We start from the raw sequence: 492,212 nt of genomic DNA on the forward strand, positions 1-492,212 counted from the left end.
TCAGATAAAGTAAAAACTAGAAGGCGTAAGGCAATTAACCCAGCATCAAAGCTGAAGGTCAGGCTAGGGTGTGTGACCCAACTAAGAGTTCTATATACAAATGCACGGAGTATAAGGAATAAATTAAATGAACTACAGGTTCAAATTCAAATTGGAGGGTATGACATGATAGCTATTACTGAGACGTGGCTGCAGGATGGTCAGGATTGGGAACTAAATATACCGGGTTTATAAGGTCCACAGGAGAGATAGGGAAAATGGAAGAGGGGGAGGAGTAGCCTTAATGATTAAAGATGAAATCACTTCAATGATAAAGGGGGATATAACGAGAGGTAAGCAGCCAGAGACCTTATGGGTTGAATTGAGAAATAGGAAAGGATCTAAGACTATAGTGGGAGTTGTGTATAGGACCCCTGGCAGCAGCTCTGAAGTGCTAGATTGTATAAATGCAGAGATTAGACAAGCGTGTAACAAAGGCATAGTGGTCTTAATGGGGGACTTTAACCTTCACATAGATTGGGAAAAGCAGACTAGCAACTGTCAGAAAGGTAGTGAATTTCTTGAGTGTGTCCGGGATAGTTTTCTACAGCAGTATGTCCTTGAGGCAACATGGGGGCAAGCCATACTAGATTTAGTAATGAGTAATGAACCAGATTTAGTTAACAGCTTAACTGTGCGTGAACATCTATCCAATAGCGATCATAACATGATCGAGTTCAACGTAGTGTTTGAAAGGGAAAAAAGTGAATCAGTTGCTAAGATTCTAGACTTGGGTAAGGCCGACTTCAATGGGATGAGACAGAGACTGTCCCCAGTAAACTGGGCAAATCTGTTAATGGGTAAAACGACTGATGATCAGTGGGAAATGTTTAAAGAAACATTTAACGTGATATAGAATCGGTTTATACCCCTGAGGGGCAAGAACTCTACTTGCCAAAAAAAACAGCCATGGACAACTAAAGAGGTAAGGGACAGTATAAGACATAAGGAAAGGGCATACAAAAAGGCAAAAAATGGCACAGATCCTGGCGAATGGGAAAGATACAAAGATCAACAAAGGGTCACAAAACAAATAGTAAGAGCTACAAAAAGAGTGTATGAAAAGAAACTTGCAAGGGATATCAAAACCAATACAAAGAACTTTTATAGTTATATTAGGAAAAAGAGGGTGGTCAGGAGCAGTGTTGGCCCCTTAAAAACTGAAAGTGGGGATATTGTTATTGACAATGGGGAAACGGCGGACATGTTGAACAATTACTTTGCATCAGTATTTACAGTAGAAAAAGAGGATAGCATAGCCGGAAATCCCAAGAAAACTAATATTGAATCGGGGACAGGGACTCGATAAAATTAACATAAGTAAAGCAACAGTAATGAAGAAAATAATAGCACTAAAGAGTGACAAATCCCCAGGACCAGATGGTTTCCATCCCAGGGTTCTGAAGGAAGTAGGTGAGCACATTGCAGATGCCCTAACTATAATCTTTCAAAGTTCTCTAGATTCAGGAACTGTCCCTCTAGATTGGAAAATTGCACATGTCACTCCGCTTTTTAAGAAAGGAGAGAGAGGGAAACCGGGGAATTATAGACCAGTTAGCCTAACATCTGTTGTGGGGAAAATGCTGGAGTCTATAATTAAGGATAGGGTGACTGAACACCTCGAGAATTTTCAGTTAATCAGAGAGAGCCAGCATGGATTTGTGAAAGGTAGGTCGTGCCTGACAAACCTGATTGAATTTTTTGAAGACGTGACTAAAGTAGTGGACAGGAGAATGTCAATGGATGTTATTTATATGGACTTCCAGAAGGCCCCACATAAGAGACTGTTAGCTAAGATAGAAGCCCATGGAATCGAGGGAAAAGTATGGACTTGGTTAGGAAGTTGGCTGAGCGAAAGGCGACAGAGAGTAGGGATAATGGGTAGGTACTCACATTGGCAGGATGTGACTCGTGGAGTCCCGCAGGGATCTGTCTTGGGGCCTCAATTATTCACAATATTTATTAATGACTTAGATGAAGGCATAGAAAGTCTCATATCTAAGTTTGCCGATGACACAAAGATTGGTGGCATTGTAAGCAGTGTAGATGAAAACATAAAATTACAAAGGGATATTGATAGATTAGGTGAATGGGCAAAACTGTGGCAAATGGAATTCAATGTAGACAAATGTGAGGTCATCCACTTTGGATCAAAAAAGGATAGAACAGGGTACTTTCTAAATGGTAAAAAGTTAAAAACAGTGGATGTCCAAAGGGTCTTAAGGGTTCAGGTACATAGATCATTGAAGTGTCATGAACAGGTGCAGAAAATAATCAAGACGACTAATGGAATGCTGGCCTTTATATCAAGAGGACTGGAGTACAAGGGGGCAGAAGTTATGCTGCAGCTATACAAAACCCAGGTTAGACCGCACCTGGAGTACTGTGAGCAGTTCTGGGCACCGCACCTTCGGAAGGACATATTGGCCTTGGAGGGAGTGCAGCATAGGTTTGCTAGAATGATACCCGGACTTCAAGGGTTAAGTTACGAGGATAGATTACACAAATTGGGGTTGTATTCTCTGGAGTTTCGAAGGTTAAGGGGTGATCTGATCGAAGTTTATAAGATATTAAGGGGAACAGATAGGGTGGATAGAGAGAAACTATTTCCGCTGGTTGGGGATTTTAGGAGCAGGGGGCACATTCTAAAAATTAGAGCCAGACCTTTCAGGAGCGAGATTAGAAAACATTTCTACACACAAAGGGTGGTAGAAGTTTGGAACTCTCTTCCGCAAACGGCAATTGATACTAGCTCAATATCTCAGATTTAAATCTGAGATAGATAGCTTTTTGGCAATCAAAGGTATTAAGGGATATGGGCCAAAGGCAGGTATATGGAGTTAGATCACAGATCAGCCATGATCTTATCAAATGGCGGAGCATGCACAAGGGGCTGAATGGCCTACTCCTGTTTCTATGTTCCTATAACAACCTTTTATGTGGCACCTTATCGAATGCCTTTTGAAAATCCAAATCTACTACATCCACTAGTTCCCCTTTATCTACCCTGCTAGTTAGAGCCTCAAAAAACTCTAATAGATTTGTCAAACACGATTTCCCTTTCATAAAACCATGTTGACTCTGCTTAACCAGATTATGATTTTCTAAGTGCCCTGTTACCACTTCCTTAATAATGGAACCCCGATGACTGATGTCAGGCTAACTGGCCTGTAGTTCCCTGTTTTCTTTCTCTCTCCTTTCTTGAATAGCGGGGTTACATGAAAGATTCGGTTAATCCCGGGGATGAGGGGGTGGACATATGAGGAGAGGTTGAGTAGATTGGGACTCTACTCATTGGAGTTCAGAAGAATGAGAGGTGATCTTATTGAAACATATAAGATTGTGAAGGGGCTTGATCGGGTGGATGCGGTAAGGATGTTCCCAAGGATGGGTGAAACTAGAACTAGGGGGCATAATCTTAGAATAAGGGGCTGCTCTTTCAAAACTGAGATGAGGAGAAACTTCTTCACTCAGAGGGTAGTAGGTCTGTGGAATTTGCTGGCCCAGAAAGCTGTGGAAGCTACATCATTAAATAAATTTAAAACAGAAATAGACAGTTTCCTAGAAGTAAAGGGAATTAGGGGTTACGGGGAGCGGGCAGGAAATTTTTCATGAATTTAGATTTGAGGTTAGGATCAGATCAGCCATGATCTTATTGAATGGCGGAGCAGGCTCAAGGGGCCGATTGGCCTACTCCTGCTCCTATTTCTTATGTTCTCATGTTCTTATTCTCGGGATGAGGGACTTTAGTTATGTGGATAGACTGGAGAAACTGGGGTTGTTCTCCTTGGAAGAGAGACGGTTGTGAGGAGATTTGATAGAGGTATTCAAAATCATGAAGGGTCTAGACAGAGTAGATAGAGAGAAACTGTTCCCATTGGCAGAAGGGACAAGGACCAGAGGACATAGATTTAAGATGATTGGCAAAAGAACTAAAGGTGACATGAGGAAAAACTTTTTTACTCAGCGAGTGGTTAGGATCTGTAATGCACTGCCCAAGGGGGTGATGAGGCAGATTCAATCATGGCCTTCAAAAGGGAACTGGATAAGTACTTGAAAGGAAAAGATTTGCAGGGCTACGGGGACAGGGTAGGGAGTGGGACTAGCTGGATTGCTCTTGCATAGAGCCGGTGCAGACTCGATGGGCCAAATGGCCTCCTTCCGTGCTGTAACCTTTCTATGATTCTACATTTGCAACCTTCCAATCCACGGGAACCGTTCTGGAAACTAGGGAATTTTGGAAGATCATAACCAATGCATCCACTATCTCTGCAGCCAACTCTTTTACAGCCGTAGGATCTTGTGCTGAGGGTTTAGTTCCATAGACTTTGTAGCTCCCTGTGGTGCATCACCTGTGGTTTTTCCTCTCCCCAGCCCAGGGGCACCGAGGCCAATTGTACTGTGCCTATCTCCACCTCCGTTTGACATCAGCTAACTCAGCACAAATCGGAGATTGAAGCCTGGGGCCTCCTTGATCTGTAACACATTGAGCAGCTCCCTTACACAACTGAGCCTTCAGGTCTTTCTAAATGGCATTAATTGACACAACGACTAAAAGCTGGGAGTCCTTCCCACACATGGACCACAGCAACAGGCATTTCCTAAACTGAAGGCAGACAGGCCCCTTCCCAAAACCAAACTAACAGCAGGCCGCAGTTAAAGGGGAAGCCATGGGATCCATTCCCTTTAAACAGGGAGAGTTGCAGATTTTTACGGACACGTCGACTCTCACGGATCTGATGGCCATCTCGTGGTCTTGCTTAAATGTGCCCTAAACTCACAGAAATCTTGACATGAATTGAATGTTTACCCTTTATACTTATCTCAAGGGGAAAAAAAGTTGAAGCATTCAGGGAAAAGCTTGTTTTATTTCTTGCTGATTTTCTACTTGTATCTCACAGCCCAAGTTACCTCAGGAGATACAACCATGGAAGGTTACGGCACAGAAGAAGGCCATTCGGCCCATCATGTCTGTCCTAGCTCTTTGTGCTAGAACAATCCAAGCTACTCCCGCTGCTCTTCTCCCTTCCCAGACCCTTGTTTCTGACAGAATCATAGAAGGGCCCACTGCCAAAACCCAACTGCTGGTTCAAACCCAGGTAGACGGTCTCAGGTGCCCCTTAATGTCCCTCACCTTGGCTGTGCCCAATGTTGGCAGCACTGCTCAAATCAGGGAGGGAAAGGACAGGAGATTAAAACATCCATTTTATAAATTTAGTCTTAAAAAACACAATAAAAGGGAAAGAGAAACTCAACCCCTCAGTATTTCTAAAACGAGTTTAGTTCCACAAAGCATCATCTGTAATGGTGACTGGCCCTGGACACCTCTGGACCCCCGGGCAGGCCCCCAATCCCGGCAACTTTTGGAGAGGCTACCTTACTGATTTCAATACTTGAATGAAGCTGGACTTCAAATCAGTAGCAACCTGAAAGGAAGCATCCCTTTAATGGACACAAATATCAAAGGGTACGGGGAAAGGGCGGGAAAGTGGAGTTGAGGTAAAAATCAGATCAGCCATGATCTCATTAAATGGTGGAGCAGGCTCGAGGGGCCGAATGGCCTACTCCTGCTCCTATCTCTTATGGTCTTATGGACACGGGCCTTTCATCTCCACGGTGGTTGGCTAAAGGGAGTGTAGGGTCGCCAACTCTGGTTGGACATATTCCTGGCCCAAGCGTCTCCCTCACTCCCTCGGGCCTGTGGTCCGAGCGTCCCCTCACTCCCTCGGGCCTGTGGTCCGAGCGTCCCCCTCACTCCCTCGGGCCTATGGTTTGTGTCCCCCTCACTCCCTCGGGCCTATGGTCCGAGCGTCCCCCTCACTCCCTCGGGCCTATGGTCCGAGCGTCCCCCTCACTCCCTCGGGCCTATGGTTTGCGTCCCCCTCACTCCCTCGGGCCTATGGTCCGAGCGTCCCCTTCACTCCCTCGGGCCTGTTGTCCAAGTGCCCCCTCACTCCATCGGGCCCACATGCTGTGCTTCCTGATTTTACTCGCTAAACGGTTTATTTTCCCATCAACCAGCATTTCGGGGCCTTCATCCTGGATCATAAACCGTCCACATCGTCCCAAAGCTGCAAATGCAGTTTAGCAGTGAAGGGGTGACTGAGACGTGTTTTACAAGACAGCTGGTCACACCCAGTCTCAAAGTCCTGTGGCCTAAAGCAAAACAAACAGGCCCGGCCTCTGACAGCACATCAGCCACCACCCCTCACAACAACTGTAGATATTAAGAGACAGAGCAGTCCCTGCATTATGAAGCAGAAATAAATCCTCAAATTAACTCAACAGATAAACAGAATTAATAAACTTTAAAAAAAAATTATTAAAGGGGCAGTGTCTCCTAGAAAAATATCAGCTTTTTTTTGCTTGAAAACACATGGCGTTATAAGAAAGAAAATAAAGAACTTGCATTTAGGACATCCCAAAGCGCTTTACAGTCAAGTAAGTACTTTTGAAGTGTACTTTTACATCCACCTGAGAAGGGAGACGGGGGCCTTGGTTTAAGGTCTCATCTGAAAGACGGCACTTCTGACAGTGCAGCACTCCCTCAGTACTGCACTGGAGTATAAATGGTGTCACACTTTATCATCACATCGTTTGCGTGTCACATCATTGTAATGAAAATGATGCACAGCTCTCTTTGCTTCCCTCGCAACAAAAAAAGGTTTACCGAGCCACACACGCAATGCCCCTTTAAAACCTCGACCTGCCATCTCCTCGTGATGAATATCATTGATGTGAAAAGCCATTGATTTTTCTGGGTGACACTTGCAGTGTTGCCGATCCCCGAATATCCAGGCTGATGGTCACTTTCCAGAAACCTTATGGTACGCTGGGAAAAAAAACAGATTCCGATGTTCCCCCGGGATCAGCGAGCAGCTTCCGGTGACTGCCATCTCGGTCAGAGGGGGAACAGGAGCACGGCCCAACAACAACTTGCATTTATATAGTGCCTTTAACGTAGTAAAACATCCCAAGGGGCTTCACAGGAGCGATTATCAAACAAAATTTGACACCGAGCCATATAAGGAGATATTAGGACAGGCGACCAAAAGTTTGGTCAAAGAAGTAAGTTTTAAGCAGTGTCTTAAAGGAGAGCGTGGTAGAGAGGCGGGGAGGTTCATGGAGGGAATTCCAGAGCTTAGGGCCTAGACGGCTGAAGGCACGGTGGAGCGATTAAAATTGGGGATGTGCAAGAGGCCAGAATTGGAGGAGCGCAGAGATCTCGGAGGGTTGTAGGAGGTTACAGAGATCGGGAGGGGCGAGGCCATAGAAGGATTTGAAAACAAGGCCAGACCAAGAGCCAATGTAGGTCAGCGTGCATTGGGATGAAACAGTAAGCAATGTTACTGCCTCATTTCATGCAATCTCGGTCACATTTAAGGTACTTAGAAATCGAGAGTGCTGTGCAGCGGTTATGTTACTGGACTAGTAATCAGGAGGCCTGGACTAGTAATCCGGAGGCCTGGACTAGTAATCCGGAGAACATCCCACCATGGTAGTTTAAGATTCTGAATTCAGTTAAAAATAAATCTGGAAATAAAAAGCTGGTATCAGTAAAAGTGACCATAAAGCTGTTGGACTGTCGTAAAAACCCAACTGGTTCACTCATGTCCTTTAGGGGAGGAAATCTGCCGTCCCCCTACCCGGTCTGGACTATATATGTGACTCCAGTCCCACACCAACGTAGTTGACTCTTAACTGCCCTCTGAAATGGCCTAGCGAGCCCCTCAGTCAGGGTGACCACGAATGGGCAATAAATGCCATCGTTGCCAGCAACGCCCACATGCCGAGATTTTTCTTTTAAAAGCCAATGTGGTACTTACCGAAGGGATAGGATTGTGGGCTGCAGTCCTGAGTGAGGTCTGCAGGCTGGGAAAGAAAACTCCTCGGGAGTTGCTACACAGGCTGAACAAGTCTGAGCAAGCAGGATCAGCTGCTCGGGAAGTGGCCTCTCCCACACCAAACACTGATCCAATGAGAAATAGAGACAGCTTCCTCCTTCAGGTCTGTGTTAACCCTCCACAGGGCTTGTCAGCTCTGCCATTCCCAGCATTCGCATCCCTCCCCGTGATCCACAGAGTGAATACGATCATTGAGATTGAGGAGCAGGGGGCATGGAGTCAAATTAAACAGTAAGGCTTTATGTGTGGAATGGGCCCACCTTCAGGTGCTGAAGCTCAAAGCTGATTTGTCCGTTAAGGTTGCCAACTCTGATTGGATGATTCTCCACTGTCAGTCAAACAGTCTTTTTCCAATCTCCAATATTTTTATAATAAAGGAAAATTTTCAAAGAAAATGAAAAAAATAAACACATACTCCTTTTGTCGTCCCTATGGTTTTTCTCCCCGGCTGATTGCAGCAGTGTCCGCGAGGTTCATCGTGAGTTGCTGGGACAATCCTGGAGGATTGGCGAGCCCACTGCCTGCACATGCTGAAGTGATTAAAAACTGGACTTTTCTGTCAATTATCAAAATTACTGCCCACTGCGCCGAAACCCAGGCTGGCAGTCACCCTAATGCCAATTCTGTTTCTCTTCAAGTCTCTTTCCTGTCCCCACTACCTGAGAGCACCCAGCAGTTCTCTGAAACTGTTTGTATCTTACTTGGTTATAAGAGCAACCAGAACACTACTGTTTAAGTTTTGTATTGAAAAAACTTCCACAAGTGTTAAAAGGTGGGAGTGAACCGTGAGCTGGCAATGCCTCCTTCTCTCCTGGAGGACTACCTTCAGGCCTTGTCTCAAGAGAAACATAAGAGGAAAGGCAGGGGCGATAAGTCCATCAATGCCGGATTGATACTGCATGTAGGGTGGGCTCTGTTTGTACAGTGATGTAAGCAGGAGTCACCTATTCATTGAGTCCAGAGGAAGGATTTTACACCCAAAACATCCCCTGACTCCATTCTGTTTCTCCACAGGTGCTGCCTGACCTGCTGAGTATTTCCAGCCTTTATTTTCCTGCTTTTCTTTACTGCCCACTGGCTCCCTGCTGCTGGCCCTCTCTGCCCTCTTGTTACTAGGGGAGGTTACTTGGTGACTCATAACGACAGCAAAGGAAAGTGAGCGACTCGTAGTGCAGCAATGGGTCAGCAACCTCGGGCCCATGTGGTCGACACCGTTAAACGAAGGAAAGAACTTACATCCAGCTTCTTTCATGACCTCAGGATGTTCACAGCCAATGAGGTCCTTTTGAAGTGTAGTTACTGTTATACTGTAGGAAAGGCAGCAGCCAATTTGTGCAGAGCAAGATCCCACAAACAGCAATAAATAAATCACCAGGTAATTTGCTTTGTTGTTTTTATGAGGGATAAATGTTAGCCAGGACACTGGGGAGAACTCCCCAGCTCTTCTTCGAAATAGTGTCATGGGATCTTTTCCATCCACCTGAGAGGGCAGACGGAGCTTCAGTTTTTTTTTTATTCGTTCATGGGATGTGGGCGTCGCTGGCAAGGCCAGCATTTATTGCCCATCCCTAATTGCCCTTGAGAATGTGGTGGTGAGCCACCTTCTTGAACCGCTGCAGTCCGTGTGGTGAAGGTTCTCCCACAGTGCTGTTAGGAAGGGAGTTCCAGGATTTTGACCCAGCGACGATGAAGGAACGGCAATATATTTCCAAGTCGGGATGGTGTGTGACTTGGAGGGGAACATGCAGGTGGTGTTGTTCCCATGTGCCTGGTGCTCTTGTCCTTCTAGGTGGTAGAGGTCGAGGGTTTGGGAGGTGCTGTCGAAGAAGCCTTGGTGAGTTGCTGCAGTGCACCCTGTGGATGGTACACACTGCAGCCACTGTGCGCCGGTGGTGAAGGGTGTGAATGTTTAGGGTGGTGGATGGGGTGCCAATCAAGCGGGCTACTTTGTCCTGGTTTAATGTCTCCTCTGAAAGATGTCACCTCCAACAGTGCAGCACTCCCTCAGTACTGCATTGATGTGTCAATCTCGATTTTGTGTTCAAGTCTCTGGAGCGGGACTGAACTCATAGCCGTCTGACTCAGAGGTAAGAGTGCTACTGAGCCAAGGCTGAACCTTAATAATGACAACTCGCTGCTTTTACCCATGTTTACAATTTGGTGCAACAGTTTACGTTTTCCTAACGTTACTACATGTTACCCTGTCCCAAACGGCACAGGGTTAGGGCATTTTTTAAAAGGCTTCCTTCATGTGTGAATGTGAAATGGCGCCACTTATACAGCAGCCTGTTTTTGTCTAAACACGGCAGTTGAAAATAGACATCCATTATCCTGCTTTCCTTCTTCATAATCACCTTATACAACAATAGAGGTTTATGGCACAGAACAAGGCCATTCGGCCCATCATGTCTGTCTTGGCTCTTTGTGCTAGAACAATCCAAGCTACTCCTGCTGCTCCGCTCCCTCTCCAGAGCCTTGTTTTTTACAGAATGGTAGAAGGGACTGCTGCCAAAACCTGACTCCTGGTTCAAACCTGGGCACAAGGCCTCAGGTGCCCCTTGGAGTCTCACTCCTTGACTTTGCCCAATGTTGGCACTGCTGTTCAAATCAGGCAGCGAAAGGATAGGTTGAAACATCCGCTTCATAAATTTGGTCTTAAAAAACTCAAGACAAACTGATAAACTTAAAAAAAACACAATAAAAGGAAAAGAGAATCTCAAACCCCTCAGCATTTTTGAAACAGTTTGGTTCTAGAAGAAGGAATCATTGTGACGGCCCTTACTCTCCAGAGGGTCCCACATCTGGGAGCACCAACTTCCGCCACAGACAAGCTTGTGGTCCTTTTGCGATTGACAAGCGGCTGGACCAATCGGATAGCGGCAGCGTGGGGCTGAGAGCAGTGATTGGCGGTAACTGGGCGAGCGGGGCGGGCACACGGCGTCAGGTTAGGTTGTCGCGCGCGGTACCAGTTGCCATGCGGATGAATGAGAGCAAGATGGCGGCGGTCGCGGCGAGTGGTTCGTTCTTCATCCGAAAAAAGAAGCCGAGTGAGGGGAGAGGGAAGAAAAGGAAGGTAAAAAGCCCCGGGATCGGGGGGTGAGGGAGACGCTGTCTGTCTGGGGAATGGGGGGGGGGAGACGCTGGCTGTCTGGGGAATGGGGGGGGGAAGACGCTGGATGTCTGGGGAATGGGGGGGGGAGACGCTGGATGTCTGGGGAATGGGGGGGGGAAGACGCTGGATGTCTGGGGAATGGGGGGGGGAAGACGCTGGATGTCTGGGGAATGGGGGGGGGGAGACGCTGGATGTCTGGGGAATGGGGGGGGGGAAGACGCTGGATGTCTGGGGAATGGGGGGGGGAAGACGCTGGATGTCTGGGGAATGGGGGGGGGAGACGCTGGATGTCTGGGGAATGGGGGGGGGAAGACGCTGGATGTCTGGGGAATGGGGGGGGGGGAGACGCTGGCTGTCTGTCTGGGGAATGGGGGGGGGGAAGACGCTGGATGTCTGGGGAATGGGGGGGGGGAAGACGCTGGATGTCTGGGGAATATTGGGGGGGAGACGCTGGATGTCTGGGGAATGGGGGGGGGGGGAAAGACGCTGGCTGTCTGGGGAATATTGGGGGGGGAGACGCTGGATGTCTGGGGAATGGGGGGGGGGGGGAAAGACGCTGGCTGTCTGGGGAATGGGGGGGGGGAAGATCTTCTCCCCTCCCCCCTTCCCCAGACAGCAGCGTCCTCCCCCCCCCGAACTCAGCCGGGTGTTAAGGCAGCTTGTGGTGGATGGAGTAAGCCCTTCGCATGATATAGAATATGCTTTGACGGCAGTGCTGGATGGTAGGTATGGCGGTGCAGCTGCTGCCAGAGGAGGGACAGACTTTCTCCAGGGGTGATGCAGGTGCTCACAGCAGGATGTAGCTTTCCAGTTGTTGACCAGCAAGTCAGGACGTTCTAGCGCCACAAAGCAGGTGTCAGCTGTGGCTCAGTGGTAGCACACTCGCCTCTGAGTCAGAAAGTCCTGGGTTCAAGCTTCGCTGTAGAGATTTGAGCACAGAATCCAGGCTGACACTTCGTTGGAGTGCTGCACTGTTGGAGGTGCCGTCGTTCGGATGAGACGTTGAACAGAGGCCCCATCTGCCCTCTCAGGTGGACGTATGAGAATCCCCGGTACTATTCGAAGAAGAGCAAGGGAGTTCTCCTTGTTTTCCTGGCCAGTATTTATCCTTCAACCAACATCATTTTAAAAAAAATAGATTATCTTGTCATTATCTCATTGCTGTTTGTGGGACCTTGCAATGTAGGAAATGCAACAGCCAATTTGCACACAGCAACAGTGACCACAGTTCAAAAGTACATAATTGACTGTGAAGCACTTTGGGACGTCCTGAGGTTGTGAAAGGCGCTATATAAATGCAAGTTCTTTAAAGCTTTCTCTGTCACTGCTGGTGCTGTGGAATGTGCTCTTCAGTGTAGATGGATCAACTCCCCAGTGATCTGGGCATTCTTGGTCTTTGACACAACTGAACTGTGTCACTAGGATTTCAGTAATGTGTGTGAAATTTTGGTACTGTGTGTCCACTCAAACTATGAAAAGCACCCAGTGTTTTAATTCCAGAATTTGACCTTCCAGACATGGGTAGTATTTGTAGAAAGCATTTTCAGCTGTATGACGTACTGGTCCTTATAGATATCACCGGCGGGAGCAATTTGAGGCGATGAGTTCAAAAAAGACTTGCATTTATACAGCGCCTTTCACAACCTCAGGAAGTTCCAAAGTGCTTTACATTGAAGTATTTTTGAAGTGCAGTCACTGTTGTAATGTAGGAAACGCGGCAGCCAATTTGCGCTCAGCAAGCAACAATGTGATTGACCAGATAATCTGTTTTAGTGATGTTGGTTGAGGGATAAATATTGGTCAGGACACCAGGGAGAACTCCCCTACTCGTCTTTGAGATAGTGCTGTGGGATAAAGTCTCAAGTCATGAAAGGTTAGTTAAGAGATGTTAATGAGTACAGTTTAATAAAAAAAAACAGTCTCAGCAATCCAACCAGCAGACTCAGTTTTTCAGCTGACCTGCCCTCTCCCACCCTGCTTAACACTGCTTTTCAATGCGAGTCTGCCTAAGTCAGTTGGCAGCCCTGCATGCACCTAAGTGAGTAAAATGAGAGCTAATAATGAAAAGCAATCACCTCTGGAAGAATCTACCAGCATAACCTGCTGGTGGGGAATACAATAACCAAACAGGGAAACCTCTCTCTCAGCAGTGAAATCCAGCACCACTGCTTTTCCCAATCCAATTGGGATCTGCCTGAAGAAACTTGCATTTATAGAGGCGTAGAATATAAAAGTCGAGATGTAATGGTGAATCTTTATTAACCTCAGTAAGACCAGTTTGATTACTGTGTGCAGTCCTGGACTCCACACTATAGGAAGGATGTTGAAGCAATAGAGAGGGCACAGCACAGATTCACAAATACAAAGAAAGACTTGAACAACGGGGACATTTTTCCTTGGAACAGAAGAGATTGAGGGGAGATTTGATAGAGGTGTTTAAAATTACGCAGGGATGATTCGGATTTTCCAATGATTGAGATTCTAGAACAAAGGGAAATCGATATAGGAGAAATTTAGGACAGAGAGCAGAAGAAACACTTGCACAGAGGGTTGTGGGGCTGTGATATTCACTACCAGAGTTACCAAGAGAGACCATGTCAATATTTAAGAATAGGTTAGATAGATGGTTGAAGGAAAGGGGGAGTAAAGGATATGGGAACGGAACGGGCACATGGGATTAGGATTACTGCTCGTGTGGAGGATAAACACCAACAGGGACTGGTTGGGCCGAACGGTCTGTTGTCTGTGTTGTGATTTCTATGTAACTTTGAAATCCCTGTGCTCAGGGTGGGGGAGCCAGTGAAGGTCTGTGGCTGGGACCTAGATTGCAGAGTTCTGGATGAAGTGGCGTTTGCATACTGTGGAGTGTACAAACACCACTTCATCTAGAACTCTGCAATCTGGATGAAGTGGTGTTTGTATACTGTGGAGTGTACAAACACCACTTCATCTAGAACTCTGCAATCTGGATGAAGTGGTGTTTGCACACTCCGTCCAAACGGATGTGCAGAGTGCTTATGGAAAGGATGGGATATCGGTGTCATGGTGGGCTCACTGCTGCTTGCTCGCTGCCTGATACATCGGCCTGGGCCTAATGGGCTGGCTTTGATTGTGAGGGAATGCTCGATGTGAGTGAGGTACTGAGCCTCATAAAGTGAAAGCTTTGTTTCCCTTTAAGGTTCATTCCCATCTCTGCCCAACGTAGAACACTAATTTTATACTTTCTTCCCAGGCTGAAGATGGCGAAGATAAGGTTCGCAAGAAATTCACTCCAAAGCTGAATGAAGAGATTTCCAGTGACTCCGAGACAGAAAGGTAACCGAATGTTCACAGCATGATTCTACCTCTCTCGATACTGGAGAATGGTCATGTTTTACAGTAGTGAGCTTGAATCCGGTACCTGTTGAGAGAGTACTGTGGAACTGGTAGACCCAAGTCACACTCACCCATCTTCACGAAATACCCAGATATATATACTCAAATGCTGTATAATATTCCCAGTGTTACTGAGTTCCTGCATCAGTAGGTGGGTTGCACTTGCCTCTCTGTCTAGCCACTGCCTGCCTCCATCCCCAGGCAGTGTGTGGCGCTGTGGGCAGCACCAGTCACTTTAGCTGACATGCAGACTGGGTAGAGGACTGGCTATGTTCCAGTTTAAAGAAGTAGCCTCTTTATTGTGGCTGTGGAAGGTTCTGACAGTCTGCTGCCTCCACACCCCCCCACCCCCCGGTGTTTGGTACGCTGTGCTTTGTCAGGGGGAATGGAAATCCCAGTCTGAATCCCGTGAGTGAGGAGGAAGGGGCTGCTTCCACCCTGAGCTGGGAGGCACCATTCAGTCATTCGTACACTGACCTGCTCAGTGGTATTGGAGCTTCAAGCAGGAAGTCTTCTGCTCATTGGGCCAGTATTTAATTTTACTTCACTATTGGCTTTCATGTTGGAACAGATTACAAAAATGCCCATGTACATTAGATCTGAAGCCTTTTCCTTTCCCCAGTTCTCTGCAAAAGACGCTGACTTATGCAGGGCTATGCTTGGCAGGCGTGGGGCAATGGTTGGCGGGGCCTGGGTTGCGGTCCGTGGGGCCTGGGTCCTCGGGTGCCTTCCAGTACCTCATTCAAGTTCCCAATGGTAATGGGTGAGCCTTGAAGAGGAGCCCTGTCAGGCTCTTTGACTATTGAGGACAGCCAAGCTTAACCCTATCCACATCTGCCCCTTTCCAGCAAGAGGTCACTAGATTGGATCAAGAGCAGGAACTCTGACTGAATTTTCCTCCCCTCCACCCTACCCCCAGCTCTAAGGTGCTGAGCCCAAGTGCAGCCCCACGCCCCCTCCTCTAGCCCTGCCCCTAGTTAAGACCGGCTAACTCGGCACAGACCAGGCTGGACCCTTACACTACACACTGAGCCTGCAGTGGTGGGGAGTAGGTTAGAAGCTTTTTGCACAGTTGCATGCCTCTTAAAGTTAAAGACTATCTAAATTCTTCTCCGGCAGCATTGGGCCCAAAAAGAAAGTTGCCGAGGAGTTGGAGATTGAGGAGACGGCACAAGAGAAGAAGCTGCGACTGGCCAAACTCTACCTGGAGCAACTCCGGCGGGAAGGTACAGCTCACATTAATTAATTAAAATCTGGAATTAAAATACTAGTATCAGTAATGGTGGCCCTGAAACTACCGGATTGTCGTAAAAACCCATCTGGTTCACTAATGTCCTTTAGGGAAGGAAACCTGCCGTCCTTACCCGGCGTGGCCTATATGTGACTCCAGACCCACAGCAATGTGGTTGGTTCTTAATTACCCTCTGAAATGGCTGAGCAAGCCACTCAGTTGTAAAATCGCGCTTAAAAAAAAAAGTCATAAGAAGAATAAAACCTGAAGGACCACCTGGCATCGGACCACTAGGCACCGGACACGACAAAGGCAAACCAAGCCCAGTCGACCCTGCAAAGTTCTCCTCACTAACTTCTGGGGACTTGTGCCAAAATTGGGAGAGCTGTCCCACAGACCAGTCAAGCAACAGCCTGACATAGCCATACTCACAGAATCATACCTTTCAGCCAATGTCCCAGACTCTTCTATCACCATCCCTGGGTATGTCTTGTCCCACCGGCAGGACAGGCTGAACAGAGGTGGCGGTACAGTGATATACAGTCAGGAGGGAGTGGCCCTGGGAGTCCTCAACATTGACTCTGGACCCCATGAAATTTCATGGTATCAGGTCAAACATGGGCAAGGAAACCTCCTGCTGATTACCACCTACCGCCCTCCCTCAGCTGATGAATCGGTCCTCCTCCATGTTGAACACCACTTGGAGGAAGCACTGAGGGTAGCAAGGGCACAGAATGTACTCTGGGTGGGGGAACTTCAATGTCCATTACCAAGAGTGGCTCGGTAGCACCACTACTGACCGAGCTGGCCGAGTCCCAAAGGACAGAGCTGCCAGACTGGGCCTGCGGCAGGTGGTGAGCGAACCAACACGAGGGGAAAAACTTACTTGACCTCTTCCTCACCAATCTACCTGTCGCAAATGCATCTGTCCATGGTGGGAGTGACCACCGCACAGTCCTCGTGGAGACGAAGTCCCGTCTTCGCACTGAGGACACCATCCAACGTGTTGTGTGGCACTACCACCGTGCTAAACGGGATAGATTCAGAACCGATCTAGCAGCACAAAACTGGGCATCCATGAGGCGCTGTGGGCCATCAGCAGCAGCAGAATTGTATTCCACCACAATCTGTAACCTCATGGCCCGGCATATTCCTCACTCTACCATTACCAACAAGCCAGGGGATCAACCCTGGTTCAATGAGGAGTGTAGAAGAGCATGCCAGGAGCAGCACCAGGCGTACCTAAAAATGAGGTGCCAACCTGGTGAAGCTACAACTCACGACTACATGCATGCTAAACAGCGGAAGCAACATGCTATAGTCAGAGCTAAGCGATTCCACAACCAACAGATCAGATCAAAGCTCTGCAGTCCTGCCACATCCAGTCGTGAATGGTGGTGGACAATTTAACAACTAACGGGAGGAGGAGGCTCTGCAAACATCCCCATCCTCAATGATGGCGGAGTCCAGCACGTGAGTGCAAAAGACAAGGCTGAAATGTTTACACCCATCTTCAGCCAGAAGTGCCGAGTGGATGATCCATCTCGGCCTCCTCCCGATATCCCCACCATCACAGAAGCCAGTCTTCAGCCAATTCGATTCACTCCACGTGATATCAAGAAACGGCTGAGTGCACTGGATACAGCAAAGGCTATGGGCCCCGACAACATCCCGGCTGTAGTACTGAAGACTTGTGCTTCAGAACTAGCTGCGCCTCTAGCCAAACTGTTCCAGTACAGCTACAACACTGGCATCTACCCGACAATGTGGAAAATTGCCCAGGTATGTCCTGTCCACAAAAAGCAGGACAAATCCAATCCGGCCAATTACCGACCCATCAGTTTACTCTCAATCATCAGCAAAGTGATGGAAGGTGTCGTCGACAGTGCTATCAAGTGGCACTTACTCACCAATAACCTGCTCACCGATGCTCAATTTGGGTTCCGTCAGGACCACTCGGCTCCAGACCTCGTTACAGCCTTGGTCCAAACATGGACAAAAGAGCTGAATTCCAGAGGTGAGGTGAGAGTGACTGCCCTTGACATCAAGGCAGCATTTGACCGAGTGTGGCACCAAGGAGCCCTAGTAAAATTGAAGTCAATGGGAATCAGGGGGAAAACTCTCCAGTGGTTGGAGTCATACCGAGCACAAAGGAAGATGGTAGTGGTTGTTGGAGGCCAATCATCTCAGCCCCAGGGCATTGCTGCAGGAGTTCCTCAGGGCAGTGTCCTAGGCCCAACCATTTTCAGCTGCTTCATCAATGACCTTCCCTCCATCATAAGGTCAGAAATGGGGATGTTCGCTGATGATTGCACAGTGTTCAATTCCATTCTCAACCCCTCAAATAATGAAGCAGTGCGTGCCCACATGCAGCAAGACCTGGACAACATCCAGGCTTGGGCTGATAAGTGGCAAGTAACATTCGCACCAGACATGTGCCAGGCAATGACCATCTCCAAGAAGAGAGAGTCTAACTACCTCCCCTTGACATTCACTGGCATTACCATCGCCGAATCCCCCACCATCAACATCCTGGGGGTCACCTTTGACCAGAAGCTTAACTGGACCAGCCATATAAATACTGTGGCTACAAGAGCAGGTCAGAGGCTGGGTATTCTGCGGCGAGTGACTCACCTCCTGACTCCCCAAAGCCTTTCCACCATCTACAAGGCACAAGTCAGGAGTGTGATGGAATATTCTCCACTTGCCTGGATGAGTGCAGCTCCAACAACACTCAAGAAGCTCGACACCATCCAGGACAAAGCAGCCCACTTGATTGGCACCCCATCCACCATCCTAAATATTCACTCCCTTCACCACCGGCGCACAGTGGCTGCGGTGTGTACCATCCACAGGATGCACTGCAGCAACTCGCCAAGGCTTCTTCGACAGCACCTCCCAAACCCATGACCTCTACCTCCTGGAAGGACAAGAGCAGCAGGTACATGGGAACAACACCACCTGCACGTTCCTCCAAGTCACACACCCGACTTGGAAATATATCGCCGTTCCTTCATCGTCGCTGGGTCAAAATCCTGGAACTCCCTTCCTAACAGCACTGTGGGAGAACCGTCACCACACGGTTTAAGAAGGCAGCTCACTACCACCTTCTCAAGGGCAATTAGGGATGGGCAATAAATGCCGGCCTCGCCAGCGACACCCACATCCCATGAACGAATAAAAAAAAACATGGGCTGCAGAAAGGTGGCAGGTGATAACTGCGCTGTTCAGCAATCAAATCTCCAGCCCACCTAGTGGGGGGCAGCCAGTGACAGCCAGTTCTGGGGGACAGATTTCCAAAGAATCTTTCTCCCATTCTTTATCATTGTGTAGAACTTCCAGCACTTCAAACCATTGCTTTACTGGGCGCTATAACAACAGGATGCAGTACCCTGACGGGTAAACGCAAGGTTGGACATTGTACTGAGTCATATGCACCGGGGTCCAATCCTTGATCTGAGTTGACTTGGCCGGTCACAGCTGGACGGCACTGGGAGAGCAACAATTGTCCTCATGCTGAGGAGTAAAGGAAAAATTAGCCCCAGTTCTTGATCCGAGCAGGCACAAGTGCTACAGAGTGCGTCTGTGTGGATATCAGGTATAGAATCTGGCTCTGTTGCAACGCCTCCCCCTCCCTGCCCCCAAAAGATCAAATAGGCTGCTGATGTTCACCACGCTCACATGTAAAGAATAAACACTGTGGCTATGTTACAGAGGGCAACCTGTGACCATTCAACCACATCTCAGCATACAGTAGTGCTTTCAGGAGAGAAGGGGAGAGATCTTTACAGGTAGGGGAAAGTGGAGTGACTGGTGGTTACTGAGGGAAGGGAATGGCCTGCGGAGCGGTGCTGTTACCTCGGACGTTCTCACTTATTTCCATTGTTTGCTCAACATATTTCCTTCCCGTTCACTCATCGCACAGCCATGGGTCTGCAGTGCTAGATTTTATTGCGTTTATGGGGTGGAAGTCTGCCACACAGCAACTGTGCCACTGGATTCTGTTGTAAGGGCACACTCTGCCATGCAGTGATAGGTCTCTGTAAAGCGTGGTGCTGCAACCCTCTCGACGCCTCATTACAGAGCAGTTCTGCTGTATTTTTGAATAGAGTCTAGGCAGAGGGTGGGACACTGGTGATGGTGGTGGGGGGCTGGAGATTGTCTGCTTGCCTTTGAGCAGCCCTGGGATCTGCTGCCATATTTTTAATCACTTCTTGTTTGCAGAAGAAGAGAAGGCAGAAGAGGAGCAGTTTGAGAATGACCTGATCGGAGGCAGGCTGGAGGAGGAAGTGGTAAGAAATGCTGTGCCTTTGAAGGAATTGCATCAGGAAGGAAGACCATCGCAGCTTCCATAGAGCAAGTGGAAAGGCTCAGTTAAAACCATCAGTCTTACTGTGTTTTTATTTTTTGTATACTTTTTTGTTCCTTTCCCTTTAGGAAAGTACCCAGCTCCTACTTTGAAATCAGGAGCTCAATGTGCAAGGAATCACAAGCAGGAACCAGTGTCCCATCATGCAGTGTTGCTTAGGCTGGCCCTCGAGCATTGGTTGAGATTGTGGGCCTTGATTTAAACCAGTAATATGTTTACCTTTTATAAAGAAGAATTGATCTGCACAGTGTGACTGCTGAAAGTCACAAAAAGAAATGGCCTCCGAGAAGCCAGTCATTTTCACCAATGTCAATTTTTCCACAATCCCGGTGGCACTTCTTGATGAGATGGCCAGTTTTGTGTCAGTTTGTGCTGATTTGTGGGCAATTTTGTGCTGCCCCTCACAAGTTACTGATAGAGACTTCCCGATTTGTTTTGTATAGGACTCTTACTGTTAGAAAGCAGACTTTAATCCATTCTGAGTTGGCCAGGTCCCCGAGGTGAGAGTATGCAGCTCATGGGCCTCTTAAAGTTTATCCGCTAATTGTTAACTTTAGATTTTCTATGTGTTGAATTGTTTTTACTTTATAATGTAAAAACGTATCCTCAGTTTTGGAATGACTTTCCAATCATGTCCTGCTTATTTTTGATTTTTGTTGTAACTCTTGTGTCTTTTTGCAGCTGGAACAGAAGGGAAAACTTAAACGACTTCTTGCCAAAGATGTAAGTAAAGGCTTGAAGACCTACGGGTAGATTTTCCTTCCAGCACTAACGTGAGCAAAAAGCCATGTGTGAGTGTAAAATGGGGAAACCTGTTCTATACTCACTGTTACTGTTCAGGCTTTTTCCAACAGAAGCAGAAATCTAGACAAAATGCTTTACAGCGCAATTGTGCAATTCCTACAACTGGGATGACTTGAGTTTGTTGTTTACCCAGTTGCTTCTGGCAATTCCTCAAGAAACTAGCCGAACACAATGTTAATTTTCATAATGGAATAATGCCTATTAACTGTAATATTTTAGTTTGACTTTACACATCTCGACTAGGCTATCTTACCACATGATGACAATTGGTGATTGAACAGCAGTCTCCTGAATGCTGCGTGTATTAATATTTCAATCATGCTGCTCTCCTTCAAAGTAAATTTTTATTTGTTAACTTGTGAACAGCCCTACCTGTTCCTTGCAGACAGAGCATCTTGCATTTAGCAAAGGTACAGCCTCTGTTTTCAAGTCTAGCTGTTTAAAATACAGATCAAGGTCTCTGGCTTTTCAATCACATTAGTGATTGGAGGAAACATCCAGCTGCCGTATCTCTTCGGTGTTTCATTTTGTTGGTATAAATGCTGACCCACTGGGCTTCAGTTCTGTTCGTCTCTTTCGGTCTTGTACACTGGGGCAGCCCTTGATGCTGTATGGTGAACTGCTTCCCCTGCCCCCCACCAGTGCCCATTGTTGCTGTATAGGGAACATTTCCCCCTTCTCCCCCCCCCCCCCCCCCCCCCCCCACCCTCCACCAGCCCTGTTCTTTCCCCCCCCCACCCCACCAGCCCTGTTCTTCCCCCCCCCCCCCCCCCCCCCCCCACCAGCCCTGTTCTCCCCCCACTGGTGCCTGTTGTTGCTGTATCGGGAGCATTTCCCCCTTCCCCACCCCCCCACCAGCCCTAGGAGTACTTTGTTGCTGCGTGGGGTTAAGACATTGATTGGCGTATTTGCCAAACCTTGTGTGATAGTGGATCAGACTGTTAATCCCACATGTTCAGAACAGATGGGTTCTTCAGAGAGTGACAGTAACATTTTTTTTATACTCGTTCATGGCATGTGGGTGTCGCTGGCGAGGCCGTCATTTATTGCCCTTGAGAAGGTGGTGGTGAGCCGCCGCCTTGAACCACTGCAGTCCGTGTGGTGAAGGTTCTCCCACAGTGCTGTTAGTGAGTTCCAGGATTTTGACCCAGCGACGATGAAGGAACGGCGATATATTTCCAAGTCGGGATTGTGTGTGACTTGGAGGGGAACGTGCAGGTGGTGTTCCCATGTACCTGCTGCTCTTGTCCTTCTAGGCTAATGATGCAAAATTCAGCAGAGCTCAAATGTCGAGATGCAAAGGTGTATTCAGCACTGCTTGGATGTCACTGCTGTGCCCTATAGCTTGTGTGTGTGCACGCTTGTGTGTTCGTGAGTGGCTCACCTGATCCCTTAAAACTGCTCCACCATCTATAGGGCTTAAGTCAGGAGTGTGATGGAATACTCGCCACTCTCTGGGTGCAGCCGCAAGAGGCTCGACTCCATCCAAGACAGAGCAGTCCGCTTGATCGGTTCCCCTATCACTGGATTCACTCCCCACCCACTTCACTGCCAGTGCACTATGGCTGCAGTGTGTACATCTATAGGATGAACTGCAGTAACTCCCAGCCTTGCCATCTCTACCATAAAGGAAAAGAGCAGCAATGTCATGGGAGCACCATCGCCTACAAGTTCCCCTCCAACTTGCACAACATTCTTGGACATATATCATCGTCACTTGGTCAATATCCTGGGACTCCCTACCTAACACCATCACTATATAAGGACTAGAGTGGTTCAAGGAGAAGGCCCACCTCCTGTACTTTCTCAGGGTGACTAAGGATGGGCAATAAATATGGCCTTGTCAACATCACCCACATCCCAAGAATAAATTAAAAATCCTTCCCCACCCCCCCACCCCTCCAAGATCTCAAACAGTGTCACAGATATCTAGGTTGCCATCCCTCCTCATTAACAGGATGTCTGTGTGCCTCTCTTTACACCTGCAGTTGTACCTTGAAAGCGACAATAACCCTGTTTTTACCCTATTTCAGTATCTCCCGCCTGATTTATCCGAGATTCGCCTGTTACGAGGTCACCAGCTTCCAGTCACGTGTCTGGTTCTGTCCCCCGATGATAAATACATATTCTCAGCATCCAAAGATTGTTCCATCATTAAGTGTAAGTTTATAGAGCTTGAGTATTGGTTTGTGTCAGCAGCTGACTGTGGTTTGATCGGCCCTTTGTGCTCAGTGTCTCTTTGTCATTGTCGCTACTTATATTCAGAATCACCGTGTTTAAAGGCCAGTGCTTGATACCGTGTCTCACTCGTGTTTCTAGGGGACGTTACCAGTGGGAAGAAAGTTCACACGATTCATGGAGGGCGCAAGGGAACAGAAGATCGACATGTGGGGCACACAATGCACATCCTCTCCATGGCAATCTCATCAGATGGCAAGTACCTGGTGAGTGGCTTCACCTTCTGCACCATCCCAGTTAGGATATTGTTAAACTCTTCCTCTTTCTGGGGTTTTGCGCTCGAGGTGAATGCACTTCCCATTTCAGGCAGCGTCAAGAAAGGAAAGAAAGAAAGGACTTGAATTTATATAGTGCCTGTCATGATCTCATGACGTCCCAAAGTGCTTTACAGCCAGTGAAGTACTTGTTGACGTGTAGTCACTGTTGTAATGTAGGAAACGTGGCAGCCAATTTGTGCACAGCAAGGTCCCACAAACAGCAAATTGCAAGCTAATCTGTTTTAATCTGTGATGTTGGTTGAGGGATAAATATTGGCCAGGGCACCGCTCTTCTTCGGAATAGTGCCAAGGGATCTTTGTCCTCCTGAGAGGGCAGACGGGACCTCGGTTTAATGTATTATCCGAAAGCTGGCACCTCCAACAGTGCAGCACTCCCTCAGTACTGCCTTGAAGTGTCGGCCTAGATTATGTACACAAGTCTCTGGAGTGTGGCTTGATCCCACAACTTTCTGACTCAAAGGCGAGAGTGCTACCACTGAGCCTAGGCTGATATCAGGTGCTTCCCGGTCAGGTATAACACAGGTTAGACACAGCATGGGTAGCTTCTGCTTTGTCCCAACAATGTCCTTAAGCCCCTAATCCATAAATGTGGCCCTACTACACCAGTGTGATATTTGCCATTTGCCACACAGTTATCCTGTGGTCATTCCAAGTAGCCAATTCAGTGCCAAGTTGGGGGCAGTTCTTACCCACTAGAATTGGATTGAGACTCTCATTTCATGTAGGGCTCCTTTTTAATGGATCTAAAATGTCAGTTCCTGGACACTCCCATACAGTCTCGCTATCTGCCTGTGAGGTGACCACCATTGCATTGAGTTATACAGCCACATAGTGGACATGATTCATCTCATTCACGCTGCAGCCCACAGGGTATGTATGGGCACATCTCACCAGTTCTGTGAAGTGTCAGAGTTTAAAGCATATGATAGTGTATGTGACAGGTATATGTGACAGTGCACTGTGTAGCATCGCAACTAACTGCCTTTCCCTGCAGGCTACAGGAGACAGAAACAAACTGATCATGATTTGGGATCCTGCCACCTGCCGACATCTTTACACCTTCAAAGGACACAAAGACGCAGTGTCGGTGAGCCAACATTGGGGTGGGTCTTGGGAGATGATTGTTTTATGTGGAAGAGACTTTACCTTTTGAAGAGTTAAATACAAGGAGGGAAATGTTAAAGGAGCACGCCAGGATAAGGCCTTGGGCACTTGGGGGGAAATAGCCCCTTGTATCCAGTTTTATAACCGATTATTCCCAGCAACTAGCCCTGCTGCTTCCATTTGAGCAGCAGGAGGGGTGTTCAGTGCCGAGGCTGCATGAGGAAGTATCAGGCTTTCATGACTCATTTTTGAAATAGTGAAACTGGCAGCTCTGATCAGGAGACCAGCTTCAGCGAGCGTCTTTAAAAATGAAAGGTGACCATAAGAGATAGGAGCAGGAGGGAGTAGGCCATTCGGCCCCTCGAGCCTGCTCCGCCATTTAATGAGATCATGGCTGATCTGATTTTTACCTCAACTCCACTTTCCCGCCCTTTCCCCATATCCTTTGACTCCCTTGCTGATCAAAAATTTGTCTAACTCAGCCTTGAATGTATTCAATGACTCAACCTCCACAGCTTTTTGGGGTAAAGATTTCCAAAGATTCATGACCCTCTGGGAGAAGAAATTCCTCCTCATTTCCATCTTAAACAGCCGACCCCTTATTCTGAGACTATGCCCCCTAGTTTTAGATTCCCCCATGAGGGATAACATCCTCTCAGCATCTACCCTATCGAGTCCCCTCAGGATCTTGTATGTTTCAATAAGATCTCCTCTCATTCTTCTAAACTCCAATGAGTATAGACCCAACCTGTTCAATCTTTCCTCATAAGACAACCCTTCCATACCCGGAATCAACCGAGTGAACCTTCTCTGAACTGCCTCCAATGCAAGTATGTCCTTCCTTAAATAAGGGTACTAGAACTGTATGCAGTACTCCAGGTGTGGTCTCACCAGCACCCTGTACAGTTGTAGCATAACTTCCCTGCTTTTATACTCCATCCCCCAAGAAATAAAGGCCAATATTCCGTTTGCCTTCCGGATTGCCTGCTGCACCTGTATGTTGACTTTTTGTGTTTCATGTACGAGGACACCCAGATCCCTCTGTACCACAGCATTTTGAAGTATTTCTCCATTCAAATAATATTTTGCTTTTTTATTTTTCCTCCCAAAGTGGATGACTTTGCATTTTCCCACATTATATTCCATCTGCCATATTTTTGCCCATTCGCTTAACCTGTCAATATCCCTTTGCAGACAGTTTGTGTCCTCATCACAACTTGCTTTTCCACCTATCTTTGTATCATCAGCAAATTTAGCCACAAGACACTCTGATCCTTCATCCAAATCACTGATATATATTGTAATAGTTGAGGCCCCAGCACTGATCCCTGCGGCACCCCACTAGTTACAGATTGCCATTTTGAAAATGACCCTTTTATCCCGACTCTTTGTTTTCTGTTAGTTAGCCAATCCTCTATCCATGCCAGTATATTACCCCCAACACCATGAGCTCTTATCTTGTACAGTAATCTTTTATGTGGCACATTATCGAATGCCTTTTGGAAATCCAAATATACTGCATCCATTGGTTCCCCTTTATCCACCCTGCCCATTACTGCCTCAAGGAACTCCAATAAATTTGTCGGACATGATTTCCCCTTCATAAAACCATGTTGACTCTCCTTGATTGTATTATGAGTCTCCAAATGTCCTGCTGCTACTTCCTTAATAATGGATTCTAGTATTTTCCCAATGACAGATGTTAGGCTAACTGGTCCATAGTTACCTGCTTTCTGTCTCACTCCCTTCTTGAATAGGGGTGTTACGTTTGCGGTTTTCCAATCCGCTGGGATCTTTCCAGAATCTAGTGAATTCTGGAAGATTACAACCAATGAATCCACTATCTCTGTAGCCACTTCCTTTAAGACCCTTGGATGCAATCCATCAGGTTCAGGGGACTTGTCAGCCTTTAGACCCATTAGTTTACCTAGTACTTTTTCTCCAGTGATAGTGATTGTTTTTAGTTCCTCCCTTCCCTTTGCCCCTTGATTTTCTACTATTATTGGTATGTTATTAGTGTCTTCTACTGTGAAGACAGATACAAAATATCTGTTCAATTCCCCTGCCATTTCCTTGTTTTCCATTATTATTTCCCCAGTCTCATCCTCTAAGGGACCAAGGTGATGATCATCAGAGCTACCGCACTGGCCACTGTGGTGCTGAGCCTCGAAAATCTTTTCACTTACATTTTGAGCCCTCGTGTGGTGTTCGGTTGCCCCCTGGTGGCTGGTAGCGATTTTAGCTTCACAGGGACATTGTGCAGGAGCAGCATCAGAAACCACTGGTTTCCCTATTTTTTTTGTGCAAGTTTCTGACGTTGGTTGAGGTACCACCGTTGATGCTGCAATCTCTGTAATGATTATTGACTTTGTGTACCCAACTGTGTATGAAACACTACCTGTAAAAACAAACTAATGCTCTCTCATTGAAAATAGCAGCCCAGGCACTTGGGAAGCATTAACCCTGAGAATCTAGTAAGATATCCAGTGACATTTTCCTGGTGGTGTAGATCACTGGGGAATGGATTCTAGGTGTCAGCTGTCATAGTGGGGTGGGAGAAGGAACAAAAGCAGACAACACTACAGAGACATGTGAACCCATCATCTTATGTGAGAAATTGTCTTCCGTGCATAAGACTTTAATGTGGATACAAAGGGGAGGGAGAGGGGTCAATGTTAGAATTTTTATGGAAAATCGTCTTTAGAAAGGGTAGAAAACTTGTGATTTTTGAAAGTAGACCGAGGCCTTCAATGGTTAAAGTTGCTCCCCACCTGTAGCTTTTTGTATCTCCTGCTCTTGCATGGCCTCCTATAAACTGCTCTGCTTTTCCCTCAGGGCCTATCCTTTAGGAAAGGGACACATCAGTTATACAGTGCCTCACACGACCGCTCAGTCAAGGTATGGAACGTTGACCAGAACGCCTACGTTGAAACCCTGTGAGTATCGCAGCGTCAGTGTGGAACCACTGCTTATCGTTTAATGGTTTATGATCAGGGTGGGGGTTGTTGGATTCCAGTTCTAATTAACTCATGAGTCTTCAGTTCATCATATTACTTTATTAGTCAAAAGTTCATGCAAACTTAATTAGACATTACACCTATTCTAGTACAAGCTGTAATTAAGCAGCTGCCTGCATACTTGCGTTTGGGACACCCGGCTGGGTTCGGACACTTCTCCTGCTCTCCTGAAGTGACAACTTTTCAAGAGCCTTTCCCCTTTTTATACCTATTTTGTTGGTCATGTTTGTGACTTCTACAATTCACTTCTCAGCAAGTTTCAGCTTGTGGCCTTTGAATCATCAAATTTAAACTTGCTGGACATTTTATGACCCTTAGGTTATCGAACAGATTGCTGAATATAAACGATTCTAGGGCTCTGATCTGACCAATATCCTGTTCCATTGTCTGAAGGTATAGGTAGTGGTCAACTATTTTTCGTTATGCATGTCTCTGCTGGAATGCCTTCCTATTTGTTAACAAAGTGAGAAACTTCTGCTTCCTGTTTGTTAGCTTTAAGATGTTTTTTCCTGAGTCAAGTTTTTCAGAAAGACTCACTTCATTTACCCATATTTCTACATTTTATCCTACCTACAATTCTGACATTAGTCGTTCTGCCTTGGTTTCAGTAAAAAAAAACTACAAAAGCAAAAATATTTATACTCCTTCAGGAGTCCATGACTGAGGTCTCCAAAGCATCGACAATATATTTGTTTTTCTCTCTCTTTCAAAGGCCTGTTTGAGGAGGACACACTGCCTGTGTCCTTACAGAACCCACTCCAGTTCCACCTACAGTTGTTTATAGAATCATAGAATGGTTACAGCACAGAAGGGAGACCGTTTGGCCCATCGAGCCTGTGCCAGCTCTTTGTAAGAGCAATCCATTTAGTCCCATTCCCCCGCTCTTTCCCCATTGCCCTGCAAATTTGTTCCCTTCAAGCATTTATCCAATTCCTTTTTGAAAGCCATGATTGAATCTGCTTCCACCACCCTTTCAGGCAGTGCAGTCCAGATCATAACTACTCGCTGCGTAAAGAAGTTTATCCTCACGTTGCCTTTGATTCTTTTGCCAATCACCTTAAATCTGTGTCCTCTGGTTTTCGACCCTTCCGCCAATGGGAACAGTTTTTATTTACTTTATCTAAACTCTTCATGATTTTGAACACTTCTATCAAATCTCCTCTCAACCTTCTCTGCTCAAAGGAGAACACCCCCAGCTTCTCCAGTCTATCCACGTAACTGAAGTCCCTCATCCCTGGAACCATTCTGGTAAATTGTTTACATACGAATTAAGAGCAGGAGTAGGCCATTCGGCCCCTCGAGCCTGCTATGCCATTTGATAAGATCATGGCTGATCTGATTGCGATCTCAACCCTACTTTCCCATCTACCTACTATAACCTTTGACTCCATTGTTAATCAGGAATCTATTTAACTCAGCCTTAAAAATATTCAATGACCCTGCCTCCACCGCTCTCTGGGGAACAGAGGTTTCTGCACCCTCTCTAAGGCCTTCACATCCTTCCTAAAGTGCGGTGCCCAGAACTGGACACAATACTCCAGTTGTGGCCGAAGCAGTGTTTTACAAAGGTTCATCATAACTTCTGCGCTTTTGCACTCTATGCCTCTATTTATAAAGCCCAGCATCCCATATGCTTTTTTAACCGCTTTCTCAACCTGACCTGCCACCTTCAAAGAGTTGTGCACATATACCCCCAGGTTTGAATGTTGTGTAACATTCTTTGTGACTTTGTTTGTGTGTGTTGGACATTTCCCATTGATTGGGGTAGGTCTGTAGGGACCAATACTGGGTACTGCTGTCGATGGAGGGACAGGGGCAAGTCATCTCTGGATAGGTCCCGATACCTTCTTGAGATAGCACCATTTATCTTAATTACAGCGCCACCAACTATGGGATAAAAGCAGCATAGGCCATCTTCAATAAAACAACACTGTGTTTGTGTTCGCATCTGAAGCCCTGGGAAAAGAATAAGTTAGAGTAGGAAATGGTGTGTCGAGTCTTCATTTAAGCATGATGTGGAGATGCCGGTGATGGACTGGGGTTGACAATTGTAAACAATTTTACAACACCAAGTTATAGTCCAGCAATTTTATTTTAAATTCACAAGCTTTCGGAGATTTTCTCCTTCCTCAGGCAAATGTTTCAAGAGCTCCTTGAAGCCTACGCATTTATACATATAGAACAATACATGGTGTTTACAGACTGCCCCTGCAACTGCCCGTTGCCAAGGCAATCACCGTGTTCAGACAGAGAGGTGTCACCTGCAGAACCCCCAAATACACATTCAACAAAAAAACAAACAGGGAAAAAAAACAGAGAAAAAAAACAGAGAGAGAGGCAGAAACATCCGGAAGGCAGAGAGAGCCAGCAAATGACCCATTATATTAAAAACAGATAACATTTGTTCGCTGGTGGGGTAACGTGTAGCGTGACATGAACCCAAGATCCCGGTTGAGGCCGTCCTCATGGGTGCGGAACTTGGCTATCAATTTCTGCTCGACGATTTTGCGTTGTCGTGTGTCTCGAAGGCCGCCTTGGAGTACGCTTACCCGAAGGTCGGTGGATGAATGTCCATGACTGCTGAAGTGTTCCGTTCATCCGTTGTCGCAGCGTCTGCATGGTCTCGCCAATGTACCATGCTCTGGGGCATCCTTTCCTGCAACGTATGAGGTAGACAACGTTGGCCGAGTCACAGGAGTATGAACCATGCACCTGGTGGGTGGTGTCCTCTCGTGTGATGGTGGTATCTGTGTCGATGATCTGGCATGTCTTGCAGAGGTTACCGTGGCAGGGTTGTGTGGTGTCGTGGACGCTGTTCTCTTGAAAGCTAGGTAGTTTGCTGCGAACGATGGTCTGTTTGAGGTTGGGTGGCTGTTTAAAGGCGAGTAGTGGAGGTGTGGGGATGGCCATAGCGAGGTGTTTGTCCTCATTGATGACATGTTGAAGGCTGCGGAGAACATGGCGTAGTTTCTCCGCTCCTGGGAAGTACTGGACGACAAAGGGTACTCTGTTGGTTGCGTCCCGTGTTAGTCTCCTGAGGAGGTCTATGCGATTTTTTGCTGTGGCCCGTCGGAACTGTCGATCGATGAGTCGAGCGTCATATCCCATTCTTACTAGGAGACTAACACGGGACGCAACCAACAGAGTACCCTTTGTCGTCCAGTACTTCCCAGGAGCGGAGAAACTACGCCATGTTCTCCGCAGCCTTCAACATGTCATCAATGAGGACATACACCTCGCTATGGCCATCCCCACACCTCCACTACTCGCCTTTAAACAGCCACCCAACCTCAAACAGACCATCGTTCGCAGCAAACTACCTAGCTTTCAAGAGAACAGCGTCCACGACACCACACAACCCTGCCACGGTAACCTCTGCAAGACATGCCAGATCATCGACACAGATACCACCATCACACGAGAGGACACCACCCACCAGGTGCATGGTTCATACTCCTGTGACTCGGCCAACGTTGTCTACCTCATACGTTGCAGGAAAGGATGCCCCAGAGCATGGTACATTGGCGAGACCATGCAGACGCTGCGACAACGGATGAACGGACACCGCGCAACAATCGCCAAACAGGAGGGTTCCCTCCCAGTCGGGGAACACTTCAGCAGTCATGGACATTCATCCACCGACCTTCGGGTAAGCGTACTCCAAGGCGGCCTTCGAGACACACGACAACGCAAAATCGTCGAGCAGAAATTGATAGCCAAGTTCCGCACCCATGAGGACGGCCTCAACCGGGATCTTGGGTTCATGTCACGCTACACGTTACCCCACCAGCGAACAAATGTTATCTGTTTTTAATATAATGGGTCATTTGCTGGCTCTCTGCCTTCCGGATGTTTCTGCCTCTCTCTCTGTTTTTTTTCTCTTTTTTTTCCCTGTTTGTTTTTTTGTTGAATGTGTATTCGGGGGTTCTGCAGGTGACACCTCTCTGTCTGAACACGGTGATTGCCTTGGCAACGGGCAGTTGCAGGGGCAGTCTGTAAACACCATGTATTGTTCTATATGTATAAATGCGTAGGCTTCAAGGAGCTCTTGAAACATTTGCCTGAGGAAGGAGAAAATCTCCGAAAGCTTGTGAATTTAAAATAAAATTGCTGGACTATAACTTGGTGTTGTAAAATTGTTTACAATTCATTTAAGCACAGTGAGGATGCGGGAAAAAGGAAGTCCATGTTAAGAGAGACTTATATTTATATAGCGCCTTTCGTGACCTCAGGACGTCCCAAAGCGCTTCACAGCCAATGAAGTTCTTCTTTGAAGTGTAGTCACTGTTGTAATGTAGGAAACGCGGCAGCCAATTTGTGCACAGCAAGATCCCACAAACATCAACGTGATAATGATCAGAAAATCAGTGTTGGTTGAGGGATAAATATTGGCCAGGACACTGGGGAGCACTCCCCTGCTCTTCTTCGCATAGCACAGTGAGATCTTTTACGTCCATCTGAGGGGCCAGATGGGGCCTCGGTTTAACGTCTCATCCCGAAGACGGCAGCTCTGACAGTGCAGCACTCTCTCAGTACTGCAGTGGAGTGTCAGACAAGATTTTGTGCTCAAGTCTCTGGCACAAAAACACAGATTTTCTGATCATTATCACATTCTTGTTTGTGGGAGCTTGCTGTGCGCAGGGGCACGAGACTTGAACCCACAACCTTCTGACTCAGAGGCGAGTAGGATGGTTTATTTGGAGCTTAGGAGAAAGGAGAGAGCAAAGCTCAGAAGCACACTCTCCATAGCAGTGTTTGAGGTGGATTCTGGTGCTGTCTTTCACTTTTTCCCAATTCAAACAGGTTTGGTCACCAGGATGCCATCACAGGACTGGACAGCCTTAGTCGAGAACGCTGTGTCACAGCAGGGGGCAGAGACCGGACAGTCCGTGTTTGGAAGATCGTCGAAGAAGCACAGCTCGTGTTTCATGGTCACGAGTGAGTAGTGAGATTGCACTATACAGGCAGCACTGCACTATCACATCCCTGAACCAAGCAACCACGCTGATCACACCAGGTCAGCTGGCACAGGCGGGCGCAGCAGGTCAAAGTTTAGGACAAGTCCAAAGAAACTGCTGCCAGTTACAGCCGACTGCAGCCTTGAGTGTGATTCAATTACGTTTTAACGTTTTCCCTTCAAACCAGCAGGGTGGGGAGGCAGGCAAGTAGCAGAGTTGCTTCATTAGCTCTGGCCCTAACTCCAGAGATTTGTTTCCCTCCTCTCCTCAAGGCATTGACTCTTGCTCGGTTGCGGTACAGTTCCACTGGCACAGTCCAGTACCTCGCCCAAGTTTCCTTCCTTCTGCATCAGCCGAGACGGCTCATGTCGAGAGGCTTGTTGACCGTGGAAGGCATCGCATCCGGCCCAATCCTGACCTCTCCCGGTGTTTACACAGACACGTCAGCTGGGTGACGGGGTCACTGGTTAATAATCTGGGGCAGGGGCCCTGGCTAACTTTCCCTTCCCTAACGCAGGGGTACTAAGGATAATTGTGGCCCCCCCCCTACTGCTGCAGCAGCTAATTCAGCACAGATCAGGGATCTTCTGCTCTCTATGGCTCAGTACAGCAGCAGTGATTACTTGACCCACTTGGCCAAAGGGATGTGTTTTATTGTTTACTTCATTGTCAGGATTGGAATGGTGAGCAATCCATTATAAACCTAACGATGCCTAAGGGGCTCTCTGGATATAGGTCCATGGATGAATGGAATAGCACAGACTCATATGGATCGGAAGGGGCCCAGGTGTGATCTCTGACTAGATGATCTCAGTTGTGGCAGTGATGGTCACAATTGGCCGCACCATCCCCGGGTTAAGGAAATCACTGTCAACCAAGGTTTTCTAATCCTGATGCCTGTCCAGTGACCCTTGCTGGAAAGTGTACTTGTGCCAATGTTGGGTGAGGGCAGGATTGAGCTGGGCTGTGATGTTCCACTGTTGGCAGCCGTGCCTTCAGCTGTCTAGATCCTAAGCTCTGGAATTCCCTTCCTAAACCTCTTCGCCTATCCACCTCTCTCCCCTCCTTTAAGATGCTCTTTAAAACCTACCTATTTGACCAGGCTTTTGGTCACCTGTCGTAATATCTCTTTATGTGGCTCGATGTCACATTTTGTTTAATAATGTTCCTGTGAAGCGCCTTGGGACGTTTTACTATGTTAAAGATGCGATATAAATGCAAGTTGTTGTTGTTGTCTAAGTTCATACTTGAGGAATGGCTGCATGGACAAGGTACTGGAGGCTGAGTCCTAACTGAGCAGCTATCACCAGTGCAGTCAGAGAAGAGAAACGTAGAGAGAGAAACAAACAAAACACTGCAGGTTGACATTTACTGAAGTGTTTCTGAAGCACTGCGTTATTTAGTGCGATATTTCCCTTTAATGGAATTGGAAGCGTGAAACCTGGCAACATGATGCAGTTCACACAGGTTAAAAGTAATCGTGTGAAAAAAGGGTTTGGAACTGCCTCAGAGGCCATGGTTATTGTATAGGTTCAGTGGCTCCGACTCTCTCCCTTGTGGAGAACCAGCTGTGTCTGTAGTTATTTCAAATTACATTCATTCTCTGGCTGTAAATCGTCTCCAACAATCATGCTGAGGAGTGGGTGATGATTGTGTCTGGGCTGGGGACTGGGTGTCGTGTCTGGACTGGGGACTGGGTGTCGTGTCTGGACTGGGGACTGGGTGTCGTGTCTGGGCTGGGGACTGGGTGTCGTGTCTGGACTGGGTGTCGGGTGTCGTGTCTGGACTGGGTGTCGTGTCTGGACTGGGTGTCGGGTGTCGTGTCTGGACTGGGTGTCGGGTGTCGTGTCTGGGCTGGGTGTCGGGTGTCGTGTCTGGGCTGGGTGTCGGGTGTCGTGTCTGGGCTGGGTGTCGGGTGTCGTGTCTGGGCTGGGTGTCGGGTGTCGTGTCTGGGCTGGGTGCTGGGTGTCGGGTGTCGTGTCTGGGCTGGGTGTCGGGTGTCGTGTCTGGGCTGGGTGTCGGGTGTCGTGTCTGGGCTGGGTGTCGGGTGTCGTGTCTGGGCTGGGTGTCGGGTGTCGGGTGTCGTGTCTGGGCTGGGTGCTGGGTGTCGGGTGTCGTGTCTGGGCTGGGTGTCGGGTGTCGTGTCTGGGCTGGGTGTCGGGTGTCGTGTCTGGGCTGGGTGCTGGGTGTCGGGTGTCGTGTCTGGGCTGGGTGTCGGGTGTCGTGTCTGGGCTGGGTGTCGGGTGTCGTGTCTGGGCTGGGTGTCGGGTGTCGTGTCTGGGCTGGGTGTCGGGTGTCGGGTGTCGTGTCTGGGCTGGGTGCTGGGTGTCGGGTGTCGTGTCTGGGCTGGGTGTCGGGTGTCGTGTCTGGGCTGGGTGTCGGGTGTCGTGTCTGGGCTGGGTGTCGGGTGTCGTGTCTGGGCTGGGTGTCGGGTGTCGTGTCTGGGCTGGGTGTCGTGTCTGGGCTGGGTGTCGTGTCTGGGCTGGGTGTCGTGTCTGGGCTGGGTGTCGTGTCTGGGCTGGGTGTCGTGTCTGGGCTGGGTGTCGTGTCTGGGCTGGGTGTCGTGTCTGGGCTGGGTGTCGGGTGTCGTGTCTGGGCTGGGTGTCGGGTGTCGTGTCTGGGCTGGGTGTCGGGTGTCGTGTCTGGGCTGGGTGTCGGGTGTCGTGTCTGGGCTGGGTGTCGGGTGTCGTGTCTGGGCTGGGTGTCGGGTGTCGTGTCTGGGCTGGGTGTCGGGTGTCGTGTCTGGGCTGGGGACTGGGTGTCGTGTCTGGACTGGGGGCTGGGTGTCGTGTCTGGACTGGGGGCTGGGTGTCGTGTCTGGACTGGGGGCTGGGTGTCGTGTCTGGACTGGGGGCTGGGTGTCGTGTCTGGACTGGGGGCTGGGTGTCGTGTCTGGACTGGGGACTGGGTGTCGTGTCTGGACTGGGGACTGGGTGTCGTGTCTGGACTGGGGGTCGTGTCTGGGCTGGGGGCTGGGGGTCGTGTCTGGGCTGGGGGCTGGGGGTCGTGTCTGGGCTGGGGGCTGGGGGTCGTGTCTGGGCTGGGGGCTGGGGGTCGTGTCTGGGCTGGGGGCTGGGGGTCGTGTCTGGGCTGGGGGCTGGGGGTCGTGTCTGGGCTGGGGGCTGGGGGTCGTGTCTGGGCTGGGGGCTGGGTGTCGTGTCTGGGCTGGGGGCTGGGTGTCGTGTCTGGGCTGGGGGCTGGGTGTCGTGTCTGGGCTGGGGGCTGGGTGTCGTGTCTGGGCTGGGGGCTGGGTGTCGTGTCTGGGCTGGGGGCTGGGTGTCTTGTCTGGGCTGGGGGCTGGGTGTCTTGTCTGGGCTGGGGGCTGGGTGTCGTGTCTGGGCTGGGGGCTGGGTGTCGTGTCTGGGCTGGGGGCTGGGTGTCGTGTCTGGACTGGGGACTGGGTGTCGTGTCTGGACTGGGGACTGGGTGTCGTGTCTGGACTGGGGACTGGGTGTCGTGTCTGGACTGGGGACTGGGTGTCGTGTCTGGACTGGGGACTGGGTGTCGTGTCTGGACTGGGGACTGGGTGTCGTGTCTGGACTGGGGACTGGGTGTCGTGTCTGGACTGGGGACTGGGTGTCGTGTCTGGACTGGGGACTGGGTGTCGTGTCTGGACTGGGGACTGGGTGTCGTGTCTGGACTGGGGACTGGGTGTCGTGTCTGGACTGGGGACTGGGTGTCGTGTCTGGACTGGGGGCTGGGTGTCGTGTCTGGACTGGGTGTCGTGTCTGGACTGGGGACTGGGTGTCGTGTCTGGACTGGGGACTGGGTGTCGTGTCTGGACTGGGGACTGGGTGTCGTGTCTGGACTGGGGACTGGGTGTCGTGTCTGGACTGGGGACTGGGTGTCGTGTCTGGACTGGGGACTGGGTGTCGTGTCTGGACTGGGGACTGGGTGTCGTGTCTGGACTGGGGACTGGGTGTCGTGTCTGGACTGGGGACTGGGTGTCGTGTCTGGACTGGGGACTGGGTGTCGTGTCTGGACTGGGGACTGGGTGTCGTGTCTGGACTGGGGACTGGGTGTCGTGTCTGGACTGGGTGTCGTGTCTGGACTGGGGACTGGGTGTCGTGTCTGGGCTGGGGGCTGGTTGTCGTGTCTGGGCTGGGGGCTGGGTGTCGTGTCTGGGCTGGGGGCTGGGTGTCGTGTCTGGGCTGGGGGCTGGGTGTCGTGTCTGGGCTGGGGGCTGGGTGTCGTGTCTGGGCTGGGGGCTGGGTGTCGTGTCTGGACTGGGGACTGGGTGTCGTGTCTGGACTGGGGGTCGTGTCTGGGCTGGGGGCTGGGGGTCGTGTCTGGGCTGGGGGCTGGGGGTCGTGTCTGGGCTGGGGGCTGGGTGTCGTGTCTGGGCTGGGGGCTGGGTGTCGTGTCTGGGCTGGGGGCTGGGTGTCGTGTCTGGGCTGGGGGCTGGGTGTCGTGTCTGGGCTGGGGGCTGGGTGTCGTGTCTGGGCTGGGGGCTGGGTGTCGTGTCTGGGCTGGGGGCTGGGTGTCGTGTCTGGGCTGGGGGCTGGGTGTCGTGTCTGGGCTGGGGGCTGGGTGTCGTGTCTGGGCTGGGGGCTGGGTGTCGTGTCTGGGCTGGGGGCTGGGTGTCTTGTCTGGGCTGGGTGTCGTGTCTGGGCTGGGGGCTGGGTGTCTTGTCTGGACTGGGGACTGGGTGTCGTGTCTGGACTGGGGACTGGGTGTCGTGTCTGGACTGGGGACTGGGTGTCGTGTCTGGACTGGGGACTGGGTGTCGTGTCTGGACTGGGGACTGGGTGTCGTGTCTGGACTGGGGACTGGGTGTCGTGTCTGGACTGGGGACTGGGTGTCGTGTCTGGACTGGGGACTGGGTGTCGTGTCTGGACTGGGGACTGGGTGTCGTGTCTGGACTGGGGACTGGGTGTCGTGTCTGGACTGGGGACTGGGTGTCGTGTCTGTACTGGGGACTGGGTGTCGTGTCTGGACTGGGGACTGGGTGTCGTGTCTGGACTGGGGACTGGGTGTCGTGTCTGGACTGGGGACTGGGTGTCGTGTCTGGACTGGGTGTCGTGTCTGGACTGGGTGTCGTGTCTGTACTGGGGACTGGGTGTCGTGTCTGGACTGGGGACTGGGTGTCGTGTCTGGACTGGGGGCTGGGTGTCCTGTCTGGGCTGGGGGCTGGGTGTCGTGTCTGGGCTGGGTGTCGTGTCTGGGCTGGGTGTCGTGTCTGGGCTGGGGGCTGGGTGTCGTGTCTGGACTGGGTGTCGTGTCTGGGCTGGGGACTGGGTGTCGAGTCTGGACTGGGGACTGGGTGTCGTGTCTGGACTGGGGACTGGGTGTCGTGTCTGGACTGGGTGTCGTGTCTGGACTGGGTGTCGTGTCTGGACTGGGGACTGGGTGTCGTGTCTGGACTGGGGACTGGGTGTCGTGTCTGGACTGGGGACTGGGTGTCGTGTCTGGACTGGGGACTGGGTGTCGAGTCTGGACTGGGGACTGGGTGTCGTGTCTGGACTGGGGACTGGGTGTCGTGTCTGGACTGGGTGTCGTGTCTGGACTGGGGACTGGGTGTCGTGTCTGGACTGGGGACTGGGTGTCGTGTCTGGACTGGGGACTGGGTGTCGTGTCTGGACTGGGGACTGGGTGTCGTGTCTGGACTGGGGACTGGGTGTCGTGTCTGGACTGGGGACTGGGTGTCGTGTCTGGACTGGGTGTCGTGTCTGGACTGGGGACTGGGTGTCGTGTCTGGACTGGGGGCTGGGTGTCGTGTCTGGGCTGGGGGCTGGGTGTCGTGTCTGGGCTGGGGGCTGGGTGTCGTGTCTGGGCTGGGGGCTGGGTGTCGTGTCTGGGCTGGGGGCTGGGTGTCGTGTCTGGGCTGGGGGCTGGGTGTCGTGTCTGGGCTGGGGGCTGGGTGTCGTGTCTGGGCTGGGGGCTGGGTGTCGTGTCTGGGCTGGGGACTGGGTGTCGAGTCTGGACTGGGGACTGGGTGTCGTGTCTGGACTGGGGACTGGGTGTCGTGTCTGGACTGGGGACTGGGTGTCGTGTCTGGACTGGGGACTGGGTGTCGTGTCTGGACTGGGGACTGGGTGTCGTGTCTGGACTGGGGACTGGGTGTCGTGTCTGGACTGGGGACTGGGTGTCGTGTCTGGACTGGGGGTCGTGTCTGGACTGGGGGCTGGGTGTCGTGTCTGGACTGGGGGCTGGGTGTCGTGTCTGGGCTGGGGGCTGGGTGTCGTGTCTGGGCTGGGTGTCGTGTCTGGGCTGGGGGCTGGGTGTCGTGTCTGGGCTGGGGACTGCGTGTCGAGTATATTGTTTGTACTGGGGAGAAGGTGCTGAGTGTTGTCTGTGTGGGAGTGCGGGGGCGTCGTGTCCGTGGCGGGGGGGCGAGGGCGTCGTGTCCGTGGCGGGGGGGGCGGGGGCGTCGTGTCCGGGGCGGGGGCGTCGTGTCCGTGGCGGGGGGGGCGGGGGCGTCGTGTCCGTGGCGGGGGCGTCGTGTCCGTGGCGGGTGCGTCGTGTCCGTGGCGGGTGCGTCGTGTCCGTGGCGGGGGCGTCGTGTCCGTGGCGGGGGCGTCGTGTCCGTGGCGGGGGCGTCGTGTCCGTGGCGGGGGCGTCGTGTCCGTGGCGGGGGCGTCGTGTCCGTGGCGGGGGGGGCGGGGGCGTCGTGTCCGGGGCGGGGGCGTCGTGTCCGTGGCGGGGGGGCGAGGGCGTCGTGTCCGTGGCGGGGGGGGGCGGGGGCGTCGTGTCCGGGGCGGGGGCGTCGTGTCCGTGGCGGGGTCGTCGTGGCGGGGGGGGCGGGGTCGTCGTGGCGGGGGGGCGGGGTCGTCGTGGCGGGGGGGCGGGGTCGTCGTGGTGGGGGGGGGCGGGGTCGGGGGGCGGGGTCGTCGTGGCGGGGGGGCGGGGTCGTCGTGGCTGACGGGGCGGTCTCGTCGTCGTGGCGGGGGGGGCGGGGTCGTCGTGTCCGTGGCGGGGGGGCGGGGTCGTCGTGGCTGGGGGGGCGGTCTCGTCGTGGCGGGGGGCGGGGTCGTCGTGGGGGGCGGGGTCGTCGTGGCGTGTCCGTACTGTGGAGGGGGTGCTCAATGCTTGGCCTGCATGGAGGGGTGAAGGGTGAATTGATATGCTGAGTGCTCCATCTGTGTGCAGCCAGATTAAATGGGAGCCAGCAGCAGCCCCCTTTGCTCCCTCCAGAGGACTGCAACTGTGGTTCTTGGTTCAATGCCTCACTAATAATACAGAGCTAATGCTGTATTGTGAAGGAGAGTACTGTGCTATAATGGAACATCATTTCTCCTGAGCGTCAGTCAGTCCACAAACTTCTGATGTGTCACTCTGCAGCAGGATTAAAAGGTGCAAAGTTTTATTCCAGTACTAACTTTCTAACACTAATTCAGTTCAGTTCCACGTTCATTACAATCTTGGTTTCTGGTGAATCTAGTTCATACTCCCTTGGCTCCCATTCTCACTTCTGTAAGTGGTTGTCTTTCACTGATCGTCTCGATACAGAATGTTCATCCATTTCACACCTGCCGGGTCCCTAAGCACTCTCGTGTAATGTGTAAATTCTCTACTTTGCACCTGTCGTTTAAAGATTAACACTGCATTTACCGTACAGCACTGACAGCTCCAACTTCACCGGCAGTTAGATAAATGCAGCAATGCTGTCCCTTTTTTTTTCCTCCCTTCCCAACCCCATGCCCTGCTGCCCATCTGTGGAGGTGGTCCTGCCCATGCCACGGGAGATAATAGCATCCTGGCTGCAAGCATAAACGCCATCTCTTCTGCTGCTGGGTGGTGTACCTAGTCTATCCTTGCAGACCAGTGCTGCGGTTTTCTGCTTGCCGACCTTGCCCAGTTATTTGCAAAGGTCCAGCTTTCAGAAAACCCAATCACAAAATTTTGACCTTCAAACAACTTGTTTGTGGCCCCTCTGTCCAGTAGATGCGGTGATTTGTACTCCTTCTTAGTTAAACACAGCCTGAGCATCACCTTCAGGACCTGTTGTAAAGATCAAATGGTTGCTGGACGTTCTCATTGGTGTCCTCTTTATACTCTCCGTTTCTCTTGATCTTTGGGTGACTTTATTTGAATGCAAGCACTTGTGACATTGTTTGTAGGCACTGCTCAACTCAGTTACTGAGCCCTGACTGTCTGAATTAACATCAATGCAAACAATCAACCTGAGGGTGCTTCACTATCAACAGTCTGTGCTAATTCAGCTCCACTGTCGAGCTCTGTAACTCTGCAGACTCAGTGCTGCTAATGACATTATCGACACTTGGTTTTATTTCTTCCAGCTCTCCCCCCCCCCCCCCCCCCCCCCCCCCCCCCAACCCCCCGGGTGGACTCTTTCTCCTGAAGACACCAAATCTCCTCTGGTTCCCCGCCCAGATTCATGTGTTGAGCCTAGACAGTGCCAGCTGGCTGCTTAACTGTGGAGGGCATCACACCCAAGCCTAGCCCTGCACTCCCCTCCCCATACTTGCTCTTTCCAGCAGGGGTCACTGGAAAACGATGAGGAACAGAAACACTTTTCTTTCCCCTCTCGTCCCTAGCATGATACCACTGGGGCTATTCAACAATGTGACAATAGAAAAGCATGTCAGCCAGAATTCTTCAGAGCTCCCTGATAATACGCTGGGTAGATTTACTGCCCGGTGTGCTGCTGGGCCACACGAATCAGAAAGGTGCCAGCTTCCCTGCCCAGTCTGCTGCATATTTCCTCACCCCAGTTGGTGAGCTACAGTTGGTCTAATCACCCCAGGGAACTATCACCAGTACTGATTTACTCCAGTGATTGCTGTGTTTGTTTCCAGGGCACGGAGCTCGTCCAGGGGGATGTTCTTACAAGCCAGTAATATAAAAACCAGGCAGTGGGCTCAACTTACCTGCACTCAGAAAAATGGCAGCTGTTGGTGATGGTGCGATGGCTCTGTTACTGGGGTGGGGGAGAGGGGGCAGAAAGTTGCCTTTCGAGGCGGTACTCCACATCCCAGTGGCTGTGGAGCTGCCCCATCACTTCTGCTGACCTGTAAACGCTCCAGGTAATATCGCCCGTCTTCGCCTCTGCCTCAGCCCACCTGTTGCTGAAACCCTCATCCATGCTTTTGTTACCTCCAGACTTCACTATTCCAATGCTCTCCTGGCCGATCCCCCATCTTTCACCCTTCATAAAGCTCATCCAAAACTCTGCTGCCCGTATCCTAACTCCCACTGAGTCCCGTTAACCCATCCCCTCTGTGCTTACAGACTTACATTGGCTCCCGGTACCAGAACGCCTCAATTTTAAAATTGTCATTTTCGTGTTCAAATCCCTCCGTGGACTCGCCCCTTCCAATCTGTAACTGCCTCCAGCTCTTACAACCCTCTGGGAACTCTGCGTTCCTCCAGCACTGGCCTCTTGTCCATCCCCCACTCCCTTCACCCCACCACTGGTGGGCGTGCCTTCAGCTGTCTAGGTCCTAAGCACTGGAATTCCCTCCCTAAACCTCTCTACCTCTTTCTTCCTTTAAGAACCTTATAAGCTACTTCTTTGACCAAGCCCTGTCCCAATATCTCCTTCCTTGGCTCGGTGGCAATTTTTGTCTGATAAGGCTCATGTGCAGCACTGTGGGACATTTTACTATGTTAAAGGTGCTGTAAATGCTGTATTGTTGTAGGTATAAAAGCTGTAAAGGGCCTTTTGTACTGAATGGGTTAATCGTCTCCACAGCTGAATAGTTGAAAAGCTTCCAACAGGATAATGCCAGTGAGAGATAGGTACCTGAGAGGAGCCCGGTGACGGAGGTGCTGGCATTTATGCTGTGAAATCTATTCTCACTTCCGATTGAGTTGGTTATCACTTTGACTTATCTCTCACCCATGTTTCACAGGAAAATAATTTTCACAACTCTCTTTCTGTCACCCCCGTCCCCCCATCCATCTCTGACCTTGCACATTGCTAATTAGATGTTCTTAAAACACTGCATCAAAATAAACTGTACAGATTGAAGTGAAGTGGATGAGAAGTGTGCCCGACATGTCCTGTTAATGTGCCTTTTACACTATAGAAGTGCAGCTAAGTGCAGACACATGACTCACCCTCCATTGGCCACTGTCCGTACTGTAAACAGTCCCTCGGTGTCTCATCCTGATGGAATCGTCGACACATGAAAATGTGGAGCTAGGACTATGCAGTTGAGATAAGGTTTTAGTTATATAAAAGTAGTGATCCTTAGCATTAGCTTTGTGTTGGCCTTTGTCTAAAATCAGAGTCCACCCTGCCTACAGAGACTGGCTCCCCATCTGAGTGTTACAGGGGCAGAACAGTACCCGGACGTCGCACTCCTGAAACAGGATACAGGCTCGAGCGCAAGTATAAATCGATGTGTCGTTAGCAAAATTCTGCTGCTAAAGGAAAGGAGGGAAGCAAACCTTAAACAGCAACATCAGCAGGTAGCACATTAATAACTCACTATCAACAGAAATCATCTTTTAAAAGGGGAAAGTCTGACGGCCAGAGACAACTTTTAAACGACTGCACATGCAGCTGTTTTTGTGATGCCTCTTGAGCTCTGAAATTGCTGCTAGTGGATGGGTTGGGGAACATAGGAATTGCTATGACAAAAAAAGACCAAGGTCGATCTGGTTCACCTGCAACCCAGGTAGTCACATGATAAAATGATAATGGAGTTGTTGACTAATCATAGTAATCAATCTCTGTTAGTCTACAACAGACCCAGACATGAGGCGAGGAAAACCCCAATGGTGGAAAGCTTTGGAAACCATAGTCACTGTTTTCTCTCAAATATACTACACGTATAATATTTCATATCTCAAATTAATCATATACTGTATTCCAAAATAATATTTTCTGAAAGAAATCTAACTAATTTGCATTTTAATCTGCTTCCACCATCTCCCTAAAGAGCCTTTTCCATGGATTTACCACTTGCTCACTGAAATGTTTCTATGTTTCTGCAGACAGCATCATTGTATGTTACAGCACAGAAGGAGGCCATTTGGCCCATCATGCCTGTGCCAGGTCTTTGAAAGAGCTATCCAATTAATCCCACTCCCTTACTCTTTCCCCATTGCCCTGTAATTTTTTTCCCTTCAAGTATTTATCCAATTCCCTTTTGAAAGTTATTATTGAATCTGCTTCCACCACCCTTTCAGGCAGTGCATTCCAGGTTATCGTAACACTGCGTTTTAAAAAAAAAGATAGTTTCCGCATGTCGTCTCTGGTTCTTTTGCCAATCACCTTAAATCTGTGTCCTCTGATTATTGACCCCTTTGCCACTGGAAACAGTTTCTCCTTATTTACCCTATCAAAACCATTCATGATTTTGAAAACTTCTATCAAATCTCCTCTTAACCTTCTCTGCTCTAATGGGAACAACCCCAGTCTCTCCACATAACTGAAGCCCCTCATCCTGGGAACCGTTCTAGTAAATCTCTTCTGCACCCCCTCTAAGGCCTTGACATCCTTCCTAAAGTGTGGTGCCCAGAACTGAACACAGACTCCAGCTGAACCAGTGTTTTATAAAGGTTTAGCATAACTTCTGTACATTTGTACTCTATGTCTGTACTAATAAAATCCAGGATCCCATATGCTTTTTTAACAGCCTTCTCAACTTGTCCTGCCACCTTCAAACATTTGTGTACATTCACCCCCAGGTCTCTCTGTTCCCCCTTTAAAATTGTACCATTTAGTTTATATTGCCTCTGCTCATTTTTTCTATCAAAATGTATCACTTCACACTTCTCTGTGTTAAGTCTGTCTATGTCCTCCTGAAATCTGTTGCTATCCCCCCACATTGTTTACTACAATCCCGAGTTTTGTGTTGTCTGCAAACTTTGAAATTATGCCCTGTATACCTAAGTCCAGGTCATTAATATATATCAAATAGAGCAGTGGTCCTAATACTGATCCCTGGGGATTATCACTCTATACTTCCCTCTAGTCTGAAAAACAACCATTCTGCTTTCTGTCCCTTAGCCAATTTTGTATCCAAGCTGCCATTGTCCCTTTAATCCTGTGGGCTTTAATTTTGCTCACAAGTCTATTATGTCGTACTTCAACAAATGCTTTTTGAAAGTCCATATACACAACATCAACCACACTACCCTCATCAACCCTCCCCATTACTTCATCAAAGAATGGAACCAGAGTATTAACCATTAAATAATAGGAGCTTGTAACAAAGGTAATGCAATAATCGTGGGGGACTTTAATCTTCATATAGCCTGGACTAATCAAATTGGCAAAGGTTGTCTGGAGGACGAGTTCATGGAATGCGTTCGAGACAATTTCCAAGAACAATACGTCATGGAACCAACCAGGGAACAGGCTATTTTAGATCTTGTATTGTGTAATGAGACAGGGTTAATTAGCAATCTCACAGTAAAGGATCCTCTGGGGAAGAGTGATCAAAATATGATAGAATTTCTCATTGAGTTTGAGAGTGATGTACTTAAGTGCGAAACTAGAGTCTTAAACTTAAATAAAGCCAATTACATAGGTATGAGGAGCGAGTTGGCTAAGGTAGATTGGGAAATTAGATTAAAGGTTATGACGGTAGATAAGCAATGGCAAACATTTAAAGAAATGTTTCAACATTTTCAACGAATATACGTTGCATTGAGAAATAAAACCACCACAGGAAAAGTGCTCCATCCGTGGCTAACTAAAGAAGTCAAGGATAGTATTAGATTAAAAGAAGAGGCCTATAATGTTGCCAAGAAGAGTTGTAAGCCTGAGGATTGGGAAACCAGCAAAGGACAACCAAAAAACTGATTAAAAAGGGAGAAAATAGAATATGAAAATAAACTAGCAAGAAATATGAAAACGGATTGTAAGAGCTTCTATAAGTATGTAAAAAGGAATAGTAGCAAAAGTAAACATGGGTCCCTTAGAGTCTGAGACAGGAGAAATTATAATGGGGAATCAGGAAATGGCAGAGACGTTAAACAAATATTTTGTATCTGACTTCATAGTAGAAGACACAAAAACCATAGCAGAAATAATGGAGAACCAAGGGTCTAATGAGAGTGAGGATCTTCAAGTAATTAATATCAGCAGAGAAAAAGTACTTGAGAAACTAAAGGCCGATAAATCCCCTGGACCTGATGGCCAACATCTGAGGGTTCTAAAAGAGATGGTTGCATTGGTAGATTCTAGAACGGTCCCAGTGGATTGGAAGGTAGCAAATGTAATCCCGCTATTCAAGAAAGGAGGGAGAGAGAAAACAGGGAACTACAGGCCAGTTAGCCTGACATCGGTCGTTGGGAAAATGCTGGAATCCATTATTAAGAAAGTGGTAACAGGGCACTTAGAAAATCATATGATTAGGCAAAGTAATCACGGTTTATAAAAGGGAAATTGTGTTTGACAAATCTATTAGAGTTTTTTGAGGATGTAACTAGCAGAGTTTGTTTTGGAGAGGAACTTCTCGAGTAAGTTTTTCTTCGCATGCACTCAGCCAGTGGTCTGCACGTACCTGCACCGACCCTCACTCACGAACAGGCCCTTTAATGCGCACCAGTGGATCACCACAGAAGCCAGTCTTCAGCCAATTCGATTCACTCCACGTGATATCAAGAAACGGCTGAGTGCACTGGATACAGCAAAGGCTGTGGGCCCCGACAACATCCCAGCTGTAATGCTGAAGTCTTGTGCTCCAGAACTAGCTGCGCCTCGAGCCAAGCTGTTCCAGTACAGCTACAACACTGGCATCTACCCGACAATGTGAAAAATTGCCCAGGTATGTCCTGTCCACAAAAAGCAGGACAAATCCAATCCGGCCAATTACCGCCCCATCAGTCTACTCTCAATCATCAGCAAAGTGATGGAAGGTGTCGTCGACAGTGCTATCAAGCAGCACTTACTCACCAATAAACTGCTCACTGATGCTCAGTTTGGATTCCGCCAGGACCACTCGGCTCCAGACCTCATTACAGCCTTGGTCCAAACATGGACAAAAGAGCTGAATTCCAGAGGTGAGGTGAGAGTGATTGCCCTTGACATCAAGGCAACATTTGACCGAGTGTGGCACCAAGGAGCCCGAGTAAAATTGAAGTCAATGGGAATCAGGGGGAAAATTCTCCAGTGGCTGGGGTCATACCTAGCACAAAGGAAGATGGTAGTGGTTGTTGGAGGCCAATCTTCTCAGCCCCAGGGCATTGCTGCAGGAGTTCCTCAGGGCAGTGTCCTAGGCCAAACCATCTTCAGCTGCTTCATCAATGACCTTCCCTCCATCATAAGGTCAGAAATGGGGATGTTCGCTGATGATTGCACAGTGTTCAGTTCCATTCAGTTCCTTTCAGCACCCCTCAAATAATGAAGCAGTCCGAGCCCTCATGCAGCAAGACCTGGACAACATCCAGGCTTGGGCTCATAAGTGGCAAGTAACATTCGCACCAGACAAGTGCCAGGCAATGACCATCTCCAACAAGAGAGGGTCTAACCACCTCCCCTTGACATTCAACGGCATTACCATCGCCGAATCCCCCACCATCAACATCCTGAGGGTTACCATTGACCAGAAACTTTACTGGACCAGCCATATAAATACTGTGGCTACAAGAGCAGGTCAGAGGCTGGGTATTCGGCGAGTGACTCACCTCCTGACTCCCCATAGCCTTTCCACCATCTACAAGGCACAAGTCAGGAGTGTGATGGAATACTCTTCACTTGCCTGGATGAGTGCAGCTCCAGCAACACTCAAGAAGCTCGACACCATCCAGGACAAAGCAGCCCGCTTGATTGGCACCCCATTCACCACCGGCGCACAGTGGCTGCGGTGTGTACCACTTATCAGCCCAAGCCTGGATGTTGACCAGGTCTTGTTGCATGCGGGCACGGACTGCTTCATTATCTGAGGGGTTGCGAATGGAATTGAACACTGTGCAATCATCAGCGAACATCCCCATTTCTGACCTTATGATGGAGGGAAGGTCATTGATGAAGCAGCTGAAGATGATTGGGCCTAGGACACTGCCTTGAGGAACTCCTGCAGCAATGTCCTGGGGCTGAGATGATTGGCCTCCAACAACCACCACCATCTTCCTTTGTGCTAGGTATGACTCCAACCACTGGAGAGTTTTCCCCCTGATTCCCATTGACTTCAATTTTACTAGGGCTCCTTGGTGCCACACTCGGTCAAATGCTGCCTTGATGTCAAGGGCAGTCACTCTCACCTCACCTCACCTCTGGAATTCAGCTCTTTTGTTCATGTTTGGACCAAGATTGTAATGAGGTCTGATGCCGAGTGGTCCTGGCGGAACCCAAACTGAGCATCGGTGAGCAAGTTATTGGTGAGTAAGTGCCGCTTGATAGCACTGTCGACGACACCTTCCATCACTTTGCTGATGATTGAGAGTAGACTGATGGGGCGGTAATTGGCCGGATTGGATTTGTCCTGCTTTTTGTGGACAGGACATACCTGGGCAATTTTCCACATTGTCGGGTAGATGCCAGTGTTGTAGCTGTACTGGAACAACTTGGCTAGATGCGCAGCTAGTTCTGGAGCACAAGTCTACAGCCGGGATGTTTCGGGGCCCATGGCCTTTGCTGTATCCAGTGCACTCAGCCGTTTCTTGATATCACGTGGAGTGAATCGAATTGGCTAAAGACTGGCTTCTGTGGTGGTGGGGATATCAGGAGGAGGCCGAGATGGATCATCCACTCGGCACTTCTGGCTGAAGATGGTTGCAAACGCTTCAACCTTGTCTTTTGCACTCACGTGCTGGACTCCGCCATCATTGAGGATGGGGATGATTGCAGAGCCTCCTCCTCCCGTTAGTTGTTTAATTGTCCACCACCATTCATGACTGGATGTGGCAGGACTGCACAGCTTTGATCTGATCCGTTGGTTGTGGAATCACTTAGCTCTGTCTGTAGCATGTTGCTTCCGCTGCTTAGCATGCATGTAGTCCTGAGTTGTTGCTTCACCAGGTTGGCACCTCATTTTTTGGTACGCCTGGTGCTGCTCCTGGCATGCTATTCTACACGTCTCATTGAACCAGGGTTGATCCCCTGGCTTGTTGGTAATGGTAGAGTGAGGAATGTGCTGGGCCATGAGGTTACAGATTGTGCTGGAATACAATTCTGCTGCTGCTGATGGCCCACAGCGCCTCATGGATGCTCAGTTTTGAGCTGCTAGATCTGTTCTGAATCTATCCCATTTAACAAGGTGGTAGTGCCACACAACACGTTGGATGGTGTCCTCAGTGCGAAGATGGAACTTCATCACGAGGACTGTGCGGTGGTCACTTCTACCAATACTGTCATGGACAGATGCATTTGCGACAGGTAGATTGGTGAGGACGAGGTCAAGTAAGTTTTTCCCTCGTGTTGGTTTGCTCACCACCTGCCGCAGGCCCAGTCTGGCAGCTATGTCCTTCAGGACTTGGCCAGCTTAGACAGTAGTGGTGCTACCAAGCCAATCTTGGTGATGGACATTGAAGACCCCCACCCAGAGTACATTCTGTGCCCTTGCTACCCTCAATGCTTCCTCCAAGTGGTGCTCAACATGGAGGAGGACTGATTCATCAGCTGAGGGAGGGTGGTAGGTGGTAATCAGCAGGAGGTTTCCTTGCCCTTGTTTGACCTGATGCCATGAGATTTCATAGGGTCCGGAGTCAACGTTGAGGACTCCCAGGGCTACTCCCGCCTGACTATATATCACTGTACTGCCGCCTCTGGTGGGTCTGTCCTGCCGGTGGGACAGGACATATCCAGGGATGGTGATGGAAGAGTCTGGGACGTTGGCTGAAAGGTATGATTCTTGAGTATGGTTATGTCAGGCTGTTGCTTGACTAGTCCGTGGGACAGCTCTCCCAATTTTGGCACAAGTCCCCAGATGTTCGTGAGGAGGACTTTGCAGGGTCGACGGGGCTTGGTTTACCTTTGTCATGTCGGTGCCTGGTGGTCCGATTCCAGGTGGTCCAGACGGTTTTATTCTTATGACTTTTTTATGACATCTTTAGTATCTATGGAGCTCTAGCTTTGGATGCCCTTCCTTTCCCCCTCGTGAGAATGCGCCTACTCTACCCACGCCATCTCCTCCTTGAAGGCCTCCCATTGTTCAATTACTGTTTTGCCTACCAATTTCTGATTCCAATTCACCTGGGCAAGATCCTTTTATAACTCACTGAAATTAGCCCTCCTCCAGTTAAGTATTTTTATACATAATTGTTCCTTGTCCTTTTCCATAACTACTCTAAACCTGATGATATTATGATCGCTGTTCCCCAAATGCTCCCCTACTGAAACATGCTCCACCTGCCCCACTTCATTCCTCAGAACTGGATTCCATTCTTCGTTGGTCTGGAAACACACTGATTAAAAAAGTTCTCTTGTACACATTACAGGAATTCCTCCCCCTCTTTGCCCTTTACACTGTTACTGTCCCAGTTTATATTGGAATAATTGAGGTCCCCCATTATCACCACTCGAGAGTTGTTGCATCTTTCTGTAATTTGCCTGCAAATTTGCTCCTCTATTTCCTTCCCATTATTTGGTGACCTATAGTTTACACCCAGTAGCGTAATAGCTCCTCTGTTCATTAATTCTAACCAAATAGATTCTCTTTGATCCCTCAACTACATCATCCCTTTTCAGTGCTATCATAGTTTCTTTGATCAATACTGTGTCCCCTCCTTTCTTTCCTTCCCTATCTTTCCTGAATACCTTGTAGCCAGGAATATTAAGGGAACCCTTCCCATCTTTGAGCCAGATCTCTGTTATTGCCACTATATCATAGTCCCATGTGGCGACTTGAGCCTGCAGCTCACCAACCTTATTTACCACGCTCCGTGCATTTACACACATGCGTTCCTAACCCATCTTAGACTGCCTCGCATTTACCCCCTGTCTGACCCCTCCTATTTCTGAACTATTCTTCACTCTAGTGCTATTTGTCTCTCCCAGTCCTCGGTGCACCTTATTTCTCCTCTCTAATGTTTCATTCTGGTGCCCACCCCTGCCAAATTAGTTTAAATCCTCCCTTATAGCACTAGTTAACCTCCCCGCAAGGACATTAGTCCCAGCTCTGTTGAGGTGCAACTCGTCAGGCTTGTACAGGTCCCTCCTGCCCCAGAACTGATCCCAATGTCTGAGGAACTGATTAGTTTTGAATTTACCCCCTTCAAGCGCAGGCTGTGTCCTCTAGTTCTACTATTCCAGACAAGGTGAAACAGTTTGTCATGGTCTACGTTATCTAGTCCTTTCAGAATTTTAAAAACAGTAATCACATCACCTCTCCTCAAGTGAGAATATATTCAGGTCACGTAATCGCTCCTCATAATCCAGCCCCTCCATCCCCTCAATCATTCTGTATCCTCTTGATCATTGCAGTATCTTTTTGTACTGTGGCCACCAAAACTGTACCCAGTATTCCAAGTGTAGTCACATCAGTGATTTATGAGGTGGCAGGATTACCTCACTTTACAGCACAGTATTGACCTTTTAAAACATCACAACGTTTGATTTGCCTCATTCATTGCCACTGAATATTGTTGCGATAGCTTCAATTTATTGTCAATCAAGGAGGTGCATCGCCCATGGGGTGGGTTGGGGAGGTGCATCACCCATGGGGCGGGTTGGGGAGGTGCATCGCCCATGGGGCAGGTTGGGGAGGTGCATCACCCATGGGGCGGGTTGGGGAGGTGCATCACCCATGGGGCGGGTTGGGGAGGTGCATCACCCATGGGGCGGGTTGGGGAGGTGCATCACCCATGGGGCGGGTTGGGGAGGTGCATCACCCATGGGGCGGGTTGGGGAGGTGCATCACCCATGGGGTGGGTTGGGGAGGTGCATCGCCCATGGGGCAGGTTGGGGAGGTGCATCACCCATGGGGTGGGTTGCGTTGCTAACGGGGGGCAGGTTCAGAGGTGCATTGCAGAGTGCTGGGTAGATGATGTACAAAACAGAGAGTACTGTAATATAAAGGACATGTCACTTCTCCTGTAGAGAGCCTGTCAGTCCAGCAGGCTTCAGATGTGTCTGTCATTGCAGCAGGATTAAACATTCAAAGTTTTATTCCAGTACAAACTTTCTAACAATAATTCTGTTCAGTTTTTGTTCAGCGACTTATTGCTAACTAGGGAGGGGGTTTGTAGAGGTGCATTGCTGAGCTCTGGGTAGCTGTCGTACAGAACAACTTCCATTTGAAGTGATTCTGCACAGTATACAATACCTTCATATTTGTAATGTCTTTTTGCCAGCAGGAGCACAGTTTCCCTGCTGCTTTATCCTGAAGGTACCTGACAATATTAAGGAAACAAGCTCCACTCCTCCACCAGGGTCCAGGCCCTGACTTTATTTATTTATTCTGCTGCCCCTCAGTCGCAAGAATGGCGGTCAGAAGCTGCAGCAAACAGTCGCCCCCCACTTCCCACCCCCCCACCCCGGCCGATGGGCTGCGGGTTTGCAGCTGAGGGCTGCTCTCCCAGAGCCCAACATCGATGGAAAAGCCCCTCGGAACTGGCTGCCCGGTGTGTGATCACTTCCCACTCTTGGTATTTCAGTGTGCTAACTATACCTTTCTGTTTGCTTGCCAGGAGTTCCATTGACTGCATACAGCTGGTAAACGAGGAGTACATGATATCTGGAGCTGATGATGGGTGCGTTTATTGCTTGAAGTTTTGTACTTTAATCCAACTTTTATCCAGAGTTCAAGAGCCCGGAGCCGTTACATTTTAAACCTGTTGACGTTTGTGTTACAGCTCCCTGGCCCTTTGGACAGTTACTAAGAAGAAGCCTCTGGTGACTGTCAGGACAGCCCATGGTATCCATGGAGACCCAGGGATAACGCAGCCATATTGGATTACCTCTGTGGCAACATTGCTGAACAGTGATTTGGTAGCTTCAGGTGCTTCAAGCTGTGAGATACTGTTTAATGTTGCTTGTGTCTTTTCTCTTTCATCTACTAGAAGTGACTAAACGGTGTTCTGCAGATAATTCAGCGACCAGGTTGCTTCCTTCATTTTTTTATTCGTTCATGGGATGTGGGAGTCGCTGGCGAGGCCAGCATTTATTGCCCATCCCTAATTGCCCTTGAGAAGGTGGTGGTGAGCCGCCTTCTTGAACCGCTGCACTCCGTGTGGTGAAGGTTCTCCCACAGTGCTGTTAGGAAAGGAGTTTCAGGATTTTGACCCAGCGACGATGAAGGAACGGCGATATATTTCCAAGTCGGGATGGTGTGTGACTTGGAGGGGAACGTGCAGGTGGTGTTGTTCCCATGTACCTGCTGCCCTTGTCCTTCTAGGTGGTAGAGGTCGCGGGTTTGGGAGGTGCTGTCGAAGAAGCCTTGGCGAGTTGCTGCAGTGCATCCTGTGGATGGTACACACTGTAGCCACTGTGCGCCGGTGGTGAAGGGAGTGAATGTTTAGGGTGGTGGATGGGGTGCCAATCAAGTGGGCTGCTTTGTCCTGGATGGTATCGAGCTTCTTGAGTGTTATTGGAGCTGCACTCATCCAGGCAAGTGGAGAGTATTCCATCACACTCCTGACTTGTGCCTTGTCGATGGTGGAAAGGCTTTGGGGAGTCAGGAGGTGAGCCAGAATATATAGAATTCTCCATTCCTCCTCTCATTCCATTTTTATCACAAAGTTCCCCTCTCACGTCGTGAAGCATTTCTACAATCTCTTCCTGTGGGACATTTTACTAGACGATAAAGTCCCCCACAGGAGACTGGTCAAGAAGGTACAAGCCCATGGAATCCAGGGTGCCTTGGCACTTTGGATACAAAACTGGCTTAGTGGCAGAAGGCAGAGGGTGATGGTCGAAGGTTGTTTTTGTGACTGGAAGCCTGTGGCCAGTGGGGTACCACAGGGATCGGTGCTGGGTCCCTTGCTGTTTGTGATCTACATTAATGACTTGGATATGAATGTAAAAGGTATGATCAGTAAGTTCGCTGATGATACAAAAATTGGTAGGGTGGTAAATAGCGAGGAGGATAGCCTCAGTCTGCAGGACGATATAGATGGGTTGGTCAGATGGGCGGAACAGTGGCAAATGGAATTTAACCCGGAAAAGTGCGAGGTGATGCACTTTGGAGGGACTAACAAGGCAAGGGAATACACAATGAATGGGAGGACCCTAGGCAAGACAGAGGGTCAGAGGGATCTTGGTGTGCAAGTTCACAGATCCCTGAAGGCGGCGGAACAGGTAGATAAGGTGGTAAAGAAGGCATATGGGATACTTGCCTTTATTAGCCGAGGCATAGAATATAAGAGCAAGGAGGTTATGATGGAGCTGTATAAAACACTGGTTAGGCCACAGCTGGAGTACTGTGTGCAGTTCTGGTCGCCGCACTACAGGAAGGATGTGATCGCTTTGGAGAGGGTGCAGAGGAGATTCACCAGGATGTTACCAGGGCTGGAGCGCTTCAGCTATGAAGAGAGACTGGGAAGATTGGGTTTGTTTTCCTTGGAGCAGAGGAGGCTGAGGGGGGACATGATTGAGGTGTACAAAATTGAGGGGCACAGATAGGATGGATACTAAGGAGCTTTTTCCCTTCGTTGAGGGTTCTATAACAAGGGGACATAGATTCAAGGTAAAAGGCGGGAGGTTTAGAGGGGATTTGAGAAAGAACTTTTTCACCCAGAGGGTGGTTGGAGTCTGGAACTCACTGCCTGAGAGGGTTGTGGAGGCAGGAACCCTCACAACATTCAAGAAGCATTTGGATGAGCACTTGAAATGCCATAGCATACAAGGCTACGGACCAAATGCTGGAATATGGGATTAGAGTAGACAGGGCTTGATGGCCGGCGCGGACACGATGGGCCGAAGGGCCTCTATCCGTGCTGTATGACTCTTATGACTCTATGAAAGGCGCTATAGAAATGCAAGTTGTAGTTGTTGTTGCAGGGTTGCCAGTGTTCTGAATTCACATGGTGAAAATTACACATCACACTTCAGGGCATCGGCAGCAATGCAGTGATCGGCACCAGAACCATCATTTTCCTGATCTTGGACTGTACTGAACCTTCATTTGTCTCCTGTCTTTTCCCCCCACCCCCCATACGTGATTAAAACTTGGAAATGTTGAGGTCAGTCCTTTTGAGGTCACCCCCCATATTTCTTCATTCTTTAGCACTCAGCTTCACTGTACAGCCGTGGTAAACTGGTTTAAACTTGCAGGCTCGGGTTCAGTATTTGTCCCTCTGACCAGGAGCCAATGAGTGTATTCAAGGGGTGGATATCTGAAGTACACAGCAGTCTGGCAGCACCTGAAAGAGACTGGGCAGGTTAACGTTTTGATGGGTCCTTCAGTTCTTACCTAGAATCTCTCCTTCCACAAGAACATTACCCTTCTTCCTCTTCCAGATGCTGACTGAGCTCGCTGTGTATTACCATTACGTCCCGTCCTTTCACACTGTATTTAAGTGAAGTGTGTGCAATAACTGATAACTACCAGTTACACGGCAACAACACAATCGAAAACGTAACGTTATGTGATAGACAGCGAGCTGCTGGGTGTCATTTGCGCAGCTCTTTGTTGTAATCGACTGGCCTATTTTATAATCTAGCTATTAATCAAATAATCTGTAATTTCAGGTTCCCAAAATTCCAAAATCAGACTCTGGAAGTGTGGAGAAGGATTTAAAAAATTGGAGCCGCTGTTTGACATTCCCGCGGTAAGAGAGACTTTAAAAGATTTTGTGTGCTTGACAGGTCACTATTCTGATTAGCTGGATGGACTGCAGTGCAGTCTCTGGATAAACGACCAACAGACCAGAGTTAGTGATTCAAACCAGGGGATTCGCAGGCCTTTTCCCCTCGAGTTTTCTGCCTCACTTTGCTGAAGTGCTGACCCGTGCTGGGGTAGAGTTCCTCAAGCTCCGCGGAGTAGCCCTCCTGTCACCAAGCCCATGTGGCCGTTCCTCACACGAGTGTCAGCGGGCTTTTTGATTAGGGAAGAAGGTGCAGTCGAACCTGTTCCTGTCCACAGGCTTGCTCTTTCAGGCATGAGAAAATAGGAACCGGGAGCAAGGAACCTTGGATGATTTTTTTTCCACCTCCTCCTCTCTCTCTCACCTCCTCTCTCTCTCTCTCTCTCTCTCTCTCTCTCTCTCTCTCTCTCTCTCTCACCTCCTCTCTCTCTCCGTCACCTCCTCCTCTCTCTCTCTCTCCGTCACCTCCTCTCTCTCTCCGTCACCTCCTCCTCTCTCTCTCTCTCCGTCACCTCCTCCTCTCTCTCTCTCCGTCACCTCCTCCTCTCTCTCTCTCTCCGTCACCTCCTCCTCTCTCTCTCTCTCCGTCACCTCCTCCTCTCTCTCTCTCTCCGTCACCTCCTCCTCTCTCTCTCTCTCCGTCACCTCCTCCTCTCTCTCTCTCTCCGTCACCTCCTCCTCTCTCTCTCTCTCCGTCACCTCCTCCTCTCTCTCTCTCTCCGTCACCTCCTCCTCTCTCTCTCTCTCCCGTCACCTCCTCCTCTCTCTCTCTCTCCGTCACCTCCTCCTCTCTCTCTCTCTCCGTCACCTCCTCCTCTCTCTCTCTCTCCGTCACCTCCTCCTCTCTCTCTCTCTCCGTCACCTCCTCCTCTCTCTCTCTCTCCGTCACCTCCTCCTCTCTCTCTCTCTCCGTCACCTCCTCCTCTCTCTCTCTCTCTCTCCGTCACCTCCTCCTCTCTCTCTCTCTCTCTCCCGTCACCTCCTCCTCTCTCTCTCTCTCCGTCACCTCCTCCTCTCTCTCTCTCTCCGTCACCTCCTCCTCTCTCTCTCTCTCCGTCACCTCCTCCTCTCTCTCTCTCTCCGTCACCTCCTCCTCTCTCTCTCTCTCCGTCACCTCCTCCTCTCTCTCTCTCTCCGTCACCTCCTCCTCTCTCTCTCTCTCCGTCACCTCCTCCTCTCTCTCTCTCTCCGTCACCTCCTCCTCTCTCTCTCTCTCTCCGTCACCTCCTCCTCTCTCTCTCTCTCCGTCACCTCCTCCTTTCTCTCTCTCTCCGTCACCTCCTCCTCTCTCTCTCTCTCCGTCACCCTCCTCCTCTCCTCTCCTCTCCCGTCGCCCTCCTCCCCTCCCTCTCGCCGTCGCCCCCATCCCCTCCCTCCCGCCCCCCCCCTCCCCTCCCGCCCCCCCCCTCCCTCCCGCCCCCCCCCCCTCCCTCTCGCCCCCCCCCTCCCTCTCGCCCCCACCCCCCTCCCTTTCGCACCCCCCCCCTCCCTCTCGCCCCCCCCCCTCCCTCTCGCCCCCCCCCCTCCCTCTCGGCCCCCCCCCCTCCCTCGGCCCCCCCCTCCTCGGCCCCCCCCCTCCCTCTCGGCCCCCCCCCCTCCCTCTCGGCCCCCCCCCCTCCCTCTCGGCCCCCCCCCTCCCTCTCGGCCCCCCCCACCTCCCTCTCGGCCCCCCCCCTCCCTCTCGGCCCCCCCCCCCTCCCTCTCGGCCCCCCCCCCTCCCTCTCGGGCCCCCCCCCCTCCATCTCGGCCCCCCCCCCCTCCCTCTCGGCCCCCCCCCTCCCTCTCGGCCCCCCCCCTCCCTCTCGGCCCCCCCCCCTCCCTCTCGGCCCCCCCCCTCCCTCTCGGCCCCCCCCCTCCTCTCGGCCCCCCCCCTCCCTCTCGGCCCCCCCCCCCTCCCTCTCGGCCCCCCCCCCTCCCTCGGCCCCCCCCCCTCCCTCTCGCCCCCCCCCTCCCTCTCGGCCCCCCCCCTCCCTCTCGGCCCCCCCCCCTCCCTCTCGGCCCCCCCCCTCCCTCTCGGCCCCCCCCCCTCCCCTCGGCCCCCCCCCCTCCCTCTCGGCCCCCCCCCCTCCCTCTCGCCCCCCCCTCCCTCTCGGCCCCCCCCCCTCCCTCTCGGCCCCCCCCCTCCCTCTCGGCCCCCCCCCCTCCCTCTCGGCCCCCCCCCCTCCCTCTCCGTTGATATGGCTGTGGTTGTTTGTTGTCTCCTGAGCAACTCTTGGTGGAGAGTGGGCATGAAATGGATTTTCTGTTAGAAATTTGAAGAATTTATTTTTTAAAACTTAACATTTTTATAATTGTCCATATGTTCTGCAGGGCTTGGTACTGTGGACAGGAAGTCCTCCTGGTCATTCTTTCACCATTTAAAACTGCATTCCTGTTGTCAGTAAATTGTTCTCTGGTGTGACTTTTGTTTCACTTGCACTATTTCACGATGGATTTCAGTCCACTTGGAAGCAGGTGCTGATTACATTCAGTGTCTGTTCCCAAATGGAGCACTGCTCAAACACAGACTGCACTTACCACTGGAACGGTCCCTGCTGTCGGGTAACCTTAAAGAAAACACGAGTTCAAATTAGATAATGAATGCAGAAGTTGATATGTATTACGGTTTCTTAGCCTTGGGCCTAATCTGGCTCAGCTGCTCTCATTATTCATCAGCCGTGTTTCTCAGGTCACTGAGTTGCCATCAGCTCTTGCAATTAAATCCTCCTCCAGCAGCATTGAAATGTGGCTGTGTTTCACTTTTAAAAAAAAACCCAGCAGTTCCTCCATACAAATGTACAAAAAAGACCCTCAGCTCACCCTAATATGGTGCAGCCATCAACCAACCTCCCTCCTCCCTCCAAGTTGACTGTAATCTCTGGTTGTTTGTTGAAGAAATTAGCAATTAATTATGGTGGCAACTATTCCCTGTTACTACAGGCTGGGAAAGTCTGGGAGAGGAGTGTGGGGTGGTACCGCTGGGTGAAGAGGTGGGGCCTCTGGAAGGAGAGGGGAGAGGCAGCCCCTCTGGTTTGGAGGCAAGGACGGTGCTGTTGTCTCTAAACATCACCTTTGTCAAAATGGTCACCATTTGAGGAGTGTGTCCGTTTACGGGTGTTTATCCCCCCGATTTCCCCCTCCTGTTTCCTGGTATTCCTCGGGCTAGATACTGACCTGCCATGACCCGTGTGGTGAGAAGCCATCCTGCTGCTAAAGCTGACAACAGAGCTAAAAACAGCTCCTTTATAAACCTGCAGGCCCACAAAATCCACACTAGACAACCCAACAAATAAATATAAGCGTGCATAAGACTGAGTTGCCTGGGTTTCGGGGGACTGACAGGTTGGAAGTCCCAGTGTAAGATTGAATGTGTATCCCAGCAGTCTGGTGTCACAGTCTGCCTACTCCAGCGCATTGTGCTGTGACGTTAGCAACACTTTGACTTTTGTAAGTGTCTTGGATAGTTTAGTGACTGAGTTCACTGAAAGGAAGAAATCCCCTGGAGAAAGGAAGATGTTGAAGATGCCTCAGTGACTGGGTATTGCAAAGCCCAATGTTGGACTGAGTCTTGCATACCAGCACCATGCCAGATTCCATTGATGGTCTGTGCTGAGTGGGAGGGGGGACTTAGGCTGATTTTTTTTTTATTGTCCATCGCCCTTTTCCCTCCACACCCAAAGCCCAGGGCCACTGCAGCACCTTTACTTCTGCTCCAGCTTAGAGCGACCAGTTCAGCACAGAACAGTTGCAGCAAATTCACACCCTTACCTAAGGATGGATTGGCACTGTCCGTGGGGAGATGGAGACCTGGGGGTGAGCTGAGGGAATTCACTGTCCGTGGGGAGATGGAGACCTGTGGGTGAGCTGAGGAGCTCACTGTCCGTGGGGAGATGGAGACCTGGGGGTGAGCTGAGGAATTCACTGTCCGTGGGGAGATGGAGACCTGGGGGTGAGCTGAGGAGCTCACTGACCGTGGGGAGATGGAGACCTGGGGGTGAGCTGAGGAGCTCACTGTCCGTGGGGAGATGGAGACCTGGGGGTGAGCTGAGGAGCTCACTGTCCGTGGGGAGATGGAGACCTGGGGGTGAGCTGAGGAGTTCACTGTCCGTGGGGAGATGGAGACCTGGGGGTGAGCTGAGGAGCTCACTGACCGTGGGGAGATGGAGACCTGGGGGTGAGCTGAGGAGCTCACTGTCCGTGGGGAGATGGAGACCTGGGGGTGAGCTGAGGAGCTCACTGTCCGTGGGGAGATGGAGACCTGGGGGTGAGCTGAGGAATTCACTGTCCGTGGGGAGATGGAGACCTGGGGGTGAGCTGAGGAGCTCACTGTCCGTGGGGAGATGGAGACCTGGGGGTGAGCTGAGGAATTCACTGTCCGTGGGGAGATGGAGACCTGGGGGTGAGCTGAGGAGCTCACTGACCGTGGGAAGATGGAGACCTGGGGGTGAGCTGAGGAATTCACTGTCCGTGGGGAGATGGAGACCTGGGGGTGAGCTGAGGAATTCACTGTCCGTGGGGAGATGGAGACCTGGGGGTGAGCTGAGGAGCTCACTGTCCGTGGGGAGATGGAGACCTGGGGGTGAGCTGAGGAGCTCACTGTCCGTGGGGAGATGGAGACCTGGGGGTGAGCTGAGGAGCTCACTGACCGTGGGGAGATGGAGTCCTGGGGGTGAGCTGAGGGAGCTCACTGTACATGGGGAGATGGAGACCTGGGGGTGAGCTGAGGAGCTCACTGTCCGTGGGGAGATGGAGACCTGGGGGTGAGCTGAGGGAGCTCACTGTACATGGGGAGATGGAGACCTGGGGGTGAGCTGAGGAGCTCACTGTCCGTGGGGAGATGGAGACCTGGGGGTGAGCTGAGGAGCTCACTGACCGTGGGGAGATGGAGACCTGTGGGTGAACTGAGGAGCTCACTGTCCGTGGGGAGATGGAGACCTGGGGGTGAGCTGAGGAGCTCACTGTCCGTGGGGAGATGGAGACCTGGGGGTGAGCTGAGGAGTTCACTGTCCGTGGGGCGATGGAGACCTGGGGGTGAGCTGAGGGAGCTCACTGTACATGGGGAGATGGAGACCTGGGGGTGAGCTGAGGGACCTCACTGTACATGGGGAGATGGAGACCTGGGGGTGAGCTGAGGAGCTCACTGTCCGTGGGGAGATGGAGACCTGTGGGTGAGCTGAGGAGCTCACTGTCCGTGGGGAGATGGAGACCTGGGGGTGAGCTGAGGAGCTCACTGTCCGTGGGGAGATGGAGACCTGGGGGTGAGCTGAGGAATTCACTGTCCGTGGGGAGATGGAGACCTGGGGGTGAGCTGAGGGAGCTCACTGTACATGGGGAGATGGAGACCTGGGGGTGAGCTGAGGAGCTCACTGTCCGTGGGGAGATGGAGACCTGGGGGTGAGCTGAGGAGCTCACTGTCCGTGGGGAGATGGAGACCTGGGGGTGAGCTGAGGAGCTCACTGTCCGTGGGGAGATGGAGACCTGGGGGTGAGCTGAGGGAGCTCACTGTCCGTGGGGAGATGGAGACCTGTGGGTGAGCTGAGGGAGCTCACTGTCCGTGGGGAGATGGAGACCTGGGGGTGAACTGAGGAGCTCACTGTCCGTGGGGAGATGGGGACCTGTGGGTGAGCTGAGGGAGCTCACTGACCGTGGGGAGATGGAGACCTGTGGGTGAGCTGAGGAGCTCACTGTCCGTGGGGAGATGGAGACCTGTGGGTGAGCTGAGGGAGCTCACTGTCCGTGGGGAGATGGAGACCTGGGGGTGAACTGAGGAGCTCACTGTCCGTGGGGAGATGGAGACCTGGGGGTGAGCTGAGGGAGCTCACTGTCCGTGGGGAGATGGAGACCTGGGGGTGAGCTGAGGGAGCTCACTGTCCGTGGGGAGATGGAGACCTGGGGGTGAACTGAGGAGCTCACTGTCCGTGGGGAGATGGAGACCTGGGGGTGAACTGAGGAGCTCACTGTCCGTGGGGAGATGGAGACCTGGGGGTGAACTGAGGAGCTCACTGTCCGTGGGGAGATGGAGACCTGGGGGTGAGCTGAGGAGTTCCACTCAATGCTGAAAACTAATGACCTCTTTCTCTCTGCCTCTTTCATAGGTTGGCTTTGTGAACTGTTTGAAGTTTTCCAGTTCGGGTGACTTTTTGGTGGCTGGTGTGGGACAGGAGCACAGGTAAAGGGCGTGGGCCGTGACCGGTATCTCGGCCATCTGGAATTTCCGCTGGGGATTCTCTGGCGAGAGATTGGTGGAACTCTCGGAGAAACGGCATGAATGGCTAAAAGTCAGTGTGTCCATCATTTCTCCAGAGTTCCGTCGGCCTCCCATTGACGTTGCAGCAGGAGCTGTGCGGATCCCGTGGAAATTCAGGGCTGCATTGCTTTAGATTTTCACTCCCTTGATTCTTGTGGTGATGCTTCTGGTGATTTGGATGTCAGGCTGCTTTCTAAGAACAGGAAGTGTTGCACCGTGCAATACACAAATGTAATATTGTGCTGATGTGGAACGGTGTCATTGAAGGCTCCAAATTCTAATTGTTAATCACTTGCCACTTATTCATTGGTGGGTTTCCCACCTGTTTGCTTGTGATTTGTTTGTGATGGTTGAAACATTTCCAAACAGACGATCTATTAATATATATCCAAAAAGAGGAAGGTGTAAGATCAGCTGGTAACAAACTATGTGCCAGGTGATGAGCACACGGGAAGGGTTATGGAAAGGCAGATGGCTTTTAACGGGAGAAAGTGCATGAAATGTCTCCGTGCTGAATGGACCCACACAAAGGTGGAGCAGGGTCTGGGTTCCATTACTGAGCATTGACTGAAAGCCTATGGTCAGTGTGAAGCTGTTATCAGCAACGATAATGTGAAGTTGAGGTGTGCCATTCCTTGGACAGGTCAGATGGACGGCTGGTATCAAGGGGTCCTACCCCCCACCTCCGTTTTTTTTTCCCCGCTCCCCCAGTATTATCATCTGTTGATGAGGCTGGTGCATGTGATCGTGCCATCTAGTCGATCGAGTGAGCATTGCTGGGCCTGTGGTCTTTCTAACCATCAAGGAATCCCAGCACTACAGCTGTATATATACAATACCACTGTTGCACAATTATTCCTCAAACCCACGTTCGTAGGGACGCTAGAGTTGGCTGCAGTGCCATCTGATGAAGGAAGAAGGAATCGGGCAGGGGTCCTGGCTGCTGATCCCTATCAAGTGCACGTAGGAGGGGGGCTGGGGGGCTCGGATTCGACTGTGATGCTTCCATGGTCGAATAGCCTACCGACTGCCACAGTGAAGTGACTGGTGTCAGCCGTGGCTCAGTGGGTAGCGCACCCGCCTCTGAGTCAGGGAGTTGTGGGGTCAAGTCCCACTTCAGAGACTTGAGCTCATAATTTAGGCTGACACTCCCAGTGCAGTACTGAGGGAGTGTCGGAGGTGCCGTCTTTCAGATGAGACGTTAAATCAAGGCCCCATCTGCCCTTTCAGTTGAACGTAAAAGATTGCGTGGCACTATTTCAAAGAAGAGCAGGAGAGTTCTCCCCGGTGTCCTGGCCAATATTTATCCTTCAACCAATATTACTAAAACAGATTATCTGGTCATTATCACATTGCTGTTTATGGGATCTTGCTGTGTGCAAATTGGCTGCCGAGTTTCCTACATTACAACAGTAACTAAACTTTAAAAGTACCTCATTGGCTGTAAAGCGCTTTGGGACGTTCCGAAGTAATGAAAGGCGCTACATATATGCAAGTCTCTCTCTCTCTCTCTCTCTCTCTCTCTCTGTCTCTCTCTCTGTCCCTCATTTGGGTGATGTGCTGGAGAGCAGCTGCTGTCCACATAGGAACCGGAGTAGTCCATTTGTCCCCTCAAGCCTGTTCCCCCATTCTATTAGATCATGGCTGATCTGTACTTCGGCTCCTTTTCTCTCTATTCCGTGATACCCTTTACCTGATAACTGTATGCCAGCAAAAACCAGTGTCTGCACAAGGAAAGGGAGAAAATCAGAGACTTTCAAAAAAAAACACAGCAAAAAGAAAAGACTGTCAGCAGGCGGAGAGGTTTGAAGTTGTTAGTTAATCAGTTCACGTAACTTTGTACCGTTGTCCAGTAACATGGAGTAACTTGTTCTTGAAGAGTTTCGCTCGTGCAGTCATTCCACATAAGCTTCGGGATATTCTTTAAAAACAAACACCCAGAGTAATTAGCGATGAGATGGCTGCAGATTCTTTCTGTCTGTCACCTGGCTGGATGCTGTTGTTGCTATTGGTAACAGGTTCAGAAGCTGACCTAATTGCTTGGCTGCTCAGCAGGAGGATGCTGCCTCTGAGTTTTCCTTACTGGATGTTGTTGGTTGGGATCTTTCATTTATTTTTTGTTTTCGGAGTGTTTATTTTGTACTGGCAATGCAGTTGTTTCTCTCTGGCATGATTGTGATTACTTGCAACCAACATTACCTGGGTGTGTTGAGGCTAGTGCTATGGGATGTTTTTCTGCATTAAGGGCGCTATATAAATGCAAGTTGTTGTAGTGAACACTAATGGATGTGCTTGGCTCCCCTAATGTCTTAGTTGGACCAGGTAGAAAGAAAGACTTGCATTTATATTATAGAATCATAGAATCATAGAAGTTACAACATGGAAACAGGCCCTTCGGCCCAACATGTCCATGTCGCCCAGTTTATACCACTAAGCTAGTCCCAATTGCCTGCACTTGGCCCATATCCCTCGATACCCATCTTACCCATGTAACTGTCCAAATGCTTTTTAAAAGACAAAATTGTACCCGCCTCTACTACTGCCTCTGGCAGCTCGTTCCAGACACTCACCACCCTTTGAGTGAAAAAATTGCCCCTCTGGACCCTTTTGTATCTCTCCCCTCTCACCTTAAATCTATGCCCCCTCGTTATAGACTCCCCTCCCTTTGGGAAAAGATTTTGACTATCTACCTTATCTATTCCCCTCATTATTTTATAGACTTCTATAAGATCACCCCTTAACCTCCTACTCTCCAGGGAAAAAAGTCCCAGTCTGTCTAACCTCTCCCTGTAAGTCAAACCATCAAGTCCCGGTAGCATCCTCGTAAATCTTTTCTGCACTCTTTCTAGTTTAATAATATCCTTTCTATAATAGGGTGACCAGAACTGTACACAGTACTCCAAGTGTGGCCTCACCAATGCCCTGTACAACTTCAACAAGACATCCCAACTCCTGCATTCAATGTTCTGACCAATGAAACCAAGCATGCCGAATGCCTTCTTCACCACCCTATCCACCTGTGACTCCACTTTCAAGGAGCTATGAACCTGTACTCCTAGATCTCTTTGTTCTATAACTCTCCCCAACGCCCTACCATTAACGGAGTAGGCCCTGGCCCGATTCGATCTACCAAAATGCATATTGCACCTTTCACAATCCCCGCACGTCACAAAGTGCTTTACAATGAAGTACCTTTTTTCCTTTTGAAGTGTAGTCACTGTTGTAATGTAGGAAATGTGGCAGCCAATTAGATCTTGGGTTCAATCCCGGCCTGTCTGAAGTTAGCAGACCTCTGCCTGATCGGCAGTAGGAGCGTTAGAATTGTCACCACTGCTTTTGGGAGAACAATCATCCTATCCGCTGACCTCCTGGAAAGGGTTGTGTGTGGGCACACCGTGATGGGGTAGGATTGGCTCGGCTCCCAAAGCCGACTCATCTGCCGACACGAGCTGTGTGGGCTTGTGTGTGAAGAGTGAGCCACTTGGTGAGGTATCAGAGGGCTGACTGACTATGGGACCATACTATGGCACATCGAGCGGGGGAGTAGGCATTAGTTTAAATTTAGTGCTCAGATGAAGTCAGGAACTCTCCCAAGCTTTGCTTTCGTCTTTTCTGACTACCTGAACCTCTCAAGTTCCTGACCTGATTCATGCCAGTAGTTAGATTGACTAAAACTTATACTGTTCTTTGCAGGTTAGGCCGATGGTGGAGACTAAAAGAAGCTAAGAATGGAATCTATATTATCCCACTGAAGAAGATAGAGACCAAACAGCAATCAGGAGACAGCAAATAACTGTGGTGTGATCAGCTGATGCTTGTACTGGATCCCACCCCAGCAGTGACTTTGAGTGCCTTTATTTTGTAAATAAAATTATGGTGAATTCACAGTGGTGCGATCTCCCTGTTTGTCACGATAAGCACATTGCAACGCTCAGTCCTTTTCCAGGACAGCCTGCGGCCTGCCCTCCTGCTGCGTCCAATCTCCGATTTGAAGGTAAGTTTTCGCACTTTCCTCGGGCATCTTCGGAGGTTGTCTTTGATCACACGTGGAATTGGGATTTGACCAGCAATCCAGAAAGCTGGGGGACTCCAGGAGCACTTTGGGCCTCAGGTAAAAGTAACAATTGTTTTTCGATTCTGTGTAACCTAGATCCTGAGAATAGCTTATTTTACCCAAAGCCACTTTTAAGCAAGGTAAACCCTGTTCAACATGTGGTCTGTTAAACAGAAAATAGAAGAGGAACAAGACTGCTCGGTTGGTGCAGATTCAGGCTTTGATTCGACACTGCGGTGAGCTCCAGTCTTGGTGTAGAGGTGTGGGGGGTAGCAGATTGAAACCAAAATCTGCAGTAAGAGTTTTGTCACCGGGCTTTATTTAGTATGTTGGTGAGGCAGTGCTCTTTAATGTGTGATAGTCTGAATCCGTCATCTTGAATTGCTCGTCACTGTGCCCAGTGTCAACCCCATCCCACTGGAGACTCTGCCGCTCTCCACTCCCGGGTTGGAGCTCACCGTGTCGAAGAAGCAGAGATCTAAAACCAACATTACTGCACCCTACTATTGCACAGTAAATGCTTCCTCCAGATACAGCCCAAGTTTAGGGACGAAATCTATAATTGGACTGCTGGGTGGTTTACACAACCCAAGTAGACACAGTGCCAAATCTTTCCACCCACCATCACACTTGACTGAAATCCTCGTGACTGCACTGGGGGGGGGGGGGGGGGATGGGGGCACAATCAGATGGTGTGTCATCCAAGTGTGCATCCTGATCCAGAGTGGCGTTGCCGGGAGCAGGTTGCTCACTCTCTTGTACTAAGGATTTGTGAGAGATTATTTACTTTGATCGCGACTCCCCTTCCTCAACTGCATTTCACTGGGATGCTAAAAATCTCATCCAAGTGCCCGTACTTAAGTTACGAGCTTGGGCAATGAACGCTGGGAAACTTCTTAACCATCATAGTTGAGTCCAATTCTGACTTCATCTGATGCCCCTACCTACCTCTTGGCACGGTCACTGGATTGGGATTACTAGTCATGATTCCCCTATCTAGTCCACATGTCTCATGACATCATATGTTGCATTCACACATTGCAGGATCTGTCGCACTGAATTTTTAAGAAAAGGAGGAGACACGGTGAAGCAGCACGTGGAACTGCATTAAAGCTGTGATGCGGAGTAACAGGTTTTAAGCTCCCAAAGCCCCTCGAGATGGTGGGACCACGCAGCTCCAGCATGCAACCTGGATGCTGGTCGTAGAAGAATGTAGGCACTCTATCTGTATCAATCTAATATATTAGAAACAAGAACTTGCATTTATGTGGTGACTTATTACATTCTCAACCTGTGATTTACTACCAATTAATTTTTGAAGTGTAATCGTTACCTAAGTAAATGTAGCAGCCAGTTGCAGCATAAGGTCTCACAAATAGCAAGTCAAAATGACATTCATTTTTTTCTGTAATGTTGGTTTGGTTAATGTAGGAATGTTGGATAGAACACTAGGCTCCTCAAACAGTGCCAAGGGATTTTTTTATGCCCACCTGAACAGGCAGTCGGGGCCTCAATTTAACATCTGATCCAAAAGATAATGCAGCACCCCCCCTTAGTACTGCACTGAAGTGTCAGCCTGGATCTGGAGTGGGACTTGAACACAATTTCTGGCTCAGGCGGGAGTAATACCAACTGAGCTAAGCTGGCACTTGAATATAAGAAATAGGAGCAGGAGTAGGCCATACGGACCCTCGAGCCTGCTCCGCCTTTCAATCAGATCATGGCTGATCTTCAAACTCAACTCCACTTTCCTGCCCGATCCCCAAATCCCTTGATTCCCCGAGAGTCCAAAAATCTATCGATCTCAGCCTTGAATATACTCAATGACTCAGCATCCACAGCCCTCTGGGGTAGAGAATTCTAAAGATTCGCAACCCTCTACGTGAAGAAATTCCTCCTCATATCAGTCTTGAATGGCCGACCCCTTATCCTACAACTATGCCCTCTAGTTCTAGACTCTAACCAGGGGAAACAACCTCTCGGCATCTACCCTGCCAAGCCCCCTTGTAATCTTATATGTTTCGATTAGATCACCTCTCATTCTTCTAAACTCCAGAGAGTATAGGCCCATTCTACTCAACCTCTCTTCATTGGACAACCCTCTCGTCCCAGGAATTAATCTAGTGAACCTTCGTTGCACTGCTTCAAAGGCAAGTATATCCATCCTTAGATAAGGAGACTAGAACTGTACACAGTACTCCAGGTGAGGTCTCACTAAAGCCCTGTACAATTGTAGTAAGATTTCCTTACTGTTATACTCCAACCCACCTGCATTAAAGGCCAACGTGCCATTTGCTTTTCTAATTGCCTGCTGTATCTGCATACTAACTTTTTGTGTTTCTTGTATGAGGACACCCAAGTATCTGAACACCAACATTTAATAGTTTCTCACCATTTAAAAAATAATTCTATTTTTCTGTTCTTCCTACCAAAGTGAATTACCTCACATTTCCCTACATTATACTCCATCTGCCACCTTCTTGCCCACTCACTTAACCTGTCTATATCCCTTTGCAGACTCTTTGTGCCTTCCTGACAGCTTACTTTCCCAACTAACTTTATATCATCAGCAAACTTGGATACATTACACTAGGTCCCTTCATCTAAGTCATTAATATAGATTGTAAATAGCTGAGGCCCAAGCACCAATCCTTGCGGCACCCAACTAGTTACAGACTGCCAACCTGAAAATGACCCGTTTATCCCTACTCTCTGTTTTCTGTCCTTTAACCAATCCTCTTTCCATGCTAATATATTATCCCCAACCCCATGAGCCCTAATCTTGTGTAACAACCTTTTATATGGCACCTTAGCGAATGACTTTTGAAAATCCAAATACACTACATCCACTGGTTCCCCTTTATCTACTCTGCTAGTTACATCCTCAAAAAACTCTAATAAATTTGACAAACACAATTTCCCTTTCATAAAACCATGTTGACTCTGCCTAATCATATTATGATTTTCTAAGTGCCGTTACCACTTTCTTAATAATGGATTCCAGCATTTTTCCGACGATCGATGTCAGGCTAACTGGCCTGTAGTTCCCTGTTTTCTCGCTCTCTTTTCTTGAATAGCGGGGTTACATTTTGCCACCTTCCAGTCCACTGGGACTGGTCCAGAATCAAGAGAATTTTGGAAGATCATAACCAATCCATCCACAATCTCTGCAGCCACCTCTTTTAGAATGCTTGGATGTAGGCCATCAGGTCCAGGGGATTTGTCGGCTTTTAATCCCATTAGTTTGTCCAGTACTTTTTCTCTAGTGATATTAATTGTTTTAAGTTCCTCACTCTCATTTGCCCATTGGTTCCCCACTATTTTTGGTACGCTTTTCGTGTCTTCTACTGTGAAGACAGATAAACAAATATTTTGTAATGTCTCTGCCATTTCCTTATTCCCCGTTATAATTTCTCCTGTCTCCTGCTACTCTCGTCCTTTTTACATGTAGAAGCTCTTACAATCCGTTTTTATATTTCTTGCTGGTTTACTTTCATTTTCTATTTACTATTTACTCCCTTTTAATCAATTTTTTGGTCGTCCTTTGTTGGTTTCTAAAGCTCTCCCAATCCCCAGGCTTACTACATTATAGGCCTCTTTTTTCAATCTAATACTATCCTTAACTTCTTTAGTTAGCCAGGGGTGGATCACTTTTCCTGTGGAGTTTTTATTTCTCAATGGAATATATATTTGTTGAGAATATTGAAATATTTCTTTAAATGTTTGCCACTGCTTTTCATGTTAAACCCTTCAATTTAATTTCCCAATCGGCCTTTAACAACTCGCCCCTCATACCTATGTAATTGGCTTTATTTAAGTTTAAGACTCTAGTTTCTGATTTAAGTACCTTACTTTCAAACTCTATGTGAAATTGTATCATATTATGATCACCAGAGATTCTTTCACTGTGAGATTACTAATTAACCCTATCTCATTACATAATACAAGATCTAAAATAGCCTGTTCCCTGGTTGGTTCCATGACATATAGCTCGAGGAAACTGTCTCGAATTGTTTTTTATTCGTTCATGGGATGTGGGCGTCGCAGGCAACGCCAGCATTTATTGCCCATCCCTAATTGCCCTTGAGAAGGTGGTGGTGAGCCGCCTTCTTGAACCGTTGCAGTCCATGTGGTGAAGGTTCTCCCACAGTGCTGTTAGGAAGGGAGTTCGAGGACTTTGACCCAGCAACGATGAACGAACGGCGATATATTTCCAAGTCGGGATGGTGTGTGACTTGGAGGGGAACGTGCAGGTGGTGTTGTTCCCATGTGCCTGCTGCTCTTGTCCTTCTAGGTCGCGGGTTTGGGAGGTGCTGTCGAAGAAGCCTTGGCGAGTTACTGCAGTGCATCCTGTGGATGGTGCGGTAATTGGCCGGATTGGATTTGTCCTGCTTTTTGTGGACAGGACGTACCTGGGCAATTTTCCACATTGTCTGGTAGATGCCAGTGTTGTAGCTGTACTGGAACAGTTTGGCTAGTGGTGCGGCTAGTTCTGGAGCACAAGCCTTCAGTACTACAGCTGGGATGCTGTCGGGGCCCATAGCCTTTGCTGTATCCAGTGCACTCAGCCGTTTCTTGATATCACATGGAGTGAATCGAATTGGCTGAAGACTGGCTTCTGTGGTGGTGGGGATATCAGGAGGAGGCCGAGATGGATCATCCACTCGGCACTTCTGGCTGAAGATGGTTGCAAACACTTCAGCCTTGTCTTTTGCACTCAAGTGCTGGATTCCGCCATCACAGATCCTCCTCCTCCCGTTAGTTGTTTAATTGTCCACCACCATTCACGACTAGATGTGGCAGGACTGCAGAGTTTTGATCTGATCCGTTGGTTGAGGAATCGTTTAGCTCTGTCTATAGCATGTTGCTTCCGCTGTTTAGCATGCATGTAGTCCTGAGCTGTAGCTTCACCAGGTTGGCACCTCATTTTTAGGTACGCCTGGTGCTGCTCCTGGCATGCTCTTCTACACTCCTCATTGAACCAGGGTTGATCCCCTGGCTTGTTGGTAATGGTAGAGTGAGGTTACAGATTGTGCTGGAATACAATTCTGCTGCTGCTGATGGCCCACAGCGCCTCATGGATGCCCAGTTTTGAGCTGCTGGATCTGTTCTGAATCTATCCCATTTAGCACGGTGGTAGTGCCACACAACACGTTGGATGGTGTCCTCAGTTTGAAAACGGGACTTCATCTCCACGAGGACTGTGCGGTGGTCACTCCTACCAATACTGTCATGGACAGATGCATTTGCGACAGGTAGATTGGTGAGGACGAGGTCAAGTAAGTTTTTCCCTCGTGTTGCTTCGCTCACCACCTGCCGCAGGCCCAGTCTGGCAGCTATGTCCTTCAGGACTTGGCCATCTCGGTCAGTAGTGGTGCTACTGAGCCACTCTTGGTGATGGATATTGAAGTCCCCCACCCAGAGTACATTTTGTGCCCTTGCTACCCTTAGTGCTTCCTCCAAGTGGTGCTCAACATGGAGGAGGACTGATTCATCAGCTGAGGGAGGACGGTAGGTGGTAATCAGCAGGAGGTTTCCTTGCCCATGTTTGACCTGATGCCATGAGATTTCATGGGGTCCAGAGTCAATGTTGAGGACTCCCAGGGCCACTCCCTCCTGACTGTATATCACTGTACCGCCACCTCTGGTGGGTCTGTCCTGCCGGTGGGACAGGACATACCCAGGGATGGTGATGGAGGAGTCTGGGACGTTGGCTGAAAGGTATGATTCTGTGAGTATGGCTATGTCAGGCTGTTGCTTGACTGGTCTGTGGGACAGCTCTCCCAATTTTGGCACAAGTCCCCAGATGTTTGTGAGGAGGACTTTGCAGGGTCGACTGGGCTTGGTTTGCCTTTGTCGTGTCCGGTGCCTAGTGGTGCATTCCATGAACTCTTCTTCCAAACTACCTTTGCCAATTTGATTTGCCCAGTCTATATGCGGATTAAAGTCCCCCATGATGACTGCATTACCTTTGTTACAAACTCCCATTATCTCATGATTAATACTCTGTCCAATGGTATAGCTACTATTAGGGGGCCTATAAATTACTCCCACCAGTGTTTTCTGCCCCTTGTTATTTCTTATTTCCACCCATACTGATTCTACTTCCTGATCTTCTGAGCCAAGATCCTTTCTTACCACTGTCCTTATGTCATCCTTTATTATTAGGGCTACACCCCCTCCTTCTCCATTCTGCCTGTCTTTTCTAAACGTCATGTCCCCTGGAATATTTTGTTCCCAACCTTGGTCATTTTGCAACCATGTCTCTGTAATGGCTATTAGATCAAACCCATTTATCTCTGTGCAATTAATTCATCTATCTTGTTACGAATGCTCCATGCACTCAGATAAAGAGCCTTTAATTTTGACATTTTACCATTTTTTTCCTGCTTTGACCTTACTTGTTGCACTATTATTGGTAAACTCTCTGTCCCTTCCTGCCATACTCTGGTTATCTTTACCCAAGTCACTACACTGTTCTATTGTCTTAGCTTTTCTCATTAGTTTTCTAAATTTCCCCTCACTTGACCCCTCCCCCCCCCCCTTTTTAGTTTAAAGCCCTATCTACAGCCCTAGTTATTCGATTCCCCAGGACGCTGGTCCCAGCCCGGTTTAAATGGAGCCCGTGCTGTTGGAACCGCTCCCTCTTTCCCCACAGGTGCCAGTGCCCCATGAATCAAAGCCCTTGTCTCCCACACCACTCTTTAAGCCATGTATTTAACTCTCTGATCTGTTTGTCCCTAGACCAATTTGCACGTGGCTCAGGTAGTAATCCAGAGATTATTACCTTTGAGGTTCTGCTCATTAATTTACACCTAGCTCCTCAAGCTCCCTCAGCAAAACCTCATTGTTAGTTCAAAATGTGATAATTTATGGCTTTCTGTTTACTTCAAAATTCAACAAATTCATTTTTTAAGTGAACTCGTGACGATGAGGGATGACACTGTTTCTTTCAACTGCATACATTTTTTGACTATAGAACACAAAGCAAAAACTACAAAGGTGTATAATCTGGGTTTTTTTCTCTCACACAAAGTCTTTTAAGTAAAAACACTTTTATTTAGGCTTTTAAAATTTTAGTCTACCTTTTTCAAATAATTTTGAGGAACAATTCAACATAAACTGCTAGAAACTAAAGAAAAATATTCCAGCAATTCAGAAGACTAAATGGTGTTGATGCATTCTGGGAAATTGTGTACCATGCACATGCTCTGGCTGCAAAATGTGCATGCAGCTAATAGAATCACAGCTCTGAGCAAACATCGAGCCCAAGCCCAGGCTTTTGTGAGGGGCATTAAAAACATACAAGGCATTCAATGTACACATTTAATCATGAAATTACTTGAAATTTTAACTTTGCTTAAAACCATAAAATGGACATCTGGGATTTTAGTTACTGAGAAAAAATGGTGGATGGGTTTTTTTCAGAGAGCATTTTATGTGGGTTGTGGGGCAAAGTTATCACAGCATCATGTGGTTGTTTAGTATTGGCATTCCATCAGAATACCATTTAAGATTGAATAGGCGGGGGCTCTTTTCTCTAGAAAAGAGAAGACTGAGGAGCGACCTGATAGCGGTCTTTAAAATTATGAAGGAGTGCAATAGGGTGGTAGACGACGACGACAACAACAACAGCAACTTGCATTTATATAGCAACTTTAACTTAGTAAAATGTCCCAGGAGCGATTTTCAAACAAAATTTGACACCGAGCCATACAAGGAGATATTAGGACAGGTGATGAAAAGCTTGGTCAAAGAGGTAGGTTTTAAGCAGCGTCCTAAAGGAGGAGAGAGAGGTGGAGAAATGGACAGGTTTAGGGAGGGAATTCCAGAGCTTAGGGCCGAGGCAGCTGAAGGCACGGCTGCCAATGGTGGAGCGATTAAAATTGGGGATGTGTAAGAGGCAAGAATTGGAGGAGCGCAGAGATCTTGGAGGGTTATAGGGCTGGAGGAGGTTACAGAGATTGGGAGGGGCGAGGCCATGGAGGGATTTGAAAACAAGGATGAGAATTTTAAAATCGAGGCTTTCCCAGACTGGGAACCAAATGTAGGTCAGCATTCACAGGGGTGATGGGTGAACGGGACTTGGTGCTAGTTGGGATATGGGCAGCAGAGTTTTGGATGAGCTCAAAATTTATAGAGAGTGGAAGTTGGGAGGTCGGCCAGGAGAGCATTGGAATAATCAAGTCTAGAGGTAACAAAGGCACGGATGAGGGTATCAGCAGCAGATGAGCTGAGGCAGGGGCGGTGTTAGAGGTGGAAGTAGGTGGTCTTGGTGATGAAGAGGATATGTGGTCAGAAGCTCATCTCAGGCTCAAGTAGGACACCAAGGTTGTGAACGGTCTGGTTCAGCCTCAGACAGTGGCCTGGGAGAGGGATGGAGTTTGTGGCGGGGACCAAAGACAATTGCTTCGGTCTTCTCAATAGTTAGTTGGAGGAAATATTTGCTCATCTAGTTCTGAATGTCGGAGAACTAGTGTGACAAATCAGAGACAGCGGAGGGGTCGAGGGAGGTGGTGGTGAGGTAGAGCTGGGTGTCATCAGCATACATGTGGAACCTGACATTGTGGTTTTGGATGATGTCGCCGAGGAGCAGCATGTAAATGAGAAATAGGAGGGGGCCAAGGATAGATCCTTGGGGGACTCCAGAGGTAACGGTGTGGGAGCATGAAGAGAAGCCATTGCAGGTGATTCTCTGGCTACGACTGGATGGATACAAATGGAACTAGGTGAGCGCAGTCCCACCCAGCTGGACGACGGAGGAGAGGCGTTGGAGGAAGATGGTGCAGTCAACCGTATCAAAGGCTGCAGACAGGCCGAGAAGGATGAGGAGGGATAGTTTACCACGGTTATGGTCACAGGATATAATTTGTGACTTTGTAAGGACCGTTTTGGTACTGTGGCAGTGACTGAAAGCTGATTAGAGACAGTGAGTTGCAGGAAAGATGGGCACAGATTTGATGTAGAGTAAGTTGTTTCCACTGGTGAGAAGGTTCAAAACCAGAGATCGTAAATATAAGATAGTCACTAATAAATCCAATAATTCAGGAGAAACTTCTTTACTCAGAAAGTGGTGAGAATGTGGAACTCCCTGCCACATGGAGTGGTTGAGGTGACTAGCATAGATGCATTAAGGGGAAGCTAGATAAATAAATGAGGGAGAAAGGAATAGAAGGATATGTTGATAAGGTGAGATGAAGTAAGTTGAGAGGAGGCTCGTGTGGAGTATAAGCTCCGGCATAGACCAGATGGGCCGACTGGCCTGTTTCTGTGCTGTAAAATTCAATGTAATGGTATTGCAGGTGTGTAACAGGTAAATGTTAACATTGTAATTCCTATAGGAAATGTTTACATAAGAGTTTTCAATGGAGCATACGACCTACATAAGAATTGTAATATAGAATCACAAAATATAGAGACCCACACTTCGTCATTCTCTGGTTGTGATTTGATTTTTTCCTGGGAGTCCCAAGTCTGGGACATTTCTGCGCTCTTAGTTTTTGGTGCATTTGCCAACTTGCCCCTCAGGAGAAGCAATGTCATCACCATTGGTCGATTATGATCAGAGCTCCTGTGACTGTCCTCCACACCTCTTTAAGGCAGGGGATTGAACCCTGGTGTCCATGATCACTTGTTCATTGACTTGTTCTGTACCCCAACTGTGTCATGGTTTGTAGATTGTGGATGCTGTTGGTTAATTCAAGGCTCATCTGCCTTTTGACAGCATTTCCTCCATTGAGGGTCCCACTCCCCTCCTCCAGGCATTCACCCGCCTGAAGCCATTGGCACTTTCTGGAAGTGCCCAGGTTACTTAGCCACCTCCTGGCACTCGGTACCAGCCAGACACAGGTAGTCCCGTCTACTGTCATTACACCGAGTTACAACAAGTCTACAGCACAGAAACCGGCCATTCAGCCCAACTGGTCTATGCCGGTCTTTATGCTTCACATGAGTCCCCTCCACCACCTTCTCAAGGGCAATTAGGGATGAGCAGCAAATGCTGGCCTTGCCAGCGACGACCACATGAACGAATAAAAAAAACTTCATCTAACCCTATCAGCATACCCTTCTAGTCCTTTCTCCTTTGTGTGTTTATCCAGCTTCCCCTTAAATATATCTCTGCCAGTCACCTCAACTACTCCTTGTGGTAGCGAGTTCCACATTCTCACCACTCTGAGTAAAGAAATTTCTCCAGAATTCCCTATTGGATTTATTAGTGACTATCTTATATTTATGACCCCTACTTTTGGACTCCCCCACAAGTGGAAACATTTTCTCTATGTTTACCCTTTCAAACCCTTTCATTATCTTAAAGACCTCAATCAGGTCACCCCTCAGCCTTCTCTTTTCGAGAGAAAAGAGCCCCGGCCTGTTCAGCCTTTCCTGATAAGTATATCTTCTCGGTTCTGGTATCATCCTTGTGAATATTTTTTACACCTTCACCAATGCTTCTATATCCTTTTTATAATATGGAGACCAGAACTGTGCACAAGTGTGGTCTAACCATGGTTCTATACAAGTTTAACGTAACTTCTCTGCTTTTCAATTCTATCCCTCTAGAAATGAACCCCAGTGCTTGGTTTGCTTTTATTATGGCCTTATTAACCTACGTCGCTACTTTTAGTGATTTGTGTATCTGTACCCCCAGATCCCTTTGCTCCTCTACCCCATTTAGACTCTTATTATCCAAGCAGTATGTGGCCTCCTTATTCTTCCTATCAAAATGCACCACCTCACACTTACCTATATTGAAATTCATTTGCCAATTACTCGCCCATTCTCCAGGTTTATTAATGTCCTCTTGCACTTTGACTCATTCTTTCTTTGTATTAACTACACCCTCAATTTGGTGTCATCTGCAAATTTTGAAATTGTACTTCCAATTCCCGAGTCCAAATTGTTAATGTAAATTGTGAACAACAGTGGTCCCAGCACCGATCCCTGTGGAACACCACATCCCACCTTTTGCCAGTCTGGGTAGTTACCCTTAACCCCGACTCTCTGTTTTCTGTTTTGTAGCCAGTTTGCTATCCATTCTGCTACTTGTCCCGACTCCACATGTTCTGACCTTAGTCATGAGTCTACAATGCGGTACCTTATCGAAGGCCTTTTGAAAATCCAAAAATATCACATCTACTGCATTACCCTTGTCTACTCTTTCTGTTACTTTTTCAAAGAATTCAGTAAGGTTGGTCAAGCATGACTTTCCCTCCTGAAATCCGTGCTGACTATTCTTTATTATATTTTCATTCTCTAGATGTTTTTCCATTACATCTTTGAGTAAAGATTCCATTATCTTTCCTACCACCGAGACGTTAAGCTAATTGGTCTATAGTTCCCGGGACTGATTCTGTCTCCCTTTTTCAATATAGGAATCACATTTGCTGTCCGCCAGTCCTCTGGCACTATTCCCTTTTCTAATGAATTTTTATATATATGTAATAGTGCCTCTACTATCTCTTCCCTAACTTCTTTTAATATGTGTGGATGCAATCCATCTGGACCAGGGGTTTTATCTTCTCTAAGTTTGATTAGTTTGTCAATTATCTCCCCCTTTTCTATCTTAAATGTCTTTATATCTTTTTTGATCACTTCTAATGTCCTGCCCACCATGTTAGTCTCCCTGGTAAATACTGAGACCAAGTAACTATTCAATATTTCTGTCATTACCTGTGAGTTTATCTTGTGCATCCCTTAGTGGCCCTATCACTATTCTGATTTTTTTTTTGTTATTTATGTGTCTGTAGAATACATTACTATTTCTTTTTATATTCCTTGATAATTTAATTTTGTAATTTCTCTTTGCTTTCCTAATTGTTTTTTGACTTCTTTCCTAACCTCCTCATATTCCCTTCTGTCATCCTCTCCTTTATTGTCTGTGTATTACGAGATCAGGTTTGAACACCTGACCTGACGCCACAGGAGAAGCCTAGCTTCATGTATTTTAATGGATTTGTCATCTGTACAGATTGTCGCTGATCATAAATGTCAATCCTACCATCTTATCAGTGTCGACAGCTTGCCAGTATCATTGTTCAACACATGTAGGAAATGATTTCCATCATCCGATGCAAAGCTTCAGGAAGTGAAACCTGGGGGATGGTGTCTGTGTTATTTTACCCAAGGCTAGTCCAGTCTTTAGTATCAGCTGAGAAAGCAATCTCCAGGCAGAGTTGAGTTAGAAAATTTGTTGCTGATTTTAAGTGTGTTGGAGCACATTGTTGCTTGAGGATGCTGTTAACTGTGGTAACCCATTTCCAACCATCTTTTTTCAATGTCAGAGCAATATCCTAGCTCTGAATTACCAGCCTGGTTACCCTGGAGGGTGGGGAACCATTCTGCCAGCTCTCTGCCACCCCCTCCCCCAGGAACCATCCTGCATTTTACCAGGCAGAAGTGACATCAGGCGTCCAACACTTCTGCCCAAGTGCGGGCAGCCATATTATGACATCATCTGGTGTAATGCCCATTATCGCTGGGTCTGAGGGACACCTGCTAGGAGCCAGAGGACGGGTTTTAAATGGCCAGTTACAGTAAATCTGATGAGTCTGAGTTTGAGCACAATGTGGATACAAGAGGAGGAAGAGCATGTAGGACTGTATATTTGGAGTTTAAGAGGAATGTAAGAGTGAAAGTACTGAGGACCATGGTATATATTAATAAAATGGAGAAACAAGAAAGGTTGTGTTAGAATTTAGAGAAGAGTAGTGAGGCAACGATCATTTATCAGACAATAAGCTTCCTATATTGTCTCCAAGAGTGCAAGGGTGATGATATGGGAACAGTATTAACTCTTTGAACAGCTTGGGCTTTATAAAGAGTGAAGAATTGTTCAGAGGAAAATGAGTATTTGGCAAGAAAGAGTATTTGTCTTTCTACCTTTGCCTTTGCGGCCGGATGTAAATGATCCCCGTACCAAATGAGGCTGGACAGTTTCTGCATTTATCAAGGTTCTGAGCTCCTAAAAGAGGCAGCACCCCTCTTTTAGAAAGAAAGACTTGCATTTATACAGCACCTTTCATGACCTCAGGACGTCCCGAAGTGCTTTACAACCCATGAAGTACTTTTTCTTTGAAATGTAGTCACTGTTATAATGTAGAAAATGCAGCAGCCACTTTGTGCACAGCAAGGTCCCATAAACAGCAATGTGATAAATGGCCAGATAATCTGTGTTTAGGTGTTAGTTGAGGGATACATAGTGGCCAGGACACTGGGAGAACTCCCCTAATCTTCTTCAAAATAGTACCATGGGATCTTTTACATCCACCTGAGAGGGCAGACAGGGCCTTGGTTTAAGGTCTCATCTGAAAGATGGCACCTCCGACAGTGGGGAGTTGGACTTGAATCCACAACCTCCTGATTCAGAAGCAAGAGTGCTACCACTGAGCCACAGCTGTTGAGGCAATGCCTTTAAATACATCCCCAACATTACTTACTGCATTTTGAGTTTTTGAATTCTGTTAGTTTGTGTATTATTTATACCCGATTTATACCCACCTGACCCATAGGGAGGTTACCCAGAATCAGCCTCAATTTAAGATTGGTGGCAAACTCGAGGGATGGACAATATTTGCCATCAGGAGCTCACTCATTGGTGAGCATGGCATGGCATGCCCTGCAGGAACTTGTGTGGAGATTTTCTGCTACCTTGCCCAGGCATCATGTTTGGAATTCATTTCGGGGAAATTCCCCACCTGTAGACCATGATATTCCATCCAATAATTTTAATGGACAGTAAATCATGGGCTGAGGCTGCACAGTTTCTGAATCTGTGCTCCCAGCATTTGCCAAGAGCATCAAAATGGAGAATCTTAAAGTCCTGCAGCAGCTTAAAGGGATAGGCCTGTTGCTTTCAGAAGTTTGGAAGTCAATCAGCTTCCGTACAAAAAAAAAAATGTCTGAAAGGAGTCCAGGCAGCTGGAGAGCAGCCCGTTTGTCCGATAGGCCTGTAGAAATCTCCTGGAGGACTCAAGGCAGAGGAGGGGTCCCTCTTCAATGCTGAGCACCACAGGCCTCCAAGAAGAGCAGGCATAGGGGACTGGGAGGAGTTGGCACCACAGTGAATGCCATCTCTATACAAACTGGCAGCAGTCAAGGGAAATGTTCAATGGTCTTACCCGATCAGCCAATATAGAAGAACCCACCCTGAGCTCTGTAGTGTACTAAGCATGAATGCTATATACAGTTATCTCCCCTCACACTGCCTTAAAGGACTGCAGGGCGCCCTTCCCCACAGCCTTCACCTGGAAGTGTTCCTTCGTGTCTTTGTGTGCATTCAGCCGATGAGAATCCCCCATCTAATATCGCTCTATATTGCGTGTATGTGTCGTCACACCCCACTCTGGGTCTGCTTGCGGACATTTGGGTTTTACTGCATGTCATCTTTTCAGATGGAACTTCTCCCATCTTTGGTTGCAGGAGAAGGGCAACCATAAGAGACGGAAGACTTGTAAGGGGAGAACCCCCTACTTTAGACCTCAATGTTGGAGGACGAAGAAGCTCTCAAGATCGTTCTCATTATATTCTCCAATTCACATACTCCCAGCAAAGTAAATATTCACTCCTTTTATATGAAGAGAATGCCAGCCTGCCTTTCTCTTCTGTTACTCTAGATGTGCCACAGAAAGACAAACCAGGTCCCACTCCATTCAGTCATGCCAACACTTCACAGCACATGCAATTACTTTCCTTTCTGTCTCTCTCTCTCTCTCACATATATCTATCCCTGAGGAGCTGGAGAGTGAGCTAGAGGGTAGTGCACTGGGTGAGATACACGGCATGAGTGAGTGGGAGCAAGTGGTGGTGCTGGCGGTGAAGCAGGAGGAGGAACATGCAATCGAGAGGACCAGCTTCACGGCTGAGTCTGGGGATCTGAGCCTCATGCGATCTGCTTTTGAAGAAACATTCTTTCCGGGCGTCAAGTATTTGTGCAGTCATTGGTTGGAGTCCACTAACCGCATACTTAGCTTTGACTAGTTTTATAATGCTGCAGTGGGACATGTGGAAACTCCAGGGATATCTGCAGCAGCACTCTAATGCCCTAAGGGCAGTCGGTGCCATTTATTGTAGTTGCCACACTGCTGTTCGTGGTAGGGCACCTGTTCATCTAAGAGATACTAATTGGCTGATCTCAGTCAGGCCATCGTGGTGACACTGAGCGCAGATCAGGCACTTCGCCACAGAGAGGAAATAAGAAAGGGATACTGAGCTGGGATGTCATCCCGATGCATTGGGAGATCCCGGGAAGAAGGTCGTCTCTCTACCCTTTTGAATGGGGAAAGGCATCTTGGGGTTGGGTAAGTCATCTAAAAGGGAAAAAAAATAAACTTAGAATCTTTATCAAATATTGATCCGTACAGATCAGGGAGATTCTGGGATTGATTCCTGGTCTGCGTTCTGTTTGATGATCTCAACTAGGGAATGAGGGCGTAGATGGGGGACTACAGTGTACCCTGGTGAGGGAAAGGAAAAGTCACCCAGGATTTTCACTCCTGATAATTAGCCAGTGTCCCTGCTGGACATTGTGTTTTTGGGTGTTGGGTGAGGACAGGATTGGGCACAGCTATGATGTCCCACATTCCCACTACCCTTTGTGTGAAAAAGTCCTTCCTGATTTTACTCCTGAACGGCCAAGCTCTAATTTTAAGATTATGCCCCCTTGTTCTGGATTTCCCCCACCAGAGGAAATAGTTTCTCTGTATCTACCCTATTAAATCAATTAGATCATCCATCAACTTTCTAAAGTCAAAGGAATACAAACCAAGTTTATGTAACGTGTCGTCATAATTTAACCCTTTAAGCCCTAGTATCATTCTGGTAAATCTTTGCTGTACCCTCGCCAAGGCCAATGTGTCCTTCCTGAGGTGCGGTGCCTAGAACTGAACACAATATTCAAATTGGAGTCTGACCAAGGCTCTGTACAACTGAAGCATTGCTCCTTCCCCATTGTATTCCAACCCTCTTGAGATAAAGGCCAACATTTCATTAGCCTTTCTGATTATTTGTGCACTAGCTTTGTGATTTGTGTACCTGGACACCTGAATTTCTGCTCCTCCACAGATTTGTCTCTTGTCCCCTTATCAAACGCCTCTGGAAGTCCATATAGAAAACTTCCATGGACACTCCCTTATTCACCGTGTTAGTGAACTCCTCAAAAAATGTCACTAGATTCGTCCGACATGACCTACCCTTCACAAGTCCATTGATTACTAACCATTGACAGCAGAGAGTTGATGCACAGTTTAACCTCCTCATGGTTGCTCGTGGTTTCAGCATGTACAGATATCAAAATAAATCAGCCTGATCATAAGAAGTTTTCTCAGTCTGGTTTTTATTCAGCACCTTAGGTTCAGAATATCTACAAAATATGAATTCAGTTTAAAAAAAACTCTAATCACCTTGAAGGTCTCCAATAAAACATTCAGCACTGATTCAGTACATTTTCGAATAGACGTTGTCCTATTGAAAACTTGACAGGGAATGTTCCATTCAGTCTATAACAGGATACACTAGAAGCCTTCCTGGCCTCTTGGACTAGTCTGGAGACCCTGATCTCCTTAGGAACACTGATGCCTGTAATGTCCCTCATCTCCCTGACTACCCTGGTATCCATAATGTACCTGGTCCCCTTGGTATCTCTGGCCACTCTGATATACCTGATTTTAGTATCTCTGGCCACTCTGATATACCTGATCTTAGTATCCTTGGCTGCTCTGATATACCTGATCTTGGTATCCCTAGTCACTCTATGCCACTGGTCCCCTTGGTATTCCTGGTCACTATGATGCCCTTGGTCCGCTTGGTATCCCTGGTCACTGTGAAGCCCTTGGTCCCCTTGGTATCCCTGGTCACTCTGATGCCCTTGGTCTCCTTGGTCACTATGATGCACTTGGTCCGCTTGGTATCCCTGGTCACTGTGAAGCCCTTGGTCCCCTTGGTCACTCTGATGCCCTTGGTGTCCCTGGTCACTCTGATGCCCTTGGTATCCCTGGTCACTATGATGCCCTTGGTCCCCTTGGTATCCCTGGTCACTATGATGCCCTTGGTCCCCTTGGTATCCCTGGTCACTCTGATGCTCATGGTCTCCTTGGTATCCCTGGCCCGATGTACTTGGTCTTAGTATCCCTGTACATATTTGTGTTTTTAACATTCCTTGCCCTTTCTTTTTCTCCTTGGCTACCTTAGCATCCATAATGTCCTTGAATGCCCTGGCCCCATTGTTGTTCCTAATCTACTCATTCACCCTGGTCACTCTGATGTCCCTGGTTTATTCCAAGTATCCACTTGGCTTACTTGGTAGCACTTTTACTTCTGAGTGAGAACATTGTAGATTCAAGCTCCATTCCAGGACCTGAGCACAAAATCTCAAGTTGAGACTCCAGTGAGGTGCTGAGGTAAAGACAGAAAGAACCTACATTCATATTGTACCTTTCATGACTTCAGGACATCCCAAAGCATTTCACAGCCAAGGTTGTGGAAGTGTGGTGAACTGTTGTAATGTAGGGAAACACTGAAGCCAATTTGCGCACAACAAAGTTCAAAAAACAGCATTGAGATAAACGGCCAAATGTTGGTTGATGGATTACTGTTGGCCAGGACACTCGGTGAAATCCCCTGCTCTTCTTCACATAGTGTCATGGAATCTTTTATTCACCTGAGAGGGCAGAAAGGGCTTTAGTTTAATGACCCGTCTGAGAAACAGCACCTCCAACAGTGCAGCACTCCAGTACTGCATTGGAGTATCAGCCTAGATTATGTGCTCAAGTCCTGGGGTGGGACTTGAACCCAAAATCTTTTAATTCAGAGGCAAGAGTGCTACAACTGAGCTACGGCTGAGAGCTGCATTGCAGGCGGTGCCATCCTTTAGATAAGATGTTAAACTAAGACCCCATTTAGCTGTTTGGGTGCTTTAGATGGATGTTAAAGATCCTATAGCACCATTCAAAGAGCAGCAATTTCTCTCAGTATCCTGGTCAACATTCCTTCCTTAGCTAAGGTCACCAAAAACTGGTCATTCATCTCATTGCTATTTTAGATCTTGCTGTGTGTAAAATAGCTGTTATATTTACATATCGGCAGTTACTACATTCCAAAAAAGCATATGAAGCACTTTGAGATGTTTCTAAGAGATGTAATAAATATATCTTTCTTTCTCCATGGACAGCTGGTCACTTTGATGTCTCTGATTTCCTTGGTCTACCTGGCAGCTAAGATGTCTTCAACCTCTTTGGTCGTCCTGGTGACACTGATGTCCTTGATTGTTTCGTCTCCTTGGTGATACTGATGTTCCGGACGACTTTGATTTGCCTGGCCACTGTGATGTCCCTGACCTCATTAATGTCCCTGGCCACTGATCTCCTCGATCTCCCTAGCTTCTCTGATGACCTTTATCTCCTTGCTGTCCCTGACTCTCTTGCTGTCCCTGACTCTCTTGCTGTCCCTGACTCTCTTGCTGTCCCTGACTCTCTTGCTGTCCCTGACTGTCTTGCTGTCCCTGACTGTCTTGCTGTCCCTGACTCTCTTGCTGTCTCTAACTGTCTTGCTGTCCCTGACTGTCTTGCTGTCCCTGACTGTCTTGCTGTCCCTGACTCTCTTGCTGTCTCTAACTGTCTTGCTATCCCTGACTCTCTTGCTATCCCTGACTCTCTTGCTATCCCTGACTCTCTTGCTGTCCCCGACTGTCTTGCTGTCCCCGACTCTCTTGCTGTCCCTGACTGTCTTGGTGTCCCTGACTGTCTTGGTGTCCCTGGCTGTCTTGGTGTCCCTGGCTGTCTTGGTGTCCCTGACTGTCTTGGTGTCCCTGGCTGTCTTGGTGTCCCTGGCTGTCTTGGAGTCCCTGGCTGTCTTGGTGTCCCTGGCTGTCTTGGTGTCACTGGCTGTCTTGGTGTCCCTGGCTGTCTTGGTGTCCCTGACTCTCTTGCTGTCCCTGACTGTCTTGCTGTCCCTGACTGTCTTGCTGTCCCTGACTGTCTTGCTGTCCCTGGTTGTCTTGGTGTCCCTGGCTGTCTTGGTGTCCCTGACTGTCTTGGTGTCCCTGGCTGTCTTGGTGTCCCTGACTGTCTTGCTGTCTCTGACTGTCTTGCTGTCCCTGGCTGTCTTGCTGTCCCTGGCTGTCTTGCTGTCCCTGACTGTCTTGCTGTCTCTAACTGTCTTGCTATCCCTGACTGTCTTGCTGTCTCTAACTGTCTTGCTATCCCTGACTCTCTTGCTATCCCTGACTCTCTTGCTGTCCCTGACTCTCTTGCTGTCCCTGACTCTCTTGCTGTCCCTGACTCTCTTGGTGTCCCTGACTCTCTTGGTGTCCCTGACTGTCTTGCTGTCCCTGACTCTCTTGCTGTCCCTGACTGTCTTGGTGTCCCTGACTGTCTTGGTGTCCCTGGCTGTCTTGGTGTCCCTGACTGTCTTGGTGTCCCTGGCTGTCTTGGTGTCCCTGGCTGTCTTGGTGTCCCTGGCTGTCTTGGTATCCCTGGCTGTCTTGGTGTCCCTGGCTGTCTTGGTGTCCCTGGCTGTCTTGGTGTCCCTGGCTGTCTTGCTGTCTCTGACTGTCTTGCTGTCCCTGGCTGTCTTGCTGTCCCTGACTGTCTTGCTGTCTCTGATCTCTTGCTATCCCTGACTGTCTTGGTGTCCCTGACTGTCTTGCTGTCCCTGACTGTCTTGCTGTCCCTGACTGTCTTGCTGTTCCTGACTGTCTTGCTGTCCCTGACTGTCTTGCTGTCCCTGGCTGTCTTGCTGTCCCTGACTGTCTTGGTGTCCCTGACTGGCTTGCTGTCCCTGGCTGGCTTGGTGTCCCTGACTGTCTTGGTGTCCCTGACTGTCTTGGTGTCCCTGACTCTCTTGCTGTCCCTGACTGTCTTGGTGTCCCTGACTGTCTTGCTGTCCCTGGCTGATTGCTGTCCCTGGCTGTCTTGCTGTCCCTGGCTGTCTTGGTGTCCCTGACTGTCTTGCTGTCCCTGGCTGATTGCTGTCCCTGACTGTCTTGGTGTCCCTGACTGTCTTGCTGTCCCTGACTGTCTTGCTGTCCCTGACTCTCTTGCTGTCACTGGCTGTCTTGGTGTCCCTGACTCTCTTGATGTCCCTGACTGTCTTGCTGTCCCTGACTCTCTTGCTGTCCCTGACTGTCTTGCTGTCCCTGACTGTCTTGCTGTCCCTGGCTGTCTTGCTGTCCCTGACTGTCTTGGTGTCCCTGACTGTCTTGGTGTCCCTGACTGGCTTGCTGTCCCTGGCTGGCTTGGTGTCCCTGACTGTCTTGCTGTCCCTGACTGTCTTGCTGTCCCTGACTCTCTTGCTGTCCCTGACTCTCTTGCTGTCCCTGACTCTCTTGCTGTCCCTGACTGTCTTGCTGTCCCTGACTGTCTTGCTGTCCCTGACTCTCTTGCTGTCCCTGACTGTCTTGGTGTCCCTGACTGTCTTGGTGTCCCTGACTCTCTTGCTGTCCCTGACTGTCTTGGTGTCCCTGACTGTCTTGCTGTCCCTGGCTGATTGCTGTCCCTGGCTGTCTTGCTGTCCCTGGCTGTCTTGCTGTCCCTGGCTGTCTTGGTGTCCCTGGCTGTCTTGGTGTCCCTGACTGTCTTGCTGTCCCTGGCTGATTGCTGTCCCTGACTGTCTTGGTGTCCCTGACTGTCTTGCTGTCCCTGACTCTCTTGCTGTCCCTGACTCTCTTGCTGTCACTGGCTGTCTTGGTGTCCCTGACTCTCTTGATGTCCCTGACTGTCTTGGTGTCCCTGGCTATCTTGGTGTCCCTGACTGTCTTGCTGTCCCTGACTGTCTTGCTGTCCCTGACTCTCTTGCTGTCCCTGACTGTCTTGCTGTCCCTGACTGTCTTGCTGTCCCTGACTGTCTTGCTGTCCCTGGCTGTCTTGGTGTCCCTGACTCTCTTGCTGTCCCTGACTCTCTTGCTGTCCCTGACTCTCTTGCTGTCCCTGACTCTCTTGCTGTCCGTGACTGTCTTGCTGTCCCTGACTCTCTTGCTGTCCCTGACTCTCTTGCTGTCCCTGACTCTCTTGCTGTCCCTGACTCTCTTGCTGTCCCTGACTCTCTTGCTGTCCCTGACTCTCTTGCTGTCCCTGGCTGTCTTGCTGTCCCTGACTGTCTTGCTGTCCCTGACTGTCTTGCTGTCCCTGACTCTCTTGCTGTCCCTGACTCTCTCGCTGTCCCTGCCTGTCTTGGTGTCCCTGACTGTCTTGCTGTCCCTGGCCTCCCTCCTTGAAGGGACAAATGTGAGAAAATTGGATTTACATGAATTCTTTGAAACTAAAGGTTTCTTCCTTTGTTCTCACAGCCAGAAGGAGAGGAGAGGGTCATTGACATTAGTTGTTACTGACCACTTAGGTGTAGGAGGCATTATTTATTGTCACTGGATGAGCTAATTGAGTTTTCTCCCAAGCTCTTGTTAAAAACCTGTCTTGAATGTTGTATATTGAATAAAAGTTTGTAGACCTCCTAAGTCTCACGGACCACTCTGATGCCCACCATGTCCCTGATTTAGATCTCCCTGACCACTCTGATGACCATCCTGTCCCTGATCCCCTTGGTCTCCTTGGCCACTCTGATGTCCATTGTGTCCCTGATTCCCTAGGTCTCCCTGGTCACTCTGATGCCCCTAATCTCCCTGGTCACTTCTGCCAATGTGGATTCCTTGCTCTACCTGTGCTCCTTGCTGTCTTCTCCTACTCTTAATCATTCAGAATTTCTCTCATATTTGGATTGAACAGTTTATGCTGGATTCATTGAGTTTTATGCTGCGTGCATCAAATTGTCCATCTAGAACAGTGGTTTAATTCAAACAAATACTGTGATAACCTACACATATAATTCTGACATTACGCTGTTAGTTTTTAAAAAAAATGACATGGCCTGGAGTGTTAATAGGAACCAACTTAGAACAATTGAACAGCCAGCACCATCCCAGTAATGCTTAGATCCCTCTGGTCCAAAGCTCTGCCATTAAGACCAATGGTACAAAACAGAAACAAGTTTTCATAGATGCTGTGCCAACTACCCTGAACAGAAGAAATTGAAAAGATATGCCACCAGGCCCTCTACCTCAGTCTTATTGTCAAAGCTGCCTTGCCGTCCTCAATGAATTCTGATGATATTATAGATAGATCCTGATCTTTGCCGTTAGTACCTGTTCAATTCATGACATCATATAATCATACAGCAAGTAAGGAGGCCATTCAGCCCATCGTGCCTGTGCTAGCTCTTTGAAAGAGCTGTCCAATTAGTCACACGCCCCTGCTCATTTACCATAGCCCTGCAAATCTTTCCTTTTCAAGTATTTATCCAATTCCCTTTTGAAAGTTACTATTGAATCTGCTTCCACCGCCCTTTCAGGCAGTGCATTCCAGATCATTGCAACTCGCTGCGTTAAAAAAACTTCTCATCTCCCCTCTGGTTCTTTTGCCAATTAACTAAGTGGAAATGTTTCTCTTTATGTACATCTTCCTGAATTCTGCGTTCATCAAATTTTTCTTCCTTGCAGGATCTATGACTTGGCCCAGCAGCGTGCTTCAGAACGTAACCTCAGAGCAGCACCAGTGTGATGTTCCCATCTCCCGCTCCAGCTGACCTGCTGGCCTCTCTTGAGTGAGCTTGCCAGTTTGTGTTAACGTTTAGGGGCGGTTTTGTGCTGAGGAGAAATGCCCACTGGGAATTGGGCTAAAATTGCTCCAATGTGTTTAACATTGAACCCTTATGGCCTTCAGGAAGAGGAGTCAAAAAGATGAGGTTGGCAACATTTAAAATGCAAGTGGCCCCAATCCCTCAATTGGTAAATGCATAGGCTGGTGTGGAACGGAGCTGGACAAGCTGGGAAGTTCCCAGATTGTTCTCCTTAGAGCAGAGAAGGTTAAAGGGAGATTTAATAGAGGTGTTCAAAATTATGAGTGGTTTTGATAGAGCAGAGAGGGAGAAACTGTTTGCACTGGCAGGAGGGTCAGCAACCAGAGGACACAGATTTAAGGTAATTGGCAAAAGGGCCAGGGGGGAAATGAGGAAACATTTTTTTACACAGCGAGTTGTTACGATCTGGAATGTACTGCCTGAAAGGGCGGTGGAAGCAGATTCAATAGTAACTTTCAAGAGAGAATTGGAAATATACTTGAAAAGGAAACATTTGCAGCGCTGTGGGAAAAGAGCAGGAGAGTGAGACTAATTGGATTGCTGTTTCAAAGAGCTGGCACAGGCACAGTGGGCCGAATGGCCTCTTTCTGTGGTGTATGATTCTATGATTCTATTCTGATTTGATCCCCGTTGTGTACTGATTTAGCTCACCTCAGCCAGGGGAGGGAGCGGCAGTTAGGTATGCTAGAATTGACCTCAGCCAGGGAGGGGAAATATCGCCAAGGCTCCTGTACTGGCCATTCTCCAGTCATTCCTGTTGCAAAGTGAATGAGGGTATGTCAGCTGAGGATAGGATGGGGCTCAGCTGTGATGCTCTCCTGGGTTGAATACCCCAACACCACTCACTGCCTAGGCACACTCATGAATAATGGCTCCTTGGGTAAGGTACTGGAGGGCTGGTAGTCCCTGCAGAGTCGACTCCCAATAAGAGTTGCCAAGGTCTCTGGATAGCAGTTTTCATAGAAAATTGGACAGAATCCTGGAATACGATCTCCAAAACACTGGTTAAAATACCCAGAAAAGCAGAGAATTATACAGCACAGAAGGAGGCCATTTGGCCCATTGTGCTTGTGCCAGCTATCCAATTAGTCCCACTCCCCCGCTCTTTCCCCATAGCTCTGCAAATTATTTACTCCTCGTCTCCCCCATTACTTTAAATCTGTGTCCTCTGGTTAACGACCCTCCTGCCACTGGAAACAGTTTCTCTCTATTTACTCTATCAAAACCTCTCATAATTTTGAAATCCTACAATCTAACATAACAAAAATAGAATGGGACTCACCGTGGATAGACTTTGCGAGTCTATGCCAGTACGTACCGGGAAACTGAGGGCTACATTCCGGTGGTTTTCCGATATGAGCTGGCGATGGGAAAACAGTGGGAAAATCCAGTGAATTCAGTCACCGTAAACCAGTGGCATCCTCAGGAGAGAGGGTGGGAGAATTTTTTTAAAAAGTAACATACAGATGACAGATTTTGACATCAGGGAGTCACGAGGAACCCATTAGCTGCCAGAATTTCATACACTGTTGGGTATCTACTTGATATTAGTTTGTCCTAATGACATCACTGACCTGGCTCTAATCTAGAAGCAGTTACCAGTGACCAGGTTACAATATTCATAAAAAAAACACTTTATTTACATTAATTACAGCAGCACATACCAACTCACAAGAAGTCTACTTATTAAAAACCTTTTATACATTTAACGTAATAACCAGTTTTGTCACTTAAACTTTTACTTTGTACACTTTTCTAGAGGAGTCGGGAGTGAGAGGTGGGGGTGTGAGGCCTCCTGCCAGTTCTCATAGTGACGATGTTGTGGAGTCCACTATCTCTCGCCCGTTACATACAGTAGGCACGTAGTGCACAGCGGAAACTGGAAAGAGAAATGACAAGTTTAACACAGTGCTGCCATTTCAGTGTTTAAAGGGGGGCTGCTGTTAGGGCCCACGACACCGCACAGCAGGCTCTGTACCGATGCACATGTTGGACACGTCTGATATTGGGCAGCTAAAATTCGTCTCAGTGATCCCAGTGTCTGCGAGGAGAGGATTAGGCATTATATTGCGATGCCCCCTGTGATTAAATAGCCCCCTGACCACGTTTAGGCTCAGGTGTGAAGACTGGTCACTGGGGTGTGAGGTACAGTTGGGTCTGAGTTTGACACCCCAAGGAACCATAAGCCAGCACGAGTCAGCAGCGAGAGGTGAAACGTGGAAAGGCTCACCGTGTGAGAACTTCAGGATATTGAGGAAAATGTAATACTTTCATGAGCCAAGTTTAGAGGGAGGGACCCGCCTAGGAACTGTAGGCAGGCTGACCCTCCCCCCTCCACCTAACCCCCGCTCCCCCTCCACCTACACCCCCCACTCCCCCTCCACCTAACCCCCGCTCCCCCTCCACCTACACCCCCCAGCTCCCCCCTCCACCTACACCCCCCACTCCCCCTCCACCTACACCCCCCACTCCCCCTCCACCTACAACCCCCACTCCCCCTCCACCTAACCCCCGCTCCCCCTCCACCTACACCCCCCAGCTCCCCCTCCACCTACACCCCCCGCTCCCCCTCCACCTACACCCCCCACTCCCCCTCCACCTAACCCCCGCTCCCCCTCCACCTACACCCCCCGCCCCTCCACCTACACCCCCCACTCCCCCTCCACCTACACCCCCAGCTCCCCCCTCCACCTACACCCCCCACTCCCCCTCCACCTACACCCCCGCTCCCCTCCACCTTCACCCCCCGCTCCCCCTCGACCTTCACCCCCCTCCCCTCCACCTTCACCCCCCTCCCCTCCACCTTCACCCCCCTCCCCTCCACCTACACCCTGCTCACCTCCACCTAATCCCCCTGCTCCCCTCCACCAACAGACCCGCCCCTCCACCTCCACCCCCCTCCCCTCCACCTACACCCCCCGCTCCCCCTCCACCTACTCCCCCCACTCCCCTCCACCTACACCCCTGCTCCCCCTCCACCTACTCCCCCCACTCCCCTCCACCTACTCCCCCCACTCCCCTCCACCTACACCCCACTCCCCTCCACCTACACCCCCCCCGCTCTCCCCTCCACCTTCACCCCCTGCTCCCCCTCCACCTACACCCCCCACTCCCCTCCACCTACAACCCCCCTCCCCTCCACCTACACCCCACTCCCCTCCACCAACACCCCACCCTGCTCCCCCTCCACCTACACCCCATGCTCCCCCTCCACCTACTCCCCCCACTCCCCTCCACCTACACCTCCCACTCCCCTCCACCTACTCCCCCCACTCCCCTCCACCTACTCCCCCCACTCCCCTCCACCTACTCCCCCCACTCCCCTCCACCTTCAACCCCCCTCCCCTCCACCTACACCCCCCTCCCCTCCACCTACACCCCCCACTCCCCCTCCACCTCCACCCCTCACCCCTCCACCTCCACCCCTCACCCCTCCACCAACACCCCTCACCCCTCCACCTCCACCCCCCTCCACTCCACCTACAACCTCCCCTCCCTCCACCTACACCCCCTGCTCCCCTCCACCTCATCCCCACCCCTCCACCAACACCCCTCACCCCTCCACCTCCACCCCCCTCCCCTCCACCTACACCCCCCTCCCCTCCACCTACACCCCCCGCTCCCCCTCCACCTACTCCCCCGACTCCCCTCCACCTACACCCCTGCTCCCCCTCCACCTACTCCCCCCACTCCCCTCCACCTGCTCCCCCCACTCCCCTCCACCTACAACCCCCCTCCCCTCCACCTACAACCCCCCTCCCCTCCACCTACACCCCACTCCCCTCCACCTACACCCCCCCCCCGCTCTCCCCTCCACCTTCACCCCCTTCTCCCCCTCCACCTACACCCCCTGCTCCCCCTCCACCTACTCCCCCCACTCCCCTCCATCTACTCCCCCCACTCCCCTCCACCTTCTCCCCCCACTCCCCTCCACCTACTCCCCCCACTCCCCTCCACCTACTCCCCCCACTCCCCTCCACCTACTCCCCCCACTCCCCTCCACCTACACCCCCCCCCGCTCTCCCCTCCACCTTCACCCCCTGCTCCCCCTCCACCTACACCCCCCTGCTCCCCCTCCACCTACACCCCCCCCCGCTCTCCCCTCCACCTTCACCCCCTGCTCCCCCTCCACCTACACCCCCCTGCTCCCCCTCCACCTACACCCCTGCTCCCCATCCACCTACACCCCCCTGCTCCCCCTCCACCTTCACCCCCCACTCCCCCTCCACCTACACCCCCCTGCTCCCCCTCCACCTACACCCCGTGCTCCCCCTCCACCTACACCCCCCTGCTCCCCCTCCACCTACACCCCCTGCTCCCCCTCCACCTACTCCCCCCACTCCCCTCCACCTACTCCTCCCACTCCCCTCCACCTACTCCCCCCACTCCCCTCCACCTACTCCCCCCACTCCCCTCCACCTACTCCCCCCACTCCCCTCCACCTACTCCCCCCACTCCCCTCCACCTACTCCCCCCACTCCCCTCCACCTACTCCCCCCACTCCCCTCCACCTACTCCCCCCACTCCCCTCCACCTACACCCCCCCCCGCTCTCCCCTCCACCTACACCCCCCGGCTCCCCCTCCACCTACACCCCCCGGCTCCCCCCTCCACCTACAACCTCTGCTCCCTTCACCTACACCCCCCGCTCACCCTCCACCTCCACTCCCCACCCCTCCACCTTCACCCCCCTCCCCTCCACCTTCATCCCCCGCTCCCCTCCACCTACACCCCCCTCCCCTCCACCTACAACCCCCCTCCCCTCCACCTTCAACCCCCCTCCCCTCCACCTACACCCCCCTCCCCTCCACCTACACCCCCCACTCCCCCTCCAACTCCACCCCTCACCCCTCCACCTCCACCCCTCACCCCTCCACCAACACCCCTCACCCCTCCACCAACACCCCTCACCCCTCCACCTCCACCCCCCTCCCCTCCACCTACAACCTCCGCTCCCTCCACCTAAACCCCCTGCTCCCCTCCACCTCATCCCCACCCCTCCACCAACACCCCTCACCCCTCCACCTCCACCCCCCTCCCCTCCACCTACACCCCCCTCCCCTCCACCTACACCCCCCGCTCCCCCTCCACCTACTCCCCCGACTCCCCTCCACCTACACCCCTGCTCCCCCTCCACCTACTCCCCCCACTCCCCTCCACCTACTCCCCCCACTCCCCTCCACCTACAACCCCCCTCCCCTCCACCTACAACCCCCCTCCCCTCCACCTACACCCCACTCCCCTCCACCTACACCCCCCCCCGCTCTCCCCTCCACCTTCACCCCCTTCTCCCCCTCCACCTACACCCCTGCTCCCCCTCCACCTTCACCCCCCACTCCCCCTCCACCTACACCCCCCTGCTCCCCCTCCACCTACACCCCTGCTCCCCCTCCACCTACACCCCCCTGCTCCCCCTCCACCTACACCCCCTGCTCCCCCTCCACCTACTCCCCCCACTCCCCTCCACCTACTCCTCCCACTCCCCTCCACCTACTCCCCCCACTCCCCTCCACCTACTCCCCCCACTCCCCTCCACCTACTCCCCCCACTCCCCTCCACCTACTCCCCCCACTCCCCTCCACCTACTCCCCCCACTCCCCTCCACCTACTCCCCCCACTCCCCTCCACCTACTCCACCCACTCCCCTCCACCTACTCCCCCCACTCCCCTCCACCTTCACCCCCCACTCCCCTCCACCTACTCCCCCCACTCCCCTCCACCTACACCCCCCACTCCCCTCCACCTACACCCCCCCCCGCTCTCCCCTCCACCTACACCCCCCTGCTCCCCCTCCACCTACACCCCTGCTCCCCCTCCACCTACACCCCCCGGCTCCCCCCTCCACCTACAACCTCTGCTCCCTTCACCTACACCCCCCGCTCACCCTCCACCTCCACTCCCCACCCCTCCACCTTCACCCCCCTCCCCTCCACCTTCATCCCCCGCTCCCCTCCACCTACACCCCCCTCCCCTCCACCTACAACCCCCCTCCCCTCCACCTTCAACCCCCCTCCCCTCCACCTACACCCCCCTCCCCTCCACCTACACCCCCCACTCCCCCTCCAACTCCACCCCTCACCCCTCCACCTCCACCCCTCACCCCTCCACCAACACCCCTCACCCCTCCACCTCCACCCCCCTCCCCTCCACCTACAACCTCCGCTCCCTCCACCTACACCCCCTGCTCCCCTCCACCTCATCCCCACCCCTCCACCAACACCCCTCACCCCTCCACCTCCACCCCCCTCCCCTCCACCTCCACCCCCCTCCCCTCCACCTACACCCCCCTCCCCTCCACCTACACCCCCCGTCCCCCTCCACCTACTCCCCCGACTCCCCTCCACCTACACCCCTGCTCCCCCTCCACCTACTCCCCCCACTCCCCTCCACCTACTCCCCCCACTCCCCTCCACCTACAACCCCCCTCCCCACCACCTACAACCCCCCTCCCCTCCACCTACACCCCACTCCCCTCCACCTACACCCCCCCCCGCTCTCCCCTCCACCTTCACCCCCTTCTCCCCCTCCACCTACACCCCCTGCTCCCCCTCCACCTACACCCCCTGCTCCCCCTCCACCTACTCCCCCCACTCCCCTCCATCTACTCCCCCCACTCCCCTCCACCTTCTCCCCCCACTCCCCTCCACCTACTCCCCCCACTCCCCTCCACCTACTCCCCCCACTCCCCTCCACCTACACCCCCCCCCGCTCTCCCCTCCACCTTCACCCCCTGCTCCCCCTCCACCTTCACCCCCTGCTCCCCCTCCACCTACACCCCCCTGCTCCCCCTCCACCTACACCCCCCTGCTCCCCCTCCACCTACACCCCTGCTCCCCCTCCACCTACACCCCCCTGCTCCCCCTCCACCTACACCCCTGCTCCCCCTCCACCTTCACCCCCCACTCCCCCTCCACCTACACCCCCCTGCTCCCCCTCCACCGACACCCCTGCTCCCCCTCCACCTACACCCCCCTGCTCCCCCTCCACCTACACCCCTGCTCCCCTCCACCTTCACCCCCCACTCCCCCTCCACCTAAACCCCCCTGCTCCCTCTCCACCTACACCCCCCGGCTCCCCCTCCACCTACACCCCCCGGCTCCCCCTCCACCTACACCCCCCTGCTCCCCCTCCACCTACACCCCTGCTCCCCCCTCCACCTACACCCCCCGGCTCCCCCCTCCACCTACACCCCCCGGCTCCCCCCTCCACCTACACCCCCCTGCTCCCCCTCCACCTACACCCCTGCTCCCCCTCCACCTACAAGCCCCCTCCCCTCCACCTACACCCCACTCCCCTCCACCTACACCCCCCCCGCTCTCCCCTCCACCTTCACCCCCTGCTCCCCCTCCACCTACACCCCCCGGCTCCCCCCTCCACCTACACCCCCCGGCTCCCCCCTCCACCTACAACCTCTGCTCCCTCCACCTACACCCCCCGCTCACCCTCCACCTCCACTCCCCACCCCTCCACCTTCACCCCCCTCCCCTCCACCTTTATCCCCCGCTCCCCTCCACCTTCACCCCCCTCCCCTCCACCTTCATCCCCCCCTCCCCTCCACCTACACCCCCCGGCTCCCCCCTCCACCTACACCCCCCGGCTCCCCCCTCCACCTACAACCTCTGCTCCCTCCACCTACACCCCCCACTCCCCCTCCACCTCCACCCCTCACCCCTCCACCAACATCCCTCACCCCTCCACCTCCACCCCCCTCCCCTCCACCTACACCCCCTGCTCCCCTCCACCTTCATCCCCACCCCTCCACCAACACCCCTCACCCCTCCACCTCCACCCCCCTCCCCTCCACCTACACCCCCTGCTCCCTCCACCTTCATCCCCTCCCTCCACCTACACCCCACTCCCCTCCACCTACACCTCCCCACTGTCCCCTCCACTACAACCTCTGCTCCCTCCTCCACCTACACCCCCGCTCACCCTCCACCTCCACTCCCCACCCCTCCACCTTCACCCCCTCCCTCCACCTACAACCCCCTCCCCTCCACCTCCACCCCCCTCCCCTCCACCTACACCCTGCTCACCTCCACCTAATCCCCCCCCTCCCCTCCACCTACACCCCGCTCCCCTCAACCTACACCCCCCCGCTCTCCCCTCCACCTCCACCCCCCCTCCCCTCCACCTACACCCCCCCGCTCCTCTCCACCTACACTCCCCTCCCCCTCCACCTCCACCCCGCTCTCCCCTCCACCCCCCCTCCTCTCCACCTACACTCCCCCTCCCCCTCCACCTACACTCCCCCGCTCCTCTCCACCTACACTCCCCCTCCCCCTCCACCTACACCCCCCCTCCCCCTCCACCTACACCCCCCGCTCCCCTCCACCTACACCCCACTCCCCCACCACCTACACTTCCCCTCCCCCACCACCTACACCCCCTGCCCCCCCTCCACCTACACCCCACTCCCCCACCACCCCCCCACTCCCCACCACCCCCCCACTCCCCACCACCCCCCCACTCCCCCACCACCCCCCCACTCCCCACCACCCCCCCCACTCCCCCTCCACCCCCCCACTCCCCTCCACCCCCCCACTCCCCCTCCACCCCCCCACTCCCCTCCACCCCCCACTCCCCTCCACCTACACCCCCCACTCCCCTCCACCTACACCCCCCACTCCCCCTCCACCTACACACCCCACTCCCCCTCCACCTACACACCCACTCCCCCTCCACCTACACACCCCACTCCCCCTCCACCTCCACCCCACTCCCCCTCCACCTACACCCCCCACTCCCCTCCACCTACACCCCCACTCCCCCTCCACCTACACCCCCACTCCCCCTCCACTACACCCCCCACTCCCCCTCCACCTACACCCCCACTCCCCTCCACCTACACCCCCACTCCCCCTCCACCTACACACCCCACTCCCCTCCACCTACACACCCCACTCCCCCTCCACCTACACACCCCACTCCCCCTCCACCTACACCCCCACTCCCCCTCCACCTACACCCCACTCCCCCTCCACCTACACACCCCACTCCCCCTCCACCTACACACCCCACTCCCCCTCCACCTACACCCCCCACTCCCCCTCCACCTACACTCCCCACTCCCCCTCCACCTGCACCCCTCTCCCCCCAATCCGGCCAAACTCAGTGACAGGGAGAAATCCTGAAGCCTCGGCAGTGGCCGAGGGAGATACTAACCGTGTGATTGGACAGCTGCTGACCCAGTGACACTGAAACGGCTGGTTGCCACCCTGTGGGTGACCACATTTTTCTGGGGCTGGAAGAGGATGATGTGGATCTTGGGGGCGAACAGACAGCCCAACACGACAGAGCCACTCAGACTGACGGAGATACACATGGTGGTCGTCTGGACCTGTGAGGAGAGACAGAGTCAGATCAAAACCAGGACCACCTCCAAACACTGCTGCTTGTTAAAAACCATTGACATTTTTCAGGTGTTTCTGCCCCTTGACAGATTAAATGTTCGACCGTTCTCCTTGTCCAGGACGTGACTTTCAGCAATAAGATAACTTTTTTTCCTATTAAGAAAAAGCTTGCATTTCTATACTGCCTTTCTCATCCTCAGTATGTCCCAAATGCTTAACAGCCAGTAAACTGCCTTCAAAATGTGGTCACTGTTGTTTTGTAGGGTAACACGGTGGCAAGATTGTACACAGCAAGATCCCACAATCATCTCACTAAATTGTACAATTATAAAGGGAACAGAGAGACCTGGGGGTGTATGTAGATAAATCTTTGAAGGTGACAGAACAAGTTGAGAAGACTGTTAAAAAAGCAAATGGGATCCTTGGCTTTATAAGTAGAGGCATACAGTAGGAAACCAAGGAAGTTATGCTAAACCTTTATAAAACACTGGTTTAGTCCCAGCAGGAGTAGTGTGTTCAATTCTGGGCACCACAGTTTAGGAAGGATGTCATAGCCTTAGAGAGGGTGCAGAGCAGATTCACTGGAATGGTACCAGGGATGAGGGACTTCAGTTATGTGGAGAGACTGGAGAAACTGGGGTTGTTCTCTTTAGAGCAGAGAAGGTTAAGAGGAGATTTGATAGAGGTATTCAAAATCATGAGGGGTTTTGATAGAGTAAATAAGGAGAAACTGTTTCCAGTGGCAGAAGGGTCAGTAACCAGTGGATTTAAGATAATTGGCAAAAGGACCAGAGGCGACATGAGGAAACATAATTTTACTCAGCGAGTTGTGATGATCTGGAATGCACTGCCTGAAAGGGTGGAGGAAGCAGATTCAATAGTAACTTTCAAAAGGGAATTGGATAAATATTTGAAGGGCAAAAATGTACAGGGTTATAAGGAAAGAGCAGGGCAGTGGGACTAACATTCAAAGAGCCGGCACAGGTACGATGGGCTGAATGGCCTCCTTCCGTGATGTATCATTCTATGATTCTTTGATCAGTGAGATGAATAACCAGTTAATCTGTGTGTTGGCTGAAGGATGAATATTGGCCAGGACACCGAGAAGAATTCCTCTGCTCTTCTTCAAATAGTGCCGTGGGATTTTTAAGTCCAGCTGAATAGGCAGACGAGGCCTTGGTTTAACATCTCATCTGGAAGACGGATAGTGGTGGAAACTGGAATTTCAGTCATGTACTGGCCTGGCAGATGGAAGGGACATCGGGAATAAAAAGCAGGGGCCACTCGAAAGAGAGGGACAACTCATTAGTTGGGTGTTAGAGATCAAGATGGAGAGATAGTAAAGGGATGCATTTTGTACAAAAAGAATCCTTTCATATTAGGCTCCATTTTATATTAGCTCTGTAGTAAAAGCTTAGAATTATAAGAATGTGAATATACCAGACAGTGCATGCCTGTATAGAGGTTAGAAACAGTCTGCTTTTGAGGTCAGGTCATGCATGCTGACATTCAGATTGAATGTTGTTCCTGAAGACTCAGTTATCTATGTTAGATATTAGAAACAGTTGTATATCGTACCGTTATAGTGAGGGGTGTGTTATATCAGAGACTATGGTATATTGTACCGTTAAAGTGAGGGGTGTGTTATATCAGAGACTATGGTATATCGTACCATTATAGTGAGGGGTGTGTTATATCAGAGACTATGGTATATCGTACCGTTATAGTGAGGGGTGTGTTATATCAGAGACTATGGTATATCGTACCATTATAGTGAGGGGTGTGTTATATCAGAGACTATGGTATATTGGACTGTTATAGTGAGGGGTGTGTTATATCAGAGACTATAGTATATTGGACTGTTATAGTGAGGAGTGTGTTATATCAGAGACTATGGTATATTGGACTGTTATAGTGAGGGGTGTGTTATATCAGAGACTATGGTATATTGGACTGTTATAGTGAGGGGTGTGTTATATCAGAGACTATAGTATATTGGACTGTTATAGTGAGGGGTGTGTTATATCAGAGACTATAGTATATTGGACTGTTATAGTGAGGGGTGTGTTATATCAGAGACTATGTTATATTGGACTGTTATAGTGAGGGGTGTGTTATATCAGAGACTATGTTATATTGGACTGTTATAGTGAGGAGTGTGTTATATCAGAGACTATGTTATATTGGACTGTTATAGTGAGGGGTGTGTTATATCAGAGACTATGGTATATTGGACTGTTATAGTGAGGGGTGTGTTATATCAGAGACTGTGAACTATTGGACTGTTATAGTGAGGAGTGTGTTATATCAGAGACTATGATATATTGGACTGTTATAGTGAGGGGTGTGTTATATCAGAGACTATGATATATTGGACTGTTATAGTGAGGGGTGTGTTATATCAGAGACTATGATATATCGGACTGTTATAGTGAGGGGTGTGTTATATCAGAGACTATGGTATATTGTACCGTTATAGTGAGGAGTGTGTTATATCAGAGACTATGGTATATTGGACTGTTATAGTGAGGGGTGTGTTATATCAGAGACTATGGTATATCGTACCATTATAGTGAGGGGTGTGTTATATCAGAGACTATGGTATATCGTACCGTTATAGTGAGGGGTGTGTTATATCAGAGACTATGGTATATCGTACCATTATAGTGAGGGGTGTGTTATATCAGAGACTATGGTATATTGGACTGTTATAGTGAGGGGTGTGTTATATCAGAGACTATAGTATATTGGACTGTTATAGTGAGGGGTGTGTTATATCAGAGACTATAGTATATTGGACTGTTATAGTGAGGGGTGTGTTATATCAGAGACTATAGTATATTGGACTGTTATAGTGAGGGGTGTCTTATATCAGAGACTATGTTATATTGGACTGTTATAGTGAGGGGTGTGTTATATCAGAGACTATGTTATATTGGACTGTTATAGTGAGGAGTGTGTTATATCAGAGACTATGTTATATTGGACTGTTATAGTGAGGGGTGTGTTATATCAGAGACTATGGTATATTGGACTGTTATAGTGAGGGGTGTGTTATATCAGAGACTATGGTATATTGGACTGTTATAGTGAGGGGTGTGTTATATCAGAGACTATGGTATATTGGACTGTTATAGTGAGGGGTGTGTTATATCAGAGACTATGTTATATTGGACTGTTATAGTGAGGGGTGTGTTATATCAGAGACTATGGTATATCGTACCGTTATAGTGAGGAGTGTGTTATATCAGAGACTATGATATATTGGACTGTTATAGTGAGGGTTGTGTTATATCAGAGACTATGGTATATTGTACCGTTATAGTGAGGGGTGTGTCAGATCAGAGACTATGATATATTGGACTGTTATAGTGAGGTGTGTGTTATATCAGAGACGATGGTATATCGTACCGTTATAGTGAGGGGTGTGTTATATCAGAGACTGTGGTATATTGGACTGTTATGGTGAGGGGTGTGTTATATCGGAGAATATGGTTTATTGGACTGTTATAGTGAGGGGTGTGTTATATCAGAGAATATGGTTTATTGGACTGTTACAGTGAGGGGTGTGTTATATCGGAGAATATGGTTTATTGGACTGTTATAGTGAGGGGTGTGTTATATCAGAGAATATGGTTTATTGGACTGTTACAGTGAGGGGTGTGTTATATCAGAGACTATGTTATATTGGACTGTTATAGTGAGGAGTGTGTGATATCAGAGACTGTGAACTATTTGATTGTTATAGTGAGGAGTGTGTTAGATCAGAGACTATGATATATTGGACTGTTATAGTGAGGGGTGTGTTATATCAGAGACTATGCTATATTGGACTGTTATTTTGAGGAGTGTGTTATATCAGAGACTGTGAACTATTGGACTGTAATAGTGAGGGGTGTGTTATATCAGAGACTATGTTATATTGGACTGTTATAGTGAAGGGTGTGTTATATCAGAGACTGTGGTATATTGGACTGTTATAGTGAGGGTTGTGTTATATCAGAGACTATAGATTATTGGACTGTTATAGTGAGGGGTGTGTTATATCAGAGACGATGCTATATTGGACTGTTGTAGTGAGGAGTGTGTTATATCAGAGACTGTGAACTATTGGACTGTTATTGTGAGGGGTGTGTTATATCAGAGACTGTGAACTATTGGACTGTTATAGTGAGGGGTGTGTTATATCAGAGACTATGTTATATAGGACTGTTACAGTGAGGGGTGTGTTATATCAGAGACTATGTTATATTGGACTGTTATAGTGTGGAGTGTGTTATATCAGAGACTGTGAACTATTGGACTGTTATAGTGAGGGGTGTGTTATATCAGAGACAATGTTATATTGGACTGTTATAGTGAGGGGTGTGTTATATCAGAGACTATCTTATATTGGACTGTTACAGTGAGGAGTGTGTTATATCAGAGACTATGATATTTTGGACTGTTATAGTGAGGGGTGTGTTATATCAGAGACTGTGGTATATTGGACTGTTATAGTGAGGGGTGTGTTATATCAGAGACTATGTTATATTGGACTGTTATCGTGAGGGGTGTGTTATATCAGAGACTTTTGATTATTGGACTGTTATAGTGAGGGGTGTGTTATATCAGAGACTATGTTATATTGGACTGTTATAGTGAGGGGTGTGTTATATCAGAGACTATGTTATATTGGACTGTTTACAGTGAGGGGTGTGTTATATCAGAGACTATGTTATATTGGACTGTTATAGTGAGGAGTGTGTTATATCAGAGACTGTGAACTATTGGACTGTTATAGTGAGGGGTGTGTTATATCAGAGACAATGTTATATTGGACTGTTATCGTGAGGGGTGTGTTATATCAGGGACTTTTGATTATTGGACTGTTATAGTGAGGGGTGTGTTATATCAGAGACTATGCTATATTGGACTGTTATAGTGAGGGGTGTGTTATATCAGAGACTGTGAACTATTGGACTGTTATAGTGAGGTGTGTGTTATATCAGAGACTATGGTATATCGTACCGTTATAGTGAGGGGTGTGTTATATCAGAGACTGTGGTATATTGGACTGTTATAGTGAGGGGTGTGTTATATCAGAGACTATAGATTATTGGACTGTTATAGTGAGGGGTGTGTTATATCAGAGACTGTGAACTATTGGACTGTTATAGTGAGGGGTGTGTCATATCAGAGACTATAGATTATTGGACTGTTATAGTGAGGGGTGTGTTATATCAGAGACTATGTTATATTGGACTGTTATAGTGAGGTGTGTGTTATATCAGAGACTATGGTATATTGGACTGTTACAGTGAGGGGTGTGTTATATCGGAGAATATGGTTTATTGGACTGTTACAGTGAGGGGTGTGTTATATCGGAGAATATGGTTTATTGGACTGTTATAGTGAGGGGTGTGTTATATCAGAGAATATGGTTTATTGGACTGTTACAGTGAGGGGTGTGTTATATCGGAGAATATGGTTTATTGGACTGTTATAGTGAGGGGTGTGTTATATCAGAGAATATGGTTTATTGGACTGTTACAGTGAGGGGTGTGTTATATCAGAGACTATGTTATATTGGACTGTTATAGTGAGGAGTGTGTGATATCAGAGACTGTGAACTATTTGATTGTTATAGTGAGGAGTGTGTTAGATCAGAGACTATGATATATTGGACTGTTATAGTGAGGGGTGTGTTCTATCAGAGACTATGATATATTGGACTGTTATAGTGAGGGGTGTGTTATATCAGAGACTGTGGTATATTGGACTGTTATAGTGAGGGGTGTGTTATATCAGAGACTATGTTATATTGGACTGTTATAGTGAGGGGTGTGTTATATCAGAGACTATCTTATATTGGACTGTTACAGTGAGGAGTGTGTTATATCAGAGACTATGATATTTTGGACTGTTATAGTGAGGGGTGTGTTATATCAGAGACTGTGGTATATTGGACTGTTATAGTGAGGGGTGTGTTATATCAGAGACTATGTTATATTGGACTGTTATCGTGAGGGGTGTGTTATATCAGAGACTTTTGATTATTGGACTGTTATAGTGAGGGGTGTGTTATATCAGAGACTATGTTATATTGGACTGTTATAGTGAGGGGTGTGTTATATCAGAGACTATGTTATATTGGACTGTTACAGTGAGGGGTGTGTTATATCAGAGACTATGTTATATTGGACTGTTATAGTGAGGAGTGTGTTATATCAGAGACTGTGAACTATTGGACTGTTATAGTGAGGGGTGTGTTATATCAGAGACAATGTTATATTGGACTGTTATCGTGAGGGGTGTGTTATATCAGAGACTTTTGATTATTGGACTGTTATAGTGAGGGGTGTGTTATATCAGAGACTATGCTATATTGGACTGTTATAGTGAGGGGTGTGTTATATCAGAGACTGTGAACTATTGGACTGTTATAGTGAGGGGTGTGTTATATCAGAGACTATAGATTATTGGACTGTTATAGTGAGGGGTGTGTTATATCAGAGACTATAGATTATTGGACTGTTATAGTGAGGGGTGTGTTATATCAGAGACTGTGAACTATTGGACTGTTATGGTGAGGTGTGTGTTATATCAGAGACTATGGTATATTGGACTGTTATAGTGAGGGGTGTGTTATATCAGAGACTGTGGTATATCGTACCGTTATAGTGAGGGGTGTGTCAGATCAGAGACTATGATATATTGGACTGTTATAGTGAGGTGTGTGTTATATCAGAGACTATGGTATATCGTACCATTATAGTGAGGGGTGTGTTATATCAGAGACTATGGTATATCGTACCGTTATAGTGAGGGGTGTGTTATATCAGAGACTGTGGTATATTGGACTGTTATGGTGAGGGGTGTGTTATATCAGAGACTGTGAACTATTGGACTGTTATAGTGAGGGGTGTGTTATATCGGAGAATATGGTTTATTGGACTTTTATAGTGAGGGGTGTGTTATATCAGAGTATATGGTTTATTGGACTGTTACAGTGAGGGGTGTGTTATATCGGAGAATATGGTTTATTGGACTGTTATAGTGAGGGGTGTGTTATATCAGAGAATATGGTTTATTGGACTGTTACAGTGAGGGGTGTGTTATATCCGAGACTATGTTATATTGGACTGTTATAGTGAGGAGTGTGTGATATCAGAGACTGTGAACTATTTGATTGTTATAGTGAGGAGTGTGTTTGATCAGAGACTATGATATATTGGACTGTTATAGTGAGGGGTGTGTTATATCAGAGACTATGCTATATTGAACTGTTATAGTGAGGAGTGTGTTATATCAGAGACTGTGAACTATTGGACTGTAATAGTGAGGGGTGTGTTATATCAGAGACTATGTTATATTGGACTGTTATAGTGAAGGGTGTGTTATATCAGAGACTGTGGTATATTGGACTGTTATAGTGAGGGGTGTGTTATGTCAGAGACTGTGAACTATTGGACTGTTATAGTGAGGGTTGTGTTATATCAGAGACTATAGATTATTGGACTGTTATAGTGAGGGGTGTGTTATATCAGAGACGATGCTATATTGGACTGTTGTAGTGAGGAGTGTGTTATATCAGAGACTGTGAACTATTGGACTGTTATTGTGAGGGGTGTGTTATATCAGAGACTGTGAACTATTGGACTGTTATAGTGAGGGGTGTGTTATATCAGAGACTATGTTATATAGGACTGTTACAGTGAGGGGTGTGTTATATCAGAGACTATGTTATATTGGACTGTTATGGTGAGGAGTGTGTTATATCAGAGACTGTGAACTATTGGACTGTTATAGTGAGGGGTGTGTTATATCAGAGACAATGTTATATTGGACTGTTATAGTGAGGGGTGTGTTATATCAGAGACTTTTGATTATTGGACTGTTATAGTGAGGGGTGTGTTATATCAGAGACTATGCTATATTGGACTGTTATAGTGAGGGGTGTGTTATATCAGAGACTGTGAACTATTGGACTGTTATGGTGAGGTGTGTGTTATATCAGAGACTATGTTATATTGGACTGTTATAGTGAGGGGTGTGTCATATCAGAGACTATAGATTATTGGACTGTTATAGTGAGGGGTGTGTTATATCAGAGACTATGTTATATTGGACTGTTATAGTGAGGGGTGTGTTCTATCAGAGACTGTGGTATATTGGACTGTTATAGTGAGGGGTGTGTTATATCAGAGACTATGATATATTGGACTGTTATGGTGAGGGGTGTGTTATATCAGAGACTGTGGTATATTGGACTGTTATAGTGAGGGGTGTGTTATATCAGAGAATATGGTTTATTGGACTGTTATCGTGAGGGGTGTGTTATTTCAGAGAATATGGTTTATTGGACTGTTATCGTGAGGGGTGTGTTATGTCAGAGAATATGGTTTATTGGACTGTTATCGTGAGGGGTGTGTTATTTCAGAGAATATGGTTTATTGGACTGTTATAGTGAGGGGTGTGTTATATCAGAGACTATATTATATTGGACTGTTATAGTGAGGGGTGTGTTATATCAGAGACTATTTTATATTGGACTGTTATAGTGAGGAGTGTGTTATATCAGAGACTGTGAACTACTGGACTGTTATCGTGCGGGGTGTGTTTTTCGGAGAATATGGTTTATTGGACTGTTATAGTGAGGAGTGTGTTATACCAGAGACTATGGTATATTGGACTGTTACAGTGAGGGGTGTGTTATATCAGAGACGGTGAACTATTGGACTGTTATAGTGAGGGGTGTGTTATATCAGAGACTATGTTATATTGGACTGTTATAGTGAGGAGTGTGTTATATCAGACTATGTTTCGTGGACCACAAAATTTTTTAATAAGTCCTTTCAGTTGTTACCTTTTGATAAGAGTCATTCTCAGTGTTATTGTTACAGGATCACAGGCTGCACTTTCACTGATTGTTCAGGCTGTCGACAGTAATTCTTTCTTTCAAGCCCGAGAGTCTCTCAGACTCGTGTCGTTTATAACTTGTTAGGATTGAGGGGTCTGCTGTAAGTGCCAACCTTGGCCCAGCTGTCAAGCTTCACCTGAGTCCAAAGGCTGTGGGCGAATTCCCACTACTGGATTTGAGCATATAATTGAGGCCAGCACTTCAGTGTTGCTTTGATGGAGTGCTGTATTGTTAGAAGTGGCATCTTTCGGGTAGGATGTTAAACTGAGGCCTCGCTGCCTGTTCAGGTAGGTGTAAAAGATGTCCTGTCACTTTCCCAAAGAAAAGTAGGGAGTTCTCATTCATCTCTCAACCAACACCACCACAACAGATTTAACTGGTCATTTATTTCATTTGCTGTTTGTGGGATCTTGCTGTGTGCAAACTGGATGGTGTATTTACCTTCAAAACAACAGTGACTGCACTTCCAAAGCAATCCATTGACATTGAGACGTCCTGAGGATGTGAAAGGCCCTGTATGTGACCTATATGTGTCTCCAATCCCACACCAATGTGATTGACTCTCCTTAACTGCCCTTTGAAGTGGCCTACCAAGTCACTCAGTTGCACCAAACCCAGAAGCCCCATCACAACTTTCTCAGGGCAGTAGATTAGGTCAAGTAGAGTTATACAGGGGGAGAGGGTAGAGAAGGTCAGTCAGAGTTATACAGGGGGAGAGGGTAGAGGAGGTCAGTCAGAGTTATACAGGGGGAGAGGGTAGAGAAGGTCAGTCAGAGTTATACACAGGGAGAGGGTAGAGAAAGTCAGTCAGAGTTATACAGGGGGAGAGGGTAGAGGAGGTCAGTCAGAGTTATACAGGGGGAGAGGGTAGAGGAGGTCAGTCAGAGTTATACAGGGGGAGAGGGTAGAGGAGGTCAGTCAGAGTTATACAGGGGAAGAGGGTAGAGGAGGTCACAGTGTCATACATGGGGAATGGGTAGAGGACGTCACAGGGTCATACATGGGGAATAGGTAGAGGACGTCACAGGGTCATACATGGGGAGATGGTAGAGGAGGCCAGGTAGAGACTTAACTGGCGAAGAGGGCAAACAAGACCAGGTGGAGTCATAATTGGAGCAGAGCCATACAAAGTCAAAATTAGGGGGAGAGGGAGGAGCAGTCCAGAGTCAAGTCCAGTGAAGGGGAGACCAGGGAGGTTCAAGAGGTATGGAGGGTGCAATGGAAGATGAAAGTAGAACCACAAACAGGCAAAGAGGGTGATAGAACATCAGCAGAGTCACTACCAGGAGAGTGTAAGTGAGTTGTAGCAGAATTAAACCAGTGAGTGGGGGCCCTGTACAGAACAATGGATTAAACACTAGCTTTTCCCAATGGGACTTGGAATCAGACTGATGGGATGAAATTCTCCTCTGTCTGCTGCCGTAAGGGTCCAATGGGAGATGATTTTGGGCAGTCTCAATCCAGTTCTTAGCAGGCATGGACCTACAGCACAAAGCCGTCTCTAACTCCGCACTCCTTGGCGATCTCGTTCAGAGAGCACACAGGATGGCTGGTGTGGGAAGTAGGAAAAAATGTTAGTACAGCATGGTTGCTCTTCCAAGCTTAGGTCTCAGGAACATTGTAGGGTGGGGTAGAGGGAGCTCAGCTCTAATTCTGGCTGTGCCATGCCTGATGTAGGAATGCTTGATGCTCACACTAGGTGCCTGAAAATGGAAGAGTTCCATTTCCCCAGCGCTCTCATACCTCACATCAACGAGCACAAATTTAGAAAAAACAGTGGGTCGATAGGGGATCAGGTTGAGTCACAGACAGGGGAACAGGGCAGAGAAAACCAGAGTAACACCAGGGGAGGGGCAAATGACAGGCCCTGCAGGAAAGTGCCAGAGGTGAGCCATATCTTGTGGACCATGAGGATTTGTAAATGATTAAATATTCCGTGCACAATTTAGAAAATTGGAGCACAAGAGGGCTGAGATTGGGGCTCAGGACTATGGGGTAAAAATGAGAACAGTCTCCAAAACTTGAGGCAGCTGACAAGTAATTCAAGAACTCAGTAATGAGAGGTTGGGCTAGTTCAGGTTTGGTTCCCCACTGGTAGAATAAGGGTCATGGTGCATTGCTTACCCTGTAGTCGCTGGAGGTGACGTAGAAGATTGGCAGGAAGGCCAGCCAAATGATGCATGTGGTGTACATGGTGAACCCAATAAACTTGGCTTCGTTGAAATTCTCAGGGCACTTCCTGGTTTTAAAGGCGTACACAGTGCAGAGCACGATGAGAACCACGGTGTATGTCAACGAGGTGAGCATGCTGGACTCCTTGGTGTTGCACTTGAGAGTGACAATGTCCCGTTTCTCGGGCGTCGTCTCCTTTCTGGTACCGGGCGTTTCCACCACAAGCCACACGGCGATGACAATCAATTGGCAAGAGATCAGTGCCAAGCAGATCACCACCTGGGAAGTTGGGCTGATGCATCGTGGCCTCTGCGTCCCATCTTTTACGCCGTTGAAGATTCTGGCGATGCGGTTCGTCTTGGTGAGCAGGGCCGAGTAGCAAACCGCAAAGGAAGATCCCAATCCCAAGCGGCGCAAGGTGCACACTGCGGTCGAGGGCTTGGCAATGAAGATTAAGGTCATGCTGTAGCACATCAGGACCCCAATGAGAAGGATGTAACAGAGCTCTCGTCCCGACGCCTTCACCACTGGGGTGTCATTGTTTTTAACGAAGATCCCAAACACACAGATGGTAGAAATGATGCCCAGGCAGGAAATAGTGATGGGTCCAATGGCCCAAGCGTCTTCCCATTTGATATACTCTTCGGGAAGGTCGTAGCAGGTGCTGAGATCCTCAGCGGGCCACCTTCCAGGCCCACAGTCCACACAAGTGAATTCATCGTAGAGAAACTGATAAGGTTGGCAGGCAATGCAGAGCCAACAGCAGACATCTCCGGGCTGCATGCTCTTAACTTCGTTCTTGGCACAGGGGTCACTGCACTGAGATGTTGGGATGGATGACTTGGCCCAGGGAATCAAGCTGGTGTTCAGTGTGAGATCTTCTCCCCAGTACCCAACCTTCTGATAGGCGTACCTCCCACCTTTAGACTGGAAGTTGAAGATATTGTATCGGCCGATTCCATCTCCATACGAATCAAATCGGATTTCGCTGTGCGTAGCGTGAGGTCTAAAAGGAGCTGGGGGGAAAAGAGAAGAGAACAGATCAACAGGGTCTCTCAAATAAATTAACTCAGTGAGATTATAGCAAGCATGGGATCAGACTGTAGGTGATGGGATCCTTGCTGTGTTGAAACCAAAGTTCATCAAACCATCCACTCTGTGAATGCATTTTCCCAGAATTATTTTCCTGAGTCAACCCTACAACCTGCAGACTTTTAAAACCCAAATTTAGCATCACCTGAACAACACTTCTTGATTGATCTCCCCTCCTCTCCTAATCTTTCCAAACTTGACGGTGTCCTGTGCGATTGTCTGCCCAGTAGAACCTCACCCAAATGGTCATTCTTCAGGAGCGAGTCTGGACGGAGAGTGTTGGTGGGCTATTCGACTGTAAATGCAGTATACTTTCCAGCAGGGGTCATGGGATAGTGATCAGGAGGGCAAGTACAGCCTGATTTTTCCCCTCCCTAGTCCTGGGGTACTGAGGCAAATTGTCATGCCCCCACTGACATCAGCTTATTCAGCACAGTCCTGGGATCTGGGTCTTCCCTTGTGGTCTGCATGGCTCAGTTCCACACTGGGCAGTGCACTTACCAAGTTCAACTGGATTTCACTGTTATCACAACTATCCTGCTCCTGCTTGATTTTCTATCCCACTCATGGCTCTTGCTCACCCTTTCCATGCCACGTGTTCCATCCCTATCCCACTACCCGGATAAATCTAGCCTCATATTCACGCTACGGCCCGTGTGCTCAGCAAATGAGCCAATAGGAAAGACACGGCCTGCACACGTTCGGTGAAACAGGGAGTGCACTCCAGTGCTGAACTGAGGGAGTGCTGCACTGTCGGAGGTGCCGTCTTTCGGATGAAATGTTAAATCGAGGCCCCGTCCGCCCTCTCGGGTGGATGTAAAAGATCCTATGGCAGTATTTCGAAGAAGAGCAGGCCAATATTTATCCCTCAACCAACATCACTAAAACAGACTATCTCATTTATCGCGTTGCTGTTTGTGGGATCTTGCTGTGCGCAGATTGGCTGCCATGTTTCCCTACGTTACAACAGTGACTACACTTCAAAAGTAATTAATTGGCTGTAAAGCGCTTTGGAACGTCCTGAGGTCGTGGAAGGTGCTATAGAAATGCAAGTTCTTCCTTTTTCTTTACTGAAATGAAGTAAGAAGAAAGAACTCATTTACCATCAAAGTGAACTTTTATGATGTAATCCTTGTAAAACCTCTTCCCATTCACGGGCCTCATGTTCTCACAGATCCTGGTGGTGTTGGGACAGAGGGCCCGTTGCATGTTGTGAAGGGCCTGAGCCATGGCATACACCGCATTCAACACAAACATGATCTTTGACTCCTGCTCAAACTTCACTTTCTTGAGGGAGTTCTTCCCGCAGTCCAGTGACCTGAAGCTGCAATGGAACTTCTGTTCCCAGAACTCCCTAAACCAGGAATTCCTACTGTTGTTGTAAGGGTTGAGGTTGACGAAATAGGTTGCAAACTCCTTGATGGGGTAAGCTGCGAGCTCGATAGTTATGGCCCCATTGGCTGCCTGCTCGCTGCCTTTGACCACGTTCTCCAGGGCGCCCCAGCCGTCGCTGGCCACCCACATGAAGGACACGTTAAGCCTGTGGGCTGCGGCCAGCAGCTCCCGAGCATCCTCGCTCTTTGTGAACAGGACCACCACTTTGGCGTTGGGCTTCTGCATCAGAGCTTTGATGACCCTGTCGTACGTCATCTGGTTCATGGAGCGCCCAACCTTCTCAGAGGTGGCGATGCAGATGTTCCTGGAACGAGCCTCCTGCTCGAAGGCGTCGATGCCCGTCTCGCCGTAGTCACCCTCAGACGCCACGGTGGAGATGTAGGTCCAGTTGAAGAAGCGCAGGATGTCAGACATGGCTTTCGCCTGGTAGAAATCTGGAGGTACAGTCCGTGCAAAGTAATCGTAGCGCGACTTGTCGCTCAGCTTGGCGCTGGTGGAGGCATAGCTGATCTGGGGAATCTGGAACAAGCGAAGCAAGTTGGCCACCTGGGGACAATCAAAAGAAGAGCATTAGTACACCTCACTGTCGGGCAAACCCTGAACCAGTGGTGCCAGCCGCCTGACTGGTTGTCCAGCGCGTTGTCCAGAAATTCCTAAAATGTAAACCAGACACCAAAAGCCTGCTTCATAAAACAGAAATCTAGTTCTTCTAATTGCTTCTGATATGGAGGCATTAATTAATAAGGTTCCCAGTGAAATCTCATGTCCACCACAACCTAAGCCATGATTGATTTCCCCTTCTTTCCTCCTGTCTGGTTTTGGACTTGGCAAGCCCAGTTAGGAGACTTCACCTATGGCAGTGGGGACTGCAGGTGTGGGACCACCAGCAAGACAGAGAGTGTTGCTGCCAGTTACCAAACTGAGGTGTAGGGATGGTCTGCTGCTTATGAAGATACAGTATGACCTGTCACACCATGGAATGCATATCTGTGTTAATAATACAGGTCCTTGCCCCGACCTACAAACAGGGAACATAGGAACGGGAGTAGGCCATTCAGCCCCTCGAGCCTGCTCCGCCATCCAATTAGATCATGACTGATCTGCACCTCAACTCCATTTTCCTGCCTTTGCTCCATATCCTTTGATACCAACAAAAATCTAATGATCTCAGTCTTGAAAGCTCTAATTGTCCTCGGATCGACAAGGACTATTGGGTCCTCACACTGCTGGTGAATAGAAAGATGGGATTTGTTGAACGTAATAGTTGAGTTTTTACAGCTCTGTAATCAAGGCTGTCACTGCCTCTTCTTTTACCCATTTTGGTCGGCCCTATCTCTTGAATGGGTTGCTCTGCACTGTTGGAATATATATAATGTGAATAAGCTAGCATATCGGTCAGCTACACCCCGTCACCCTTCGAAGCTCATCCCTCCAGTACTAGAAATCTCCCATCGCAGCATCCATTGTATTTCAAAGATCCCCAAAACTTTCTGCCTCCAGTACTCTGCCTAGTGGATTATCCCAAACATTTTGCACTCTTTGGGACAAAGTTCTTTCTAATATTTGTTTTAAATTCACTTTTCACTCATTGATATTTAGCTCCTTTGTCCCTATTATCCTGGCTTATCTTGAAATAATATTCAGGGTTTATATTATCCATATAATTTAATATTTCATATACGTCTATCAGTTATTATTTATTTAGCGTATGCAGACTTTGTGTATAATTCCAGCAATCTTAAAGCATCGGTGTCACCAGCACGCAATGTGCTTAGGCCCCCAGATAGTTCGGTCAGCGGGCACGATTCAAGGATATATGACTTGGTTTCTTTTTGCCCTCAAGGACATTTGTCATCGTCACAAAGGTGAGGATTTGAGCCACACTGTCCCTGTAGAGTGCGAGCAGTAGAGAGACGCCCAACTACGATGTGGCCAGTTGAATCCTGGTTGACGGTCTGTAGCATCGGAGACGATATGGTGATGTATAGGAGCAATCTGGCGCCCACTCTTCACACCAGCGAATTGGTAAGGAAAAGGCAAAGGATTCAGGGAAGGTTGGCCATAATGGGTGCCTCGAAGAAAGCCACGCTGTTGGTGGATCAAACAAGTCTGAGTGAATTGGCAACATGATTTTGTCACGGAGCCTAGTCACCAATTTTGCTCCTGCATCTGATTGATGAAGATGTGGAGGAGTTACAATACAGAGGACTCTATCAGTTAATCTGGTAACATTAAATCACCAATATACCACCGAGTCTGTCCACTAACACCCTACATACCATCACAGGTACGAAAGAAAGACTTGCATTTATATAGCACTTTCACGACCTCAGGACGTCCCAAAGAACTTTTCAGCCAATGAAGTACTTTTGAAGTGTAGTCACTGTTGTAATGTAGGAAACGTGGCATCCCATTTTCGCACAGCAAGATCCCACAAACAGCAATGTGATAATAACCAAGTAATCTGTTTTAGTGATGTTGGCAGAGGGATACATATTGGCCAGGACACCAGGGAGAACTGCCCTGCTCTTCTTCAAATAGTGGCCATGGAATCTGTTATGTCCACCTAAGAGGACAGAATTGGTTTAACATCTCATTCGAAAGACAGCATCTCTGACAGTGCAGCACTCTCTCAGTACTGCACTGGAATGTCAGCCTAGATTTTGTGCTCAAGTCTCTGGAGTGGGACATGAACCCAACCTTCTACAGTAACCTAGTGGGGATGGTACTCAACTAGACAATCCATGGTCATGAGGTCAAAGTGCCACGATGGCAGCTTGAGAAACTGAATTTGATAAATCTGGTGAGCTTGGGTGGGGAGTTGCTGAACATGCAAATAGTGGCAGACAAAAAAGTGGGTGAAAACTGCCCACCAGCGTCAGCCTCCTTGTGCAGGAGGTCCGACAGTGAGGTCCCAGGCTAAAGTCCCTGAAGTTTGGGTGAGCTCTCTCCCCAGTGCTCACTGTGACAATATAAGATGGCCTGTTGAGTAACCCAGAAGCCTGACCTGCTGAACTCACAAAGTTCAATCGAAAGTTGCTTTTTTTGGAAGAAGCGTTGAATCTACAGCACAGAAATAGGCCAACTGGTCTATGTTGGTGTTTATACTCCACACGAGGCTCCTCCCACCCGAATTACCACTTCCCACCCTGCCCCGTGTCCCTCTATTCCCTTCTACCTTGTGGATACATCAAACCTCCCTTTAAATGCATAAATATTATCTGCTTCAGTCATTCCATGCAGCAGTGAGTTTCATATTCTCACCACTCTGTGTGTAAAGAAATCTCTCCTAAATTCTTTATTTGATCTGTTAGTGGCTATCATATATTTATACCCCCTTGTTCAGGACTCACCCACAAGTGGAAACAGATTCTCCACATCCACCCTAACGAACCCCGACCTGATTTTCAAAACCTCTATTCCAATATTCCGACACACCCCAATATTCCAACACACCCCAATATTCCGACACACCCCAATATTCCTACACACCCCAATATTCCGACACACCCCAATATTCCGACACACCCCAATATTCTTCCTCACCCCAATATTCCTACACCCCAATATTCTTCCTCACCCCAATATTCCTACAGGCCTCAACATTCCTACAGACCCAACATTCCAACAGACCCAACATTCCTATAAACCCCAACCATCCCACACAAACCAAGATTCCTACGCACTCCAACATTCCAACAGACAGAACATTCCTACACACCCCATCATTCCGACAGACACCAACATTCCTCAAAACTTCAACATTCCCACACACCACAAGTTCCGACAGATGCCAACATTCCCAAAGACCCAACATTCCTGAAGACCCCAACATTCCTACACACCTCAACATTCCAAAAACATCCCAACATCCCTACGCACCCCAACATTCCTACAGACCGAATATTTCTATACACCAATATTCCAACAGACCGAACAATCGAACAGAACTCAATATTCCTTCACACCCCAATATTCCTACACACCCCATTATTCCGACACACCCCAACATTCCTACACATCCCAACATTCCTACACACCCCAATATTCCTACTCACCCCAATATTCCTACACACCCCAACATTCCTACACACCCCAATATTCCTACACACCCCAACATTCCTACACACCCAAATATTCCAAGACACCCCAACATTCCTACACACTCCATTATTCCTACACATCCCAATATTCCAACACACCTCAACATTCCTACACATCCCAACATTCCTACACACCCCAACATTCCTACACACCCCAACATTCCTACACACCCCAACATTCCGACACATCCCAATATTCCAAAACACCCCAACATTCCTACAGACCCCAACATTCCTACGCACCCAAATATTCCAAAACACCCCAACATTCCTACAGACCCCAACATTCCTACGCACCCAAATATTCCAAAACACCCCAACATTCCTACAGACCCCAACATTCCTACAGACCCAAATATTCCGACACACCCCAACATTCCAAAACACCTCAATATTCCTTCACACCCCAACATTCCATCACACACACCCCAATATTCCAAAAAACCCCAATATTCTTACACACCCCAACATTCCGACACACCCCAACATTCCGACACACCCCAATATTCCGACACACCCCAACATTCCTACAGACCCCAATATTCCTTCACACCCCAACATTCCATCACACACACCCCAATATGAGAACAAACCCCAATATTCTTATAAACACCAATATTCCTTCACACCCCAGTTTTAATACACACCCCAATATTCCAACAAACACCAATATTCTGACACACCCCAGTTTTAATATGCACCCCAATATTCTTACACACCCCATTATTCCTACACATCCCAATATTCCAACACACCCCAACATTCCTAAACACCCCAAAATTCCTACACACCCAAATATTCGAACACACCCCAACATTCCTACACATCCCAATATTCCAAAACACCCCAACATTCCTACACATCCCAATATTCCAAAACACCCCAACATTCCTACACATCCCAATATTCCAACACACCCCAACATTCCTACACATCCCAATATTCCAACACACCCCAACATTCCGACACATCCCAATATTCCAAAATACCCCAACATTCCTACACATCCCAATATTCCAACACACCCCAACATTCCTACACATCCCAATATTCCAACACACCTCAACATTCCTACACACCCCAACATTCCTACACATCCCAATATTCCAAAACACCCCAACATTCCTACACACCCCAACATTCCTACACACCCCAACATTCCTACACACCCCAACATTCCTACACACCCCAATATTCCGACACACCCCAACATTCCTACACACCCAAATATTCCAAGACACCCCAACATTCCTACACACTCCATTATTCCTACACATCCGAACATTCCTACACACCCCAACATTCCTACACATCCCAACATTCCTACACACCCCAACATTCCTACACATCCCAATATTCCAACACACCTCAACATTCCTACACACCCCAAAATTCCGACACATCCCAATATTCCAAAACACCCCAACATTCCTACAGACCCCAACATTCCAACATACCCCAATATTCCTACACATCCCAATATTCCAAAACACCCCAACATTCCGACAGACCCCAACATTCCGACAGACCCCAACATTCCAAAACACCCCACTATTCCAACACACACCAATATTCCATCACACCCCAACATTCCTACACACCCAAATATTCCAAAACACCCCAACATTCCTACACACCCCAACATTCCTACACACCCAAATATTCCAACACACCCCAACATTCCTACACATCCCAATATTCCAAAACACCCCAACATTCCTACACACCCCAACATTCCTACACACCAAAATATTCCAACACACCCCAACATTCCAACACACCCCATTATTCCGACACATCCCAATATTCCAACACACCTCAACATTCCTACAAATCCCAATATTCCAACACACCCCAACATTCCGACACACCCCAACATTCCGACACACCCCAATATTCTGACACACCCCAACATTCCGACACACCCAAATATTCCAACACACCCCAACATTCCGACACACCCAAATATTCCAACACACCCCAACATTCCGACACACCCCAACATTCCGACACACCCCAACATTCCGACACACCCCAACATTCCGACACACCCCAATATTCCGACACACCCCAACATTCCTACACACCCAAATATTCCAACACACCCCAACATTCCTACACATCCCAATATTCCAAAACACCCCAACATTCCTACACACCCCAACATTCCTACACACCAAAATATTCCAACACACCCCAACATTCCAACACACCCCAACATTCCGACACACCCCAACATTCCGACACACCCCAACATTCCGACACACCCCAACATTCCGACACACCCCAACATTCCGACACACCCAAATATTCCAACACACCCCAACATTCCTACACATCCCAATATTCCAAAACACCCCAACATTCCTACACACCCAAATATTCCAACACACCCCAACATTCCAACACACCCCATTATTCCGACACACCACAACATTCCTACAAATCCCAATATTCCTACACACCCCAACATTCCGACACACCCCAACATTCCGACACACCCCAACATTCCGACACACCCCAATATTCCGACACACCCCAACATTCCGACACACCCCAACATTCCGACACACCCCAACATTCCGACACACCCCAACATTCCTACACACCCAAATATTCCAACACACCCCAACATTCCGACACACCCCAACATTCCGACACACCCCAACATTCCGACACACCCCAACATTCCGACACACCCCAATATTCCGACACACCCCAACATTCCGACACACCCCAACATTCCGACACACCCAAACATTCCGACACACCCCAACATTCCGACACACCCCAACATTCCGACACACCCCAACATTCCGACACACCCCAATATTCCGACACACCCCAACATTCCTACACACCCCAATATTCCTACACACCCAACATTCCTACACACCCCATTATTCCGACACACCCCAATATTCCTGCACACCACAACATTCCTGCACACCACAACATTCCTACACACCCAAACATTCCTACACATCCCAACATTCCTACACACCCCATTATTCCTACACATCTCTACATTCCAACACACCCCAACATTCCTACACACCCCAACATTCCGACACATCCCAATATTCCAAAACACCCCAACATTCCTACACATCCCAATATTCCAACACACCTCAACATTCCTACACACCCCAAAATTCCGACACATCCCAATATTCCAAAACACCCCAACATTCCTACACATCCCAATATTCCAACACACCTCAACATTCCTACACACCCCAAAATTCCGACACATCCCAATATTCCAAAACACCCCAACATTCCTACAGACCCCAACATTCCAACATACCCCAATATTCCTACACATCCCAATATTCCAAAACACCCCAACATTCCTACAGACCCCAACATTCCGACAGACCCCAATATTCCATCACACCCCAACATTCCTACACATCCCAATATTCCAAAACACCCCAACATTCCTACACACCCCAACATTCCTACACACCCAAATATTCCAACACACCCCAACATTCCAACACACCCCATTATTCCGACACATCCCAATATTCCAACACACCTCAACATTCCTACAAATCCCAATATTCCAACACACCCCAACATTCCTACACACCCAAATATTACAACACACCCCAACATTCCGACACACCCCAACATTCCGACACACCCCAACATTCCGACACACCCAAATATTCCAACACACCCCAACATTCCGACACACCCCAACATTCCAACACACCCCAACATTCCTACACATCCCAATATTCCAAAACACCCCAACATTCCGACAGACCCCAACATTCCGACAGACCCCAACATTCCAAAACACCCCACTATTCCAACACACACCAATATTCCATCACACCCCAACATTCCTACACACCCAAATATTCCAAAACACCCCAACATTCCTACACACCCCAACATTCCTACACACCCAAATATTCCAACACACCCCAACATTCCTACACATCCCAATATTCCAAAACACCCCAACATTCCTACACACCCCAACATTCCTACACACCAAAATATTCCAACACACCCCAACATTCCAACACACCCCATTATTCCGACACATCCCAATATTCCAACACACCTCAACATTCCTACAAATCCCAATATTCCAACACACCCCAACATTCCGACACACCCCAACATTCCGACACACCCCAATATTCTGACACACCCCAACATTCCTACACACCCAAATATTCCAACACACCCCAACATTCCGACACACCCAAATATTCCAACACACCCCAACATTCCGACACACCCCAACATTCCGACACACCACAACATTCCGACACACCCCAACATTCCTACAGACCCAAATATTCCAACACACCCCAACATTCCTACACACCCCAATATTCCAAAACACCCCAACATTCCTACACACCCCAACATTCCTACACACCAAAATATTCCAACAAACCCCAACATTCCAACACACCCCAACATTCCGACACACCCCAACATTCCGACACACCCCAACATTCCGAGACACCCCAACATTCCGACACACCCAAATATTCCAACACACCCCAACATTCCTACACATCCCAATATTCCAAAACACCCCAACATTCCTACACACCCAAATATTCCAACACACCCCAACATTCCAACACACCCCATTATTCCGACACACCACAACATTCCTACAAATCCCAATATTCCTACACACCCCAACATTCCGACACACCACAACATTCCGACACACCCCAACATTCCGACACACCCCAACATTCCGACACACCCCAACATTCCGACACACCCCAATATTCCGACACACCCCAACATTCCGACACACCCCAATATTCCGACACACCCCAACATTCCGACACACCCCAACATTCCGACACACCCAAACATTCCAACACACCCCAACATTCCGACACACCCCAACATTCCGACACACCCCAATATTCCGACACACCCCAACATTCCTACACACCCCAATATTCCTACACACCCAACATTCCTACACACCCCATTATTCCGACACACCCCAATATTCCTGCACACCACAACATTCCTGCACACCACAACATTCCTACACACCCAAACATTCCTACACATCCCAACATTCCTACACACCCCATTATTCCTACACATCTCTACATTCCAACACACCCCAACATTCCTACACACCCCAACATTCCGACACATCCCAATATTCCAAAACACCCCAACATTCCTACACATCCCAATATTCCAACACACCTCAACATTCCTACACACCCCAAAATTCCGACACATCCCAATATTCCAAAACACCCCAACATTCCTACAGACCCCAACATTCCAACATACCCCAATATTCCTACACATCCCAATATTCCAAAACACCCCAACATTCCTACAGACCCCAACATTCCGACAGACCCCAATATTCCATCACACCCCAACATTCCTACACATCCCAATATTCCAAAACACCCCAACATTCCTACACACCCCAACATTCCTACACACCCAAATATTCCAACACACCCCAACATTCCAACACACCCCATTATTCCGACACATCCCAATATTCCGACAGACCCCAACATTCCTACACACCCCAACATTCCTACACACCCAAATATTACAACACACCCCAACATTCCGACACACCCCAACATTCCGACACACCCCAACATTCCGACACACCCAAATATTCCAACACACCCCAACATTCCGACACACCCCAACATTCCGACACACCCCAACATTCCGACACACCCAAATATTCCAACACACCCCAACATTCCGACACACCCCAACATTCCGACACACCCCAACATTCCAAAAACACCCCAATATTCCGACACACCCCAACATTCCTACACACCCCAATATTCCTACACACCCAACATTCCTACACACCCCATTATTCCGACACACCCCAATATTCCTGCACACCACAACATTCCTGCACACCACAACATTCCTACACACCCAAACATTCCTACACATCCCAACATTCCTACACACCCCATTATTCCTACACATCCCTACATTCCAACACACCCCAACATTCCTACACACCCCAACATTCCGACACATCCCAATATTCCAAAACACCCCAACATTCCTACACATCCCAATATTCCAACACACCCCAACATTCCTACACATCCCAATATTCCAACACACCCCAACATTCCTACACACCCCAACATTCCGACACACCCCAACATTCCTACACACCCTAACATTCCTACACATCCCAACATTCCTACACACCCCAACATTCCTACACACCCCAACATTCCTACACATCCCAACATTCCTACACACCCCAACATTCCTACACACCCCAACATTCCTACACACCCCAACATTCCTACAAACCCCAACATTCCAACACACCTCAACATTCCAACAAACCTCAACATTCCAACACACCCCAACATTCCTACACACCTCAACATTCCAACACACCTCAACATTCCGACAGACCCCAACATTCCGACAGACCCCAACATTCCAACACACCCCAATATTCCAACACACCCCAATATTCCAACACACCCCAATATTCCAACACACCCCAATATTCCAACACACCCCAATATTCCAACACACCCCAATATTCCAACACACCCCAATATTCCAACACATCCCAATATTCTTATAAACACCAATAATCCTTCACACCCCAGATTTAATACACACCCAAATATTCCAACACACCCCAATATTCCTACACACCCCAACATTCCTACACACCCCAACATTCCTACACACCCAAATATTCCAACACACCCCAACATTCCTACACATCCCAATATTCCAAAATACCCCAACATTCCTACACACCCCAACATTCCTACACACCCAAATATTCCAACACACCCGAACATTCCAACACACCCCAACATTCCCACACACCCCAATATTCCGACACACCCCAACATTCCTACACACCCCAACATTCCTACACACCCAAATATTCCAACACACCCCAACATTCCAACACACCACAACATTCCCACACACCCCAATATTCCGACACACCCCAATATTCCTACACACCCCAACATTCCTACACACCCCAACATTCCTACACATCCCAATATTCCAAAACACCCCAATATTGCTACACACCCCAACATTCCTACACACCCCAACATTCCTACACACCCAAATATTCCAACACACCCCAACATTCCTACACATCCCAATATTCCAAAACACCCCAACATTCCTACACACCCCAACATTCCTACACACCCCAACATTCCTACACACCCAAATATTCCAACACACCCCAACATTCCAACACACCCCAACATTCCCACACACCCCAACATTCCTACACACCCAAATATTCCAACACACACCAACATTCCGACACACCCAAATATTCCAACACACCCCAACATTCCAACACACCCCAACATTCCCACACACCCCAACATTCCTACACACCCCAACATTCCGACACACCCCAACATTCCGACACACCCAAATATTCCAACACACCCCAACATTCCGACACACCCCAATATTCCTACACACCCCAATATTCCAACACACCCCAATATTCCAACACACCCCAACATTCCCACACACCCCAACATTCCTACACACCCCAACATTCCCACACACCCCAACATTCCGACACACCCAAATATTCCAACACACCCCAACATTCCGACACACCCCAATATTCCAACACACCCCAACATTCCTACACACCCCAACATTCCGACACACCCAAATATTCCAACACACCCCAACATTCCGACACACCCCAATATTCCTACACACCCCAATATTCCAACACACCCCAATATTCCTACACACCCCAATATTCCAACACACCCCAATATTCCAACACACCCCAATATTCCAACACACCCCAATATTCCTACACACCCCAATATTCCTACACACCCCAATATTCCTACACACCCCAATATTCCAACACACCCCAATATTCCAACACACCCCAATATTCCTACACACCCCAATATTCCTACACACCCCAATATTCCAACACACCCCAATATTCCGACACATCCCAATATTCCTACACACCCCAATATTCCGACACACCCCAATATTCCTACACACCCCAATATTCCAACACACCCTAATATTCTGACACACCCCAATATTCCGACACACCCCAATATTCTGACACACCCCAACATTCCGACACACCCAAATATTCCAACACACCCCAACATTCCAACACACCCCAACATTCCCACACACCCCAACATTCCCACACACCCAAATATTCCAACACAACCCAATATTCCAACACACACCAATATTCCGACACATCCCAATATTCCTACACACCCCAATATTCCGACACACCCCAATATTCCTACACACCCCAATATTCCAACACAACCTAATATTCCGACACACCCTAATATTCTGACACACCCCAATATTCCGACACACCCCAATATTCTGACACACCCCAACATTCCGACACACCCAAATATTCCAACACACCCCAACATTCCAACACACCCCAACATTCCCACACACCCCAACATTCCTACACACCCAAATATTCCGACACACCCCAACATTCCGACACACCTCAACATTCCGACACACCCAAATATTCCAACACACCCCAATATTCCTACACACCCAAATATTCCAACACACCCCAATATTCCTACACACGCCAATATTCCGACACACCCCAATATTCCAACACACCCCAACATTCCAACACACCCCAACATTCCTACACACCCAAATATTCCAACACACCCCAATATTCCTACACACCCCAATATTCCTACACACCCCAATATTCCTACACACCCCAACATTCCTGCACACCCCAACATTCTTACACACCGCAACATTCCTACACACCCCAACATTCCTACACACCCCAACATTCCTACACACCCCAATATTCCGACACACCCCAATATTCCTGCACACCCCAATATTCCTGCACACCCCAATATTCCTACACACCCCAATATTCCTACACACCCCAACATTCCGACACACCCAAATATTCCAACACACCCCAATATTCCTACACACCCCAACATTCCTACACACCCCAACATTCCGACACACCCAAATATTCCAACACACCCCAACATTCCGACACACCCCAACATTCCGACACACCCTAACATTCCAAAACACCCTAACATTCCTACACACCCCAACATTCCTACAAATACCAATATTCTTACATGCCCCAATATTCCATAACACCCCAAGAGTCCAACATACCCCAACGTTCCAACAGACCCCAACGTTCCGACACACCCCAACATTCCTGAACACCCCAACGTTCCTACACACCCCAATATTCTTACAGAACCCAATATTCCTGCACATCCCAATATTCCGACACACCCCAATATTCCTACACACCCCAATATTCTCACAGAACCCAATATTCCTACACACCCCAATATTCTTACACACCCCAATATTCTTACACACCCCAATATTCATACACACCCCAATATTCTTACACACCCCAATATTCCTACTCACCCCAATATTCCTACTCACCCCAATATTCTTACACACCCCAATATTCATACACACCCCAATATTCTTAAACACCCCAATATTCTTACACACCCCAATATTCCTACACACCCCAACATTCTTACACATCCCAATATTCTCACAGAACCCAATATTCATACACACCCCAACATTCGTACACACCCCAACATTCTTACACACCCCAACATTCATACACACCCAAACATTCTTACACACCCCAATATTAATACACACCCCAATATTCCTACACACCCCAATATTCCTACACACCCCAATATTCTTAAACACCCCAATATTCCTACACACCCCAACATTCCTACACACCCCAACATTCCTAAACACCCCAACATTTCTACACACCCCAACATTCCTACACACCCCATTATTCCAACACACCCCAACGTTCCGACACACCCCAACGTTCCTACACAACCCCACATTCCGACACACCCAAATATTCCGACACACCCAAATATTCCGACACACCCCAACATTCCTACACACCCCAACATTCCGACACACCCCAACATTCCTACACACCCCAACATTCCTAAACACCCCAACATTCCTACACACCCCAACATTCCTACACACCCCAACATTCCTAAACACCCCAACATTTCTACACACCCCAACATTCCTACACACCCCATTATTCCAACACACCCCATTATTCCAACACACCCCAACGTTCCTACAGACCCCAACGTTCCGACACACCCCAACGTTCCTACACAACCCCACATTCCGACACACCCAAATATTCCGACACACCCAAATATTCCGACACACCCCAATATTCCTACACACCCCAACATTCTTACACAACCCAATATTCCAACACACCCCAACATTCCTACACACACCATTATTCCAACACACCCGAACATTCCTACACACCCCAATATTCCACCACACCCCAACATTCCTACACACCCCATTATTCCAACACACCCCAACATTCCTACACACCCCATTATTCCAACACACCCCAACATTCCTACACACCCCAATATTCTGACAGAACCCAATATTCCTGCACACCCCAATATTCCTACACACCCCAACATTCTTACACAACCCAATATTCCTGCACACCCCAATATTCCGACACACCCCAATATTCCTGCACACCCCAATATTCTTAAACACCCCAATATTCTTAAACACCCCAATATTCTTAAACACCCCAATATTCTTACACACCCCAATATTCTTACAGAACGCAATATTCTTAAACACCCCAATATTCTTAAACACCCCAATATTCCTACACACCCCAATATTCCTGCACACCCCAATATTCTTAAACACCCCAATATTCTTAAACACCCCAATATTCTTAAACACCCCAATATTCATACACACCCCAATATTCCTACACACCCCAATATTCTTAAACACCCCAATATTCTTACACACCCCAATATTCTTACACACCCCAATATTCATACACACCCCAATATTCCTTCACACCCCAATATTCCTGCACACCCCAATATTCTTAAACACCCCAATATTCTTAAACACCCCAATATTCATACACACCCCAATATTCCTACACACCCCAATATTCTTAAACACCCCAATATTCTTACACACCCCAATATTCCTTCACACCCCAATATTCCTTCACACCCCAATATTCTTACACACCCCAATATTCTTACACACCCCAATATTCCTTCACACCCCAATATTCCTTCACACCCCAATATTCCTACACACCCCAATATTCTTAAACACCCCAATATTCTTACACACCCCAATATTCCTTCACACCCCAATATTCCTTCACACCCCAATATTCTCACACACCCCAACTTTCCTACTCACCCCAATATTCCTACTCACCCCAATATTCTTACACTACCCAATATTCATAAAAAACCCAATATTTATACACACCCCAAAATTCCTTCACACCACAATATTCCTACACACCCCAAAATTCCGACACAACCCAATATTCAAAAAACCCCAACATTCGTACACAACCCAAAATTCCGACACACCCCAACATTCCTACAGAGCCCAATATTCCAACACACCCCAATATTCCAACACACCCCAATATTCCAACACACCCCAATATTCCAACACACCCCAATATTCCAACACACCCCAATATTCCAACACACCCCAATATTCCAACACACCCCAATATTCCAACACACCCCAATATTCCAACACACCCCAATATTCCAACACACCCCAATATTCCAACACACCCCAATATTCCAACACAACCTAATATTCCAACACACCCCAACATTTCTACACACCCCAATAATGTTACCCCCCGCAATATTGTTACACCCCCCAATATTCCTACATACCGCAATATTCCGACACACCCCAACATTCTTCCACACCCCAAGATTCCTACACATACCAAGATTCTAACACACCCCAATATTCCTTCACACCCCAATATTCCTTCACACCCCAATATTCCAACACACCCCAATTTTCCTGCACACCCCAATATTCCAACACACCCCAATATTCCAACACACCCCAATATTCCTGCACACCCCAATATTCCAACACACCCCAATTTTCCTGCACACCCCAATAATCCAACACACCCCAATAATCCAACACACCCCAATATTCCAACACACCCCAATATTCCTTCACACCCCAATATTCCAACACACCCCAATTTTCCTGCACACCTCAACATTCCGACAGACCCCAACATTCCGACAGACCCCAACATTCCAACACACCCCAATATTCCAACACACCCCAATATTCCAACACACCCCAATATTCCAACACACCCCAATATTCCAACACACCCCAATATTCCAACACACCCCAATATTCCAACACACCCCAATATTACTACACACCCTAATATTCCAACACACCCCAATATTCCTACACATCCCAATATTCCAAAACACCCCAATATTCCTACACACCCCAATATTCCTACACACCCCAATATTCCTACACACCCCAATATTCCTACACACCCCAATAATCCAACAAACCCCAATATTCCTACACACCCTAATATTCCAACACACCCCAATATTCCTACACATCCCAATATTCCAACAAACCCCAACATTCTTCCACACCCCAATATTCCGACACACCCCAATATTCCGACACACCCCAATATTCCTGCAAACCCCAATGTTCCTACACACCCCAATATTCCTACACACCCCAATATTCCGACACACCCCAATAATCCAACAAACCCCAATATTCCTACACACCCTAATATTCCAACACACCCCAATATTCCAACACACCCCAATATTACTACACACCCTAATATTCCAACACACCCCAATATTCCTACACATCCCAATATTCCAAAACACCCCAATATTCTTACACACCCCAATATTCCTACACACCCCAATATTCCTACACACCCCAATATTCCTACACACCCCAATAATCCAACAAACCCCAATATTCCTACACACCCTAATATTCCAACACACCCCAATATTCCTACACATCCCAATAATCCAACAAACCCCAATATTCCTACACACCCTAATATTCCAACACACCCCAACATTCCGACACACCCCAATATTCCTACACACCCCAATATTCCTTCACACCCCAATATTCCTTCACACCCCAATATTCCTACACACCCCAATATTCCTACACACCCCAATATTCCAACACACCCCAATATTCCTACACACCCTAATATTCCAACAAACCCCAACATTCCTACACACCCCAATATTCCTACACACCCCAATATTCCTACACACCCCAATAATCCAACAAACCCCAATATTCCTACACACCCCAATATTCCTTCACACCCCAATATTCCTACACACCCCAATATTCCTACACACCCCAATATTCCTGCACACCCCAATATTCCTGCACACCCCAATATTCCAACACACCCCAACATTCTTCCACACCCCAATATTCCTACACACCCCAATATTCCTACACACCCCAATATTCCTACACAGCCCAATATTCCTACACACCCCAATATTCCAACAAACCCCAATATTCCTACACACCCCAATATTCCTGCACACCCCAATATTCCTGCACACCCCAATATTCCAACACACCCCAACATTCCTACACACCCCAATATTCCTACACACCCCAATATTCCTACACACCCCAATAATCCAACAAACCCCAATATTCCTACACACCCCAATATTCCTGCACACCCCAATATTCCTGCACACCCCAATATTCCAACACACCCCAACATTCTTCCACACCCCAATATTCCTACACACCCCAATATTCCTACACACCCCAATATTCCTACACACCCCAATATTCCTACACACCCCAATATTCCTACACACCCCAATATTCCTACACACCCCAATATTCCTACAAACCCCAATATTCCAACACACCACAACATTCCTACACACCCTAATATTCCAACAAACCCCAATATTCCTACACACCCTAATATTCCAACACACCCCAATAATCCAACAAACCCCAATATTCCTACACACCCCAATATTCCAACACACCCCAACATTCTTACACACCCTAATATTCTTCCACACCCCAAGATTCCTACACATACCAAGATTCTAACACACCCCAATATTCATAAACACCCCAATATTCATAAACACCCCAATATTCCTTCACACCCCAATATTCCTACAAACCCCAATATTCCTTCACACCCCAATATTCCTTCACAACCCAATATTCCAACACACCACAACATTCCTACACACCCTAATATTCCAACAAACCCCAATATTCCTTCACACCCCAATATTCCAACACACCCCAATATTCCAACACACTCCAATATTCCAACACACTCCAATATTCCTACAAACCCCAATATTCCTTCACACCCCAATATTCCAACACACTCCAATATTCCGACACACCCCAATATTCCTACAAACCCCAATATTCCTTCACACCCCAATATTCCTTCACACCCCAATATTCCAACACACCCCAATATTCCTACACACATTAATATTACAACACACACTAATATTCCAACACACCACAACATTCCTACACACCCTAATATTCCAACAAACCCCAATATTCCTACACACCCCAATATTCCTACACACCCCAACATTTCTACACACCCCAACATTCTCACACACCCCAATATTCTGACACACCCCAATATTCCTACACACCCCAATATTCCTTCACACCCCAATATTCCTTCACACCCCAATATTCCAACACACCCCAATATTCCTACACACCCCAATATTCCAACAAACCCCAACATTCCGACACACCCCAATATTCCTACACACCCCAATATTCCTTCACACCCCAATATTCCTACACACCCCAATATTCCTACACACCCCAATATTCCTACACACCCCAATATTCCTACACACCCCAATATTCCTACACACCCCAATATTCCTACACACCCCAATATTCCAACAAACCCCAATATTCCAACACACCCCAATATTCCAACACACCCCAATATTCCTACACACCCCAATATTCCTTCACACCCCAATATTCCTTCACACCCCAATATTCCTTCACACCCCAATATTCCAACACACCCCAATATTTCTACACACCCCAATATTCCTACACACCCCAATATTCCTACACACCCCAATATTCCTACACACCCCAATATTCCTACACACCCCAATATTTCTACACACCCCAATATTCCTACACACCCCAATATTCCTACACACCCCAATATTCCGACACACCCCAATATTCCGACACACCTCAACATTCTTCCACACCCGAATATTCCTACACACCCCAATATTCCGACACACCCCAATATTCCGACACACCCCAATATTCCGACACACCTCAACATTCCTACACACCCCAATATTCCAACACACCCCAACATTCTTCCACACCCGAATATTCCGACACACCCCAACATTCTTAAACACCCCAATATTCCTACACACCCCAATATTCCTACACACCCCAACATTCCTACACACCCCAACATTCCGAAACACCCCAACATTTCTACACACCCCAACATTCCTACACACCCCATTATTCCAACACACCCCAACATTCCTACAGACCCCAACGTTCCGACACACCCCAACGTTCCTACACAACCCCACATTCCGACACACCCAAATATTCCGACACACCCAAATATTCCGACACACCCCAACATTCCTACACACCCCAACATTCCTACACACCCCAACATTGCTAAACACCCCAACATTTCTACACACCCCAACATTCCTACACACCCCATTATTCCAACACACCCCAACATTCCTACAGACCCCAACGTTCCGACACACCCCAACGTTCCTACACAACCCCACATTCCGACACACCCAAATATTCCGACACACCCAAATATTCCGACACACCCCAACATTCCTACACACCCCAACATTCCTACACACCCCAACATTCCTAAACACCCCAACATTCCTACACACCCCAACATTCCTACACACCCCAACATTCCTACACACCCCAACATTTCTACACACCCCAACATTCCTACACACCCCATTATTCCAACACACCCCAACGTTCCTACAGACCCCAACGTTCCGACACACCCCAACGTTCCTACACAACCCCACATTCCGACACACCCAAATATTCCGACACACCCAAATATTCCGACACACCCCAATATTCCGACACACCCCAACATTCTTACACAACCCAATATTCCAACACACCCCAACATTCCTACACACCCCATTATTCCAACACACCCGAACATTCCTACACACCCCAATATTCCAACACACCCCAACATTCCTACACACCCCATTATTCCAACACACCCCAACATTCCTACACACCCCAATATTCTTACAGAACCCAATATTCCTGCACACCCCAATATTCCTACACACCCCAACATTCTTACACAACCCAATATTCCTGCACACCCCAATATTCCGACACACCCCAATATTCCTACACACCCCAATATTCCGACACACCCCAATATTCCTACACACCCCAATATTCCAACACACCCTAATATTCCGACACACCCTAATATTCTGACACACCCCAATATTCCGACACACCCCAATATTCTGACACACCCCAACATTCCGACACACCCAAATATTCCAACACACCCCAACATTCCAACACACCCCAACATTCCCACACACCCCAACATTCCTACACACCCAAATATTCCGACACACCCCAACATTCCGACACACCCCAACATTCTGACACACCCCAATATTCCTTCACACCCCAATATTCCTACACACCCCAATATTCCAACACACCCCAACATTCCAACACACCCCAACATTCCAACACACCCCAACATTCCTACACACCCAAATATTCCAACACACCCCAATATTCCTACACACCCCAATATTCCTACACTCCCCAATATTCCTACACACCCCAATATTCCTACACACCCCAATATTCCTACACACCCCAACATTCCGACACACCCAAATATTCCAACACACCCCAACATTCCGACACACCCCAATATTCCTACACACCCCAATATTCCAACACACCCCAACATTCCTACACACCCAAATATTCCAACACACCCCAATATTCCTACACACCCCAACATTCCGACACACCCAAATATTCCAACACACCCCAATATTCCTACACACCCCAACATTCCTACACACCCCAACATTCCGACACACCCAAATATTCCAACACACCCCAACATTCCGACACACCCCAATATTCCTACACACCCCAATATTCCTACACACCCCAATATTCCTACACACCCCAATATTCCAACACACCCCAATATTCCAACACACCCCAATATTCCAACACACCCCAATATTCCAACACACCCCAATATTCCAACACACCCCAATATTCCAACACACCCCAATATTCCAACACACCCCAATATTCCAACACACCCCAATATTCCAACACACCCCAATATTCCAACACACCCCAATATTCCTACACACCCCAATATTCCTACACACCCCAATATTCCGACACACCCCAATATTCCGACACACCCCAATATTCCGACACACCCCAATATTCCGACACACCCCAATATTCTTACACACACCAATATTCCGACACACCCCAATATTCCAACACACCCCAATATTCCAACACACCCCAATATCCCAACACACCCCAATATTCCAACACACACCAATATTCCGACACACCCCAATATTCCTACACACCCCAACATTCCGACACACCCCAATATTCCTACACACCCCAATATTCCTACACACCCCAATATTCCTACACACCCCAATATTCCTACACACCCCAATATTCCTACACACCCCAATATTCCTACACACCCCAACATTCCTGCACACCCCAACATTCCGACACACCCCAACATTCCGACACACCCCAATATTCCTACACACCCCAATATTCCTGCACACCCCAACATTCCGACACACCCCAACATTCCGACACACCCCAACATTCCGACACACCCTAACATTCCAAAACACCCTAACATTCCTACACACCCCAACATTCCTACAAATACCAATATTCTTACATGCCCCAATATTCCATAACACCCCAAGAGTCCAACACACCCCAACGTTCCTACAGACCCCAACGTTCCGACACACCCCAACATTCCTGAACACCCCAACGTTCCTACACACCCCAATATTCTTACAGAACCCAATATTCCTGCACATCCCAATATTCCGACACACCCCAATATTCCTACACACCCCAATATTCTCACAGAACCCAATATTCCTACACACCCCAATATTCTTACACACCCCAATATTCTTACACACCCCAATATTCATACACACCCCAATATTCTTACACACCCCAATATTCCTACTCACCCCAATATTCCTACTCACCCCAATATTCTTACACACCCCAATATTCATACACACCCCAATATTCTTAAACACCCCAATATTCTTACACACCCCAATATTCCTACACACCCCAACATTCTTACACACCCCAATATTCTCACAGAACCCAATATTCATACACACCCCAACATTCGTACACACCCCAACATTCTTACACACCCCAACATTCATACACACCCAAACATTCTTACACACCCCAATATTAATACACACCCCAATATTAATACACACCCCAATATTCCTACACACCCCAATATTCCTACACACCCCAATATTCCTACACACCCCAATATTCTTAAACACCCCAATATTCCTACACACCCCAACATTTCTACACACCCCAACATTCCTACACACCCCATTATTCCAACACACCCCAACGTTCCGACACACCCCAACGTTCCTACACAACCCCACATTCCGACAGACCCAAATATTCCGACACACCCAAATATTCCGACACACCCCAACATTCCTACACACCCCAACATTCCTACACACCCCAACATTCCTACACACCCCAACATTCCTACACACCCCAACATTCCTACACACCCCAACATTCCTACACACCCCAACATTCCTACACACCCCAACATTCCTAAACACCCCAACATTTCTACACACCCCAACATTCCTACACACCCCATTATTCCAACACACCCCAACGTTCCTACACAACCCCACATTCCGACACACCCAAATATTCCGACACACCCAAATATTCCGACACTCCCCAATATTCCTACACACCCCAATATTCCTACACACCCCAATATTCTTAAACACCCCAATATTCCTACACACCCCAACATTTCTACACACCCCAACATTCCTACACACCCCATTATTCCAACACACCCCAATATTCCTACACACCCCAATATTCCAACACACCCCAATATTCTTACACACCCCAATATTCCGACACACCCCAATATTCCTACACACCCCAATATTCTGACACACCCCAACATTCCGACACACCCAAATATTCCTACACACCCAACATTCCTGCACACCACAACATTCCTGCACACCCCAATATTCCGACATACCCCAACATTTTTACACAAACCAATATTCCGACACACCCCAATATTCCTACACACCCCAATATTCTCACAGAACCCAATATTCCTACACACCCCAATATTCTTACACACTCCAATATTCTTACACGCCCCAATATTCCTACACACCCCAACGTTCCTACACACCATAACATTCCAATACACCCCAACATTCCTACACACCCCAACATTCCTACACACCCCAACATTCCTACACACCCCAACATTCAGAAACACCCCAACGTTCCTGAACACCCCTATGTTCCTACACACCCCAATATTCTTACAGAACCCAATATTCCTACACACCCCAATATTCCTAACATACCCCAATATTCCAACACACCCCAATATTCCAACACACCCCAATATTCCAACACACCCCAATATTCCAACACACCCCAATATTCCTACACACCCCAATATTCCTACACACCCGAATATTCCTACACACCCCAATATTCTTACAGAACGCAATATTCCTACACACCCCAACATTCCTGCACACCCCAACATTCTTACACACCGCAACATTCCTACACACCCCAACATTACTACACACCCCAACATTCCTACACACCCCAATATTCCGACACACCCCAATATTCCTGCACACCCCAATATTCCTGCACACCCCAATATTCCTACACACCCCAATATTCCTACACACCCCAACATTCCTACACACCCCAACATTCCGACACACCCCAATATTCCTACACACCCCAATATTCCTACACACCCCAATATTCCTACACACCCCAATATTCCTACACACCCCAATATTCCTACACACCCCAATATTCCTACACACCCCAATATTCCTGCACACCCCAACATTCCGACACACCCCAACATTCCGACACACCCCAACATTCCGACACACCCTAACATTCCAAAACACCCTAACATTCCTACACACCCCAACATTCCTACAAATACCAATATTCTTACATGCCCCAATATTCCATAACACCCCAAGAGTCCAACACACCCCAACGTTCCTACAGACCCCAACGTTCCGACACACCCCAACATTCCTGAACACCCCAACGTTCCTACACACCCCAATATTCTTACAGAACCCAATATTCCTGCACATCCCAATATTCCGACACACCCCAATATTCCTACACACCCCAATATTCTCACAGAACCCAATATTCCTACACACCCCAATATTCTTACACACCCCAATATTCTTACACACCCCAATATTCCTACACACCCCAATATTCCAACACACCCCAACATTCCAACACACCCCAACATTCCAACACACCCCAACATTCCTACACACCCAAATATTCCAACACACCCCAATATTCCTACACACCCCAATATTCCTACACACCCCAATATTCCTACACACCCCAATATTCCTACACACCCCAACATTCCTACACACCCCTACATTCCGACACACCCAAATATTCCAACACACCCCAACATTCCGACACACCCCAATATTCCTACACACCCCAATATTCCAACACACCCCAACATTCCTACACACCCAAATATTCCAACACACCCCAATATTCCTACACACCCCAACATTCCGACACACCCAAATATTCCAACACACCCCAATATTCCTACACACCCCAACATTCCGACACACCCAAATATTCCAACACACCCCAACATTCCGACACACCCCAATATTCCTACACACCCCAATATTCCTACACACCCCAATATTCCAACACACCCCAATATTCCAACACACCCCAATATTCCAACACACCCCAATATTCCAACACACCCCAATATTCCAACACACCCCAATATTCCAACACACCCCAATATTCCAACACACCCCAATATTCCTACACACCCCAATATTCCGACACACCCCAATATTCCGACACACCCCAATATTCCGACACACCCCAATATTCCGACACACCCCAATATTCTTACACACCCCAATATTCCGACACACCCCAATATTCCAACACACCCCAATATTCCAACACACCCCAATATCCCAACACACCCCAATATTCCAACACACACCAATATTCCGACACACCCCAATATTCCTACACACCCCAATATTCCGACACACCCCAATATTCCTACACACCCCAATATTCCAACACACCCTAATATTCCGACACACCCCAATATTCCGACACACCCCAATATTCTTACACACCCCAATATTCTGACACACCCCTATATTCCTACACACCCAAATATTCCGACACACCCCAACATTCCGACACACCCCAACATTCCGACACACCCAAACATTCCGACACACCCCAATATTCCTACACACCCCAATATTGCAACACACCCCAATATTCCAACACACCCCAATATTCCAACACACCCCAATATTCCAACACACCCCAATATTCCAACACACCCCAATATTCCAACACACCCCAATATTCCAACACACCCCAATATTCCGACACACCCCAATATTCCTACACACCCCAATATTCCTACACACCCCAATATTCCAACACACCCCAATATTCCGACACACCCCAATATTCCAACACACCCCAATATTCTTACACACCCCAATATTCCGACACACCCCAATATTCCGACACACCCCAATATTCCTACACACCCCAATATTCCGACACACCCCAATATTCCGACACACCCCAATATTCCGACACACCCCAATATTCCGACACACCCCAATATTCCGACACACCCCAATATTCCTACACACCCCAATATTCCTACACACCCCAATATTCCAACACACCCCAATATTCTTACACACCCCAATATTCCGACACACCCCAATATTCCTACACACCCCAATATTCTGACACACCCCAACATTCCGACACACCCAAATATTCCTACACACCCAACATTCCTGCACACCACAACATTCCTGCACACCCCAATATTCCGACATACCCCAACATTTTTACACAAACCAATATTCCGACACACCCCAATATTCCTACACACCCCAATATTCTCACAGAACCCAATATTCCTACACACCCCAATATTCTTACACACTCCAATATTCTTACACGCCCCAATATTCCTACACACCCCAACGTTCCTACACACCATAACATTCCAATACACCCCAACATTCCTACACACCCCAACATTCCTACACACCCCAACATTCCTACACACCCCAACATTCAGAAACACCCCAACGTTCCTGAACACCCCTATGTTCCTACACACCCCAATATTCTTACAGAACCCAATATTCCTACACACCCCAATATTCCTAACATACCCCAATATTCCAACACACCCCAATATTCCAACACACCCCAATATTCCAACACACCCCAATATTCCAACACACCCCAATATTCCTACACACCCCAATATTCCTACACACCCGAATATTCCTACACACCCCAATATTCTTACAGAACGCAATATTCCTACACACCCCAACATTCCTGCACACCCCAACATTCTTACACACCGCAACATTCCTACACACCCCAACATTCCTACACACCCCAACATTCCTACACACCCCAATATTCCGACACACCCCAATATTCCTGCACACCCCAATATTCCTGCACACCCCAATATTCCTACACACCCCAATATTCCTACACACCCCAACATTCCTACACACCCCAACATTCCGACACACCCCAATATTCCTACACACCCCAATATTCCTACACACCCCAATATTCCTACACACCCCAATATTCCTACACACCCCAATATTCCTACACACCCCAATATTCCTGCACACCCCAACATTCCGACACACCCCAACATTCCGACACACCCCAACATTCCGACACACCCTAACATTCCAAAACACCCTAACATTCCTACACACCCCAACATTCCTACAAATACCAATATTCTTACATGCCCCAATATTCCATAACACCCCAAGAGTCCAACATACCCCAACGTTCCTACAGACCCCAACGTTCCGACACACCCCAACATTCCTGAACACCCCAACGTTCCTACACACCCCAATATTCTTACAGAACCCAATATTCCTGCACATCCCAATATTCCGACACACCCCAATATTCCTACACACCCCAATATTCTCACAGAACCCAATATTCCTACACACCCCAATATTCTTACACACCCCAATATTCTTACACACCCCAATATTCATACACACCCCAATATTCTTACACACCCCAATATTCCTACTCACCCCAATATTCCTACTCACCCCAATATTCTTACACACCCCAATATTCATACACACCCCAATATTCTTAAACACCCCAATATTCTTACACACCCCAATATTCCTACACACCCCAACATTCTTACACACCCCAATATTCTCACAGAACCCAATATTCATACACACCCCAACATTCGTACACACCCCAACATTCTTACACACCCCAACATTCATACACACCCAAACATTCTTACACACCCCAATATTAATACACACCCCAATATTCCTACACACCCCAATATTCCTACACACCCCAATATTCCTACACACCCCAATATTCTTAAACACCCCAATATTCCTACACACCCCAACATTTCTACACACCCCAACATTCCTACACACCCCATTATTCCAACACACCCCAACGTTCCGACACACCCCAACGTTCCTACACAACCCCACATTCCAACACACCCAAATATTCCGACACACCCAAATATTCCGACACACCCCAACATTCCTACACACCCCAACATTCCTACACACCCCAACATTCCTACACACCCCAACATTCCTACACACCCCAACATTCCTAAACACCCCAACATTCCTACACACCCCAACATTCCTACACACCCCAACATTCCTAAACACCCCAACATTTCTACACACCCCAACATTCCTACACACCCCATTATTCCAACACACCCCAACGTTCCTACAGACCCCAACGTTCCGACACACCCCAACGTTCCTACACAACCCCACATTCCGACACACCCAAATATTCCGACACACCCAAATATTCCGACACTCCCCAATATTCCTACACACCCCAATATTCCTACACACCCCAATATTCTTAAACACCCCAATATTCCTACACACCCCAACATTTCTACACACCCCAACATTCCTACACACCCCATTATTCCAACACACCCCAATATTCCTACACACCCCAATATTCCAACACACCCCAATATTCTTACACACCCCAATATTCCGACACACCCCAATATTCCTACACACCCCAATATTCTGACACACCCCAACATTCCGACACACCCAAATATTCCTACACACCCAACATTCCTGCACACCACAACATTCCTGCACACCCCAATATTCCGACATACCCCAACATTTTTACACAAACCAATATTCCGACACACCCCAATATTCCTACACACCCCAATATTCTCACAGAACCCAATATTCCTACACACCCCAATATTCTTACACACTCCAATATTCTTACACGCCCCAATATTCCTACACACCCCAACGTTCCTACACACCATAACATTCCAATACACCCCAACATTCCTACACACCCCAACATTCCTACACACCCCAACATTCCTACACACCCCAACATTCAGAAACACCCCAACGTTCCTGAACACCCCTATGTTCCTACACACCCCAATATTCTTACAGAACCCAATATTCCTACACACCCCAATATTCCTAACATACCCCAATATTCCAACACACCCCAATATTCCAACACACCCCAATATTCCAACACACCCCAATATTCCAACACACCCCAATATTCCAACACACCCCAATATTCCTACACACCCCAATATTCCTACACACCCGAATATTCCTACACACCCCAATATTCTTACAGAACGCAATATTCCTACACACCCCAACATTCCTGCACACCCCAACATTCTTACACACCGCAACATTCCTACACACCCCAACATTCCTACACACCCCAACATTCCTACACACCCCAATATTCCGACACACCCCAATATTCCTGCACACCCCAATATTCCTGCACACCCCAATATTCCTACACACCCCAATATTCCTACACACCCCAACATTCCTACACACCCCAACATTCCGACACACCCCAACATTCCTACACACCCCAATATTCCTACACACCCCAATATTCCTACACACCCCAATATTCCTACACACCCCAATATTCCTACACACCCCAATATTCCTGCACACCCCAACATTCCGACACACCCCAACATTCCGACACACCCCAACATTCCGACACACCCTAACATTCCAAAACACCCTAACATTCCTACACACCCCAACATTCCTACAAATACCAATATTCTTACATGCCCCAATATTCCATAACACCCCAAGAGTCCAACACACCCCAACGTTCCTACAGACCCCAACGTTCCGACACACCCCAACATTCCTGAACACCCCAACGTTCCTACACACCCCAATATTCTTACAGAACCCAATATTCCTGCACATCCCAATATTCCGACACACCCCAATATTCCTACACACCCCAATATTCTCACAGAACCCAATATTCCTACACACCCCAATATTCTTACACACCCCAATATTCTTACACACCCCAATATTCATACACACCCCAATATTCTTACACACCCCAATATTCCTACTCACCCCAATATTCCTACTCACCCCAATATTCTTACACACCCCAATATTCATACACACCCCAATATTCTTAAACACCCCAATATTCTTACACACCCCAATATTCCTACACACCCCAACATTCTTACACACCCCAATATTCTCACAGAACCCAATATTCATACACACCCCAACATTCGTACACACCCCAACATTCTTACACACCCCAACATTCATACACACCCAAACATTCTTACACACCCCAATATTAATACACACCCCAATATTCCTACACACCCCAATATTCCTACACACCCCAATATTCCTACACACCCCAATATTCTTAAACACCCCAATATTCCTACACACCCCAACATTTCTACACACCCCAACATTCCTACACACCCCATTATTCCAACACACCCCAACGTTCCGACACACCCCAACGTTCCTACACAACCCCACATTCCGACACACCCAAATATTCCGACACACCCAAATATTCCGACACACCCCAACATTCCTACACACCCCAACATTCCTACACACCCCAACATTCCTAAACACCCCAACATTCCTACACACCCAAACATTCCTACACACCCCAACATTCCTAAACACCCCAACATTTCTACACACCCCAACGTTCCTACAGACCCCAACGTTCCGACACACCCCAACGTTCCTACACAACCCCACATTCCGACACACCCAAATATTCCGACACACCCAAATATTCCGACACTCCCCAATATTCCTACACACCCCAACATTCTTACACAACCCAATATTCCAACACACCCCAACATTCCTACACACACCATTATTCCAACACACCCGAACATTCCTACACACCCCAATATTCCAACACACCCCAACATTCCTACACACCCCATTATTCCAACACACCCCAACATTCCTACACACCCCATTATTCCTACACACCCCAATATTCTTACAGAACCCAATATTCCTGCACACCCCAATATTCCTACACACCCCAACATTCTTACACAACCCAATATTCCTGCACACCCCAATATTCCGACACACCCCAATATTCCTGCACACCCCAATATTCTTAAACACCCCAATATTCTTAAACACCCCAATATTCTTAAACACCCCAATATTCTTACACACCCCAATATTCTTACAGAACGCAATATTCTTAAACACCCCAATATTCTTAAACACCCCAATATTCCTACACACCCCAATATTCCTGCACACCCCAATATTCTTAAACACCCCAATATTCTTAAACACCCCAATATTCTTAAACACCCCAATATTCCTACACACCCCAATATTCCTACACACCCCAATATTCTTACACACCCCAATATTCTTACACACCCCAATATTCCTTCACACCCCAATATTCCTTCACACCCCAATATTCCTACACACCCCAATATTCTTAAACACCCCAATATTCTTACACACCCCAATATTCTTACACACCCCAATATTCCTTCACACCCCAATATTCCTTCACACCCCAATATTCTCACACACCCCAACTTTCCTACTCACCCCAATATTCCTACTCACCCCAATATTCTTACACTACCCAATATTCATAAAAAACCCAATATTTATACACACCCCAAAATTCCTTCACACCACAATATTCCTACACACCCCAAAATTCCGACACAACCCAATATTCAAAAAACCCCAACATTCGTACACAACCCAAAATTCCGACACACCCCAACATTCCTACAGAGCCCAATATTCCAACACACCCCAATATTCCAACACACCCCAATATTCCAACACACCCCAATATTCCAACACACCCCAATATTCCAACACACCCCAATATTCCAACACACCCCAATATTCCAACACACCCCAATATTCCAACACACCCCAATATTCCAACACACCCCAATATTCCAACACACCCCAATATTCCTACACACCCCAATATTCCAACACACCCCAACATTCTTACACACTCCAATATTCTTCCACACCCCAATATTCCTACACACCCCAATATTCCTGCACACCCCAATATTCCAACACACCCCAACATTCTTACACACCCTAATATTCTTCCACACCCCAAGATTCCTACACATACCAAGATTCTAACACACCCCAATATTCATAAACACCCCAATATTCCTTCACACCCCAATATTCCTTCACACCCCAATATTCCGACACACCCCAATAATCCAACAAACCCCAATATTCCTACACACCCCAATATTCCTACACACCCCAATATTCTAACACACCCCAACATTTCTACACACTCCAATATTCCAAAAAACCCCAATATTCCTACACACCCCAATATTCCAACACACCCCAATATTCCAACACACTCCAATATTCCAACACACTCCAATATTCCTACAAACCCCAATATTCCTTCACACCCCATTATTCCAACACACTCCAATATTCCGACACACCCCAATATTCCTACAAACCCCAATATTCCTTCACACCCCAATATTCCTTCACACCCCAATATTCCAACACACCCCAATATTCCTACACACATTAATATTACAACACACACTAATATTCCAACACACCACAACATTCCTACACACCCTAATATTCCAACAAACCCCAATATTCCTACACACCCCAATATTCCTACACACCCCAATATTCCTACACACCCCAATATTCCTACACACCCCAATAATCCAACAAACCCCAATATTCCTACACACCCCAACATTTCTACACACCCCAACATTCTCACACACCCCAATATTCTGACACACCCCAATATTCCTACACACCCCAATATTCCTTCACACCCCAATATTCCTTCACACCCCAATATTCCAACACACCCCAATATTCCTACACACCCCAATATTCCAACAAACCCCAACATTCCGACACACCCCAATATTCCTTCACACCCCAATATTCCTTCACACCCCAATATTCCTTCACACCCCAATATTCCAACACACCCCAATATTCCTACACACCCCAATATTCCAACAAACCCCAACATTCCGACACACCCCAATATTCCTTCACACCCCAATATTCCTACACACCCCAATAATCCAACAAACCCCAATATTCCTACACACCCCAACATTTCTACACACCCCAACATTCTCACACACCCCAATATTCTGACACACCCCAATATTCCTACACACCCCAATATTCCTTCACACCCCAATATTCCTTCACACCCCAATATTCCAACACACCCCAATATTCCTACACACCCCAATATTCCAACAAACCCCAACATTCCGACACACCCCAATATTCCTTCACACCCCAATATTCCTTCACACCCCAATATTCCAACACACCCCAATATTCCTACACACCCCAATATTCCTACACACCCCAATATTCCTACACACCCCAATATTCCTACACACCCCAATATTCCTACACACCCCAATATTCCAACAAACCCCAATATTCCAACACACCCCAATATTCCTACACACCCCAATATTCCTTCACACCCCAATATTCCTACACACCCCAATATTCCTACACACCCCAATATTCCTACACACCCCAATATTCCTACACACCCCAATATTCCTACACACCCCAATATTCCTACACACCCCAATATTCCTACACACCCCAATATTCCTACACACCCCAATATTCCAACAAACCCCAACATTCCTACACACCCCAATATTCCAACACACCCCAATATTCCGACACACCCCAATATTCCGACACACCTCAACATTCCTACACACCCCAATATTCCGACACACCCCAATATTCCGACACACCCCAACATTCTTCCACACCCGAATATTCCTACACACCCCAATATTCATACACACCCCAATATTCCGACACACCTCAACATTCCTACACACCCCAATATTCCGACACACCCCAATATTCCAACACACCCCAACATTCTTCCACACCCGAATATTCCGACACACCCCAACATTCTTAAACACCCCAATATTCCTACACACCCCAACATTCCTACACACCCCAACATTCCGAAACACCCCAACATTTCTACACACCCCAACATTCCTACACACCCCATTATTCCAACACACCCCAACATTCCTACAGACCCCAACGTTCCGACACACCCCAACGTTCCTACACAACCCCACATTCCGACACACCCAAATATTCCGACACACCCAAATATTCCGACACACCCCAACATTCCTACACACCCCAACATTCCTACACACCCCAACATTCCTACACACCCCAACATTCCTACACACCCCAACATTTCTACACACCCCAACATTCCTACACACCCCATTATTCCAACACACCCCAACGTTCCTACAGACCCCAACGTTCCGACACACCCCAACGTTCCTACACAACCCCACATTCCGACACACCCAAATATTCCGACACACCCAAATATTCCGACACACCCCAATATTCCGACACACCCCAACATTCTTACACAACCCAATATTCCAACACACCCCAACATTCCTACACACCCCATTATTCCAACACACCCGAACATTCCTACACACCCCAATATTCCAACACACCCCAACATTCCTACACACCCCATTATTCCAACACACCCCAACATTCCTACACACCCCAATATTCTTACAGAACCCAATATTCCTGCACACCCCAATATTCCTACACACCCCAACATTCTTACACAACCCAATATTCCTGCACACCCCAATATTCCGACACACCCCAATATTCCTGCACACCCCAATATTCTTAAACACCCCAATATTCTTAAACACCCCAATATTCTTACACACCCCAATATTCTTACAGAACGCAATATTCTTAAACACCCCAATATTCTTAAACACCCCAATATTCCTACACACCCCAATATTCCTGCACACCCCAATATTCTTAAACACCCCAATATTCTTAAACACCCCAATATTCTTAAACACCCCAATATTCATACACACCCCAATATTCCTACACACCCCAATATTCTTAAACACCCCAATATTCTTACACACCCCAATATTCTTACACACCCCAATATTCCATCACACCCCAATATTCCTTCACACCCCAATATTCCTACACACCCCAATATTCTTAAACACCCCAATATTCTTACACACCCCAATATTCTTACACACCCCAATATTCCTTCACACCCCAATATTCCTTCACACCCCAATATTCTCACACACCCCAACTTTCCTGCTCACCCCAATATTCCTACTCACCCCAATATTCTTACACTACCCAATATTCATAAAAACCCCAATATTTATACACACCCCAAAATTCCTTCACACCACAATATTCCTACACACCCCAAAATTCCGACACAACCCAATATTCAAAAAACCCCAACATTCGTACACAACCCAAAATTCCGACACACCCCAACATTCCTACAGAGCCCAATATTCCAACACACCCCAATATTCCTACACACCCCAATAATCCAACAAACCCCAATATTCCGACACACCCCAATATTCCAACACACCACAACATTCCTACACACCCTAATATTCCAACAAACCCCAATATTCCTACACACCCTAATATTCCAACACACCCCAACATTCCTACACACCCCAATAGTCCTACACACCCCAATATTCCAACACACCCCAATATTCCAACACACCCCAACATTCCTACACACCCCAATATTCCTACACACCCCAATATTCCGACACACCCCAATATTCCTACACACCCCAATAGTCCTACACACCCCAACATTCTTCCACACCCCAATATTCTGACACACCCCAATATTCCTACAAACCCCAATATTCCTGCAAACCCCAATATTCCTACACACCCCAATATTCCTACAAACCCCAATATTCCTACACACCCCAATATTCCTACACACCCCAATATTCCTACACACCCCAATAATCCAACAAACCCCAATATTCCTACACACCCCAATATTCTGACACACCCCAATATTCCTACAAACCCCAATATTCCTACACACCCCAATATTCCTACAAACCCCAATATTCCTACACACCCCAATATTCCGACACACCCAATATTCCTACAAACCCCAATATTCCTACACACCCCAATATTCCTACACACCCCAATATTCCTACACACCCCAATAATCCAACAAACCCCAATATTCCGACACACCCCAATATTCCTACACACCCCAACATTCCTACACACCCCAATATTCCTACACACCCCAATAATCCAACAAACAACAATATTCCTACAAACCCCAATATTCCTACACACCCCAACATTCCTACACACCCCAATATTCCTACACACCCCAATAATCCAACAAACAACAATATTCCTACACACCCAATATTCCTACAAACCCCAATATTCCTACACACCCCAATATTCCTACACACCCCAATATTCCTGCACACCCCAATATTCCAACACACCCCAATATTCCTACACACCCCAATAATCCAACAAACCCCAATATTCCTACACACCCTAATATTCCAACACACCCCAATATTCCTACACACCCCAATATTCCTGCACACCCCAATATTCCTGCACACCCCAATATTCCAACACACCCCAACATTCTTCCACACCCCAATATTCCTACACACCCCAATATTCCTACGCACCCCAATATTCCTACACACCCCAATATTCCTACACACCCCAATATTCCTACACAGCCCAATATTCCTACACACCCCAATATTCCAACAAACCCCAACATTCCTACACACCCCAATATTCCTACACACCCCAATATTCCTACACACCCCAATAATCCAACAAACCCCAATATTCCTACACACCCCAATATTCCTGCACACCCCAATATTCCTGCACACCCCAACATTCCAACACACCCCAACATTCTTCCACACCCCAATATTCCTACACACCCCAATATTCCTACACACCCCAATATTCCTACACACCCCAATATTCCTACACACCCCAATATTCCTACACACCCCAATATTCCTACACACCCCAATATTCCTACACACCCCAATATTCCTACACACCCCAATATTCCTACACACCCCAATATTCCTACACACCCCAATATTCCTACACACCCCAATATTCCTACACACCCCAATATTCCTACACACCCCAATATTCCTACACACCCCAATATTCCTTCACACCCCAATATTCCTACACACCCCAATATTCCTACACACCCCAATATTCCTACACACCCCAATATTCCTACACACCCTAATATTCCAACACACCACAACATTCCTACACACCCTAATATTCCAACAAACCCCAATATTCCTACACACCCTAATATTCCTACACACCCCAATAATCCAACAAACCCCAATATTCCTGCACACCCCAATATTCCTATACACCCCAACATTCTTACACACCCTAATATTCTTCCACACCCCAAGATTCCTACACATACCAAGATTCTAACACACCCCAATATTCCTTCACACCCCAATATTCCTTCACACCCCAATATTCCGACACACCCTAATATTCCAACAAACCCCAATATTCCTACACACCCCAATATTCCTACACACCCCAATATTCCAACACACCCCAATATTCCAACACACCCCAATATTCCAACACACCCCAATATTCCAACACACCCCAATATTCCAACACACTCCAATATTCCAACACACTCCAATATTCCTACAAACCCCAATATTCCTTCTCACTCCAATATTCCAACACACTCCAATATTCCGACACACCCCAATATTCCTACAAACCCCAATATTCCTTCACACCCCAATATTCCTTCACACCCCAATATTCCTTCACACCCCAATATTCCAACACACCCCAATATTCCTACACACATTAATATTACAACACACACTAATATTCCAACACACCACAACATTCCTACACACCCTAATATTCCAACAAACCCCAATATTCCTACACACCCCAATATTTCTACACACCCCAATATTCCTACACACCCCAATATTCCTACACACCCCAATATTCCTACACACCCCAATAATCCAACAAACCCCAATATTCCGACACACCCCAACATTTCTACACACCCCAACATTCTCACACACCCCAATATTCTGACACACCCCAATATTCCTTCACACCCCAATATTCCTTCACACCCCAATATTCCAACACACCCCAATATTCCTACACACCCCAATATTTCTACACACCCCAATATTCCTACACACCCCAATATTCCTACACACCCCAATATTCCAACAAACCCCAACATTCCTACACACCCCAATATTCCTACACACCCCAATATTCCTTCACACCCCAATATTCCTTCACACCCCAATATTCCAACACACCCCAATATTCCTACACACCCCAATATTCCTACACACCCCAATATTCCTACACACCCCAATATTCCAACAAACCCCAATATTCCAACACACCCCAATATTCCTACACACCCCAATATTCCTTCACACCCCAATATTCCTTCACACCCCAATATTCCAACACACCCCAATATTCCTACACACCCCAATATTTCTACACACCCCAATATTCCGACACACCCCAATATTCCAACACACCCCAACATTCTTCCACACCCGAATATTCCTACACACCCCAACATTCCTACACACCCCAATATTCCGACACACCCCAATATTCCGACACACCCCAACATTCCTACACACCCGAATATTCCGACACACCCCAATATTCCGACACACCCCAACATTCCTACACACCCCAATATTCCTACGCACCCCAATATTCTTTCACAGCCCAATACTCTAACACCACAACATTCCTTCACACCCCAAAATTCTTACACTCCCCAACATTCCTACAAACCCCAATATTCTTGCACATTCCAATATTCTTACACATCCCAATATTCCTTCACACCCCAACATTCCAAACACCCCAATATTCCTTCACATCCCAATATTCCTACACACCACATTCTTCCTACACACCCCAACATTCTTACACATCCCAATATTCATACACACCCCAAAATTCCTACACACCCCAATATTCCTACACACCACAACATACCTGCACACCCCAACATACCTGCACACCTCAGAATTCATAGACACCCCAAAATTCCTTCACACCCCAATAGGCTTACACATCCCAATATTCCTTCAAACCCCAATATTCGTACACACCCCAATATTCGTACACACCCCAAATTTCTTTCACACCCCAACATGCTGACACATCCTAATATTGCTTCACACCCCAAAATTCCTTCACACCCCAAAATTCCTGCACACCCCAAAATTCCTGCACACCCCAATATTCCTACACGCCCCAATATTCCTACACGCCCCAATATTACTACACGCCCCAATATTCCTACACGCCCCAACATTCCTACACACCCCAACATTCCTACACCCCACAATATTCCTTCACATCCCAACATCCGACACACCCCAATATTCATACAAATCCCAATATTCCTTCACACCCCAACATTCCTACACACCACAATATTCCAACACACCCCAATATTCCTACACACCTCATTGTTCCAACACACCCCATTATTCTTACACACCCCAATATTCCTTCACACCCCAATATTCATGCACACCTCAATATTCATACACACCTCAAAATTCCTACACACCCCAACATACCTGCACACCCCAACATACCTGCACACCTCAGAATTCATAGACACCCCAAAATTCCTTCACACCCCAATAGGCTTACACATCCCAATATTCCTTCAAACCCCAATATTCCTACACACCCCAATATTCCTACACACCCCCAATATGCCTACACCCCCCAATATGCCTACACCCCACAATATTCCTTCACATCCCAACATCCGACACACCCCAACATTCCTTCAAACCCCAACATTCCTTAACACCCCATTATTCCTACACACCCCAATATTCCGACAGACCCCAATATTCCTACGCACCCCAATATTCCTACACATCCCATTATTCCAACACAACCCAATATTCTTACACACCTCAATATTCCTTCACACCCCAACATTCCTTCACACCCCAACATTCCTTAACACCCCATTATTCCAACACACCCCATTATTCCTTGACACCCCAAAATTCCTTGACACCCCAACATTCCTTGACACCCCAATATTCCTGCACACCCCGACATTCCTACAAATCCCAATATTCCTTCACACCCCAATTTTCCTTCACACCCCAATTTTCCTTCACACCCCAATATTCTTACAAACACCAATATGCCTTCACACCGCAATATTCCTACGCACCCCAATATTCACACACATCCCGATATTCTTACACATCCCGATATTCCTTCACACCCCAACATTCTTACACACACCAATATTCCGACACACACCACAATATTCCTTCACATCCCAATATTCCTACACACCCCATTATTCCAACACACCCCAGTATTCCGACGCACCCCAAAAGTCCTTCACACCCCAATATGCTAAAACACCCCAATATTCTTTTACACCCCAATATTCTTACACACCCCAACATTCCTACACACCCCGATATTCTTACACACCCCAACAGTCCAACAATCTCCAACATTCCCACACACCCCATTATTCCAACACACCCCAACATTCCAACACACCCTAATATTCCAACACACCCCAATATTCCTTCACTCCCTAATTTTCCTTCACTCCCTAATATTCCTTCACACCCCAACATTCCAACACACCCTAATATTCCAACACACTCCATTATTCCTACAAACCCCAATATTCCTTCACACCCCAATATTCCTTCACACCCCAATATTCCTACACCCCACAATATTCCTTCACATCCCAACATCCTACACACCCCAATATTCCGACACACACACCAATATTCCGACACACCCCCAATATTCCTACACCCCACAATATTCCTTCACATCCCAACATCCTACACACCCCAATATTCCGACACACACACCAATATTCCGACACACCCCAACATTCATACAAATCCCAACATTCTTACACACCCCAACATTCCTACACACCACAATATTCCGACACACCCCAATATTCCTACACACCTCATTGTTCCAACACACCCCATTATTCCAACACAACCCAATATTCTTACACATCCCAATATTGGTACACACCTCTAAATTTCTTGACACCCCAATATGCTTACACACCCCAATATTCCTTCACACCCCAATATTACAACATACCCCAACATTCCTACACATCCCAATATTCCAACACATCCCAATATTCCAACACACCCCAACATTCCTACACCCCCCAATATTCCGACACACCCCAATATTCCAACACACCCCAACATTCATACACACCCCATTATTCCTACACACCCCAACATTCCAAACACCCCAATATTAATACACACCCCAATATTCCGACACACACCACAATATTCCTTCACATCCCAAAATTCCTTCACACCCCAAAATTCCTTCGCACCCCAATATTCCTACACACCCCACAATATTCCTTCACATCCCAGCATCCGACACACTCCAATATTCATACAAATCCCAATATTCCAACACACCCCAACATTCATACACACCCCAATATTCCGACGCACCCCAATATTCATACAAATCCCAATATTCCTTCACATCCCAATATTCCAACACACCCCATTATTCCAACACACCACAATATTCTTTCACACCCCAAAATTCAGACACATCCCAATATTCTTACACACCCCAATATTCCTACACATCCCATTATTCCAACACAACCCAATATTCTTACACATCCCAAAATTCCTTCACTCCCCAATATTCATGCAAACCTCAATATTCCTACACACCCCAATATTACAACATACCACAACATTCCTACACATCCCAATATTCCTACACATCCCAACATTCCTAAACACCCCAACATTCCTACACACCCCAACATTCCTACACACCCCAACATTCCTAAACACCCCAACATTCCTAAACACCCCAACATTCCTACACACCCCAACATTCCTAAACACCCCAACATTTCTACACACCCCAACATTCCTACACACCCCATTATTCCAACACACCCCAACGTTCCTACAGACCCCAACGTTCCGACACACCCCAACGTTCCGACACACCCCAACGTTCCTACACACCCAAATATTCCTACACACCCAAATATTCCGACACACCCAAATATTCCGACACACCCCAATATTCCGACACACCCCAACATTCTTACACAACCCAATATTCCAACACACCCCAACATTCCTACACACCCCATTATTCCAACACACCCGAACATTCCTACACACCCCAATATTCCAACACACCCCAACATTCCTACACACCCCATTATTCCAACACACCCCAACATTCCTACACACCCCAATATTCTTACAGAACCCAATATTCCTGCACACCCCAATATTCCTACACACCCCAACATTCTTACACAACCCAATATTCCTGCACACCCCAATATTCCGACACACCCCAATATTCCTGCACACCCCAATATTCTTAAACACCCCAATATTCTTAAACACCCCAATATTCTTACACACCCCAATATTCTTACAGAACGCAATATTCTTAAACACCCCAATATTCTTAAACACCCCAATATTCCTACACACCCCAATATTCCTGCACACCCCAATATTCTTAAACACCCCAATATTCTTAAACACCCCAATATTCTTAAACACCCCAATATTCATACACACCCCAATATTCCTACACACCCCAATATTCTTAAACACCCCAATATTCTTACACACCCCAATATTCTTACACACCCCAATATTCCTTCACACCCCAATATTCCTTCACACCCCAATATTCCTACACACCCCAATATTCTTAAACACCCCAATATTCTTACACACCCCAATATTCCTTCACACCCCAATATTCCTTCACACCCCAATATTCTCACACACCCCAACTTTCCTGCTCACCCCAATATTCCTACTCACCCCAATATTCTTACACTACCCAATATTCATAAAAACCCCAATATTTATACACACCCCAAAATTCCTTCACACCACAATATTCCTACACACCCCAAAATTCCGACACAACCCAATATTCAAAAAACCCCAACATTCGTACACAACCCAAAATTCCGACACACCCCAACATTCCTACAGAGCCCAATATTCCAACACACCCCAATATTCCAACACACCCCAATATTCCAACACACCCCAATATTCCAACACACCCCAACATTCCTACACACCCCATTATTCCAACACACCCGAACATTCCTACACACCCCAATATTCCAACACACCCCAACATTCCTACACACCCCATTATTCCAACACACCCCAACATTCCTACACACCCCAATATTCTTACAGAACCCAATATTCCTGCACACCCCAATATTCCTACACACCCCAAAATTCCTTCACACCACAATATTCCTACACACCCCAAAATTCCGACACAACCCAATATTCAAAAAACCCCAACATTCGTACACAACCCAAAATTCCGACACACCCCAACATTCCTACAGAGCCCAATATTCCAACACACCCCAATATTCCAACACACCCCAATATTCCAACACACCCCAATATTCCAACACACCCCAATATTCCAACACACCCCAATATTCCAACACACCCCAATATTCCAACACACCCCAATATTCCAACACACCCCAATATTCCAACACACCCCAATATTCCAACACACCCCAATATTCCAACACAACCTAATATTCCAACAAACCCCAACATTTCTACACACCCCAATAATGTTACCCCCCGCAATATTGTTACACCCCCCAATATTCCTACATACCGCAATATTCCGACACACCCCAACATTCTTACACACCCCAAGATTCCGACACATACCAAGATTCTAACACACCCCAATATTCCTTCACACCCCAATATTCCAACACACCCCAATATTCCTACACACCCCAATATTTCTACACACCCCAATATTCCTACACACCCCAATATTCCTACACACCCCAATATTCCAACAAACCACAACATTCCTACACACCCCAATATTCCTACACACCCCAATATTCCTTCACACCCCAATATTCCTTCACACCCCAATATTCCAACACACCCCAATATTCCTACACACCCCAATATTTCTACACACCCCAATATTCCTACACACCCCAATATTCCTACACACCCCAATATTCCAACACACCCCAATATTCCAACACACCCCAATATTCCAACACACTCCAATATTCCAACACACTCCAATATTCCTACAAAACCCCAATATTCCTTCACACCCCAATATTCCAACACACTCCAATATTCCGACACACCCCAATATTCCTACAAACCCCAATATTCCTTCACACCCCAATATTCCTTCACACCCCAATATTCCAACACACCCCAATATTCCTACACACATTAATATTACAACACACACTAATATTCCAACACACCACAACATTCCTACACACCCTAATATTCCAACAAACCCCAATATTCCTACACACCCCAATATTTCTACACACCCCAATATTTCTACACACCCCAATATTTCTACACACCCCAATATTCCTACACACCCCAATATTCCTACACAACCCAATATTCCTACACACCCCAATATTCCGACAGACCCCAACATTTCTACACACCCCAACATTCTCACACACCCCAATATTCTGACACACCCCAATATTCCTACACACCCCAATATTCCTTCACACCCCAATATTCCTTCACACCCCAATATTCCTTCACACCCCAATATTCCAACACACCCCAATATTCCTACACACCCCAATATTTCTACACACCCCAATATTCCTACACACCCCAATATTCCTACACACCCCAATATTCCAACAAACCCCAACATTCCTACACACCCCAATATTCCTACACACCCCAATATTCCTTCACACCCCAATATTCCTTCACACCCGAATATTCCAACACACCCCAATATTCCTACACACCCCAATATTTCTACACACCCCAATATTCCTACACACCCCAATATTCCTACACACCCCAATATTCCAACAAACCCCAATATTCCAACACACCCCAATATTCCTACACACCCCAATATTCCTTCACACCCCAATATTCCTTCACACCCCAATATTCCAACACACCCCAATATTCCTACACACCCCAATATTTCTACACACCCCAATATTCCTACACACCCCAATATTCCTACACACCCCAATATTCCAACAAACCCCAATATTCCAACACACCCCAATATTCCTACACACCCCAATATTCCTACACACCCCAATATTCCTACACACCCCAATATTCCTACACACCCCAATATTCCAACACACCCCAATATTCCAACAAACCCCAACATTCCTACACACCCCAATATTCCAACAAACCCCAACATTCCTCCACACCCTAATATTCCAACACATCACAACATTCCTCCACACCCTAATATTCCAACACATCACAATATTCCTACACACTCCAATATTTATCACACCCCAACATTCCTACACACCCCAATATTCCGACACACCCCAATATTCCAACACACCCCAACATTCTTCCACACCCGAATATTCCTACACACCCCAATATTCCGACACACCCCAATATTCCGACACACCTCAACATTCCTACACACCCCAATATTCCGACACACCTCAATATTCCAACACACCGCAACATTCTTCCACACCCGAATATTCCGACACACCCCAACATTCCTACACACCCCAATATTCCGACACACCCCAATATTCCGACACACCCCAATATTCCGACACACCCCAACATTCCTACACACCCGAATATTCCGACACACCCCAATATTCCGACACACCCCAACATTCCTACACACCCCAATATTCCGACACACCCCAATATTCCAACACACCCCAACATTCTTCCACACCCGAATATTCCTACACACCCCAATATTCCGACACACCCCAATATTCCAACAAACCCCAACATTCTTCCAAACCCCAACATTCTCACACACCCCAATATTCCGACACACCCCAACATTCCTACACACCCCAATATTCCGACACACCCCAATATTCCGACACACCCCAATATTCCTACACACCCCAATAATCCAACAAACCCCAATATTCCTACACACCCCAATATTCCTACACACCCCAATATTCCTACACACCCCAATAATCCAACAAACCCCAATATTCCTACACACCCCAATATTCCTACACACCCCAATATTCCTACACACCCCAATAATCCAACAAACAACAATATTCCTACACACCCCAATATTCCTACACACCCCAATATTCCTACACACCCCAATAATCCAACAAACAACAATATTCCAACACACCCCAATATTCCTACACACCCCAATATTCTTCCACACCCCAACATTCCTACACACCCCAATATTCCTACACACCCCAATATTCCTACACACCCCAATAATCCAACAAACCCCAATATTCCTACACACCCTAATATTCCAACACAGCCCAACATTCCTACACACCCCAATATTCCTACACACCCCAATATTCCTTCACACCCCAACATTCTTCCACACCCCAATATTCCTACACACCCCAATATTCCTATGCACCCCAATATTCCTACACACCCCAATATTCCTACACACCCCAATATTCCTACACAGCCCAATATTCCTACACACCCCAATATTCCAACAAACCCCAACATTCCTACACACCCCAATATTCCTACACACCCCAATATTCCTTCACACCCCAATATTCCTTCACACCCCAATATTCCAACACACCCCAATATTCCTACACACCCCAATATTTCTACACACCCCAATATTCCTACACACCCCAATATTCCTACACACCCCAATATTCCAACAAACCCCAATATTCCAACACACCCCAATATTCCTACACACCCCAATATTCCTACACACCCCAATATTCCTACACACCCCAATATTCCTTCACACCCCAACATTCTTCCACACCCCAATATTCCTACACACCCCAATATTCCTATGCACCCCAATATTCCTACACACCCCAATATTCCTACACACCCCAATATTCCTACACACCCCAATATTCCTACACACCCCAATATTCCTACACACCCCAATATTCCTACACACCCCAATATTCCTACACACCCCAATATTCCAACACACTCCAATATTCCAACACACTCCAATATTCCTACAAAACCCCAATATTCCTTCACACCCCAATATTCCAACACACTCCAATATTCCGACACACCCCAATATTCCTACAAACCCCAATATTCCTTCACACCCCAATATTCCTTCACACCCCAATATTCCAACACACCCCAATATTCCTACACACCCCAATATTCCTACACACCCCAATATTCCTACACACCCCAATAATCCAACAAACCACAATATTCCGACACACCCCAACATTTCTACACACCCCAACATTCTCACACACCCCAATATTCTGACACACCCCAATATTCCTACACACCCCAATATTCCTTCACACCCCAATATTCCTTCACACCCCAATATTCCAACACACCCCAATATTCCTACACACCCCAATATTTCTACACACCCCAATATTCCTACACACCCCAATATTCCTACACACCCCAATATTCCAACAAACCCCAATATTCCTACACACCCCAATATTCCTTCACACCCCAATATTCCTTCACACCCCAATATTCCAACACACCCCAATATTCCTACACACCCCAATATTTCTACACACCCCAATATTCCTACACACCCCAATATTCCTACACACCCCAATATTCCAACAAACCCCAATATTCCAACACACCCCAATATTCCTACACACCCCAATATTCCTTCACACCCCAATATTCCTTCACACCCCAATATTCCAACACACCCCAATATTCCTACACACCCCAATATTTCTACACACCCCAATATTCCTACACACCCCAATATTCCTACACACCCCAATATTCCAACAAACCCCAATATTCCAACACACCCCAATATTCCTACACACCCCAATATTCCTACACACCCCAATATTCCTACACACCCCAATATTCCTACACACCCCAATATTCCTACACACCCCAATATTCCAACAAACCCCAACATTCCTACACACCCCAATATTCCAACAAACCCCAACATTCCTCCACACCCTAATATTCCAACACATCACAACATTCCTCCACACCCTAATATTCCAACACATCACAATATTCCTACACACCCCAATATTCCGACACACCCCAATATTCCTACACACCCCAATATTTCTACACACCCCAATATTCCTACACACCCCAATATAGCTACACACCCCAATATTCCAACAAACCCCAACATTCCTCCACACCCTAATATTCCAACACACCCCAATATTCCTACACACCCCAATATTCCGACACACCCCAATATTCCTACACACCCCAATATTTCTACACACCCCAATATTCCTACACACCCCAATATAGCTACACACCCCAATATTCCAACAAACCCCAACATTCCTCCACACCCTAATATTCCAACACATCACAACATTCCTCCACACCCTAATATTCCAACACATCACAATATTCCTACACACCCCAATATTCCTACACACCCCAATATTCCAACAAACCCCAACATTCCTACACACCCCAATATTCCGACACACCCCAATATTCCAACACACCCCAACATTCTTCCACTCCCCAATATTCCGACACACCTCAACATTCTTCCACACCCGAATATTCCGACACACCCCAACATTCCTACACACCCCAATATTCCGACACACCCCAATATTCCGACACACCCCAACATTCCTACACACCCGAATATTCCGACACACCCCAATATTCCGACACACCCCAACATTCCTACACACCCCAATATTCCGACACACCCCAATATTCCAACACACCCCAACATTCTTCCACACCCGAATATTCCGACACACCCCAATATTCCGACACACCCCAAAATTCCGACACACCCCAAAATTCCGACACACCCCAATATTCCGACACACCCCAATATTCCGACACACCCCAATATTCTGACACACACCCCAATATTCCTTCACACCCCAATATTCCTTCACACCCCAACATTCCTACACACCCCAATATTCCTTCACACCCCAACATTCCTACACACCCCAATATTCCTTCACACCCCAATATTCCAACACACCCCAATATTCCTTCACACCCCAATATTCCAACACACCCCAATATTCCTTCACACCCCAATATTCCAACACACCCCATTATTCCAACACACCCCATTATTCCAACACACCCCAGTATTCTGACACACCCCAAATGTCCTTCACACCCCAATATGCTAAAACACCCCAATATTCCTTCACATGCCAATATACCTACATGCCCCAATATTCCTACACACCCCATTATTCTTACACACCCCAATATTCTTACACACCCCAATAGTCCAACAAACTCCAGCATTCCTACACACCCCATTATTCCAACACACCCCAACATTCCTACACACCCTAATATTCCAAAACACCCCAACATTCCTACACACCCCAATATTCCTACGCACCCCAATATTCTTTCACAGCCCAATACTCTAACACCACAACATTCCTTCACACCCCAAAATTCTTACACTCCCCAACATTCCTACAAACCCCAATATTCTTGCACATTCCAATATTCTTACACATCCCAATATTCCTTCACACCCCAACATTCCAAACACCCCAATATTCCTTCACATCCCAATATTCCTACACACCACATTCTTCCTACACACCCCAACATTCTTACACATCCCAATATTCCTACACACCCCAAAATTCCTACACACCCCAATATTCCTACACACCCCAACATACCTGCACACCCCAACATACCTGCACACCTCAGAATTCATAGACACCCCAAAATTCCTTCACACCCCAATAGGCTTACACATCCCAATATTCCTTCAAACCCCAATATTCGTACACACCCCAATATTCGTACACACCCCAAATTTCTTTCACACCCCAACATGCTGACACATCCTAATATTGCTTCACACCCCAAAATTCCTTCACACCCCAAAATTCCTGCACACCCCAAAATTCCTTCACGCCCCAATATTCCTACACGCCCCAATATTCCTACACGCCCCAATATTACTACATGCCCCAATATTACTACACGCCCCAATATTCCTACATGCCCCAACATTCCTACACACCCCAACATTCCTACACCCCACAATATTCCTTCACATCCCAACATCCGACACACCCCAATATTCATACAAATCCCAATATTCCTTCACACCCCAACATTCCTACACACCCCATTATTCTTACACACCCCAATATTCCTTCACACCCCAATATTCATGCACACCTCAATATTCATACACACCTCAAAATTCCTACACACCCCAACATACCTGCACACCCCAACATACCTGCACACCTCAGAATTCATAGACACCCCAAAATTCCTTCACACCCCAATAGGCTTACACATCCCAATATTCCTTCAAACCCCAATATTCCTACACACCCCAATATTCCTACACACCCCCAATATGCCTACACCCCCCAATATGCCTACACCCCACAATATTCCTTCACATCCCAACATCCGACACACCCCAACATTCCTTCACACCCCAACATTCCTTAACACCCCATTATTCCTACACACCCCAATATTCCGACAGACCCCAATATTCCTACGCACCCCAATATTCCTACACATCCCATTATTCCAACACAACCCAATATTCTTACACACCTCAATATTCCTTCACACCCCAACATTCCTTCACACCCCAACATTCCTTAACACCCCATTATTCCAACACACCCCATTATTCCTTCACACCCCAAAATTCCTTGACACCCCAACATTCCTTGACACCCCAATATTCCTGCACACCCCGACATTCCTACAAATCCCAATATTCCTTCACACCCCAATTTTCCTTCACACCCCAATATTCCTTCACACCCCAATATTCTTACACACCCCAATATTCACACACATCCCGATATTCTTACACATCCCGATATTCCTTCACACCCCAACATTCATACAAATCCCAACATTCTTACACACCCCAACATTCCTACACACCACAATATTCCGACACACCCCAATATTCCTACACACCTCATTGTTCCAACACACCCCATTATTCCAACACAACCCAATATTCTTACACATCCCAATATTGGTACACACCTCTAAATTTATTGACACCCCAATATGCTTACACACCCCAATATTCCTTCACACCCCAATATTACAACATACCCCAACATTCCTACACATCCCAATATTCCAACACATCCCAATATTCCAACACACCCCAACATTCCTACACCCCCCAATATTCCGACACACCCCAATATTCCAACACACCCCAACATTCATACACACCCCAATATTCCTACACACCCCAAAATTCATACACACCCCAAAATTCATACACACCCCATTATTCCTACACACCCCAACATTCCAAACACCCCAATATTAATACACACCCCAATATTCCGACACACACCACAATATTCCTTCACATCCCAAAATTCCTTCACACCCCAAAATTCCTTCGCACCCCAATATTCCTACACACCCCACAATATTCCTTCACATCCCAACATCCGACACACTCCAATATTCATACAAATCCCAATATTCCAACACACCCCAACATTCATACACACCCCAATATTCCGACGCACCCCAATATTCATACAAATCCCAATATTCCTTCACATCCCAATATTCCAACACACCCCATTATTCCAACACACCACAATATTCTTTCACACCCCAAAATTCAGACACATCCCAATATTCTTACACACCCCAATATTCCTACACATCCCATTATTCCAACACAACCCAATATTCTTACACATCCCAAAATTCCTTCACTCCCCAATATTCATGCAAACCTCAATATTCCTACACACCCCAATATTACAACATACCACAACATTCCTACACATCCCAATATTCCTACACATCCCAAATTCCTACACCCCCCAAATTCCTACACCCCCCAACATTCCTTCACACCCCAACATTCCTTCACACCCCAACATTCCTTCACACCCCAATATTCCTTCACACCCCAACATTCCTACAAATCCCAATATTCCTTCACACCCCAATATTCCTTCACACCCCAATATTCCTTCACACCCCAATATTCCTACGCATCCCAATATTCACACACATCCCAATATTCTTACACATCCCGATATTCCTTCACACCCCAACATTCTTACACACCCCAAAATTCCAACACATCCCAAAATTCCAACACATCCCAAAATTCCAACACATCCCAAAATTCCAACACATCCCAATATTCTTACACATCCCAATATTCTTACACATCCCAATATTCCAACACACCCCAATATTCCAACACACCCCAATATTCCAACACACCCCAATATTCCAACACACCCCAATATTGATACACACCCCAATATTCCTTCACGCCCAATATTCCTCGACACCCCAATATTCCTTCACACCCCAATATTCCTCGACACCCCAAAATTTCTACGCACCCCAATATGCCTACACACCCCCAATATGCCTACACACCCCCAATATGCCTACACCCCACTATATTCCTTCACATCCCAATATTCCGACACACCCCATTATTCCTACACACCGCAAAATTCCTACACACCCCAACATTCCTACACACCCCAATATTCTAACACACCCCAATATTGTTACAACCCACAATATTCCAACACACCCCAATATTCCGACACATCCCAATATTCCAACACACCCCAACATTCTTCCACACCCAAATATTCCAACACACCCCAACATTCCAAAACACTGCAACATTCCCGCACACCCCAAAATTCATACAGACTCCAAAATTCCTTCACACCCCAATAGGCTTACACATCCCAACATTCCTTCACACCCCAATATTCATACGAACCCCAATATTCCTTCACATCCCAATATTCATACACAACCCAATATTCATATACACCTCAATATTCTTACAAACACCAATATGACTTCACACCGCAATATTCCTACGCATCCCAATATTCACACACATCCCGATATTCTTACACACCCCAATATTACATCGCACCCCAACATTCTTACACACCCCAACATTCCTTCACACCCCAATATTCCTTCACACCCCAATATTCCTTCACACCCCAATATTCCTTCACACCCCAATATTCCTTCACACCCCATTATTCCAACACATCCCATTATTCCAACACACCCCATTATTCCAACACACCCCATTATTCCAACACACCCCAGTATTCTGACACACCCCAAAAGTCCTTCACACCCCAATATGCTAAAACACCCCAATATTCCTTCACATGCCAATATACCTACATGCCCCAATATTCCTACACACCCCAATATTCTTACACACCCCAATATTCTTACACACCCCAATAGTCCAACAAACTCCAGCATTCCTACACACCCCATTATTCCAACACACCCCAACATTCCTACACACCCTAATATTCCAAAACACCCCAACATTCCTACACACCCCAATATTCCTACGCACCCCAATATTCTTTCACAGCCCAATACTCTAACACCACAACATTCCTTCACACCCCAAAATTCTTACACACCCCAACATTCCTACAAACCCCAATATTCTTGCACATTCCAATATTCTTACACATCCCAATATTCCTTCACACCCCAACATTCCAAACACCCCAATATTCCTTCACATCCCAATATTCCTACACACCACATTCTTCCTACACACCCCAACATTCTTACACATCCCAATATTCATACACACCCCAAAATTCCTACACACCCCAATATTCCTACACACCCCAACATACCTGCACACCCCAACATACCTGCACACCTCAGAATTCATAGACACCCCAAAATTCCTTCACACCCCAATAGGCTTACACATCCCAATATTCCTTCAAACCCCAATATTCGTACACACCCCAATATTCGTACACACCCCAAATTTCTTTCACACCCCAACATGCTGACACATCCTAATATTGCTTCACACCCCAAAATTCCTTCACACCCCAAAATTCCTTCACACCCCAAAATTCCTTCACACCCCAAAATTCCTTCACGCCCCAATATTCCTACACGCCCCAATATTCCTACACGCCCCAATATTCCTACACGCCCCAATATTCCTACACGCCCCAATATTCCTACACGCCCCAACATTCCTACACGCCCCAACATTCCTACACACCCCAACATTCCTACACACCCCAATATTCCTACACCCCACAATATTCCTTCACATCCCAACATCCGACACACCCCAATATTCATACAAATCCCAATATTCCTTCACACCCCAACATTCCTACACACCACAATATTCCAATGCACCCCAATATTCCTACACACCTCATTGTTCCAACACACCCCATTATTCTTACACACCCCAATATTCCTTCACACCCCAACATGCTTCAAACCCCAAAATTCCTTCACACCCCAATATTCCTTCACACCCCAATATTCCTCAACACCCCAAAATTTCTACACACCCCAATATGCCTACACACCCCCAATATGCCTACACCCCACAATATTCCTTCACACCCCAACATTCCTTCACACCCCAACATTCCTTCACATCCCAACATTCCTTAACACCCCATTATTCCAACAGACCCCATTATTCCTTCACACCCCAAAATTCCTTCACACCCCAATATTCCTGCACACCCTGACATTCCTACAAATCCCAATATTCCTTCACACCCCAATATTCCTTCACACCCCAATATTCATATACACCCCAATATTCTTACAAACACCAATATGCCTTCACACCGCAATATTCCTACGCACCCCAATATTCACACACATCCCGATATTCTTACACATCCCGATATTCCTTCACACCCCAACATTCTTACACACACCAATATTCCGACACACACCACAATATTCCTTCACATCCCAATATTCCTACACACCCCATTATTCCAACACACCCCAAAAGTCCTTCACACCCCAATATGCTAAAACACCCCAATATTCTTTTACACCCCAATATTCCGACACACCCAACATTCCAACACACCCCAATATTCCAACACACCCCAATATTCTTACACACCCCAACAGTCCAACAAACTCCAACATTCCTACACACCCCATTATTCCAACACACCCCAACATTCCTACACACCCTAATATTCCTACAAACCCCAATATTCCTTCACACCCCAATATTCCTTCACACCCCAATATTCCTTCACACCCCAATATTCCTACACACCCCCAATATTCCTACACCCCACAATATTCCTTCACATCCCAACATCCTACACACCCCATTATTCCAACACAACCCAATATTCCTTCACACCCCAATATTACAACATACCCCAACATTCCTACACCCCACAATATTCCTTCACATCCCAACATCCTACACACCCCATTATTCCTACACCCCCCAATATTCCTTCACACCCCAATATTACAACATACCCCAACATTCCTACACATCCCAATATTCCTACACATCCCAATATTCCGACACACCCCAATATTCCAACACACCCCAACATTCATACACACCCCAAAATTCATACACACCCCAAAATTCCTTCACACCCCATTATTCCTACACACCCCAACATTCCAAACACCCCAATATTAATACACACCCCAATATTCCGACACACACCACAATATTCCTTCACATCCCAAAATTCCTTCACACCCCAAAATTCCTTCGCACCCCAATATTCCTACACACCCCACAATATTCCTTCACATCCCAACATCCGACACACTCCAATATTCATACAAATCCCAATATTCCAACACACCCCAACATTCATACACACCCCAATATTCCTACGCACCCCAATATTCCTACGCACCCCAATATTCCTACGCACCCCAATATTCATACAAATCCCAATATTCCTTCACATCCCAATATTCCAACACACCACAATATTCTTTCACACCCCAAAATTCAGACACATCCCAATATTCTTACACACCCCAAAATTCCTTCACTCCCCAATATTCATGCAAACCTCAATATTCCTACACACCCCAATATTACAACATACCACAACATTCCTACACATCCCAATATTCCTACACCCCCCAAATTCCTACACCCCCCAACATTCCTTCACACCCCAACATTCCTTCACACCCCAACATTCCTTCACACCCCATTATTCCAACACACCCCAATATTCCTACACACCCCAATATTCCTTCACACCCCAATATTCCTACACACCCCAATATTCCTACACACCCCAATATTCCTTCACACCCCAACATTCCTACACACCCCAATATTCCTTCACACCCCAATATTCTTACAAACACCAAAATGCCTTCACACCGCAATATTCCTACGCATCCCAATATTCACACACATCCCGATATTCTTACACATCCCGATATTCCTTCACACCCCAACATTCTTACACACCCCAAAATTCCTACACATCCCAATATTCTTACACATCCCGATATTCCTTCACACCCCAACATTCTTACACACCCCAAAATTCCAACACATCCCAAAATTCCAACACATCCCAATATTCTTACACATCCCAATATTCTTACACATCCCAATATTCTTACACACCCCAATATTCCAACACACCCCAATATTCCAACACACCCCAATATTCCAACACACCCCAATATTCCAACACACCCCAATATTGATACACACCCCAATATTGATACACACCCCAATATTGATACACACCCCAATATTCCAACACACCCCAATATTCCAACACACCCCAATATTGATACACACCCCAATATTGATACACACCCCAATATTGATACACACCCCAATATGCCTTCACACCGCAATATTCCTACGCATCCCAATATTCACACACACCCCAATATTCCTACACACCCCAATATTCCTTCACATCCCAACATTCCAACACACCCCATTATTCCAACACACCCCATTATTCCAACACACCCCATTATTCCAACACACCCCATTATTTCAACACACCCCATTATTTCAACACAACCCAATATTCCTACACACCCCAACATTCCTACACACCCCAACATTCCTACACACCCCAACATTCCTACACACCCCAATATTCATACACACCCCAATATTCATACACACCCCAATATTCATACACACCCCAATATTCATACACACCCCAATAGTCATACACACCCCAATATTCTTACAAACACCAATATTCCTTCACACCCCAATATTCCTTCATACCCCAATATTCCTTCACACCCCAATATTCCTTCATACCCCAATATTCATACACACCCCAATATTCATACGTACCCCAATATTCTTACAAACACCAAGGGCTCGATTTTACCGTCGGGTTTCCTGTGGGTTTCCAGCGGGCGGGCCCCGAAAATCCCGATATCCAGTCACGTGACGGGATCCCACCACGATCCCGCCCACTTCTGGGTTCCCCGATGACGTGCGGGGGTGAGTGCGTGGCCCCCGCTGGTGGGAATCCCGCAGGCAATTAAAGTCAGCGGGATGCCACTTGAGGTTATTTATTTCGCTTGTTCAGGTCCTTAACTGACCTGATTAAGGGACTGTGTGTGATTTTGGGGAAACATGGGACTGTTTCACACACTGGGGGAAACACTCCCAGTTGAACTGGACGTGTTGCAGCCGTCAGCCTGTGGCAGCTGCAATGGTCCATTTGACAGGTGGGGGGAGGGGGAGACCCTCACCCATTGCAGGAGGCCGCTCTGTCACTTGGGACAAAGTGTGGCCTCCACCACCCCCCTCCGGACGGTCAAAGTCACCAACCTGCATACTCACCCCGGGGTCCGGAGACATGTGCCTACCTTGCAGACCCCCTCAGATGCACATATTGCGGATGGGGGCCGCCGTAGCTGCAGTCATGACCCCCTCGGAGGGCGAACAGCATCACCAGCCTCGCCATCCACGCCGTCCACCTCTGACACGTGGAGCTCCACAACAGAATGCTGTGACACATCCACCTGCACAGCAGGAGGGAGGGCAACGACAGAGAGAGATGCGTCGCAGAGGGCACTACCCTCGCCACAGGGTCCACAGACCGAGGCGCAGCTCCCCGGACCTCTCCGAGCAGCAGTGCACACGGAGGCGCAGATTCACTCGACATGTAGTCGTGGAGATCTGCAGGCTCTTTCATGCCGAGCTGCTCCCGGTTGGCCCCAGCACCATCTGCTTACCTGTCGCTGCCAAAGTCACCACTGCCCTCAACAACTTCTCCTCCGCATCCTTCCAGGGTGCAGCCGGGTACACCGCCGATGTCTCTCAGTCGTCTGCGCGGAAGAGCCCTGCAAATACACCTGCACCTACTCTGCAGTAACACAATGGGTGGCATCAGTGGTGGGTCCTCATAGTGATACCCAGGAGCGGGCATTATTGGACACAACGGACAGGATTCGCGGAGACATGGCAGTGGTGGTGCCAATATAATGTGTGATGTTCGTTGCTCTGAAATTCAATATAGGTAACACCCATGACAAACCCTCAAACACCCTTGTGCATCCCCTTCATGCTCACGACACGTTTGCCTTACGCTGCCTACTGCACATATGCGATGCATGCCCTGTGGCTGCAGCACAGGTGGTGGCAGGTTGAGTGAGGCTGGCCGTGAGAGAGATGCACGAGAGGGTGAGTATGGGATAGAGCCATGAGATTGTATGAGGATTGGGTTGCGTGTTAGTGGCGGGTGAGTACTGGCGAGGTGAATAGGTGCAGGTAAGATGAGGATGGGGTTTGAGTGGGTATGAAGGGTGATGTGACAGAGTAGTGTTGGCAGTGCCGAAGGAGATGTGGGGTGGGGGCAGTGTTGTGGCAGACGGAGTGTAGGGGAAAGACAATGTGTTCTCACTGTGGCTGACCTACTGAGGTCATTGGAGCGCCTCCTGCACTGTATGCAGGTGGGCGATATGTTGGTGGTGCAGGTGACCCCCTCTGCCACCTCGAGCCAGGCCTTCTTGGTGGCAGAGGCAGGCCGCTTCCTCCCGCCCGCCGGGTGGAAGATCTCTGTCCTCCCCCTCCTCCTCACCCCATCTGATGATACCTGGGGTGAGGCATCATTAAACTGGGAGCAGCCTTCCCCCTGGGCTGCTCCATGCTGTAATTTGTTCCATTGGTTGCAGCATCTGTCAGTGGAGGACAGCCCCTTTAACTAGAGAGCCTCCAGCTGACAGATCGTACTGCGCATGTGCAGCCCGCCCGACGCGCAGACCAGCAGCGCGGACCCCGGAGGAGTAGGTGAGTGATTCCAATTAGTGCATTGCCTGCTACGATCGCGCGGGCAACCCACTAATTTCACCGGGCGCGGAGGCCACGCACCCGAAACCCAACCCGCCAGAAACCCGCAGGCCTGCTAAAATCAGGCCCCAATATTCCTTCACACCCCAATATTCCGACACACACCCCAAAATTCCTTCACACCCCAATATTCCTACAAACCCCAAAATTCCTTCACACCCCAATATTCCTACAAACCCCAAAATTCCTTCACACCCCAATATTCCTACAAACCCCAAAATTCCTTCACACCCCAATATTCATACAAACCCCAAAATTCCTTGACCACCCAATATTCCTGCACACCCCAATATTCCTACACACCCCAATATTCCTACACACCCCAACATTCCAACACACCCCAACGTTCCTACACACCCCAATATTCCTACACACCCCAATATTCCTACACACCCCAATATTCCAACACACCCCAATATTCCAACACACCCCAATATTCCAACACACCCCAATATTCCTACACACCCCAATATTCCTACACACCCCAACATTCCAACACACCCCAATATTCCTACACACCCCAATATTCCTACACACCCCAATATTCCTACACACCCCAATATTCCAACACACCCCAACACTCTTACACACCCCAACATTCCTACACACCCAAACATTCCTACACACCCCAACATTCCAACACACCCCAACATTCCAACACACCCCAACATTCCTACACACCCCAATATTCTTTCACACCCCAATATTAGGTATGATCTTGTGGCCATTACAGAAACATGGCTGCAGGGTGACAACGACTGGGAATTAAATATGCCAGGGTATTTAACAATCAGGAAGGACAGGCAGGAAGGAAGGGGAGGTGGGGTGGCTATTTTAATAAGGGAAGAAATCACTGTAATACAGAGAAAAGATATTGGGACAAAGGATCAGGATAATGAAACAGTTTGGGTAGAGATAAGGAATAATAAGGGGAAGAAAACACTCGTGGGCGTAGTATATAGGCCTCCTAATAGTTGCAACTCTGCTGGAAGAAGTATTAATCAGGAAATAGTCGGGGCATGTAATAAGGGAACAGCTATAATTATGGGGGATTTTAACTATCATATTAACTGGACAAATCAAATTGGGCAGAGCAGCCTTGAGGAAGAGTTTATTGAGTGTATTAGGGATGGATTTCTTGAGCAGTATGTAACTGATCCTACAAGGGGGCAAGCAAACTTGGACCTGGTCCTGTGTAATGAGCCAGGATTAATTAATAATGTCCTAGTTAAGGATCCCCTTGGAATGAGTGACCATAACATGGTTACATTCCATATCCTTCACACCCCAATAGTCCTTCACACCCCAATATTCCTTCACACTCCAATATTCATACACACCCCAATATTCCGACACACACCACAATATTCCATCACATCCCAATATTCCTACACACCCCATTATTCCAACACACCCCATTATTCCAACACACCCCAATATTCTTACGCACCCCAAAATTCCGACACATCCCAATATTCTTACACACCCCAAAATTCCTTCACACCCCAATATTCATACAAAGATGGGAGGGAAAGTAGAGAGTGAGGAGGACATAAAAAACCTACAAGGGGATATAGACAGGCTGGGTGAGTGGGCGGAGATTTGGCAGATGCAATACAATATTGGAAAATGTGAGGTTATGCACTTTGGCAGGAAAAATCGGAGAGCAAGTTATTATCTCAATGGCGAGAAACTGGAAAGTACTGCAGTACAAAGGGATCTGGGGGTCCTAGTGCAAGAAAATCAAAAGGTTAGTATGCAGGTGCAGCAGGTGATCAAGAAGGCCAACGGAATGTTGGCTTTTATTGCCAGGGGGATAGAATATAAAAACAGGGAGGTATTGCTGCAGTTATATAAGGTATTGGTGAGACCGCACCTGGAATACTGCATACAGTTTTGGTCTCCATACTTAAGAAAAGACATACTTGCTTTCGAGGCAGTACAAAGAAGGTTCACTCGGTTAATCCCGGGGATGAGGGGGCGGACATATGAGGAGAGGTTGAGTAGATTGGGACTCTACTCATTGGAGTTCAGAAGAATGAGAGGCGATCTTATTGAAACATATAAGATTGTGAAGGGGCTTGATCGGGTGGATGCGGTAAGGATGTTCCCAAGGATGGGTGAAACTAGAATGAGGGGGCATAATCTTAGAATAAGGGGCTGCTCTTTCAAAACTGAGATGAGGAGAAACTTCTTCACTCAGAGGGTGGTAGGTCTGTGGAATTTGCTGCCCCAGGAAGCTGTGGAAGCTACATCATTAAATAAATTTAAAACAGAAATAGACAGTTTCCGAGAAGTAAAGGGAATTAGGGGTTACGGGGAGCGGGCAGGAAATTGGACATGATTTTAGATTTGAGGTTAGGACCAGATCAGCCATGATCTTATTGAATGGCGGAGCAGGCTCGAGGGGCCGATTGGCCTATGCCTGCTCCTATTTCTTATGTTCTTATGTTCTTATTCATACACACCCCAACATTCCTACACACCTCAATATTCTTACACACCCCGACATTCCAACACACCCCAATATTCACACACATGCCAATATTCCTACACGCCCCATTATTCCTACTTAATCCATTATTCCGACACACCCCAATAATTTTACACACCCCAACAGTCCAACAAACCCCAACAGTCCAACAAACCCCAACAGTCCAACAAACCCCAACAGTCCAACAAACCCCAACAGTCCAACAAACCCCAACAGTCCAACACACCCCAACAGTCCAACACACCCCAACAGTCCAACACACCCCAACAGTCCAACACACCCCAACAGTCCAACACACCCCAACAGTCCAACACACCCCAACAGTCCAACACACCCCAACAGTCCAACACACCCCAACAGTCCAACACACCCCAACAGTCCAACACACCCCAACAGTCCAACACACCCCAACAGTCCAACACACCCCAACAGTCCAACACACCCCAACAGTCCAACACACCCCAACAGTCCAACACACCCCAACAGTCCAACACACCCCAACAGTCCAACACACCCCAACAGTCCAACACACCCCAACAGTCCAACACACCCCAACAGTCCAACACACCCCAACAGTCCAACACACCCCAACAGTCCAACACACCCCAACAGTCCAACACACCCCAACAGTCCAACACACCCCAACAGTCCAACACACCCCAACAGTCCAACACACCCCAACAGTCCAACACACCCCAACAGTCCAACACACCCCAACAGTCCAACACACCCCAACAGTCCAACACACCCCAACAGTCCAACACACCCCAACAGTCCAACACACCCCAACAGTCCAACACACCCCAACAGTCCAACACACCCCAACAGTCCAACACACCCCAACAGTCCAACACACCCCAACAGTCCAACACACCCCAACAGTCCAACACACCCCAACAGTCCAACACACCCCAACAGTCCAACACACCCCAACAGTCCAACACACCCCAACAGTCCAACACACCCCAACAGTCCAACACACCCCAACAGTCCAACACACCCCAACAGTCCAACACACCCCAACAGTCCAACACACCCCAACAGTCCAACACACCCCAACAGTCCAACACACCCCAACAGTCCAACACACCCCAACAGTCCAACACACCCCAACAGTCCAACACACCCCAACAGTCCAACACACCCCAACAGTCCAACACACCCCAACAGTCCAACACACCCCAACAGTCCAACACACCCCAACAGTCCAACACACCCCAACAGTCCAACACACCCCAACAGTCCAACACACCCCAACAGTCCAACACACCCCAACAGTCCAACACACCCCAACAGTCCAACACACCCCAACAGTCCAACACACCCCAACAGTCCAACACACCCCAACAGTCCAACACACCCCAACAGTCCAACACACCCCAACAGTCCAACACACCCCAACAGTCCAACACACCCCAACAGTCCAACACACCCCAACAGTCCAACACACCCCAACAGTCCAACACACCCCAACAGTCCAACACACCCCAACAGTCCAACACACCCCAACAGTCCAACACACCCCAACAGTCCAACACACCCCAACAGTCCAACACACCCCAACAGTCCAACACACCCCAACAGTCCAACACACCCCAACAGTCCAACACACCCCAACAGTCCAACACACCCCAACAGTCCAACACACCCCAACAGTCCAACACACCCCAACAGTCCAACACACCCCAACAGTCCAACACACCCCAACAGTCCAACACACCCCAACAGTCCAACACACCCCAACAGTCCAACACACCCCAACAGTCCAACACACCCCAACAGTCCAACACACCCCAACAGTCCAACACACCCCAACAGTCCAACACACCCCAACAGTCCAACACACCCCAACAGTCCAACACACCCCAACAGTCCAACACACCCCAACAGTCCAACACACCCCAACAGTCCAACACACCCCAACAGTCCAACACACCCCAACAGTCCAACACACCCCAACAGTCCAACACACCCCAACAGTCCAACACACCCCAACAGTCCAACACACCCCAACAGTCCAACACACCCCAACAGTCCAACACACCCCAACAGTCCAACACACCCCAACAGTCCAACACACCCCAACAGTCCAACACACCCCAACAGTCCAACACACCCCAACAGTCCAACACACCCCAACAGTCCAACACACCCCAACAGTCCAACACACCCCAACAGTCCAACACACCCCAACAGTCCAACACACCCCAACAGTCCAACACACCCCAACAGTCCAACACACCCCAACAGTCCAACACACCCCAACAGTCCAACACACCCCAACAGTCCAACACACCCCAACAGTCCAACACACCCCAACAGTCCAACACACCCCAACAGTCCAACACACCCCAACAGTCCAACACACCCCAACAGTCCAACACACCCCAACAGTCCAACACACACCAACAGTCCAACACACACCAACAGTCCAACACACACCAACATACTTACACACACCAATATTACAACAAACACCAATATTACAACAAACACCAATATTCTTACACACCCCAATATTACAACAAACACCAATATTCTTACAAATACCAATATTCCTTCACACCCCAGTTTTAATACACACCCCAATATTCCTTCACACTCCAATATTCCAATGCACCCCAATATTCATACACATCCCAATATTCTTACACAACCCATTATTCCTTCAAACCCCAACATTCCAACTCACCTCATTCTTCCAACACACCCCAATATTCTTACACACCCCAATATTCCTTCACACCCCAATATTCCTTCACACCCCAATATTCCGACACACCCCAACATTCCGACATACCCCAATATTCCTTCACAGCCCAACATTCCTTCACACCCCAATATTCATACACACCCCAATATTCCTTCACACCCCAATATTCCGACACACCCCAACATTCCGACATACCCCAATATTCCTTCACAGCCCAACATTCCTTCACACCCCAATATTCATACACACCCCAATATTCATATATACCCCAATATTCTTACAAACACCAATATTCCTTCACACCCCAATATTCCTACGCATCCCAATATTCCTACACACCCCAATATTCCGACACACCCCAATATTCCTACACACCCCAATATTCCTACACACCCCAACATTCTTACACACCCCGACATTCCAACACACCCCAATATACACACACCCCAATATTCCTACACGCCCCATTATTCCTACTCAATCCATTATTCCGACACACCCCAATATTCTTACACACCCCAACATTTCTACAAACCCCAACATTCCTACAAACCCCAATATTCTTACACACCCCAATATTCCTACACACCCCACCATTCCTTCACTCCCCAACATTCCTTCACTCCCCAATATTCCTTCACACCCCAACATTCCTACACACCCCAACATTCCTTCACACCCCAATATTCATACACACCCCAATATTCCGAGACACACCCCAATATTCCGAGACACACCCCATTATTCCGAGACACACCCCAATATTCTGAGACACACCACAATATTCCTTCACATCCCATTATTCCTACACACCCCATTATTCCTACACACCCCAATATTCTTAAACACCCCAACATTCCAACACACCCCAATATTCACACATAGCCCAATATTCCGAAACACACCCCAATATTCCTTCACACCCCAATATTCCTTCACACCCCAACATTCCTTCACACCCCAATATTCCTTCACACCCCAATATTCCTACACACCCCAATATTCCTTCAAACCCCAATATTCCTTCAAACCCCAATATTCCTTCACACCCCAACATTCCTTCACACCCCAATATTCCTTCACACCCCAATATTCCTTCACACCCCAATATTCCTTCACACCCCAACATTCCTTCACACTCCAATATTCCTTCACACCCCAATATTCCTTCACACTCCAATATTCCTACACACCCCAATATTCCTACACACCCCAATATTCCTTCACACTCCAATATTCCTACACACCCCAATATTCCTACACACCCCAATATTCCAACACACCCCAATATTCCTACACACCCCAACATTCCTTCACACCCCAACATTCCTACACACCCCAACATTCCTTCACACCCCAACATTCCTACACACCCCAATATTCTTACACACCCCAACATTCCTTCACACCCCAATATTCCTTCACACCCCAACATTCCTACACACCCCAATATTCTTACACACCCCAATATTCCTTCACACCCCAATATTCCTTCACACCCCAATATTCCTTCACACCCCAATATTCCTACACACCCCAATATTCCTTCACACCCCAATATTCCTACACACCCCAATATTCCTACACACCCCACCATTCCTTCACTCCCCAACATTCCTTCACTCCCCAATATTCCTTCACACCCCAATATTCCTACACACCCCAACATTCTTACACACCCCGACATTCCAACACACCCCAATATACACACACCCCAATATTCCTACACGCCCCATTATTCCTACTCAATCCATTATTCCGACACACCCCAATATTCTTACACACCCCAACATTTCTACAAACCCCAACATTCCTACAAACCCCAATATTCTTACACACCCCAATATTCCTACACACCCCACCATTCCTTCACTCCCCAACATTCCTTCACTCCCCAATATTCCTTCACACCCCAACATTCCTACACACCCCAACATTCCTTCACACCCCAATATTCATACACACCCCAATATTCCGAGACACACCCCAATATTCCGAGACACACCCCATTATTCCGAGACACACCCCATTATTCCGAGACACACCCCAATATTCTGAGACACACCACAATATTCCTTCACATCCCATTATTCCTACACACCCCATTATTCCTACACACCCCAATATTCTTAAACACCCCAACATTCCAACACACCCCAATATTCACACATAGCCCAATATTCCGAAACACACCCCAATATTCCTTCACACCCCAATATTCCTTCACACCCCAACATTCCTTCACACCCCAATATTCCTTCACACCCCAATATTCCTACACACCCCAATATTCCTTCAAACCCCAATATTCCTTCAAACCCCAATATTCCTTCACACCCCAACATTCCTTCACACCCCAATATTCCTTCACACCCCAATATTCCTTCACACCCCAATATTCCTTCACACCCCAACATTCCTTCACACTCCAATATTCCTACACACCCCAATATTCCTACACACCCCAATATTCCTTCACACTCCAATATTCCTACACACCCCAATATTCCTACACACCCCAATATTCCAACACACCCCAATATTCCTACACACCCCAACATTCCTTCACACCCCAACATTCCTACACACCCCAACATTCCTTCACACCCCAACATTCCTACACACCCCAATATTCTTACACACCCCAACATTCCTTCACACCCCAATATTCCTTCACACCCCAACATTCCTACACACCCCAATATTCTTACACACCCCAATATTCCTTCACACCCCAATATTCCTTCACACCCCAATATTCCTTCACACCCCAATATTCCTACACACCCCAATATTCCTTCACACCCCAATATTCCTACACACCCCAATATTCTTACACACCCCAATATTCCTTCACACCCCAATATTCCTTCACACCCCAATATTCCTTCACACCCCAATATTCCTACACACCCCAATATTCCTACACACCCCAATATTCCTTCACACCCCAATATTCCTTCACACCCCAACATTCCTACACACCCCAATATTCCTTCACACCCCAATATTCCTTCACACCCCAACATTCCTACACACCCCAATATTCCTTCACACCCCAACATTCCTTCACACCCCAATATTCCTTCACACCCCAACATTCCTACACACCCCAATATTCCTTCACACCCCAATATTCCTTCACACCCCAACATTCCTTCACACCCCAATATTCCTTCACACCCCAACATTCCTACACACCCCAATATTCCTTCACACCCCAATATTCCTACACACCCCAATATTCCTTCACACCCCAATATTCCAACACACCCCAATATTCCTTCACACCCCAATATTCCTACACACCCCAATATTCCTTCACACCCCAACATTCCTTCACACCCCAATATTCCTACACACCCCAATATTCCTTCACACCCCAATATTCCTTCACACCCCAATATTCCTACACACCCCAATATTCCTACACATCCCAATATTCCTACACATCCCAATATTCCTACACACCCCAACATTCCTACACACCCCAACATTCCTTCACACCCCAATATTCCTTCACACCCCAACATTCCTTCACACCCCAATATTCCTACACACCCCAATATTCCTACACACCCCAACATTCCTTCACACCCCAATATTCCTACACACCCCAACATTCCTTCACACCCCAACATTCCTTCACACCCCAACATTCCTTCACACCCCAATATTCCTTCACACCCCAACATTCCTTCACACCCCAATATTCCTACACACCCCAATATTCCTTCACACCCCAATATTCCTACACACCCCAATATTCCTTCACACCCCAATATTCCTACACATCCCAATATTCCTTCACACCCCAATATTCCTACACACCCCAATATTCCTACACATCCCAATATTCCTACACATCCCAATATTCCTACACACCCCAATATTCCTTCACACCCCAATATTCCTTCACACCCCAATATTCCTACACACCCCAATATTCCTACACATCCCAATATTCCTACACATCCCAATATTCCTTCACACCCCAATATTCCTTCACACCCCAACATTCCTACACACCCCAATATTCCTACACATCCCAATATTCCTACACACCCCAACATTCCTTCACACCCCAATATTCCTTCACACCCCAATATTCCTACACACCCCAACATTCCTACACACCCCAATATTCCTACACACCCCAATATTCCTACACACCCCAATATTCCTTCACACTCCAATATTCCTACACACCCCAATATTCCTTCACACCCCAACATTCCTACACACCCCAACATTCCTTCACACCCCAATATTCCTTCACACCCCAACATTCCTTCACACCCCAACATTCCTACACACCCCAATATCCCTACACACCCCAATATTCCTTCACACCCCAATATTCCTACACACCCCAATATTCCTTCACACCCCAACATTCCTACACACCCCAACATTCCTACACACCCCAACATTCCTACACACCCCAATATTCCTTCACACCCCAATATTCCTACACACCCCAATATTCCTTCACACCCCAATATTCCTACACACCCCAATATTCCTTCACACCCCAATATTCCTACACACCCCAATATTCCTACACACCCCAACATTCCTTCACACCCCAACATTCCTTCACACCCCAATATTCCTACACACCCCAATATTCCTACACACCCCAATATTCCTTCACACCTCAATATTCCTTCACACCCCAATATTCCTTCACACCCCAATATTCCTACACACCCCAATATTCCTTCACACCCCAATATTCCTTCACTCCCCAACATTCCTTCACTCCCCAACATTCCGACACACCCCAACATTCCGACACACCCCAACTTTCCGACACTCCCCAACATTCATACAGAGCCCAATATTACAACAAATACCAATATTTCTTCACACCCCAGTTTTAATACACACCCCAATATTCCTACACACCCCAATATTCTTACACACCCAAAAATTCCTACACAACCCAATATTCTTACACACCCCAATGTTCCTTCACACCCCAATATTCCGTCAACCCCCAATATTCCGTCAACCCCCAATATTCCGTCAACCCCCAATATTCCTTCACACCCCAATATTCCAACAAACCCCAACATTCTTATGAACACCAACATTCCTTCACACCCCAGTTTTAATACACACCCCAATATTCCTTCACACCCCAATATTCCTTCACACCCCAACATTCCTACACACCCCAACATTCCTACACACCCCAACATTCCTACACACCCCAACATTCCTACACACCCCAATATTCATACACCCCCAATATTCCTACACACCCCAACATTCCTACACACCCCAACATTCCTACACACCCCAACATTCCTACACACCCCAACATTCCTACACACCCCAACATTCCTACACACCCCAACATTCCTACACACCCCAACATTCTTACACACCCCAATATTCCAACATACCCAAATATTCCTCTACACCCCAATAATCTGACAAACACCAGCATTCCTTCACATCCCAATATTCCTTCACATCCCAATATTCCTACACACCCCAATATTCCTACACACCCCAATATTCCTACACACCCCAATATTCCTACACACCCCAATATTCCTTCAAATCCCAATATTCCTACACACCCCAATATTCCTACACGCCCCAACATTCCTACACACCCCAATATTCCTTCACACCCCAGTTTTAAGACACACCCCAATATTCCGACACACCCCAATATTCCAACACACCCCAATATTCCTACACACCCCAACATTCCTTCACACCCCAACATTCCTACACACCCCAACATTCCTTCACACCCCAACATTCCTACACACCCCAATATTCTTACACACCCCAACATTCCTTCACACCCCAATATTCCTTCACACCCCAACATTCCTACACACCCCAATATTCTTACACACCCCAATATTCCTTCACACCCCAATATTCCTTCACACCCCAATATTCCTTCACACCCCAATATTCCTACACACCCCAATATTCCTTCACACCCCAATATTCCTACACACCCCAATATTCCTACACACCCCACCATTCCTTCACTCCCCAACATTCCTTCACTCCCCAATATTCCTTCACACCCCAATATTCCTACACACCCCAACATTCTTACACACCCCGACATTCCAACACACCCCAATATACACACACCCCAATATTCCTACACGCCCCATTATTCCTACTCAATCCATTATTCCGACACACCCCAATATTCTTACACACCCCAACATTTCTACAAACCCCAACATTCCTACAAACCCCAATATTCTTACACACCCCAATATTCCTACACACCCCACCATTCCTTCACTCCCCAACATTCCTTCACTCCCCAATATTCCTTCACACCCCAACATTCCTACACACCCCAACATTCCTTCACACCCCAATATTCATACACACCCCAATATTCCGAGACACACCCCAATATTCCGAGACACACCCCATTATTCCGAGACACACCCCAATATTCTGAGACACACCACAATATTCCTTCACATCCCATTATTCCTACACACCCCATTATTCCTACACACCCCAATATTCTTAAACACCCCAACATTCCAACACACCCCAATATTCACACATAGCCCAATATTCCGAAACACACCCCAATATTCCTTCACACCCCAATATTCCTTCACACCCCAACATTCCTTCACACCCCAATATTCCTTCACACCCCAATATTCCTACACACCCCAATATTCCTTCAAACCCCAATATTCCTTCAAACCCCAATATTCCTTCACACCCCAACATTCCTTCACACCCCAATATTCCTTCACACCCCAACATTCCTTCACACCCCAATATTCCTTCACACCCCAATATTCCTTCACACCCCAATATTCCTTCACACCCCAACATTCCTTCACACTCCAATATTCCTACACACCCCAATATTCCTACACACCCCAATATTCCTTCACACTCCAATATTCCTACACACCCCAATATTCCTACACACCCCAATATTCCAACACACCCCAATATTCCTACACACCCCAACATTCCTTCACACCCCAACATTCCTACACACCCCAACATTCCTTCACACCCCAACATTCCTACACACCCCAATATTCTTACACACCCCAACATTCCTTCACACCCCAATATTCCTTCACACCCCAACATTCCTACACACCCCAATATTCTTACACACCCCAATATTCCTTCACACCCCAATATTCCTTCACACCCCAATATTCCTTCACACCCCAATATTCCTACACACCCCAATATTCCTTCACACCCCAATATTCCTACACACCCCAATATTCCTACACACCCCAATATTCCTTCACACCCCAATATTCCTTCACACCCCAATATTCCTTCACACCCCAACATTCCTACACACCCCAATATTCCTTCACACCCCAACATTCCTTCACACCCCAATATTCCTTCACACCCCAACATTCCTACACACCCCAATATTCCTTCACACCCCAATATTCCTTCACACCCCAACATTCCTTCACACCCCAATATTCCTTCACACCCCAACATTCCTACACACCCCAATATTCCTTCACACCCCAATATTCCTACACACCCCAATATTCCTTCACACCCCAATATTCCAACACACCCCAATATTCCTTCACACCCCAATATTCCTACACACCCCAATATTCCTTCATACCCCAACATTCCTTCACACCCCAATATTCCTACACACCCCAATATTCCTTCACACCCCAATATTCCTTCACACCCCAATATTCCTACACACCCCAATATTCCTACACATCCCAATATTCCTACACATCCCAATATTCCTACACACCCCAACATTCCTTCACACCCCAATATTCCTTCACACCCCAATATTCCTTCACACCCCAATATTCCTTCACACCCCAATATTCCTTCACACCCCAATATTCCTACACACCCCAATATTCCTACACACCCCAATATTCCTACACACCCCAATATTCCTACACACCCCAACATTCCTACACACCCCAATATTCCTACACACCCCAATATTCCTTCACACCCCAATATTCCTTCACACCCCAACATTCCTTCACACCCCAATATTCCTTCACACCCCAATATTCCTTCACACCCCAACATTCCTACACACCCCAATATTCCTTCACACCCCAATATTCCTTCACACCCCAACATTCCTTCACACCCCAATATTCCTTCACACCCCAATATTCCTTCACACCCCAACATTCCTACACACCCCAATATTCCTACACACCCCAATATTCCTACACACCCCAATATTCCTTCACACCCCAACATTCCTACACACCCCAACATTCCTACACACCCCAATATTCCTTCACACCCCAATATTCCTACACACCCCAATATTCCTACACATCCCAATATTCCTACACATCCCAATATTCCTACACACCCCAACATTCCTTCACACCCCAATATTCCTTCACACCCCAATATTCCTTCACACCCCAATATTCCTACACACCCCAATATTCCTACACACCCCAATATTCCTACACACCCCAATATTCCTACACACCCCAACATTCCTACACACCCCAATATTCCTACACACCCCAATATTCCTACACACCCCAATATTCCTACACACCCCAATATTCCTTCACACCCCAACATTCCTTCACATCCCAATATTCCTACACACCCCAACATTCCTTCACACCCCAATATTCCTTCACACCCCAATATTCCTTCACACCCCAACATTCCTTCACACCCCAACATTCCTTCACACCCCAATATTCCTACACACCCCAACATTCCTTCACACCCCAATATTCCTTCACACCCCAACATTCCTTCAGACCCCAATATTCCTACACACCCCAATATTCCTACACACCCCAACATTCCTTCACACCCCAATATTCCTACACACCCCAACATTCCTTCACACCCCAACATTCCTACACACCCCAACATTCCTTCACACCCCAATATTCCTTCACACCCCAACATTCCTTCACACCCCAATATTCCTACACACCCCAATATTCCTTCACACCCCAATATTCCTACACACCCCAATATTCCTTCACACCCCAATATTCCTACACATCCCAATATTCCTTCACACCCCAATATTCCTACACACCCCAATATTCCTACACATCCCAATATTCCTACACATCCCAATATTCCTACACACCCCAATATTCCTTCACACCCCAATATTCCTTCACACCCCAATATTCCTACACACCCCAATATTCCTACACATCCCAATATTCCTACACATCCCAATATTCCTTCACACCCCAATATTCCTTCACACCCCAACATTCCTACACACCCCAATATTCCTACACATCCCAATATTCCTACACACCCCAACATTCCTTCACACCCCAATATTCCTTCACACCCCAATATTCCTACACACCCCAACATTCCTACACACCCCAATATTCCTACACACCCCAATATTCCTACACACCCCAATATTCCTTCACACTCCAATATTCCTACACACCCCAATATTCCTTCACACCCCAACATTCCTACACACCCCAACATTCCTTCACACCCCAATATTCCTTCACACCCCAACATTCCTTCACACCCCAACATTCCTACACACCCCAATATCCCTACACACCCCAATATTCCTTCACACCCCAATATTCCTACACACCCCAATATTCCTTCACACCCCAACATTCCTACACACCCCAACATTCCTACACACCCCAACATTCCTACACACCCCAATATTCCTTCACACCCCAATATTCCTACACACCCCAATATTCCTTCACACCCCAATATTCCTACACACCCCAATATTCCTTCACACCCCAATATTCCTACACACCCCAATATTCCTACACACCCCAACATTCCTTCACACCCCAACATTCCTTCACACCCCAATATTCCTACACACCCCAATATTCCTACACACCCCAATATTCCTTCACACCCCAATATTCCTTCACACCCCAATATTCCTTCACACCCCAATATTCCTACACACCCCAATATTCCTTCACACCCCAATATTCCTTCACTCCCCAACATTCCGACACACCCCAACATTCCGACACACCCCAACTTTCCGACACTCCCCAACATTCATACAGAGCCCAATATTACAACAAATACCAATATTTCTTCACACCCCAGTTTTAATACACACCCCAATATTCCTACACACCCCAATATTCTTACACACCCAAAAATTCCTACACAACCCAATATTCTTACACACCCCAATGTTCCTTCACACCCCAATATTCCGTCAACCCCCAATATTCCGTCAACCCCCAATATTCCGTCAACCCCCAATATTCCGTCAACCCCCAATATTCCTTCACACCCCAATATTCCAACAAACCCCAACATTCTTATGAACACCAACATTCCTTCACACCCCAGTTTTAATACACACCCCAATATTCCTTCACACCCCAATATTCCTTCACACCCCAATATTCCTTCAAATCCCAACATTCCTTCACACCCCAATATTCCTTCACACCCCAATATCCTACACACCCCAATATTCCTTCACACCCCAACATTCCTACACACCCCAACATTCCTACACACCCCAATATTCCTACACACCCCAACATTCCTACACACCCCAACATTCCTACACACCCCAACATTCCTACACACCCCAATATTCATACACCCCCAATATTCCTACACACCCCAACATTCCTACACACCCCAACATTCCTACACACCCCATCATTCCTACACACCCCAACATTCCTACACACCCCAACATTCCTACACACCCCAACATTCCTACACACCCCAACATTCCTACACACCCCAACATTCTTACACACCCCAATATTCCAACATACCCAAATATTCCTCTACACCCCAATAATCTGACAAACACCAGCATTCCTTCACATCCCAATATTCCTTCACATCCCAATATTCCTACACACCCCAATATTCCTACACACCCCAATATTCCTACACACCCCAATATTCCTACACACCCCAATATTCCTACACGCCCCAACATTCCTACACACCCCAATATTCCTTCACACCCCAGTTTTAAGACACACCCCAATATTCCTTCACACCCCAATATTCCTACACACCCCAATATTCCTTCAAATCCCAACATTCCTTCACACCCCAATATTCCTTCACACCCCAATATCCTACACACCCCAATATTCCTTCACACCCCAATATCCTACACACCCCAATATTCCTACACGCCCCAACATTCTTACACGCCCCAACATTCCTACACGCCCCAACATTCCTACACACCCCAACATTCCTTCACACCCCAACATTCCTTCACACCCCAATATTCCTTCACACCCCAATATTCCTTCACACCCCAATATTCCTTCAAATCCCAATATTCCTACACACCCCAATATTCCTACACGCCCCAACATTCCTACACGCCCCAACATTCCTACACGCCCCAACATTCCTACACACCCCAACATTCCTACACACCCCAACATTCCTACACACCCCAACATTCCTACACACCCCAACATTCCTACACACCCCAATATTCATACACACCTCAATATTCTATCACACCCCAACATTCATACATACACCAATATTCTTGCAAACCCCAATATTCTTACAAACACCAATATTCCTACGCACCCCAATATTCTTACACATCCCCATATTCTTACACACACCAATATTCCTTAACATCCCAATATTCTTACACACCCCACTATTCCTTCAAACCCCAATATTCCAACACGCCCAAATATTCCAACAAACCCAAATATTCCTCTACACCCCAATAATCTGACAAACACCAATATTCCTTCACATCCCAATATTCCTACAGACCCCAATATTCCTACAGACCCCAATATTCCTACACACCCCAATATTCCTACACACCCCAATATTCCTACACACCCCAATATTCCTACACACCCCAATATTCCGACACACCCCAATATTCCTACACACCCCAATATTCCTACACACCCCAATACTCTCACACACCTCAACATTCCTTCACACTCCAATATTCCTTCAAATCCCAATAATGTGACAAACACCAATATTCCTTCACATCCCAATATTCCTTCACATCCCAATATTCCAATGAACCCCAATATTCTTACACATCCTAATATTCCAACAAACCCCAATATTCCACACACCCCAATATTCCGACACACCCCAATCTTCACACACACCCCAATATACCTACGAACCTCAACATTCCTACGAACCCCCATATTCCTACGCACCCCAATATGCTAACACACCCCAATAGTCCTTCACACCCCAATATTCACACACACACCAATATTCCAACAGACCCCAACATTCCTAAACACTCCAATATTCTTACAAACACCAATATTCTTTCACACCCCAATATTCATACACACCCCAATATTCCAACAATCCCCAATATTCCCACACACCTCAATATTCCTTCACATCCCAATATTCTTACAAACATCAATATTCCTACGCACCCTAATATTCCTTTACACCCCAATATTCCAACAATCCCCAATATTCCCACACACCTCAATATTCCTTCACATCCGAATATTCTTAAAAACATCAATATTCCTATGCACCCTAATATTCCTTAACACCTCAATATTCCTTCACATCCCAATATTCTTACAAACACCAATACTCCGACGCACCCCAATATTCTTACACACCTCAACATTCCGACACACCCCAATATTCCAACGCACCCCAATATTCCAACGCACCCCAATATTCTTACAAACACCAATATTCCTTCACACCCCAATATTCCTTCACACCCCAATATTCCTACACACCCCAATATTCCTACACACCCCAATATTCCTACACACCCCAATATTCCTACACACCCCAATATTCCTTCACACCCCAATATTCCTTCACACCCCAATATTCCTTCACACCCCAATATTCCTACACACCCCAATATTCCTACACACCCCAATATTCCTACACACCCCAATATTCCTTCACACCCCAATATTCCTTCACACCCCAATATTCCTACACACCCCAATATTCCGACACACCCCAATATTCCTACACACCCCAATATTCCTACACACCCCAATATTCCTACACACCCCAATATTCCTTCACACGCCAATATTCCTTCACACCCCAATATTCCTACACACCCCAATATTCCTTCACACGCCAATATTCCTACACACCCCAATATTCCTACACACCCCAATATTCCTACACACCCCAATATTCCTTCACACCCCAATATTCCTACACACCCCAATATTCCGACACACCCCAATATTCCTACACACCCCAATATTCCTACACACCCCAATATTCCTACACACCCCAATATTCCTTCACACCCCAATATTCCTACACACCCCAATATTCCTACACACCCCAATATTCCTACACACCCCAATATTCCTTCACACCCCAATATTCCTTCACACCCCAATATTCCTACACACCCCAATATTCCTACACACCCCAATATTCCTACACACCCCAATATTCCTACACACCCCAATATTCCTACATACCCCAATATTCCTACACACCCCACTATTCCTTCAAACCCCAATATTCCTTCACACCCCAATATTCCTACACACCCCAATATTCCTTCACACCCCACTATTCCTTCAAACCCCAATATTCCTTCACACCCCAATATTCCTACACACCCCAATATTCCTTCACACCCCAATATTCCTTCACACCCCAATATTCCTACACACCCCAATATTCCTACACACCCCAATATTCCTTCACACCCCAATATTCCTTCACACCCCAATATTCCTTCAAACCCCAATATTCCTTCACACCCCAATATTCCTACACACCCCAATATTCCTACACACCCCAATATTCCTACACACCCCAACATTCCTTCACACCCCAATATTCCTTCACACCCCACTATTCCTTCAAACCCCAATATTCCTTCACACCCCAATATTCCTTCACACCCCAATATTCCTACACACCCCAATATTCCTACACACCCCAATATTCCTACACACCCCAATATTCCTACACACCCCAATATTCCTTCACACCCCAATATTAATACACACCCCACTATTCCTTCAAACCCCAATATTCCTTCACACCCCAATATTCCTACACACCCCAATATTCCTTCACACCCCAATATTCCTACACACCCCAATATTCCTACACACCCCAATATTCCTTCACACCCCAATATTCCTTCACACCCCAATATTCCTTCAAACCCCAATATTCCTTCACACCCCAATATTCCTACACACCCCAATATTGCTACACACCCCAATATTCCTACACACCCCAACATTCCTTCACACCCCAATATTCCTTCACACCCCACTATTCCTTCAAACCCCAATATTCCTTCACACCCCAATATTCCTTCACACCCCAATATTCCTACACACCCCAATATTCCTACACACCCCAATATTCCTACACACCCCAATATTAATACACACCCCACTATTCCTTCAAACCCCAATATTCCAACACACCCCCCAATATTCACACACACCCCAAAATTCACACACACCCCAAAATTCACACACACCCCAATATTCACACACACCCAAATATTCACACACACCCCAATATTCACACACACCCCATTATTCCTATAGACCCCAACATTCCTACACACCCCAATATTCTTACAAACACCAATATTCCTTCACAGCCCAATATTCATATGCACCCCAATATTCCATCACATCCCAATATTCCCATGCACCCCAATATTCCTACACATCCCAATATTCCTACACACCCCAATATTCCTACACACCCCAATATTCTTACAAACACCAATATTCCTATGCACCCCAATATTCATACCCACCCCAATATTCATACACACCCCAATATTCCTTCACATCCCAATATTCTTACACACCCCAATATTCCACCACTCCCCAACATTCCACCACTCCCCAACATTCCTACACTCCCCAATATTCGAACACACCCCTATATTCCTTCACACCCCGATATTCCTACACACCCCAATATTCCTACACACCCCAACATTCCTACACACCCCAACATTCCTACACACCCCAACATTCCTGCACACCCCAATATTCCTGCACACCCTAATATTCCTACATATCCCAATATTCCAACAAACCCCAATATTCCTACACACCCCAATATTCCTTCACACCCCAATATTCCTTCACACCCCAATATTCCTACGAACCCCAATATTCCAACACACCCCAATATTCTTACAAACACCAATATTCCTACGGACCCCATATTCTTAAACACCCCAATATTCCCACACACCCCAATATTCCCACACACCCCAATATTCCCACACACCCCAATATTCCCACACACCCCGATATTCCCACACACCCCAACATTCACCTACACACCCCAATATTCCTTCACAGCCCAATATTCCCACACACCCCAATATTCCAACAAACCCCAATGTTCCTACACACCCCAATGTTCCTACACACCCCAATGTTCCTACACACCCCAATGTTCCTACACACCCCAATGTTCCTGCACACCCCAATGTTCATACGAACCTCAATATTCCTTCACATCCCAATATTCCTACACATCCCAATATTCATACACACCCCAATATTCATACACACCCCAATATTCTTACAAACACCAATATTCCTACGCACCCCAATATTCCTACGCACCCCAATATTCCTACGCACCCCAATATTCCTACCCACCCCAATATTCCTACCCACCCCAATATTCCTACACACCCCAATATTCATACACACCCCAATATTCATACACACCCCAATATTCTTACAAACACCAATATTCCTACGCACCCCAATATTCCTACGCACCCCAATATTCCTACCCACCCCAATATTCCTACCCACCCCAATATTCCTACACACCCCAATATTCTTACAAACACCAATATTCCTACGCACCCCAATATTCCTACGCACCCCAATATTCCTACACACCCCAATATTCTTACACACCCCAATATTCCTACACACCCCAATATTCATACACACCCCAATATTCCTTCACATCCCAATATTCTTACAAACACCAATATTCCTACACACCCCAATATTCTTACAAACACCAATATTCCTACGCACCCCAATATTCCTACACACCCCAATATTCCTACCCACCCCAATATTCCTACCCACCCCAATATTCCTACCCACCCCAATATTCCTACGCACCCCAATATTCCTACGCACCCCAATATTCCTACACACCCCAATATTCCTACACACCCCAATATTCCTACACACCCCAATATTCATACACACCCCAATATTCATACACACCCCAATATTCCTTCACATCCCAATATTCTTACAAACACCAATATTCCTACACACCCCAATATTCTTACAAACACCAATATTCCTACGCACCCCAATATTCCTACACACCCCAATATTCCTACCCACCCCAATATTCCTACACACCCCAATATTCATACACACCCCAATATTCCTACCCACCCCAATATTCCTACGCACCCCAATATTCCTACGCACCCCAATATTCCTACGCACCCCAATATTCCTACACACCCCAATATTCCTACGCACCCCAATATTCCTACGCACCCCAATATTCCTACGCACCCCAATATTCCTACACACCCCAATATTCCTACACACCCCAATATTCATACACACCCCAATATTCATACACACCCTAATATTCCTTCACATCCCAATATTCTTACAAACACAAATATTCCTACACACCCCAATATTCCTACGCACCCCAATATTCCTACCCACCCCAATATTCCTACCCACCCCAATATTCCTACCCACCCCAATATTCCTACACACCCCAATATTCATACACACCCCAATATTCATACACACCCCAATATTCCTACATACCCCAATATTCTTACAAACACCAATATTCCTACACACCCCAATATTCTTACAAACACCAATATTCCTACGCACCCCAATATTCATACACACCCCAATATTCCTTCACATCCCAATATTCTTACAAACACCAATATTCCTACGCACCCCAATATTCCTACACACCCCAATATTCCTACCCACCCCAATATTCCTACACACCCCAATATTCCTTCACATCCCAATATTCTTACACACCCCAATATTCCTTCACATCCCAATATTCCTACACACCCCAATATTCTTACAAACACCAATATTCTTACAAACACCAATATTCCTACGCACCCCAATATTCTTACACACCCCAATATTCCTACGCACCCCAATATTCCTACCCACCCCAATATTCCTACACACCCCAATATTCCTTCACATCCCAATATTCCTACACACCCCAATATTCTTACAAACACCAATATTCCTACGCACCCCAATATTCCTACGCACCCCAATATTCCTACACACCCCAATATTCCTACACACCCCAATATTCCTACACACCCCAATATTCCTACACACCCCAATATTCCGACACACTCCAATATTCCGACACACCCCAATATTCCTACACACCCCAATACTCTCACACACCTCAACATTCCTTCACACTCCAATCTTCCTTCAAATCCCAATAATCTGACAAACACCAATATTCCTTCACATCCCAATATTCCTTCACATCCCAATATTCCTTCACATCCCAATATTCTTACAAACACCAATATTCCTACACACCCCAATATTCTTACAAACACCAATATTCCTACGCACCCCAATATTCCTACACACCCCAATATTCCTACCCACCCCAATATTCCTACACACCCCAATATTCCTTCACATCCCAATATTCTTACACACCCCAATATTCCTTCACATCCCAATATTCCTACACACCCCAATATTCTTACAAACACCAAATTCCTACGCACCCCAATATTCTTACACACCCCAATATTCCTACGCACCCCAATATTCCTACCCACCCCAATATTCCTACACACCCCAATATTCCTTCACATCCCAATATTCCTACACACCCCAATATTCTTACAAACACCAATATTCCTACGCACCCCAATATTCCTACGCACCCCAATATTCCTACGCACCCCAATATTCCTACGCACCCCAATATTCCTACACACCCCAATATTCCTACACACCCCAATATTCCTACACACCCCAATATTCCGACACACTCCAATATTCCGACACACCCCAATACTCTCACACACCTCAACATTCCTTCACACTCCAATCTTCCTTCAAATCCCAATAATCTGACAAACACCAATATTCCTTCACATCCCAATATTCCTTCACATCCCAATATTCCTACGAACCCCAATATTCTTACACATCCTAATATTCCAACAAACCCCAATATTCCACACACCCCAATATTCCGACACACCCCAATCTTCACACACACCCCAATATTCCTACGAACCTCAACATTCCTACGAACCCCCATATTCCTACGCACCCCAATATGCTAACACACCCCAATAGTCCTTCACACCCCAATATTCACACACACACCAATATTCCAACAGACCCCAACATTCCTAAACACTCCAATATTCTTACAAACACCAATATTCTTTCACACCTCAATATTCCTTCACATCCCAATATTCTTACAAACATCAATATTCCTACGCACCCTAATATTCCTTCACACCCCAATATTCCAACAATCCCCAATATTCCCACACACCTCAATATTCCTTCACATCCGAATATTCTTACAAACATCAATATTCCTACGCACCCTAATATTCCTTCACACCCCAATATTCCTACACACCCCAATATTCCTTAACACCTCAATATTCCTTCACATCCCAATATTCTTACAAACACCAATACTCCGACGCACCCCAATATTCTTACACATCACAATATTCTTACACACCTCAACATTCCGACACACACCAATATTCCAACGCACCCCAATATTCCAACGCACCCCAATATTCCAACGCACCCCAATATTCCAACGCACCCCAATATTCCAACGCACCCCAATATTCCAACGCACCCCAATATTCCAACGCACCCCAATATTCCAACGCACCCCAATATTCCAACACATCCCAATATTCTTACAAACACCAATATTCCTGCGCACCCCAATATTCACATACAACCCAATATTCCAACATACCCCAACATTCCTTCACAACCCAATATTCCTACACAGGCAAACATTCCTACACACCCCAATATTCCACCACTCCCCAACATTCCACCACTCCCCAACATTCCTACACTCCCCAACATTCGAACATACCCCAATATTCCTTCACACCCCAATATTCCTTCACACCCCAATATTCCTACACACCCCAATATTCCTTTACATCCCAATATTCACACACACACCCCAATATTCCTACACACCCCAATATTCCTACACACCCCAATATTCCTACACACCCCAACATTCCTACACTCCCCAATATTCGAACACACCCCAATATTCCTACACACCCCAATATTCCTACACACCCCAATATTCCTTCACACCCCAATATTAATACACACCCCACTATTCCTTCAAACCCCAATATTCCAACACACCCCAATATTCATACACACCCCAATATTCACACACACCCCAATATTCACTCACACCCCATTATTCCTATAGACCCCAACATTCCTACACACCCCAATATTCTTACAAACACCAATATTCCTTCACAGCCCAATATTCATATGCACCCCAATATTCCAACAAACCCCAATGTTCCTACACACCCCAATGTTCATATGAACCCCAATATTCCTTCACATCCCAATATTCCTTCACATCCCAATATTCCTACACATCCCAATATTCATACACACCCCAATATTCATACACACCCCAATATTCTTACAAACACCAATATTCCTACGCACCCCAATATTCCTACGCACCCCAATATTCCTACCCACCCCAATATTCCTACCCACCCCAATATTCCTACACACCCCAATATTCTTACAAACACCAATATTCCTACGCACCCCAATATTCCTACGCACCCCAATATTCCTACACACCCCAATATTCTTACACACCCCAATATTCCTACACACCCCAATATTCATACACACCCCAATATTCCTTCACATCCCAATATTCTTACAAACACCAATATTCCTACACACCCCAATATTCTTACAAACACCAATATTCCTACGCACCCCAATATTCCTACACACCCCAATATTCCTACCCACCCCAATATTCCTACCCACCCCAATATTCCTACCCACCCCAATATTCCTACGCACCCCAATATTCCTACGCACCCCAATATTCCTACACACCCCAATATTCCTACACACCCCAATATTCCTACACACCCCAATATTCATACACACCCCAATATTCATACACACCCCAATATTCCTTCACATCCCAATATTCTTACAAACACCAATATTCCTACACACCCCAATATTCTTACAAACACCAATATTCCTACGCACCCCAATATTCCTACACACCCCAATATTCCTACCCACCCCAATATTCCTACACACCCCAATATTCATACACACCCCAATATTCCTACCCACCCCAATATTCCTACGCACCCCAATATTCCTACGCACCCCAATATTCCTACGCACCCCAATATTCCTACACACCCCAATATTCCTACGCACCCCAATATTCCTACGCACCCCAATATTCCTACGCACCCCAATATTCCTACACACCCCAATATTCCTACACACCCCAATATTCATACACACCCCAATATTCATACACACCCTAATATTCCTTCACATCCCAATATTCTTACAAACACAAATATTCCTACACACCCCAATATTCCTACGCACCCCAATATTCCTACCCACCCCAATATTCCTACCCACCCCAATATTCCTACCCACCCCAATATTCCTACACACCCCAATATTCATACACACCCCAATATTCATACACACCCCAATATTCCTACATACCCCAATATTCTTACAAACACCAATATTCCTACACACCCCAATATTCTTACAAACACCAATATTCCTACGCACCCCAATATTCATACACACCCCAATATTCCTTCACATCCCAATATTCTTACAAACACCAATATTCCTACGCACCCCAATATTCCTACACACCCCAATATTCCTACCCACCCCAATATTCCTACACACCCCAATATTCCTTCACATCCCAATATTCTTACACACCCCAATATTCCTTCACATCCCAATATTCCTACACACCCCAATATTCTTACAAACACCAATATTCTTACAAACACCAATATTCCTACGCACCCCAATATTCTTACACACCCCAATATTCCTACGCACCCCAATATTCCTACCCACCCCAATATTCCTACACACCCCAATATTCCTTCACATCCCAATATTCCTACACACCCCAATATTCTTACAAACACCAATATTCCTACGCACCCCAATATTCCTACGCACCCCAATATTCCTACACACCCCAATATTCCTACACACCCCAATATTCCTACACACCCCAATATTCCTACACACCCCAATATTCCGACACACTCCAATATTCCGACACACCCCAATATTCCTACACACCCCAATACTCTCACACACCTCAACATTCCTTCACACTCCAATCTTCCTTCAAATCCCAATAATCTGACAAACACCAATATTCCTTCACATCCCAATATTCCTTCACATCCCAATATTCCTTCACATCCCAATATTCTTACAAACACCAATATTCCTACACACCCCAATATTCTTACAAACACCAATATTCCTACGCACCCCAATATTCCTACACACCCCAATATTCCTACCCACCCCAATATTCCTACACACCCCAATATTCCTTCACATCCCAATATTCTTACACACCCCAATATTCCTTCACATCCCAATATTCCTACACACCCCAATATTCTTACAAACACCAAATTCCTACGCACCCCAATATTCTTACACACCCCAATATTCCTACGCACCCCAATATTCCTACCCACCCCAATATTCCTACACACCCCAATATTCCTTCACATCCCAATATTCCTACACACCCCAATATTCTTACAAACACCAATATTCCTACGCACCCCAATATTCCTACGCACCCCAATATTCCTACGCACCCCAATATTCCTACGCACCCCAATATTCCTACACACCCCAATATTCCTACACACCCCAATATTCCTACACACCCCAATATTCCGACACACTCCAATATTCCGACACACCCCAATACTCTCACACACCTCAACATTCCTTCACACTCCAATCTTCCTTCAAATCCCAATAATCTGACAAACACCAATATTCCTTCACATCCCAATATTCCTTCACATCCCAATATTCCTACGAACCCCAATATTCTTACACATCCTAATATTCCAACAAACCCCAATATTCCACACACCCCAATATTCCGACACACCCCAATCTTCACACACACCCCAATATTCCTACGAACCTCAACATTCCTACGAACCCCCATATTCCTACGCACCCCAATATGCTAACACACCCCAATAGTCCTTCACACCCCAATATTCACACACACACCAATATTCCAACAGACCCCAACATTCCTAAACACTCCAATATTCTTACAAACACCAATATTCTTTCACACCTCAATATTCCTTCACATCCCAATATTCTTACAAACATCAATATTCCTACGCACCCTAATATTCCTTCACACCCCAATATTCCAACAATCCCCAATATTCCCACACACCTCAATATTCCTTCACATCCGAATATTCTTACAAACATCAATATTCCTACGCACCCTAATATTCCTTCACACCCCAATATTCCTACACACCCCAATATTCCTTAACACCTCAATATTCCTTCACATCCCAATATTCTTACAAACACCAATACTCCGACGCACCCCAATATTCTTACACATCACAATATTCTTACACACCTCAACATTCCGACACACACCAATATTCCAACGCACCCCAATATTCCAACGCACCCCAATATTCCAACGCACCCCAATATTCCAACGCACCCCAATATTCCAACGCACCCCAATATTCCAACGCACCCCAATATTCCAACGCACCCCAATATTCCAACGCACCCCAATATTCCAACACATCCCAATATTCTTACAAACACCAATATTCCTGCGCACCCCAATATTCACATACAACCCAATATTCCAACATACCCCAACATTCCTTCACAACCCAATATTCCTACACAGGCAAACATTCCTACACACCCCAATATTCCACCACTCCCCAACATTCCACCACTCCCCAACATTCCTACACTCCCCAACATTCGAACATACCCCAATATTCCTTCACACCCCAATATTCCTTCACACCCCAATATTCCTACACACCCCAATATTCCTTTACATCCCAATATTCACACACACACCCCAATATTCCTACACACCCCAATATTCCTACACACCCCAATATTCCTACACACCCCAACATTCCTACACTCCCCAATATTCGAACACACCCCAATATTCCTACACACCCCAATATTCCTACACACCCCAATATTCCTTCACACCCCAATATTAATACACACCCCACTATTCCTTCAAACCCCAATATTCCAACACACCCCAATATTCATACACACCCCAATATTCACACACACCCCAATATTCACTCACACCCCATTATTCCTATAGACCCCAACATTCCTACACACCCCAATATTCTTACAAACACCAATATTCCTTCACAGCCCAATATTCATATGCACCCCAATATTCCAACAAACCCCAATGTTCCTACACACCCCAATGTTCATATGAACCCCAATATTCCTTCACATCCCAATATTCCTTCACATCCCAATATTCCTACACATCCCAATATTCATACACACCCCAATATTCATACACACCCCAATATTCTTACAAACACCAATATTCCTACGCACCCCAATATTCCTACGCACCCCAATATTCCTACGCACCCCAATATTCCTACCCACCCCAATATTCCTACCCACCCCAATATTCCTACACACCCCAATATTCATACACACCCCAATATTCATACACACCCCAATATTCCTACCCACCCCAATATTCATACACACCCCAATATTCATACACACCCCAATATTCCTTCACATCCCAATATTCATACACACCCCAATATTCATACACACCCCAATATTCATACACACCCCAATATTCTTACAAACACCAATATTGCTACACACCCCAATATTCTTACAAACACCAATATTCCTACGCACCCCAATATTCCTACACACCCCAATATTCCTACACACCCCAATATTCCTTCACATCCCAATATTCTTACACACCCCAATATTCCTACACACCCCAATATTCTTACAAACACCAATATTCCTACACACCCCAATATTCTTACAAACACCAATATTCCTACACACCCCAATATTCCTACACACCCCAATATTCCTACACACCCCAATATTCTTACAAACACCAATATTCCTATGCACCCCAATGTTCTTACACATCCCAACATTCCTGCACACCCCAATATTCCGACACATCCCAATGTTCCCACACACCCCAATGTTCGCACTCACCCCATACACCAATATTCCTACACACCCCAATATTCCTTCACATCCCAACAAACCTTCACACCCCAATATTCATACACACCCCAATATTCATACACACCCCAATATTCCGACACATCCCAATGTTCCCACACACCCCAATGTTCCCACACACCCCAATATTCCTACATACCCCAATATTCACAAACATCCCAATATTCCTACGCACCCCAATATTCTTACAAATCTCAATATTCTTACAAACACCAATATTTCTACGCACCCCAATATTCTTACACACTCCCATATTCTTACACACCCCAATATTCCTTAACATCCCAATATTCTTACACACCCCACTATTCCTTCAAACACCAATATTCCAACACACCCAAATATTCATACACACCCCAATATTCCAACATACCCTAATATTCCTCTACACCCCAATATTCCTACACACCCCAACATTCCGACACACTCCAATATTCTTACAAACCCCAATATTCTTGCAAACACCAATAATCCTTCACACCCCAATATTCAAGCATACCACAAAATTCCTTCACACCCCAATATTCCTTCAAATCCCAATATTCCTACACACCCCAATATTCCTACACACCCCAATATTCTTACAAATACCAATATTCCTTCACACCCCAATATTCCTTCAAATCCCATTATTCATACACACCCCAATATTCCTCTGCACCCCAATATTCTTACAAATACCAATATTCCTTCACACCCCAATATTCCTTCACACCCCAATATTCCACCAAACCCCAATATTCCACCAAACCCCAATATTCCACCAAACCCCAATATTCCACCAAACCCCAATATTCCTACACACCCCAATATTTTTGACACCCCAATATTCCAACACACCCCAATATTCATAAACATTTCAATATTTCAAAACACCCCAATATTCCTCTGCACCCCAATATTCTGACAAACACCAATATTCCTTCACACCCCAATATTCCTACACACCCCAATATTCTTACACACCCCAACATTCCTTCACACCCCAATATTCTTACACACCCCAAAATTCCAACACACCCTAATATTCCCACACACCGCAATATTCCAACACACCCGAACATTCCAACACACCCCAAGATTCCTTCACACCCCGACATTCCTACACATTCCAACACACCCCTATATTCCCCCACACCCCAATATTCCGACAAACCCCAATATTCTCACACACCTCAACATTCTGACACACCCCAATATTCTTGCAAACCCCAATATTCCTACACACCCCAATATTCTTACAAACACCAATATTCCTTCACACCCCAATATTCATTCACACCTCAATATTCCTACACATCCTAATATTCCAACAAACCCCAATATTCCACACACCCCAATATTCCGACACACCCCAATCTTCACACACACCCCAATATTCCTACGAACCTCAACATTCCTACGAACCCCCATATTCCTACGCACCCCAATATGCTAACACACCCCAATAGTCCTTCACACCCCAATATTCACACACACACCAATATTCCAACAGACCCCAACATTCCTAAACACTCCAATATTCTTACAAACACCAATATTCTTTCACACCTCAATATTCCTTCACATCCCAATATTCTTACAAACATCAATATTCCTACGCACCCTAATATTCCTTCACACCCCAATATTCCAACAATCCCCAATATTCCCACACACCTCAATATTCCTTCACATCCGAATATTCTTACAAACATCAATATTCCTACGCACCCTAATATTCCTTCACACCCCAATATTCCTACACACCCCAATATTCCTTAACACCTCAATATTCCTTCACATCCCAATATTCTTACAAACACCAATACTCCGACGCACCCCAATATTCTTACACATCACAATATTCTTACACACCTCAACATTCCGACACACACCAATATTCCAACGCACCCCAATATTCCAACGCACCCCAATATTCCAACGCACCCCAATATTCCAACGCACCCCAATATTCCAACGCACCCCAATATTCCAACGCACCCCAATATTCCAACGCACCCCAATATTCCAACGCACCCCAATATTCCAACACATCCCAATATTCTTACAAACACCAATATTCCTGCGCACCCCAATATTCACATACAACCCAATATTCCAACATACCCCAACATTCCTTCACAACCCAATATTCCTACACAGGCAAACATTCCTACACACCCCAATATTCCACCACTCCCCAACATTCCACCACTCCCCAACATTCCTACACTCCCCAACATTCGAACATACCCCAATATTCCTTCACACCCCAATATTCCTTCACACCCCAATATTCCTACACACCCCAATATTCCTTTACATCCCAATATTCACACACACACCCCAATATTCCTACACACCCCAATATTCCTACACACCCCAATATTCCTACACACCCCAACATTCCTACACTCCCCAATATTCGAACACACCCCAATATTCCTACACACCCCAATATTCCTACACACCCCAATATTCCTTCACACCCCAATATTAATACACACCCCACTATTCCTTCAAACCCCAATATTCCAACACACCCCAATATTCATACACACCCCAATATTCACACACACCCCAATATTCACTCACACCCCATTATTCCTATAGACCCCAACATTCCTACACACCCCAATATTCTTACAAACACCAATATTCCTTCACAGCCCAATATTCATATGCACCCCAATATTCCAACAAACCCCAATGTTCCTACACACCCCAATGTTCATATGAACCCCAATATTCCTTCACATCCCAATATTCCTTCACATCCCAATATTCCTACACATCCCAATATTCATACACACCCCAATATTCATACACACCCCAATATTCTTACAAACACCAATATTCCTACGCACCCCAATATTCCTACGCACCCCAATATTCCTACGCACCCCAATATTCCTACCCACCCCAATATTCCTACCCACCCCAATATTCCTACCCACCCCAATATTCCTACACACCCCAATATTCATACACACCCCAATATTCCTACCCACCCCAATATTCCTACCCACCCCAATATTCATACACACCCCAATATTCATACACACCCCAATATTCCTTCACATCCCAATATTCATACACACCCCAATATTCATACACACCCCAATATTCATACACACCCCAATATTCTTACAAACACCAATATTGCTACACACCCCAATATTCTTACAAACACCAATATTCCTACGCACCCCAATATTCCTACACACCCCAATATTCCTACACACCCCAATATTCCTTCACATCCCAATATTCTTACACACCCCAATATTCCTACACACCCCAATATTCTTACAAACACCAATATTCCTACACACCCCAATATTCTTACAAACACCAATATTCCTACACACCCCAATATTCCTACACACCCCAATATTCCTACACACCCCAATATTCTTACAAACACCAATATTCCTATGCACCCCAATGTTCTTACACATCCCAACATTCCTGCACACCCCAATATTCCGACACATCCCAATGTTCCCACACACCCCAATGTTCGCACTCACCCCATACACCAATATTCCTACACACCCCAATATTCCTTCACATCCCAACAAACCTTCACACCCCAATATTCATACACACCCCAATATTCATACACACCCCAATATTCATACACACCCCAATATTCCGACACATCCCAATGTTCCCACACACCCCAATGTTCCCACACACCCCAATATTCCTACATACCCCAATATTCACAAACATCCCAATATTCCTACGCACCCCAATATTCTTACAAATCTCAATATTCTTACAAACACCAATATTTCTACGCACCCCAATATTCTTACACACTCCCATATTCTTACACACCCCAATATTCCTTAACATCCCAATATTCTTACACACCCCACTATTCCTTCAAACACCAATATTCCAACACACCCAAATATTCATACACACCCCAATATTCCAACATACCCTAATATTCCTCTACACCCCAATATTCCTACACACCCCAACATTCCGACACACTCCAATATTCTTACAAACCCCAATATTCTTGCAAACACCAATAATCCTTCACACCCCAATATTCAAGCATACCACAAAATTCCTTCACACCCCAATATTCCTTCAAATCCCAATATTCCTACACACCCCAATATTCCTACACACCCCAATATTCTTACAAATACCAATATTCCTTCACACCCCAATATTCCTTCAAATCCCATTATTCATACACACCCCAATATTCCTCTGCACCCCAATATTCTTACAAATACCAATATTCCTTCACACCCCAATATTCCTTCACACCCCAATATTCCACCAAACCCCAATATTCCACCAAACCCCAATATTCCACCAAACCCCAATATTCCACCAAACCCCAATATTCCTACACACCCCAATATTTTTGACACCCCAATATTCCAACACACCCCAATATTCATAAACATTTCAATATTTCAAAACACCCCAATATTCCTCTGCACCCCAATATTCTGACAAACACCAATATTCCTTCACACCCCAATATTCCTACACACCCCAATATTCTTACACACCCCAACATTCCTTCACACCCCAATATTCTTACACACCCCAAAATTCCAACACACCCTAATATTCCCACACACCGCAATATTCCAACACACCCGAACATTCCAACACACCCCAAGATTCCTTCACACCCCGACATTCCTACACATTCCAACACACCCCTATATTCCCCCACACCCCAATATTCCGACAAACCCCAATATTCTCACACACCTCAACATTCTGACACACCCCAATATTCTTGCAAACCCCAATATTCCTACACACCCCAATATTCTTACAAACACCAATATTCCTTCACACCCCAATATTCATTCACACCTCAATATTCCTACACACCCCAATATTCCTTCACACCCCAATATTCCTACACACCCCAATATTCCTTCACACCCCAATATTCCGACACACCTCAATATTCCGACACACCCCAATATTCCTTCACACCGAAATATTCCTACACACCCCAATATTCCGACACACCCCAATATTCCTTCACACCCCAATATTCCTTCACACCCCAATATTCCGACACACCCCAATATTCTTACACACCCCAATATTCCTTCACACCCCAATATTCCTACACACCCCAATATTCCTTCACACCCCAATATTCCTTCACACCCCAATATTCCTTCACACCCCAATATTCCTTCACACCCCAACATTCCTTCAAACCCCAATATTCCAACACACCCCAATATTCCTTCACACCCCAATATTCCTTCACACCCCAATATTCCTAAACACCCCAATATTCCTAAACACCCCGATATTCTTGCACACCCCGATATTCCTACACAACCCAACCTTCCTACACATGCCAATATTCTTACAAACACCAATACGGGTACGGTAGCATAGTTGTTATGTTACTGGACTAGTAATCCAGAGGCCTGGACTAAAATCCAGAATCATGAATTGAAATCCCACCACGTCAGCTGGCGAATTTAAATTCAATTAATTAATTAAATTGAATTAATTAAATAAAAAATCTGGAATTAAAATACTAGTATCAGTAATGATGGCCATGAAACTACCGGATTGTCGTAAAAACCCATCTGGTTGACGAATGCCCTTTAGGGAAGGAAACCTGCCGTCCTTACCCGGTCTGGCTGATATGTGACTCCAGACCCACAGCAATGTGGTTGATTCTTAATTGCCCTCTGAAATGGCCTAGCAAGCTTCTCAATTGTACAACCTAGCTACGAAAAGTCATAATAAGAATAAAACCGGACGGACCACGAGGCACTGGACACGACAACGGCAAACCAAGCCCAGTCGACCCTGCAAAGTCCTCTTCACTAACATCTGGGGACTTGTGCCAAAATTGGGAGAGCTGTCCCACAGACCAGTCAAGCAACAGCCTGACACAGCCATACTTGCAGAATCATACCTTTCAGCCAACGTCCCAGACTCTTCCATCATCATCCCTGGGTATGTCCTGTCCCACCGGCAGGACAGACCCACCAGAGGTGGCGGTACAGTAATATACAATCAGGAGGGAGTGACCCTGGGAGTCCTCAACATTGACTCTTGACCCCATGAAATCTCATGGCATCAGGTCAAACATGGGCAAGGAAACTTCCTGCTGATTACCACCTACCGTCCTCCCTCAGCTGATGAATCAGTCCTCCTCCATGTTGAGCACAACTTGGAGGAAGCACTGAGGGTACCAAGGGCACAAAATGTACTCTGGGTGGGGGACTTCAATGTCCATCACCAAGAGTGGCTCGGTAGCACCACCACTGACCGAGCCCTGAAGGACATAACTGCTAGACTGGGCCTGCGGCAGGTGGTGAGCGAACCAACACGAGGGAAAAACTTACTTGACCTCGTCCTCACCAATCTACCTGTCGCAAATGCATCTGTCCGTGACAGTATTGGTAGGAGTGACTACCACACAGTCGTCGTGGAGACGAAGTCCCGTCTTCGCACTGAGGACACCATCCAACGTGTTGTGTGGCACTACCACCGTGCTAAATGGGATAGATTCAGAACAGATCCAGCAGCTCAAAACTGGGCATCCATGAGGCACTGTGGGCCAGCAGCAGCAGCAGAATTGTATTCCAGCACAATCTGTAACCTCATGGCCCGGCATATTCCTCACTCTACCATTACCAACAAGCCAGGGGATCAACCCTGGTTCAATGAGGAGTGTAGAAGAGCATGCCAGGAGCAGCACCAGGCGTACCTAAAAATGAGGTGCCAACCTGGTGAAGCTACAACTCAGGACTACATGCATGCTAAACAGCGGAAGCAACATGCTATAGACAGAGCTAAGCGATTCCACAACCAACGGATCAGATCAAAGCTCTGCAGTCCTGCCACATCCAGTCGTGAATGGTGGTAGACAATTAAACAACTAACGGGAGGAGGAGGCTCTGCAAACATCCCCATCCTCAATGATGGCGGAGTCCAGCACGTGAGTGCAAAAGACAAGGCTGAAGCGTTTGCAACCATCTTCAGCCAGAAGTGCTGAGTGGATGATCCATCTCGGCCTCCTCCCGATATGCCCACCATCACGGAAGCCAGTCTTTAGCCAATTCGATTCACTCCACGTGATATCAAGAAACGGTTGAGTGCACTGGATACAGCAAAGGCTATGGGCCCCGACAACATCCCAGCTGTAGTGCTGAAGACTTGTGCTCCAGAACTAGCTGCACCTCTAGCCAAGCTGTTCCAGTACAGCTACAACACTGGCATCTACCCGACAATGTGGAAAATTGCCCAGGTATGTCCTGTCCACAAAAAGCAGGACAAATCCAATCCAGCCAATTACCGCCCCATCAGTCTACTCTCAATCATCAGCAAAGTGATGGAAGGTGTCGTCGACAGTGCTATCAAGCTGCACTTTCTCACCAATAACCTGCTCACCGATGCTCAGTTTGGGTTCCGCCAGGACCACTCGGCTCCAGACCTCATTACAGCCTTGGTCCAAACATGGACAAAAGAGCTGAATTCCAGAGGTGAGGTGAGAGTGACTGCCCTTGACATCAAGGCAGCAATTGACCGAGTGTGGCACCAAGGAGCCCTAGTAAAATTGAAGTCAATGGGAATCAGGGGGAAAACTCTCCAGTGGCTGGAGTCATACCTAGCACAAAGGAAGATGGCAGTGATTGTTGGAGGCCAATCATCTCAGCCCCAGGACATTGCTGCAGGAGTTCCTCAGGGCAGTGTCCTAGGCCCAACCATCTTCAGCTGCTTCATCAATGACCTTCCCTCCATCATAAGTTCAGAAATGGGGATGTTCACTGATGACTGCACAGTGTTCAGTTCCATTCGCAACCCCTCAAATAATGAAGTAGTCCGAACCCGCATGCAGCAAGATGTGGACAACATCCAGGCTTGGGCTGATAAGTGGCAAGTAACATTCGCGCCAGATAAGTGCCAGGCAATGATCATCTCCAACAAGAGAGAGTCCAACCACCTCCCCTTGACATTCAACGGCATTACCATCACCGAATCCCCCACCATCAACATCCTGGGGGTCACCATTGACCAGAAACTTAACTGGACCAGCCATATAAATACTGTGGCTACGAGAGCAGGTCAGAGGCTGGGTATTCTGCGGCGAGTGACTCACGTCCTGACTCCCCAAAGCCTTTCCACCATCTTCAAGGCACAAGTCAGGAGTGTGATGGAATACTCTCCACTTGCTTGGATGAGTGCAGCTCCAACAACACTCAAGAAGCTCGACACCATCCAAGATAAAGCAGCCCGCTTGATTGGCACCCCATCCACCACCCTAAACATTCACACCCTTCACCACCGTCGCACTGTGGCTGCAGTGTGTACCATCCACAGGATGCACTGCAGCAACTCGCCAAGGCTTCTTCGACAGCACCTCCCAAACCCGCGACCTCTACCAACTAGAAGGACAAGAGCAGCAGGCACATGGGAACAACACCAGCTGCACGTTCACCTCCAAGTCACACACCATCGCGTCTTGGAAATATATCGCCGTTCCTTCATTGTCGCTGGGTCAAAATCCTGGAACTCCCTTCCTAACAGCACTGTGGGCGAACCGTCACCACACGGACTGCAGCGGTTTAAGAAGGCGGCTCACCACCACCTTCTCAAGGGCAATTCGGGATGGGCAATAAATGCTGGCCTTGCCAGCGACGCCCACATCCCGTGAACGAATAATAAAAAAAAAATTCTTAAACACCCCAATATTCCTTCAAACCCCAATATTCCAACACACCCCAATATTCCTTCAAACCCCAATCGTCCTACACACCCCAATATAACTACACACCCAAACATTCCAACACACCCCAATATCCCAACACACCCCAATATTCCAACACACCCCAATATTCCTACACATCCCAATATTCTTACACGCCCCAATATTCCCACACCCCAATATTCCAAAACACCTCAATATTCATACACACCCCAATATTCATACACACCCCAATATTCCAAAAAACCCCAATATTCCTACATACCCCAATATTCCTACACACCACAACATTCCAACACACCCCAATATTCCTCTACACCCCAATATTCTTACAAACACCAATATTCTTAAACACCCCAATATTCCTTCAAACCCCAATATTCCAAAACACCCGAATATTCTTACATACCTCAATATTCCTTCACACCCCAATCTTCCGACACATCCCAATATTCCAACACATGCCAATATTCATACAAACACCAATATTCTTAAACACCCCAATATTCCAACAAACCCCAATATTCCAACACACCCCAATCTTCCGACACATCCCAATATTCCAACACATGCCAATATTCATATAAACACCAATATCCTTAAACACCCCAATATTCCAACAAACCCCAATATTCCTTCAAACCCCAATATTCCAACACACCCCAACATTCCTTCAAACCCCAATATTCCAACAAACCCCAACATTCCTGCACAACCTAATATACCAACACACCACAACATTCCTACACACCCTAATATTCCAACAAACCCCAACATTCCTACAAACCCTAATATTCCAACACACCACAACATTCCTACACACCCTAATATTCCCACAAACCCCAACATTCCTACACAACCTAATATTCCAACAAACCCCAACATTCCTACACACCCTAATATTCCAACACACCACAACATTCCCACACACCCTAATATTCCAACAAACCCCAACATTCCTACACAACCTAATATTCCAACAAACCCCAACATTCCTACACACCCTAATATTCCAACACACCACAACATTCCCACACACCCTAATATTACAACAAACCCCAACATTCCTACACACCCTAATATTACAACAAACCCCAACATTCCTACACACCCTAATATTCCAACACACCACAACATTCCTACACAACCTAATATTCCAACAAACCCCAACATTCCTACACACCCTAATATTCCAACAAACCCCAACATTCCTACACACCCTAATATTCCAACAAACCCCAACATTCCTACACACCCTAATATTCCAACAAACCCCAACATTCCTACACAACCTAATATTCCAACAAACCCCAACATTCCTACACAACCTAATATTCCAACAAACCCCAACATTCCTACACACCCAAATATTCCAACAAACCCCAACATTCCTACACAACCTAATATTCCAACAAACCCCAACATTCCTACACACCCCAATATTCCAACAAACCCCAACATTCCTGCACAACCTAATATTCCAACACACCACAACATTCCTACACACCCTAATATTCCAACAAACCCCAACATTCCTACACACCCTAATATTCCAACAAACCCCAACATTCCTACACACCCTAATATTCCAACACACCACAACATTCCTACACAAACTAATATTCCAACACACCACAACATTCCTACACACCCTAATATTCCAACAAACCCCAACATTCCAACACACCCAAATATTCCAACAAACCCCAACATTCCTACACACCCAAATATTCCAACAAACCCCAACATTCCTACACACCCTAATATTCCAACAAACCCCAACATTCCTACACACCCTAATATTCCAACAAACCCCAACATTCCTACACAACCTAATATTCCAACAAACCCCAACATTCCTACACAACCTAATATTCCAACAAACCCCAACATTCCTACACACCCTCATATTCCAACAAACCCCAACATTCCTACACAACCTAATATTCCAACACACCACAACATTCCTACACACCCTAATATTCCAACACACCACAACATTCCGACACACCCTAATATTCCAACAAACCCCAACATTCCTACACACCCTAATATTCCAACAAACCCCAACATTCCTACACACCCTAATATTCCAACAAACCCCAACATTCCTACACACCCTAATATTCCAACACACCACAACATTCCTACACACCCTAATATTCCAACACACCACAACATTCCGACACACCCTAATATTCCAACAAACCCCAACATTCCTACACACCCTAATATTCCAACAAACCCCAACATTCCTACACACCCTAATATTCCAACAAACCCCAACATTCCTACACAACCTAATATTCCAACAAACCCCAACATTCCTACACAACCTAATATTCCAACAAACCCCAACATTCCTACACACCCTAATATTCCAACACACCACAACATTCCTACACACCCTAGTATTCCAACACACCCCAACATTCCTACACAAACTAATATTCCAACAAACCCCAACATTCCTACACAACCTAACATTCCAACACACCACAACATTCCTACACACCCTAATATTCCAACACACCACAACATTCCTACACACCCTAATATTCCAACAAACCCCAACATTCCTACACAACCTAATATTCCAACAAACCCCAACATTCCTACACAACCTAATATTCCAACAAACCCCAACATTCCGACACAACCCTAATATTCCAACACACCCCAACATTCCTACACACCCTAATATTCCAACAAACCCCAACATTCCTACACACCCTAATATTCCAACAAACCCCAACATTCCTACACACCCGAATATTCCAACACACCACAACATTCCTACACACCCTAATATTCCAACAAAGCCCAACATTCCTACACACCCTAATATTCCAACAAACCCCAACATTCCTACACACCCTAATATTCCAACAAACCCCAACATTCCTACACACCCGAATATTCCAACAAACCCCAACATTCCTACACACCCTAATATTCCAACAAACCCCAACATTCCCACACACCCTAATATTCCAACACACCACAACATTCCCACACACCCTAATATTCCAACAAACCCCAACATTCCTACACAACCTAATATTCCAACACACCACAACATTCCTACACACCCTAATATTCCAACAAACCCCAACATTCCTACACAACCTAATATTCCAACACACCACAACATTCCTACACACCCTAATATTCCAACAAACCCCAACATTCCTACACAACCTAATATTCCAACACACCACAACATTCCTACACACCCTAATATTCCAACACACCACAACATTCCCGCACACCCTAATATTCCAACAAACCCCAACATTCCTACACAACCTAATATTCCAACACACCCCAACATTCCTACACAACCTAATATTCCAACAAACCCCAACATTCCTACACACCCTAATATTCCAACAAAACCCAACATTCCCACACAACCTAATATTCCAACAAACCCCAACATTCCTACACAACCTAATATTCCAACAAACCCCAACATTCCTACACACCCTAATATTCCAACAAACCCCAACATTCCTACACACCCTAATATTACAACAAACCCCAACATTCCCACACATCCTAATATTCCAACAAACCCCAACATTCCCACACAACCTAATATTCCAACAAACCCCAACATTCCTACACAACCTAATATTCCAACAAACCCCAACATTCCTCCAAACCCTAATATTCCAACACACCACAACATTCCTACACACCCGAATATTCCAACACACCACAACATTCCTACACACCCTAATATTCCAACACACCACAACATTCCTACACACCCTAATATTCCAAGAAACCCCAACACTCCTCCAAACCCTAATATTCCAACACACCACAACATTCCTACAAACCCTAATATTCCAACACACCCCAACATTCCTACACACCCTAATATTCCAACACACCACAACATTCCTGCACACCCCAATATTCCAACAAACCCCAACATTCCTACACACCCTAATATTGCAACAAACCCCAACATTCCCACACAACCTAATATTCCAACAAACCCCAACATTCCTACACAACCTAATATTCCAACACACCCCAACATTCCTACACACCCTAATATTCCAACAAACCCCAACATTCCTACACAACCTAATATTCCAACACACCACAACATTCCTACACACCCTAATATTCCAACAAACCCCAACATTCCTACACAACCTAATATTCCAACACACCACAACATTCCCACACACCCTAATATTCCAACAAACCCCAACATTCCTGCACACCCCAATATTCCAACAAACCACAACATTCCTACACACCCTAATATTCCAACAAACCCCAACATTCCCACACAACCTAATATTCCAACAAGCCCCAACATTCCCACACAACCTAATATTCCAACAAACCCCAACATTCCCACACAACCTAATATTCCAACAAACCCCAACATTCCTACACACCCTAATATTCCAACAAACCCCAACATTCCTACACACCCTAATATTCCAACAAACCCCAACATTCCCACACAACCTAATATTCCAACAAACCCCAACATTCCCACACAACCTAATATTCCAACAAACCCCAACATTCCCACACAACCTAATATTCCAACAAACCCCAACATTCCTACACACCCTAATATTCCAACAAACCCCAACATTCCTACACACCCTAATATTCCAACAAACCCCAACATTCCTACACACCCTAATATTCCAACAAACCTCAACATTCCCACACAACCTAATATTCCAACAAAACCCAACATTCCGACACAACCTAATATTCCAACACACCACAACATTCCTACACACCCTAATATTGCAACAAACCCCAACATTCCCACACAACCTAATATTCCAACAAACCCCAACATTCCTACACAACCTAATATTCCAACACACCACAACATTCCTACACACCCTAATATTCCAACAAACCCCAACATTCCTACACAACCTAATATTCCAACACACCACAACATTCCCACACACCCTAATATTCCAACAAACCCCAACATTCCTGCACACCCCAATATTCCAACAAACCACAACATTCCTACACACCCTAATATTCCAACAAACCCCAACATTCCCACACAACCTAATAATCCAACAAGCCCCAACATTCCCACACAACCTAATATTCCAACAAACCGCAACATTCCCACACAACCTAATATTCCAACAAACCCCAACATTCCTACACACCCTAATATTCCAACAAACCCCAACATTCCTACACACCCTAATATTCCAACAAACCCCAACATTCCCACACAACCTAATATTCCAACAAACCCCAACATTCCCACACAACCTAATATTCCAACAAACCCCAACATTCCCACGCAACCTAATATTCCAACAAACCCCAACATTCCTACACACCCTAATATTCCAACAAACCCCAACATTCCTACACACCCTAATATTCCAACAAACCCCAACATTCCTACACACTCTAATATTCCAACAAACCCCAACATTCCTACACACCCTAATATTCCAACACACCACAACATTCCTACACACCCTAATATTCCAACACACCCCAACATTCCTACACAAACTAATATTCCAACAAACCCCAACATTCCTACACAACCTAATATTCCAACACACCACAACATTCCTACACACCCTAATATTCCAACACACCACAACATTCCTACACACCCTAATATTCCAACAAACCCCAACATTCCTACACAACCTAATATTCCAACAAACCCCAACATTCCTACACAACCTAATATTCCAACAAACCCCAACATTCCTACACAACCCTAATATTCCAACACACCCCAACATTCCTACACACCCTAATATTCCAACAAACCCCAACATTCCTACACACCCTAATATTCCAACAAACCCCAACATTCCTACACACCCGAATATTCCAACACACCACAACATTCCTACACACCCTAATATTCCAACAAACCCCAACATTCCTACACACCCTAATATTCCAACAAACCCCAACATTCCTACACACCCTAATATTCCAACAAACCCCAACATTCCTACACACCCTAATATTCCAACAAACCCCAACATTCCTACACACCCTAATATTCCAACAAACCCCAACATTCCTACACACCCTAATATTCCAACACACCACAACATTCCCACACACCCTAATATTCCAACAAACCCCAACATTCCTACACAACCTAATATTCCAACACACCACAACATTCCTACACACCCTAATATTCCAACAAACCCCAACATTCCTACACAACCTAATATTCCAACACACCACAACATTCCTACACACCCTAATATTCCAACAAACCCCAACATTCCTACACAACCTAATATTCCAACACACCACAACATTCCTACACACCCTAATATTCCAACACACCACAACATTCCCGCACACCCTAATATTCCAACAAACCCCAACATTCCGACACAACCTAATATGCCAACAAACCCCAACATTCCTACACAACCTAATATTCCAACAAACCCCAACATTTCTACACACCCTAATATTCCAACAAACCCCAACATTCCTACACACCCTAATATTACAACAAACCCCAACATTCCCACACAACCTAATATTCCAACAAACCCCAACATTCCCACACAACCTAATATTCCAACAAACCCCAACATTCCTACACAACCTAATATTCCAACAAACCCCAACATTCCTCCAAACCCTAATATTCCAACACACCACAACATTCCTACACACCCTAATATTCCAACACACCACAACATTCCTACACACCCTAATATTCCAACACACCATAACATTCCTACACACCGTAATATTCCAAGAAACCCCAACATTCCTCCAAACCCTAATATTCCAACACACCACAACATTCCTACAAACCCTAATATTCCAACAAACCCCAACATTCCTACACACCCTAATATTCCAACACACCACAACATTCCTGCACACCCCAATATTCCAACAAACCCCAACATTCCTACACACCCTAATATTGCAACAAACCCCAACATTCCCACACAACCTAATATTCCAACAAACCCCAACATTCCTACACAACCTAATATTCCAACACACCCCAACATTCCTACACACCCTAATATTCCAACAAACCCCAACATTCCTACACAACCTAATATTCCAACACACCACAACATTCCTACACACCCTAATATTCCAACAAACCCCAACATTCCTACACAACCTAATATTCCAACACACCACAACATTCCCACACACCCTAATATTCCAACAAACCCCAACATTCCTGCACACCCCAATATTCCAACAAACCACAACATTCCTACACACCCTAATATTCCAACAAACCCCAACATTCCCACACAACCTAATATTCCAACAAGCCCCAACATTCCCACACAACCTAATATTCCAACAAACCCCAACATTCCCACACAACCTAATATTCCAACAAACCCCAACATTCCTACACACCCTAATATTCCAACAAACCCCAACATTCCTACACACCCTAATATTCCAACAAACCCCAACATTCCCACACAACCTAATATTCCAACAAACCCCAACATTCCCACACAACCTAATATTCCAACAAACCCCAACATTCCCACACAACCTAATATTCCAACAAACCCCAACATTCCTACACACCCTAATATTCCAACAAACCCCAACATTCCTACACACCCTAATATTCCAACAAACCCCAACATTCCTACACACCCTAATATTCCAACAAACCCCAACATTCCCACACAACCTAATATTCCAACAAAACCCAACATTCCGACACACCCTAATATTCCAACAAACCCCAACATTCCTACACACCCTAATATTCCAACAAACCCCAACATTCCCACACAACCTAATCTTCCAACAAACCCCAACATTCCTACACAACCTAATATTCCAACACACCCCAACATTCCGACACACCCTAATATTCCAACAAACCCCAACATTCCTACACAACCTAATATTCCAACACACCACAACATTCCTACACACCCTAATATTCCAACAAACCCCAACATTCCTACACAACCTAATATTCCAACACACCACAACATTCCCACACACCCTAATATTCCAACAAACCCCAACATTCCTGCACACCCCAATATTCCAACAAACCACAACATTCCTACACACCCTAATATTCCAACAAACCCCAACATTCCCACACAACCTAATATTCCAACAAGCCCCAACATTCCCACACAACCTAATACTCCAACAAACCCCAACATTCCCACACAACCTAATATTCCAACAAACCCCAACATTCCTACACACCCTAATATTCCAACAAACCCCAACATTCCCACACAACCTAATATTCCAACAAGCCCCAACATTCCCACACAACCTAATATTCCAACAAACCCCAACATTCCCACACAACCTAATATTCCAACAAACCCCAACATTCCTACACACCCTAATATTCCAACAAACCCCAACATTCCTACACACCCTAATATTCCAACAAACCCCAACATTCCTACACACCCTAATATTCCAACAAACCCCAACATTCCCACACAACCTAATATTCCAACAAAACCCAACATTCCGACACAACCTAATATTCCAACACACCACAACATTCCTACACACCCTAATATTCCAACAAACCCCAACATTCCTACACACCCTAATATTCCAACAAACCCCAACATTCCTACACACACCAATATTCCAACAAACCCCAACTTTCCTACACACCCTAATATTCCAACACACCACAACATTCCTACACACCCTAATATTCCAACAAACCCCAACATTCCTACACACCCTAATATTCCAACACACCACAACATTCCTACACACCCTAATATTCCAACAAACCCCAACATTCCTACACACCCTAATATTCCAACACACCACAACATTCCTACACACCCTAATATTCCAACAAACCCCAACATTCCTACACACCCTAATATTCCAACAAACCCCAACATTCCTACACACCCTAATATTCCAACACACCACAACATTCCTACACACCCTAATATTCCAACAAACCCCAACATTCCTACACACCCTAATATTCCAACAAACCCCAACATTCCTACACACCCTAATATTCCAACAAACCCCAACATTCCGACACACCCTAATATTCCAACACACCACAACATTCCTACACACCCTAATATTCCAACACACCACAACATTCCGACACACCCTAATATTCCAACAAACCCCAACATTCCCACACACCCTAATATTCCAACACACCACAACATTCCTACACACCCTAATATTCCAACACACCACAACATTCCGACACACCCTAATATTCCAACAAACCCCAACATTCCCACACACCCTAATATTCCAACAAACCCCAACATTCCCACACAACCTAATATTCCAACAAAACCCAACATTCCGACACAACCTAATATTCCAACACACCACAACATTCCTACACACCCTAATATTCCAACAAACCCCAACATTCCTACACACCCTAATATTCCAACAAACCCCAACATTCCTACACACACCAATATTCCAACAAACCCCAACATTCCTACACACCCTAATATTCCAACACACCACAACATTCCTACACACCCTAATATTCCAACAAACCCCAACATTCCTACACACCCTAATATTCCAACACACCACAACATTCCTACACACCCTAATATTCCAACAAACCCCAACATTCCTACACACCCTAATATTCCAACACACCACAACATTCCTACACACCCTAATATTCCAACAAACCCCAACATTCCTACACACCCTAATATTCCAACAAACCCCAACATTCCTACACACCCTAATATTCCAACACACCACAACATTCCTACACACCCTAATATTCCAACAAACCCCAACATTCCTACACACCCTAATATTCCAACAAACCCCAACATTCCTACACACCCTAATATTCCAACAAACCCCAACATTCCGACACACCCTAATATTCCAACACACCACAACATTCCTACACACCCTAATATTCCAACACACCACAACATTCCGACACACCCTAATATTCCAACAAACCCCAACATTCCCACACACCCTAATATTCCAACACACCACAACATTCCTACACACCCTAATATTCCAACACACCACAACATTCCGACACACCCTAATATTCCAACAAACCCCAACATTCCCACACACCCTAATATTCCAACAAACCCCAACATTCCCACACAACCTAATATTCCAACAAACCCCAACATTCCTACACAACCTAATATTCCAACACACCCCAACATTCCTACACACCCTAATATTCCAACAAACCCCAACATTCCTACACAACCTAATATTCCAACACACCACAACATTCCTACACACCCTAATATTCCAACAAACCCCAACATTCCTACACAACCTAATATTCCAACACACCACAACATTCCCACACACCCTAATATTCCAACAAACCCCAACATTCCTGCACACCCCAATATTCCAACAAACCACAACATTCCTACACACCCTAATATTCCAACAAACCCCAACATTCCCACACAACCTAATATTCCAACAAGCCCCAACATTCCCACACAACCTAATATTCCAACAAACCCCAACATTCCCACACAACCTAATATTCCAACAAACCCCAACATTCCTACACACCCTAATATTCCAACAAACCCCAACATTCCTACACACCCTAATATTCCAACAAACCCCAACATTCCCACACAACCTAATATTCCAACAAACCCCAACATTCCCACACAACCTAATATTCCAACAAACCCCAACATTCCCACACAACCTAATATTCCAACAAACCCCAACATTCCTACACACCCTAATATTCCAACAAACCCCAACATTCCTACACACCCTAATATTCCAACAAACCCCAACATTCCTACACACCCTAATATTCCAACAAACCCCAACATTCCCACACAACCTAATATTCCAACAAAACCCAACATTCCGACACACCCTAATATTCCAACAAACCCCAACATTCCTACACACCCTAATATTGCAACAAACCCCAACATTCCCACACAACCTAATCTTCCAACAAACCCCAACATTCCTACACAACCTAATATTCCAACACACCCCAACATTCCGACACACCCTAATATTCCAACAAACCCCAACATTCCTACACAACCTAATATTCCAACACACCACAACATTCCTACACACCCTAATCTTCCAACAAACCCCAACATTCCTACACAACCTAATATTCCAACACACCACAACATTCCCACACACCCTAATATTCCAACAAACCCCAACATTCCTGCACACCCCAATATTCCAACAAACCACAACATTCCTACACACCCTAATATTCCAACAAACCCCAACATTCCCACACAACCTAATATTCCAACAAGCCCCAACATTCCCACACAACCTAATACTCCAACAAACCCCAACATTCCCACACAAACTAATATTCCAACAAACCCCAACATTCCTACACACCCTAATATTCCAACAAACCCCAACATTCCCACACAACCTAATATTCCAACAAGCCCCAACATTCCCACACAACCTAATATTCCAACAAACCCCAACATTCCCACACAACCTAATATTCCAACAAACCCCAACATTCCCACACAACCTAATATTCCAACAAACCCCAACATTCCCACACAACCTAATATTCCAACAAACCCCAACATTCCTACACACCCTAATATTCCAACAAACCCCAACATTCCTACACACCCTAATATTCCAACAAACCCCAACATTCCTACACACCCTAATATTCCAACAAACCCCAACATTCCCACACAACCTAATATTCCAACAAAACCCAACATTCCGACACAACCTAATATTCCAACACACCACAACATTCCTACACACCCTAATATTCCAACAAACCCCAACATTCCTACACACCCTAATATTCCAACAAACCCCAACATTCCTACACACACCAATATTCCAACAAACCCCAACATTCCTACACACCCTAATATTCCAACACACCACAACATTCCTACACACCCTAATATTCCAACAAACCCCAACATTCCTACACACCCTAATATTCCAACACACCACAACATTCCTACACACCCTAATATTCCAACAAACCCCAACATTCCTACACACCCTAATATTCCAACACACCACAACATTCCTACACACCCTAATATTCCAACAAACCCCAACATTCCTACACACCCTAATATTCCAACAAACCCCAACATTCCGACACACCCTAATATTCCAACACACCACAACATTCCTACACACCCTAATATTCCAACACACCACAACATTCCGACACACCCTAATATTCCAACAAACCCCAACATTCCCACACACCCAAATATTCCAACACACCACAACATTCCTACACAACCTAATATTCCAACACACCACAACATTCCTACACACCCTAATATTCCAACAAACCCCAACATTCCTACACAACTTAATATTCCAACACACCACAACATTCCGACACACCCTAATATTCCAACACACCACAACATTCCTACACACCCTGATATTCCAACAAACCCCAACATTCCTACACAACTTAATATTCCAACAAACCTCAACATTCCTACACAACTTAATATTCCAACACACCCCAACATTCCTACACACCCTAATATTCCAACAAACCCCAACATTCCTACACACCCTAATATTCCAACACACCACAACATTCCCACACACCCTAATATTCCAACACACCACAACATTCCTACACAACTTAATATTCCAACACACCACAACATTCCTACACACCCTAATATTCCAACAAACCCCAACATTCCTACACAACTTAATACTCCAACACACCACAACATTCCTACACCCCCTAATATTCCAACAAACCCCAACATTCCTACACACCCTAATATTCCAACAAACCCCAACATTCCTACACACCCTAATATTCCAACACACCACAACATTCCCACACACCCTAATATTCCAACACACCACAACATTCCTACACAACTTAATATTCCAACACACCACAACATTCCTACACACCCTAATATTCCAACAAACCCCAACATTCCGACACAACTTAATACTCCAACACACCACAACATTCCTACACACCCTAATATTCCAACAAACCCCAACATTCCTACACAACTTAATATTCCAACACACCACAACATTCCTACACACCCTAATATTCCAACACACCACAACATTCCTACACACCCTAATATTCCAACAAACCCCAACATTCCTACACAACTTAATATTCCAACAAACCCCAACATTCCTACACAACTTAATATTCCAACACACCCCAACATTCCTACAAACCCTAATATTCCAACAAACCCCAACATTCCTGCACACCCTAATATTCCAACAAACCCCAACATTCCTACACACCCTAATATTCCAACACACCACAACATTCCTACAAACCCTGATATTCCAACAAACCCCAACATTCCTACACAACTTAATATTCCAACAAACCTCAACATTCCTACACAACTTAATATTCCAACACACCACAACATTCCTACACAACTTAATATTCCAACACACCACAACATTCCTACACACCCTAATATTCCAACAAACCCCAACATTCCTACACAACTTAATACTCCAACACACCACAACATTCCTACACACCCTAATATTCCAACAAACCCCAACATTCCTACACAACTTAATATTCCAACACACCACAACATTCCTACACACCCTAATATTCCAACACACCACAACATTCCTACACACCCTAATATTCCAACAAACCCCAACATTCCTACACAACTTAATATTCCAACAAACCCCAACATTCCTACACAACTTAATATTCCAACAGACCCCAACATTCCTACAAACCCTAATATTCCAACAAACCCCAACATTCCTGCACACCCTAATATTCCAACAAACCCCAACATTCCTACACACCCTAATATTCCAACACACCACAACATTCCTACACACCCTAATATTCCAACAAACCCCAACATTCCTACACAACTTAATACTCCAACACACCACAACATTCCTACACACCCTAATATTCCAACAAACCCCAACATTCCTACACAACTTAATATTCCAACACACCACAACATTCCTACACACCCTAATATTCCAACACACCACAACATTCCTACACACCCTAATATTCCAACAAACCCCAACATTCCCACACACCCTAATATTCCAACACACCACAACATTCCTACACAACCTAATATTCCAACACACCACAACATTCCTACACACCCTAATATTCCAACAAACCCCAACATTCCTACACAACTTAATATTCCAACACACCACAACATTCCTACACACCCTAATATTCCAACACACCACAACATTCCTACACACCCTGATATTCCAACAAACCCCAACATTCCTACACAACTTAATATTCCAACAAACCTCAACATTCCTACACAACTTAATATTCCAACACACCCCAACATTCCTACAAACCCTAATATTCCAACAAACCCCAACATTCCTACACACCCTAATATTCCAACAAACCCCAACATTCCTACACACCCTAATATTCCAACACACCACAACATTCCCACACACCCTAATATTCCAACACACCACAACATTCCTACACAACTTAATATTCCAACACACCACAACATTCCTACACACCCTAATATTCCAACAAACCCCAACATTCCTACACAACTTAATACTCCAACACACCACAACATTCCTACACACCCTAATATTCCAACAAACCCCAACATTCCTACACACCCTAATATTCCAACACACCACAACATTCCTACACACCCTAATATTCCAACAAACCCCAACATTCCTACACAACTTAATACTCCAACACACCACAACATTCCTACACAACTTAATATTCCAACACACCACAACATTCCTACACACCCTAATATTCCAACACACCACAACATTCCTACACACCCTAATATTCCAACAAACCCCAACATTCCTACACAACTTAATATTCCAACAAACCCCAACATTCCTACACAACTTAATATTCCAACACACCCCAACATTCCTACAAACCCTAATATTCCAACAAACCCCAACATTCCTGCACACCCTAATATTCCAACAAACCCCAACATTCCTACACACCCTAATATTCCAACAAACCCCAACATTCCTACACAACTTAATATTCCAACACACCCCAACATTCCTACAAACCCTAATATTCCAACAAACCCCAACATTCCTACACACCCTAATATTCCAACAAACCCCAACATTCCTACACACCCTAATATTCCAACAAACCCCAACATTCCTACACACCCCAATATTCCAACAAACCACAACATTCCTACACAACCTAATATTCCAACACACCACAACATTCCTACACAACCTAATATTCCAACAAACCCCAACATTCCCACACAACCTAATATTCCAACACACCACAACATTCCTACACACCCTAATATTCCAACACACCACAACATTCCTACACAACCTAATATTCCAACAAACCCCAACATTCCTACACACCCTAATATTCCAACACACCACAACATTCCTACACACCCTAATATTCCAACACACCACAACATTCCTACACACCCTAATATTCCAACAAACCCCAACATTCCTACACACCCTAATATTCCAACAAACCCCAACATTCCTACACAACTTAATATTCCAACACACCACAACATTCCTACACACCCTAATATTCCAACACACCCCAACATTCCTACACACCCTAATATTCCAACAAACCCCAACATTCCTACACAACTTAATATTCCAACACACCACAACATTCCTACACACCCTAATATTCCAACACACCATAACATTCCTACACACCCTAATATTCCAACAAACCCCAACATTCCTACACACCCTAATATTCCAACAAACCCCAACATTCCTACACACCCTAATATTCCAACAAACCCCAACATTCCTACACACCCTAATATTCCAACAAACCCCAACATTCCTACACAACCGAATATTCCAACACACCACAACATTCCTACACAACCTAATATTCCAACACACCATAACATTCCTACACACCCTAATATTGCAACAAACCCCAACATTCCGACACACCCTAATATTCCAACAAACCCCAACATTCCTACACACCCTAATATTCCAACAAACCCCAACATTCCTACAAAACTTAATATTCCAACAAACCCCAACATTCCTACACAACCTAATATTCCAACAAACCCCAACATTCCTACACACCCTAATATTCCAACACACCACAACATTCCTACACACCCAAATATTCCAACAAACCCCAACATTCCTACACACCCTAATATTCCAACACACCATAACATTCCTACACACCCTAATATTCCAACAAACCCCAACATTCCTACACACCCTAATAGTCCAACACACCATAACATTCCTACACACCCTAATATTCCAACAAACCCCAACATTCCTACAAACCCTAATATTCCAACAAACCACAACATTCCTACACACCCTAATATTCCAACACACCACAACATTCCTACACAACCTAATATTCCAACAGACCACAACATTCCTACACAACTTAATGTTCCAACACACCACAACATTCCTACACAACTTAATATTCCAACACACCACAACATTCCTACACACCCTAATATTCCAACAAACCCCAACATTCCTACACAACCTAATATTCCAACACACCACAACATTCCTACACACCCTAATATTCCAACAAACCCCAACATTCCTACACACCCTAATATTCCAACAAACCCCAACATTCCTACACAACCTAATATTCCAACACACCACAACATTCCTACACAACCTAATATTCCAACACACCATAACATTCCTACACACCCTAATATTCCAACAAACCCCAACATTCCTACACACCCTAATATTCCAACAAACCCCAACATTCCTACACACCCTAATATTCCAACAAACCCCAACATTCCTACACACCCTAATATTCCAACAAACCCCAACATTCCTACACACCCTAATATTCCAACAAACCCCAACTTTCCTACACACCCTAATATTCCAACACACCACAACATTCCGACACACCCTAATATTCCAACAAACCCCAACATTCCTAGACACCCTAATCTTCCAACAAACCCCAACATTCCTACACACCCTAATATTCCAACACACCCCAATATTCCTACACACCCTAATATTCCAACACACCACAACATTCCCACACACCCTAATATTCCAACACACTACAACATTCCCACACACCCTAATATTCCAACACACCACAACATTCCTACACAACCTAATATTCCAACACACCACAACATTCCTACACACCCTAATATTCCAACAAACCCCAACATTCCGACACAACCTAATATTCCAACACACCACAACATTCCGACACACCCTAATATTCCAACAAACCCCAACATTCCTACACACCCTAATATTCCAACACACCACAACATTCCTACACAACCTAATATTCCAACACACCACAACATTCCTACACAACCTAATATTCCAACAAACCCCAACATTCCGACACACCCTAATATTCCAACAAACCCCAACATTCCTAGACACCCGAATCTTCCAACAAACCACAACATTCCTACACACCCTAATATTCCAACACACCACAACATTCCCACACACCCTAATATTCCAACACACCACAACATTCCTACACAACCTAATATTCCAACACACCACAACATTCCCACACACCCTAATATTCCAACAAACCCCAACATTCCTACACACCCTAATATTCCAACAAACCCCAACATTCCGACACAACCTAATATTCCAACACACCACAACATTCCTACACACCCTAATATTCCAACAAACCCCAACATTCCTACACACCCTAATATTCCAACAAACCCCAACATTCCTACACACCGTAATATTCCAACAAACCCCAACATTCCTACACACCCTAATATTCCAACACACCACAACATTCCCACACACCCTAATATTCCAACACACCACAACATTCCCACACACCCTAATATTCCAACACACCACAACATTCCTACAGAACCTAATATTCCAACACACCCCAACATTCCTACACACCCTAATATTCCAACAAACCCCAACATTCCGACACAACCGAATATTCCAACACTCCACAACATTCCTACACACCCTAATATTCCAACAAACCCCAACATTCCTACACACCCTAATATTCCAACAAACCCCAACATTCCTACACACCCTAATATTCCAACAAACCCCAACATTCCTACACACCCTAATATTCCAACACACCCCAATATTCCCACACACCCTAATATTCCAACAAACCCCAACATTCCTACACACCCGAATATTCCAACAAACCCCAACATTCCTACACACCCTAATATTCCAACAAACCCCAACATTCCTACACACCCTAATATTCCAACACACCACAACATTCCTACACACCCCAATATTCCAACAAACCCCAACATTCCTACACACCCTAATATTCCAACAAACCCCAACATTCCTACACACCCTAATATTCCAACACACCACAACATTCCTACACACCCTAATATTCCAACAAACCCCAACATTCCAACACACCCTAATATTCCAACAAACCCCAACATTCCTACACACCCTAATATTCCAACAAACCACAACATTCCTACACACCCTAATATTCCAACAAACCACAACATTCCTACACACCCTAATATTCCAACAAACCCCAACATTCCTACACACCCTAATATTCCAACAAACCCCAACATTCCTACACACCCTAATATTCCAACAAACCACAACATTCCTACACACCCTAATATTCCAACAAACCCCAACATTCCGACACAACCTAATATTCCAACACACCACAACATTCCTACACACCCTAATATTCCAACACACCACAACATTCCTACACACCCTAATATTCCAACAAACCACAACATTCCTACACACCCTAATATTCCAACAAACCCCAACATTCCGACACAACCTAATATTCCAACACACCACAACATTCCTACACACCCTAATATTCCAACACACCACAACATTCCTACACACCCTAATATTCCAACACACCACAACATTCCGACACAACCTAATATTCCAACAAACAACAACATTCCTACACACCCTAATATTCCAACACACCACAACATTCCTACACACCCTAATATTCCAACAAACCACAACATTCCTACACACCCTAATATTCCAACAAACCCCAACATTCCGACACAACCTAATATTCCAACACACCACAACATTCCTACACACCCTAATATTCCAACACACCACAACATTCCTACACACCCTAATATTCCAACACACCACAACATTCCTACACACCCTAATATTCCAACAAACCCCAACATTCCGACACAACCTAATATTCCAACACACCACAACATTCCTACACACCCTAATATTCCAACACACCACAACATTCCTACACACCCTAATATTCCAACACACCACAACATTCCTACACACCCTAATATTCCAACAAACCCCAACATTCCGACACACCCTAATATTCCAACAAACCCCAACATTCCTACACACCCTAATATTCCAACAAACCCCAACATTCCTACACACCCTAATATTCCAACAAACCACAACATTCCTACACACCCTAATATTCCAACAAACCACAACATTCCTACACACCCTAATATTCCAACAAACCCCAACATTCCTACACACCCTAATATTCCAACACACCACAACATTCCTACACACCCTAATATTCCAACAAACCCCAACATTCCTACACACCCTAATATTCCAACAAACCCCAACATTCCTACACACCCTAATATTCCAACAAACCCCAACATCCCTACACACCCAAATATTCCAACAAACCACAACATTCCTGCACACCCTAATATTCCAACAAACCCCAACATTCCTACACACCCTAATATTCCAACAAACCCCAACATTCCTACACACCCTAATATTCCAACAAACCCCAACATTCCTACACACCCTAATATTCCTACACACCCCAATATTCCCACACACCCTCATATTCCAACAAACCCCAACATTCCTACACACCCGAATATTCCAACAAACCCCAACATTCCTACACACCCTAATATTCCAACAAACCCCAACATTCCTACACACCCTAATATTCCAACACACCACAACATTCCTACACACCCCAATATTCCAACAAACCCCAACATTCCTACACACCCTAATATTCCAACAAACCCCAACATTCCTACACACCCTAATATTCCAACACACCACAACATTCCTACACGCCCTAATATTCCAACAAACCCCAACATTCCTACACACCCTAATATTCCAACAAACCCCAACATTCCTACACACCCTAATATTCCAACAAACCACAACATTCCTACACACCCTAATATTCCAACAAACCACAACATTCCTACACACCCTAATATTCCAACAAACCCCAACATTCCTACACAACCTAATATTCCAACAAACCCCAACATTCCTACACACCCCAATATTCCAACAAACCACAACATTCCTACACACCCTAATATTCCTACACACCCCAACATTCCGACACAACCTAATATTCCAACACACCACAACATTCCTACACACCCTAATATTCCAACACACTACAACATTCCTACACACCCTAATATTCCAACAAACCCCAACATTCCTACACACCCTAATATTCCAACAAACCCCAACATTCCTACACACCCTAATATTCCAACAAACCACAACATTCCTACACACCCTAATATTCCAACAAACCACAACATTCCTACACACCCTAATATTCCAACAAACCCCAACATTCCTACACACCCTAATATTCCAACAAACCCCAACATTCCTACACACCCTAATATTCCAACAAACCCCAACATTCCTACACACCCTAATATTCCAACAAACCCCAACATTCCTACACACCCTAATATTCCAACAAACCCCAACATCCCTACACACCCTAATATTCCAACACACCACAACATTCCTACACACCCTAATATTCCAACACACCATAACATTCCGACACACCCTAATATTCCAACAAACCCCAACATTCCTACACACCCTAATATTCCAACACACCACAACATTCCTACACACCCTAATATTCCAACAAACCCCAACATTCCCACACAACCTAATATTCCAACAAACCCCAACATTCCCACACAACCTAATATTCCAACAAACCCCAACATTCCCACACAACCTAATATTCCAACAAACCCCAACATTCCTGCACACCCTAATATTCCAACAAACCCCAACATTCCTACACACCCTAATATTCCAACAAACCCCAACATTCCTACACACCCTAATATTCCAACAAACCCCAACATTCCCACACAACCTAATATTCCAACAAAACCCAACATTCCGACACAACCTAATATTCCAACACACCACAACATTCCTACACACCCTAATATTCCAACAAACCCCAACATTCCTACACACCCTAATATTCCAACAAACCCCAACATTCCCACACAACCTAATATTCCAACAAACCCCAACATTCCAACACAACCTAATATTCCAACACACCCCAACATTCTGACACACCCTAATATTCCAACAAACCCCAACATTCCTACACAACCTAATATTCCAACACACCACAACATTCCTACACACCCTAATATTCCAACAAACCCCAACATTCCTACACAACCTAATATTCCAACACACCACAACATTCCCACACACCCTAATATTCCAACAAACCCCAACATTCCTACACACCCTAATATTCCAACAAACCCCAACATTCCTACACACCCTAATATTCCAACACACCACAACATTCCTACACACCCTAATATTCCAACACACCACAACATTCCTACACACCCTAATATTCCAACAAACCCCAACATTCCTACACACCCTAATATTCCAACAAACCCCAACATTCCTACACACCCTAATATTCCAACAAACCCCAACATTCCTACACACCCTAATATTCCAACAAACCCCAACATTCCTACACACCCTAATATTCCAACAAACCCCAACATTCCTACACACCCTAATATTCCAACAAACCCCAACTTTCCTACACACCCTAATATTCCAACACACCACAACATTCCGACACACCCTAATATTCCAACAAACCCCAACATTCCTAGACACCCTAATCTTCCAACAAACCCCAACATTCCTACACACCCTAATATTCCAACACACCCCAATATTCCTACACACCCTAATATTCCAACACACCACAACATTCCCACACACCCTAATATTCCAACACACTACAACATTCCCACACACCCTAATATTCCAACACACCACAACATTCCTACACACCCTAATATTCCAACAAACCCCAACATTCCGACACAACCTAATATTCCAACACACCACAACATTCCGACACACCCTAATATTCCAACAAACCCCAACATTCCTACACACCCTAATATTCCAACACACCACAACATTCCTACACAACCTAATATTCCAACACACCACAACATTCCTACACAACCTAATATTCCAACAAACCCCAACATTCCGACACACCCTAATATTCCAACAAACCCCAACATTCCTAGACACCCGAATCTTCCAACAAACCACAACATTCCTACACACCCTAATATTCCAACACACCACAACATTCCCACACACCCTAATATTCCAACACACCACAACATTCCTACACAACCTAATATTCCAACACACCACAACATTCCCACACACCCTAATATTCCAACAAACCCCAACATTCCTACACACCCTAATATTCCAACAAACCCCAACATTCCGACACAACCTAATATTCCAACACACCACAACATTCCTACACACCCTAATATTCCAACAAACCCCAACATTCCTACACACCCTAATATTCCAACAAACCCCAACATTCCTACACACCGTAATATTCCAACAAACCCCAACATTCCTACACACCCTAATATTCCAACACACCACAACATTCCCACACACCCTAATATTCCAACACACCACAACATTCCCACACACCCTAATATTCCAACACACCACAACATTCCTACAGAACCTAATATTCCAACACACCCCAACATTCCTACACACCCTAATATTCCAACAAACCCCAACATTCCGACACAACCGAATATTCCAACACTCCACAACATTCCTACACACCCTAATATTCCAACAAACCCCAACATTCCTACACACCCTAATATTCCAACAAACCCCAACATTCCTACACACCCTAATATTCCAACAAACCCCAACATTCCTACACACCCTAATATTCCAACACACCCCAATATTCCCACACACCCTAATATTCCAACAAACCCCAACATTCCTACACACCCGAATATTCCAACAAACCCCAACATTCCTACACACCCTAATATTCCAACAAACCCCAACATTCCTACACACCCTAATATTCCAACACACCACAACATTCCTACACACCCCAATATTCCAACAAACCCCAACATTCCTACACACCCTAATATTCCAACAAACCCCAACATTCCTACACACCCTAATATTCCAACACACCACAACATTCCTACACACCCTAATATTCCAACAAACCCCAACATTCCAACACACCCTAATATTCCAACAAACCCCAACATTCCTACACACCCTAATATTCCAACAAACCACAACATTCCTACACACCCTAATATTCCAACAAACCACAACATTCCTACACACCCTAATATTCCAACAAACCCCAACATTCCTACACACCCTAATATTCCAACAAACCCCAACATTCCTACACACCCTAATATTCCAACAAACCACAACATTCCTACACACCCTAATATTCCAACAAACCCCAACATTCCGACACAACCTAATATTCCAACACACCACAACATTCCTACACACCCTAATATTCCAACACACCACAACATTCCTACACACCCTAATATTCCAACAAACCACAACATTCCTACACACCCTAATATTCCAACAAACCCCAACATTCCGACACAACCTAATATTCCAACACACCACAACATTCCTACACACCCTAATATTCCAACACACCACAACATTCCTACACACCCTAATATTCCAACACACCACAACATTCCGACACAACCTAATATTCCAACAAACAACAACATTCCTACACACCCTAATATTCCAACACACCACAACATTCCTACACACCCTAATATTCCAACAAACCACAACATTCCTACACACCCTAATATTCCAACAAACCCCAACATTCCGACACAACCTAATATTCCAACACACCACAACATTCCTACACACCCTAATATTCCAACACACCACAACATTCCTACACACCCTAATATTCCAACACACCACAACATTCCTACACACCCTAATATTCCAACAAACCCCAACATTCCGACACAACCTAATATTCCAACACACCACAACATTCCTACACACCCTAATATTCCAACACACCACAACATTCCTACACACCCTAATATTCCAACACACCACAACATTCCTACACACCCTAATATTCCAACAAACCCCAACATTCCGACACACCCTAATATTCCAACAAACCCCAACATTCCTACACACCCTAATATTCCAACAAACCCCAACATTCCTACACACCCTAATATTCCAACAAACCACAACATTCCTACACACCCTAATATTCCAACAAACCACAACATTCCTACACACCCTAATATTCCAACAAACCCCAACATTCCTACACACCCTAATATTCCAACACACCACAACATTCCTACACACCCTAATATTCCAACAAACCCCAACATTCCTACACACCCTAATATTCCAACAAACCCCAACATTCCTACACACCCTAATATTCCAACAAACCCCAACATCCCTACACACCCAAATATTCCAACAAACCACAACATTCCTGCACACCCTAATATTCCAACAAACCCCAACATTCCTACACACCCTAATATTCCAACAAACCCCAACATTCCTACACACCCTAATATTCCAACAAACCCCAACATTCCTACACACCCTAATATTCCAACACACCCCAATATTCCCACACACCCTCATATTCCAACAAACCCCAACATTCCTACACACCCGAATATTCCAACAAACCCCAACATTCCTACACACCCTAATATTCCAACAAACCCCAACATTCCTACACACCCTAATATTCCAACACACCACAACATTCCTACACACCCCAATATTCCAACAAACCCCAACATTCCTACACACCCTAATATTCCAACAAACCCCAACATTCCTACACACCCTAATATTCCAACACACCACAACATTCCTACACGCCCTAATATTCCAACAAACCCCAACATTCCTACACACCCTAATATTCCAACAAACCCCAACATTCCTACACACCCTAATATTCCAACAAACCACAACATTCCTACACACCCTAATATTCCAACAAACCACAACATTCCTACACACCCTAATATTCCAACAAACCCCAACATTCCTACACAACCTAATATTCCAACAAACCCCAACATTCCTACACACCCCAATATTCCAACAAACCACAACATTCCTACACACCCTAATATTCCTACACACCCCAACATTCCGACACAACCTAATATTCCAACACACCACAACATTCCTACACACCCTAATATTCCAACACACTACAACATTCCTACACACCCTAATATTCCAACAAACCCCAACATTCCTACACACCCTAATATTCCAACAAACCCCAACATTCCTACACACCCTAATATTCCAACAAACCACAACATTCCTACACACCCTAATATTCCAACAAACCACAACATTCCTACACACCCTAATATTCCAACAAACCCCAACATTCCTACACACCCTAATATTCCAACAAACCCCAACATTCCTACACACCCTAATATTCCAACAAACCCCAACATTCCTACACACCCTAATATTCCAACAAACCCCAACATTCCTACACACCCTAATATTCCAACAAACCCCAACATCCCTACACACCCTAATATTCCAACACACCACAACATTCCTACACACCCTAATATTCCAACACACCATAACATTCCGACACACCCTAATATTCCAACAAACCCCAACATTCCTACACACCCTAATATTCCAACACACCACAACATTCCTACACACCCTAATATTCCAACAAACCCCAACATTCCCACACAACCTAATATTCCAACAAACCCCAACATTCCCACACAACCTAATATTCCAACAAACCCCAACATTCCCACACAACCTAATATTCCAACAAACCCCAACATTCCTGCACACCCTAATATTCCAACAAACCCCAACATTCCTACACACCCTAATATTCCAACAAACCCCAACATTCCTACACACCCTAATATTCCAACAAACCCCAACATTCCCACACAACCTAATATTCCAACAAAACCCAACATTCCGACACAACCTAATATTCCAACACACCACAACATTCCTACACACCCTAATATTCCAACAAACCCCAACATTCCTACACACCCTAATATTCCAACAAACCCCAACATTCCCACACAACCTAATATTCCAACAAACCCCAACATTCCAACACAACCTAATATTCCAACACACCCCAACATTCTGACACACCCTAATATTCCAACAAACCCCAACATTCCTACACAACCTAATATTCCAACACACCACAACATTCCTACACACCCTAATATTCCAACAAACCCCAACATTCCTACACAACCTAATATTCCAACACACCACAACATTCCCACACACCCTAATATTCCAACAAACCCCAACATTCCTGCACAACCCAATATTCCAACAAACCACAACATTCCTACACACCCTAATATTCCAACAAAACCCAACATTCCCACACAACCTAATATTCCAACAAGCCCCAACATTCCCACACAACCTAATATTCCAACAAACCCCAACATTCCCACACAACCTAATATTCCAACAAACCCCAACATTCCTACACACCCTAATATTCCAACAAACCCCAACATTCCTACACACCCTAATATTCCAACAAACCCCAACATTCCCACACAACCTAATATTCCAACAAACCCCAACATTCCCACACAACCTAATATTCCAACAAACCCCAACATTCCCACACAACCTAATATTCCAACAAACCCCAACATTCCTACACACCCTAATATTCCAACAGTCCCCAACATTCCTACACACCCTAATATTCCAACAAACCCCAACATTCCTACACACCCTAATATTCCAACAAACCCCAACATTCCTACACACCCTAATATTCCAACACACCACAACATTCCTACACACCCTAATATTCCAACACACCACAACATTCCTACACACCCTAATATTCCAACAAACCCCAACATTCCTACACACCCTAATATTCCAACAAACCCCAACATTCCTACACACCCTAATATTCCAACAAACCCCAACATTCCTACACACCCTAATATTCCAACACACCACAACATTCCTACACACCCTAATATTCCAACAAACCCCAACATTCCTACACACCCTAATATTCCAACAAACCACAACATTCCTACACACCCTAATATTCCAACAAACCCCAACATTCCTACACACCCTAATATTCCAACACACCCCAACATTCCTACACAAACTAATATTCCAACAAACCCCAACATTCCTACACAACCTAATATTCCAACACACCACAACATTCCTACACATCCTAATATTCCAACACACCACAACATTCCTACACACCCTAATATTCCAACAAACCCCAACATTCCTACACAACCTAATATTCCAACAAACCCCAACATTCCTACACAACCTAATATTCCAACAAACCCCAACATTCCTACACAACCCTAATATTCCAACACACCCCAACATTCCTACACACCCTAATATTCCAACAAACCCCAACATTCCTACACACCCTAATATTCCAACAAACCCCAACATTCCTACACACCCGAATATTCCAACAAACCCCAACATTCCTACACACCCTAATATTCCAACAAACCCCAACATTCCTACACACCCTAATATTCCAACAAACCCCAACATTCCTACACAACCTAATATTCCAACACACCACAACATTCCTACACAACCTAATATTCCAACAAACCCCAACATTCCTACAAACCCTAATATTCCAACAAACCACAACATTCCTACACACCCTAATATTCCAACACACCACAACATTCCTACACAACCTAATATTCCAACAGACCACAACATTCCTACACAACTTAATGTTCCAACACACCACAACATTCCTACACAACTTAATATTCCAACACACCACAACATTCCTACACACCCTAATATTCCAACAAACCCCAACATTCCTACACAACCTAATATTCCAACACACCACAACATTCCTACACAACCTAATATTCCAACACACCATAACATTCCTACACACCCTAATATTCCAACAAACCCCAACATTCCTACACACCCTAATATTCCAACAAACCCCAACATTCCTACACACCCTAATATTCCAACAAACCCCAACATTCCTACACACCCTAATATTCCAACAAACCCCAACATTCCTACACAACCTAATATTCCAACACACCACAACATTCCTACACAACCTAATATTCCAACACACCATAACATTCCTACACACCCTAATATTCCAACAAACCCCAACATTCCTACACACCCTAATATTCCAACAAACCCCAACATTCCTACACACCCTAATATTCCAACAAACCCCAACATTCCTACACACCCTAATATTCCAACAAACCCCAACATTCCTACACACCCTAATATTCCAACAAACCCCAACTTTCCTACACACCCTAATATTCCAACACACCACAACATTCCGAACACACCCTAATATTCCAACAAACCCCAACATTCCTAGACACCCTAATCTTCCAACAAACCCCAACATTCCTACACACCCTAATATTCCAACACACCCCAATATTCCTACACACCCTAATATTCCAACACACCACAACATTCCCACACACCCTAATATTCCAACACACTACAACATTCCCACACACCCTAATATTCCAACACACCACAACATTCCTACACAACCTAATATTCCAACACACCACAACATTCCTACACACCCTAATATTCCAACAAACCCCAACATTCCGACACAACCTAATATTCCAACACACCACAACATTCCTACACACCCTAATATTCCAACAAACCCCAACATTCCTACACACCCTAATATTCCAACACACCACAACATTCCTACACAACCTAATATTCCAACACACCACAACATTCCTACACAACCTAATATTCCAACAAACCCCAACATTCCGACACACCCTAATATTCCAACAAACCCCAACATTCCTAGACACCCTAATCTTCCAACAAACCACAACATTCCTACACACCCTAATATTCCAACACACCACAACATTCCCACACACCCTAATATTCCAACACACCACAACATTCCTACACAACCTAATATTCCAACACACCACAACATTCCCACACACCCTAATATTCCAACAAACCCCAACATTCCTACACACCCTAATATTCCAACAAACCCCAACATTCCGACACAACCTAATATTCCAACACACCACAACATTCCTACACACCCTAATATTCCAACAAACCCCAACATTCCTACACACCCTAATATTCCAACAAACCCCAACATTCCTACACACCCTAATATTCCAACAAACCCCAACATTCCTACACACCCTAATATTCCAACACACCACAACATTCCCACACACCCTAATATTCCAACACACCACAACATTCCCACACACCCTAATATTCCAACACACCACAACATTCCTACACAACCTAATATTCCAACACACCCCAACATTCCTACACACCCTAATATTCCAACAAACCCCAACATTCCGACACAACCGAATATTCCAACACACCACAACATTCCTACACACCCTAATATTCCAACACACCACAACATTCCTACACACCCTAATATTCCAACACACCACAACATTCCTACACAACTTAATCTTCCAACAAACCACAACATTCCTACACAACCTAATATTCCAACACACCACAACATTCCTACACAACTTAATATTCCAACACACCACAACATTCCTACACACCCTAATATTCCAACAAACCCCAACATTCCTACACAAACTAATATTCCAACAAACCCCAACATTCCTACACACCCGAATATTCCAACAAACCCCAACATTCCTACACACCCCAATATTCCAACACACCACAACATTCCTACACACCCTAATATTCCAACAAACCCCAACATTCCTACACACCCTAATATTCCAACAAACCCCAACATTCCTACACACCCTAATATTCCAACACTCCACAACATTCCTACACACCCTAATATTCCAACAAACCCCAACATTCCTACACACCCTAATATTCCAACAAACCCCAACATTCCTACACACCCTAATATTCCAACAAACCCCAACATTCCTACACACCCTAATATTCCAACACACCCCAATATTCCCACACACCCTAATATTCCAACAAACCCCAACATTCCTACACACCCTAATATTCCAACAAACCCCAACATTCCTACACACCCTAATATTCCAACAAACCCCAACATTCCTACACACCCTAATATTCCAACACACCACAACATTCCTACACACCCCAATATTCCAACAAACCCCAACATTCCTACACACCCTAATATTCCAACAAACCCCAACATTCCTACACACCCTAATATTCCAACACACCACAACATTCCTACACACCCTAATATTCCAACAAACCCCAACATTCCTACACACCCTAATATTCCAACAAACCACAACATTCCTACACACCCTAATATTCCAACAAACCACAACATTCCTACACACCCTAATATTCCAACAAACCCCAACATTCCTACACACCCTAATATTCCAACAAACCCCAACATTCCTACACACCCTAATATTCCAACAAACCACAACATTCCTACACACCTAATATTCCAACAAACCCCAACATTCCGACACAACCTAATATTCCAACACACCACAACATTCCTACACACCCTAATATTCCAACACACCACAACATTCCTACACACCCTAATATTCCAACAAACCCCAACATTCCTACACACCCTAATATTCCAACAAACCCCAACATTCCTACACACCCTAATATTCCAACAAACCACAACATTCCTACACACCCTAATATTCCAACAAACCACAACATTCCTACACACCCTAATATTCCAACAAACCCCAACATTCCTACACACCCTAATATTCCAACAAACCCAAACATTCCTACACACCCTAATATTCCAACAAACCCCAACATTCCTACACACCCTAATATTCCAACAAACCCCAACATTCCTACACACCCTAATATTCCAACAAACCCCAACATTCCTACACACCCTAATATTCCAACAAACCCCAACATCCCTACACACCCTAATATTCCAACACACCACAACATTCCTACACACCCTAATATTCCAACACACCATAACATTCCGACACACCCTAATATTCCAACAAACCCCAACATTCCTACACACCCTAATATTCCAACACACCACAACATTCCTACACACCCTAATATTCCAACAAACCCCAACATTCCCACACAACCTAATATTCCAACAAACCCCAACATTCCCACACAACCTAATATTCCAACAAACCCCAACATTCCCACACAACCTAATATTCCAACAAACCCCAACATTCCTACACACCCTAATATTCCAACAAACCCCAACATTCCTACACACCCTAATATTCCAACAAACCCCAACATTCCTACACACCCTAATATTCCAACAAACCCCAACATTCCCACACAACCTAATATTCCAACAAAACCCAACATTCCGACACAACCTAATATTCCAACACACCACAACATTCCGACACACCCTAATATTCCAACAAACCCCAACATTCCTACACAACCTAATATTCCAACACACCACAACATTCCCACACACCCTAATATTCCAACAAACCCCAACATTCCTGCACACCCCAATATTCCAACAAACCACAACATTCCTACACACCCTAATATTCCAACAAAACCCAACATTCCCACACAACCTAATATTCCAACAAGCCCCAACATTCCCACACAACCTAATATTCCAACAAACCCCAACATTCCCACACAACCTAATATTCCAACAAACCCCAACATTCCTACACACCCTAATATTCCAACAAACCCCAACATTCCTACACACCCTAATATTCCAACAAACCCCAACATTCCCACACAACCTAATATTCCAACAAACCCCAACATTCCCACACAACCAAATATTCCAACAAACCCCAACATTCCCACACAACCTAATATTCCAACAAACCCCAACATTCCTACACACCCTAATATTCCAACAAACCCCAACATTCCTACACACCCTAATATTCCAACAAACCCCAACATTCCTACACACCCTAATATTCCAACAAACCCCAACATTCCTACACACCCTAATATTCCAACACACCACAACATTCCTACACACCCTAATATTCCAACACACCCCAACATTCCTACACAAACTAATATTCCAACAAACCCCAACATTCCTACACAACCTAATATTCCAACACACCACAACATTCCTACACACCCTAATATTCCAACACACCACAACATTCCTACACACCCTAATATTCCAACAAAGCCCAACATTCCTACACAACCTAATATTCCAACAAACCCCAACATTCCTAAACAACCTAATATTCCAACAAACCCCAACATTCCTACACAACCCTAATATTCCAACACACCCCAACATTCCTACACACCCTAATATTCCAACAAACCCCAACATTCCTACAAACCCTAATATTCCAACAAACCCCAACATTCCTACACAACCGAATATTCCAACACACCACAACATTCCTGCACACCCTAATATTCCAACAAACCCCAACATTCCTACACACCCTAATATTCCAACAAACCCCAACATTCCTACACACCCTAATATTCCAACAAACCCCAACATTCCTACACACCCTAATATTCCAACAAACCCCAACATTCCTACACACCCTAATATTCCAACAAACCCCAACATTCCTACACACCCTAATATTCCAACACACCACAACATTCCCACACACCCTAATATTCCAACAAACCCCAACATTCCTACACAACCTAATATTCCAACACACCACAACATTCCTACACACCCTAATATTCCAACAAACCCCAACATTCCTACACAACCTAATATTCCAACACACCACAACATTCCTACACACCCTAATATTCCAACAAACCCCAACATTCCTACACAACCTAATATTCCAACACACCACAACATTCCTACACACCCTAATATTCCAACACACCACAACATTCCCGCACACCCTAATATTCCAACAAACCCCAACATTCCTACACAACCTAATATTCCAACACACCCCAACATTCCTACACAACCTAATATTCCAACAAACCCCAACATTCCTACACACCCTAATATTCCAACAAAACCCAACATTCCCACACAACCTAATATTCCAACAAACCCCAACATTCCGACACAACCTAATATTCCAACAAACCCCAACATTCCTACACAACCTAATATTCCAACAAACCCCAACATTCCTACACACCCTAATATTCCAACAAACCCCAACATTCCTACACACCCTAATATTACAACAAACCCCAACATTCCCACACAACCTAATATTCCAACAAACCCCAACATTCCCACACAACCTAATATTCCAACAAACCCCAACATTCCTACACAACCTAATATTCCAACAAACCCCAACATTCCTCCAAACCCTAATATTCCAACACACCACAACATTCCTACACACCCTAATATTCCAACACACCACAACATTCCTACACACCCTAATATTCCAACACACCACAACATTCCTACACACCCTAATATTCCAAGAAACCCCAACATTCCTCCAAACCCTAATATTCCAACACACCACAACATTCCTACAAACCCTAATATTCCAACAAACCCCAACATTCCTACACACCCTAATATTCCAACAAACCCCAACATTCCTACACACCCTAATATTCCAACAAACCCCAACATTCCTACACAACCTAATATTCCAACACACCACAACATTCCTACACACCCTAATATTCCAACAAACCCCAACATTCCTACACAACCTAATATTCCAACACACCACAACATTCCCACACACCCAAATATTCCAACAAACCCCAACATTCCTGCACACCCCAATATTCCAACAAACCACAACATTCCTACACACCCTAATATTCCAACAAACCCCAACATTCCCACACAACCTAATATTCCAACAAGCCCCAACATTCCCACACAACCTAATATTCCAACAAACCCCAACATTCCCACACAACCTAATATTCCAACAAACCCCAACATTCCTACACACCCTAATATTCCAACAAACCCCAACATTCCTACACACCCTAATATTCCAACAAACCCCAACATTCCCACACAACCTAATATTCCAACAAACCCCAACATTCCCACACAACCTAATATTCCAACAAACCCCAACATTCCCACACAACCTAATATTCCAACAAACCCCAACATTCCTACACACCCTAATATTCCAACAAACCCCAACATTCCTACACACCCTAATATTCCAACAAACCCCAACATTCCTACACACCCTAATATTCCAACAAACCCCAACATTCCCACACAACCTAATATTCCAACAAAACCCAACATTCCGACACAACCTAATATTCCAACACACCACAACATTCCTACACACCCTAATATTCCAACAAACCCCAACATTCCTACACACCCTAATATTGCAACAAACCCCAACATTCCCACACAACCTAATCTTCCAACAAACCCCAACATTCCTACACAACCTAATATTCCAACACACCCCAACATTCCGACACACCCTAATATTCCAACAAACCCCAACATTCCTACACAACCTAATATTCCAACACACCACAACATTCCTACACACCCTAATATTCCAACAAACCCCAACATTCCTACACAACCTAATATTCCAACACACCACAACATTGCCACACACCCTAATATTCCAACAAACCCCAACATTCCTGCACACCCCAATATTCCAACAAACCACAACATTCCTACACACCCTAATATTCCAACAAACCCCAACATTCCCACACAACCTAATATTCCAACAAGCCCCAACATTCCCACACAACCTAATATTCCAACAAACCCCAACATTCCCACACAACCTAATATTCCAACAAACCCCAACATTCCTACACACCCTAATATTCCAACAAACCCCAACATTCCTACACACCCTAATATTCCAACAAACCCCAACATTCCCACACAACCTAATATTCCAACAAACCCCAACATTCCCACACAACCTAATATTCCAACAAACCCCAACATTCCCACACAACCTAATATTCCAACAAACCCCAACATTCCTACACACCCTAATATTCCAACAAACCCCAACATTCCTACACACCCTAATATTCCAACAAACCCCAACATTCCTACACACCCTAATATTCCAACAAACCCCAACATTCCCACACAACCTAATATTCCAACAAAACCCAACATTCCGACACAACCTAATATTCCAACACACCACAACATTCCTACACACCCTAATATTCCAACAAACCCCAACATTCCTACACACCCTAATATTCCAACAAACCCCAACATTCCTACACACACCAATATTCCAACAAACCCCAACATTCCTACACACCCTAATATTCCAACACACCACAACATTCCTACACACCCTAATATTCCAACAAACCCCAACATTCCTACACACCCTAATATTCCAACACACCACAACATTCCTACACACCCTAATATTCCAACACACCACAACATTCCTACACACCCTAATATTCCAACAAACCCCAACATTCCTACACACCCTAATATTCCAACACACCACAACATTCCTACACACCCTAATATTCCAACAAACCCCAACATTCCTACACACCCTAATATTCCAACAAACCCCAACATTCCGACACACCCTAATATTCCAACACACCACAACATTCCTACACACCCTAATATTCCAACACACCACAACATTCCGACACACCCTAATATTCCAACAAACCCCAACATTCCCACACACCCTAATATTCCAACACACCACAACATTCCTACACAACCTAATATTCCAACACACCACAACATTCCTACACACCCTAATATTCCAACAAACCCCAACATTCCTACACAACTTAATATTCCAACACACCACAACATTCCTACACACCCTAATATTCCAACACACCACAACATTCCTACACACCCTGATATTCCAACAAACCCCAACATTCCTACACAACTTAATATTCCAACAAACCTCAACATTCCTACACAACTTAATATTCCAACACACCCCAACATTCCTACAAACCCTAATATTCCAACAAACCCCAACATTCCTACACACCCTAATATTCCAACAAACCCCAACATTCCTACACACCCTAATATTCCAACACACCACAACATTCCCACACACCCTAATATTCCAACACACCACAACATTCCTACACAACTTAATATTCCAACACACCACAACATTCCTACACACCCTAATATTCCAACAAACCCCAACATTCCTACACAACTTAATACTCCAACACACCACAACATTCCTACACACCCTAATATTCCAACAAACCCCAACATTCCTACACAACTTAATATTCCAACACACCACAACATTCCTACACACCCTAATATTCCAACACACCACAACATTCCTACACACCCTAATATTCCAACAAACCCCAACATTCCTACACAACTTAATATTCCAACAAACCCCAACATTCCTACACAACTTAATATTCCAACACACCCCAACATTCCTACAAACCCTAATATTCCAACAAACCCCAACATTCCTGCACACCCTAATATTCCAACAAACCCCAACATTCCTACACACCCTAATATTCCAACAAACCCCAACATTCCTACACAACTTAATATTCCAACACACCCCAACATTCCTACAAACCCTAATATTCCAACAAACCCCAACATTCCTACACACCCTAATATTCCAACAAACCCCAACATTCCTACACTCCCTAATATTCCAACAAACCCCAACATTCCTACACACCCTAATATTCCAACAAACCACAACATTCCTACACAACCTAATATTCCAACACACCACAACATTCCTACACAACCTAATATTCCAACAAACCCCAACATTCCCACACAACCTAATATTCCAACACACCACAACATTCCTACACACCCTAATATTCCAACACACCACAACATTCCTACACAACCTAATATTCCAACAAACCCCAACATTCCTACACACCCTAATATTCCAACACACCACAACATTCCTACACACCCTAATATTCCAACACACCACAACATTCCTACACACCCTAATATTCCAACAAACCCCAACATTCCTACACACCCTAATATTCCAACAAACCCCAACATTCCTACACAACTTAATATTCCAACACACCACAACATTCCTACACACCCTAATATTCCAACAAACCCCAACATTCCTACACACCCTAATATTCCAACACACCATAACATTCCTACACACCCTAATATTCCAACACACCCCAACATTCCTACAAACCCTAATATTCGAACAAACCACAACATTCCTACACACCCTAATGTTCCAACACACCACAACATTCCTACACAACCTAATATTCCAACACACCACAACATTCCTACACAACTTAATATTCCAACACACCACAACATTCCTACACACCCTAATATTCCAACAAACCCCAACATTCCTACACAACCTAATATTCCAACACACCACAACATTCCGACACAACCTAATATTCCAACATACCATAACATTCCTACACACCCTAATATTCCAACAAACCCCAACATTCCTACAAACCCTAATATTCCAACAAACCCCAACATTCCTACACACCCTAATATTCCAACAAACCCCAACATTCCTACACACCCTAATATTCCAACAAACCCCAACATTCCTACACAACCGAATATTCCAACACACCACAACATTCCTACACAACCTAATATTCCAACACACCATAACATTCCTACACACCCTAATATTCCAACAAACCCCAACATTCCGACACACCCTAATATTCCAACAAACCCCAACATTCCTACACACCCTAATATTCCAACAAACCCCAACATTCCTACAAAACTTAATATTCCAACACACCACAACATTCCTACACACCCTAATATTCCAACACACCCCAACATTCCTACACACCCTAATATTCCAACAAACCCCAACATTCCTACACAACTTAATATTCCAACACACCACAACATTCCTACACACCCTAATATTCCAACAAACCCCAACATTCCTACACACCCTAATATTCCAACACACCATAACATTCCTACACACCCTAATATTCCAACAAACCCCAACATTCCTACACACCCGAATATTCCAACAAACCCCAACATTCCTACACAACCTAATATTCCAACAAACCCCAACATTCCTACACACCCTAATATTCCAACACACCACAACATTCCTACACACCCAAATATTCCAACAAACCCCAACATTCCTACACACCCTAATATTCCAACACACCATAACATTCCTACACACCCTAATATTCCAACAAACCCCAACATTCCTACACACCCTAATATTCCAACACACCATAACATTCCTACACACCCTAATATTCCAACAAACCCCAACATTCCTACAAACCCTAATATTCCAACAAACCACAACATTCCTACACACCCTAATATTCCGACACACCACAACATTCCTACACAACCTAATATTCCAACAGACCACAACATTCCTACACAACTTAATGTTCCAACACACCTCAACATTCCTACACAACTTAATATTCCAACACACCACAACATTCCGACACACCCTAATATTCCAACAAACCCCAACATTCCTACACAACCTAATATTCCAACACACCACAACATTCCTACACAACCTAATATTCCAACACACCATAACATTCCTACACACCCTAATATTCCAACAAACCCCAACATTCCTACACACCCTAATATTCCAACAAACCCCAACATTCCTACACACCCTAATATTCCAACAAACCCCAACATTCCTACACACCCTAATATTCCAACAAACCCCAACATTCCTACACAACCTAATATTCCAACACACCACAACATTCCTACACAACCTAATATTCCAACACACCATAACATTCCTACACACCCTAATATTCCAACAAACCCCAACATTCCTACACACCCTAATATTCCAACAAACCCCAACATTCCTAGACACCCTAATCTTCCAACAAACCCCAACATTCCTACACACCCTAATATTCCAACAAACCCCAACATTCCGACACAACCTAATATTCCAACAAACCCCAACATTCCTACACACCCTAATATTCCAACACACCACAACATTCCTACACACCCTAATATTCCAACAAACCCCAACATTCCTACACACCCTAATATTCCAACAAACCCCAACATTCCTACACACCGTAATATTCCAACAAACCCCAACATTCCTACACACCCTAATATTCCAACACACCACAACATTCCCACACACCCTAATATTCCAACACACCACAACATTCCCACACACCCTAATATTCCAACACACCACAACATTCCTACACAACCTAATATTCCAACACACCCCAACATTCCTACACACCCTAATATTCCAACAAACCCCAACATTCCGACACAACCGAATATTCCAACACACCACAACATTCCTACACACCCTAATATTCCAACACACCACAACATTCCTAGACACCCTAATATTCCAACACACCACAACATTCCTACACAACTTAATATTCCAACAAACCACAACATTCCTACACAACCTAATATTCCAACACACCACAACATTCCTACACAACTTAATATTCCAACACACCACAACATTCCTACACACCCTAATATTCCAACAAACCCCAACATTCCTACACAAACTAATATTCCAACAAACCCCAACATTCCTACACACCCTAATATTCCAACAAACCCCAACATTCCTACACACCCCAATATTCCAACACACCACAACATTCCTACACACCCTAATATTCCAACAAACCCCAACATTCCTACACACCCTAATATTCCAACAAACCCCAACATTCCTACACACCCTAATATTCCAACAAACCCCAACATTCCTACACACCCTAATATTCCAACAGACCACAGCATTCCTACACACCCTAATATTCCAACAAACCCAACATTCCTACACACCCTAATATTCCAACAAACCCCAACATTCCTACACACCCTAATATTCCAACAAACCCCAACATTCCTACACACCCTAATATTCCAACAGACCACAGCATTCCTACACACCCTAATATTCCAACAAACCCCAACATTCCTACACACCCTAATATTCCAACAAACCCCAACATTCCTACACAACTTAATATTCCAACAAACCACAACATTCCTACACAACCTAATATTCCAACAAACCCGAACATTCCTACACACCCTAATATTCCAACACACCACAACATTCCTACACACCCAAATATTCCAACAAACCCCAACATTCCTACACACCCTAATATTCCAACACACCATAACATTCCTACACACCCTAATATTCCAACAAACCCCAACATTCCTACACACCCTAATATTCCAACACACCATAACATTCCTACACACCCTAATATTCCAACAAACCCCAACATTCCTACAAACTCTAATATTCCAACAAACCACAACATTCCTACACACCCTAATATTCCAACAGACCACAACATTCCTACACAACTTAATGTTCCAACACACCTCAACATTCCTACACAACTTAATATTCCAACACACCACAACATTCCTACACACCCTAATATTCCAACAAACCCCAACATTCCTACACAACCTAATATTCCAACACACCACAACATTCCTACACAACCTAATATTCCAACAAACCCCAACATTCCTACACAACCTAATATTCCAACACACCATAACATTCCTACACACCCTAATATTCCAACAAACCCCAACATTCCTACACACCCTAATATTCCAACAAACCCCAACATTCCTACACACCCTAATATTCCAACAAACCCCAACATTCCTACACACCCTAATATTCCAACAAACCCCAACATTCCTACACAACCTAATATTCCAACACACCACAACATTCCTACACAACCTAATATTCCAACACACCATAACATTCCTACACACCCTAATATTCCAACAAACCCCAACATTCCTACACACCCTAATATTCCAACAAACCCCAACATTCCTACACACCCTAATATTCCAACAAACCCCAACATTCCTACACACCCTAATATTCCAACAAACCCCAACATTCCTACACACCCTAATATTCCAACAAACCCCAACTTTCCTACACACCCTAATATTCCAACACACCACAACATTCCGACACACCCTAATATTCCAACAAACCCCAACATTCCTAGACACCCTAATCTTCCAACAAACCCCAACATTCCTACACACCCTAATATTCCAACACACCCCAATATTCCTACACACCCTAATATTCCAACACACCACAACATTCCCACACACCCTAATATTCCAACACACTACAACATTCCCACACACCCTAATATTCCAACACACCACAACATTCCTACACAACCTAATATTCCAACACACCACAACATTCCTACACACCCTAATATTCCAACAAACCCCAACATTCCGACACAACCTAATATTCCAACACACCACAACATTCCTACACACCCTAATATTCCAAAAAACCCCAACATTCCTACACACCCTAATATTCCAACACACCACAACATTCCTACACAACCTAATATTCCAACACACCCCAACATTCCTACACAACCTAATATTCCAACAAACCCCAACATTCCGACACACCCTAATATTCCAACAAACCCCAACATTGCTAGACACCCTAATCTTCCAACAAACCACAACATTCCTACACACCCTAATATTCCAACACACCACAACATTCCCACACACCCTAATATTCCAACACACCACAACATTCCTACACAACCTAATATTCCAACACACCACAACATTCCCACACACCCTAATATTCCAACAAACCCCAACATTCCTACACACCCTAATATTCCAACAAACCCCAACATTCCGACACAACCTAATATTCCAACACACCACAACATTCCTACACACCCTAATATTCCAACAAACCCCAACATTCCTACACACCCTAATATTCCAACAAACCCCAACATTCCTACACACCGTAATATTCCAACAAACCCCAACATTCCTACACACCCTAATATTCCAACACACCACAACATTCCCACACACCCTAATATTCCAACACACCACAACATTCCCACACACCCTAATATTCCAACACACCACAACATTCCTACACAACCTAATATTCCAACACACCCCAACATTCCTACACACCCTAATATTCCAACAAACCCCAACATTCCCACACACCCTAATATTCCAACACACCACAACATTCCTACACAACCTAATATTCCAACACACCCCAACATTCCTACACACCCTAATATTCCAACAAACCCCAACATTCCCACACACCCTAATATTCCAACACACCACAACATTCCTACACAACCTAATATTCCAACAAACCCCAACATTCCGACACAACCGAATATTCCAACACACCACAACATTCCTACACACCCTAATATTCCAACACACCACAACATTCCTAGACACCCCAATATTCCAACACACCACAACATTCCTACACAACTTAATATTCCAACAAACCACAACATTCCTACACAACCTAATATTCCAACACACCACAACATTCCTACACAACTTAATATTCCAACACACCACAACATTCCTACACACCCTAATATTCCAACAAACCCCAACATTCCTACACAAACTAATATTCCAACAAACCCCAACATTCCTACACACCCTAATATTCCAACAAACCCCAACATTCCTACACACCCCAATATTCCAACACACCACAACATTCCTACACCCCCTAATATTCCAACAAACCCCAACATTCCTACACACCCTAATATTCCAACAAACCCCAACATTCCTACACACCCTAATATTCCAACAAACCCCAACATTCCTACACACCCTAATATTCCAACAGACCACAGCATTCCTACACACCCTAATATTCCAACAAACCCCAACATTCCTACACACCCTAATATTCCAACAAACCCCAACATTCCTACACACCCTAATATTCCAACACTCCACAACATTCCTACACACCCTAATATTCCAACAAACCCCAACATTCCTACACACCCTAATATTCCAACAAACCCCAACATTCCTACACACCCTAATATTCCAACACACCCCAATATTCCCACACACCCTAATATTCCAACAAACCCCAACATTCCTACACACCCTAATATTCCAACAAACCCCAACATTCCTACACACCCTAATATTCCAACAAACCCCAACATTCCTACAGACCCTAATATTCCAACACACCACAACATTCCTACACACCCTAATATTCCAACACACCACAACATTCCCACACACCCTAATATTCCAACACACCACAACATTCCTACACAACCTAATATTCCAACACACCACAACATTCCCACACACCCTAATATTCCAACAAACCCCAACATTCCTACACACCCTAATATTCCAACAAACCCCAACATTCCGACACAACCTAATATTCCAACACACCACAACATTCCTACACACCCTAATATTCCAACAAACCCCAACATTCCTACACACCCTAATATTCCAACAAACCGCAACATTCCTACACACCGTAATATTCCAACAAACCCCAACATTCCTACACACCCTAATATTCCAACACACCACAACATTCCCACACACCCTAATATTCCAACACACCACAACATTCCCACACACCCTAATATTCCAACACACCACAACATTCCTACACAACCTAATATTCCAACACACCCCAACATTCCTACACACCCTAATATTCCAACAAACCCCAACATTCCCACACACCCTAATATTCCAACACACCACAACATTCCTACACAACCTAATATTCCAACACACCCCAACATTCCTACACACCCTAATATTCCAACAAACCCCAACATTCCCACACACCCTAATATTCCAACACACCACAACATTCCTACACAACCTAATATTCCAACAAACCCCAACATTCCGACACAACCGAATATTCCAACACACCACAACATTCCTACACACCCTAATATTCCAACACACCACAACATTCCTAGACACCCTAATATTCCAACACACCACAACATTCCTACACAACTTAATATTCCAACAAACCACAACATTCCTACACAACCTAATATTCCAACACACCACAACATTCCTACACAACTTAATATTCCAACACACCACAACATTCCTACACACCCTAATATTCCAACAAACCCCAACATTCCTACACAAACTAATATTCCAACAAACCCCAACATTCCTACACACCCTAATATTCCAACAAACCCCAACATTCCTACACACCCCAATATTCCAACACACCACAACATTCCTACACACCCTAATATTCCAACAAACCCCAACATTCCTACACACCCTAATATTCCAACAAACCCCAACATTCCTACACACCCTAATATTCCAACAAACCCCAACATTCCTACACACCCTAATATTCCAACAGACCACAGCATTCCTACACACCCTAATATTCCAACAAACCCCAACATTCCTACACACCCTAATATTCCAACAAACCCCAACATTCCTACACACCCTAATATTCCAACACTCCACAACATTCCTACACACCCTAATATTCCAACAAACCCCAAAATTCCTACACACCCTAATATTCCAACAAACCCCAACATTCCTACACACCCTAATATTCCAACAAACCCCAACATTCCTACACACCCTAATATTCCAACACACCCCAATATTCCCACACACCCTAATATTCCAACAAACCCCAACATTCCTACACACCCTAATATTCCAACAAACCCCAACATTCCTACACACCCTAATATTCCAACAAACCCCAACATTCCTACACACCCTAATATTCCAACACACCACAACATTCCTACACACCCCAATATTCCAACAAACCCCAACATTCCTACACACCCTAATATTCCAACAAACCCCAACATTCCTACACACCCTAATATTCCAACACACCACAACATTCCTACACACCCTAATATTCCAACAAACCCCAACATTCCTACACACCCTAATATTCCAACAAACCCCAACATTCCTACACACCCTAATATTCCAACAAACCACAACATTCCTACACACCCTAATATTCCAACAAACCTCAACATTCCCACACACCCTAATATTCCAACAAACCCCAACATTCCTACACACCCTAATATTCCAACAAACCCCAACATTCCTACACACCCTAATATTCCAACAAACCACAACATTCCTACACACCCTAATATTCCAACAAACCCCAACATTCCGACACAACCTAATATTCCAACACACCACAACATTCCTACACACCCTAATATTCCAACACACCACAACATTCCTACACACCCTAATATTCCAACAAACCCCAACATTCCTACACACCCTAATATTCCAACAAACCCCAACATTCCTACACACCCTAATATTCCAACAAACCACAACATTCCTACACACCCTAATATTCCAACAAACCACAACATTCCTACACACCCTAATATTCCAACAAACCCCAACATTCCTACACACCCTAATATTCCAACAAACCCCAACATTCCTACACACCCTAATATTCCAACAAACCCCAACATTCCTACACACCCTAATATTCCAACAAACCCCAACATTCCTACACACCCTAATATTCCAACAAACCCCAACATTCCTACACACCCTAATATTCCAACAAACCCCAACATCCCTACACACCCTAATATTCCAACACACCACAACATTCCTACACACCCTAATATTCCAACACACCATAACATTCCGACACACCCTAATATTCCAACAAACCCCAACATTCCTACACACCCTAATATTCCAACACACCACAACATTCCTTAACACCCTAATATTCCAACAAACCCCAACATTCCTACACACCCTAATATTCCAACAAACCCCAACATTCCTACACACCCTAATATTCCAACACACCACAACATTCCTACACACCCTAATATTCCAACAAAACCCAACATTCCTACACACCCTAATATTCCAACACACCACAATATTCCTACACAACCTAATATTCCAACAAACCCCAACATTCCTACACACCCTAATATTCCAACAAACCCCAACATTCCTACACACCCTAATATTCAAACACACCACAACATTCCTACACAACCTAATATTCCAACAAACCCCAACATTCCTACACACCGTAATATTCCAACAAACCCCAACATTCCTACACAACCTAATATTCCAACACACCACAACATTCCCACACACCCTAATATTCCAACACACCACAACATTCCTACACAACCTAATATTCCAACACACCACAACATTCCTACACACCCTAATATTCCAACAAACCCCAACATTCCGACACAACCTAATATTCCAACAAACCCCAACATTCCTACACAACCTAATATTCCAACACACCACAACATTCCCACACAACCTAATATTCCAACACACCACAACATTCCTACACAACCTAATATTCCAACACACCACAACATTCCTACACACCCTAATATTCCAACAAACCCCAACATTCCGACACAACCTAATATTCCCACAAATCCCAACATTCCTACACAACCTAATATTCCAACACACCCCAATATTCCCACACACCCTAATATTCCAACGAACCCCAACATTCCTGCACACCCTAATATTCCAACAAACCCCAACATTCCCACACACCCTAATATTCCAACACACCACAACATTCCTACACAACCGAATATTCCAACACACCACAACATTCCTGCACAACTTAATATTCCAACACACCACAACATTCCTACACACCCTAATATTCCAACAAACCCCAACATTCCTACACACCCTAATATTCCAACAAACCCCAACATTCCTACACACCCTAATATTCCAACACACCACAACATTCCTACACAACCTAATATTCCAACAAACCCCAACATTCCTACACACCCTAATATTCCAACAAACCCCAACATTCCTACACAAACTAATATTCCAACACACCCCAACATTCCTACACACCCTAATATTCCAACAAACCCCAACATTCCTACACACCCTAATATTCCAACAAACCCCAACATTCCTACACACCCTAATATTCCAACACACCACAACATTCCTACACAACCTAATATTCCAACAAACCCCACCATTCCTACACACCCTAATATTCCAACAAACCCCAACATTCCTACACAACCTAATATTCCAACACACCACAACATTCCTACACACCCAAATATTCCAACAAACCCCAACATTCCTACACACCCTAATATTCCAACAAACCCCAACATTCCTACACACCCTAATATTCCAACAAACCCCAACATTCCTACACACCCCAATATTCCAACACACCACAACATTCCTACACACCCTAATATTCCAACAAACCCCAACATTCCTACACACCCTAATATTCCAACAAACCCCAACATTCCTACACACCCTAATATTCCAACAAACCCCAACATTCCTACACACCCTAATATTCCAACAGACCACAGCATTCCTACACACCCTAATATTCCAACAAACCCCAACATTCCTACACACCCTAATATTCCAACAAACCCCAACATTCCTACACACCCTAATATTCCAACACTCCACAACATTCCTACACACCCTAATATTCCAACAAACCCCAAAATTCCTACACACCCTAATATTCCAACAAACCCCAACATTCCTACACACCCTAATATTCCAACAAACCCCAACATTCCTACACACCCTAATATTCCAACACACCCCAATATTCCCACACACCCTAATATTCCAACAAACCCCAACATTCCTACACACCCTAATATTCCAACAAACCCCAACATTCCTACACACCCTAATATTCCAACAAACCCCAACATTCCTACACACCCTAATATTCCAACACACCACAACATTCCTACACACCCCAATATTCCAACAAACCCCAACATTCCTACACACCCTAATATTCCAACAAACCCCAACATTCCTACACACCCTAATATTCCAACACACCACAACATTCCTACACACCCTAATATTCCAACAAACCCCAACATTCCTACACACCCTAATATTCCAACAAACCCCAACATTCCTACACACCCTAATATTCCAACAAACCACAACATTCCTACACACCCTAATATTCCAACAAACCTCAACATTCCTACACACCCTAATATTCCAACAAACCCCAACATTCCTACACACCCTAATATTCCAACAAACCCCAACATTCCTACACACCCTAATATTCCAACAAACCACAACATTCCTACACACCCTAATATTCCAACAAACCCCAACATTCCGACACAACCTAATATTCCAACACACCACAACATTCCTACACACCCTAATATTCCAACACACCACAACATTCCTACACACCCTAATATTCCAACAAACCCCAACATTCCTACACACCCTAATATTCCAACAAACCCCAACATTCCTACACACCCTAATATTCCAACAAACCACAACATTCCTACACACCCTAATATTCCAACAAACCACAACATTCCTACACACCCTAATATTCCAACAAACCCCAACATTCCTACACACCCTAATATTCCAACAAACCCCAACATTCCTACACACCCTAATATTCCAACAAACCCCAACATTCCTACACACCCTAATATTCCAACAAACCCCAACATTCCTACACACCCTAATATTCCAACAAACCCCAACATTCCTACACACCCTAATATTCCAACAAACCCCAACATCCCTACACACCCTAATATTCCAACACACCACAACATTCCTACACACCCTAATATTCCAACACACCATAACATTCCGACACACCCTAATATTCCAACAAACCCCAACATTCCTACACACCCTAATATTCCAACACACCACAACATTCCTTAACACCCTAATATTCCAACAAACCCCAACATTCCTACACACCCTAATATTCCAACAAACCCCAACATTCCTACACACCCTAATATTCCAACACACCACAACATTCCTACACACCCTAATATTCCAACAAAACCCAACATTCCTACACACCCTAATATTCCAACACACCACAATATTCCTACACAACCTAATATTCCAACAAACCCCAACATTCCTACACACCCTAATATTCCAACAAACCCCAACATTCCTACACACCCTAATATTCAAACACACCACAACATTCCTACACAACCTAATATTCCAACAAACCCCAACATTCCTACACACCGTAATATTCCAACAAACCCCAACATTCCTACACAACCTAATATTCCAACACACCACAACATTCCCACACACCCTAATATTCCAACACACCACAACATTCCTACACAACCTAATATTCCAACACACCACAACATTCCTACACACCCTAATATTCCAACAAACCCCAACATTCCGACACAACCTAATATTCCAACAAACCCCAACATTCCTACACAACCTAATATTCCAACACACCACAACATTCCCACACAACCTAATATTCCAACACACCACAACATTCCTACACAACCTAATATTCCAACACACCACAACATTCCTACACACCCTAATATTCCAACAAACCCCAACATTCCGACACAACCTAATATTCCCACAAATCCCAACATTCCTACACAACCTAATATTCCAACACACCCCAATATTCCCACACACCCTAATATTCCAACGAACCCCAACATTCCTGCACACCCTAATATTCCAACAAACCCCAACATTCCCACACACCCTAATATTCCAACACACCACAACATTCCTACACAACCGAATATTCCAACACACCACAACATTCCTGCACAACTTAATATTCCAACACACCACAACATTCCTACACACCCTAATATTCCAACAAACCCCAACATTCCTACACACCCTAATATTCCAACAAACCCCAACATTCCTACACACCCTAATATTCCAACACACCACAACATTCCTACACAACCTAATATTCCAACAAACCCCAACATTCCTACACACCCTAATATTCCAACAAACCCCAACATTCCTACACAAACTAATATTCCAACACACCCCAACATTCCTACACACCCTAATATTCCAACAAACCCCAACATTCCTACACACCCTAATATTCCAACAAACCCCAACATTCCTACACACCCTAATATTCCAACACACCACAACATTCCTACACAACCTAATATTCCAACAAACCCCACCATTCCTACACACCCTAATATTCCAACAAACCCCAACATTCCTACACAACCTAATATTCCAACACACCACAACATTCCTACACACCCAAATATTCCAACAAACCCCAACATTCCTACACACCCTAATATTCCAACACATCACAACATTCCTACACACCCTTATATTCCAACACATCACAACATTCCTACACAACCTAATATTCCAACAAACCCCAACATTCCTACACAACCTAATATTCCAACAAACCCCAACATTCCTACACACCCTAATATTCCAACACATCACAACATTCCTACACAACCTAATATTACAACAAACCCCAACATTCCTACACAACCTAATATTCCAACAAACCCCAACATTCCTACACAACCTAATATTCCAACACACCATAACATTCCTACACACCCTAATATTCCAACACATCACAACATTCCTACACAACCTGATTTTCCAACAAACCCCAACATTCTGACACACCCTAATATTCCAACACATCACAACATTCCTACACACCCTAATATTCCAACAAACCCAACATTCCTACACACCCTAATATTCCAACACATCACAACATTCCTACACACCCTAATATTCCAACAAACCCCAACATTCCTACACAACCTAATATTCCAACAAACCCCAACATTCCTACACACCCTAATATTCCAACAAACCACAACATTCCTACACACCCTAATATTCCAACAAACCCCAACATTCCTACACACCCTAATATTCCAACAAACCACAGCATTCCTACACACCCTAATATTCCAACAAACCCCAACATTCCTACACACCCTAATATTCCAACAAACCCCAACATTCCTACACACCCTAATATTCCAACACTCCACAACATTCCTACACACCCTAATATTCCAACAAACCCCAACATTCCTACACACCCTAATATTCCAACAAACCCCAACATTCCTACACACCCTAATATTCCAACAAACCCCAACATTCCTACACACCCTAATATTCCAACACACCCCAATATTCCCACACACCCTAATATTCCAACAAACCCCAACATTCCTACACACCCTAATATTCCAACACACCACAACATTCCTACACACCCTAATATTCCAACAAACCCCAACATTCCTACACACCCTAATATTCCAACACACCACAACATTCCTACACACCCCAATATTCCAACAAACCCCAACATTCCTACACACCCTAATATTCCAACAAACCCAACATTCCTACACACCCTAATATTCCAACACATCACAACATTCCTACACAACCTGATTTTCCAACAAACCCCAACATTCTGACACACCCTAATATTCCAACACATCACAACATTCCTACACACCCTAATATTCCAACAAACCCAACATTCCTACACACCCTAATATTCCAACACATCACAACATTCCTACACACCCTAATATTCCAACAAACCCCAACATTCCTACACAACCTAATATTCCAACAAACCCCAACATTCCTACACACCCTAATATTCCAACAAACCACAACATTCCTACACACCCTAATATTCCAACAAACCCCAACATTCCTACACACCCTAATATTCCAACAAACCCCAACATTCCTACACACCCTAATATTCCAACACACCACAACATTCCTACACACCCCAATATTCCAACAAACCCCAACATTCCTACACACCCTAATATTCCAACAAACCCAACATTCCTACACACCCTAATATTCCAACACACCACAACATTCCTACACACCCTAATATTCCAACACACCATAACATTCCTACACACCCTAATATTCCAACTAACCCCAACATTCCTACACACCCTAATATTCCAACAAACCCCAACATTCCTACACACCCTCATATTCCAACAAACCACAACATTCCTACACACCCTAATATTCCAACAAACCACAACATTCCTACACACCCTAATATTCCAACAAACCCCAACATTCCTACACACCCTAATATTCCAACAAACCCCAACATTCCTACACACCCTAATATTCCAACAAACCCCAACATTCCTACACACCCTAATATTCCAACAAACCCCAACATTCCTACACATCCTAATATTCCAACAAACCCCAACATTCCTACACACCCTAATATTCCAACAAACCCCAACATTCCTACACACCCTAATATTCCAACACACCACAACATTCCTACACACCCTAATATTCCAACACACCACAACATTCCTACACACCCTAATATTCCAACAAACCCCAACATTCCTACACACCCTAATATTCCAACAAATCCCAACATTCCTACACACCCTAATATTCCAACACACCACAACATTCCTTAACACCCTAATATTCCAACAAACCCCAACATTCCTACACACCCTAATATTCCAACAAACCCCAACATTCCTACACACCCTAATATTCCAACAAACCCCAACATTCCTACACACCCTAATATTCCAACAAACCCCAACATTCCTACACACCCTAATATTCCAACACACCACAACATTCCTTAACACCCTAATATTCCAACAAACCCCAACATTCCTACACACCCTAATATTCCAACAAACCCCAACATTCCTACACACCCTAATATTCCAACACACCACAACATTCCTACACACCCTAATATTCCAACAAAACCCAACATTCCTACACACCCTAATATTCCAACACACCACAATATTCCTACACAACCTAATATTCCAACAAACCCCAACATTCCTACACACCCTAATATTCCAACAAACCCCAACATTCCTACACACCCTAATATTCCAACACACCACAACATTCCTACACAACCTAATATTCCAACAAACCCCAACATTCCTACACACCGTAATATTCCAACAAACCCCAACATTCCTACACAACCTAATATTCCAACACACCACAACATTCCCACACACCCTAATGTTCCAACACACCACAACATTCCTACACAACCTAATATTCCAACAAACCCCAACATTCCTACACACCCTAATATTCCAACAAACCCCAACATTCCTACACACCCTAATATTCCAACAAACCCCAACATTCCCACACACCCTAATGTTCCAACACACCACAACATTCCTACACAACCTAATATTCCAACACACCACAACATTCCTACACACCCTAATATTCCAACAAACCCCAACATTCCAACACAACCTAATATTCCCACAAACCCCAACATTCCTACACAACCTAATATTCCAACACACCCCAATATTCCCACACACCCTAATATTCCAACACACCACAACATTCCTACACAACCTAATATTCCAACAAACCCCAACATTCCTACACACCCTAATATTCCAACACACCACAACATTCCCACACACCCGAATGTTCCAACACACCACAACATTCCTACACAACCTAATATTCCAACACACCACAACATTCCTACACACCCTAATATTCCAACAAACCCCAACATTCCTACACACCCTAATATTCCAACAAACCCCAACATTCCTACACAACTTAATATTCCAACAAACCACAACATTCCTACACACCCTAATATTCCAACAAACCCCAACATTCCTACACACCCTAATATTCCAACAAACCCCAACATTCCTACACACCCTAATATTCCAACAAACCCCAACATTCCTACACACCCTAATATTCCAACACACCACAACATTCCCACACACCCTAATGTTCCAACACACCACAACATTCCTACACAACCTAATATTCCAACACACCACAACATTCCTACACACCCTAATATTCCAACAAACCCCAACATTCCTACACACCCTAATATTCCAACAAACCCCAACATTCCTACACAACTTAATATTCCAACAAACCACAACATTCCTACACACCCTAATATTCCAACAAACCCCAACATTCCTACACACCCTAATATTCCAACAAACCCCAACATTCCTACACACCCTAATATTCCAACAAACCCCAACATTCCTACACACCCTAATATTCCAACAAACCCCAACATTCCTACACACCCTAATATTCCAACAAACCCCAACATTCCTACACACCCTAATATTCCAACAAACCCCAACATTCCTACACAACTTAATATTCCAACAAACCACAACATTCCTACACACCCTAATATTCCAACAAACCCCAACATTCCCACACACCCTAATGTTCCAACACACCACAACATTCCTACACAACCTAATATTCCAACACACCACAACATTCCAACACAACCTAATATTCCCACAAACCCCAACATTCCTACACAACCTAATATTCCAACACACCCCAATATTCCCACACACCCTAATATTCCAACACACCACAACATTCCTACACAACCTAATATTCCAACAAACCCCAACATTCCTACACACCCTAATATTCCAACACACCACAACATTCCCACACACCCTAATGTTCCAACACACCACAACATTCCTACACAACCTAATATTCAAACACACCACAACATTCCTACACACCCTAATATTCCAACAAACCCCAACATTCCTACACACCCTAATATTCCAACAAACCCCAACATTCCTACACACCCTAATATTCCAACACACCACAACATTCCCACACACCCTAATGTTCCAACAAACCCCAACATTCCAACACAACCTAATATTCCCACAAACCCCAACATTCCTACACAACCTAATATTCCAACACACCCCAATATTCCCACACACCCTAATATTCCAACACACCACAACATTCCTACACAACCTAATATTCCAACAAACCCCAACATTCCTACACACCCTAATATTCCAACAAACCCCAACATTCCTACACACCCTAATATTCCAACAAACCCCAACATTCCTACACACCCTAATATTCCAACAAACCCCAACATTCCTACACACCCTAATATTCCAACAAAATCCAACATTCCTACACACCCTAATATTCCAACAAACCCCAACATTCCTACACACCCTAATATTCCAACACACCACAACATTCCTACACACCCTAATATTCCAACACACCATAACATTCCTACACACCCTAATATTCCAACAAACCCCAACATTCCTACACACCCTAATATTCCAACACACCACAACATTCCTACACACCCTAATATTCCAACAAACCCCAACATTCCTACACACCCTAATATTCCAACAAACCCCAACATTCCTACACACCCTAATATTCCAACACACCACAACATTCCTACACACCCTAATATTCCAACAAAACCCAACATTCCTACACACCCTAATATTCCAACACACCACAATATTCCTACACAACCTAATATTCCAACAAACCCCAACATTCCTACACACCCTAATATTCCAACAAACCCCAACATTCCTACACACCCTAATATTCCAACACACCACAACATTCCTACACAACCTAATATTCCAACAAACCCCAACATTCCTACACACCGTAATATTCCAACAAACCCCAACATTCCTACACAACCTAATATTCCAACACACCACAACATTCCTACACACCCTAATATTCCAACAAACCCCAACATTCCAACACAACCTAATATTCCCACAAACCCCAACATTCCTACACAACCTAATATTCCAACACACCCCAATATTCCCACACACCCTAATATTCCAACACACCACAACATTCCTACACAACCTAATATTCCAACAAACCCCAACATTCCTACACACCCTAATATTCCAACACACCACAACATTCCCACACACCCTAATGTTCCAACACACCACAACATTCCTACACAACCTAATATTCCAACACACCACAACATTCCAACACACCCTAATATTCCAACAAACCCCAACATTCCTACACACCCTAATATTCCAACAAACCCCAACATTCCTACACAACTTAATATTCCAACAAACCACAACATTCCTACACACCCTAATATTCCAACAAACCCCAACATTCCTACACACCCTAATATTCCAACAAACCCCAACATTCCTACACACCCTAATATTCCAACAAACCCCAACATTCCTACACACCCTAATATTCCAACACACCACAACATTCCCACACACCCTAATGTTCCAACACACCACAACATTCCTACACAACCTAATATTCCAACACACCACAACATTCCTACACACCCTAATATTCCAACAAACCCCAACATTCCTACACACCCTAATATTCCAACAAACCCCAACATTCCTACACAACTTAATATTCCAACAAACCACAACATTCCTACACACCCTAATATTCCAACAAACCCCAACATTCCTACACACCCTAATATTCCAACAAACCCCAACATTCCTACACACCCTAATATTCCAACAAACCCCAACATTCCTACACACCCTAATATTCCAACAAACCCCAACATTCCTACACACCCTAATATTCCAACAAACCCCAACATTCCTACACACCCTAATATTCCAACAAACCCCAACATTCCTACACAACTTAATATTCCAACAAACCACAACATTCCTACACACCCTAATATTCCAACAAACCCCAACATTCCCACACACCCTAATGTTCCAACACACCACAACATTCCTACACAACCTAATATTCCAACACACCACAACATTCCTACACACCCTAATATTCCAACAAACCCCAACATTCCAACACAACCTAATATTCCCACAAACCCCAACATTCCTACACAACCTAATATTCCAACACACCCCAATATTCCCACACACCCTAATATTCCAACACACCACAACATTCCTACACAACCTAATATTCCAACAAACCCCAACATTCCTACACACCCTAATATTCCAACACACCACAACATTCCCACACACCCTAATGTTCCAACACACCACAACATTCCTACACAACCTAATATTCCAACACACCACAACATTCCTACACACCCTAATATTCCAACAAACCCCAACATTCCTACACACCCTAATATTCCAACAAACCCCAACATTCCTACACACCCTAATATTCCAACACACCACAACATTCCCACACACCCTAATGTTCCAACAAACCCCAACATTCCAACACAACCTAATATTCCCACAAACCCCAACATTCCTACACAACCTAATATTCCAACACACCCCAATATTCCCACACACCCTAATATTCCAACACACCACAACATTCCTACACAACCTAATATTCCAACAAACCCCAACATTCCTACACACCCTAATATTCCAACAAACCCCAACATTCCTACACACCCTAATATTCCAACAAACCCCAACATTCCTACACACCCTAATATTCCAACAAACCCCAACATTCCTACACACCCTAATATTCCAACAAAATCCAACATTCCTACACACCCTAATATTCCAACAAACCCCAACATTCCTACACACCCTAATATTCCAACACACCACAACATTCCTACACACCCTAATATTCCAACACACCATAACATTCCTACACACCCTAATATTCCAACAAACCCCAACATTCCTACACACCCTAATATTCCAACACACCACAACATTCCTTAACACCCTAATATTCCAACAAACCCCAACATTCCTACACACCCTAATATTCCAACAAACCCCAACATTCCTACACACCCTAATATTCCAACACACCACAACATTCCTACACACCCTAATATTCCAACAAAACCCAACATTCCTACACACCCTAATATTCCAACACACCACAATATTCCTACACAACCTAATATTCCAACAAACCCCAACATTCCTACACACCCTAATATTCCAACAAACCCCAACATTCCTACACACCCTAATATTCCAACACACCACAACATTCCTACACAACCTAATATTCCAACAAACCCCAACATTCCTACACACCGTAATATTCCAACAAACCCCAACATTCCTACACAACCTAATATTCCAACACACCACAACATTCCCACACACCCTAATATTCCAACACACCACAACATTCCTACACAACCTAATATTCCAACACACCACAACATTCCTACACACCCTAATATTCCAACAAACCCCAACATTCTGACACAACCTAATATTCCAACAAACCCCAACATTCCTACACAACCTAATATTCCAACACACCACAACATTCCCACACACCCTAATATTCCAACACACCACAACATTCCTACACAACCTAATATTCCAACACACCACAACATTCCTACACACCCTAATATTCCAACACACCACAACATTCCTACACAACCTAATATTCCAACAAACCCCAACATTCCTACACACCCTAATATTCCAACACACCACAACATTCCCACACACCCTAATATTCCAACACATCACAACATTCCTACACAACCTAATATTCCAACACACCACAACATTCCTACACACCCTAATATTCCAACAAACCACAACATTCCTACACACCCTAATATTCCAACAAACCCCAACATTCCTACACACCCTAATATTCCAACACACCACAACATTCCTACACACCCTAATATTCCAACAAACCCCAACATTCCTACACACCCTAATATTCCAACAAACCCCAACATTCCCACACACCCTAATATTCCAACACACCACAACATTCCTACACAACCTAATATTCCAACACACCACAACATTCCTGCACAACTTAATATTCCAACACACCACAACATTCCTACACACCCTAATATTCCAACAAACACCAACATTCCTACACACCCTAATATTCCAACAAACCCCAACATTCCTACACACCCTAATATTCCAACACACCACAACATTCCTACACACCCTAATATTCCAACAAACCCCAACATTCCTACACACCCTAATATTCCAACAAACCCCAACATTCCTACACACCCTAATATTCCAACACACCACAACATTCCTACACAACCTAATATTCCAACAAACCCCAACATTCCTACACACCCTAATATTCCAACAAACCCCAACATTCCTACACAACCTAATATTCCAACACACCCCAACATTCCTACACACCCTAATATTCCAACAAACCCCAACATTCCTACACACCCTAATATTCCATCAAACCCCAACATTCCTACACACCCTAATATTCCAACACACCACAACATTCCTACACACCCAAATATTCCAACAAACCCCAACATTCCTACACACCCTAATATTCCAACACATCACAACATTCCTACACACCCTAATATTCCAACACATCACAACATTCCTACACACCCTAATATTCCAACAAACCCCAACATTCCTACACAACCTAATATTCCAACAAACCCCAACATTCCTACACACCCTAATATTCCAACACATCACAACATTCCTACACACCCTAATATTCCAACAAACCCCAACATTCCTACACACCCTAATATTCCAACACATCACAACATTCCTACACACCCTAATATTCCAACACACCCCAACATTCCTACACACCCTAATATTCCAACAAACCCCAACATTCCTACACACCCTAATATTCCAACACACCACAACATTCCTACACACCCTAATATTCCAACAAACCCCAACATTCCTACACACCCTAATATTCCAACAAACCCCAACATTCCTACACACCCTAATATTCCAACACACCACAACATTCCTACACACCCTAATATTCCAACAAACCCCAACATTCCTACACAACCTAATATTCCAACAAACCCCAACATTCCTACACACCCTAATATTCCAACACATCACAACATTCCTACACAACCTAATATTCCAACAAACCCCAACATTCCTACACACCCTAATATTCCAACACATCACAACATTCCTACACACCCTAATATTCCAACACATCACAACATTCCTACACACCCTAATATTACAACAAACCCCAACATTCCTACACAACCTAATATTCCAACAAACCCCAACATTCCTACACAACCTAATATTCCAACACACCATAACATTCCTACACACCCTAATATTCCAACACATCACAACATTCCTACACAACCTGATTTTCCAACAAACCCCAACATTCCTACACACCCTAATATTCCAACAAACCCCAACATTCCTACACACCCTAATATTCCAACACATCACAACATTCCTGCACACCCTAATATTCCAACAAACCCCAACATTCCTACACAACCTAATATTCCAACAAACCCCAACATTCCTACACACCCTAATATTCCAACAAACCACAACATTCCTACACACCCTAATATTCCAACAAACCCCAACATTCCTACACACCCTAATATTCCAACAAACCCCAACATTCGTACACACCCTAATATTCCAACACACCACAACATTCCTACACACCCTAATATTCCAACAAACCCCAACATTCCTACACACCCTAATATTCCAACAAACCCCAACATTCCTACACACCCTAATATTCCAACACACCACAACATTCCTACACACCCTAATATTCCAACAAACCCCAACATTCCTACACACCCTAATATTCCAACACACCACAACATTCCTACACAACCTAATATTCCAACAAACCCCAACATTCCTACACACCCTAATATTCCAACAAACCCCAACATTCCTACACACCCTAATATTCCAACAAACCCCAACATTCCTACACACCCTAATATTCCAACACATCACAACATTCCTACACAACCTAATATTCCAACAAACCCCAACATTCCTACACACCCTAATATTCCAACAAACCCCAACATTCCTACACAACCTAATATTCCAACACACCCCAACATTCCGACACACCCTAATATTCCAACAAACCCCAACATTCCTACACACCCTAATATTCCAACAAACCCCAACATTCCTGCACACCCTAATATTCCAACACACCACAACATTCCTACACAACCTAATATTCCAACAAACCCCAACATTCCTACACACCCTAATATTCCAACAAACCCCAACATTCCTACACAACCTAATATTCCAACAGACCACAACATTCCTACACACCCACATATTCCAACAAACCCCAACATTCCTACACACCCTAATATTCCAACACATCACAACATTCCCACACAACCTAATATTCCAACAAACCCAACATTCCTACACAACCTAATATTCCAACAAACCCCAACATTCCTACACACCCTAATATTCCAACACATCACAACATTCCCACACAACCTAATATTCCAACAAACCCCAACATTCCTACACAACCTAATATTCCAACAAACCCCAACATTCCTACACACCCTAATATTCCAGCAAACCCCAACATTCCTACACAACCTAATATTCCAACAAACCCCAACATTCCTACACACCCTAATATTCCAACACATCACAACATTCCCACACAACCTGATTTTCCAACAAACCCCAACATTCCGACACACCCTAATATTCCAACAAACCCCAACATTCCTACACACCCTAATATTCCAACACATCACAACATTCCTACACACCCTAATATTCCAACAAACCCCAACATTCCTACACAACCTAATATTCCAACAAACCCCAACATTCCTACACACCCTAATATTCCAACAAACCACAACATTCCTACACACCCTAATATTCCAACAAACCCCAACATTCCTACACACCCTAATATTCCAACACACCACAACATTCCTACACACCCTAATATTCCAACAAACCCCAACATTCCTACACACCCTAATATTCCAACAAACCCCAACATTCCTACACACCCTAATATTCCAACACACCACAACATTCCTACACACCCTAATATTACAACAAACCCCAACATTCCTACACACCCTAATATTCCAACAAAACCCCAACATTCCTACACACCCTAATATTCCAAGAAACCCCAACATTCCTACACACCCTAATATTCCAACAAACCCCAACATTCCTACACAACCTAATATTCCAACACACCATAACATTCCTACACACCCTAATATTCCAACAAACCCCAACATTCCTACACAACCTAATATTCCAACACACCATAACATTCCTACACACCCTAATATTCCAACAAACCCCAACATTCCTACACACCCTAATATTCCAACAAACCCCAACATTCCTACACACCCTAATATTCCAACAAACCCCAACATTCCTACACACCCTAATATTCCAACAAACCCCAACATTCCTACACACCCTAATATTCCAACAAACCCCAACAATGCTACACAACCTAATATTCCAACACACCATAACATTCCGACACACCCTAATATTCCAACAAACCCCAACATTCCTACACACCCTAATATTCCAACAAACCACAACATTCCTACACAACCTAATATTCCAACACATCACAACATTCCTACACAGCCTAATATTCCAACAAACCACAACATTCCTACACAACCTAATATTCCAACAAACCCCAACATTCGTACACACCCTAATATTCCAACACATCACAACATTCCGACACACCCTAATATTCCAACAAACCCCAACATTCCTACACACCCTAATATTCCAACACACCACAACATTCCTACACACCCTAATATTCCAACACACCACAACATTCCTACACACCCTAATATTCCAACAAACAACAACATTCCGACACAACCTAATATTCCAACAAACCACAACATTCCTACACACCCTAATATTCCAACAAACCCCAACATTCCTACACACCCTAATATTCCAACAAACCACAACATTCCTACACACCCTAATATTCCAACAAACCACAACATTCCTACACACCCTAATATTCCAACAAACCCCAACATTCCTACACACCCTAATATTCCAACGAAACACAACATTCCGACACACCCTAATATTCCAACAAACCACAACATTCCGACACACCCTAATATTCCAACACACCACAATATTCCTACACACCCTAATATTCCAACAAACCCCAACATTCCTACACACACTAATATTCCAACAAACCCCAACATTCCTACACACCCTAATATTCCAACACATCACAACATTCCTACACACCCTAATATTCCAACAAACCCCAACATTCCTACACAACCTAATATTCCAACAAACCCCAACATTCCTACACACCCTAATATTCCAACAAACCACAACATTCCTACACACCCTAATATTCCAACAAACCCCAACATTCCTACACACCCTAATATTCCAACACACCACAACATTCCTACACACCCTAATATTCCAACAAACCCCAACATTCCTACACACCCTAATATTCCAACAAACCCCAACATTCCTACACACCCTAATATTCCAACACACCACAACATTCCTACACACCCTAATATTCCAACAAACCCCAACATTCCTACACACCCTAATATTCCAACAAAACCCCAACATTCCTACACACCCTAATATTCCAAGAAACCCCAACATTCCTACACACCCTAATATTCCAACAAACCCCAACATTCCTACACAACCTAATATTCCAACACACCATAACATTCCTACACACCCTAATATTCCAACAAACCCCAACATTCCTACACACCCTAATATTCCAACAAACCCCAACATTCCTACACAACCTAATATTCCAACACACCATAACATTCCTACACACCCTAATATTCCAACAAACCCCAACATTCCTACACACCCTAATATTCCAACAAACCCCAACATTCCTACACACCCTAATATTCCAACAAACCCCAACATTCCTACACACCCTAATATTCCAACAAACCCCAACATTCCTACACACCCTAATATTCCAACAAACCCCAACAATGCTACACAACCTAATATTCCAACACACCATAACATTCCGACACACCCTAATATTCCAACAAACCCCAACATTCCTACACACCCTAATATTCCAACAAACCACAACATTCCTACACAACCTAATATTCCAACACATCACAACATTCCTACACACCCTAATATTCCAACAAACCACAACATTCCTACACAACCTAATATTCCAACAAACCCCAACATTCGTACACACCCTAATATTCCAACACATCACAACATTCCTACACACCCTAATATTCCAACAAACCACAACATTCCTACACAACCTAATATTCCAACAAACCCCAACATTCGTACACACCCTAATATTCCAACACATCACAACATTCCGACACACCCTAATATTCCAACAAACCCCAACATTCCTACACACCCTAATATTCCAACACACCACAACATTCCTGCACACCCTAATATTCCAACACACCACAACATTCCTACACACCCTAATATTCCAACAAACAACAACATTCCGACACAACCTAATATTCCAACAAACCACAACATTCCTACACACCCTAATATTCCAACAAACCCCAACATTCCTACACACCCTAATATTCCAACAAACCACAACATTCCTACACACCCTAATATTCCAACAAACCACAACATTCCTACACACCCTAATATTCCAACAAACCCCAACATTCCTACACACCCTAATATTCCAACAAAACACAACATTCCGACACACCCTAATATTCCAACAAACCACAACATTCCTACACACCCTAATATTCCAACACACCACAACATTCCTACACACCCTAATATTCCAACAAACCCCAACATTCCTACACACACTAATATTCCAACAAACCCCAACATTCCTACAAACCCTAATATTCCAACAAACCCCAACATTCCTACACACCCTAATATTCCAACACACCACAACATTCCTACACACCCTAATATTCCAACAAACCCCAACATTCCTACACACCCTAATATTCCAACAAAACACAACATTCCGACACACCCTAATATTCCAACAAACCACAACATTCCTACACACCCTAATATTCCAACACACCACAACATTCCTACACACCCTAATATTCCAACAAACCCCAACATTCCTACACACACTAATATTCCAACACACCACAACATTCCTACACACCCTAATATTCCAACAAACCCCAACATTCCTACACACCCTAATATTCCAACAAACCCCAACATTCCTACACACCCTAATATTCCAACAAACCCCAACATTCCTACACACCCTAATATTCCAACACACCACAACATTCCTACACACCCTAAAATTCCAACAAACCCCAACATTCCGACACACCCCAATATTCCAACAAACCCCAACATTCCGACACACCCTAATATTCCAACAAACCCCAACATTCCTACACACCCCAATATTCCAACAAACCCCAACATTCCTACACACCCTAATATTCCAACAAACCCCAACATTCCTACACACCCTAATATTCCAACAAACCCCAACATTCCGACACAACCTAATATTCCAACAAACCCCAACATTCCTCAAACCCTAATATTCCAACACACCACAACTTTCCTACACACCCTAATATTCCAACAAACCCCAACATTCCTACACACCCTAATATTCCAACAAACCCCAACATTCCTACAAACCCTAATATTCCAACACACCACAACTTTCCTACACACCCTAATATTCCAACAAACCCCAACATTCCTGCACAACCTAATATTCCAACACACCACAACATTCCGACACACCCTAATATTCCAACAAACCCCAACATTCCGACACACCCTAATATTCCAACAAACCCCAACATTCCTACACACCCTAATATTCCAACAAACACCAACATTCCTACACAACCTAATATTCCAACAAACACCAACATTCCTACACAACCTAATATTCCAACACACCACAACATTCCTACACACCCTAATATTCCAACAAACCCCAACATTCCTACACAACCTAATATTCCAACACACCCCAACATTCCTACACACCCTAATATTCCAACAAACCCCAACATTCCTACACACCCTAATATTCCAACAAACCGCAACATTCCTACACACCCGAATATTCCAACAAACCGCAACATTCCTACACACCCTAATATTCCAACACATCACAACATTCCTACACACCCTAATATTCCAACAAACCCCAACATTCCTACACAACCTAATATTCCAACAAACACCAACATTCCTACACACCCTAATATTCCAACACACCACAACATTCCTACACACCCTAATATTCCAACAAACCGCAACATTCCTACACACCCTAATATTCCAACAAACCCCAACATTCCTGCACACCCTAATATTCCAACACACCACAACATTCCTACACACCCTAATATTCCAACAAACCCCAACATTCCTACACAACCTAATATTCCAACAAACACCAACATTCCTACACAACCTAATATTCCAACACACCACAACATTCCTACACACCCTAATATTCCAACAAACCCCAACATTCCTACACACACTAATATTCCAACAAACCCCAACATTCCTACACACCCTAATATTCCAACACATCACAACATTCCTACACACCCTAATATTCCAACAAACCCCAACATTCCTACACAACCTAATATTCCAACAAACCCCAACATTCCTACACACCCTAATATTCCAACAAACCACAACATTCCTACACACCCTAATATTCCAACAAACCCCAACATTCCTACACACCCTAATATTCCAACACACCACAACATTCCTACACACCCTAATATTCCAACAAACCCCAACATTCCTACACACCCTAATATTCCAACAAACCCCAACATTCCTACACACCCTAATATTCCAACACACCACAACATTCCTACACACCCTAATATTCCAACAAACCCCAACATTCCTACACACCCTAATATTCCAACAAAACCCCAACATTCCTACACACCCTAATATTCCAAGAAACCCCAACATTCCTACACACCCTAATATTCCAACAAACCCCAACATTCCTACACAACCTAATATTCCAACACACCATAACATTCCTACACACCCTAATATTCCAACAAACCCCAACATTCCTACACACCCTAATATTCCAACAAACCCCAACATTCCTACACAACCTAATATTCCAACACACCATAACATTCCTACACACCCTAATATTCCAACAAACCCCAACATTCCTACACACCCTAATATTCCAACAAACCCCAACATTCCTACACACCCTAATATTCCAACAAACCCCAACATTCCTACACACCCTAATATTCCAACAAACCCCAACATTCCTACACACCCTAATATTCCAACAAACCCCAACAATGCTACACAACCTAATATTCCAACACACCATAACATTCCGACACACCCTAATATTCCAACAAACCCCAACATTCCTACACACCCTAATATTCCAACAAACCACAACATTCCTACACAACCTAATATTCCAACACATCACAACATTCCTACACACCCTAATATTCCAACAAACCACAACATTCCTACACAACCTAATATTCCAACAAACCCCAACATTCGTACACACCCTAATATTCCAACACATCACAACATTCCTACACACCCTAATATTCCAACAAACCACAACATTCCTACACAACCTAATATTCCAACAAACCCCAACATTCGTACACACCCTAATATTCCAACACATCACAACATTCCGACACACCCTAATATTCCAACAAACCCCAACATTCCTACACACCCTAATATTCCAACACACCACAACATTCCTGCACACCCTAATATTCCAACACACCACAACATTCCTACACACCCTAATATTCCAACAAACAACAACATTCCGACACAACCTAATATTCCAACAAACCACAACATTCCTACACACCCTAATATTCCAACAAACCCCAACATTCCTACACACCCTAATATTCCAACAAACCACAACATTCCTACACACCCTAATATTCCAACAAACCACAACATTCCTACACACCCTAATATTCCAACAAACCCCAACATTCCTACACACCCTAATATTCCAACAAAACACAACATTCCGACACACCCTAATATTCCAACAAACCACAACATTCCTACACACCCTAATATTCCAACACACCACAACATTCCTACACACCCTAATATTCCAACAAACCCCAACATTCCTACACACACTAATATTCCAACAAACCCCAACATTCCTACAAACCCTAATATTCCAACAAACCCCAACATTCCTACACACCCTAATATTCCAACACACCACAACATTCCTACACACCCTAATATTCCAACAAACCCCAACATTCCTACACACCCTAATATTCCAACAAAACACAACATTCCGACACACCCTAATATTCCAACAAACCACAACATTCCTACACACCCTAATATTCCAACACACCACAACATTCCTACACACCCTAATATTCCAACAAACCCCAACATTCCTACACACACTAATATTCCAACACACCACAACATTCCTACACACCCTAATATTCCAACAAACCCCAACATTCCTACACACCCTAATATTCCAACAAACCCCAACATTCCTACACACCCTAATATTCCAACAAACCCCAACATTCCTACACACCCTAATATTCCAACACACCACAACATTCCTACACACCCTAAAATTCCAACAAACCCCAACATTCCGACACACCCCAATATTCCAACAAACCCCAACATTCCGACACACCCTAATATTCCAACAAACCCCAACATTCCTACACACCCCAATATTCCAACAAACCCCAACATTCCTACACACCCTAATATTCCAACAAACCCCAACATTCCTACACACCCTAATATTCCAACAAACCCCAACATTCCGACACAACCTAATATTCCAACAAACCCCAACATTCCTCAAACCCTAATATTCCAACACACCACAACTTTCCTACACACCCTAATATTCCAACAAACCCCAACATTCCTACACACCCTAATATTCCAACAAACCCCAACATTCCTACAAACCCTAATATTCCAACACACCACAACTTTCCTACACACCCTAATATTCCAACAAACCCCAACATTCCTGCACAACCTAATATTCCAACACACCACAACATTCCGACACACCCTAATATTCCAACAAACCCCAACATTCCGACACACCCTAATATTCCAACAAACCCCAACATTCCTACACACCCTAATATTCCAACAAACACCAACATTCCTACACAACCTAATATTCCAACAAACACCAACATTCCTACACAACCTAATATTCCAACACACCACAACATTCCTACACACCCTAATATTCCAACAAACCCCAACATTCCTACACAACCTAATATTCCAACACACCCCAACATTCCTACACACCCTAATATTCCAACAAACCCCAACATTCCTACACACCCTAATATTCCAACAAACCGCAACATTCCTACACACCCGAATATTCCAACAAACCGCAACATTCCTACACACCCTAATATTCCAACACATCACAACATTCCTACACACCCTAATATTCCAACAAACCCCAACATTCCTACACAACCTAATATTCCAACAAACACCAACATTCCTACACACCCTAATATTCCAACACACCACAACATTCCTACACACCCTAATATTCCAACAAACCGCAACATTCCTACACACCCTAATATTCCAACAAACCCCAACATTCCTGCACACCCTAATATTCCAACACACCACAACATTCCTACACACCCTAATATTCCAACAAACCCCAACATTCCTACACAACCTAATATTCCAACAAACACCAACATTCCTACACAACCTAATATTCCAACACACCACAACATTCCTACACACCCTAATATTCCAACAAACCCCAACATTCCTACACAACCTAATATTCCAACACACCCCAACATTCCTACACACCCTAATATTCCAACAAACCCCAACATTCCTACACACCCTAATATTCCAACACACCACAATATTCCTACACACCCTAATATTCCAACAAACCCCAACATTCCTACACAACCTAATATTCCAACACACCCCAACATTCCTACACACCCTAATATTCCAACAAACCCCAACATTCCTACACAACCGAATATTCCAACAAACCCCAACATTCCTACACAACCTAATATTCCAACACACCACAACATTCCTACACACCCTAATATTCCAACAAACCCCAACATTCCTACACAACCTAATATTCCAACACACCCCAACATTCCTACACACCCTAATATTCCAACAAACCCCAACATTCCTACACACCCTAATATTCCAACAATCCCCAACATTCCGACACAACCTAATATTCCAACAAACCCCAACATTCCTACAAACCCTAATATTCCAACACACCACAACATTCCTACACAACCTAATATTCCAACACACCCCAACATTCCTACACACCCTAATATTCCAACAAACACCAACATTCCTACACACCCTAATATTCCAACAAACCCCAACATTCCTACACACAGTAATATTCCAACAAACCCCAACATTCCTACACAACCTAATATTCCAACAAACCCCAACATTCCTGCACAACCTAATATTCCAACAAACCCCAACATTCCTACACACCGTAATATTCCAACAAACCACAACATTCCTGCACAACCTAATATTCCAACAAACCCCAACATTCCTACACACCCCAATATTCCAACAAACCCCAACATTCCTACACACCGTAATATTCCAACAAACCCCAACATTCCGACACAACCGAATATTCCAACAAACCCCAACATTCCTACACACCGTAATATTCCAACAAACCCCAACATTCCTGCACAACCTAATATCCCAACAAACCCCAACATTCCTACACACCCTAATATTCCAACAAACCCCAACATTCCTACACAACCTAATATTCCAACAAACCCCAACATTCCTACACACCCTAATATTCCAACAAACCCCAACATTCCTACAGAACCTAATATTCCAACACACCACAACATTCCTACACACCCTAATATTCCAACATTCCCCAACTTTCCTACACACCCCAAAATTCTTGCACACACCAACATTCTTACACATCCCAACATTCCTGCACACCCCAATAATGTTACCCCACGCAATATTGTTGCACCCCCCAATATTCCTACATACCCCAATATTCCTACACATCCCAAGATTCTAACACACCCCAATATTCCAACAAACCCCAACATTCCTACACACCCTAATATTCCAACAAACCCCAACATTCCTACACACCCTAATATTCCAACAAACCCCAACATTCCTACACACCCTAATATTCCAACAAACCCCAACATTCCTACACACCCCAATATTCCGACACACCCCAATATTCCTACATACCCCAATATTCCTACACATCCCAAGATTCTAACACACCCCAATATTCCAACAAACCCCAACATTCCTACACACCCTAATATTCCAACAAACCCCAACATTCCTACACACCCTAATATTCCAACAAACCCCAACATTCCTACACACCCTAATATTACAACAAACCCCAACATTCCTACACACCCTAATATTCCAACACACCCCAACATTCCGACACAACCTAATATTACAACAAACCCCAACATTCCTACACAACCTAATATTCCAACAAACCCCAACATTCCTACACACCCTAATATTCCAACAAACCCCAACATTCCCACACACCCTAATATTCCAACACACCACAATATTCCTACACACCCTAATATTCCAACAAACCCCAACATTCCTGCACACCCTAATATTCCAACACACCACAACATTCCTACACACCCTAATATTCCAACAAACCCCAACATTCCGACACAACCTAATATTCCAACAAACACCAACATTCCTACACAACCTAATATTCCAACACACCACAACATTCCTACACACCCTAATATTCCAACAAACCCCAACATTCCTACACAACCTAATATTCCAACACACCCCAACATTCCTACACACCCTAATATTCCAACAAACCCCAACATTCCTACACACCCTAATATTCCAACACACCACAATATTCCTACACACCCTAATATTCCAACAAACCGCAACATTCCTACACAACCTAATATTTCAACACACCCCAACATTCCCACACACCCTAATATTCCAACAAACCCCAACATTCCTACACAACCTAATATTCCAACAAACACCAACATTCCTACACAACCTAATATTCCAAAACACCCCAACATTCCTACACACCCTAATATTCCAACAAACCCCAACATTCCTACACAACCTAATATTCCAACACACCCCAACATTCCTACACACCCTAATATTCCAACAAACCCCAACATTCCTACACACCCTAATATTCCAACACACCACAATATTCCTACACACCCTAATATTCCAACAAACCCCAACATTCCTACACAACCTAATATTCCAACACACCCCAACATTCCTACACACCCTAATATTCCAACAAACCCCAACATTCCTACACAACCGAATATTCCAACAAACCCCAACATTCCTACACAACCTAATATTCCAACACACCACAACATTCCTACACACCCTAATATTCCAACAAACCCCAACATTCCTACACAACCTAATATTCCAACACACCCCAACATTCCTACACACCCTAATATTCCAACAAACCCCAACATTCCTACACACCCTAATATTCCAACAAACCCCAACATTCCGACACAACCTAATATTCCAACAAACCCCAACATTCCTACAAACCCTAATATTCCAACACACCACAACATTCCTACACAACCTAATATTCCAACACACCCCAACATTCCTACACACCCTAATATTCCAACAAACACCAACATTCCTACACACCCTAATATTCCAACAAACCCCAACATTCCTACACACAGTAATATTCCAACAAACCCCAACATTCCTACACAACCTAATATTCCAACAAACCCCAACATTCCTGCACAACCTAATATTCCAACAAACCCCAACATTCCTACACACCGTAATATTCCAACAAACCACAACATTCCTGCACAACCTAATATTCCAACAAACCCCAACATTCCTACACACCCCAATATTCCAACAAACCCCAACATTCCTACACACCGTAATATTCCAACAAACCCCAACATTCCGACACAACCTAATATTCCAACAAACCCCAACATTCCTACACACCGTAATATTCCAACAAACCCCAACATTCCTGCACAACCTAATATCCCAACAAACCCCAACATTCCTACACACCCTAATATTCCAACAAACCCCAACATTCCTACACAACCTAATATTCCAACAAACCCCAACATTCCTACACACCCTAATATTCCAACAAACCCCAACATTCCTACAGAACCTAATATTCCAACACACCACAACATTCCTACACACCCTAATATTCCAACATTCCCCAACTTTCCTACACACCCCAAAATTCTTGCACACACCAACATTCTTACACATCCCAACATTCCTGCACACCCCAATAATGTTACCCCACGCAATATTGTTGCACCCCCCAATATTCCTACATACCCCAATATTCCTACACATCCCAAGATTCTAACACACCCCAATATTCCAACAAACCCCAACATTCCTACACACCCTAATATTCCAACAAACCCCAACATTCCTACACACCCTAATATTCCAACAAACCCCAACATTCCTACACACCCTAATATTCCAACAAACCCCAACATTCCTACACACCCCAATATTCCGACACACCCCAATATTCCTACATACCCCAATATTCCTACACATCCCAAGATTCTAACACACCCCAATATTCCAACAAACCCCAACATTCCTACACACCCTAATATTCCAACAAACCCCAACATTCCTACACACCCTAATATTCCAACAAACCCCAACATTCCTACACACCCTAATATTACAACAAACCCCAACATTCCTACACACCCTAATATTCCAACACACCCCAACATTCCGACACAACCTAATATTACAACAAACCCCAACATTCCTACACAACCTAATATTCCAACAAACCCCAACATTCCTACACACCCTAATATTCCAACAAACCCCAACATTCCCACACACCCTAATATTCCAACACACCACAATATTCCTACACACCCTAATATTCCAACAAACCCCAACATTCCTGCACACCCTAATATTCCAACACACCACAACATTCCTACACACCCTAATATTCCAACAAACCCCAACATTCCGACACAACCTAATATTCCAACAAACACCAACATTCCTACACAACCTAATATTCCAACACACCACAACATTCCTACACACCCTAATATTCCAACAAACCCCAACATTCCTACACAACCTAATATTCCAACACACCCCAACATTCCTACACACCCTAATATTCCAACAAACCCCAACATTCCTACACACCCTAATATTCCAACACACCACAATATTCCTACACACCCTAATATTCCAACAAACCGCAACATTCCTACACAACCTAATATTTCAACACACCCCAACATTCCCACACACCCTAATATTCCAACAAACCCCAACATTCCTACACAACCTAATATTCCAACAAACACCAACATTCCTACACAACCTAATATTCCAACACACCCCAACATTCCTACACACCCTAATATTCCAACAAACCCCAACATTCCTACACAACCTAATATTCCAACAAACCCCAACATTCCTACAAACCCTAATATTCCAACACACCCCAACATTCCTACACAACCTAATATTCCAACACACCCCAACATTCCTACACACCCTAATATTCCAACAAACCCCAACATTCCTACACAACCTAATATTCCAACAAACCCCAACATTCCTACACAACCTAATATTCCAACAAACCCCAACATTCCTGCACAACCTAATATTCCAACAAACCCCAACATTCCTACACAACCTAATATTCCAACAAACCCCAACATTCCTGCACAACCTAATATTCCAACAAACCCCAACATTCCTACAAACCCTAATATTCCAACACACCACAACATTCCTACACAACCTAATATTCCAACACACCCCAACATTCCTACAAACCCTAATATTCCAACACACCAACACATTCCTACACAACCTAATATTCCAACACACCCCAACATTCCTACACACCCTAATATTCCAACAAACCCCAACATTCCTACACACCCTAATATTCCAACAAACCCCAACATTCCTACACACCGTAATATTCCAACAAACCCCAACATTCCTACACAACCTAATATTCCAACAAACCCCAACATTCCTGCACAACCTAATATTCCAACAAACCCCAACATTCCTACACACCGTAATATTCCAACAAACCCCAACATTCCTGCACAACCTAATATTCCAAAAAACCCCAACATTCCTACACACCGTAATATTCCAACAAACCCCAACATTCCGACACAACCTTATATTCCAACAAACCCCAACATTCCTACACACCGTAATATTCCAACAAACCCCAACATTCCTGCACAACCTAATATTCCAACAAACCCCAACATTCCTACACACCCTAATATTCCAACAAACCCCAACATTCCTACACAACCTAATATTCCAACAAACCCCAACATTCCTGCACACCCTAATATTCCAACAAACCCCAACATTCCTACAGAACCTAATATTCCAACACACCACAACATTCCTACACACCCTAATATTCCAACATTCCCCAACTTTCCTACACACCCCAAAATTCTTGCACACACCAACATTCTTACACATCCCAACATTCCTGCACACCCCAATAATGTTACCCCACGCAATATTGTTACACCCCCCAATATTCCTACATACCCCAATATTCCTACACATCCCAAGATTCTAACACACCCCAATATTCCAACAAACCCCAACATTCCTACACACCCTAATATTCCAACAAACCCCAACATTCCTACACACCCTAATATTCCAACAAACCCCAACATTCCTACACACCCTAATATTCCAACAAACCCCAACATTCCTACACACCCCAATATTCCGACACACCCCAATATTCTTACATACCCCAATATTCCTACACATCCCAAGATTCTAACACACCCCAATATTCCAACAAACCCCAACATTCCTACACACCCTAATATTCCAACAAACCCCAACATTCCTACACACCCTAATATTCCAACAAACCCCAACATTCCTACACACCCTAATATTACAACAAACCCCAACATTCCTACACACCCTAATATTCCAACACACCCCAACATTCCGACACAACCTAATATTACAACAAACCCCAACATTCCTACACAACCTAATATTACAACAAACCCCAACATTCCTACACAACCTAATATTCCAACACACCACAACATTCCTACACACCCTAATATTCCAACAAACCCCAACATTCCTACACACCCTAATATTCCAACAAACCCCAACATTCCTACACACCCTAATATTCCAACACACCACAACATTCCTACACACCCTAATATTCCAACAAACCCCAACATTCCTACACACCCTAATATTCCAACAAACCCCAACATTCCTACACACCCTAATATTCCAACAAACCCAAACATTCCTACACACCCTAATATTCCAACAAACCCCAACATTCCTACACACCCTAATATTCCAACAAACCCAAACATTCCTACACACCCTAATATTCCAACAAACCCCAACATTCCTACACACCCTAATATTCCAACAAACCCAAACATTCCTACACACCCTAATATTCCAACAAACCCAAACATTCCTACACACCCTAATATTCCAACAAACCACAACATTCCTACACACCCTAATATTCCAACAAACCCAAACATTCCTACACACCCTAATATTCCAACAAACCCCAACATTCCTACACACCCTAATATTCCAACAAACCCCAACATTCCTACAGAACCTAATATTCCAACACACCACAACATTCCTACACACCCTAATATTCCAACATTCCCCAACTTTCCTACACACCCCAAAATTCTTGCACACACCAACATTCTTACACATCCCAACATTCCTGCACACCCCAATAATGTTACCCCACGCAATATTGTTACACCCCCCAATATTCCTACATACCCCAATATTCCTACACATCCCAAGATTCTAACACACCCCAATATTCCAACAAACCCCAACATTCCTACACACCCTAATATTCCAACAAACCCCAACATTCCTACACACCCTAATATTCCAACAAACCCCAACATTCCTACACACCCTAATATTCCAACAAACCCCAACATTCCTACACACCCCAAAATTCCGAAACACCCCAATATTCCTACATACCCCAATATTCCTACACATCCCAAGATTCTAACACACCCCAATATTCCAACAAACCCCAACATTCCTACACACCCTAATATTCCAACAAACCCCAACATTCCTACACACCCTAATATTCCAACAAACCCCAACATTCCTACACACCCTAATATTACAACAAACCCCAACATTCCTACACACCCTAATATTCCAACACACCCCAACATTCTGACACAACCTAATATTACAACAAACCCCAACATTCCTACACAACCTAATATTACAACAAACCCCAACATTCCTACACAACCTAATATTCCAACACACCACAACATTCCTACACACCCTAATATTCCAACAAACCCCAACATTCCTACACACCCTAATATTCCAACAAACCACAACATTCCTACACACCCTAATATTCCAACACACCACAACATTCCGACACACCCTAATATTCCAACAAACCCCAACATTCCTACACACCCTAATATTCCAACAAACCCCAACATTCCTACACATCCTAATATTCCAACAAACCCAAACATTCCTACACACCCTAATATTCCAACAAACCCCAACATTCCTACACACCCTAATATTCCAACAAACCCAAACATTCCTACACACCCTAATATTCCAACAAACCCCAACATTCCTACACACACTAATATTCCAACAAACCCAAACATTCCTACACACCCTAATATTCCAACAAACCCAAACATTCCTACACACCCTAATATTCCAACAAACCACAACATTCCTACACACCCTAATATTCCAACAAACCCAAACATTCCTACACACCCTAATATTCCAACACACCCCAACATTCCTACAAACCCTAATATTCCAACACACCAACACATTCCTACACAACCTAATATTCCAACACACCCCAACATTCCTACACACCCTAATATTCCAACAAACCCCAACATTCCTACACACCCTAATATTCCAACAAACCCCAACATTCCTACACACCGTAATATTCCAACAAACCCCAACATTCCTACACAACCTAATATTCCAACAAACCCCAACATTCCTGCACAACCTAATATTCCAACAAACCCCAACATTCCTACACACCGTAATATTCCAACAAACCCCAACATTCCTGCACAACCTAATATTCCAAAAAACCCCAACATTCCTACACACCGTAATATTCCAACAAACCCCAACATTCCGACACAACCTTATATTCCAACAAACCCCAACATTCCTACACACCGTAATATTCCAACAAACCCCAACATTCCTGCACAACCTAATATTCCAACAAACCCCAACATTCCTACACACCCTAATATTCCAACAAACCCCAACATTCCTACACAACCTAATATTCCAACAAACCCCAACATTCCTGCACACCCTAATATTCCAACAAACCCCAACATTCCTACAGAACCTAATATTCCAACACACCACAACATTCCTACACACCCTAATATTCCAACATTCCCCAACTTTCCTACACACCCCAAAATTCTTGCACACACCAACATTCTTACACATCCCAACATTCCTGCACACCCCAATAATGTTACCCCACGCAATATTGTTACACCCCCCAATATTCCTACATACCCCAATATTCCTACACATCCCAAGATTCTAACACACCCCAATATTCCAACAAACCCCAACATTCCTACACACCCTAATATTCCAACAAACCCCAACATTCCTACACACCCTAATATTCCAACAAACCCCAACATTCCTACACACCCTAATATTCCAACAAACCCCAACATTCCTACACACCCCAATATTCCGACACACCCCAATATTCTTACATACCCCAATATTCCTACACATCCCAAGATTCTAACACACCCCAATATTCCAACAAACCCCAACATTCCTACACACCCTAATATTCCAACAAACCCCAACATTCCTACACACCCTAATATTCCAACAAACCCCAACATTCCTACACACCCTAATATTACAACAAACCCCAACATTCCTACACACCCTAATATTCCAACACACCCCAACATTCCGACACAACCTAATATTACAACAAACCCCAACATTCCTACACAACCTAATATTACAACAAACCCCAACATTCCTACACAACCTAATATTCCAACACACCACAACATTCCTACACACCCTAATATTCCAACAAACCCCAACATTCCTACACACCCTAATATTCCAACAAACCCCAACATTCCTACACACCCTAATATTCCAACACACCACAACATTCCTACACACCCTAATATTCCAACAAACCCCAACATTCCTACACACCCTAATATTCCAACAAACCCCAACATTCCTACACACCCTAATATTCCAACAAACCCAAACATTCCTACACACCCTAATATTCCAACAAACCCCAACATTCCTACACACCCTAATATTCCAACAAACCCAAACATTCCTACACACCCTAATATTCCAACAAACCCCAACATTCCTACACACCCTAATATTCCAACAAACCCAAACATTCCTACACACCCTAATATTCCAACAAACCCAAACATTCCTACACACCCTAATATTCCAACAAACCACAACATTCCTACACACCCTAATATTCCAACAAACCCAAACATTCCTACACACCCTAATATTCCAACAAACCCCAACATTCCTACACACCCTAATATTCCAACAAACCCCAACATTCCTACAGAACCTAATATTCCAACACACCACAACATTCCTACACACCCTAATATTCCAACATTCCCCAACTTTCCTACACACCCCAAAATTCTTGCACACACCAACATTCTTACACATCCCAACATTCCTGCACACCCCAATAATGTTACCCCACGCAATATTGTTACACCCCCCAATATTCCTACATACCCCAATATTCCTACACATCCCAAGATTCTAACACACCCCAATATTCCAACAAACCCCAACATTCCTACACACCCTAATATTCCAACAAACCCCAACATTCCTACACACCCTAATATTCCAACAAACCCCAACATTCCTACACACCCTAATATTCCAACAAACCCCAACATTCCTACACACCCCAAAATTCCGAAACACCCCAATATTCCTACATACCCCAATATTCCTACACATCCCAAGATTCTAACACACCCCAATATTCCAACAAACCCCAACATTCCTACACACCCTAATATTCCAACAAACCCCAACATTCCTACACACCCTAATATTCCAACAAACCCCAACATTCCTACACACCCTAATATTACAACAAACCCCAACATTCCTACACACCCTAATATTCCAACACACCCCAACATTCTGACACAACCTAATATTACAACAAACCCCAACATTCCTACACAACCTAATATTACAACAAACCCCAACATTCCTACACAACCTAATATTCCAACACACCACAACATTCCTACACACCCTAATATTCCAACAAACCCCAACATTCCTACACACCCTAATATTCCAACAAACCCCAACATTCCTACACACCCTAATATTCCAACAAACCCCAACAATGCTACACAACCTAATATTCCAACACACCATAACATTCCGACACACCCTAATATTCCAACAAACCCCAACATTCCTACACACCCTAATATTCCAACAAACCACAACATTCCTACACAACCTAATATTCCAACACATCACAACATTCCTACACACCCTAATATTCCAACAAACCACAACATTCCTACACAACCTAATATTCCAACAAACCCCAACATTCGTACACACCCTAATATTCCAACACATCACAACATTCCGACACACCCTAATATTCCAACAAACCCCAACATTCCTAAACACCCTAATATTCCAACACACCACAACATTCCTACACACACTAATATTCCAACACACCACAACATTCCTACACACCCTAATATTCCAACAAACAACAACATTCCGACACACCCTAATATTCCAACACACCACAACATTCCTACACACCCTAATATTCCAACAAACCCCAACATTCCTACACACCCTAATATTCCAACAAACCACAACATTCCGACACACCCTAATATTCCAACAAACCACAACATTCCTACACACCCTAATATTCCAACACACCACAACATTCCTACACACCCTAATATTCCAACAAACCCCAACATTCCTACACACACTAATATTCCAACACACCACAACATTCCTACACACCCTAATATTCCAACACACCACAACATTCCTACACACCCTAATATTCCAACAAACCCCAACATTCCTACACACACTAATATTCCAACAAACCCCAACATTCCTACACACCCTAATATTCCAACACACCACAACATTCCTACACACCCTAAAATTCCAACAAACCCCAACATTCCGACACACCCCAATATTCCAACAAACCCCAACATTCCGACACACCCTAATATTCCAACAAACCCCAACATTCCTACACACCCCAATATTCGAACAAACCCCAACATTCCTACACACCCTAATATTCCAACAAACCCCAACATTCCTACACACCCTAATATTCCAACAAACCCCAACATTCCGACACAACCTAATATTCCAACAAACCCCAACATTCCTCAAACCCTAATATTCCAACACACCACAACTTTCCTACACACCCTAATATTCCAACAAACCCCAACATTCCTACACACCCTAATATTCCAACAAACCCCAACATTCCTACAAACCCTAATATTCCAACACACCACAACTTTCCTACACACCCTAATATTCCAACAAACCCCAACATTCCTGCACAACCTAATATTCCAACACACCACAACATTCCGACACACCCTAATATTCCAACAAACCCCAACATTCCTACACACCCTAATATTCCAACAAACCCCAACATTCCGACACACCCTAATATTCCAACAAACCCCAACATTCCTACACACCCTAATATTCCAACAAACACCAACATTCCTACACAACCTAATATTCCAACAAACACCAACATTCCTACACAACCTAATATTCCAACACACCACAACATTCCTACACACCCTAATATTCCAACAAACCCCAACATTCCTACACAACCTAATATTCCAACACACCCCAACATTCCTACACACCCTAATATTCCAACAAACCCCAACATTCCTACACACCCTAATATTCCAACACACCACAATATTCCTACACACCCTAATATTCCAACAAACCCCAACATTCCTACACAACCTAATATTCCAACACACCCCAACATTCCTACACACCCTAATATTCCAACAAACCCCAACATTCCTACACAACCGAATATTCCAACAAACACCAACATTCCTACACAACCTAATATTCCAACACACCACAACATTCCTACACACCCTAATATTCCAACAAACCCCAACATTCCTACACAACCTAATATTCCAACAAACCCCAACATTCCTACACACCCTAATATTCCAACAAACCCCAACATTCCGACACAACCTAATATTCCAACAAACCCCAACATTCCTACAAACCCTAATATTCCAACACACCACAACATTCCTACACAACCTAATATTCCAACACACCCCAACATTCCTACACACCCTAATATTCCAACAAACACCAACATTCCTACACACCCTAATATTCCAACAAACCCCAACATTCCTACACACAGTAATATTCCAACAAACCCCAACATTCCTACACAACCTAATATTCCAACAAACCCCAACATTCCTGCACAACCTAATATTCCAACAAACCCCAACATTCCTACACACCGTAATATTCCAACAAACCACAACATTCCTGCACAACCTAATATTCCAACAAACCCCAACATTCCTACACACCCCAATATTCCAACAAACCCCAACATTCCTACACACCGTAATATTCCAACAAACCCCAACATTCCGACACAACCTAATATTCCAACAAACCCCAACATTCCTACACACCGTAATATTCCAACAAACCCCAACATTCCTGCACAACCTAATATCCCAACAAACCCCAACATTCCTACACACCCTAATATTCCAACAAACCCCAACATTCCTACACAACCTAATATTCCAACAAACCCCAACATTCCTACACACCCTAATATTCCAACAAACCCCAACATTCCTACAGAACCTAATATTCCAACACACCACAACATTCCTACACACCCTAATATTCCAACATTCCCCAACTTTCCTACACACCCCAAAATTCTTGCACACACCAACATTCTTACACATCCCAACATTCCTGCACACCCCAATAATGTTACCCCACGCAATATTGTTGCACCCCCCAATATTCCTACATACCCCAATATTCCTACACATCCCAAGATTCTAACACACCCCAATATTCCAACAAACCCCAACATTCCTACACACCCTAATATTCCAACAAACCCCAACATTCCTACACACCCTAATATTCCAACAAACCCCAACATTCCTACACACCCTAATATTCCAACAAACCCCAACATTCCTACACACCCCAATATTCCGACACACCCCAATATTCCTACATACCCCAATATTCCTACACATCCCAAGATTCTAACACACCCCAATATTCCAACAAACCCCAACATTCCTACACACCCTAATATTCCAACAAACCCCAACATTCCTACACACCCTAATATTCCAACAAACCCCAACATTCCTACACACCCTAATATTACAACAAACCCCAACATTCCTACACACCCTAATATTCCAACACACCCCAACATTCCGACACAACCTAATATTACAACAAACCCCAACATTCCTACACAACCTAATATTCCAACAAACCCCAACATTCCTACACACCCTAATATTCCAACAAACCCCAACATTCCCACACACCCTAATATTCCAACACACCACAATATTCCTACACACCCTAATATTCCAACAAACCCCAACATTCCTGCACACCCTAATATTCCAACACACCACAACATTCCTACACACCCTAATATTCCAACAAACCCCAACATTCCGACACAACCTAATATTCCAACAAACACCAACATTCCTACACAACCTAATATTCCAACACACCACAACATTCCTACACACCCTAATATTCCAACAAACCCCAACATTCCTACACAACCTAATATTCCAACACACCCCAACATTCCTACACACCCTAATATTCCAACAAACCCCAACATTCCTACACACCCTAATATTCCAACACACCACAATATTCCTACACAACCTAATATTTCAACACACCCCAACATTCCTACACACCCTAATATTCCAACAAACCCCAACATTCCTACACAACCTAATATTCCAACAAACACCAACATTCCTACACAACCTAATATTCCAACACACCCCAACATTCCTACACACCCTAATATTCCAACAAACCCCAACATTCCTACACAACCTAATATTCCAACAAACCCCAACATTCCTACACAACCTAATATTCCAACAAACCCCAACATTCCTGCACAACCTAATATTCCAACAAACCCCAACATTCCTACACAACCTAATATTCCAACAAACCCCAACATTCCTGCACAACCTAATATTCCAACAAACCCCAACATTCCTACAAACCCTAATATTCCAACACACCACAACATTCCTACACAACCTAATATTCCAACACACCCCAACATTCCTACAAACCCTAATATTCCAACACACCAACACATTCCTACACAACCTAATATTCCAACACACCCCAACATTCCTACACACCCTAATATTCCAACAAACCCCAACATTCCTACACACCCTAATATTCCAACAAACCCCAACATTCCTACACACCGTAATATTCCAACAAACCCCAACATTCCTACACAACCTAATATTCCAACAAACCCCAACATTCCTGCAAACCTAATATTCCAACAAACCCCAACATTCCTACACACCGTAATATTCCAACAAACCCCAACATTCCTGCACAACCTAATATTCCAAAAAACCCCAACATTCCTACACACCGTAATATTCCAACAAACCCCAACATTCCGACACAACCTTATATTCCAACAAACCCCAACATTCCTACACACCGTAATATTCCAACAAACCCCAACATTCCTGCACAACCTAATATTCCAACAAACCCCAACATTCCTACACACCCTAATATTCCAACAAACCCCAACATTCCTACACAACCTAATATTCCAACAAACCCCAACATTCCTGCACACCCTAATATTCCAACAAACCCCAACATTCCTACAGAACCTAATATTCCAACACACCACAACATTCCTACACACCCTAATATTCCAACATTCCCCAACTTTCCTACACACCCCAAAATTCTTGCACACACCAACATTCTTACACATCCCAACATTCCTGCACACCCCAATAATGTTACCCCACGCAATATTGTTACACCCCCCAATATTCCTACATACCCCAATATTCCTACACATCCCAAGATTCTAACACACCCCAATATTCCAACAAACCCCAACATTCCTACACACCCTAATATTCCAACAAACCCCAACATTCCTACACACCCTAATATTCCAACAAACCCCAACATTCCTACACACCCTAATATTCCAACAAACCCCAACATTCCTACACACCCCAATATTCCGACACACCCCAATATTCTTACATACCCCAATATTCCTACACATCCCAAGATTCTAACACACCCCAATATTCCAACAAACCCCAACATTCCTACACACCCTAATATTCCAACAAACCCCAACATTCCTACACACCCTAATATTCCAACAAACCCCAACATTCCTACACACCCTAATATTACAACAAACCCCAACATTCCTACACACCCTAATATTCCAACACACCCCAACATTCCGACACAACCTAATATTACAACAAACCCCAACATTCCTACACAACCTAATATTACAACAAACCCCAACATTCCTACACAACCTAATATTCCAACACACCACAACATTCCTACACACCCTAATATTCCAACAAACCCCAACATTCCTACACACCCTAATATTCCAACAAACCCCAACATTCCTACACACCCTAATATTCCAACACACCACAACATTCCTACACACCCTAATATTCCAACAAACCCCAACATTCCTACACACCCTAATATTCCAACAAACCCCAACATTCCTACACACCCTAATATTCCAACAAACCCAAACATTCCTACACACCCTAATATTCCAACAAACCCCAACATTCCTACACACCCTAATATTCCAACAAACCCAAACATTCCTACACACCCTAATATTCCAACAAACCCCAACATTCCTACACACCCTAATATTCCAACAAACCCAAACATTCCTACACACCCTAATATTCCAACAAACCCAAACATTCCTACACACCCTAATATTCCAACAAACCACAACATTCCTACACACCCTAATATTCCAACAAACCCAAACATTCCTACACACCCTAATATTCCAACAAACCCCAACATTCCTACACACCCTAATATTCCAACAAACCCCAACATTCCTACAGAACCTAATATTCCAACACACCACAACATTCCTACACACCCTAATATTCCAACATTCCCCAACTTTCCTACACACCCCAAAATTCTTGCACACACCAACATTCTTACACATCCCAACATTCCTGCACACCCCAATAATGTTACCCCACGCAATATTGTTACACCCCCCAATATTCCTACATACCCCAATATTCCTACACATCCCAAGATTCTAACACACCCCAATATTCCAACAAACCCCAACATTCCTACACACCCTAATATTCCAACAAACCCCAACATTCCTACACACCCTAATATTCCAACAAACCCCAACATTCCTACACACCCTAATATTCCAACAAACCCCAACATTCCTACACACCCCAAAATTCCGACACACCCCAATATTCCTACATACCCCAATATTCCTACACATCCCAAGATTCTAACACACCCCAATATTCCAACAAACCCCAACATTCCTACACACCCTAATATTCCAACAAACCCCAACATTCCTACACACCCTAATATTCCAACAAACCCCAACATTCCTACACACCCTAATATTCCAACAAACCCCAACATTCCTACACACCGTAATATTCCAACAAACCCCAACATTCCTACACAACCTAATATTCCAACAAACCCCAACATTCCTGCAAACCTAATATTCCAACAAACCCCAACATTCCTACACACCGTAATATTCCAACAAACCCCAACATTCCTGCACAACCTAATATTCCAAAAAACCCCAACATTCCTACACACCGTAATATTCCAACAAACCCCAACATTCCGACACAACCTTATATTCCAACAAACCCCAACATTCCTACACACCGTAATATTCCAACAAACCCCAACATTCCTGCACAACCTAATATTCCAACAAACCCCAACATTCCTACACACCCTAATATTCCAACAAACCCCAACATTCCTACACAACCTAATATTCCAACAAACCCCAACATTCCTGCACACCCTAATATTCCAACAAACCCCAACATTCCTACAGAACCTAATATTCCAACACACCACAACATTCCTACACACCCTAATATTCCAACATTCCCCAACTTTCCTACACACCCCAAAATTCTTGCACACACCAACATTCTTACACATCCCAACATTCCTGCACACCCCAATAATGTTACCCCACGCAATATTGTTACACCCCCCAATATTCCTACATACCCCAATATTCCTACACATCCCAAGATTCTAACACACCCCAATATTCCAACAAACCCCAACATTCCTACACACCCTAATATTCCAACAAACCCCAACATTCCTACACACCCTAATATTCCAACAAACCCCAACATTCCTACACACCCTAATATTCCAACAAACCCCAACATTCCTACACACCCCAATATTCCGACACACCCCAATATTCTTACATACCCCAATATTCCTACACATCCCAAGATTCTAACACACCCCAATATTCCAACAAACCCCAACATTCCTACACACCCTAATATTCCAACAAACCCCAACATTCCTACACACCCTAATATTCCAACAAACCCCAACATTCCTACACACCCTAATATTACAACAAACCCCAACATTCCTACACACCCTAATATTCCAACACACCCCAACATTCCGACACAACCTAATATTACAACAAACCCCAACATTCCTACACAACCTAATATTACAACAAACCCCAACATTCCTACACAACCTAATATTCCAACACACCACAACATTCCTACACACCCTAATATTCCAACAAACCCCAACATTCCTACACACCCTAATATTCCAACAAACCCCAACATTCCTACACACCCTAATATTCCAACACACCACAACATTCCTACACACCCTAATATTCCAACAAACCCCAACATTCCTACACACCCTAATATTCCAACAAACCCCAACATTCCTACACACCCTAATATTCCAACAAACCCAAACATTCCTACACACCCTAATATTCCAACAAACCCCAACATTCCTACACACCCTAATATTCCAACAAACCCAAACATTCCTACACACCCTAATATTCCAACAAACCCCAACATTCCTACACACCCTAATATTCCAACAAACCCAAACATTCCTACACACCCTAATATTCCAACAAACCCAAACATTCCTACACACCCTAATATTCCAACAAACCACAACATTCCTACACACCCTAATATTCCAACAAACCCAAACATTCCTACACACCCTAATATTCCAACAAACCCCAACATTCCTACACACCCTAATATTCCAACAAACCCCAACATTCCTACAGAACCTAATATTCCAACACACCACAACATTCCTACACACCCTAATATTCCAACATTCCCCAACTTTCCTACACACCCCAAAATTCTTGCACACACCAACATTCTTACACATCCCAACATTCCTGCACACCCCAATAATGTTACCCCACGCAATATTGTTACACCCCCCAATATTCCTACATACCCCAATATTCCTACACATCCCAAGATTCTAACACACCCCAATATTCCAACAAACCCCAACATTCCTACACACCCTAATATTCCAACAAACCCCAACATTCCTACACACCCTAATATTCCAACAAACCCCAACATTCCTACACACCCTAATATTCCAACAAACCCCAACATTCCTACACACCCCAAAATTCCGACACACCCCAATATTCCTACATACCCCAATATTCCTACACATCCCAAGATTCTAACACACCCCAATATTCCAACAAACCCCAACATTCCTACACACCCTAATATTCCAACAAACCCCAACATTCCTACACACCCTAATATTCCAACAAACCCCAACATTCCTACACACCCTAATATTACAACAAACCCCAACATTCCTACACACCCTAATATTCCAACACACCCCAACATTCCGACACAACCTAATATTACAACAAACCCCAACATTCCTACACAACCTAATATTACAACAAACCCCAACATTCCTACACAACCTAATATTCCAACACACCACAACATTCCTACACACCCTAATATTCCAACAAACCCCAACATTCCTACACACCCTAATATTCCAACAAACCCCAACATTCCTACACACCCTAATATTCCAACACACCACAACATTCCGACACACCCTAATATTCCAACAAACCCCAACATTCCTACACACCCTAATATTCCAACAAACCCCAACATTCCTACACACCCTAATATTCCAACAAACCCAAACATTCCTACACACCCTAATATTCCAACAAACCCCAACATTCCTACACACCCTAATATTCCAACAAACCCAAACATTCCTACACACCCTAATATTCCAACAAACCCCAACATTCCTACACACCCTAATATTCCAACAAACCCAAACATTCCTACACACCCTAATATTCCAACAAACCCAAACATTCCTACACACCCTAATATTCCAACAAACCACAACATTCCTACACACCCTAATATTCCAACAAACCCAAACATTCCTACACACCCTAATATTCCAACAAACCCCAACATTCCTACACACCCTAATATTCCAACAAACCACAACATTCCTACACACCCTAATATTCCAACAAACCCCAACATTCCTACACACCCTAATATTCCAACAAACCCCAACATTCCTACACAACCTAATATTCCAACAAACCCAACTTTCCTACACACCCTAATATTCCAACACACCCCAACATTCCTACACAACCTAATATTCCAACACACCCCAACATTCCTACACACCCTAATATTCCAACACACCCCAACATTCCTACACAACCTAATATTACAACAAACCCCAACATTCCTACACAACCGAATATTCCAACACACCCCAACATTCCTACACACCCTAATATTACAACAAACCCCAACATTCCTACACAACTTAATATTCCAACACACCACAATATTCCTACACACCCTAATATTACAACAAACCCCAACATTCCTACACAACCTAATATTCCAACACACCACAATATTCCTACACACCCTAATATTCCAACAAACCCCAACATTCCTACACACCCTAATATTCCAACACACCACAACATTCCTACACACCCTAATATTCCAACAAACCCCAACATTCCTACACAACCTAATATTCCAACAAACCCCAACATTCCTACACACCCTAATATTCCAACACACCACAACATTCCTACACACCCTAATATTCCAACACATCACAACATTCCTACACACCCTAATATTCCAACAAACCCCAACATTCCTACACACCCTAATATTCCAACAAACCCCAACATTCCTACACACCCTAATATTCCAACACATCACAACATTCCTACACACCCTAATATTCCAACAAACCCCAACATTCCTACACACCCTAATATTCCAACAAACCCCAACATTCCTACAGAACCTAATATTCCAACACACCACAACATTCCTACACACCCTAATATTCCAACATTCCCCAACTTTCCTACACACCCCAAAATTCTTGCACACACCAACATTCTTACACATCCCAACATTCCTGCACACCCCAATAATGTTACCCCACGCAATATTGTTACACCCCCCAATATTACTACATACCCCAATATTCCTACACATCCCAAGATTCTAACACACCCCAATATTCCAACAAACCCCAACATTCCTACACACCCTAATATTCCAACAAACCCCAACATTCCTACACACCCTAATATTCCAACAAACCCCAACATTCCTACACACCCTAATATTCCAACAAACCCCAACATTCCTACACACCCCAAAATTCCGACACACCCCAATATTCCTACATACCCCAATATTCCTACACATCCCAAGATTCTAACACACCCCAATATTCCAACAAACCCCAACATTCCTACACACCCTAATATTCCAACAAACCCCAACATTCCTACACACCCTAATATTCCAACAAACCCCAACATTCCTACACACCCTAATATTACAACAAACCCCAACATTCCTACACACCCTAATATTCCAACACACCCCAACATTCCGACACAACCTAATATTACAACAAACCCCAACATTCCTACACAACCTAATATTACAACAAACCCCAACATTCCTACACAACCTAATATTCCAACACACCACAACATTCCTACACACCCTAATATTCCAACAAACCCCAACATTCCTACACACCCTAATATTCCAACAAACCCCAACATTCCTACACACCCTAATATTCCAACACACCACAACATTCCGACACACCCTAATATTCCAACAAACCCCAACATTCCTACACACCCTAATATTCCAACAAACCCCAACATTCCTACACACCCTAATATTCCAACAAACCCAAACATTCCTACACACCCTAATATTCCAACAAACCCCAACATTCCTACACACCCTAATATTCCAACAAACCCAAACATTCCTACACACCCTAATATTCCAACAAACCCCAACATTCCTACACACCCTAATATTCCAACAAACCCAAACATTCCTACACACCCTAATATTCCAACAAACCCAAACATTCCTACACACCCTAATATTCCAACAAACCACAACATTCCTACACACCCTAATATTCCAACAAACCCAAACATTCCTACACACCCTAATATTCCAACAAACCCCAACATTCCTACACACCCTAATATTCCAACAAACCACAACATTCCTACACACCCTAATATTCCAACAAACCCCAACATTCCTACACACCCTAATATTCCAACAAACCCCAACATTCCTACACAACCTAATATTCCAACAAACCCAAACATTCCTACACACCCTAATATTCCAACACACCCCAACATTCCTACACAACCTAATATTCCAACACACCCCAACATTCCTACACACCCTAATATTCCAACACACCCCAACATTCCTACACAACCTAATATTACAACAAACCCCAACATTCCTACACAACCTAATATTCCAACACACCCCAACATTCCTACACACCCTAATATTACAACAAACCCCAACATTCCTACACAACTTAATATTCCAACACACCACAATATTCCTACACACCCTAATATTACAACAAACCCCAACATTCCTACACAACCTAATATTCCAACACACCACAATATTCCTACACACCCTAATATTCCAACAAACCCCAACATTCCTACACACCCTAATATTCCAACACACCACAACATTCCTACACACCCTAATATTCCAACAAACCCCAACATTCCTACACAACCTAATATTCCAACAAACCCCAACATTCCTACACACCCTAATATTCCAACACACCACAACATTCCTACACACCCTAATATTCCAACACATCACAACATTCCTACACACCCTAATATTCCAACAAACCCCAACATTCCTACACACCCTAATATTCCAACATACCCCAACATTCCTACACACCCTAATATTCCAACACATCACAACATTCCTACACACCCTAATATTCCAACAAACCCCAACATTCCTACACACCCTAATATTCCAACAAACCCCAACATTCCTACAGAACCTAATATTCCAACACACCACAACATTCCTACACACCCTAATATTCCAACATTCCCCAACTTTCCTACACACCCCAAAATTCTTGCACACACCAACATTCTTACACATCCCAACATTCCTGCACACCCCAATAATGTTACCCCACGCAATATTGTTACACCCCCCAATATTCCTACATACCCCAATATTCCTACACATCCCAAGATTCTAACACACCCCAATATTCCAACAAACCCCAACATTCCTACACACCCTAATATTCCAACAAACCCCAACATTCCTACACACCCTAATATTCCAACAAACCCCAACATTCCTACACACCCTAATATTCCAACAAACCCCAACATTCCTACACACCCCAAAATTCCGACACACCCCAATATTCCTACATACCCCAATATTCCTACACATCCCAAGATTCTAACACACCCCAATATTCCAACAAACCCCAACATTCCTACACACCCTAATATTCCAACAAACCCCAACATTCCTACACACCCTAATATTCCAACAAACCCCAACATTCCTACACACCCTAATATTACAACAAACCCCAACATTCCGACACAACCTAATATTACAACAAACCCCAACATTCCTACACAACCTAATATTACAACAAACCCCAACATTCCTACACAACCTAATATTCCAACACACCACAACATTCCTACACACCCTAATATTCCAACAAACCCCAACATTCCTACACACCCTAATATTCCAACAAACCCCAACATTCCTACACACCCTAATATTCCAAAACACCACAACATTCCGACACACCCTAATATTCGAACAAACCCCAACATTCCTACACACCCTAATATTCCAACAAACCCCAACATTCCTACACACCCTAATATTCCAACAAACCCAAACATTCCTACACACCCTAATATTCCAACAAACCCCAACATTCCTACACACCCTAATATTCCAACAAACCCAAACATTCCTACACACCCTAATATTCCAACAAACCCCAACATTCCTACACACCCTAATATTCCAACAAACCCAAACATTCCTACACACCCTAATATTCCAACAAACCCAAACATTCCTACACACCCTAATATTCCAACAAACCACAACATTCCTACACACCCTAATATTCCAACAAACCCAAACATTCCTACACACCCTAATATTCCAACAAACCCCAACATTCCGACACACCCTAATATTCCAACAAACCACAACATTCCGACACACCCTAATATTCCAACAAACCCCAACATTCCTACACACCCTAATATTCCAACAAACCCCAACATTCCTACACAACCTAATATTCCAACAAACCCAAACATTCCTACACACCCTAATATTCCAACACACCCCAACATTCCTACACAACCTAATATTCCAACACACCCCAACATTCCTACACACCCTAATATTCCAACACACCCCAACATTCCTACACAACCTAATATTCCAACACACCCCAACATTCCTACACACCCTAATATTACAACAAACCCCAACATTCCTACACAACTTAATATTCCAACACACCACAACATTCCTACACACCCTAATATTACAACAAACCCCAACATTCCTACACAACTTAATATTCCAACACACCACAATATTCCTACACACCCTAATATTACAACAAACCCCAACATTCCTACACAACCTAATATTCCAACACACCACAATATTCCTACACACCCTAATATTCCAACAAACCCCAACATTCCTACACACCCTAATATTCCAACACACCACAACATTCCAACACACCCTAATATTCCAACAAACCCCAACATTCCTACACAACCTAATATTCCAACAAACCCCAACATTCCTACACACCCTAATATTCCAACACACCACAACATTCCTACACACCCTAATGTTCCAACACATCACAACATTCCTACACACCCTAATATTCCAACAAACCCCAACATTCCTACACACCCTAATATTCCAACAAACCCCAACATTCCTACACACCCTAATATTCCAACACATCACAACATTCCTACACACCCTAATATTCCAACAAACCCCAACATTCCTACACACCCTAATATTCCAACAAACCCCAACATTCCTACACACCCTAATATTCCAACACACCACAACATTCCTACACACCCTAATATTCCAACACATCACAACATTCCTACACACCCTAATATTCCAACAAACCCCAACATTCCTACACACCCTAATATTCCAACAAACCCCAACATTCCTACACACCCTAATATTCCAACAAACCCCAACATTCCTACACACCCTAATATTCGAACAAACCCCAACATTCCTACACACCCTAATATTCCAACAAACCCCAACATTCCTACACACCCTAATATTCCAACAAACCCCAACATTCCTACACACCCGAATATTCCAACACACCACAACATTCCTACACACCCTAATATTCCAACAAACCCCAACATTCCGACACACCCTAATATTCCAACACACCACAACATTCCTACACACCCTAATATTCCAACAAACCCCAACATTCCCACACACCCTAATATTCCAACACACCACAACATTCCTACACACCCTAATATTCCAACACACCACAACATTCCTACACACCCTAATATTCCAACAAACCGCAACATTCCCACACACCCTAATATTCCAACACACCACAACATTCCTACACACCCTAATATTCCAACAAACCCCAACATTCCTACACACCCTAATATTCCAACAAACCCCAACATTCCTACACACCCTAATATTCCAACAAACCCCAACATTCCTACACACCCTAATATTCCAACAAACCCAAACATTCCTACACACCCTAATATTCCAACACACCACAACATTCCTACACACCCCAATATTCCAACAAACCCAAACATTCCTACACACCCTAATATTCCAACACACCACAACATTCCTGCACACCCCAATATTCCAACAAACCCAAACATTCCTACACACCCTAATATTCCAACACACCACAACATTCCTACACACCCCAATATTCCAACAAGCCCCAACATTCCTACACACCCTAATATTACAACAAACCCCAACATTCCTACACACCCTAATATTCCAACAAACCCCAACATTCCTACACACCCTAATATTACAACAAACCCCAACATTCCCACACACCCTAATATTCCAACACACCACAACATTCCTACACACCCCAATATTCCAACAAGCCCCAACATTCCTACACACCCTAATATTCCAACAAACCCCAACATTCCTACACACCCTAATATTACAACAAACCCCAACATTCCTACACACCCTAATATTCCAATACACCACAACATTCCTACACACCCTAATATTCCAACACATCACAACATTCCTACACACCCTAATATTCCAACAAACCCCAACATTCCTACACACCCTAATATTCCAACAAACCCCAACATTCCTACACACCCTAATATTCCAACAAACCCCAACATTCCTACACACCCTAATATTCCAACAAACCCCAACATTCCTACACACCCTAATATTCCAACAAACCCCAACATTCCTACACACCCTAATATTCCAACAAACCCAAACATTCCTACACACCCTAATATTCCAACACACCACAACATTCCAACACACCCCAATATTCCAACAAACCCAAACATTCCTACACACCCTAATATTACAACAAACCCCAACATTCCTACACAACCTAATATTCCAACACACCACAACATTCCTACACACCCCAATATTCCAACAAACCCAAACATTCCTACACACCCCAATATTCCAACAAACCCCAACATTCCTACACAACCGAATATTCCAACACACCACAACATTCCTACACACCCCAATATTCCAACAAACCCAAACATTCCTACACACCCTAATATTACAACAAACCCCAACATTCCTACACACCCTAATATTCCAACAAACCCCAACATTCCTACACACCCTAATATTCCAACAAACCCCAACATTCCTACACACCCTAATATTCCAACAAACCCCAACATTCCTACACACCCGAATATTCCAACACACCACAACATTCCTACACACCCTAATATTCCAACAAACCCCAACATTCCGACACACCCTAATATTCCAACACACCACAACATTCCTACACACCCTAATATTCCAACAAACCCCAACATTCCCACACACCCTAATATTCCAACACACCACAACATTCCTACACACCCTAATATTCCAACACACCACAACATTCCTACACACCCTAATATTCCAACAAACCCCAACATTCCCACACACCCTAATATTCCAACACACCACAACATTCCTACACACCCTAATATTCCAACACACCACAACATTCCTACACACCCTAATATTACAACAAACCCCAACATTCCTACACACCCTAATATTCCAACAAACCCCAACATTCCTACACACCCGAATATTCCAACACACCACAACATTCCTACACACCCTAATATTCCAACAAACCCCAACATTCCGACACACCCTAATATTCCAACACACCACAACATTCCTACACACCCTAATATTCCAACAAACCCCAACATTCCCACACACCCTAATATTCCAACACACCACAACATTCCTACACACCCTAATATTCCAACACACCACAACATTCCTACACACCCTAATATTCCAACACACCACAACATTCCTACACACCCTAATATTCCAACACACCACAACATTCCTACACACCCTAATATTACAACAAACCCCAACATTCATACACACCCTAATATTCCAACACACCACAACATTCCTACACACCCTAATATTACAACAAACCCCAACATTCCTACACACCCTAATATTACAACAAACCCCAACATTCCTAGACAACCTAATATTCCAACACACCACAACATTCCTACACACCCAAATATTCCAACAAACCCCAACATTCCTACACACCCTAATATTCCAACACACCCAAACATTCCTACACACCCTAATATTACAACAAACCCCAACATTCCTGCACAACCTAATATTCCAACACACCCCAACATTCCTACACACCCTAATATTACAACAAACCCAAACATTCCTACACACCCTAATATTACAACAAACCCCAACATTCCTACACAACCTAATATTCCAACACACCCCAACATTCCTACACAACCTAATATTCCAACACACCACAACATTCCTACACACCCTAATATTCCAACAAACCCGAACATTCCTACACACCCTAATATTACAACAAACCCCAACATTCCTACACACCCTAATATTCCAATACACCACAACATTCCTACACACCCTAATATTCCAACACATCACAACATTCCTACACACCCTAATATTCCAACAAACCCCAACATTCCTACACACCCTAATATTCCAACAAACCCCAACATTCCTACTCACCCTAATATTCCAACAAACCCCAACATTCCTACACACCCTAATATTCCAACAAACCCCAACATTCCTACACACCCTAATATTCCAACAAACCCCAACATTCCTACACACCCTAATATTCCAACAAACCCAAACATTCCTACACACCCTAATATTCCAACACACCACAACATTCCTACACACCCCAATATTCCAACAAACCCAAACATTCCTACACAGCCTAATATTCCAACACACCACAACATTCCTACACACCCCAATATTCCAACAAACCCAAACATTCCTACACACCCTAATATTCCAACACACCACAACATTCCTACACACCCCAATATTCCAACAAGCCCCAACATTCCTACACACCCTAATATTCCAACACACCACAACATTCCTACACACCCCAATATTCCAACAAACCCCAACATTCCTACACACCCTAATATTACAACAAACCCCAACATTCCTACACACCCTAATATTCCAATACACCACAACATTCCTACACACCCTAATATTCCAACACATCACAACATTCCTACACACCCTAATATTCCAACAAACCCCAACATTCCTACACACCCTAATATTCCAACAAACCCCAACATTCCTACACACCCTAATATTCCAACAAACCCCAACATTCCTACACACCCTAATATTCCAACAAACCCCAACATTCCTACACACCCTAATATTCCAACAAACCCAAACATTCCTACACACCCTAATATTCCAACACACCACAACATTCCTACACAACCTAATATTCCAACACACCCCAACATTCCTACACACCCTAATATTACAACAAACCCCAACATTCCTACACAACCTAATATTCCAACACACCACAACATTCCTACACACCCCAATATTCCAACAAACCCAAACATTCCTACACACCCTAATATTACAACAAACCCCAACATTCCTACACAACCTAATATTCCAACACACCACAACATTCCTACACACCCCAATATTCCAACAAACCCAAACATTCCTACACACCCTAATATTACAACAAACCCCAACATTCCTACACAACCTAATATTCCAACACACCACAACATTCCTACACACCCCAATATTCCAACAAACCCAAACATTCCTACACACCCCAATATTCCAACAAACCCCAACATTCCTACACAACCTAATATTCCAACACACCACAACATTCCTACACACCCCAATATTCCAACAAACCCAAACATTCCTACACACCCTAATATTACAACAAACCCCAACATTCCTACACAACCTAATATTCTAACACACCACAACATTCCCACACAACCTAATATTCCAACACACCACAACATTCCTACACACCCTAATATTCCAACAAACCCCAACATTCCGACACACCCTAATATTCCAACACACCACAACATTCCTACACACCCTAATATTCCAACAAACCCCAACATTCCTACACACCCTAATATTCCAACAAACCCCAACATTCCCACACACCCTAATATTCCAACAAACCCCAACATTCCGACACACCCTAATATTCCAACACACCACAACATTCCTACACACCCTAATATTCCAACACACCACAACATTCCTACACACCCTAATATTCCAACAAACCCCAACATTCCCACACACCCTAATATTCCAACACACCACAACATTCCTACACACCCTAATATTCCAACACACCACAACATTCCTACACACCCTAATATTCCAACAAACCCCAACATTCCCACACACCCTAATATTCCAACACACCACAACATTCCTACACACCCTAATATTCCAACACACCACAACATTCCTACACACCCTAATATTCCAACACACCACAACATTCCTACACACCCTAATATTCCAACACACCACAACATTCCTACACACCCTAATATTCCAACACACCACAACATTCCTACACACCCTAATATTACAACAAACCCCAACATTCCTACACACCCTAATATTACAACAAACCCCAACATTCCTACACAACCTAATATTCCAACACACCACAACATTCCTACACACCCTAATATTCCAACAAACCCCAACATTCCTACACAACCTAATATTCCAACAAACCCCAACATTCCTGCACACCCTAATATTCCAACAAACCCAAACATTCCTACACACCCTAATATTCCAACAAACCCCAACATTCCTACACAACCTAATATTCCAACACACCACAACATTCCTACACACCCTAATATTACAACAAACCCCAACATTCCTACACACCCTAATATTCCAACACTCCCCAACTTTCCAACATGCCCCAAAATTCTTACGCACCCCAACATTCCTACACACCCCAATAATGTTACCCCCCGCAATATTGTTGCACCCCCCAATATTCTTACATCCCCCAATATTCTTACACATCCCAAGATTCTAACACACCCCAATATTCCTGCACACCCCAATATTCCTACACACCCCAATATTCATAAACACCCCAACATTCCTTCACACCCCAATATTCCAACACACCCCAATATTCCTACACACACTAATATTCCAACATACCCCAACGTTCCTACACACCCAACATTCCTGCAGATTCCAAAATTCCTACAGACCCCAACATTCCTACGAACACTTCAACATTCCTACACCACAACAATCCTACGGAACTCAACATTCCTACACATACCAAAATTCCTAAAGACAGCAACGTTCCTACAGACACGAATATTCCTACAGACCCCAACATTCGTACACTTGAACATTCCTATAGAATGCAACATTCTGACAAACCCCAATATACCTACACACCCCAAATTTGCTACAGACCTCAACATTCCTACAGACCCCAACATTCCTGCAGACCCCAACATCACAACACACCCCTACATTCCTACACCCCAGCATTCCTACACACCCCAACATTCCTAAATCCCAACATTCCTACACACCCCACATTCCTACACACACCAACGTTCCTGAAGACTGCAACATTCCTACAGACCCCAACATTCCTACACCCAACATTCCTGCACATGAACAATTGTAGTGTTTTGTTTTAAACACAAGTTCTGGATCTGAGACAATATAGTACACAGGCAAAAGTAAAAGGTACTACTTTATTGTAACACTTATAACATACAAGTACTGTAACAGACAAACAAACAAGCTTATGTCCGTCTGCCCATCGGGGACCCCTGAAGTCGAGGGCTGGTAATTGAGCCTGTAGTTTTCCAAGGCACCGTATGCACTCCCAGTCCTCGGCAAAGTCCCCCGAGTCTGGAAAGTCCCCAATAGTTATACTTGGGCATAAACAAGTGTACTTGTGGCAGACGGCCAGGTCAAACAGCTGGTGGCCTTGAGGCGTCATGCGTGATGTAAACACATTTAGCTGCTGACAACACTTATGATCTGTCATACAGTTCACCCTTATGTTACAATAATCCTACAGAACTCAACATTCCTAAACCCCAACATTCCTAAACTCCAACATTCCTAAATCCCAACATTCCTGAAGACTGCAACATTCCTACACACAAGTTCCTACAGACACATTCCTACAAAACCCAACATTCCTACACAAAATTCCTACTACTGAACATCCCAACACATCCCAGCATTCCTACACCCCAACACTCCTACGCAGCACAACATTCCAACATTCTTATAGACCCCAACATTCCAACACATCCCAACATTCCTACGGACCCAAACATTCCAACACATCCCAACATTCCTACGGACCCAAACATTCCAACACATCCCAACATTCCAACACATCCCAACATTCCTACGGACCCAAACATTCCAACACATCCCAACATTCCTACGGACCCAAACATTCCAACACATCCCAACATTCCTACGGACCCAAACATTCCAACACATCCCAACATTCCAACACATCCCAACATTCCTACGGACCCAAACATTCCAACACATCCCAACATTCCTACGGACCCAAACATTCCAACACATCCCAACATTCCTACGGACCCAAACATTCCAACACATCCCAACATTCCAACACATCCCAACATTCCTACGGACCCAAACATTCCAACACATCCCAACATTCCTACGGACCCAAACATTCCTACACATCCCAACATTCCTACACACAACATTCCTGCACATCTCAACATTCCTACACAACCCAACATTCCTACAGACCCCAACGTTCCTACGGACCCCAATATTACTACAAATCTCAACATTCCTACAGACCCTAACACCCCAACACACCCCAACATTCCAACACCCCAACATTCTTACACTCCCCAACATTCCTAAACACGAACAATCCTACAGAACTCAATATTCCGAAACACCTCAACATTCCTACAGACCCCAACAACCCAACACACCCCAATGTTCCTACGCTCCCCAACGTTCCTACACCCCAACATTCCTACACACCCTAACATTCCTACAGACCCCAACATTCCTACACACCCCAACATTCATAAACCCCCCCAACATTCCTACACATCCCAACAGTCCGACAGACTCAAAATTCCTACAGACACAACATTCCTACAGAAATCAACATTCCTACAGAAATCAACATTCCTACACACATCAAAATTTGTACAGGCAACAGCATTCCTACAAACCTCAACATTGCCACAGACCCCAACATTTCTACACACCCCACATTCCCACAGACCCCAACATTCCAACCGACCCCAACATTCCTGCAAAAGTCAATATTCCTACATATCCCAACATTCCTACACATCCCAACATTCCTACACATCCCAACATTCCTATAGACTCCAACATTCCTACACACCCCAACAAGCCTACAGAACGAAACATTCCTACACATACCAAAATTCATAAAGACACCAAGGGGGAAAAGTTGGATAAGGGTCCGTTCTGGGCGATGCGCTATCACCCCGCGTCCGACGGACCCTACTCAGGCAGCACGTGATCTTCATGCTGCCAGCTACTTACCATGAAATCTCCGTTCAGCCAGCGCTACCCACACTGCTGAGAGACCGCACGGAGAATGAGGAAGTTGGAAATGGGGTGTGCACAGCGCACGTCATCACATTTCAAATGGCAGGTACACAGCTTACTTGCAGGAGGGAAAGATGGACATGAGAATAGCTGGACCGGCACAAGAGAAGTCTCCATGCTTCTCCGGTGATGCTCTGGAGGCCCTGGTGGAAAGCATGGACGAAAAGAGGGCCAGCATATACCCACAGGTTGGCCGGAGACCCTCCAGACTGCAGCTCCGCAGGCATTGGCAGGCTGTAGCACAGGAAGTCAACGCCAGTAGCATTGCACCACGCACGTGGGTGCAGTGCCGGAAGAAGTTCAATGATTTGACACGAGTGGTCAAGGTGAGTAAATACAAGTGTCAAGTGGCACATCCTACCACCTGCACCAATACTCCATGCACCACACCTCCCGTCACCCACCCACCCACCAACAAACACTGCCCATCCATACACAATGCTGCACTCGGCATGTGCATTTCTTTCACATAGTACCACACTTGCAGGCCACATGACAACCACTCACAAGTCACACAAACCAGCAGCTATTCTACCATGACAGGCACATCACCCACACAGCTTGCAGGACACTCACTGACACACTGTCCTCTGTCGTGCAGGAGAAGGTGGCGTATAACACCTGGCAGCAGGAGGGACCTGAGGGTGGACGGGCACGTCTGCACGTCCTCACCCCTCTAGAGGAGACAGTGCTGAGGATCATTGGGCTGGCCGTCGCTGCAGCCGTCACAACGTGCCGCGTTGGAGGTCCCGGTCAAGGGGGTCTCTGCATATCTCTGCATATTTTCCACATCTCCCTCCTCCCATAATCTTTCCTGACTCACGTGCTGCACATGCTGGCAGCACACACCTCTTACTTGCTCCTCTCCCCACTCCACAACTCAACCTGTTTCCCTTTGTCATTGCAGATACCCAAGAACACGTGACGGCACCCGAGGAGGAGGAGGAGGAGGGGGAGGAGGAGGAGGAGGAGGAGGGGGAGGAGGGGGAGGAGGAGGAGGACACTGAAGCCACACTGTCACGCGACACTTACTTCCACCAGCTCAGAGACTGACACTGGGCGTCCTTTAGAGGTTAGGTTAGAGGAGGGATCTGCATGTGGTGAGACACCGAGCACAAGTGCCCAGGAGCCGGGGCGGGGGGAACGGATACCACAGGTACCAGCTCACCGGAGGGCGAGGTCACTCACTAGTTCTGCTGCAGTTCGATGTGTCAGGCTACAGAAGACGACTGATGGACGTACACCAGCAAATGCTTGGGGCACTGGAAAACCTGCCAGAAAGCCTGTGCACAATGAGAAGGGGAATGGAGGAGTCCAGCTCCAACTTAGCACAGGGCTATGTGCAGACCTTGGAGCCCATCCTTTTATTATGTAATGAGCTGAGAGGGACATCAATGTGTAATCAGATGGAGGGCGATTTGATTGTCTGGTGTGAGCGGAAAGGTGGGGAGTGTAGGAGTGTTAGTGAGTTGGAGGATGTAGTTCCAATTATTGATAGTGGGCACGGATCAGGCGAGCACGCAGAGTCCTTGCAGACAAGGCGTGTGGTTCCTGCTGTACCCTTGCGTCTTCCTCCACTTCCTCTTCCGGCTCCACCTCCTCCTCCTCCTCCTCCTCAGCCTCCTCATCCTCCACCTCTGGCTCAGGGTCTTCTCCAATCATTGGTGGCAAAGGCTGATCTCTCATGATGTCGAGGTTGTGCAGCATGCAGTAGACCACCACGAATCTGCCCACCCGCTCAGGGGAGTACTGCAGGGCTCCTCCAGACTGGTCCAGGCAGCGGAAGTGTTGTTTGAGGAGACCTCTGGTGTGCTCCACGATGATGAGTGTGGGAGCATGGCTCTAATTATCGGCCTGCTGTGCACGTGTGTGTGGATTCCTGACCGGTGTCATGGGCCACGGCATGAGGGGATAGCCCTTGTCGCTCAGTAGCCAGCCTTTGACTTACCGAGTCGGATGAAAGATAGCTGGCACGTTGGACTGCCGCATGACAAAGGGGTCGTGATTGCTCCCAGGGTAGTGGGCATCGACCATCATGATTCGATGTGTGTGGTCGCACACCAGCTGCACGTTGCGGGAGTGGAAACCCTTTCGGTTGACGAAGATGGCTGAGTTGATATGCGGGGCACACAGGGCAATGTGTGTGCAGTCAATGGCACCCTGCACCATGGGGAAGCCAGCAATGTGGGTGAACCCCCGTGCTCGCTCGTTCTGATTGTCTCTGTTGAGAGGGAAGGTGATGAACCTATTCCTCATCTGGTACAGTGTGTCTGTGACCTCCCTTATGCAGCATTGCACTGCATACTGCGAGATGTTGCACATGTCGCCAGCAGAGGCCTGAAATGCTCCTGAGCCGTAGAAATTCAGCGCCACGGTGACCTTCACAGCCACAGGCAATGCCGTCCTCGCCCTGCTCTGGGGCTGTAGTTGTGGCCGCACCAGTTGGCAGATCTCGGTCACGGCTTCCTTGGTGAACCTCAGGGCTCGGATGCAATCCTCCTCGGTCATGTTGAGGGAAGAGAATTGATCCCAGAAGGCCCTCATTGGGTAGGGCCTCCTGCTCAGTGCCCTGCGCCTCCTGCTCCTCCCTCTCCTCACAGTTTGACCTGCTGGGCATGGCCTCTCTGCATGCTCCCAGTCTTGCTCAATGCCCAATGGGAGCCCTAGCAGACCGCCCATGGTTGGCAGGAATGTTTTTCAACCACAGTTATAATTTTCTGACCCGTAAGGCAGTACCTGCCAAACCACTCTCAAAAGTAGTGTAGGAACTCTCAATAAGAATAGGGAGCTTCAAAAAACACTTCCTACTCCTCCATCAGCCAGAAGCAATAATCCAGCAACTAACCTGCAACACCTGCATGACCCCTTTAAACAGCGCTGGTGGGGGGGTCCTTCAGGCACTGTGAGACACTTTCAGATGGTCGGGGATAAAACTGTGCGTTGAGTTGAGCGTTAAGGTAGAAAATGCTGTCTATCACTTTAAATCAGCGTTTCACTCTGATTGCACACAGGAAACGTGGGTGCGCATCCAAGACGCCATCTTGGATGTCAGAGAGGCGGTGTAGCACCGAAACAATGACCGCTATACGGCCCAATTTAGCACCCAATAATTCTACATACACAAGCATTTCGACACCCCAACAGTCAGACACATCCCTGCATTGCTGTGTGTCTGGAGTCACATGTCGGCCAGACCGGGTAAGGACGGCAGGTTTCCTTCCCTAAAGGACATTAGTGAACCAGATGGGTTTTGACGACAATCTGGTAATTTCATAGCCACCATTACTGATACTAGTATTTTAATTCCAGATTTAATTAATTAAATTTAAATTCGCCAGCTGCTGTGGCAGGATTTGAATTCATAACTGCGGATTTTAGTCTAGGCCTCTGGATTACTAGCCCAGTAACATAACCACTATGCTACCGTACCAGCGCAGTCCTACACACGACAACATTCCCATGCACGTCAACATTCCAACAGATCCCAGCATTTCTACAGACCCAACATTCCTACGCATGTCAGCATTCCAACAGACCCCAAAATTCCTAAACACAACATCATTCCTACACATATCAACATACAGGTGTCCACATTCCAACTGACCCAAACAATCCAACGGACCCAAACATTCCAACGGACCCAAACATTCCAACGGACCCAAACATTCCAACGGACCCAAACATTCCAACGGACCCAAACATTCCAACGGACCCAAACATTCCAACGGACCCAAACAATCCAACGGACCCAAACATTCCAACGGACCCAAACATTCCAACGGACCCAAACATTCCAACGGACCCAAACATTCCAACAGACCCCAGCATTCCTACACATGCCAAGATTCCAACAGGCACCAACTTCCCGACAACCCCAACATTCCTATACATGTCAGTATTCCAACAGACCCAAACATGCCTACACACGTCAACATTCGAACAGACCCCAGCATTCCCACAGACCCCAACATTCCTACACACATCAGGCCCCAGCACTGATACACACGTCAACATTCCTGTACATGTCAACATTCAAAATGACCACAACATTCCTGCACACGTCAACATTCCAAAAGATCAAAACAGTCCAACACACTTCAACATTCCTACAGACATCAACATTCCTACCCATGTCTATGTTCCAACAGACCCCAACATTCCTACAGACCCCAACATTCCTACAGACCCCAACATTCCTACAGACCCCAAAATTCCTACAGACCCCAACATTCCTACACACGTCAACATACCAACAGACACCAGCAATCCTACACACGTCAGCATTCATACACTCGTCAACAGTCCAACAGATGCCAACATTCCAACAGAAACCAACATTCTTACAGACCACAACATTCCTACACACATCAACATTCCAACAGATCCCAACATTCCTATAGATCCCACCATTTCTACACACGTCAACATTCCAACAGACCTCATAATTCCAACACACGTCAGCATTCATAGAAGTTTACACCATGGAAACAGGCCCTTCGGCCCAACATGTCCATGTCGCCCAGTTTATACCACTAAGCTAGTCCCAATTGCCTGCACTTGGCCCATATCCCTCTATACCCATCTTACCCATGTAACTGTCCAAATGCTTTTTAAAAGACAAAATTGTACCCGCCTCTACTACTGCCTCTGGCAGCTCGTTCCAGACACTCACCACCCTTTGAGTGAAAAAATTGCCCCTCTGGACCCTTTTTTATCTCTCCCCTCTCACCTTAAATCTATGTCCCCTCGTTATAGACTCCCCTACCTTTGGGAAAAGATTTTGACTATCTACCTTATCTATGCCCCTCATTATTTTATAGACTTCTATAAGATCACCCCTTAACCTCCTACTCTCCAGGGAAAAAAGTCCCAGTCTATCCAACCTCTCCCTATAAGTCAAGCCATCAAGTCCCGGTAGCATCCTAGTAAATCTTTTCTGCACTCTTTCTAGTTTAATAATATCCTTACTATAATAGGGTGACCAGAACTGTACACAGTATTCCAAGTGTGGCCTTACTAATGTCTTGTACAACTTCAACAAGACATCCCAACTCCTGTATTCGATGTTCTGACCAATGAAACCAAGCATGCCGAATGCCTTCTTCACCACCCTATCCACCTGTGACTCCACTTTCAAGGAGCTATGAAGCTGTACTCCTAGATCTCTTTGTTCTATAACTCTCCCCAACGCCCTACCATTAACGGAGTAGGTCCTGGCCCGATTCGATCTACCAAAATGCATCACCTCACATTTATCTAAATTAAACTCCATCTGCCATTCATCGGCCCACTGGCCCAATTTATCAAGATCCCGTTGCAATCCTAGATAACCTTCTTCACTGTCCACAATGCCACCAATCTTGGTGTCATCTGCAAACTTACTAACCATGCCTCCTAAATTCTCATCCAAATCATTAATATAAATAACAAATAACAGCGGACCCAGCACCGATCCCTGAGGCACACCGCTGGACACAGGCCTCCAGTTTGAAAAACAACCCTCTACAACCACCCTCTGTCTTCTGTCGTCAAGCCAATTTTGTATTCAATTGGCTACCTCATCTTGGATCCCGTGAGATTTAACCTTAAGTAACAACCTACCATGCGGTACCTTGTCAAAGGCTTTGCTGAAGTCCATGTAGACCACATCTACTGCACAGCCCTCATCTATCTTCTTGGTTACCCCTTCAAAAAACTCAATCAAATTCGTGAGACATGATTTTCCTCTCACAAAACCATGCTGACTGTTCCTAATCAGTCCCTGCCTCTCCAAATGCCTGTAGATCCTGTCCCTCAGAATACCCTCTAACAACTTACCCACTACAGATGTCAGGCTCACCGGTCTGTAGTTCCCAGGCTTTTCCCTGCCGCCCTTCTTAAACAAAGGCACAACATTTGCTACCCTCCAATCTTCCGGCACCTCACCTGCACACATTAACATTCCAACAGACTCAAACATTTCTACACATGTCAGCATTCCTAGAGACGCCAACATTCCTACACAGGTCAACATTCCTGCACAAGTCAAAATTCCAAAAGACCACAACATTCCAGCAAAAGTCAACATGCCAACAGACCCCAACATTCCTACACACGTCAACATTCCTACACACGTCATTATTCCAACAGGCCACAATATTCCTACAGACCCAGACATTCTGACACACGTCAAAATTCCAAAAGGGCCCAGCATTCCTACAGACATGAACATTCCTGCACATCTCTATGTTCCAACAGATCCCAACATTCCTACAGACCCCAACATTCCTGCACACGTCACCATTCCTGCTGATTACCACCTACCGCCCTCCCTCAGCTGATGAATCAGTCCTCCTCCATGTTAAACCTCACTTGGAGGAAGCACTGAGGGTAGCAAGGGCACAGAATGTACTCTGGGAGGGGGACTTCAATGTCCATCACCAAGAGTGGCTCGGTAGCACCACTACTGACCAAGTTGGCTGAGTCCTGAAGGACATAGCTGCCAGACTGGGCCTGCGGCAGGTGGTGAGCGAACCAACATGAGGGAAAAACTTACTTGACCTCGTCCTCGTTAATCTACCTGTCGCAAATGCATCTGTCCATGACAGTATTGGTAGGAGTGACCACCGCACGGTCCTTGTGGAGACGAAGTCCTGTCTTCGCACTGAGTACACCATCCAGCGTGTTGTGTGGCACTATCACTTTGCTAAATGGGATAGATTCAGAACAGATCTAGCAGCTCAAAACTGGGCATCCATGAGGCGCTGTGGGCCATCAGCAGCAGCAGAATTGTATTCCAGCACAATCTGTAACATCATGGCCCAGCATATTCCTCATTATTATTACCAACAAGCCAGGGGATCAACCCTGATTCAATGAGGAGTGTAGAAGAGCATGCCAGGAGCATCTTCAGCTGCTTCATCAATGACCTTCCCTCCATCATAAGGTCAGAAATGGGGATGTTCGCTGATGATTGCACAGTGTTCAGTTCCATTCGCAACCTCTCAAATAATGAAGCAGTCCGAGCCCGCATGCAGCAAGATGTGGACAACATCCAGGCTTGGGCTGATAAGTGACAAGTAACATTCGCACCAGACAAGTGCCAGGCAATGACCATCACCAAGAAGAGAGAGTCTAACCACCTCCCTTTGACATTCAATGGCATTACCATCGCCGAATCCCCCACCATCAACATCCTGGGGGTCACCATTGACCAGAAACTTAACTGGACCAGCCACATAAATACTGTGGCTACAAGAGCAGGTCAGAGGCTGGGTATTCTGCGGCGAGTGACTCACCTCCTGACTCCCCAAAGCCTTTCCACCATCTACAAGGCACAAGTCAGAAGTGTGATGGAATATTCTCCACTTGCCTGGATGAGTGCAGCTCCAACAACACTCAAGAAGCTCGACACAATCCAGGACAAAGCAGCCCGCTTGATTGGCACCCCATCCACCACCCTAAACATTTACTCCCTTCACCACCGACGCACAGTGGCTGCAGTGTGTACCATCCACAGGATGCACTGCAGCAACTCGCCAAGGCTTCTTCGACAGCACCTCCCAAATCCGCGACCTCTACCACCTAGAAGGACAAGAGCAGCAGGCACATGGGAACAACACCACCTGCACGTTCCCCTCCAAGTCACACACCATCCCGACTTGGAAATATATCACCGTTCCTTAATCGTTGCTGGGTCAAAATCCTGGAACTCCCTTCCTAACAGCACTGTGGGAGAACCTTCACCATACGGACTGCAGCGGTTCAAGAAGGCGGCTCACCACCAACTTCTCAAGGGCAATTAGGGATGGGCAATAAATGCCGGCCTCGCCAGCAACCCCCACATCCCATGAACGAATAAAAAAAAAAGACCCAAACATTCCTACACACGTCAAAATTCCTGCACACGTCAACATTCCCACACACATCAACATTCCTACACACATCAACATTCCTGCACATCTCTACGTTCCAACAGACCCCATCATTCATACATACCCCAACACTCCTACACATGTCAAAATTCCTGCACACGTCAACATTCCCACACACATCAACATTCCCACACACATCAACATTCCTGCACATCTCTACGTTCCAACAGACCCCATCATTCATACATACCCCAACATTCCTACACATGTCAAAATTCCTGCACACGTCAACATTCCTACACATGTCAACATTCCAACAGACCTCAACATTCCTACACACATCAATATTCCTGCACATGTCAAAATTCCTGCACACATCAACATTCCTACACACGTCAACATTCCAAAGGACACCCACATTCCTACACGTCAACATTCCTACACACGGCAACATTCCTACAGATCCCAACATTCCTACACAATTCAACCTTCCAACAAACACCAACATTCCTACACACCTCAACTTTCTAACAGACCCCAACATTCCTAAACAGATCAACATTCCTACACTCGTCAACATTAGAACAAACCCCAACGTTCCTAAAGTCCCCAACATTTCTATACACGCCAACATTCCTACATTCGTCAATATTTGAACAGATCCCAACATTCCTACACACATCAACATTCCGACACATGTCAACATTCCAACAGACCCCAACACTCCTACAGATCTCAACATTCCTGCACACACCAACATTCCTACACACATCAATATTCCAAGAGACACCAGCATTCCTACACACAACAACATTCATACACATGTCAAAATTCCTGCACACATCAACATTCCTACACACGTCAACATTCCAAAGGACACCCACATTCCTACACGTCAACATTCCTACACGTGTCTACATTCCAGCAGACCCCAACATTCCAACACACATCAACATTCCTGCACGTGTCAACATTCCAGCAGACCCCAACATTCCTACACACATCAACATTCCTACACATGTCAACATTCCAACAGACCTCAACATTCCTACGCATGTCAACATTCCTACACAAGTCTACGTTCCAACTGACCTCAACATTCCTACAGAACACAATATTTGTAAGCACATTCCAAAGGACACCAGCATTCCTACAAACATCAGCGTTCCTAAACATGTCAACATTCCAACAGGTCCCAACATTCCAACAGACCCCAACATTACTAAACACGCCAACATTCCAACATACACCAACATTCCAACATACACCAACATTCCTACAGATGTCAACATTTCTACACACGTCAACATTCCTACACAACTCAACCTTCCAACAGACACCAACATTCCTACACACGTCAACATTCCTACACTCATCAACAGTCCAACAGAGCACAACATTCCTACACACTTCAACATTCCTACAGACTCCAACATTCCTACACACTTCAACATTCCTACAGACTCCAACATTCCTACACACTTCACCATTTCTACACTCATCAACAGTCCAACAGAGCACAACATTCCTACACACTTCAACATTCCTACAGACTCCAACATTCCTACACACGTCAACATTCCTACAGACCCCCACTTTCCTACACACATTCACCTTCCAACAGACGCCAACATTTCTACACTCATCAGCAGTCCAACAGATCCCAACATTCCTACATGCACCAACATTCCAACAGACATCAACATTCCTATACACGACAACATTCCAAAAGACCCCAACATTCCTGCACATGTCAACATTCCTACACACGTCAACATTCCAACACACGTCAACTTTCCATAGACACCGACATTCCCGCACACATCAACATTCCAAAAGACTCCTACATTCTTACACAAGTCAACATTCCAACAGATTCCAGCATTCCTGCACATGTCAACATTCCTACACACGTCAACATTCCAACACACGTCAACTTTCCATAGACACCGACATACCCGCACACATCAACATTCCAAAAGACTCCTACATTCTTACACAAGTCAACATTCCAACAGATTCCAGCATTCCTACACAAGTCAACATTCCAACAGAACCCAGCCTTCCTACAGACGCCAACATTCTTACACAGATCAACATTCCTACACACTTCAAAATTCCAACAGATGCCAACATTCCTACACACATCAACATTCCAACAACCACCAACATTCCGACACACATAATAATTCCAACAAAAACCAACATTCCTACACACATCATCATTGCAACAGATTCCAACATTCCTACACTCATCAATATTTCAATGGACCTCAACATTCCTAAAGACCCCAAAATTTCTATACACGTCAACATTCCTACATTCATGAACATTCGAACAGATCCCAACATTCCTACACACATCAACATTCCAACAGACCCCAGCACTCCTACAGACACAAACATTCCTACACATGTCAAAGTTCCAAGAGACATGAGCATTCCTATGCACAACATTCCTACACACGTCAACATTCCCACATATCCCAACATTCTTACCATCCACAACATTCCTACACATGTCAACATTTCAACAGACCCCAGCATTCCAACAGGCCCCAGCATTCCAACAAACCCCAGCATTCCTACAAGAGTCAATATTCCCTCAGACCCCAGCATTCCAACAGACCCCAGCATTCCTACAGGCCCCAGCATTCCAACAGACCCCAGCATTCCTACAGGCCCCAGCATTCCAACAAACCCCAGCATTCCTACAAGAGTCAATATTCCCTCAGACCCCAACATTCCAACAGACCACAGAATTCCAACAAGTGTCAACATTCCAACAGACCCCAACATTCCTGCACATGTCAAAATTTATACAGACTACAGCATTCCTACACACAGCATTCCTACACAGGTCCACATTCCATTAGATCCCAGCATTCCTACACAAGTCAAATTTCCAACAGACCACAGCCTTCCAACAGACCCCAACATTCCTACACAGATCAATATTCCTACACTCGTCAACATTAGAATAAACCCCAACGTTCCTAAAGATCCCAACTATCCTAACACGCCAAGATTCCTACATTCGTCAATATTTGAACAGATCCCAACATTCCTACACACATCAACGTTCCAACAAACTCCAACATTCCTACACACATCAACGTTCCAACAAAACCCAACATTCATACAGGTCAACTATCCAACAGATCTCAACATTCCTACACACATCAACATTCCAACAGAACCCAACATTCCTACACACATCAACATTCCTACACATGTCAAAGTTCCAAGAGACATGAGCATTCCTATGCACAACATTCCTACACACGTCAACATTCCCACATATCCCAACATTCTTACCATCCACAACATTCCTACACATGTCAACATTTCAACAGACCCCAGCATTCCAACAGGCCCCAGCATTCCAACAAACCCCAGCATTCCTACAAGAGTCAATATTCCCTCAGACCCCAGCATTCCAACAGACCCCAGCATTCCTACAGGCCCCAGCATTCCAACAAACCCCAGCATTCCTACAAGAGTCAATATTCCCTCAGACCCCAGCATTCCAACAGACCCCAGCATTCCTACAGGCCCCAGCATTCCAACAGACCCCAGCATTCCTACAGGCCCCAGCATTCCAACAAACCCCAGCATTCCTACAAGAGTCAATATTCCCTCAGACCCCAACATTCCAACAGACCACAGAATTCCAACAAGTGTCAACATTCCAACAGACCCCAACATTCCTGCACATGTCAAAATTTATACAGACTACAGCATTCCTACACACAGCATTCCTACACAGGTCCACATTCCATTAGATCCCAGCATTCCTACACAAGTCAAATTTCCAACAGACCACAGCCTTCCAACAGACCCCAACATTCCTACACAGATCAATATTTCTACACTCGTCAACATTAGAATAAACCCCAACGTTCCTAAAGATCCCAACTATCCTAACACGCCAACATTCCTACATTCGTCAATATTTGAACAGATCCCAACATTCCTACACACATCAACGTTCCAACAAAACCCAACATTCATACAGGTCAACTTTCCAACAGATCTTAACATTCCTACACACATCAACATTCCAACAGATCCCAACATTCCGACACACGTCAACATTCCAACAAATCCCACCATTCCTACACATCAACATTCCATCAGAACCCAACATTCCTACACACATCAACGTTCCAACAAACTCCAACATTCCTACACACATCAACGTTCCAACAAAACCCAACATTCCTACACACATCAACGTTCCAACAAAACCCAACATTCCTACACACATCAACGTTCCAACAAAACCCAACAATCATACAGGTCAACTTTCCAACAGACCCCAACATTCCTACACACATCAACATTCCAACAGACCCCAACATTCCCACAGGTCAACATTCCAACAGACCCCAACATTCCTAAACACATCAACATTTCAATAGACCCCAACATTCCTAAACACATCAACATTCCAATAGACCCCAACATTCCTAAACACATCAACATTCCAATAGACCCCAACATTCCTAAACACATCAACATTCCAATAGACCCCAACATTCCTAAACACATCAACATTCCAATAGACCCCAACATTCCTAAACACATCAACATTCTAAAAGACCCCAACATTCCTAAACACATCAACATTCCAACAGACCCCAACATTCCTAAACACATTAACATTCCAACAAACCCCAACATTCCTACAGGTCAACATTCCAACAAACCCCAACATTCCTACAGGTCAACATTCCAACAGACCCCAACATTCCTACACACATCAACATTCCAACAGACCCCAACATTCCCACAGGTCAAGATTCCAACAGACCCCAACATTCCCACAGGTCAAGATTCCAACAGACCCCAACATTCCCACAGGTCAAGATTCCAACAGACCTCAACATTCCCACAGGTCATGATTCCAATAGACCCCAACATTCCTAAACACATTAACATTCCAACAAACCCCAACATTCCTACAGGTCAACATTCGAACAAACCCCAACATTCCTACAGGTCAACATTCCAACAGACCCCAACATTCCTAAACACATCAACATTCCAATAGACCCCAACATTCCTAAACACATCAACATTCCAATAGACCCCAACATTCCTAAACACATCAACATTACAGCAGACCCCAACATTCCTAAACACATCAACATTCCAACAGAACCCAACATTCCCACAGGTCAACATTCCAACAGACCCCAACATTCCTACACACATCAACATTCCAACAGAACCCAACATTCCCACAGGTCAACATTCCAACAGACCCCAACATTCCTACACACATCAACATTCCAACAGAACCCAACATTCCCACAGGTCAACATTCCAACAGACCCCAACATTCCTAAACACATCAACATTCCAACAGACCCCAACATTCCTAAACACATCAACATTCCAACAGACCCCAACATTCCTAAACACATCAATATTCCAACAAACCCCAACATTCCTACAGGTCAACATTCCAACAGTCCCCAACATTCCTAAACACATAAATATTCCAACAAGCCCCAACATTCCTACAGGTCAACTTTCCAACAGACCCCAACATTCCTACACACATCAACATTCCAACAGACCCCAACATTCCCACAGGTCAACATTCCAACAGACCCCAACATTCCCACAGGTCAACTTTCCAACAGACACCAACATTCCTACACACATCAACATTCCAACAGACCCCAACATTCCCACAGGTCAACATTCCAACAGACCCCAACATTCCCACAGGTCAACTTTCCAACAGACACCAACATTCCGACACACATCAACATTCCAACAGATCCCAACATTCCGACACAACGTCAACATTCCAACAAATCCCACCATTCCTCCACACATCAACATTCCAACAAACCCCAACATTCGGACACACGTCAACATTCCAACAGACCCCAACATTCCTACACACATCAACATTCCAACAGATCCCAACATTCCGACACACGTCAACATTCCAACAAATCCCACCATTCCTACACATCAACATTCCAACAGACCCCAACATTCCTACACACATCAACATTCCAACAGATCCCAACATTCCGACACACGTCAACATTCCAACAAATCCCACCATTCCTACACATCAACATTCCAACAGACCCCAACATTCCTACACATCAACATTCCAACAGATCCCAACATTCCGACACACGTCAACATTCCAACAGATCCCAACATTCCGACACACATCAACATTCCAACAGATCCCAACATTCCAACACACGTCAACATTCCAACAAATCCCACCATTCCTCCACGCATCAACATTCCAACAAACCCCAACATTCCTACACACATCAACATTCCAACAGATCCCAACATTCCGACACACGTCAACATTCCAACAGATCCCAACATTCCGACACACGTCAACATTCCAACAAATCCCACCATTCCTACACATCAACATTCCAACAGACCCCAACATTCCTACACACATCAACATTCCAACAAATCCCACCATACCTACACATCAACATTCCAACAGAACCCAACATTCCTACACACATCAACATTCCAACAAATCCCACCATACCTACACATCAACATTCCAATAGACCCCAACATTCCTAAACACATCAACATTCTAAAAGACCCCAACATTCCTAAACACATCAACATTCCAACAGACCCCAACATTCCTAAACACATTAACATTCCAACAAACCCCAACATTCCTACAGGTCAACATTCCAACAAACCCCAACATTCCTACAGGTCAACATTCCAACAGACCCCAACATTCCTACACACATCAACATTCCAACAGACCCCAACATTCCCACAGGTCAAGATTCCAACAGACCCCAACATTCCCACAGGTCAAGATTCCAACAGACCCCAACATTCCCACAGGTCAAGATTCCAACAGACCTCAACATTCCCACAGGTCATGATTCCAATAGACCCCAACATTCCTAAACACATTAACATTCCAACAAACCCCAACATTCCTACAGGTCAACATTCTAACAAACCCCAACATTCCTACAGGTCAACATTCCAACAGACCCCAACATTCCTAAACACATCAACATTCCAATAGACCCCAACATTCCTAAACACATCAACATTCCAATAGACCCCAACATTCCTAAACAAATCAACATTCCAATAGACCCCAACATTCCTAAACAAATCAACATTACAGCAGACCCCAACATTCCTAAACACATCAACATTCCAACAGAACCCAACATTCCCACAGGTCAACATTCCAACAGACCCCAACATTCCTACACACATCAACATTCCAACAGAACCCAACATTCCCACAGGTCAACATTCCAACAGACCCCAACATTCCTACACACATCAACATTCCAACAGAACCCAACATTCCCACAGGTCAACATTCCAACAGACCCCAACATTCCTAAACACATCAACATTCCAACAGACCCCAACATTCCTAAACACATCAACATTCCAACAGACCCCAACATTCCTAAACACGTCAACATTCCAACAGACCCCAACATTCCTAAACACATCAATATTCCAACAAACCCCAACATTCCTACAGGTCAACATTCCAACAGTCCCCAACATTCCTAAACACATAAATATTCCAACAAGCCCCAACATTCCTACAGGTCAACTTTCCAACAGACCCCAACATTCCTACACACATCAACATTCCAACAGACCCCAACATTCCCACAGGTCAACATTCCAACAGACCCCAACATTCCCACAGGTCAACTTTCCAACAGACACCAACATTCCTACACACATCAACATTCCAACAGATCCCAACATTCCGACACACATCAACATTCCAACAGATCCCAACATTCCGACACAACGTCAACATTCCAACAAATCCCACCATTCCTCCACACATCAACATTCCAACAAACCCCAACATTCGGACACACGTCAACATTCCAACAGACCCCAACATTCCTACACACATCAACATTCCAACAGATCCCAACATTCCGACACACGTCAACATTCCAACAAATCCCACCATTCCTACACATCAACATTCCAACAGACCCCAACATTCCTACACATCAACATTCCAACAGATCCCAACATTCCGACACACGTCAACATTCCAACAGATCCCAACATTCCGACACACATCAACATTCCAACAGATCCCAACATTCCAACACACGTCAACATTCCAACAAATCCCACCATTCCTCCACACATCAACATTCCAACAAACCCCAACATTCCTACACACATCAACATTCCAACAGATCCCAACATTCCGACACACGTCAACATTCCAACAGATCCCAACATTCCGACACACGTCAACATTCCAACAAATCCCACCATTCCTACACATCAACATTCCAACAGACCCCAACATTCCTACACACATCAACATTCCAACAATCCCCAACATTCCTACACACATCAACATTCCAACAATCCCCAACATTCCGACACACATCAACATTCCAACAAATCCCACCATTCCTACACATCAACATTCCAACAGAACCCAACATTCCTACACACATCAACATTCCAACAATCCCCAACATTCCTACACACATCAACATTCCAACAATCCCCAACATTCCGACACACATCAACATTCCAACAAATCCCACCATTCCTACACATCAACATTCCAACAGAAACCAACATTCCTACACACATCAACATTCCAACAATCCCCAACATTCCGACAGACATCAACATTCCAACAAACCCCAACATTCCGACACACATCAACATTCCAACAATCCCCAACATTCCGACACACATCAACATTCCAACAAATCCCACCATTCCTACACATCAACATTCCAACAGAAACCAACATTCCTACACACATCAACATTCCAACAATCCCCAACATTCCGACAGACATCAACATTCCAACAATCCCCAACATTCCTCCACACATCAACATTCCAACAAACCCCAACATTCCGACACACATCAACATTCCAACAGATCCTAACATTCCGACACACGTCAACATTCCAACAAATCCCACCATTCCTACACATCAACATTCCAACAGACCCCAACATTCCTACACACATCAACATTCCAACAATCCCCAACATTCCTACACACATCAACATTCCAACAATCCCCAACATTCCGACAAACATCAACATTCCAGCAGATCCCAACATTCCTACACACATCAACATTCCAACAGAACCCAACATTCCTACACACATCAACATTCCAACAGAACCCAACATTCCGACACATATCAACATTCCAACAGATCCCAACATTCCGACACACGTCAACATTCCAACAAATCCCACCATTCCTACACATCAACATTCCAACAGAACCCAACATTCCTACACACATCAACGTTCCAACAAACTCCAACATTCCTACACACATCAACATTCCAACAAAACCCAACATTCATACAGGTCAACTTTCCAACAGACCCCAACATTCCCACAGGTCAACATTCCAACAGACCCCAACATTCCTAAACACATCAACATTCCAACAGACCCCAACATTCCCACAGGTCAACATTCCAACAGACCCCAACATTCCTAAACACATCAACATTCCAACAGACCCCAACATTCCCACAGGTCAACATTCCAATAGACCCCAACATTCCTAAACACATCAACATTCCAATAGACCCCAACATTCCTAAACACATCAACATTCCAACAGACCCCAACATTCCTAAACACATCAACATTCCAATAGACCCCAACATTCCTAAACACATTAACATTCCAACAAACCCCAACATTCCTACAGGTCAACATTCCAACAAACCCCAACATTCCTACAGGTCAACATTCCAACAGACCCCAACATTCCTAAACACATCAACATTCCAACAGACCCCAACATTCCCACAGGTCAAGATTCCAACAGACCCCAACATTCCCACAGGTCAAGATTCCAACAGACCCCAACATTCCCACAGGTCAAGATTCCAACAGATCCCAACATTCCCACAGGTCAAGATTCCAATAGACCCCAACATTCCTAAACACATTAACATTGCAACAAACCCCAACATTCCTACAGGTCAACATTCCAACAAACCCCAACATTCCTACAGGTCAACATTCCAACAGACCCCAACATTCCTAAACACATCAACATTCCAATAGACCCCAACATTCCTAAACACATCAACATTCCAATAGACCCCAACATTCCTAAACACATCAACATTCCAACAAACCCCAACATTCCTACAGGTCAACATTCCAACAAACCCCAACATTCCTACAGGTCAACATTCCAATAGACCCCAACATTCCTAAACACATCAACATTCCAACAAACCCCAACATTCCTACAGGTCAACATTCCAACAGACCCCAACATTCCCACAGGTCAACATTCCAACAGACCCCAACATTCCTAAACACATCAACATTCCAATAGACCCCAACATTCCTAAACACATCAACATTCCAATAGACCCCAACATTCCTAAACACATCAACATTCCAACAAACCCCAACATTCCTACAGGTCAACATTCCAACAGACCCCAACATTCCTACAGGTCAACATTCCAACAGACCCCAACATTCCTAAACACATCAACATTCCAATAGACCCCAACATTCCTAAACACATCAACATTCCAACAAACCCCAACATTCGCACAGGTCAACATTCCAACAAACCCCAACATTCCTACAGGTCAACATTCCAACAGACCCCAACATTCCTAAACACATCAACATTCCAATAGACCCCAACATTCCTAAACACATCAACATTCCAACAAACCCCAACATTCCCACAGGTCAACATTCCAACAAACCCCAACATTCCTACAGGTCAACATTCCAACAGACCCCAACATTGCTAAACACATCAACATTCCAATAGACCCCAACATTCCTAAACACATCAACATTCCAATAGACCCCAACATTCCTAAACACATCAACATTCCAACAAACCCCAACATTCCTACAGGTCAACATTCCAACAGACCCCAACATTCCTAAACACATCAACATTCCAATAGACCCCAACATTCCTACACACATCAACATTCCAACAGAACCCAACATTCCCACAGGTCAACATTCCAACAGACCCCAACATTCCTAAACACATCAACATTCCAACAAACCCCAACATTCCTACACACATCAACATTCCAACAAACCCCAACATTCCTACACACATCAACATTTCAACAAACCCCAACATTCCTACACACATCAACATTCCAACAAACCCCAACATTCCTACACACATCAATATTCCAACAAACCCCAGCATTTCTACAGGTCAACATTCCAACAAACCCCATCATTCCTACACACATCAACATTCCAACAAACCCAACATTCCTACAGGTCAACATTCCAACAGACCCCAACATTCCTAAACACATCAACATTCCAACAGACCCCAACATTCCTAAACACATCAACATTCCAACAAAGCCCAACATTCCTAAACACATCAATATTCCAACAAACCCCAACATTCCTACAGGTCAACATTCCAACAGTCCCCAACATTCCTAAACACATAAATATTCCAACAAGCCCCAACATTCCTACAGGTCAACTTTCCAACAGACCCCAACATTCCTACACACATCAACATTCCAACAGACCCCAACATTCCCACAGGTCAACATTCCAACAAACCCCAACATTCCTACACACATCAACATTCCACCAGATCCCAACATTCCGACACACATCAACATTCCAACAGATCCCAACATTCCGACACAACGTCAACATTCCAACAAATCCCACCATTCCTCCACACATCAACATTCCAACAAACCCCAACATTCGGTCACACGTCAACATTCCAACAGACCCCAACATTCCTACACATCAACATTCCAACAGATCCCAACATTCCGACACACGTCAACATTCCAACAAATCCCACCATTCCTACACATCAACATTCCAACAGACCCCAACATTCCTACACATCAACATTCCAACAGATCCAAACATTCCGACACACATCAACATTCCAACAGATCCCAACATTCCGACACACGTCAACATTCCAACAGATCCAAACATTCCGACACACATCAACATTCCAACAGACCCCAACATTCCTACACATGTCAACATTCCAAAAAATCCCACCATTCCTACACATCAACATTCCAACAGACCCCAACATTCCTACACACATCAACATTCCAACAAATCCCACCATTCCTACACATCAACATTCCAACAGAAACCAACATTCCTACACACATCAACATTCCAACAATCCCCAACATTCCGACAGACATCAACATTCCAACAAATCCCACCATTCCTCCACACATCAACATTCCAACAAACCCCAACATTCCGACACACATCAACATTCCAACAGATCCCAACATTCCGACACACGTCAACATTCCAACAAATCCCACCATTCCTACACATCAACATTCCAACAGAACCCAACATTCCTACACACATCAACATTCCAACAATCCCCAACATTCCGACAGACATCAACATTCCAACAAATCCCACCATTCCTCCACACATCAACATTCCAACAAACCCCAACATTCCGACACACATCAACATTCCAACAATCCCCAACATTCCGACACACATCAACATTCCAACAAATCCCACCATTCCTACACATCAACATTCCAACAGAACCCAACATTCCTACACACATCAACATTCCAACAGAACCCAACATTCCTACACACATCAACATTCCAACAGAACCCAACATTCCGACACATATCAACATTCCAACAGATCCCAACATTCCGACACACATCAACATTCCAACAGAACCCAACATTCCTACACACATCAACATTCCAACAGAACCCAACATTCCGACACATATCAACATTCTAACAGATCCCAACATTCCTACACATCAACATTCCAACAGAACCCAACATTCCGACAAACATCAACATTCCAACAGATCCCAACATTCCTACACACATCAACATTCCAACAGAACCCAACATTCCGACAAACATCAACATTCCAACAGATCCCAACATTCCTACACACATCAACATTCCAACAGAACCCAACATTCCGACACATATCAACATTCCAACAGATCCCAACATTCCGACACACGTCAACATTCCAACAAATCCCACCATTCCTACACATCAACATTCCAACAGAACCCAACATTCCTACACACATCAACATTCCAACAGACCCCAACATTCCGACACACGTCAACATTCCAACAAATCCCACCATTCCTACACATCAACATTCCAACAGAACCCAACATTCCGACAAACATCAACATTCCAACAGACCCCAACATTCCTACACACATCAACATTCCAACAGACCCCAACATTCCGACACACGTCAACATTCCAACAAATCCCACCATTCCTACACATCAACATTCCAACAGATCCCAACATTCCTACACACATCAACATTCCAACAGACCCCAACATTCCTACACACATCAACATTCCAACAGACCCCAACATTCCTACACACATCAACATTCCAACAAATCCCACCATTCCTACACATCAACATTCCAACAGAACCCAACATTCCTACACACATCAACATTCCAACAGACCCCAGCATTCCTACACACATCAACATTCCAACAGACCCCAGCATTCCTACACACATCAACATTCCAACAAATCCCACCATTCCTACACATCAACATTCCAACAGACCCCAACATTCCTACACACATCAACATTCCAACAGACCCCAGCACTCCTAAAGATCCCAACATTCCTACACATGTCAACATTCCAACATACTCCAACATCCCTACAGACCCCAGCATTCCTATGTGCAACAACATTCCTATACAGGTCCACATTCCAACAGATCCCAGCATTCCTACACAAGTCAAATTTCTAACAGACACCAGCCTTCCTACAGACCCCAACATTCCTACACAGATCAACATTCCTACACTCGTCAACAGTCCAACAAACCCCAATGTTCCTAAAGACCCCAACATTTCTACACAGTCAACATGCCTACATTCGTTAATATTTGAACAGATCCCAACATTCCTATCCACACCAACGCTCCTACACAGGTCAACATTCCAACAGACCCCAGCCTTCCTACAGACCCCAACCTTCCTACACAGATCAACAATCCCACGCACGTCAAAATTTCAACAGACTCCAACATTCCCACACTCATCAACATTCCAACAGACCTCAACATTCCTACACTCATCAACATTGCTACAAATGTCAACTTTCCAACAGACCCCAACATTCCTACACTCTTCAACATTCCAACACACATCAACATTCCTACACACGTCAAAATTCCAACAGACCCCAACATTCCTACACACGTCAACATTCCAACAGACCCCAGCACTCCTACAGACACCAACAATCCTACACGTCAACATTCCAAGAGACACCAGCATCCCTACACACAACATTCCATCACGCGTCAACATTCCCACATGTCCCAACATTCTTACAGTCCCCAACATTCCTACCCATATCAACATTTCAACAAACCCCAACATTCCTACAGACATCAACATTCCAACAAACCCCAACATTCCTACACACGTCAACATTCCAACAAACCCCAACATTCCTACACACGTCAACAGTCCAACAGATCCCAACATTCCAACAAACCCCAACATTCCTACAGACCCCAACACTCCATAATCCATAAGACCTCAACCTTCCATCAGATGCCAACATTCCCACACACGTCAACATTCCCACACACGTCAACATTCCTACACACGTCAACCTTCCAACCGACTCCAACATTCCTGCACATGTCAACATTCCATCAGATGCCAACATTCCTACACTCATCAACATTCCGATGGACCCCAACATTCCTAAAGGCCCAACATTTCTGCACATGTCAACATTCCTACACTCATCAACATTCCTACACATGTCAACATTCCTACAGACCCCAACACTCCATAAGACCTCAACCTTCCAACAGACCCCAACATTCCTGCACACATCAACATTCCTACAGACTCCAGCATTCCTACACGAGTCAACATTCCAGCAGATCCCAGCATTCCTACACAAGTCAAATTTCCAACAGATCCCAACATTCCTACACTCGTCAACATTAGAACAAACCCTAACGTTCCTAAAGACTCCAACATTTCTATACACATCAAAATTCCTATATTGGTCAATATTTGAACAGATCCCAACATTTCTACGCGCATCAATATTTCAACACACATCAACATTCCAAGAGACACCAGCATTCCTACGCACAACATTCCTACACAGGTCAACATTCCCACATATCCCAACATTCTTACAGTCCCCAACATTCCTACACATGCCAAAATTCCAACAGACTCCAACATTCCGCACACACGTCAACATTCCAAAAGACCCCAACATTCATAAACACGTCAATATTCCAACAGACCCAAGCATTCCTACAGACTCCAACATTCCTACACTCGTCAACAGTCCAACAGATCCCAAAATTCCAACAGACCCCAACATTCCTACAGACCTCAAACTTCCAAGAGATGCCATCATTTCTACACACGTCAACATTCCAACAGAGCCCAACATTCCTACAGACCCCAACATTCCTACACACATCAACCTTCCAACAGACGCCAATATTCCTATATTCATCAGCAGTCCAACAGATCCCAACATTCCTACAGACCCGAACATTCCTACACTCATCAACATTCCAACTGATCCAAACATTCCAAAAGATCCAAACATTCCTACACAAGTCAAACTTCCAACAGACCCCAACATTCCTGCACACAGCAACATTCCAACAGAACCCAGCATTCTTACAGGTCAACATTCCAACAGACCGCAACATTCCATAAAACTGTAGGAATGTTGGGATGATTGGTTAGTGAGTATTACTGTTTTTGACTCTATGTTAGGGCAGGGATTTAACTTCGAATTTAAATCTATAACTTTAACTAGATCAATTAATTGGTTAATAAAACTTAGAACAGCGAGTGTTTAAGAACTCTATAGAATATATAAATAAATTCTGGTTCGACAGCAATGGCTGGTGGTTTGTTATAACTGCAGCATGTGGGAGTTGGTGGAGACCAGCGAGATCCTGAGCAACCACATCTGCAGTAAGTGTCTGCAACTCAGAGTTGTTGAGCTGGAGTCCGAGCTGCATTGTGATGCATCCGGGAGGGGGAGAGTTACCTGGACACTTTGATCCAGGAGGCAGTCACACCCCTTGGGTTAGGTAGTAGTTTAGATTTGTTCAGTGTTCAGGGACAGAAGGGTGCAAGTCAGGCAGGTATGGGGACCTAGGATCTAGTAATGGAGGAGCCTCAGCCCTTGACCTTGTCCAACAGGTACGAGGTACTTGCTACCTGTATGGATGAGAACAAAGACCGCAGGGAGGATGGGCAAACTGACCATGGCACCTTGTTACAGGAGGCCATTCAAGTGAGGGGAGTAAAAAGGAATGCGGTAGTGGTAGGGGATAGTATAGTCAGGGGGATAGATGCTGTTCTCGGTAGCTGCGATGGGGAGTCCCGAAGGCTGTGTTGCCTGCACGATGCCAGGGTTAAGGATGGCTCCTCGCGGCTGAAAAAGAACTTGGAGCATGAAGGGGAGGATCCAGTTGTTGTGGTCCACGTAGGAACCAACGACATACGTAGGACTAAGAATGAGGTTCTGCTGAGACGGTTTGAGGAGCTAGGGTCTAAATTAATAAGCAGAACCTCAAAGGTAATAATCTCTGGATTACTACCTGAGCCAGGTGCAAATTGGCCTAGGGTCAAACAGATCAGAGAGTTAAATGCCTGGCTCAAAGAGTGGTGTGGGAGACAGGGGTTTCAATTCATGGGGCACTGGCACCAGTCCTGGGGAAAGAGGGAGCTGTTTCGTTGGGATGGGCTTCACTTAAACCGGTCTGGGACTAGCGTCCTGGCAAATCGAATAATTAGGGCTGTAGATCGGGCTTTAAACTAAAAAAGGGGGTGGGAGAGGTCAGGTGAGGGGAAATTTAGAAATCTAATGAGAAAAGTTAAGACAATAGAACAGTGTGGTGATTTGGGTAAAGATAAGCAGAGTGTGGCAGGAAGGGACAGAGAGTTTCCCAATAATAGTGTAACAACAAATAAGGTCAAAGCAGGAAAAAATGGTAAAAAGTCAAAATTAAAGTCTCTTTATCTGAATGCATGGAGCATTCGTAACAAGATAGATGAATTAATTGCACAAGTGGAGATGAATGAGTTTGACCTAATAGCCATTACAGAGATATGGGGCTCAATTTTAGGGGGCAATTGCGGGTGTGTTGGGTTTGGGGGGGCTCCGAAAATCGTGGAAATCCTGTTGGGTTCAGAAGCCAGCTCCAACCCGTCAACTTCCGAGTTTCCCAGGGACCCACCTGTGTGTGTGCAAGCCACCCGAAAACGGAAGTCCCGCCGACAATTAAAGCCAGCGGGATGACAATTAAAGAACCAAATGTACCTCATTGAGGTACTTAAGGCATTTTATCTGTGACAGAGTAAGTGATTAGAAAGATTTTTAACTTACCTGGGCGGCTTGCCCACCGCCTCTGATTCATGTCTGGTGAAACCAGGTGTGAAGGGCCAGATCAGTGAGAAAGAAACAAAATAAATTACATAAAACACCGTAGAAGGAAGTTAAAACACAAAATGAACCGACCTTTGCACCCTGCTCCAATATCTGATGTCTTCCTCTCCGATGTCCCGCTCTTCACCCCCCCCCCCCGATGTCCGCCCAATGTCCCCCTCTTCACCCCCTATGTTCTCCCTCTTCAACCCCCCGATGTCCTCCCGATATCCCCCTCTTCATCCCCCGATGTCCCCTTCTTCACCCCCACCGATGTTCTCCCAATGTCCCCCTCTTCAACCCCCCCAAAGTCCTCCTGATCTTCCATTCACCCCCCCCGATTCTCCCCTCTCCCTCCCGATCTTCCATTCACCCCCACAATTCTCCCCTCTCCCCCCGATCTTCCATTCACCCCCCCGATTCTCCCCTCTCCCCCCGATCTTCCATTCACCCCCCCGATTCTCCCCTCTCCCCCCGATCTTCCATTCGCCCCCACGATTCTCCCCACTCCCTCCCGATCTTCCATTCACCCCCACAATTCTCCCCTCTCCCCCCGATCTTCCATTCACCCCCCCGATTCTCCCCTCTCCCTCCCGATCTTCCATTCACCCCCCCCGATTCTCCCCTCTCCCCCCGATCTTCCATTCACCCCCCCGATTCTCCCCTCTCCCCCCGATCTTCCATTCAGCCCCCCGATTCTCCCCTCTCCCCCCGATCTTCCATTCACCCCCACGATTCTCCCCTCTCCCTCCCGATCTTCCATTCACCCCCCCGATTCTCCCCTCTCCCTCCCGATCTTCCATTCACCCCCCCCAATTCTCCCCTCTCCCTCCCGATCTTCCATTCACCCCCCCCAATTCTCCCCCCTCCCTCCCGATCTTCCATTCACCCCCCCAATTCTCCCCCCTCCCTCCCGATCTTCCATTCACCCCCCCCAATTCTCCCCTCTCCCTCCCGATCTTCCATTCACCCCCCCCAATTCTCCCCCCTCCCTCCCGATCTTCCATTCACCCCCCCAATTCTCCCCCCTCCCTCCCGATCTTCCATTCACCCCCCACGATTCTCCCCTCTCCCTCCGGATCTTCCATTCACCCCCCCCACCGATTCTCTCCTCTTCTTCCTGATCTTCCATTCACCCCCACAATTCTCCCCTCTCCCTCCCGATCTTCCAATCTCCCCCACAATTCTCCCCTCTCCCCCGCGACCTCCCATTCTCCCCACCCGATTCTCCCCTCTCCCCCCCGATCTTCCATTCACCCCCACAATTCTCCCCTCTCCCCCCGATCTTCCATTCACCCCCACAATTCTCCCATCTCCCCCCGTGACCTTCCATTCTCCCCCCCGATTCTCCCCTCTCCCTCCCGATCTTCCATTCTCCCCCCCGATTCTCCCCTCTCCCCCGCGACCTTCCATTCTCCCCCCCGATTCTCCCCTCTCCCCCCGATCTTCCATTCACCCCCCGATTCTCCCCTCTCCCCCCGATCTTCCATTCACCCCCCCCGATTCTCCCCTCTCCCCCACGACCTTCCATTCACCCCCCCGATTCTCCCCTCTCCCTCCTGTTCTTCCATTCTCCCCCCCGATTCTCCCCTCTCCCTCCTGATCTTCCATCCTCCCCCCCGATTCTCCCTTCTTCCCCGCGACCTTCCAATCTCCCCCCCGATTCTCCCCTCTCCCTCCCGATCTTCCAATCTCCCCCCTGATTCTCCCCTCTCCCTCCCCAAATTCCATTCACCCCCCCGATTCTCCCCTCTCCCTCCTGATCTTCTATTCTCCCCCCCGATTCTCCCCTCTCCCCCCGATCTTCCATTCTCCCCCCCAATTCTCCCCTCTCCCCCCGATCTTCCATTCACCCCCCCCCCCCCCCGATTCTCCCCTCTCCCCCACGACCTTCCATCCTCCCCCCCGGATCGTCCCATCTCACCCCCCAATATTCCATTCCAGCACCAGATGACGTCTGGCTCTCTCTCTATCTCGCACCCCCCCCCGCCGCCCTCCACGTGTTGCAGCTCCTGACGGTAGCCAGCTTGTCAATCAGGCTGGCTGCAGTGCGTGGAACCCGGAGAGGACGTTAATCATCAGCAATCAACATGCGATCGCGTCGGAAACGGTAATTTTTGTTTGTGTGGGTTTGCCACGTGTACCTTCACCCCCCCCCCTCCCCCCCCCCCCCGCCCCCCGCCATGGTTGCAAAGTGACCAAGATTGGGAACTAAATATTCCAGGGTACATGACGTTTAGAAAAGACAGGCAGAATGGAAAAGGAGGGGGTGTAGCCCTAATAATAAAGGATGACATAAGGACGGTGGTGAGAAAGGATCTTGGCTCAAAGATCAGGACGTAGAATCAGTATGGGTGGAAATAAGAAATAACAAGGGGCAGAAAACACTGGTGAGAGTAGTTTATAGGCCCCCCCTAATAGTATCAATACCATTGGACAGAGTATTAATTATGAGATAATGGGAGTTTGTATCAAAGGTAATGCAGTTATCATGGGGGACTTTAATCTGCATATAGACTGGGCAAATCAAATTGGCAAAGGTAGTTTGGAGGATGTGTTTCATGGAATGTATTCGAGACAGTTTCCTCGAACAATACATCATGGAACCAACCAGGGAACAGGCTATTTTAGATCTTGTATTATGTAATGAGACAGGGTTAATTAGTTATCTCACAGTAAAAGAACCTCTGGGGAAGAGTGATCATAATATGATAGAATTTAACATTGAGTTTGAAAGTAACATACTTATGTCAGAAACTAGAGTCTTAAACTTAAATAAAGCCAATTACATAGGTATGAGGAGTGAGTTGTCAAAAGCAGATTGGGAAATTAGCAGTTGAAAAGCAAGGAAAAACATTTAAAGAAATATTTCAATATTCTCAAGAAAGATACATTCCATTGAGAAATAAAAACTCCACGGGAAAAGTGATCCACCCGTGGCTAACTAAAGAAGTTAAGGATAGTATTAGATTGAAAGAAGAGGCCTATAATGGTGCCAAGAAGAGTAGTAAGCCTGGGGATTGGGAGAGTTTTAGAAACCAACAAAGGATGACCAAAAAATTGATAAAAAGAGGGAAAATAGAATATGAAAGTGAACTAGCAAGAAATCTAAAAACAGATTGTAAGAGCTTCTACAAGTATGTAAAAAGGAAGAGAGTAGCAAAAGTAAACATTGGTCCCTTAGAGGCTGAGACAGGAGAAATTATAATGGGGAATCAGGAAATGGCAGAGACGTTAAACAAATATTTTGTATCTGTCTTCACAGTAGAAGACACAAAAAACATACCAGAAATAGTGGGGAACCAAGGGGTAAATGAGAGTGAGGAACTTAAAACAATTAATATCACTAGAGAAAAAGTACTGGACAAACTAATGGGACTAAAAGTTGACAAATTCCCTGGACCTGATGGCCTATAGCCTAGGGTTCTAAAAGAGGGATAGTGGATACATTGGTTATGATCTTCCAAAATCCTCTAGATTCTGGAATGGTCCCAGTGGATTGGAAGGTAGCAAATGTAACCCCGCTATTCAAGAAGGTAGGGAGAGATAAAACAGGGAATTACAGGCCAGTTAGCCTGATATCGTTGGGAAAATGCTGGAATCCATTATTAAGGAAGTGGTAACAGGGCACTTAGAAAATCATAATATGATTAGGCAGAGTCAACATGGTTTTATGAAAGAGAAATCATGTTTGACAAATCTATTAGAGTTTTTGAGGATATAACTAGCAGGGTAGATAAAGGGGAACCAGGGGATGTAGTATATTTGGATTTTCAAAAGGCATTCGATAAGGTGCCACATAAAAGGTTGTTGCACAAGGTAAGGGCTCATGGGGTTGGGGGTAATATATTAGCATGGATAGAGGATTGGTTAACGGACAGAATACAGAGAGTAGGGATAAACGGGTCATTTTCAGGTTGACAGGCTGTAATTAGTAATAGGCAATAATAATATAAGGGGCAAAGAGGGGGAGGAATTTTTGAAGTGTGTTCAGGATAACTTTCTTAATCAGTACGTTTCTGGCCCAACGAGGAGGGAGGCATCGCTGGACTTGGTTCTAGGGAATGATGTGGGTCAAGTGGAGGAGGTGTCAGTGAGGGAAATTTAGGGAGCAGTGATCATAGTATCATAAGGTTTAGAATAGCTATGGAAAAGGACATGGACCACTCTAATGTAAAAATATTCAATTGGAGAAGGGCCAATTTCAATGGGATGAGAGCAGATCTGGCCCGGGTAAATTGGAATCACAGATTGGCAGGCAAAACTGTAATTGAACAATGGGCAGCCTTTAAAGAGGAGATGGTTCGGGTACTGTCTGGGTACATTCCCACGAGGCAGAATGCTAGGGCTCTCTGGATGACAAAGGAGATAGTGAGTAAGATGAAATGGAAAAAAGGGGCGTATGACAGATGTCAGGTTGATAACACAAGTGAGAACCAGGCAGAGGGGAAGTGAAAAAAGGAATTAAGAGGAGCAAAGAGAGAGTCTGAGAATAGACTGGCGACAAACATAAAAGGGAATCCAAAATTCTTCTACAGTCATGTAAACAGCAAACGGGTAGTAAGAGGAGGTGTGGGGCCGATTAGGGAACCATAAAGGAGATCTACTCACGGAGGCAGAGGGGATGGCCGAGATACTAAATGAATTCATTGCATCTGTCTTTACCAAGGAGGAAGATGCTGCCAGAGTCTCAGTAAAGGAAGATATATTTGAGATACTGGATGAGCTAAAAATTGATAAAGAAGAGGTACTAGAAAGGCTAGCTGTACTTAAAGTAGATAAGTCACCCAGTCTGGATGGGATGCATCCTAGATTGCTGAAGGAAGTAAGGGTGGAAATTGCGGAGGTGCTGGCCATAATCTTCCAAACATCTGTAGATACGGGGGGTGGTGCCAGAGGACTGGAGAATTGCAAATGTTACACCCTTGTTCAAAAAGGGGTGTAAGGATAAACCCAGCAACTATAGGCCAGTCAGTTTAACCTCAGTGGGGGGGAAACTTTTAGAAACAATAATCCGGGACTGAATTAACAGTCACTTGGACAAGTGTGGATTAATAAAGGAAAGCCAGCACAGATTTGTTAAAGGCAAATTGTGTTTAACTAACCTGATAGAGTTTTTTGATGAGGTAACAGAGAGGGTCAATGAGGGCAATGCAGGTGATGTGATGTATATGGACTTTCAAAAGGCTTTTGATAAAGTGCCGCATCGTAGACTTGTCATCAAGATTGCAGCCCATGGAATAAAGGGGGCAGTAGCAACATTGATACAGAATTGGCTAAGTGACAGGAAGCAGAGAGTAGTGATGAACGGTTGTTTTTCAGATCAGAGTGCTGGGACCACTACTTTTTTTGTTATATATTAATGACTTGGACTTGGGTGTACAGGGCACAATTTCAAAATTTGCAGATGTCACAAAACTTGGAAGGGTAGTAAACAGTGAGGAGGTTAGTGATAGACTTCAAGAGGATATAGACAGGCTGGTGGCATGGGCGGACACATGGCAGATGAAACTTAATGCAGAGAAATGCGAAGTGATATATTTCAGTAGGAAGAACGAGGAGAGGCAACATTAATTAGAGGGCACAACTCTGAAAGGGGTACAGGAACAGAGAGATCGGGGGGTATATGTGCACAAATTGTTGAAGGTGGCAGGGCAGGTTGAGAAAGCGGTTAAAAAAGCATACGGGATCCTGGGCTTTATAAATAGAGGCATAGAGTACAAAAGTATGGAAGTCATGATGAAACTTTACAGAACACTGGTTCGGCCACAACTGGAGAATTGTGTCCAGTTCTGGGCACCGCACTCTAGGAAGGATGTGAAGGCCTTAGAGAGGGTGCAGAAGAGATTTACTAGAATGATTCCAGGGATGAGGGAATTCAGTTATAGGGATAGACCGGAGAAGCTGGGGGTGTTTTTGGGCCCCAGCTATTTACAATCTATATCAATGACTTAGATGAAGAGACCGTGTGTAATGTATCTATGTTTGTTGATGATACAAAGCTAGGTGGAAAAGTAAGGAGGACACAAAGGGGGAAAAATTGGAATAAGGGCCGCTTTCGGGCTCTGGTAGTGTGATGCACTATTGCCCCGCGCAAAATTCACAAAAGCAAGTGAATTTTGTGCTGCCGGCTAATTATCATGATAGCTCCGTGCAGCCTCTCAGCAGTGTGGGTGGCGAGGGCTGCACGGAGAATGAGGAAGTCGGAAATGGGGCAGAGCCACGCTGGAGGTCCCAATGAAGTGGGGGAGGGGGGTCTCTGCATATCTAATACTCCTTCTCCTTTTTCACATCTCCCTCCTCCCATAATCTTTCCTGACTCACGTGCTGCACATGCTGGCAGCACACACCTCTTACTTGCTCCTCTCCCCACTCCACAACTCAACCTGTTTCCCTTTGTCATTGCAGATACCCAAGAACACGTGACGGTGCCCGAGGAGGAGGAAGAGGAGGAGGAGGAGGAGGAGGAGGAGGAGGGGGCACTGAAGCTACACCGTCACTCGATCTGACACTTGCTTTCACCAGCTCAGAGACTGACATTGCGCGTCCTTTAGAGGTCAGGTTAGAGGAGGGATCTGCATGTGGTGAGACACTGAACACAAGTGCCCAGGAGCCAGGGCGGGGGGAACGGATATCACAGGTACCAGCTCGCTGGAGGGTGAGGTCACTCACTAGTTCTGCTGCAGAGGGGTCAGATGAGGACTTCGATGTGTCAGGCTACAGAAGGCGGCTGATGGGCGTACACCAACAAATGCTTGGGGCACTGGAAAACCTGCTAGAAAGCCACAGTGAGAAGGGGCATGGAGGAGTCCAGCTCCAACTTGGCGCAGGGTTTTCCACAGAGCTTGGAGCCCATCCTTTCCAACACGGAACAGGTGGTCACCTCCATCAGCGCACCTGTGGAACCCACCATGATGCAGCGCATCATGGCCGATGTCACGGCTTCCATTGCAGCACAAACCAATGTGATCAAAGGTCTGCAAGCTATGGTTGCAGCTCAGACTGCTGCAATGGAAGCTCAGACTGCTGCTATCGTGGCTCTAGGGGCCATTGTGGAACAGGGCTTCCAGGGCATCACAGTGCTCCAGCAATCTGATCTCCAGCAAATCACCAGGATTGCTGAGGCGCAGCCCTGGGAGAGTGGCAGTGGCGCCATGGCAGTCGGACCTGCTGTCCTCTCTCAGGACGACAGCATTCCTGCTCCCACCCCTGCCACTCCGCCAGTGCCCTTGTTATTGCCTCTCGGCCAGCCAGGCCAGACTGCTGCAGCCCAGGCTGAGATGGTGCAGTCTGAAGCCGGGCCCTCCTGGCCCAGAACTGCTCGAGGTTGTTTCCAAGGCCATCTGGACGTTACTCCATTGAAGGCCAGCAGCCTCCCACCACCCATGCTCCAGACACTGGGGATGCACCTCATAGGAGCACTAGGATAGGTAAAGGCACACGGACAGCAGGCACTAAGGGAATGCACAAGGGTGAATAGTTCTGTTCTGTTTCCATAGTTTTATTTGTTAATTGATAAATGTGACTTTGATTTTGCATTTGGTGGTGGTTTTTATTTGTGCGATGAGCTGACGGGGAAACCAATGTGTAATCAGATGGAGGGCGATTTGATTGCCTGGTGTGAGCGGAAAGATGTGGAGTGTAGGAGTGTTGGTGAGTTGGGGGATGTAGTTCCAATTATTGATAGCGGGCACGGATCAGGTGAGCACGCACAGCCCTTGAAGACAAGGCGTGTGGATCCTGCTGCACCCTTGCGACTTCCTCCACTCCCTCTTCCGGTGCCTCCTCCTCCTCTTCCTCCTCCTCAGCCTCCTCCTCCTCCACCTCTGGCTCAGAGTCTTCTCCAATCATTGGTGGCAAAGGCTGGTCTCTCATGATGTCGAGGTTGTGCAGCATGCAGCAGACCACCACGAATCTGCCCACCCACTCAGGGGAGTACTGCAGGGCTCCTCCAGACTGGTCCAGGCAGCGGAAGCGTTGTTTGAGGAGGCCTCTGGTGTGCTCCACGATGTTGAGTGTGGCAGCATGGCTCTCATTATAGGCCTGCTGTGCATGTGTGCATGGGTTTCTGACCGGAGTCATGAGCCACCACGTGAGGGGATAGCCCTTGTCACCCAGTAGCCAGCCTTTGACTTGCCGAGTCGGGTGAAAGATAGCTGGCATGTTGGACTGCCGCATAATGAAGGCATTGTGACTGCTCCCAGGGTAGCGAGCATCGACCTCCATGATTCGATGCGTGTGGTCGTACACCAGCTGCATGTTCAGGGAGTGGAAACCCTTTCGGTTGACGAAGACGGCTAAGTTGATGTGTGGGGCACACAGGGCAATGTGTGTGCAGTCAGTGGCACCCTGCACCATGGGGAAGCCAGCAATGCGGGCAAACCCCCGTGCTCGCTCGTTCTGATTGTCTCTGTTGAGAGGGAAGGTGATGAACCTGTTCTTCATCTGGTACAGTGAGTCTGTGACCTCCCTTATGCAGCATTGCACTGCATACTGCGAGATGTTGCACACAGAGGCCTGAAATGATCCTGAGTCATAGAAGTTGAGCACCACGGTGACCTTCACAGCCACAGGCAATGCTGTCCTCGCCCTGCTCTGAGGCTGTAGTTGTGGCCGCAGCAGCTGACAGATCTCGGTCACGGCCTCATTGGTGAACGTCAGCCATTGGATGCAATGCCCCTCGGTCATGTTGAGGCTTGAGAATTGATCCCTGAAGACCCTCATTGGATACGGTCTCCTGCTCAGTGCCCTGTGCCTCCTCCTCCTGCTCCTCCATCTCCTCGCAGCTTGACCTGCTGTGCGCGGCCTCTCTACATGCTCCCAATTGTGCTCAATGCCCAGCGGGAGCCCTAGCAGACCACCCCTGGTTGCCAGGAATATTGTTCAACCACGGTTGTAACTTTCCGGCCCGTAAGGCAGTACCTGCCAAACCACTCTCAAATGTAATGTAGGAACTCTCACAAGTATAGCAACTTTCTATTCCACCAACAGCCAGAAGCAATAATCCTGCATGGTCTCTTTAAATAGCACTGGTCGGGGGTCCTCCAGGCCATCTAAGACACTTTCAGATGGTCGGGGTTAAGGCTGTGCTTTGAATTAAGCATTAAGGTCCAAAATGGTGTCTATCACTTTAAATCAGCGTTGCACACTGATTTCATGCATTTTCTCCCTACTTTACATGCTGCCAGTGTTCAGTATTTGCGCCTGTGCCAACTCCTATACCAAGATGGCGTTCGGCGCACGTCACGCTGAAAATGTGCATGCGCAGCCAAGACGTCATCTTGGATTTTTCAGTGCTACACAGCCCAATTTAGCGCCCAAAGAGTCTGCAAAGGGATATAGACAGGTTAAGTGAGTGGGCGAGAATGTGGCAGATGGAGTATAATGTGGGGAAATGTGAGCTTATTCATTTTGGTAGGAAGAATAGAAAAACAGAATATTTTTTAAATGGTGAGAAACTATTAAATGTTGGTCAGAGAGACTTGGGTGTCCTCATACAAGAAACACAAAAAGTTGGTATGCAGGTACAGCAGGCAATTAGGAAAGCAAATGGCATGTTGGCCTTTATTGCAAGGGGGTTGGAATATAAGAGTAAGGAAGTCTTACTACAATTGCACAGGGCTTTAGTGAGACCTCACCTGGAGTACTGTGTACAGTTTGGTCTCCTTATCTAAGGAAGGACATACTTGCCTTTGGAGGCGGTGCAATGAAGGTTCACTAGATTAAATCCTGGGATGAGAGGGTAATGAAGAGAAGTTGAGTAGAATAGGCCGATACTGTCTGGAGTTTAGAAGAATGAGAGGTGATCTCATTGAAACATATAAGATTGAGGGACTTGACAGGGTAGATGCTGAGAGATTGTTTCCCCTGGCTAGAGAGTCTAGAACTAGGGGGCATAGTCACAGAATAAGGGGTCAGCCATTCAAGACTGAGATGAGGAGGAATTTCTTCACTCACCGGGTTGTGAATTCTCTACCCCAGGGGGCTGTGGATGCTGAGTTGTTGAGTATATTCAAGGCTGAGATCGATAGATTTTTGGACTCTAGGGGAATCAAGGGATATGGGGATCGGGTGGGAAAGTGGAGTTGAGGTCGAAGATCAGCCATGGTCTGATTAAATGGCGGAGCAGTCCCCAGGGGCCGTATGGTCTACTCCTGCTCCTATTTCTTATGTTCTTATGTTCTTAGACCCAACATTCTTATGGTCCCAACATTCCACAACACCCTAACATTCCTACAGACCCCAACGTTCCATAAAACCGCAACATTTCTACAGACCCTGACATTCATACAGATCCCAACATTCCTACACACACAAACATTCCAACTTTCCAAAAGGCCCCAACATTCCTACAGTTGCCAACATTCCTGCACACCCCAACATTCCTAAACATCGCAACAGTCCAACAGACCCCGACATTCCTATAGACCCCGACATTCCTATAGACCCCAACATTCCTATAGACCCCAACATTCCTATAGACCCCAACAGTCCTACAGACCCCAACAGTCCTACAGACCCCAACATTCCTATAGACCCCAACATTCCTATAGACCCCAACAGTCCTACAGACCCCAACATTCCTACAGACCCCGACATTCCTATAGACCCCAACATTCCTACAGACCCCAACATTCCTATAGACCCCAACATTCCTATAGACCCCAACAGTCCTATAGACCCCAACAGTCCTACAGACTCCAACAGTCCTACAGACCCCAACAGTCCTACAGACCCCAACATTCCTATAGACCCCAACATTCCTACAGACCCCGACATTCCTACAGACCCCGACATTCCTATAGACCCCAACATTCCTACAGACCCCAACATTCCTACAGACCCCAACATTCCTATGCACCCCAACATTCCTATAGACCCCAACAGTCCTACAGACCCCAACATTCCTACAGACCCCGACATTCCTACAGACCCCGACATTCTTATAGACCCCGACATTCTTATAGACCCCAAGATTCCTACAGACCCCAACATTCCTACAGACACCAAGAGCTCGATTTTTGAGTGAAGTAGCGGCTGCGTTGGGGGCCTCCAAAAATCGCAGAAATCCCGAGCGGGTTCAGAACCCAGCTCCAACCCGCAGACCTCCAGGTTCCCATTGACGGGTCTGGGTGCTGCGTGCCTCCCAAATGCGGAAGTCCCACCGGCAATTAAAGCCGGCCGGATGGTAGTTAAGACACTTATTTAGATACTTAAAGTATTTAATTTTGTCCACATCAAGGCAGGGGTCCGATTTTGAAACATCCTCAGCGTGTTTCCCGTGCTGTGGGAAACACTCCATGTTCTGCCAGACATGCTTCAGCCAGCGGCCCAGTGAGACATTCAAATACTTGTTTGACAGATGGGGAGAAAAGGTCACTTATTGCAGCAGGGCACTCAGTTCTTTCACACAAACTTTTGGCTGCGAGATCTTTGTGTTTTCACTGAAAATTCTTACTTTCCACTTACAATTCTTCTGTTCACACACATTTAACTACTTTTCAGACCCTCTCAAACTCACACTGTCAGGATGAGTGGCGCCATGGCTGCATTCACCACTACATCCGAGGACGAGCAACATCACCAGCCTCGCCAGGCACGCCATCCACCTCCACCACTTGCAGCTCCACAACACAATGCTGCGCCACAGGTACCTGCACAAGAGCACAGAGGGCAACAACAGAGAGAGGCACCGCTGCCACCCACATGGAGGAGGAGGAGGAGGAGGAGGAACCCATGGGCAGAGCAGCGGCTCACCTGGCTGCTCGTGAGGCCAGGGAGTCACTGATAAGTGAACGGCTCTCAAAACATCAGACAGTGTGAAGAGTCCAGTCCTTACACCACCTGGAAAGAGCAGTGCCCACACCAGCCTCACCCCCCACTACCACCCCTCCCTGCACAGAACAGTCCTGCAACTGCACATACACCCACTGTAAAGTGACCCAATGAGTGGCATCAAGTGTCGCCGTTCATGATGAACCTCATGAAAGGGCCTTATCACAAAAGCCAGTCAAGAATGGGCAAGACGTGGCAGCAGTGATGACAATCATAAAATTTAATGTCACTTTAACAAAAACTAAATATAAATGAAAAACACGACAGTCTGTCAAACACACTGTGCATCCCCTTCGTGCTCACAAAACCTTCACCTTTCTCTTCCGACTACTTCTACGTGGTGCATCCCCTGTGGCTGCAGCAGAGGTAGTGGCAGGTTGCTCATTTTCATGCCCTGACTGCTTAGATGCTTTGGGCCTACGCCCTCTGGGTTTTGGAGCCTGTGAGGGCCCCTCCAAAGACTGCACCACGTGCACCTGTGCAGGGGCAGACTCGGCCACCTGGAGAGGAGGCAGCATTGTGGGTACTGATTGAGACGTGGGAGCGCTTTGAGTGGCGTCCCCACTTCCATGTCCCCTTTCACCATCATCCCTCTCCTGGACCAGGCCCACATCACTCCTACCACCCTGCTGGAGAACAGTTTGGAGGACATGTGTGATGCCTTGGAAGCCCAGATATAAAGTTTCTGTCTGCCTGTTTAAGGCAAGAGAATGTTGCTCACCTGAGTCTGAACGGCCGTTGTCAGGGCCTGAATAGACTCATTTGTGAGCCGTGCTTGAAGCTCAAAGGAGGCTAGCCTTCTCTCCATCACAGACATTCCCGCACTTACCTGTGACACTATCTCAAAAAGTTGCTCACGTCCCTGTGACAGTATCTCAGAGATTCCCTCCCATACCTGTGCCACCATTCCACTAGTGCAGGAGTTGGACTCCTCCATCCTCTGCACTATTGTGGAGAGTGCGTGTGGCACCTGTTCCAGTACCTCGCAAATGTGCTGCTGCCCCTCGATCATTCTCTTTTTAAAGGATGGCCCCCAGGGTTCCGCATCTGTGTCCAGCTGAGCAGAGCCTGGACAGGAGTGCTCCCACCAACGCGGACTCTCCACAGATGCCCCTGCCACCAGTGTCTGCTCGTGCTCACTTGTGTGTGGTAACTCACCAGGTGCCAATCCAACTAATTGAGGACTAGGACTCACCGAGGTGTGTGTATCTGCGCTGGTGGATGGCTCGCTAAGATGTGACGGTGCGCCCCCAGAGGCTGGCAGGTCCTCTGAGGAATCGCCCTCTGCGGTCGTTGAAGGCCCTGTAAGAGAACAGAAGGCAATATTAAGCATTGTCACAAATTGTCATGTTGCGATGAGCATACTGAGGTGTTGAAGATAGTAAGGCATGTTAACATCAAATCATATTGTGTGTGATGGATGTTAAAGTTGTGTCACCAGACGTTTGTGCATTTTGTACTCTCTTCTCCTAGAAGGGGAAAAAGAACAGATGTGTGAGTGAGTGATGGTGAAGTGGCCAACCGATGAATGTATTGGTTTGGGTGAGGCTGGCCGTGAAAGAGATTCATCAGAGGGTGAGTATCAGACAGAGACTTCACATTGGATCAGGATTGGGTTGAGTGGTAGTGGTGGGGTGACTAATGGGGAGGTGAGGAAGTGCTGAGGAAGTGAAGGTAAGTTGAGGATGAGGTTTGAGTGGGTGTGAGGAGTGATGTGATAGAGTAGTGTTGGCAGTGCAGAATGAGTTGGGGGGTGGGGGCGGTGATGTGGAAGACGGAGTGTAGGAGAATGAGTAAGTGTACTCACTTTTGCTGACCGAGTTAGGTCATTGAAACGCTTCCTGTACTGGATCCAGGTGCAGGAGATGTTGCTGCTGCTGGTGACCTCCTCTGCCACCTCGAGCCAGGTCATCTTGGTGGCACAGGCAGGCCACTTCCTCCCATCTGCCGGGTAAAACAGATCCCTCCTCCTCCTCACCCCATCCAGTAGCACCTGGAGTGAGGCAACGTTGAACCTTGGAGCAGCCTTGCCCCTGTGCTGCTCCATTGTGGTGTGTGGGTGTTTGCTCCAGGAGAAGCCATTGGAGGACTGCCTCTTTAAATAGAGCTCCTCCAGCTGACAGCCTGTGATGCGGGTGTGCAGTCCGTCCACTGCGCAGCTTTCAGATGGCAAACCCGGAAGCCACGTTCAGTGGCTCCAATTGAATCGTGATCGCATGGGAAATGGACATTTTTTATTGGTCGGGTTAATCACGCGCCCATTCACCCCCTGCTGCCATCCCATCTCCACTCTAATATCGGGGCCCAACATTCCATAAAACCCCGACATTCCTAGAGACCCTGACATTCCCACAAACCCAACATTCCTGCACAACCCAACATTCCTGCACAACCCAACTTTCCTCCAGACTCCCATATTCCTACAGACCCCAACATTCCTAAGAACCCCAATATTTCCACAAAGCCCAACATTCCTACAGATCCTACCATCCCTATAGACACCAACATTCCATAAAACCTCAACATTCCTACATACCTCAACATTCCTACAGAACTGACATTCCTACAGGTTCCAATATTCCTACACACCTCAACATTCCTACAGGTTCCAATATTCCTACACGCCTCAACGTTCCTACAGGTTCCAACATTCCTACACACCCTAACATTCCTACATACCTCAACATTCCTACAGAACTGACATTCCTACAGGTTCCAATATTCCTACACACCTCAGCATTCCTACAGGTTCCAATATTCCTACACGCCTCAACGTTCCTACAGGTTCCAACATTCCTACACACCTCAACGTTCCTACAGGTTCCAATATTCCTACACACCCTAACATTCCTACAGGTCCCAACATTCCTACAGATCCCAATATTCCTACACACCCTAACATTCCTACAGACTCTACAATTCTACTTATGATAGAGGATCGTTATCTTTTCTGCCTCTGTTTCACATCAGAACTATGCCATCTGCTGTAGATTGACCTGGAGGTGCCGTCTAGAACAAGGACATCTCTTCCCACTGTTGTGAACGTTACCACCATATTAATCTTTTAAACTATTGTGTCCTTTCAAGCCTCCTTAGGGGACATCTGCCAACATGCACTCCATAGATGCATTATGCAAATGACAGATACAATGCGTTTTAAGGGCAACATGTCCATCACTTCTCTTGTAGAAAGAACGCACAGAACACAAAATTCTCATCAGGCGGCAGGATTCCCAAGACTACATGACATGGTGGATAGCACCCACATAGGCTTCAAGGCTTCTCACATCAACCCCATTGCCTAAATAAACAGTAACGGCTTCCATTCAACAAATTTGTAGGAAATATCTGACCATAGAAATATTATAATGCAAGTCAAAGCACATTATCCAATGCATTGCAGAGAATAGTCCTGGTCACCCAGAAACCAATGTGAGCCTTCAAATAACATTAGTAGCACAGTCCTGCTCCTCCTTTGCCACCACCAGCCATTCCTGCTCATTCTTGCCCTGCGTCTCACCCAATGTACTCCCCTCTACATCCCTATCTAAATGCCCCTCAGGTGGATGTATCAGAGCCTCAGAATGTACCTGAGGGGCATTTAAATAGGGATCTAAATAGGTTTCTGCAAAGGGATGGAGCGAGTGATGGTGTGGTGTGAAGTTCTAGTGGGGCTATTGTCACTGGGGCCTGACTCGACTTCCTCTGGCACACTTAGAGAGAAAGAAGGTTTCTACATTACAATGGGGTCATGAGAAGCCTTTACATATGGCTGCCAATAGAAGGGGTGATATGGTGATGTACATTAGTACATGGTTCATCGCTAGTGAGTGAATGAGAGAATAGGATGAGAAGAAAAAGCAGGAGAAAGCTCTCTTATTTCCCCATCTCCAACCCCCCCCCCCCACAAATGGCCTATCTCCCCAGGATTTCCAGGACTTCCTCTTCCTATGAGGTTAGTGGATGAAATGAGAAGAGTTCCCCCTCTACGTATTCTTTCTCTTTTGTTATGGGCTGACTTCTCCTACAAGCCAAGTAAAAAGTGAAAGGATTGCAAGGCCTTGATAATATAGTGAAATCCAAATGTCAGCATGCAGCCACAGTGGGTGTGATGACATGTACATGCATCATGCAGCTACAGAAGATGAGATGATTATCTTTGCTACAAATCTCAGGTCTTTACTAGATTTTCTCTTGGGTTTACCATCACCATTTTCTCCCATAAATTGATCCTGCTTCCTTTATGATCAAGAGTTTACCTTTTCTGCCCAATATCTAGTCAAGCGACCCAAGAGGGGGTGGGGGTAATAATAAAATCCCTTCTTATATGAACAGGATACTTTCATGTCCTGCATGTCGGTATGTGGGATTATCCAATCTTCCAAAAGGTCGTCTGATGAACACTTTAGTGAGAAAAGGCCAATTATCAATCAATAAGTTGACTTGTTTTACAAACAATAAATGAACAAACAGAATAACATTGACAATACATCTCACTTTACTTCAACTTATGCTCATAACACTCCGTGTAACATCATTAATAACAAAGTATGCCACACTGTCTCTGTCAGCAGGCTAAATGCACTCTTCTAACCAGAAAATTCCCAGACACTGGTGAACCCTGAACTTAGAGAGCCTGCCTTCCCTACCAGCTCAAAACCAGATTCTCTCAGGCCATATGCCCCTTTAGCTGGGCTGGAAGGTCAAGGCTTTTCCAGTGATTGGCCATCTGATCTGCCAATCAAACTGCTTACTGCCCTCCTCGGAGTTAGTTTCAGCCAGACTACACTATGCTGCATGGAGGTGAACGCAGCCCCTCCAGCAAGCCATACCTTATTGGAAGTACTCGAACGATTCACCAGACTGATCAGGATAACCGTTTCAATGATTGGCTCATTACTTTTCGGGGGACATCATTAAGACACCTAGGCCCCTCCATTGTTTCAACATCTCTGTATTTTTTCCCTTCTGAAGACAAATCAAGGCAGATCAAGGGAAAAGAAAACCAGTGCTGGAACTTGGAGAGTTAACTCTCAGAATCCTGAATTTAATTATATCAAAACCGTGTTACAGCTTAAACCAAAAACTCCGGTCCAGGCCAAATGACTGAAAATCCCAAAACATGACAGCTTGCAGGGATATGAGAGAAGGCTGGTGTTACTCTGCACCCTGGCAATAATGGACATACATGAGAAGTACAGAAAGGAACATAAGTCAGTGTGAGGGGAAGGGAATTGTATGTATCACAGGTTGGTGGTACAATGAACAAATGAAAAACTTGCATTTATATAGCACCTTTCACAACCTCAGGACAACCCAAAGCACTTCACAGCAAATGAAGTACTTTTAAAGTGTAGTCTCTGTTGTAATGTGGGAAACATGGCAGCCAATTTGTGCACAGCAAGATCCTACAAACAGTAATGAGATAATCTGTTTTAGTGATGTTGGTTGAGGGATAAATATTGACCAGGACACCAGGAGAACTCCACTGCTCTTCTTCAAAATAGTGCTATGGGATCTTTTATGTCCACCTGAGAGCATAGGCAGGACCTCAGTTTAACATCTCATCTTAAAGATGGCACCTCTGACAGTGCAGCACTCCTTCAGTACGACACTGGAGTGTCAGCCTACATTTTGTGCTCAAGTCTCTGGAGTGGGGCTTAGAACCTATGACCTTCTGACTCAGAGGCAAGAGTGCTACCACTGAGCCATAACTAACATGTGGAATAAAACAGCGGTCTTTCTTACCTTGGCTGACCTGGTAAGGTCATTAAACTTCTTCCTACATTGCCTCCAAGTATATGGTATGTTGCTCATGGCATTCACATTGGTTGCCATCTCCTGCCTTTCTTATTGGTCAGTTTTCCTGGTGGGGTCTGTGGGGCTTCATCCAAAAGTGAACCCTCTTCCTGAGCCTCACTTCCTCCATCAGAATCTCTATGGCTCCATTGGAGAATTGGGGCATTCTGAGCCAGGCCAACATGTTTTCCAAGAAAATGATACTACCTTACAAACCACAGTCTAAAGCCTACAGCACCACTCAATTTGTTGCCCTCCAACAGTAAGCTCCTGCTGGCAGGCATCTCTCACTCTGGGGGCTTACCTCCATTATGCAAATGATGGTAACCTCAGAAATACCCATGGGGTCAGTGAGCTATGGGTCGGATGGATGTCCTTGTGATCCCCCCTTCCATGGGGGCTTACACCATGTCTGAAAATGTAGGTTTTTGTACTTCATTGATATTTATAACGTGGCCATTAACAAAACTTAAATTGAGAATGCTCTGTCTGTCTCCCACTACACCGCTGCATGTAATGGAGGTTAGATCCCAATGTGTTCCATGTTTTGGTCCACTATATGCCTCCGAGCTATTGGCTGGGAATTTCCTCTGAGCTGCTCCCATTCCACCATTGTAGCTTTGCCGGAAGTGCAGCAGCATCCATGTCAACGAGCATACACAGGATTTATGCCACAGTGTGGGAGCAGGAGCAGGAGCAGCTGCGAGGGAAATTCCCAGCCACTGAATGAGGAAGTGAGCGAGGGTAACAATTGAGGGAACGAATAGGAGGAAACCTGCTGGGCAGCAGCAGCATGTCCCCCAAAATCTCGGCCCCTTATCCCTTCTCAGTGGCCCCGAATAGTGAAAGTTCCACCTCCTCCTATCAGCTTAGCTTCAAATCTGGTAGCCCACCGCAGGTTCCTGCTCGATCGTGGCATTTTCGAGAGGCCTTTTCCTGGAAGCACCCAGATGCATGGACTTGGAGGAGCCCCCCCCCAATCCAGCCCTGTCTCCTGTGGACTGCATCCACCCCTCCCCTTGTGTAAGTGCAGTGTGCAAGGCAGGCTCAGGTGAGACGGTGTGCAGGTTAAGAGCAGGACCTTCCAACATTTAGATGTCACAGTGCAAGCTGTACACAAATTGTGGTCTGTAGCTTTTGTGCAGTTGTATAGAAGAAGGGACAGCTTGATGGATCCTTTCCTCGGGAGCTCCCAGAGGGGGTCAGCACCTCCCAAGCTTGGTGGTGCCATGGGTACTATCCCTATTATTAATAAAATATGCAAGGTGTGCACCCTTGCTCCTGATTCCATTTTACTCTCATTTACAATCGAAAAAAAGTAACAAAAACAGTCTCCCACCCAGAGTACATTTTGTGTCCTTGCTACCCTCAGAGATTCCTCCAACTTGAAGGATTCTGTCATGACTTCAATATCCACCACCAAGAGTGGATTAGTAGAACCACCACTAACCGAGCTGGCCGAGTCCTGAAGAACACAATTACCAGACTGGGTTTGCGTCAGTGAGGGAACCAACTTGAGGAAGGAACATACTTGAGATTGATCTCTCTGACCTACCTGGCACAGACACGTCTGTCCAAGATAACATTGTGGCTACCACACTGTCCTTGTGAAGGTGAAGTCTGGTCTTTAAAGTGAGGACACCCTGCATCATGTAGTGTGGCACTACCATCATACCAAGTGGGACAGACCAAGGAGAAACATAACTGCCTAAAACTGGGCATCCATGAGGTGCTGTGGACCAGCAGCAGCAGAATTGTATAACGCAGTCTGTAGTCTCATGGCCCAGAACATCCCTTACTCTTCCATCACAATCAAACTGGGAGACCAACCCTGGTTCGATGGGGAGCAGCACCAGGTATACCTTGGAATGAGGTACCAACCTAATTAAACTAAAACACAGGACTACATTCATACTAAACACCAAAAGCAACAGCCTATAGACAGAGCTAAATAGTTCCACACCAACGCATCAGAGAAACGCAATGCATTTCTACAACAACCAGTCAGAATGGTGGTGGATAATCAGGCAACTATCAGGAGGATGAGCCTCCATGAACCTCCCCAGCCTCAACACTGGCAGCATGTGAGACAAGGCTCAAGTTGTTGCAAATGTCTGCATCCAAAAATATTAAGTGGCCTGCTCCCGCGGTCTCTATCATCATTGGTGCCAGAGGCCAACCAATTCTCTCACTTGGGGCCCTTCATTATAGACTTTAACCCTCCAGGGACTCTGCATTGTTGAACTTTTCCCTTCATCCAAGGCCCTGCACCGTGTGCCCTGGCTCTTATTTGAGGTCCTTCATTATAGGTCTTGACCCTTCACTATGGACCCTGCACTGTAGGCCTTGTCCCTTAACCTGGAGCCCTGAATTGTGGGCCTTAGACCTTCATCAGGGGCCCTGTACTGTCAGTCTTGGCCCTTCACCTGGAGCCCTGTACTGTCGGTCTTGACCCTTCACCTGGAGCCCTGTACTGTCGGTCTTGACCCTTCACCTGGAGCCCTGTACTGTCGGTCTTGACCCTTCACCTAGAGCCCTGTACTGTGGGTCTTGAGTCTTCACCTGCAGCCCTGCATTGTGGGTCTTGACCCTTCACCTGCAGCTCTGTACTGTCGTTCTTGACCCTTCACCTGGAGCCCTTCATTGTGGGCCTTGACCTTTCACTTGGAGCCCTTCATTGTGGGCCTTGACCTTTCACCTGGAGCCCTCATTGTGGGCCTTAACCCTTCACCTAGAGCCCTGCATTGTGGGCCTTGACCCTTCACCCGGAGCCCTGCATTATGGGCCTTGACTCTTAAATGAGTTTCTCAATAACAAAAAAGATCACTTTGCTTACAGCAGTGCAGCTTCACTGAGCTGGTTCCTACTGTGCTGACACGGTTATTTTAAGAATGTTTCAAGGCAGCTCTTTGTTTCTTATTATTTCACCAGTGTGTGAAAGGGTTTCAGTATGCAGACTCATGCACAATATTGTGCAGCCTGACAGAGTTGGATGAGCATTTCCCTCCTCAGTGATACAGTAAGTATCAGGCATCATCTTATTCTGATCACGGCCTTCTCTTTAATTAACCCTTCAGTGAGGGCATTAATTAGCAACCACTGGTTTATAAACCACAAGGTATTATATCACACTCCCACTGTCCATACCTGCTGACCTACTGCTTAATATATTTCATACATTTGACAGTAATTGGCAGCTTAAATTATTTGTGGCCAGCCGCTGGTGTTAAGGCCAGAAACATGGTCACAGCGAGCAGTAAACAACATAGGAACAGGAGAAGGCCATTCAGTCCCTCCAGCCTGCTCAGCCGTTCAATCAGATCACGGCTGATCTGCACCTCAGTTCCATTTACCTGCCTTTGCTCCATTTCCCTTGATACACTTGCCTAACTAAAATCAATTGATCTCAGTCTTGAAAGCTCCCATTGACCCCCAGCATTCGCAGCCTTTTGAGAGAGTTCCAGATTTATGAAACAAAGAGTAGGAAGGGAAATCCGGAGAGGCTGGTACATTAGGGCCCAGCTGCAGTGGGTACTTTGTTGTATCACCCACCCATCCTAAAATGCCATTTGAAGAACCATCGATCGCAGACAGGTCTCCTTGCCCATGATGGAGGTGGTCTAAACCAGCCTGTCTGGGATGGAGACAAAGGGCAGCCATTGCCCCATGGGCAAAGAGAGCCACAGTCAACCTGTGCCACTCCCATAAGCATCTTAGCAACAGGTTGTAAAGAAAGGCCAGCACAGGGGTGGGAGCACGGACACCCCACATGACAGGACTCCGTCCCATTTTTCTCTTCCCCACGGTGAGTGAAAAATCTCCACTCTGGCCCCTTCTCCACTCATCCAGGTCAAGGTGCGCGATACAGGAAGTGACCCTTGCAAAATGGCTGAACAGAAAATGAGAATATACCTCTAGCCCACACTAAACCTGACCTAGAACCAGTTGATGCCGACAGTGAAGAAATGTAAGAACTTGTATTTCTATAGCACCTTTCATGATCTCAGGACATCCCAAAACTCTTTACAGCCAATGAAATACTCTTGAAGTGTAGTCATGTTTTAATGTAGGGTAACACAGGAGCCAATTTGTGCACAGCAAGATCCCAAAAACAGCAATGTGAGCAATGACCACATAATCTATTTTAGTATGTTGGTTGAGGGAAAAATATTGGCCAGGAACTCTCCTGCTCTTCTTTGAATAGTGCCATGAGACTTTTTACGTCCACCTCAGAAGGTAGATGGGGCCTTGGTTTAACGCCTCAACTGAAAGACGGCACCTCCGACAGTGCAGCACTCCCTCAGTACTGCACTGGGAGTGTCCACCTAGATTATGGGCTCAAGTCTCTGAAGTGGGGCTTGAACCAACAACCACTACAGTAGGCATCAAAATTGCAAAAGTGTTCCCTTCCCACCCCTGATATCACTCAAGATGTAAGTGATGCAATCTCCTCCCCAAAGCACTTTCTCAAGTGCTAAACTTTGCCTCAATGAAAATACCGAATGTTGGTCTCCTTTGCCGACACAAGTCGACACGTTTCCTTCCTTGCCCCATGGCGCTAGTTTTCTCTGTTCCTTACCTGGATGGACACGTCACTGTAGGAGCCACCGATGACCCCAGCTATGGCGAAGGCCATGTCATCATGGATAGCATAGGACCCATCTGGGCAGATGTATTCTGTCTCGTCTACTTTAGTTAGCGAGGACCTCACAAACTCCAGCGACTGTTCCAAAGCATAAGTGTCCTTGGAACAGGTGTCCAAGATATGGGCACCAAGCTTAATTCCGGGCAAAATGGCGTCGTCCTTGTTTATCGCATCCAATGCGAACAACATAGCCTCAAGCCGTTGGATGCCGCGGTGCTCGTTGATCATTCCACAATCTTCCAAACCGTTGCCTTTCTCGTGGACTGGGAACAAGCCCCCAATCACCAGATCGCCTTCGATTGTAATCTCCTTCTTCCCACTGGGCGAGTTGTTGGAGGTCGAGAGGACTGCCTGAAGCAGGAGGTGAAAGAGGGTGAGCTGCAGTGGGCGGGACATGTCCAGATTCTTCGTGGCGGAGCTGCTCATATCGAGATCCGATGGAGCGGGGTCGTTGATTTCCTTACCCTGGGTGTCAATTACATCGTTCTAGTCCATCGGCTGCAGAGAGAGATTTCGAGACCGTGAATTAGTGAGGCAGAGTAATTTCAGTATCCTCATCTCAACACGAAATCTGGTAATGGATTCAACTGTTTTAACAGGAAAGTCTCTATCTCACCTTTTAGAATATATCATCAGCAGAAAACATTAAACAATTGTATGTTCAAGAAAATTCTGCTGAACCACACATGAAACACAATGCCACACTGGGTAAAACATCTTTCATTGATCCTAATTTTCTCTCGATATCGTTAGTACTGGAAACTAGAACTACCATTCTGATTAATCCTGCCTAATTCCCAGGCTCTCAGTTGTAATGCTCTCTCCATTATATCCCGCCATCATTCCCAGTCCTTCACTGTAAGGGGGCCGCTGGTCCCTGCTGATGAGTTTTCCCTCTTATGTTACATAGAATTCCACAGAAATTACATAGAAATCACAACACGGAAACAGGCCATTTGGCCCAACCAGTCCCTGTTGGTGTTTATCCTCCACACGAGCAGTAATCCTAATCCCATGCGCCAGCCCTGTTCCCATATCCCTTTATCCCCTTTTTCCTTCAACCATCCATCTAATCTGTTCTTAAATGTTGACGTGGTCTCTCTTCAATCAGTAACTCCGTTTATGTATCCCATAGCCTCGCAGCCCTCTGTGTAATAAACTTTCTCCTCCTCTCTGTCCTAAATCTCTTACATTTAATCTAATATCTATGTCCCCTTATTCTAGACCCCTCAATCACTGGAAACAGTCTGTTTCTATCCGACCTGTCCTATCCCATCATAATTTTAAACCTCTCTGTTAAATCACCCTGTGACCTCTTCTGTTCTAATGGAAATAGCCCCAGATTTTCAAGTCTTTCTTTGTATTTGTATTTCCTCACACCAGGCAGCATCGTAGTGAATCTGTGCTCTGCCCTCTCTATTGCTGCAACATCCTTCCTATAGTGTGGAGTCCAGAGCTGCACACAGTAATCCAACTGTGGTCTTACTGAGGTTTTATATAGATTCACCATTACATCTTGACTTTTATATTCTATACCTCTTGCAATAAAATTTAGTATTCCATTTGCCTTTTTAATGGCCTTATCCACCGAGGTGCTGATTTTAATGTCTTGTTAACCGGAACCCCCAAATCCCTCTGCTCTTCCAGCTTTCCCCCATTACATTTTACGACCAAAATATACCACCTCACGTTTACTGATGTTGAATTCCATTCGCCACTTTTTTGCCCATTCCACCATCTTATCAATGTCCCCTTGCAGCTTCTTTGGTCATCAGAATTATTACTAAGCCTCCTATCTTAGTATCATCTGCACATTTGGACATCACTCCCTCTAGATCTATATCCAAATCATTGACATACACAGTGAACAGAAGCAGTACCAGAACAGATCCCCGTGGAACCCTGCTACCCATTACCATCCACTGTGAGAAACTGCCCTTAACTCCTACTCTCTGTTGCCTCTCTTATAATCAGTTTTTACTTCAATTTGCTACTCTCCCCCTAATTCCATATCCCTTAATTTTCTCCAATAGCCTCCTGTGTGGAACCATGTCAAAGTCTTTCTGAAAGTCCCTGTACATCGCATCCACTGCATTTCCCTATCCACCATATCTATCACCTCCTCTAACAACTCTAATAGGTTTGTCGGCACGATCGTCCATTCTGAAATCCATGTTGGCTGCTTCTAATTATTTTCTCTTCACCTGGACATTTACTAATTTTGGGGTAGAATTTCCACTGGGCCTTCTCCTGATCTTCTGTCGTAATTTGACAGAAGACCCTGCAAAGTCGCTATAAATGGCCATTTCTCCAGGGTTTGCGCAAATCTTCTGCCCACGATACGGTGGGAAATTGAGAGAAAGTCCTGCGGAAATTACAGGTGTTCATCTTTAAATAACAAATTTTCCCTGCTACAGATGTTAAACTAACAGGCCTGGGATTACCTGGATTAGCTCTGTCTCCCTTTTTGAAAACGGGTATTACATTGGCCACTCTCCAGTCCTCTGGCACACATCCACAGACAATAGAACCCTTGAATATAATTCCCAGGGACTATGAGAGCAGGTCAAAGGCTGGGTATTCTGTGGTGAGTGACTCACCTCCTGACTCCCCAAAGCCTTTCCACCATCTACAAGGCACAAGTCAGGAGTGTGATGGAATACTCTCCACTTGCTTGGATGAGTGCAGCTCCAACAACAATCAAGAAGCTCGACCCCATCCAGGACAAAGCAGCCCGCTTGATTGGCACCCCATCCACCACCCTAAACATTCACTCCCTTCGCCACCGGCGCACAGTGGCTGCAGTGTGTACCATCTATAGGATGCACTGCAGCAACTTGCCAAGGCTTCTTCGACAGCACCTCCCAAACTCACGACCTTGACCACCTAGAAGGACAAGAGCAGCAGGCACATGGGAACAACACCACCTGCACATTCCCCTCCAAGTCACACACCATCCCGACTTGGAAATATATCGCCGTTCCTTCATCGTCGTTGGGTCAAAATCCTGGAACTCCCTTCCTAACAGCACTGTGGGAGAACCTTCACCACACGGACTGCAGCGGTTCAAGAAGGCGGCTCACCACCACCTTCTCAAGGGCAATTACGGTTGGGCAATAAATGCCGGCCTCGCCAGCGACGCCCACATCCCATGAACGAATAAAAAAAATTACTGTTGTAATGTAGGAAACAAGACGCCAATTTGTGCACAGCAAGATCCCACATCCCGCAATGTGATAATGACCAGATCATCTGTTTCAGTGATATTGGTTGAGGGATAAATATTGGCCAGGACATCAGGGAGAACTCCCCTGCTCTTCTTCAAATAATGCCAGGTGATCTTATACGTCCACCTGAGAGGCCAGACAGGCCTCGTTTTAACGTCTCATCCGAAAGACGGCACCCCTGACAGTGCAGCGCTCCCTCAGTACTGCACAGGGATTATGTGCTCATGTCTCTGGAGTGGGACTTGAACCCATGGCCTTCTGACTCAGAGCCAAGACTGGCACGACATGTGCAGCTATTTCTCCATTGGTGCACAAGAATCGAGCTCCCGTGCGTGAATACTGTTGTTTCTACCTATTTTCCTTTCTTTTAAACTATTATTCTGGCTGGCTGCAGCTGAGTAGACGATGCTTTAATTGGCACCTTCACACCGCTGCGCTATCATTAGCCAGTGACAAGTGACTTGGTGGCATTTGCATTGTTTGAAATGGCACAGTGTGCAGGGACCGCTGAAACTCTGGCAATACGTGCTCTGCTCATCCAGCCCGTAGCCCAACAACTGCAATGATGGTCAACCTGAGACACAAGGGTGCACATGCCCGCAATGCAGTGATCACCCCAGTCACAGTCACTGGTCATTCTTACCATCCAGGGCAGGAGGGAGCTGTGAGACTGTCGTGTGCAAGCTCTGAGAAGGACATGATGGGAGGGAGAATGAGGAGAGGCAATATAAACTAAATGGTACAATTTTAAAGGGATGCAAAGTCCTGGGAGTGTACGTACACAAATCTTTGAAGGTGGCGGGACAAGTTGATAAAGTGGTTAAAAAAGCATATGGGATCCTGGGCTTTACAAATAGAGGCATAGAAAACAAAAGCAAGGGAGTTATGCTAAACCTTTATAAAACGCTGGTTAGGCATCAGCTGGAGTATTGTGTCCAATTCTGGGCACCACACTTTAGGAAGGATGTCAAGGCCTTAGAGAGGGTGCAGAAGAGATTTACTAGAATGGTACCAGGGATGAGGGACTTCAGTTATGTGGAGAGACTGGAGAAACTGGAGTTGTTCTCCTTAGAACAGAGAAGGTTAAGGGGAGATTTAATAGAGGTGTTCAAAATCATGAAGTGTTTTGATAGAATAGAAAAGGAGAAACTGTTTCCAATGGCAGGAGGGTCAGTAACCAATGGACAGAGATTTAAGGTAATTGGCAAAAGAACCAGAGGGGAGATGAGGAGATTTTTTTTTTATGCTGCAAGTTGTTATGATCTGGAATGCGCTGCCTGAAAGGGTGGTGGAAGCAGATTCAATAGTAACTTTTGAAAGGGAATTGGATAAATACTTTGAAAAAAGAGGTTTTAAGAACTTTCGAAGGGGTTAATTAATAATCTTGTTGTGCGGGGTCTTTTAGGGAAGAGTGACCATAACATGTTCGAATTCTTCATTAAGATGGAAAGTGAAGTAGTCCAATCCGAAACTAGGGTCCTAAATCTAAACAAGGGAAACTATGAAGGTATGAGGAGTGAGTTGGTTATGATAGATTGGTAAGCTTCATTAAAAGGCATGACGGTGGATAGGCAATTGCTAACATTTAAGGAACGGATGCATGAATTGCAACAATTGTACATTCCTTTCTGGTGCAAAAACACAAAAGGAAAAGTGGCCCAACCATGGTTAACAAACAAAATTAAGGATAGTATTAGATCCAAAGAGGAGTCATATAAAGTTGCCAGAAAAAGTAGCAAGCCTGAGGATTGGGAGCAGTTTAGAATTCACCAAAAAAGGACCATGAGGTTGATTAAGAGGGGAAAAATAGAGTATGAGAGTAAACTTGCAAGGAACGTAACAGTGGACTGTAAAAGCTTCTACAAGTATGTAAAAAGAAAAAGATTAGTGAAGACAAATGTAGGTCCCTTACAGTCAGAAAGGGGAGAATTTATAATGGGGAACAGGGAAATGGCAGAGCAATTAAACAAATACTTTGTTTCTGTCTTCACGGAAGAGGACACAAATAACTTCCCAGAAATGCAAGGGAACCAAGGGACCAGTGAGAAGGAGGAATTAAAGGAAATTAGTATTAGTAAAAAATAGTGTTGGAGAAATTAATGGGACTGAAAGCTGATAAATCCCCAGGACCTGATAATCTGCATCTCAGAGTGCTAAAAGAGGTAGCCATGGAAATAGTGGATGCATTAGTTGTCATCTTCCAAAATTCTATAGATTATGGAACAGTTCCTGCAGATTGGAGGGTGGCAAATGTAACCCCACTATTTAAAAAAGGAGGGAGGGAGAAAACAGGGAACTACAGACCGGTTAGCCTAACATCGGTAGTAGGGAAAATGCTAGAGTCTATTATAAAGGATGTGATAACAGGACACTTAGAAAATATCAATGGGATTAGACAAAGTCAACATGGATTTAAGAAAGGACAATTGTGTTTGACAAACCAACTGGAGTTTTTTGAGGATGTAACTGGTAGAATAGATAAGGGAGAACCAGTGGATGTGGTTTATTTGGATTTTCAAAAGGTCTTTGATAAAGTCCCACATAAGAGGTTAGTGTGCAAAATTAAAGCACATGGGATTGGTGGTAATATACTGGCATGGGTTGAAAATTGGTTAACAGACAGGAAACAGAGAGTAGAAATAAATGGGTCTTTATTGAGGTGGCAGGCAGTGACTAGTGGGGTACCGAAGGGATCAGTGCTTGGGCCCCAGCTATTCACAATATATATCAATGATTTGGATGAGGGAACCAAATGTAATATTTCCAAGTTTGCTGATGACACAAAACCAGGTGGGATCGTGAGTTGTGAGGAGGATGCAAAGAGGCTTCAAGGTGATTTAGACAAGTTGAGTGAGTGGGCAAATACATGGCAGATGCAGTAGAATGTGGACAAATGTGAAGTTATCCACTTCGGAAGGAAAAACAGAAAGGCAGAGTATTATTTAAATGGTGATAGATTGGGAAATGTTGATGTACAAAGGGACCTGGGTGTCCTTGTACACCAGTCACTGAAAGTAAACATGCAGGTGCAGCAAGCAGTTAGGAAGGCAAATGGTATGTTGGCCTTCATTGCAAGTTGATTTGAGTACAGGAGCAAGGATGTCTTACTGCAGTTATACAGGGCCTTGGTGAAACCATACCTGGAGTATTGTGTGCAGTTTTGTTCTCCTTACCTAAGAAAGGATACACTTGCCATAGAGGGAGTGCAGCGAAGGTTCACCAGACTGATTCCTGGGATGGCAGGACTGTCGTATGAGGAGAGATTGGGTCGACTCGGCCTGTATTCACTCGAGTTTAGAAGAAAGAGAGGGGATCTCATTGAAATGTATAAAATTCTGACAGGGCTAGACAGACTGGATGCAGGGAGGATGTTTCCCCTGGCTGGGGGGTCCAGAACGAGGGGTCACCGTCTCAGGATACGGGGTAGGACATTTAAGACTGAGATGAGGAGAAATTTCTTCACTCAGAGGGTGGTGAACCTGTGGAATTCTCTAGCACAGAAGGCTGTGGAGGCCAAGTCACTGAATATATTTAAGAAGGAGCTAGATAGATTTCTAGACACAAAAGGCATCAAGGGGTATGGGGATAGAGCGGGAATATGGTACTGAGATAGAGGATCAGCCATGATCATATTGAATGGCGGAGCAGGCTCAAAGGGCCGAATGGCCTACTCCTGCTCCTATTTTCTATGTTTCTATGTTTCTATGAACATAAGAAATAGAAGCAGGTGTAGGTCATTCGTCCCCTCGAGCCTGCTCTGCCATTTAATCAGATCATGGCTGATCTTTGGCCTCAACTCAACTTTCCCGCCCGATCCCGATATCCCTTGATTCCCCTCGAGTCCAAAAATTTATCTATCTCAGTCTTGAATATACTCAATGACTCAGCATCCACAGCCCTCTAGGGTAGAGAATTCCAAAGATTCACAACCCTCTGAGTGAAGAAATTCCTCCTCATCTCGGTCTTAAATGGCCGACTCCTTATCCTGAGACTTTGCCCCCTGGTTCTAGACTCTCCAGCCAGAGGAAACAATCTCTCAGCATCCACCCTGTCAAGCCTTCTCAGAATCTTATATGTTTCAATGAGATCACCCCTCATTCTTCTAAAATCCAGAGAGTATAGGCCCATTCTACTCAATCTCTCCTCATCGGACAACCCTCTCATCCCAGGTTTTATCCCGAGGCAGCAGTGGGGAGTAGTGTGGGACTTGCAGCTAACTGAGACAACATAACCATAAATCGATGTCCATCTCAAATCTGTATTCTGTGCAGAGTTGTGCTGATGACTATCTTTAGAGGTAACCTCTTGTGAAACCTAACACTTTGCAACCGCAAAATATCCCATGGTGCTATTTAAAAGAGCAAGGGAGTTCTCCCCTGTGTCCTGGACAATATTTATCCCTCAACCAACATCACTAAAACAGATGATCTGGTCAGTATCTCATTGCTGTTTGTGGGATCTTGCTGTGCACAAATTGGCTGCTGTGTTTCCTACAGTGGCTACATTTCAAAAGTACTTTATTGGCCATAATGCATTTTGGGACATTCTGTGGTCATGAAAACCGTTATATCAATGCAATGCTCTTAATTCCGTTCTTTCTTTCTCTCTTTCTACAGAAACTAGTCATACAGAGTATATGGACAATAATAATCCTAACTTCCTTGCTCAGATCGAGTGTAGAACGGGAATGTGTAACCAGATAGGAGGAGAAATTCATCACTGTGTAGGCAGAGCGGGCCCCAACTGAAAGGCCCGAAATTGGGCCCCGTTAACACTCTATGTGTGAGCTGTCGCGACTCTGCACAAATGTCGGGCCTCTCGCCTCCCGGCAGCGGCCGGTGGGTAAGTCCCAGGAGGTGCATTGGAACGGGCAACGCTCACGATGACTGTGGAGTTGGGGGAGGTCTCCTGTTCCTCTCGGCCCACAGGAAGGCATATCAGGCCCGATGTCTGCCCCACTCATCTCAAATGAATTTCTGTAAGGGGACCTAAAACAGCCGTTGAGTCCCTCATTTACAAACTTAAGGGACCTAACGCCTGTTTCGGGCAGCAGCCAGGGACACCTACAAAATGGCCCGACCCAGTTTCGAGTCAGGATGTTTTTCAGGCATCCATGGGCGCAGTACGTCCGTCCCTGAAATTGGATGTCGTTGTGCAGTGAGGTCCAAATTCTACCCCATGGTCTTTGTAGGCAATGTAATGACAAGGAAATGGTCTCGGTGTTTATCATAACACAACCACCTTTTGGTCATAGTCAGCTCAATGTACAGATGTCCTTGTGGTAACAGTTAGGTCAAAGCAACATCACAAATGTAGTAGACAGGTTGGGTATAAATATGGGAAGCATAGCCATAGCATGTTAGAACTGACTCGAGATGATAGCGTGCCAAAGCCACTGTACTTCTGTTCTCCAGAATGAGGTAATGGTACCCTTCGTGTATTGTGCAGTGCTGCTAATAAAGTCATTAAAGGCAACTTGCTGTTGGGAGCTTGATTATCTTGTATCTGAAACGATAAGACACCTAGTAATACAGTCTGCAAAAGAAACAAAGACTTGCATTTAAATAGCGCCTTCCATGACTTCAGGACGTCCCAAATTGCTTTCCATCCAATTAGGTAGTTTTGAAGAGAAGACACTGTTGGAATGTAGGAAATGAGATAGCCAATTTGCACTCAGCAACTTCCCACGGACAGCAATGTGATAATGACCAGATAATCTGTGATGTTGGTTCAGGGATAAATATTGGCCAGGACACTGGGCAGAACTCCCCTGCTCTTCTTCAAATAGTGCCATGGGATCTTTTACGTCCACCTGAGAGGGCAGATGGGGCCTCGGTTTAACGTCTCACCCGAAATACGGCACCTCCGACAGCACTCCCTCAGTACAACACTGGAGTGTCAGCCTCGATGATGTGATCATGTCTCTGGAGTAGGCCTTGAACCTTCTCACTCAAAGGCGACTGTGCTACTACTGAGCCACAGCTGACACCAGCTGACAGAGCGGCATTATCCCCTCCCTCCGGGATTCCCCCCACGGTCGATTACCTTTGTCCCTGGAGTTCCTGAAGCCCGGGGACTTCCCCCGGATACACCAGTTTGATGTAAGGGGGTATCATAGAATCATAGAATCATAGAAGTTACAACATGGAAACAGGCCCTTCGGCCCAACATGTCCATGTCGCCCAGTTTATACCACTAAGCTAGTCCCAATTTCCTGCACTTGGCCCATATCCCTCTATACCCATCTTACCCATGTAACTGTCCAAATGCTTTTTAAAAGACAAAATTGTACCCGCCTCTACTACTGCCTCTGGCAGCTTGTTCCAGACACTCACCACCCTTTGAGTGAAAAAACTGCCCCTCTGGACCCTTTTGTATCTCTCCCCTCTCACCTTAAATCTATGCCCCCTCGTTATAGACTCCCCTACCTTTGGGAAAAGATTTTGACTATCTACCTTATCTATGCCCCTCATTATTTTATAGACTTCTATAAGATCACCCCTTAACCTCCTATCTCCAGGGAAAAAAGTCCCAGTCTGTCCAACCTCTCCCTATAAGTCAAACCATCAAGTCCCGGTAGCATTCTAGTAAATCTTTTCTGCACTCTTTCTAGTTTAATAATATCCTTTCTATAATAGGGTGACCAGAACTGTACACAGTACTCCAAGTGTGGCCTCACCAATGCCCTGTACAACTTCAACAAGACATCCCAACTCCTGCATTCAATGTTCTGACCAATGAAACCAAGCATGCCGAATGCCTTCTTCACCATCCTATCCACCTGTGACTCCACTTTCAAGGAGCTATGAACCTGTACTCCTAGATCTCTTTGTTCTATAACTCTCCCCAACGCCCTACCATTAACGGAGTAGGTCCTGGCCCGATTCGATCTACCAAAATGCATCACCTCACATTTATCTAAATTAAACTCCATCTGCCATTCATCGGCCCACTGGCCCAATTTATCAAGATCCCGTTGCAATCCTAGATAACCTTCTTCACTGTCCACAATGCCACCAATCTTGGTGTCATCTGCAAACTTACTAACCATGCCTCCTAAATTCTCATCCAAATCATTAATATAAATAACAAATAACAGCGGACCCAGCACCGATCCCTGAGGCACACCGCTGGACACAGGCCTCCAGTTTGAAAAACAACCCTCTACAACCACCCTCTGTCTTCTGTCGTCAAGCCAATTTTGTATCCAATTGGCTACCTCACCTTGGATCCCATGGGATTTAACCTTATGTAACAACCTACCATGCGGTACCTTGTCAAAGGCTTTGCTGAAGTCCATGTAGACCACGTCTACTGCACAGCCCTCATCTATCTTCTTGGTTACCCCTTCAAAAAACTCAATCAAATTTGTGAGACATGATTTTCCTCTCACAAAACCATGCTGACTGTTCCTAATTAGTCCCTGCCTCTCCAAATGCCTGTAGATCCTGTCCCTCAGAATACCCTCTAACAACTTACCCACTACAGATGTCAGGCTCACCGGTCTGTAGTTCCCAGGCTTTTCCCTGCCGCCCTTCTTAAACAAAGGCACAACATTTGCTACCTTCCAATCTTCAGGCACCTCACCTGTAGCGGTGGATGATTCAAATATCTCTGCTAGGGGACCCGCAATTTCCTCCCTAACCTCCCATAACGTCCTGGGATACATTTCATCAGGTCCCGGAGATTTATCTACCTTGATGCGCGTTAAGACTTCCAGCACCTCCCTCTCTGTAATATGTACACTCCTCAAGACATCACTATTTATTTCCCCAAGTTCCCTAACATCCATGCCTTTCTCAACCGTAAATACCGATGTGAAATATTCATTCAGGATTCACCCATCTCTTGTGGTTCCGCACATAGATGACCTTGTTGATCCTTAAGAGGCCCTACTCTCTCCCTAGTTACTCTTTTGCCCTTTATGTATTTGTAGAAGGGTGGGGAAGTTCTGACAACGGTGCTCCCCCCTTAGCAGAATACAAAGGGGCATTACAAATGGGGCTCTAACCCAGTGTAAACAGGCTCTACCCCAAATTCATTGCCTTCCCCCCCCCCTCCCAATTATTCTCTCCACCCTCCTGAGCTCAGGGATTTTGGGAGCTTGAATATTTAATCATTGTTTGGACACCAGCTCTTCTCCATCCTGTATGTGTAAGTTCCCGGTGCTGTGCCTGGTTTTACCGGAGATTGATGCGGAGCTAGCAGTATAACTCCGTGCTCCTGACTGCACGGAGCTGTCTCAGGCGGTGTGACCGTGCTGTTTAACATTCTAGTCTCAGGCTGCTGGAATGATGCCGCGATTATCCCGGCATTCTCCCACAAAGAAAAACACGAGGTGGAAATTAACCCTTCGTCTTCCCCATTCGGCAAAAATCGCGGACAATCACGTAACGTGTCCGTGCGGCAATGGAAAAGTCAACAACTTGCATTCCTCTGAAGGCGCTTCACAGCAACGTTCGCAGTCAAAATTTGACATCTAGCTACATAAGGAGACATTAGGACAGTTGACTAAAAGATTGGTCAAAGGGGTAGGTTTAAAGGAGTGTCTTAAAGGAGGAGAGAGGGGTGGAGAGGTTTAGGCAGGGAATTCCAGAGCTTAGAGGATAGATGGCTGAAGGCACGGCCACCAATGGTGAGGCAAAGGAAGTCAGGGATATGCAAGAGGCCAGAATTGGAGAAGCGCAGAGTTCTCGGAGGCTTGTAGTGCTCTCAAGGTGACAGGAGCTGGGATAAGGGATGCATCGCCAGCGTGATGGGCTGTGATCGGGGCACTTCTGAAGAGTTTTCCAGCAGAACAGTAGTCAGGCATTCACACGAGAGAACGCAGAAGGAATATGTTTACACAGAGGGTTGTTGGAGAATGGAAAGCATTGCCACAGGGAATAGTTGAGGCAGAGATCATTGCATCTTTTAGAGGAAGAGCAGATAAGTATTTGAAGCAAAGGGAGATCTAACGCTATGGGGAGAGAATGGTTAGTTTTGGATTGGTCTAGTAAAGAGCCGGCACAGACACGATGGACCGAATGGTCTCCGTCTTTGCTGAAAAGGTCTATGGTTCTATCTCTGTAATCCCACCAGGGTTCTGTTTGCACAGCTTCCATTGGGAAGAATGGTTTCCACCAGCACCATGTCTGCCAACATGACGGGATTTCACCGCTCTCTGGAAATGTTGGTGTCATTTGTGTCATGATGGTTTTTCACGTCTGCCTGACTGACTGAATCCTCCCAGTTCTGTCTCCAGGGTGGGTGACGGTAAATAACCCTTACCCTATTGAATAAACAGGAACCCCTTACAATTACAGTGAGTAACCTTAACCCTGCTGAATAAACAGGAGAATACAGTTACTGCGCAACACTATACATGACTAGCAAAAAGCTGGGACCAAACCACAAAAAACTGGGACAGGATCTGTGGACAACTGGGGCAGAAATCACGGAAGGTCAGGATGGGATCGTTAGAATGTTCAAACCGCAAATAAATGGGGAAAAAAACTGGATATCGGTGATCAAATCTTGTCCCTTCTATAAAATTGCCCACATGCAGCTTATAAAATGTCCCCGATACTTACCGTACGATGGAGAGAGTGCTGAGATTTGTAGAGCAGCGGATTCTGGAGATCACATTGAGAGTTCCTTTCGTCCGGCTGGAAGAATATGTCTGGGGCAGCAAGGGGAGCGGGACTGGAGTCAGCTTTTAAATGAAACACATGTGAGAGTCAGTCACGGTGGGATCTGCGGGGAACGGTACCAAACACAGCTACATCTCAGGCAGTGTGAGAAAGCCACTGAGCACTTGTCCAATCTCCACATCTCCCTCCCTCGTGTAGGAACAGATTAGATACCTGCCCGCTGGTACCAGCCCTGTGGGGCACAGGCTGAGACTCAGAGATCATAACAATCTGCTTCAGCTGCATAATTAGAAAACCACCAAGGTGCCAACTATAGTTTTAATGTCCCCCTTTACCCAGCAAGAATATTCTAGTTCTCGGCTGCAAAAGGTCTCATTAACGCCATTGGTATCTTTAATTACAAAGATATGAAATACATTTCGAAATTAACATTTTTTCCGCCATATTCATAACTGCAGGTTGTAGTCTGACATTGTTTGTGGCTTATCAAAGAAAGGGACATTGGAGCGGGGGAATGGAACACTTTCCAATGCAGGCACCCAGTGTCAGCATTAAACACTCCCAGGCGGGTACAGCATGGGTTAGATACAGAGTAAAGCTCCCTCTACACTGTCCCATCAAACACTCCCAGGGCGGGTACAGCATGGGTTAGATACAGAGTAAAGCTCCCTCTACACTGTCCCATCAAACACTCCCAGGGTAGGTAGAGCATGGGTTAGATACAGAGTAAAGCTCCCTCTACACTGTCCCATCAAACACTCCCAGGGTAGGTACAGCACGGGTTAGATACAGAGTAAAGCTCCCTCTACACTGTCCCATCAAACACTCCCAGGGCGGGTACAGCATGGGTTAGATACAGAGTAAAGCTCCCTCTACACTGTCCCATCAAACACTCCCAGGGTAGGTACAGCACGGGTTAGATACAGAGTAAAGCTCCCTCTACACTGTCCCATCAAACAGTCCCAGGGCAGGTACAGCACGGGTTAGATACAGAGTAAAGCTCCCTCTACACTGTCCCACTAAACACTCCCAGGGCGGTTACAGCATGGGTTAGATAAAGAGTAAAGCTCCCTCTACACTGTCCCAGCAAACACTCCCAGGGCAGGTACAGCACGGGTTAGATACAGAGTAAAGCTCCCTCTACACTGTCCCATCAAACACTCCGAGGGCAGGTACAGCATGGGTTAGATACAAAGTAAAACTCCCTCTACACTGTCCCATCAAACACTCCCAGGGTAGGTAGAGCATGGGTTAGATACAGAGTAAAACTCCCTCTACACTGCCCCATCAAACACTCCCAGGGTAGGTAGAGCATGGGTTAGATACAGAGTAAAACTCCCTCTACACTCTCCCATCAGCAACAATAACAAGAACTTGAATTTATATAGCGCCTTTAACATAGTAAAACGTCCCAAGACGCTTCACAGGGGCGATCATCAAACAAAATTTGTCACCGAGCCACGTAAGGAGATATTGGGACACGTGACCAAAAGCTTGGTCAAAGAGGTAGGTTTTAAGGAGTGTCTTAAGAACATAAGAAATAGGAGCAGCAGTAGGCCATACGGCCCCTCGAGCCTGCTCCGCCATTCAATAAGATCGTGGCTGATCTTCAAACTCGTTCTAGACTCTCCAGCCAGGGGCAACAACCTCTCAGCATCTGCCCCATAAAGCCCCCTTAGAATCTTATATGTTTCAATGAGATCACCTCTCATTCTTCTAAACTCCAGAGAGTATAGGCCCATTCTACTCAATCTCTCCTCACAGGACAACTCTGTCATCCCAGGAATTAATCTAATGAACCTTTGTTGCACCGCCTCTAAGGCAAGTATATTGTTCCTTAGATAAGGAGACCAAAATTATATCCTTCCTTAGGTAAGGTGACCAAAACTGTACACAGTACTCCAGGTGAGGCTTCACCAAAGCCCTGTGCAATTGTAGCAAGACTTCCTTACTCTTGTACTCCAACCCCCTTGCAGTAAAGGCCACGATACCATTTGCCTTTCTAATTGCTTGCTGTGCCTGCATGCTAACTTTTTGTGTTTCTTGTTCAAGGACACCCAAATCTCTCTGAATACCAACATTTAATAATTTCTCACCATTTAAAAAATATGTTTTTCTATTCTTCCTACCAAAGTGAATAACCTCACATTTCCTTACATTATACCCCATCTGCCACCTTCTTGTCCATTCACTTAACCTGTCTATATCCCTTTGCAGCCTCTTTGTTTCCTCCTCTCAGTTTACTTTCCCACCTAGCTTTGTATCGTCAGCAAACTTGGATACATTACACTCGGTCCCTTCATCCAAGTCATTAATATAGATTGTAAATAGCTGAGGCCCAAGCACTGATCCTTGCGGCACCCCACTAGTTACAGCCTGCCAACCTGAGAATGACCCGTTTATCCCTACTCTCTGTTTTCTATCCATTAACCAATCCTCTATCCATGCTAATATATTACCTCCGACCCCATGAGCCCTTACCTTGTGTAACAACCTTTTATGTGGCACCTTATCAAATGGCTTTTGAAAATCCAAATATACTACATCGACTGATTCCCCATTATCTACGCTGCTAGTTACATCCTCAAAAAACTCTAATAAATTTGACAAACACAATTTCCCTTTCATAAAACCATATTGACTCTGCCTAATCATATTATGATTTTCTAAGTGCCCTGTTACCACTTCCTTAATAATGGATTCCAGCATTTTCCTGATGACTGATGTCAGGCTAACCGGTCTGTAGTTCCCAGTTTTCTCTCTCCCTCCTTTCTTGAATAGCGGGGTTACATTTGCTACCTTCCAATCCGCAGGGACCGTTCTAGGGAATTTTGGAAGATCACAACTAATGCACCCACTATCTCTGCAGCCACTTCTTTTAGAACCCTCGGATATAGGCCATCAGGTCCTGGGGATTTGTCAGCTTTTAGTCCCATTAGTTTCTCAAGTACTTTTTCTCTACTGATACTAATTACTTTAAGTTCCTCACTCCCATTTACCCCTTGGTTCCCCACTATTTCTGGAATGTTTTTTGTGTCTTCTACTGTGAAGACAGTTACAAAATATTTGTTTCACGTCCCCGCCATTTCCTTATTCCCCATTATAATTTCTCCTGTCTCAGCCACGAAGGGACCCATGTTTACTTTTGCTACTCTCTTCCTTTTTACATACTTGTAGAAGATCTTACAATCTGTTTTCATATTTCTTGCTAGTTTGTTCTCATATTCTATTGTCCCCCTTTTATCAATTTTTTGGTCATCCTTTGCTGGTTTCTAAAACTCTCCCAATCCTTAGGCTTACTACTCTTCTTGGCAACATTATAAGCCTCTTCTTTTAATCTAATACTCAAAACTTCTTTAATTAGCCATGGATGAATCACTTTTCCTGTAGAGTTTTTTTCTCAATGGAATATACATTTGTTGAGAATTATGAATTATTTCTTTAAATGTTCCCCATTGCTTATCTACCGTCATATCCTTTAATCTAATTTCCCAATCTACCTTAGCCAACTCACTCCTCATACCTATGTAATTGGCTTTATTTAGTTTAAGACTCTAGCTTCTGACTTTAGTATGTCATTCTTGAATTTAATGTGAAATTCTATCATATTGTGATCACTCTGCCCCAGGGGATCCTTTACTGTGAGATTACTAATTAACCTTGTCTCATTACACAGTAGAAGATTTAAAATAACCTGTTCCCTGGCTGGTTCCATGACGTATTGTTCTAAGAAACCATCTCAAATACATTCCATGAACTCATCCCCCAAACTGCCTTTGCCAATTTGGTTTGCCCAGTCTATATGTAGATTAAGGTCCCCCATGATTATTGCATTACCTTTGTTACAAGCTCCTATTATTTCTTGATTAATACTCTGTCCAGGAGGAGAGAGAGGAAGCAGAGGTTTAGGGAGGGAATTCCAGAGCTTATGGCCTAGGCAACTGAAGGCACAGCCACCAATGGTGGAGTGATTAAAATTGGGGTTACACAATAGGCAAGAATTGTAGGAGCGCAGAGATCTTAGAGGTTTGTAGGGCTGGAGGAGGTTACAGAGATAGGCAGGGGCAGGGTCATGGACGGATTTGAAAACAAGGATGAGAATTTTAAACTCAAGGCGATCCTGGACTGAATCAATGAAGGTCATCGAGCACAGGGGTGATGGGAGAATGAGACTTGGTGCGAGTTAGGATACGGGCAGCAGAGTTTTGGATGAGCTCAAATTTATGGAGGGGGGAAGACACTCTCACTTCAGGTAGAGCACGGCTTAGATTTACAGCACATTCCCTTTACACTGTCCCATCAAACACTCTCATGTCAGATACAGCACGGGTTAGATACAGAGTAAAACTCCCTCTACACTGTCCCATCAAACACTCCCAGGGCAGGTACAGCACGGGTTAGATACAGAGTAAAACTCCCTCTACACTGTCCCATCAAACACTCCCAGGGCAGGTACAGCACAGGTTAGATACAGAGTAAAATTCCCTCTACACTGTCCCATCAAACACTCCCAGGGCAGGTACAGTGTGGGTTAGATACAGAGTAAAACTCCCTCTACACTTTCCCAACAAACAGTCCCAGGTCACGTACTGCACAGGTTAGCTACAGAGAAAAACTCCCTCTACACTGTCCCATCAAATACTCCCAGGGCAGGTACAGCACAGGTTAGATACAAAGTAAAACTCCCTCTACACTGTCCCATCAAACACTCGCAGGGCAGGTACTGCACAGGTTAGATACAGAGTAAAACTCCCTCTACACTGTCCCATCAAACACTCGCAGGGCAGGTACTGCACGGGTTAGATACAGAGTAAAGCTCCCTCTACACTGTCCCATCAGGTGCATTACAGGTGAGAATTTTCCTATTCGCTGTCTGTCTTTTATTTTAATATGAATTACACTCAATGTTAGTTACAACTCTGAAGACTAGTTTTTCAGCCAATGAAAAGCCTGGATTGTGAAGCTTACCAGAGCAGGAATTGCCATGCCTGACCTTCAATGGCCTTGGAGCAGGTTCAGCGCAGATTCACCAGAATGATACCGCGGTTTAGTGGGTTAAATCATGAGGACGGGTTGCATGAACTTGACTTATATTCGCTTGAGGTTAGAAGATTGAAGGGTTATTTAATTGAAGTGTTAAAATGTTAAAGGAATTTGGTAAGGTAGTTACAGAGAAACTACTTCCTGTAGTGGGAGAATCCAGAACAAGGGGGCACAATCTTAAAATTAGAGTCAGGCCATTCAGGAGTGAAATCAGGAAGTTCTTTTTTACACAAAGAGTAGCGGAAATCTGGAACTCTCTCCCCCAAAAGGCTGTGGATTCTGGGGGTCAATTGAAATTTTCAAGACTGAGATTGCCAGATTTTTATTAGGTAAGAGTATCAAGGGATATGGAGCAAAGGTGGGTAAATGGGGATGAGGTACAGATCAGCCATGATCTAATTAAATGGTGAAACAGGTTCAAGGGCCTGAATGGCCTACTCTCGTTCCTATGTGTCAATGATGAGAAGATATCATGCAATATAGTCCCAATCAGCAACACCATTGCAAATCCAAACACTAAAAATGTCAATGAGTTGCTATTGGAGGGCAAAGAAGGAGGAATCCCGTTGGAGGCCCAGCCAAATTATTTAAAGGAGGGTGACCGCAGTGGGGGTTGGGCAGGGCAGGGCAAACCATCGCCTGCCCTGCTACAGTTGTGTTTTGAACAACCATCTTGCAGTTTTCAAGGACATCCTTCCTGGTGTCTATCCTATAAATCCCCAGATTGATTGGATACACATTTCACAATGTGCCATCCTGGGATTTGAACTCACAACCTCCATGATTACTAGTTCCAGTAGCATAACCACCCTACCAACTCAAAAGAGCTCAGAACTACTGCTTGTAGCATAACAGGCCTTTAAGTGAAGCAGTGTGTTACCAGCAGTAAATGCTTCATGTGTTCATCTGCAATCCATCATTCCCTCTAATTTACAGGAGCATGAATGCTCTGGAAATCCCCAGTGGAATGTCAGGACCAGAGCAGGTATGTGCCGGCAGTGTCCATGTGTGTTACTGATCACCAATTCCCGGTGTAACCCTGTGACCCATTTCTGGGACACTCTTCTATATTATTCCTATTTTCCCATTGTTGTCCCTATGATCTCATAAAAATTCCAATGTTAAGCAGTTTATAAAGAATCTCAGAGTACACTTAAGCTCCAAATCCCCCATTTAAACTTGATGCTTCCAGCTGCTACTACTGAATCCTGAGAAAAAAATATTCAATGAGGGCAAAACTTTACACTTTATTCAGACTTTATGGGCTGCAGAGAAAAGGGACATCTTTAAAATGCTTGTGTCTCAGAATATGAACTCATTCAGTATTATGCAGTACATATCATCCAATATAGCAGTGCTTTATTTACAGTTCTCACCAGGTGTGTGCTCTTGACACGCACGCACTGCTTCATTATCTGAGGGATTGCGAATGGAACTGAACACTGTGCAAACATCAGCGAACAACCCCATTTCTGACCTTATGATGGAGGGAAGGTCATTGATGAAGGAGCTGAAGATGGTTGGGCCTAGGACACTGCCCTGAGGAACTCCTGTAGCTATGTCCTGGGGCTGAGATGATTGGCCTCCAACAACCACTACCATCTTCCTTTGTGCTAGGTATGACTCTAGCCACTGGAGAGTTTTCCTCCTGATTCCCATTGACTTCAATTTTACTAGGGCTCTTGGTGCCACATTCGGTCAAATGCTGCCTTGATGTCAAGGGCAGTCACTCTCACCTCCCCTCTGGAATTCAGCTCTTTTGTCCATGTTTGGACCAAGGCTGTAATGAGGTCCAGAGCCAAGTGGCCCTGGCAGAACCCAAACTGAGCATCAGTGAGCAGGTTATTGGTGAGTAAATGCTGCTTGATAGCAGTGTCGATGACATCTTCCAACACTTTCCTGATGATTGAGAGTAGATAGTGGGTTATTTACAGTTATACCTGGTGTGTATTCTTGAGTAATGGCTTATTTATGTTTATACCAGGTATGTACTCTTGATTTAGTGGGTTATTTACAGTTATACCAGGTGCGAACTCTTGATATAGTGGCTTATTTATGGTTATACCAGCTGTGTACTCTTGATTTAGTGGGTTATTTTCAGCTATACCAGGTGTGTACTCTTGATTTGATGGGTTATTTACAGTTATACCAGGTGTGTACTCTTGATTTGATGGGTCATTTACAATTACAACGGGTGTGTACTCTTGATTTGATGGGTTATTTCCAGTTGTACCAGATGTGTACTCTTGATTGAGTGAGTTATTCACAGTAATAACAGGTGTGTACTCTTGATTTGATGGGTCATTTACAATTACAACGGGTGTGTACTCTTGATTTGATGGGTTATTTACAGTTGTACCAGATGTGTACTCTTGATTTAGTGAGTTGTTTACAGTTATATCTGGTGTGTACTCTCGATTTGATGGGTTATTTACAGTTATACCAGGTGTGTACTCTTGACTTGATGGAATATTTACAGTTACACCAGGTGTGTACTCTTGATTTGATGGGTGATTTACAATTATAACAGGTGTGTACTCTTGATTTGATGGATTATTTACAGTTATACCAGGTGTGTACTCTTGATTTGATGTGTTATTTACAGTTATGCCAGGTGTGTACTCTTGGTTTGATGGGTTATTTACAGTTATGCCAGGTGTGTACTCTGGATTTAGTGAGTTATTTATCGTTATACCAAGTGTGTACTCTTGATTTAGTGGGTTATTTACAGTTATACCAAGTATGTACTCTTGATTTAGTGTGTTATTTACAGTTATGCCAGGTGTGTACTCTTGGTTTGATGGGTTATTTACAGTTATACCTGGTGAGTACTCTTGATTTCGTGGGTTATTTACAGTTGTACCAGATGTGTACTCTTGAATTGATGGGTTATTTGCAGTTATACTAGGTGTGTACTCTCGATTTAATGGGTTATTTACAGTTACACCACGTGTGTCGTCTAGATATGATGGTTTTTGTGCAGTTATATCTGGTGTGTACTCTTGATTTGATGGGTTATTTACAGTTGTACCAGATTTGTACTCTTGATTTGATGGGTTATTTACAGTTGTACCAGATTTGTACTCTTGATTTATTGAGTTATTTACAGTTATATCTGGTGTGTACTCTTGATTTGATGGAATATTTACAGTTATACCATGTGTATACTCTTGATTTGATGGGTTATTTACAGTTATACCAGGTGTGTATTCTTGATTTAGTGACTTATTTACAGTTATACCAGGTGTGTACTCTTGATTTGATGGATTATTTACAGTTAATACAGGTGTGTACTCTTGATTTAGTGGGTTATTTACAGTTATACCAAATATGTACTCTTGCTTTAGTGCATTATTTAGAGTTATACCAGGTGTGTACTCTTGATTTGATGGGTTATTTATAGTTATACAAGGTGTGTACTCTCGATTTGATGGAATATTTACAGTTATACCAGGTGTGTATTCTTGAATTGATGGGTTATTTACAGTTATACCAGGTGTGTACTCTCGATTTGATGGGTTGTTTACAGTTACAAGATGTGTACTCTTGATTTGATGGGTTATTTACAGTTATACCAGGTGTGTACTCTTGATTTGATGGAATATTTACAGTTATACCAGGTGTGTACTCTTGATTTGATGGGTTATTTACAGTTATACCAGGTGTGTATTCTTTATTTCGTGAGTTATTTACAGTTATATCTGGTGTGTACTCTTGATTTGATGACTTATTTACAGTTATACCAGGTGTGTACTCTTGATTTGACGGATTATTTACATTTATACCAGGTGTGTACTCTTGATTTAGTGAGTTATTTACAGTTATACCAAGTGTGCTCTTGATTTAGTGGGTTATTTACAGTTATACCAAGTATGTACACTTGATTTAGTGTGTTATTTACAGTTATACTAGGTGTGTACTCTCGATTTGATGGGTTATTTGCAGTTATACTCGGTGTGTACTCTTGATTTGATGGATTATTTACAGTTATACCAGGTGTGTACTCTTGATTTGATGGGTTATTAACAGTTATGCCAGGTGTGTACTCTTGATTTAATGAGTTATTTATAGTTATACCAAGTGTGAACTCTTGATTTAGTGGGCTATTTACAGTTATACCAAGTATGTACTCTTGATTTAGTGTGTTATTTACAGTTATGCCAGGTGTGTACTCTTGATTTGATGGGTTATTGACAGTTATACCAGGTTTGTACTCTTGATTTGATGGGTTATTTGCAGTTATACGAGGTTTGTACTCTTGATTTGATGGGTTATTTACAGTTATAGCACGTGTGTACTCTAGATTTGATGGGTTATTTGCAGTTATATCTGGTGTGCACTCTTGATTTGATGGATTATTTACAGTTGTACCAGGTGTGTACTCTTGATTTGATGGGTTATTTACAGTTGTACCAGATTTGTACTCTTGATTTATTGAGTTATTTACAGTTGTACTAGGTGTGTACTCTCGATTTGATTGGTTATTTGCAGTTATACCAGTTGTGTACTCTTGATTTGATGGATTATTTACAGTTATACCAGGTGTGTACTCTTGATTTGATGGGTTATTTACAGTTATGCCAGGTGTGTACTCTTGATTTAGTGAGTTATATATAGTTATACCAAGTGTGAACTCTTGATTTAGTGTGTCATTTACAGTTATGCCAGGTGTGTACTCTTGATTTGATGGGTTATTTACAGTTATACCAGGTTTGTACTCTTGATTTGATGGGTTATTTACAGTTATACCAGGTGTGTACTCTTGATTAAGTGGGTTATTTGCAGTTGTACCAGATGTATACTCTTGAATTGATGGGTTATTTGCAGGTATACTAGGTGTGTACTCTCTATTTAATGGGTTATTTACAGTTACCCCACGTCTGTACTCTAGATTTGATGGGTTATTTACAGTTGTACCAGATTTGTACTCTTGATTTAGTGTGTTATTTAGAGTTATACCAAATATGTACTCTTGATTTAGTGCATTATTTAGAGTTATACCAGGTGTGTACTCTTGATTTGATGGGTTATTTATAGTTATACAAGGTGTGTACTCTCGATTTCATGGAATATTTACAGTTATACCAGGTGTGTACTCTTGAATTGATGGAATATTTACAGTTATACCAGGTGTGTACTCTTGAATTGATGGGTTATTTATAGTTATACCAGGTGTGTACTCTCGATTTGATGGGTTTTTTACAGTTACAAGATGTGTACTCTTGATTTGATGGGTTATTTACAGTTATACCAGGTGTGTACTCTTGATTTGATGGAATATTTACAGTTATACCAGGTGTGTATTCTTTATTTCGTGAGTTATTTACAGTTATATCTGGTGTGTACTCTTGATTTGATGACTTATTTACAGTTATACTAAGTGTGCTCTTGATTTAGTGTGTTATTTACAGTTATACTAGGTGTGTACTCTCGATTTGATGGGTTATTTGCAGTTATACTCGGTGTGTACTCTTGATTTGATGGATTATTTACAGTTATACCAGGTGTGTACTCTTGATTTGATGGGTTATTAACAGTTATGCCAGGTGTGTACTCTTGATTTAATGAGTTATTTATAGTTATACCAAGTGTGAACTCTTGATTTAGTGGGCTATTTACAGTTATACCAAGTATGTACTCTTGATTTAGTGTGTTATTTACAGTTATGCCAGGTGTGTACTCTTGATTTGATGGGTTATTGACAGTTATACCAGGTTTGTACTCTTGATTTGATGGGTTATTTGCAGTTATACGAGGTTTGTACTCTTGATTTGATGGGTTATTTACAGTTATACCACGTGTGTACTCTAGATTTGATGGGTTATTTGCAGTTATATCTGGTGTGCACTCTTGATTTGATGGATTATTTACAGTTGTACCAGGTGTGTACTCTTGATTTGATGGGTTATTTACAGTTGTACCAGATTTGTACTCTTGATTTATTGAGTTATTTACAGTTGTACTAGGTGTGTACTCTCGATTTGATTGGTTATTTGCAGTTATACCAGTTGTGTACTCTTGATTTGATGGATTATTTACAGTTATACCAGGTGTGTACTCTTGATTTGATGGGTTATTTACAGTTATGCCAGGTGTGTACTCTTGATTTAGTGAGTTATTTATAGTTATACCAAGTGTGAACTCTTGATTTAGTGGGCTATTTACAGTTATACCAAGTATGTACTCTTGATTTAGTGTGTCATTTACAGTTATGCCAGGTGTGTACTCTTGATTTGATGGGTTATTTACAGTTATACCAGGTTTGTACTCTTGATTTGATGGGTTATTTACAGTTATACCAGGTGTGTACTCTTGATTAAGTGGGTTATTTGCAGTTGTACCAGATGTATACTCTTGAATTGATGGGTTATTTGCAGGTATACTAGGTGTGTACTCTCTATTTAATGGGTTATTTACAGTTACCCCACGTCTGTACTCTAGATTTGATGGGTTATTTACAGTTGTACCAGATTTGTACTCTTGATTTATTGAGTAATTTACAGTTATATCTGGTGTGTACTCTTGATTTAATGGGTTATTTACAGTTTTACCAGGTGTGTACTCTTGATTTGATGGGTTATTTACAGTTATACCAATTGTGTACTCTTGATTTAGTGTGTTATTTAGAGTTATACCAAATATGTACTCTTGATTTAGTGCATTATTTAGAGTTATACCAGGTGTGTACTCTTGATTTGATGGGTTATTTATAGTTATACAAGGTGTGTATTCTCGATTTCATGGAATATTTACAGTTATACCAGGTGTGTACTCTTGAATTGATGGAATATTTACAGTTATACCAGGTGTGTACTCTTGAATTGATGGGTTATTTATAGTTATACCAGGTGTGTACTCTCGATTTGATGGGTTTTTTACAGTTACAAGATGTGTACTCTTGATTTGATGGGTTATTTACAGTTATACCAGGTGTGTACTCTTGATTTGATGGAATATTTACAGTTATACCAGGTGTGTATTCTTTATTTCGTGAGTTATTTACAGTTATATCTGGTGTGTACTCTTGATTTGATGACTTATTTACAGTTATACTAAGTGTGCTCTTGATTTAGTGTGTTATTTACAGTTATACTAGGTGTGTACTCTCGATTTGATGGGTTATTTGCAGTTATACTCGGTGTGTACTCTTGATTTGATGGATTATTTACAGTTATACCAGGTGTGTACTCTTGATTTGATGGGTTATTTACAGTTATGCCAGGTGTGTACTCTTGATTTAATGAGTTATTTATAGTTATACCAAGTGTGAACTCTTGATTTAGTGGGCTATTTACAGTTATACCAAGTATGTACTCTTGATTTAGTGTGTTATTTACAGTTATGCCAGGTGTGTACTCTTGATTTGATGGGTTATTGACAGTTATACCAGGTTTGTACTCTTGATTTGATGGGTTATTTGCAGTTATACTAGGTTTGTACTCTTGATTTGATGGGTTATTTACAGTTATACCACGTGTGTACTCTAGATTTGATGGGTTATTTGCAGTTATATCTGGTGTGCACTCTTGATTTGATGGATTATTTACAGTTGTACCAGGTGTGTGCTCTTGATTAAGTGGGTTATTTACAGTTGTACCAGATGTATACTCTTGATTTAGTGATATATTTATAGTTATACCAAGTGTGAACTCTTGATTTAGTAGGCTATTTACAGTTGTACCAAGTATGTACTCTTGATTTAGTGTGTCATTTACAGTTATGCCAGGTGTGTACTCTTAATTTGATGGGTTATTTACAGTTATACCAGGTTTGTACTCTTGATTTGATGGGTTATTTACAGTTATACCAGGTGTGTACTCTTGATTAAGTGGGTTATTTACAGTTGTACCAGATGTATACTCTTGAATTGATGGGTTATTTGCAGGTATACTAGGCGTGTACTCTCAATTTAATGGGTTATTTACAGTTACCCCACGTCTGTACTCTAGATTTGATGGGTTATTTACATTTGTACCAGATTTGTACTCTTGATTTATTGAGTAATTTACAGTTATATCTGGTGTGTACTCTTGATTTGATGGGTTTTTTACAGTTTTACCAGGTGTGTACTCTTGATTTGAAGGGTTATTTACAGTTATACCAATTGTGTACTCTTGATTTAGTGTGTTATTTACACTTATACTCGGTGTGTACTCTCGATTTGATTGGTTATTTGCAGTTATACAAGGTGTGTACTCTTGATTTGATGGATTATTTACAGTTATACCAGGTGTGTACTCTTGATTTAGTGGGTTATTTACAGTTATACCAAATATGTACTCTTGATTTAGTGCATTATTTAGAGTTATACAATGTGTGTACTCTCGATTTGATGGAATATTTACAGTTATACCAGGTGTGTACTCTTGAATTGATGGAATATTTACAGTTATACCAGGTGTGTACTCTTGAATTGATGGAATATTTACAGTTATACTAGGTGTGCACTCTTGATTTGATGGGTTATTTACAGTTATACCAGGTGTGTACTCTTGAATTGATGGGTTATTTATAGTTATACCAGGTGTGTACTCTCGATTTGATGGGGTTTTTACAGTTACAAGATGTGTACTCTTGATTTGATGGGTTATTTACAGTTATGCCAGGTGTGTACTCTTGATTTGATGGAATATTTACAGTTATACCAGGTGTGTATTCTTTATTTCGTGAGTTATTTACAGTTATATCTGGTGTGTACTCTTGATTTGATGACTTATTTACAGTTATACCAGGTGTGTACTCTTGATTTGATGGATTATTTACATTTATACCAGGTGTGTACTCTTGATTTAGTGAGTTATTTACAGTTATACCAAGTGTGCTCTTGATTTAGTGGGTTATTTACAGTTATACCAAGTATGTACACTTGATTTAGTGTGTTATTTACAGTTATACTAGGTGTGTACTCTCGATTTGATGGGTTATTTGCAGTTATACTCGGTGTGTACTCTTGATTTGATGGATTATTTACAGTTATACCAGGTGTGTACTCTTGATTTGATGGGTTATTTACAGTTATGCCAGGTGTGTACTCTTGATTTAATGAGTTATTTATAGTTATACCAAGTGTGAACTCTTGATTTAGTGGGCTATTTACAGTTATACCAAGTATGTACTCTTGATTTAGTGTGTTATTTACAGTTATGCCAGGTGTGTACTCTTGATTTGATGGGTTATTGACAGTTATACCAGGTTTGTACTCTTGATTTGATGGGTTATTTGCAGTTATACAAGGTTTGTACTCTTGATTTGATGGGTTATTTACAGTTATACCACGTGTGTACTCTAGATTTGATGGGTTATTTGCAGTTATATCTGGTGTGCACTCTTGATTTGATGGATTATTTACAGTTGTACCAGGTGTGTACTCTTGATTTGATGGGTTATTTACAGTTATGCCAGGTGTGTACTCTTGATTTGATGGGTTATTTACAGTTATACCAATTGTGTACTCTTGATTTAGTGTGTTATTTACAGTTATACTAGGTGTGTACTCCCAATTTAATTGGTTATTGACAGTTATACCAGGTTTGTACTCTTGATTTGATGGGTTATTTGCAGTTATACTCGGTTTGTACTCTTGATTTGATGGGTTATTTACAGTTATACCACGTGTGTACTCTACATTTGATGGGTTATTTGCAGTTATATCTGGTGTGCACTCTTGATTTGATGGATTATTTACAGTTGTACCAGGTGTGTACTCTTGATTTGATGGGTTATTTACAGTTGTACCAGATTTGTACTCTTGATTTATTGAGTTATTTACAGTTGTACTAGGTGTGTACTCTCGATTTGATTGGTTATTTGCAGTTATACCAGGTGTGTACTCTTGATTTGATGGGTTATTTACAGTTATGCCAGGTGTGTACTCTTGATTTAGTGATATATTTATAGTTATACCAAGTGTGAACTCTTGATTTAGTAGGCTATTTACAGTTGTACCAAGTATGTACTCTTGATTTAGTGTGTCATTTACAGTTATGCCAGGTGTGTACTCTTAATTTGATGGGTTATTTACAGTTATACCAGGTTTGTACTCTTGATTTGATGGGTTATTTACAGTTATACCAGGTGTGTACTCTTGATTAAGTGGGTTATTTACAGTTGTACCAGATGTATACTCTTGAATTGATGGGTTATTTGCAGGTATACTAGGCGTGTACTCTCAATTTAATGGGTTATTTACAGTTACCCCACGTCTGTACTCTAGATTTGATGGGTTATTTACATTTGTACCAGATTTGTACTCTTGATTTATTGAGTAATTTACAGTTATATCTGGTGTGTACTCTTGATTTGATGGGTTTTTTACATTTATACCAGGTGTGTACTCTTGATTTAGTGAGTTATTTACAGTTATACCAAGTGTGCTCTTGATTTAGTGGGTTATTTACAGTTATACCAAGTATGTACACTTGATTTAGTGTGTTATTTACAGTTATACTAGGTGTGTACTCTCGATTTGATGGGTTATTTGCAGTTATACTCGGTGTGTACTCTTGATTTGATGGATTATTTACAGTTATACCAGGTGTGTACTCTTGATTTGATGGGTTATTTACAGTTATGCCAGGTGTGTACTCTTGATTTAATGAGTTATTTATAGTTATACCAAGTGTGAACTCTTGATTTAGTGGGCTATTTACAGTTATACCAAGTATGTACTCTTGATTTAGTGTGTTATTTACAGTTATGCCAGGTGTGTACTCTTGATTTGATGGGTTATTGACAGTTATACCAGGTTTGTACTCTTGATTTGATGGGTTATTTGCAGTTATACAAGGTTTGTACTCTTGATTTGATGGGTTATTTACAGTTATACCACGTGTGTACTCTAGATTTGATGGGTTATTTGCAGTTATATCTGGTGTGCACTCTTGATTTGATGGATTATTTACAGTTGTACCAGGTGTGTACTCTTGATTTGATGGGTTATTTACAGTTATGCCAGGTGTGTACTCTTGATTTGATGGGTTATTTACAGTTATACCAATTGTGTACTCTTGATTTAGTGTGTTATTTACAGTTATACTAGGTGTGTACTCCCAATTTAATTGGTTATTGACAGTTATACCAGGTTTGTACTCTTGATTTGATGGGTTATTTGCAGTTATACTCGGTTTGTACTCTTGATTTGATGGGTTATTTACAGTTATACCACGTGTGTACTCTACATTTGATGGGTTATTTGCAGTTATATCTGGTGTGCACTCTTGATTTGATGGATTATTTACAGTTGTACCAGGTGTGTACTCTTGATTTGATGGGTTATTTACAGTTGTACCAGATTTGTACTCTTGATTTATTGAGTTATTTACAGTTGTACTAGGTGTGTACTCTCGATTTGATTGGTTATTTGCAGTTATACCAGGTGTGTACTCTTGATTTGATGGGTTATTTACAGTTATGCCAGGTGTGTACTCTTGATTTAGTGATATATTTATAGTTATACCAAGTGTGAACTCTTGATTTAGTAGGCTATTTACAGTTGTACCAAGTATGTACTCTTGATTTAGTGTGTCATTTACAGTTATGCCAGGTGTGTACTCTTAATTTGATGGGTTATTTACAGTTATACCAGGTTTGTACTCTTGATTTGATGGGTTATTTACAGTTATACCAGGTGTGTACTCTTGATTAAGTGGGTTATTTACAGTTGTACCAGATGTATACTCTTGAATTGATGGGTTATTTGCAGGTATACTAGGCGTGTACTCTCAATTTAATGGGTTATTTACAGTTACCCCACGTCTGTACTCTAGATTTGATGGGTTATTTACATTTGTACCAGATTTGTACTCTTGATTTATTGAGTAATTTACAGTTATATCTGGTGTGTACTCTTGATTTGATGGGTTTTTTACAGTTTTACCAGGTGTGTACTCTTGATTTGATGGGTTATTTACAGTTATACCAATTGTGTACTCTTGATTTAGTGTGTTATTTACACTTATACTCGGTGTGTACTCTCGATTTGATTGGTTATTTGCAGTTATACAAGGTGTGTACTCTTGATTTGATGGATTATTTACAGTTATACCAGGTGTGTACTCTTGATTTCGTGGGTTATTTACAGTTATACCAAATATGTACTCTTGATTTCGTGCATTATTTAGAGTTATACAATGTGTGCACTCTCGATTTGATGGAATATTTACAGTTATACCAGGTGTGTACTCTTGAATTGATGGAATATTTACAGTTATACCAGGTGTGTACTCTTGAATTGATGGGTTATTTATAGTTATACCAGGTGTGTACTCTCGATTTGATGGGTTTTTTACAGTTACAAGATGTGTACTCTTGATTTGATGGGTTATTTACAGTTATACCAGGTGTGTACTCTTGATTTGATGGAATATTTACAGTTATACCAGGTGTGTATTCTTTATTTCGTGAGTTATTTACAGTTATATCTGGTGTGTACTCTTGATTTGATGACTTATTTACAGTTATACTAAGTGTGCTCTTGATTTAGTGTGTTATTTACAGTTATACTAGGTGTGTACTCTCGATTTGATGGGTTATTTGCAGTTATACTCGGTGTGTACTCTTGATTTGATGGATTATTTACAGTTATACCAGGTGTGTACTCTTGATTTGATGGGTTATTTACAGTTATGCCAGGTGTGTACTCTTGATTTAATGAGTTATTTATAGTTATACCAAGTGTGAACTCTTGATTTAGTGGGCTATTTACAGTTATACCAAGTATGTACTCTTGATTTAGTGTGTTATTTACAGTTATGCCAGGTGTGTACTCTTGATTTGATGGGTTATTGACAGTTATACCAGGTTTGTACTCTTGATTTGATGGGTTATTTGCAGTTATACTAGGTTTGTACTCTTGATTTGATGGGTTATTTACAGTTATACCACGTGTGTACTCTAGATTTGATGGGTTATTTGCAGTTATATCTGGTGTGCACTCTTGATTTGATGGATTATTTACAGTTGTACCAGGTGTGTACTCTTGATTTGATGGGTTATTTACAGTTGTACCAGATTTGTACTCTTGATTTATTGAGTTATTTACAGTTGTACTAGGTGTGTACTCTCGATTTGATTGGTTATTTGCAGTTATACCAGTTGTGTACTCTTGATTTGATGGATTATTTACAGTTATACCAGGTGTGTACTCTTGATTTGATGGGTTATTTACAGTTATGCCAGGTGTGTACTCTTGATTTAGTGAGTTATTTATAGTTATACCAAGTGTGAACTCTTGATTTAGTGGGCTATTTACAGTTATACCAAGTATGTACTCTTGATTTAGTGTGTCATTTACAGTTATGCCAGGTGTGTACTCTTGATTTGATGGGTTATTTACAGTTATACCAGGTTTGTACTCTTGATTTGATGGGTTATTTACAGTTATACCAGGTGTGTACTCTTGATTAAGTGGGTTATTTGCAGTTGTACCAGATGTATACTCTTGAATTGATGGGTTATTTGCAGGTATACTAGGTGTGTACTCTCTATTTAATGGGTTATTTACAGTTACCCCACGTCTGTACTCTAGATTTGATGGGTTATTTACAGTTGTACCAGATTTGTACTCTTGATTTATTGAGTAATTTACAGTTATATCTGGTGTGTACTCTTGATTTAATGGGTTATTTACAGTTTTACCAGGTGTGTACTCTTGATGAAGTGGGTTATTTACAGTTATACCAATTGTGTACTCTTGAATTGATGAGTTATTTACAGTTATACCAGGTGTGTCCTCTTGATTTGATGGAATATTTACAGTTATAGCAGGTGTGTAGTCTTGATTTGGTGAGTTATTTACAGTTATATCTGGTGTGTACTCTTGATTTGATGACTTATTTACAGTTATACCAGTTGTATACTCTTGATTTGATGGATTATTTGCAGTTATACCAGGTGTGTACTCTTGATTTAGTGAGTTATTTAGAGTTGTATCTGGTGTGTACTCTCGATTTGATGGGTTATATACAGTTATACCATGTGTGTACTCTTGATTTGATGGGTTATTTACAGTTATACCAGGTGTGTATTCTTTACTTCGTGAGTTATTTACAGTTATATCTGGTGTGTACTCTTGATTTGATGACTTATTTACAGTTGTACCAGGTGTGTACTCTTGATTTGATGGATTATTTACATTTTTACCAGGTGTGTACTCTTGATTTAGTGAGTTATTTACAGTTATCCCAAGTATGTACACTTGATTTAGTGTGTTATTTACAGTTATACCCGGTGTTTGCTCTCGATTTGATGGGTTATTTGCAGTTATACTAGGTGTGTACTCTTGATTTGATGGATTATTTACAGTTATACCAGGTGTGTACTCTTGATTTGATGGGTTATTTACAGTTATGCCAGGTGTGTACTCTTGATTTAGTGAGTTATTTATATTTATACCAAGTGTGAACTCTTGATTTAGTGGGCTATTTACAGTTATGCCAAGTATGTACTCTTGATTTAGTGCGTTATTTACAGTTATGCCACGTGTGTACTCTTGATTTGATGGGTTATTTACAGTTAGACCATGTGTGTACTCTTGTATTGATGGTTATTTACAGTTATACCAGCTGTGCACTCTTCATTTAGTGAGTTATTTACAGTTATATCTGGTGTGTACTCTCGATTTGTTGGGTTATATACAGTTATTACATGTGTGTACTCTAGATTTGATGGGTTATTTACAGTTGTACCAGATGTGTACTCTCGATTTGATGATTTATTTAGTTATATCTGGTGTGTACTCTTGATTTGATAGGTTATTTGCAGTTTTACCGACTGTGTACTCTTGATTTAGTGAGTTATTTACAGTTATATCTGGTGTGTACTCTCGATTTGATGGGTTATTTACAGTTATACCAGGTGTGTACTCTTGATTTGATGGGTTATTTACAGTTGTACCAGATGTGTACTCTTGATTTAGTGAGTTATTTACAGTTATATCTGGTGTGTACTCTTGATTTGATGGGTTATTTACAGTTATACCAGGTGTGCTCTTGATTTAGTGAGTTATTTACAGTTATACCAGGTGTGTACTCTTGATTTGATGTGTTCTTTATCGTTATACCAGGTGTGTACTCTTGATTTAGTGGGTTATTTACAGTTATACCAAGTATGTACTCTTGATTTAGTGGGTTATTTACAGTTATACCACGTGTGTACTCTTGATTTGATGGGTTATTTACAGTTATACCAGGTGTGTACTCTTCATTTAGTGAGTTATTTACAGTTATATCTGGTGTGTGCTCTCGATTTGATGGGTTATATACAGTTATAACATGTGTGTACTCTTGATTTGATGGGTTATTTAATGTTGTACCTAATATGTACTCCAGATTTGATGACTTATTTACAGTCATATCTGGTGTGTACTCTTGATTTGATGGGTTATTTACAGTTATACCAGGTGTGTACTCTCGATTTGATGGGTTATTTACAGTTATACCAGGTGTGTACTCTTGATTTGATGGTTTATTTACAGTTATACCAGGTGTGTACTCTCGATTTGAAGGGTTATTTACAGTTGTACCCGAAGTGTACTCTTCATTTAGTGAGTTATTTACAGTTATACCAGCTGTGTACTCTTGATTTAGTGAGTTATTTACAGTTATATCTGGTGTGTACTCCTTATTTGTTGACTTATTTACAGTTATACCAGGTCTGTACTCTTGATTTGATGTGTTATTTATGGTTATACCAGGTGTGTACTCTTGATTTAGTGGGTTATTTACAGTTATACCAAGTATGTACTCGTGATTTAGTGGGTTATTTACAGTTATACCACGTGTGTACTCTTGATTTGATGGGTTATTTACAGTTAGACCATGTGTGTACTCTTGTATTGATGGTTATTTACAGTTATACCAGCTGTGTCCTCTCGATTTGATGGGTTATTTGCAGTTACAAGATGTGTGCTCTTGATTTGATGGATTATTTACAGTTATACTAGCTGTGTACTCTTCATTTAGTGAGTTATTTACAGTTATATCTGGTGTGTACTCTCGATTTGATGGGTTATTTGCAGTTTTACCGAGTGTGTACTCTTGATTTAGTGAGTTATTTACAGTTATATCTGGTGTGTATTCTCGATTTGATGGGTAATATACAGTTATACCATGTGTGTACTCTTGATTTAGTGAGTTATTTACAGTTGTATCTGGTGTGTACTCTCGATTTGATGGGTAATATACAGTTATACCATGTGTGTACTCTTGATTTGATGGGTTATTTACAGTTATACCAGGTGTGTACTCTCGATTTGATGGGTTATTTGCAGTTTTACCGAGTATGTACTCTTGATTTAGTGAGTTATTTACAGTTATATCTGGTGTGTACTCTCGATTTGATGGGTTATATACAGTTATACCCTGTGTGTACTCTTGATTTAGTGAGTTATTTACAGTTGTATCTGGTGTGTACTCTCGATTTGATGGTAAATATACAGTTATACCAGGTGTGAACTCTCGATTTGATGTGTTATTTATTGTTATACCAGGTGTGTACTCTTGATTTAGTGGGTTATTTACAGTTATACCAAGTATGTACTCTTGATTTAGTGGGTTATTTACAGTTATACCACGTGTGTACTCTTGATTTGATGGGTTATTTACAGTTGTACCAGATGTGTACTCTTGATTTAGTGAGTTATTTACAGTTATATCTGGTGTGTACTCTTGATTTGATGGGTTATTTACAGTTATACCAGGTGTGCTCTTGATTTAGTGAGTTATTTACAGTTATACCAGGTGTGTACTCTTGATTTGATGTGTTATTTATTGTTATACCAGGTGTATACTCTTGATTTAGTGGGTTATTTACAGTTATACCAAGTATGTACTCTTGATTTAGTGGGTTATTTACAGTTATACCACGTGTGTACTCTTGATTTGATGGGTTATTTACAGTTAGACCATGTGTGTAGTCTTGTTTTGATGGTTATTTACAGTTATACCAGCTGTGTACTCTCGATTTGATGGGTTATTTGCAGTTATAAGATGTGTGCTCTTGATTTGATGGATTATTTACAGTTATACCAGGTGTGTACTCTTGATTTAGTGAGTTATTTACAGTTATATCTGGTGTGTAGTCCTTATTTGATGACTTATTTACAGTTATACCAGGTGTGTACTCTTGATTTGATGTGTTATTTATAGTTATACCAGGTGTGTACTCTTGATTTAGTGGGTTATTTACAGTTCTACCAAGTATGTACTCTTGATTTAGTGGGTTATTTACAGTTATACCAAGTGTGTACTCTTGATTTGATGGGTTATTTACAGTTGTACCATGTGAGTACTCTTGTTTTGATGGTTATTTACAGTTATACCAGCTGTGTACTCTCGATTTGATGGGTTATTTACAGTTACAAGATGTGTGCTCTTGATTTGATAGATTATTTACAGTTATTCCTGGTGTGTACTCTTGATTTGATGACTTATTTGCAGTTATATCTGGTGTGTACTCTTGATTTGATGGGTTATTTACAGTTATACCAGGTGTGTACTCTTGATAGTGAGTTATTTACAGTTATATCTGGTGTGTACTCTTGATTTGATGGGTTATTTACAGTTATACCAGGTGTGTACTCTTGATTTAGTGAGTTATTTACAGTTATATCTGGTGTGTACTCCTGATTTGAAGGATTATTTACAGTTATACCAGCAGTGTACTCTTGTTTTGATGGGTTATTTACAGTTATACCAGGTGTGTACTCCTGATTTGAAGGATTATTTACAGTTATACCAGCAATGTACTCTTGTTTTGATGGGTTATTTACAGTTGTACCATGTGTGTACTCTTGATTTGATGGTTTATTTACAGTTATATCAGGTGTGTACTCTCGATTTGATGGGTTATTTACAGTTATACCAGTTGTGTACTCTTGATTTGATGGGTTATTTACAGTTATATCTGGTGTGTACTCCTTATTTGATGACTTATTTACAGTTATACCAGGTGTGTACTCTTGATTTGATGGGTTATTTACAGTTATACCAGGTGTGTACTCTTGAGTTGATGTGTTATTTACAGTTATACCAATTGTGTCCTCTTGATTTAGTGCCTTATTGACAGTTATACCAAGTCTGTACTCTTGATTTGATGGGTTATCCATAGTTGTACCAGGTGTGTACTCTTGATTTAGTCAGTTATTTCCAGTTATATCTGGTGTGTACTCTTGATTTGATTACTTATTTACAGTTATACCAGGTGTGTACTCTTGATTTAGTGAGTTATTTACAGTTATACCAAGTGTGTACTCTTGATTTAGTGGATTATTTACAGTTATACCAAGTATGTACTCTTGATTTAGAGTGTTATTTACAGTTATACTAGGTGTGTACTCTTGATTTGATGGGTTATTTACAGTTATACCAGTTGTGTACTCTTGTTTTGATGGGTTATTTACAGTTATACCAGGTGTGTACTCTTCATTTAGTGAGTTATTTACAGTTATATCTGGTGTGTACTCTCGATTTGATGGGTTATATACAGTTATAACATGTATGTACTCTTGATTTGATGGGTTATTTACAGTTGTGCCAGATGTGTACTCTAGATTTGATCGGATATTTGCAGTTATATCTGGTGTGTACTCTTGATTTGATGGGTTATTTACAGTTTTACCAGGTGTTTACTCTTGATTTGATGGGTTATTTGCAGTTATACCAATTGTGTACTCTTGATTTAGTGCATTATTAACAGTTATACCAAGTCTGTACTCTTGATTTGATGGGTTATTTACAATTATACCAGGTGTGTACTCTTGATTTGGTGTGTTATTTACAGTTATACTAGGTGTGTACTCTTGATTTGATGGGTTATTTACAGTTATACCAGTTGTGTACTCTTGTTTTGATGGGTTATTTACAGTTATACCAGGTGTGTACTCTTCATTTAGTGGGTTATTTACAGTTATATCTGGTGTGTACTCTCGATTTGATGGGTTATATACAGTTATAACATGTATGTACTCTTGATTTGATGGGTTATTTACAGTTGTGCCAGATGTGTACTCGAGATTTGATCGGATATTTGCAGTTATATTTGGTGTGTACTCTTGATTTGATGGGTTATTTACAGTTTTACCAGGTGTGTACTCTTGATTTGATGGGTTATTTGCAGTTATACCAATTGTGTACTCTTGATTTAGTGCATTATTAACAGTTATACCAAGTCTGTACTCTTGATTTGATGGGTTATTTACAATTACACCAGGTGTGTACTCTTGATTTGATGGATTATTTACAGTTATACCAATTGTGTACTCTTGATTTAGTGAGTTATTTACAGTTATATCTGGTGTGTACTCTCGATTTTGTGTGTTATATACAGTTATACCATGTGTGTACTCTTGATTTAGTGAGTTATTTACAGTTATGTCTGGTGTGTACTCTCGATTTGATGGGTAATATAAAGTTATACCTTGTGTGTACTCTTGATTTGATGGGTTATTTACAGTTATACCAAGTGTGTACTCTCGATTTGATGGGTTATTTACAGTTATACCAGGTGTGTACTCTTGATTTGATGGGTTATTTACAGTTGTACCAGATGTGTACTCTTGATTTAGTGAGTTATTTACAGTTATATCTGGTGTGTACTCTTGATTTGATGGGTTATTTACAGTTATACCAGGTGTGTACTCTTGATTTAGTGAGTTATTTACAGTTATACCAGGTGTGTACTCTTGATTTGATGTGTTATTTGTAGTTATACCAGGTGTGTACTCTTGATTTAGTGTGTTATTTACAGTTATACCAAGTATGTACTCTTGATTTAGTGGGTTATTTACAGTTATACCACGTGTGTACTCTTGATTTGATGGGTTATTTACAGTTAGACCATGTGTGTACTCTTCTTTTGATGGTTATTTACAGTTATACCAGCTGTGTACTCTCGATTTGATGGGTTATTTGCAGTTACAAGATGTGTGCTCTTGATTTGATGGATTAATTACAGTTATACCAGCTGTGTACTCTTCATTTAGTGAGTTATTTACAGTTATATTTGGTGTGTACTTTCGATTTGATGGGTTATATACAGTTATAACATGTGTGTACTCTTGATTTGATGGGTTATTTACAGTTGTACCAGATGTGTACTCTAGATTTGATGACTTATTTAGTTATATCTGGTGTGTACTCTTGATTTGATGGGTTATTTGCAGTTTTACTGAGTGTGTACTCTTGATTTAGTGAGTTATTTACAGTTATATCTGGTGTGTACTCGCGATTTGATGAGTTAGATACAGTTATACCATGTGTGTACTCTTGATTTAGTGAGTTATTTACAGTTATATCTGGTGTGTACTCTTGATTTGATGGGTTATTTCCAGTTATACCAGGTGTGTACTTTCGATTTGATGGGTTATTTACAGTTATATCTGGTGTGTACTCTTGATTTGATGGGTTATTTACAGTTATACCAGGTGTGTACTCTTGATTTAGTGAGTTATTTACAGTTATATCTGGTGTGTACTCCTGATTTGAAGGATTATTTACAGTTATACCAGCAGTGTACTCTTGTTTTGATGGGTTATTTACAGTTATACCAGGTGTGTACTCCTGATTTGAAGGATTATTTACAGTTATACCAGCAGTGTACTCTTGTTTTGATGGGTTATTTACAGTTGTACCAGGTGTGTACTCTTGATTTGATGGGTTATTTACAGTTATATCAGGTGTGTACTCTCGATTTGATGGGTTATTTGCAGTTATACCAGTCGTGTACTCTTGATTTGATGGGTTATTTACAGTTATATCTGGTGTGTACTCCTTATTTGATGACTTATTTACAGTTATACCAGGTGTGTACTCTTGATTTGATGGGTTATTTACAGTTATACCAGGTGTGTACTCTTGAGTTGATGTGTTATTTACAGTTATACCAATTGTGTCCTCTTGATTTAGTGCCTTATTTACAGTTATACCAGGTGTGTACTCTTGATTTGATGGGTTATCCACAGTTGTACCAGGTGTGTACTCTTGATTTAGTCAGTTATTTCCAGTTATATCTGGTGTGTACTCTTGATTTGATTACTTATTTACAGTTATACCAGGTGTGTACTCTTGATTTAGTGAGTTATTTACAGTTATACCAAGTGTGTACTCTTGATTTAGTGGATTATTTACAGTTATACCAAGTATGTACTCTTGATTTAGTGTGTTATTTACAGTTATACTAGGTGTGTACTCTTGATTTGATGGGTTATTTACAGTTATACCAGTTGTGTACTCTTGTTTTGATGGGTTATTTACAGTTATACCAGGTGTGTACTCTTCATTTAGTGAGTTATTTACAGTTATATCTGGTGTGTACTCTCGATTTGATGGGTTATATACAGTTATAACATGTATGTACTCTTGATTTGATGGGTTATTTACAGTTGTGCCAGATGTGTACTCTAGATTTGATCGGATATTTGCAGTTATATCTGGTGTGTACTCTTGATTTGATGGGTTATTTACAGTTTTACCAGGTGTGTACTCTTGATTTGATGGGTTATTTGCAGTTATACCAATTGTGTACTCTTGATTTGATGTGTTATTTACAATTATACCAGGTGTGTACTCTTGATTTGATGGATTATTTACAGTTATACCAATTGTGTACTCTTGATTTAGTGAGTTATTTACAGTTATATCTGGTGTGTACTCTCGATTTGATGGGTAATATAAAGTTATACCTTGTGTGTACTCTTGATTTGATGGGTTATTTACAGTTATACCAAGTGTGTACTCTCGATTTGATGGGTTATTTACAGTTATACCAGGTGTGTACTCTTGATTTGATGGGTTATTTACAGTTGTACCAGATGTGTAGTCTTGATTTAGTGAGTTATTTACAGTTATATCTGGTGTGTCCTCCTTATTTGATGACTTATTTAAAGTTATACCAGGTGTGTACTCTTGATTTGATGGGTTATTTATAGTTATACAAGGTGTGTACTCTTGGTTTAGTGGGTTATTTACAGTTATACCAAGTATGTACTCTTGATTTGATGGGTTATTTACAGTTATACTAGGTGTGTACTCTTGATTTGATGGGTTATTTACAGTTATACCAGTTGTGTACTCTTGTTTTGATGGGTTATTTACAGTTATACCAGGTGTGTACTCTAGATTTGATGACTTATTTAGTTATATCTGGTGTGTCCTCTTGATTTGATGGGTTATTTGCAGTTGTACCAGATGTGTACTCTAGATTTGATCGGTTATTTGCAGTTATATCTGGTGTGTGCTCTTGATTTGATGGATTATTTACAGTTACACCACGTGTGTACTCTAGATTTGATGGGTTATTTACAGTTTTACCAGGTGTGTACTCTTGATTTGATGGATTATTTACAGTTATACCAAGTCTGTACTCTTGTTTTGATTGGTTATTTACAGTTGTACCCGAAGTGTACTCTTGATTTAGTGAGTTATTTACAGTTATATCTGGTGTGTACACTCGATTTGATGGGTTATATACAGTTATACCACGTGTGTACTCTTGATTTGATGGGTTATTTACAGTTAGACCATGTGTGTACTCTTCTTTTGATGGTTATTTACAGTTATACCAGCTGTGTACTCTCGATTTGATGGGTTATTTGCAGTTACAAGATGTGTGCTCTTGATTTGATGAATTAATTACAGTTATACCAGCTGTGTACTCTTGTTTTGATTGGTTATTTACAGTTATACCAGGTGTGTACTCTTCATTTAGTGAGTTATTTACAGTTATATCTGGTGTGTACTCTCGATTTGATGGGTTATATACAGTTATAACATGTGTGTGCTCTTGATTTGATGGGTTATTTACAGTTGTACCAGATGTGCACTCTAGATTTGATGACTTATTTAGTTATATCTGGTGTGTACTCTTGATTTGATGGGTTATTTGCAGTTTTACTGAGTGTGTACTCTTGATTTAGTGAGTTATTTACAGTTATATCTGGTGTGTACTCGTGATTTGATGGGTTATATACAGTTATACCATGTGTGTACTCTTGATTTAGTGAGTTATTTGCAGTTATGTCTGGTGTGTACTCTCGATTTGATGGGTTATATACAGTTATACCATGTGTGTACTCTTGATTTGATGGGTTATTTACAGTTATACCAGGTGTGTACTCTCGATTTGATGGGTTATTTACAGTTATACCAGGTGTGTACTCTTGATTTGAAGAGTTATTTACAGTTCTACCAGATGTGTACTCTTGATTTAGTGAGTTATTTACAGTTATATCTGGTGTGTACTCTTGCTTTGATGGGTTATTTACAGTTATACCAGGTGTGTACTCTTGATTTAGTGAGTTATTTACAGTTATATATGGTGTGTACTCCTTATTTGATGACTTATTTACAGTTATACCAGGTGTGTACTCTTGATTTGATGGGTTATTTATCGTTATACCAGGTGTGTACTCTTGATTTAGTGGGTTATTTACAGTTATACCAAGTATGTACTCTTGATTTAGTGGGTTATTTACAGTTATACCAAGTGTGTACTCTTGATTTGATGGGTTATTTACAGTTATACCAGCTGTGTACTCTCGATTTGATGGGTTATTTACAGTTACAAGATGTGTGCTCCTGATTTGATAGATTATTTACAGTTATACCTGGTGTGTACTCTTGATTTGATGACTTATTTACAGTTATATCTGGTGTGTACTCTTGATTTGATGGGTTATTTGCAGTTATACCGAGTGTGTACTCTTGATTTAGTGAGTTATTTACAGTTATATCTGGTGTGTACTCCTGATTTGAAGGATTATTTACAGTTATACCAGCTGTGTACTCTTATTTTGATGGGTTGTTTACAGTTATACCAGGTGTGTACTCTTGATTTGATGGGTTATTTATAGTTATACCAAGTCTGTACTCTTGATTTGATGGGTTATTTACAATTATACCAGGTGTGTACTCTTGATTTGATGGATTATTTACAGTTATAACAATTGTGTATTCTTGATTTAGTGCATTATTTACAGTTATACCAAGTCTGTACTCTTGTTTTGATTGGTTATTTACAGTTGTACCCGAAGTGTACTCTTGATTTAGTGAGTTATTTACAGTTATATCTGGTGTGTACTCTCGATTTGATGGGTTATATACAGTTATAACATGTGTGTACTCTTGATTTGATGGGTTATTTACAGTTGTACCAGATGTGTACTCTAGATTTGATGACTTATTTCGTTATATCTGGTGTGTACTCTTGATTTGATGGGTTATTTGCAGTTGTACCTGATGTGTACTCTAGATTTGAACGGTTATTTGCAGTTATATCTGGTGTGTGCTCTTGATTTGATGGATTATTTACAGTTACACCACGTGTGTACTCTAGGTTTGATGGGTTATTTACAGTTTTACCAGGTGTGTACTCTTGATTTGATGGGTTATTTGCAGTTATACCAATTGTGTACTCTTGATTTGATGGATTATTTACAGTTATACCAAGTCTGTACTCTTGATTTGATGGGTTATCCACAGTTGTACCAGGTGTGTACTCTTGATTTGGTCAGTTATTTCCAGTTCTATCTGGTGTGTACTCTTGATTTGATTCCTTATTTACAGTTTTCCCAGGTGTGTACTCTTGATTTAGTGAGTTATTTACAGTTATACCAAGTGTGTACTCTTGATTTAGTGTGTTATTTACAGTTATACTAGGTGTGTACTTTTGATTTGATGGGTTATTTACAGTTATACCAGTTGTGTACTCTTGTTTTGATGGGTTATTTACAGTTATACCAGGTGTGTACTCTTCATTTAGTGAGTTATTTACAGTTACACCACGTGTGTACTCTAGATTTGATCGGTTATTTGCAGTCATATCTGGTGTGTACTCTTGATTTGATGGATTATTTACAGTTATACCAGGTGTGTACTCTGGATTTGATGGGTTATTTACAGTTATACCAGGTGTGTACTCTTCATTTAGTGAGTTATTTACAGTTATACCTGGTGTGTACTCTCGATTTGATGGGTTATATACAGTTATAACATGTATGTACTCTTGATTTGATGGGTTATTTACAGTTACACCACGTGTGTACTCTAGATTTGATCGGTTATTTGCAGTCATATCTGGTGTGTACTCTTGATTTGATGGATTATTTACAGTTTTACCAGGTGTGTACTCTTGATTTGATGGGTTATTTGCAGTTATACCAATTGTGTACTCTTGATTTAGTGGATTATTTACAGTTATACCAAGTCTGTACTCTTGATTTGATGGGTTATTTACAATTATACCAGGTGTGTCCTCTTGATTTGATGGGTTATTTGCAGTTGTACCAGATGTGTACTCTAGATTTGATCGGTTATTTGCAGTTATATCTGGTGTGTGCTCTTGATTTGATGGATTATTTACAGTTACACCACGTGTGCACTCTAGATTTGATGGGTTATTTACAGTTTTACCAGGTGTGTACTCTTGATTTGATGGATTATTTACAGTTATACCAATTGTGTACTCTTGATTTAGTGTATTATTTACAGTTATACCAAGTCTGTACTCTTGTTTTGATTGGTTATTTACAGTTGTACCCGAAGTGTACTCTTGATTTAGTGAGTTATTTACAGTTATATCTGGTGTGTACTCTCGATTTGATGGGTTATATACAGTTATAACATGTGTGTAGTCTTGATTTGATGGGTTATTTACAGTTGTACCAGATGTGTACTCTAGATTTGATGGGTTATTTACAGTTATACCAGGTGTGTACTCTTGATTTGATGGGTTATTTACAGTTGTACCAGATGTGTACTCTTGATTTAGTGAGTTATTTACAATTATATCTGGTGTGTACTCTTGATTTGATGGGTTATTTACAGTTACACCAGGTGTGTACTCTTGATTTAGTGAGTTATTTACAGTTATACCAGGTGTGTACTCTTGATTTGATGTGTTATTTATAGTTATACCAGGTGTGTACTCTTGATTTAGTGGGTTATTTACAGTTATACCAAGTATGTACTCTTGATTTAGTGGGTTATTTACAGTTATACCACGTGTGTACTCTTGATTTGATGGGTTATTTACAGTTAGACCATGTGTGTACTCTTGTTTTGATGGTTATTTACAGTTATACCAGCTGTGTACTCTCGATTTGATGGGTTATTTGCAGTTACAAGATGTGTGCTCTTGATTTGATGGATTATTTACAGTTATACCAGCTGAGCACTCTTGATTTGATGGATTATTTACAGTTATACCAAGTGTGTACTCTTCATTTAGTGGGTTATTTACAGTTATATCTGGTGTGTACTCTCGATTTGATGGGTTATATACAGTTATAACATGTGTGTACTCTTGATTTGATGGGTTATTTACAGTTGTACCAGATATGAACTCTAGATTTGATGACTTATTTAGTTATATCTGGTGTGTACTCTTGATTTGATGGTTTATTTGCTGTTGTACCAGATGTGTACTCTAGATTTGATGGGTTATTTATAGTTATACCAGGTGTGTCCTCTTGATTTAGTGGGCTATTTACAGTTATACCAAGTATGTACTCTTGATTAAGTGGGTTATTTACAGTTATACCAAGTGTGTACTCTTGATTTGATGGGTTATTTACAGTTATACCAGCTGTGTACTCTCGATTTGATGGGTTATTTACAGTTACAAGATGTGTGCTCTTGATTTGATAGATTATTTACAGTGATACCAGGTGAGTACTCTTGATTTGATGACTTATTTACAGTTATATCTGGTGTGTACTCTTGATTTGATGGGTTATTTACAGTTATACCAATTGTGTACTCTTGATTTAGTGTATTATTTACAGTTATACCAAGTCTGTACTCTTGTTTTGATTGGTTATTTACAGTTGTACCCGAAGTGTACTCTTGATTTAGTGAGTTATTTACAGTTATATCTGGTGTGTACTCTCGATTTGATGGGTTATATACAGTTATAACATGTGTGTAGTCTTGATTTGATGGGTTATTTACAGTTGTACCAGATGTGTACTCTAGATTTGATGGGTTATTTACAGTTATACCAGGTGTGTACTCTTGATTTGATGGGTTATTTACAGTTGTACCAGATGTGTACTCTTGATTTAGTGAGTTATTTACAATTATATCTGGTGTGTACTCTTGATTTGATGGGTTATTTACAGTTACACCAGGTGTGTACTCTTGATTTAGTGAGTTATTTACAGTTATACCAGGTGCGTACTCTTGATTTGATGTGTTATTTATAGTTATACCAGGTGTGTACTCTTGATTTAGTGGGTTATTTACAGTTATACCAAGTATGTATTCTTGATTTAGTGGGTTATTTACAGTTATACCACGTGTGTACTCTTGATTTGATGGGTTATTTACAGTTAGACCATGTGTGTACTCTTGTTTTGATGGTTATTTACAGTTATACCAGCTGTGTACTCTCGATTTGATGGGTTATTTGCAGTGACAAGATGTGTGCTCTTGATTTGATGGATTATTTACAGTTATACCAGCTGAGCACTCTTGATTTGATGGATTATTTACAGTTATACCAGGTGTGTACTCTTCATTTAGTGAGTTATTTACAGTTATATCTGGTGTGTACTCTCGATTTGATGGGTTATATACAGTTATAACATGTGTGTACTCTTGATTTGATGGGTTATTTACAGTTGTACCAGATATGAACTCTAGATTTGATGACTTATTTAGTTATATCTGGTGTGTACTCTTGATTTTATGGTTTATTTGCTGTTGTACCAGATGTGTACTCTAGATTTGATGGGTTATTTATAGTTATACCAGGTGTGTCCTCTTGATTTAGTGGGCTATTTACAGTTTAACCAAGTATGTACTCTTGATTAAGTGGGTTATTTACAGTTATACCAAGTGTGTACTCTTGATTTGATGGGTTATTTACAGTTAGACCATGTGTGTACTCTTGTTTTTATGGTTATTTACAGTTATACCAGCTGTGTACTCTCGATTTGATGGGTTATTTACAGTTACAAGATGTGTGCTCTTGATTTGATAGATTATTTACAGTGATACCAGGTGAGTACTCTTGATTTGATGACTTATTTACAGTTATATCTGGTGTGTACTCTTGATTTGATGGGTTATTTACAGTTATACAAGGTGTGTACTCTTGATTTAGTGAGTTATTTACAGTTATACCAAGTGTGTACACTTGATTCAGTGGGTTATTTACAGTTATACCAAGTATGTACTCTTGATTTTGTGTGTTATTTAACGTTATGCCAGGTGTGTGCTTTTGATTTGATGGGTTATTTACAGTTGTACCAGGTGTGTACTCTCGATTTGATGGGTTATTTGCAGTTATACCGAGTATGTACTCTTGATTTAATGGGTCATTTGCAGTTATACCAGGTGTGTACTCTTCATTTGATGGGTTATTCACAGTTATACCAGGTGTGTACTCTTGATTTAGTGGGTTATTTACAGTTATACCAGGTGTGTACTCTTGATTTAGTGGGTTATTTACAGTTATATCAGGTGTGTACTCTTGATTTAGTGGGTTACTTACAGTTATACCAAGTATGTACTCTTGATTTAGTGGGTTATTTACAGTTATACCAAGTGTGTATTCTTGATTTGATGGGTTATTTACAGTTATGCCAGGTGTGTACTTTTGATTTAGTGGGGTTTTTTCATTCGTTCTTGGGATGAGGGTGTCACTGGAAAGGCCAGCATTTATTGCCCATCCCTAATTGCCCTTGAGTGGTGAGCCCCTGCAGTCCATGTGGTGAAGGTTCTCCCACAGTGCTGTTGGGTGGGGAGTTCCAGGATTTTGACCCAGTGACGATGAAGAAACAGCGATATATTTCCAAGTCGGGATGGTGTGTGATTTGGAGGGGAACGTGCAGGTGATGTTGTTCCCATGTGCCTGCTGCCCTTATCCTTCTGGGAGGTAGCGATCGCGGGTTTGGGAGGTGCTGTCGAAGAAGCCTTGGCGAGTTGCTGCAGTGCATCCTGTGGATGGTGCACACTGCAGCCACTGTGCGCCGGTGGTGAAGGGAGTGAATGTTTGGGTTGGTAGATGGGGTGCCAATCAAGCGGGCTGCTCTGTCCTGGGTGGTATCGATCTTCTTGAGTGTTGTTGGAGCTGCACTCATCCAGGCAAGTAGAGAGTATTACATCACACTCCTGACTTGTGCCTTGTAGATGGTGGAAAGTTTTTGGGGAGTCAGGCGGTGAGTCACTCACCGCAGAATACCCAGCCTCTGACCTGCTCTTGTAGCCATAGTATTTATATTGCTGATCCAGTTAAGTTTCTGGTCAATGGCGACCCCCAGGATGTTGATGGTGGGGGTTCAGCAATGGTAATGCCGTTGAATGTCAAGGGGAGGTGGTTAGACTCTCTCTTGTTGGAGATGGTCATTGCCTGGCACTTGTCTGGAGCGAATGTTACTTGCCACTTATCAGCCCAAGCTTGGATGTTGTCCAGGTCTTGCTGCATGCGGGCACGGACTGCTTCATTATCTGAGGGGTTGCGAATGGAACTGAACACTGTGCAGTCATCAGCGAACATCCCTATTTCTGACCTTATGATGGAGGGAAGGTCATTGATGAAGCAGCTGAAGATGGTTGGGCCTAGGACACTGCCCTGAGGAACTCCTGCAGCAATGTCCGGGGGCTGAGATGATTGGCCTCCAACAACATCTACCATCTTCCTTTGTGCCAGATATGACTCCAGCCACTGGAGAGTTTTCCCCCTGATTCCCATTGACTTCAATTTTACTCGGGCTCCTTGGTGACACACTCGGTCAAATGCTGACTTGATGTCAAGGGTAGTAACTCTCACCTCCCCTCTGGAATTCAGCTCTTTTGTCCATGTTTGGACCAAGGCTGTAATGAGGTCTGGAGCCGAGTGGTCCTGGAAGAACCCAAACTGAGCATCGGTGAGCAGGTTATTGGTGGGTAAGTGCTGCTTGATAGCACTGTCGACAAGATCTTCCATCACTTTCCTGATGATTGAGAGTAGACAGTGGGCTATTTACCATTATATCAGGTGCGCACTCCAGATTTGATGGGTTATTTAAGGTTATACCAGGTGTGTACTTTTGATTTAGTGGGTTATTTACAATTATAATTGGTGAGCACTCTTGACATGTACTGGGTTATTTCCAGTTATACCTACTGTGTACTCTTGATTTGATGGGTTATTTACAGTTATACCAGGTGTGTACTCATGATTAAGTGGCTAATTTACAGCTTTACTAGGTGTTTATTTAGTGAGTTATTGATTAATCTTGATTTAGTGGGTCATTTACCGTTATACCAGGTGTGTATTCTTGATTAAATGGGCTTTTTTTATTCGTTCATGGAATGTGGGTGTCACTGGCAAGGCCAGCATTTATTGCCCATCCCTAATTGCCCTTGAGAAAGTGGTGGTGAGCCGCCTTCTTGAACTGCTGCAGTCCGTGTGGTGAAGGTTCTCCCACATTGCTGTTGGGTAGGAAGTTCCAGGATTTTGACCCAGCGACGATGAAGGAACGGCGATATATTTCCAAGTCGGGATGGTGTGTGACTTGGAAGGGAACGTGCAGGTGGTGTTGTTCCCATGTGCCTGCTGCCCTTGTCTTTCCAGATGGCAGAGGTCGCGGGTTTGGGAGGTGCTTTTGAAGAAGCCTTGGCGAATTGCTGCAGTGCATCCTGTGGATGATACACATTGCAGCCACAGTGCGCCGGTGGTGAAGGGAGTGAATGTTTAGGATGGTGGATGGGATGCCAATCAAGCGGGCTGCTTTGTCCTGGATGGTGTCGAGCTTCTTGAGTGTTGCTGGAGCTGCACTCATCCAGGCAAGTGGAGAGTATTCCATCACACTCCTGACTTGTGCCATGTAGATGGTGGAAAGGCTTTGGGGAGTCAGAAGGTGAGTCACTCGCCGCAGAATACCCAGCCTCTGACCTGATCTTGTAGCCACAGTATTTATGTGGCTGGTTCAGTTACGTTTCTGGTCAATGGTGAACCCCAGGATGTTGATGGTGGGGGATTTGGCGATGGTAATGCCGTTGAATGTCAGGGGAAGTGGTTAGACTCTCTCTTGTTGGAGATGGTCATTGCCTGGCACTTGTCTGGCGCGAATGTTACTTGCCACTTATCAGTCCACGCATGGATGTTGTCCACGTCTTGCTGCATGCGGGCTCGGACTGCTTCCTTATCTGAGGGGTTGTGAATGGAACTGAACACTGTGCAATCGTCAGCGAACATTCACATTTCTGACGTTATGATGGAGGGAAGTTTATTGATGAAGCAGCTGAAGATGGTTGGGTCTAGGACACTGCCCTGAGGAACTCCTGCAGCAATGTCCTGAGGCTGAGATGATTGGCCTCCAACAACCACTACCATCTCCCTTTGTGCTAGGTATGACTTCAGCCACTGGAACGTTTCCCCCTGATTCCCATTGACTTCAATTTTACTAGGGCTCTTGGTGCCACACTCGGTCAAATGCTGCCTTGATGTCAAGGGCAGTCACTCTCACCTCCCCTCTGCAATTCAGCTCTTTTGTCCATGTTTGGACCAAGGCTGTAATGAGGTCTGGAGCTGAGTGGCCCTGGCGGAACCCAAACTGAGCATCGGTGAGCAGGTTGTTGGTGAGTAAGTGCCGCTTAATAGCACTGTCGACGACACCCTCCATCACTTTGCTGATGATTGAGATTAGACAGTGGGTTATTTACAGTTATACCTGGTGTGCATCCTTGATTTAGTGAGTTATTTATGGTTATACGAGGTGCGTACTCCTGATTTAGTGGGTTATTTACTGTTATACCAGGTGCGTACTCTTGATTTAGTGGGTTATTTACAGTTATTCCAGGCATTTGCTCTTGATTTAGTGGGTTATCAACAGTTATAGCACGTACTCTTGATTTAGTGGCTTATTTATGGTTGTACCAGGTGTGTACCCTTCATTTAGTGGGTTATTTACAGTTATACCAGGTGTGTACTCTTGATTTAGTGGGTTATTTACAGTTGTACCAGGTGTGTGTTCTTGACATGCACTGTGTTCTGCGATGGGTACTGTAGCCTGGACATTATGGTACTGGATTAGCAATATATAGATCATGAGTTCAAAACCCACCATCACTATCTTTGAAAAATTGACAAACCTGCAGCATCTGCTCTGGGGCCCTCCAATGACCTATCCTCGGCCCTCGCTTCCTCCACCTTGTAGATCCTATCCGCAGGCACAAGGAAAGCTTCAAAAGGACATTGACGATCTCCAGCTTGGCTGTCCACCACTTCTTTCAACCCCTCGTCAGCCTCCGTGTTGTCAGACTGCTTGGTACATAGCGAGGCCTGATAGGTCACAACTTTCTCCAGCTCAGCATCATGAAGGCCAAAGTCACTGGGGGTAATTTTAACTTAATCCATTTGGCGGGAAACTGGCTGCCCGATTTTACTTTCATTGAAGTCATTGAAAACAGGCAGTGTTTGTTGTCGAGTCTGGACAAGGGGTGAAATGCCGTTGTTGATAGAATCATAGAATCATAGAAAGTTACGGCACAGAAGGAGGCCATTCAGCCCATCTTTTCCGTGCCGGCTGAAAAAGAGCTATCCAGCTTAATCCCACTTCCCAACACTTGGTCCGTAGCCTTGTAGGTTACGGCACTTCAAGTATTTTTTAATTGAGTTGAGGGTTCAGGCGGTGAGTTCTAGACCCCACCACCTTCTGGGTGAAAAAATTCTCCTCAGCTCCCATCTAATCCTTCTACCAATTATTTTAAATCTATGCCCCCTGGTCACTGACCCCTCTGCTAAGGGAAATAGGTTCTCCCTATCTACTCTATCTAGTCCCGTCATAATTTTATATACCTCAATTAAATCTCCCCTCAGCCTCCTTTGTTCCAAAGAAAACAACCCCAGCCTATCCAATCTTTTCTCATAGCTAAAATTCTCCAGCCCTGGCAACATCCTCGTAAATCTCTGTTCTCTCTCGTGCAATCACATCCTTCTTGTAATATAGGGTCGCCAACATATTCCCAGAGGTGTCATCACATGACCTCTCTCCTCCAACCTCACCAGTCAGTCAAACAGCCTTTTTACCATCTCCAATATTTTTATAACTAATAAACAAAAGTGTTGAAAGAAAATGAAAACCACATGATTTTTTTAATGGTTTTTCCCTGAGTTGCTCGTTGTAGTGTCCAGGAGATTAATCTTTAATTCCTGGAGACTCCAGGACAATCCCTCAGGGTTGGCGGCCCTTTGTAGTTAAGCTTGAAGCTCAGGGTGGTGATGCTCACAAGGCCTGCGAGACCCCCCAGGATGTTTCCGTCTGGTTACACTCGGGTTTCTCTCCTACCGGTGTGGAGGGAAGTTGGAAAAGTTTGACTTGGGATCTTTACAATGTTATCACCGCAGAAACAGCGTTAACTATGATTATAACTTTTTAATCTTCTTTGTGTATCAGAACAGCCAGCTTTCTGTTAAAGTTCGGATTCAGCCACGGCTCAATGGTAGCACTCTCACCTCTGAGTCAGAAGGCTGTGGGTCTCAAGCCCCATTCCGGAGACTTAACCACATAATCTAGGCTGAGACCCCAGTGGAGTACTGAGGGAGCCTTGCACAGTCCGAGCTGCCGGCTTTCCGATGAGAGGTTAAACCGAGGCCCCATCTGCCCTCTCAAGTAAAAGGTCCCACCGACTATTAGAAGAAGGGCAGGGGAGCTTTCCAGGTACCTGGCCAATATTTATCCCTCAACAAACATCTAAAACAGATTACCTGCTCATTTATCTTATTGCTGTTTGTGGGATCTTGCTGTGCGCAATTTGGCTGCCGTGTTTTTCGACATTACAACAGTTCAACACTTCAAAAGTACTTGGCTGTTCTTTCTTTAAAGCTAAAATGGAAGCTGTATAATGGAGTAGTGCCCTGTTAATGCCTGAAATCACACTTGCACACAACTCCAGTTTTCCCATGGCTAGAGAGCATTGTATTGTCAAGAGCATAACTTAGGGCTGCCAGTACCAAGTAACTCTCTGCAGGTACCAGTTCCAAACCCATTGATTGAGGTGTAATTGTGTTCTTTATGTTCCGACAGTGCCTGTGTGTTGTAATGATCCCTTATCCCCGGTGTAACCCTGTGCCTTATTTCTGAGACTCTCCTCTATTATCCCTATTTTTCTACTGCTGCCCCTGTGATGTCGTTAAAATTCCAAAATTAAGCAGTTCATAAAGAATCTCAGAGTACACTTAAGCTCTGTAAATTCTTCCATCTGCACTCGCTGTTTGCAGCTGCTACCGCGGAATCCCCAGAAAACCATTCACTGTGGGCAACACTTTACGGTTTAATCATATTTTATGGACTGCACAGAAAAAAAAGGGAGCCCCTTTAAAACGCTTGTGCTCAGAAGATGGACTTGTGCAGATTTGAACCCACAATTAATGCCTGTTTTGTATAATCTTGGCGGTCAATCGCAGACAGCTGCCCATCACCGGCACTGATGGCCCAAAGGGTATATTTAATTCATTCTGGCTGAGTGAGTAATAGCTGTCAGTGTCGGACAGTGATTTAACGCATGATATCAGGAAAGAGTTAACCTGCTCACCCTTTTGGGTCCATGAGCGACAACATCCCATCAACATTATCTCAATTCTCTGTTAGATCGTTGGTGGCATTTGTACAGTTAACCCTTCGAGTGAAAGGTTTCTGCTTTTCTGTTCAGAGCAGGAAGAGAATGGTGTCCGGTGAGCATTCCAACATTCCAACATTTCTCAACTACTTTTTTCTATATTATCTCACTATGAATAGAAAGACCAAAGTTACATTTATAAAACACCTTTCCTATCCTCAGGACACCCCAAAGGGCTTGACAGTTAATGCATTACTTTTGAAGTGAAGTCACTATTGTTTTGTAGGGCAAGGTGTTTTTGCACACAGCAAGATCCCACAAACAGCAATCTGTTTTTACTGGTGTTGATTGAGTGAACATTGTTAGCCAGGACACCAGAAGAACTCCTCTCCAAATAGTACCATCGGATCTTTTAGGTCCTTCTGAGAGGGCAGGCGGGGCTTTGGTTTAATGTCTCATCCGAAAGACAGCACCTCCGACAGTGCAGCACTCCCTCAGTACTGCCCCTCCGACAGTGCAGCGCTCCCTCAGTACTGACCCTCCGACAGTGCAGCACTCCCTCAGTACTGACCCTCCGACAGTGCAGCGCTCCCTCAGTACTGACCCTCCGACAGTGCAGCGCTCCCTCAGTACTGACCCTCCGACAGTGCAGCGCTCCCTCAGTACTGACCCTCCGACAGTGCAGCGCTCCCTCAGTACTGACCCTCCGACAGTGCAGCACTCCCTCAGTACTGACCCTCCGACAGTGCAGCACTCCCTCAGTACTGACCCTCCGACAGTGCAGTACTCCCTCAGTACTGACCCTCTGACAGTGCAGCACTCTCTCAGTACTGCACTGGAGAATCAACAACAGCAACTTGCATTTATATAGCGCCTTTAACATAGTAAAATGCCCCAAGGCGCTTCACAGGAGCGATTATCAAACAAAATTTGATACCGAGCCATATAAGGAGATATTAGGACAGATGACCAAAAGCTTGGCCAAAGAGGTAGGTTTTAAGGAGCACCTTAAAGGAAGAGGCAGAGAAGTTTAGGGCCTAGATTATGTGCTCAAGTCTCAGGAGAGGGGCTTAAACCCACAACCTTCTGACTCAGAGCTGAGAGTGCTACCCACTGATCCAAACTAATACTTGGTATTAATGCATATTAATATTCCAATTGTTCCATGTCCATTAAATCTTCAAACTTTTCACTTTTGTTAATCCTAACCTCCAAATACACTGCCCTGCACTCTCACCCTCATCCTTGCCTCAAGATTCAGTACATTGTCTCCTTTCCCAAGATCTCAAAGCTGTGCTCACCACCCTCTGTCTCCTCTTCCTCATACAATCTACCAGCTATTAAAATCCTAGCTTGGCGTCACCTTCCCACTGCTTCTTCATTAATCTTGTGTTCTCATTTACCCTTTTGTTGGTGCCCTGCACTTAACCCTTAAAAACATGAGACTGAACATCCCTGATTTGATTTTTAGCCTCTCCTCACTCTTCTTGTTGCCGTTATGATCTTATTAAGTAGATACAGTTAGCAGTGTCTGTGTTAGATTTGCTCATAGAGCAGTTGATTCTCCAATTGGACTCCAGGGAAATGATTCAATGGATCTAAAATGGACAACCTGTCAATGTAATAAAGATTAAGGCTGGGCTTTCTCACTAGATGTCACTATTTTGTCAGCACCATATTCTGTCATCCAACTGCACCTTGAACGCTTCAAGTGTGTTTGTCTGAACCACTTTAACTGGTTCATTATTCCCAACTCTTGACGCTCTTTGAGTAAAGGTTTTTTTTTATGTAACATCAGTTTTTATTTAATTTTTGCTCGTTTAAATGTTTGTCCTCTGGTCTTAATGGCCAAACATACCTTGAGGTGATAGTCTGGGCTCACTTTATATCATTTCATACTTTATATTGGGTTCATCAACGAGTGCTTCCCATCTTTTCTCAGATCTCATCCCACCAATAGGACCATTCTTGTTGCTCTGCTCTGCACTCACTCCAGTGCATGTCTGTCCTTCTTGGGAGATCTGCCCATTACATTTAGAGCCTCTTTAGATTTACCCTCCTCAGTTCTGGTTATGTACCCTTACATCTTGTTTGCTTCTTTAATTGTTTCTCCACATTGTACTGTCTACTGTCACTCTCATGTCCCATTCAGTCTTTCTGTGTGAAGTCCATCCCCTACTGTAAATTCCCAGTTTGTTCATTCTTTCTCCCAGTGTGCAATACTTTGCATTTGTCAGTATTAAATTCCGTTCATTATTTCACTATCAAACAAGATCTAAAGTGAGCATGAGATTTAAATCTTTCTCAGACTTTAACTTTACCCTCTGTCTATGCTGCTTTTGCATGTTTGTTTTGTTTTCTTTATAAATTTAAAAAGCTTACAATTGGTTTCTGCATCCAGGTCATTTATGGGACTATTTTCCATGTTAAAGATGCTATATAAATGCAAATTGTTGTTATGTAGTTAAGAAACAGCAGAGGTCCAAGTACTGAACACTGCAATATTCCATTCTACAACCATGCCATGCTCTCCACCTCTCACTAGTACTGGTTCATTTTTCTTTATCCAATTTGTCCAGTCCCAAGTTCTGCCTTGGATTCCCATGGTTTTTAGTTTAATTGCATGTATTTCTTATGGGACCCCAATCAAAGCTTTCTGAAAGTCCAAACAAACAATAACACTATCTACTTCATTTGTAACATCATCAAAGAAGTTGAGAAGATTTGTATATTAGCATCTTTCCCTTTTAAATCCACATTGGCAGTTCCTTGTTAAGCCATTGCTACATAGCCATTCCCCTAGCCTACTTCTTCATTTGTTTTTTATTATTTCCCTCCTCTTGGTGAAAGGCTAATTGGACCTAGCTCACTGGATCTGATCTGTGCCCTGACCATGTGACTGTGACCATAGTAAACCATCCCTCCTCACCCTTCTTGACCTATCTGCAGCCTTTGACATGGTTGAACACACCATCCTCCTCCAGTACCTCTCCTCCATGACCCAGCTGGGTGGGACTGCACTCGCCTGGTTCCATTTTTATCTATCCGGTCATAGCCAGAGAATCACCTGCAATGCTTCTCTTCTGGAGTCCCCCAAGGATCTATCCTTGGCCCCCCTCCCATTTCTCATCTATATGCTGCTCCTCGGCGACATCACCCAGCTCAATCTCACCACCACCTCCCTCGACCCCTCCACTGTCTCTGATTTGTCACACTGCTTGTCCAACATCCAATACTGGATGAGCAGAAATTTCCTCCAACTAAATATTGGGAAGAGCAAAGCCATTGTCTTCAGTCCCTGCCACAAACTCTGTTCCCTAGCCACCGACTCCATCCCTCTCCCTGGTCACTGTCTGAGGCTGAACCAGACCATTCGCAGCCTTGGTATCCTATTTGACCTCTGTAACATTGCCCGTCTCCACCCCTGCTTCAGCTCAACTGCTGCTGGAACCCTCATCCATGCCTTTGTTACCTCCAGACTCGACTATTCCAATGCTCTCCTGGCTGGCCTCCCATCTTTCACCCTCCATAAACATGAGCTCATCCAAACTCTGCTGCCTGTATCCTAACTTGCACCAAGTCCCGTTCTCCCATCACCCCTGTGAACGCTGACCTACATTGGCTCCCGGTCCGGGAACGCCTCGATTTTAAAATTCTCATCCTTGTTTTCAAATCCCTCCATGGCCTTGCCCCTGCCTATCTCTGTAACCTCCTCCAGCCCTACAATGCTCCGAGATCTCTGCGCTCCTCCAATTCTGGCCTCTTGCACATCCATGATTTTAATCACTCCACCATTGGCGGCCGAGCCTTCAGCTGCCTAGGCCCTAAGCTCTGGAATTCCCTCCCTAAACCTCTCCACCTCTCTATTCCTCTCTCCTTTAAGACACTCCTTAAAACTGATGTCTTTGACCAGGCTTTTGGTCACCTGTCCTAATATCTACTTATGTGTCTCGATGTCAAATTTTGTTTGATAACACTCTGGTGAAGCGCCTTGGGATGTTTTACGACATTAAAGGTGCTGCAGAGATGCAAGTTGTTGTTGTTGTTTAAATGTAGGCACTTGCTGGCGTTTGACCTTAAGGAATCTCTCCAGAGATTCTTCATGAATCTCTCTTCATGAACTAGAGCCAGTGTCCCACAATGTCCCTCCCCGCTATCATGGAGATTAACAACCAGCAGCGCCCCCACGGCCAGTCCCCTATCTGGGCAGCTCTCCGGGGCACAAGCTGTTTTTACGTGCCCTTTTGGTTAGGAAATAATGTCTGGAATAATCCGGCAGAGGGGAATCTCGGGATGCCGGAGTTTCGATGGGTAAAAGGAGCTCAAACAATAAATAGCATTTAACGTGTAGCTAATTCATTGGGGGACATCTCATGGCTGGTTTAGAATCATACATTGGAGTGTTATCACTGGATCAGGATTGGTATCCAATGGGATGTGAAGGGTTAATTGTAATCAGAGTATGTTCGGATCTAATTTCCGGGAGCTGACGACAGTGTGAAGCCACTGGATCTCCCATCATTCACTGAAAGTGACTGTTAGATTTTTGATTGACTAGTATCGGTGTGCGAGGTGTTAAACTTCGAGCAGCCTGATACAGTCAGAATGCACAGGAACCAATAATATAGTGGTGTGTGAGTGTGTGTGAGTGTGAGCGTCTGTGTGTGTGTGACTGTGTATAACAGTCTCTGTGTGTCTCAGTACGCGTGTGAGTGAGTGTGGCAGTGTATGTGAGTGTGTTATTTTATGAGTGTGTGTTAGTGTATGTGTGTATTAGTGTGTGTTAGTGTGTGATAGTATGAGTGTGTGATAGTGTGTGTGTGTTAGTGTGTGTGTGTTAGTGTGTGATAGTATGAGTGTGTGTTAGTGTGTGTTAGTGCGTGTGTATTTGTGTGTGTGTGTTAGTGTGTGTGTTAGTGTGTGTGTGTGTTAGTGTGTGTGTATTTGTGTGTGTGTTAGTGTGTGTGTGTGTTAGTGTGTTAGTGTGTGTGTGTTAGTGTGTGTGTTCGTGTGTGTGTGTGTTAGTGTGTGATAGTATGAGTGTGTGATAGTGTGTGTTAGTGTGTGTTAGTGCGTGTGTATTTGTGTGTGTGTGTTAGCGTGTGTGTTAGTGTGTGTGTGTGTATTTGTGTGTGTGTTAGTGTGTGTGTGTGTTAGTGTGTTAGTGTGTGTGTGTTAGCGTGTGTGTTAGTGTGTGTGTGTGTTAGTGTGTGTGTGTTAGTGTGTGTTAGTGCGTGTGTATTTGTGTGTGTTAGTGTGTGTGTTAGTGTGTGTGTGTGTTAGTGTGTGTGTGTTAGTGTGTGTGTGTTAGTGTGTTAGTGTGTGTAAGCTCCTGTTATCGAGTCGGGTTTGATTCCCCCGGTGGGTTGAATTAATATGATTTCAATACGATAATATGCCGGCGCTGAGCTCACTTCACCGATCGGCAGGCGGTGAAGATTCACGGTGTGGAATGGGATTTGTTCCCTCGGATTATTCTTCTGAGGGGCTGTTCCGCCCACTAACAATGTCTTGACAATGATCGAGCTTCTCCTGTTGTGGAGATACGGTCACTTCACCGGTCCAGCGGGGAAGCCCCGACTCTGGAGAGGGGAGAGTGCGGCTGGAGACAGCTGAACAGATCGGGACCCCGGTCCGGCTGGAGGGACCAACACACCCCATGGACTTCACTAAAAGCCCGAGACTGCTGTAAGATGCATCCTCTGACCAGTATTACCAAACCACAACCCAGACCCTAATATCCTCGCAAGGTTAGTCAGACTGGACAAGCATTTCTTAAACCCACAACCCCCTCATTTAAATAGACGGCGGTTTTATAAAGAGAGAGGGGGAGACTCGGGTCCCCGTGGTTCTCGACCGGGGCTCAGGTCGGCTGCAGATTCCCAGCCCAGGGATGCAGGAGTTGGGCGAGATCCGATCTGATCGGGCGCCGAGTAGAGGAGCAGCGCCAAGCTCAGTGCCTCTCAGTATAAACCATCCACTGGAACACACGGTCTAACAGGTAAATACACCGGCTTTAGAAATTGATAACTAATGTGTCAGAACAGCTTTACATCAGGACGGCTGCTAGTCACATTAGACCATGGTCAAAATACCAGCAGTCCCTCCACCCTCCCAGGTCTTTTGTTTGGGAGGATTGGGAAGCTGCGAGGTTAAATAAAACTATCATTATAACTGCAAATAGTGAAGTGACAGTCTCACCGTGTGTGCAGGAGTGTTGATGAGGCTGACAGCGGCCAATGTCCCCGCATCTTACGGTCTGCTCCCGATCTGATGAGGGGAGATGATGAACGGAGATCTGCCCGTCTTTACCGCTTCCTCTTGACGGATTGGAGAGATGTTTCCCGTCTCCAACATCTTCCCTGACTCAGTCCCGAAGAGCTGATGCTGGTCCCTCCGCCAGCACCCAGTCGCCGTGTTGTCCAAGCTCCCAGCCCTTGGTGCTCTGCCTGCCCAACTTCAGGTCGCCCCCGGCACTCAATAGCCTCTCTGAGCCTATGGGGTCAGACCGAGATATTGGAGCCGGCTCTTTCATTCAGTCTCCTCCAATCCCCCCTCTCTCTAGATCCTTTGGCTGAGCTCTGCCTCTTGACCTCGCTGATGAAGACCTGTTCTCTTTAAACGGATTGCTAGATCCCCTTCACTTCCCCAGACACTCACTCAATTTTTGAGCCGCCGATGCAGCGCTGTTGGACCCGTTTAAACGACCCTTTAAATGATCTCCCTGGCCGGTGTTTCGTGTCCGGGCGGATGGCGGTGGTCTGGAGTGACGGCTGGGGGACCTGTTCGAGCTCAGTCTCTGGGGGAATGAATGGGTCGGGCTCCCAGGTGCTGTTGTGACGGTGACTCTCTCCCAATGGCAGTTTAACACAATACACCAAACACACGCTGGTAACCTCGAAAATACAACTCCTCCCCACACACAGCTCGCAGCCTCAACTGGAACTCTCACAGCAGCCAATTCCTGATATTTAGGACAGGTAGTAACCAATTCCTGATATTTGGGACAGGTAGTAACCAATTCCTGATATTTGGGACAGGTAGTAACCAATTCCTGATATTTGGGACAGATAGTAACCAATTCCTGATATTTGGGACAGCTAGTAACCAATTCCTGATATTTGGGAGGGGTAGTAACCAATTCCTGATATTTGGGACGGGTAGTAACCAATTCCTGATATTTGGGACAGAATGCTGTCTGATACCTGATATTGGGGACAGAATGCTGTCTGATACCTGATATTGGGGACAGAATGGTGTCTGGTTCTTGATATTTGTGTTAGAGTAATGTATATAGTTGCTAATACTTGTCTCTTTGTGTTGATGAGAGGGTCATGATGTGGAGATGCCGGTGATGGACTGGGGTTAACAATTGTAAACAATTTTACAACACCAAGTTATAGTCCAACGATTTTATTTTTAATCTTGTGGGATTAAAAATAAAATCGTTGGACTATAACTTGGTGTTGTAAAATTGTTTACAATTGATGAGAGGGAGTTGAATCCTGGACAGTGAGCTGTCAGTGGAAGGAGACTTTGTTACCGAGTGAGGTGACATTTTTGAGAGTTTGAGAGATCAAGCTGAAAGGTGGTCACCTGAACTGAGCACCTTATTTTATTCTCTCTCATTCCTTCTGCATTGAAAAAATCAATTATAGGATAATAGAGATTATAGAATATTAACAAGATTGAGAATAAGTTATATGCAAACTATGCGTTAAATTCTCTTAAAGCTGATTAAAGGATATTACATTTCACTTCAGATGTTAAGTTTAGTGGTAAAGGCCAGAATTGAGAGCAATATTGTGGAGTGTAATATAAAAAAGACTTGCATTTATATAGTGCTTTTCACGATGACCCAAAGCACCTCACAGCCAATGAAGTACTTTTGAGGTGCAGCCACTTGTAATGTAGAAAACATGGCAGTCAATTAGTGCACAGCAAGATCCCACAAACAGCAATGGGATAATGACCAGATAATGAGCTTTTAGTGATGTTGGTTGAGGGATTAATTTTGACCAGGACGATAACTCCACTGCTCTTCTTCAAATAGTGGCCGTGGGATCGTTCACGTCCACCTGAGGGGGCAGACGGGGCCTTGGTTTAAGGTCTCATCCAAAAGTCAGCATCTCCGGAATGTCAGCCGAGATTTTTGTGCTCATGTCTCTGGAGTGGGACTGGAACCCACAGAGGTGCCTCAGAGGTGAGAGTGTGATCACTGAGCCACAGCTGACAAACCCCAGATCTTCTTCAGCTCTTAATGTATCCTGCTATTGAAGCACTATGAGGACCATCTATTACATTCTGATTCTCCTCTGCTAGTGCTCGGACATATCTTTTATATGTGGGTAGCCAAAATATCAGTGGAGTTCAGACAACTATTATTGTGAATGTTGCTTACTAGACCAGGAAATAAAGGGAATCATGGTAGATTTAGAGACCAGGATTGAAATGCTTGGGAATGTTATAGGTTTATAGAATAATACAATAGGAGGAGGTACCACTCACAGAAAGACAGACAGCTGAGTTGGGGAAAATGTGAGAAAGAACTTGCATTTATATAGCGGCTTTCACAACCGCAGGATGTCCCAAAATACTTTACAGCCAATGAAGTAGTTTTGAAGTGTAGTCACTGTTGTAATGTAGGAAACACGGCAGCTAACGTGTGCACAGCAAGATCCACAAACAGCAATGAAATAATTAGCAGGTAATCTGTTTTTAATGGTGTTGGTTGAGGGATAAATATTGGCCAGGAGACCAGGGAGAACTGCCCTGCTCTTCTTTGGAAAGTGCCATCTGATTTTTTATGTTCACCTGTGAGGGCAGATGGGGTTTCATCTGAAAGACGTCACCTCCGACAGTGCAGCACTCCCTCAGTACTGCACTGAAGTGTCATAGGAACATAGGACGATAGGAACAGGAGTAGGCCATTTAGCCCCTTGAGCTTATTCTGCCATTCAATGAGATCATGGCTGATCTGTGACCTAACTCCATATACCCACCTTAGCCCCATATCCCTTAATACCTTTGGTTAACAAAAATCTATCAATCTCAGATTTAAAATTAACAATTGAGCTAGCATCAACTGCCATTTGCGGAAGAGAGTTCCAAACTTCTACCACCCTTTGCGTGTAGAAGTGTTTCCTAACTTCACCCCTGAAAGTCCTGGCTCTAATTTTTAGGCTATGTCCCCTAGTCCTAGACTCCCCAACCAGCGGAAATAGTTTCTCTCTATCTACCCTATCAGATCCCCTTAATATCTTGAAAACTTCGATCAAATCACCCCTTAATCTTCTAAATTCCAGGGATTACAACCCTAGATTATGGGCTCAAGTCTCTGAGGCAGGACGTGAACCCACAACCTTCTGACTCGAGAAGGGAGAGTGCTACCCACCTACCATTAACACTGGCTGACACCAAGGGATAAGATGCTGACGGAGGTGATGTGTGGGTTGTTGTTAGGAAGGCTGGCTTAAAAAAATTGGTAAGAGCAAAGGGGTAATAAGGGGTAATAAAAGTTGTAAATAGGTTTCAGAGCGTGGGTTGTACTGGGGGAGATACACAGGGGCAGGAAGGAGGAACGGAGGAGGAGCCTGACCAGCAGAATGGAACAAGGGCAAGAGTAGTGGGGGAAATAGAGAGGTTATAAGGACAGAAGGTTCAATAGACTTGTTGGGAGCAATTTTAACTTAACCCGCCCGTCGGGAAACTGCCGAGATTGGGTGCAATGCTGGTTTTACACCCCACCTGATTTTACTCTCTGTTGAAGTCAACAGAGAATAACATTGGGCTGGGTGTAAAACCAGTGTTCCACCCGATCCTGGGGGTCTCCCGCCTGGTGAGTTAGATTCAAATGACCCCCATTGAGTATCTATTGAGGCAGAGATAAAGCAAGTGGAACAGTAGTTAATTTGCCAGATGGAAAGGAGGGGGTGGGTGTACCAGTGGAGGGAGAAAGAGGGCAGCCTCTGATGGCTCTCCACACATGAAAAAATGACAGAAAGGGAAGAGCTACAGGTCTTCTGAAGTGGGTTTGGACATGTTGCCTGGCAACTGATGGACGTGAGCTTTAAAGTTATGTTTTCAGGCTATCACTGTGTTAAAGGTTTTACACAAGACCTTTTCTCAAGTTCAGTACAGACTTGAGCACATAATCCAGGCTGGTTAAGTGTTGTTGGTGGTTAGTGTAAGAGACTGCAGGGGGGTGGTTTAAACTAGGAAACTATAACTTGCTAATACTTATTAAATTAATAACTTAAACTAGATAATTTAATTCAAGAGTGGGAGGAGAGTCCGAGAGGTGAGCGCAGTGTAAAAGGAGAGTCCAAGAGTGAGAGGAGAGTCCGAGAGGTGAGCGCAGTGTAAAAGGAGAGTCCAAGACCGGGAGGAGAGTCTGAGAGCGGGAGGAGAGTCCGAGAGGTGAACGCAGTGTAATAGGAGAGTCCAAGAGCGGGAGGAGAGTCTGAGAGCGGGAGGAGAGTCCGAGAGGTGAGCGCAGTGTAATAGGAGAGTCCAAGAGCGGGAGGAGAGTCCGAGAGCGGGAGGAGAGTCCGAGAGGTGAGCGCAGTGTAGGAGGAGAGTCCAAGAGTGAGAGGAGAGTCCAAGAGTGAGAGGAGAGTCCAAGAGTGAGAGGAGAGTCCAAGAGTGAGAGGAGAGTCCAAGAGGTGAACGCAGTGTAAAAGGAGAGTTCCGAGAGCGAGAGGAGAGTCTGAGAGGTGAGCGCAGTGTAAAAGGAGAGTCCAAGAGTGAGAGGAGAGTCCGAGAGGTGAGCGCAGTGTAAAAGGAGAGTCCAAGAGCGAGAGGAGAGTCCGAGAGGTGAGCGCAGTGTAAAAGGAGAGTCCAAGAGTGAGAGGAGAGTCCGAGAGGTGAGCGCAGTGTAAAAGGAGAGTCCGAGAGCGAGAGGAGAGTCCGAGAGGTGAGCGCAGTGTAAAAGGAGAGTCCGAGAGCGAGAGGAGAGTCCGAGAGCGGGAGGAGAGTCCGAGAGGTGAGCGCAGTGTAAAAGGAGAGTCCGAGAGCGAGAGGAGAGTCCGAGAGCGGGAGGAGAGTCCGAGAGGTGAGCGCAGTGTAGGAGGAGAGTCCAAGAGCGAGAGGAGAGTCCGAGAGTGGGAGGAGAGTCTGAGAGGTGAGCGCGGTGTAAAAGGAGAGTCCAAGAGCGAGAGGAGAGTCCAAGAGTGAGAGGAGAGTCCAAGAGTGAGAGGAGAGTCCAAGAGTGAGAGGAGAGTCCAAGAGGTGAACGCAGTGTAAAAGGAGAGTCCAAGAGTGAGAGGAGAGTCCGAGAGGTGAACGCAGTGTAAAAGGAGAGTCCAAGAGTGAGAGGAGAGTCCGAGAGGTGAGCGCAGTGTAAAAGGAGAGTCCGAGAGCGAGAGGAGAGTCTGAGAGGTGAGCGCAGTGTAGGAGGAGAGTCCAAGAGCGAGAGGAGAGTCCGAGAGCGGGAGGAGAGTCCGAGAGGTGAGCGCAGTGTAGGAGGAGAGTCCAAGAGCGAGAGGAGAGTCCGAGAGCGGGAGGAGAGTCTGAGAGGTGAGCGCGGTGTAAAAGGAGAGTCCAAGAGCGAGAGGAGAGTCCGAGAGGTGAGCGCGGTGTAAAAGGAGAGTCCAAGAGCGAGAGGAGAGTCCGAGAGGTGAACGCAGTGTAAAAGGAGAGTTCCGAGAGCGAGAGGAGAGTCCGAGAGGTGAGCGCAGTGTAAAAGGAGAGTCCAAGAGCGAGAGGAGAGTCCGAGAGGTGAGCGCAGTGTAAAAGGAGAGTCCAAGAGCGAGAGGAGAGTCCGAGAGCGGGAGGAGAGTCCGAGAGGTGAGCGCAGTGTAAAAGGAGAGTCCAAGAGCGAGAGGAGAGTCCGAGAGGTGAACGCGGTGTAATAGGAGAGTCCGAGAGCGAGAGGAGAGTCCGAGAGGTGAGCGCAGTGTAGGAGGAGAGTCCAAGAGCGAGAGGAGAGTCCGAGAGGTGAGCGCGGTGTAATAGGAGAGTCCGAGAGCGGGAGGAGAGTCCGAGAGGTGAGCGCAGTGTAAAAGGAGAGTCCGAGAGCGAGAGGAGAGTCCGAGAGGTGAGCGCAGTGTAGGAGGAGAGTCCAAGAGCGAGAGGAGAGTCCGAGAGCGGGAGGAGAGTCCGAGAGGTGAGCGCAGTGTAAAAGGAGAGTCTGAGAGCGAGAGGAGAGTCCGAGAGGTGAACGCAGTGTAAAAGGAGAGTCCAAGAGTGAGAGGAGAGTCCGAGAGGTGAGCGCAGTGTAAAAGGAGAGTCCGAGAGCGAGAGGAGAGTCCGAGAGGTGAGCGCAGTGTAAAAGGAGAGTCCAAGAGCGAGAGGAGAGTCCGAGAGCGAGAGGAGAGTCTGAGAGGTGAACGCAGTGTAGGAGGAGAGTCCAAGAGCGAGAGGAGAGTCCGAGAGCGGGAGGAGAGTCCGAGAGCGGGAGGAGAGTCTGAGAGGTGAGCGCAGTGTAAAAGGAGAGTCCAAGAGTGAGAGGAGAGTCCGAGAGCGGGAGGAGAGTCTGAGAGGTGAGCGCGGTGTAAAAGGAGAGTCCAAGAGCGAGAGGAGAGTCCGAGAGGTGAACGCAGTGTAAAAGTAGAGTTCCGAGAGCGAGAGGAGAGTCTGAGAGCTGAACGCAGTGTAGGAGGAGAGTCTAGAGAGCGAGAGGAGAGTCTGAGAACGAGAGGAGAGTCCGAGAGCAGGAGGAGAGTCTGAGAGCGAGAGGAGAGTCCGAGAGCGGGAGGAGAGTCCGAGAGGTGAGCGCAGTGTAAAAGGAGAGTCCGAGAGCTGGAGAAGAGTCCGAGAGCGAGAGGAGAGTCCGAGAGCGGGAGGAGAGTCTGAGAGGTGAGCGCAGTGTAAAAGGAGAGTCCGAGAGCGAGAGGAGAGTCCGAGAGGTGAGCGCAGTGTAAAAGGAGAGTCCGAGAGCGAGAGGAGAGTCCGAGAGCGGGAGGAGAGTCTGAGAGGTGAACGCGGTGTAATAGGAGAGTCCGAGAGCGGGAGGAGAGTCCGAGAGGTGAACGCAGTGTAATAGGAGAGTCCGAGAGCGGGAGGAGAGTCTGAGAGCGAGAGGAGAGTCCGAGAGGTGAGCGCGGTGTAAAAGGAGAGTCCGAGAGCGAGAGGAGAGTCCAAGAGCGAGAGGAGAGTCTGAGAGGTGAACGCAGTGTAAAAGGAGAGTCCAAGAGTGAGAGGAGAGTCCGAGAGCGAGAGGAGAGTCCGAGAGGTGAACGCAGTGTAAAAGTAGAGTTCCGAGAACGAGAGGAGAGTCTGAGAGCGAGAGGAGAGTCTGAGAGCGAGAGGAGAGTCTGAGAGCGAGAGGAGAGTCTGAGAGGTGAACGCAGTGTAATAGGAGAGTCCGAGAGCGAGAGGAGAGTCTGAGAGCGAGAGGAGAGTCTGAGAGGTGAACGCAGTGTAATAGGAGAGTCCGAGAGCGGGAGGAGAGTCTGAGAGCGAGAGGAGAGTCTGAGAGCGAGAGGAGAGTCCGAGAGGTGAACGCAGTGTAAAAGGAGAGTCCAAGAGCGAGAGGAGAGTCCGAGAGCGGGAGGAGAGTCCGAGAGGTGAACGCAGTGTAAAAGGAGAGTCCGAGAGCGGGAGGAGAGTCCGAGAGGTGAACGCAGTGTAAAAGGAGAGTCTGAGAGCGAGAGGAGAGTCTGAGAGGTGAACGCAGTGTAATAGGAGAGTCCGAGAGCGGGAGGAGAGTCCAAGAGCGAGAGGAGAGTCTGAGAGCGAGAGGAGAGTCCGAGAGGTGAACGCAGTGTAAAAGGAGAGTCTGAGAGCGAGAGGAGAGTCCGAGAGCGAGAGGAGAGTCCGAGAGGTGAACGCAGTGTAAAAGGAGAGTCCAAGAGTGAGAGGAGAGTCCGAGAGCGAGAGGAGAGTCTGAGAGGTGAACGCAGTGTAATAGGAGAGTCCGAGAGCGAGAGGAGAGTCCGAGAGGTGAACGCAGTGTAAAAGGAGAGTCCGAGAGTGAGAGGAGAGTCCGAGAGGTGAGCGCAGTGTAAAAGGAGAGTCCGAGAGCGAGAGGAGAGTCCGAGAGGTGAACGCAGTGTAAAAGGAGAGTCCGAGAGGTGAGCGCGGTGTAAAAGGAGAGTCCGAGAGCGAGAGGAGAGTCCGAGAGGTGAACGCAGTGTAAAAGGAGAGTCCGAGAGGTGAACGCAGTGTAAAAGGAGAGTCCGAGAGTGGGAGGAGAGTCCGAGAGGTGAGCGCAGTGTAAAAGGAGAGTCCGAGAGGTGAACGCAGTGTAAAAGGAGAGTCCGAGAGTGGGAGGAGAGTCCGAGAGGTGAGCGCAGTGTAAAAGGAGAGTCCGAGAGGTGAGCGCGGTGTAAAAGGAGAGTCCGAGAGCGAGAGGAGAGTCCGAGAGGTGAACGCAGTGTAATAGGAGAGTCCGAGAGCGAGAGGAGAGTCTGAGAGCGAGAGGAGAGTCCGAGAGGTGAACGCAGTGTAATAGGAGAGTCCGAGAGCGAGAGGAGAGTCTGAGAGCGAGAGGAGAGTCCGAGAGGTGAACGCAGTGTAATAGGAGAGTCCGAGAGCGGGAGGAGAGTCCGAGAGGTGAACGCAGTGTAATAGGAGAGTCTGAGAGCGAGAGGAGAGTCTGAGAGCGAGAGGAGAGTCTGAGAGGTGAACGCAGTGTAAAAGTAGAGTTCCGAGAACGAGAGGAGAGTCTGAGAGCGAGAGGAGAGTCTGAGAGGTGAACGCAGTGTAATAGGAGAGTCCGAGAGCGAGAGGAGAGTCTGAGAGCGAGAGGAGAGTCTGAGAGGTGAACGCAGTGTAAAAGGAGAGTCCAAGAGTGAGAGGAGAGTCCGAGAGCGAGAGGAGAGTCCGAGAGGTGAACGCAGTGTAAAAGTAGAGTTCCGAGAACGAGAGGAGAGTCTGAGAGCGAGAGGAGAGTCTGAGAGGTGAACGCAGTGTAATAGGAGAGTCCGAGAGCGAGAGGAGAGTCTGAGAGCGAGAGGAGAGTCCGAGAGGTGAACGCAGTGTAATAGGAGAGTCCGAGAGCGAGAGGAGAGTCTGAGAGCGAGAGGAGAGTCTGAGAGGTGAACGCAGTGTAATAGGAGAGTCCGAGAGCGAGAGGAGAGTCCGAGAGCGAGAGGAGAGTCTGAGAGCGAGAGGAGAGTCCGAAAGCGAGAGGAGAGTCTGAGAGCGAGAGGAGAGTCTGAGAGCGAGAGGAGAGTCCGAGAGCGAGAGGAGAGTCTGAGAGCGGGAGGAGAGTCCGAGAGCGGGAGGAGAGTCTGAGAGCGAGAGGAGAGTCTGAGAGCGGGAGGAGAGTCCGAGAGCGGGAGGAGAGTCCGAGAGCGGGAGGAGAGTCCGAGAGCGAGAGGAGAGTCTGAGAGCGAGAGGAGAGTCCGAGAGCGGGAGGAGAGTCTGAGAGCGAGAGGAGAGTCTGAGAGCGGGAGGAGAGTCCAAGAGGTGAACGCAGTGTAATAGGAGAGTCCGAGAGCGAGAGGAGAGTCCGAGAGCGAGAGGAGAGTCCGAGAGCGAGAGGAGAGTCTGAGAGCGAGAGGAGAGTCCGAGAGGTGAGCGCGGTGTAATAGGAGAGTCCGAGAGCGGGAGGAGAGTCCGAGAGGTGAACGCAGTGTAATAGGAGAGTCCGAGAGCGAGAGGAGAGTCCGAGAGGTGAACGCAGTGTAATAGGAGAGTCCGAGAGCGAGAGGAGAGTCTGAGAGCGAGAGGAGAGTCCGAGAGGTGAGCGCAGTGTAATAGGAGAGTCCAAGAGCGGGAGGAGAGTCCGAGAGGTGAACGCAGTGTAATAGGAGAGTCCAAGAGTGAGAGGAGAGTCTGAGAGGTGAACGCGGTGTAATAGGAGAGTCCGAGAGCGGGAGGAGAGTCCGAGAGGTGAACGCAGTGTAAATCTAAGGCAAGTCATGGCAGCAGATATGCTCCTCCTGCACTATGTGGGAAGTCCTGGACACTACTGGTGTCCCTGGCGACCATGTGTGCAGGAAGTGTGTCCAGCTGCAGCTGCTGACTAACCGTATTTCGGAGCTGGAGCTGCGGGTGGATTCACTGTGGAGCATCCACGATGCTGAGATTATTGTGGATAGCACGTTCAGTGAGGTGGTCACACCGCAGGTAGAGATTACGCAGGCAGAAAGGAAATGGGTGACCACCAGGCAGAGTAAAAGGACTAGGCAGATATACCGCTTTGGATACTATTGCGGGAGATGGCTTATCAGGGGAAAGCAGCAAGAGCCAAGTTCGGGGCACCACGGGTGGCTCTGCTGCACAGGAGGGGAGGAAGAAGAGTGGCAGGGCTATAGTGATAGGGGATTCAATTGTAAGGGGAACAGATAGGCGTTTTTGCTGCCGCAAACGTGACTCCAGGATGGTATGTTGCCTCCCTGGTGCTAGGGTCAAGGATGTCACGGAGCGGCTGCAGGACATTCTGGAGGGGGAGGGTGAACAGCCAGTAGTCGTGGTCCATATTGGTACCAACGACATAGGTAAAAAAAAAGGGATGAGGTCCTGCAAGGTGAATTTAAGGAGTTAGGAGATAAATTAAAAAGCAGGAACTCAAAGGTAGTGATCTCAGGATTACTACCAGTGCCACGTGCTAGTGAGTATAGGAACAGGAGAATAAACCAGATGAATGCGTGGCTGCAGGGATGGTGTAGGAGGGAGGGATTTAGATTCCTGGGACATTCGGATCGGTTCTGGGGAAGGTGGGACCTGTACAAGCAGGACGGGTCACATCTGAACAGGGACCGATGTCCTCGTGGGGGTGTTTGCTAGTGTGTTGGGGAAGGTTTAAACTAGAATGTCAGGGGGATGGGAACCTGAGCAGGAAGATAGAGGAGGGGGAAACAAGGATAGAAACAAAAGACAGAAAGGAAGAAGCAATAGTGGAAGGCAGAGAAAACAAGGGCGAAAAACAAATAGGGCCATAGTGCAAAATAAAACTAAGATGACTCGCAGTCTTAAAAAGACAGTCTAAAGCCATTGTGTCTAAATGCACGGAGCATTCGCAATAAGGTAGATGAATTAACAGCGCAGATAGATATTAACGGTTATGATATAGTTGCGATTACGGAGACATGGCTGCAGGGTGACCAAGGATGGGAACTGAACATCCAGGGGTGTTCAATATTTAGGAAGGACAGGCAAAAAGGGAAAGGAGGTGGGGTAGCGTTGCTAGTAAAGGAGGAAATCAATGCAATAGTGAGGAAGGATATTGGCTCGGAAAAATCACGATGTGGAATCTGTATTGGTGTTTCTTAGCTCCACCCAGGGACAGAAAACGTTGGTGGGGGTTGTCTATAGGCCTCCAAACAGTAGTGGAGATGTAGGGGAGGGCATTAAACAGGAAATTAGAGATGCATGCAAGAAGGGTACAACTCTAATCATGGGTGACTTTAATCTACATATAGATTGGTCAAACCAAATTAGCAATAATACTGTGGGGGAGGAATTCCTGGAGTGTGTACGTGATGGTTTTCTCGACCAATACATTGAGGAACCAACTAGAGAACAGGTGATCCTAGACTGGGTATTGTGCAGTGAGAAAGGATTAATTAACATTCTTGTCGTGCGGGGTCCCTTAGGGAAGAGCGACCATAACATGATAGAATTCCTCATTAAGATGGAGAGTGAAGTAGTTGAATCCGAAACTAGGGTCCTGAATCTAAATAAAGGAAATTATGAAAGTATGAGGTGTGAGTTAGCTATGATAGATTGGGGAACTTTACTAAAAGGGATGACGGTGGATAGGCAGTGGCTAATATTTAAAGAATGTGTGCAGGAATTACAACAATTATTAATTCCTGTATGGCGCAAAAATAAAACAGGAAAGGTGGCTCAACCGTGGCTTACAAAAGAAATTAGGGATAGTATTAGATCCAAAGAGGAGGCATATAAAATTGCCAGAAAAAGCGGCAAGCCTGAGGATTGGGAGCAGTTCAGAATTCAGCAAAGGAGAACAAAGAGATTGATTAAGAGGGGAAAAATAGAGTATGAGAGCAAACTAGCAGGGAACATCAAAACTGACTAAAAGCTTCTATAAATATGTCAAGAGAAAAAAATTAGTGGAGACAAATGTAAATCCCTTACAGTCAGAAATGGGGGAAATTATAATGGGGAACAAAGAAATGGCAGAACAATTAAATACATACTTTGGTTCTGTCTTCATAAAGGAGGACACAAATAACCTGCCAGAAATGTTAGGGAACCAAGGGTCCAGTGAGAGGGAGGAACTGAAGGAAACCAGTATTAGTAAAAAAAATAGTATTAGGGAAATTAATGGGGCTAAAGGCTGACAAATCCCTAGGGCCTGATAATCTACATCCCAGAGTACTAAAGGAAGTGGCCCTGGAAATAGTGGATGCATTGGTGATCATCTTCCAAAATTCTATAGACTCTGGAACAGTTCCTACAGATTGGAGGGTGGCAAATGTAACCCCACTATTTAAAAAAGGAGGGAGAGAAAAAACAGGGAATTACAGACCAGTTAACCTAACATCAGTAGTGGGGAAAATGCTAGAGTATATTAAAAAAGATGTGATAACAGAACACTTGGAGGGCATTAACGGGATTGGACAAAGTCAGCATGGGTTTATGAAAGGGAAATCATGCTTAACAAATCTACTGGAGTTTTTTGAGAATGTAACTAGTAGAATAGATAGGGGAGAACCAGTGGATGTGGGGTATTTGGATTTTCAGAAGGCTTTTGATAAGGACCCACACAAGAGGTTAGTGTGCAAAATTAAAGCACATGGGATTGGTGGTAATATACTGGCATGGATTGAGAATTGGTTGACAGACAGGAAACAGAGAGTAGGAATAAACAAGTCTTTTTCTGGGTGGCAGGCAGTGAGAGACTAGTGGGGTACCGCAGGGATCAGTGCTTGGGCCCCAGTTATTCACAATATATATCAATGATTTGGATGAGGGAACTAAATGTAACATTTCCAAGTTTGCAGACGACACAAAGCTGGGGTGGAATGTGAGCTGTGAGGAGGATGCAAAGAGGCTCCAATGTGATTTAGACAAGTTGGGTGAGTGGGCAAGAACATGGCAGATACAGTATAACATGGATAAATGTGAGGTTATCCACTTTGGTTGTAAAAACAGAAAGGCAGATTATCTGAATGGTGATAGATTGGGAAAAGGGGAGTTGCAACGAGACCTGGGTGTCGTTGTATACATCAGTTGCTGAAAGTGAGCATTCAGGTGCAGCAAGCAGTTAGGAAGGCGAATGGTATGTTGGCCTTCATTGCAAGAGGATTTGAGTACAGGAGCAGGGATGTCTTACTGCAGTTATGCAGGGCCTTGGTGAGACCACATCTGGAGTATTGTGTGCAGTTTTGGTCTCCTTATCTGAGGATGGATGTCCTTGCCATGGAGGGAGTGCAACAAAGGTTTACCAGACTGATTCCTGGGATGGCAGGACTGACGTATGAGGAGAGATTGGGTCAATTAGGCCTATATTCACTAGAGTTTAGAAGAATGAGAGGTCATCTCATCGAAACATATAAAATTCTAACAAGACTAGACAGACTAGATGCAGGGAGGATATTCCCGATGGCTGGAGAGTCCAGAACCAGGGGTCACAGTCTCAGGATACGGGGTATGCCATTTAGAACCGAGATGAGGAGAAATTTCTTCACTCAGAGGGTGGTGAACCTGTGGAATTCTCTACCACAGAAGGCAGTGGAGGCCAAGTCATTAGATGTATTCAAGAAGGAGATAGATATATTTCTTAATGCTAAAGGGATGAAGGGATATGGGGAAAAAGCAGGAACAGGGTACTGAGTTAGACGATCAGCCATGATCATTTTGAATGGAGGAGCAGGCCTGAAGGGCCGAATGGCCTACTCTTGCTCCTATTTTCTATGTTTCTATGTTTTATGTAAATCAAGTGATGTAATTACATAAAAACTTTATTTAAGTAAATAAATAAAACAAGGTTGGATAGGAATGGCAGGGCACATGGTGTGCCATAACTGCAGCATGTTGGAGCTTGTAGAGAGCAGCAAGATCCTGAACAACCACATCTGCAGTGAGTGTCTGCAACTCGAGGAACTTCGGCTCAGAATTGTTGAGCTGGAGTCCGAGCTGCAGACATTGTGATGCATCAGGGAGGGGGAGAGTTACCTGGACTCGTTGATCCAGGAGACAGTCACATCCCTTGGGTTAGGTAGTAGTTTAGATTCGTTCAGTGGTCAGGGAGAGGAGGATGTGACTGTGAGTCAGGCAGGTATGGGGACCCAGGAGGTAGTGATGGAGGAGCCTCAGCCCTTGACCTTGTCCAACAGGTACGAGGTTCTTGCTAACTGTATGGATGAGATCAAAGACTGCAGGGAGGATGGGAAAACTGACCATGGCACTGTGGTACAGGAGGCCATTCAAGTGGGGGGAATAAAAAGGAATGTGGTAGTGGTAGGGGATAGTATAGTCAGGGGGATAGATACTGTTCTCTGTAGCCGTGACTAAGAGTCCCGAAGGCTGTGTTGCCTGCCCGGTGCCAGGGTTAAGGGCATCTCCTCACGGCTGGAGAAGAATTTGGAGCATGAGGGGAAGGATCCAGTTGTGGTCCATGTAGGAACCAACGACATAGGTAGAACTAGGAATGAGGTTCTGCTGAGGGAGTTTGAGGGGTTAGAGTCCAAATTAAAAAGCAGAACCTGGTAATAATCTCTGGATTAATACCTGAGCCACATGCAAATTGGCCTAGGGTCAAACAGATCAGATGGTTGAATACATGGCTGAAAGAGTGATGTGGGAGACAGGGGTTTCGATTCATGGGGCACTGGCACCAGTGGGGAAATAGGGAACTATTCTGTTGGGACAGGCTCCACTTCAACCAGGCTGGGACCAGAGTCCTAGCGAATCGAATGACTAGGGCGGTAGGTAGGGCTTTAAACTAATAAGGTGGGGAGGGGGGGGTGCAGAGGGTTCAGGTAAAAATAAATTTATAAATCTAAAGAGAAAAGTCAAGACCATAGAGCAGAGTAGAGATTTGGGTAAAAGCAAACCGAGTGTGTCGGGAAGGGTCAGAGAGTTTGACAAAGGTAATAATGCAGCAGTGAATAAGGTCACATCAGGGAAAAATAGTAAAAAATTAAAATTAAAGGCGCGACATCTGAGTGCACAAAGCATTTGTAACAGGATAGATGAATTAATGAACAAATAGAGATAAATGGGTTTGATCTAGTAGCCATTACCGAGACGTGGTTGCAGGGTGACCAAGGTTGGAAGCCAAATATTCCAGGGTACTTGACTGTTAGAAAAGGTAGGCCAAATGGAAAAGTTGGGGGAGGGCGGGGGTGGCCTTGATAAATGATAAGATAAAGGCAGTAGTGAGAAAGGATCTTAGCTCAGAAAATCAGGATGTAGAATCAGTATGGGTGGAGCTAAGAAATAACAAGGGACAGAAAACACTGGTGGGAGTGGTTTATAGGCCTCCTAACTGTAGTTATAGTGGTGGACAATGTATAAATCAGGAAATTAGAGGAACATGTAACAAGGGCATTGCAATAATCATGGGGACTTCAATCTTATAGACTGGGCAAACCAAATTGGCAAAAGTAGTTTGGAGGATGAGTTCATGGAATGCATTTGAGACAGTTTCCTAGAACAATATGTCAAGGGAACAGGCTATTTTAAATCTAGTAATGTGCAATAAGAAGATAAGAACATAAGAAATAGGAGCAGGTGTAGTCCATCCGGCCCCTCGAGGCTGCTCCGCCATTCAACAAGATCATGGCTGATCTTCCATCTCAAATGCATTCCCTGCACTATTCCCATATCCCTTGATGCATTTAATATCTAGAAATCTATCGATCTCTGTTTTGAATGTACTCAATGACTGAGCCTCCACAGCCCTCTGGGGTAGAGAATTCCAAAGATTCACCACCCTCTGAGTGAAGAAATTTCTCCTCATCTCAGTCTTAAATGGCCTACCCCTTATTCTGAGACTGTGACCCCTGGTTCTAGATTCCACAGCCAGGGGAAACATCCACCCTGCATCTATCCTGTCGAGCCCTGTAAGAATTTTGTATGTTTCAATGATATCACTTCTCATTCTTCTAAACTCGAACAAATACAGGCCTAGTGTACTCAATCTCTCCTCATACGACAATCCCGCCATCCCAGGAATCAGTCTGGTGCAACTTTGTTGTACTCCCTCTTTGGCAAGTATATCCTTTCTTAGGTAAGGAGAACAAAATTGTGCACAATACTCCAGGTAATGAGACAGGATTAATACTAATCTTATAGTTAAGGATCCTCTGGGGTAGAGTACTCATTAAATGATAGAATTTCATATTGAGTTTGAGAGTGATGTAGTTAAGTCCGAAACTAGGGTCTTAAATTTAAACAAAACCAATTACTTAGGTATGAGGAGCGAGTTGGCTAAGGTAGATTGGGAAATTAGATTAAAGGTTCTGACGGTAGATAAGCAATGGGGAACATTTAAAGAAATAATTCTCAACGAGTATATATTCCCTTGAGGAATAAAAACTCCACAGGAAAAGTGATCTATCCATGGCTAACTAAAGAAGTTAAGGATAGTATTAGATTAAGAGGCTTATAATGTTCCCAAGAAGAGTAGTAAATCTGAGGATTGGGAGAGTTTTAGAAACCAGCAAAGGATGACCAAAAAATTAATTAAGAGGGAGAAAATAGAATATGAGAGTAAACTAGCAAGAAATATAAAAACAGACTATAAGAGCTTTCACAGGTATGTAAAAGGAAGAGAGTAGCAAAAGTAATTGTGGGTCCCTTGGAGGCAGAGACAGGAGAAATTATAATGGGGAATAAGGAAATGGCAGAGACATAAAACAAATATTTTGTATCTGTCTACACAGTAGAAGACACAAAAAACATACCGGAAATAGGGGGAATCAATGGTCTAATGAGAGTGAGGAACTTAAAGTAATTAAGATTAGTAAAGAAAAAGTACTGGAGAAATTAATGGGACTAAAAGCCGACAAATCTCCTGGACCTGATGGCCTACATCCGAGGGTTCTAAAAGAGGTGGCTGCAGAGATAGTGAATGCATTGGTTGTGATCTTCCAGAATTCCCTAGATTCTAGAACGGTTCCCATGGATTGGAAGGTAGCAAATGTAACCCCGCTATTCAAGAAAGGAGGGAGAGAGAAAACAGGGAACTACAGGCCAGTTAGCCTGATATCAGTAGTAGGGAAAATGTTAGAATCTATTATTAAAGATGTAGTAACAGGGCACTTGGAAAATCATAATATGATTAGGCAGAGTCAACACAGTTTTATGAAAGGGAAATTGTGTTTGACAAATCTATTACAGTTTTTTGAGGATGTAACTAGCAGGGTAGATAAAGGGGAACCAGTCGATGTAGAATGTTTGGATTTTCAAAAGGCATTCGATAAGGTGCCACACGAAAGGTTGTTACACAAGATTAGGGCTCACGAGGTTGGGGGTAATATATTAGCATAGATAGAGGATTGGTTAACAGACAGAAAACAGAGAGCAGGAATAAACAGGTCATTTTCGGGTTGGCAGGTTGTAACTAATGGGGTGCCGCAAGGATCGGTGCTTGGGCCTCAGCTGTTTAGTTTATATTAAAGATTTAGATGAAGGGACCGAGTGTAATGTATCCAAGTTTGTTGACGATACAAAGCTAGGTGGGAAAGTAAACTGAGAGGAGGAAACAAAGAGGCTGCAAAGGGATATAGACAGGTTAAGTGAGTGGGCGAGAAAGTGGCAGATGGAGTATAATGTGGGGAAATGTGAGGTTATTCACTTTGGTAGGAAGAATAGAAAAACATAATATTTTTTAAAAGGTGAGAGACTAAGAAATGTTGGTGTTTAGAAGGATTTGGATGTCCTTGTACACAAATCACAGAAAGTTAACATGCAGGTACAGCAAACAATTAGGAAGGCAAATGGTATGTTGGCCTTTATTGCAAGGGGGTTGGAGCATAAGAGTAAGGAAGTCTTGCTGCAATTATATGGGCCTCTGGTGAGACCCCACCTGGAGTACTGTGTACAGTTTTGTCTCCTTACCTAAGGAAGGGTATACTTGCCTTAGAGGGGGTGCAGCAAAGGTTCATTAGATTGATTCTTGGCATGAGAGGGTTGTCCTATGAGGAGAGATTGAGTAGGGTGGGGGAAAAATTGGATAAGGGTCAGTTTTGGGCGATCGTACCAACCCACGCCCAACAGACCCTACGCAGGCAGCATGTGAACATCATGCTGCCAGCTACTTACCATGATATCTCCATGCAACCAGCGCTACCCACACTGCTGAGAGGCTGCACGAAGAATGAGGAAGTTGGAAATGGGGCGTGCACAGCGCACATCATCAGCAGCCTGCACCTCTTAAAGATGCAGGCACATTTGCAATGGCAGATACACAGCTAACCTGCAGGAGGGAAAATGGCTGAGAGTAGCTGCACAAAAGATGGCTCCACGCTTCTCCGGTGATGCTCTGGAGGCCCTGGTGGAAGGCGTGGACCAAAGGAGGGCCAACATGTACCCGCAGGGTGGCCGGAGACCCTCCAGACTCCAGCTCCGCAGGCATTGGCAGGCTGTAGCACAGGAGGTGAACGTCAGGAGCATTGCACCATGCACGTGGGTGCAGTGCCGGAAGAAGTTTAATGATTTGACACGAGTGGTCAAGGTGAGTGAATACAAGTGTCAAGTGGCACATCCTACCACCTGCACCAATACTCCATGCACCACACCTCCCGTCACCCACCCACCCACCAACAAACACTGCCCATCCATATGCAGTGCTGCACTCGGCATACTGCATCTCACCCGCACATAGTACCACACTAGTAGACCACACAACCACCACTCACAGGTCACACAAACTGGCAGCTATTCTACCATGACAGGCACATCACCCACACACCTTGCAGGACACTCACTGACACACTATTCTCCGTCTTGCAGGAGAAGGTGGCGTATAACACCCAGCAGCAGGAGGGACCTGAGGGTGGACGGGCACGTCTGCACGTCCTCACCTCTAGAGGAGACGGTGCTGAGGATCATTGGGCGGGCCGTCGCTGCAGCCGTCACAACGTGCCGCGTTGGAGGTCCCGGTCAAGGGGGTCTCTGCATATCTAATGCTCCTTCTCCTTTTCCACATCTCCCTCCTCCCATAATCTTTTCTGACTCACGTGCTGCACATGCTGTCAGCACACACCTCTTACTTGCTCCTCTCCCCACTCCACAACTCAACCTGTTTCCCTTTGTCATTGCAGATACCCAAGAACACGTGACGGCACCCGAGGAGGAGGAGGAGGAGGGGGAGGAGGGGGAGGAGGAGGAGGAGGGGGAGGAGGAGGAGGAGGGGGAGGAGGAGGAGGGGGAGGAGGAGGAGGAGGAGGAGGGGGAGGAGGAGGCGATGGAGGAGGAAGAGACTGAAGCCACACCGTCACTCGATCTGATACTTGTTTCCACCAGCTCAGAGACTGACATTGCGCGTCCTTTAGAGGTCAGGTTAGAGGAGGGATCTGCACATGGTGAGACACTGAGCGCAGGAGCCGGGACGGGGTGGGGGGGGTGCGGATACCGCAGGTGCCAGCTCGCCGGAGGGTGAGGTCGATCACTGGCAGAGGAGTCAGATGAGGACTTTGATGTGTCAGGCTACAGAAGATGGCTGATGGACGTACACCACCAAATGCTTGGGGCACTGGAAAGCCTGTGCATAATGAGAAGGGGCATGGAGGAGTCCAGCTCCAACTTGGCCCAGGGCTTTGCGCAGAGCTTGGAGCCCATCCTTTCCAACATGGAACGGGTGGTCACCTCCATCAGTGCACCTGTGGAACCCACCATGATATAGAGTCTGATGACTGATGTCACAGCTTCCATTGCAGCACAAACATCTGCCATCCAAGGTCTGACTGCTGCATTCGGAGCTCAGTCTGCTGCCTTGGAAGCTCAGACTGCTGCTATCGTGGGTCTGGGGACCACTGTGGAACGGGGCTTCCAGGGCGACACAGCACTCCAGCAATCTGTTCTTCAGCCAATCACCAGGATTGCTGAGGCACCACCCCGGGAGAGTGGCAGTGGCGCCATGGCAGTCGGACCTGCTGTCCTCTCTCAGGACGACAGCATTCCTGCTCCCACCCCTGCCACTCCGTCAGTGCCCCTGTTGTTGCCTCTCGGCCAGCCAGGCCAGACTGCTGCAGCCCAGGCTGAGATGGTTTATTCTGAAGCCGGGCTCCCCAGGCCCAGAGCTGTTCGAGGTCGTCCTCCAAGGCGATCTGGATGTTCCTCCATTGAAGGCCAGCAGCCTCCCACCACCCATGCTCCAGACACTGGAGAAGCACCTCATAGGAGCACTAGGATAGGTAAAGGCACACGGACAACAGGCACTGAGGGAATGCACAAGGGTGAATAGTTCTGTTCTGTTTGCATAATTTCATTTATTCATTGATAAATGAGACTTTGAATTTGCATTTGGTGGTGGTTTTTATTTATGCAATGAGCTGAGAGGGAAATCAATGTGTAATCAGATGGAGGGCGATTTGATTGTCTTGTGAGAGGGGAAAGGTGGGGACTGTAGGAGTGTTGGTGAGTTGGGGGATGTAGTTCACATTATTGATAGTGGGCACGGATCAGGCGAGCACGCAGAGCCCTTGCAGACAAGGCCTGTGGTTCCTGTTGCACCCTTGCCTCTTCCTCCACTTCCTCTTCCGGCTCCACTCCTCCTCCTCCTCCTCCTCAGCTGTTTCCTCCTTCTGCTCCTCCGCCTCCTCCTCCTCAGCCTCCTCATCCTCCACCTCTAGCTCAGGGCCTTCTCCAATCATTGGTGGCAAAGGCTGGTCCCTCATGATGGCGAGGTTGTGCAGCGTGCCGTAGACCACCACGAATCTGCCCACCCACTCAGGGGAGTACTGCAGGGCTCCTCCAGACTGGTCCAGGCAGCGGAAGTGTTGTTTGAGGAGGCCTCTGGTCTGCTCCACGATGTTGAGTGTGGGAGTATGGCTCTCATTGTAGGCCTGCTGTGCACGTTTGCGTGGGTTCCTGACCAGTGTCATGAACCACGGTGTGAGGGGATATCCCTTGTCGCCCAGTAGCCAGCCTTTGACTTGCCGAGTCGGATGAAAGATAGCTGGCACATTGGACTGCCGCATGACAAAAGCATCGTGACCGCTCCCAGGGCAGCGTGCATCGACCATCATGATTCGATGTGTGTGGTCGCATACCAGCTGCAGTTGTGGCCGTACTAGTTGACAGATCTCGGTCACGGCTTCCTTGGTGAACCTCAGGTGTCAGATGCAATCCTCCTCAGCCATGTTGAGGGAAGAGAATTGGTCCCAGAAAACCCTCATTGGGTAGGGCCTCCTGCTCAGTGCCCTGCGCCTCCTCGTCCTCCGTCTCCTCGCAGCTTGACCTGCTATGCGTGGCCTCTCTGCATGCTCCCAGTCTTGCTCAATGTCCAGTGGGAGCCCTAGCAGACTGCCCAGGGTTGGCAGGAATGTTGTTCAACCACAGTTATAATTTTCTGACCCGTAAGGCAGTACCTGCCAAACCACTCTCAAAAGTAGTCCAGGAACTCTCGGTAAGAATAGGGAGCTTCAAAAAACACTTCCTACTCCACTAGCAGCCAGAAGCAATAATCCAGCAACTAACCAGCATGGCCCCTTTAAACAGCGCTGGTGGGGGGGTCCTTCAGGCACTGTGAGACCCATTCAGATGGTCGGGGATAAGACTGTGCGTTGAGTTGAGTGTTAAGGTTCAAAATGGTGTCTATCACTTTAAATCAGCGTTGCACACTGATTGCACGCATTTTCTCCCTACTTTACATGCTTCCAGTGTTCGATATTTGCGCCTGCGCTAACTCCCATACCAAGATGGCGTCCGGCACACGTCAAGCTGGAAACGTGCGTGCGCATCCAAGACGCCATCTTGGATGTCAGAGAGGCCGTGTAGCGCCGAAACAATGGGCGCTATATGACCCAAGTTAGCGCCCAGATTCTCTGTATCTACCCTATTGAATCATGGCATCAGTTATTGTTAGTTTTTGGTTAACCTGCTTTATTTAAGGAGATATTTATAAATTTATACAATGGTTCAGAATTCCTACTGAACAAACACTGTGACACAAACTGGTGTAATTTTGGGTGTATATGGAAAATTGGTTGTAATGTCATTTTCATAAATATCAAGAGTTTTAAATGAATTATCTTTTTATTAAGCTATGGCTGTATGTTTTATTGCTCATCACTTCATATCCCTCCTGGCATACCATAAACTTCAATCGCCTCTGGACTTAACAGCGATGCTGCAGTATGGAACTCATCCTATTTATAGATCTTTATTCATACAGCGAAAACAACATCAATATTTGATTCTGATTCAAAATGACCAGAAAACAATATCTGCAAAAATACAAGAATACTGTAAATGATTTACCTTTAATATTAATTTGCAAATGAAACAAAACAACACACTAATGAACACAGGAAGAAAACTTATCAAATGATAATGAGTTGGCATGTACTTTCACAAGAGCCAAAGGTGACTGTCATACTCTGAGATGTGGAAGGGTAGGATAATTACTGATGTGGGGAGGGTGGGATAATTTATTCATAAAGGGACGATGGGATAATTTACAAATATGGGAAGCATACCATGTTTTACTGATATGGGGAGCGTGGGATATTTTACTGATGTAGGGAGTGTGAGATATTTTGCTGATATGTAGAGGGTGGCATATTCTATGAATATGGGGAGTGTGGGATAATTTACTCATACGGGGAGGGTGGGATATTTTACAGATATGGAAAAGATGGGATATTTTACTCATGTGGAGGGTGGGATATTTTACTCATATATGGCTGGTGGGATATTACACTGATACTGGGAGGGTGGGAAAATATACTGATATGGGAAGGGTGGGATATTTTAATGATATGGGGAGGGTGCAATATTTTACTGATAATGTAAGGATGGGATAATTTACTTATGTGGTTGGGTGGAATATTTTACTGACCTGGGGCTGGTGGGATATTTCACTAACATTGGGAGAGTGGAATATTTTCATGGTTTGTGGCGGTATGGATATTTTACTGGTATGGGGCAGGGTGGGATCTTTTACTGATATGTGGAGGGTGGGCTATTTTACAGATACTGGGAGGGTGGCATATTTTCCTGCTATGGGGAGGGTGGAATAATTTACTGATACGGGGAGGGTGGAATATTTTACTGATATTGTGAGGGTGGGATATTTTACTGATATGGGGAGGATGGTAAAATGTACTGATATGTGAAGGGTGGCATATTTTTCTGATACAGAGAATGTGCGACACTTAACCGATATGTTGAGAGTGGAATTTTTTTTCTGATATGGGGAGGGAGTGATTCTTTACCAATGTAGGGACGGTGGGATATATTTCTGATATGGGGAGGGTTGGATATTTTACTGATATTGGGAGTGTGGGAAAGTTTACTGATATGGTGAGGGTGGGATAACCTACTGATATGGAAAGGGTTGGATAATTTACTGATATTGTGAGGGTTGGATATGTTACTGATATCGGGAGGATGGGATAATGTACTGATATGGGAAGGGTGGCACTTTTTACTGGTATGGTGAGGGTGAGAAATGTTACAAATATTGGGAGGGTGGGATATTTTATTGTTTTGGGGAGGTTGGGACATTTTACTGATATAACGAGGGTGGGATGTTTTACTCATACTGGGAGGGTGGGAAAATGTATTGATGCAGGAAGGGTGGAATAGGTTACTGATATGGGTGGGTGGAATAATGCACTGATATGGGAAGAATGGAATATTTTACTGATATGGGGATGGTGAGATATATTATTGATATGGGGAGGGTGTGACATTGAATGGGTTGGGGAGGGTGCAATATTTTACCGGTATTGGGAGGGTGCGATATTTTTCCGGATATGGGGAGCGTTGGCGATTGTACTGAAATGGGGAGGGTGGGTTATTTTAATGATAATGGGAGGGTCAGATATTTTACTGATATGGGAAGGGTGGCATATTTTAGTGATAATGTGAGGGAGGGATAATTTGCTAATGAGAAGGATGGCATATTTAACCGATCTGTGGAGGGTGTGCTATTTCACTGATGGGACGGGTGGGATATTTTACTGATGTGTGGAGGGTGGGATATTTTACTGATACTGGGAGGGTGGGATAATTTACTGATGTGGAAAGGGTGGAATATTTTACTGATATGGAGACGGTTGGATAATGTACTGATATGGGAATGGTGGCATATTTTATTGATGTGTGAAGGGAGTGATATTTTACTGATATAGGGAGCATTGGGTATTTCACAGATATGAGGTGGGAGCAGTATTTTACTGATGCAGGGAGAGTGGGATATTTTACAGATAGGCGGAGGGTTGGATATTTTACTGATATGGGGAAGGGTACATATTTTACTGATAATGCGAGGGTGGGATAATTTACTGCTGTGGGAAGGATGGAATATTTTACTGACATGGAATGGGTGGGATATTTTACTGATATGGGGAGAGTGGAATATTTTCATGGTTTGGGGAGGTAGGAATATTTTACTGACAGTGGCAGTGTGCGATCTTTATCTGAAAGGTGAAGGGTGGGATAGTTTACTGATATTAGGAGCATGGGATAATTTACTGATATGGAGAGGGTGACAACACTTAATAATATGGGAAGTATATTTCCATATATCAGCATATTTTACTGATATGGGGAGTGTGGGATCATTTACTGATATGGGGAGCACAGGATAATTTACTAATATACCAAGGATGAGAAATGTTACTAATATGGTTAGGGTGGGATATTTCATTGATACAAGGAAGGTGGCATATTTTACTAATGTGTGGAGGGTGGGATATTTTACTGATACTGGGAGGGTGGGATAATTTACTGATTTGGGATGTGTGGCATATTTCACTGATATGGGAAGAGTGGTCTATTTTACAGATATGGGGAGGGTGGGTATTTTACTCATACAGGGATAATCGAATATTTAAATGATATTTGAAGGATTGGATATTTTACTGATACTGGGAGGGTAGCATGATTTACTTTTGTTGGAAGCGTGGAATATTTTACTGATATGGGGTGTTGTGGCATTTTACTCTTAGTGAGAGGCTGGTTATTTGATATGAGTAAAATATCCCACTCTCCCCGCATCAGTAAAATATCCCAGGTGTAGGGTGGGATATATTACTGCTATGTGGAGGGTGGAATATTTTACTGATACTTGGAGGATTGGATCATTTACTTATGTGGGAAGGGTGGAATAGATTACTGATATGGGCAGTGTGGGATATTTTACTGAAACGTGGAGAGCGAAATATGTTACTGATATTGGGAGGGTGGGATATTTTATAGATACTGGGAGGGTGGCATATTTTGCTGATATTGTGCGGGTGGGATATTTTACTGATATTGTGCGGGTGGGATATTTTACTGATATGGGGAGCATGTGCTAACATGGGAAGGATGGCATATTTTACTGATACGGTGAGGGTGAGAAATGTTATAAATATTTGGAGGGTGGGATATTTTATTGTCACGGGGATGGTGGGAAAATGTACTGATGTGGGAAATATATTGATAGGTTACTGAAATGGGGAGGGTTTGATATTTTACTGATAGGGGAGGGTGGCGTATTTTACTAATAGAAATATAGAAACAAAGGAAATAGGAGCAGGAGTAGGCCATTCAGCCCTTCGAGCCTGCGCCGCCATTCAATATGATTGTGGCTGATCCTCTATCTCAATACCATATTCCCACTCTCTCCCCATACCCCTTGATGCCTTTTGTGTCTAGAAATCTATCTAGCTCCTTAAATATATTCAGTGACTTGGCCTCCACAGCCTTCTGTGGTAGAGAATTCCATAGGTTCACCACCCTCTGAGTGAAGAAATTTCTCCTCATCTCAGTCTTAAATGTCCTACCCAGTATCCTGAGACTGTGACCCCTCGTTCTGGACCCCCCAGACAGGGGAAACATCCTCCCTGCAACCAATCTGTCTAGCCCTGTCAGAATTTTATATGTTTCAATGAGATCCCCTCTCATTCTTCTAAACTCGAGTGAATACAGGCCGAGTCGACCCAATCTCTCCTCATACAACAGTCCTGCCATCCCAGGAATCAGTCTGGTGAACCTTCGCTGCACTCCCTCTATGGCGAGTGTATCCTTTCTTAGGTAAGGAGACCAAAACTGCACACAATACTCCAGATGTGGTCTCACAAAGGCCCTGTATAACTGCAGTAAGACATCCTTGCTCCTGTACTCAAATCCTCTTGCAATGAAGGCCAACATACCATTTGCCTTCCTAACTGCTTGCAGCACCTGCATGTTTGCTTTCAGTGACTGGTGTACAAGGACACCCAGGTCCCTTTGTACATCAACATTTCCCAATCTATCACCATTTAAATAATACTCTGCCTTTCTGTTTTTCCTTCTGAAGTGGATAACTTCACATTTGTCCACATTATACTGCATCTGCCATGTATTTGCCCACTCACTCAACTTGTCTAAATCGCCTTGAAGCCTCTTTGCATCCTCCTCACAACTCACGATCCCACCTAGTTTTGTGTCGTCAGCAAACATGGAAATATTACATTTGGTTCCTTCAACCAAATCATTAATATACATTGTGAATAGCTGGGGCCCAAGCACTGATCCCTGCGGTACCCCACTAGTCACTGCCTGCCACCCTGAAAAAAACCCATTTATTCCTACTCTCTGTTTCCTGTCTGTTAACCAATTTTCAATCCATGCCAGTATATTACCACCAATCCCATGTGCTTTAATTTTGCACAGTAACCTCTTTTGTGGGACTTTATCAAAGGCCTTCTGAAAATCCAAATAAACCACATCCACTGGTACTCCCTTATCTATCGCCATTTAAATAATACTCTGCCTTTCTGTTTTTCCTTCTGAAGTGAATAACTTCACATTTATCCACATTATACTGCATCTGCCATGTTTTTGCCCACTCACTCAACCAGTTGCATCCTCAAAAAACTCCAGTAGGTTTGTCAAACACAATTGTCCTTTCATAAATCCATGTTGACTTTGTCTAATCCCGTTGATATTTTCTAATAGTCTTGTTATCACATCCTTTATAATAGACTCTAGCATTTTCCCTACTACTGATGTTAGGCTAACCGGTCTGTAGTTCCCTGTTTTCTCTCCCTCCTTTTTTAAATAGTGGGATTACATTTGCCACCCTCCGATCTGCAGGAACTATTCCATAATCTATAGAATTTTGGAAGGTGACAACTAATGCATCCACTATTTCCATGGCTACCTCTTTTAGTGCTCTGAAATATAGATTATCAGGTCCTGGGGATTTATCGGCTTTCAGTCCCATTAATTTCTCCAGCACTATTTTTTTACTAATACTAATTTTCTTTAATTCCTCCTTCTCACTGGTCCCTTGGTTCCCTTGCATTTCTGGGAAGTTATTTGTGTCCTCTTCCCCATTATAAATTCTCCCATTTCTGACTGTAAGGGACCTACATTTGTCTTCACTAATCTTTTTCTTTTTACATACTTGTAGAAGCTTTTACAGTCCACTTTTATGTTCCTTGCAAGTTTACTCTCATACTCTATTTTTCCCCTTAATCAATCTCTTGGTCCTTTTTTGCTGAATTCTAAACTGCTCCCAATCCTCAGGCTTGCTACTTTTACTGGCAACTTTATATGACTCCTCTTTGGATCTAATACTATCCTTAATTTCTTTTGTTAGCCATGGTTGGGCCGCTTTTCCTTTTGTGTTTTTGCACCGGAAAGGCATGTATAATTGTTGCAATTCATTCATTCGTTCCTTAAATGTTAGCCATTGGCTATCCACCGTCATGCCTTTTAATGAAGCTTCCCAATCTATCATAACCAACTCATTCCTCATACCTTCATAGTTTCCTCTGTTTAGATTTAGGACCCTAGTTTCGGATTGGACTACTTCACTTTCCATCTTAATGAAGAATTCTATCATGTTATGGTCACTCTTCCCTAAAGGACCCCACACAACAAGATTATTAATTAACCCCTTCTCATTGCACAATACCCAATCTAGGATAGCCTGTTCCCTGGTTGGCTCCTCAATATCCTGGTCTAAAAAACCATCTCGTACACACTCCAGGAATTCCTCCTCCACGGTATTATTGCTAATTTGGTTAATACTGTAAGGGTGGGAAAATATACTGATATATCAAGGGTGGAATGTTTTACTGATATGGGGATGGTGCGATACTTTACTGATTTGGGCAGGCTGGGATATTTTAGTGATATGGGGTGGGTGGGATATTTTACAGGTACGAGGACGGTGGTAAAATGTACTGATATGGGAAGGATGGCATATTTTACTGTTATGGGGAGGGTGAGAAATGATACAAATATTGGGAAGGTGGAATATTTTATTGTTATGGGGAGGGTGAGACATCTTACTGATAGGTGGAGGGTGGGATATTTTACTGATACTGGGACGGTGGGAAGATGTTCTAATGTGGGAAGGGTAGAATAGTTTGCTGATGTAGGGAGGGTGGGATAATGCACTGATATGGGAAGGGTGGGTATTTTACTGATTGGGGGAGGGTGGGATATTTTACTGAAATGGGGAGTGTGGGTGATTTTGCTGATATGTGGACAATGGGATATATTATTGATATGGGGAGGGTGCGATAATCAACTGGTATGGGGAGGGTGCAATATTTTACTGATATCGCGAGGGTGGGATACTTTACTGATATTGGGAGCATGGACGATTTTACAGAAATGGGGAGGGTGGATTATTGTGCTGATGTGTGGTTAGTGGGATATTTTTTACTGATAATGGGAGGATAGGGTAATTTACTGATATGAGAAGGGCAGCATATTTTACTGATATGGGGAGTGTGCGCTATTTTACTTATATGTGGAGGGTACGATATTTTCCTGATATGGGGTGGTTGGGATAGTTTACTCATGTGTGGAGGGTGGGATAGTTCACTAATGTGGGAGGGGTGAAATGTTTTACTGATGTGGGGAATGTGGGATACTTTACTGATATGGGGAGGGTGTAGCATTTTACTGAAATGGGGAGTGCGGGGTATTTTACTGATATGGGGAGGATGCAATATTTTATGTTACGTAGAATGTGGGCTATTTTAATGATATGTGGAGAGTGGAATATTATTTTACTGATACTGGGAGGGTCGGACAATTTACTGATATGGGAAGGGTGGCATATTTCCTGATAAAGGGAGCGTTGAGTATTTTACTGATATGGGGAGGGTGAGACATTTTACTGATATGAGGAGAGTGGGATATTTTACTGATATGGGGAGGTTTGCATATTTTACTTATAATGCAAGGATGGGATAATTTGCTGATGTGGGTAGGGCAGAATATTTTACTGACATGGTGGGATATTTCACTGATATTGGGAGAGTGGAATATTTTTGTGGTTTGTGGAGGTATGGATACTTTACTGATATGGGCAGGGTGGGATCTTTATCTGATATGTGGAGGGTGGGATATTTTACTGCTACAGGGAGCACGGCATAATGTACTGATATTGGGAGGGAGGCATAACTTAATGATACAGGAAGTGTAGCATATTTTAATGATATGGGATGGATGGGATATTTTACTGATATGGAGTAGGTGGGATAATTTACTGATATTGTGAGGGTTGGATATTTTACTGGTATTGGGTGTGTGGGATAGTTTACTGATATTGTGCAGTTGGGATATTTTACTGATACGGGGAGAGTATGAAATGTTACAATTATTGGGAGGGTGGGATATTTTACTCTTACGGGGAGGTTGGGACATTTTAGTGATATGGCAAGGGTGGGATGTTTTACTTTTACTGGGAGGGTGGGAAAATGTATTAATGTGGGAAGGGCAGAATAGGTTACTGATATTGGGTGGGTGGAATAATGCACTGATATGGGAAGGATGGGATATTTTACTGATATGGGGATGGTGAGATATCTTATTGATATGGGGAGGGTGTGACATTGAACTGGTTGGGGAGGGTGCAATATTTTACTGGTGTCAGGAGGGTGCGATATTTTCCGGATATGGGGAGCATTGGTGATTTTACAGAAATGGGGAGGGTGGGTTATTTAACTGCGGATGGTGGGATATTTTATTGATAATGGGAGGGCGGGATAATTTACTGATATGGGAATGTTGGCATATTTTACTGACCCGAGGAGGGTGCGCTATTTTACTGAGATGGGGAGGGTGGGATACTTTGCTGATAAAGGGCGGGTGGGATATTTTACTGATGTGTGGAGGGTGGGATATTTTACTGAAATGGAGAGGGTCGGATAATGTATTGATATAGTAATGGGGGCATATTTTATTGATATGTGGAGTGTTGGATATTTTACTGATATGGCGAGTTTTTTTTAATTCATTCATGGGATGTGGGCGTCGCTGGCGAGGCCGGCATTTATTGCCCATCCCTAATTGCCCTCGAGAAGGTGGTGGTGAGCCGCCTTCTTGAACCGCTGCAGTCCGTGTGGTGACGGTTCTCCCACAGTGCTGTTAGGAAGGGAGTTCCAGGATTTTGACCCAGCAACGATGAAGGAACGGCGATATATTTCCAAGTCGGGATGATGTGTGACTTGGAGGGGAACGTGCAGGTGGTGTTGTTCCCATGTGCCTGCTGCTCTTGTCCTTCTCGGTGGTAGAGGTCGCGGGTTTGGGAGGTGCTGTCGAAGAAGCCTTGGCGAGTTGCTGCAGTACATCCTGTGGATGGTATACACTGCAGCCACTGTGCGCCGGTGGTGAAGGGAGTGAATGTTTAAGGTGGTGGATGGGGTGCCAATCAAGTGGGCTGCTTTGTTCTGGATGATGTCGAACTTCTTGAGTGTTGTTGGAGCTGCACTCATCCAGGCAAGTAGAGAGTATTCCATCACACTCCTGACTTGTGCCTTGTAGATGGTGGAAAGGCTTTGGGGAGTCAGGAGGTGAGTCACTCGCCACAGAATACCCAGCCTCTGACCTGCTCTTGTAGCCACAGTATTTATGTGGCTGGTCCAGTTAAGTTTCTGGTCAACGGTGACCCCCAGGATGTTGATGGTGGGGGATTCGGCGATGGTAATGCCATTGAATGTCAAGGGGAGGTGGTTAGACTCTCTCTTGTTGGAGATGGTCATTGCCTGGCACTTGTCTGGAGCGAATGTTACTTACCACTTATCAGCCCAAGCCTGGATGTTGTCCAGGTCTTGCTGCATGCGGGCTCGGACTGCTTCATTAATTGAGGGGTTGCGAATGGAACTGAACACTGTGCAATCATCAGCGAACATCCCCATTTCTGACCTTATGATGGAGGGAAGGTCATTGATGAAGCAGCTGAAGATGGTTGGGCCTAGGACACTGCCCTGAGGAACTCCTGAAGCAATGTCCTGCGGCTAAGATAATTGGCCACCAACAACCACTACCATCTTCCTTTGTGCTAGGTATGACTCCAGCCACTGGAGAGTTTTCCCCCTGATTCCCATTGATTTCAATTTTACTAGGGCCCCTTGGTGCCACACTCGGTCAAATGCTGACTTGATGTCAAGGGCAGTCACTCTCACCTCACCTCTGGAATTCAGCTCTTTTGTCCATGTTTGGACCAAGGCTGTAATGAGGTCTGGAGCCGAGTGGTCCTGGCGGAACCCAAACTGAGCATCGGTGAGCAGGTTATTGGTGAGTAAGTGCCGCTTGATAGCACTGTCGACGACACCTTCCATCAGTTTGCTGATGATTGAGAGTATATTGATGGGGCAGTAATTGGCCGGATTGGATTTGTTGGATATTTTACTGATTTGAGGAGGGTGAGATATATTACTGATATGGGGAGTGTTGGATATTTTACTGATATGGGGAGTATTAGATTTTACTGAAATGTGGAGCGGGGCTATGTTAATGATATGGGAATGTTGGGATATTTTAATGATATGTGGAGAGTGGGATATTAATTTACCGATACTGGGAGAGTTGGACAATTTACTGATATGCGAAGGGTGGCATATTTTACTTTTATTGGGGGCATTGGGTATTTTACAGATATGGGGTGTGTGGGATATTTTACCGATGCGGGGAGGGTTGGATATTTTACTGATATGGCGAGGGTGGGATAATTTACTGCTGTGGGAAGGGTGAAATATTTTAGTGACATGGGATGGGTGCGATATTTTACTGATGTGGGAAGAGTGGAATATTTTTGTGGTTTTAAGAGGTAAGGATATTTTACTGACATAGGCAGTGTGGGATCTTTATCTGATAGGTGGAGGGTGGGATATTTTACTGATACTGGGAGCGTGGGATAATATACTGATTTGGGAAGGGTGGGATATTTTAGTAATAAGGGGTTGGGGGAATATTTTCCTTGAATGGGGAGGGTGGGATATTTCACTGATTTGGGGAGGGTGCTTATTGTCCTGATATTTTGAGGGTGGGAGATTTTACAGGTACAGGGTGGGTGGTAAATGTACTGATTTGGGAAGGGTGGCATATTTTACTGCTACAGGGAGTGTGTGATACTTTACTGGTATGTTGAAGGTGGGATATTTTATTGATACTTGGAGGGCACAATAACTTACAGATATGGGGAGGATGGGATAATTTACTGATATTGTGAGGGTGGGATATTTTACAGATATGGGGAGGGTGGGATAATGTGCTGATATGGGAATGATGGCATATTTTACTGATATGGTGAGGGGGATTCTAGGAGTAGGGGGCACAGTCTAAAAATTGGAGCGAGACCTTTCAGGAGCGAGATTAGAAAACATTTCTACACACAAAGGGTGGTAGAAGTTTGGAACTCTCTTCCGCAAACGGCAATTGATACTAGCTCAATTGCTAAATTTAAATGTGAGATAGATAGCTTTTTGGCAACCAAAGGTATTAAGGGATATGGGCCAAAGGCAGGTATATGGAGTTAGATCTCAGATCAGCCATGATCTTATCAAATGGCAGAGCAGGCACGAGGGGCTGAATGGCCTACTCCTGTTCCTATGTTCCTATATGTTTAACAGATACTGGGAATGCAGATAATTTACTGATACAGAGATGGTGGCATATTTTACTGATGTGTGGAAGGTGGGATATCTTACTGATATGTGGATGGTGGGATATCTTACTGATACTGGCAAACTTATTGATATGAGAAGGGTGGCGTATTTTTCTGATACGGGGTGGGTGGGTGGGATATTTTACTGATATGCCGATGGTGAGAAATGTCACTGATATGAGGATGGTGGGATGTTTTACTGATACCGGGGAGGGTGGCACATTTTACTGGTATGGGGAGGGTGGGATATTTTACTGATAAGTGGAGGGTGGGATATTTTACTGATATGGGAAGCGTGGCAAATTTTCTGATATCAATAAATTATCCTACCCTCCCCATACCAGTAAAATGTGCCACCTTTCCCGGTATCAGTAAAACATCCCATACTCCCCATATCTGTAAAAGCGAGAGTGGGATAATTTATTGATGTGGGCAGGTTGAAATAGTTTACTGACATACGGAGCATGCAATACTTTACTGATTTGTTGAGGATGGGATGATTTACTGGAATGGGGTTGGTGGGATAATGTACTGTTATGGGAAGCGAGGCATTTTTTATTGATATGGGGAGGCTACAATATTTTCAGGGTGGATGGGATATCTTACTGATATGGGGAATGTGGGATATTTATTGAAATGAGAAGGGTGGGATATTTTACTGATATGGGGAGGGTATCATACATTATTGATTTGGGAAGGGTGGGATATTTTACTGATATGGGGAGGGTATCATACATTATTGATTTGGGAAGGGTGGGATATTTTACTGATATGGGGAGGGTATCATACATTATTGATTTGGGAAGGGTGGGATATTTTACTGATGTGGGGATTGTGGGATATTTTACAGATATGGGGAGTATGGGTATTTTACTGATATGGTGCAGGTGGGATAATTTACTGGCATGAGGAGGGTATGATACTTTACTGATATGTTGAGGGTGGGATATTTTACTGATATGGGATGGGAGTGATATTTTACTGACGTGGGGTTTGTGGGATATTTTAGGGTGCGATATGTTATTGATATGGGTAGGCTGTGATATTTTACTGGTGTGGGGAGTGTGGAATATTTTACTGGTTTGCGGAGGGTAGGGTATTTAACTGATACCGGGTGGAAGGGATATATCACTGATATGTGGATGGTGGGATATTTTACTGCTACAGGGAGAGTGGGATAATGTACTGCTGCGGGAAGGGTGGTATAACTTATTGATATAGGGACCGTGAGCTATTTTACCAAATGGGGAGGTGAGATATTTTACTGGATTGGAGAGGGTGGGATATTTTACTGGATTGGAGAGGGTGGGATATTTTACTGATATATGGAGGGTGGGATAACATACTGATATGGGGCGGTTGGGACATTTTACTGAAATGGGGTGGGTGGAATGTCTTCCTGGAGGGTGAGGTAATTTTCTGATATCGATAGGGTGGCATATTTTACTGATATGGGGAATGTGGCATATTTTACTGATGTGCGACACTTTACTGATATGTTGAAGGTCGGAGTGTTATTTTACTGATGTGGGATATTTTACTGATATGGTGCGGGTTGGATATTTTACTGATATGGTGCGGGTTGGATATTTTACTGATATGGTGCGGGTTGGATATTTTACTGATATGGTGCGGGTTGGATATTTTACTGATATGGTGCGGGTTGGATATTTTACTGATATGGTGCGGGTTGGATATTTTACTGATATGGTGCGGGTTGGATATTTTACTGATATGGTGCGGGTTGGATATTTTACTGATGTGGGATATTTTATTAATATGGTGCGGGTTGGATATTTTATTAATATGGTGCGGGTTGGATATTTTACTGATATGGTGCGGGTTGGATATTTTACTGATATGGTGCGGGTTGGATATTTTACTGATATGGTGCGGATTGGATATTTTACTGATGTGGGATATTTTATTAATATGGTGCGGGTTGGATATTTTATTAATATGGTGCGGGTTGGATATTTTACTGATATGGTGCGGGTTGGATATTTTATTAATATGGTGCGGGTTGGATATTTTATTAATATGGTGCGGGTTGGATATTTTACTGATATGGTGCGGATTGGATATTTTACTGATATGGTGCGGGTTGGATATTTTATTAATATGGTGCGGGTTGGATATTTTACTGATATGGTGCGGGTTGGATATTTTACTGATATGGTGCGGGTTGGATATTTTACTGATATGGTGCGGGTTGGATATTTTACTGATATGGTGCGGGTTGGATATTTTACTGATATGGTGCGGATTGGATATTTTACTGATGTGGGATATTTTATTAATATGGTGCGGGTTGGATATTTTATTAATATGGTGCGGGTTGGATATTTTATTAATATGGTGCGGGTTGGATATTTTATTAATATGGTGCGGGTTGGATATTTTACTGATATGGTGCGGGTTGGATATTTTATTAATATGGTGCGGGTTGGATATTTTATTAATATGGTGCGGGTTGGATATTTTACTGATATGGTGCGGATTGGATATTTTACTGATATGGTGCGGGTTGGATATTTTATTAATATGGTGCGGGTTGGATATTTTACTGATATGGTGCGGGTTGGATATTTTACTGATATGGTGCGGGTTGGATATTTTACTGATATGGTGCGGGTTGGATATTTTACTGATATGGTGCGGGTTGGATATTTTACTGATATGGTGCGGGTTGGATATTTTACTGATATGGTGCGGGTTGGATATTTTACTGATATGGTGCGGGTTGGATATTTTACTGATATGGTGCGGGTTGGATATTTTACTGATATGGTGCAGGTTGGATATTTTACTGATATGGTGCGGGTTGGATATTTTATTAATATGGTGCGGGTTGGATATTTTACTGATATGGTGCGGGTTGGATATTTTACTGATATGGTGCGGGTTGGATATTTTACTGATATGGTGCGGGTTGGATATTTTATTAATATGGTGCGGGTTGGATATTTTACTGATATGGTGCGGGTTGGATATTTTACTGATATGGTGCGGATTGGATATTTTACTGATGTGGGATATTTTATTAATATGGTGCGGGTTGGATATTTTATTAATATGGTGCGGGTTGGATATTTTACTGATATGGTGCGGGTTGGATATTTTATTAATATGGTGCGGGTTGGATATTTTATTAATATGGTGCGGGTTGGATATTTTACTGATATGGTGCGGATTGGATATTTTACTGATATGGTGCGGGTTGGATATTTTATTAATATGGTGCGGGTTGGATATTTTACTGATATGGTGCGGGTTGGATATTTTATTAATATGGTGCGGGTTGGATATTTTATTAATATGGTGCGGGTTGGATATTTTACTGATATGGTGCGGGTTGGATATTTTACTGATATGGTGCGGGTTGGATATTTTACTGATATGGTGCGGGTTGGATATTTTACTGATATGGTGCGGGTTGGATATTTTACTGATATGGTGCGGGTTGGATATTTTACTGATATGGTGCGGGTTGGATATTTTATTAATATGGTGCGGGTTGGATATTTTACTGATATGGTGCGGGTTGGATATTTTACTGATATGGTGCGGGTTGGATATTTTACTGATATGGTGCGGGTTGGATATTTTATTAATATGGTGCGGGTTGGATATTTTACTGATATGGTGCGGGTTGGATATTTTACTGATATGGTGCGGGTTGGATATTTTACTGATATGGTGCGGGTTGGATATTTTATTAATATGGTGCGGGTTGGATATTTTACTGATATGGTGCGGGTTGGATATTTTACTGATATGGTGCGGGTTGGATATTTTACTGATATGGTGCGGGTTGGATATTTTACTGATATGGTGCGGGTTGGATATTTTACTGATATGGTGCGGGTTGGATATTTTACTGATATGGTGCGGGTTGGATATTTTACTGATATGGTGCGGGTTGGATATTTTACTGATATGGTGCGGGTTGGATATTTTACTGATATGGTGCGGGTTGGATATTTTATTAATATGGTGCGGGTTGGATATTTTACTGATATGGTGCGGGTTGGATATTTTATTAATATGGTGCGGGTTGGATATTTTACTGATATGGTGCGGGTTGGATATTTTACTGATATGGTGCGGGATGGATATTTTACTGATATGGTGCGGGTTGGATATTTTACTGATGTGGGATATTTTACTGATATGGTGCGGGTTGGATATTTTACTGATATGGTGCGGGTTGGATATTTTACTGATATGGTGCGGGTTGGATATTTTACTGATGTGGGATATTTTATTAATATGGTGCGGGTTGGATATTTTATTAATATGGTGCAGGTTGGATATTTTACTGATATGGTGCAGGTTGGATATTTTATTAATATGGTGCGGGTTGGATATTTTACTGATATGGTGCAGGTTGGATATTTTATTAATATGGTGCGGGTTGGATATTTTACTGATATGGTGCGGGTTGGATATTTTACTGATATGGTGCAGGTTGGATATTTTACTGATATGGTGCGGGTTGGATATTTTATTAATATGGTGCGGGTTGGATATTTTACTGATATGGTGCGGGTTGGATATTTTACTGATATGGTGCAGGTTGGATATTTTACTGATATGGTGCAGGTTGGATATTTTACTGATATGGTGCAGGTTGGATATTTTACTGATATGGTGCGGGTTGGATATTTTACTGATATGGTGCGGGTTGGATATTTTACTGATATGGTGCGGGTTGGATATTTTACTGATATGGTGCAGGTTGGATATTTTACTGATATGGTGCAGGTTGGATATTTTACTGATATGGTGCGGGTTGGATATTTTACTGATATGGTGCGGGTTGGATATTTTACTGATATGGTGCGGGTTGGATATTTTACTGATATGGTGCGGGTTGGATATTTTACTGATACTGGGAGGGTATGATAACTTTGTGATATGGGAAGGGTGCGATATTTTACACATATGTGGAGGGTGGGATATTTTCCTGTTACAAAGAGCGTGGGACAATTTACTGATGTGGAGCAGATGGCATAAATTACTATTATTGGGAAGGGTGGCATATTGGGATCATTTAATAATATGGAGAAGGTGGGATAATTTACTGATATGCTACTAATATGGGGAGGGCGGATTATTTTACTGATTCGAGGAATATGGGATATGAGGCTGGGATGTTTCATTGAAACATGGGGGGTGGGATATCCTACTGATACTGGGAGGGCGTGATAATTTACTGATGTGGGAAGGGTGGAATCGTTTACTGATGAGGGGAGGGTGGAATAATGCTCTTATATGGGAAATGTGGGATATTATACTGAAAAGGTTGAGGTTGGGAAGTTTTACTGATGTAGGAAGGGTGAAATATTTTACTGATACAGGGACAATGGGATAATGTATTGTTATGGGAAGGGTGACATATTTTATTGATGTGAGGAAGTTGTGATATTTTACTGATATGGGGAGGATAGGATATTTTACTGATATGGTGGGGTGGGATATTTGCTGATACGACGAGGTCGAATAAATTACTTATATGTGGAGAGTGGGATGTTTTACTGATACTGGGAGCAAGGGCTATTTTCTGATATGGGGACGGTGCAATACATTATTGATATGGGAAGGGTGGGATGTTTTACTGGTATTGGGTGTGTGAAATATTTTACTGGTTTAGGGGGTAAAATATTTTACTGATATGGGGAATGTGGGATATTTTACTGATATGTGGAGGGTGGGATATTTTACTGATATGTGGAGGGTGGGATATTTTACAGATACGGCGAGGATGTGATAATTTACTGAGATGGCACGTGTGACATATTTTACCAATATGGGGAGGTTGGGCTATTTACCGATATGGTGCGGGTGAGAAATTTTACTGATATGGGGAGGGTGGGACATTTTACTGATATGGGGAGGGTGGGACATTTTACTGATATGGGGAGGGTGGGACATTTTACTGATATGGGGAGGGTGGGACATTTTACTGATATGGGGAGGGTGGGACATTTTACTGATATGTTAAGTTTGGGATAATTTACTGATGTGGGAAGTGTGGAATATTACACTGATAGGCAATGGTTGGATAATGAACTGATACGGGAAGGGTGGGACATTTTACTGTTTTGTGGAGGGTGCAATATTTAACTGATACCGGGTGGGTGGGATATATTACTGATATGTGGAAGGGTGGTATATCTTATTGATATGGGAGCCATGAGCTACTGAAATGGGGTGGGTGGGTAATTTTCGGATATCGGTAGGGTAGCACATTTTACTGCTATGGGATGTATGGCATATTTTACTGACATCTGTAGTATGTGACACTATACCGATATGTTGAGTGTCAGATATTTTATTGATATGTGGAGGAAGTGTTATTTTACCGATGTGGAGGTTGTGGGATATTTTACTAATATGGTGTGAGTGGGATATTTTATTGATATGTGTTGGGTGGGATACTTTACTGATACTGGGAGGGTGTGATAACTTAGTGATTGGGAAGTGTGGCATATTTTACTGAAGGGTGGAATAATTTACTGTTTTTGCTGGGTGGGATATTTTACTGAAATGGGGAGGGTGGGATATCATACTGATCATTGGAGGGTGGGATATTTTACTAATAGGTGAAGGGTGCAAAGTTTTACTGATATGGGGAGGGAGCATTTTTTACTGATACTGGGAATGTGAGATAATTTACTGACGTTGGAAAGGTGGAATATTTTACTGATACAGGGATGATGGGATAATGTATTGTTATGGGAAGGGTGGCATATCTTATTGATGTGGGGAAAATGTGATATTTTACTGACACGAGGAGGATAGGATATTTTACTGCTATGGGGAGAGAAGGTCATTTTACTGCTATGGGGAGAGAGGGTCATTTTACTGCTATGGGGAGAGAGGGTCATTTTACTGCTATGGGGAGAGAGGGTCATTTTACTGCTATGGGTAGTGTGTCTTTTTTTCTGATATGTGGAACTTGGCATATTTTACAGCTACGGGGAGGGTGGGATACTTTATTGAGATGGGAAGCGTTGCATGTTTTACTGATATGGGGAGGTTGGGCTATTTTACTGATGTGGGAAGGGTGGGATATTTTACTGATACTGGGAGGGTGGGATAATTTACTGATGTGGGAAGGGTGGGATAATGTACTGATATGGGGAGGCTGGGATATTTTACTGATTTGGCGAGGGTGTAATATTTGCAGATATGGCACGGTTGAATATTTTATTTGTATGTGGAGGGTGGGATATTTTATTGCTATGTGGAATGGGCAATATTTTACCGATGTGGGGTGGGGGTGATATTTTACCAATGTGGGGTGGGGGTGATATTTTACCGATGTGGGGTGGGGGTGATATTTTACCGATGTGGGGTGGGGGTGATATTTTACCAATGTGGGGTGGGGGTGATATTTTACCGATGTGGGGTGGGGGTGATATTTTACCGATGTGGGGTGGGAGTGATATTTTACCGATGTGGGGTGGGGGTGATATTTTACCGATGTGGGGTGGGGGTGATATTTTACCGATGTGGGGTGGGGGTGATATTTTACCGATGTGGGGTGGGGGTGATATTTTACCAATGTGGGGTGGGGGTGATATTTTACCGATGTGGGGTGGGGGTGATATTTTACCGATGTGGGGTGGGAGTGATATTTTACCGATGTGGGGTGGGGGTGATATTTTACCGATGTGGGGTGGGGGTGATATTTTACCGATGTGGGGTGGGGGTGATATTTTACCGATGTGGGGTGGGGGTGATATTTTACCGATGTGGGGTGGGGGTGATATTTTACCGACGTGGGGTGGGGGTGATCTTTTACAAACATGGGGTGGGGGTGATATTTTACCAAGGTGGGGTGGGAGTGATATTTTACCGATGTGGGGTGGGGGTGATATTTTACCGACGTGGGGTGGGGGTGATATTTTACAAACATGGGGTGGGGGTGATATTTTACCGACGTGGGGTGGGGGTGATATTTTACAAACGTGGGGTGGGGGTGATATTTTACCGACGTGGGGTGGGGGTGATATTTTACAAATGTGGGGTGGGGGTGATATTTTACAAATGTGGGGTGGGGGTGATATTTTACCGACGTGGGGTGGGGGTGATATTTTACAAACGTGGGGTGGGGGTGATATTTTACCGACGTGGGGTGGGGGTGATATTTTACAAACGTGGGGTGGGGGTGATATTTTACCGACGTGGGGTGGGGGTGATATTTTACCGACGTGGGGTGGGGGTGATATTTTACCGACGTGGGGTGGGGGTGATATTTTACCGACGTGGGGTGGGGGTGATATTTTACCGACGTGGGGTGGGGGTGATATTTTACAAACGTGGGGTGGGGGTGATATTTTACCGACGTGGGGTGGGGGTGATATTTTACCGACGTGGGGTGGGGGTGATATTTTACAAACGTGGGGTGGGGGTGATATTTTACAAATGTGGGGTGGGGGTGATATTTTACCGACGTGGGGTGGGGGTGATATTTTACAAACGTGGGGTGGGGGTGATATTTTACCGACGTGGGGTGGGGGTGATATTTTACCGACGTGGGGTGGGGGTGATATTTTACAAACGTGGGGTGGGGGTGATATTTTACCGACGTGGGGTGGGGGTGATATTTTACCGACGTGGGGTGGGGGTGATATTTTACCGACGTGGGGTGGGGGTGATATTTTACCGACGTGGGGTGGGGGTGATATTTTACCGACGTGGGGTGGGGGTGATATTTTACAAACGTGGGGTGGGGGTGATATTTTACCGACGTGGGGTGGGGGTGATATTTTACCGACGTGGGGTGGGAGTGATATTTTACCGATGTGGGGTTGGCGTGATATTTTACCGACGTGGGGTGGGGGTGATATTTTACCGACGTGGGGTGGGCGTGATATTTTACCGATGTGGGGTGGGGGTGATATTTTACTGATATTGGGAGCATGTGCTATTTTATTGATATGGTCGGCTGCGATATATTGGGCCGAAACTTGCACTGACCAGTGTGCAAGGCCCTCCACACAACCTGCAGATAAAAAGTACGAATGTACTTTCTGCGTGGTCCACGATGTACATTTACTGGATTCTGAGACCTTCCTCGCTGGTGCATTGCGATATCAGTGCAGGCCATGTGCACATGGAAACATTGTGGGTGCTAAATTGGGCCGTGTAGCGCCCGTTGTTTTGGCGCTACACGGCATCTCTGACATCCAAGATGGCATCTTGGGTGCGCGTGCACATTTCCAGTGTGACGTGTGCTGGACGCCATCTTTGTAGAGGAGTTAGCGCAGGCGCAAATACCGAACGCTGGAAGCATGTGAAGTAGGGAGAAAATGTGTGCAATCAGTGTGCAACGCTGATTTAAAGTGATAGACACCATTTTAGAACTTAACACTCAACTCAACGCACAGTCTTAACCCCCGACCATCTGAACGTATCTTACTGTGCGTGAAGGACCCCCCCACCAGCGCTATTTATAGGGTCATGCAGGTGTTGCAGGTTAGTTGCTGGATTATTGCTTCTGGCTGCTGGAGGAGTAGGAAGTGTTTTTTGAAGCTCCCTATTCTTATTGAGAGTTCCTACACTACTTTTGAGAGTGGTTTGGCAGGTACTGCCTTACGGGTCAGAAAATTACAACCGTGGTTGAAAAACATTCCTGCCAACCATGGGTGGTCTGCTAGGGCTCCCATTGGGCATTGAGCACAACTGGGAGCATGCAGAGAGGCCACACACAGTGGGTCAAGCTGCGAGGAGAGGGAGGACGAGGGGACGCAGGGCACTGAGCAGGAGGCCCTACGCTTCCAGGATCAATTCTCTTCCCTCAACATGACCGAGGAGAATTGCATCCAACGCCTGAGGTTCACCAAGGAAGCCGTGACCGAGATCTGTCAACTGGTGCGGCCACAACTACAGCCTCAGAGCAGGGCGAGGACAGCATTGCCTGTGGCTGTGAAGGTCACCGTGGTGCTGAATTTCTACGGCTCAGGAGCATTTCAGGCCTCTGCTGGCGACATGTGCAACATCTCGCAGTATGCAGTGCAATGCTGCATAAGGGAGGTCACAGACACACTGTACCAGATGAGGAACAGGTTCATCACCTTCCCTCTCAACAGAGACAATCAGAACGAGCGAGCGCGGGGGTTCGCCCGCATTGCTGGCTTCCCCATGGTGCAGGGTGCCCACTGACTGCACACACATTGCCCTGCGTGCCCCGCATATCAACTCGGCCGTCTTTATCAACTGAAAGGACTTCCACTCCCTGAAAGTGCAGTTAGTGTGCGACCACACACATCGAATCATGATGGTCGATGCCCACTACCCTGGGAGCAGTCACGTCCCCTTCATCATGCGGCAGTCCAACGTGCCCGCTATCTTTCACCCGACTCGGAAAGTCAAAGGCTGGCTACTGGGCGACTAACCCTCACGATGTGACTCATGACACCGGTCAGGAACGTGCACAGCAGGCCTATAATGAGAGCCCTGCTCCCACACGCAACATCATGGAGCAGACCAGAGGCCTCCTCAAACAACACTTCCGCTGCCTGGACCAGTCTGGAGGAGCCCTGCAGTACTCCCCTGAGTGGGTGGGCAGATTCGTGGTGGTCTACTGCATGCTGCACAACCTCGCCATCATGAGGGACCAGCCTTTGCCACCAATGATTGGAGAAGAACCTGAGAGAAAGGTGAAGGAGGAAGAGGCTGAGGAGGAGGAAGAGGCTGAGGAGGAGCAGGAAGAGGAAGTAGAGCAAGACGCAAGGGTGCAACAGGAACCACAGGCCTTGTCTGCAAGGGCTCTGCGTGCTCGCCTGATCCGTGCCCACTATCAATAATGTGAACTATATCCCCCAACTCACCAACACTCCTACAGTCCCCACCTTTCCCCTCTCACAATCAAATCGCCCTCCATCTGATGATACATTGGTTTCCCTCTCAGCTCATTGCATGAATAAAAACCATCACCAAATGCAAATTCAGAGTCTCATTTATCAATGAATAAATGAAATTATGGAAACAGAACAGAACTATTCCCCCTTGTGCATTCCCTCAGTGCCTGTTGTCCGTGTGCCTTTACCTATCCAAGTGCTCCTACGAGGTGCTTCCCCAGTGGCTGGAGCATGGGTGGTGGGAGGCTGCTGGCCTTCAATGGAGGAGTGTCCAGATCGCCTTGGAGGACGACCTCGAGCAGCTCTGGGCCTGGGGAGCCCGGCTTCAGACTGCACCATCGCAGCCTGGGCTGCAGCAGTCTGGCCTGGCTGGCCGAGAGGCAACAACAGGGGCACTGACGGAGTGGCAGGGGTGGGAGCAGGAATGCTGTTGTCCTGAGAGAGGACAGCAGGTCCGACTGCCATGGCGCCACTGCCACTCTCCCGGGGCGGCGCCTCAGCAATCCTGGTGATTGGCTGGAGAGCGGATTGCTGGAGTGCTGTGTCGCCCTGGAAGCCCCGTTCCACAGTGGTCCCCAGACCCACGATAGCAGCAGTCTGAGCTTCCAAGGCAGCAGACTGAGCTCCGAATGCAGCAGTCAGACCTTGGATGGCAGATGTTTGTGCTGCAATGGAAGCTGTGACATCAGTCATCAGACGCTGTATCATGGTGGGTTCCACAGGTGCGCTGATGGAGGTGACCACCTGTTCCATGTTGGAAAGGATGGGCTCCAAGCTCTGTGGAAAGCCCTGCGCCAAGTTGGAGCTGGACTCCTCCATGCCCCTTCTCATTATGCGCAGGCTTTCTGGCAGGTTTTCCAGTGCCCCAAGCATTTGTTGGTGTACGTCCATCAGCCGTCTTCTGTAGCCTGGCCCATCGAAGTCCTCATCTGACTCCTCTGCAGCAGAACTAGTGAGCGACCTTGCCCTCTGGTGAGCTGGCACCTGTAGTTTCCGTTCCCCCCGTCCCGGCTCCTGAGGACTTGTGTTCGATGTCTCACCACATGCAGATCCCTCCTCTAACCTGACCTCTAGGTCAGTGTCAGTCTCTGAGCTGGTGGAAGGAAGGGGGAAAAATTGGATAAGGCTTCGTTTCGGACGGGGGTGGCACGATGCGCGAGTACCCCACGCCCGATAGACCCTATGCAGGGCAGCACATGAACTTCGTAATGCCTGCTACTTACCATGATATCTCCGTGCGACCAGCGCAGTCCTTGCTGCTTAGAGGCTGCACGGAGAATGAAAGGAAGTTGGAAATGGGGCGTGCACAGCGCACGTCATCAGCAGCCTGCACCTCTTAAAGGTGCAGCTGCACATTTCAAATGGCAGGTACACAGGTTACTTGCAGGAGGGAAAGATGGCCACGAGAATAGCTGGACCGGCACGAGAGAGGGCCCCACGCTTCTCCGATGATGCTCTGGAGGCTCTGGTGGAAGGGGTGGATGAAAGGAGGGCCAGCATTTCTTTTTATTCGTTCATGGGATGTGGGCATCGCTGGCAAGGCCGGCATTTATTGCCCATCCCTAATTGCCCTTGAGAAGGTGGTGGTGAGCCGCCTTCTTGAACCGCTGCAGTCCGTGTGGTGAAGGTTCTCCCACAGTGCTGTTAGGAAGGGAGTTCCAGGATTTTGACCCAGCGACGATGAAGGAACGGCGATATATTTCCAAGTCGGGATGGTGTGTGACTTGGAGGGGAACGTGCAGGTGGTGTTGTTCCCATGTGCCTGCTGCCCTTGTCCTTCTAGGTCGCGGGTTTGGGAGATGAAGGGAGTGAATGTTTAGGGTGGTGGATGGGGTGCCGATCAAGCGGGCTGCTCTGTCCTGGATGGTGTTGAACTTCTTGAGTGTTGTTGGAGCTGCACTCATCCAGGCACGTGGAGAGTATTCCATCACACTCCTGACTTGTGCCTTGTAGATGGTGGAAAGGCTTTGGGGAATCAGGAGGTGAGTCACTCGCCACCGAATACCCAGCCTCTGACCTGCTCTTGTAGCCACAGTATTTATGTGGCTGGTCCAGTTAAGTTTCTGGTCAATGGTGACCCCCAGGATGTTGATGGTGGGGGATTCAGTGATGGTAATGCCATTGAATGTCAAGGGGAGATGGTTAGACCCTCTCTTGTTGGAGATGGTCATTGCCTGGCACTTGTCTGGCACGAATGTTATTTACCTCTTATCAGCCCAAGCCTGGATGTTGTCCAGGTCTTGCTGCATGCGGGCTCGGACTGCTTCATTATCTGAGGGGTTGCGAATGGAACTGAGCAATGTGCAATCCTCAGCGAACATCCCCATTTCTGACCTTAGGATGGAGGGAAGGTCATTGATGAAGCAGCTGAAGATGGTTGGGCCTAGGACACTGCCCTGAGGAACTCCTGCAGCAATGCCCTGGGGCTGAGATGATTGGCCTCCAACAACCACTACCATCTTCCTTTGTGCTAGATATGACACCAGCCACTGGAGAGTTTTCCCCGATTCCCATTGACTTCAATTTTACTAGGGCTCCTTGGTACCACACTCGGTCAAATGCTGCCTTGATGTCAAGGGCAGTCACTCTCACCTCACCTCTGGAATTCAGCTCTTTTGTCCATGTTTGGACCAAGGCTGTAATGAGGTCTGGAGCCGAGTGGTCCTGGCGGAACCCAAACTGAGCATCGGTGAGCAGGTGCCATTTGATAGCACTGTCAACGACACCTTCCATCACTTTGCTGATGATTGAGAGTAGACTGATGGGGCGGTAATTGGCCGGATTGGATTTGTCCTGCTTTTTGTGGACAGGACATACCTGGGCAATTTTCCACATTGTCGGGTGGATGCCAGTGTTGTAGCTGTACTGGAATAGCTTGGCTAGAGGCGCAGCTAGTTCTGGAGCACAAGACTTCAGCACTACAGCTGGGATGTTGTCAGGGCCCATAGCCTTTGCTGTATCCAGTGCACTCAGCCGTTTGTTGATATCACGTGGAGTGAATTGAATTGGCTGAAGACTGGCTTCTGTGATGGTGGGGATATCGGGAGGAGGCCGAGATGGATCATCCACTCGGCACTTCTGGCTGAAGATGGTTGCAAACGCTTCAGCCTTGTCTTTTGCACTCACGTGCTGGACTCCGCCGTCATTGAGGATGGGGGTGTTTGCAGAGCCTCCTCCTCCCATTAGTTGTTTCATTGTCCACCACCATTCACGACTGGATGTGGCAGGACTGCAGAGCTTTGATCTGATCCGTTGGTTGTGGAATCGCTTAGCTCTGTCTATAGCATGTTGCTTCCGCTGTTTAGCATGCATGTAGTCCTGAGTTGTAGCTTCACCAGGTTGGCACCTCATTTTTAGGTACGCCTGGTGTTGCTCTTGGCATGCTCTTCTACACTCCTCATTGAACCAGGGTTGATCCCCTGGCTTGTTGGTAATGGTAGAGTGAGGAATATGCCAGGCCATGAGGTTACAGATTGTGCTGGAATACAATTCTGCTGCTGCTGATGGCCCACAGTGCCTCATGGATGCCCAGTTTTCAGCTGCTAGATCGGTTCTGAATCTATCCTATTTAGCACGGTGGTAGTGCCACACAACACGTTGGATGGTGTCCTCAGTGCGAATAGGGGACTTCATCTCCGACAAGGACTGTCTGGTTGTCATTCCTACCAATACTGTCATGGACAGATGCATTTGCGACAGGTCGAGGTAGATTGGTGAGGACGAGGTCAAGTAAGTTTTTCCCTCGTGTTGGTTCACTCACCACCTACCACAGGCCCAGTCTGGCAGCTATGTCCTTCACGACTCGACAGTTCGGTCAGTGGTGATGCTACCGAGCCACTCTTGGTGATGGACATTGAAGTCCCCCACCCAGAGTACATTCTGTGCCGTTAGTGCTTCCTGCAAGTGGTGTTCAACATGGAGGAGGACTGATTCATCAACTGAGGGAGGGAGGTGGTAATCAGCAGGAGGTTTCCTTGCCCATGTTTGACCTGATGCCATGAGATTTCATGGGGTCCAGAGTCAATGTTGAGGACTCCCAGGGCCACTCCCTCCTGACTGTATACCACCTCTGGTGGGTTAGGATATACTCAGGGATGGTGATGGAAGAGTCTGGGACGTTGGCTGAAAGGTATGATTCTGTGAGTATGGCTATGTCAGGCTGTTGCTTGACTTGTCTGTGGGACAGCTCTCCTAATTTTGGCACAAGTCCCCAGATGTTAGTGAGGAGGACTTTGCAGGGTCGACTGGGCTTGGTTTGCCCTTGTCGTGTCCGGTTTTATTCTTATTGTGATTTTTTTTAAGCAAGATTTTACATTTCAGAGGGCAATTAAGAATCAACCACCTTGCTGTGGGTCTGGAGTGACATATAGGCCAGACCAGGTAAGGACGGCAGGTTTCCTTCCCTAAAGGACGTTAGTGAACCTGATGGGTTTTTAACGACAATCCGGTAGTTTCAGGGCCATCATTACTGATACTAGTATTTTAATTCCGGATTTTATTCAATTAATTGAATTTAAATTCCCCAGCTGCTGTCATGGGATTTGAATTCATGACTCCAGATTATTAATCCAGGTCTCTGGATTATTAGTCCAGTAACTTAACCACTATGCTACCGTACCCACGTCCCTGCAGGGTGGCCGGAGACCCTCCAGACTGCAGCTCCGCAGCCATTGGCAGGCTGTGGCGCAGGAAGTAAACACCAGGAGCATTGCACCATACACGTGGGTGCAGTGCCGGAAGAAGTTCAATGATTTGACACGAGTGGTCAAGGTGAGTGAATACAAGTGTCAAGTGGCACATCCTACCACCTGCACCAATACTCCATGCACCACACCTCCCATCACCCACCCACCAACAAACACTGCCCATCCATACCCAATGCTGCATCTCACCCGCACATAGTACCACACTAGCAGGCCACACAACTACCAGTCACAGGTCACACAAACTAGCAGCTATTCGACCACGACAGGCACATCACCCACCTACCTTGCAGGACACTCACTGACACACTGTCCTCTGCCTTGCAGGAGAAGGTGGCGTATAACACCCGGCAGCAGGAGGGACCTGAGGGTGGACGGGCACGTCTGCACGTCCTCACCCCTCTAGAGGAGACGATGCTGAGGATCATTGGGCGGGCCGTCGCTGCAGCCGTTACAACGTGCCGCGCTGGAGGTCCCGGTCAAGGGGGTCTCTGCATATCTAATGCTCCTTCTCCTTTTCCACATCTCCCTCCTCCCATAATCTTTTCTGACTCACGTGCTGCACATGCTGTCAGCACACACCTCTTACTTGCTCCTCTCCCCACTCCACAACTCAACCTGTTTCCGTTTGTCATTGCAGATACCCAAGAACACGTGACGGCACCCGAGGAGGAGGAGGAGGGGGGAGGAGGAGGAGGAGGAGGAGGAGGAGGAGGAGGGGGAGGAGGAGGAGGAGGAGACTGAAGCCACACCGTCACTCGATCTGACTCTTCCCTCCACCAGCTCAGAGACTGACACTGACCTAGAGGTCAGGTTAGAGGAGGGATCTGCACGTGGTGAGACACCGAGCACAAGTGCCCAGGAGCCGGGGCGGAGGGAGCTTGGAGCCCATCCTTTCCAACATGGAACAGGTGGTCACCTCCATCAGCGCACCTGTGGAACCCACCATGATGCAGCTTGTGATGACTGATGTCACAGCTTCCATTGCAGCACAAACATCTGCCATCCAAGGTCTGACTGCTGCCTTGGAAGCTCAGACTGCTGCTATCGTGGCTCTGGGGACAACTGTGGAACGGGGCTTCCAGGGCGACACAGCACTCCAGCAATCCGTTCTCCAGCTGATCACCAGGATTGCTGAGGCGCCGCCCCGGGAGAGTGGCAGTAGCTCCATGGCAGTCGGACCTGCTGTCCTCTCTCAGGACAACAGCATTCCTGCTCCCACCCCTGCCACTCCGCCAGTGCCCCTGTACTTGCCTCTCGGCCAGCCAGGCCAGACTGCTGCAGCCCATGCTGAGATGGTGCAGTCTGAAGCCGGGATCTCCCAGCCTAGAGCTGCTTGAGGTCGTCCTCCAAGGCCATCTGGACACTCCTCCATTGAAGGCCAGCAGCCTCCCACCACCCAGGCTCCAGCCACTGGGGAAGCACCTCGTAGGAGCACTAGGATAGGTAAAGGCACACGGACAACAGGCACTGAGGGAATGCACAAGGGTGAATAGTTCTGTTCTGTTTCCATCATTTCATTTATTCATTGATAAATGTGACTTTGAATTTGCATTTGGTAGTGGTTTTTAGTTTTGCAATGAGCTGAGAGGGAAAGGTGGGGAGTGTAGGAGTGTTGGTGAGTTGGGGGATGTAGTTCACATTATTGATAGTGGGCACGGATCAGGTGAGCACGCAGAGCCCTTGCAGACAAGATGTGTGGGTCCTGTTGCACCCTTGCGTCTTCCTTCACCTTCTCTTCTGGCCCCACCCCCTCCTCCTCCTCCTCAGTCATTTCCTCCTTCTGTTCCTCCTCCTCCTCCTCCTCTTCCTCCTCCTCAGCCTCCTCCTCCTCCACCTCTGTCTCAGAGTCTTCTCCAGTCATTGGTGGCAAAGGCTGATACCTCATGATGGCGAGGTTGTGCAGCATGCAGTAGACCACCATGAATCTGCCCACCCACTCAGGGGAGTACTGCAGGGCTCCTCCAGACTGGTCCAGGCAGCGGAAGTGTTGTTTGAGGAGGCCTCTGGTGTGCTCCACGATGCTGCGTGTGGCAGCACGGCTCTAATTATCGGCCTGCTGTGCACGTGTGTGTGGGTTCCTGACCGGTGTCATGAACCACGGTGTGAGGGGATAGCCCCTGTCGCCCAGTAGACAGCCTTTGACTTGCCGAGTCGGGTGAAAGATAGCTGGCACGTTGGACTGCCGCATGATGAAGGCGTGACTGCTCCCAGGGTAGCGGGCATCGACCTCCATGATTCGATGCGTGTGGTCGCACACCAGCTGCACGTTGCGGGAGTGGAAACCCTTTCAGTTGACGAAGACGGCTGAGTTGATGTGTGGGACACGCAGGGCAATGTGCGTGCAGTCAATGGCACCCTGCACCATGGGGAAGCCAGCAATGCGGGCGAACCCCCGCGCTCGCTCGTTCTGATTGTCTCTGTTGAGAGGGAAGGTGATGAACCTGTTCCTCATCTGGTACAGTGTGTCTGTGACCTCCCTTATGCAGCAGTGCACTGCATACTGCGAGATGTTGCACATGTCGCCAGAAGAGGCCTGAAATGCTCCTGAGCTGTAGAAATTCAGCGCCACTGTGACCTTCACAGCCACAGGCAATGCTGTCCTCACCCTGCTCTGGGGCTGTAGTTGTGGCCGCACCAGTTGACAGATCTCGGTCACGGCTTCCTTGGTGAACCTCAGGGCTCGGATGCAATCTTCCTCGGTCATGTTGAGGGAAGAGAATTGGTCCCGGAAGACCCTCATTGGGTAGGGCCTCCTGCTCAGTGCCCTGTGCCCCCTCGTCCTCCGTCGCCTCGCAGCTTGACCTGCTGGGCGTGGCCTCTCTGCATGCTCCCAGTCAGGGAGCCCTAGCAGACCACCCATGGTTGGCAGGAATGTTGTTCAACCACAGTTGTAACTTTCCGACCCGTAAGGCAGTACCTGCCAAACCGCTCTCAAATGTAATGTAGGAACTCTCAGTAAGAATAGGGAGCTTCAAAAAACACTTCCTACTCCTCCAGCAGCCAGAAGCAATAATCCAGCAACTGACCTGCAACACCTGCATGGCCCTTTAAATAGCGCTGGTGGGGGGTCCTTCAGGCACTGTGAGAAACGTTCAGATGGTCGGGGTTAAGTCTGTGCGTTGAGTTGAGTGTAAGGTCCAAAATGGTGTCTATCACTTTAAATCAGTGTTGCACACGGATTGTACGGTATTAGCGCATGCGCTAACTCTCATACCAAGACAGCGTCTGGCACACGGCACGCTGGAAACGTGCGCGCGAATCCAAGACGTCATCTTGGATCTCCAATTTAGTTCCCAAAGTGTCAGATCGAGTGACGGTGTGGCTTCAGTGTCCTCCTCCCCCCTCCTCCCCCTCCTCCTCCCCCTCCTCCTCCTCCTCCCCCTCCTCCTTCTCCTTCTCCTCCTTCTCCTTCTCCTCCTCCTCCTCCTCCTCCCCCTCCTCCTCCTCCTCCTCCCCCTCCTCCTCCTCCTCGGGTGCCGTCACGTGTTCTTGGGTATCTGCAATGACAAAGGGAAACAGGTTGAGTGGTGGAGTGGGGAGAGGAGCAAGTAAGAGGTGTGTGCTGACAGCATGTGCAGCACGTGAGTCAGAAAAGATTATGGGAGGAGGGAGATGTGGAAAAGGAGAAGGAGCATTAGATATGCAGAGACCCCATTGACCAGGACCTCCAGCGCGGCACGTTGTGACGGCTGCAGCGACAGCCGGCCCAATGATCCAGAGCATCGTCTCCTCTAGAGGTGAGGACGTGCAGACGTGCCCGTCCACCCTCAGGTCCCTCCTGCTGCTGGGTGTTATGCGCCACCTTCTCCTGCAAGGCAGAGGACAGTGTGTCAGTGAGTGTCCTGCAAGGTGTGTGGGTGATGTGCCTGTTGTGGTCGAATAGCTGCCGGTTTGTGTGACCTGTGAGTGGTGGTTGTGTGGTCTGCAAGTGTGGTACTATGTGCGGGTGAGATGCAGCATTGTGTATGGATGGGCAGTGTTTGTTGGTGGGTGGGTGACGGGAGGTGTGGTGCATGGAGTATTGGTGCAGTTGGGAGGATGTGCCACTTGACACTTGTATTCACTCACCTTGACCATTCGTGTCAAATCATTAAACTTCTCACGTGCGTGCAATGCTCCTGGCGTTGACTTCCTGCGCCACAGCCTGCCAATGCCTACGGAGCTGGAGTCTGGAGGGTCTCCGGCCAACCTGCGGGTGCACGGCCCATTTCCAACTCCTCATTCTCCGTGTAGCCTCTCAGCAGAGCAGGTTGTGCTTGCTGCACGGAGATATCATGATAAGTAGTAGGAAGCATGAAGTTCACGTGCTGCCTGCATAGGGACCATCGGGCCCGGGGTACTAGCGCATCGCGCGACCCCCGCCCAAAAACGGCCCTTATCGAATATTTCCCCCTGTAGGTCTGCAAGCCCTGCCCACAAGTAGGCAAATGTAAGGACTTGCACAACACCAGGTTATAGTCCAACAGTTTTATTTGAAATCACAAGCTTTCGGAGCTTTGCTCCTTCGTCAGGTGAAGGAGGTAAGCTCCAAAAGCTTGTGATTTAAAATAAAACTGTTGGACTATAACCTGGTGTTGTGCAAGTCCTTACATTTGTCCACCCCAGTCCATCACTGGCATCTCCACATCATGACAAGTAGGCAAGTTAATCTCATAAATTTAAAGTGATATTTTTTTTTATTCGTTCACGGGATGTGGGCGTCGCTGGCAAGGCCGGCATTTATTGCCCATCCCTAATTGCCCTTGAGAAGGTGGTGGTGAGCCGCCTTCTTGAACCGCTGCAGTCCCTATGTTAGTCTAAATAAAAATTTAACTTATCTTATTATAATAATGCAAGGAAATGATTTAATTTACTTAAACATACAGAAGTTAAAAGTTGAAAAAAATTAATTTTTTATTTTTTAATAAATATATTAATGATCAAAAATATTAAAATAAGTATAATTAGACAGTCCATAGATTTAAAATTTAATTTTTTGTTGTTTTGCAGTCATTATAAGTCATCATGCTTTTAAAAAGTCGTGTAGGGCTGGTATTTTCAAGTGTACCTTCACATGGTATAAGTATCTTCGTTCCAGCTGGGCAGATGGGGAAGTTTACGATTGTTTGGTGATTGTGTTTCATAGAATCATAGAATCATAGAAGTTACAACATGGAAACAGGCCCTTCGGCCCAACATGTCCATGTCGCCCAGTTTATACCACCAAGCTAGTCCCAATTGCCTGCACTTGGCCCATATCCCTCGATACCCATCTTCCCCATGTAACTGTCCAAATGCTTTTTAAAAGACAAAATTGTACCCGCCTCTACTACTGCCTCTGGCAGCTCGTTCCAGAATTTGATTGTGTTGATTGTGGCGTGGTCGGCCCTTTAATTCAGGACTGTCGAAACGGTGTTGAACCAATCAGAGCAAGTTTGCGATTTCCGGGTTTTAATGTGCGTGTGCGCATTCATGAACTTGCTCCGATGGATCCGATGTACCCGCATTGCTGGCTTCCCCATGGTGCAGGGTGCCATTGACTGCACACACATTGCCCTGCGTGCCCCGCACATCAACTCAGCCGTCATCATCAACCGAAAGGGCTTCCACTCCCTGGTGTGCGACCACACGCATCGAATCATGATGGTCGATGCTCGCTACCCTGGGAGCAGTCACGACCCCTTCATCCTGCAGCAGTCCAACGTGCCAGCTATCTTTCACCCGACTCGGCAAGTCAAAGGCTGGCTACTGGGCGACAAGGGCTATCCCCTCACACCGTGGTTCATGACACCGGTCAGGAACCCACGCACACGTGCACAGCAGACCGATAATGAGAGCCATGCTGCCACACGCAGCATCGTGGAGCACACCAGAGGCCTCCTCAAACAACACTTCCGCTGCCTGGACCAGTCTGGAGGAGCCCTGCAGTACTCCCCTGAGTGGGTGGGCAGATTCGTGGTGGTCTGCTGCATGCTGCACAACCTTGACATCGTGAGGGACCAGCCTTTGCCACCAATGATTGGAGAAGACCCTGAGCCAGAGGTGGAGGATGAGGAGGCTGAGGAGGAGATGGAGGAGGAGGAGCAGAAGGAGGAAACAGCTGAGGAGGAGCAGGAGGAGGGAGTGAAGCCGGAAGTGGAGGTGGAGGAAGACGCAAGGGTGCAACAGGAACCACAGGCCTTGTCTGCAAGGACTCTGCGTGCTCGCCTGAACCGTGCCCACTATCAATAATGTGAACTACATCCCCCAACTCACCAACACTCCGACACTCCCCACCTTTCCCCTCCCACAAGACAATCAAATCACCCTCCATCTGATTACACATTGGTTTCCCTCTCAGCTCATTGCATAAATAAAAACCATCACCAAATGCCAAATCAAATTCTCATTTATCAATAAATAAATGAAATTATGCAAACAGAACAGAACTATTCACCCTTGTGCATTCCCTCAGTGCCTGTTGTCCGTGTGCCTTTACCTATCCTAGTGCTCCTCTGAGGTGCTTCCCCAGTGTCTGGAGCATGGGTGGTGGAAGGCTGCTGGCCTTCAATGGAGTAACGTGCAGATCGCCTTGGAGGATGACCTCGAGCAGCTCTGGGAGGGCCCGGCTTCAGAATAAACCATCTCAGCCTGGGCTGCAGCAGTCTGGCCTGGCTGGCCGAGAGGCAACAACAGGGGCACTGACGGAGTGGCAGGGGTGGGAGCAGGAATGTTGTCGTCCTGAGAGAGGACAGCAGGTCCGACTGCCATGGCGCCACTGCCACTCTCCCCGGGCGGCGCCTCAGCAATCCTGGTGATTGGCTGGAGAACAGATTGCTGGAGTGCTGTGATGCCCTGGAAGCCCCGTTCCACAGTGGTCCCCAGAGCCATGATAACAGCAGACTGAGCTCCGAATGCAGCAGTCAGACCTTGGATGGCAGATGTTTGTGCTGCAATGGAAGCTGTGACATCAGTCATCAGAAGCTGCATCATGGTGGGTTCCACAGGTGCGCTGATGGAGGTGACCACCTGTTCCATGTTGGAAAGGATGGGCTCCAAGCTCTGCGCAAAGCCCTGGGCCAAGTTGGAGCTGGACTCCTCCATGCCCCTTCTCATTGTGGCTTTCTGGCAGGCTTTCCAGTGCCCCGAGCATTTGTTGGTGTACGCCCATCAGCCGCCTTCTGTAGCCTGACACATTAAAGTCCTCATCTGACTTCTCTGCAGCAGAACCAGTGAGTGACCTCGCCCTCCGGTGAGCTGGTACCTGTGGTATCCGTTCCTCCCGCCCCGGCTCCTGGGCACTTGTGCTCGGTGTCTCACCACATGCAGATCCCTCCTCTAACCTGACCTCTAAAGGACGCGCAGTGTCAGTCTCTGAGCTGGTGGAAGCAAGTATCAGATCGAGTGACGGTGTGGCTTCAGTCTCTTCCTCATCCTCCTCCTCCCCCTCCTCCTCCTCCTCCTCCCCCTCCCCCTCCTCCTCCCCCTCCTCCTCCTCCTCGGGTGCCGTCACGTGTTCTTGGGTATCTGCAATGACAAAGGGAAACAGGTTGAGTTGTGGAGTGGGGAGAGGAGCAAGTAAGAGGTGTGTGCTGACAGCATGTGCAGCACGTGAGTCAGGAAAGATTATGGGAGGAGGGAGATGTGGAAAAGGAGAAGGAGCATTAGATATGCAGAGACCCCATTGACCGGGACCTCCAGCGCGGCACGTTGTGACGGCTGCAGCGACGGCCGGCCCAATGATCCAGAGCATCGTCTCCTCTAGAGGGGTGAGGACGTGCAGACGTGCCCGTCCACCCTCAGGTCCCTTCTGCTGCCGGGTGTTATACGCCACCTTCTCCTGCAAGACAGAGGACAGTGTGTCAGTGAGTGTCCTGCACGGTGTGTGGGTGATGTGCCTGTCATGGTCGAATAGCTGCTAGTTTGTGTGACCTGTGACTGATGGTTGTGTGGCCTGCAAGTGTGGTTCTATGTGCGGGTGAGATGCAGCATTGGGTATGGATGGGCAGTGTTTGTTGGTGGGTGGGTGACGGGGAGTATGATGCAGTGGTGCAGTTGGTAGGATGTGCCACTTGACACTACCCACTACACAAAAAATAAAGTGCACTAAATTGGAACATGTAGTGCCCCTTGTTTTGGCGCTGCACGGCCTCTCCGACATCTAAGGTGGTATCTTGGAATCGCACGCATGTTTCCAGCGTGACGTGCTCTGGACGCCATCTTGGTGTAGGAGTTTGCGCACGATTAGATAACGAGCGCTGGAATCATGTATAGTAGGGAGAAAATGGCTTCAATCAGTGTGCAACGCTGATTTAAAGTGATAGACACCATTTTGGGACTTAACGCTCAACTCAACACACAGTCTTAACCCTGACCATCTGAACGTGTCTTAGAGTGCCTGGAGGACCCCCCACCCCCGACCAGCGCTATTTAAAGGGACCATGCAGGATTTACAGATTAGTTGCTGGATTATTGCTTCTGGCTGCCGAGACTTTTGTAACTGTTTATGGAGGTCTCCTAGACTCCAATACTAGGACGCGGGGACATAGTCTAACATTTAGAGCCAGGACATGCAGGAGTGAAGTTAGGAAATGCTTCTACACACAAAGGGTGGGAGAAGTTTGGAACACTCTTCTGCAGACGGCAGTTGATGCTAGCTCACTTGTGAATGTTAAATCTGAGATTGATAGATTTCAGTGAACCAAGGGTATTAAGGGATATGGGGCTAAGACGGGTATATGGAGTTAGGTCACAGGTCCACCATGATCTCATTGAATGATGGAACAGGCTCGAGGGGCTAAATGCCACTGCCACTTGCTGCCTCTTGATATGCGCCACCTTCTCCTGCAAGAAAGCGGGACATGTGTCTGGGTAATGTGCCTGTCATGGTTGAATAGCTGCCAGTGCGTGTGGCCTGTGAGTTGTGGGTGGGAGGCTTGAAACAGTGGTAATGTGTAAGGGTGAGAGGAAGCATCTGATTGGAAGAGTTGAGTACTGATGGAAAGAGTTTATTGGTATGTGGGTGATGGGGGTGTAGTGTGTGGTGCAGTTGGTAGGAGAGGCCACTTGACAATTGACCTCACTCACCTTGACTACTCATGTCAAAGCATTGAACTTCTTCCTGCACTGCATCCATGTTCATGATGCTGTGCACCGGGCATTGACTTCGACCCCCGCTGCCTCCCACTGTCTTTTGGATATATCTTTGGTGGGCCTCTTGGCCTCCCACCACACCCCCACCCATGCGGATATAGGATGACCCTCATTCTGTCCACCCCTTGCACCTAGGTCTCCAGTGCATCAGCAGAGAACCTTGGTGCACGCACTCTCACAGGCCTGGTACCAACTCAGATCGGCAGATTGGTGAGGCCTGCCGTGCAGATTGGAGGATGTGGGATTTAGCAGTGCCCAACTTTTATTCAATGTTTAACATAACTCATCAATGTGTAAACATAGGGATGGGATCTGCATCTGTGTTTTACATGTGCGATGTCTGGTCTCTGTTCAGACTCCGTGCAGACAGTAGACTGTTATTTTCAGCAAATAACAGGTACCAGCTACCTTTAAGAGATTTCTCAGAAACATCTTCGCTTTAAGAGATTGATCTCCCTCTGGTGGTGGATAGTGCAAATTGCACTGATTCCATGTGCGAAGCCTGGAATGGAACGTTGATTGCAGGTGAGTCCTGGGGTGGGCTGGAACTTGCGTCCTGCCTGCGCAGGGGCCATTGGGTGCGGGGTAATAGCACATCACGCTACCTGCACTCAAAAACGGCCCCTATACAATTATTTACCCCAAACTACTATGGGTAGGGTCGGGTATTTTACTGATATGGGTAGGGTGGGATATTTTACTAATATGGGTAGGGTGGGGTATTTTACTAATATGGGTAGGGTGGGGTATTTTACTGATATGGGTAGGGTGGGGTATTTTACTGATATGGGTAGGGTGGGATATTTTACTAATATGGGTAGGGTGGGATATTTTACTAATATGGGTAGGGTGGGATATTTTACTGATATGGGTAGGGTGGGGTATTTTACTAATATGGGTAGGGTGGGGTATTTTACTAATATGGGTAGGGTGGGGTATTTTACTGATATGGGTAGGGTGGGGTATTTTACTGATATGGGTAGGGTGGGGTATTTTACTAATATGGGTAGGGTGGGGTATTTTACTAATATGGGTAGGGTGGGGTATTTTACTAATATGGGTAGGGTGGGGTATTTTACTAATATGGGTAGGGTGGGGTATTTTACTGATATGGGTAGGGTGGGGTATTTTACTAATATGGGTAGGGTGGGGTATTTTACTGATATGGGTAGGGTGGGGTATTTTACTAATATAGGTAGGGTGGGATATTTTACTGATATGGGTAGGGTGGGATATTTTACTAATATGGGTAGGGTGGGATATTTTACTGATATGGGTAGGGTGGGGTATTTTACTAATATGGGTAGGGTGGGGTATTTTACTGATATGGGTAGGGTGGGGTATTTTACTAATATGGGTAGGGTGGGATATTTTACTGATATGGGTAGGGTGGGATATTTTACTGATATGGGTAGGGTGGGATATTTTACTGATATGGGTAGGGTGGGATATTTTACTAATATGGGTAGGGTGGGATATTTTACTGATATGGGTAGGGTGGGGTATTTTACTAATATGGGTAGGGTGGGGTATTTTACTGATATGGGTAGGGTGGGGTATTTTACTAATATGGGTAGGGTGGGGTATTTTACTGATATGGGTAGGGTGGGGTATTTTACTAATATAGGTAGGGTGGGATATTTTACTAATATGGGTAGGGTGGGATATTTTACTGATATGGGTAGGGTGGGGTATTTTACTGATATGGGTAGGGTGGGATATTTTACTAATATGGGTAGGGTGGGGTATTTTACTGATATAGGTAGGGTGGGGTATTTTACTGATATGGGTAGGGTGGGATATTTTACTAATATGGGTAGGGTGGGATATTTTACTAATATGGGTAGGGTGGGGTATTTTACTAATATTCGTAAGGTGGGGTATTTTACTAATATGGGTAGGGTGGGGTATTTTACTAATATGGGTAGGGTGGGGTATTTTACTAATATGGGTAGGGTGGGATATTTTATGAATATGGGTAGGGTGGGGTATTTTACTGATATGGGTAGGGTGGGGTATTTTACTATTATGGGTAGGGTGGGGTATTTTACTAATATGGGTAGGGTGGGGTATTTTACTAATATGGGTAGGGTGGGGTATTTTACTAATATGGGTAGGGTGGGGTATTTTACTAATATGGGTAGGGTGGGGTATTTTACTGATATGGGTAGGGTGGGGTATTTTACTGATATGGGTAGGGTGGGATATTTTACTAATATGGGTAGGGTGGGATATTTTAATAATATGGGTAGGGTGGGGTATTTTACTGATATGGGTAGGGTGGGATATTTTACTAATATGGGTAAGGTGGGGTATTTTACTAATATGGGTAGGGTGGGGTATTTTACTGATATGGGTAGGGTGGGATATTTTACTAATATGGGTAAGGTGGGGTATTTTACTAATATGGGTAGGGTGGGGTATTTTACTGATATGGGTAGGGTGGGATATTTTACTAATATGGGTAAGGTGGGGTATTTTACTAATATGGGTAGGGTGGGGTATTTTACTAATATGGGTAGGGTGGGGTATTTTACTGATATCGGTAGGGTGGGGTATTTTACTAATATGGGTAGGGTGGGGTATTTTACTATTATGGGTAGGGTGGGGTATTTTACTAATATGGGTAGGGTGGGGTATTTTACTGATATCGGTAGGGTGGGGTATTTTACTAATATGGGTAGGGTGGGGTATTTTACTATTATGGGTAGGGTGGGGTATTTTACTAATATGGGTAGGGTGGGGTATTTTACTATTATGGGTAGGGTGGGGTATTTTACTAATATGGGTAGGGTGGGGTATTTTACTAATATGGGTAGGGTGGGGTATTTTACTAATATGGGTAGGGTGGGGTATTTTACTAATATTCGTAGGGTGGGGTATTTTACTGATATGGGTAGGGTGGGATATTTTACTAATATTCGTAGGGTGGGGTATTTTACTAATATGGGTAGGGTGGGGTATTTTACTGATATGGGTAGGGTGGGATATTTTACTGATATGGGTAGGGTGGGGTATTTTACTGATATGGGTAGGGTGGGATATTTTACTAATATGGGTAGGGTGGGGTATTTTACTGATATGGGTAGGGTGGGGTATTTTACTGATATGGGTCGGGTGGGATATTTTACTGATATGGGTAGGGTGGGGTATTTTACTAATATGGGTAGGGTGGGATATTTTACTAATATGGGTAGGGTGGGGTATTTTACTGATATGGGTCGGGTGGGATATTTTACTGATATGGGTAGGGTGGGATATTTTACTAATATGGGTAGGGTGGGGTATTTTACTAATATGGGTAGGGTGGGGTATTTTACTAATATGGGTAGGGTGGGATATTTTACTAATATGGGTAGGGTGGGGTATTTTACTAATATGGGTAGGGTGGGATATTTTACTAATATGGGTAGGGTGGGGTATTTTACTAATATGGGTAGGGTGGGATATTTTACTAATATGGGTAGGGTGGGGTATTTTACTAATATGGGTAGGGTGGGATATTTTACTAATATGGGTAGGGTGGGGTATTTTACTAATATGGGTAGGGTGGGATATTTTACTAATATGGGTAGGGTGGGGTATTTTACTGATATGGGTCGGGTGGGATATTTTACTGATATGGGTAGGGTGGGATATTTTACTAATATGGGTAGGGTGGGGTATTTTACTAATATGGGTAGGGTGGGGTATTTTACTGATATGGGTAGGGTGGGATATTTTACTAATATGGGTAGGGTGGGGTATTTTACTAATATGGGTAGGGTGGGGTATTTTACTGATATGGGTAGGGTGGGATATTTTACTAATATGGGTAGGGTGGGATATTTTACTAATATGGGTAGGGTGGGATATTTTACTAATATGGGTAGGGTGGGGTATTTTACTAATATGGGTAGGGTGGGGTATTTTACTGATATGGGTAGGGTGGGGTATTTTACTAATATGGGTAGGGTGGGGTATTTTACTAATATGGGTAGGGTGGGATATTTTACTGATATGGGTAGGGTGGGGTATTTTACTGATATGGGTAGGGTGGGGTGTTTTACTGATATGGGTAGGGTGGGATATTTTACTAATATGGGTAGGGTGGGGTATTTTACTAATATGGGTAGGGTGGGGTATTTTACTAATATGGGTAGGGTGGGGTATTTTACTGATATGGGTAGGGTGGGATATTTTACTAATATGGGTAGGGTGGGGTATTTTACTGATATGGGTAGGGTGGGGTGTTTTACTGATATGGGTAGGGTGGGATATTTTACTAATATGGGTAGGGTGGGGTATTTTACTGATATAGGTAGGGTGGGATATTTTACTAATATGGGTAGGGTGGGGTATTTTACTAATATGGGTAGGGTGGGGTATTTTACTGATATGGGTAGGGTGGGGTATTTTATTAATATTCGTAGGGTGGGGTATTTTACTAATATGGGTAGGGTGGGGTATTTTACTAATATTCGTAGGGTGGGGTATTTTACTAATATGGGTAGGGTGGGGTATTTTACTGATATGGGTAGGGTGGGATATTTTACTAATATTCATAGGGTGGGGTATTTTACTAATATGGGTAGGGTGGGGTATTTTACTAATATTCGTAGGGTGGGGTATTTTACTAATATGGGTAGGGTGGGGTATTTTACTAATATTCGTAGGGTGGGGTATTTTACTGATATGGGTAGGGTGGGATATTTTACTAATATTCGTAGGGTGGGGTATTTTACTAATATGGGTAGGGTGGGGTATTTTACTAATATGGGTAGGGTGGGGTATTTTACTATTATGGGTAGGGTGGGGTATTTTACTAATATGGGTAGGGTGGGGTATTTTACTATTATGGGTAGGGTGGGGTATTTTACTAATATGGGTAGGGTGGGGTATTTTACTAATATGGGTAGGGTGGGGTATTTTACTAATATGGGTAGGGTGGGGTATTTTACTAATATTCGTAGGGTGGGGTATTTTACTGATATGGGTAGGGTGGGATATTTTACTAATATTCGTAGGGTGGGGTATTTTACTAATATGGGTAGGGTGGGGTATTTTACTGATATGGGTAGGGTGGGATATTTTACTAATATGGGTAGGGTGGGGTATTTTACTGATATGGGTCGGGTGGGATATTTTACTGATATGGGTAGGGTGGGATATTTTACTAATATGGGTAGGGTGGGGTATTTTACTAATATGGGTAGGGTGGGGTATTTTACTGATATGGGTAGGGTGGGGTATTTTACTAATATGGGTAGGGTGGGGTATTTTACTGATATGGGTAGGGTGGGGTGTTTTACTGATATGGGTAGGGTGGGGTGTTTTACTGATATGGGTAGGGTGGGATATTTTACTAATATGGGTAGGGTGGGATATTTTACTAATATGGGTAGGGTGGGGTATTTTACTAATATGGGTAGGGTGGGGTATTTTACTGATATGGGTAGGGTGGGGTATTTTACTAATATGGGTAGGGTGGGGTATTTTACTAATATGGGTAGGGTGGGATATTTTACTGATATGGGTAGGGTGGGATATTTTACTAATATGGGTAGGGTGGGGTATTTTACTAATATGGGTAGGGTGGGGTATTTTACTAATATGGGTAGGGTGGGGTATTTTACTGATATGGGTAGGGTGGGGTGTTTTACTGATATGGGGAGGGTGGGATATTTTACTAATATGGGTAGGGTGGGGTATTTTACTATTATGGGTAGGGTGGGGTATTTTACTAATATGGGTAGGGTGGGGTATTTTACTGATATGGGTAGGGTGGGATATTTTACTAATATGGGTAGGGTGGGATATTTTACTGATATGGGTAGGGTGGGGTATTTTACTAATATGGGTAGGGTGGGATATTTTACTGATATGGGTAGGGTGGGGTATTTTACTGATATGGGTAGGGTGGGATATTTTACTAATATGGGTAGGGTGGGGTATTTTACTAATGTGGGTAGGGAGTGATATTTTACTAATATGGGTAGGGTGGGGTATTTTACTAATATGGGTAGGGTGGGGTATTTTACTGATATGGGTAGGGTGGGATATTTTACTGATATGGGTAGGGTGGGATATTTTACTGATATGGGTCGGGTGGGATATTTTACTGATGTGGGTCGGGTGGGATATTTTACTAATATGGGTAGGGTGGGGTATTTTACTGATATGGGTAGGGTGGGGTATTTTACTAATATGGGTAGGGTGGGGTATTTTACTGATGTGGGTAGGGTGGGGTATTTCACAGATATGGGTTGGGTGGGATATTTTACTGATGTGGGTAGGGTGGGGTATTTCACAGATATGGGTTGGGTGGGATATTTTACTGATGTGGGTAGGGTGGGGTATTTCACAGATATGGGTAGGGTGGGATATTTTACTAATATGGGAAGGGTGAGATATTTGGGGACCAAATTCGCACCCCAATACGCCAACATTTTCATGCACAAGTTCGAGCAGGACTTCTTCACTGCACAGGACCTCCAACCAACGCTATACACCAGATACATCGACGACATTTTCTTCCTGTGGACCCACGGTGAAGAATCACTGAAGAGACTACATGATGGTGAGGGTGGGGTATTTTACCGAAATGTAGTGGGTTGGATATTTTATTGATACGGGGAGGGTGGGATATTTTATTGATACGGGGAGGGTGGGATATTTTATTGATACGGGGAGGGTGGGATATTTTATTGATACGGGGAGGGTGGGATATTTTATTGATACGGGGAGGGTGGGATATTTTATTGATACGGGGAGGGTGGGATATTTTATTGATGCGGGGAGGGTGGGATATTTTATTGATACGGGGAGGGTGGGATATTTTATTGATACGGGGAGGGTGGGATATTTTATTGATACGGGGAGGGTGGGATATGTTATTGATATGGGGAGGGTGGGATATTTTACCGATATTGGGAGGATGGGTTATTTTACTGATTTGGGAAGGGTATTTTATTTACTAGTACGGGAGAGCGGGATACTTTACTGATATGCGGTGCGTGAGATAATTTACTCATATGTGGATAGGGGATATTTTACTGATATAGGGAGGGTGGGTTATTTTACTGATATCGGGAGGGTGGGTTATTTTACTGATATAGAGAGGGTGGGTTATTTTACTGATCTCGGGAGGGTGGGTTATTTTACTGATATAGGGAGGGTGGGTTATTTTACTGATATAGGGAGGGTGGGTTATTTTACTGATATAGGGAGGGTGGGTTATTTTACTGATATAGGGAGGGTGGGTTATTTTACTGATATAGAGAGGGTGGGTTATTTTACTGATATAGAGAGGGTGGGTTATTTTACTGATATAGGGAGGGTGGGTTATTTGACTGATACAGAAGGGCGGGATACTTTACTGATATGTGGTGCGTGAGGTAATTTACTCATTTGTGGAGGGTGGGTTATTTTACTGATATGGAGAGGGATGCATACTATACTGATACTCGGGGCCCGGTTTTACCAGGGGTGCGGGTTGGCAGCGGGTGGTCAGGCGGGCTCGAGAAAAACGCGCCGTCTGAATTGAGTGCGTTGCGCACGCGATCGCGGGATGATTGATGTAATTAGCCGGCAGTTACGGGTTCCGCGCTTCTCAGCTGCGTGCCGGCGGCCTGCGCATGCGCATTGACGTCTGAGCGATGGTTGCGCTCTATTTAAAGGGGCAGTCCACCAAAGCCCCTCCAGCCACAACCTACACTCCATCAAGGATGGAGGAGCACAGGGGTAAGGCTGCTCCCCGTTTCACGGACCACGCCCTCCAGGTGCTGCTGGACGGGGTCCGCATGAGGAGGGAGACGCTGTTCCCCACGGATGGAAGGAGGTGCCCTACCAGCGCCACCAAGAGGGCACGGGAGGAGGTGGCGTCGGCGGTCACAAGCAGGGGAAACACCACCCGCACTTGGATTCAGTGCCGCAAGAGATTCAATGACCTTACCAGGTCCGGGAAAGTGAGTACACTAACGCACTCTGCGTCACTCCGTCTTCCACATCACCTCAACCACCTCACAACCCCATCTCCACTGACAGCACTGCGCTCCCGCACCAATCCTCACAGCCACCCAACTATCAGCCTCACAGTGCCTGCACGTACCCACCGTCCCTGTCCCCACTCGACCACTACCACACACCCCAATGCCCATACAATGGGATGGCCATGTGGCACACGCATCCTCCCATCCATCTGCCACACGCTCAACCCACTCACACCAATGCCTGAAGCGTCTCACATTGTAATCATCACTCAATAACGTTTTTGTGTTTTGCCCTCACAGGAGAAGAGGGCCAGGAACGCACGCGATAGGGCACGCACCGGAGGGGGCCCGCCACACGAGGTGGCCCTGACAGACGCCGAGGTCGAGGCACTGGAGATCAGCCACACGCTGCATTGCCTGTCGATGGCGGATGGCGAGTCTGGTTCTGGCGAAACGGCCGGTAAGGGAAAGCTGGCACTCATCACTCATGATCGTGAATGATCTTAGCATCACATGGCATATGCCGCACCGCCACATTTGGTCACATGCCTGATATTTCCCTCTGTTCTCTTGCAGGACCGTCTGCGATCGACGTCTCGGTTGAGGGCGATTCCTCAGAGGACATGCCCGTCTCGGAGGGTGCATCGTCACACATGAGCCAAGCATCCACCAGCGCAGATACACACACCTCGGTGGGTCCCCCCCCTCAGTTAGTTGGGATTGCACATGGTGAGTCACCGCGCACACGTGAGCATGAGCAGACCCTGGTGGCAGGGTCAGCCGCGGAGGGTCCGCGTCGGTGGGAGCACTCTTCTCCAGGCTTTGCTCAGCCGGACCCAGATGCTGAACCCAGGGGGCCACCAGTCAAAAGGAGAGTCGTCGAGGGGCACCAGAACATTGCTGAGGTACTGGGAGAGGTGCCACACGCACTCTCCACAATCGCACGGAGGATGGAGGAGTCCAACTCCTGCATGAGGGGAATGGTGGCACAGGTGCAGGAGGGTATCGCCGGGATAGTGTCGCAGGGCCGTGAAGGCATCTCTGAGATAGTGTCGCGGGTAGATGTGGGAACGTCTGCGGTGGAGGACAGGCTAGCCTCCCTCGAGCGTCACGCACAGCTCACCAATGAGTACAGGCACCACTCTTCTGTGGAGGGAGCCTGTATGGACCCTCGTCTGTGCACGTTATGACATGTGAACGCCTCACACAGTGTGATGTTAGGAGAACCGTTGGCATATGAGTGCCTCCCTGGCCTGACGAGCACGCAGGTGAGCCGGTGTTCGGCCCATGGGTCGTTCCTCCTCCTCTCCCTCTTCCTCCTCCTCCTCTTCCTCCTCTTCCTCCTCCTCCTCCTCCTCATTGTCGTCCTCAATGTGGGTGGCGGGTGTGCATGGGGCCTCCTCCAGCGGCACCCCTCTCTGTAGTGCCATGTTATGCAGGGCACAGCAGACAACTATAATTCGTCCCACTCTGAATGGCGTGTATTGGAGTGCTCCCCCGGAACGATCAAGGCACCTGAAGCGCATCTTGAGCAGCCCTATAGCCTGCTCAATTGTAGACCTGGTAGCAATGTGGCTGTCATTATACCGACGCTGTGGCTCGGTAATGGGGTTCCTCAGAGGTGCCATAAGCCACGTGTGCAGGGGATATCCCTTGTCGCCGAGGAGCCAGCCGTTGCCGGCGTTGGGTGCGTGGAAGAGGGGCGGGACGGTGGACTCCCTGAGGACGAAGGCATCGTGGCAGCTGCCAGGGTATCTGGCGCACACGTGTAGGAATCTCTGGCGGTGGTCACAAATGAGCTGGGCGTTCATGGAGTGATACCCTTTCCTGTTGATAAACAGCCCTGGCTCATGTGGAGGTGCCCGTATTGCTATGTGGGTGCAATCGATTACACCCTGCACCCGTGGGAAGCCAGCCACAGCATGGAATCCAACCGCCCTCTCCGTCTGGCTGCGCTCGTCCATGGCGAAGTTGATGTAGGTCGAGGCCCTGCAGAACAACCCATCGGTGACCTGCCTTATGCACTTGTGTGCAGAGGACTGACAGACCCCGGTGATGTCCCCCGTGGCACCCTGGAAGGATCCGGAGGCGAAGAAGTTGAGGGCAGTGGTGACTTTGACGGCGACGGGTAAGAAGATGCTGCTTGGTCCATCCGGGAGCAGCTCGTCATTAAGGAGGCTGCAGATGTCGGCGACTACCTGGCGAGTGACTCTGAGCCTCCGTATGCACTGCTGCTCAGAGAGGTCCATGAAGCTGAGCCTCGGTCTGTAGACCCTGTGCGGAGGGTAGTGCCTCCTGCGATGCATCTCTCTCTGCGGATGCCCTCCATCCTGCTGTGCAGGTGGATGTGCCGCAGCACCGTGTTGTGGGGATGCACGTCTCTGAGGCGGATGGCGTGGACTGCGAGGCTGCTGAGGCTGGTCATGCTGTTCGTCCTCCGAGGATGTCAACGCAGCACCCATCTGGCAGGTTTAGGTTTGCGGGGTTGTGCACGCTAGAAAAGTGTGTCCTCGCACAGGGGTTGGACTTCCACGCCGGTGAATCTTCTTGCTTGGAGGAGGGTGGTGGAGGGCAGGCGTTGCCCAATGTTACGGAGTGTCCTCCTGCGTTGGTGAAGGCTCTCCCCCCCCACCTGTGGAATGCACCTTGGCAGCTGCCACAGGCTGCTGGCTGCAACACGTCCGTTGGGAGTGAGAGTGTTTCCCCCAGTATGGGAAACAGTCTCATTTCACCGTAAAATCCCACACTTGTTATAAAAACAGCTCAATCAGGTCATTTAATGACCTGAAATACCAAGATAAATACACTCAAGTGGAACCCCGCTGGCTTTAATTGCCTGCGGGATTCCCACCAGCGGGGGCTACGCACGCACCCCCGCACGTCAGCGCGGAACCTGGAAGTGGGCGGGATCGAGGCGCGATCCGGTCCCGCTCCTCGATTTCGGGATTTTAGAGGCCCCCCCGCCGAGAACGCACCCGAGACCGGGTGCTAAAATCGGGCCCTAGGAGGGTGGGATAATTTACTGATGTGGAAAGGGTGGAATATTTTACTGAAGCAGGGAGGTCGGGCAATGTACTGATATGGGATCAGTGGCATATTTTCCTGATAAGGGGTTGTTGTGATATTACATGGGTTGTGATACTGCTATGGGGAGGATGAAATATTATACTGATATGGGGAGGGTAGCATATTTTACTGATATGGTGAGGAGGGAATGTTTAACTGGTATGGGGAAGGGTATGTTTTACTGACATGGAGAGTGTGAGCTATTTTACTGATATGGGGAGAGAGTGGCATATTTTACTCAAACTGGGAGGGTGGGATATTTTATTGATACTGAGAAGGTGAAATGATTTACTATGTGGAAAGTGCGGCATATTTTACTGATATGGGGAGGGTATTTTATTTGACTGATACAGGAGAGTGGAATACTTTACTGTTATGCGGTGCGTGAGATAATTTACTGATATGTGGATGTGGGATATTTTATTGATATAAGGAGGGTGCGATATTTTACTGGTATGAGGGGGGTGAAATATTTTACTAATCTGGGGAGCATGGGATATTTTACTGATATGGGGAGAGTGAAATTTTTGACAGATATGGGACGGTGGGATAGCTTAATGATATTTTGCTGATATGGGGCATGTGGGATAATAAACTGCTATGGTGAGGATGGGATATTTTGCTGATATGGGAATTCTACTGTTTTGGGGAGGGTGCTATATTTTACTGATATCGGGAGGGTGTAATATTTTATTGCTATGGGGAGTGTGGGATATTTTACTGATATGTGGAGTGTGTGATATTTTACTGATTTTTGGAGCGTGGGCTATGTGTCTGACATGTGGGTGGTGGGATATTTTACTGATACTGGGGCGTTGGGATAATTTACTGATATGGGAAGGGTAGCATATTTAACTGAAAAGGGGAGAGTGTGGTATTTTACTGATACAAGCAGGTTGGGATATTTTACTGATATCAGAAAGGTGAGATATTTTACTGATATGGGTGGGATGGGATATTTTACTGATATGTGGAGAGTGAGCTATTTTACCGATATGAGGCATTAGGATATTTTATTGATACGGGGATGGTGGGATATATTGCTGATACTGGGATGGTGGTCTAATTTACTGATATGAGAAGTATTGCATATTTTACTGATATGGGGAGTGTGGGTAGTTTACTGATATGTGGATGGGGGATATTTTAATCATATAGGGTGGGTGCAATATTTTACTGATATGGAGAGGGTTGGATATTTTACTGGTTTGTGGAGGGTGGGATAGCTTACTGCTATGGGGAGGCTGGAATCTTTTACTGATAGGGGAGGTTGAGCTATTTTGCTGATATGGGAAGAGTGGTGTACGTTATTGATACAGGGAACGTGTGATATATCACTGATACTGGAAGTGTGGATATTTTATGCTATGGGGTGCTTGTGATATTTTACTAATACGAGAGGGTGGAATATTTTACTGATATGGAGAGGGTTGGATATTTTACTGATATGGGGAGGGTCGGATATTTTACTGATATGGGGAGGGTCGGATATTTTACTGATATGGGGAGGGTCGGATATTTTACTGATATGGGGAGGGTCGGATATTTTACTGATATGGGGAGGGTCGGATATTTTACTGATATGTTGATTGTGGGCTATTTTACTGGTATGGGGTGGAATATTTCACTGATATACAGTGGGTGGGCTATTTCATTGATATGGGAGCGTGGGCTATTTTACTGGTATTGGAAGTGTGGAATAATTTACTGAAATAGAAAGAGTGACATATTTTACTGATATGGGGAGGATTGAATATTTTACAGATATGGGTGGGGTGGGATATTTTACTGGGATATTTTATAGTATGGAGGAGTGAGCCATTTTACTGATATGGGGCGTGTGTGATATATTTTGCTATGGGGAGGGTGGGATATTTTAGCAACTGTTTGATATTTGTATTGAGGGTGGGATATTTTACTGAGGGTGTGAAATTTTACCAACAGAGGAACATTTTCCTGAGGGTGGAATTCTTTACTAGTATTGGCAGTCTGCAATATTTTACCGAGGGTGGGGTATTTACCGAGGCAGTATATTTTACCGAGGGTGGGGTATTTACCGAGGCAGTATATTTTACCGAGGGTGGGGTATTTTACAGAGGCAGTATATTTTACCGAGGGTGGGGTATTTACGGAGGCAGTATATTTTACCGAGGGTGGGGTATTTACCGAGGCAGTATATTTTACCGAGGGTGGGGTATTTACCGAGGCAGTATATTTTACCGAGGGTGGGGTATTTACCGAGGCAGTATATTTTACCGAGGGTGGGGTATTTACAGAGGCAGTATATTTTACCGAGGGTGGGGTATTTTACAGAGGCAGTATATTTTACCGAGGGTGGGGTATTTACAGAGGCAGTATATTTTACCGAGGGTGGGGTATTTACAGAGGCAGTATATTTTACCGAGGGTGGGGTATTTACAGAGGCAGTATATTTTACCGAGGGTGGGGTATTTTACAGAGGCAGTATATTTTACCGAGGGTGGGGTATTTACAGAGGCAGTATATTTTACCGAGGGTGGGGTATTTTACAGAGGCAGTATATTTTACCGAGGGTGGGGTATTTACCGAGGCAGTATATTTTACCGAGGGTGGGGTATTTACAGAGGCAGTATATTTTACCGAGGGTGGGGTATTTACAGAGGCAGTATATTTTACCGAGGGTGGGGTATTTTACAGAGGCAGTATATTTTACCGAGGGTGGGGTATTTTACGGAGGCAGTATATTTTACCGAGGGTGGGGTATTTTACAGAGGCAGTATATTTTACCGAGGGTGGGGTATTTTACAGAGGCAGTATATTTTACCGAGGGTGGGGTATTTTACGGAGGCAGTATATTTTACCGAGGGTGGGGTATTTTACGGAGGCAGTATATTTTACCGAGGGTGGGGTATTTTACAGAGGCAGTATATTTTACCGAGGGTGGGGTATTTTACAGAGGCAGTATATTTTACCGAGGGTGGGGTATTTTACAGAGGCAGTATATTTTACCGAGGGTGGGGTATTTACCGAGGCAGTATATTTTACCGAGGGTGGGGTATTTACAGAGGCAGTATATTTTACCGAGGGTGGGGTATTTTACAGAGGCAGTATATTTTACCGAGGGTGGGGTATTTACCGAGGCAGTATATTTTACCGAGGGTGGGGTATTTACGGAGGCAGTATATTTTACCGAGGGTGGGATATTTTACAGAGGCAGTATATTTTACCGAGGGTGGGGTATTTACAGAGGCAGTATATTTTACCGAGGGTGGGGTATTTTACAGAGGCAGTATATTTTACCGAGGGTGGGGTATTTACCGAGGCAGTATATTTTACCGAGGGTGGGGTATTTACGGAGGCAGTATATTTTACCGAGGGTGGGGTATTTTACAGAGGCAGTATATTTTACCGAGGGTGGGGTATTTTACAGAGGCAGTATATTTTACCGAGGGTGGGGTATTTTACAGAGGCAGTATATTTTACCGAGGGTGGGGTATTTTACTACTGGAGCGATATTTTGCTAATATTGGCAGTATGCAATGTTTTGCCGAGGGTGGGGTATTCTACTGAGGCGGGATATTTTATGAATGGTGAAATATTTTACCGAAGTTGGGATACTTTAATAATATTTTACTGACGGAGCGATATTTTACCGAGGGTGGAATATTTTACTGAGGATAGATTCAAACAATCATAGAATCATAGAAAGGTTGCAGCACAGAACGAGGCCATTCAGCCCATCGAGTCCGTGCCGGCTCTATGCAAGAGCAATCCAGTTAGTCCCACTCCCCCGCCCTTTCCCCGTAGCCCTGCAAATTTTTTCCTTTCAAGTACTTATCCAGTTCCCTTTTGAAGGCCATGATTGAATCTGCCTCCACCACCCCCTCGGGCAGAGCATTCCAGATCCTAACCACTCGCTGTGTGAAAAAGTTTTTCCTCATGTCACCTTTGGTTCTTTTGCCAATCACCTTAAATCTATGTCCTCTGGTTCTTTACCCTGCCGCCAATGGGAACAGTTTCTCTCTATTTACTCTGTCTGGACCCTTCATGATTTTGAATACCTCGATCAAATCTCCTCGCAACCTTCTCTGTTCTGAACAACCCCAGCTTCTCCAGTCTATCCATGTAACTAAAGCCCCTCACCGTCTCTAAGGCCTTCACATCTTTCCTAAAGTGCTGTGCCCAGAACTGGACATAATTCTCCAGTTGTGGCCGAAACAGTGTTTTATAAAGGTTCATCGTACCTTCCTTGCATTTGTACTCTATGCCTCAAGATCCCGTATGCTTTTTTAACCACTTTCTCAACCTGCCCTGCCACCTTCAACGATTTGTGTACATATACCCACAGATCTCTCTGTTCCTGTACCGCTTTTAGTGTTGTGCCCTCTAGTTTATATTGCCTCTCCTCATTCTTCCTACTGAAATGTATCACTTTGCATTTTTCTGCATTAAATTTCATCTGCCACGTGTCCACCCATCCCACCAGCCTGTCTATATCCTCTTGAAGTCTATCACTATCCTCCTCACTGTTCACTACCCTTCCAAGTTTTGTGTCTTCTGCAAATTTGAAAATTGTGCCCTGTACACCCAAGTCCAAGTCATTAATATATATCAAGAAAAGCAGTGGTCCCAGCACTGACCCCTGGGGAACACCACTGTACACCTCCCTCCAGTCCGAAAAACAACCGTTCACCACTACTCTCTGTTTCCTGTCACTTAGTCAATTCTGTATCCATATTGCTACTGCCCCCTTTATTCCATGGACCACAATCTTGATTATAAGCCTATTATGCGGCACTTTATCAAACGCCTTTTGAAAGTCCATAAACACCACATCAACTGCATTGCCTTCATCGACCCTCTCTGTTACTTCATCAAAAAACTCTGTCAGGTTAGTTAAACGCAACTTGCTTTTAACAAATCCGTGCTGGTTTTCCCTAATAAATCCACACTCATCCAAGTGACTGATAATTCTGTCTTGGATTATTGGTTCTAAAAGTTTCCCCACCACTGAGGTTAAACTGACTGGCCTCTATATCCAAGGTGGGATATTTTACTGACAGTGGGCTATTTCATTGAGGATGGAATATTTTACCGACGGTGGGATATTTTACCTGGGGCACGATTTTAATAAGGCAGCGCAATGGCAGCGGGGGATGGGGGGGAGGTCAATGGGCGCGCGGGTGACCCGAGTAATAAAATCTTACTGTTCCCCTTACATTTGTGCCCCTTAATGTTGTTTCCGGTTTGCTGTGCAAAAGCTACGCAGTGGGTGGACTGTGCACCCGCATGACATGCTGTCAGCTGAAGCGTCTGGATTTAAAGGCCATTGCACCAATGGGTTTTGTTGGAGAAAAGACCAAGAATACACAATATGGAGCAGCACAGGGGCAAGGCTGCTCCAAGATTCAACGTTGCCTCACTCCAGGTGCTGCTGGATGGGGTGAGGAGGAGGAGGGATCTGTTTTACCCGGCGGACAGGAGGAAGAGCCCTGCCTGTGCCACCAAGATGACCTGGCTCGAGGTGGCAGAGGAGGGCACCAGCAGCAGCAAAATATCCCACATCTGGGTCCAGTGCAGGAAGCGTTTCAATGACCTAACTAGGTCAGCCAAA

At 45.3% G+C, this 492,212-nt stretch overlaps 3 protein-coding genes across 4 annotated transcripts; 1 reads left to right on the forward strand and 2 right to left on the reverse strand.

The window, feature by feature from the left end:
• The first annotated feature begins 10,914 nt into the window (after positions 1-10,914).
• rrp9 (ribosomal RNA processing 9, U3 small nucleolar RNA binding protein) lies at positions 10,915-65,145 on the forward strand. 2 transcript variants are annotated; one of them, XM_067998274.1, is made up of 15 exons: positions 10,915-11,016; positions 14,288-14,370; positions 15,550-15,656; positions 19,886-19,953; positions 20,712-20,753; positions 22,868-22,994; positions 23,154-23,278; positions 24,345-24,437; positions 27,290-27,390; positions 32,275-32,409; positions 51,918-51,980; positions 52,083-52,240; positions 54,919-54,998; positions 61,109-61,182; positions 64,954-65,145. In XM_067998274.1, exons 1-15 carry the CDS (start codon positions 10,918-10,920, stop codon positions 65,051-65,053), a joined length of 1,455 nt encoding a protein of 484 aa, XP_067854375.1. In that variant the 5' UTR covers positions 10,915-10,917; the 3' UTR covers positions 65,054-65,145. The 2 variants fall into 2 exon arrangements, with proteins under 2 accessions (XP_067854375.1, XP_067854376.1); XM_067998275.1 differs by having other exon boundaries at positions 52,083-52,228.
• A 24,594-nt stretch (positions 65,146-89,739) lies between these two features.
• On the reverse strand, positions 89,740-359,934 carry LOC137333920 (metabotropic glutamate receptor 2-like). Its single transcript, XM_067998276.1, has 5 exons — positions 359,473-359,934; positions 110,556-111,393; positions 108,313-109,376; positions 97,099-97,273; positions 89,740-89,813 (listed from the first exon to the last, which is right to left on the reverse strand). The coding sequence occupies exons 1-5, from the start codon at positions 359,932-359,934 to the stop codon at positions 89,740-89,742; spliced, it is 2,613 nt and encodes an 870-aa protein (XP_067854377.1).
• A 36,128-nt stretch (positions 359,935-396,062) lies between these two features.
• On the reverse strand, positions 396,063-410,910 carry LOC137333942 (homeobox protein 2-like). Its single transcript, XM_067998295.1, has 9 exons — positions 410,876-410,910; positions 409,513-409,751; positions 405,685-405,906; positions 402,046-403,107; positions 401,668-401,847; positions 400,496-400,843; positions 398,655-399,548; positions 397,857-398,414; positions 396,063-396,949 (listed from the first exon to the last, which is right to left on the reverse strand). The coding sequence occupies exons 1-9, from the start codon at positions 410,908-410,910 to the stop codon at positions 396,063-396,065; spliced, it is 4,425 nt and encodes a 1,474-aa protein (XP_067854396.1).
• Positions 410,911-492,212: the final 81,302 nt, after the last annotated feature.

This window comes from Heptranchias perlo, chromosome 17 (genome assembly GCF_035084215.1).
Source record: "Heptranchias perlo isolate sHepPer1 chromosome 17, sHepPer1.hap1, whole genome shotgun sequence".
Classification (NCBI taxonomy): domain Eukaryota; kingdom Metazoa; phylum Chordata; class Chondrichthyes; order Hexanchiformes; family Hexanchidae; genus Heptranchias; species Heptranchias perlo.

Excerpts from the sequence above, each read along its gene's own strand:
- rrp9 (XM_067998274.1), top strand. The coding sequence starts at position 10,918 with ATGCGGATGAATGAGAGCAAGATGGCGGCGGTCGCGGCGAGTGGTTCG. Across the intron at positions 32,410-51,917 it reads CTCGTGTTTCATGGTCACGA|GAGTTCCATTGACTGCATAC; the intron begins GTGAGTAGTGAG and ends TTTGCTTGCCAG. Across the intron at positions 51,981-52,082 it reads ATATCTGGAGCTGATGATGG|CTCCCTGGCCCTTTGGACAG; the intron begins GTGCGTTTATTG and ends TTTGTGTTACAG.
- LOC137333920 (XM_067998276.1), bottom strand. The coding sequence starts at position 359,934 with ATGTCCCGCCCACTGCAGCTCACCCTCTTTCACCTCCTGCTTCAGGCA. Across the intron at positions 111,394-359,472 it reads ACAGTGACGTGTCCATCCAG|GTGGCCAACTTGCTTCGCTT; the intron begins GTAAGGAACAGA and ends GATTGTCCCCAG. Across the intron at positions 97,274-108,312 it reads TCACCTCCAGCGACTACAGG|GTCCAGACGACCACCATGTG; the intron begins GTAAGCAATGCA and ends CTCTCCTCACAG.
- LOC137333942 (XM_067998295.1), bottom strand. The coding sequence starts at position 410,910 with ATGGGGCTTGAGACCCACAGCCTTCTGACTCAGAG. Across the intron at positions 409,752-410,875 it reads CACAGCCTTCTGACTCAGAG|TGACTTTGGCCTTCATGATG; the intron begins GTGAGAGTGCTA and ends AATTACCCCCAG. Across the intron at positions 403,108-405,684 it reads AAATCGAGAGTACACACCTG|AGTACACATCTGGTACAACT; the intron begins GTACAACTGTAA and ends CATCAAATCTAG.